Source organism: Canis lupus, chromosome 8 (assembly GCF_003254725.2).
Source record: "Canis lupus dingo isolate Sandy chromosome 8, ASM325472v2, whole genome shotgun sequence".
In the NCBI taxonomy this organism is placed as follows: Eukaryota; Metazoa; Chordata; class Mammalia; order Carnivora; family Canidae; genus Canis; species Canis lupus.
The window spans coordinates 33,437,999-34,014,714 of NC_064250.1; the positions used below are offsets into that span (position 1 = coordinate 33,437,999).

The 576,716-nt window shown below is 38.5% G+C and overlaps 9 protein-coding genes, 1 long non-coding RNA gene, 2 other non-coding genes and 1 pseudogene across 45 annotated transcripts; 8 read left to right on the plus strand and 5 right to left on the minus strand.

Annotated features, from left to right (window-relative positions):
- Window positions 1-25,185: 25,185 nt before the first annotated feature.
- On the minus strand, window positions 25,186-61,301 carry LOC112656859 (putative protein FAM10A4). 2 transcript variants are annotated; one of them, XM_049113222.1, is made up of 7 exons: window positions 61,194-61,301; window positions 39,844-39,905; window positions 38,374-38,806; window positions 33,364-33,560; window positions 32,625-32,739; window positions 27,724-27,833; window positions 25,186-27,025 (listed from the first exon to the last, which is right to left on the minus strand). In XM_049113222.1, the coding sequence occupies exon 7, from the start codon at window positions 26,577-26,579 to the stop codon at window positions 25,668-25,670; it is 912 nt and encodes a 303-aa protein (XP_048969179.1). In that variant the 5' UTR covers window positions 26,580-27,025; window positions 27,724-27,833; window positions 32,625-32,739; window positions 33,364-33,560; window positions 38,374-38,806; window positions 39,844-39,905; window positions 61,194-61,301; the 3' UTR covers window positions 25,186-25,667. The 2 variants fall into 2 exon arrangements, with proteins under 2 accessions (XP_048969179.1, XP_035575815.1); XM_035719922.2 differs by lacking the exons at window positions 38,374-38,806; window positions 39,844-39,905; window positions 61,194-61,301 and having other exon boundaries at window positions 33,364-35,630.
- ARMH4 (armadillo like helical domain containing 4) lies at window positions 57,053-228,709 on the minus strand. 11 transcript variants are annotated; one of them, XM_049113216.1, is made up of 12 exons: window positions 212,961-212,992; window positions 209,591-209,697; window positions 208,533-208,960; window positions 204,596-204,777; window positions 182,706-184,131; window positions 176,638-176,892; window positions 174,324-174,536; window positions 171,437-171,526; window positions 150,050-150,307; window positions 72,216-72,247; window positions 65,746-65,880; window positions 64,712-65,497 (listed from the first exon to the last, which is right to left on the minus strand). In XM_049113216.1, the coding sequence occupies exons 5-12, from the start codon at window positions 184,072-184,074 to the stop codon at window positions 65,429-65,431; spliced, it is 2,421 nt and encodes an 806-aa protein (XP_048969173.1). In that variant the 5' UTR covers window positions 184,075-184,131; window positions 204,596-204,777; window positions 208,533-208,960; window positions 209,591-209,697; window positions 212,961-212,992; the 3' UTR covers window positions 64,712-65,428. The 11 variants fall into 11 exon arrangements, with proteins under 11 accessions (XP_025298113.2, XP_025298111.2, XP_048969173.1 ...); XM_049113218.1 differs by lacking the exons at window positions 208,533-208,960; window positions 209,591-209,697 and adding an exon at window positions 228,112-228,709 and having other exon boundaries at window positions 212,961-213,040; XM_049113217.1 differs by lacking the exons at window positions 208,533-208,960; window positions 209,591-209,697 and adding an exon at window positions 228,044-228,709 and having other exon boundaries at window positions 212,961-213,040.
- LOC112656858 (60S ribosomal protein L27a-like) lies at window positions 162,104-162,625 on the plus strand. Its single transcript, XM_025442336.2, has 2 exons — window positions 162,104-162,291; window positions 162,326-162,625. The coding sequence occupies exons 1-2, from the start codon at window positions 162,104-162,106 to the stop codon at window positions 162,582-162,584; spliced, it is 447 nt and encodes a 148-aa protein (XP_025298121.1). The 3' UTR covers window positions 162,585-162,625.
- LOC125755576 (uncharacterized) lies at window positions 209,518-226,649 on the plus strand. Its single transcript, XR_007412365.1, has 2 exons — window positions 209,518-209,657; window positions 226,391-226,649. It is a non-coding gene; the product is annotated as an uncharacterized LOC125755576 (long non-coding RNA).
- Window positions 228,710-228,953: 244 nt separating the features above from the next.
- ACTR10 (actin related protein 10) lies at window positions 228,954-261,007 on the plus strand. Of its 4 annotated transcripts, XM_049113223.1 has the most exons (15): window positions 228,972-229,147; window positions 229,271-229,493; window positions 231,693-231,765; window positions 236,558-236,677; window positions 237,531-237,613; window positions 238,841-238,949; window positions 241,352-241,459; window positions 244,226-244,293; window positions 244,561-244,640; window positions 250,004-250,039; window positions 252,832-252,911; window positions 252,991-253,064; window positions 257,536-257,617; window positions 259,131-259,332; window positions 260,418-261,007. In XM_049113223.1, exons 4-15 carry the CDS (start codon window positions 236,615-236,617, stop codon window positions 260,597-260,599), a joined length of 1,167 nt encoding a protein of 388 aa, XP_048969180.1. In that variant the 5' UTR covers window positions 228,972-229,147; window positions 229,271-229,493; window positions 231,693-231,765; window positions 236,558-236,614; the 3' UTR covers window positions 260,600-261,007. The 4 variants fall into 4 exon arrangements, with proteins under 4 accessions (XP_025298724.1, XP_048969180.1, XP_048969182.1 ...); XM_049113225.1 differs by lacking the exon at window positions 229,271-229,493 and having other exon boundaries at window positions 229,090-229,147; XM_049113224.1 differs by lacking the exons at window positions 228,972-229,147; window positions 229,271-229,493 and adding an exon at window positions 229,501-229,638.
- A 5,145-nt stretch (window positions 261,008-266,152) lies between these two features.
- Window positions 266,153-266,225, minus strand: TRNAK-CUU (transfer RNA lysine (anticodon CUU)). The gene has a single exon. It is a non-coding gene; the product is annotated as a tRNA-Lys (tRNA).
- Window positions 266,226-270,151: 3,926 nt separating this feature from the next.
- On the plus strand, window positions 270,152-295,670 carry PSMA3 (proteasome 20S subunit alpha 3). The gene is made up of 11 exons (XM_025443202.3): window positions 270,152-270,345; window positions 273,584-273,666; window positions 279,800-279,923; window positions 282,816-282,917; window positions 282,999-283,072; window positions 286,296-286,368; window positions 287,690-287,755; window positions 291,178-291,224; window positions 293,898-293,965; window positions 295,027-295,091; window positions 295,507-295,670. Exons 1-11 carry the CDS (start codon window positions 270,325-270,327, stop codon window positions 295,549-295,551), a joined length of 768 nt encoding a protein of 255 aa, XP_025298987.1. The 5' UTR covers window positions 270,152-270,324; the 3' UTR covers window positions 295,552-295,670.
- LOC112658089 (U6 spliceosomal RNA) lies at window positions 272,203-272,305 on the minus strand. The gene has a single exon (XR_003135494.1). It is a non-coding gene; the product is annotated as a U6 spliceosomal RNA (small nuclear RNA).
- Window positions 295,671-314,764: 19,094 nt separating the features above from the next.
- On the plus strand, window positions 314,765-382,859 carry ARID4A (AT-rich interaction domain 4A). 5 transcript variants are annotated; one of them, XR_003134927.3, is made up of 25 exons: window positions 314,765-314,958; window positions 316,073-316,131; window positions 318,279-318,389; window positions 320,296-320,361; window positions 321,373-321,463; window positions 329,369-329,448; window positions 329,763-329,857; window positions 331,524-331,656; window positions 336,613-336,692; window positions 337,799-337,875; window positions 338,244-338,410; window positions 354,868-354,940; window positions 356,133-356,227; window positions 356,378-356,475; window positions 356,980-357,211; window positions 360,806-361,056; window positions 363,497-363,694; window positions 367,980-368,064; window positions 368,911-369,112; window positions 370,841-371,974; window positions 372,663-372,767; window positions 376,300-376,506; window positions 377,115-377,261; window positions 378,557-379,674; window positions 380,998-382,859. XR_003134927.3 is itself a non-coding variant. In XM_025443198.3 (24 exons), the coding sequence occupies exons 2-24, from the start codon at window positions 316,126-316,128 to the stop codon at window positions 381,099-381,101; spliced, it is 3,837 nt and encodes a 1,278-aa protein (XP_025298983.1). In that variant the 5' UTR covers window positions 314,765-314,958; window positions 316,073-316,125; the 3' UTR covers window positions 381,102-382,859. The 5 variants fall into 5 exon arrangements, 4 of the variants coding, with proteins under 4 accessions (XP_025298983.1, XP_025298986.1, XP_048969584.1 ...); XM_025443198.3 differs by lacking the exon at window positions 378,557-379,674; XM_025443201.3 differs by lacking the exon at window positions 378,557-379,674 and having other exon boundaries at window positions 368,911-369,052.
- Window positions 372,222-372,649, plus strand: LOC112657290 (10 kDa heat shock protein, mitochondrial-like; annotated as a pseudogene).
- A 17,759-nt stretch (window positions 382,860-400,618) lies between the features above and the next one.
- Window positions 400,619-414,662, plus strand: TOMM20L (translocase of outer mitochondrial membrane 20 like). 2 transcript variants are annotated; one of them, XM_049113632.1, is made up of 5 exons: window positions 400,619-400,786; window positions 400,875-400,918; window positions 402,374-402,455; window positions 407,494-407,636; window positions 413,941-414,662. In XM_049113632.1, exons 1-5 carry the CDS (start codon window positions 400,651-400,653, stop codon window positions 413,953-413,955), a joined length of 420 nt encoding a protein of 139 aa, XP_048969589.1. In that variant the 5' UTR covers window positions 400,619-400,650; the 3' UTR covers window positions 413,956-414,662. The 2 variants fall into 2 exon arrangements, with proteins under 2 accessions (XP_048969589.1, XP_025299867.1); XM_025444082.3 differs by lacking the exon at window positions 413,941-414,662 and adding an exon at window positions 408,834-409,011 and having other exon boundaries at window positions 400,631-400,786.
- On the minus strand, window positions 408,527-424,285 carry TIMM9 (translocase of inner mitochondrial membrane 9). Of its 8 annotated transcripts, none has more exons than XM_049113634.1 (6): window positions 424,081-424,285; window positions 421,279-421,366; window positions 416,875-416,919; window positions 410,921-410,985; window positions 410,465-410,560; window positions 408,527-409,473 (listed from the first exon to the last, which is right to left on the minus strand). In XM_049113634.1, the coding sequence occupies exons 4-6, from the start codon at window positions 410,957-410,959 to the stop codon at window positions 409,339-409,341; spliced, it is 270 nt and encodes an 89-aa protein (XP_048969591.1). In that variant the 5' UTR covers window positions 410,960-410,985; window positions 416,875-416,919; window positions 421,279-421,366; window positions 424,081-424,285; the 3' UTR covers window positions 408,527-409,338. The 8 variants fall into 8 exon arrangements, with proteins under 8 accessions (XP_048969591.1, XP_025299864.1, XP_025299866.1 ...); XM_025444079.3 differs by lacking the exon at window positions 424,081-424,285 and adding an exon at window positions 423,673-423,940; XM_025444081.3 differs by lacking the exon at window positions 424,081-424,285 and adding an exon at window positions 423,601-423,940.
- A 57-nt stretch (window positions 424,286-424,342) lies between these two features.
- KIAA0586 (KIAA0586 ortholog) lies at window positions 424,343-533,492 on the plus strand. Of its 8 annotated transcripts, XR_003135409.3 has the most exons (31): window positions 424,344-425,212; window positions 426,155-426,225; window positions 428,246-428,315; window positions 429,358-429,427; window positions 434,118-434,292; window positions 435,119-435,340; window positions 438,666-438,819; window positions 440,093-440,260; window positions 441,442-441,565; window positions 448,094-448,226; window positions 449,166-449,383; window positions 449,802-449,874; window positions 451,554-451,805; window positions 452,743-452,917; window positions 456,629-456,826; window positions 458,325-458,512; window positions 460,820-460,927; window positions 462,098-462,178; window positions 466,889-467,082; window positions 469,588-469,706; window positions 474,709-474,908; window positions 477,754-477,913; window positions 478,466-478,685; window positions 479,210-479,451; window positions 480,501-480,577; window positions 485,117-485,251; window positions 487,286-487,463; window positions 497,111-497,265; window positions 498,907-499,015; window positions 516,114-516,266; window positions 533,149-533,288. XR_003135409.3 is itself a non-coding variant. In XM_025444069.3 (30 exons), exons 1-30 carry the CDS (start codon window positions 425,014-425,016, stop codon window positions 533,298-533,300), a joined length of 4,620 nt encoding a protein of 1,539 aa, XP_025299854.1. In that variant the 5' UTR covers window positions 424,344-425,013; the 3' UTR covers window positions 533,301-533,492. The 8 variants fall into 8 exon arrangements, 6 of the variants coding, with proteins under 6 accessions (XP_025299854.1, XP_025299855.1, XP_025299856.1 ...); XM_025444069.3 differs by lacking the exon at window positions 516,114-516,266 and having other exon boundaries at window positions 533,149-533,492; XM_025444070.3 differs by lacking the exon at window positions 516,114-516,266 and having other exon boundaries at window positions 424,345-424,736; window positions 533,149-533,492.
- Window positions 533,493-576,716: the final 43,224 nt, after the last annotated feature.

Here is a 576,716-nt window from a genome sequence, read left to right on the forward strand (position 1 = left end):
TGCAGGTGATTTATTAAGGGCACACTGCCTGGGGGAACCAGTAAGGAGTTGGGAGACACAGAAAAAGACATTAGAAGAAGCCATAAAAGGATGTGAATTGAGGCAAAGACCCAGGCTTGTCCTGATTTCAAGCTCTGGTGTAAATTTGGCCAGAGTCTGTCTGGATTCACTGCAAGGGAGCTGGATTCACTGCAAGGGATTCACACTCCTACACCAGTCAGTCATTGGTAAGGCTGGAGAGGGAATGTGGGCATAAACTCCAGGCATTTATACCAGCTCTTATACCTACCTGAGCAGTAGCTCCAGCAACCTGAAGGCAGACTTTTGGAGAGTCACAGGTACTAGCTGTGTGAAGTCATATGTACTCAGAAGCAGGAGATGGGCATACCAAGCTAGTAAAGGCACCAACCACACCCACCATTCTTAAAGATACATTCTTGTTTTATTCGCTTGAATGCACTTATCAGTATCTGATAAGATTAACTAGTGCAGTGTTCACTTATTGCCTCTTTCCCCAACTAGAGTAATATCTGCCATAACAGCAAAGATCCAACTGTCTTGTTCACTGCCCATGACCAGGAGTAGAACCAGTACTTGACACACAGAAGATGCTCAATAAATATTTGTTGAATAAAAGAATGAACCAGGCTAATACCCTAGGACCCAGAGGAGGAGCTAACCCTCGGACTGTCCTAGAAGGCAGGACAGAGGACAACTGTGACAGACTGAAATAGGTACAGGATCTGGAGTCAGTAAGCTTGGCTTTCATCATCCTGGGAACTCAGGCAGTAAAGTCACTATGCCTCCTTGACCTCTGTCTTCTCATCTGTGTAGTAAAGACAAGTGTGTAGAGACTTATCTATAAGGATGTTTATCACCCTGTGTATTACAGCTAATCACTGGAAAGAACATAAACATTCAACCCTGGGAAATTAATCATACCCACACAATGGAATACCATACAAATGGTTGAAATAATGTTGTGAAAATATTATTTAATGACACAAAAAGTTTTCTAAAATATATGGTTACATAAAAAAACAGTGGGTTGCAAAACATTATATGCAGTACAACTCTATTTTAATGTATTTTATAGATGTCTATTTGTATCTGTATAGATTTTTAAAACTGGAAGGATATGCATTAAAATATTTGTAATGGTTACTTTAGGGTAGAGAGGTTATGGCTTTTTTTTTTCCTTCTTTTATTTTGACTGTATTTTCTGAACTTTTCAAAGTGAAGTGTATTACTTTTTTAAGGTATTTTTTTAATTACTTTTTTTACAATGCCAAAAGAATCTCCAAGAACTATTCTAACACTGTTTGATCTTATGAGAACAAGTTTGTAAAGCTGTGGAAAGAGCACGAGACAGGCTCTAGTCCAGCCTCTGCTCCCTGTTAAAAGGGGTGATGGGGAGGGTAGACAGTGTTCAGTAAACTTTGAAACTTTAATCTCTCAGGAGCTCAGCTTCCTCATCTGCAAAACCCAGATGTCGCCAAAAATCCCTCCAGAGGATGAAGATGCACACTGCATAAAAGAGCAAACAGCACATGCTCCATCCCACACATCAGAAGTAACCAGAAACAAAAGGTACCCATAGTTTATTCTCCTGCTGAAAGAGATTACCAGCTGTCTGGATTTGAGCACTTAGTCATTCAGGCTGACCTTGTTACAGCAAGTAAGAGGCAAGAACAGACCAGGACAACATGGGATGAATAATTCTTAGTATTTGTCACCTGCGTATACACACCAGTAAAAGGGTTTGTATCTCCTAATGGAGCTGGTTTTCCCTACAGGCTCTCTTATGGGTAACTGGTAGCAGAGCTGTTACTCTTACTTGATAGTATTTGTAATATTGAGAGTTGGCAAAAGACTCCTTTTTCTTCTCTGAATTTTGAACTAAGTAAGAAAAAGATGCAGAAACATGTGGGAGGATCAACATGTCAGCTTGATCACTGATCAGCTTGATTACCAATATGGAGGAGAGGGCTTGGATCTGCAGTCGCAGCTGGGTTCGAAACACTTCTCCTGTGCACTGAATTACCAACCCCAAACCACAGAATCACAACCTCCCAGGTGAGCACTCTACAAGAAGGAGCTGTAAGAGGTGCTTTGGAAAGAGAGAGCCTAAGCCCTCTGTTCACTCCCATTGCCCAGTCTCAACCGTCAGATCCAGATTGTCTCCCTTGGGGAGAAGCCAGAAGAGGTGGTAGGCAGAAGGATAGAAGTTACCTACCCATTATTTTTTCCCCTTGGAGTCAGATGTTCCTTCTTGAAAGCCCTGAGGATTTCTTTATTTTGTTCACTGCTGAATCTGACTCCCTAACTCTCAATAAATACCCACTAAAGAATGAATGAATAGAAACATGAGATCTGGAGAATCGGATTTTCCCTAACAATAAGAAGTTGTTTGAAATTATTTCTTTAGCTCAAATAACTATTCACTGGCTCAGTTGAAAGTACTAGATATAAAAGAGCAGCATTGTCTATCCCTTGTTGAAGGATGTGTCCTAGTGGCTTAAAAGGGTAGGCAAAACATCCAAGAAACTGAGAGGGCTTAGAGAGACCATAGGGAGTGGCTCTTCAGGCCCCAAGTCATTAAAAAGGGTTCTAGTTTAGGATTAGGCAAAAGATAGCAAATTTTTAAATCCCCTGGACCCTACTTTTCTCATTTGCAAAATGATGCCTACTAGTCTTATCCTTCTCAGAGTCCAGACAACAAACACCAAGGATAGATGTTAGCAGAGCAGTCTATCTATCCATCAGCTGCAAGGGTCTGGATCCCGCACAGCTCATGTGGTGACTTATTTATTATTATTGCTAATACTTTTCCATGTCCATATATCCTGTTTCTTCCAGAGACATAAACCAACTGGACAAATTTTTGTACAATCCAAATAATTGCTAATTCATTCTTATATTCCAAATACTTTGCACCAGCTTAAAGAAGAAAAAATATCAAAGATTAAAACAAGGATTTCGATTTTGAAAGTAATGGTACTAAAGTTAATTCTTAATATCAAAAATCGACTTAGGAATAAATTTAGATTGGGTCAGCAGTATGTGTATTGGAATAAACATTGGGAACTATGAAAGCATCTCTGCAGAGATCTATATGCTAAGTTTCAATTTTATTCTTTACTGGATCTCTGAATCACAGACATACTGAACACAGACCTTAATTAAAGCCTTCTAAGTTTTTCTTATTTTAAAATTCCATACTAAATAGATATTCTCCAAGGAATACTGAGCATATTCATTTCACCTTTTCTTTTAGAAATTTCAAAAGCAAAGAGAAGGACCATTTTTTTAAGCTTAAAAAATGTGATAATGAAACTACCAACTAGACATAGGCAGGGACCAAATGTATTTTTCTTCCAAAGGCTCTTATAGCCAGACAAAGGGGATAAGGCTACAGAGATACATTTTGAAGCTCATACAGAATATAGTCATAAAATGGTGTCCTCAAAGTCAATATTCTAAACAGGATGGAAGACATCCTGTGACATGATGTCTGTGTCCCAGAAAATAACTCCTATCTCTAACCTTTTGGCGGATATCAACAGCCCCATTGGTTCACATCTTTCATTACACTAGACCAGTGGTTCTCAAAGGGGATGATTTTGAGTCTCTTCTTCCCCAGGGGACATTTGCACAGTCTGGGATATTTTTGGTTGTCACAATGGAGGGAGGACATGCTCTTGAAATCTACTGAGTAGGTCAGAGATGCTGCTGAGCATCCCACAAGGCACAGGACAGTCCCCTACAACAAAGAATTATTTATCCCAACATGTCAATAATGCCATGACTAGGAAACTCTGCACAGCTTCTTAGTATTGAGCAATCTTCCAGATCTGTGCTGTGGGGTGACTAGGAGAAGTAAGTCTTCTATTGAGCCTTAAGAAGATGGGTATGATTTATATAAATGGAGATATGTACCAGGAGACAATTCCAATGGGATTCAAAGGGGGTCTATAAGCAAGCACATGTGCACGAGATGTTGAAGTGACAATGTTCATGCCAGTCTATCTTAAAAGGAGAGCCCATATTGGGATGTAATAAAACACAAGGCAGTGGAGCTAGATTTGGGAAGATCTTAAATGTGTTACATTAAAGAATTGAGCTCTCTCCTTGTATTTGGTAGTGACAACTTCAGAGCAGGAAATGAATACATATGTTACCCACTTTTGAAATGTAGGAGCCCTGAACTAGTCCCAGGAATGTCAGTGGGTGTAGTTCAGATTAGAGATGAAAAGTCAGGAGACAGAGGAATCACTCACTAGATTCTCAGAAATAACCAAATACGTGAGCCCGGATTATAGCAGTGATGGTCAGAATTGAAAGAAAGGAACAAGAGAAAACATATCACAAAAAATTAAAGGTTCGGCTATTCCTCAGGGAGTTTTGGTGATGGTAAATGAAGGACTTCAGAGGTGAGAAGCTGGGACTCAGAACCAGGAATTTACTGAAGCTGAAGGTCTGGGCAGGATGTGGATCAATAATCAGACATGTGATGAAGGGTAAAGAAGGGCACCTGAATCAAACCCAGAGTAATGCATTATCATATCAGATACTAGCTAAGCAAAAAGGAATAATCTCCCCTAACATTGCCTGCACATTCTACTCCTGAACCTTTCTCCCATTAGATTTTTATCTGTAATATGCTCTCCACCTTGCAACTAAGACCCACCTTTGAAGCCTAGCTAGAGACATTTCTTCCTTATTGATACTCTCCCTGCCATTGCAGAGCAAGATTATAGAAGATTGTCCGATATTCTATCTAGAGTGGTACAAGTAGACATGAACCTAAGGAGACATGAATATTTGCAGATTAGAGACACAGCCTAGAACACAGGCAACCCTGGGTCAGAAATATAGGCAAACAATTCCAAAAAATCCTAGGCACCTAATATGAATAGCCAGGAAATTCTCAAGCAGACAGAGGAAAAGATCATAGGGGTAAGATATGAGGTAGTGTTTAGTCACAAGGAAAGAAAAAATTTGAAGAGGAGTCTGGACAAAAATCTAGTGGGAGAGCTTGTTGTGTTGCAGAACAGGAGCTTCAGAGTCAGATTATCCAGGCTCAAATCTTGCTCTCTGGCCCACATGCTATGAGATCATCTGCACCTCACATAACTTTCCTGAGCCTGTTTGCCAAGTCATAAATGGAGAGAATGAGATCTACTTCACAGGACTGTTGTGATTAAATGAGATTAAATTATATATATGCAACAAGAAAGATGTTTTTAATTTATTAAGGTGTTTTTCTCTTTTATCTTTGGTTCCATGACCTTTGTCTTTGTCCACTGCTTTTTTTAAGTTCACAGTTACTACCTGGTTTTTAAAATGCAAGTTCTGGTTCAGTAGAGCAAGGTGGAGCACAGCCTAGGCTGGAGTCTACACTCCTCACGAGCTCCACTGGAGCTGCTGCTGGTACTGTGTAGACCATGCTTTTAATGGCAAGACCCTAGAGTGCCCAAGGCATTTGACTGATTTGTAACCCATGAGGAATTGTGAGAGAAAGCAAAAGAAAGACTGAGCTAACATTCCACTTCTGATGTTCAAAGATAGGATTCTGCAATAAGACAATAGACATGTGAGTAGGTTCAGAGCTTGACCTCAGCATTTTATGTAAATGATATCTACATTAGAAGAAGAAGAGAAGAAAGTCAACTCTAGGCCAGCCCCAGAAGACTGTGGGAAGAGGAAGCTAGTGGGAAGCAGCAGAGCAAAGTGTGGAGATGCGTGCTACCCCCACGCCTCTTCCCTGAGTGTGGGGAGGTACATCAGATACATGAAGGTAATATTGAGGGAGAGATTTAGCTTTCCCCAGCTGCCCTGGGTTTCCATATTGGTTTGATAGGCTTCCATGATAGCTGAGATTCTGACTTGGAAGCTTATTCAGACAGCTATTCACCACCATGACAGTGGTGGGGACTCCAAATTGGACCTCCTGAAGCCAAATGAGAGTGAAGCCTCTCTAAGTGGGTGTGTGAGTGTGAGTGAGGACCATTCCTGGCAGGGCAGAGTCCCCAACTTTGGCCTTCCACAGCATCGTGTGACATCAGTCCCTCCTGTTTGGGACCATGACAGCCATCAATCATAAGGCACCCCTTCCTGGCAGGTGGAGGCATGGGGGCCAGCTCCATCCTGCCACCAGCCCTTCTTCCTGGAAGGTGCCCCTGGTCAGTGTGGCCCTGGACCAGAGGTTGAGGTCCTGCTTGCAAGGGCAGGAAGCAGAAAAAGAAAAATCATCAACTTCCATCAGCTATAGTGGAGGGGAGGCTAAGTCAGCCAGGGAACAGGACCACAGCCTGCCCAGGGCACGAGAGAACAGCCACAACTTTAGCCATCTATGTCAGCAGAGAAAGCAGCACCCAGGACAAGAGACATTGGTCTAGAAAGCAGAAAAGAATGTCATCCCTAAGAACCCTGGTTCTTCCATGTTCCCCTAGGTTGTGGAAAGCCACCCCCTTCCTGAATATCCCTCAACAACATTTTAGAAAAAAAGCATTGAGGGAGAGAGGCTTTCTGAGAAGCTGAGTGTTTTTAACCAATATAGATTCAATGCTATCTAAGGGAGCAATTTAATTTATGGGATTGGTCTAAGGTTGGGATTGGATTAGACAGTTAAATAATTTCCCCCAGTGGGTTGGGGCTTGAGAAGAAGGCCAAACTTCTTAGACATAAAATAAAGATACTACATTTTTGACAACACATCCAAGCTTATAGAGTAAGTTAAATTTGCAGCCACATGACAAATATGTAGTGCTTAGTAACATGCCAGCTATATAGAAAGGGATCGATAAACAGTAACTAGGTTAAACAGGTTAAGGACTATGAAAAAGCCCCTGGATCTGGCAATTAAGAAAACATCATTCCCTTTTGGGAGGGCAGCTTCAGCAGAGTGACAGAGATAGAAACTTGCCATGGCAGATATGCATCCCAGCTGTGATGGCCATCTCGAAGGAGATTCCACAACACTCAGCACAGCTCTCATTTTATGCAGAGGCAGGGAGGGGTATGAATAGTGTTGAAGTCCAGCCCCCGCCCCCGCCCCACGTCAAGGCTCAGTATTATCATCACCATGGAGTGGAAGTATCCCTTAAGGAAGTTTAAATTTGGGGCACCTGGGTGGCTCAATGGTTGAGCGTCTGCCTTTGGCCCAGGTCATGATTCCGGGGTCCTGGAATAGAGCCCACACCAGCTTCTCACAGCAATCCTGTTTCTCCTTATGTCTCTGCCTCTTTCTGTGTCTCTCATTAATAAATAATTAAAAAAAAAAGAAGGCTTAAATTTTATTTCTGGAAATCGGCTCCAAAACAATTCTGTTGATGAGACGGTTTTTTGCTAAGTGTGAGATGGCAGTTAAATATTAAAAAAAAAAACATACACCCCAAAGCTATAGCCAGGAATCCTTCATTTGAAAACAATACTGAAAAAACTAGTTCACTCTACACATCTTTGGCTTCAAAGACGAGGTTTGAGCCACCTCATACTCTAGAGAGGACTCTTGATTTTCCTCAAGCACTTCACCTTTCTTAACTCAGCTGAGGGCTGGTGTTCTCTCATGCACCCAGGCACAGAATTTTCCTAATGACCTGTGCATAGCTCTGCTGCTTCTCCATGAGGAGTGAGATCATTCATCAATTCAGTAGTTATTCTTAAGGAAACTGTGAAATAGGGAGATTGGTCCTGACCATCCCCACTTTTCTCTCTGGGACCACACAACCTAATTTTGCCATCCTTCCCACCACACCAATACACAGAGCCGTTGATCCATCCCCTGGTTGCCCAGGTGTCTCCTCTCCTAAAATACTCTTACACAACCGCTCCCCTTCCCTAAACTCAAGCTGTGCCCCAGGCCTGCTCTTCCCTGCCTCCTGCTCCTCCTCCTCTACCTCCTATCAACATGTGCTAGTTCTTTATTCTGTGATCTCAGGCCCCACTCCCTCCAAGGGACAAAGTCTATCTTAATTACCTTTCCAATGACCTACCATCTATCTTAGTTACCTTGTAAAAATATTTAATGTCACATGAAAAGATGTTTAACATCATTAGTCATTAAGGAAATGCAAATCAAAACCACAGTGAGATACCACCTCCCATCTAGTAAGAGAGCGATTATGAAAATGTAGAAGGTAACAAGAATAATAAGTGTTGGTTATGTGGAGAAACTGGGAGCCTTGTACATTGCTGCAGGGAATGTAACATGGTGCAGCTGCTGCAGGAAACAGCCTAGCAGCTCAGTAAGTTGAACAGCGTTAAACATGACCCAGCAATTCCACTCCTAGGCTTATGCCCAAAAGAACTGAAAACAAATGCTCAAACAAATACTTGTACAAGAATGTTTATAGTGGCACTATTCACAATAGCCAAAGGTAGAAACACTTCAATGTCCATTGACAGATGAATGGAAAAAAAAAAAAGTTATATACACACAATGGAATATTACTCAGCCATAAAAAGGAATAAAACACTGATCCAGGCTACAACCACAAGGATGAATCTTGTAAACATTATACTAAGCTAAAGAAGCCAGACACAAAAGGTCACACAGTGTAAGATTTAATTTATATGACTATTTGGAACAGGTAAATCTGCAGAGATAGGAAGAGGCTTAGAGGTTGCCTAGGGCTGGGGCAGAGGAACTGGAGAGTGATGGTTTTTGGGGGTGTGGTTTTATTTTTGAAGCATAAAGATGTTTGGGGATGTTATAGAGATAGTGATTGCACAACATTGTGTATGTATTAAATGCCACTGGATTTTTCACTACACATAGTAGCTGTATGTTAGGTGAATTTCACCTTAACTTAAAAAAAAATGCTTATCTACTTAAGACCATTAAAAAGCAGCACAGAGTGAGAAGATATGGCCTCTATACTTCTTGAGAACAGAGGTGGTATCTCATGAAAATGTATATCTCTATAGAGGCCAGCCAAGTGCCAGCTATATAGCCATTGGAGTATCTATAGAATACCTGAATGGCTGAATGCCTTTCCAGTCCCATATAAAGTATTTTGTGGCAAGCAGTGATCAGCCCTGCTGCCATCCCTAAAGCCAACTGCCAGTCCTGCATCTCACCTGCTGATGATTCTATCTAGGAATTGCAAAGCATCTATGGGCTAGAGACCCCCTTCCTGTGTCCCCATACTTTGAGACTTAATAAGGAATCTGTGACATTCTTTTTCCCAACTTAAAATTGTACTTTTTGCTACCTTGGTTAGAGAGATGCCACTGACTGAAATATCTTGCCTCCAGAGTGGGTGATGTCAGCATCTCATTATCAAAATTTTTCTCCCTGCAAAGCTTTCATATTCTTACAAAGAATGTTCCAGTTTAACAGTAAACCCCTTAAAGTGCATGGTTGTAACTAATTATAAGGGAGGAATAACTCTGCTATAATACAGGTGGCTAGCCCATTTAAACAATGAAACAGAGTTGAATTTCCTGAAATAAGTTGAATCTTATTTCCAGGCCCTGATTCTGTACTGAATTTATTTTGTCATTCAGTATCCCAAGCCCTAAAGTCTCCTGCATGACACTATTACTTTCTTTCCTGCCCAACTTGACTATACTTGAGATAACTTAAAACACCTTTTGAGTTTTATATCCTTTATAGTAATTGTGACTATCTTCCTCAAGCCAAATATGCGATGAAAGGTCCCAAAGGGGATTTTTTTCTTTGGTTTCATGATGTGTCATGTTCAAAATTTCCATACAAGTTCATCAATAAAAAGTCATGCAATTCAGTTTCCCAGAGTCAGATATGCCATTGGAAGAAGAGCTTTGACGAGAAATATAACTAAGAATCAACGTGCTCTTGGAAGCCACTGTTTATGCTTGTCCTTGATAACACAGCATTCAGATCAATCTAAATTGTAGCTCTTAAAATGAACATGCAGATGGGATTTTTTTCACTTTATCAAGAAATTTCGCATACTTTATCTAATTTGACCTTTCCAAATACCAGTGAGATCAGTGGGACAGTTACTGTTACTTCTATTTTTAAATTAAAAAACTGAGATTTAACTTTTAGAATTGGCTTATGATCACATACTTAGTAAAAGCATAGACTGGGCTTGAATCTGGTTTATTAAAAGCTGAAACTCTATCCTCTCACTTCTGTGCCAACGCTTCTAATCCCAGTCCCCCCAAAATATCAGTAAGCCGCAAAAATAATTGGAGGGTTTTGCTGAAGCAATCTGGCCCTATTGCTTCTTTTTGCCTTGCAGGAAAACTTACTATACCCTCTGTTCCCACCATAGACCCCCACAGGTTTTGCATACAATTGGCAATATTAAAGACATCAGGGGTAGAAACCAAGTTCCTTTTTCAAATTATCCACCTTTCTTCTCTGCAGCTGCTGTTTACTGAAGGCTCTGGCAAAGAGCAGTGGGATTCTTATCCTATTCCTGATATGACTTTTAATTTCCTGCTATTCCCCAATCTCTTTTCATTAAGGGCATTTCTCCCATACACAAGTTTGTACTCTGTCCAAAGTGGAGAGACTTGGCATTGCTTGCTTTGATATCTGTGATTTTTTGAGCTCCTGGATTTCTTCCCTCCTTGCCCGTACTTAATAGTCTCACCACATGGTGCTTTAGCCTAGCAAAGAGCAGTACAAGGTCCAGCACCAAGGACAGAGGTATAGGGGTGCAGACTGAGGCGAAGTGGCAGGGGCAGGAATAAGAATAGGCTTCACAGGGGCACTTGGTTGGCTCAGTGGTTGAGCACCTGCCTTTGGCTCAGGGCGTGATCCCGGGGTTGTGGAATCAAATTCCGCATCAGGCTCCCTGCAGGGAGTCTGCGTCTCCCTCTGCCTATGTCTCGGCCTCTCTGTGACTCTCATGAATAAATAAGTAAAATCTTTTTTGTTTTTTAAGATTTATTTATTTTTAAGATTTTATTTATCTCATGGGAGACACACAGAGAAAGAGAGAGAGAGAGAGAGTGAGAGAGAGGCAGAGGGAGAAGCAGAGGGAGAAGCAGAGGGAGAAGCAGGCTCCATGCAGGGAGCCTGACGTGGGACTCAATCGTGGGTCTCCAGGAGCAGGTCCTGAGCCGAAGGCAGATGCTAAACTGCTGAGCCACCCGGGCTGCCCTAAATAAGTAAAATCTTTAAAAACAAAAACATAATAAAACAGAAAGAATGGGCTTCAGGGAGAGAGCAGAAGGGCAGGAGGAGGGGCCTGCCTTTTAATGACCTCTTCCTGTGTTCTGTGCCCTGACCTCTGCACTTTATGAACAATATTTTGGTATTGGTGTTTTCTATGGCATATGTACCGTGGATTGTACAGATCATTTTTAAAGTACACACACAGAAAATTTTTCTTTTCTTTAGGAATTATGAAATTTTAGTTTTCTTTTATGTGTGACTTTCCATTAGAGTAGTAATATAGGTCTTTCATACTTATTTTTCTTTCAGCCAACTTACGGAAAATCTCAAATAATGGCAAAAATCATAAAGGCAGCACATGAATGCCTCAAGTTTAGGAAATCCAGCCTTATCTATTTTGATCTCAAAGTAACCCAGCATGAGGAAGGTGGAATTAGATCCAGGTAAAGAAAGAAAGAAACTTAAGGAGGGCACTTGATGGGATGAGCACTGGATATTCTACTATATATTGGAAGATTGAATTTAAATAAAATATTTTTTAAAGGCAAATAAAAATAATAAACTACCACCCCCCCCCCAAAAAAAAAAGAAGAAAGAAACTGATTTTCCGAGAGGTTATGTAGTGCTTCCATGTCATACAAGTACAAGTACTGATACAGAGGGAATTTAATCTCCAGTCTGTCTGGCCTGTTCAGGAGACCCCACTGCCCAAGACCTCCCCCAGCCTTGGCAGAGGCAATCACCTCTGCTGTAGAAAGCCATGAGCAGCACTACATAAAGATGCAACACATAGTTTCAGACTCAGGCGCTACCACCCACCAATCCCATGGCCGTGAACAAGTCACTTCTCTTCCCTATACCTCACTTGCCTGCTCAGAAAATGAGGATGATAACAAAACCTGTCTTGTAAGTCCATGACGAGAATTTGTAATTAAGAGCATAATAGAATGCCTGTACATACAAAATGCTCCATAAATGTTAGTTACCATTGCTATTGTTACTAATATTAGTCATATTCTTGCAGGCTTTTAGACTGAGGCTGTGGTCAGGCCAGGCTTGGGAAATGAGCTGGGCTGAGGCTCCATCATGGGGGAGGGCCTCAAGGGCTGCAGCTGGGAGAAGCTGGGAAGGGCAGGATCTAACTAGGAGTGTTTCAGGTACTACCGAGAGGCAGGCCAGTGTGCCCAGGGCTCTAGAGCCAGTCTGCCTAAGACAACTTACTTCTCTGTGCCTCAGTCTCCTCATCTGTGAAATGGAAGTATTATCAATAGTTACCTTGTAAGATTATACATCTTAACTCGAAGTTAATATATGGCACACGGTAAGAGTTATGTAAAGGTTAGCTGTTTTTACTGGATCCCCTTTTCTCTCTGAGGAAGCTGGCGGTTGTGACAATGATGTCTGCTTAGAAGACCCTGGCGCTGGACCAAGATTTCTGGGCCCAAAGACCCCCTTGTTATCTGTTGTGGATGTAGCTGACCCTGGTCAGCCATAAACACACTGCCCTTAGAAGGGCCAGCAGCCTCAGGGTTCACTCAGAGGCCACATGACAAAGGGCTCTGATCCAGCATCATGTCCAGTGGGAGACTTCTAACATTCCCTTTGGTTTCCTTCCCTTTTCAGGAGTACCATATTTAAAACAAAACAAAACAAAACAAAACAAAAAAAAAGTTTGACCCCAAATATTTCTTGATATTTCCAAGTCTCTCTTTCTCACTCTCTCCCTCTTTTATTATTCAGCTGATCTCTATCCAGGGACACTTAAGAAGGCTCAATTATGAGGAACAATGAACACAAAATCAATAGACCTTGGGTAGTCCTGCCAGCAACCCTAAACAGGAAGTTTAAAAAGGGATCAAAGACACTGGCAGGACAAGTAACTTTATTTAGGGTAGCCTTGATCCCTAGGGGGAATTGGGAGCTTTATCTTTTCTAAATGTCATGAGCGGTTCTCCTCATTGGTAGGCAGAGGACTGACAGCAGAAGAAATCAAGGAGCCATTGGGGTGGAGACAGAGGGCAGTGGAAGAATGAGGCTGACCACCAAGGAGGTGGTCAAGGGCCCCCTATACTCCTGGTGTGAGCTCAGTCTCTCCTAAGAAGTCTCCCACCTTGAACAAGTATATAAATGATCTCAGGTCCCTGGGGAAAACATTACTGCCCATTCTGTACCACCCCAAGCCAGTGTGAAGAGTGGAGCTGCCCTGGCAGCTGTCTGGAGGGGTGGGGGCAGGGTGGAAGCACAGAGCCAGCAGTGGGCCCTGATGCAGCCTCTGGCAGCATGACTAGGCACTGGGCAGGTGAGTCAGCTGCCTCTGCCTCCCATTCAGAGGCACAGAGCTATGATTTTTCAGACTGCTGTCCCTGAGGACCCATAGTCAGCAAGCTGTGGGCACTGGTCTAGCTTCGTCGTACCCCACAAAATCTTGTGCTGAGACCAAATACCATCTCTTGGAAAACAAATTGCTTTTAATAATTCATTGGCTCAGTGGTGGGGTATAGAGTCCCAGTAGAACACAGAGGACATCCAGAAGAGACAGAAAAGAGTCCTGGCAAGCTGCATTGCAGAGAACATAGAGGAGCTACAGAGCAAACACATCCCAAGGAGACAGAGTTGAGTTCTGAACTTAACTGGTTGTTCTGTGAAACTGCAGGGTGACCCAATACCATTGGGTCTTTCCCTCTCTCTTGTCCCCATTCTAGTTTAGCTTCCTCACATTAGACAGAGTCGTGGCTTTATTAAACACTAAAAACTAGGTTGGATAGTGTCCCTTACCTGCTTAAAATCCTTCTGTACTCTGGGGTCAGGGTGCAAGGTTCTCATCATGCATGTGAATCCAGGCATGATGGTCCCCCCACCTGCCAGTTTTGGCTCCAGACATGCTCCCCTACTTCATATCCAACCATACCAGTTTTCTCTGACAGAATGTCCTGCCCCAGGATCTTTGCTCATGCTGCCCTCTCCAGCTGGCATGCTTCCTCATATTTGCCAGGTTCATCCCTTTTCATTCTCCAAGTCTCAGCCCTCCTTTCCTCACCAGACTTGTCAATGCCTCATATTGTTCACCCCTGTCACTTCCTGTAGGCTCCCTTCAGAGCCCTGACCAGTGCTGTGCATAATTATCAGTGTCAGTGTCTGTTTAATCTCTACCTTCTTCCAGGGACTTGCAAGTCCCATGAGCGCAGAGACCAGAACTACCTAATGCCTAGAACAGGGTAAGCACTCAATAAATATTTTTGAGGAAATAACCAAGTAAAGGAATGGATGGATTGGTCAATCAAGAAAAAGTGATGGCAGGATTTATGTAAGGTTGTATAGCCGGCATCCACACCCAAGTGTGTCTCAGCCAAAGCTCATGTTCTAAACAACCCAATTTTTACTTACAGTTTAAAAAGTCTTTGAATTTATGACTTTGTCCTTACATTTCAATATTCCTCAAAGAGAAAAAAAATCATATCTAAATGGTTAGTAGAAAGTGTCAGGTGGCCAAGAGTCCGGGGTTATAAGAGGCTAGAGGTCAGGGTGGCCTGTTGAGATGACAGAGAAGGGATAAGAAGCCAATGGGTATCACTTCGGGAGGATGTGGCCTGACCCTGACTGAATGCTCTGGAGGCAAGAATCTAAGCCCAAGGCAGCCCAGCGAGAGAGAGGCTCTGGTCAAGACGGGAGTGTCCTGGCCCCAGATTCTCAGCCCAGTGCCTGTCTAAAGTAGGAAAAGGATTCCCTTCTTCAAGACATCCCTGCTACCTGCTGAAAACCAGCCCCACACAACAGGTAGATGCCTCTCCTATGTAGGGCATCCCCCCGCCCCCACCCCCGAGTCTTGCAAAGCAAAGTGCTCACCATGATCTGCAGTAGCCCAGTAGACCAGAGGCTCTTCTAGTCTGTTATTGATTAAAACCCTGAGGAGACTCTGGTGACAGGCCTCACAGTGCTTCATTGTGACAAAAAAAAAACAGCTTGCTGTTAGTGTCCCAGAAGAAATATCCTAAAGAGCTCCTCCTATGTCTTTTGGATGCCCCCCACCCGTCCGCCACTCCTTCCTTGTTGCTTCGCTTCCCGCTGCTCACAGCACAAAACCTCAAGTTCCCATGTTCTTCTGTCCTTAGACTTTAGCTGTGCCCTCTCCTAAGCCACTCCTGCATGGTGGAAGCCCAGGGAACAGAAATGCAGGGGGCAGTCTTCCTCCCTCTTCCTCTCCACAGAGTAGGAATAACAGGAAAAACAAAACCTGTTGCTTCACAGGGCCGTGCGGGCTGCTGGAAGCTGGCAGGGGGGTCCAGGCTACAAGGATCTCAAAAGGAGAGCTGGAAGGAGTTGCTCTCAGGCCATTCCATCATCTGGGCCTTCTCACTTTGGTGACTTACTTTCCACAGAAGCTCTGACCTCTTGCCAGGCTACAAATCAGGATAAACTAGCCTTGTGTGCTTTAGGCCACATGGATTCTTGCGACTTTTCTGTAGGAACGGTGGCTGCTGGACAAGGGAGCCAGTCCAGGCTACCCCTGGTCAGGTGCTCAGCTTTTCTCATGCTCTTGGGGTGCGACTTGCTGGCGTCAGAAGTAGATCCCCCAGAGCCAGGCAGGCCAGCTTGGAGGGGTGGGAATGCAGCCCTGAGCACCGGGCGGGGCAGCGGCCTGCCCTCCTTGGAGCTCCTGGCTCTCAGCTCCTCAGATGCCTAGCCCAGAGGCACCTTCCTCACAGCAGCCACTGGGGTTGGAGACTCATTAAAGAAAAGGAAGGAAGGGACAGACTCAGTAGCGGATACCTCTGTGCCATTTTCTAGAAGGCAAAAACAAAAACCCGACCAAGCTGTCACCAAATAGATATGGGCCTGCATGGAGGGAGTTAGCCTCTCAGTTGTCATCAAACACAGAGGCCTCACAGCAGGCACACAACTGCCTGGGTGCTGGGGAAAAACAGGCAACGCATAGCTCATCTTTGAGGATAGTGGCTGCCCACCCCTCCACCGGCCAGAATTTTCATACTCGCAGAAATGCCATTCAAGAGCCAATGTACTTGTGTATTTACTGAGACAGGCAGACCTTGAGGGAGATTGTGTTCTGACTCCAGAGAGATAAATCACCCCCTTGGTAAGTGGGAATCTGATCTCAAGAATCTCAGGAGATGCAGCCATGGGGAAGAAACAGAGGAAGCTCCAGTGGCTAGCGAGTTAAGGGTTCAGGGAGAAAGGGTCACCTACTTGCTGCAATCCACTCACCGCTCACATGCACCAGTGTGTCCAATTTCTCTGCACAAGGAAGGAGGGAGAGTACAAAGCGGGCAGAGAGGGCAAAAGGTATGCGTTGGTTGTGGCTTGAATCTTTTCCCCCAGGGAGATTCTAGAATTTTTTAAAAATCAAAGCTCTTGGGGGTGCCTGGGTGGCTCAGTTATTTCACCATCTGCCTTTGGCTCAGGTCATGATCCCGAGGTCCCGGGATCGAGTTCTGCATTGGGCTCCCTGCTCAGCAGAAAGCCGCTACTCCTCCTGCTTCTGTGCTATGTGTGTGTCAAATAAATAAATAAAATCATTTTTAAAAAAACCAAAGCTCTTGCAGAAAAAACTAGAACCAATACTTCCATAAATGTGGAACCTACTTTTTTTAGCAGGCTCATCAAGCAGACACCAAACCTGAAAGTTTCTCATGGGAGTCAGTAAGGTTAAAAATGGTGATTTTCAAGTCATTTTCTTCCTCCATCTGACGTCACTAGACCTAACCTACCATTGTTCCTAGGAGGAAGGAGTCTTCTTTATTCTCTGTGGGAGAAAGGAGTTGTGCAGTTGTGCACTCCATATTGGTGCAGAAACATTGCACTACGTGCATGCAGAAGGCTGCTGAGTGGGGACGCAGAGGGGCATCAGAATCACAGGTGACCACAGAAGTGAAGAGCAAAATGCATTGGTGAGAACTTGGCAGGGGGCAGCAGGTCAGGGCAACCATCTTTGTATAGACACTCCTAGCAACTATGTTGGGATTTGAGGGACATCACTAGGCTTCCAGTTGTCTTCAGGTATCTTTTGAACTTGTCTTCTGTAATGACTGAGATTCCCAGAGGAAAAAACACTGTTTTAGATTAAGGTGCTAAGATTCCAAGCGGCCTCATCTTGTGTATTAATATCCTATTGCTGCTGTAACAAATTCCCACAAACCTAATGGTTTAAACCAACACATATTTATTATCTTAAGTTCTGTAAGGCAGAAGTCTGATAAGGGTCTCACAAGGTTAAAATCAAGATGTCAGCAGGGTTGCATTCCTGTGCAGAGGCTCTAGGAGAGAATCCCATTTCCTTGACTTTTCCAGCTTCTAGAAGCTGCCCACATTCCTTGGCTTGTGCTTCCTTTCATCTGTCTTCAAAGCCAGCAACTGTGAGTTGAGTCCTCCTTATATTGCATCACTCTGATCTCTTCTACTCTAAAGAACCCTCCTGATTACACTGAACCACATGGATAATCCAAGAAAATCTCCCTATTTTAAAGTTGCAATTAAGGTAGAAACCTTAATTCCATCCGCAAACTTAATTCCTCTTTGCCATGTAAAGTTACATATTCTCAGGTTCCAGAGGTTAGGACATGGATGTCTTCAGGGACACCATTAATCTGACAACCACACCTAACACACAGATTTGTTGCCCGGAACAGAGTTGAAAATTAAGCTATAAAATAAATTAGCTATCACCCAAAAGCATGCATAAACTTAAGCTCCTGAGGATCAGACCAGGTACATTTTGCTGCAAAGGAGGATCTGAAAAAAGTTCACCTCATTGAGTATATAAAGGGCTGCAGGTCCTAAAAGGGACCCAGTCAATGCTTAGCGTGAGGACATAAGAAAACAGCCCATCTATCAACCTACTTGCCCTGTTCTTTATTTCATTTTTCACTGATGCACAAAGATTCTTAACCCAGACATTAACTACCTATTCCAAAGTCTCTCAGTACCTAGTCAGCCAGATGTCCTTCCCTGGGTACATTATCCTTTTGGTGCCTAATCTTGAGCAGATGAAGAAAAAGGATAATTTAGGACAAGGGCAGCTTCTGGCAGCATTTCCCAGCAGCGGGTAAATACCAGGGAGGCCCTTGCAATGTTTCTCAGTGTATGGCCTACAATCTACCTGCCTCTGAACCGCTGACCCATTTTGTCTGAGAGTAGGATCCAAGAATCTGCATTCTAAGAATTCTTTGGTGATTCTGAGCCAAATAAAGCTGGGGGGTGGGGGGCTGTTTTAAAAGTTTCCCAATCTGGGTGCCTGGGTGGCTCAGTCAGTTAAGTGTCTGCCTTCGGCTCAGGTCATAATCTCAGGGTCCTGGGATTAAGCCCCGGATGAGGCTCCCTGTTCATCAGAGAGCCTGCTTCTCCTCCCTCTCCCTCTGGTCCTGCCGCCTTGTGTGCTCTTTGTCTCTTACTCTCACTCTCTCTCTCTCAAATGAATAAATAAAATATTTTTTAAAAATACAAAATAATAATAAAGTTCCCCAATCTGTGTGTAGCCTCTCCCACCTCTTAGCTGTTTCCCATAAACTGTTTGCTTAATCAATGTTCTATCCCTGCTGTGATTCTGAGACATACAGTATTTTTCACCCGCATAAAGTTTGTTTTTTCCTGCCTGGATAGAGAAGAAGAGAGAGCACAATATTTCAGTTGCAGGTCCATGATCTGTAACTGAGAATTCTATAATATATCTTTAAATATTAACCAATAAGATGAAAACTGATTGATGCATAATTCATTAGTGGAGCTATTAGACCAAAAGTGCCTTTCATAATTTAACAAATTGACATAAACTATTAAAAGTTGTAAAAGAGACAGTGTTGATTTATGCAGATTGATTGTGGCTATGAATAAATACAGTACAAAAGGAAAACAATATGATGTCACTTCTGCCAAACTATTCATAACAAACAACTTACCTGGGGAATGCAAAATGTACTTTCTAGAAATTAAAAAATTAAAAACAGTTTTAAAGAAGAAAAAAAGGCAGAAGTCAAAACAAATTTAAGATCAGATTGGTGTTTCTCATTAACAATTAAAAAATAATTAAATGTTAATAAGAGTCTTCATTATTACCCAGAATAAAAAAGAACAGAATTTCAGTTTTATTAAGGTAAGAATATATTCATATGTAACAATTCTTTGCCTTTTTCACTTTTGACTTCAAAATGTTCTTCATCTTTGTAATCTTTAATCAACCCATGAGGTGAATTTCTCTGAGAGAAGACAAATAGATGGTCTTAGTAAGTATAGTAGGTAAGAATAAATATTATTAAATAAATCTGTCATGTAAAAATAAAAATAATGCAGGGCACAGCCAGTTAAGCATCTGCCCTCAGCTGGGGTGTCAGGCTCCCTGCTGAGCAAGGATTCTACTTGTCCCTCTGCCTCTGCTCCTCCCTCCATGTGTGACTTGCTCTTGCGCTCGCTGTCTCTCTTCAATCAATCCAATTGTTGATAAAGCTAAAGTCTTCTTTGACCATGTCCCAAATTAATCTAGTACCCTCCTCCTTTCTCCAGAGGTAAACACTGATACTGGTCTGCAATATATTCTTCTAGATCTTGTTCTTTGCATCTACATGCACATATATGTACCAGTGAAAAGCATTCAGAATTGTTTGCAGCCTTGTTTACACATATGGTGTCATACTGTATACATTCTTCTACAATTTGATTTTTTTTATCCACTATACGTTAGAGGCTGTGCACCAAATATTCTTTCAAATACTGACACCTATTATCTCCTTTAATCCTCAGCATCCTTTTAAGTGAGTATTGTTAATCATCATTTCACAGAGAGGGAAACTGAAACACAGAGAAGAAAATAAAATCCTTCCACAATAGCTTATGGTCGATATAGAGTAAAAAATTATAGCCCCAGGGCACCTGCGTGGCTCCGTCAGTTAAGCGTCTGCCTTTTGCTCAGGTCATAATCCTAGAATCCTGGGATCAAGCCCCATAATCCCAGAATCCTGGGATCAAGCCCTGAGTTGGGCTCTCTGCGCAGCCGGGAATCTGCTCCTCCCTCTCCCTCTGCCCCTCCCCACTCATGCTCTCTCTCTCTCTCTCTCAAATAAATACATAAAATCTTTAAAAAGCATGCATAGCCCCAAATATTCTAGATTACCCTTGACCAAAATTAAGTTGAGACAAGAAGTCATCAGTTTCTATATCCGGAGACTTCAGATGGAAGTGCTATCTGAATGAAATGCAGTGAATTAACAATTAGCCTGTATTTTGATACGTAGGAGAGAAGGTGAGTAAATATTTAAATACCAGTTATCATAAAGGTCAAATAAATCTGTAATTATCTTGCATCTTGATAGCATGCATTTTAAATTATTTGTTATGAAAGGCAAAGGACTTTAACAAAGCCAAGGACTTTGACTTATAACCTTGATATCATGAATGCTTTTTTTAAAAAAAAAATACACATTTGTCAGAGTATTTGTTGTATAAACTGTCACGCCTGGCCTCATGATGATGTGTCCACTGACTCTGTGTTGATCTGGTTCAGTTAACTCAACAGGTGCAGATCCACTGTAAGTCAGGAGCATAGCCAAAGCCATTCACCCCTTTAAAAAGTGATATTACCAGTAAATAAATGATTCTAACATATTAAATTAAAATCATATTTCAGATTCTCCATGTTCTTCATAGTTGAAACACTGTTTTCAAACACAATCTGTCAACAGAGCTAACACTCTGAACCACTCCTTGTGGCGCAACTATATCTATCTCGCTCTTTTTCCTGCTGTATGATATTCTACAGGGTGAATGGTTGTGACCATTCGCTTACTCTTAGCTATTTACATGGGCCCTCATTCTTTGCAGAACTTAATAGTGCTGCAAGCACAGCAAGTCCATTCTTCTACATGCCTCCTTGTATGGCTACACAAATATTTCTCCAGAGCAGTGGCTCTCCAGGTGTGGTCCCCAGTCCAATATAATTACCATCATCTGGAACCTATTAGAAATTCACAATCTCGGGTCTGACCCCAGACTTTAGGAATCATAAACTGGATCAGGGGCCTGACAATATGTATTTTAACAAGCCTTCCAGGGGATTTGGATGTATACTTAAACTTGAAAACCATGTCACTGGAGACCAGAGTGCAGAAGCCAGAACACAGGAAACCCTTTCACTGAATGCCAAAATTCAACCTCCCAAAGTATCAAGTGTAAAGGTGAAATGTCAGAAATGTTCGGATTTTAGTCTGGCTTTTTAAAGAAAATCTTCCCAGAGTTAGGACTCTATTAAACTTGTCAAGAAAAATCAGGACTAGTTTCAGAGCTCAAATATGTTATCTGACCAAACATAGAATTTGGAAATGTAAATTCGAAGTTAACATTTATATTCAAAGATCACTTACTATAATGTGAAAGAGGTGTTGAGAGATCATAGTCTGAGAAGGTCATCAGGCACAGGAAGACACAAACCCCACAGATGTTAAGTATCTTTTCCAAGCTCACTGGGCTGGTTAGTGGCAGAGTGATGACAGGAACCTTGCACCCTAGGTTTAGGTCAGTATCCCAGACATTACCCCACACAGTATTATGCTGTAATCAAAGATAGCCCTTAACAATATTTTTACCCCAAACTTAGAAAATTTTAATGCATGGATTATCCTGAAAATAATTTTGAAAGGAGTAAGAACTGGATGTTTATTCTAGAAGAATGTGGCCAAAACCAAAGATTTCCAATGTAAAGAAAATGTTACCCAAAAGTATCCAGAAAGAGGTCGCTATGAAACTCCTCAGTGACACTTTTACGGCCTTATAAATTTGACATTGTTTTGAAAAATTAAATGATTTTTATTGATGTGTAATATAGCATGAAAGGAAATTTTTTCAATGTACCTATATCCCTAATATCTTTGTCTTTATATTTCTGTGCAATCTGTCCATTCTCTATACATTTACATTTATTTTCACCCAGTTGTGACAGAAGGCACACAAGTGTTCTGGATTTTTTATCTTAAAATGTTTGGTAAGCATTCTTCCATATTTCCATGTCACTATACAATGTTCATAGTTGACTTATAGCTCTTCAATAACCTATGAGATATCCCATAATTTACTTGGCCATGCTATTGGACCTCTAAATGATCTAAGATTTGTTTTATATTGTCAACAATGCTACAATGAATTTTTAATATATTTTTTTCTTTCCTCCTTTGAATTATTTCCTTTTGGTTAAATTCCAATGAGCAAACTATGGGGTCACTGAGCAAGCATCTATTTATTATCCTCAATCCTAAATACTAACCCCACTCCTCAGTGTTCCAGCAGAATTTTCACTGGAACTCCAACAAAAGTTTCACACTAAGTACTCATTCCAGGTGGAAGGAAAACAAGGCCAAAATTAAATCAAATCTAAAATGAACCAGGCTTCCAATAAAGAAAATTAACACAAAACACCTGAATTCATACTCTCAACTATTTACCTTTAACTTTAGCTCAATACCAAAAATCCTTCTTAGTAATTTGAGAAAATTTAAATGCAAAATAGACTTCAAGAGCTTTAAACTAGCACAAAATTTAATTAGCCCAGGAGAAGCTTCACTGCTCAACATTTCCACCTGTCAAATGGGAGTAAACTATTTGCCAAAAGTAGGGAATGTACATAAAAATGAGATATGATTGGTGCGTAAATACTTTTGCTTTTGAAAAATATAACCTGATCACTTTTAAGAACCGTTTAAGTTTAAAGAGAAGCCATGGAGTCACTGTCAATGATAAGCTAATGCTCAAGTTTCAGGGTCTGGCCCTCTGTCCTGCCAGCTCAGAAAGTCCATATGACTGCAAAGGCTAGAGCTCAAGGGGTCTTGGGATGGTAAGTGACCCCAACAGAGAGGTTTAAGTTAAATTTTGTTCACAATATAAAATAGTTCATAAACCAATTATTTATAACCAGAAATATATCTGCCAAGATACTGGAGTGATCTGGCCAGGCTTTATTCTCCTATAGGTAAAATCTGCAAAGAAATCCAAATTATAATTAGGAAGAAGGCTGCTTGGTAAGCATGGAAGTAAGCCTGGGGAGTTGGCTCTATGACTCAGATGTTGGATGGCTTCAGGCTCTGCTGCACCCACCTCCACCAAGACAGGACAGGCTGTGTCCTTGGACTCGGGCAACCTCTACACTGGGCTCGAATGACACTACCAACATGGCCTCTGAGAATTTCCTTTTACCTTGCTTCCATGGCCAACTATCCCTTCTTCTGAAGGATGTTTTTCCCTTCAGATATGTTAACAGCTTGAATCAAGTTCCAGTCAGATTTTGTTGATCTGGGAATAATTCCATCTCATTAGAGATAACTTTGCCTGCCTCTGCTCTTATCTCTTATGTGTTGATTGATGGTTCATGCTCAGGTTAATAGGTTGCCAAATTAACAGATTACCTGAATTATTACAACAGTATGAAAATTAACAACTCAAAATTTGTTGTCAAGCCAAGACTTGCCAGGCTAGGGACTTCTTGAGTTAAGAGGACATTCAACTCAACATCACTCATCATCAGGGAAATGCAGATTTCCCACAGTAAGATATTACCTCATAACTGTCAGAATTGTTATTATCAAAAAGATAAGAAATAACAAATGTTGGTGAGGATACAGAGAAAATGGAACCCTTGTGAACTGTTGGTGGGAATGCAAACTGGTGCAGCCACTATGGAAAACAGTATGGATGCTCTTTAAAAAATTAAAAATAGAACTACCATTTGATCCAGGAATTCCATTTGTGGGTATTTATCCAAAGAAAATAAAAACAATAACTTGAAAAGATATATGGATCCCCATGTTCATTGCAGCATTATTTATAACAGCCAACATATGAAAGCAACCTAAGTATCTATCTGATGAATGAATAAAGAAAATGTACTATATATATATATACTGATACTATATCAGTATATATATATACATATATATATAAATATGGTTGGATATTATTCAACCATAAAAAAGAATGAAATATTATCATTTGCAACAACATAGAGGATTTAGAGTACATTATGCTATGTGAAATGTCAGACCAAACGATGAATGCCATATGATCTCTTTTATATGGAATCTAAAAAAAAACAAACCAAAAAAAAATGTAAACCAAGCTCATAGATATAGAGAATAGATTGGTGATTGCCAGAGGTAGGGAGTTGAGGATAGACAAAACGGGTGAAGGGAATTAAGTGACACAAACTTTCAGTTTTAAATTATATAAGTCAGGGCACCTGGGTGGCTCAGTGGTTGAGCATCTGCCTTTGGCTCAGGTCATAATGCTGGGGTCCTAGGATCAAGTCCCGCATGAAGCTCCCCACAGAGAGCCTTCTTCTCCCTTTGCCTATGTCTCTGACTCTCTCTCTGTATCTCTCCTGAATAAATAAATTTTGTAAATCTTAAAAAAAAAATAAAAATAAAAGGGATGAGTTTTACAGTATGTGAACTCTCAATTTAAAAAATTATTTCAGAGCAACATGGGTCTTCTTATGAAGCTTATACTGTATTCAGGCATTGCTCATTGCCCATGGGAAAAAAGTAAAAGAAGCATAAAGAAAGGTAATTGTTCAGTCTTAATTTGAAAGAGATTTTAGGCATTGAATGAAGTTGAGACCAAATTCACAGTAGGAGATTGAAACCTTTCTCATGTCTACTGAGGAGTTGGTGAGTGACAGCCATGAGGCTGCCTGAGCCCTTAGAAAATCAGGAGGAAATAGCATAATCTATTCTCCAAGTGGCAAAGTTGTGTACTATATTAAGGCTTTGTTGGCTCAGCTCAAGACAAGAACTTAGGGTGGTCATCAGATTGATCCACGCATCCCTATAACGCCGGAAGGTGTCCATCCTTCTAGAGGAAAACAATTCCAGGGCATAAGGAATGGCACAGATATGAATAAGAAATAGACGTTAGCTTTCTGAAAATGTAGTCTGTAAATTGAATTTGTGTAAAGTGAATCACCTTTTCTCCACTCATTTACATAAAGATCTCAGAAATGTGTTAGCAGAAATGCTGGTATGGGGGTAGGGGGATAATGTTTGGCTTCAAGCAATATAAGACTTGCAGTTAAAATAGCCTAGGTTTATTTAAGAAGTTACAAGCGTGTTGGCTTTCCAGATATTCAGGGGGAAAAAGCCAACTGTATGCAAGGAAATCCAGGTCCAAGGGTGTTTTATTTCCTCCAGGTATCATATAAGGATAGTTGGCCACACAGCTCTGTGGGTATGCCACAAAAAGTGATCGGGCAAGTGCGGCAGTAGGGAATCGCTCAAGGCCATTTTATTGAGTTCAGAGCTTGCTGCCTTTCTCAGTGTCTAACCTCAATATTCTTTTTATTTTGTTTTGTTTTCATTTAAATTCCAGTTAGTTAACATACAATGTAATATTAGTTTCAGATGCACAATATACAACATCTGGTGCTCATTACAACAGGTGCCTTCCTTAATCCCCATCACCTATTTAACCCATCCCCCTCCTTTCTGCCAACCATTAGTTCTCTATGTTAAGAGTTTTTCTTGGTTAGCCTCTCTTTACCTTTTGCTCATTTTTGTTTGTTTGTTTCTTAAATTCCACATATGAGTGAAAATATACGGTATCTGTCTTTCTCTGACTGACTTATTTCACTTGCTGTAATACTCTCTAGCTCCATGTTGTTGCAAATGTTGTTCCTCCAATGTTCAGCAATTTTCTGGGCCGTGGATCGAACTTCTTTCAGCAATGCACTAGCATCTTCATCATAATCCAGTTTACAAGCAAGGGCAAGATCATGTACTGCTTCTTCCCAATGACCCTGAAGTCTGTGTGCTTTCCCTCGCCACTTGTAAGTCTGAGCTGAATCACGATTTATTTCAATAGCTCTGTCACAGTCTCGAATGGCAGCATTTGGCTTCTGTAATTTGATGAAGACACTGGCTCTCTTGGCATACAAAATGGCTAAGCGAGGATTCAGTTTGATGGCATACAAGTCAATGGCTTTCTGTAGTTCACCATCATTTAGGGCATCAATGGCAGCCACTGTTTTATCATTTGCCTGATCCATCATTTCCTCAGTTATCTCTACATTTTCATTTCCCATTTCTTGAGGGGCATCAATATCTGGTTCAATTACACCTTCATTGTCAATTTCTAGATCACTTTCCTCACTTGATGATTCTTCTGTCTTTATGTTTTCCTCCACCTTCTTACTATCTGTATTTTCTTCCTTGATATTGTCTTCTGATTTAGTTTTATGAGTAGCTGGTGGTATTTTACCCCCCACGCTCTCCACCCACTCCCGCAGAAAGCGCATTTCCTCGGTGTGCAGAACGCTGGGATCCTGCTTACACATTTTCACGAAGACCCGAAGCTTGCTCACTTTGCAGGGGTCCACGGTCCACAGGCGCTGGCAGGCGGCGGGCAGCGGGTGCGGCTGAGGCTGCGGCCCCATTCCAGGCGTGGGGACCAGCTCAGTGTGACCGTGTGGAAGGGGCACCATTTTCTTTTAATAATTTTAAATCCAATCTGTTTGACATGATGAGCTGTTTTGTAACAACAGTGAGAGGTATTCAAACTGGTATTTCTAGGGATACCTGGGTGGCTCAATGGTTGAGCATCTGCCTTTGGCTCAGGTTGTGATCCTGGGGTCCTGGGATAGTGTCCCACATCAGGCTCCACAGGGAGCCTGCTTCTCCCTCTGCCTGTGTCTCTGCCTCCTCCTGTGTGTGTCTCTCATGAATAAATAAATAAAATCTTAAAAAAACAACTAGTATTTCTAGAATATATTACTCAGTTTTTAAAAATTAGAAACAGACTCCAGGATCAATGAATATTTATCAAAGTCTCCAAGAATTCAATCAAAAGTAGAAACTTGGCACATTCAGTTGGTGTCCATTAAACAAAATTTTTGCACAGAACTTAAATTCTCATGAATGTTATTCTCATCTGAAAGAGGTAACAAGAAAGCAATAGAATTAATTCTTTTTAAAAAATAACCACTTTGTTTTTACCCCTAGATTTGAAAAGCATGTAGGAAATTTAAATATATATAGAAAAATATTTTTTAAAGCTTGGATCATCTGTTGTAGATCTGTTTCCTCCAAACTCACAAAGAGAGATCGTATCTTTTCAATGTCTGCCTCATAGTATATTCTCAACAAATCGTTGAATTAATGATTGTGAAAAAGTCTAGAGTTCAAAGAAACTTTGGAATCAAATGAGAAATTCTTTGTTTTCACAACAAGTAAACAAAATTTTTGAAGGCATCATTTTTAAAAATCTGGTGCACTTTTTTCTTGTTGGTAACTTTAGGGAAGCAATATAATAGACAAAGGGCTCTAGGGCTAAAACTACCTGGTTTGAATCCTGACTGCCACAAGTGACTAATCTCACTAAGCTTCAGTCTATGAGATGGAACTATAACAAGTGGTAGCTGAAAGAGTTGAGATGTTACAGATAAAAGCTAGCATTCCATAAGTACTCATTGTTAGCCATTATTCATATTACTTCATATGATACTACCTTAAGTTCATACAATAAAGATAACTTTTTTACTTTCTAATTTTGTAAAAAAGAAAGCAAAATAGAAAAAAGTACAAGGATTGTCCATGGATAGAAAGATAAGTAGTAGTGGATTCAAATACCTGCTCCACAGACCTCCACCCACTCCCGCTGATGAAAGCGATGGCTCTTCTTTCTAGAAACTGAGTCTCCACATAAGATGCTGCATCCAGTTGCAGGAGGTTCTGGACTCCTGGGAATGAAAAGTTACAGGGTCAAGAGGCCCTGGGCTTCTGGACTATGCGCAGATGCCAGTCTGCAGTGTGTCCATATAGAGAAGTCAGAGGGAGGAATGTGAGCAGAAGTCAGGAAACATGGGTTCTCACCCATTCTGCTACTAACCCCCTGTGACCTTGGGCAGGTCATTTGATGTCTCAGATCCCTCCTAGCTCCCAAATGGGGTTTTGCCTGGACAATCTGGATTTTTTAAAATAAACCCTTCAAATTTTAATTAGGTTTTCTTAATTCATCATATCCCTTGAAATGGAAATTATTACAATTATTCCTTTTATCCTACAGATTCATTCAGATGTAAGACTCTATGAATCTGTGACCTCTGAAATTATGTTAAAGAAAGGCAAACATAAACTGTTTTGGAAAATAAAGAACTTTATTTTAAATATAAATAACTAAAACAATTTTCTGACTTAAGATTTGAGATAACAGGAAGATGTCCTTCATAGAAGTAAAGCAAGATGATCTTACTGGATAATGTAGAAAACTGAAAAAAAACTGTGTGTTTCCTTTGAAAATTACCATATTTACTTCTTCACTCAGCAAATATTAATGTCATGCCTATGTGGCACCCTCTCCCTTTCTGCAGGTGATCTCACCCCTCAATAGAGAAAATCTAATCCACCTGATGTGAAGTCTCTTATCTTCGTTGCTCTACACCATAAAATGTACCTGTTTTGGCAGCGACTCCTTTCATTTCATTACTTCCTCTCCCTTCCCACTGAACTCTCCCAACCAGCCTGAATTACACTTATTGCCCCTCTGCTTTGGTGCATGGACCCTGGCCCTTTAAGCCAGCCTAAATTAGTATCTTGGCAGCTGGTGGCCAGGAAGGGCAAGCCATAGACCCTTCCTTCAGTGCTGTGCCCAGCAATCCCCCAGGACCCTCCTCACTTCACTTTGCTCTGGACCACAGTCTGGTCTTGGTTCTTGATCCTGGTCCCATTCTTAGAATGGATAGAGAGCTTGACTGCCCTGACTGGCCCTCAGTGCTCTCTAACCCTCTCTATGCTCAGGCATTGTTCCCAGGCTGCCTCTTGTGGGATTGATTCTCTGTACTAGCACTGCCTGCCCCATCCCACCACCTGAAAGGAGTTCCTAAACTCCCAGCCAATGCCCTAGCCAGGCCCAACCCAACTCCCCATAGTGGTATCAGAATTTTGGACACAATCTTGGGGCATCTGGGTGGCTCAGAGGTTGAGCATCTGCCTTTGGCTCAGGTCATGATCCCGGGGGTCCTGGGATCGAGTCCTACTTTGGCTCCTTGCAGGGAGCCTGCTTCTCCCTCTGCCTGTGTCTCTGCCTCTCTGTGTGTCTCTTCTGAATGAATAAATAAATAAAATCTTTTTTAAAAAAAAGAATTTTAGACACAATCCTTAAGGCTCCCTAATAATCTGACCATGCTATTCCCTCAAGTGAGCACCCCTCCCCTCAAAAAAAAGAAACTGAAAAACACATTTTATAGGTAGCTCCTCACCATCCACTCTCTTTTTCCTTCCTCATCCCTCTCACCACTAGTAATGTTTCAACCTTCTTTCTCCTCAACCTTTCTGGGGCTCTCACACACTAGACACACTAGGCTTGAAGAATCACTCCTACCGCTAAAAGCCACAGCTACTCCCATGCCCCTCCTCCCAATCCTTCTAGAAAAATCCTCCCCTTTCCAGCCCTGTACCCTCAGGCACAGCACACTTAAGATCCCTGCTTCTCCCGTGCGCACACAGTCTCCTGGGGAGGAAGCTTGTTTCCTTCCTGGCAACAGCTTCTGCCCTCCCCAGGCCTGCACTCCTTCTCTTCATCTGGAGGGCAGGAAGTAGAAATCATATTTATACTTTTGTTTTCCCGTCATCCACTGACCTTTCCTAGCATCCTAGTTGTATGGCCTCAAACAATTCTCTTAACCAAGGAGAGACTCTAAGTCTTTACACCTGAGAGTTGTTAACACTAAGGAATCGTTGAAATGTAAGCTATTACTATCACAGTATATAAGACCTAATAGCACTTAAACTCCAACTAAAGACAGATGCACAGAATTTGCAAGCAGGAGGCTTGGGTTCTAACTCAAGTTTTCATACCAACTAACTTTGTAGGCTCATACCCTTTTCCCATCCACCCCAGGGTACAGTGCCCCCACTGAGTATAAATCACCATATTCTTATAAATCAACAAGGGCTAGGAGAAAGGAAATGCAGTTGTAAGAATTAAGAAGAAAACAAACAAGAAGCTAAGATGGAAAAGACAAGGAGCTTGATCAGATGAGGATATGAGGTCCTTTCCAGCTTTGGGATCAATTAACAATTTTCTAAACATAAATAAGAATTCAAACAAGGGCTAGGAGAAAGGAAAGATCTTAAGGGTCTTGAGGTCATTGTACAATGGGAGAAGTCTTCCTGACCAAGGAATATTCTGAGACCGAAGGAGGGACAGACTCACATGTTACGGAAGAGAAGCAGTACAAGCAAAGGCACAGGAGTAGGGAGAGAAAGGCAGTGGGCAGCCGTGTTTCTGAAGGCCAGATCACCTTGGTGTCTCTCTGGGGGCTCACCTTGTTTGATACAAGACTATAGTAACACTTTGGAGGGATGAATTTCCAGGCCACAGTGACCTTTAGTCTCCCTCTTCCCATTCGTGAGGGAGGCCTCCTGGAAACCACAATTATATAAGAGGACCCCAACCACTCTGACTATTCTCATAGGTTCGGGAAGTTAGAGTGACCAGCTGGTGATCCAGAGCTAGTATTTCAATAGCCAACATGTGATACAAATTGAAACAGCCACCTAGCCTGAGTCCAGGCCTCCTTCAGAGATAATCTTCCAGAACCAGGGAGGGCTTGGGTTCAGGTTGACAGTCGCATAGGCTACAGGACATATGGAATTTAACTGCAGAGTGAAAGGCAACCATGTATTTATTCCACAAATATTTATTATGCATCTTCTATGACTCAGACCCTGCATTAGGTGCTGGTAGTAAAATGATGAACAACACAGAAAAACAAGCTTTGTGTTCATGGAGCCTATATTCTAGTGAAGGAAACAAATACAAAATAAGTAAACAAACTAAGGAAATGCAATTGTAAGAATTAAGAAGAAAACAAACAAGAAGCTAATGTGGGAAAGCAATGGGAGAAGCCACTTTACAATGGGTAGAACAGGTCTGGCTGAACAATGGAAGTTAAGCTGAGAACAGATGGTTAAAAGGGACAGCTCTATGGACAGTAGCAAGGAACATTCTAGGTGAAGGGAACAGCATGTGGTGGAAAAGAGTTCAGTGTGTTCCAGACACTAGTGGAAGGCCCAAGTTGGATTAGAGTGGAAAGATGGGGTAAGTGACATCAGATGAAGAGATGTTGGCAGAAGCCAGATCATGTAGCACCTTGTAGACCATGAAAGGCATTTGTGTTTTATTCTAAAATGTTATTTTATTTTATTCTAACTAGAAAGAAAATATACTGATGGTTTTTTTAAAATTTTTTTATTCATGATAGTCGCACAGAGAGAGAGAGAGAGAGAGAGAGACACAGAGGCAGAGGCACAAGCAGGCTCCATGCACCGGGAGCCGGACGTGGGATTCGATCCCGGGTCTCCAGGACCGCACCCTGGGCCAAAGGCAGGCGCCAAACCGCTGCGCCACCCAGGGATCCCTACTGATGGTTTTAAGCTGGAGAATGGCATTCTCAAGCAGACTGTTCTGAGGGGCTATCTGGAAAGTTTGGAAGGGAGCAGAAGCATGGGCTTAGTTAGGAGCCTAGAGCAGTGGTCTAGGTGGGACATGAGGATGGCGTGGACAAGGGTGTGGCAGCAGAGTTGGAAAAAAGTACAGTACGGATTCAAGCTGAATTTTGGATACAAACAACAGCATGCTGTAATTAAATAGTTAAGTAGCTTTAAAAACAGGGAGAGGAAAGAAAGGACCATCTCAGTGTATTGTGCTGAAATAGGAAGGAGCCTTAACGTCTTCTCATCTTATAGAAAGGGAACAGAGGTCCAAAGGGTTGGAGTGATTGGTTCCAAGATACTTGGCTGACTCATGGCAGAGCCATGACCCAAACCCAGGATCTCGGCCCTTCAGCCTAGTGGTCTCACTTCGCTCCCTTCTCCCAAAGCAGCAGAGCCACTGTCATGACCTCAAGCAGGAGACCTCAGGATGCTCTGGGCATGCAGAGGCTTGATCACTCCCTGCGCAGCACAGCAGACAAAATCATGGCCCTTGACAGGAACAGGGGATACAGTGACGGCGATGACTATCTACTAGCTCCCTTCCTAGGTGTTGGATACTGATCTTAATGTTTTGCACAAATAGGTCATTTAATCCTCGCAACCACATTATGAGATGGGTACCATTTTTAAACTTACTCTACAGACCCATGAAATGAGACACAAAAAAAGATAAATGAGCTGTTTCCTAAGCCCCATGAGAACCGTGCACTGTCTCAACACTGTCTAGCTGCCACATCTAGGTCTGAGCAGGGGAGAGGTCAGCTCCTTTTGCTCCCACAGCATCTGCTCCACTCTTCTCATATTACCTGTTGTATGGTAGTGATATTTTCCTTTTTAGCTACAGGAAGTTTTCTGTGGGTGATTATATGGGAATAATTAGTCTTTATGTAAGCGCTGCCTTGCAGGATATGAAAGACATAACTTGCAGGCAGCCAGAGAACCCAGGAGGCTGCTTGTAATCACTAGGTTTCATTGTCTCCAGGAGTAATTATGGATTTCAACCACAAATCACCACTTCAATTGGGTATACACACCTTAGCTTCTCTAGCAATTTTTCTAGGGAAAGATGAAGGACGAAGTCACAGCAGCCTGTGGTTCTTTTTCCCTGCTGGAGGCTTCTCGTCAGGAGCAGGAAGCAGATATTGTTTCCTGCAAAATTAATGTCATGGTCTAATCACAGCCATCTGAGTCACAGGACCTGGGAGCCAAGAGGGACCTTACAGGGTCTTAATTCAGGCTCTTTGAGTGGCATAGAATGGGTGCCCACATCAAACCACCTAAGCACAAAAGGGGATCAGGGTATTTCAAGACCCCAAGAAAGGAAGTTCAAGCAAAGGCCTCAAGTCAGACTCATGCCTGGAACTGAAAGTAATCAGCGTTCTCTCCTCTAATTTGTCATAAACTCAGTGGAAAACACCATTCCGATGATAATAGCAACTCTCTAACATGTATGCACACACGCTCCCCAAAGCCCACACTGCCCCACCACATCTTCTCCCTCACCATCCTCTGCTACCAACACCACCACTCTTCACTCCAAAAGTTAGTGGCTTAAAACATTTTCTAGAGAAATCCCATCACAGCCGACCCTGAAGCTATATTCTCCAAGCCCCTAAACCATTTGGTCAGATGTTTGTTTCCATTTCTCATTTAACTTGCCCTTAAATCTAAGTGAGTGGGAAATATTTAAGTTGTGTTTAGCAACTGGTCTGTAGGAGGTTAAGAGGGCCACATATTAATTAGTACTTCTATGAAAGGTAGAGTCTAGTTCACCTCGCTTTGCATCTGAGCTGGCTTCAGTGACTTATTTCATGTGGTAGAAGTATTGTTCTGAAATCCCTGAGGCTTGTTCACAAGAAGAGTCGCAGCTTCCACCTGGGTGTCTGGGGAGCCCCAAGCTTCAGTGTAAGAAGTTTATGCCACGGCCGGTGTGCTAGAGGCTGTGTCTCTTCTGAGTAAATTAATAAAATCTTTTAAAAAATGATGAAGAAAAGACTATCTGTAAAAAGAGGATGACATCAGACCTACCTTATAAGGTTGCAAAGACTCAACTGATTTTATATATGTAAAGCACTTAGAACAACACTGGCCCATAATAAGTGCCCTGTTAGTATTTATCATCATCATCATCGTTCTAGATGGGCCACATGAAAACACTTGCTAACCTTAGCTAGGCACTAAAAATTAACTCCTCAAAGACTGGTTTTTCAGGACTATACTGGAAAGCAAAGGAAGGAAGAAATGTGGTTTATAACCACTTTATATATATGCAAATTACCAGGCTTAATTCATTTGGGATTCTAAAAGTAAATAAATTTCATTTCAATGCGTCATCTAATAAAAATAATAATGTCATTTTAAAGCTCTCAGGTGTCTGTCCCTACATGAATTGCAGGGATGATCACATTACATAAAGAGTTGGTGATCAAAGTCATCATTTTGTGCCAGTGACCACTTTTCTTACAATCCTGAGTCCCAGAGAGACTTGCTACAAGCTAACTGTGTAGGAACAAGTAGCCTCTTCTCCACCAGTCATCAAAAGCTGGGGCTAGCCTGATGTCAAAGCTTCAAAGAACCACCTCAGTAGAGTATTACAATCAGCTTTAGGTGTCCTGCCAGACGGGCATACCCTGAGTTACATGAAAGTGTTGTACAAGCTTCTCACACCAGTGGTCTTTCTTTATAGAAATAAATACTGATGCCAAGGCACTTGGGAGTTTGTGGAACATTAAAACCTAATGATGGAATCCAGAAATTTCACTTTCTAGGAAGCAGAAAATTCCTCCGGCTTTCTGGAAGAGATAAGGTTTGACATCAGGCACATCCTTCTGGTTTATTACCATGGCGAAGCATAGGAATAGTTTCAGGGCATCCATATAACTCTTCCTATCGTTCTGGTTCTTAATCCACAGGTCAGGGAATCAATGTGAAAGCCCTGCCAACCATTAATGATATCTATCTCAATTATGCATTATAAATATGACCCTTGTACAGTCTTGGTAGGAATGTAAACTGATGCAGCCACTATGGAAAATAATAGGGAGGTTCCTCAAAAAGTTAAAAATAGAACTACCATTTGATCCAGCAGTTCCACTTCTGGAAATGAAATCTCTACCTTGAAGAGGTAACTATAGCCGTGTGTTCACTGCAGCATTATTCACAATAGCCAAGATATGAAAACAATGTAAATACCCATTGATGGAAGAACAGATAAAGAAAATTATATGTAAAGAATATTATTCAGCCACAGAAAAGAAGGAAACTCTGCCTTTGTAACAACATGGATGAACCCTGAGTGCATTACACTCAGTGAGGTAAGTCATACAAGGAGAGAGAAATATGAGCTCACTTGTCTGTGGAATCTAAAAAAGGCAAACTCAAAGAAACAGAGTAAAATGGTGGTTACCAGGAGCTGGAGGGGGGTGGAAATGGGGATATATTGGTTAAAGGGCATAAACTTTCAGGTATAAGTTCTAGGGATCTAATATACCGAATGGTGACTATAGCTAACGGACTTGAAAGTTGCTAAAGAGTAGATCTTGAAAGCTGTTACCACATATACAAAAAAATGACAATTATGTAAGGTGATGGATATGTTAACAAATCCTATTATAGTAACCATTTTGCAATATAAACATGTATCAAATCATCACATTCCACACCTTAAACTTATACAATGCTATATGTCAGTTATATCTCAAACAAGCTGAGAGGGAAAAGGAAGTAATCAATTGCTCAATAACCACCTGTGACTAGTGGCTACCATATTGAACTACACAGATAGGAAAAGCTTCCATCATCATAGACCGTGCTATGAAAGAGCTGTAGCTTTTGGATGGCAGGGCCAGAGTGTCATGGAACAACCATGGTTGAATATATCGATGGAGAGAAGGGCTCCTTTCTGTTCCCTACACCTGGAATGCCATTGAGGAACCTCTGAGCTCCCTTCTGAAAGAGATGCCAGGAAGACCTGCACAGGCCCGTGGGGCTGTCAGTGACACCTTGTGGTAACCAAAGCAACCACGGTTAAAACAGCCCCTCTTCTTGGAGAGCTGAGTTTCTTTCTTTTTCTTTCTTTCTTTCTTTCTTTCTTTCTTTCTTTCTTTCTTTCTTTCTTTCTTTCTTCTTTCTTTCATTGTTTTTTATTGGAGTTCAATTTGCCAACATATAGCATAACACCCAGTGCTCATCCCGCCAAGTGCCCCCCTCAGTGCCCATCACCCAGTCACCCCAACCCCCCGCCCACCTCCCATTCCACTACCCCTTGTTCATTTCCCAGAGTTAGGTGTCTCTCATGTTTTGTCACCCTCACTGATATTTTCACTCATTTTCTCTCCTTTCCCTTTATTCCCTTTTACTAATTTTTATATTCCCCAAATGAATGAGACCATATAATGTTTGTCACTTTTTCAATTGACTTATTTCACTCAGCATAATACCCTCCAGTTCCATCCACCTCAAAGCAAATGGTGGGTATTTGTCGTTTCTAATGGCTGAGTAATATTCCATTGTATATATAGACCACATTTTCTTTATCCATTCATCTTTCGATGGACACCGAGGCTCCTTCCACAATAAGTCAATGAGAGAAGGACAAACATTATATGGTTTCATTCGTTTGGGGAATATAAAAAATAGTGAAAGGGAATAAAGGGGAAAGGAGAGAAAATGAGTGGGAAATATCAGAGAGGGAGACAGAACACGAGAGAGCTGAGTTTCTGATCTTCAGTTCTCTGAGCACAAGTAACGAGAACCTACCCACTGTGCTTAAGAAAGATGATAACATCACTTCCCATGCAGCAGTGACTGTGCTAAGTTTTTTAAGTGTGTTTTCTCACCTAATCAGGACAACCACCTTATGGGGTGGATGTTATTATCCCTGGTTCAGAGATGAGCAAACAGGTTTGGGAAGACTTGAGGCTCATGAGGGTAGCAAGGCTGGGAAGAAGCCTGTTCTAGTGCCAGTGGGGAGGGTTTCATAGTCATGTAATTTGAAAATTCAAAGAAACATGACCTCCTTCCTACCCCCAAAATGGTGCAGTTGGATACAGTATAGTGTGTATAAACACAGAGCACTGGAGGAAAGTTGCACACGTTAATTTTCTGTCCATCCTTTCATCTATTATGGGGCTGCCTTCTCACACTTTTGTAATTCACAGCAATAAATCACACTTCCCTATTCACAGATTCCTAACCCCAAATGAATATATTCAAAGGCTATACTTCAGCAAGTCGGAACAGTTTAGAAAACACATTCCATTAAATTTGAAATAATAAACCTGCTACTAACATATTACATTCCACTTAGGAAAGTCAAAGCATATCCATGCTGGGTTCATTTGTCAGCCATTTCAGAGACTTTTTATAAATGTGTAAGTAAGGAACAAAATTATAGTATTGCCTGCAAAGGTTTTTCAAGGTCTCCAATTGCCAATTTAAAAAAAAATTTTTTTTTCTTGCAACTCAGACATTGACTTCTGCTGCATGTCAAGTGTGCTTTTCGTGGGCTTCCACCACCTGTCAATCATTCTGAGTCCTTAATTAGGGCTCTTCCAAGGAGACTGACATCCCAGAAGGTGATGCTTCCACATGGTTCCTCGCCCTCTTTTCCACATTAAAAAATCATGTCAGCAGACACGGTCAAAAGAGGCACTTGCTACTTCTTGGGGAGATATTTTAAAGGGCAGGTTTTCTGAGTGTGCGTAGGGGCGATGGAGTGAGCTTTGGGAATGCTGAGTCGTAGGAAGCAGGGTAGTAGAAACCTGCTGTGCTGACAAAATGGCGTCCAGAGCCCCAGTCGGGCCAACAGCAGCTAAATGTTGTTCTGCTGATTTTGTGTGGCTGAAAAGTTATAGGTGTTGCTCTGAAAAGTAATACTCAGCAAAAACAGAGCCGGACACTGCTGAAAGGGCTTCCAAGCACCAGCTGTGTCCACAGCTGCTCAACTTCCCAACTTAACTGATGAACCAGCATTCTTGTTTCGGGTGAGGATCATTCCATGTTGCCTCTGATTCGGAAAAGACAATGGGATCCAAGGGGAGGGATGTGAGCAGAAAGAAGCAAAGGGCAGAGGGGCTAGCCAGATTGGGAGAGAATGGTTTGTAGCAGGAAGAACATGATGCGAGGACTAGGAAGGGTAGCCTGCTTTGTTTCTGGAGAGCACACTGGCTACTGAAAAAGTTAAAGCATTGGATGCCACCCCAGAGGTGTGTGGTCCTTGCCCCATCAAGTCTTTTTGGAACCAAATTCAAGTGGCCCCATTTCTCTCTCCATTATGGAGAACGGGTGGATGCCAACACTCATCCCTGCTGCAGCTGGCCCCACTCAACAACTCAGGTTCCTGCATTGCTGTGACTCTGCCCCCAGATTCCAGGTGCTCCTGCTGCTCAGGCCCTGCTCTTGTGGGCAGGAGGGGAGGTCCACAGGTCTTCCTGCCTTGACATCCCAGTGGCTACTGCCTCTTTGTCACTGCCTCTGAACTTCGGACTCACACATATTTCTACCCCAAACATATTTTTCCCCAGCAAACATGACAACAGTCTCATTCAATCTTAGATGTCCTAGAATTACATCAGGATCCTCAAAAACTAGGGTGACCATAGCATTTTTGAGAATGAAGGGGCACTATTATTAGCAGGCAAAGACAACAGGCATAAACTCAGACAAACTGGATATATGTTCATTCTCTCAGAAACCAGCCACTCTAAGCTTTGAGGTTATAACCATCTCTGTGGGGAAGCAATTTTTTCTGAGCTAATGGGGGCACCACCTTGGCATACCCACTTTTCTACTTTGTGTGCTTCATCCTGAGTCCAGAAGCTCAGCATGGTTCAGCCAGATGGCAGGTGAGTTCCTACGTTCATGGAGCTCCCTCTCCTCCAGGGAATGAAAGGCCTTCACTTTCCTGTTCTTGTTCAAGAGTCAATCTCTGCTTGGGGGCCTCTGACCCCCATGGTCCCCCTTTCTCAGGACCCACCCACCCCCAGCCCTAGGCAAGGAGCTCTCTGATGAGCACTACAGCTACTGCTGGAACCACTGCCCGAGCTGCAGGCGGCCCCGATTTCTGAACGCAGGATGCATCTGCAAAGTTTGCCTCTTCTCAGTGGGACACTCGGGCCAGGGCATACACTGCGGACGTATGCATTTCTGGGTGAGTCTGATGCTTGCAGAGACAACAGGATCTGATGTTTAGATCAGAAGCTTCCAAGTCCTCTTTCTGAGAAATACAAAGAATGAGACTGAAGGGAAGAGAGTATAATCACATTCTCTACATGAAACAAAATAGCAATTTCTAAAATGATGGACATGCTAATCAGCAAAGCACCTGCCTCTAAAACTACACAGGTTTCTTTTGAAAGTCCTTTATAATTGAGGCGAGTGCACATGGTGGGGGGCAGGGGGTGGGGCAGGGACTAGTGGTGGACCTGTAGATGTTTTATAACAAGGAGAATACGAAGTCTACAAGCATTGTTTCCAGAGCTTAATGAAGTAAAAATTCAAAACTGAATTTCTGCTGTGGTTTCAGCTGTCAAAAAGTCATGTAGTTATATTAGCGAGGACCAGAAGGGAACAGAAAAAATGAAATATTCAGATTATAGGTGTGGTGGGGAGGGAGGCGAAGACGGCTTTCTCTATTTCCTTTACTCCTATTACAGCAGCTATAACATCGCAAATCATTCAATGGAATGGAGCATTCTCTAACACTAGGCACTTCAAAAAGACAAGAATTCCATTGATGAAGCAAGGATAGGTCTGACAGCAGGTGCTCATGTCCCAGATCATGGCTCAACGGGAGAACAGCATCTTTCCCATCCAAGCAAGAGCCACAGGGCAGGATAGGGTCTCAAGAAGACATCCTGACAGTGTGATCATAACCCTACCAGAGCCCCCACCCCAGGGTATGACCCAAGGCAGACCTCACCCCCACTGGTGCCCCCAGAGCCGGACCAGCATCTCCTTGTGTTTCTCCAGGCCATCATCCCAGAAGGGAGGAACTGAACCCTCATTGAACCCTTATTGCTCCATTTCCCTGTAGGATCAGGCTGAGCCATTTATGTATCTTACGTTGGAAGAAACATTTAATCAGTCAAAACTTTCTCTGGCTGAATCCCACTAAACTTGACAAGTATAATTCTCTGATCCATGCTACTGCTTGGGTCAAAATGTAGTCACTCTCTGAATGCTGGCCTTGATTTTACTTGGGGGTGAAGATGAATAGCTGAAACCTCTGTGACCTTTTCCATGTAAACCTACCTAGAATTCCGTGGGCTGGGAGAGGCTCTGTGTACTTCCGGAGACATCTATGCTTTTAGGTCCTTTAAAAATATAGATAAGAAATGACAGCTGTACCAGGTACTAAGTAAGCCATTCCATACATGATGTTTACTCTCCCCCAGGACACCATGCCCTCCATCCTCCATCTACTCCTGTGCTATGACCCATTGCTGAACTCTGGGGGAAGAAGTACAATAAATATCCCCACTTTGCAGGGGAGGAAGGAGGAGCTTGGACGAAGAAACTTGCCCAGGTCACATTCAGGATTGGGCACAAGGCCTATGGACGCCAAAGCCTGCACTCGTCAGTAAAAGGCTTCTATCACCTCGAATAAAACAAAAGACCTGTGGTCAATCATTGGAGTGTTTAAACTAGGGTTTTTTCTTTTTTTAGTTGTTTATTTTAACCTCCAGAAACTCTAGATCTGGAAGGGACCATGGGCTGATTTTTGTAGGTCTCCTTTCTTTAAAGAAAAAGCTGCCATCTTTGAACCCTTGGATCAATTCAGGTCTGAAAAAAGGAGGTATTATGATTAGCCAAGTCAGCTCCTGGGCTCAGCCTAGGAATAGTGGAGGGGTGGGGGGCAGTGGGAGGAGAGTCCCTTATCAACACAAAGGAAATATGAGAAAACTGCGCTGGGCAGCTCAAAGCCATAAGATTTGCATCTATGGTGTAGGCTGGTCCCAGAATCTCCATGAACACACCAATTTGTTATTTCTTGGGGAAGGAAAGTGATTATCTATTCCCACCACTGGAACTGCTCACCCCACGGAATCTGAGTCTATAAATAAAGCTGATCTCCTCCATCAGATGGCTAAGCCTTCATCTAGCTTGATGTATTAAATATCAACGAGGCTAAAAAAGAAGCATGAGGAAAGCTGCTGGCAATCCTCTGATTCAGTGTGTTACTCACCAGCCATGACTAGGCATCTACATGGGCCACCAAACATGATCCTACCTGAGTTATTCTGCAGCAAGGACCTAGAGGGTAGAGCCTCATGGAATCAGGATTATAGTAAAAAAAAAAGAAGTGTCTCCTCTGCAGCCCAAGGTGGTTACCTTTAATGTCATAATAATAATAGATGACAACCCTGAGAAGGTACCAAGTGTCAGACACTGCACTGCAAGCTTTACATGTGCCATCTTATTTAAAATTTATGACCGTGTGAGGTAACTGCCATTACTATTAGCATTCCCATTCTACAGATGAGAACATTAAGGCTTCTTGAAGCTGGGCTGGTGACACTGAGTTTGGCCCTCCACATCTGTTCTGTTCCCCTCCCTGCTATGCTATGTGTCCCCACGGAGACTGGCCTCTATGACAGGCCTTTTTGCCCTGTGATTACAGCTGAGTTGGGCTAATGGGAGGCAGTGGCTTGAAATGGGAAGCCAGGAGAAAAGTATGGGCGTTTCTCCCCTCGCTTCCTCCTTCCCTGCCCAGCCACTTTGGGCGGTGGCTACTTTCCTCTTCCAGGGTCACAGCTCTGTCCAGTGGGCTCCCAGCAGCACTATAGCCCTTCCCAGGGTTCCGGGAACACTGTTCCTGCCTCTTGTCCCTTCCGGCAGAAAGGTGACAACGGTTTCCTCTGTGGTTAGTCGCTGGGGGCTTTACCATCCCTCACTGGTTCCCTTAACCTTTCTACACCCCTGAAAATAATCCTTGTTAAACTCTTCACTTAAATTCCCTGAGTGTGCCATCTCATTCCTGCCAGGACCCTGGCTGAGGCAGAAACTGAATTTCTTGCTCAAGCTAGCATAACTAAATATGGTAAAGCTGGGATTAGGAATCTTGGCAGTCTGACTCCAGAACTCACATTTTATACCACTATCTCCCCCAGTTAAACACCAGATAAAGCCACCAATGACAGGGAAGGGAGCCCAGCTCCTGATTTCAAATCCTCGGCGCTTTCCCAGATGCTGCCCCTTAGGCAAACATGGTTCATAATCAAGGCTATGTCCTAGACCCCACTTTCACCACAGACTGTCAGTCACCCCTACTTTCCCTGGAATGGTCAGGGCCACAGTGAGAATGACCTAGCCAGAGCTTAGCAGGGGAAGCCTTTCTCTTAGCCACGCTACACCCATTCTCTCGAGTCATCAGCAGCCAGCCAAATTCATGGCCCTGTGGATCTAGGTGAGGCTACTGAACTCTGCCGGCCTCTCTGCTGTATTCCCCTTCCAAACCCTGGGGACATCCAAATCACCACCAGGGACTTGGTGGGTTCCCCTTCTCTCCCTATTTGACTCCCTCTTTAGCTGAAATGACTCCCTTTCTGCCTCCACTCTCAACCCATATCCCAGAATGTGTTCTGGGTCACATTAACCCCAACATGCAACTTAGTTTTATGCTCAATTTCACACTTTTTCATAGGGCCTGTGTATATATATTTTTTTTTAATTTTTTTTTTATTGGTGTTCAATTTACTAACATACAGAATAACACCCAGTGCCCGTCACCCATTCACTCCCACCCCCCGCCCTCCTCCCCTTCTACCACCCCTAGTTCGTTTCCCAGAGTTAGCAGTCTTTATGTTCTGTCTCCCTTTCTGATATTTCCCACACATTTCTTCTCCCTTCCCTTATTTTCCCTTTCACTATTATTTATATTCCCCAAATGAATGAGAACATATAATGTTTGTCCTTCTCTGACTGACTTACTTCACTCAGCATAATACCCTCCAGTTCCATCCACGTTGAAGCAAATGGTGGGTATTTGTCATTTCTAATAGCTGAGTAATATTCCATTGTATACATAAACCACATCTTCTTTATCCATTCATCTTTCGTTGGACACCGAGGCTCCTTCCACAGTTTGGCTATCGTGGCCATTGCTGCTAGAAACATCGGGGTGCATGTGACCCGGCGTTTCATTGCATTTGTATCTTTGGGGTAAATCCCCAACAGTGCAATTGCTGGGTCGTAGGGCAGGTATATTTTTAACTCTTTGAGGAACCTCCACACAGTTTTCCAGAGTGGCTGCACCAGTTCACATTCCCACCAACAGTGTAAGAGGGTTCCCTTTTCTCCGCATCCTCTTCAACATTTGTTGTTTCCTGCCTTGTTAATTTTCCCCATTCTCACTGGTGTGAGGTGGTATCTCATTGTAGTTTTCATTTGTATTTCCCTGATGGCAAGTGATGCAGAGCATTTTCTCATATGCATGTTGGCCATGTCTATGTCTTCCTCTGTGAGATTTCTGTTCATGTCTTTTGCCCATTTCATGATTGGATTGTTTGTTTCTTTGGTGTTGAGTTTAATAAGTTCTTTATAGATCTTGGAAACTAGCCCTTTATCTGATATGTCATTTGCAAATATATTCTCCCATTCTGTAGGTTGTCTTTGAGTTTTGTTGACTGTATCCTTTGCTGTGCAAAAGCTTCTTATCTTGATGAAGTCCCAATAGTTCATTTTTGCTTTTGTTTCTTTTGCCTTCGTGGATGTATCTTGCAAGAAGTTACTATGGCCGAGTTCAAAAAGGGTGTTGCCTGTGTTCTTCTCTAGGATTTTGATGGAATCTTGTCTCACATTTAGATCTTTCATCCATTTTGAGTTTATCTTTGTGTATGGTGAAAGAGAGTGGTCTAGTTTCATTCTTCTGCATGTGGAAGTCCAATTTTCCCAGCACCATTTATTGAAGAGACTGTCTTTCTTCCAATGGATAGTCTTTCCTCCTTTATCGAATATTAGTTGCCCATAAAGTTCAGGGTCCACTTCTGGATTCTCTATTCTGTTCCACTGATCTATGTGTCTGTTTTTGTGCCAGTACCACACTGTCTTGATGACCACAGCTTTGTAGTACAACTTGAAATCTGGCATTGTGATGCCCCCAGATATGGTTTTCTTTTTTAAAATTCCCCTGGCTATTCGGGGTCTTTTCTGATTCCACACAAATCTTAAAATAATTTGTTCTAACTCTCTGAAGAAAGTCCATGGTATTTTGATAGGGATTGCATTAAACGTGTATATTGCCCTGGGTAACATTGACATTTTCACAATATTAATTCTGCCAATCCATGAGCATGGAATATTTTTCCATCTTTTTGTGTCTTCCTCAATTTCTTTCAGAAGTGTTCTATAGTTTTGAGGGTATAGATCCTTTACATCTTTGGTGAGGTTTATTCCTAGGTATCTTATGCTTTTGGGTGCAATTGTAAATGGGATTGACTCCTTAATTTCTCTTTCTTCAGTCTCATTGTTAGTGTATAGAAATGCCACTGACTTCTGGGCATTGATTTTGTATCCTGCCACGCTACCAAATTGCTGTATGAGTTCTAGCAATCTTGGGGTGGAGACTTTTGGGTTTTCTATGTAGAGTATCATGTCATCGGCGAAGAGGGAGAGTTTGACTTCTTCTTTGCCAATTTGAATGCCTTTAATGTCTTTTTGTTGTCTGATTGCTGAGGCTAGGACTTCCAGTACTATGTTGAATAGCAGTGGTGAGAGTGGACATCCCTGTCTTGTTCCTGATCTTAGGGGAAAGGCTCCCAGTGCTTCCCCATTGAGAATGATATTTGCTGTGGGCTTTTCGTAGATGGCTTTTAAGATGTCGAGGAATGTTCCCTCTATCCCTACACTCTGAAGAGTTTTGATCAGGAATGGATGCTGTATTTTGTCAAATGCTTTCTCTGCATCCAATGAGAGGATCATATGGTTCTTGGTTTTTCTCTTGCTGATATGATGAATCACATTGATTGTTTTACGGGTGTTGAACCAGCCTTGTGTCCCAGGGATAAATCCTACTTGGTCATGGTGAATAATTTTCTTAATGTACTGTTGGATCCTATTGGCCAGTATCTTGTTGAGAATTTTTGCATCCATGTTCATCAGGGATATTGGTCTGTAATTCTCCTTTTTGGCGGGGTCTTTGTCTGGCTTTGGAATTAAGGTGATGCTGGCTTCATAGAACGAATTTGGAAGTACTCCATCTCTTTCTATCTTTCCAAACAGCTTTAGGAGAATAGGTATGATTTCTTCTTTAAACGTTTGATAAAATTCTCCTGGGAAGCCATCTGGCCCTGGACTCTTGTGTCTTGGGAGGTTTTTGATGACTGCTTCAATTTCCTCCCTGGTTATTGGCCTGTTCAGGTTTTCTATTTCTTCCTGTTCCAGTTTTGGTAGTTTGTGGCTTTCCAGGAATGCGTCCATTTCTTCTAGATTGCTTAATTTATTGGCGTATAGCTGTTCATAATATGTTTTTAAAATCGTTTGTATTTCCTTGGTGTTGGTAGTGATCTCTCCTTTCTCATTCATGATTTTATTAATTTGAGTCTTCTCTCTCTTCTTTTTAATAAGGCTGGCTAATGGTTTATCTATCTTATTAATTCTTTCAAAGAACCAACTCCTGGTTCTGTTGATCTGTTCCACAGTTCTTCTGGTCTCGATTTCGTTGAGTTCTGCTCGAATCTTTATTAACTCCCTTCTTCTCTTGGGTGTAGGATCTATTTGCTGTTTTTTCTCTAGCTCCTTTATGTGTAAGGTTAGCTTTTGTATTTGAGTTCTTTCCAGTTTTTGAATGGATGCTTGTATTGCGATGTATTTCCCCCTTAGGACTGCTTTTGCTGCATCCCAAAGATTTTGAACGGTTGTATCTTCATTCTCATTAGTTTCCATGAATCTTTTTAATTCTTCCTTAATTTCCTGGTTGACCCTTTTATCTTTTAGCAGGATGGTCCTTAACCTCCATGTGTTTGAGGTCCTTCCAAACTTCTTGTTGTGATTTAGTTCTAATTTCAAGGCATTATGGTCCGAGAATATGCAGGGGACAATCCCGATCTTTTGGTATCGGTTCAGACCCGATTTGTGACCCAATATGTGGTCTATTCTGGAGAAAGTTCCATGTGCGCTTGAGAAGAATGTGTATTCGGTTGAGTTTGGATGTAAAGTTCTGTAGATATCTGTGAAATCCATCTGGTCCAGTGTATCATTTAAAGCTCTCGTTTCTTTGGAGATGTTTTGCTTAGAAGACCTATCGAGTATAGAAAGAGCTAGATTGAAGTCACCAAGTATAAGTGTATTATTATCTAAGTATTTCTTCACTTTGGTTAATAATTGATTTATATATTTGGCAGCTCCCACATTCGGAGCATATATATTGAGGATTGTTAAGTCCTCTTGTTGAATAGATCCTTTAAGTATGATATAGTGTCCCTCTTCATCTCTCACTACAGTCTTTGGGGTAAATTTTAGTTTATCTGATATAAGGATGGCTACCCCTGCTTTCTTTTGAGGACCATTCGAATGGTAAATGGTTCTCCAACCTTTTATTTTCAGGCTGTAGGTGTCCTTCTGTCTAAAATGAGTCTCTTGTAGACAGCAAATAGATGGGTCCTGCTTTTTTATCCAGTCTGAAACCCTGCGCCTTTTGATGGGGTCATTAAGCCCATTCACATTGAGAGTTACTATTGAGAGATATGAGTTTAGTGTCATCATGATATCTATTCAGTCTTTGTTTTTGTGGACTGTTCCACTGAACTTCTTCTTAAAGGGGAATTTTAAGAGTCCCCCTTAAAATTTCTTGCAGAGCTGGTTTGGAGGTCACATATTCTTTTAGTTGCTGCCTGTCTTGGAAGCTCTTTATCTCTCCTTCCATTTTGAATGAGAGCCTTGCTGGATAAAGTATTCTTGGTTGCATGTTCTTCTCCTTTAGGACCCTGAATATATCCTGCCAGCCCTTTCTGGCCTGCCAGGTCTCTGTGGAGAGGTCTGCTGTTACCCTAATACTCCTCCCCATAAAAGTCAGGGATTTCTTGTCTCTTGCTGCTTTAAGGATCTTCTCCTTATCTTTGGAATTTGCAAGCTTCACAATTAAATGTCGAGGTGTTGAACGGTTTTTATTGATTTTAGGGGGGGATCTCTCTATTTCCTGGATCTGAATGCCTGTTTCCCTTCTCAGATTAGGAAAGTTTTCAGCTAGAATTTGTTCAAATACATATTCTGGCCCTCTGTCCCTTTCGGCGCCCTCGGGAACCCCAATTAAACGTAGGTTTTTCTTCCTCAGGCTGTCGTTTATTTCCCTTAATCTATCTTCATGGTCTTTTAATTGTTTGTCTCTTTTTTCCTCAGTTTCCCTCTTTGCTATCAACTTGTCTTCTAGGTCACTCACTCGTTCTTCCACCTCGTTAACCCTCGTCGTTAGGACTTCTAGTTTGGATTGCATCTCATTCAATTGATTTTTAATTTCTGCCTGATTAGCTCTAAATTCTGCAGTCATGAAGTCTCTTGAGTCCTTTATACTTTTTTCTAGAGCCACCAGTAGCTGTATAATAGTGCTTCTGAATTGGCTTTCTGACATTGAATTGTAATCCAGATTTTGTAACTCTGTGGGAGAGAGGACTGTTTCTGATTCTTTCTTTTGAGGTGAGGTTTTCCTTCTAGTCATTTTGCTCAGTGCAGAGTGGCCAAAAGCAAATTGTATTGGGAAAAAGAGAAAAAGAGAGGAGAGAAAGAAGGAAAGAAAAGAGAAAGAGAAAAAAAAAGGGAAGAAAAGAAAAAAAAACGAGAAAAAAAAAGAAGAAGAAAAAGAGAAAGAAAAAGAAAGGAGAAAAAAAGGGGGGTGGGGTAAGGAAACAAATCAAAAAGCAAAACAAAACAAAAACAAAAACAAAAAAAAAAAAAAGAACCACAGGGGAGTATCTTCTGATTCTGTGTTCTTTAAGTCCCTTGGCTTCTCCTGGAAGTTGTCAGTCTAGCTGGTGTTCTGGGGGAGGGGCCTGTTGTGCTGATTTTCAGGTGTTAGCAGTTGGGGGAGCTGCTCTGCCCCTGCCTGGTGCAGGGCTCAGTGGGGGTTGTTTACCCCGTGAGGCCCCAGGAGCTACAGCCCTAGTGGCGGGGCAGCTCTGGACACCTGGATTCAGCTCTGGCAGGAACTCCGTCTGCAGGGCCTGGAGGCTCCGGGGCGGGGCCGCTGATCTGCTCAGCTGGGGCAGGAGCGTCCTTGCTGTCCTGGGCCCTCCCGGCCTCTGCCTGTCCCGGGGGAGGCGGGATCCTGGGCTGTGTCCCGGCGCCCTGTGCTCCGGAGCCTGCGCTGGTGGATTCGCGCTCCCGGGCCGCGCAGCCCCCTCCGCGGAGCCGCCGCCCGAGCCCCTCCGAGCTGCTCCTGGAACCGCGCAGCCCCCTCCGCACGGAGCCTCTTCCTCTGCCCGAGCCCCTCCGAGCTGCTCCCGGGGCCGCGCAGCCCCCTCCGCGGAGCCGCCCCCGAGCCCCCCCGAGCTGCTCCGGGTCCCGCCGTGCGCGCTGCAGCCCTTAGGGAGCTCGGCGCACTCTTCTGGGCGCGCAGTTGCTCTGTTACTGTCTCAGGGAACCCGAGGGCATCCCCGCCCTCCTGGGTCCTGCTCCAACTCCCCGCGAGCCCCTTTCCGCCCGGGAAGGTCAGTGCAGCTCCTGCTCCTCCGGGACGGGGCTCTCCTGTCCTGGGGACACTCGCCCCGGCCTCAGCCCGGCTCCTCGCGGGGCCCCTCCCCGTTGGAGGCCTTTGTTTCTTTACTTCTTTTTCCCCGTCTTCCTACCTTGATAGAAGCGCGAACTCTTCTCACTGTTGCATTCCAGCTGGTCTCTCTTTAAATCTCAGGCCGAATTCATAGATTTTCAGGATAATTTGAAGGTTTTCTAGGTAGTTTGGTGGAGACAGGTGATTTGGGGACCCTACTCTTCCGCCATCTTGCTCCTCCCCCGGGCCTGTGTATATTTAGTAGACTTTTCAGTGAAGCAATGCAAACAACTTCAATCAAACCTTAAACATCCTTATCTTTTGTTTTTAAGATTTTTATTTATTTACTTATGAGAGACACAGAGAGAGAGAGGCAGAGACACAGGCTGAGGGAGAACCAGGCTCCCGTGGGGACTGTGATGCAGAACTCGACCCCGGGACTCCAGGATTGTGCTCTGGGCTGAAGGCAGGCGCAAAAACGCTGAGCCAGGGAGAAGATATTTGCAAATGACATATCAGATAAAGGGCTAGTTTCCAAAATCTATAAAGAACTTATTAAACTCAACACCAAAGAAACAAACAATCCAATCATGAAATGGGCAAAAGACAAGAGAAATCTCACAGAGGAAGGCATAGACATGGCCAACATGCACATGAGAAAATGCTCTGCATCACTTGTCATCAGGGAAATACAAATCAAAACCACAATGAGATACCACCTCACACCAGTGAGAATGGGGCAAATTAACAACAAATGGAAGAGAAAACCACAAATGTTGGAGAGGATGCGGAGAAAAGGGAACCCTCTTGCACTGTTGGTGGGAATGTGAACTGGTGCAGCCACTCTGGAAAACTGTGTGGAGGTTCCTCAGTTAAAAATATACCTGCCCTACGACCCAGCAATTGCACTGTTGGGGATTTACCCCAAAGATACAGATGCAATGAAACGCCGGGACACCTGCACCCCGATGTTTATAGCAGCAATGGCCACAATAGCCAAATGGTGGAAGGAGCCTCGGTGTCCAACGAAAGATGAATGGATAAAGAAGATGTGGTTTATGTATACAATGGAATATTCCTCAGCTATTAGAAATGACAATTACCCACCATTTGCTTCGACGTGGATGGAACTGGAGGGTATTATGCTGAGTGAAGTAAGTCAATCAGAGAAGGACAAACAGTGTATGTTCTCATTCATTTGGGGAATATAAATAATAGTGAAAGGGAATATAAGGGAAGGGAGAAGAAATGTGTGGGAAATATCAGAAAGAGAGACAGAACATAAAGACTCCTAACTCTGGGAAATGAACTAGGGGTGGTGGAAGGGGAGGAGGGCGGGGGGTGGGGGTGAATGGGTGACGGGCACTGAGGGGGACACTTGACGGGATGAGCACTGAGTATTATTCTGTATGTTGGTAAATTGAACACCAACAAAAAATTAATTTATTTAAAAAAAAAAAAAACGCTGAGCCACTCAGGCGTCCCAAACCTCCTTATCTTTAAAGAAACTTTGGACACTCTAGTATCATCGATTTGTCACTGGGTGCTTCTCCCCACTCACAAACTGGCTTGCCACTGTCTTGCCGTCTTCTCTCTTCCCTTTCTTTGTCCTCTTCTTCTCAAGAATAAAAAGCAAAGTTGGCAGTTTAATTGTCTTCTTTCTTTTTTTTTAACAATTTATTTATTTCCTTATTTATTTATTTTTTAACTAACCTCTATGCCCAACATAGGGCTCAAAAACAGGACTCTGAGATCAAGAGTTACACACCCTATCGACTGAGCCAGCCAGGCACCCCTGTCTTCTTTCTTGCTTTGGCTCTTGCACCCTCTTCAACACAAAGCAGTTTTTCAATGCATTCTCTTTAACAAAACTCCCCCCATAAGAAAAATTCTGGGAGCAGCTACTAAGTCAGTAGTCACTTCATCACCTCTCAAGGTAGATAGACCCTCTATAGTGCAATCAGAAGCCACCTCCCCTGCACTGTGCAGACTAGAAGTTTGGAGACAGATGTGATTGATTTCACTTTGAGCAAAGAGAGTGAATTGTGAAGGCATCTGAGGGTGAAAAACACCAGAGAGGCTGGTAGAAAGCAGAGAGCCCAGAATTCAGCCCAGCAACCTTGTGGGGGCCTATTTCTTCCACCAACTAGCTGTGGAATAAGGCCAGCTAGGCCCTCTTTCAAGATTTCATTCCTGCCAAATTTGAGAAGTATCTACTAAATCAGTGGTTCTCAAAGTGTGGTTCTAAGACCAGCAGCATCAGCAGCAAATGCAACTTGCTAGAAATGCAAGTTCCCAGGCCCCACCCAGACCTCCTGGATCAGAGAGCCAGAGGGTAGGACTCAGTCATTGGTCATCGAAGAAGCCGTCCAGGTGATTCTAATTCACACTAAAGTTTAAGAACTGTTGTTCTCTCTCTTTTTTAAAAAAAAAAAGATTTTATTTATTTATTCATGAGAGACACATACACACAGAGAGGCAGAGACACAGGCAGAGGGAGAAGCAGGCACCATGCTGGGAGCCTTAATCCCAGGACTCCAGGATCAAGCCCTGGGCCGAAGGCAGGTGCTAAACCACTGAGCCATCCAGGGATCCCAAGAATTGTTGTTCTCAAATATTGTTCTCAAGCTGTTCTCTCACAAGCCTCCCTGTATGGTGCCCTTTGGTGACTAGTCCCCCCACACACACACATCCGCAGATTGTCCAGAGCCCTCAGACTCTCTTTATTCCCCTTCTCTGAAACACAGCAAGTTTTTAAGACATTTGTACCTATTCTGCCCTCTGCCTCAAATGCCCTTCCTAGTGGCTTCTTCCCCTCTCTCAGGTGACCTCACCATATAGAACAAGGGCCTCCTAACATTCTTTATCCCAGCACACTATGTATTTCCTTTATAATATCAATTATCTATTATCATTTCATTTGCATAGTTGGTCTCTCTTTTTCTCCCTAAAATGTGAGCCCATGAAGCAAGGACCATATCTATCTTATTTGCTATCTTCCCCAGAACTTCACAGGGTGCCAGCATGACCAGCACTATCCAACAGAACTTTCTGTAATGGTGGAAATATTCTATGTCCACTCTGTCCAATATGGTAAACCACTAGACACTAGACACTAGACAGGTGGTTACTTAGGCATTTGAATAAGGCTAGTATGACTAAAAAACTGAATTTTAATTTTTAATTTAATTTTAATTAATTTAAAATTCAATAGCCATGTGCAGCTACTTCCTACCCCAGTGAACAGCTCTAGGCACTTAAAAAATAAAAGTGTATCAAACAGATGAATGAATCTCTTATCAAAAGCACTAAGAATATTATTTTTAAAAATTCTGTCATTGATTTGTAAAAATATTTTCATTGACTCTGATTCATGCAACTACCTTATCTGCTAAAAATCTGTGATCTGTGCTAGTTTAGGTAGAAACTGTCTTCTTCATTTCAATGAAATTATTTTCTAGTTATCATCAGCAATCTGGTAGAAACTTTTGGATGGGAGTGAGAAGTAAAAGGTAGAAACTAGGCATGTTAAATTGGTTTTGAAGGTATAATTGAGTCATTCCTTTCCTAAGAGCTTTGGGGTGAAGAAGCAGAAGGAAGCATCAGCCATCTCTTTCTACCTTTGATGAACTCTTGTTTACATCCCCGCCAAGGTTGCATATAAACTCCAGAACTGCTGCGGATAGAGGAAACTGGGTCTCCTCTTTGGTAGAGGAAATACGGTAAGGTGGAATGGAAAGGATACTATCAAAAGTACTGGATTACAACACATCTTAGAAAGCCACCTAACCTCTCGAGCCTCCACTTCCTGCTCTATAAAATGGAGACAATAGTGCCTACCTCACAGAGCTAAATATGTCATATTCTTGGTGCACAGAATGCCTTCGTTCCCCTCTTTCATGGCCAAAAATGTAACAAGTCCCAGGAGAAATCTATGTGCTGGAAAGGTTGTTTTCTCTCTCTGAAATACTCCCACCCTCTGTAGGTTTTGAACATAGTCAGCCTTCAACTAACCTTATCCTAACCCTGTTTTGCATGTTCCTTCATCTTCAAGACTCAGGTATATAATTTTACACCTTGGGGAATATTCATCATTATTTCGATTGATAGTAGGTGGTTGGAAATACCATAAAATCCCCTTTGTCAGATGTCCTGGAATACAGCCATAGCCCAAACTTCCTTTTCTTGAAAATAAAGGAGTTAGGCTAAAAATGAGATCCAAGGATGATTTCAGCTCTAAAATTGCTATATCCTCTGGTTACAGAGTTTCTAACGAGGAAGCATGTGGCCTAAATGCGTCATTTTCATTATTAGAGATATAGTAGTAAATGGGCTCTGATATCCTGAAATACTCCTGCAGTGTAAGAGCAGGTCAGTTTCTTCCCTTGCTTTGTGCCCACAACTTGTCTATTTACCCTCTCACTGACTTCATTTGGGCTCTTCCAAAAACAGAACCTGAGACAAAGACTTAAATGAAGTGGTTTGAGGGATTATAAGGGAAAGGAGGGGAAACTGAGTGAGGAAAAATTAGGGAGACAAACCATGAGAGACTTCTAACTGGGAAACAAGGGGTTGCAGAAGGGAAGGTGAGTGTGGGAATGGGGTAACTGGGTGACAGGCACTAAGAAGGGTACTTGATGGGATGAGCACTGGGTATTATACTATACGTTGGCAAAATGAATTTAAATTGTAAAAAAATGAAGCAGTTTTTTTGGAAATGTGATATCAGGAAATAGGCATATAAGGCAGAGAAGGATTATCAGTAAAAAGATAGGATTATTAAGAATGTGTTAACAGTTTGGTCATTGTTGCAGGTGACTAGAAGCCTCTCCCACCAGGTCTCCAAGGAGCCCTGAAAATTGCAACTCCAAAAGAGGAAAACATTTATCTATCAACCCTCCTCCCCACTGGCCAAAGGTGGCCCCACAGATGACAACTCCCTCATGTGTGACTTGCACATGCCTGAGCATGGATCTGGTTCCCAAGGTGTGGTGCCAGGATACTCCAGCATCAGATAAATGAGAGTGGCACAAGGCTTGTTCCTATCAAGTTGTACCCATACAAAGCTGATTAAAGCCTGTACAGGCCCGGTCACCACAGAAGAGGCATGAGCAGGAAGATCTGGAGTGTTGCACACAAGGTGTCGGATACAATTCATTTCCGACACCTGTTTGTCCCTCTCTTTAAATTCACTCTCTCATAGTCCCCTTCAAGCCGGCAATCTTGCAGCTTGCAATAATCTCTGCAAAAATGGTTGCTGCTGTTTCATCTCCCTTCTCCGTCTCCCATCTAGATTCCTCTCACTGTTGGCCAGCATCCTAGCTGGTCTAGGTTGCTCGCTTGGAGGATGACCTTGAATATGAGCATTCCAGCACAATACACAGATGAATCTCCTAAAACACTGTCATAGAGGCATTTCTGGCTTTCACAAGATTCCTTGTGTTGATAATTGACTCACCTGATTCAACCACTTTCCTCATTTTCTTTTTTCAAAGCTTCCCATGCAGTCTAAAAACACCAGCCAACTCAATCCTGGAGTTACAATTACCTTAGTTCCCATAATGCTTAAGGACCACAGCCACCACACAACCCAATACTTTGCCTACTGCTAGCACCCCATCCCAATCCACCACAGGTAAGAGTCTTAGTCACTGAGATGCTGCTGGCCAGGTATCACCACTCCACCTACCACCATAAGAGGGTCCTTATTATCTCTATCTGGTAAGGGATCACACTCCAAAATTTCAGTCCCAACTATTGCAGCAGAGCCTGAGACAAAGTCTCACATGCAGGTGGCTGCAAAATAGAGAAGGAAGAAAGACAATACAAGGATGAGTTCTCAAGGCACACTGCAATGGACAACCCAGTGCTCCATCCTAAGAGACATTCCAAGGAGTCCTCATTAATGAATCGGAGAACCAGCCATATGAGCAACAAATGGTGGGAGATTTTACCCATCAGTCTCCATCCCCATTGGCTAAGGCGTACTGGATTTAGCTCCCCTGCATTTCCAGGCTGTAGTGGTGAGTGCAGAGCAAGGACCCACAGCAACCCATACCATGATACCAGAGCAAACCGGGACAGAAAGAGAGGTAGGTGGTACTTGCCAGAAATGAGGTACTGTCCACCTGCACCCTCACACACTGGTAGAAGCCTGTGTAGTACTGATTGCTGCTGCAGTGGCTGAAATAAAAACTAGGATTTGGAGTGACACAAGGAGGGTTTGATACACTCCCTCCAAGACACCCTTACTATGATCCTGTTTGCCCACATGCAACCCTGTTTTGCTGATTGTCCAATCATAATTATTAAGTGTCCCCTTTTGGGGCATCTGGGAGGCTCAGTTAAGTGTCTGCCTTCAGTTCAGGTCCTGGGATCCAGCCCCACTCCCTGAGCTCCCTGCTCAGGGGGGAGGTGGGGTGGTGGTGTCTGCTTCTCCCTCTCTCTCTCTGCCCCTCTCCACTGTTCTTGCTCTCACTCTCTTTCAAATAAATAAAATATTTTAAGAAATATAGTGTCCCCTTTGCTCTCAGATGTGTCCCAGTTCAGATCATACAGATCACTTTGCTCTCTCTTTCTCTCTCTCTCTCTCTCTCTCACAAACACACATACACACACACCCTTTGAGAAGCACACACCCAAAAATTCCCACCAGAATTATATTTTCATAGTTGTTCTTTCGTATTTTTCTACTGTCCTCTGAAGAAATGTTTCTGGAGAGAATGCACTTTGTCTCTATTGAGGCAAATGAAGAGTGAACCTAAAGAAACTACCTTCTACTAATTCTTTAGCCAAAGAATAGACCCTATGCCACACAAATCTTATTTTAATATACTTAATTTAATGAAGTAATGTATTGCACAAGTGCAATCTGAACAATAATTCTCTTTTGTGTTAAAAAATCATATTAAGCAATGCCGAATACCATAACTATATGTGAAAGCCTTGTGGATCTAGAAACCAAGAGTATATGGATATAGCATACTCTCAATTTTTAAAATGGGGCTGTTATTATAGGACACATTTTCTCATGACATTGCATAAGTCTCATATCACAAATATCCTTTTTGTTATTTCAGAACCAAATGTAAGTATTTGTAAAATATAAAATTATTTTAAGTCACTGTGATAAATTTGAATTCACCACTAAAGAATCACAAACCATTTCTCCAATAAATGATAGAAGATAACTCCAAACAATTTTGAATAAGCGAATCGTCTGTTGAGCACTATCTATTGAAGCAAGGTGTTTATATTGGTATATGAAGGTATTCTTTCAATGATTTCTGGATATAATTCAATATGTAGTCTTCTTCTCTCTGGGCCCCTCATCTTGGAGCCCTTGGGAGATGGATTATCTGCCTTGTATGGACTGAATGTTTGTGTGTTCCCCTCAAAATGAATATGTTGAATCTCTTACTCCCAGTGTGATGGTATTAGGAAGTGAGGCCTTAACAAAGTAATTAGGTTTCAACTAGGCCATAAAGGTGGAGCGCCTATGATGGGACTAGTGCCCCTATCAGAAAAAGAGACACTGGAGCTCTCTCTCTTTACCATAAGAGGATACAGCAAGAAGGCAGCCATTTGCAAGCCAGAAAGAGGGTTCTCACCAGAACCCAACCTTGCTGGTATCCACATTGGATGTGTGCTGGACCTCACAGCCTCTAGAATTGTGGGAAATAAATGTTGCTGTTTAAGCCAACATTTTGTTATAGCAGCCCCAAACTGACAGGCATTATCCCAAAGCCAATGTTCTCTGTGGGCTGATACAATACAATAAAAATTGAATACTTTAAATATTGAAGCAAAATTATGGCTAAAGCGCTATATAGTTTTCACAGCACGAAAAAATAATCAACACAATTGTTATTAGAGGTCTTGTGTTATGTTTCTGTTGTTATTAGAGGTCTTGTGTTATGTTTCTGTTATTTGCTACAAGTGAGATTTCTCCCATCAGTAGAGTCACTGGTGACCTAGGGTGGCTACCTCATTGAGTTTTGGTATGAATTCAGTGAGTTTCCCCTTGTACAGCATTGAGTACAGCATTCATCCCACAGTAACAGCTCAATAAATGTTCATGATTTTATTATCACTAAATCAAAATAAATGCCAATTGCACTAACATTTTTTAGTTCACATTTTATTTACATAGCATAAAACTCACCTATTCAGTAATTCCCCATAACTGAACTTTTAAAAGACCCTCATTGTTTAGAATAGAAGATAAATAAGACCTTAATTCACTTATTTGCAAAAAATTTTCACAGCTACTTTTGATTGACTCCTGGACTTAAGCACGAACAGAAATGTGTCCTGAAGAGAATTGTCTTCCCAGTGAAGATCCAGCCAAAGTTTGCCAACCGCTTATGACATTCTATTTGAATCTAGTAATAACTCATGAACAAGAATCCACTTTCACAACCCAAGAAATATTATTAGAATAAAGTTCATGGGGCCTTATTGTGTGCCCTATTTAATTTCATATCCCACTCTGTGCAAGAAATTCGGAGGGCATGGGCTAATGGAAACACAAAGGTCTTGGTCAAATGGGCGACCAGGCTCCATTAACTGTTTTTAAAGATATCTAAAATTTTAGGAAGATGTGGAGGGGGAATGTGAAAAGCTGTGATTTCCCTTTATAACAATGACAGAGAAAAGAAAACAATGGACATAACAGTGAACCTTTGCTCATTTAACCTTAGCCAAGTGAAATCAAATATAGAAAATATGTGTGTGCTATAGTGAATGACACAACAATACTAATTAAATTCAAGAGGATTGAACTGAACAATCCAGGTCACTTTAATCAATTTAGGTCATTACAGCAAATGTATTCTTTCCCGTTATTTCGCACACTACCACCTAGTAACTACACTCAGCAATTCAGTCTTACCGTCTAATTATAAAAGCTCACAACCTTTGCTTTGGCAGCAAAGGCAAAGAGAGGAAGGTCTTCTCCAATCCCTCAGAGCGTAGGGATGTGACATTTGCCCATGGGCATTGTGTTTACAGAGACTTTTCCCCTTTCGACTCTCATTTCAGTTACATCATACATAAGTGTCCTGAGGTAACTGGACAGTAACAGAAAATCAAATGCCAAATAAATCTGAACAAGAGCTTATTCATTCAAATACAACCTTGGGATTTTCACAAGCTATTTTCCTTCTCTTTATTCCTTTTTACTTTTAGGGAGACTCCATGCAGGGCTTGAACTCATGACCCTGAGATCAAGACCTGAGCTGAGATCAAGAGTTGGACGTTTAACTGACTAAGGGGCAACGCAGGCGCCCCTCCTTCTCTTTATTTCTTTTAAACAACCATGAAAAGTTGTAACTATAGGGAGGTAACAAGATAGCATATAAATTATAATCCTGATTTTGTGAACAAATAAAAGCATGCATACAGAACATATCATAAATACACAGAGAAAAAGATTAGAAATACATAGACCAAAATGTTCACAATGGTTGTCTCTGGGGAGTGGGACTGGAGTGATCATTTTCTTCTTTTCATGCTTTTTTGCCTTTCCTCAATCCTACATTGTTGCCCTGAGCCCTCCATTATCCAGCCTTGTGTTAACATGGCAACCATGGAAAACTTGCTTTTTCATATGCTAAGAAAGATTAACAACTCATGATAACCCACAACAACAACCATCAAAAGTTCACAGAAACTCCTCTGTGCCAGGAGATGGAGCCTGCCTTGTTCCATGGCTGCACACTCAAATCCCAACATTATCCTCACACAGACAGGCCTTGTGAGAAGCCTCTTGGGTTTGTTTTCAAGAAAAACAAGATGTTGGGGAGTAGGATGGAGTGGGTGGGAAAATCAGAGGAAGGTGTTCTGAAGGTACAAACTTCCTGTTTATAAGTACTAGAGATATAGTGTGCAACATGACTGTAGCTACCACTGCTGTGTGGTATACTTGAAAGTTGCTAAGAGAAAATCCTAAAAGTTCCCACCACAAGGAAAAAACATTTTTTGTAACTATGTGAGGAGACAGCTGTTAACTGAACTTATTAACAATGCTGTAATCACTTTGCCACACAGGTATTATACTGTATACATCTTAAACTTACACAAAGCTATATGTCAATCTATCTCAATTAAACTGAAAAAAAATAGAAAGTTGATTCCATATGCATAAAATGCATAAAGTTGGTTCTTGTGAATAAAAAAAAAAAAAAAAAAAAAAAACAAGATCCAGAGGTTTGGTTCTCATGTCAACAAATAAGAAACTTACTAGTCTTTTCAAAGAGGGAAACGCAATCATATCCTAGATAGTAATTCATACCTATGGCTATATTATATTATATATTATATTATATTACCAAAGTAATATAATTACTTAAAGGTATTTGGAGGGTTTTCCCAGATGTTTCATTTAAGTTTTACTAAATTTAAAGTTATTTCTTTAGAACCCCTTATTAAAAGTGACATGATGACCACATACCTGCATACACTATGTAGAAAGTTAAAGTTGCCTATACATTTTTGGCAGACCTGTAAGTTAATCCCTTTCAGGCTGGCTATGTTGGGAAAACACAGGGTCAGTCCTCCAGAAGTTGGGATTCTAGACTCCATGATATCTGGAGAGCCTCAAAATGCCATGACCATGATCAGCTTTAACCACTTGTCTTTTCCCTCATCTCCATATCTAATCAACCCCCTAGTCCTTCTGCTTCCCTGACCTGAACCCCTCTCGGAGCCATCCTCCCCCTGCATTCCCTCCTGCAGCCTTGGTCCAGGCCACAGTTACCTCTCACCAGCACTACTGCACCAGCCCCTGACTGGTCCCTGTCCCTGACTCTACTTTACCCTTGCCAATTCAGTCTTCCCATGAACTCAGCCCCAATCGCACCACTTCTCAGCATAAGATCTTTCCATGACTCTAAATGCCCACAAAATAAAGTCCTAACTGCTTGATATAAACAAGCAGACTCTTTAGGATCAGTCTCATATTTTGTACTACATGTGTTTCCCCCAGCTCAAACCCCAAACCGCACCCTCCCAGCACTCCAGCCATACTTAACTCCTTGATCTCTCACTGCTGAATTTTCCATGATCCCTCACTGCTGGCTTCTGCATATGAGGTTTCCCTGGCTGGAGGACCCATCCCATTCTCCTCTTTACCTCACTAACCCAGACTCACTTCTTTGGCTTCCGGCTCAATGCTACTGGCTCTGGAGAAACATCCTCAATCTTAGCAGGGTTAGACGCTCCTTTTTTGGATCCCATCTTACCTCTGTATAAAATGGCCCATTTACTCTTGCCTCACTAGTCCATTAGCTCTTTCTGGTCGTGGACTGCTTGCTCACCTTGCTCCCCCAGCTCTTAAGATACTGCCAGGCACACAAAGGACATTCAATAAATACTAAGAAGCAACATCACAGTGCTCTTAGTTTGCCATAGAATCTCTAAGCATCCTCTTTCACCTTGACACAGACCTTTGGGAACTGATCCATCCAGTTGCAGAACCATTTCAGATTTCTTCTTTGTTCTCTTATCTCTTACACAAAGAAGGAAAAGAGGTAAACTGATCATTGGAGATTTTGTACCAAAATTTCTTTTTGGAAGATAAAGGGCTTGAATCATCTAGTAGCCAAACATCTTTCTGTTTTTGGAAGATTGGACTTATACTTTCCTACATGTATATTTTGGTCCGTTTGATCACAAAGATATCTGTAACTATGCAAACTCTATAGCTAAGCTGTGAGGCATAAAATTGGAGAAATATTTCAAATGCTATTGGTCCCCCTCCTTTATGTTGGTGTGAATTAGGAAGGAAATATGGAAATGCATAGTACACTGTTAATTAAAGCCCCAGGATCCTAACCTGATACCAGGTTCAGTCTTTGCAGACCACAGCATATGACCTCTCCACCTCCAAGGTAATAAAAAAACACAAGTAAGCACTCCATTAGCCTTCCATTCTGCTTGTACCCTGTTCCTACACCAAGAAACTTTGAGAAGAGGGAGAAAAAGGATTTTTCATTAATTCTTCTGTTTCTACTCCTTCTCCGTTCCTCCATCCTTATTCCACAAAAGTTTATATCTCTCAACAAAATCAGTCTTGAACTTTGGATCTGGAGATAGAGTCTTATGGTGAACATGTATACTCTCTATTACAAATTATTATTGATTTTTGCTTGTATTATTGCTCCTGTTGCTTTTTGAGAAGGGAAAGTAAGATCTTTGCTTTAATAAATGGAAGATTTGAGAGGGTTTTTTTTTTTACCCCAATTTTGTTTTGTGTGTTTAAGCATACTAGAACAAAAGAGCATAGGATTTGACTCTATATTTTTGTTGCTGTTTCCTGAGGGAAATTTCTTTTTTCTTCCTTCCTTCCTCCCTTCTTTCCTCTCCTTTATCCTATATACACATAATAGAAATTTAAGCTAATTAACAGGGAGTTAGATATATTGGTTACCCAAAATAGGGCAATCCCAATGCATTTGTATAGCTAGCAGTGGCTTACAAAATAAATGCTGATTATTTTTGTCACATGTAGAACTTGAGCAACAGAATTATGTTTCCAGCTATGTTGACTGCCAAAAAATGATAATTATCAGAGCAAACAAGCCCCCAAAATCTGTGTATTATGGGGGATACTAAATGTACAAATAAGGTGCTTTTATTAGGTCAACACTATTATTCTGTTCTCAAATTATTTCCTATTCCTAGAGACTTATATTCAGTTATTTGAATTCTGTGTTATTAAGAAAGATATTTAAGTGAGCTTAAGCTTACTTAAAATAACCAAGTTCCTTTTGTCTCATCGATTTTAGGCTTCAATTCCCTCCCACTTGTGTCCATTCTACCTGGTTTAGAGCAATTTTCTTTGATGGAGAGAATGAAAACAAATTTAGATTTAGCGTCCCTTCCCCTGCATTCAATGGTCTACCTCATTTGCCTTTTTCTCCTTGTTTCTCTTTATCATTTTTCCAGGCATTGGTCCACTCAGCACTTTGGCATCCTCTAGTACATTTCAGAGTTTTGTACCATGTTACAGCTGCATTGCATCAAGATTTTTCTTCATCTTCTTCTACTCACACTTCTTCCCCGTTAGCAATCCTTCACATACTGTAAAAAGTAGAGATTTCTTTTTCAACAGGTTTCCCTGTAGTCATAACAGAGCCTATCTTGCCAAAAGGTCATGCGGCTAAAAACTTATACCAGATAATAATATACCTTATTCCTAAAAGCAGCTTTTTAGCAACTGATAGAAACAATGATTATTCATATCTACAGAAATCGCAATGCCTGTGGATGATTTGAGGCTTCTCTTTCCAAGATGTGTATATGATTCCAAATAAGGGATTTCATTTGGATTTCCACATGAAGGAGATATCTGGAGGAACATGGAAAGAAGTACCAGGCATTCAGAATGTTCTATGCTGCTCTATGTTATTTCTGATGTCACTGTAACATTTGACTTTTAAGTCTTAGCCTTTTAAAAAAAAATGACGAAAAAAAGAACAAACTTTGATTGACCAAGCTAAAACTATGTTAAACATGTTCTAAAACTGTGCTTTAAAATTTTCCCCACAACATTGTTGACCAGTGTGAGATATAGGTACTTTAAGAAGTGTTTCTGGAAGACTTATCTGAGGCAGTTTATGAGCTGAAGCCAATGCTAAAGCATTGCTAAGGGAATCTGTTTCCCTGGGATACTAATTAACTCCAAATATTGCATATAAATTAAGCCAGAAGCTACTGAAAGAAGCAAGTTACAGGAGAGGAAACTCTGAGGAGGTTTAAAAGAAAAATACTATCTTCCGATAGAGAAAAAGGTGTCAGGAACCCAAGAGGAACCCTTTTCTCTCTGATCCAGATTCTATGTTCTTCTAGAAGCTTCTATCCTTTTCTCCTTCCCTTTATTTTCCTTTCTCCACAGTGGGAGGTGTGATTTATTGGATAACTGACTAGGGAAAGGCTTTCTTCCCCCAAGGAACCTGTTCTCCCTTGTCTCCTTAATAAGGAAGCTGTTCTCTAGCTGTTCTCTCGGCTCTGTGCTCTAACTTGCCTGGACATAAGAATCCCAAACTCCTCTCCAGGAGATTTTGATTCAGTGGGTCTGGGGCAGGGCCTTGGAATTTGTGTGTTGCACAAATATCCCAGGTGATTCTTAGGAGCCACCGCCTCTCCCACTGAGGATATAGACACAGTTCCAGCTCCATCACTGGGACTCGTGCAGGTCTGAGGAAGTAAATACAGTTCAGAGGGGAAGGTGCTAGCAACTGAAGCCAGACAGCTATAAGTCACTTATTTTAGGTAAACCTACCAGTGCCTGATTTACTACTTTTAATCTGGACTATAGTATAACCACCAGCCAGCACTTCCTCCAGTGGCAGCACCCCCAATCTCAGATTTTGTTTAGAACATGACAACCTTTTCTGATTGTCTGAATAACTTCAGCCAACCATTGAAAATCATTGTTTCACACCCATCAGCAGGGAGAAAAGTGGCCAAAATAAACACATCCACAGAACCTTCCACCAACCCAGGTGTTGAAATGGGTTTGTACAGAAGTCTACTGTGATCTAAGTCATCTTTTTCTTTTAACAGTCACCTGTCCCAAAAAGGACGGCAGAGACATTTCTGTGGAGGCCATAGTGCACACACATCATCCCTGTAGCCTTCTGGAAAAAATGAAAATATGTGTTCATTATTTGTGACTTTATCATTCTATAGTTTGAAAGCTCAACCTCTTAGGCATGATCTAGTTAAAACTACAGATTATGAGTAGGCCGAGGCATTAATTGCCATCAGCATTGCCAATGTGTTGGTTAAATGAAATGGCCTATTGTGTGTTTGCTATAAATAGCTTGTCAAGAATACAATAAGAGTAACACCATGTCATGCCCACTTCCTCCTAACCTTAGGAATACTTACAGCAAGGGGCTGCTCTAAGAAAAGGCAAACACACCCTATGCGATATCAAGATGTCTTGGCTCATGAAATTACAAATCATTTCTGAGTGTCATGGTTCTGAATTTTATTTTTAAAACCTGACTTTGAACTTATTTGTTAATTGTTAACTTCTATTTGACTGTATAGAGCTTCTCATTTCTCTTGGCCAATTTCACACATTTGCTTATGTCTCTTGGAAAAAAAAAAAAAAAAGGTGAAAACATTCTTGTAAGCCAGTTATCATTCCAGGATGGATTCTACAAAGTTTCTCTATTCGTTCTCTACAGGTGATACTTAAATTTATGTGGTTGTTAAGGAAATAGTGGAGGTCAGAGAGGAAAAGAATTTGCATAAGAGGGAAATTAGTAAGGCATTTTTCATTTAACAAAGACAGAAATTCATGTGACATGTTCCTTGGCCAACCAACTACAGTTGACTCCTGAATAACACAGGGGTTCAGCGGGCACGGTTGAAAATCCACATACAACTTTTGACTCCCCCAAAACTACTAATAGACTACTGGTGACCAGAAGGCTCACTGTAATATAAATAGCCAATTGACATGTTTCATATATGAAATGTTTTATATACTGTATTCTTACAATCAGTAAAATAGAGAAAAGAAAATGGTAAGAAAATCATAAGAGAGAAAATATGTTTACAGTACTGCACTATCTTGCATGTATATGTGGACCCATGCATCTCAATCCCATGTTGTTCAAGGATCTCTTGTATTTCCTTAGAATCTTGGTTTTAAAGAACTCTGGAATTTCACTGCTTCCTGCAAAGTATGTGGAAGGGCACTGAATTGATGATAGGGATACACAGTTTTGAATCCCAGTGGGTTCTTGTCCTGATTGTACCTGGATATAATTTTGGATAATCACTTCTCTGCTTCGGTTCTGTCTTCAGTCAAATGGGAGAACAAAAACATATGTCCTACCTTACACAGTAGCTCTGAGGAATAACTGTGCAGCTCACTTCGAATATAGTAGCACAGGCTCCAATAAATGTGAACAAGCTCTCCATGAGTCAAGTACTAAGGACAGTGTTACTAGTAACCTTTATTCTTCCATGCAAATAAACCCAGTCTTTACCTAAAAATTCAACTCAAATACCCAGACTACAAAGGTAGGGCAAGGAATTACATTCCAAAAGAAATGAGAAACAATCTAGCATAGGCCAATATCCCCAAAAGGGGATGCCCTGAGAGGTTTGTTTTTTGTAAGCTCCATCATGTGCCAGGGCTTTGGCCACTGAGCCTGCATATACCACAGAATGTCTGTTTTCTAATAAAGCCGAATAAGAACCAATGGTGGCCCCATAATTCCATGGCCAAGACTGCAGAAGTAGAAAAGCAATGCTCTGAATAATCCACAATAGTGGCCGCACAAGCACAGAGCCACATGGCAGACATAAAAGCTCAGAGAGCTTACCTACCTCATTTTCTTCTTGATTTCTTCCTCATTTCTTCTTGCAAAGTCAAATGATACACAAAGAGAACACCTCTTAGTGATAAACATATAAGCATCTATTGACACATCTGTTGGACTCAATTACACTACTTAAGAGAGCAAGTTTACATTAAGACTGAGAAGTCCATTTAATGCATTATTTCTGGTGCATTTTTTTTCCTGCAGAGAATAAGACAGAAGATGCAAAACAATAAAACTGAGAGACTAGAGAATATAATTCAAGATAGATACAAATCTACATATTATCCTAATGCACCAAGAAATCTTCATTCCAGCTTGCTGCTAGTTTTGATACAAATGTAGGATGTACCGTGGCCCAGAAGCCTACCACTTCAAGTAGGCCAAATGCAGTCATCATGAGCCATTCTGTTAAGATTTCTATTTCAGAGTCAACATGCTTTGGCAGCAATAATCATTATACTTAGTGCAGGTAAATCAAGGAAAAGGCCCTTTGCAAAAATACAAAATATTTACCTAGCAACTTCTAATGAACAACATATACACTGCATATTGATGAGTTGTAGCCTATGGTTGTAGAACATTCACTACAGAATTAAAAACAAACACTGCATATTACAGTAAGTCTACATCATGCCTTTCCTGCTCAGTATAAGAGAAATCTACTGCCCAATAGATAATAAGCCTGATGGCCTGACAGCAGTGATGTGGCAGGATGCTGTTCTTTTTTTGCCCCAAAATAAGAAATAAAATAATAACACAGTTGAGTATCCCAATGAAATTCCCATCTGATTCAAAACTCATCTTCAGAGCTGTCGGCTAAGAGCATGACACGATCTTGCATGCTGTTGAATTCTCTCTGCTGGAGAAAGAAAACAGAAAAGCATTAAACCCCCTCTGCTGCAGAGCAAAACTGAAAAACAGGCCCCTTTTAAAGGGACTCCAACACACAAAGCCGAAGCCAAGGCAGCAGCTGTAGCAGCTAATCCAAACCACTGGGCATGTCAATACCATTCGTGCATCATTAAGCCCTGTGTGCTTTATTAAGCTAATTGGAAAAGCGAAGAATGTTCTGAAACTGATTAGGTTTTGCTGTTGTTGGTTCCATACCTTTCTTTTATGCCTTTTGAAGCCGTTTCTCCTTCGGCGATTCATGACCTTAATGCTGTAGAGTGCTCCCAAGATGAACAAGGCTCCGGCTATCCCGACGCCTACAGGAACCAGCATCCCAGACATGTAGCCAGCCTGCACAGAAAAAGAGACAAGCATTAGGATGCTAAATAGACCACTGCCCTGGGTTTCTCATTTTTGCTGGATGACAGAAGGTTTTTAAACACCTGAAATTCTCCTGCCTGCTTTGTCATAAAATAGTGCCTAGAATAAAGGTATTTTTTAGGGAGAAGGCAAGAGAGAGAAAGCTAGGACTATTTTTGGAAAGTTCCAGTATTTAGAAGAAGCACTGAAATAAATCACCCAGACCTAGTGGCACCTCCAGCCACTTGCTTATGCACATTTGTCAACATCAGGTTTTGGTGGCAGAGATATAATTTGTATTAAAGATGGATGAAGTAAGCCTCTGAGAATGCCAGGACTATTAAAATGCTATAAATCGGAAATATCAGCCTAAGACAAGCTCCAATGGGGCTAAAGTGCTGTCTGGAATATTGTGTTTCTTGGGGGATGAGGGGCGGGCCTTGACATTGGTGGTCTGCTGTCTCACAGTTTCAGCTTCACTACAGTAAGAAAGGGAAGAGGAAGGATGCTAGATGTTAGGGCACAGACAAAAAGACAAGGAGCAGAGAGGGATTTACATGAAAGGAAATATCTGCCCAGTGGATAAGACCAAAGTTGGGGCTTGGGAGGGAATTTTAAGCATCCCCAGCCCCAAAGAAAGGAAGTGGTAGAGCAGGGTACCAAAGATCACTGCCAACAACACTGGTGCCTTCAGAAGAGCCTGGAAGTATCTGGTACCTGGTGTGTCTCCAATGTCCCCAAGATGTCACCATGGATACATTGGTTCTAAGTGAGCAGCATAATGTCCACAGATCCTTAGGCTTCAGTAAGTAGCTCTGGATTTTCCCAAGCTCAGGGTAAGGACATCAGACTAAAGATGCTCCTACATCTTGGCCAATGTGACACCTAAAGACCAGAGGACTATGTACTTACAAGCCCTTTCATAGAGGAATATGACACTGGTTTGCCTTCAAAGAAGGCCTCTTCTAGAAGCCTACCCAGGCAAAATACATAAAAAAATTAAAATCTTTAGACTTTAGATAGAATAATTGAGGGTAGGGGAGGAACCTATGAGTCTCTTCATTTATTTGACTATTTCTAAAATTTCTAATACAGCACAAAGTATTTCTAGTACCTTGAATAAACCCAAATCAGAAAGGGACAGAGAATAAAAGTTTTATAAAAAGTGCTGAAGTATGCAGACTGTGATGCTTTCCCAACATTTCCAAAAGTAAATCAAAGGAATACACGAGCCCTTACAAAACTGCAGCTCCTTCTTTCTGCACACAGCCAGCTCACTCACTGGTTCTGTTTTCCAGAGTCTTGTTTTAGAGCAGAATATGGAAACTTTTCCATTAATTTGAGAACAATAGCATCGTTCATCAGCATACTAAGTGTTTTTCTCCAAGAAACAAAGCACAGTCACTTTTCAACAAATTAATATGCTTTGCAGAAACCCAAACTTTTTCTAAAATTCTTCCAAATCTACTTAAGTCTGATAAAACTGTAATTTTCCATGTGGGAAAACATTGGACAAGAGCAAATTTTAGTACCTCACAAGAGCTGTGAATCTATTGTTTTAAAACCATCATTCCCAATACAGGGAAACATATGTACATATTGAAATATGATCAACTTTAAGCCTCATAGATTAGACTCTAAAGAGTTGTATATTCAAAAAACAATACTTGAGCTGTTGGAAGCTCAGCTTTATCAATCTCTGTGTGGGTCTTCTCGTAATATGTAACCTCATCCCACAGCAATACTATGACTATTCCAAAATGTGTCACTCCTTCTCATACTTCTTATTTACACATTTAGATTTCTTATTTCCAGAGCTTTAAATCATGTACATTTCACCAAAATTCAATATCTCTTCTCTCTCTTGCTCTCTCTCTCGTGTGTGTGTGTATGTGTGTGTGTGTGTATGATCTGCTTCTGCTTTGAAATTATAGTTAAAAGATGGGATCAAAGTAACCTCTCTTCTTCAAATATATTTTAATCATTTCTTTCAAAACTGACTAATGGAGAACAAGCTCTTCTTTTAGAATTGCCTATGACTTGTTTTCTGCACAAATGAAAACAAGTAAGACTCACATATATATTTTTTTAAGTTATAAATCCTGCCTAGTACCTCTTCTCTGTTCAGAATCATTGGATGTACATGTATTCCATAGGTAACCCCCTGAGAAGGACATAGCTGCACCTGAGTATATGCCAAGTGAGAATGCATAACTTGATCTAATCATGAGGATTAGATCCAATAAACCTAAAATGAAGACTATTCTTTTAAAAGACTGTATTCTTTTAAAAGTCAGTGTCATAAAAGACAAAAGATGGCTATAAAAATGTTCCAGATTATAGGAAACTAACTAATCATGACAACTAAATGTGTTACATGACCGTAGACTAGATCTTGTACTGAAGAAAAATGCTTTCAAAAAGGTATTTTGAGTCTGTTAAAAAAGCTGAAATATGGATGTCAGATTTGATAAAAAGTACTATATCAATGTTAAATGTACTCAAGCTGATAACTGTACTATGTGTTCTAACAGAATATTCCCATTTTTAAGAAAGACACACTAAAGTATTTGGAGTAAAAGCACCATGGTATATGCAGCTTTTCCTCAAATGGTTCAGAAAAAAGGAGGCAGGGATGGGCAGACAGACCAGCAAATCATAAAGCAAATGGGATAAAATGTTAAAAAAAAAAAAAAAGAGTACATCTGGCTAAAAGGCATAGGAGCATGCTTTATACTTATTCTTGTGTCCTTTTTGTAAACTTGAAAATAGTTCCCAGTGAAAAGCTTGACACTTTTAAAACAGACTATATAAGTTAAAATATGACTAGATATAGCTGTTTTTAGTTTGAGTTTGTTTAGGTTTTTTTGTTTGCTTTGTTTCACATTCATGAGAAAATTATCCTTCCTTCTTAGGTATCTTCCATCATTCAGAAACACCTGTTTTCAAGAAATGTATAAGAAAACCAAATGATATGCTGTACTGTCTAAAGTTGTCTGGGTTAAGACAGAGCCCTTATATTGCTTTGCAACAATGGCTCTCAAACTTAAACATGTATTGGAATTGCCTACAAGACTTGGTAAAACAGATTGTTGGGCGTCATCCCCAGAGTTTCTGACTCAGTAGGTATAGGATGGGGCCCCAGAACTGCATTTCTAGCAAATTCCCAGGTGATGCTGATGCTGCTGATCCAGACCACACATGAGAATCAGTGCTATGCAATATAGTCTGGATCATTCATTTTCTGGGTTATTTCCTAAAGCTAGAAGAAACAGAATGATCTTGGTGACACAACAATAGAGTTGGTCTTTATTACATACTAAAATTGTTATGCCTCTTCAATTTCGAGAGGTATTTTAGATGTTGAAAAGATATATCAATAGGTAGCCAAGTTAGGATTTCCCTAACAAGCATCACTAAACTTGGACATTTAGACAGAAAGAAGGGAGGTGATGCAATGAGTACAGGGACTGTCCCTCAATATCCATTCACCTCTTCTTCCAGAGCAATAGAACCTCCCATTTCAGTTGGACACACAGTAACAATCACTTCTCCTTGCCTTCTGCACAACTGGCTGTGACCATGTGATAAATCTCGTAAGATAATGCATTACGGGCAGGCGCAACTTCCAGGACATACTCTTTAAGAGGAGTCCACAGCCTTTATTGCCCATATTTTGAGAATGAGAGTGCTTTTATCTTCCTTTTGAAGAGGAGAGAGGTGTCTTTGCCTTCTCTTCTCCTCCTTCCCCTGGCTAGAATATGGACCTTACTAGGTTGGAACTGCCATCCAGTACCATGAGGAATGGCAGGTCACAAATGACCTACCATGGGAATGAAGGTCACAAATGATAGAGCATCAGATACAAGGAGCCTGTCACCATGTTGCTCCCCCATTAACCCTTGACTGCTAAGTCCAGATTCATGAATGAGAGACAAACTTCTATCTTGGGTGAGCCATTAATCATTGGGGTTCTCTGTCACTCATAGCTGATTATAGTCCTAACTAATATAGAAAGACTAAACAATAAGAGCAAAAGGAATAATTCAGAATTTTTTAGAACGCTGTTCTTTCTAGAGCCAAACTAACAGAAATACCAATATCAGGTACAACTGAATAATACTAAACTGAAAAGATATCCTGGTTGGCAAAAGAGCCAGTGAAATAAGTATTTAGTGTCCAGTTCTAAGGGATTCTGTAACTTTCATCGAAGAGGCAATAGTTTCACTCTCAGATAGTTTCTGAAGATAATGACTAACAAGACTTTTACAGATGATAGCCAACTAGTTAGCTAGATACCCGAAGGGAGCAGGAGGAAGTGAGGGAGGGAGAAAGGGAAAGAAGAAGAGAGGAAACATATATGTATATGCATATGTATGTGTGCACATATGAAGGCATGCCCCAGGTAAGCGTATAATATTTTACCCAGAGGAGAAAGGGGTAAAATGGGAAAGATTATAGTGAGTCCCTCCAAGAAAAAGTCAAAATATGAAAAAATAAGGCATCAAATAAGACAAACATGATAACATGGTTAGAATCTCAATTATTTTTTTCTATTTTCTATTTTTTTTTAATTAAAACATACTAAAAAAATACTATAAAAGAAAATAGAGGACTAGAAAACCTCAAGGGTCACACATAAAATTATTTCTCTTGGTGAAAACAATAGAGAGAAGGTGCCAAGCCTTTGAGATAAGACAAGAAGGGTCTACAGAAATAGAAAATACAGCCTTTTATAAAGCTGTACAGATTTTTTAAAATTATGGTAAAGATAGCTACTGATACAGGTAAGAAATTTTGCAGTATCCAACTTCAAAACTGGCTACATGCAAAAATTTATTCTTGTAAGGGTTTTTTGGTGCACTTTTTTACTCAGATGATACTTTCTATAAAAACAATGATATATGGGTTCCTAAATTAATCTACCAAAGCCTATTTCCTTTTCATTGCACCATATTTTCTCCTGAAAAATAACAAAAAGCACTACTAATGTGTGTTCAGTTCTTAATTTTTTATCTTTTTTCCCCAAATGCTCAGTCTATCCAGTAATACCTCCCTTAGACAACTGGACCTGTTACAGATACCAAAATGACCTCCAGTAACCTCAACATGCTTAAAATTTTTCAATATTACTTTTAATAAGTATGATCACAAAATAGTCTCATTCTCAAAAACCATCTATGCTTAATTTTACTGAGAAGCACAAAGATAAAATAATGAGGGGAATTAATATAATCATACATTTTTCATTGTAATTTATTCTTTAACATTAAGCTGCAGCCAAATAAATATTAATCATCCAAATATGATGATGATGATCCAAATATGGGAAGAATTGACTCCAAATAATAAAAAAGATACAGAATACAATCAACATAAGGATATGTTGGGACTGGTGATTTAAATAACTCAATATGTGGCAATTGAAAAGATTTCCATTCACTAAACCCTCAGTTAAATCTGAGCTGGGTTATAGTAATGAGATCTGACACAGGCTACAGCAAGAATCCAGGATTCCATCAATATTTTTATGAGTAATTCCAGTTTAAAATTCTATGGTAACCAAAAATGTAAACTTGGAGAGTGCTAAAATTCAAAAGAAAATGAAAAATAGGAACCTGGAAGGAAATTAATATTGTCAATCAGACATAGATGGCAGAATTAATGCAAGAGAGGAAAATATTTTTTTACAGTTGGCCATTCCAGGCAAGTCAACCCTTTGTCACCTAATATGTAGTGGCACTATGAGAGACTACATTAAAGTTGATCTAAGGGGGTGCTCAGGTGTCCAGGTGTTTTTATTCCACCCCACCCCCACTATGGTTTGAGGATGCCAAACCATATTTTATCCTCAACTGAAATCCATCAGTTTTTGCCTTTGGGTCAGAAGAATCAATGCCTTCCAAAATCCATGTATTTCTTCCTTATACAGGAGGATCAGGCTTACAGGAAACTTGCATCGGGACAAGAAATGCCAAGTAAATTGGTATTACACTCTTGATCCCTAGAAGAAACTCCACCTTGATATGTCAAGGGTATTTTTCACCTGAGCATAGTAGATGATGCCCTCATAGAAAGGAATGGTGCTCCGAAGAATAAGGTGTCCCTTGCATTATACAAGAAGGAACTTAAAGGGAAGGTCTTCCTTCTTGTGGGGCACCTGGAAGTGGCCTTGCTTCTTTGCACATCTTGCACAGATCTTTGCACATCTTGCACAGATGACCAGAACCAGAACGATGAAATAAAGCTCCATTACTCTGAGATCTTTTATTTGACAAAGCCATGCCCTTTAAGATAAGTCCAAAAGAAGAAAATATTTCTCTTACCTTATCTTTTAGTTTTTCCATCCAGCTTCTCACTAAGGAAAATAAGAGAATAAAATATAAACAGACATCTTTTTACTTTTATTTCATTAAGTTAATTGATAACTTATATTTCATGGTATTAAGTTAATTTGACGCACTGAGTTTATTGTATAAATACAGTGAAAGGGCCAACAGTATTAACATGACATTAATAGTCTTGTTTCTATTCTCAGTTGTTTAAAAATGCAACAGAAAGCACAAATATATCCTTCACATCATCATTAGGTGAACACAGAATATTTTTGTTTATTAAATGTATTTTTATTACTATTGAATGCTTTGGAGGGAGGTCTGGGAAATCACCTTTAAAGTATCAAGTTCACTCCCAGCCCATGTACCACCAAATAAGTAAGCAAACTAATTAATTAGATAAGTATCCTAATTAATTAATTATCAAGTTCATTTCTTATATGACATTTCTCCTTAACATTACTCCTCATCCTTCTCCATTTTTAAGCTCAACAGGTATTCTGCGCCTGAATCAAGGTCCAAGCAAAGTAAGGTAGGAAAGGGCAATAGGCAGGTCAGTGCTACTCAGCACTGGCTCCAGAGAGAAGCATTTGCATTCACAATTGAAGAAAAAATTTTTGACCCAAGGCAAAAGTAGGAAGTATTTCTGAAATATATATAGCTTACAAACTGTACCATTCCATCACAGCACAACCACTATTAAAAAAAAAAAAAAAAGGAAAGGCAATAATCAAGTAACAGTTTTAAAACCACCTAAAAAGACTACATCAACCAGAAAATGTTAAGTAGACCATTATTACAACCATTTGGAAGTACATATGCTGAGAACAGAAGGAAGTATCATTGAAAATGAAAACATGTGTTGGAATGGCCTTTTTTTTTCTTTAAATTTTAGTTAGTTAACATACAGTGCAATATTGGTCAAGAATAGAATCCAGTGATTCATCACTTACCTACATCACCCAGTGCTCATCACAAGTGCTCTCCTTAATCCCCATCACCCACCTAGCCCATTCCCCCCACACCTCCCTCCATCAACCCTCAGTTTGTTCTCTATCATTCAGAGTCTCTTATGGTTGGAGTGCTTTGGTGGCTCAGTCAGTGTCCAACTCCTCATTTAGGCTCAGGTCATGATCTCAGGGTCGTGAGATTGAGCTCTGCGTTGGCTCTGTGCTGAGCATGGAAACTGCTTATTAAAATTCTGTCTCTCTCTCCCTCTCCCTCTGCCCCTCCCACTCTTACTCTCTCCCTCTAAAAAAAAAAAAAAAGAGTCTCTTATTTTCATACAGCCATATTAAGGATAGTTTGAAGTTAGCAATGGGGTTGCCTTTTAAAGTAATAATAGGGGCAGCCCAGGTGGCTCAGAGGTTTAGCGCTGCCTTCAGCCTGGGACCTGATCCTGGAGAGCGGGGATCGAGTCCTACGTCAAGCTCCCTGCATAGAGCCTGCTTCTCCCTCTGCCCGTCTCTGCCTCTCTCTCTCTCTCTCTCTCTCATGAATAAATAAATAAAATCTTTAAATGTTTCAACATTGAATAAAAATTATTTTATAAAAACATGCAAAAGGAAAAAAGAAGACAAATATTATCAAAGAAATTAGTAAGCAAGTGAAAACCTTTCGAGATTTCTTTAAATTTCCTTTCCTCTCCAGAAGCTTCAACAGATAGGAAGAACACAGAGTGGTAGACCTAGAAATGGCTCCCCAAAAGTATAGACAAGGGATTGGCAAGCTTTTCTTGTAAAGTGCCAAATAGTAAATATTTTAAGCTTTGCAGGCCATACAATCTCTGCACAACTATGCAATTCTGCTGTTGCAGTGTGAAAGCACTCATATATAGTATAGTAACATGGATTTGACTATATTCCAATAAGTGTTATTTATAGACATTGACCTTTGAATTTCATTTAATTTTCATATGTTACAAGTATCTTTCTTTTTATTTTTCAACCATATTAAAATGTAAAGGACATCCTTTCCCATGGGCCATACAAAAATGGGTACCAGTTCAGACTGGCCTATAGGTCACAGTGTGCTGACCCCTGGCATAGACAAACTTTATCCAAGAAGTTGGTGTCTCCATTTACAGCCTAATTCTTGTACATATCTGACAGCAGTGATACCAGCCAACATGTGCACACGGCTTGACTCCTTATAGAGCAAGTTCAAATCTATTGTATCACTTGATTAACAAACCAAAAACAAACATGAGAGTGGAAGAAAATTATGCTTCAGGAAAGATGAGGAAACCGAGACTCAGAGAAGCTAAGAGACTTGTCCATGGTTAACCAAGGAGTAGAGTCACTGGACTTCCACCCACTATCTGATTTAACAAGCTACAGGAATAAGACTTCTTAACTACCCATTTCTTTTGGTGATACTACCATTCTTCTGCTCTCTCAGACTGAAAATGTGGAGCTACCTTGGGCCCTTCTAACTCCTTCAGTCCCTGGCTTCAACCTCTCATGTCAAGATCTTGGCAAGACCTTTGTCATTCTGTCATCATTCCTTCTATCTCAACTGGGATGCAGGCAAAGATAATGGTGTACAATCAGGATATTCAGTCATGGGAAGGCCAAAAGAATAAAGCATAGAAACCTAAGGAATGAGGCTAGTGGTTAGTAGCTCCATGGAGAAGTGTAGTCAACCACTGATTTGCTGAGTGATTTTGGAGAAATTAATGAACCTCTGGGACCTTCAGTTTCCTTGTATGTAAAATGACCTTGGTTAAACACCTGTCTTGCAAGACTGTTGTGAAGACTGGAAATAACTGTGTCACATGTCTAGTATAGTAGTTGATGTAGAAAACTAAGAAAACAAAAACAAGGAACCTGGAACAGGAGGAGAGAAAGAAAGACAATGAGAAATTAATATTTCAACATGTCTCAACTAAGCCCAAGACATAAACTTAAATTCAAATAAGAGAATGCTCCCAATTCATTGATTCATTCAACATATATTGATTATGTACATTGTGTTGGCCAGGCACTGTGCTCTAACACGGAGGTTAGTGAAAGGTATGGGGGCCTAATCCCAGGGAGGAAAAGAATAGGCCATTGGGTCTATGAGAAGTGAATAACAAGAAGCAGTCCAGGAACAGAGAGTGAGGGACGAAGCAAGAAAGCCAATTACTGGGCCCAAGGCAGAATGCAAGATGTTTGGAATCAGGAAAAAAGGCTGGATGTTATATAGACGCCAAAAAAAAGCGACATGGAAAAAGGGAAAGGTGAGCATTCAGTGGAAGGAGGCACAGATCCAGCTAGGAGCACCTGGGTAGCTCAATTGGTTGGGCATCAGACTCTTGATTTCAGTTTAGATCATGACCTAGAGGTAGTGAGATTGAGCCCTGAATTGGGCTCCACCCTCCGGGGGGGAGTCTGCTTCCTCTTTCTCCTTCTCCCTCTGCCCCTTCCCCAGCTCGCATGTGCATGAATGTTCTCTCTCTCTCTCTCTCTCAAATAATTAAATAAATTTTTAAAAAACAAAAAAAGAGAAACAGTTTAACTTAGGCCTTATCAAGCCAGGTCTCAGTGGTAAACTCTATCTCAGGGTCTTAGAGTACATTTCAAAGAATCCTGCTTTGGGTAATTCTCAAAGGCAGTACTTCTCCACTGGGAGAAGCAATAAACAACAGAACAGGATGAGCATCTGTGCACAGGGAGTTTGAAAGAGCACATTCAATGGGCCTGGTTCTTTAGTTTATAATACAAATTACAAAAAGAAACCAAGCAAAATTTTGGAGAGTGAGATAGGTGATACACAGAAGATAATGAGACAGTATTTGGGGGGCACAGGTCTAGAAAGGCTGAGAAAGCACTGTTCTTTAAAATATACAAGCTTGGTTGTATTTCTCCAACTAAGATCATGAGACCCCTGAGGGTTACCATGCCTTGTGCTTCTCAGGCACCTGCCAGAGGAGTCCTTCACCTAGTACTGGACACTTTCCATGAATATATATTGCTTTTCGGTGAGTTCTTAATTTTTGATTATGATTCTTTTTCATGAGGATGCTATAAACTGTTTTCAACAAAATGTTCAAGGCAGTGTCAAAATAAACTTTATGCAATGATCATTTTAAAACTTAAGGAATAAAAGTTGATAAAGGAGTGCAAAAGTGAGACAAGAAAAAATCAGAAAAAAAGATAATTGTAAAGAGAAGAATCAGCACTGTAATATTTTAAAAGTAGAGAAACATCACACTGACAACAGGGGTATGAACTGATACAACTTTTCAGAGATGTGGGGAGGGATTTGAAATCTATCTTAAAAGTTTTTTAAAGGTTTAATTTCTTTTTAATCCAAAGTTCTACCTGTAAGAGAAATATATCTTAAACAATTAATCATGGATATGCACAAAATTTTTTGTTAAATGCTGTTTATTGTAATGTTATTTATAATGGAAAAGAACATGTAAACAACATCAATATCCACCATAGAGGATTGGTTTAAATACTCAAAGGAAAACAAAATCTTAGGTCATATCTTAGAGTGGCATATTATACAAAAATTTAAATTATTTCAAGAAAAATACTTAGCATGTTACAAAGGAAAAAACAAGATATATATAACATGAGCTCAAGTTTGTGGATAAAAATATCCATAGAGTTAGGATAACATACAACTAAATGTTAGCTGAATTCATCAATAGGTTGTAAAATTATGGGTGATTTTCTTTTATTCCTTGTATTTTTAGAATTTTCCAAATTACTTATAATTTATTACTATTTTTAAAATAAAAGAACCCCAGAAAATTCTGTAGACTTTTGCAAATGGAGATTAATGATTTGATCACTGACAATGAGGAACACAAGAATTGGGGCCCTTCCACTTGGATAATTCCTTAGCTCACAGCTACCGATTCACTCTAATCCCACTGACACGTTTGTTGCCTTTCTTGAAATTTTATTTAATGTGAATCTAAAAGCACAGGATTATAATGAGAACTCTGGACTCCTTCTAGCAACCAGAAAACTACACAGAAGACAAGAGAATATGGGTTGTTAAAAGCAGGTTCTCCCCGAAAATATTTGCAAATGATATATCCAATAAAGGGTTAATATCCAAAATGTATAAGGAATTTATACAACTCAACACCACAAACCCCAAATAATCCAATTAAAAGGGGGCAGAAGACCTGAATAAACATCTCTCCAAAAAAGACATACAAATGGCAAACATGAAACATGCTCAATATCACTCATCAATAGAGTAATGCAAATCAAAACCAGTGAAATATCACCTCCCACCTGTCAGAATGGCTAGAATCAGAAAGACAAGCAATAACAAGTGTTGGCAAGGATGTGGAGGAAAAGGAGTAATTTTAATCCAAAGTTCCACTTGGATAATCACTCCTTGTGCACTATTAATGGAATGTAAATTGGTGCGATTATGGATAACAGTATGGACGTTCCTCAAAAAATTAAAAATAGAAATCCCAAATGCTCCAGCAATTCCACTACTGGGTATTTACCCAAAGAAAATGAAAACACTAATCTGAAAAGATATTTGCACCTCTATGTTTATTGCAGCATTATTTACAATAGCCAAGATATGAAGGCAATCCAAGTGTCCACCGACTGATGAATGGATCAGGAAGATGTGGTGTGTATATACATATATAAATAATGGAATATTACTCAGCCAAAAAAAAAAAAAAAGGATGGGTCTTGCCATTTGCAACAACATGGATAGACCTAAAGGGTAGTATGCTAAGTGAAATGAGTCAGACAAATAAATACTATATATTTGTGGAGTCTAAACAATAAAACAAATAAATAAACAAACAGCAAAAAAAAAAAAAAAAAAGACCTGTAAACACACAGAACAAACTAGTTCTAATGATTGCCAGAGAGGAAAGGGGTAAGGGGATGGACAAAATGAGTGAGAGTGGGAGATACAGGCTTCCAGTCACGAGACCAATAAGTCACTGGAGGCAGGAGGTACGGCATAGGGAATACAGTCAATGGTATTGGAATAGCACTTGTTATATGGTAACAGATTATATCTACACTTGTGAGCACAGCAGAAAGTATAGACTTGTAAATCACTATATTGTACACCCGAAACTAATGTAACATTGTACGTCAACTATGTAATTGTGCGTCAACTATACTTCAGTTAAAAAAGAAAAAGGCAGTTTCTCTCTCCTGCTCCCTAGCACCTTCTTGTGTATCAGATCCCAGGCTGAGCAATCTGCTCTCTCCTAGTTTATCCCCTGGAAAAAAAGGGAAGAAAAAGAGAATAAAGAAACTGCAGATAAAATAACATTTCCATGTATCCTATCAAATATAAGTATGGTTGGTTTCTGGTAGACTGTGGCTGAAAACTACCCCAGCTGCTTATTTAGAAGGATGTACTTAATTTCCTTTATTTCCAACAATAAAACTTTAGTGGCTATGTTTATCCCAGATATACCCATAAATTCTCTTTCACTAAAGAGTAAAGGGATGGGACCCAGAGGAGACTCAGGATTTTTCTGAGTTAATAATTAAGATCTGTTGGACACCTCACTAAAAGCCTGCAGGACAGGTATCATTATCCCCATTTTACAGATGAAGGAAATGAAGCTTAAGTGCTGAAAGCCACACAGCTAAAAAGTGGCTGAGCTAGAATTTGAGCCAGACCCTTATGGCTAATGTATATGTCTATTCAGTATGCCAGTGGGTGGGGTGTGGGCAGGTGGGCCAGGGTGGCCATTTCAGGGCACACGGTAGGGCTATTTCAACTTCTGGAAATAAACGCATGCCCAAATTGTGGTGAGGCATGTACTAGTTCACCTATTTGCTATTCTGGCTTCCTCTCTCTATTTTCTTCTCCCTGTCTCCTCCCTCTGACAAATATCCTTCTCTCTCTGCCTCTGTGTGCGTCTCCCTCCCATTCTGCCTCTAACTCTGGATTGTCTCTCTTTCTTCTCATCCCCTGTTTTCTCTTTCTCTCAGACTCTGTGTGTCTATATGATTCTGTTGCTTTTTGTATATATCTGTCTTCTTTTCTCCCCCACCCTTTGTGTGCATGTGTGTCTTTATATGAGAATAAATGAGATCTTAGTTCCATCTTAGTTCTATCTTAGGGAGAATTTTTCCAACTCAGTCCTGTGTGCAGAGCTGCTCTCCCCTGGGGAACAACAGCCCTTGTGGCAGAAATCCTGAAATGAAACTTAAAACTTGAGCAGCCCGGGTGGCTCAGCGGTTTAGTGCCGCCTTCAGTCCAGGGTGTGATCCTGGAGACCAGGGATCGAGTCCCACGTCAGGCTCCCTGCATGGAGCCTGCTCCTCCCTCTGTCTGTGTCTCTACCTCTCTCTCTCTCTCTCTCTCTCTCTCTCTCTCTCTCTCCCTCTCTCTCTCTCATGAATAAATAAATAAAATCTTAAAAAAAGAAGAAGGAAGAAAGAAACCTAAAACTCAAAATGAGCAATGCTGAAGATATTGAATATGAGATCAGAATATATGGTGACATCATGAAAAACCAAGAATATAGAAAGCAGGAACAGATTCCTGGGGTTACAATAATGATTTTACTCCGAATATGTAGAGTTTAAAGTATCTACTAGGGTCACAATAATGATTTTACTCTAAGTGGAGTTTAAAGTATCTACATAATATCCATGGGGATGTTTCTGTTGGCAGTTAAAATTTTGGATATGGGGAATCCCAGACTGAAGATCAAAGTTTGCAATTTATCAGAAGTTGATGAAAGCTGAAGTCTAGAGTGAATAAGACCACCCTGGAGTATAAACTGTATATAGACAGGGTTCTCCAGAGAAATAGAACCGTATATATGTATATATAAAGAGACAGAGAAAGACAGAGACAAAGAGACACAGAGGGATAAAAGGAGAGACAGAGAGAAAGAGAGTAAGTTATCATAAGAAATTAAGAAATTGGTTCATGTGATGATAGACACTGACAAGTCCCAAGATTAGCATGGTGAGTCAGCAAGCTTGAGACCCAAAAAACCTGATGATGTAGTTCCAGTTCAAAAGCTAGAGGCTCAAGATTTAGAAAGAGCTGATGTTTCTATTTGAGTCTGAAGGCAGAGGAAGAAAAACCTATGTCCCAGCTTGAAGAAGACATAAGCAGTCAGGCCAGAAGAATTCTCCCTTTTTCACAGGAAGGTCAGCCTTTTTTGCTCTATTCAGGCCTTCAACTGATTGGATGAGGCCCATCCACATTGGGGAGGGCAATCTGCTTTACTCAGTCTACTGATTCAAATGTTAATGTCATTCTGAAACATCAGAATAATGTTTGACAAAATGTTTGGGAAGCACATGGCCCAGTCAGGTTGATATATATATTTGAGTAAGACTGAACAAGACCAAAGTCATAACACCAAGAAACTCCAATATTTAAAGGCCAAGAAGAGGGGATCCCTGGGTGGCTTAGCGGTTTAGTGCCGCCTTTGGCCCAGGGCATGATCCTGGAGTCCTGGGATTGGGTCCCACATCAGGCTCCCTGCATGGAGCCTGCTTCAACCTCTGCCTGTGTCTCTGCCTCTCTCTCTCTCTCTCTGGGTCTCTCATGAATAAATAAATACATAAATAAAATATTTTTTAAAAAAAGGCCAAGAAGAAGAGAAAAGGCCAGAGAAAGAGATGAAGGAATGGTCAGAGGAGCTCAGAAACCTGGACTGCTCATACAAAACAACCCCAAAGAGCTAGTTTAAAGTGTTTATGAGGACACTTTTCCTTTTCCACTGATCAGATCTTTTGTCCAGGTAGAACCAAGCCCATTGGTGCCCTGGCCCACTGCAGAGGTGCCCTGCACTCTGCTTCCTTCCCATGCAGGCCTGAGGGTCTCTACACCTGAGGGTATCCTCTATTCCATAAGGGCCATGTGGCGCTAGCCAGAAGCACTGAGGAATTGTTATTCTAGAAGATATCCTCAATCAATGAGGGCCATGAGCTTTTGGGTATATTGTCCATAATTGCAGCAATCACAAATTTAATGACTTAAAACAACATAAATGTGTTATATTTCTGGAGGTCAGAAATCCAAAAATCAGTCTCAATGGCTAAAGTCAAGGTGTCAGCAGAGGTGGTTCCTTCTGGATGCCCTAGGGGAAAAAATATTTCCTTGCTTTTTCCAGCCTCTAGAGGCCATCTGTAGTCTTTGGTTCATGGCCTCTCCCTCCATCTTCAAAGCCAACAGCACAACACTTCAAATCTCACTCTCTCTAAACTCTGCTTCCTTCATCATATTTTCTTCTCTAACTCTGAAGCTCCTACTTCTCTCTTACAAGAACTCTTGTGATCATCTCCCCATCTCTAGGTCCTTAACTCAATCACATCCACCAACTACCCTTTATAAGACAATATATTTGCAGGTTTTGGGATTTAGGGTCTGGACATCTTGGGAGGGAGCATTATTCCGCATCCACATTGGGTAAATTCCCCAGATTTCCTCACCCCTGAGCTCTGCTCCACACAGTTTCTCAGAGATTCACCCAGAGCAAGGAGCTCCAGCAATAATCCGGATCCTCATTCACACCCCCTTTGCTGGCTCTCCACCCCCCCTGTCTCACTTCCTACTCCCTCATCATGCTTCCTGGGGTCACTTCAGGGTCAGCTTTTATGGAGAACTCAAACTAAGACACTAGTTCTGCCACCACATGAGTAGGCCTGCCCAACTCCACACCAGCTTTGTTTATTTTGTTCATTAAAACAAACTCTTAGAATAAATAGAAGAAAGGCTCAAAGAAGAAAGGCAAGCTGGCCAAGTTCAAGGCAAATGCCATCTCCACTGATCTAAAGTAATTCTAAGCGAACGGCTTCAGGCTACCCAGATTTATAAGATATATACCCATTCCATAAGACATTGTGTGAGAAGTACTTCATAGCTAGTTCCACTTAGTTCACATTTGATTTTGAAAGGTTTATACAGTCTCTTTAATAATGAAATTTTCAATATAATTTAGATCTTTCAATAATGTTGGAAACTTTATTTTTATGCTAATCAACGAAGAGAGAAATGTATGTTCCACTTAAATAAAAAATGCAATGTTAGAACATTGTGCTTTGTTCAAAGCGTATGTAACTAAATTTCAATTATAGTGTTTACACAGTGTCAAGAAATAAATGGAGACCAGCTCTCTTTCTTCCTTGTTATTTAACCATAAGTACCTTCTCTAGCCTAAGAAACAGCAAAGCTTTTTTCCAACTTACATAACACCATTATGAATAATAAGACTTACTAAGTTTTCAATACTGTCTGCATGTTTTTCTAAAAATCTTGTTTTTTCAGCTACAAATTATTCTCTAATGATGCTAAATTTACCTGTTTTAAAAAAATCACAGAGAAACTCTATCTATAATCATTTGCTCTTCACATAATTACAGAATAGCAAGATTCCAATGAATAGAATGACGTATTTCTTTGCATAGGGCTAAGTGAGCACTAATCATGCAGCTAAGAAGCAATTAATTTTGAAGGCTCTACACTGAGATTTAGAGAGAAGGGTACAAACAGCCCAAATACCCTAATCTCTACTTTCTTTTTTTTTTTTTTTTTTTTTTTTTTTTATTTATTTATTTATTTTTTTTTATTGGTGTTCAATTTACTAACATACAGAATAACACCCAGTGCCCGTCACCCATTCACTCCCACCCCCTGCCCTCCACCCCTTCTACCACCCCTAGTTCGTTTCCCAGAGTTAGCAGTCTTTACGTTCTGTCTCCCTTTCTGATATTTCCCACACATTTCTTCTCCCTTCCCTTATTTTCCCTTTCACTATTATTTATATTCCCCAAATGAATGAGAACATATAATGTTTGTCCTTCTCCGACTGACTTACTTCACTCAGCATAATACCCTCCAGTTCCATCCACGTTGAAGCAAATGGTGGGTATTTGTCATTTCTAATAGCTGAGTAATATTCCATTGTATACATAAACCACATCTTCTTTATCCATTCATCTTTCGTTGGACACCGAGGCTCCTTCCACAGTTTGGCTATAGTGGCCATTGCTGCTAGAAACATCGGGGTGCAGGTGTCCCGGCGTTTCATTGCATTTGTATCTTTGGGGTAAATCCCCAACAGTGCAATTGCTGGGTCGTAGGGCAGGTATATTTTTAACTGTTTGAGGAACCTCCACACAGTTTTCCAGAGTGGCTGCACCAGTTCACATTCCCACCAACAGTGTAAGAGGGTTCCCTTTTCTCCGCATCCTCTCCAACATTTGTGGTTTCCTGCCTTGTTAATTTTCCCCATTCTCACTGGTGTGAGGTGGTATCTCATTGTAGTTTTGATTTGTATTTCCCTGATGGCAAGTGATGCAGAGCATTTTCTCATATGCATGTTGGCCATGTCTATGTCTTCCTCTGTGAGATTTCTGTTCATGTCTTTTGCCCATTTCATGATTGGATTGTTTGTTTCTTTGGTGTTGAGTTTAATAAGTTCTTTATAGATCTTGGAAACTAGCCCTTTATCTGATATGTCATTTGCAAATATCTTCTCCCATTCTGTAGGTTGTCTTTGAGTTTTGTTGACTATATCCTTTGCTGTGCAAAAGCTGCTTATCTTGATGAAGTCCCAATAGTTCATTTTTGCTTTTGTATCTTTTGCCTTTGTGGATGTATCTTGCAAGAAGTTACTATGGCCGAGTTCAAAAAGGGTGTTGCCTGTGTTCTTCTCTAGGATTTTGATGGAATCTTGTCTCACATTTAGATCTTTCATCCATTTTGAGTTTATCTTTGTGTATGGTGAAAGAGAGTGGTCTAGTTTCATTCTTCTGCATGTGGATGTCCAATTTTCCCAGCACCATTTATTGAAGAGACTGTCTTTCTTCCAATGGATAGTCTTTCCTCCTTTATCGAATATTAGTTGCCCATAAAGTTCAGGGTCCACTTCTGGATTCTCTATTCTGTTCCACTGATCTATGTGTCTGTTTTTGTGCCAGTACCACACTGTCTTGATGACCACAGCTTTGTAGTACAACCTGAAATCTGGCATTGTGATGCCCCCAGATATGGTTTTCTTTTTTAAAATTCCCCTGGCTATTCGGGGTCTTTTCTGATTCCACACAAATCTTAAAATAATTTGTTCTAACTCTCTGAAGAAAGTCCATGGTATTTTGATAGGGATTGCATTAAACGTGTATATTGCCCTGGGTAACATTGACATTTTCACAATATTAATTCTGCCAATCCATGAGCATGGAATATTTTTCCATCTCTTTGTGTCTTCCTCAATTTCTTTCAGAAGTGTTCTATAGTTTTGAGGGTATAGATCCTTTACATCTTTGGTGAGGTTTATTCCTAGGTATCTTCCCTAATCTCTACTTTCAAGTAACATTAAGCATGGCTTTAGTTAACTGCAAGCTGAGGAAAGATACTAGATACAAAGGATGCAAAGAGAATGTCTTGTAATCATCTGCATGTCTTGCCGGGATCATTTAGTAATGCCAACCATGCTGATAAACTATAAACCATATGGTTACCAGCTCCAGCAAAGAGAAGGCTGTTATGAACTTCATCCATATGGAAATACATGATACATAAATGGAGAAGAGGGATCCCTGGGTGGCACAGAGGTTTGGCGCCTGCCTTTGGCCCAGGGCACGATCCGGGAGACCCGGGATCGAATCCCACGTCGGGCTCCCTGCATGGAGCCTGCTTCTCCCTCTGCCTATGTCTCTGCCTCTCTCTCTCTCTCTGTGTGACTATCATAAATAAATAATTAATTAATTAAAAAAATATATTAAAAAAAAAATAAAAATAAATGGAGAAGAAAGCATCCCTCCACGTGTGCAGCTCTTTTTCCCAAAAAGAGAAGTATGACATACAAATGGCTCACAAGGGGGAAAATGACTTGCCTGTGCCCCTCCTCTGCACCTGATTGAGACAGAATAAGAAAATCACTGTGCTTTGCGCAAGACTCCCTTGAAAGTTTTGCTGAGCATCGAGGCTTCTGATCTATGGTTCTTTTTTTTTTTTTTTTTTTATCTATGGTTCTATCACACCGTAGCATCAATTCCATGTACAGGGCACGTGAAATTCTCCCCACACACTCTCATACTCTCCCTTTACATTTGTACTATCCGATTTTCATTTCCCTGGTGAAAAAGAAAATCAGGGGATCCCTGGCTGGCTCAGCGGTTTAGAGCCTGCCTTTGGCCAAGGCATGATCCTGGAGACCAGGTATCGAGTCCCACATCAGGCTCCCTACATGGAACCTGTTTCTCCTTCTGCCTGTCTCTGCCGTTCTCTCTCTCTCTCTCTCTCTCTCTCTCTCTCTCTGTGTGTGTGTGTGTGTGTTTGTCTCTCAGGAATAAATAAATAAAATCTTTTAAAAAAAAAAGGAAAGAAAATCATTTGGTCCTTATACTTAACTTTTAATAGAAAGTTTACTGCCTCCTGAAGTGCAGTCTCATCAGGCTTCCGGGGCAAAGTCAAGTTTGTGTGTGAGTTGCTTGCCAGACCCACTGAATCTAAAATTTCCCATCTCAAGATAGACGTGAGGTGTTAGTCACCCTAAGGTGCATCAGCCCTGCCTGCAGGCCCTTATTCTAAATTTCACAGAAAGTAGGGCACCTGGTTGGCTCAGTGGTTGAGCGTCTGCCTTCGGCTCAGGTCATGATGCCTGGACCCTGGGATTGAGTCCCGCATTGGGGTCCCAGTGGGGAGCCTGCTTCTCCCTCTGCCTATGCCTGTGCCTCTCTCTCTCTCTCTGCATCTCTCATGAATAAATAAATATAAATAAAATAAAAATAAATGAATGAATGTCATAGAAAGTGACAGCCCACTTCGGCTTCATGACAAGGTCCCCACACACCCCTCTCCTTTACATAAATGTTGGGCCTTCCACTGATAAAAGCCATGGCTTGATCGTAGGGTGAGGCAAAGAGAAGACTAGCTAGTGACAAGGTAAACCTGAAGTCTCATATTGGTTGACAACCCATATCTAAACTTGCTGGCATGATTCTGCTTAGTCAATGAGAAGCTCCCACTTCCCTAGTGCTGTGGCTCAGCCAACAGAGTCGATGAGACGTGGGTAGCTGAATAAGTACTAAAGTGTTTTTCAAGGCAGCTTCAAGGATTGTTTCCAAAAGTTCCACTTACCAGTGCATAACGTGTCACCCCTCACAATAATGGGCAAATACCAAGCTGCACTCTTCAAAGACATGGAGACAAATCTTTAGTTAAGAGCACCTGAGCACTGCAGTTAATATACTGAAAGGCAGAGCTTTTCTTCCATCTAAATGGATTACTTAGAAAGAAAGTGTCCCTGAGCTCTTGATCCTTAGGAAAAAAAACTAAAGGTCTTGCCAGAACCACTATAGGATAGGCAGCAGGTGAACAACCTCAGTCTCTACCTTTCCTCCTTCTAAATCCTATAAGCAAACTTTGCACATGCTCCCTGGGATCAGTGTTCAACTTTTTATTAAGGCAGTAGAGCCCATCTCAAAGTCCTTATTCTTTAATCATTTCAGTCATAATTCTCTTTTGCCAGGTTCCTGAGATTCTAACCCTCCTGTCCATCACGTGTACTTCCTTTCCCTCATGCTGGGATATTTCCTTGTGTGATCTGCAACTTTTCACGTGAATGTATTTTTCACTGGGGGTTGTTTTTCCCTTAGGAATCTTGTCTTTCGGCATTGCAGAAGTGACACGACTGAGGAGCATTTCTTGTTTGCTTGTGCCAAGGACACCAGGGATTTCACCTACCCACCTGGAACAGGGTCCTACGTTAATTTCTCAGTTACAGGTTCTTCCATGATGAAGGCAGCCCTAGGGCTTCGGTATCATTTTTCTCTTCCCCTTAGAGCCCCCAGGGAGACAGATACTCCTTTGCTGTTGCCCTGGTCTGTGTGGAGTATTTTTCTAGACCACTTTTCACCACAGAGGCATTTTTTCCAGAATGCTTTCTTATGCAAGGGTTTTAATTCCTGCTTCCTCTATGCCCACCCAAGGCCATGTCTATTGGTCTCACGTTGGTGTTAAACTCCACCCTCATCTCAGCTTCCATATGTGGTCCACGGGTCCCCTAAGGTATGACAGCTTCAGCTCAGGAGGCTACTGCTTGGGCAGTAGTTGCTGCCTGTGGTGACAATGGGTTCCCTTTCAAGCTCAGCTGCATATTTTAAATTTTCGCTCTAATTCATGCAGAATTTCTCTGTCTCATGATGTTGGAAGTGAAAATGCCAACCAACTTCTAACCAGGTGGTTTTGGTTTTTTTATTTATCGAGGTAAAATTCACATAACCTAAAATTAACCTTTTTTAAAACAATATTTTATTTATTTATTCATAAGAGACACAGAGAGAGAGGCAGAGACACAGGCAGAGGGAGAAGCAGGCTCCCTCTGGGGAGCCTGGTGGGACTCAACCCCCGATCCCCAGCCAGAGGCTCACAGCCTGAGCTGAAGGCAGATGCTCAAACACTGGGCCACACAGAAGTCCCTAAAATGGACCATTTTAAAGCTATACTTCAGTGACATTTAGCACATTCAGAATGTTTTATGACCATCACCTCTACCTCATTCCAAAATGTTTTAAATCACCTCAAAAGGAAACCTGCACCCATTAAGTAGTCACTCTCCATTCTCCCCTCCTGCTAGCCCCTGGCAATCACTAATCTGTTTTTTGTGTCTACGGATTTACCTACTCTGGACATCTCATATAAATGGAATCATATAAAATGTAACCTTTTGTGTCTGGCTTCTTTCACTTGGCATAATGTTTTCTGAGGTTCATCCATATTGTAACATGTATACACATGGCTAACAAGCACATGAAAAGATGCTGAACACCATAGCCATTAGGGAAACACAAATCAAAACCACAGTGGGAACCACTTCATACCAACTAGGAAAGCCATAATGAAAATAAAATGGAGAATATCAGTGTTGGCAAAATGTGGAGAAATCAGAATTCTCATCCATTGCTGGTAGAAATGTAAAATGTGCAGCCACTGTGGAAAATAATTTGGCAGTTCCTCAAAAACTTAAATGTAAAATTATCATAGGACTCAGCAATTCCACTCTTAGGTATCTGCCCCAAAGAATTAAACACAGGTCCTCAAACAAATATTTGTCCATGAATGTTGATGGCAGCCCTATTCATAATTGCCAAAAGGTGAAAATAACCCAAGTGTCCATCAACTGATGGATGGCTAAACAAAATATGGTATATCCATACAAGGGAGTATTACTCTGCCATAAAAGAGAATGAAGTACGGATCCATGCTACAACATGGATGAACCTTGAAAACATTATGCTAAGTGAAAAAAGATGGGCACACTAAGTGATGATTGAAGATGAGGTAAAGAAGCTATGTGGGGCCCTCCTGGAAGCTAAGTGGATACTATAGAGAAGTGAAAGGGTAGAAATCATATTCCAACCACACATACTCAGCTCATCCTGCCTCTGCTCTCACGTAATACCCACCTGCTACACTCCCTACAACAACAAACGCCCAACATTACATTTAAGTCAGCCTGCCTTGATGACTACAAAATAGGAGTCTCTGCTTATTAAAACAATTTCCCACTTAAATTATTTATTTCTCTGGAGTAACCATAAAATGTACAAGTCAACTGCCAGGCCATAAACAGAGGAGCTAGAAAGAAACTCTTACCTACATTTCTTATTTGATGTGCTTTTAATCCATTAGAAGAAGAATACAACATTAATTAAGTATCTAAATAATATAAGTACTGTGTCAGAAAATATAAAGTCTTGAATATTTATAAATTAAAATAAAGGCTGCGTTATGTTTAAAAGGGAGGAAGAGAAATTGAATTGTATTTTTTCAGCAGACATAATTAAACCCCAAAGGTCTGGGCATCAATTAGACTCTAGAAATAAAATCTGATTATCCCAGAGACTCAATTCCATGCAAACACTTTTATGAGTTGCCTAACTTCGCATGGTCCTGAATTAGCCATCAACCAAAATGGACTTGTTTTTACCTAGTAACAAACCTTGAACCCATTATGAGTTTCTTATGAAGAAAAAGACAGAGATCTTTCATTTAATTGGCAATATAAGCATCTACATTATTAATGATAAATTTACTTTCCTCTTAATGTAGAAGTCTAAAGGCCATCAATGCTGCAGCAAGTAACAAATGTACACTAAGAACCTAACCAAACAACCTCCACTCTATCTGTGGCCCAGTATTATGAAGAAATTCTTTTCCAAGGCTTGTGTGAGGTTTCTTGTTCACATAGAGGCATCTGCAATAGACTTCAGAGAAAATTGCAGCTACTATGAATGTCTTAACTCTAAGAAAAATGCTTCCAAGATTTTAATGTGGTTTACGATAGACTAACAAATTGAAATTCAAGACCCAGTCATTCACATAGGGCCAAAACGAAGTCTAACAAGAATAACAGGAACAGTCTTTCTTGATGCTACTTTCTGCCACTATACACTTCACAGGAGGCTGCCTTCATTTTCCCCTTAGCACTATGAGAGCCTTCACTGGTTTTTTCCAAGCAATCTTTTTGAAAGGCAATCTGATCATACCACTCCCTGCTTAAAACCCCTTCAAAGCTTCCTATTGCCTTTGGGAAGAAGTCTAAACTTCATGTGACTTATGTGGTCTGTATGATTTCAGTTCTTACAAGTTAAGTGTGCCTTACCTCCAAATCCTCACACTTACTATAACCTCAGCTTCCACCTCCTCTTCTCCCAACTCACCTCTATTCACTTCAGCCTTGGCTGAAAGAGTACTTTTCAGGGAGGTCTGTTCTGGCCCCTACAAGAGGTCCCTCTCCTTGGATACCCAGAGCATCCTGTTGTTCCCATATTGTTAACATGGTAATACAATCATAATTGTTGTTAGATAACTGCCTTTCTTGTTACTTGATGAAACTCTCTGAGACAGGGGTTGTGTCTGTCTTGCTCATTGCTGTGGCTCCAGCACCTCCAGCACCTCATAGCACCTCATAGCATATGGGAGACACTCTTTGTTGAATTAATGAATCATCTTCTACAATAATATATTCTTTTAAGGACTGAGGCTATTATTCTCATATATTTGGAGCCAGATAAAAGATATCTAAGCTAAAATAATTTATATGATCCTACTGAGTACTATCTGCATGAGGGGTTCTTAACCATTTTTGAGCAATGGACCCCTCTGTCAGATGAAGACTATGGACCCCCCTCTCAGAATAATGTTTATAAATGCATAAAAGAAGATATATAGAACTATAAAGAAACAATTACACTTAAATCCCATTATCAAATTATTTTTTAAATTTGTGATGTAATAGTAAATATGTCTTTTTACTGTCATTATATAAGGAGAACTAGCAGCAGGTCTAACAGCTACTATAATTTCAAAGTAATAAGGAGCATAAATGACATATTGAGATTATCTGTAACAACTATAATGTTGATATAAAAATATCAGTAGTATTTATTGGTGAGAAAGACACGCTGCTAATACTAGTATGGCTCCTGGCTCCACCCATAATTAGAGAGAACAATACAATTCAGTCAGAAGTTAGTGAAAATAAGGATGTAATTCTACCATCCAAGTTCATGCATCTCTTAGGAGACCCCAGTGAAAACCACAGAATTGCACTGCTTGGCTTTCCCACCATGGGCGGGGGAATGGGTCACCTGTCCCCCCCACCTGGATCCACAACCACAATTGTGCACTGTCCATATTTCCCCTGAGTGGCTCCCAGACATTGGCTGAACATGGTGGGGTACAAGTGCAGGCCCATTCGTGAGGGACAGAGAGGTCCTACAGTAGGAAACATTGCCTCAAGAACTCACCATCAGCCTGGCCAAAACATCCTCAGAACTGAGCTGTCAGCTGAGTCCTTTCCTCCTCAGTCCTCCTTCCTTCCACCTGTCTTTTCACAGAAGTTAGACATGTGCCAAAAAGTTTGAAAGCTCTCCCAGCCTACTTCTATGCCCTTCCCTTCATCCATCTCCAGTGTCCTCACACTAAATCTCCTATACACACAATCTCATCTTGACTCTGCTTCCCAGAGGACATGAACTAATATAATACCTTCTAATCAAAGAAAAAAATAAAAGCCTATTCAACTGAGTTTATTCAGACCTGATTATTCTGAAGATATTTGGACACACTACATTTACAACACTTTACCAATATCTAACAGCTGATTGCATAAAGGGTCTTTTCAGAGAACTTTTTAAAAAATATTTCCCATAAACTCTTTGTCATCCAAAGGAAGGAGGACTCCTTTAAGGGTTAAGGCCGAGGACTCACTGAACAGGTGACAGTGGCCCATTAAGGAACCTGAAATGGGAAGAAGAGAATTGAGACCTAGACCCAACACAAAGACTTTATTTCAATAATAGGACTTGAAGATTATACAATGTCAACCCATTAGGATATCCTGTCATTCCTGAAACCTCCTCTGACAAAATACTGTAGGATATGAAGTGAATACACAGGAACTCCACATTCACAATAGAGAATCTAATATACTGGGTGGCTAGATATAACTTAGAATTGCAGAAAAGATGCTACCAAAACAGGATTGTGACAAGTAAATCTTAATGGGGAAGAGGGAAAAATACCCTGCACATCACAGAGTATTTCCCGTCCCCATACTCTTCCACAAGGGATTTCAGGTATAGTAACAACATAAAAAGTAATATTAGAGCCAAAATAAGGAACAGGAACACGACCTAAAAAAAAAAAAAAAAGACAGAAATGTAAATAAGCACAGAAAAACTGAAATGAGAGAAATAAACACAAATATGAAGCTTCTAAGAGTTGATAGAGAAAAATGGGCTCTTAGCACCCCAAGTTGAAATTTGGAACACATTTTTTTTTTTGGAACACATTTTCTGACTGAAACCTCTTTGAATGTGTTGGTTAGATTCTATAGGACCCTTAGAAGAAATCTTACTTCTGGTACATTGTGCGCTAAATCAGTTGTTATGGGACACCTTGGGGATAGCATGTATGTATCATTCTCACCTCAGAATATGACTTAATTGGAAAAAGGGTGCTTGCAGATGTAATTAGTTGACTTAAAATGCAGTCATCCTGGAGGAGGATGGGCCCTTGACCCAAGATGAGTTGTGTTCTCATTAGAAGAAGAGGGAGAGGCACATAGAGAGGACAGGGCCACATGAAAACACAGACATGCAAGAAAAGAGCCCTTTGATGACAGGCAGAGGTTGGAATTATTCATCTACAGGTCAAGGAGTACCAAGGATTCCCCATAACGCCAGAAACCAGGAGAGGATTATAGAACAGACTCTCCCTCAGAGCCTCAAGAAGAGACCAACCCCGCCAACACCTTGATTTTGATTTCTAGCCCTCAGAAAGGTAAAAAGTACATTTCTCGTGTTTTTAGCCACCCAGCAAGTGGTACTTTGTTATTGCAGCCCAAGAAACTAATATAATATGCATAGGACTTCTTACCATAGACATTTCCCTCCAGCCTTCCTGCCTCCACTGCCACCATGTTACTGATTTATAATTCTCACATTAATACACCAGGTTTCACAGGGCTTGATTCCATGCTGAGGATCAACCAACCCTTTTAGAAACTGGATCCCCGGGAGCAAAAATCAGCCTGCTGATGATCCTAAGGCCTTGAGTCACCTCTTTGTTCCTATGGAACGATTTGCATGCTGAGACGATCTAGCTCAATTCTAGCCTTGATATATTACACTTTAGTGGTACTTTTCTTCCAAGAACACTTATGAAAATTGCCTCATTAATTCTCACTACTCCCTTGTGCAGCAAGACAGGGACAAGTATGATTATCTCAATTTTGAAGGTGAAGACCCTGAATTCTAAGATCCTAGGACTATGAAGAGCATCGAGAGGTCATCAGCTCCCAAAAGGCCCAAACCTGTTGCTCAGCAGAATTACCTGACAACTCAGCAAAAATACAGATTCACAGGCCTGCCCCAGCAGCTCCAAGACATAGCCCAAGAGTCTGTATTTCTAACAAGTTCCCCACACATCTCCCCCTAATTTTTTTTTTTTTTTTTTTTTTTTTTTGTAACCTGACTAGCACAATTTGTGAACTGGCATTTGGGAACCACAGAGAGTCTAATATTTCCCAAGTTTGAGGGATATATGGACAGACCCTTTTTACAAGATAAAACGGCTTATTATCCTCAGGCTCTAGCAAATTGTTTTTATTATAATGTTACTTAAATAAAAACCTAAGTCTAAACATAAAACCATAATCCTGATAGCTCTTTTGTAGGATTATAAAACTAAAACAAATTTAGTTTTAGTGTTTAAATTTAGTTTGTGAAATTAAAAATTCACAAATTAAATTAGAATCCAAATAAAATTCAAAATGACACCACCGGTCACTGACTGCCACAGAACTGGTATGTGACAGTGTGGCATGCTCAGGCCACATGTGTTGTAGGGGACTCTATTCCCCTCCACTGTTCTCTCCAAGAGCCATGACCAGGCCTGCCTTCCTGCAGTCTGTCTCAATGTCATGGCCTTCACTGCATGAAAATGTGATCATAAACACAATGCAAATGTAGGCTTTCCAATCACATGCATACTCATCTATAAGGAGTCATCTAAATAATCTAAAATATGCTTATCCTGGGGAGCCCTGGGTGGCTCAGAGGCTTAGCACCTGCCTTCCACCCGGGGCGTGATCCTGGAGTCCCAGGATTGAATCCCACATCGGGCTCCCTGCATGGAGCCTGCGTCTCCCTCTGCCTGTGTCTGTGTGTGTGTGTGTGTGTGTGTGTGTGTGTGTGTGTGTGTGTCATGAATAAATAAATAAAATCTTTTAAAAAAAATTTTTAAATAAAATATGCTTATCCTGAGGTGTTAACATTTTTAACCAAATGTGAGCACAAGATTTAAAATTTCTCATAGTAACCTTGTGGACCTCACTTTGATAAACATCAATCTAATCCTTTTGCCTTCTTCTGGGCAGGGTCAGATTCAGTGAGTGTTGATTGCAAATTCTTGGTAACAGTTAACACTATACTGTGCTTACTATATAGCAGACACACTGTTTTAAGTCCATGACAAAAACTAACTTGTTTACTCTTCATATTACCCAGGTACAATAGATACAACCATTATCTCCATCGTGCAGACAACAAAACTGGGCAGAGATGGTAAGCAATTTGCCCAAGATCACACAGCTCATAAGGGGCAGACCCAGGATTTGAACCCAAAAAGTCTGGATCCAGAGCCTGTGTTCTTTACCACTAACTATATACCTTTTCAAGTGAGGTATTTGCATTCCAAGATTTCTCTCTACTTCTAACAAGTAAGTAAAGAATCTGAATCAATGGATCCAGGCTGGCAAGAGTTGCCGTAATTAGGAGCTTCAATGAGGGATGGGACGTTTCACTGCATAGAGACAGGGAAAAGGGGCCTTAGGGACTCACCAACGCAAAAAGCCAGGCAAACCACCTAAATAGGCATCCATCCAGAAAAATCGAGGTAAAATAGAAAAATCTGGGTGGCTACCAATAGGACAGAAACCAGATGAGTGACAGGTCTGAAGCCGAGTCAGGCAGAACTTAGAAATAACTCTCTAAGCTGAAAAGGAAAATGTCTGCAGCCTTCGGTGTGACAGGGAGGAAGCTGTTTCAGTTGCCTATTTAGCTCCAGTAGAATCCTGCAAAAAGGAACCCCAGTCAGCTGAGTATAAACTTATACATGCTGCCCAAGAGGACTCCTCACAAGAGAGGTAAAAGTGACACTCCCTGGAGAGTTAAAGTCACAAAAGCTCATGATAGGAAAAACCCAAGGCTTCTTCCTCAAAGACAACTGCATCTTTATCTTGTCATCTACCAGGTCCTTAAATGAATTTTATTAACTAATAGTTACTTCTCACATTCTGAAAATATAAAGACATCAAGCTACATTAAGTAGCTATAGACTCCATCACAGGTGAAGCACAACAATTAAATGATTGCACTACTCCAATGAATCGTATGCTTTTCAGAAAACTTATTTGGACATAATGAATAGGAGGCTGTCTAAAACGAGATCTGTGTCATAATGCTAAACAATATCCCTGTATTACTGACCAACATGGCTTTCTTCTGCCCTTCAAAGTATCTGAATATTCATTCACCGTGACAGTCAGCATTTTATGCCTGTCTGCATCTGGAGAGATCTTGGCACTTTTTCTAATGTGAAGGGCAATTTTTTCTTAAGGGAACAACAACAACAAATCAGAAAGAAAATGTGGGAAATGAGAAGAACTGAGGCAAATAAAAAAGAATGTGAGCACGTAAGTAATAGGAGAAAGATACAGGAGACATGACACAGGGGAGCTAGAGAAGGAAGTGCAGAGGAAAATCATCTTTTTAAGGGACTGACATGGAGTTAAGAAGAAAGACACTCAAATGCAACTTGGAAGTGATTTGTCCTCATAATTAAACCTTTTATTTCATAAATAAGAAATCAACCCACTGGACTTAGGATCAAAATAGCTTAAGCCTCACTGATGAGAGAACAAGAAACTTACGTAAAATCAAAGACCGTGCCATAGAGAATAGATGATCTTTCCCGGCTGCAAGATATACTTGTTTCTGAGCTATAAAAAAATGTCATAATCATAGACACTCACATTTCACTTTTTTTTTTCAAAGAGCCTCTCTCTCCGTCTGTGTCAGCACAAGTTTTATATTTGATGGTTTCCGCACCAAAAGTATCTATTTTAGGTTACAAAGTAGAAGGAAAGATGTAGACCCAGAAGAACCAAATAGTTTGAACCTGATAAGCCTACATAAATTCCCTGGGCTGATTCATTTCAACAATTTATTGAGCTTCTTCTGTGACCAGGTACTTGCCAAACAGCAGGTACAGAGATGATTAGGACCCTGTTCCTGCCTTCAAGGAGCTTACAATCTCACAGGGAAGACCAAGTGAGAATTAATATGACAAATGGTGGAGGCCCCATGGTGGCAAAGACGGCTGTCACAAATAATGATTGAAGGCCTCCATTGAGGGGTATTTTTCACTACTGCAGAAACCCCGGGCGGGGAAAGGGGGGTCTCCCTTCCCTCTGAGGGTTTTCAAAGTGAACGGCTCATGACATGAGGTGCCACATATCAAGTTCACCCTTCTAATAGCTCAGGCACCTCCACTAGAGCTCGAAACAGGACCAACATTTGCTTTTTTAAGTCTCAACTACTGAATCCTGATCCTGAATCTGAGTTAATGTTCCCCTTATGATGCAACATTCCTATATGGTTCAGGAGTGAATGATACCACCCATTAGCATTTTTGATAAAAGCTTTTGTACCCATCTGTATTCTCATATAGATAACAAAAACAATGGACTCAAACCCAGATTTCTCAGTAATTTGTCTACACTGCACATCTCAGGCCCCACAGCATGGCATTCACCTTCTAACTTGGCTTTAAGTGGAGCACTTTCCAGATGGCCTTAATCTCTGTGCTTGGATTTTCCAACTGGCAAGGCAAATGCTGTTAGTACAACACCATCTAACCCTGCAGATACAATAATGTGGAAAGGGGAAGGGACAAACAGACCCTTCTCCAAGGTTGCAGAGGCTGGTATAAAACACTTGGCTGCTTTACTCAAATTGGGTTCAATCCAAGGAGGGCCATATTCCTTTGTTCGTTATTACTTCCACTAACGTCTACTGTACACCTACAGGGTGCCAGCTCTGTGTTAAATATTTTGCAAACATTTCATGCAGTCTTCAAAACAATTCTAGTGCCATCCCCATTTTATAAAGAAAGAAGCCAAAAAAAAAAAAAAATCCAGGTTCATGGGGGTATTCTAGAAGTATTTGATTTAAACTGCCTCTTGACTTTAGGGCTTTTTATCAAAGTGTTTTCAGTTTGTTGTTTGTGTGCTTGTTTGTCTACTACTCTGCTGTATCCCCTCAATTGGCCACTCCCTCCACCTTGAAACAGCCCTTTCCTTACCTTCTGTGACTCTACACTTTTCACCTATCTCCTTCCTCTCCTCAGCCTCCTTTGAGGGTTTGACCTACTCTACTTCACCTTTGAATTATTCAAGTTTCTCTGTCCCAGGGTCCTATTCCAGGCCATTTTCCTTCTTCCTCTAAACTTGCTCTCTAGGCATTATCATCTACTCCTATGGCATCAGTTGCCATCCAATGTGGATCATTATAAAATATGTAGTTCAAATTCAGCCTCTAAGATCCAAACATATCTCTCCTCTCATGCACTTAAAATTTAACCCATGATCTCTTCCTCTTCCCTCCCCTACTGTACTCCTAACTTATACCCTCCCCTGTCTTCCTGTCTTAGTAATGACACTACTACCCACCCAACTATATCAGCCAAAAACCTATGAGTCCTCTTTAACACTTACCCTCCCTCCATCCCAAGATCCAGTCACCAAGATCTTTTGATTAACCCTTCAGTTAATCTGGATTCCATCTACTTTTCCCCTGTTCCAATAAAAGCCAGTGTTCCTCTTTCCCTTTATTCTGACGAGCTTCTCATTGGCATCCTTGAATCTGCTCTTGCTCCTTTTCTACTCTGTTTCCACTCTTTGTATAGCATTCCTTGTAAGACATCCTATAGCCAAAGTGATGTCTTTAAAATTCAAATAGCACATTCGAAATCTTCTATGGCTTCCTATGATCCACAGCATGAAATCCTGAAACTGTGTCCTGGCAGCAAGGTCTTACAGGATATGGTCCCTGTTTGATTCACCAGCCCACATGCTTGCTCTTAACCCCAGGCACACTGGCTTTGATTCTAGTCCTCAAATACTTGTTCTTGCCTCCAGCCTTCACAAATTCATTTCCTTTGCCTAAAATCCTTTCTCAGCCTCTACCCATCTTTGCCTACATGCTAAGTTCACAAATACATTGCCTGGGAAAGCCTTCTCTGACCCCCTCAGGTCAGTGCCCCTACTATATGATCTCTGGCCACCTACTCTTCTCCTTCAAGGTACTTATCATAATTGTAATTTAAAGGCTGATAATTGATTGATTAATGTCTGTCCCCTTCCCCTTACTAAAATGTAGGTGTCATAAAGACAGTCAGAGTGTCTGGAAGCATGATGGAGTGTTTCTAGCACTGCAGGATTCTCACTTAAGTTTCTATTACTTTGGTTAGGAAAGAATGTCTATACGTGCTGCGGGTCACATCAAGTTGCATCACCATCCTCTTGTGACAGTCATGCATGTGTCTTTATGTAATGTCTTTCACTTTCCTATGCCATTCAGTATTTATAAATCTAGCATATGCTATCATTTGCTAGACCGTAAGCTCTAAAGAGCCACAGAGATTTGGCTTCTTGGAGTTAGGATGCTGAGAAATTAAGGTTGTGACTTGATGCCTCTCAAGGAGTGTATATCCTACAAATCCTCATTTTACAGGTAAGAAAACCAAGACACTGAATCTTGGCCAGGGCTCATGTTCTGGTAAAGAACGTGAGTGATGGCAAAGCCAAGCTGTGACTCTTACCTGTGAAGTGGAGGATGCAGCTAAGTACATTTGGCATGATCATATAAGCCATTTCACTTCTCATAAGGAAGTGAGTGGTCCATAGATTCTATGACATTATTTCAGGCCACTTACCACTCCTCTCCATTTCTATCTTGACCAACTGAGTGATATGAAAAGCTTTGAAATCATCTTGAAATGTGCAATGAAGAGTCAGCTACCTATAAGGTCATATCTATATGGCTTCCTGACTATATAAAATGCAAAGACTGTTTGTTTGTTTGTTTGTTGTACAGCAATTATGTGGGAGCTTCATTTGCCAGTAAGATTACCAAGGTCTGCAGTATTACATAGAAATTTTTGTGATTAAAAAAAAGAAAGAAATTTTTGTGATGGTTTGAGCACAAAAATATCACATTGAAAATTAAGATTAAAATATAATTTTCATGCCTCACCATTTAAGTCCTTTCATTTCATCTGATTTGGTCCAGGACAACCAAAAACACTTATTATTTCCCACCTGTCCTGGGTCAGACAGTAGAGGCACCCTTTCCCTTGGACCTGGATTTCAAGAAAGGCACAGACTGTGCTCCCATGTCAAAATGGAAAAAGCAATAGAAGGCTATGTGCCTTTAAGATTTTTTTAATTTATTTATTCATAAAGACAGAGAGAGAGAGAGAGAGAGGCAGAGACACAGGCAGAGGGAGGAGCAGGCATCATACAGAGAGCCTGACGTGGGACTCGATCCAGGGTCTCCAGGATCACGCCCTGGGCTGCAGGCGGCGCTAAACCACTGCGCCACAGGGGCTGCCCGGCTAAGTGCCTTTAATATGAATGGCTGCTGTGACTATCTGGAGTCCTAAGGACTGCCCAAGCCACACACTAATGTATGTATCAGTGTTCTTCACTACAGAGAGAAACTAAAGCATAAGGAAAAATATTTCCAGTTTGACTCCTTAAGAAGCCATGTTTCCTCTCATTTATTAATTCTGATAGAGACAGCAACAAAATATGTCCCAAGTCAAGCCGATATATGCATCCTTTACTTGCTTCTTAGAACAAAATAAGAACTCAGTTAAATTTTTCAATCATTCATTAAACAAATAGTTGTAGGGAAGCCTGGGTGGCTCAGTCAGTTAAGCAGCTGCCTTTGGCTCAGGTCATGATCTCATCGGTCCTACGATCAACTCCCATATCAAGATCCCTGCTCAGTCTGCTTCTCCCTCTGCCTCTCCCCTCCGCATTCATGCTCACTCTTTCTTTCAAATAATAAAAATATCTTTAAAAAATAGTTTTAAAGACTTATGAGGTACATGAAATTATGCTAAATTCATAGGAGAAAGTGAGGTGAAATAAACAAGCTCTTTTCTAGGTTTCACAATCTTAGAGTCTTTTTTTAAAGATTTTATTTATTTCTTTGAAAAAGAGAGAGAGCCTGTAAGTGCTGGGAGGAACAGAGGGAGAAGGACAAGCAGACTCCATGCTGATCAGAGCCCCAGGTGGGGCTCAATCTCATGTCTCTGAGATCATGACCTCAGCCAAAATCAAGTCAGATGCTCAACCGACTGAACCACCCAAGCACCCCAGAATCTTATAGTCTAAAAGGGATCATATATGCAAATAACTTTAATGTGAGGCAACATAATTACCTCATATTTAATTAACCAGTAGCAGAGCATCTTTAAAGTGCCATGTTAACAGGTAATATTCCTTACTTCACTGTTCAAACCTCGGTCCATGGACCAGCTGCATCAGGGAATACCTGGGAGCTTGTTAGAAATGCAGTCTCAGATGCAATCACACAACTATGAATCAGAATCTGCATTTTGATCAGATTCCCCAGAGGATTCAAGCACTTGATGAAATTTAGACAAGTACTGCTTTTTACATTATTTGGCCCCACCAGGGACAATGTTTATGGAAGATGACCTCAAAGTTAGAGACTCCAATTTTTATAGAATTAAGGCTTAATACATTGTTTTTAAAGTGAACCTCTGAGGGATTTGTTTTAGGATTTAAATGTACAAAATGTGATTCAAAAGCTCAGCAAACTATACGTCCCTGCACGTTAATATCCTGTGAGCACTCAGACCCTTACCTAGAATGCTAAAGGATTTTTAAATATAGCTGTATTCGTACAGGTAAGAATATTTTTTTCTAAAGCTTAATATGTATTAAATTGACCTTGCAGAAGACACTAGAGATGGAAACGGTCATCAAGTCCAACTTGATGATAAAAATCTTTTAGAGGGAATGTCACTAGAGGGAACTAAGATGGGATTCCTCCCAACTCAAGAGCTGCTGAGTCATAGAATCATAAAATGTGAGCTCAAAAAAGACCTTAGAGGTTATTCTCTCAGCTCTGCTCCATTTCCAAAGAAAATCATTCTGCAGTACCTTCATATCCATAGTCTCTTTCTCCAATGAGCTCCAAGTGATTCATATTTATCAACTGACCCATAAAGATTTTTTTTGATCTTTTGATACCTGCAAAGTGCTGTGAGGTTTGTTTTTCTTTTTTTTAAGATTTATTTATTTATTTGAGAGAGAGAGTGTACGCACAGAGTGGGGGGGTGGAGGGGCGTAGAGGGATAGTGAATCTCAAACAGACTCTGCGCTCAGTGTGGTGCCTGACTCAGAACTCAATCTCACCATCCTGAGATCAACCTGAGCCAACACCAAGAGTTGGACATTTATCAGACTGCACTACCCAGGTGACCCCTATGACAGGCTTTAATATAACAAATAAAGTTGTATGAGTTGTATGCCATGAGATGCACAATGAAGAGAGAAGCCTTAGGAAGAGAAAGAGAACGTTTGAGGCAGGATGGTCAGAGAAGGCTTCACATGACTAGAGGGAATTGTCCCTCTAGGAATGGTCCCAGGAAACACAGGTGCAAGGACATAGGTTCTTTGGTCAAGGCCACAATGCAAGTCCCTGGAAGAACTAGAGAAAACAGGCTCCTGCCTAACTTTTTCTTCTACCATGCCACACCTCCTCACCAGTACTGGCTTTCTGGAATTGGGCTCTAAGGCAAAGTCTGCTAATTGCCCACCAAAGTCCATTCTCCTCTTCTTCTGCAGCAATAGACCCATAGCTGGGCACATGCTACCCCGCTGTCCTAGTTGTCTATTCTTTTGCTGTTAGAGATGACCTTGGGACCACGTTGTTGCCTATGAAAATGTCAGTGGAAGTGACATGTGACTTTGGGGTCCAAACAAAACTCCTTCACACTCGCCTTCCCCTCCCTCACAACTGCAACCCCAATATGAACCACACCCTAGTGGATGCAGAGTAGCAACTCTAAAAAAACCTGCATCCCTGAACCACCCTTGAAGCAGAGCCACCCTCTAACCTGGAATACTTCCCTCGGGTTTTTATGTGAGAAATAAAAAAATAAAAAAAAAAAAAAACAACCTTCTCCCTTTGTTAAACCACCGAATTATTTTTGGGTCTCTTTGTTATAACAACCTAGCCTCATCCTAGCCAATCTTAGTATATAACCAATAAAATGTAACCAAAATGAAGTTAAATGAAATTGTAGAAATATATATAATATATATATTAAGAAGAAATAAATATTAATATATATAATAAGAAGTTATAGGGGATCCCTGGATGGCTCAGCTGTTTGGCGCCTGCCTTCGGCCCAGGGTGTGATCCTGGAGCCCTGGGATCAAGTCCCGCATCGGGCTCCCTGCATGGAGCCTGCCTCGCCCTCTGCCTTTGTCTCTGCCACCCCCCCTCTCTCTGTATCTCTCATGAATAAATAAATAAAATCTTTAAAAAAAAAAAGAAGTTATAATAAGAAGGTTGATGCTTTCCTACTTTAATAATAAGTATCATTTTGCATTAATTCCTTGACTCAGCTAAGTTCCTGGTATACATGGGTGGAGATACAGCTAAAGATTTTATTGAGCAGATAGATAGACATGTAATTGGGCACTTATCAGGTGCCAATTTGTTAAACAACTTACATACACATTAAATTAATTAATCCTCAAGCAGCCCCGGTGGCCCAGCGGTTTAGCACCGCCTTCAGCCCAGGGCATGATCCTGGAGACTCGGGATCGAGTCCCGCGTCGGGCTCCCTGCATGGAGCCGGCTTCTCCCTCAGCCTGTGTCTCTGCCTCTCTCTCTCTGTCTCTCATGAATAAATAAATAAAATCTTAAAAAAATTAATTAATCCTCACAACAACCCTAAGAGATTAGAAATCTTATTATCTTTGATTTACACATGAGAAAAGAAAGCTTAGAAGGATAAATTAACTAAATATATAAGTGGTTATTGTTGAGTAGAATTCAAACCTAAGTTTGAGTGATTCTAAAGCCAGTGCTCTTTTCTAAAATGCTATATCCAGGGCACCTGGGTGGCTCAGTCGGTTACACACTGGACTCTTGATTTTGGCTTGAGTCATGATCTCAGGGTAGTAGGATCAAGCCCCCCATCAGGCTCTGTGCTCAGTAGGGAGTCCCCTTAAGGATTCTCTCCCTCTCCCTTTCCCCCACTCTCTCTCTAAAATAAATAAACAAATCTTTTTTTAAAAACGCCATATCCTAGAGTGCCTGGGTGGCTCAAATGGTTAAGCCTTTGACTCAGGTCAGGTTCTCCAGGTCCTGTGATCAAACCCCAGGTCAATCCCAGCTCAGCAGGGAGCCTGCTTCTCCCTCTCCCTCTGCCTCTTCCCCTGCTTGTGCTCTCTCTGTCTCTCAAATGAATAAATTAAAAATGCCACATTCCATGTGTACATGTGTGGGTGCGTGTGTGTGTGTGTGTGTGTGTGTGTGTGTGTTTGTTGATGGAGGCAGGGATCAGGTGAATGAAATAAGCATAGCAGTTAAATGTGACGACTGTAAACACTGGATGAGAGACAAGAGATCTGGGATTTTCACAGGTTGTAACTCCGGCCAAGCTATTTAGCTTCTCAGGGCCTAAGTGTCCTCTAGGGTAAAATATATTACCTGAACCAGATGATCTTTAAAGGAACGGCTCTAACAGTCTGCAACAAATGTACAAAAACCCAGTTGTCATTCATGTACTACCATCTATGTGACCATTCTCACTCTCAAATTTGAACTATACAGTAGAGCTTGCTAGAGAAATAAGGGTTGTATTGCTCTGAAGGAACAGCATAATGTGAAAGTTTAAACAAGCAATATACAACAATCACAGTACACCCACAAACTCAAATGCACAGAGCTTCAGAATGCCATAGATTATTATGCTTTCTCTTGTTCAAATCTGCTTCTTTATTCTTCTTCAGCAAAGCGAGACAGTACTAATAACTGTCCCAGAATGGAAAGATAGGAAAGTCAATTCTTTTCCACCATTGTTTTTCATTGTAGCCTTGCTCACAAGTTAAATTAGAAGTAAAATCAAAGAAGCAAGCACAGGAATACTATATCATTGGCCATATGGAAAGAGAACTGGGGAGAGTCTTTGGGACAAGCCCTAAGGACACATGAAGGAGGGGACCGATTCCTATAGCAGAAATCTTTAAGTGCTGAGTAATGTCAAGAGAAGCAAAAAGAGCACATAGGCATATAACCCATCCTAGAGACACAAAGAGAAGGGTCTGTGGGATACAAAGGATTATCAGAAGAGAGCTGCATTAACACAGTTTAAGGGTGAGAGTCTTTGGGAACAGGAAAAAGCTGCATAAAACATCTTAATAGCCTTTCTGGTGCTTCATGTCTCCCAAGGTACATATAAGTCTGGGAGGTCGTGCTCGAGGTGGCCCTGCTGAATGCCAGATGCCAGGCCACTTTGCCAAATCCTTTGCCAGACCCTAGACAGCAGGGCAAGATTTCAGAAAAGCCCTGGCAAGGATGCTAAATCTCATCACAGAGCAAGCTCTAATTTTAAAGTAAACATTTATGGCCAGTCTTTTCCATTAAGTATGCATTCCCAAGGTCTAGGGAATGTAGATTCAACATGTCTCTTCAGCTGCCGCCTACAGATAGGGCTCCAAATGGACTACTGGAAATGACTCAACTAATGCTTTGGACACTAATCATCTCAAAAGTATCCCGTAAATACCAATTCACACCACATCACTCACCAAAAATATGCCACTGAAAACGCTCTGAAGCAATAACTCTCCCTGTGTATGGCATTTATGGGGAATTAATAACCAGCTGCAGTCTATGGGCTTTGAGCAGAGCCAGCAGTTATTAATGCATAGGAAAAATTTTATACTCTGTTTCATTTTTCCAAAGGCAACATCCTTCAATGTGCACAGAATATAAAACCCTGGATGCTGCATTATGTGTGAGTTCCCCGGTATTTCTGAAGAGCCTGGTTGACTCCCTCGTGACCACGGCTCCAGTTTTCAAGCAATTGAAAAAGTAAGTAACAGGATCTGTCAAGAGGCTGTTTACAGTTTTAAGCCATGTTGTCCATACACAGAAAACAAAGTGAGATACAGACCAACTGAAACACAAAACTGTCCTAGAATCTGCAAAAAGGAAAAATGCTTTCAATGTCTTTACATTAAGTCCATTGGACTACTGTCCATTTTAATCTACGTCATATTAGTTTTTGACTGTCATTCAATATGATCACAATTTCAACTTTACTTTGACTTTTCCTGAGCTATATTTTGCTCACTCTCTTACTTGTCTTGCCTACACTGAAAAGACTGAGTAATTCATCTCTAGAGTCTCCTAAACAGGGTAGTAAAAGCAGCATTAATGAGTCAGCTTTGCTGTTGTCTCCTCATAACTGTCACTAACAGGGAATAGCTTGTTCTTGGCTTTGTACCCTCACTACACCAATCTGCCTCTTTATTCTAACACCGTGGAACTTGTGGAAGGCAATTTGGTCCTAATTCTAACAGCTAAATCGACTACCATTAGCAAACACTGGTGAAGGCCCAGTAGGAATATAAAGATTTTGAAACTATCTTTACCCCTACATAGCCGATGTTCCTCCAAAACTGTGGTTTGATCACTGGATGCTGCAGCATGTGTGAGTCTTAGATCCAGATATTGGTAGCAAGGAATAACTGGACAACTACAGCATTGATCTTGTAGGTTATCCCTATACTGTGCCCAGTGAATCTGTATTAAGAGATGTATAGTAAAGCAACTACATGGGGCATTTCTGAGTCAAAATATTATTTACAAAATATTTCCCTAGCTGCAAAAGACCACTGCTTCTTCAGAGCAATCAATAGCAGAGAGAAAGGTATCTCTAAGGTATTTGGGCTGCCATGGGGTTTGCACAGAATATGTATAGCACATGCCATGTTGGGCTCCCACCTGGTGAGGTTCCTCCATGAGTATCTTGGCCCACAGTCCCTTGCAGCCCTCTCCTTAGCCCTGAACGGCTCAGTCCAAAGGATCCAAATTCTTAATTCTGATCAGTTGCTCAGTCTAAGACCAGAGACTTCCCTGAGTTCCAGCTCACTGAGGAGCAGCCCCTGAAATCCTGCCTGGTTTACTCCAGTCCCTCATCTAAGGCTTGACCCTTCACCCTACCTGCCAGAATCCAATTCTTATACTTCTAGCCCACCTTCTACTAGTGACAACCTTCCCTGTATAATACCACACAGGACCACTTGTGGATTTCTGCCCTGCTCAGCTAAACTCACTAGCTGTCTTAGAATCAATCTTTTCTGAAATAGGACTGAAACTGTGGATTCCCCTCAGACATCATGCCTGATTCCCCTACTATCCCTTCCAAAGCTATAGTCTGGTTCCTTCAAAAAGAAGGTATTTCTAAGAGCTATAGGAGAAATCAAAACCATGGGACCTAGTAACCACTGAATATAGAGGTTATGAGATTAAAACATGAAATATGACTGAATTTTCAATCTGATAAGACTTTTCTCAGCACCTTACATATATTCCAGAGATCTATCAATACAACAAAAGTTGGAGGAGGAGGGAGGCTGCCTTATCACATTTCACTTTAAGGGAATGACTCCCTCTAGAGCTATGAATGACACCAACTGCAGAGCCTTACGCTACAGCTTTCAACAAGGGAGTCAGAGGATGAGCCAGAGGTGAAGGTGAAAGTCAGAATCTAGCTTACAATGGGCCCCTCTGATTATATTATCCCATATACTCCTCACACAAACCCAAGGAGGTAAGATTATCCCCATTATTTCCAGAAAACACTGGGGCTCATAGAGGTTAACTTGCTCAGAGTCACTTACTTTAATAATTGTGAAGCTGAGAACTGAGCCTAGATGTGTTAGATTCTAACACTTGAACTCTATCCTTAAGCTATAATGCCTTCCTAGGAGAAGCTTATAAAAGTACCAGCCAGAGGCAAGGAAGACAAACAGAAGGTAGTGGAACAAAGGAGTCATGGAGGATAAAGTGGCCAGTAGAGTCCAGCGCTGCAGAGAGTCAGGCAACATAAGAACTGAAAGGGACAACATATATGGAGAATTATATTTATAGAAATAAACACACATTAAGTGTTAGCTATGTGTCAGAAACTATGCTAAATGCTTTAGCTGTATTAATTCTTTTAAGCCTTAAAACAGTTCCTAGGGATAGGCTTATTGTATTGATAAACATAAAATAAGACACAGGAAGGTAAAATAATTTCATACAGCTAGCAGAGAGCAGAGTCTGGACTTGAATCCTGGTAAGTGGGCTCCAGGCTCTGCAGGCTTAGTCTTCCTAGGAAGTCTCCCAGCAAGAACAGTTTTGGTGGGGTGGTACAATCTAGTCAACTTGCAGTTGCCTATGAAGGGAAAGAGAAGATGAAAGCAGAAGTTCAAGGAGGAGATGTGTTAGTTTCCTAGGGCTGCTGTAACAAAGTACCACCAACTAAGTGGCTTCAAACAACAGAAATGTATTCTCTCAGTTCTAGAGGTTACAAATCAAAAATCAAGATGTTGAAAGGTAGAAATAACCACAGGAAAAAATCTGGAAAAAGCACAAACATATGGAGGTTAAATAACATGTCAATAAACAATGAATGGGTCAACCAAGAAATCAGAGAAGAAATAAAAAATTACATGGAGAGAAATGAAAATAAAAACACAACAATCCAAAATCTTTAGGTGACACCAAAAGTGGTTCTAAGAAGGTTATAGCAATACAGGCCTCATTCAAAAAGCAAGACAAAAATCTCAAATAGACAACCTAACCTTATACCTAAGGAGCTAGAAAAAGAAGAAAGAAAACCCAAAACTACCAGAAAGAAGGAAATAATAAAGATTAGGGCAAAAATAAATTATATAGAAACTAAAAAACAAACAAACAAACAAACAAACAATAGAACAGGTCAATGAAATCAGGTGCAGCTGGTTCTTTGAAAAGATCAACAAAATTGATAAACCTAGCCAGACTAATCAGAGAGAGAAAGAGAGAGAGAAGACTCAAATAAACAAAATCATAAATGAAAAGGAGAAATAGGGCAGCCTGGGTGGCTCAGCGGTTTAGCGCTGCCTTCAGCCCAGGGTGTGATCCTGGAAACCCGGGATTGAGTCCCACATCGGGCTCCCTGCATGGAGCCTGCTGCTCCCTCTGCCTGTGCCTCTCTCTCTCTCTCCCTCTCTCTCTCTCTCTTTCTCTGTCTCTCACGAATAAATAAATACAATATTTAAAAAAAAAAAAAAAAAGAAAAGGAGAAATAACAACCACCACAGAAATGCAAATGATTATAAGAGGATGTTATGAGAAATTATATGTCAACAAACTGGACAACCTAGAAGAAATGGATAAATTCCTAGAAACATATAACCTACCAAAACTGAAGAGAAAGAAATAGAAAACATTAACAGACTGATTACCAGCATTGAATTGAATCAGTAATCAAAAAACTCCCAACAAACAAGAGTCCAGGACCAGCTGAATTCTACCAAACACATAAAGAAGAGTTAATACCTATTCTTGTTACAGTGTTTCAAAAAATAGGAGAAAAACTTCTAAATTCATTCTATGAGGCCAACATTATCCTGATACCAAATCAGATAGAGATACCAAAAAAGAGAGAGAGAGAGAGAGAACTAGAGGCCAATACCTTCAGTGAATATAGATGTAAAAATCCTCAACAAAATATTAGCAAATTGAATCCAGCAATACATTAAAAAAAAATCATTCACCACAACCAAGTGGGATTTATCACCAGGATGCAAGGGTGGTTCAATATTTTCATATCAATCAATGTGATACATCACATCAATAAGAGAAAGGATAAAAACCATAGGATCATTTCAATAGATGGAGAAAAAGCATTTGACAAAGTACAACATCTATTTATGATAAAAGCCCTCAATAAAGTTGGTTAAAAAGGAACACACCTCAACACAATAAAGGCCTTATATGGAAAAACCCACAGTTAATATCATACTTAATGGGGGAAAACTGAGAGCTTTTCCCCCACAGCTAATATCATACTTAATGGGAGAAAACTGAGAGCTTTTCCCCTAAGGTCAAGAATAAGACAAGGATGTATTACCACTCTTACCACTTTTATGCAACATAGTACTGGAAGTCCTAGCCACAGCAATCAGACAAGAAAAAGAAATGAAATGCATCCAAATTGATAAGGAAGAAGTAAAGCTTTCACTATTTGCAGATGATCTGATACTATATATCTAAAACCCTAAACTCTGCTCAAAAACTACTAGAATTGATAAAACTTCAGTAAGTAAGTTTCAGGATACAAAATCGATATACAGGAATTCATTGCATTTCTATACACTAATAATGAAGTAGCAGAAAGAGAAATTAAGAAAAGAATTCCATTTACAATTGCAGCAAAAATAATAAAATACCTAGGAATAAGCTTAACCAAAGAAGAAAAAGAACTACACTCCAAAAATTATCAAACATTAATGAAAGAAATTTAAGACACAAAGAAATGGGGAGACATTCCATGCTCATGGAGAACAAATATTGTTAATATATCTATACTACCCAAGGCAATCTATAGATTTAATACAATCCCTATCAACATACTAACAGTGTTTTTCACAAAACTGTAACAAATAATCCTAAAATTTGTAGGAACCACAAAAGACCTCAAACAGCCAAAGTAATCTTGAAAAAGAAAAACAAAACTGGAGGTATCACAATTCCAGACTTCAAGTTATATTACAAAGCTGTAGTAATCAAAACAGTATGGTACTGGCACAAAAATAGGTACATAGATCAAAAGAAAATAGAAAGCCCAGAAATCAACTCACAACTATATGGTTGATTAATCTTCAACAAAGGAGGAAAGAATATGAATATGCAATGGGAAAAAGAGTCTCTTCAACAAATGGTGTTGGGAAAACTAGACAGCTACATTCAAAAGAATGAAATTGGACCACTGTCTTATACCATACCCAAAAACAAACTCAAAATAAATTAAGGTCCTAAATGTGAGACCATAAAAGTCCTAGGAGAGCAGAGGCAGTAATTTCTCTGACATTCGTCATAGCAATCTAAAGAAGATGTGGCATATATATACAATGGAATATTACTCAGCCATAAAAAGAATGAAATCTTGCCATTTGCAACAACATGGATGGATCTAGAGAGTATAATGCTAAAGGAAATAAATCAAAGAAACACTAATAGCAAATTATTTCATTCATATGTGGGATTTAAGAAACAACAGCAACAACAACAAAAAGGCGGGGAGCAAAAAAGAGAGCCTTAACTTTTGACTGTAGAGAATAAACAGATGATTATCGAGAGGAGGTAGGTGGAGATGAATAGTTGCTGAGGATTAAAAGTAGACTTAATCTTGAGGTGCCTGGGTGGCTCAGTCAGTTAAGCATCTGCCTTCGGCTCAGGTCGTGATCCCAGAGTCCTGGGATCAAGTCTCATATCGGGCTCCTTGCTCAGCAGGGAGCCTGCTTCTCCCTTTGCCCCTTCCCCTGCTTGTGCTTCCTCTCCTCTCTCTTTCTTTCAAATAAGTAAATAAAATCTTAAAAAACAAAATGTAGGGGCACCTGCATGGATCAGTTGGTTAAGCATCTGTCTTCAGCTCAGGTCATGGTCCCAGAGTCCTGGAATCATGCCCCACCTCTAACTCCCTGTTGCTTTTCCCTCTGCTCCTCCTCCTGCTCACACTCTCTCTCTCAAATAAATAAATAAATAAATAAAGGCTTTTTAATAAATAAATAAAAATTGAATTTAAAAAAAAGTACACCTAATCTTGATGAACACTGAGTAACACATGGAACTGCTGAATCACTATATTGTTCCCCTGAAACTAATATAACACTGTATGTTGATCACACTGGAATTGAAATGAATGAATGAATGTTGTTGTTGTTGAAAGGGTCATGCTCCCTTCCAGTTTCTAGTAGACCCATATATTCCTTAGCTATAACAGCATCCCTTCAATCTCGGCCTCAGTCTTCACATGGCTCCTTCCCTGCATGTCTATGTCTCTGTCTCCACTGGCATTCTCCTTGTGTGTTTGTGTACAAACTTCCCTCTTGAAATGCAACATCAGTCACATTGAACTAAGGCTCTTCCAAAGACCTCATCTGGATTAAATCTGCAAAGCCCCTATTTTCAAATGTTGCATTAACAGGTCCCAGAAGTTAAGACTTCAACATATCTTTTTGGGGGAGGAGGATACAATTTAACCCATGACAGGAAACTTAGTCCAAGGAAGAGTTTTTAAAGATAAAAATGGGAAAGATGATCTACATGCTCTTTTAAAATAACATTTTATTAAAGATCAGTAGTCAAGTAATAGTTCTTTCTAAATGTGCAGAAAATCTGATTATCTGTATCCTAAGAAAGGCTTGCCATGACTGGCATATCATTTTTAGTATTCTCCTTTGATTTAATGAGTTGGAGAAGGACACAGTCTCAGAGCTTTATGCCAGGAACATTCTGGTACTATCCATCTATCACAACCTCCCCGGCTCATGTCTCCCCTGATCAATAAGAAAGCAGAATCAATGCCCATGTCAAGCTGCACGGTTAACTCTCAATCACACACACTGACAGAAGCAAGCAGTTGTGTAAACACTAAAATGAACAAAAACTTTCCACCTGGCTAGAATTTAGCTGGTTTTTCTACTGATACTTTCTTAGATGATTTTTTAAAATAGTTTGTAACCCTCAGTTTATATCAAATGGAAGAAGCAGTCCAAGGAAGTAGCCTAGAAATAGCTTAGCAACAAAAGCGAATCTGGGAGTAAATGATCAGTGCAGATAATCTACACACTTCTAAGTAAGAATTAGGTAGACTTAGAGTATCAATAATAGGTTGATCCAACACCTAACACATTGGCATTAAAATTTTACTTTAAAAAATTTTTTTACTTTAATTCCAGCACAATATTAGTTATTATATGAAAGAAACTGCCACTTATAACATTTATACATTCGTTACTTTTCCCCAAAATGTTTAATTATTATCTGCTCCTTCCTGATTAGTTTGACATAGTATCATAAGCATGAAAATTTAGCAAAAACTCTAATTAAAAACACCAATAAAGAATGGGCAGGTAGTAGCTGTCAAAGGGTATCTAATGCTGTAAGACATTTGTGATTCACACTATCTTTGCTCTTGAAATTCAACCACTGTATTCACAGTATTGGAAGTAAAAAATGACACTCCCCAGCTGGGGCAGAAGACATCAACATTGTCAAGGGGCAAGCATACTCTTAATACAAACACAATACATTATTCCAGTAATGTCAACCATTACTCAAAATGTTTGAAAGACTCCTTTCCTATAATTACCACCAGAGAGTACAAAATATTCTAATTCTGTCATTAATTTAGCAAATTCTTATTTAGTGCCTGTCATATATGTGATACTGTGCTATGTGTCACTGATTTTTTTAAAGATTCAAAAGTAATTCAGAGCAAAATCATACACATGGTATTGTTAATCAAGCAGAAAAATGCCATTTTTTAAAGATATATTTATTTATTCGTTTGAGAGAGTGTGGGCAGGGAGAGGTTGAGGGAGCATGGAGTCCAATGCAGGGCTCAGTCTCATGACCCTGAGATCACGACCTGAGCCAAAACCAAGAGTTGGATGCTCAACCAGCTGCACCACCCAGGCACCCCCAGAGTAACACCATTTAGATTAAAAAAAAGTTTCACAGAAAGTATGTTGCCAGGTAAAGTATAATTCACTCTTTCTGCATCAAAATAGAGTCCTTCAGATGGTTTCAGGATTTCTTCCGAATAAGTCTGGCTGACACTGGACCTTGGAGGGTAAATTTTTAGCAAACAATGCCACTGATTTCAGAGAATCTATCCACATTGCCTTATTGTGTGATTGCAGCCATTCTTCTGTTCCCTCAAGTCTCAAGACTCAAATCAGACATTCAGGCTGAACCCACCAGGCATCACCATCATTTAGTACCTTCTCCAGAGCCTGTCATTCTTTTTTCCAGTTTCCCTTGAAAGATCTAAACAAATGGTGAGTCATGATGATTTCTATGCATCACTGCAAATACACAGCACACTCTTACAGCGCTTCCCCTCATGCCTACATTGTCCTTTAGAATGAGCTCGTTTCTTTCCCTAATTTACTCTTCAAGGGAGGGTAGGTATAAGCCAGCTCTGCAGAGAAATGTAAGTAACTGAATGACCCATTTATTTTTTAAAAAAGATTTATTTATTTATTTATTTATTTATTTATTTATTTATTCAGAGAGAGAGAGAGAGGCAGAGACACAGGCAGAGGGAGAAGCAGGCTCCACGCAGGGAGCCCGACGTGGGACTCGATCCCTGGTCCCCAGGATCACACCCCAGGCTGCAGGCAGCACTAAACCGCTGCGCCACCAGGGCTGCCCTGAATGACCCATTTATAAATAGTATGACTCCATATTATCCCCACTTCCTAACACTCATGTCCTTGAGTGTCCTGATAACTCCATTTGAGTGTGGGCAGAAACTATGATTTGCTTCTCACCAACAGAATATGGTAAATGTGATGGGATGTCACTTCTATGATTATGTTGCATAAGACTAATGTCTAACTTACTAGCCGGCTTTCTTTGTTGTTAGCTTTCTTAAAGCTAGCTGCTATGTGGTGAGCTGCCCTACCAGGAGGCCTACACAACAAAGAACCACCTTCAGCCAACAAAAACCTAAAGTCCTCAGTCCATCACCCACAAGAAATTGAATTCTGCCGACAACCATGTGGGCTTGGAGGCAGATCCTTCTTTAGCCAAACCCTGAGATAAGACCACAATCTCAGCTAACATCTTAAAGCTGAGATCCTACAGCAGAGGACCTCATTGAGCTGTGCCTTGCTCCTAACATTTCCTCTCCATAGCCTTGCTTGGTAGTAGCTTCGCTTGTTTATTTATTTCACATAAAGCACCCACTAATTGTCAGAAACTCCAAGTTAATTCTACAACTGCCAACAACAGGCATGTTTCACGGTCAATTCTGATTACTAGTATCTTGGTATATATTAAACATGTTGTAATGTGCCATAGCCATGCCTGTACATCCTATGCCAGGTCACAAAGCCAATCCTGCTTTTCATGGTTACCTTCTGGAGTAAATAGGGATTCCAAAATAGGCAAATCCACAGAGATAGAAAACAACCTAGTGATTGCCAGGGCTAAGAGAAGAGAGAAATGAGGGAGGAGCTGCTTAATGGATACAAGTTTCCCTCTTTAAAAAAAAAAAAAAAAAAAAAAAAAGATTTTATTTATTTATTCATGGAGAGAGAGAGAGAGGCAGAGACACAGGCAGAGGGAGAAGCAGGCTCCATTCAGGGAGCCCAACGTGAGATTCGATTCTGGGTCTCCAGGATCAGGGCCTGGGCTGAAGGCGGCACTAAACCACTGAGCCACCTGGGCTGCCCACGAGATTTCCTTCTGAGGTGATGAAAATGTCTTAGAACTAGAAACAGATGATGGTTGTACAACACTGTGAATGTATTAAGTGCCACTAAATTGCACACTTTAAAATGGTTAATGGTTATTTTATGTTATGTGAATTTTATCACAATAAAACATTTTTTAAATGTAAAGAAAACAAGAGTAAGTAGAGATAAGTAGGGGCCAAGACGGCTTTGAAAGTTTCAGATGAATAATTTTTGAAACATAAAGGAAGATTGGTCTGGTCACTTTTCCAAGAGGAAAAAATCAAAAGCAATTTACTACACATACTAATTCCAGATACTATATTCGTGGATCCTCAAAGATCAATGATGCTAAGACTTATCATTGACACTAAAGATACAAACTGACTCTGAGACTGTGATTTTAGAAGCACTGTGATGCAAAAATCATTAGAATCAGAGGTAAATACTACCACAAATAAAATAAATATGGTTACTACTAATATAAGTAGATACATTTTACTTAAGGAATCTACAATGTAACTAGAATGCACTGATGTAAAGTGGAAAAATTCTAATGTGGACTAATGGAAAAATGCATCGACTGGAAGATAATAGGTCATTTGTTTCCTCTGAGTAGCGGAATCATGGATGAGTGTTCCCATCTTCTTCAAATGCTTTTGAAAAGTGGCATGAGAGGGTTGCCTCGCCTTTCATCTTCATGCCTTCCCATCATCTGCTGGTGGGAAGAGGGCCTTCCGGCCTCAGGCACCAACACGATGCAAAAAGAGGCAAAGTGATGGCAATAAACATATTTGTTTTTCTGGGTCTACACTTCCCTCTGAAAACTTCATTTATTCAACAAATTTGATCGAGGGTCTTTTACATGGTAGGCATTGTTCTAGACACCAGGAAGAAAACCACGAATATGAAAAATCTGATTGTGGAGCTTCCAACCCAAGACCATAGGGTGAAGATGGAGCCTCAGCCAGAGAGTGATAAGGAAGAATCAGAGAAGTCCAAGGAAGAGGGACTTCTGACGACTCGTGTAAAGAGAGTCAGCACAGCCTAAGGCCACCCGAGGGCAATGGTAACAGAACCGCTTGCACCATTCCCTGGCCTCTGAGTGATTTTGTGGTCTGCTGTAAATAAAGGTTCTTTTGGGTGGTAGACAGAGCCAGAAGCCTACCCAGCTGTTTCTGGGCATAATGCCAGGATTATATATTTTATCCAAAATTTTTGCTTTGAGCATATACTGCTTCATAGTCAGAATAAACAAACAAAAATGAAGAAATGGGCTAATATTAACCCCTGCCTTACTCCCTTTAGTCAACTATGCAGGTTGGTTTTAGGAGGTAACAGTTCATTTTCTGCTAAAATAATCACCTTAGGAATACATAAGAAATTCCAAAGAGAAGCTGAAATTTCACTTCAAGTAAAAAAAAAAAAAGAAAAAGAAAAGAAAGAAAGAATAAGTGAAAGAGACTGTCACATTTCTCTTTGAAAACTGCTGGCTTTTTCTGAATTCTAATGAACTGTATGTCATTGAAACATTTAAGTGGCCCGAAAGATTCTTCTTTTCAGGATGATAATGAATGTGACACAGGTGCTAGAGGACGAATAGGAATCAAGAGTAAGAGGCAAGTGGATACTGAAAAGAGATCTTGTAAAAAGCTTTTAGCTCCTTTTATTATTCACATCCCTGAATGGCTATGTCTGCAAATTGGTTATAAAAATCAACTTTCCACATTTGGAAATGATGTAGTAGATTATCAGTTCACTCCTGCCCCCTTGCCCCCCCCCCAAAATACCTTTAGATGCTGATGTTTTTGCATTAAAGGAAGTATTAATGTTCCCACCCTAAGCTTTACATATTGATTACAACTAATAGACTAGAGAAATTGCCTACACATGAAGTATGTTGTAGCCTTGAAAGATGGTCTTTGCTTCTTGGAACATCACATCATCATGCCTGTCATGATTAGACAGTATTTATATTTGGCTTGCTCAGCTAAAACAGAGACATTTCACTGGCCTTAATGATGCCTTCCTGACAACCAATTCATTTAGGAATGAGTCTAAGTGTTTTGTCACTGAAGGACACAAAGTAGATTTCAGAAGTCTAAGAAAAGAGACAGTGACAAGTTATATTGAACATATACCCTTGTTTCTTAGCCAGCAGGCACAAGTGTTACAAGGAAAGTGTTCCAACTCTTGGATTTGAAGTGATGTAGCCAAAATGAAGTTATCAATGCTTAAAGAGGACCCTAAAGATCTAGTCCAAAGATTCCCTAGCCATCAGCTCAGGATCTACCTGTGGCTATCAGAACCTTACCTAGAAGATCAACAAACCAGTTGCAACTTCCAAGTTACTCCTTTCCACAGTTCCTGACATTTCTATTCGGATGAGAAATGCTTACAGTAATCACTCCTACCCATGCATGTATGCACAGGCATGCACTCAATTCTTTTTTTTTTTTTATTTAAATCCAATCAATTAACATATAGTGTATTATTAGTTTCAGAGGTAGAGTTCAGTGATTCATCAGTTGTATATAACACCCATGCTCATTCTATCGTGTGCCCTCCTAAATGCCCATCACCCAGCTACCCCATACCCCTCCCTGCACCCCCCTTGCGCTCAATTCTTTTAGTCAACTAATAACTGCTTATGGAGCCAGTGAAACATGCTACATATGAAGATAAGTCACAGGGAACATAAAGGTGGATAAAGCATGATTCTCTGCCTTCAAGTAGCTCACAATCTTACAAAAGACAGGCATTACCAAATACAATATAACACTGTCAGTAAAGGCCTGTAGAAGTAAAAACAAGGAAGTAATCAATTCATGAGAATTTTCCCAAGTAAGATGACATTTGCATCAGGTATTACCAACTGAGTAAGCATTCCACAGACACAGGGGAAGCAAGAAAAGGAATGCCAGACAGAGACCTTGGTACTCAAAATCTTAGAAACGTGCACGCTAAGCATGAGAAAAGTTTGGTGTGGTGGGGATGGGAAGTACACACAGATCAAGAAGCAAGGTGGCAGAAGGGAAGTTGATAGGAAGGCAGATTTAAAGCCAAAATGTGCACAGCTTCAAAAGCCACGCAGGGGAAACCCAATTTATCCCAGACATAAATGAAGTAGTTAACACAAGGTTTTAATTTAAATGGCACTGTGCTGTCTTATTCACATTGACTGTCTCTCAGAACCTGGCATAACACTCTCACACAATATAAATATTGGTGTGGTGGAGGGAGGGGTTGTTGCTGTTCAATAGATAATGAGATTTGTGTTTCAGAAAGATATCACTGAAAACAGTGTAGAGAATTAACTGAAAGGTAGGAGACACTGCAGCAAAGATGGGTAAAGAAGCTCTTGCAATAGTTTGGGTGACACAGACAGTGGTATGGCAAGGAAGGGTGAGGTCACCAGGCACTCAGGAGAGATTCAGAATGAATGGGACTCTGCTCCCTGATTGCCTATGGGAACTGAGGGAAACAGACAGGGATTCGAAATGACACTCAGATTTCTAAGTTAACAATGAGTGTTACCGGGATCCCTGGGTGGCACAGCGGTTTGGCGCCTGCCTTTGGCCCAGGGTGCGATCCTGGAGACCCAGGATCGAGTCCCACGTTCGGGCTCCCGGAGCATGGAGCCTGCTTCTCCCTCTGCCTGTGTCTCTGCCTCTCTCTCTCTCTCTCTCTCTCTCTGTGACTATCATAAATAAATAAAAATTAAAAAAAACAAAAAACAAAAAACATTGAGTGTTACCAAATGGCTGGGTACCCCAGCAGCTCAAAGGGGAGGCAGAAGTTGATAGGATCCAGATCACAGCTGGACGGGGTCAACTTGGACAGAGGTGTCAAAAAAAAAATTTAAGCACAGAGGAAAATGAAAGGGACTTCTACACAATAATCTCAGATCCATCCAAAGCCCCTTAATATATGAAAAAAAAAAAAAACACAGCTCAGAGCAATTAAGAGAACTACCAAAGACCACACGATACAGTAGAAGCACAACCAGAGCAATACAATAAGTTTCCCCAGGGTTCCTCCCATGATATTATATTCCTTTTATGAATTAAGACATTACCACACACTTTGGCTTCCTGAGCAATGGAAATGGAAGAGAAGACATAACATGTTTGTGAATCAAGACAAATTGTATGTAGCTATGCCTTCTGCTGTTCTGAATGTCCAGCTCTTGGCAATTCATTTTGTAACCTGGTACACTGGAACATTTCTTTTCTTTATTCTAAGGAAAATAGTTGGAAAGATCAACAGATACAGTCATACTAACCCTAAGGTCATGGTTTTTGCAATGTGACAAATAAATGTTTTTTGAATGAATTAAATGTGGGTGAGTGCAGATCTCAGAGTTAGGTTTTCAAAAACACAAACTTAGTTTTTATGTCCTAATTGAAAAGGAGGCAAGAAAAGTTGTTACTGATTCATCAGAACACATTTCTGCTGTCTTTACACTGACTCTTCTAAAAATAAGGGATTCAGATTTACTAACTTGTTTTCATTCATCCAAAAATCAATATTTGGAATGCAACAGATTGAATTCAGTGTTTTGAAATATAATTCAGGAGTCGCTGGAGATACAGCAAATATTGATCAGAATAACTTCATATTTCTTATCTATATTTCTTTCTTTACTATCTGCTTAAAAAACCCAGGTTCCAATGCATGACAAGTCCTTCCCCACCCCACATCTTGCCACCCCCCACCCCAGCCAGTTCACATTAAGTGTTATCCAAGTGTCTTAGGCTAACTTTCAACATCCTGATGGAACATGAAGCTTTTGTTTAATCCAAACAACTCAGTGAGGAATTAGTATAGAAACAAGGGAAGACAGGGTGCTTCAACATCCAATTTTAACTTCCATATATCATACACTAATAAAATAATCAGGACTATCTGTCAAAGTGTCTGAAATATAAAAGACACTAAGCAGATTTTAATATCTCAGCAGAGAGGTCATGGCAGTAATACAAATCATGGTTAATTTTTTAGACCTTTCAAATTACCTAAGTAAAATTAGGAAAGAAGGCAATTTTTATGCATCTCAGATGGTGCTGGTGACAAAGAAGGTAAATTGAACCACAACAAGAACCCATGGGAATTTTAAATGGAGTGAAGGAATCCAGATGCTGGTTTTCTCATTTGTGCCTTGATGCATGATATGGCATCTTCTGGAACACTGCTTTATCCCAGACACCATCCCTGACCCTTCAACTCAGCCAGGTCCCCTTGTCATCTGCTTCTTTTCATCTAGCACATGCCTTATGATTATACTAATCTCTCTGTACTATAATTATTTCTTTTTTTGGTATTACCTCTTTAATTGCCTGTCTGTCTCACTCGGCAAGAAGCTCCATAAAGTCAAATTGTCTGTATTGTTCATCACTGTAAGCCTGGAGTCTGGCAAGCGAATGAATGAGTTAGTAAACAAGTGAAAGCTGGAATGAAATGGTTTTCTGAATCAACTTTTTTTTTCTGAAGGGATTTGTCCATTATCGGACACGTTATTAAAAATAACAAACAGTAGTATATTGTAAAGGCTTTGAGCTTCATTTGGGGAAGAATGCTAGATGTTCTGTTCATAAGCTTCATTTGGGGAAGAATGCTAGATGTTCTGTTCATTTTGATAGCTATTTGTGCTCCTTTCCTTTTTCCTGTACTAGAATCCCTTTGCCCAGAGCTTTCCTGTAGTTTTAGTTGACTGCAGCGACATCTACTGTTGAGAAGGAGGAAGATTCATCTTTCCACTGGCAGACTACACAGATGGTGCTTGAGTAGGACCACAGGGCACTCAGGTGTCACCCTATCAACCTGCATAATGAGTCTTACAGACTGTTATCTCCACTTTACAAATAGTAAACTTGAGTATACATTCATTAACATATCCCACAGCAAATAAGCGACAGAGTCCTCAATACCAACTCCTGGCTACAGTGCCTCTGATTAGAACCTTGCTGAATGAGGAGGGGGGATGAGTATAGCAGAAATGCCTCATTAGGGACACCTGAGTGGCTCAGTTGGTTAAGCATCCAACTCTTGATTTTGGCCCAAATCACGATCTCAAGTCATGAGATCAAGCCCTACATCAGAATGGGCATGGAATCTACATAAGATTCTCTCTTCCCCTCCCCCTCCTCAAAAAATGGAAGGGGGGAAGGAAGAAAGGAAGGAAGGAAGGAAGGAAGGAAGGAAGGAAGGAAGGAAGGAAGGAAGGAAGGAAGGAAGGAAGGAAGGAAGGAAAAGAGAAATGCCTCACTAGGGATGCCTGGGTGGCTCAGCAGTTGAGCACCTGCCTTTGGCCCAGGGCATGATCCTGGAATCCTGGGATCAAGTCCCACATCAGGCTCCCTGCATGGAGCCTATTTCTCCCTCTCTCTGCCTATGTCTCTTCCTCTCTCTGTGTGTCTCTCATGAATAAGTAAATAAAATCTTAAAAAAAAAAAAAGAAATGCCTCACTAGAAGAAATCTATTGCTAGTATAAGCTCCCCTTCATCTAGATACCACCTATATGTCTACATTTGTCTTTGGGAAATTGTCATCCCTTTGGCAATTTGGCCCATAAAAATATGGCAACTTGAAACTAAATGAGTGGTGAGGGGAAAAAAAAACAGAAATCTAGAAGAGTATAAGAAAACATCCTTAGGTCATTTTGCAAAAATAATGTAACCCTGTTATTTTTCTAGTGCCCCTTGTTCACTTAAGTCACTCTGTGTAAGCCTCATCACTAAAGCCAATCTGCCACAAAAAATGTAAAAAAAAAGTAATAATAATAAATACTAGTGGCAAGAATTGACTATGATTATAGCCAAACATATCCCAAGTCATACACTCAAATGCTTAGAGAATCCCAGATTTTACACAGGACTATGTTTATTGCCTGAAATAAAGTAAAAAGTCAAGCTACCCACCCTGAGCTGCTGTCCCCTATCAGGTCACTCTGTCAACTGATGCCCACTCTGGTGTGTGCACAGTCATACTCAGTGCCTTTGAGCTCTAAAGCAATTATCCCAGCAAGCAACTCACTATTACTTCCTCTCACTTCCTCACTTGATCTCAGAAAGGATACATTTATTTACTTGTTCAGAAAAAAGAACAATTTACCTTTAGACAGACTTTTTTTTTCAACTTGTGCTTAGAAAACAGATGATGACAAGTTCAGTGGGATTTTCTGATTAAGCAGCTTGAAGGGAAAGGACATTGGAGATGGTGAAAACAAACTGGCAGCCCCAGACCCGGCTTCTCTGCCAACCAGCTCTGCACTTGGAACAAGTTATGAACTCCCCTGAACCCGTTTTCCCAATAGTAAAATGGGGATATTAATAGCTCCCCGTTTATCCCACTGTTTGGACAAACAAGGTAGTATGTGTTAAAATACTTAGTAAACTGTAAGAGGATCATACAAATTTATGGAAGTATTACTTCTTAAATCTCAAAACTGAATCATTGAAGAGATTCTATTATATTTACATTTGTCTTGATAAACCAAGAGGTCCAATACTTCGTAGCCTAATTCAAGAAGCAGCCATTGAAATGAAGAGTTTGTGCCTACAGTAAACTCTCAACTTCACCTTAATTCAAACTTTGACTTAAAAATGAAATAACTTGGGGCACCTGAGTGGCACAGTTGGTTAAGCATCCAACTCTTGGTTTTGGCTCAGGTCATGATCTCAGGGTCCTGAGATTGAGCCCCAAGTGGGGTTCCACACTCAGTGGGGAGTCTACATCTCTCCTTCTGCCTCTGCCCCACATCCTGCTCACACTTGGGTGGTCTCTCTCTAAAATAAATAAATAAATATTATTTTTTAAAAAAAGAATGAAATAACTTTTGCTTAAGATAACTCATGGGGACAACCTCCTGTAGGGCAGAAAGTCAGGTCTCCATATTGTAAGGTCATGCTCATTACAGGCACCATCCTGGGCACAGGCAGGTGAGACAGATCTTCCACCCAGCATGGGTAATAATCTCCCTTCTGGAATATTTTCATGTGCCTCATTCTGCACACCTCAGGTAAAGAAATTTCTGCCTGATTCCAGGCTCCTGAGAGAAAACATGGAAAATAAAACTTATAGGAAAAGATCAATGAATCACAGATTATTCTTCCTAGAGAAGAAAAAACTATGGAAGAATGCCATGGTAGCTTGGTTGTAAAAGTTCTTCATTTGCACTAAAGACCAAACATGGGGAGATAGTGGTGATATCCTATCCTGTGTAAATGCTTACAATCAGTTTTCCTGAGAAAAGGCATGCATGTGTTTATTACAAATTTTACTGATAAAAAAGATCCATGACACAAAATCTACAAATAAAAATAGATATAATCTTCTTTAGTGTAAATGCTACATAGCTAACTGATTCTCACAGAATGCTTTCATTTGTTTTTGTCAAATTTTTCTACCTGTAACCAGCCTATGGTTGCAGCTCATCTTTGGTTTGACACCTGAAGTTGCATCCCCTTCCACTTTTCCCAATAAATTCACTGCCATTAAATCTGATGTGTGATGTACTGTTCAACTACTCCTGATCCTGATGCAAATTATATTCATTAAACTGAAGCTGCCCTCAGCTTTGGCACTAGATTCAACATGCTTTAAACTTTAATCTGTATTACTAACATTTTCTCCATCACTTTAATTCTAGACAATCACTGAAACAGTGAATCAAGCCCTGATTTGTAACATTTACCCATTTCTGTGGTATATTCTCACCATAGCCAATTTCAGGCTACCAATAGGACATCACTGAATGGAGAGTTGGAAAAAGATGCAGAGAAGCGTACCATTATATAGTATTTCCACCATAAAGATATAAATAACCTCAAGAACACTGACAGAACTAAAATGTAGTAAAATAATTAGGAAGTAAAGAGTTTTGAGTGTTTACTCATAGTTTAATACAATCTTAAGTTTATATGATTTGATTTTTAATAATGGCTGGGTTAAACAAATGGCTCACAAGATTCCTGAAACTTTAACAATTGACTTGCAATTCAGTATGAGCTAGCTCCAGCGTGGTACTGGAAAGGGTTCACAAGACTGTGAAGGAGATTGAATTTGTATATTAAAAGCAGTACTGGGACACCTAGGTGGCTCAGCTGTTGAGCATCTGCCTTCGGTTCAGGGCATCCAGGGATTAAGTCCTGCATCAGGCTCTCTGCGAAGACCTGCTTCTCCCTCTGCCTAAGTCTCTGCCTCTCTTTCTGTGTCTCATGAATAAATAAATAAAATATTTTTTAAAAAACAGCAGCACTTTCACAACCAAATGGGGGTTTGATTCTTGGCTCTGTCATTTATTTGATGGATATATGGCCTTGATCTTCAATTTCTTCATACGTAAAATAGAGAAAATATTACTATCTATCTCTTACAGTTCTTGTGAGATTAAATCAGGTTTTCTAGGTTATCATCATAGCCAATATGTGGTACATATAAAATATGCAAGAAGGAGCATATGCTATCATTTTGTTGTTGAAGAATTTCCTCATCATTAAGCAGTTAATGAGTTTCCAGGTCTCAAAGTTTATGGAAATGTAAGAGATGCCCATACGCATGGAAAGCACTTAGGAATGAAGCCAGGGATGAATGACCCCTTAGATCTTCTGGTCATCATCCTTTCTTTTCCTAAAAATCACTGCTTTCCAGTGCTATTTAAAGGATTATAGAAAAAAAGGAAGAAAAAGAAAAGAAAAGAAGAAAGAAAGAAAGAAAGAAAGAAAGAAAGAAAGAAAGAAAGAAAGAAAGAAAGAAAAGAAAAGAAAGAAAGAAAAAGAGAGGAAGGAAGGAAGGAAGGAAGGAAGGAAGGAAGGAAGAAAGAAAGAAAGAGAAAGAAAGAAAGAAAGAAAGAAAGAAAGAAAGAAAGAAAGAAAGAAAGAAAGAAAGAAAGAAAATCTAACCAACGTTTCTTCTCTTCATAACTTGCTCAGTGACAGAAAAGGACTGGGTGTCTTTCATTTCAACCTGAAACTCCAATTTGTACCACTGTTTTCAAAACCGAAAGAAAAAACTTGCACAAACTGACAACCTTTAGTGACTCTCCAACCCCAGCAGTCTGACACATGATGACTGGGAATGAAGAGCACTATGAAGTTAGAGCACCACTTTCTTTTTTCCAAATGTCAGACTTCAGTAAAAAGATGCATCCTCTTTGAAAGCAACTCACATCGTTAATGCGGTATGAGATCGCTGTCAACTCTAATACTTAAGATTTTTTTCCACTTGAAATACTTATTAAATGAAGTCTCCTATATGCAGAGCTTGAGTAGCCAATTGTTTGAATCTAAGTATGGGACTTCACATTTATTTCCCTTAACTTTCATCTTATTAGATTTACCCACTCATCTGAGTTACTTGTTAGTCTTGACCTTTGTCATCCAATGTATTCCTTCTAGCTTTTTATCATGCCCTCTCTATTTTCATCCAAGATTTTAATAAAAGGTCTGAACAGGCCAAGTTCTAACAGTGAGATTCATGGTTTTCTCCAAGTGACATTACTTCATTTGTTTTCTGGTCTACCATCACCAAACTCAGCTACTTTATTGTTATGCAGAGTATATTGCTCCATTTTGTCTCTAAGAATAACTGTGAGCTATGTAATACTTTGCTCAAGTTTGGGTCTGTATTATTGTCTATTAGTCCTATGAAACAAACAATTGAGGGTAGTTTGGTGTTATTTATTCAGAGTGAATTTACCCAAGCTTCCAATGAACACTCCTCTCCAAAGATACAGGAGACATATACTTCATAATGCTTTGGACAATTCTGTTGGGATTAATATCCCAAGCTTTTCTATGTGTACTTTCTAGAGCCTACCATTCTGTTGAAGCAAATTAAGATTTTTGTTTGACTCACCTAGCCTGTAAGTGCCTCTCCCATTTATTCTTATGCCACAAACATTAAGGCTGGCAGTAAAGCAGTCACAACCTTACATTTAGATACTGGCCTGGGATATAATTTATCTACAATATTTGTAATCTATTTAAAATAGTTAATGTCTTACTATCTCTTCACCTATTTAGTGTTTAAATATTTGTTCTTCTTCATTGTGTGAAGACTGTGTTTCCTGGTAAAAAGACAAAAGCAGGGGGATCCCTGGGTGGCGCAGCGGTTTAGTGCCTGCCTTTGGCCCAGGACGCGATCCTGGAGACCCAGAATCGAATCCCACGTCGGACTCCCAGTGCGTGGAGCCTGCTTCTCCCTCTGCCTATGTCTCTGCCTCTCTCTCTCTCTCTCTCTCTCTGTGACCATCATAAATAAATAATAATTTTAAAAAAATAAAATCTTTAAAAAAAAAAAAAAAAAGCGGGAGCACCTGGATGGCTCAATGGTTGAGCATCTGCCTTTGGCTCAGGTCATGAGCTTCCAATTTATGTTTTTATATTATAAATATCCTCCAGTTTACCTGCAACTTAAAAATGGGCAGAGGATTTGAAAAGACATTTCTCCAACATGGTATACAAATGGCCAATAAGCACATTAAAAAATATTCACCATCATTAGTCCCTGGGGAAGTGCAAATCAAAGCTACAATATAAACAGAGTTTCTTTTTGAAGTGATGAAAATGTTCTGAACTTTACTGCGATGATGGTTGCACATATCTGTAATTTACTAAAAAAAAACATTCAATTGTACACTTTAAGTGAGCAAATTGTACAGAATATAAATTAATAGCTCTATAAAGCTATTCAAAATAAAACAGATAATGATGTTACTTCACATCCATGAGAATGGCTATGATCAAAAAATATTGGTAAAGATGTGGAGAAATTGGGACTCTCATACACTGTTGGCTAGAATGCAAAATGATGCAACTGTTCTAGAAGAGTCTCAGCAGTTCCTCAACATGTTAAACATACAGTTACCACATGACCCAGCAATTTCACTCCAAGAAATCCACATAAGAGAAATGAAAAAATGAAAAAATATATCCACAGAAAAACTTATACATGAATGCTCTTAGCAGTATTATTCATCATTGCCAAAAAATATATATAACTTAAATGTCCCTCAATAGAAGAATGAATAACAAGGTACAGTATATCAACACAATGGAATATTATTCAACAATAAAACGGAATGATGAGGGGGGCACTTGACAGTACGAGCACGGAGTGTTATACTATATATTGGCAAATCGAACTCTAATAAAAAAATATACATATAAAAATAAATAAATAAATAAAATTAATAAATAAATAAAAGGGAATGAAGTATTAATACAAGCTACAACAAGGACAAACCTCAAAAATGTTATGCTAAATGAAAGAAGCCAGTCAAAAATGATCCCATATCATTAGAAATGTCCAGAATAATCAGATGCATAGACAGAAAGTAGATTACTGGTTGCCTATAGCTAGGGGCAGCAGGAGAAGGGCAGGAGGGAGAGTGACTTGCTAATGGGTTCAAGGTGACTTTGGGGTGATGAAGAGGCTCTAAAATTAGATTATGGTATTACTTGCATAACTCTAAATATACTCAAGCACACCGAACTGTACATTTTAAATAAATGAATTTTATGATATGCAAATTTTATTTCAGTAAGGGTGTTTTTTAAAAAAAGGAAAAAAGAGAACAAACTTTTTCTGGAAGAGGGATAAAAGTGAGTACTGGAACCAAAAGCAAGAAGGGCTAGAAAGGAGGAGAGTTAATAAATGTGAGGTTTGAAAGGTGGCCTATGGAAGCTAACTAAGGAGGGAATAGGGCCACCACCTGATAGGAGCAGATTTGGCAAGAGGGAACTTGAAAGACCATCACGTGAGTACCCAGGACTCACCTGAAAATGTCTACCGAACACCTGCAGGCCAGCTGCCTTGCCAAGGATCCCTGCTGAAGCCAGGCTTGAGCCACTTGCTCTTGCTGTCGGGGGTGACCCACCAGGACTTAGTTTTGATTACACCAAAGCCTCACTCTCTGCCTGGCCAGCAGCAGTGATGTTTGGCCATGCTGTAATCTCGCTTAGTCTCTTTGGAATACCCCAGGAGGCCCTTCACATCACAGCCACTGCCCAGACCATTCATAAGCTCAGTGAGGGGGCCATAGACTTGAAGGTGGTATATATTTGGTGGGCAGGCAGGATAGGGAGAGGCCAAAGGAAAGACTAAAGGCCCTGAAGCTAAACCACATTTAGTCCTTAATGACACACCAATTATAAAAGGTTTTGTAAAACCAGAAGATTTTAAAGAGTGAGAACTGATACAACAGTATCTCAGAGTTGAAGAAATAATGAGGTCAAGAGTAAGAGTGGATGCACTGGCCTCCAAGAATACTTTGTATAGTTAAATATTATTCTCCTAACTTACAAATAGGGAAGCTCAGAGATTTTAACTCTATAGATAGGGAGGCTCAGAGAGGTTAATGTTCTCAAGTTGCCAGAGCTAGCAAGGGACAAATCTACATCTTTCTGACTCCACCACTCCCTATACTGACTGTTGTCTTCTTCTGAAATCCAAATTCCTCCTGAAACAACATTGATTTTTTAAATTCCACCTTTTGCTTCCTCATCTGGTTCATTTTTAGTTGTACTATCGTAACAGAAATTTTTAGAAACTACTACCAATCATGAGTTATGTACTTATTTGGGATTAATGGATAGGGATAATACTTTTCTATTGGCTTTAGTTTTGCTTTGCTAGAGTCCAGAGGTGTGGCTAAATAAACCCAGCATTCTCTCCTACTCTAAAATGAAATGGACATTGCTTCTTACATTTTGGCTCCCAGTACTGTCTTGATCATATTCGCAGTTCCCCTTGTTTCCTTTGTCTTTAGAAATTAAATTACCATCATCAGGGTGAGGTAAAAGCCTAGAAACTACTCTGCTCCACTGTTAGTGGTCCCTGTCACCTGTGACCCCTGGAAACTACATGAAACCCTGTACAAGTTTAGTGATCTGAATTAGGAAGAATTGTCTATAATCCTTCACAAGTCAAGACCTAGGAGCCATCACTTCTGTTTCTTTCTACTTTTACTTAACACCTAATATATTTCACTTGACCTCAGTCTCAGATACTGTACTGTCACTGCTATGGCTACCTTCCCACACAGACGTCCTTCAAAGCACATCTGCTTCACTAGAAGAAAGATTTCCCCCTCTGGAGCAGTCACTGCTGGTTGCCAATCCAACAGACACTTACTCCTTCCTTCTTGATAGAACCCTTATTCTGTCCATGTAGTCCCTTCTTTGATACAGGAAATGGCTCCTGACTGGCCTTTGCCCATAGTTGGCAAACGTTTTCTGTAAAGGGCCAGATAACAAAATTTTTTACTTTGCAGGCTATAAGGTCTCTGTTGCAAACACTCAACTCTGTCTGATGCATGGTGAACGCAACTGCAGACAATGGGTAAACAAACAGCATAGCTATGTTCCAATAAAACTTTATTTACAGAAACAGATTTCAGGCTGGATTTGACCCAAAGGCTATACTCTGTTGACCCCAGGCCTAATTCAATGGACCAACGTAGTTCCATTTATTTTGCTAGTGATTGCTTTAGACATGACATATGATACAACCATGGCCAATATGAGATTTAAATTAAAAAAAAGAAAAAAAAGACCTGTAAACAGCTCCTAGGAGTCTTCCTTCCTTAAAAAGATTGTGAGAGGGACACTTGGGTGGCTCAGTGGTTGAGAGTCTGACTTCAGCTCAGGGTGTGATCCTGGAGTCCAGGGATCGAGTCCTGCATTGGGCTCCCCGTGAGGAGCCTGCTTCTCCCTCTGCCTGTGTCTCTGTCTCTGTCTGTCTCTCTCTGTCTCTCATGAATAAATAGAATCTTTAAAAAAAAAAAAAAAAGATTGTGAGAAAGAGATGATGCCTCTTTTCTACTGAATACCATCACATTGAGATGTGATACCTGGAAAAGACATGGCTGTTTTGAGACCATGGAAATTTGGGAGCTATTTTGCTCTGAAGCATACCCTGAGGTTTCCTTAATTGTAAACAGAGAATAATAACACCTACCTATGAAATTCAAACAATGTAAAGTAAATCAAGTGCTTAGCAGTATGAGTATAGAAAAAGCATCTAGTTAATGAGAGCTATGACTACTAGTTTTACTCTGTATTTATGTGTGTACAAAAATGCCATGTAAAAGGAGTGCCTGAATGGCTGAGTCAGTTAAGCAGCTGCCTTCAGCTCAGGGCATGATCTTGGGGTCCTAGGATGATTGAGCCTTGTGGCCCGGGCTCCCTGCTCAGCAAGCAGTCTGTTTCTCCCTCTCCCTCTGACCCTCCTTATCCTCCACTCACACTTTTTCTCTCCCTCTCTCTCTCTTTGAAAAAAAAAATGCTATGTAAAAGGCAGGTGTTCAATAAAAAACTTTGAAGATGTACTTGGATATTTTTCTCTCAAGAGCAAGGCTGGGCTTGCCCTGTTCTAATCTGCTCTGACTGGGAATCTCCTGTGATAAACAACACATTCACATGGCTCCTCTTTAGGATTCAGCCTGTGATTCTTACCTAAAGGGAGCTAAGGGTTGGCTTCCTTGGCACTACACTCTAACCAGCCACAGGGATGTCCTAAAACTCTACAATTCTGATAACCAAAAATAACCATGGAAATGACCTGAGTGGCTGGGTTCATGGTAAGACTTATCAGGAAGATCAGACATTCTTGTCAAGAATGGCATAGTTCATCCACATTGCTCCTCTGCAGTAGGTAACAGCCAGGCAGTTTTGCTTTTGAAGACAAGGCAGAGAGAGATGAAAGGTCCTTGTCACTATTGTTTTTTTTTTTTTCACTATTGTTAAGAGTAAACAAAACAACACAATTCCATGAAATTAAATTAAAATTTTAAAACAAGGCCAAAACTAGCTAATCTAAGGATCTGATGAATTCTGTCTTCAACAGATGGGAGAACCAAGCAACTGCAGCTTTAATAAAAGCAGATACCATGAAATTCGAACTCCTTTTTAAAAGACCTTCTGGATCCCTTAATCTCCCAAGTGAGGCTTCCTCAACCTCCCAGATAAAAAGCTAAGTCCATTGGACCTTGCCGCTCACAGTGTGGCCCACAGACCAGCAGCATCGGCATCTCCTGGGAGCTTTGTACAGATGCAGCATCTGGCGTCCCACCCCAGACCTCAATGAATCAGAATCCACCTTTTATCAGGTAATTCGTGGGCATGTTAATGTTCACTGCACCTGCTTCCTCCTAAAGATTATGCTCAGCTTTATAAAAATATTAAGACATTCATGCAGGAAACTAAGTAGTATAGAACACTCTCAATTTTCAAGTTCATATCTTAATGCTACTGCCTTGATGCTTAATGTCCTGAAAGTAGTAATGCTGCAATTTTTCTTCTTTCTGAACAGTATTTTGTAATTATCTTACATGTTCTCCAAATTAAAATAGATAATGAACCTGGGAAAACACCTTACAGGCAAAAATGTAACTAAGAAACAGAAACCTTACCACCAGCTTAAAGAAATATCTGAAAAGCAAAAAACTAATCAATTATTTATGTTGTCTCTAAGGCAGGCAATTGCTTCACACTACAGTGGTTAAACTAAACAGTTAATTGAGTGTTGTGCAGACAATCATTGTTGGGGAAAAAAAGAAGAAAAAATCAACAAAGGCTGCTAGAAATTCTTGTCAGCTTTTTAAACAAACAGTTCAACTATCATACTCTCAAAAATATCTAGGTTTTCACATGTATGTTTGGTAGCGGACTCCCTTTTCTCAAATACAGTCTTACTAGGAACTCTCAATACATAAAAGCTCCCCAAGGAGGGAGGCAGGAAAGGAATGGAACACAAAGGCCTTTTTTTTAGCAGACCCTTTCCCCCTTACTGCCTTTGAAAGGAGCCTAACCTTTAAGGTTTCGTATCAATGAGCTTTTGCTTCACTTTGCACATGTATATTTATTCATATAATGTTACAAAAGTCCTATGCACTAAGAGTTATTATGTCCTTCTTATTTTTTAACATTTTATTTAAATTCAATTTTCCAACATATAGTATAACACCCAGTGCTCATCTCATCATGTGCCTTCCTTAATGCCCGTCACCCAGTCACCCTGTCCACCCAGAATTTGTTTCCCAGAATTTGGAGTCCCTCACAGTTTGTCTTCCTCTCTAATTTTTCCCCACTCAGTTTCCCCCTTCCCTTATGGGTCCCTTTCACTATTTCTTATATTCCACATATGAGTGATGCCCTCCTTAGAGTTAGGAAAACCAAGGCTCAGCAAAGTTAAAAACTCATCCAGGGTCAATGGTGGTTAAAGCAAAGGCTTGAATTCAGGACTTCCTGACTCTGCATTCTAGGCTCTCAACTGCCAACCTGTATGTTACTTCTAATGCTCCCCATGGTTCCTCCTGGTTGAAATTATTCTTCCACCCTTTGGTAACTTCAAAGCATTTTTTTTTCACAACATATGTCATATCCTGCCTCACAATATAGACTGTTCTTCCCCATGACTCAAATGCTCCTGAAGAGCAGATACTGTGTTCTGCTCATCATTAATGACCGAGTAGTAATCTATAAACAGTAAACAGTTTTCTGGGGTTTGCCTTCTAAGGGAATTGTACCTAGAAGTAGGCTCCTGAAGATGCAAAGTGTTCAGCAAGCTGCTAAGGTGCATTTACTACCACCATGACCATCTGGCCCATGGGGGCATGTGACTAGTTCTCATCAACAAAATCTGAGTGGAAGAAAAATAAGTCCATTCCAAGCTGAAGAGTTCCCAGCAGGCTTCCCTACATTCTCTTTTTCCTGCCTACAGGCTAGATGCAGCAGATCCAGTGAAGCTGCCTAGGCCCAAAAATATGTGGAGACACCGATGGAATTATAACTGAGGGGGAACTGTGGAAAAGGCAAGCAATAAATCCACTATGTTTAGTCACTTAGATGGGAGTTGTTGTTACAGCCCCTGGCCTTCCCTGACAGATACATTCCCACTTATCCAATGTCCACCATTTAGTTTTTTGAGTTAACAAGTATTCTTTCACAATATAACTGTTTCCAAACAAATTAAGATTACAAGGTATTCTTACTTTGGTGTGTAAGAAAAAAATGTAAACTTTAGAATAAGGAAGAGACTATTGAATATCCTTGTAATGGAGGGCTGAAGCCTCTGAAAATGACATGATTCCATGAGGGCTCTGCACTGCCTTTGGACTATTTTACAACTCTTGAAATGTAGATAACTCAAAGCAATACAAATAATTCTTCTCTAGACAAAAAAATCGGAAAAAAGTCAACCTGCATCCATTTCTAAATTCATTTTAACAGTCCTTGAGCCCATGTAAATTTATGATTCTTTGATCTCTGCTTTGAACTGGTTGTACCATCTGCCTGGTTCCTTTATTAATTAATGAGTTTTTAAAAATCTTTGACACATTTTCACTTTATATCTGAATAAGAATCATGATTAATTCTAATTTTAAAATGTGTCTTTTAACATCTATGAATTATTAATGATCCCTCAAAAAGTCTTCAAACCAAGGTCTTAGAGAAAGAGTGTTTCAATACAGTGAAAGGAATTAAGAGAAGACTGAAGCCCCTCTGGATGCCAGGGAGGTCCTGTGGTGGTGCACCCAAGCTCAAAGGAAGAGCGCAAAGTGAAGATGATGAGGATTGGTGACCACAGAGAAGGAGGAAGAAAAGGCTGCAAGATTCCTCTGAAAACAAACTTCCCCACACCATAGTTTTTCCCATGGTTTGCCCCCACCCCTTTCTATTAGTGGGTTAAGTCAATGAGCTGTCTCTGTGGCTTCAGTGGCTCAGTACTGAATAGTTAGCCTACTTGGCAACCACTCTTCATCTTACCTCTCTTGGGCATGGGCTCCCTTACACATCTGCTTCCCACATGGCAGGGCTTGGAAGCCCAAAGTCTTGGCCTTACAGGATGTGCAATACTTTATCAGGCTTATGATAAACAAACCCAGGTAATCATTCACCTGGTGCCCGTGGCTGATTTCACATCAGACCTTATACAGTTGGAAGTTGCCAACATTACTCTATTTATCCCCAAGGATTCATCAAATCCATCCTGTTCCAAACAGTTGCTGTTCTCTTTCAAAAGGAGCAGCTTAAAAATCCAATCCTATTATTTCAGAAATATTTTGGCCCTGCACGAAAACCTAGAGTTGGAAGCTGTAAATCAAAATCCCCTCAGCTGTGTGCACTCCTCCATTTTAAACTCCTTCCCTGGGTCTTGATAATCTGTATGCTTGTGAAGTTTATTTTAAAGATTCTCCACATGAATTGAAACTAGGACCCCTTGTTGACCATCTACCTATATTTTGTGCTAGGTTCTGTGAAAGAATCTTTTTGTCCAACAGAAAAGCCGAACAGTTCTGAGTTGGAAAAGCAGAATCCTGTGGTTATTAATTCTCAAATGCTGAAATGAACAAGTTCACCAGCTGCCTTCAACCTCCCCTGATCACTAAGCTTGGCTTTGAGGCCTTAGCATTCTTTAGAATCTCAGTTGGAGAGAGGGAAAACCTACTGAATTGCTCTATTTTCTGAAATGCAAAAGTTAAGTGCATTCTTTGGTGATCCAGGGGAAGTAAAACAAATAATGTCTGAGAGACTCCAAATGTTGGCAGATTCTCAATACAGCAGCACACCAATAACATTTGATTATTCACTTTAATTTAGCAGCAGATAACTTCAAATAAGAGATAAGGACACTGTTTCTGCTACTTTCTCAATTTTGTTTTAACATAATGGAAACTTTTTAATATCATCTTTGTTTACTTCCCTCTGTATTTTCCAAAGACGGCAATTTATACTTAATTTCTTCCTTTCTGAAAAATTTCCCAGTTTTCTCAGGATTTCTTCTTGTTAAATTCTCAAGAAAGCCTACTAGATGTTTTCACATGTTAATAATTCCCCAACTGAGCCCACAAGTGCATTCTGATTATGAAGGAATTACTTCACAGCATTCTCCTTAGATGTAATGTGCCTTATTAATGCTTTTATTAACTGTAGCTGATGAAGAGATTATTTTCTGGCTTAGTTCCAAGACTCCTTCCCTAGCTCTCCAAAGGAAAAGTGACTGCTGAATTTTCACATAAGAAATTCATTCCTAATGAAAGAAATCTGATTTTTTTCTCTAATTCTCTAATTCAACGAAATTTAATTATGAAAATACAGATAAGGGCTTCAGCTTCTGTAAAGCATTAAGTCTATTATCTAATACAGATCACTGAATAAAGATGAATAATTTGGAGCTGAGATATTTGAGTGTAGGTTTCCAGAAGGATCTCCATAATCAATGGTCCAAATTTATTTTTAGTGAACCTTTGACACAAGAACCCGAAACCTAGGACCTACATGGCATTAAAGACATGAAAAGAGATTTTTTTTCAAAGCAGGGCCCTAAAGCATTTAAAATACTATTATTATAATTACCTGCATGCAGAAGTGATATATAAAAAGACAACTAGACTCTCTGACCTGGGGGAAGCTCTGATCCAGTAGCAAAGAGAATCAGGCTCAATAAATTTCTCACTTCACGTAGCTGATACTAGGGCTGTTTATATTCTTCGGTAGAAGCTATCAAGGTCTTATCTCCAGTAAGCCACCTAATTCACCATTTGGAAGTTTTTTAAATGGTAGATCACTGTGGGAATGCAATCATCTGATTCTATGTGATTCAGATGCTAAGATAATGAAGGTAATTGGCCCAACATTTCCAAGATCTGATCAGTCCTACGGTGTAGAATCACACAAAGTTCTGAGAAAAATATTGTAAAATCTTAGCTCACAAAAAAAAAAAAAAAAAAAAAAAAAAAAAAAAAAAAAGGAAAATCTTAGCTCACCAGATAGCTACATAAGGGACTAGTGTTTGTGTTTAACTGGCAGAGTGCAGTAAAGCATGCCCATCCCTCCTCCCAACTGTGATGGAAAGTTTTAGGTCCAGAATGATTACCAGCTGGAAGAGAACCCCTTTTTAAGTAACCAACAGTACTCAATGCTGAGTGCTAGATGTCGTAAGGCTCCAAAAAAATATAAGCAAAATGCAGCAGTACAGTGACTGCAAATTGAGCAATCTTGGCAATAACTGCCAGATGAGTTTCAAAAAGGAGGGCTCAATGTGAGTGAGGGGTTCCAGGAAAGGCTTCAGCATGAGCTGCATATGGACGGATGCATGTCTGCAGAAATGCATGTTCCCTCTGATGAGGGCAAGGGTCTTGAACAGAGCAGCTGGGAAAAGTAAAGTGGGCAAGTAGACCCCAGACAGATCACGGGGGTCTTTAAATACACCAGTGATATATAAAAGAAGTGAATATATTTTAAGAAATGCTTCCTATCCACAAACTGTTGAATCTCCAAGTGACCTGATCTAAATGTCTGATTCCTTGTTTTAAGCAGTTAATCCCTCCTTCTCTGTTGCTGTATTTTTGCGTTGTACCACTAATCCTTCCCATTTCGAAAATAGCTTTGGCTTCCTGAGGCCAGCCTGAGATGTTGGCAGTTCTTTTAGATCACGCAGAACCTACTACTACAGTACTGGAGAGACACAGCTGGTGCAAAGATCTTTATTTAACAACCAAGACCAATTTCTCTTCCTCAACACAAGAATATTCCCAGAGAGGCTTTATGTCTGAGGGAATTAGCTGGTCTGAACATACAAAATTGTACACATACATAGTTGTGGCTGTCACTGTGCTGAACAGACACTCTCTACTAACTCTATCTTGTGGGTTTTCCTCACTTATTTTCTCAAAAGAAAATTTAGGAGGACAAGGGCACTTGCAGTGTCCCACAGTTAACTTGGGCAAAGTGAATGATGAGTGTGTGTGTGTGTGTGTGTGTGTGTGTGTGTGTTAATGATCTGAGTTCCACCTTTGACTCTTGGAACGAATGAATTCCTGAAACCTTGGTTCAGTCTGAGATTGTTGGTACAAAAGTCTTCCAAACAGCTCTGAAAAGTCATTATGTGTTAGTCTTCAAAAATACACAAAATTATCCATGCCATCAATCTTTTCCTCTTTCCAAAGAGCTTAACACTTCCTCTGTTAAAGGAACACAAAAGTTTGACTGTAGCCAATACACGTAACTAACTGCTTGCCACAAGTGTCATGAACATCAAAATGAAAGGAAGAAACAAGGATACATGAAATTATTTTTAGGCCAGCACCTGATCTTTTATAGGCTCGGCCAGCTCCCCTTTTGACTTTTGGTTCAAATGAATTTCTGTTTTGTGGTCCTTAGCAGGCATTTGTGAGCACAGTTGGAAATGGTCAGCGGGAAGGAAGTCTATTCGTTTTTATGAACTTAACCTATTTATAACCTACCTCTTGCTAAAAAGAGGATTTCAGGCTTCTGACAAAAATACCTACAATACAACAGGATAAAAATAAGTAAATGGAAAATTCAGGAAATAAATGCTTTTAAAGCCTACGGAAATCCTGAGTTTATTGAATCTTTCACCACAGGCACATAGACAGATTTTTCTCCCCTGGAATCCCCAACTAATACTAACCTGAAAGTAATCAACAGCTCAAATGGAAAGATCTATGAAGAAATAATATCTTGGCCTTGGAAGGCATCCTCCTCTGCAGACCTCATTTCTCTTAGGGGTTCATCCTTGTGAGGCAGAGAGGCAGGGATCACGATCTGTATTTTCAACTCTGGCACCAGGGTGTCTTGCCTATGTGAAAAAGGAGATCTGAAACTAATCTTCTACTCCTTCTATCTAGGAAAAATAATTCAGCCCTTTCCAAAGAAAGGGCAAATGGCATTACCCTCAAATCCCAAAGCCCTGGGTACCAACTTGGGACAGAAAGAAACCCCAGGCAATTGGCAGACACCCTCCAATGACACTCATACCAGAAGATGCTCAGTCTTCCCAGATACAGGAGTCTGGAGACAAACCTCCCCAGTCCAGATTTAGGAATCCATAATATGACCATTGGTTCTCTGGGGAAACTATAGCTTAGAGACTAACTTTAAATTTGATCTCTATGTGACTGTATAAAGCTGGTGGTTTCTTCATAAGACACACTATTACAATACACAAAAGATCATTAAAAGTAATGTAAATCTCTATTAATGGGGATTCCATTCATAGAATATACAAACACTTCTGGGGCACCGGGGTGGTTCAGTTGGTTAAGTGTCTGTCTGCCTTTGGCTCAGGTCCTAAATCCAGAGTCCTGGGATTGAGTCTTGAATCAGGCTCCCTGCTCAGCGGGGAGCCTGCTTCTCCCTCTCTCTCTGCTGCTCCCCCTGCTTGTGCTCTCTCTATATACATATCAAATAAATAAAATCTTTAAAAAAAACAACATACAAACACTTCTTAAAATCCTCTTTCTCCAACCCCCTGCATAAACAGAATCTGCCTTACCCCAAGATAACAACCAGTAGCTCAATCTAGGACACTTGTCCTAGAGTAAGACACAGGCTTCAGTATGTTGTGTTGTTCTCTAGGTGATTCCACAGGGCAGCTAAGATTTAGAACCACTGGTCTGGAGGCTTTAGCCAATCTGCCACTCACTTTGTGCTGGCTATGTTGGATTAAGGTTCTGTTCCTCCTCCTTCCATTCACGTATTTACTTATGTTAGCTACCAGTAGCTTCCTGAGCAACCTTTTAGTCCATAGCTTAATATGTTATACATCAAAATACACTAACACTCATTGCAGTGGAGAGTTGTTTGAAATCTCACACTTCCCACTATTTTTGCGGAGCACCTTCTCCTTGCTGCCACAGCCCGTGTTGCACTATATTTAAGTGTTCAGTCTCAACTACAAGTTAAGTGTTTTAAAAGAAAAGAAGAAGGAGCACAGGGGGAAGAAGGAGAAGAGCTGACATGTTTTAGGGCTAACAGCCTGACTTTCTCATGGACAAGTGCTCAGTGCCTATGGGGTCCAACTCCCACACCCTTTACCTACAGTTCATTCTGCCTTCCTCCCAATTCAAAACACATTTGTCTTGTGTTCCTCTCTCTATTTTATCTTAAAATCATCCTAAGTCATGAGCTAATGAACCAGATATATTAATAATATATAAATAACAGATAAATGATAATATCTTAATGAGTTATCCTGCCCAGATAGCAGATCTGCATTTTTTGAAGGCCTTCAATCTCAATCCAAAGGAAGGCTCTAATACTGAAAAGTAGGCACCATGTTAAGGTAGAAAGGGTGATATAAGTTAGGGAACCAGGCAAAGCTCCCTTGAAATCACACCTCAAAGATGGCTGACATTCAAATCAACCTCTGGTTGTAAGTGATGATTCAGTTCCTCATTGGGGAATTGCTCAGCCTCGACCTCACATCTATGCGACCACTCTCTGCTCCATGCTAATTTATCTCTACATGTGTTGGCCTGTCAGTACTTCCACAGCATACAGCACACACATAGTAGGTGCTCACTGAATGTCTGATGAAAAGATAGATACATGAGAGCTCTTCATTCTTCTGCTTTACACAAACACCCCTAGTCTATTAACTGAATACTTATGATGTTTTTTAAAGACCTCCAAAAAAAAATATTCTATTCCTAAATCAAAAGCCCATTATAATGTTAGATGTAGGCTTTGAAAAAAAAAAGTGAAGATAACTATAATAATTCTGCACTTAACTACTTGATGGCTTTTGGAAGTGCTATCCATCCAGAACATCAACAAAACTAAAAAGTGTCAAAATGGTCTCCTAAGAGAATGGAACAATGCCACCTATGAAATCAAAACATATTGAAAACAAGGTTATTAACTGAATAGGATTGACCGTGGGATTCTTAGAGGATAGATGGAAAGTATCAGGTACAAGGAAGTGAGAGGAAAAACAGGAATCACAGGAGATCACCTGGTGATTGACCCCCACCTCCACCCATCCCACCAGTCAGGTAGGTGATCACAGTCTCACTGCATTGGCTGTTTAGAAATGAGCATGTGACCTAATCCCAGCCAATTAGAGGCAGGAAGAATTCTACTGGGGGATTCTTGGAAAGGCTCTCTCTTAAGAAAGAAACAGTGAAAAGACAGCTTCCTTTTCTCTGGACAGTGTCTTCTCTGGGTGTGACACCCGAAGCAACTGCAGCCATTGCAACCATAAGGAAGACAGTCCAGGGGAAAAGTCAACACACCAAGGACTGTTTTGTTTTCAAAGAAAATATATTTCTTTACTCTTTAAACCAACTTAAGGTTCCCACTACCTATAGCTAAAGGTATCCTGACAGAGATAGAATGCAAAAAGGAAAGAATCCCTAGGTATTAATTACATTGGAAATGTTTTGGCAGAGGGGGAGGAGCAAGATGGCGGAAGAGTAGGGTCTCCAAATCACCTGTCTCCACCAAATTACCTAGAAAACCTTCAAATTATCCTGAAAATCTACGAATTCGGCCTGAGAATTAAAGAGAGAACACCTGGAATGCAACAGTGAGAAGAGTTCGCGCTTCTATCAAGGTAGGAAGACGGGAAAAAAGAAGTAAAAAAACAAAGGCCTCCAAGGGGGAGGGGCCCGCGAGGAGCCGGGCTGAGGCCGGGGCGAGTGTCCCCAGGACAGGAGAGCCCCGTCCCGGAGACGCAGGAGCTGCACCGACCTTCCCGGGAGGAAAGGGGCTCGCAGGGAGTTGGAGCAGGACCCAGGAGGGCGGGGATGCCCTCGGGCTCCAGGGGACAGTAACAGCAACTGCGCGCCCAGGAGAGTGCGCCGAGCTCCCTAAGGGCTGCAGCGCGCACGGCGGACCCGGAGCAGCTCGGAGGGGCTCGGGCGGCGGCTCCGCGGAGGGGGCTGCACGGCCCCGGGAGCAGCTCGGGGGGGGCTCGGGCAGAGGAAGAGGCTCCGTGCGGAGGGGGCTGCGCGGTTCCAGGAGCAGCTCGGAGGGGCTCGGGCGGCAGCTCCGCGGAGGGGGCTGCGGGCCGGGAGCGCGAATCCACCAGCGCAGGCTCCGGAGCACAGGGCGCCGGGACACAGCCCAGGATCCCGCCTCCCCCGGGACAGGCAGAGGCCGGGAGGGCCCAGGACAGCGAGGACGCTCCTGCCCCAGCTGAGCAGATCAGCGGCCCCGCCCGGGAGCCTCCAGGCCCTGCAGACGGAGTTCCTGCCGGAGCTGAATCCAGGTTTCCAGAGCTGCCCCGCCACTGGGGCTGTTCCTCCTGCGGCCTCACGGGGTAAACAACCCCCACTGAGCCCTGCACCAGGCAGGGGCACAGCAGCTCCCCCAACTGCTAACACCTGAAAATCAGCACAACAGGCCCCTCCCCCAGAAGACCAGCTAGACGGACAACTTCCAGGAGAAGCCAAGGGACTTAAAGTACACAGAATCAGAAGATACTCCCCGGTGGTTCTTTTTTGTTTTGTTTTGTTTTGTTTTGTTTTGTTTTGCTTTTTGATTTGTTTCCTTCCCCCACCCCCCTTTTTTTCTCCTTTCTTTTTCTTTCTCTTTTTCTTCTTCTTTTTTTTTTTTCGTTTTTTTCTTCCCTTTTTTTTCTCTTTCTCTTTTCTTTCCTTCTTTCTCTCCTCTCTTTTTCTCTTTTTCCCAATACAACTTGCTTTTGGCCACTCTGCACTGAGCAAAATGACTAGAAGGAAAACCTCACCTCAAAAGAAAGAATCAGAAACAGTCCTCTCTCCCACAGAGTTACAAAATCTGGATTACAATTCAATGTCAGAAAGCCAATTCAGAAGCACTATTATACAGCTACTGGTGGCTCTAGAAAAAAGTATAAAGGACTCAAGAGACTTCATGAATGCAGAATTTAGAGCTAATCAGGCAGAAATTAAAAATCAATGGAATGAGATGCAATCCAAACTAGAAGTCCTAACGACGAGGGTTAACGAGGTGGAAGAACGAGTGAGTGACATAGAAGACAAGTTGATAGCAAAGAGGGAAACTGAGGAAAAAAGAGACAAACAATTAAAAGACCATGAGGATAGATTAAGGGAAATAAACGACAGCCTGAGAAAGAAAAACCTACGTTTAATTGGGGTTCCCGAGGGCGCCGAAAGGGACAGAGGGCCAGAATATGTATTTGAACAAATTCTAGCTGAAAACTTTCCTAATCTGGGAAGGGAAACAGGCATTCAGATCCAGGAAATAGAGAGATCCCCCCCTAAAATCAATAAAAACCGTTCAACACCTCGACATTTAATAGTGAAGCTTGCAAATTCCAAAGATAAAGAGAAGATCCTTAAAGCAGCAAGAGACAAGAAATCCCTGACTTTTATGGGGAGGAGTATTAGGGTAACAGCAGACCTCTCCACAGAGACCTGGCAGGCCAGAAAGGGCTGGCAGGATATATTCAGGGTCCTAAATGAGAAGAACATGCAACCAAGAATACTTTACCCAGCAAGGCTCTCATTCAAAATGGAAGGAGAGAGAAAGAGCTTCCAAGACAGGCAGCAACTAAAAGAATATGTGACCTCCAAACCAGCTCTGCAAGAAATTTTAAGGGGGACTCTTAAAATTCCCCTTTAAGAAGAAGTTCAGTGGAACAGTCCACAAAAACAAGGACTGAATAGATATCATGATGACACTAAACTCATATCTCTCAATAGTAACTCTGAATGTGAACGGGCTTAATGACCCCATCAAAAGGCGCAGGGTTTCAGACTGGATAAAAAAGCAGGACCCATCTATTTGCTGTCTACAAGAGACTCATTTTAGACAGAAGGACACCTACAGCCTGAAAATAAAAGGTTGGAGAACCATTTACCATTCGAATGGTCCTCAAAAGAAAGCAGGGGTAGCCATCCTTATATCAGATAAACTAAAATTTACCCCAAAGACTGTAGTGAGAGATGAAGAGGGACACTATATCATACTTAAAGGATCTATTCAACAAGAGGACTTAACAATCCTCAATATATATGCCCCGAATGTGGGAGCTGCCAAATATATCAATCAATTATTAACCAAAGTGAAGAAATACTTAGATAATAATACACTTATACTTGGTGACTTCAATCTAGCTCTTTCTATACTCGATAGGTCTTCTAAGCACAACATCTCCAAAGAAACGAGAGCTTTAAATGATACACTGGACCAGATGGATTTCACAGATATCTACAGAACTTTACATCCAAACTCAACTGAATACACATTCTTCTCAAGCGCACATGGAACTTTCTCCAGAATAGACCACATATTGGGTCACAAATCGGGTCTGAACCGATACCAAAAGATTGGGATTGTCCCCTGCATATTCTCAGACCATAATGCCTTGAAATTAGAACTAAATCACAACAAAAAGTTTGGAAGGACCTCAAACACGTGGAGGTTAAGGACCATCCTGCTAAAAGATAAAAGGGTCAACCAGGAAATTAAGGAAGAATTAAAAAGATTCATGGAAACTAATGAGAATGAAGATACAACCGTTCAAAATCTTTGGGATGCAGCAAAAGCAGTCCTAAGGGGGAAATACATCGCAATACAAGCATCCATTCAAAAACTGGAAAGAACTCAAATACAAAAGCTAACCTTACACATAAAGGAGCTAGAGAAAAAACAGCAAATAGATCCTACACCCAAGAGAAGAAGGGAGTTAATCAAGATTCGAGCAGAACTCAACGAAATCGAGACCAGAAGAACTGTGGAACAGATCAACAAAACCAGGAGTTGGTTTCTTGAAAGAATTAACAAGATAGATAAACCATTAGCCAGCCTTATTAAAAAGAAGAGAGAGAAGACTCAAATTAATAAAATCATGAATGAGAAAGGAGAGATCACTAGCAACACCAAGGAAATACAAACGATTTTAAAAACATATTATGAACAGCTATACGCCAATAAATTAGGCAATCTAGAAGAAAGGGACGCATTCCTGGAAAGCCACAAACTACCAAAACTGGAACAGGAAGAAATAGAAAACCTGAACAGGCCAATAACCAGGGAGGAAATTGAAGCAGTCATCAAAAACCTCCCAAGACACAAGAGTCCAGGGCCAGATGGCTTCCCAGGGGAATTCTATCAAACGTTTAAAGAAGAAACCATACCTATTCTCCTAAAGCTGTTTGGAAAGATAGAAAGAGATGGAGTACTTCCAAATTCGTTCTATGAGGCCAGCATCACCTTAATTCCAAAACCAGACAAAGACCCCACCAAAAAGGAGAATTACAGACCAATATCCCTGATGAACATGGATGCAAAAATTCTCAACAAGATACTGGCCAATAGGATCCAACAGTACATTAAGAAAATTATTCACCATGACCAAGTAGGATTTATCCCTGGGACACAAGGCTGGTTCAACACCCGTAAAACAATCAATGTGATTCATCATATCAGCAAGAGAAAAACCAAGAACCATATGATCCTCTCATTGGATGCAGAGAAAGCATTTGACAAAATACAGCATCCATTCCTGATCAAAACTCTTCAGAGTGTAGGGATACAGGGAACATTCCTCGACATCTTAAAAGCCATCTATGAAAAGCCCACAGCAAATATCATTCTCAATGGGGAAGCACTGGGAGCCTTTCCCCTAAGATCAGGAACAAGACAGGGATGTCCACTCTCACCACTGCTGTTCAACATAGTACTGGAAGTCCTAGCCTCAGCAATCAGACAACAAAAAGACATTAAAGGCATTCAAATTGGCAAAGAAGAAGTCAAACTCTCCCTCTTCGCCGATGACATGATACTCTACATAGAAAACCCAAAAGTCTCCACCCCAAGATTGATAGAACTCATACAGCAATTCGGTAGCGTGGCAGGATACAAAATTAATGCCCAGAAGTCAGTGGCATTTCTATACACTAACAATGAGACTGAAGAAAGAGAAATTAAGGAGTCAGTCCCATTTACAATTGCACCCAAAAGCGTAAGATACCTAGGAATAAACCTAACCAAAGATGTAAAGGATCTATACCCTCAAAACTATAGAACACTTCTGAAAGAAATTGAGGAAGACACAAAGAGATGGAAAAATATTCCATGCTCATGGATTGGCAGAATTAATATTGTGAAAATGTCAATGTTACCCAGGGCAATATACACGTTTAATGCAATCCCTATCAAAATACCATGGACTTTCTTCAGAGAGTTAGAACAAATTATTTTAAGATTTGTGTGGAATCAGAAAAGACCCCGAATAGCCAGGGGAATTTTAAAAAAGAAAACCATATCTGGGGGCATCACAATGCCAGATTTCAGGTTGTACTACAAAGCTGTGGTCATCAAGACAGTGTGGTACTGGCACAAAAACAGACACATAGATCAGTGGAACAGAATAGAGAATCCAGAAGTGGACCCTGAACTTTATGGGCAACTAATATTCGATAAAGGAGGAAAGACTATCCATTGGAAGAAAGACAGTCTCTTCAACAAATGGTGCTGGGAAAATTGGACATCCACATGCAGAAGAATGAAACTAGACCACTCTCTTTCACCATACACAAAGATAAACTCAAAATGGATGAAAGATCTAAATGTGAGACAAGATTCCATCAAAATCCTAGAGAAGAACACAGGCAACACCCTTTTTGAACTCGGCCACAGTAACTTCTTGCAAGATACATCCACGAAGGCAAAAGAAACAAAAGCAAAAATGAACTATTGGGACTTCATCAAGATAAGAAGCTTTTGCACAGCAAAGGATACAGTCAACAAAACTCAAAGACAACCTACAGAATGGGAGAAGATAGTTGCAAATGACATATCAGATAAAGGGCTAGTTTCCAAGATCTATAAAGAACTTATTAAACTCAACACCAAAGAAACAAACAATCCAATCATGAAATGGGCAAAAGACATGAACAGAAATCTCACAGAGGAAGACATAGACATGGCCAACATGCACATGAGAAAATGCTCTGCATCACTTGCCATCAGGGAAATACAAATCAAAACCACAATGAGATACCACCTCACACCAGTGAGAATGGGGCAAATTAACAAGGCAGGAAACAACAAATGTTGGAGAGGATGTGGAGAAAAGGGAACCCTCATACACTGTTGGTGGGAATGTGAACTGGTGCAGCCACTCTGGAAAACTGTGTGGAGGTTCCTCAAAGAGTTAAAAATAGACCTGCCCTACGACCCAGCAATTGCACTGCTGGGGATTTACCCCAAAGATACAGATGCAGTGAAACGCCGGGACACCTGCACCCCGATGTTTATAGCAGCAATGGCCACGATAGCCAAACTGTGGAAGGAGCCTCGGTGTCCAACGAAAGATGAATGGATAAAGAAGATGTGGTTTATGTATACAATGGAATATTACTCAGCTATTAGAAATGACAAATACCCACCATTTGCTTCAACGTGGATGGAACTGGAGGGTATTATGCTGAGTGAAATAAGCCAGTCGGAGAAGGACAAACATTATATGTTCTCATTCATTTGGGGAATATAAATAATAGTGAAAGGGAATAAAAGGGAAGGGGGAAGAAATGTGTGGGAAATATCAGAAAGGGAGACAGAACGTAAAGACTGCTAACTCTGGGAAACGAACTAGGGGTGGTAGAAGGGGAGGAGGGCGGGGGGTGGGAGTGAATGGGTGACGGGCACTGGGGGTTATTCTGTATGTTAGTAAATTGAACACCGATAAAAAATAAATAAAAAAAAATGTTTTGGCATTAAAATGGATGTGTTGACTCAACTTTGGTCATATTGATTTTATACGATAAAAGGCATAGATGTATGATTTATTATATAGTACATAACAGGATCAGAAGTGGTGTGAGTCACCACGTCTGCTCTCTGTACAGGTCTTTGTCAATAAATTTGAAAATGAAATTGTTAGATAAGAGAAGAAATTGATTCTGCATATGTGTATAAAGAACTTCCTGCGTGCTACTAGCATTTTACCAATCTATCCCCCTCAGCCAGAATAGGAGACTTTTGCTCCTAATTCTATCCTGACAACATACAGTTCATTCCACTCACACTTCAGAGCAAGATCAAGAAGCTGAGTTCTCGGGGCATCTGGGTGGCTCAATCAGTTAAGCATCTACCTTCAGGTCAGGTCATGGTCTCAGCGTCCTAGGATCAAGCCCCACATGGGGTTCTGAGCTCAGTGGAGAGTCTGCCCCTCCCCCTGCTTATGCTTTCACTCTCTCTCTCAAATAAATAAATACAATCTTAAAAAAAAAAAAGAAGAAACAGCTGAACTCTCTCCCTCCAACGCTGTAGAGGCAACGTGTATGTGACAATGCAGAAAGCAGTAGTTCAGAGAATACGAGGCCATGAAGCTACTGCTTTGCCTTAGAAAGTCATCTAAGTTTTCTGCCCATGTTACTTCGCAGGAAATGAAACTATAATCTATTCAAAGAGTTTGTGTTATTTTTAGCCAATCCCAGCTACCCACTTCAATCTGTTCATTTTTAAAGGTTTATATGGGTTTTAGCATTTGCTTTGGAATATCATTCATATTATAATATATGATGTGGTAATCTATAAATAAAATAACCGACCAGAAAATAGGTCTGAAGGTCAATTAGAGTGTTATATTAAATAGAATTACTTTTTGAAAGTTCTCGATTTTTGCACTTTTAATGACTCATTCAGAAAAAAAAACTAGTTAGGGCACCTGGGTGGCTAAGTCAGTTGGGTGGCCAGCTCTTGATTTGGGCTCAGGTTATGATATCAGGTCCTGGGATTGAGCTCTGCTTTGGGCCTCATGCTCAGTGGGGAGTCTGCTCACCCCCAGCTCACACATGTGCCCATGCACACTCTCTCTCTAGAATAAATATATCTAAAGAAAAAAAAAGAAGAAACTACATTTAAGTTTACAATGTTCACACTCTGACTATAGCTACCATGCAGCTCTACATTCTAAAATGATGTTTCTCATAAAGTACTTATTGAAATCTCTATTAGTTTCCTATTTCTGTTGTAAGAAATTACCACAAACTTTGTGGCTCAAAACAACACAAATTTAACATCTTATAGTTCTGCAGGTCAAAAGTCTGAAATGGGTCTTAGTTAAAATCAAGGTATATGCAGGATTGTATTTTAGAGGTTCAGGGGAGAATCAATTTCCTTGCCTTTTGAAGCTTCTGGGAGCAGCTAGCATTCCTTGGCTCATGACCACATCACTCTGACCTCTGCCTCTCTCATCACATCTCCTTCTCTGACTCTGACTCTCCTGCCTCCCCCCTATAAGGACATATGTGATTATATTGGCCCCCCTAGATGATCCAGAATAACCTCCCATCTCAAGATTCTTAACTCAATCACCTCACTAAAGTCCTTTTTGCCATGAAACATAACAAATTCACAAGCTCCAAAGATTAGGACACAGACATCTTTGGGGAGCCACTATTCCACCTACCACAAAATCCATCACAAATAGGAGAGGTTTTCCTCTACCTCATCTGACCTGAGAGTATTTAGAAAACTGTTATCAATTAATGTTGATCCAGAAGTTATTACTGGTTGTGAGTGACTAGGAGATATCTCTGTGACTCCAAGAAAAAGGTGATGAGCAAATAAAATTCTAGTGCCAGACACTACTCAAACACAGTCTTCCCATAGTGGGAAGAAAGAAAAAAAAAAAAACAGCTTGGACAATTTGTTCCTTCTTTGGTTTTCAGGAAACTCAGTGCTAAAAACATGTTGATAGAATGAATTTATCAGAAAAGGAAGTGACAGTAAAAGGTAAGACATATCTGGAGAAATGGTAAATAATTATAAGAAAAACTCTGATATGTTAAAAACAAAACAAAACAAAACAAAAACAAAACCTCAGGACTTACGGGAATCACTTTTAAAAGCATAACAAGTGGGCAGCCCCAGTGGCGCAGCGGTTTAGCGCTGCCTGCAGCCCAGGCGTGATCCTGGAGACCCTGAATCGAGTCCCATGTCGGGCTCTCTGCATGATGCCTGCTTCTCCCTCTGCCTGTGTCTCTGCCTCTCTCTGTCTCTATGAATAAATAAATAAAATCTTTATAAAAAAAAGCATAACAAATCACTAAATTGGTATCTCTAATTTAAAAATACTTAGCTATGCATGGGGGCTGGAATCAGGAGGCAGGATAGGAGGACCCCCTTCCACATTTCTGTTTTGCCCTCTAATAACCTACTTTTATTATAAAACTCACCCTCCCCACACTGAAACTTTATGAAGTGGGTTCTGCTCTAATCAAAGAAAGGCACCACTCTGGCTTTCCTCTCTGTCCCCATGCAAAGTGCCATGAACAGAGTAGGTGCTCAGGGAGGTTTGTTGGATGAATTAACCAGATCAAAAGGACAGTTCATCAAAGAAAAGTATTCCTCCTTAGACCACAAACCTTTCAAAGTTTTACCAAGTCTAATTTCATCTTTAAAAAAAAAAAAAAATCCTGAGGTGCCTGAGTGGCTCAGTTGGTAAAGAATCTGCATTCAGCTCAGGTCATGATCTTGGGGACCTGGGATTAAGTCCTGCATGGAGCTCCCTGCTCAGCGGGGAGTCTGCTTCTCCCTCTCCCTCTGTCCCCCACCCCGACTCATATGCACAAATGAACGTGCTCTCTCAAATAATTAAACAAAATCTTATTTTAAAAAGAGCTTATTTTAAACTACACAATCATGCAATAACTTGACACAGTGATTTTCCTGCTCTGCACTTGTATTAATGTACTCACCCTTTCTCACCACTAATCTAAAAGTTTTCATGAGAGAGGAGAATGATCTTTAAGAAATCATATGCAATAAGATTCGAAATTGGATATTTCAACCAAGGCACCATAATACACTAGCATGATATTCCAGAGCAAAGTTCCAGACCAACATCCAAATTTCCAATGAAATTGCCAAACACTAGTTATGTGACTTTTTTTTTTTTTTTTTTTTTTTTTTTTAGTTTTTTTTTTTAGTTATGTGACTTTTAAACCTAACCTCTGCTGGGGTGCCTGGATGGTTCAGTGGCTGAGCATCTGCCTTCAGCTCAGGTCGTGATCCCGGAGTCCTGGGATCAAGTCTTGCATCAGGCTCCCGGCAGGGAGCCTGCTTCTCCCACTGCCTATGTCTCGGTGTCTCTCATGAATAAATAAAATCTTTTTTAAAAATTTTAAAAAATAAACCTAACCTCTGCTGCACTGAAGGTTGTAAAAGGGGCTGTTAAAGACTAAGAGAATTTCAGAGAGGGTATTTCTTTAGAGAAGAGATCATCTTACCTCAAGTGAAGAGAGTAAGGCCTCAAGGAATCACCAGAGCTTATAGCATCTCTCTAGAAAAAGCCAAAAGGAGAGACACCAAGGAGCTTCCCTGCTGATGGGGAAGAGAGTGTCAGAGGTGAGGTCAGCCTGCACCCATGGAGCCTCTCCAGGATAATTCGGGCCATGCCCGAGAGACAGCAAGTACGTAGGTGTCTGGACACTGACTGCTAAACTGAGACTGTATCTGCCAACCAAATAAAACCTAAGAAGAAACCGAAAAGTAACAAGCCTGCTGAGCACACACTCAGAAGTGGGGGAAGAATTTCCCCTAGGAAGCAAATTCTACAGGGACAGAAGGTAACTCCATATATTTGTTTTCTGACTGCAGACCATTCACGCTGCTTGTTCAGCACACTGGTTACTCATGTCTTCTCTCCATTTGGAAGTCCTCCCAAAACCAATAGTTGTCTTCCAGCTGGGAAGGAAAGATGGAATTCCTTCCAAAAACTAGGTAACTGTGCTCTCAGTGGGCAGCTGGAGACTATTTGGAGGCTGGCTATTTAAGAGCACACTAAATATAAACATCTAAGAAAAAACTGATAACTTTTCTGAAATGAACCATCCATAAACATAACCAGAAAGTCCATTTTGCTCCATAATTGATGCCAAGAAAGCAAGCTGCCACCTTAAGAAAATAAAAGGAGGAGAGGGGGGAGGAAGAAAGAAACACGAGTGACTCTTACCCAGGCCCTGATTCTGCTGTTCCCACTCGATAGCGTCTGGCACCTGGTAGGTAGCTCCCTCCAACGGGCCCAGATTTTCCTGCTCCAAGCCAGGTTCTTGAGACGTGATGCCAGGGAGAGTAAACCCAGGCAGCTCAGCATCACCATCCAAGCTCTCATCCAGGGTCTCTCCTTCTTTATCTTCTTCATCTTCTTCCTCATCTTCCTCTTCTTCCTCTTCCTCCTCCTCATCCTCTTCATCCTCATCTTCTTCTCCCTCTAGGAAAAAAAGAAATCACCAAGAAACACAAAGGAACACAGTAAATGCCTACATATGAATCTTTTGAAATGACCCAAACACTACAAAATAATTGTAGTTGACTTTTTCAAACAAATTTCATAGCCAAAGTTGGGTGATGTGGGCCTTGCAAGATCATGTGCTCACCATAGGTGTATGGTGTCAGATAATTAGTACAGAGCATGTGTACATGGAGTCACAGTTCAGGAAATATAAATTTTTATTAGTTTATATTTACGAAGGTACGAAACATCCCTTCCCTTTTTCTGCTGGAGGTCACTGAAGATGTACCCACAATTTCATATCCAAAATATATAAAGAAATTATAGAACCCAACCCCTAAGAAACAAATAATCCAGTTTAAAAATTAGAAGACTTGCACAGATATTTTTCCAAAGAAGATATACAGATTGCCAACAGACACATAAAAAGATACTCAGCATCACTAATCATCAAGGAAATACAAATCAAAACCTCAATGATATCACCTTACATCTGTCAGAATGGCTAGAAACAAAAAGATGAGAAAAATAAGTGTTAGTGAAGATGTGGAGAAAAAGGAACCTTCATGCACTGTTGGTAGGAATGCAAATTGGTATAGCCACTGTGGAAGACTTATGGAGATTCCTCAAAAAATTAAAAATAGAAATACCATATGATCCAGTAATTCTACCCAAAGAAAATGAAAACACGAATTCAAAAAGATACATGCAGCTCTATGTTTATTGTGGCATTATTTACAATAGCCAAAATATGAAAGCAACCCAAGTATCCATGGACAGGTGAATGGATAAAGAAGTGATACACACACACACACACTCATATATATATATATATATGTATATATATGTATATGTATATATATGTATATATATGTATATATACATATATATGTGATAAACACACATACACACACACCACAGAATGCTACTCAGCCATAAAAAGGAGTGAAATCTTGCCATTTTCAATAGCACGGATGAACCTAGAGGGTATTATGCTAAACAAAATAAGTCAGACTGAGAAAAACAAATACCATATAATTTCATTCACATGGGGAATCTAAAAAACAGAACAAATGAATAAACAAATAAACAAAAAGGAGAAACAGACCCATAAATACAGATAACAAACTGATGGTTGCCAGAGGGAAAACACATGGGGGTTGGGCAAACAGAAGTGGGAGATACAGGCTTCCAGTTACGGAATGAATAAGTCACAGAGATAAAAGGCACAAAATCGGAAATACAGCCCATAGTATTGTAATAGCATTGTATGGTGACAGGTGGTAGCTACACTTGTGGTGAGCATAGCATAAAGTATAGACTTGTGGAATCACTAGGCTGTACAGCTGCAATTAATGTAACATTGTGTTTCAACTATAATTTTAAAAAAGGGGGGTGGAATGCCTGCCTTTGGCTCGGGGCATGATCCTGGAGTCCCGGGATCCATCCCTGCATGGAGCCTGCTTCTCCCTCTGCCTGTGTCTCTGCCTCTCTCTCTCTCTCTGTGTGTCTCTCAAGAATAAATAAATAAAATGTTTTTTAAAAAATCTGCCCATGAGAAAGTACACTAAAATACTAACAGAATTTCAAGAGTGTCCCAATCCTTTTGTATCTTATAATACTAAACAAAAAAATTCATTATTTTGGCACAATTTTCCTTCTATTCTCCTTCCATATCAGTGAGTAGAAGATGTTAAATGAGAGGTACATATATCCACTCCTGGCTCCTGTTGGAAAATTGACCCAAGAAAGTAGAAACAACTACATCAACATTCTCAATTCAATTCTAAAGGAGATTAGGAAATAGGATATTGATCGAAGGCAGTCAGAAAAGCACACTTGAAAAAAATCATTATTATTATCATCATCCTAAGAATTAAATTCACAATTTGTCACATTCAATGCTTCAAGCAGAGTGAATTGAGGAAACAGAAAGTCCCCAATTTTACTTTGCTTCACCAATTTTAATTTTCTAGGAATACTTCAAGGCTCCTCCCTCACCATGGATACACCCTGAAGCCCCAGATGAGAGCTCACAAAACTGAGAACCTTCCCCTGGTCTCTTCTCTTGGCTCTCCACTTGAAATGGTGGAGAAGGGAAGAGGGAAGATCAGAGCTACACAGGAATTCCGACACTCTCTTTTTCTGCTTCTAGACAGTATTCTCCATACAGATTCCTTTTCACCTGTTGTTTACAGAGGTTTTTTTTAACTTTTAAAAAATAGTACATCTTATCTTTTTCATTCTTATAAAAACTTTAACTTTGTAGGACTTAATACCTCTCACTATTCCAAAAATTCAATGACTATTTCTCAAACACCTAGTTCCAGACAGTAGGAATAAACCAGTACCGTCTCTGCCTTCCTGGAGCGAATATGCCACTCAATGAGACACACAGCTCACAACAGATGATACAACATTACACTCTGATTAAAACTGGTAAGACTGTTGGGGATTTACCCCAAAGATTCAGATACAATGAAACGCCAGGACACCTGCACCCCGATGTTTATAGCAGCAATGTCCACAATAGCCAAACTGTGGAAGGAGCCTCGGTGTCCATCGAAAGATGAATGGATAAAGAAGATGTGGTCTATGTATACAATGGAATATTACTCAGCCATTAGAAACGGCAAATACCCACCATTGTGGATGGAACTGGAGGGTATTCTGCTGAGTGAAGTAAGTCAATCGGAGAAGGACAAACAGTGTATGTTCTCATTCATTTGGGGAATATAAATAATAGTGAAAGGAAATATAAGGGAAGGGAGAAGAAATGTGTGGGAAATATCAGAAAGGGAGACAGAACATAAAGACTCCTAACTCTGGGAAACGAACTAGGGGTGGTGGAAGGGGAGGAGGGCGGGGGGTGGGGGTGAGTGGGTGACGGGCACTGAGGGGGACACTTGACGGGATGAGCACTGGGTGTTATTCTGTATGTTGGTAAATTGAACACCAATAAAAATTAATTTATTAAAAACAACAACAACAACAAAAACTGATAAGAAAAAAACTGATAAGAAGATGGAAAATGTCAATCTCTGCTTTTTTTGGATGGGGAGATCAAGGAAAACTTTTCTGGTAAGGTAAAGTTTGAACAGAGATTATATCAAAATAATGAATTCTATTGTTTAATTTAGGTCAATATCTACAGGAGCATTCCTGGCAACAGGGAACAGAAGGAACAGCAGAAACAAAAGCCTTGGGATGCCTGGGTGGCTCTGGGGTTTAGCACCTGCCTTCATCCCCGGGCGTTATCCTGGGGTCCTGGGATCAAGTCCCGCATCAGGCTCCCTGCATGGAGCCTGCTTCTCCCTCTGCCTGTGCCTCTGCCTCTCTCTCTGTGTGTCTCTCATGAATAAATAAATAAAATCTTAAAAAAATAAAAAGAAAAGAAACTAAAGCCTTGATGCAGATGTGTGCTGTGTTCAAAGAATGACAAAAACTGGGCTGGGAACAAGAAGGGATAGGAAATGAGGTGGGAGGGGTAAGCAGGGGTCAGATCTGACACATATCTATAAGGAATGACTGGCTGCAGGGTGAGAAACAAGCTATATCAGAGCAAGAGACAAAGCAAAGAGACCCATTAGGAGGGTATTTCACAACCAGGGAATAAGATGATGGTGCTTTGGACAAGGATGTAGTTCTGGAAGCAGGAAGAAGTGATCAGATCTGGGATGTAGTGTGAAGGTAATTTCAAAGTAGAGCCCTACTGATAATTATGATGTGTGATGTGGAAGGAAGATTCCACTTTATTAAAGATGGAAACTAAAGGGTAAAGAATAAAATCAAGAATTTTATTTGAGACAGATTGTGTGATCCCTATGCCTACAACTTCCAAATGGAAATGCTGGAAGCCTAATGAAGATCAAAGCTAGAGATAAACATCTAAGAGTCATCAATTTAGAAATAATATTTACAGCCTGAGACTGGCTGAGATCATCAAAATAATGAGTCTGGGTAGGAGGAAAAGTGGTCCAGTCCAAGCCCTGGGCAATCGGACAATTAGAAGTTGGCCAGCAGAAGGAGATCCAGCAAAGGAGATACAGAAGTGACCACTGAGGTGGAAGAAAAACCAAGACAAGTGTGGAGTGGAGGGAGTCAAGGGAATAATAAAACATTTCTGAGGGCCTGAGTAAGAAACTGAGAATGTCCCTCTGGTATTGTCATTACCGCTGGCTTCGACACTGTGGAAGTGATTAGTGATTTGACCAAAGCTGTTTCTGTGGAATGGTAGAGGTAAAAGCAAGACTAGAGTAGTTGAAAAGAAAATAAGAAAAAAAAAAAAAAAAAGAGAGAAAAAAGGGAGTAGATACAGCAAATATTAAAAACAAAAAAACCTACAAAAACTTTTGAAAAAAAGAAGAGGGATGGAAGAGGGCAGCTAGAGGAAGATATGGGGGTCCAGGGTAGCTTCTGAAAATAGGAGATACTAGAATTTGCTTGTAAGTTGATGGGTAAGATCTAGTGGCAGGGGGGTAATGATGACTCAGGAGAGAGGGGAGAGGGCTGCTGGGGAATGCTGGAGATGAGGTATGGCAAGGGGTTGTACACATGGACTCAAGCCACACCAAAGTACTATGACTCTGTGATTTTGGACACGTTACTGTACCTCAGCTTCCTCATCTGTAAAACTAGGGTTCTTCCTACCTCTCGGGGCTGTTGTATGGTTACATGAGTTAATATATAAAGTACTAAGGACTAAGCTTGTCTCATAGTGGCCACTGTATAAGGCTGTTTCTTTCTTGTGACTGAGAAGGGATGGGATCCAGTGCACAGGCTGGCTCAGACACCTCCTCCACTGCAGTGGGCACGAGTGCAGGCAGAAGGATAGATCTGGTGATGGGAATATATGAAAGTTGTCTTCATATTACTTTTGTTTTCTCAGTCAAATAAGAAACTAAGAAGGAAAAAAAGAAATGTTGGTGTTTGGAGGTGAGAGGAAAAAGTGTGAAATAGTCATCTTGGAGAATGGGCAAGTGAATTCCCCAGGGAAATGTGATAGGACTGGCAGGCAGCCCTATGGGCCCACCTGAGATGGGACATCATAAATTTAAAGTGAGACAGGCTGAGGGGGTTGTGTTTTTCTCCAGCCACATTCAGCTGCTTGGGTTCAGGCATGGGTGGTAGAGTAGTGTAGGCAGAGAGATTTAACCAGCAGCAAATTTTGCTAGAAGAGTTCAGTGGCGGAGGGATGTGGTTGACTGTGTGTCAAGGAAGTGATTAAAGATGGACCAGGTAAGGACACCTGGGTAGGTCAGTTGGTTAAGCATCTGCCTTCAGCTCAGGTCATGATCCCAGAATCCTGGGATTGAGCCCCGCCTTGGGCTCTTTGCTCCATGGGGAATATGCTTCTCCCTCTACCTACCACTCCCCCTACTTGTTCTCTCTCTCTCAAATAAATAAATGAAAATCTTAAAGAAAAAAAAAAACAGATGAACCAGGCAAAGGGTTCACAGTAATACAAACTCCCACAGTAACACAAGTAAGTCCTGGGGATATAATGTACAGTATGGTGACTATAATTAACAATACTGTATTGCATACTTGAAAGTTATTATGAGAGTAGATCTTAAATATTATCACCACAAAAAAAAATAGTATTTATGGGTACCTGGATGACTCAGTCGGTTAAGCATCTGCCTTTAGCTCAGAGTCCTGGGATCAACTCCCTTGCCAGCCTCCTTGCTCTACAGGCAGTCTTCTCCCTCTGCCCTCCTCCCACTCATTTTCTCTCTCTGTCTCTCTCAAATAAATAAACTCTTAAAAAATAGTATTTATGGGATGCCTGGGTGCCTCAGCAGTTGAGCGTCTGCCTTCGGCTCAGGGCGTGATCCTGGAGTCTTAGGATGGAGTCCCACATCGGGCTCCTTGCATGGAGCCTGCTTATCCCTCTGCCTGTGTCACTGCCTCTCTCTCTCTGTGTGTGTCTCTCATGAATAAATAAAATCTTGAAAAAAATAGTCTTTATGCGAGGAGATGGAAATGTTAACTCACCTTATTGGGGTAACCATTTTGTAATATATATGTATATCAAATCATCACATTGTGTCCCCTAAACATATGTTGACATATGTTATATGTCAATAATATCCCAGTAAAGCTGGAGGGAAAATAAAGATGGACCAGGGACTCTAATTAAAGAGAAGCTGAGGAAGAAGTTGGACAGAGAAAAAAGTATAGGGTCACTGGAATTTGGAGAAAACTATCAGGGATCATCACAACTATTTGATGGCTTTCCTGACTTTCCTCCTGCAGACAGAAACTGGCCATAGACTAAAAAGAACGTATCTTCATTTTTAAAGCACTATAAAATCATTTTCAGCTGCCTTTTCCTTCCACAAACCTAAACGGGTTGTACTTGATGGAATGATTGTGACAATATGATACTGGTCCCCTAGGAACACAAAGGTAAAGCCCTTGAGTTTTCAGCTCTCATCAGTGAACTGTTGACCACTGACCACTACCACTTACCAAGGACAACTTCTACTTGACCCACAATAAGCTCAGTTAATTCCTCCCCCTTAAAGTATAGAGCTGTATAACCCAGCAATCTCACTTCTCGGTATATATCCAAAGAAAGCAAAAGCATTATCCCAAAGAGATATCTCTACTCCGGTGTTCATAGCCACATAACTCACAATAGCCAAGGTATGGAAACAACCTACATGTCCACTGACAGATGAATGGATAAAGAAAATGCAATACACATACAATAGAATATTATTCAACATTTAAAAAGAAGGAAATCCTATCATTTGCCACATGGATGAAACCGAAGGACATTATGCTGAGTGAAAGTTCGACAGAGAGAGACAAATACTACATGGTAGTACTTATAGGTGGAATCTAAATTTTAAAAAAGTCTAACTCATAAAAACAGAAAGTAGAAAAGTGGTTGCCAGGGGCTACAGCATGGAGAAAACAGGGAAAGATTGGTAAAAGGGTACAAACTGTCAGCTCTAAGATGAATAAAGTCTAAAGGTCTAATGTATAACATGGTGACTACTACAGATGATAACACTATATTGTATCACTAGGATTTGCTAAGAGAACAAAGCTTAAATGTCCTCACACCAAAAAAGTAAATATGTCAGGTGATGGCTGTGTTAATTAATCCAATGGTGGGAGCCCTTTTACAATGTTATGCATCTACCAAGTCACCAAAATGTACACTCTAAATACAATTTTATTTCTCAACTATATCTCAATAAAGTCAGAAAAAATAGGGACCCCTTCGTGGCTCAGCAGTTGAGGGTCTGCCTTTGGCTCAAGGCATGATCCTGGGGTCCTGGGATCAAGTCCCACATCGGGTTCCCTGCATGGAGCCTGCTTCTCCCTCTGCCTGTGTCTCTGCCTCTCTCTCTCTCTGTCTCTCTCTCTCTCTTTCTGTATCTCTCATGAATAAATAAAGTCTTTTCAAAAAAAAGTCAGAAAAAATAAGGCATAGAACTAAAAATAATGAAAAGGACATCAAAAAGTCAGGCTGCACATCAGCAAGCCATGGCCAACAAACTGATCACTACCTTCCTGAGGTGGTTTGAATGACATTGCTTAGATCAACATGTCTCATAATCTCTCCCACACTCACCCACCCTGGTAGAGCCTTCCGTCTCCTCCTCCCTGTCCTGAAATGCCCAACATGAGATGTTTACTCCACATCAGAGGAGTATTCTCTTGGAGGATTCCTTTCATACTGGGAAGGAAAGAAGGGCCCCAACTGCCATGGGAGATGAGAAAGGAAAGCCTTCCCCTTATACCACCAACCCCACCCTTCAACACAAAGGAACTTAAAAGGTTTACTATTATGTCACTTTTAGTACCTGAGGAATCATATTGCAAGCCTGAGGAGATAGATAGTTCTAGAAAAAGGATGTTTCAGGAACTGTGCTGAGAAGACAGGAGGAAGACAAGCCTTACTGGAGTGAGGCTTTTAGTATAACCTTATTTCCTCCTTATCTTTGTCAACCTGAGAATTTTCTTATTTTGTAGGAGCCTATAATCATCTTGTAGCTGTTAAACACCTGTAATAGGATGTCACCGGTACCCTGCTGCAATTTTCTGTGGAACGATCAGTAACAAAAAGATATGATCACCTTTCCAAATATTACCAAAGTAATGTATTTTATTGCAGTTTGACCCAGAAAGGTGGAAAAGTACTGGATAAAAGGAAAGATGATCTTGTCCTCTGTTGTGTCACCAATGATGAGCACAGTGCTTGGCCATCAGGAGTGTTCAAAAAGTATTTGTTGAACAGATGGACAGGTGAATGAATGCATAAACAATGAACTAAATGCAGGTTTTTAACAATGGGGTACATCTAAAGAAACACAGAGTAACAACTAATAAACAATTAGTAAAACATTCTCCAAATAATCTTGCAGCAAGCACAAAGGCAAAATATTAAGAACAACAGGTGTGGAGGTCACTTGATGGAATGAGCACTGAGTGCTAGATGCCACTGATGAATCACTAAATTCTATCCCTGAAACTAATAATACACTATATGTTAGCTAAATTGAATTTAAATTTTAAAAAATTTTTAAAAAGAACAATAGGTACAAAACAAACTGGAGTTGTATACATTAATTTTCCGTTCATAAAAACTAAAGAGAGGGCAGCCTGGGTGGCTCAGTGGTTTAGCGCCACCTTCGGCCCAGGGCGTGATCCTGGAGACCCGGGATCGAGTCCCACATCAGGCTCCCTGTGTGGAGCCTGCTTCTCCCTCTGCCTGTGTCTCTGACTCTCTCTCTCTTTCTCATGAATAAATAAATAAAATCTTAAAAAAAAAAAAAAAAAAACTAAAGAGAAAGTCATCTGTATTTCAGCCAGTCTTTCAACTAGTTACACCCAAGAGCAACAATGATGTCATGAACAGCTCTGAACACAGAGGGCAATGATATGAAATAAATATTCAACAAATAATTGTGCCAAAAACCATAAGGAGACCACTGATCCAAAAAACTGAATCTAAAGGAAGAACTAAAATAAAATAAAATAAAATAAAATAAAATAAAATAAAGAACTCATTCAAATTATACTCCCATGTTGTATTTAAAGGTTACAGGGTAGAGCTTTCTGAGTTTGGTAATTCTATTTTCGCCTATTTTATTTTATTTTTTTATTTTATTTTCGCCTATTTGAATCCTAAATAAGCATGCAGACCAATATAAAACAAACACACACACACACACAAAAAAGGGCACCCCCGGTGGCACAGCGATTTAGTGCCGCCTGCAGCCCGGGGTCTGATCCTGGAGACCCAGGATCGAGTCCCGTGTCAGGCTCCCTGCATGGAGCCTGCTTCTCCCTCTGCCTGTGTCTCTGCCTCTCAGTCTCTCTCTCTCTCTGAATAAATAAATTTTAAAAAATACTTATTTAAAAAAAAAACAAACACGCACACACACACACACAATTATTTCATATTAAAATAACACAGAAAAAGAAAAAAAAATGAACCTCTAAAAGAAGGAACTGCTTTTGGTTTACCAGATATAACAGATACCAAGTAATAGTGATCAAAGACTTAAAAATTGTATTTCTCCTGGGAATCTCCAAAAAACACTGCAGTCCTGGTAAGAAAGGTTCACAGAGTTCAGCCTGAAAATTTCTTCAAGTTGTGTCTGTCACCTGGAATGGAAAGTACATCCTCACAACTAATGCTTCCTTATTCCCAGGATGACTTGACACGGATTACTTCATAACACCAAGGATTCGCAGTGACACTAACAGCAATCAAGTGGGCAATAATGACAGTTGAGTAAGCACCTCTAGTGACAGACAACAAATCCTCCCACCACTTCACACTATTCCCACTCCCAAGCACGACACACATTACATAAACTCCCTTTCGCTCTTGCTGAACCAGCACTAGCTAAGGGTGTCCCACTGCACTCAGGATGCCCAGTCTGGCATTGAGTGAGCTCCCTGGTCATGGACCTAATGGATTTTTTTCATAGTCTTCTTACTAAGATCAAGTCACATGTTGGCATGGCCACCGTTGAGAATTCTGACACCTAACAACAGTGAAAACCTGACAGGTGTCCGCCAAAAAAACGAACACAGGTGTTTGCAACAGGGATGCAGACGTGGTTCGAGGTCTCATTTTTGGGCTTGATGTGAACTGAAACTATAACATAAAAACTGTAAAACATCAAACAGAGATGTCAGGTAAGTGCCATACGGCTAAGAGACGCTCAATGATATCAAGCAGGGAGTGTGTCCACAGCTTCCACAGAGAAATGTCCTATTGCAAGTGGCAGGAAGAAAAAAAGATATGTCTAGACAGTATCCTCTTTAAGCCAATTTCACCTGTCTAGATACTCTGACAAAATCTCTTAACTGCTGTTTTATAACCCATAACAATACTTCGAACTTACACAGGGCTTTTCTTCCGAGGAGCTCAAAATGCTTTGCAGGCATTATCCTCTAAGCTTACACTGTCAGCTAAACAGAAAGCAAGCCTGATAAACTCTGTTTTACTTACAGCCCTCACAGCTGGTGATATAACTGCCTTGAGTGCTTAAATACCATAACAGAGCCTCAAATGGGTTTGTTGAGCCCAGAATTTTTGACTCTCTAGAACAGGCCTGTTGTATTTGTTGCAAACACTTCTGCCTAAGTTCACCAAAACCAAGAGTTTTACTTTCGTTCAGGACCAGAACTGTGAGTTAATTCCCAATGAATCCAAACAGAACATATATATGGAAGAAAAATTACCCCACGATCATGGCCTGAATAATCTGACTCTCCTCCAAAGTCCGGTTGCCATGAACTTAATAGGCAGTTCCTACCAAAGGTCTTCAGTTTCTCTCATTCCATTTTTATCACAGTTTAGACATTTTTAGATTTCCAGAAGCTACAGATGTTGCTAGCATTCCCAGAGTATTACTAATGAGGGGAACCTTGGTTGAGAATACATGATCCTGGGCAGCCCTGGTGGCTCAGCAGTTTAGCGCCACCTTCAGCCCAGGGCGTGATCCTGGAGACCAGGGATCGAGTCCCATATCGGACTCCCTGCATGGGGCCTGCTTCTCCCGCTGCCTGTGTCTCTGCCTCTCTCTTTCTCTCTCTCTCTCTCTCTCTCTCTCTCTCTCTCTGTGTGTGTGTGTGTGTGTGTGTCTCTCATGAATAAATAAATAAAGTCTTAAAAAAAAAGAGAGAGAGAGAATACATGATCCCAATAATGGAGACAGGAAGAATTTCAACAGTAATACTTGTACTCAACATAACCTGTCTCTCCCTGTTTAACAGGAAGAAGAGCATCTTACCTGTACACTCTGTCTCTTTGGAAAAGTAATAATCAATTTGAATCATCATCTTTTAAGTGTCAAACTTTTCTTTTTAGTGGCCCTTTTCTTTCCTTTACAATGTTTAAAATTAAATCTAAGGTAAATTAGGGCACATGAAGAAGAGAAAGAATATCATGGAAAAAACAGGGCAGATGCTGAGTACATATTAGCCTTTCTCCCACTTCCCCCTTAAAGGGAGTTGCTTGGACACATCCCAGTAGCATATTTCTAAAAAAAGAAACATATGGGGGCACCTGTGTGGCTGAGTCGATCAGATGTCCAACTCTTGGTTTCAGCTCAGGTCATGGAGCCCCACAATGAGTTCTGCACGCTCAGCGGGAGGTCTGATTTAGATTCTCTCTCCTTCTCCCTCTGTCCCTTGCCCACCACCCCCACCCTGCTTGCATGCTCATTCTCTCAGATAAATAAATAAATAAAATCTTCTAAAAGGACAAAAAATAGCTTTTTCCTCTGGGCTGCCAACATGCCATCCAGACAGAGGAAGACCCGGAAACTTTGGGGCCACATGAGCCATGGCCATGGCCGCATCGGCAAGCACTGGAAACACCCAAGAGGCCAGGGGAATGCTGGTGACGTGCATCATCACAGGATCAATTTCGACAAATATCACCCAGGTTACTTTGGAAAAGTCGGTATGAGACATTACCACTTAAAGAGGAACCAGAGCAAAAAAAAAAAAAAAAAGAAAGAGGAACCAGAGCTTCTGCCCAACTGTCAACCTTGATAAAGTGTGGACCTTAGTCAGTGAGCAGACACAGGTAAACGCTGCCAAAAACAAGACTGGAGCTGCTCCTATTATCAATGTGATGCGATCAGGCTACTACAAAGTTTTGGGAAATGGAAAGCTTCCAAAACAGCCTGTCATCGTGAATGCCAAATTCTTCAGTAGAAAAGCTGAGGAGAAGATAAAGGGTGTTGGGGGCGCCTGCGTTCTAGTAGCTTGAAGCCACATAGGGGGAGGTTCATTAAATGCTAACAAGTGAAAAAAAAATAAAAAATAAAAAGACAAAAAATAAATAAAATAAAAGAAGAAATATTTGTCGGCATGTGTTTTCCTGGCAATTTCTATACAAATATAATCAAAAGCCATCATAACAATATGGTTTCCACACTTAACTATCACTAAGTGAAACAATGGGGATGGCACTGCTTTTATTTTCCGGACCTTTATTTTTTTAACTTGGACATCAAAATGGATACAAAACTGGAAAGCCAGGAAAGAAAAAATTAAACTTGTTTTGAGGATATGAAACAAATCTCCAGCAGATGGCTCTCTGGTATCATAAGGGATGGAGGAGCCCCAGAAGCATCTGAAGTTCTTCATGTCCACCAAATTCAGCAGCTCACAATGTAAAGCTGACTCAAAATTTATGGAATTACATGACATTTCTAAAATCTTAAGTATTGCTGCCAATTCAGTGCTTTCACATTTTCTCATGTAACACTGGATATGTACAATAGAATATATATACAATATTTATTTTATTAAGCCTAATAATGAATCCCAGAGAACTTAAGAATTGGAATATTCCAGGGTACCTGGGTGGCTCAGAGGTTGAGCATCTGCCTTTGGCTCAGGTCATGGTCCTGGGATGGAGTCCTGCATCCTGCATCAGGCTCCCCAGAGGGAGCCCTGCCTCACTCTCCCTCTGCCTATGTCTCTGCCTCACTCTTTGTGTCTCTCATGAATAAACAAATAAAATCTTAAAAAAAAAAAAAAAGGTGATAACAACAACAAGCAGGACAAGTCAAGCAGCAAGCACATCAATTAAACCAGATAATGGTCCTAAAACCATCCACTCCATCATTCATCATTTACCCAATGCCTGGAACCCACATGCCAATGCGGATACAAGATAGAAAGACCTGACTCTGCCCACCTGCCCTGAAGGAGGTCTAGAAAACTCATTTAAGAGCACAAACTGATGATCAGCTGCTGGGAAGATAGACTCTTTTTGGGTGTCCATACTAGTAAAAATGAAATGGCACCCTCTCTAATTTTTTCCCACTCATTTTCCTCCTTTCCTTTATAATTCCTTTCACTATTTCTTTTTTTTTTAAGACTTTATTTATTTATTCATTAGAGACCCAGAGACAGAGAGAGACAGAGAGAGAGGCGGAGACACAGGCAGAGGAAAAAGCAGGCTCCATGAAGGAGCCCAATGTGGGACTCGGATCCCGGGACTCCAGGACCATGCCCTGGGTCAAAGGCAGGCGCCAAACCGCTGAGCCACCCAGGGATTCCCCCCTTTCACTATTTCTTATATTGTGACAAAACATGAGAGGCTCCTAACTCTGGGAAATGAACAAAGGGTAGTGGAAGGAGAAGTGAGGGGGGGATGGGGTGACTGGGTGATGGGCACTGAGGAGGGCACTTGACGGGATGAGCACTGGGTGTTATATTATATGTTGGCAAATCAAACTTCAATTAAAAAATTTTAAAAAATGAAATGGGATAGGTAAACATGTGGACTGACTGCCAACACTTAAATAAGAATATGTCACATAAAAATCAACATTTTTAGCTTATCCTGAAAAACTTGCAAGATCTAGCATCACTGAGCTCACATACTCCTCCTGGCAACAATATGAGCAAGATGTGTCCAGATCAGAGGGAGTATGTGCAGTAGTACCACACTTACCAATCCCTACTGTCTTAGGCACCTTCCTCTTTGCTTACTTACATTGTCTACCTGGCCACCCAAGGTTGCATGGAGAAGATGTGAATATTTCATTCCAACTATTCATACATAGTATTAAATGATAAATGATACATGGTTTTAATTGATAAATGATCTTAAAAAATCATATTTATTATGCATTTACTCCAGGTCATGCAAGCATTTACTACACAAAAATCTCATTCTATTCTTACAATAAGAAATAGGAATATAAATAGCCCTACTTTACACAGATAGGAAAACTGAAGTCTAAGGAAATTAAACAATTTGGTCAAGATCACAATGCATACTCATGACAGAGCAAAGATTTAAATGCACGTATGTCCATGCAAGTCCAGAAGCAGAACTATTTTCCACTAGTCTATACTGCTCTTCAGTGGGGACTGAGTGGTCTGAGAGGCTTCATAAAGGAGGATGAGTTTGAGCTGAACTGTTTCTATTTTTCCTTCCTATCCTCTTTTAACTTCATAGCTTTCTGTTATAGAGTAAATAATAGTACTAACTATTATTTATTACAAAATGCGATAATGCCTATTTTCATACAGGTTTATTTCTTGTAGAGTGAGAACAGTGTTATACTGCCTAGACACGAATCATGCCATGCTTTTAACAAAGATGGGATTTTCCTTTGAGGGAGGGGTAGTGTCAATCATGATAGTTGTCTGGCTGTCAATTGCCTAGGGATTAAACCTACAAAGCAGGGCAGATAATATGTATGTGGGAATAGGGATTCCCTACTTGGTGGTGGTCCCTAGAGGAAATTTACATCTTGCTCTTGGCTCTTCCATGTTGGGGTAGGGATGAGGAGGACAAAAGGAAGTTATCCTCTGTATAGGAAACAAGCCAAAAGCTGAGAAGCCAGAAAGCCTAGCAAGGTGCTTGAAAACTGTTCTAGTGCTTTGGATATAGAATATAAAAAAAACTTCTCAGAGTGTGGAATGGGTCAGGACCTGGGAGCCCTGAGAACTTTTTAGCTAAGATAAGATAAGAGAAATTTGTATGTTGTGAGTCTAATTCACTTTGTGTTTCTATTATTTTCTTGGTTTATTTGCTTTGTATTCCCTCAGGTTTGAGCCAAGTTTTTTTTTTTTAATTTCTACTAATTTCAATTGAAATAAGTGACAGGGTTTTCACTTATGTTCGAGCTGGAGTTTTAATAGGATATAGGACCCCTCAGGGAACACGTGAAGCAGATACCCTGAGAAAACTGAGGGATCAATGTCAGGCCTTTTGCCCACCTCCTTCTCATAATAAAGCATTGGAAATTCTTTACACATTTTTTATAGAAAAAAATTTCCATAGAGTATTTTGTTTGGAGATATCAAACAATGTAAAAGGAGGTAATATGGCTGAAGAAGAAAAGGCACTGGTAAATTTAAGCCAAATCAATGTAACTCTTTCAAGACATTTGCAATGTTTCCAAGTGTGAACATTCTTAAAATCTTGTAAGGCCATTCAAATTGATGCATTATATTTTTATCCTAATCTTTTCCTTTGGGGTTATGTATACATTTAAGTGATAAGAGGTAGTCTGATGTCAAAACAACTTCACGATTATGAATACAGCCTGATAATGTTCAGTTGATAAAATCCTTATGTTATTTTATACACTGTTAAGGTTTGTGATTGTTTGTATTCCAAAGCAATAAGATTATCATGTTCACACTAGTAAAAGAACAGTCATGCCTAGCCTTGAGAAAGCATGCCTGTTAAAAATGCCTTAATTTTCTGCAAACATCTAAAATGCCTTTGAAACCTCCACAGCCTATCATGTGGTTATAAGCCACGTTTGCTTCAACAACTACACAAAATCACCAAACATAGAAAGCCCCATTTGGACCAGTCCTCACAAGGATTCTCAACCTAGGAGTACGAGCCCAGATGAATTACTCAAAACCAATCCTTTTGCCTGGGTTCTGAACATTCTCCTCAAGAGAGACATGGTGCAGTTTCCTATAAATCAAGTATTTGTTAGCCTGAGACTGAGCATGTGATTGCCTCTTCTACATTGAAAAGCAGTTGCTTCTGTTATTAAAAACTATTCTTGGGGCACCTGAGTGGCTTAGTTGGTTAAGCGCATCAGACTCATGACTTCATTCATCTCAGGTCACGATCTGAGGGTTGTGAGATCATCAGGTTCAGTGGGGAGTCTGCTTCTCTCTCTTTACCTCTCTCTCTCCATCTGCTCCTCTCCCCTGCTCTCTCTCTCTCTCTCTAAAATAAATAATCTTTCTTAAAAATTATGAAAGAGGGACGCGTGGGTGGCTCAGTGGTTGAGCGTCTGCCTTCAGCTCAGGGCATGATCCTGGAGTTTCGGGATCGAGTCCCACATCGGACTCCCTGAGTGGAGGCTGCTTCTTCCTCTGCCTTTGTCTCTGCCTCTCTCTCTCTCTTTCTGTGTCTCTCATGAATAAATAAATAAAATATTTTTAAAAAGCTATGAAAGAAACTATTCTTAAGAAATAGTTCATCTAACTAAAAAGCCAAATTAGCAAATTATACTTGATTACATGTCTTTAAACTGATTACTAGTGTGGTATACATGGTATCTATTCAACATCCTTTACAATGTTTTCTACATTTTTGGGTTTGTCATCAATTATTTTTTTTATAAATATTAATAGAACAATGAGTACATATATGTATACAAATATATACACCACACACACACACACACACACACACACACGACTCACAAACATATCAATTCCTTATTTCTCTAAACTGAGGCTAAGCTCTCATTCCTAATTCTCAGAGTTCTTTTTTTTTCTGTAATTTGTTGTGTGATACTTTCCCACTTTCTACAATGTATTTCTGTTATTTATATATGTCTTAACTCTTCTACTAACTTTTATGCAAGATCCACTCCCATTTCTTCTTTTTTACTATCTGAATCACCAAATACTTGCTAAATGTGCACATAAATGAATGAACAGAAACTCTGAATATACATAAGGCTAAATAAATCCTTTCCTCATCCTGAGCTATGATGTAAAATTTCATGTGTGTCTAAGGGTGAACTTTACTAAGCAGTACTAACTTTCTACTTTCTAGTGTTGGGCAACAAAGGTTCCAAAAAAAGGATAACATCAGCTCTAGAATAATTTTTGCTTAATTGTGATTATACTGATAAATGAATTCCTTATGATAAGATAGCATACTAGAAAACTTAGAGTGAGAATCAGTTATCTTTCTTCAACAGCAGAATTTATAAGCAAAGCTATAGGGTAATACATCATAAGAATGATTTTAAATATTTCTGAAATACCACTGGCTATGTGAGCATTAGTACCAAACCTGGGATAACCATTCCGCTTGCTAAGTAATTGACTGTACTAACATACGGTACTTAAGAACAGAGATCTATCATAAATACCAGAAAAAGGATGATGACTTCAGGACAAAACAACAAAGTGACTTACTATAAGAGGTAATCAATTACTGAAATCACCCCAGCAAGTCTGTGTTTTGTAATCTGTCATGTAATATATATGAAAATGATCCAAAGATAAAAACAAGTTTTAAAAAATGGCAATCATGTGAGATTTTTTCCTGTGTTCTTGTTAATGGTCATAAAATTTTTAATTTTTATTAAATTTCCATTGCTTTTGCCAGAACAAGCATGGAGGGGAGAATTCAGCATTTAATCTGCCAAATCAGGTCATCACTAATAATCAAACCAAGGGCATATTCCATCAAATACTCTTTTCCTCATCCTCCCCATTTGTATATCATGAAATCCAAAGCATTTCCAAGAACAAAGGCCAAAACTTGTACCCATCCTTAACACAATTAGAGCAAACATCCCTAACTTCTTACTGTAATATCACAAGTAATGGTGGACAACAGTTCAAATTCACTCCTTACTTGATCTTTCTTATTATATTTCACTGAGCAGCACCCAAAGGTAAATCATAAACTGAGGTTCATAAATATGGTGTCAAGATGACATTTTGAATATTCTGTCTCATTTATCCATTCTAGCTGCCTCCTGAGTGGAAAAGTTACATGAGAATTGAGAAAATAACAGGAGTGCATACCAGGAAAGGAGTGCATACCAGGAAGACCAAAAACATTGATTTTGTGAATAAAATGCAAGTAAAAAGCAAACACTTCTCTCATAAACTCTATACAAGTTCTTAAGTACCCTCAATGGAGCTATTAAAGAAAAACATCTCTGACATTTTTCCACAATGCCACTTAAAGAATACACATCCCAATTCATTTCTGATTGACCAATAAAAAAATAAAGCATCTTGACTTCAGTAGCAACTATGAGGCCGCCAGACTGAAAGAAGAATCATTCAGTCATCTGAATAAAGATATGCTTTTCCAACATGACTCTCTTCTGAAATTCCTACATTATCAGCAGAGAGAATCCTAGGACAAAGAGAACTAAGAATTCCAAATAAGAAAGGAGAGAGAACACCACTGTTTCTGCAGCAGAAGAAATTAAAAAGTGTTACAAATATATAATGGAAATGCTCTCAGAGGACTGTAGAAAACATCCATGAAATTAAATACACACATACACAGACACACACACAATCACCAAGGCAGGAAAATGGATGTCACCAAAATAGATTAAACAACAAACAACACGACAATGACGGCTTTCTGCCCTATGTGTGCTGCCTTGCTGGAAAAAGATGTCAAAAATGCAATTTTTGAAACCTAAATATAAGGACAGCTAAAATGATCTTAAAAAAACAAGGGAAAAAAACTTGTCAGGAAAGAAAAAAATTAAAGTTAAATGATCTATTTGGTCTTATTTTTAAAAAATCAAGATGCTAAAGAAAGGTTAAACATGACTTCCCTGTTGGACACTAAGAATTAAAAATCTGTTTAAAAAGGTAATGTTACATGCTTACCTATATCATACATTGTAAGTTAAAAAAAAAAACAAAAAAACAAAAAAAACATGGTAATTCTCCAGAAAGTCAATTACTATGAGTTTGTTTGATAAACCCCATGATGAATGGGCCTTTGGAAACATGAGGAAATGGTAACTGTCTGGGATACTGGCACTAGATTATACAGCCCCAACACTCAGCCTATTTACAGAAAGACATGAAGTAGGATCAGTCACATCAAGAATTCACCTTCTCCAGCCCAGGGATCCTGGTATTTCTTCTTCTCTTACAGAAGAGCAATAAATTAACCCAGAGCAATCTTGAGAGAATCCAAGCAAATTCATGATGTTCCCAAGTCTGTCTGGTCAGCATCATGACGAGTACCAAGCAGCCTCCCATTTCCCATTAGCAGGAAGGCTCAGATACTGAATTTCAGCCATTAAGGGAGGAAGTCTGGGGGTGTGAGTAAGGATTACCAAATCCTACTCTCAAGAAATCTTTGTTTAAAAAAAAAAAAAAAAAAAAAAAAAAGAAATCTTTGTTTTTGAACTCTTACCTCTCGCATGTACTTAGATCCTAGTACTTGGTACAATAAACCCACAATTGATTTTTTTTCTGAATATTGAATTATTAAAGCAATAACCTGCCACCCTACAGAATTATTGTTACAATTTTGCAGCACAGATAAATTTCTATCTTCTGTGGGAATACAAGAGAGCCTAAAATAAGTTTGATTTATTTAGAGTAAATAGATATCCTCAATTGGATTTCTAAAATATAGAAAGCAGAAGTGGCTCAGTCGGATGAGTAACCAACTCTTGGTTTCAGCTCAGACCATGGTCTCACGTGCCGTGGAATGGAACCTACCAGGAGCTCCAAGCTCCAAGGGGAATCTGCTTGAAGATTCTCTCCCTTGCTCCTCCCCTGACTTCTGCATACACATGTACTAGTGCGCTCTCACTCTGTCTCTAAAATAAATGGATCTTTAAGAAAAAAAAGCAAGCAGAACTTCTTTAAGTTCTTTAAGAAATATTGAAAAACCTAGTCCATTTGTTATTAGGGTTAAAATATTCTAAAGACAGTTAACCCAGATAAAAAAAATTCCAAGCAAATTTTCATAAGTAATCAGATATTGTTAAGTTCTCATTTTGGAGCAGAGAAATACATTAATATTCACCAAAAAAGGATATCAATCTATACAGAGATCATGTCCAAATACTCATTTACATGGTTATACATACGCAACTAACTTGCCATATCCTATTTTGAATAAAAAATTAGAAGACTTTTGTCATTTTTATATTTCAAATATGATAAATGCAGCCCAAGTAGAGTTATGCCTGAGATAAATATAATGCATTTTTTATCACCCTGAAAACCTGTATTCCCTAAAAAAAAAAAAAAAAAGGTACAGAGAAGTAGTGTATCAGGCAAAGTGACAGATAAACCATTATCCCTTCAAAAATCACACCACATTTTTGCTGACAAGGTAAAACACCTACCGAAATAGGCACAAGGCAGTATACAATTATAGAGGCAGAAACAGAAATGTAAAACACACCGAAACTTCTCCTGCTCTACCGATGCACATCTCTCAAGTGGGTGTTGCAGAGCCAGAGCACGTCCACCTTCAGAGCCCACTGGCAAACTTCTCAGAAGCAGACCCCAGTTATGTACTGAGTTGCATCCCCACAAAAAAATATATACATATATATATACTTAAATATATCCTGCCACACTTGTGAATGTGACCTGACTCGAAAATAGGATATTGGCAGATATAATCTAGTTAAGATGAGGTGATTGGGATGAGTCCTAATACAGTGGATGGTGTTCTTGTAAGAGCAGGGAAATTTGGGCAGAGAGAACACTCAGGGATAAGAGCCAGGTGAGCATGGAGCCACGCATTGCAATTATGCTATCACAAGCAAAGAAACTCAAGAGGCCACCAGAAGCTAGAAGAAGCAAGGGATGATCCCCCTCTAGAGGCACTGGAAGGAGCGTGGCCCTGCCTACACCTTGATTTCAGACTTCCAGCCTCCAAAACTACTGAAAAAATTTCTGTTGTTTTACGCCATCCAGTTTGCAGTATTTCACTACTGCAGCCCTAGAAAACACTAGACAGTGATTACGTTGTAGAAACGTAGGAGACAAAGGAGACAAAGACGACAGGGTGCCAAGTAGATACAAATTGAGGTTCATTTGAGCCATTAATTATCCCTGAAATGATAAATATTCAGAAATTTCCACAAAGGTTCTTACTTCTTGGTTGTCTGCTGTCTAATAAATGCAAGTCTTGCTCATATCCCATTGAGAAAACTATTTCATTCTCTGGAGAAGTGCTTCTGTCCCCTAGTGGGAAAGAAGATACCAAAATAACATAGGAGTTTCATAAGATAATTAAATAAACACACATCTTTAACTGGAGAACTGGATGTCATCTGTTAACTCATCACAGAGATTCAAACTTGAATGGCCAGTAACCTGACATAGCACAAGCCATTGTTCTGGGTAAGAATAAACTATCTTCCTTTGGGTATAATCCTAGGATAGAATTTAAATCCTTCATCCAAAAGCTCTCAAGGTGTGCTTACATTCCTGGGCAAGGTGGAAAAACATGCACTGAAACTAGAGACCTCCAATACAATCAGGAGTCTAGCAGGCTTAACTGTTTAAATAAGCTAGTCCAGAGGAGTAGATGCACCAGCATAAAACTAATCATGACATTATTAACGTACACTAATTAAACATAAATGGTACATCCTAGAATCTAGGAGAAAAAGTGTGCTCATTCAAAATCTTATCTTAAGCCCAAAAATGTAACAGAAAGAATATTTTTAAACCAAAAATGTCTTTCATAAGCCTTGACGAGAATCATAATCTAGATCAAAAACTGACAAAATAGATTCTCAAAAAGAAGCTGGAACTGAACTGTGTAGAAGAAAAGCACTAAAACTCCAGGACATCTTAGGCAAGTCAAAAAAATTCTCACATATTTCAATGCAACTGCCATCATCTACTAAATTTAGAAAATTATTGCAGTTTCACAAGTATGGATTACTCACAAATATATTTTTTTCCCTCTGATTTAATGAGCTCTGCTGGGTAAAGCTGTCATCTCTAACTCAGGTTAATTTGGGGGAACCTGCTTTTTCCAGATGGCATCAAGGAGAGCAGGCAGCTAAAAGGAGATTAATCTCAAAGTTATATGGGTTTTATCTCAATGTGGAGTGCAAGACCTGTTAGCCTCTGAGCTTGCTTTGATCCATTTCTTAAACCGCCATTCTACCATGGAGTTCTCCAGAATACTCCTAGAATGTCATGTTTCTCTGCCAGAAAACTGCCAGTGTTACCCAGAAAGTCTGGGATAGAATCTGCAGCAAACCTAGCTGAACCACCTTCCCTGCTCGACAGGAGACAAAATATCAAAGAACAGCACATCTTCTGTCTTTACTGCATCAGAACTATGGCTAATTTGCTATGCCCAAAAGCCTACCTGTCTTCTAGATTAGTTTTAGAAACTCAGGATTACAAATCTCTGGACATTCTTCACTTCCCACCAGAAACTGTTCACCTGCTAAAATGCTGATTAATTAAATGACCTTTCATCATATTTCCAGTCTTCTTATTTGTGGATGTGCAGCTGTGCTCCAGGCATCTTCTTCATGCTCACAGCCAATGTCTTGGAAAGTTTCATTTGGCATGTATTTCTCCATCTCAACAGGTGAAGAGACTGCCCCTCTTCAAAGACTATAACATCCTAACCCAGAAATGTTCATAAAGGAAAAAAACCATGGTGCCTGGGTGGCTTAGTCAGTTAAGCATCTCCCTTCAGCTCGGGTCATGATCACAGAGTCCTAGGATCAAGTCCCATGTAAGGCTCTCTTCTCAGTAGGGAATCTGCTTCTCCCTCTCCCTCTGCCCCATCCCCTCTCATTCTCTTCTCTCTCTCTCTCTTAAATAAATAAAATAAAATAAAAAAAAAGAAAGTAAAGAGGGAAAAAAACAAGCACTAACAATCAGAGCAGTGCTGTGAAAATACAGTCCACATTAAAACTTCCACCTAAGAAAATGTGGTGGGGAAACTCAAATTTTCCATTTAAACCAGTATTCTTGGGACGCCTGAGTGGCTCAGCAGTTGAGCGTCTGCCTTTGGCCCAGGGTGTGATCCTAAAGTCCCACATCAGGCTTCCTGCATGAAGCTTGCTTCTCCCTCTGCCTCTGTGTGTGTGTGTGTGTGTGTGTGTGTGTCTTTAGTGAATAAATAAATAAAATCTTTAAAAATAAATAAATAAACAAAAAAAACAAACAAACCAATATCCTCAGTCGAGCCTGCAGATCTAACTCATCTAAAGCACTCTTTAAAAATGTGGATGCCAGATTGATCCTTCACCAACTGAATCAGAAGCACTGGAAGGAATCAGGCATTAGGGATTTTTTAAAAGCTCTCCAATGTGATCCTTATGTTCACCTGTAGTTAAGAACTACTGATCTAGACCAGAGGTCAGCAAGCTTTTTCAGTAAAGGGCCATATTGTCAATGTTTTAGGCTTTGTGCACATTCAATCTCTGTGACAACTACTCCAACTCTGTTGATCTGGCATAAAAGTAGCCACAGATAAGATGTAAATGAGCAAGTGCAGCTGGGTCCCAATACAGCTTTATTTAGGAACACTGAAATTTGAATTTTATTTAACTTCTACATGTCACAAAATATTATTCTTCCTTTAATTTTTTCAATCATTTAAAAATGTAAAGATCTTTTTTTTAATGATTTTATTTATTCATAGGAGACACACAACAGAGAGAGAGAGAGAGAGAGGCAGAGACACAGGCAAAAGGAGAAGCAGGCTCCATGCAGGGAGCCCTATGTGGGACTCGATCCCAGGTCTCCAGGATCAGGCCCCGGGCTGAAGGTGGTGCTAAACCGCTGAGCCACCCAGGCTGCCCCTAAAGATCTTTTTTTTTTTTAACTTGAGATCATACAAAAATAGATAGCAGGCCAGCTTTAGCCAGGCCACAGTTTACTGACCTCTGATTTATACTGTGGATGGAAATCACATTTCTCCTTAATCTTTTCTCAGAAACAACATTTGCTCAGTGACTCACTCCATTGGTTCTAGAAAAGATCCCCTTCAAATCATTGGTACCTTCAGATTCAAGTTGGTCCAGGCCAAATGAGGCAGCTGTATTAACTTGGCTAATGGATGGGACAGCGGTTCTTCTCTCCGAGGACGTCTCAGAATCAGGAAGCGCTGGGAAAAGGCTGGGTGCTTCCTCCATTATTCCAGGAGGAGTCACTGGAGAGCCCCAAACTGGTGTGAACAATTCCTCGTTTGGCCCTGTGACAGTGTCCATTAGATCTGTCAAACACAAGAGATGGGACTTGACCCAAAGATGATCATTAGTAGAACTGTATACATGTCTTTTTGCCTTTTAAGAAAGAAATGTGTAATACCAGTATCTTATATACTACTGTATAAGTAGTAGTATTAGTAGTATCTAAGTCTGGACTTAGACAAGCTTCCCCTTCCCAGTGTGCATCAATCCAGCTACGCAAGGTAAACATTCTACTGTCCAGGGAAATGTATTGTCTCAAATTGATTTCCCATGTATTCTACTGATAATATTACAGATTTTGCAAGATTTTATATAATTTACTGCCAAAGGTAGAAAATTTAACAAGAAAAGTATTAAAATACATGCCAAAGACTACTTTTAAAAATCAAGTCATAGACTAAGGGTGTCAGTGTCTAGAATATGCTCAATTTCAAAGCAGCCAATTTAGCCCCAGGTTTTCCCAAATATAAAAAGCTCTAGCATAGTATTATTTGGCATGTCTGGTAGATCATCAGAATCTCCAAAGTAATTTTTTAGAAGTCAATTTTCATGCTTTCCACATATCCCAACTTACTGAATCAGAATTTCCTTGGTGGTGAAGCCTGAAAAACTATTTTTTAAAGTTCCTAAGACATGGATCCAGACTCTCACAGACATTGCTATGTTAGGAGTATAAATTGGTGCAACTACTTTAGAAGATAGTTAGGCATTGCCCCCTAAAGTCAAACATTCATATCTAGAGCCCAGCTCTAGGTATTTAACCAAAAGAAACCCCTGGACGTGTATAACGGGGACTATGTATGAGAATATGCATGGCGGCAATCAATGTTCACAATAGCCAAATCTGGGGAACCTGGGTGGCTCAGTTGGTTAAGCATCTGCCTTCGGATCAGGTCATGATCTCAGGGTCCTATGATCAAGCCCCACATTGGGCTCCTTGCTCCTCCCCCTCCCTCTCTCTGTGTGCTCTTTCTCTCTCTCTCTCTCTCTCAAATAAACAAATAAATAAATAAATCTTTAAAAAAAAATCGCCAAACCTGGAAATGACCCAAATACAAATTGCTAGGAGAGACTGGATGAAGATTAGATGAATAAATTGTGATCTCATCTCATAGTGGAATATTATAAACAGTCAAAACAAAAGAACTGCAGTAAGTGAATCTCAGCCATAGACTATTGAGTAAACCAATTAAGTACCAAAAGGGCTATCTGCAGAATGATACTGTTTTGATAAAGTTAAAAACTACTAAAATTTTTTAATGTGTAATTTTAAGCATAAACGCAGATACAACAAAACTAAAATAAAAGGAAACCAAGGAAATGAGAAACACAAGATTCAGAATGACAGTTAACAGTCAGAGGAAGAGGGTGAGGTGGGAAGGGTGAGGGGTTATGTGTAGGTTACTGACCAGGCCCTAGAGTTTTTGTTTTGGAGGGTCAGGATTAGGAGATATTTATTACTTTTTAAAAATAACTCAGTTAATAAATAAAAGTAGGCTTTACTTAGACCAATAATGAGACAGAGACATGAGGTCCAAAAATAATAATTAAATAATAATAATTTTTATAATTTCCAGATGATGCTTATGATCACCAAGATATGAAAACTTTGCTATCCTTAAGATATCAGAGCATTTGCGGGCCTCCTATAGAGACAGTAGTCTGTATACATTATTTTGAATCCTTAAAATAACTTATAAGATAAGCTGGGCATTATTTAAAGATGCACAAACCAAGCTTGGAGACATTTAAGAGACCTGTTTGAGGCCACAATACATGTGAGGGCCAAAGCTGGGATTGCAATTGAGGTCCTGTTTTCACTTCACCCTCTGGCTTCTAGCAGCCAGAGCTGTCAGACAAGGAGAGAGTTCTCAGGAGGTCTGGCCTTCACAGGCCCCAGTGGTGAGCCACCAGGAAATTCTACTTGGGAACTAACCCCTCATCCTTTTAGGCTTTGCCACATCTCTCCAAATAGAGTTCACCCATCTTTTCTATTCATTCTCCAGATGAGATCTGTGTGGAAACCCTATGGATAGGAGCTAAGTGCCACACTCACTCCATTCCTTATAACTCAGAAAAATCTCCCTCTAAAATTCTGAGTCCAAGATTCCCCTGCTTACAAACCTTCCAGAGCAGAAGTAACTTCGAAAGACAGAGGCACAGCTGTAGTTGAAACTGTAGTGGACAGAGGCTCCCATCTCCTCGACAGCTGAGTAACAGCAGGAACACCAGATGTGGTGAAGGGGGAATCTTTTCCTTCCTCAGTGTTACCATTTTCTCCAGCAACCTCAAGGGTAAAAACCTGCTGCTCTTGTGTTGCCAATGATAAAGTGGCTTCTGGTTCTTGAACAGCTGTTGTCATCTCTTGAGTGATGATGTCTTAAAAGGGGGGAATACAATATTTTAAAATAGACAAATTCCCTATACCTTAAAATGTCACTCTATAATTAATAATTTGAAAAAAAAAGAAGATAGCTATTTCAGGGTACGGGAAGGCAAATGGATTGCCCAGATACAAAATGTCAGCAAATAAATGTTTTCAGTGTTGCTGCTTTCAGGAGCAATGAATCAATCTAAGACAGAGATAAAGAAGTTAATATATAAAGCATAAAATAAAATCCAAAACAAAATAGGAAGATCAACAATTGAGCTCCTTTTTGTGAATATCAACACAACCAGTTTGTTAAGAAATAAATTATACAGTTCTAAATTATATTTAAAATTTCTCAGCATATATATATATATATATATATATTAGTTTTCACATTTGCATTTCTGAAGAGGAAAGTTACTATTTTCAATAAAGGAATAATTATTACAATAACTAATGTTTATTGAGTTTCTATTATATGCTTTAACACATGTATTTCTATTATATGCTATATACACACACACTGCTGTGTATATGGTGTTATTTTATCTTCTAAATGTACTAAGGGGAGGTAGGTACTAATATCATTCCATGGAAGCCATATATCATAGCAGTCAAAAATGCAGGCTCTAGCACTAGAGTGGTGCTCAGCTGAGCATTTGACTCTTGATTTTGGCTCAGGTCATGATCCTAGGGTCCTGGGAATTGGCAGGGATTCTGCTTGAGGATTCTCACCCTCTCCCTCTGCCCCTCTACCCACTTCTCTCTCTTGCTTTCTAAAATCAATAGATAAATCTTTTTAAAAAATAGTAGTATCTATATCATAGAGCTGTTATAAAGAGATAACACATGTAAAGGACACCTGTGTGGCTCGGTTGGTTGGGCGACAGACCCTTTGTTTTAGTTCAGGTCATGATCTCAGGGTCCTGATACAGAGCCACTCCTCGGGCTCTGTGATCAGCTCGGAGTCTGCTCGAGATTCTCTCCCCCTCTCTCTCTGCTCCTCTATCCCAGCTCGCACGTGTGCACTCACTCTCTCTTTCTCTCTCTCAAATAATTAAATAAGTAAATAAAATAGATAACACATGTAAAACACTTAGCACATACCCCAGTACTTGTATAAGTATTCAATAAATATCAGCTATTATTATCCCATTTTACAGACAAATTATGTTTAGAGAAGCTACATAGTTAGTGCTCTTAACCACTGTGCTAACTATGCTGTCAGTAACAATGGATGAGCGGATAAAGAAGATGTGAGATACACACACATACACAGTGGAATATTTTTGAGCCCTGAGAAAGAAGGAAAACCTGTTGTTGCCCAAGAAATAACTTGAAGTGGCCTCTGTAGAAGATTTGTATTTGCATTTTTTTAAAATTTTTTTTAAGATTTTATTTATTTATTTATGAGAGACACAGGCACAGACACAGGCAGAGGGAGAAGCAGGCTCTGTGCAGGGATCCCGATGTAGGACTCGATCCCGGGACTCCAGGATCATGACCAAAGGCAGATGTTCAACCGTGGAGCCACTCAGACGTCCCTGCATTTGCTTTTAAATCATAAAAGAGAATGAAACAGACCTCAGTTGGGTCCACTTTCTTTCCAACATTACAATCCCCCCAAATACATTATTAAATACTATTTAAGAGGGTCAATATTAGCTCCCTTCCTAGGCAAGGGTGATGCTGGAAATTTCCAATACTGAGCCACTATTAAAACTTAAGTTTTAGGGATCCCTGGGTGGCGCCGCGGTTTGGTGCCTGCCTTTGGCCCAGGGCGCGATCCTGGAGACCCGGGATCGTGTCCCACGTCGGGTTCCCGGTGCATGGAGCCTGCTTCTCCCTCTGCCTGTGTCTCTGCCTCTCTCTCTCTCTCTGACTATCATAAATAAATAAAAACAATTAAAAAAAAAAAACTTAAGTTTTAGGGGATCCCTGGGTGGCTCAGCGGTTTGGCGCCTGCCTTTGGCCCAGGGCGTGGGCCGCGTCGGCTCCCAGCATGGAGCCTGCTTCTCCCTCCTCCTGTGTCTCTGCCTCTCTCTCTCTCTCTCTGTGTCTATCATAAATAAATAAAATCTTTTTAAAAAAATAAAAAATAAAACTTAAGTTTTAGAAGACCCTATTATCCCTCTTTTTTTTTAATACTAATTCTAGATACATAGTGTCTTAGCAAGTCCAGTAAGTTATACTATGAAAAATAACATTCTAGGGATAGCTGAAAAGATTTTCTCAAAGTTCTTATTAATGACATCATGGTATTTCCTATTACTTAAAATACTTTTCCTTGAAAACAATTTATTTGCTTTAAAATAATGTTTGTACATTTTTTCAGTCTAAGTGGTTCCTTCATTTGGTCCCCATTCCATTTGGACTATTTTTTCATCTGAATTGAAGAGATTCCTATATCTGATGGATTGATAAACTAGGTTGTAAGACAATATAAGTTAGAGTAAGTTCTTACATATGCTTCATATTTGCTCTATGTGACATTAAGCTTTTTTCTTTCTTTTTTCTTTCTCCAATAACACTGATGGTAAATCTCTCAAGAGCCAGGATTTTCATTGCCCTTTTAGTATCCAGCACCTAGGACAATGCTCTGCTTGCCATACAAAGATAATATATTGTTTTATCTTTTTAAGCAGTATGCATTCTCCATGTTGCCCTCATTTTTGAAAACATAATGAACACTTTTGAAACATATAAAAATAAAAATGTGCAGGCTAAGGTCATAGTTTCATGAAATAGGAAGGACTATCAAAATGGCATGGTGCTTTGAATGGGTGACTGCTGTCAGAGAAAAAAAGAGTAAGATCTAGAAACAGTGACGAACATTTTAAAAATATCATTCAAAATTTCTCCACATCTCTCTCTTATTCTCCTTCCTACAGAGAAAAAATAATATGATAATTATTATAGATTACTTTTAAAATCCGATCTTCATTTGAACCTGTGTAAGAATAAATTGAACCAGAGAACTGATAATAATCTCAGGTTGCTCATCCGTTCATAATAAACAAAACACCAAGAAATCATTGCATATCCCGAAGAAGATAATGTCATAAGTAGTCTCTGGGTCCTTAAATGATTGGCATTTGAGTGTTTACTTCTGAAAAAGACATAATCACCAGAAAATGGATAGAAAGCTTTTTGGCTATTCTCTGACGACTGTGTCAATAATCTGAGTTTTTCTTTTCTTTTCTTTTTTTAAGATTTTATTTATTTATTTATTCATGAGAGAGAGAGAGAGAGAGAGAGGCAGAGACACAGGAAGAGGGAGAGCAGACTCCATGCAGGGAGCATCAAGCCTGACTTGATCCCAGGTCTCCAGGATCAGGCCCTGGGTTGAAGGTGGCACTAAACCGCTGAGCCACCCGGGCTGAGTTTTTCATATTCTTTTTAGCTTGAACAACAACAAAAAAAATTAAAGTGAAAGGAATTATTTAACAGTTCCTCTCTCTACAAAGAACAGTTAGAGGGCAGCCCGGGTGGCTCAGCAGTTTAGCACTGCCTTCAGCCCAGGGCCTGATCCTGGAGACCCGGGATCCAGTCCCACGTCAGGCTCCCTGCATGGAGTCTGCTCTCCCTCTGCCTGTGTCTCTGCCTCTCTCTCTCTCTCTCCCTCTCTCTCTCTGTCGCTCATGAATAAATAAATAAAATCCTTAAAAAAAAAAAAAAGAACATTTAGAAACTTTCTGATTGGGATGCCTGGGTGGCCCAGCGGTTGAGCATCTGCCTTCCGCTCAGGGCATGGTCCCAGAATCCCGGGATCAAGTACCCCATTGGACTCCCTCCAAGGAGCTTGCTTCTCCCTCTGCCTATGTCTCTGCCTCTCCTTCTGTGTCTCTCATGAATAAATAAATAAAATCTTAAAAAATAATAATAATAATTTGAACAATGCAGGCAGTCAAACTGGATAATTTCATTCTGAATGGTTCTCTGTGTTCACTTACTCATCCACTGACTTCGTATTTATTGAGCATCTACTAGGTACCATATACTGTGTGATGTGCTAGGAATAAAAAGAAGTTGCCTATTAAGAGACTGTAGTGAAGGGGTGCCTGGCTGGCTCAGTCAGAAGAGCATGTGACTCTTGATCTCAGTGTTCGTGAGTTCAAGCCCCACACTGGGTGTAGAGATTACTAAAAATATAAATAAATAAACTTAAAAAAGAGAGAGACTATAGTTAAGTGAGGCAATTATGACTAAGTAAGGAGCATATTCAGTAATCAAAATAATAATCAGAGACACCTTGGTGGCTCAGCAGTTGAGCGTCTGCCTTCAGCTCAGGGCTTGATCCCAGGGATTCTGGGATCCAGTTCCTCATCAGGATCCCTCTAGGGAGCCTGCTACTCTTCTCTCTCTGCCTATGTCTCTGCCTCTCTTTCTGCGTCTCTCATGAATAAATAAAAATAAAATAAAATCTTTAAAAATAATAAATAATAATCACCAAATTCATTTTACTTTTTAGTCTGTATTAATACAAGCTAATGTAATTCTAATACATAAGCATCACAGATTCAATTATGCAATGAATAATCTAGAGTTATATTACTTTATCCTCCAGGAATATCTTAAAGTATTATGGAAAGTTGAAGTAAATTGTTCAGTCGTATCCAGTATCTTCATGGTCATGGAGATCCAACTCTCTTAATGGAATTTAAAAAACCAACATAAAAAAAAAAAATAAATAAAAAAAAAAAATAAAAAACCAACATACAAAACAATTTCTTAAGGTTCTGTGAAAACTTACAGTATACTAGGTCTTTCTGTCTCTAAAAAATGAATTGGACATGTAAAATTTAATCTTATAATTTTAATTCAATTTTAACATTTTATAAAACACATTACTAATTTGGTATTTTCATTAATTAGGCTACTTAGTTGAAGCAACAAGATATACATCTTTCAAAACAATTTGGAGGGAGCAGATGCACATTATACTAAGTCTATCCTTTCCTCATGCTGTTATCTGACTAAATACACATAATAAAAGAAAAACATTATCCATCAGCAACAAATGTAAGACTCATCAGCTCACAACATTCACAGATATAAAGGCCAAGAAGAAGTAGCGCAGAATCAAGCCGACAGAGAGGATTTATCAGTATTTGTTTGTTTTGTTTTGTCTTTTTTTCTAGATAAATTTCTTTTCAGGAAAACAAAGTCAAAGAACTCCTATGGTTAATGCTATAAGACAGATATTTATTTAAAGCTTTCTGGTAAGAAATACCAGGAATATAAGTATCTTTTGCAACAATGTGTAAATAGGTATTCTATACTGTTTATTAGATCATTTAAATATACAGCTCATTCTTTAACATTTTCCTGAGGGTATACATTTTCATAATAACATATTTGAAAATTATCAGCCTATATCAGAGTTTCTCAGTACTGTTGACCTTTTGGCTCATAAAAGTCTCTGTGGATGGGGATTTTAGGATGTTCAGCAGCCTCTCTGGCTCCTACCTACTAGATGTCAATGGCACCCCTTTGTTATCACAAGGAAAAATGTCTCCAAAATTGCCAAATGATGGGGGTAGGGACAAACTTTTCCCGGTTGAATACTATGACCTGTATGCAGAGGTTATATTTGGGTGTCATTTTATATAAAATATATTTTTATTTGTTTACTCTTGCTTTTCATTAAAACTTAGATAACTTACTTCTAAATTATTGCTTAAAAAAAACATAAAATAAGACCTAAAACTAATACAATATTAGATGTCAGTTATATCTCAATTTTTAAAAAAAAAACAATAAAATTAGATTGAAACATTCCAAATTAAACAAAGTTTGTGTTTTTCTTTCTTTCTTTTACCTTTCAATGTATTTCCCAATGGTTGATGCGCCTCAGATTCATATTCTGAGATGGGAACAGTGGTCTCTAAGAAAAACATGGGATCATTTTCCTTAGTAGACTCCATGAAGTCTGCAGTATCTTGGAAGAGGCTCACAACAGAGACTTTCCTATCTTCCATAGGACTTGTGGGAATAAAGGAATTCTGATCGGTGACGGCAGATGATCGCTCCTCCCCATGCGCCATTAACAGGGCTGTCCCCAAGTGTGCTTCCCCTTCTGACAGCCCCAGAGCCACATCTGCAGCCTCTGTCACAGGTTTGCCCTCTTCCATACCTTCCATAGGGTCATTATCGATCTCTTGGGCTGTCTGAGACATTTCCATTCCCACCTGAGTCTCTATGTTGTCTCCAAGTGTGGGGGTCTTTATCTGGCTTACACTCTCTAATTTGGTATCATCCCACTCATCACTTAGGTCAGAGGCAGCTGGAACAGCTGTGCTGACACTCACTGTGACTCCCGTGGCTCCCAGCAGCCTGTCAGTTCCTGGCTCCACACTCAGGGTGTACTCGGAGGTTGTGAGCCAGTACTTGGTGGCAGTAGTCTGGGTATGATCAGCTGTCATCTGCAAAGGTTTCTCCCTATCAGGCGTGGGGCTCCCAGGCTCCGTGCCTGCTATGGGCTCAGCACCAAGAAAAAAAGCTGCCCCATGTTCTGTGCCTGCTTCAGATTTCTCAGTCCTTGGATTAGCAGTTAGCATTTCTTTAGTATCCACAGCAGATGAAGGTAAATATCCCAGACTAACTCCGTCCTGACTTTCAGTTGCAAACAACTGATCATCCACATACTTCAGAAAACCCTGTGTTGCTTCTGTGGTCCCCTCTCCAATGCGCTGAATGATGGTACTACTGAAGTGTCCCTCCTTCTTATCGATATGCAGACGAGCAGTTGCAGTAATGGGACTGGTTAGCATGGCCTTGGAAAGTCGGCTTTCAGGAGACACCCTCTCTGGCTGGCTGGAACCAAACCTTGCAGGGACTGCTGTCTCAGTAGCAGTGTAAATGCCAGGGCTATTAGGCTGCATGAGCCCAGCTCCTATGGGACGAGCTTCTTTGTTAGTAGGAAATACTTTATTTAATGATGTTGCTGATGGTCCTGCTAACACCATCACTGGTTCTTCAGAGACCACCAACTGGGGAGCGCACTTTGACGTAATAGACTTATTTTCTAGATCATCTGTGTTCATCCTCTCAGGCTGCCCCGTTTCTACATGAACATGTGCTATCTCCCTTCTTTCCATTTTGGGGAAGGCCACACATTGTGTGGCAAAGTTGAGAAGTACAAGGCTACAGAATGCCAGACAAATGTGCAATACAATTGGTCTGCTCATAGTGGAAGAGAAATGTGCACATAAATCAGCAGAGTTGACAATTCCAGTAATTGAGTCCTGCAGAAAAATAAAGCATATCAAGCTATCAAATAAACGTATTTTGTAAACAAGCCCCTTTAAATTAAACCGTAAGTAAAACAATCTTGACTTCATGCTCAGAGATGGTATGGAAGAGACAGCTGTTCTATTTCTTTGTACCTTTGAGACTTGGATAACCCAGTTCACTTTTCCCTGCTGAATTTTGCAGCTGATTTAACCTGAAGCTCTCTAGAAAAGGTACACATAGTTCAAGTACTTAGTTCATTGTTTCTTAAATATCTATTTAAAAAAATTACCCTTGAAGTCACATTTGCAATATTCTCCCCCAAATTCCTCTATTACCATATAGTCAAATAACTGGAGAAATAACATGTTCAAGATATGGAAAGTAAAACTTACATTTACTTATATTACATCAGAGAATGTTTCAAGTATTGTTTAAAATTATTAAATATAATCATAAAATACTGAATACCAGTAATATTCAAGAGGTTTAAGTATACAAATGATTTTCAATTAAAATTTCTCTCAAGGGACACCTAGCTGGCTCAGTAGGTGAAACACGTAACTCTTGATCTTGAGGCCGTGAGTTCCAGCCAGTTTATTTATGTAAAAAAATAAAGTTTTTTTTTTATTTCTCTTCAAAACATTTAAATTATTTCTTTTCTCTGTAATAACTATAAAAGTTATAGGCAAATCTTTGATGTTTCAAAATTTAAGGAGCAGAAAAGTTAAGAGTTAATTCAAGTAAGTGTGTTTTTAGGGAAAAAACTTTAAGAGAACCAAAACACATTTAAAATTAGCAATCTTTACTGAATCCATACTATTATAGGATTGAGATTTATTGCATTTTTTAAAGAAACTACTCACACTCTCGTTAAAACTAAAACTATATCAAAACTGCTAATTTTCCCCAAAAACTTGAGCTTTAGTTCTTTTTTTATCTACTTTGCTTTTTGGGCTCTTTCTTTTCCCATCATCCAAAATTTCTCAGATGCTATAGATATTCTAGGAAATTAAACCTAGGAATGAAAATTCTAAAATAAAAACTTAAACTTTATAAAAGTTATTATTTTTCCTTCTTTCATGTCTAATCATTAAACTACTTGGGTTAAGCATGTGATGCGCACACATAAAATATAAAAATTTATGTTTTCATAGGGTCTTCTCCCTTAAGAAGTTCAAAGCTTTCCCATTTAGTTTCTAGGTCTTTTTGTGACCAAAAAAGACCAGAAAAGGTCAATTCCTTGGAGCATGATCTAGACAGCTGAGGAAAAAAGGAAGGCTGAATGAATATGTGCTATCTCCCTTCTCCTTTTCTACACAACAAAAGAGGATTCCCTGGATTCGAAGCTGAGGCCTCCTGCCAAACTACCAGCACCTCATAAATGAGGCATCTTGGAAAGCACCCTCCAGGCCCAGCCAAGGCTTCAGATGTCAGCTTCAGCTGACATCATGACTGCAACTTCTTGAGAGACCTTGAGCCAGAACCACTTTAGGGTAAGGTAGTTGCTTCCAAATTCTTAATGCATGGAAATGGGATGAAATAATAACCATTTACTGGGGCGCCTAGGTCCACAGTCACTTAAGCATCTGACTCTTGGTTTCAGCTCAGGTCATGATCTCAGTGACATGAGGTGGAGCCCCATGTCAGGCTCAGGCTCCGTGCTCACCATAGAGCCTGCTTGAAATTCTCTCTCTCCCTCCGCCCTTCCTGATTGTGTGTGCATACTCTCTCGCGCATGCTCTCTCTGAAATAAATTAATTAATTAATTTTAAGCATTTATTGCCACCAAGTTAGAGATAATTTGTTACATAGAAATCTTAAATCTACAATACTTCAAGAGAATATAGGAATGAAGTGATGTCATGAGGTGCCATGTGCAGAAAAGGAACAGCACATATCAGGGATCAGAAATTTAGCAGCAGAAGAAAACTGAAGCCACGACTAGGAGAAAGCCACCACACCCCCTCAGGAATCCTCAGAGATAGTGAGAAGGATGGTAAGTTTCTCCATATGTGGGATGAAAGTCTGTAACAATTTTATTTAAATATTAAATTATATACAGGCAGCTAGCATTGTTTTAAAAGGAGAGAATATGCGAAAGATATTTGATAAAGAGGGAATAGCATGTCCCAAGGCATGTCAACATTCTGAACATTAGTTATCACCATACTTTAAACGATCCATAAAGAATTCCACTTCCAAAAAAAAGCCCACTTCATAGTCAGGTAACATATTTGGTAAGAGTATTTGACTTGCTGTTGCTGCCTCTAATTGTACTCCTTAAAACAAAAGTATAGTGGACACCTGGGTAGCTCAGTGGATGAGTGTCTGCCTTCAGCTCAGGGTGTGATTCTGGGTCTGGGGATCGAGTCCTGCATCAGGCTCCCTGCAGGGAGCCTGCTTCTCCCTCTCCCTATGTCTCTGCCTCTCTTTGTGTGTCTCTCATGAATAAGTAAATAAAATCTTAAAAAAAAAAAAAAAGGAAAGGAAAAACAAAAGCACAGAAGAACTATAAAGCAAGAATGTTCACAGTGGATGAAACTACATCCTTGTAGAGACAAGTTGAACTAAGAAACTGTATATAGTCAAACATATATAATAGCTATAGAACTCTCTGATCTATTCTTCCCTGAGCAAACATTTTTCCCACTTAGTGAAATCTTACTAAATGTCCCAGACAATGTAGGGTATGGCCTAAAGCCTTGGACTATATGATCCCATGCTTCTGGATAAAAGCCTGGAAAAAAACAAGCCATCATAAATGACAAGAGAATTTAGAGAGACAAGGACCTGAATCAGAAAAACAATTCCTGAGTCCTAGCTTTATTGTTGTTAAAACATGCTATGGGATACTGTGCAAATGGCCTCAGTCCTTCCTTTGACAAAATGGGGAGTTAAACAAAAAGTATTATAAATCCCTTCTACCTCCATGATTCCATTTTCACATTTTATCTACAGGACATAACATTAAAATACAAATGTTTTCATATTCCAACAATCATGCTATCAGGTAGGCAAGGCATTCAAATGATTGAATGGATGTTTCACAACTTATTTATATGTTCTGGAGTCATGTGGACTGAGAGGCAAATTTCACAAACAAATTAGATTAGGGGAGGCAAATCATAAAGATTTAATATAACCTCAATTGCCTTTCCCAGACAGAATTTTCCTTCAAGGTTTTATTTTCAGCTAGATCTTAAGCTTTAGAATTTTTGTGTGAAGGGAATTTTGCCATTGCTCTAAAAGACTTTCCTTCTGTAATTAAGTGTCAGCCACCTGCTTTCTAAATCCAACTAGAGAAAAAATGGGGGTGAACTGCAAGCCTATTCTATGTTTGTGTATTGCGGCCATATGTTCCTTCTCCCCACTATTCAAAAGCAATGCCTGAACTTTAAAAGAAGCAGAAAAGACAGCCTATAAGAACAACAGCAGGGAGCACGCCTCCAACTCAGATACATTGGTAAATGACCTTCAAGTTCTAGGTCTTTCTCCATCTTTCAAAGCACAGTGTAAGTTCACACAGCCACTCCGGTGAGGATGGTGTCCCCCCAAGTGAGAGCTACATGACATTAGCAAATAAAAAAGAAAACGCTGACAACTGTCAATTCAACAGCAATATTTCTAAAACTAAATAATCATCTATAATCATATGTTGAAGGCTATAGGCCTTTTCTTTTCTTTTTTCGCCCCTCAACATTGTATCCCCTTCCTGGCAAAGAGCCTGGCACAGAGAAAATGCTCAGTAAATATTGGCTGAACAAACAGAAGAATGTCTATAGCCTGCTTTGTTGGGGAAGGGGAGGGTAGGGAAATTTCACTGCTAATTAGTACTCTGTGTCTTAATTATCTTAAATTAACTCAATCATAAGAATATTTAACAAACAAAAGAATATTCCTCTAACTTTTCTTTCATACCATGGCAGTGCTGGTTTCTTTCCATGATTAGCCATCAGTGCAAATTAATTCAGGTAAATAAACTCTAACCACATTGCCGAGAGTGGATATTGGCTTCTAACAGCTTAGAAAGCATCCTTTTCAGAGCAAGTCAGCAGCACTTTGTCTATCACTTGCTATCAAGGTATCCTAATGGCTCTGAGGTCCTCTAAACAATGTACTGCATTTCTGCCACCAGTGGGCAGATAAGCTTTCTGTCACCCATTATCTTTGACAATCTTAAATAGATACAGTCCAGAATCTGTCTCCTTGTCAAGTCTAGGCATATGCAAGTCACAAAGACAAATGAAAGACAACATAAAAAATACAGACTTAGTCACCTTGTTAGATTTAATAATCAGGGTTTTTTTAAACACTTGGTCAACATTTCTTCCAACTAAAATGTATACTATTGCTCAGTGTGTTACCAAAATGTAGGCACAAGGGTAACCAGCATATGAGAACATTCTCATCGGTGGCAAAGCTAGCTTTTCAAAGGAAATGGAGTTCCCTGTATAATATAGAAGGAACATGAGCATTGCCCTAAGAGTACTCAATACACAGAAGACCTATAGAGTATGCCAAAAAACTGGTGACAAACTGCCTGACATTTCCCTCTTCTTGGACAAACACAAATACCATAAATAGCTATTCGGGGAAGAAAGTTGTCTATAGGGTTTTGGGAAGAAAGCTGCCTAATCTTAGATTCTTATTGTCTCCTGAAAGAAATTTGGATGACACCTCAGACACACCATCTTCTTCACCTAAACTTTAGTATCATCCTGAACTGTTCTCTAAATTCTAGATTCACAGCTTCTGTGGATCCTTTCCTCATAATATCTCTTGTAATTGTCCTTCCCATCACCTCACTAGATGGTTATTTTAACGGTCTCTCAACTGATGATGCTGTTCAGACTTTGTCCTCTCCAGTTCATTTTACACAATCTAGATGGTTTATTCTTAAGAATAAAAATGACAATGTGGGACCCAGGAAATTTAACAAAAATCCCCTACCCCTGGACAAGCAGAGCAGGACTAACTCCATTTTGTGCTGCACCCGCCACCTCCTGTATGACCCCCACATGACCTGCTTATTGCTTAAGGTGCTGCCCCACCCTAGTCGAGCCGCTGGGCACACCCTTATCGGAAATCGGCTCATAACAATGTAACCCCGCCTTGTGCCCGCCAAAACTGCCCGCCGATTCTGACCAGAGTGATAGGCCAGTTCAAATGGTCACTATAGGGTGAATCGTGATTCAATCGGCCACCTGCGTGTGGACCGACATGACTGTGCAACTTTCTGTGTATGTTACAGTCCCACTGGCCCCCATAAAGCTGCTACGCCTCTTAGCCTCGGGGTCCAAGTCCCTGCTCCGCTGTGTCGGGTACACTTGGACACAAGCTCAAGCATCGGTGTCGGCTCCTTGGTGGTTTCTTGGATTCGTGATCTTCGGCCCAGCATTCAATAACCCATAAAAAATGGCCACCATTTGGAGGATGCTATGTGCCAGGTGTTGTGAGTGCCTTATGTAAATTAGCTTATTTAACAACAACCTAATGAGATAGACACTACCATAATCTCCACTTTTTTTTTTTTTTAGAAAGCTACAGACTTTATAATATATATATTTTTTTTAATTTTTATTTATTTATGATAGTAACAGAGGGAGAGAGAGAGAGGCAGAGACACAGGCAGAGGGAGAAGCAGGCTCCATGCACCGGGAGCCCGACGTGGGATTCGATCCGGGGTCTCCAGGATCGCGCCCTGGGCCAAAGGCAGGCGCCAAACCGCGGCGCCACCCAGGGATCCCATAGAAAGCTACAGACTTTATAGAGAACAATTAACTCGCCTATGAGATCATGCCTGTTTTTTTTTTTTTAAAGATTTTATTTATTCATGAGAGACACAGAGAGAGAGAGAGAGGCAGAGACACAGGCAGAGGGAAAAGCAAGCTCCATGCAGGGAGCTCAACATGGGACTCGATCCCGGGACTCCAGGATCAGGCAGGCCCTGGGCTGAAGGCAGCGCTAAACTGCTAAGCCACCCGGGCTGCCCTCATGTCTGTTTTTGAACTTGTGAATTCTGTCAGACTTCAAGTTTTCTCCTTTTGCCAAACACATCATTTAATGTCACCAAATTGCCAACTGCTGAACTCCACATCTATAATGTAACTGGTTACCACTAGTGTCCTGTACTCTACTCATCACCAGCTGAGTATACTGCCCTTATGGGCCATACTCATTTTGGATCCCCAAGTTTCGCTCACAAGACTACAGTACCCAGAACACTCCCTCCTTCCCTACCCTGGGTATCCAAATCCTGGCCCTGTCCTGTTTACTAACTGCTGTCACAAAAAAGCCTGGTCCAATCTCTTCCCACCCTTCTCCCAACTTCTCCAACACAAAGCATCAGATCTGTAAGTCATGCCACTTCAAACAAGAGTATGTTCTTTGCATGCAAACACTGGTGTTTTAGCTTCTTTTGTTTGCCATGTAATTACTAATAATGGTAGGCACACAGAGGAGGTGTTCGATAAATATTTGCTGGAGTGTAGCAAACATAAATAACTGTTTATTTATGTGAATGTGAAAAAGGATGTTCAGAGTCTCCATTTTATGCCATAAGATTTTCAATGACATGCCAGGGTCTACCCATGTCTAATTGTGTATTTTGTTCATCACTTAGCCAATTTTGGCTACACATTCAATGTATCATTTTCATAAGACTAATGACCACCTGTATTCTCATTTCTGCTATATTTTAGGTTTTCAAAGATTTTATTTCCATAAAAAAAAAATAGATCAGGGGCACTTGGGTGGCTCAGTCGTTGAGCATCTGCCTTTGGCTTAGGTTGTGATCCCAGGCTCCCACAGGGAGCTTGCTTCTCCCTCTGCCTATGTCTCTGCCTCTGTCTCTGTGTCTCTCATGAATAAATAAATAAAACCTTTAAAAAAATAGATCAATACTTCCAAGTGACAAGTCTCAGAGCTTCAGGTTGACTCGCTTCCCAATGACCCCCTCACCTCTTAAAAACTAATTGATTCTTTGCTTGATGAGAGGAAAAAGAAACTCTTTCCCTTCTTTGCTTATATCTTAATAATCTTTCCATTTTGTACTTTCTGATCCTCAATAATTAATTTTTCATCATCTTACCTTTTCTTTTTTTTTTAATCCTAAAGGTTCTCTTGCCAATGCTATTTCACTTGTCTAAAGCTGAGTTTATCAAGCCACTGACCCTATTAGCCCATCTGTGGCACACAGCATTACAGTACCCCATTTCTGACTCACTGTGCTATTAACAACTGTCATTGGCCTAATATATTGGCTTTAGGATCATCTGGCCCCCGTCATTCTTCACTTTAAATTAAGGAGCTAGCTAGAATGACAGATGATCCTTTCAGCAGCATGTTTGGCCACAGTGGAAGGAGGGAGAATGGAGTAACCACAAAGAAAAGCATAGTTCCCCAGGAGGAAAGCAGCATCAGTGCTGACAGGGAAGAGGGTAAGTGGGCTGGGGTGAAGAAGGTCACACCAGTAACTACCAGCAAAGTGCTCTACCATCCCTGCAGACCACAACTAAGTTCTACGTACACTGAGCCCAAGAGCTTTGTTCTCCACGATACGGCAATGTAGACAAATGCTGATGTCGGTGCTTATAACCCCTAGCACATCATCCTATCCCTGGGAAAAGAAGCCAAACTGAAGATTTAAATATTGGCTCCAAGTACCAGTCCACCTTGGGCAAATCACTGAAACTCAGTTGCCTTATTATAAAGCGGAGGTGACAATGCTCATTCTCTTCCCTTTTTTTTTTTTTTAAGATTTTATTATTTATTCATGAGAGACACAGAGAGAAAGGCAGAGAAGCAGGCTCCACGCAGGGAGCCGGATGGGGGACTCATCCCGGACTCCCGGATCACGCCCTGAGCTGAAGGCAGACGTTCAACCACTGAGCCACCGGGGGGTCCCGCTCACACTGTTTTCTTCAAAGCGTGGAAAAGAGACAAAGCGTGGTAAGAGACATGAAAACAGTCTGAAGAAAAAGTTTTAAGTATCATTCAACTCAAGACATGTGAGTGTGATACCAACACACATTCCCCCTCAAACTACAGCAATGTGAGCAATTTGAACCATCCATAACATCCTTTTCCCCACTAGGTATTTCCACGGAGCTTCCTCTTTCAGCTTCTCCTGTGGACAAAATGACCTGGGAATTGCCTGATGTTTGCAGAATCCTGCCCTAATCCATCTTGGTCAACAAGCTCTTCTCCATCCATCACACAGTTCTTTTCAATGACCCAATTTGATATTTCATTTCTGTTCTTTGTGGTTTATAAAATTCATTTGCTTGACAAGATCTCTAAGTACTAGCTGGCATTTAAGGAGAAAATAATCCCCAGGTAGACATTTCAAGGAACAAACATAATATCTGACATTTCAAGTTGAAACCTGATTCAGATACTTTTCTTATAATCACCCAGTAAACACAATATGGAAAAACAGAATTGACCACACATTTAATTAGGGGATGAGTTTTCATTCTACAGAGACTAAACCCAGCTTCCCTATATGAGAAAAAAAAAATTCAATGAACAAATATGCAACTCCATACACAACTTTTCAGGCAAACATCTGCTAAATATGAAGAGTGAAGTACATCTTAGTTGAAGAGTGGAAATGTTCTACAACAGGTAAGCCCATCTTCCTCATTTTGATTCTATTCTTGCATTAAACCATTTCTGTAACAGCAAATTAAGATATTGAAAAGTCTAGCAAGAAACACCAGAATATAACAGTGAGAAGCCTCCTCTGAAAACAAAGACAAATCTGCATCTCCCTAATTGGCTCTGTTGCTGTAGCTACCTCAGACTGGTGAGTCTTGGGAGTTTTGTGAATAAACACAATCAATATCAAGTCTGCTGCGTAAGTGTTTGGTTCATCATTAAGACAAATATAACAGCTCTACCTCAGTCATAAGAGTAAGACCACTCTTAAATCTTTATTGTGTGTAAAAGCAGCAAAACTGTGATACTGTGAAGTCTCACCCCAGTTTTGAGTTTCTTTCAATAGATGCTACAGAGGGCTTCTGCTGGCAAATGAGCAGAAATCAGTCAATGACTTTAAACACGCTTGGCTTCAACAGTACTCCTTGGAGTCCAAAAGTGTGGTCAAGGAAATACACAAAAAGTTAGGGGAGGCATGCAAATTCTGGCCACACATTTTGCTTCCTACAGAAGTCCATCAGAACCCTAGAATGGTTTTGTGAACCACTCCTGCTCCCCCTTAACTCTCTAACTAAAACTTCCAAAGAGAGAATGCAGACACTGTAAAGCATCCTCTCTCCTCTCCTCCCTATCAGCTCTGCCCCGAAATTAGGTGCCAAGATCCCGGCAGCTCCTCGAGCTCGGCTTGGTAAAGGCAAAGATTTCTCATCTTCGAGAACTCCAAACTCTTGGGAGTCCTAAATTTTATTCACCCCGGCTACCTTCGTTCAGCCAGCTCACCAGTCAGGGGTTACATGCGTGTTATCTACGCAGGTCGGGTTTTCTCCGCGACCAGGACGCATCTGCGAGGTCTGGGCACCTCCAGGCAACACCTACCAACCATTCTGTAGTGTCGGGCAGCGCCTGGCCTCCTCCACGTCTATCCCACAGGCCCTCTTTCCAACTAAGCGACCTTTCCAAGCAGCATCCTCCTGCCATGTCCGGGGGGACCGGTCAGGGTCTGAGCGAGGAGGCTCCGTGGCATCTCTGCGCTAAACACTCAACTGTTGGTTTTCTGCAAAGTAGCAGAACACATTTCGGTGGCCGCCGAAGCCCCTCTTCTCTCCTCGGCTGCCGGACACTGACTGGCACCGGGGACATTACGATCGATGCTCTGAAAGGAGCAAATCGGAGTCCTGAGGAACTTCTCCACCCCAGCCGTGAGGTCGGGAGGGGAGCGAGAGAAGAAAGAAAAGCCCACACAAAAGCAGCCAGCCCTCCAAGCCCCGCCAGCACAAAGGCCCGCGCGCTGGTGCGGAGCCGGGAGGCTGGGCTGGGGCGAGGAGTGCGGCGAGTCCTCCGAGGCCTGCGCCCCGGCACAGCGTCCCGGCGGGGGCTCGGGGCGCACGCCCAGCGCGCCCCGGGGTGCCGCGCTCCCCGGACCGCAGCGCTCCCGGGGCGACCCCGCGCCGCCCGCCCGGAGCCCGGGCTGCAGGCGCGGCCGCCCGAGCGGCAGGAGCCGGGCCCGTGCTCACCTGCTGTGCGCCTTCAGCCGAGCAGCGCGCGGACGAGAGCGGCGGCGCCCGCGCTGGGCATCCCCGGCGCGGCCCCTGCAGCGGCGGCGGCTCCTTCTGCCGTCTGGGACGCCCGGAGGAGGACGCTTCGCTTTGTTGCTTATTCATGAGGCCGCGACGAGAGCTGGCGATTGGGCGGCGGAAAGATGTGCCCGCCCCGCCTCCGCTGGCACCGACACCCGACGCCGTCGCCTCACGCCCCTCGGCGCCCACTTCCCCGCCTGCGCCCCGCGGCCCCGGCAGAGCAGAGCGGAGCGGAGCGGGCGGGGTGGGGTCCAGCTCGGGTCCCGGCTCCCGGCGCCCCGCCGGAGCCCCCTGCCCTGCTGTCCCTCCTCAAAGCCCGGGCTTCTGCGGCCGCACTCGCCCAGTGCCTACGGCCAAGGCACTGTTTTCGCTGGAAGAGCCCGAATTTCTCTGGTCCTTGATTAAGGCAAAGGATGCACGTCGGAAGCTGCAGCGTATTCCTTGTGGAAACTGTTCAGGTGAGGCGTGCCTCTAAGTAGGATCGTGTAAAGTAACCCTAAAAGTATTCCTTTCTCAGAGAAGTTAAAAATAAGTGCTAACTAGTAAGTATGGTTTATTGAGCCCTTACTCCTTCTGAGAACAATGCTAGGTGCTTCGATCTGCTCAATCGACTCAATAACTCTGAAACACTAGTAATACCCATTTAACAGGGAAGGAAGTTGAGGCTGAAGGCTGTGTAAGTTGCCCGAGATCTTATAGCTAATGTGGGCCGCCTGGAATTCCTGACCTCCATTCTTGGGTCTGTCAGTGATTTCATTTACTTTTTCTATTAGCTCTCATTACGGGTAGAAAGAGATATTTGGACTCTAAAGGCCCTTTCTAGAACAACCACCACCTGACATTTGCAAAGCACTTTTCACATACGTTATCCCTTGCACATGTTAATTCCCTTCATTATAATAGCTTGTCTTAGTCCTGTTTTGTAGTAATTTGTAAACACCTTCCAGACAGAGCAAGGTCTTTTTTACCTTTGACCCCTTACACCTAACACAATGCTCAAATATGCCCTGTTACCTTACCCATTCCACCTCTCTTTAGAAGAGATTATATTTCCAGAAAGGTTGTCAACAAACAGTTGTTGAATGGAATGTGATTGGATTGAATTGAATATGTCAGATCCGTTTTTATGTAGATTCAATGTAATACAATATAATACATTATACTGTGACCAGGCCTTCTACCTGAATTCAATACCCACCAGGTGGATAAACTGTACCCAGCCTGACCAAGTTGTGTCTCAACATTTTATTTTTATGTCCATTGTTTGAAATTTACACCCTATCTCATAAAAACAATGTTATATAGTATGGTAAGATTCCCAGCTAGACCACAAAATTGGGCCTACTTGACCCAAATGCAGGTAAATAATACTGATTAGTAACAACCTGACTAATCAGGTTAGACCAGAGGACCAAAGAGAAGAGGAGAAGACAAGAGAATAGAAAATGATTCCAGCTCCCCAGGCCTCTGGGACCAGCTTTATATAAATATTTGAAATATCCAAAGTTTCATTGACATCTACCTGCCTCCCACTCTGCATCCCTTTCTAACAGCTTAGTATGGTCCTTTGAGACCCATAATACTCTAGGTCCCAACTACAAAGCTCAACTCCCCAGATCTACCTTACACTCAAAGTTTTCCATTCTCCAAAATTACCATTCTCCCATAGTAGAATTCTTTCTTTTTTTTTTTAAGATTTGTTTATTCATGAGAGAGAGAGAAAGGCAGAGACATAGGCAGAGAAAGAAGCAGGCTCCTTGCAGTCCCCCGATGTGGGACTCAATCCCCAGACCCGGAATCATGCCCTGAGCCAAAGGCAGGCGCTCAACCACTGAGCCACGCAGAGGACCTCCATAGTCCCCATAGTAGAATTCTTTTCTCCTTTTCCTCAATACAATCATTCAGCTTACAGTAAAAGTGATCTTATTGGAACTCATTTATACTAGTCCTTTATCCTTTCCCAAATGGTTGGTATTGCTTTAAAAAATTCTGATTATTGCAATTTACCTCAACAGCTGCTATTGGGTATGTGGAGTGATGATAAGACCCATTCTTCCACCCCAGCACACACACAAATTGTAAATCAGGGAAAGTTATATCTAAAAGTCAAATCAATAAGTCCACTCATGGGCGCCTGGGTGGCTCAGTCAGTTAAGCATCTGCCTTTAGCTCAGGTCATGATTCCAGGGTTCTGAGATGGAGCTCTGTGTCAGACTCCCTGCCCATCCGGAGCCTGCTTCACCCTTTCCCTCTACCTTTCCCCACTTGAGCTTGCTCTCACGCACTCTCTCTGTCAAATAAAAAAATAAAATCTTTAAAAAATAAAATAAATAAATCCACTCACAATAAATGTTTTTAACCTTTTATGGGTAAAGCAAGAAATCCTATGTATAAGAAAATCTGGGAACACCCAAAACCCCGATTAAAGTAATAAGAAAAGAAGCTGAGGAATGAAGTTTTGGGGTTCTCAGATTTAGCAAATAGAAATAGAGAATGTGGGCAGCCCCGGCAGCCCAGCGGTTTGGCGCTGCCTGCAGCCCAGGGTGTGATCCTGAAGACCTGGGATCGAGTCCCACATCGGGCTCCTTGCATGGAGCCTGCTTCTCCCTCTGCCTGTGTCTTTGCCCCTCTCTCTCTCTCTGTGTCTCTCATGAATAAATAAATAAATAAAATCTTAAAAAAAAAAAAAAAAGAAAAGAAATAGAGAATGTCTGTGTAGTATTTGGGACATATTTATGCTAAAAATATTATTTATCTGAAATTCAGGTTTAACTGAGCATCCTGTATTTTACCTGATAAACTTTGCAGTATTAGATGGTTACTTCATCCTGGTTGGTCAGGCCTTTGTGTCAGAAAGAAATTGGTCACATGTAGCAAACAACTGGATAACCAACCCGAAGGGTGGACAATGTCCATTCAAATACCATCCAGAGGGACACCTGGGTGGCTGAGCTGTTGAGTGGATACCTTTGGCTCAGGGTGTGATGGGCTTGATCCCTGGTCCGGGAATTAAGTCCCACGTCATCGGGGTCCCTGCAGGGAGCCTGCTTCTTCCTCTGCCCATGTCTCTGCCTCTCTCTCTGTGTCTCTCATGAATAAATAAATAAAATCTTTTTTAAAAAATACCACCCAGAAAGGAGAGTCTTGGCAATGCAAACTTGAGCATTATGGCGTCCCTGACAAGGCTGTCATTACATTGGGTAGAAATGCTTCACAGTATACCAACTGATTCTCTTTATTCTGATTCCCATGTACCAAGTAACTATCTGACAGCTTGACTTCCCATGTATAATGTCTTGAAGATATTGCTGAAATAAAGATCTGTGAACTGGATTATGTGTGTCTATTTGTAACAACTCTATCTTCAATGCCCACAAAAAGTGGGTTTCTGGGTTTCTGGTCTTGCAAAAGCAAGAACGAGACCCTGAGTAGGGCTGACATCACCAGTATAAGTACCACTTAAAGGCTAACATAAGGGCTCTTAAAAACCAGCTGGCAGGACTTCCCCAGACTGCACCACTGTTTCCTGAGGATGTTTTCAGTTTTAGTTTGTTTTGTTTTCATTTGAAATTACACCAGCAACAAGGACTTGAGGCAATAGAACAAAATGAATGAGAGAAGCATCTGAGGAAAAATCTTCCTGGAAGGCTGAGTTTACCTGGAAATCACCTCACAACTATTGCTGTCTTAACCCTCTGGCCTCCCCTCCCTTCGTTTTTGAACTCTCTAAAACTCCTTCCTTTGATGTTTTGATCTTACAGGTTCCCAAGGCACCCAGCAAAGAGGTTCTGCCATTAAAGAAGAAGGACAGGAGGTGCTATGTAGAATAGGAGTCATTTGAAAATTGCATATTTAAATCTTCACTACAAAAGATAGTCTTTTCTTCTGACCTTCCTAAAAGTTTATGAACACAAGCTTTTCAGCATCTTCCAATGTTCTCTGCCCAGCTACTCTCAAGACCCTAATTGTTTTGGAGACTTCTCAGTTGCTTTTAATTTTTTAAGTAGAAATTCCCAGGATTAGACTTCAGTGTGAAACTGTCTTGCTAAGAATACTCCACTCACTCCGGGTATTCAATAAATATTTGATGGTTATGGTGATGATGATGTAAATAATGGTAATGATGGCAGATCTGTTCTATTCATTCTGATAGATGTTTTCATGGCATCCAAAATCCTCAGAATACTTGACATGACCTATTTCAGTGTTAATGAGCTTAGATTTTTACTTCATACTAAATTATGTCTTTAGTATGCCATTTATTGGAAAAACGGGTAAGTAGAATAAATCCAATAAGCAAATGGTTTTTCTTAAAGAAGGCTTTGGAACAGCAGATTTATATACACCGTAGTTGCTTTAAACTGTTAACAGCCCACTATATTTATCTATATTTTTTTGTAACTCCTATTATGCAAATACCCAGATGAACCCTCTTGCTTCTCTACTCTCCCGAAGAAACCTATCAGTATAGAAGCAAATATTATATGCTTTAAATTCCCTTCTTTTAAAAATCTGTTATTTTCTACATTATCTAGTTAACTGTTAGATTTCATTGGGCCCTGAACCTTCTGATTCAATTCTAACAAATGGAATTTCGTCTGTTGCCTTGAAAAAACACGATAAGAGAGGAAAGGACTATGAACGCAGGTACAAAAACAAAATTTCTAACAGCGCAAGCCATTTAAACAGAAACATTTTAGATAAAGTCAAGGATGATAACATTTACAAGAAAGAAATCTCATCCTTTTTCCCCCAGCCATAAATAATGTCCTTATGAAATGGTAAAAATTCTTTTTAAGAGATTGGAACATCAAAGGTCTAATATCTCCTATGGAATATACTCTTTAATCCTAAATGAATTGGTCATTGTGAATATATTCAAGATGATATTTATAACTCTAGAAAAGCTATGAATTGCCTTTCACTCTGTCAGACAAAAGAGTCATCTCTATCCTTGTCTCTTTCTTTATATGCCTAATGGTAAATAAATCGATGATTTTAATAGATTCCTTATCTCAAATAATGGGCATGAGATATTTATTATTGACTTAGCGGTACACATTACCTACAGCCTTTACTGCAAAGAAAGATTCTTTACTCTTCTCTGCCTCTACTAAGGATAGAATTAAAGAGAATGGCTTTACTAGGCAGGGCAAAGCTCAGGCTCAAGGAAGCACTTTTATCAGAAAAAGGTCTTAGAGACAGGAATAGATTAGTGAGAGAAGTTATATACTCTCTTTTGTTCTAGATTTCTAAAAAAGTATTCATTTCATTCTGGCTGGGGTTCCTGATGAAACACCATTTGCTCACTCAACAAGGAAATTATAGGAGTATTTGTGAATCTGGGGAAACTACCAAATATATTTACTGTGGCTAACTGCATTATTATTTATTATCTTCCTGCCAATAAATGTTGCTTATTTTACTTTCTAAAAATATGGTGCAGGTATTAACATCATACTCAAAATACCCAAGAATATTCTACAGTACCTGGCAGCAAAAGCAGAGAACAGGATACTCTCAATGGAATGTCAATACCATTACAATGAAGATGTACTGGAGGCTCATAACCAGAATAATACTAACAATCTGAACAACAGTTTAATAAGTTTTAAATATGGCATGGACATCATTGCCAAAAAAAAAAAATTTAAAGAATTTCCTTCACTGTAGCACTCAATCTCCTGCTAAATTCCCTGTCTCTGCACATTTTGGCTGATTCTTCAGGCCAAACTGGCTTAGCTGAAAGCAGAATTATGTCTGTGTCTCATAGTCATTAAGCAATGAGCAGTGAATCATTTAATGTAGGCTATGCATTTACTTTGGTATTGAGTTTAGTTCCATGGTTAATCAATCAACAAGTGTTTTTGTTTTGTGGAAAGTATGTGGTATATGTAGAGACATACAGTTGAACTCAACTTCACAAGTGTTGAATTTAGCTGAGAGGAAATGGTTATACACACATAAATACTACCAATAATACATAATATACAATTTCCTCATATACTTCTTCAATAATCTAAAAGTAGTGCTCACTCTTTATCATCTTTTTTCATTATACTACTACAGAGAGGAACTGATAAAGCCTGTGTGGAAAGTCTGCATCTTAATATCGTTAGTACATGGGTTATCTAACCATCTTCCTTCCTCTCCCCCAAAACTGTAAGCTCTCTGAATTCACACAGTGTGTTTTATATAGTCTCACATCTCCCACAACAACTACAGCAGTCCTCAACATAGCAGCTGTTCAAAAAAGTATTTGTTGACTATTTAATTATGGCCATAAGCCTATTACCAAAATAAACATAGTAATGCTCACCATTTTACAATTATAGAGCACAAACTGAGTACTACTGACATAAGAAGGAAGTTTGATGAGCTTCAGAATTTGTATATTAATCTCATATAAATTGGGGAGCTATAGTTCAATGTAAGTGGCTCTGAGACTCAGGATTTAATTATTTTTTGCATTCTATGAGGAGGGATTAATATATATCTCTCCTCTCTGAAGCTAGGGAACTGAACCAACTGATATTTCAAGTCCCCTTCTAACCACAAGTCTGTGATCCTTGTAATTGGTAAAGTTCACATGCATTTAAAAAGGAGTTGTGGGGATCCCTGGGTGGCTCAGTGATTTAGTGCCTGCCTTCGGCCCAGGGGGTGATCCTGGGGTCCCGGGATCGACTCCCACATCAGGTTCCCTGCATGGAGCCTGCTTCTCCCTCTGCCTGTGTGTCTGCCTCTGTCTCTCATGAATAAATAAATAAAATCTTTAAAAATAAAAAAAATAAAATTAAATAAAATAGGGGATCCCTGGGTGGCTCAGTGGTTTGGCACCTGCCTTTGGCCCGGGGCGTGATCCTGGAGCCCCGGGATCGAGTCCCATCAGGCTCCCGGCATGGAGCCTGCTTCTCCCCCCGTCTGCCTCTCTCTCTCTCTCTCTTTGTGTCTATCATAAATAAATAAATCTTTAAAATAAATAAAAATAAAAATAAATAAAATGAAAAAATAAAAAGGAGTTGCTGATGAACAAGAAATACCCTACATGTGAGACAGAAGAAGAAGAAGAAGAAGAAGAAGAAGAAGAAGAAGAAGAAGAAGAAGAAGAAGAAGAAGAAGAAGAAGAAAGGAGGAGGAAGAGGAGAAACTGCTTCAAGCTGAATCCAGTACTCATATTCCATCCAGGCTCAGATCCTTTGAAATAGCCGGAGCAATGTGTTTTGTTTTATTTATTCTTTGTCAAGACCTACAATATAAAGTAGACATAAAAGACACATTTTGCAGAATCAGTTCAAAGCAATTCCTCCGTAACTTGCTTACAAAAATAGCCAAAGGCGAAAAAATTTCCTTCAGAATCAGAATGATTGAAAATACGTCTCATACAGAGAAAATGACTTACTTTTGGACTGGTCCAAAAGTGTGAGACATCACCACAAAAGAAGAAATGACTTTGTCTCCAAAAAGTTCCCAGTAAAAAGATAAATGGGATGATCATGTAATGTTCTTTCTTTTCTCTTTTTGCTCTTAGGAGCTTTCTATAAGTGGTTTTCAGGCATTGTGACATGTTTTGTTTTCCTTCCATTTCTCTCTTTGTAAAAACCATTTTAAGGCACTTACCATGGCCAGCTGATGTTCATTTTATGACATTGTTCTCAGCAGTCATCTCACATGGATGAGCACTTTTCACTCAGATCAGATTCTGCTTGGTTCATCAAAAGAAAAAACTTCTTTCTTCTGTCAGACTCCAATTCTCCTGTAAATTCTATTTTTCTGGTTTTCTTTCCTCATTCTTCTTGCTTCCCATATTCTATACTGCTGCTTTTGAAAATTAGTGTCTTTTCCATTGTGGACATTGTTCCCTGTCTCAAAGGTGCCAGCCTGAGAACTTTGGTCCAATCTTTTTTGATTTCAGAGTCTTGAATTCCACTGTGTTGCTGCGTGTGAGGCAGCCTTAAGGACTATGACCCAATTCCACGTGGTACAATGCATTATTCATTCATAAGCACTTTTATAGGTCCATTCTTTTGCCCAAGGCACAAATATAAGCAATTAGTTTCACCTCTTCTCCCTCTCCTCCTACCTGGGAGAAGGAAATGTGGCAGACATGAAGGGCATCTTAAGCAGATGATAAAGATACGAAACATAAAAATATTAGGAGCTAGAAACATTTTCCCCATCACAGGGAAAGAAACCAAGACAAAGATGGTAACCTCTGCCCTCTTCTTCTTTTTCCACTTCTGCCTCCAGGCCCAGAGGTAGACTTTTGACTGGAGAAATGAGGGACAAAGCAGTCAAGTTAAGGGATAAAGAGGAGACTCGGATTCTTTCTTTACTTCTTCCAGCCTTCTTCAGGAACAACCTTGAAGGTAGAAAAACTTTGAGGACTGGATGTGATATATCTGAGAAGAGCCCTTCCTCTAGAAAGCTCAGTGCAGTTGGTTCAGGGTGGAGCTTTACTTCATACACACTAGCTATTAAAATTATGAAGCATTTCCATATCACTTGGTATAAATCCATTATTTCAAGCTGTTACTCTAAGTCCTCTCAGTGCCATCTTCTTCCAGCCTCAACTCCCTCACCAGCTTCCCATCATCCCAAGGAAAGGGGGGCCCACTGATGTCTGGCACAGTCGGAGGTCTCCTGTGATTGGCTAGTGTAGTGCTCATGCCATCTTAAGTATTATTTTTTAAGATTTTATTTTTAGGGGCACCTAGGTGGCTCAGTCTGTTAAGCATCTGCCTTCAGCTAGGGTCATGATCCTGCAGGATTGAGCCCTGTGTGAGGGAGGGGTGTCTCTGCTCAGCGGGGAGTCTCCTTCTCCCTCTCCCTCTGCCTCTCAGGCATGTGTGCTCGCTTGCTTGCTCTGTCTCTCAAATAAATAAATAAAATATATTTTTAAAGATTTTATTTTTAAGTAATCTCTACATCCAATGTGGGGCTCGAACACACAACCTTGAGACCAAGAGTCACATGCTCTATCGACTGAGCAGCCAGGTGCCCCCATTCTAAGTATTTTTAACAGCATCCCTGGTTGAAGCAGAACAGTGGCATAATTAAGGAAGGGATATGAGATAGACCTTCTCCCCCAAAAAGCTGATGACTCTTCAGGCCAACGAGTACACAGGTGGTACTTTTTCACAAAGTGGCTCTCCCTAATAGTAGACTCTGTCTGCCTTTGAGCCTGTGCCTTGCAGAAGGAAAGAGAACTTCCTGCCTAGATTGCCTGGAGATTCTTGGCCCCTCTAGGATAAAAGAGCAAACATGTGTTCTAGAATCTAAGTGCTTAGACATATGCCTTTAGCTTTTTTTTTTTTTTTAAGATTTTATTTATTTATTTATTCACGAGAAACACAGAGAGGAGAGAGAGAGAGAGGCAGAGACACAGGCAGAAGGAGAATCAGGCTCCACGCAGGGAGCCCGATACAGGACTCAATCCCGGGTCTCCAGGATCACGCCCTGGGCTGAAGGTGGCGCTAAACCGCTGAGCCACCCAGGCTGCCCATGTCTTTAGCTTTAAATCAAGACAGTAATAGTTCTGATATCCTAGACTTGTTGGGAGGATTAAATGAGATAATATGGAAAATACTTAGCACAGTGTCCTTAACACCCATTACATGGTCAATAAAAATGTTTCAGGTGAAACATAGTGCAGATTCAGTTGATGAGGTATTGATTTTCAGGTATAAAAGAAGGTATTTCCTGAGTTGATGGCTAATGGATTTTTTTCCCTGGAGGAACTTGCTGAGAGCAGATGCAAACCGATTGATATCCCTTTCTTCAAATTTCAAGTTTATGATGAAAAGAATAATTTTCTGGGGATAGATTTTAGAGTGGTAGTTTTGGCATAATTCTGTAGCATTTTCTTTTTTTAAAAGATTTTATTTATTTATTCATGAGAGACATAACACAGAGAGAGAGGCAGAGACATAGGCAGAGTAGGCAGAGGGAGAAGCAGGCTCCATGCAGGAAGCCCAATGTGGGACTCCATCCCAGGACTCCGGGATCACACCCTGAGCCAAAGGCAGACGCTCAACTGCTGAGACACCCAGGCGTCCCAGAAACGTTCTTAAATAGTCAGAAAACATTTTTAATTGCTGAGATTATTCTGTTGTTTAACTGATTTATTAGCATTTTATGAAAATTCACTTAACTAGAACCAATTACATTGCTTACATCGCTGAAAATAGGTTTGGACTGTAACAGTGTCTGGAGTATTACAGACATTCAATATATTTACCTTATTTAGGGATCTCAAAACACTTCATAGTTATGGAGGTGTATCTCTGCTCCAATTTCCTTATTCATTAACTGAGACACAAACTCCTAGAGACTACAAAGCCCACAAGGGAACCCATGCCTCTGGATTTGTAGTCCCAGGCTCTTCCTCTCCTGCAGAGGGCTGTCTTCAGTGGCATTATCCTGTTTCAGGGGGAGAGAACATATTTAATGGCTTCATCAAAAATTTGGCTTTACAGCTAAGCATCATAATCTACTTTGATGCCTCCTCTGTGCCCTGGGCTCATGTTCTTTTATCTGACTTGAACACTTGTCTCACCTTTCTTTGGCTGGCTAAGGATGCTTATTCATCTTCAGGACTCACCTTCACCATCACCTCAAGGAAACTGTCCTGACAGCCTAGGCTGGGCTGAGTGCCCTTCTTCAAGCGCCCAATCACACCGGGGCACACCTCTGGCATAGCACTCGGATTCAGAATAGCCATGTTTCAGGTGCCCAGGTTCTTTTTTTTCTTTTTTTTTTTTTTTAGATTTTATTCATTTATTTAGTCATGAGAGACACAGAGAGAGAGAGGCAGAGACACAGGCAGAGAGAGAAGCAGGCTCCATGCAGGAAGCCTGACGTGGGACTCAATCGCGGGTCTCCAGGATCACGCCCTGAGCCAAAGGCAGATACTCAACCACTGAGCCACCCAGGCATCCCAAGTGCCCAGGTTCTAAGCCTGCCACACACATCCCACTTTGCCTCTATCACTTTCCAGGCCATATCTTCCCCAATGTATATACCCCAAACATATTCCCCCTACTAATCCATATCACTCCCCAGCTGTAGTCACCCCAGCCTGAATCCCTCCCTGTCTGAATACACCCTAGCTTGCATCTTTCCCCGTCAGACTGTATCTTCCTGCATATGTCCCTCCAGCCTATATCCCCCTGTGAAAAGAAGAACTCTAAGATAGTACCAAAGATTCTTGGCCCCCTGATATGCAAACACCTTCTCCCAGATATTCAATCAAACCCTAATTTGAGTGCTTCTGTAAAGTGATTTTGCAAATGTAATTAAGACACCCAAATCTCTTTACTTTAAAATCAGGCAGGCCCCATCTAATCACATGAGTCCTTTAAATCTGGGTCAAAAAGTTAAGTCCAGGAAGTCAGCAACATAAAGCATGACTGGGCAGATGGAGGGGGCCATGTGTCAAGGAACTAGGGTGCTCTCTAGTTGCTGAGAGTGCCCCTGCCAACAGCTAGCAAGAAAAGGGGGGTCTCAGTTCTACAACCACAAAGAATTGTATTTTCCCAACAATTATGGAAGCCAAAAGAGAAGACGAGCCTCCAGAAAAGGACACAGCCCAGCTGACATCTTGATTTTAGCCTTCTGATAGCCTGAGTGGAGAACACAGCCACTCTGAGCCTGGACTTCTGACCTACAGAACTGGGAACTAATGAACGGGTATTGTATTAAGCCACTAAATTTGTGATAATATGTTACACAGCACTAGAAAACTAACACAACCTCACCCAGCCTGTGCCCTCCCAATGCATATCCATCAGTCTATCTTCCCCCCAACACGGAATTTCCCTAGCTGTAGCTGTTCTGCAACCTTAGCCAATCACCTCCACCAGTGGGGACCTCTGACCTGCATTCCTCCCGCTTATAACTCATTCCCCAGCATGAATGCCCTCCACAAACACACAGCCTGTCACATACAACCCTCTATCAATCCAGTCACACACACACACTCACAAGTGCGCATGCACACCAGTAACACCATCCCTTTGTGCACTAGTCAAATTCAGTCTGCATTACTAGATGGAAACTTTGTCTCCTGTCCAAGACCAGTGAGCAGGACTGGGCATCCCCAAAGGAAAATGGTAGTCCCCCCTCCTTTGCCCCCTTGAGCCTCAAGCCAATCATGAGCAACCCATCCATCCTACTTCGTAGGCCCTGAGTGCTGCACTAGCTTCTCCGGTGTTCTAGAATCAGGGGGCTGCTCCAGGTGGCCAAAGACACTCCATTGCCAAAGGAAATGAACTCGGCCTACAATCCACTGGCCAAAATCCTCTCAACTCTGCCCTCTGTAAGGATCCAAAAATCTCTTTCCACCAGGAGCATTGCAGACATTCCCCCATGCTCCCCCTTTTCCCACCTCTATTCCAGGGCCAAGCATTGTTTTCTCTCCTTCTGGGCTTTTTTCAACCCACACTGTCCTACAACTTACATTTGCAAGATGATGCTTTTCTCTGTCAGGTATTCCTCCATAGTATATCTTTGTACCCAACCAGAACAACTTAGGTAGTTGGGATGAATGGCCTAAGTAGCCAACACTTAACTTCAAAAAAGCAAACATTAGGTTAAAAAGCTAGAATATCTGCATAAAAGGATAAATAACTTTATATGTAACAACCCTATGAGATACAGTTATCGCCCTTATTTCACAAATGAGGAAATCGAAGTTCAGAGAAGTAAGTTGTCAAAGGGCACACAGCAAGCAAACAGCAGAGTTGGGATACCAGCTCAGGTACTCTGGTTCCAGAGACCATCCTCTCGTCCAGTCTGCTGAACACTTGGGAGGTTTCAGGATCACTGCACTAAGTAGAGTTTTATGTGATTTATGTGACAAAGGAGAAAGAAAGAAAGCAGAGAGAACTGTGTGCTAATGTGATGCGGAAATTTTCCACAAAGTGGGTCTTGAGCTAGGACAACAGGAACATAAGGACTCAGGGTTACAAGAGTGGGGCATTCAGTTTGGGGGAATGGAATGAACCGCATAGGAGTGAGAGTGTGCATGTTCTGACACCATAACTTGTAGGGGAGAGTCATGGGAAATAAGGCAATCAGTGGAGACCAGATCGTGACTGCTGTGAATGCTGAGCCAAGGAAGTTGGCCTTACTTTCAAGGTAAGAGAGAAGCATTCTGAGCAAGTGGTTAGAGAAAGGGAAAGAGCAGCTGAATATGGTAACTGCCTGGACTTGGGAGATAAAAAGAAGAATTTAAAAAAATTATTCCCAGTTTTAGTGCTTAGGTATCCAAAATGATTTGAGTTTCCGTAATAGAAACTGACTAAATTATGTTTGGAACTGAAATTTGCCTCCTCAAATAGTGACATATAGGTCTTTCAATTCTGCTGGAATGGAAATTGCATTTGCCCTCTCCATAAAGTGATCTGGGAAAATTTTGTATGGGGCTAAACAAATGTGAAGAGTTAAAAGGATCATCAGAATTCATTCCCTATAGAAAATTTCAAAAAGTTCAGCTATGCTTTGGGCATTTTGGCAATGAGGCAGTTACCTTCAGGGTACCCCCTAAATAGGACAACTGAGGAATTCAATTTGGGGTTTCTTTCTTGCTCTATATGTATTTGAGGAGCTGAGAAGTGGGTTTCTGTTGACAATGAGATCAGGTCTAATTTGCCGGTCAATAGTTATAGACTTTAAGTTATCACTGTATACTTCCTAGCCTTTTTTTTAGTTACTTCAGTGCTTTTAGGAGTTTAGTGACTATGAATATGCCACATAAAATACATACTTTTAATTTTTTCAGCCACTGAGGGAATTAGCAATAAACAAGACCATAAAGTGCATAGGAAAAATAATTCATGCTGGTACTGGAACACGCTGTAAATACTCAAGAAACCAGGAGAGGTGACTGGTGCCCTCCAACACCACCTGCCATGGTAGAGGGAGCTGAGAGAGAAAGAGAGCAGTGGAAATCTGAAACCTCCTGTGCTATTCCCACTCGTATCCCCACCCCCCCCAACCCCCAGTGGTCCACACCTGCATGGTAAAACCAGTGCAGTTTACTTCCTAGTCTTGCCATCTGCCAGCTGCATTCCATTTGGGCAAGTTACCTTACCTCTCTGTGCCATATATACTCTAATCTCCGCCACCCCGCCTAGAAGAAGTTAAAATGATATATTACATTAAATACCACTTACCAAGTAGCTACTGCAGCATTCAAAACATTGAAGAGGGAACGCCTGGGTGGCTCAGCGGTTCATCATCTGCCTTCAGCCTGGAGTGTGATCCTGGAGTCCCGGGATCGAGTCCCACATCAGGCTCTCTGCATGGAGCCTGCTTCTCCCTCTGCCTATGTCTCTGCCTCTCTCTCTGTCTCTCTCATGAATAAATAAATAAAATCTTTAAAGCAAAACAAAAAAACATTGAAGAGGCACATAACCATTAGTTCTCTTTCCCTTCTCCTTAGTGGGCCGCAGGAAACAGTGGAGGTAATGGGATATTCCAACGGGAATCTGCAGGACAGGGGAATCACGTGAGGTCAAGTCCTGGAAAAGAGGCTGAGGCTGGGCGCCAGTGCACTTGAAGATGCACCTCCACAGCTGGACTGCAGCTTGTTGGGCTAGACCTGTGGGATGGAAATTCACGGAGAGGTAAATGGAGTCAGAAGTGAGGACCTAAGAATGGCACCAAAGAGATCAGGTGGAGAAGAAAGGGAATTTAAATGGGAAGCATGCAAATTGGAGGGATTGGGAATGGGGAGAGATTGAGGAATAGACTGAAGTTTACAAAGGGCTGAAGGTGAGTGCTTTCAATAATTAAAAAAATTAAATTTAACTTTAAAAAAACTGAGCCAAGTCAGGAAAACCTTTGTCCTCAGACCAAGATTCAGGGACAGTCTCCCCTGACAAAACTAGTGACAAAAGGACAGGGGTTTGGTGACAAAACAAAAACCCAATTATCAAAACTGGGATAGAAAATGGGAGCAAGGTTGGAACTGGGCGACAAGATCAAATCCGGAGAAACAGCTGAGCCCCGGTGCTGAGTCACTGTGACCTGGTGCTGAGTCAGCAGAATACTGACCCTCTGATTGGCCCCCAGGGCAGGGTGCAAACGGAAGTCTTGAGCCCTTGCTGTGAGCCCAGCAGGAATCTAACCTTGGCTTTAAAAGGGCAAAGATCTGATGGAATCTTGCAGTCAGGGGCTCTCCAGGCAGTAGCAGAAGCCAAATTCTTTGCAGTTTTTGCCTCATACTCACCTCCCGGAGCCTATTAATATCAGTGTCCCTGCCCAACTTCAGACTGAAGGAATGAGCATCTCTGTGGGTAAGGACAAAGCATCGAATTCTGGCCAATCTGAGGCAGACTGAAATTGAAAACCCAGAGGTTTAGATTCCAAGCTTTATAAAGACCTTCTTCCTCATCTTGGTTCTGAATTTATATTCTTGTCTCTCCCCTTACTCTCTCTGAAAGTAACTAGCCTCTAATAACAATATGGGGCTCAGAATGAGGTGGGTTCACATAGTTTCTTTTCTGCTGTGATAATATATATATATAAAATAAAATATGCCATTTTAATCATTTTAAGTATAAAACCAATGGTGTTAATTGTTGTGCAACCATTACCACTGTTTTTTTTTTTTTTTTCCTTTTTTTCACTCCTAACAGAAACTCTATAAGCATTATAAGCAATAACTCCTTGTTCTCCCTCCCCCCAGTCCCAGGTAACCTTTAAGGTACTTTCTGCCTCTATGAATTTGCCTATTCTAGATACTTTATGCAAGTGGAATCATACAGTATCTGTCCTTTTGTGACTGGCTTCCTTCACTTAGCATGTTTTCAAGGTTCATCCATGTTGCAGCATGTATCAATTTAATTTTTTTATGGCTAAAATCAATTTCCATTGTATGTATATATCATATTTTGTTTAACCACTCATCTCATTTAAAAAAAAATATTTATTTATTTTAGAGAGAGTGAATGAATGGGGAGGAGCTGAGGGTGAAGGAGAAGCAGGCAATCCCACTGAGTCCAACATGGGCTCAATCTGGGACTGTAGGATCATGACTTGAGCTGAAGGCAGATGCTTAACGGACTGAACCACCCAGGCACCCCTACCCATTCATCTCTTGATAGACACATGGGTAATTTCCGCCTTTTGGCTATAGGGAATAATGCTGTAATAAACAGTAACATGTAAGTATTCGTGTAAATCACTTTTCACTTCTTTTGAGTATATACCTACAAGTGGAATTTCTGGGTCTGCGTTTACCTTTTCAAGGAACTGCCGAAATGTTTTTCACAGAGGATGCAACATTTTATATTCCCACTAACAATACATGATGGGTCCAGTTTTTCCAAATCCTCAACAATACTTTTTATTTTCCAGTTTTTTAAATTATTACCATTGTAATAAGCATGGAGTAGCATCTCACTGTAGTTTTGATTTGCATTTCCTTAATGATTGATGCTGTTGACAATTTTTCACATGCTTACTGACCATTTGTGAACTTTCTTTGGAGAAATGCCTATTCAATCCTTTGCCCAATATTATTTTTTTAAGATTTTATTTACTTATTTGAGAGAAAGAAAGTGAGAGAAAAAGAGCATGAGAGGGGGGAGGGTTAAAGGGATAAGCAGACTCCCTGCTGAGCAGGAAGCCTGATGCAGGGCTCCATTCAGGGACTCCAGGATCATGACCTGAGCAGAAGCTTTACCACTTAATTGCTGACCCACCCAGGTGCTCCCAATTTTATTTTTTAAGTAATCTCTACACCCAACATGGGGCTTGAACTCACAACCCTGAAATCAAGAGTCACACACCCCACTGACTGAGCCAGCCAGAGGCCATCCTTTGTCCAATTTTATATTAGGTTGTCCATTTTGTTAAGTTTTAGGAGTTCCGTGTATTATCTAGATATTAAACTCTCATTAGGTGATTTGCAAATATTTTCTCTCATTCTTTAGGTTATCTTTTCATTTTCTTGATAATGTCTTTTGATGCATGAAAGTTTTTAATTTTGATGAAGTCCAATTTATCTGATTTGTTGTTGTTGCTTGTGCTTTTGGTGTTATATTAAGAATCCATTGCCAAATCCAAGGTCATGAAGATTCACCTCTATGTATTCTTCTAACATTTTTATGGGTTTTGCCTTAATATTTAGTTTGTTCACCTATAGTGAGTTAATTTTTGTATATGGTGTGAAGTAGGATGGTCAAACCTCATTCTTCCACATGTAGAAATCCACTTGTCCCAGAACCATTTGCAGAAGAATCTATTCTTTCCCCATTGAATAGAATTGGCACTTTTGTCATAAATCTATTGGCAGGCACAACTGTGTGGCTCAGTCAGTTGAGCTTTTAGACTTGAAATTTTGCCTCAGGTCATGATCTCAGGGTCATGAGATCAAGCCCCATGTTAGGCTCCGTACTTAGTAGAGTCTGCTTATGATTCTATCTCACTCTGTCCTTCCCCTTCCTCTCTCTCTCTCTCTCTCAAATAAATAATTAAATAATTAAAATCTGAGGGGATCCCTGGGTGGCTCAGCGGTTTAGCGCTTGCCTTTGGACCAGGGCGCGATCCTGGAGTCCCGGGATCCAGTCCCGTGTCGGCTTCCGGCATGGAGCCTGCCTCTCCCTCTGCCTGTGACTCTGCCTCTCTCTCTCTCTCTCTCTCTATTATAAATAAATAAATAAATCTTTAAAAAAATTAAAATCTGACAATTACTTTAAAAAATCAATTGGCATATTACATTTATGGGTACAGAGTTTCAATTTGTGACATCAAAAAAAATTTTTTTTTTTTTTTTTTATGATAGTCACACAGAGAGAAGAGAGAGGCAGAGACACAGGCAGAGGGAGAAGCAGGCTTCATGCACCGGGAGCCCGACGCGGGACTCGATCCCGGGTCTCGAGGATCACGCCCTGGGCCAAAGGCAGGCGCCAAACCGCTGCGCCACCCAGGGATCCCCACTGCGCCACCCAGGGATCCCCAAAAGAGTTCTGAACATGGATGGTGGTGGTGGTTGCACAATGTGAATGACTTAATGTCACTGAACTAACTGTACACTTAAAAATAGTTAAGATGACACGTTTCACTACAATTTAAAAAAATCAATTGGCCATACATAAATGGGTTTTATTTCCAAGCAATCATTTCTATCTCATTGGTCTATATATCTGTCCTTTTAAGGTTTTATTTATTTATTCATGAGAGACACAGAGAGAGAGAGAAAGAGAGAGACAGAGACACAGGCAGAGGGAGAAGCAGGCTCCATGCAGGGAGCCCGAAGCAGGACTCAGTGCGGGTCTCCAGGATCAGGCCCTGGGCTGAAGGCGGAGCTAAACCGCTGAGCCTCCTGGGCTCCCCTAAAAAAATATATTTTATTTATTTATTCATGAGAGACCCAGAGAGAGGCAGAGACATAGGCAGAGGTAGAAACAAGCTCTCTGTGGAGAGCCTAATGCAGGACTCCATTCCAGGATCCCCAGATCATGCCCTGAGCCAAAAGGCAGACACTCAACCACTAGGCCACGCAGGTGCCCCTATATATCTATCCTTATGCAATTATAACACTATTTTGATTATTATAGCTTTATAATAAGTTTTGAAATCAGGAATACTCCAACCTTGTTCTTTTTCAGATTTGTTTTGGCTATTCAGGGCCTCTTGCAATTCCATATGGATATGGGGACTATTTTTTCCATTTCTGCAAAAAAACAAACAAACAAAAAAGCACTGTTGAAATTTTGATGAGATTGTGTTGAATCTGTAGTTAGCTTTGGGTAGTATTGCCATCTTAATATTAAGTCTTTCAATACATGAATACAGAATGTCTTTGCATTTATTTAGGTGCTCTTTCTGTCAGCAATGTTATTTGTAGTTTTCTGTTCATGGAAGTGCTTATATTAGAACACTTTTTTCCCTTTCTTCAATATGACACACTTTAGGTCAGATAAGAAAAAGAATGCAATGTACAAGAAGGCAATTAGTATTTCATTCATTTTCTTGGTACCCATCCATGAGAAGAAAAGACTTATAGATGACATAGAATCAAACCAGCATTTGTTGAAGATGCTTTTTGTTCTGAGTTCTAGCCCAGGTGCTGGAGGGCCCCTGATTTCCATTGACCTTAAAACAGTATAACTAGCAGATAGAAATCTAAACTGTGATGGTATAATGAGAAACTTTTGTGCAGAAAGGCTAAGGGCACACAAACAAAGCAAAGCACAATAGCGGTTGGGTTGGTAAAATGTCAAATAGGAGGTTTTGATGGTATAACTATAGAGTTGGATTTTGCCAGTCAGAAAGGGGAAGGGGGAGAAGGACAGGTGTGTGTTTGGGATGGAGGGGGGAGAGTGAAGATAAGGTAGAAGTGCCTTTATCAACTCTGGTTAGTCAACCAGCTCATTCATTTGGACAATTGTACAAAAAATTTAAGGCACATATCTGTCGATATACTTTTGAAAAATAGGATAGATTTAAAAAGTAATACTCATGGGACAATGAGAGAAATAGAATAAAGGCTATGAAGTGGATAATAGTACATTTTATCAATGTTAATTTCCTGATTTTGATACATGCCCTATGGTTATAAAGGAGAATGTCCTTAGGAAACACTCACTGAAGTATTTAAGGGAAAGGGAGCATCATGAGTGCAACTTACTTTCAAATGGTTCAGAAAAAATAGTATATATGTATACACACAGAGAGAATCATAAAGAAAACTTAATGTTAAAATGCTAATAATTGGAGAATCTGAGCGAAGAAAAGTTTTTGTACTATTGCAACTTCCTTACAAGTTTGGAATTCAAAACAAACAAACAAAAAGTAATGTTGCTTCTCTACAATACAAACTGGCTCCTGAAAAAAATATGTTTACATCCAGAAAAGTATCTGAAAGGACACCCTACTACTTACCAGTACCTACTTCTTCCAAGGAATAGACTGGGTGAAGGAAAGAAGGATTTAAATTTTCTTTGTGCATTTCTGCATTGTTTGAATATTTTATTTAAAGCACATATTAATTTTGTAATTAAAAATAAAAATATGGGGCAGCTTGGGTGGCTCAGCGGTTTAGCGCCACCTTCAGCCCAGGGCATGATCCTGGAAACCCAGGATCGAGTCCCACATCAGGTTCCCTGCATGGACCCTGCTTCTCCCTCTGCCTGTGTCTCTGCCCCTCTCTTTCTCTTTTTCTCATGAATTAATAAATAAAATCTTAAAAAAAAATAATGTAAAAATGAAAATACAAAAGACATTAAAATGAAAAAACCTGGGGGTGATAATTAACAATAGAAGAGCACCTCTTTATTGTATAATAATAGAGAAGAAATGGTAAGAAAAGACATTTTTTAAATAAAGGAAAATACATATTTTACATATGTACATAACAATCAACAAACATGTCAACATATAAACAATTGTTGACACTTAATGAGAATGACTTTTTTGTGAGTCTTTGAGAAGCTTTTTCTTTTTTTCCTTCCAGGAACTGAGAACTTAAATCTCACCACATTGCTCTCCCAGTCCAGTGCTGCAATAGTAAGGAAAATCACAGAAACTCTTTTAATAATTTAAGAAAAAAGCTCCCATCTTCACCTTAATTACTGCCTACATTTTGCTGAAGCTAAGGTTGTTTTTGTCCAGAATGACTTCTGTAGGCTAACACACACAAAAAATTACAGTTTGTTGTAGTTTCCCAAGCCTACCCGCATGATCAAACTAAATTAAGCACTTATTAAATTCATGCACTTAAAAAAAGAGAAAAAAAGAAGTTCCATTTACTATGTGTGTGGATGAAAAAGGAAATATAAAAATGATGTCAATCAACCAATTTCCTGCCCCAAGTCCCAGAATAGAAGATCACCAAGTCATGCTTTCCCTAGGGTTATACGTGGCTTAAAATCGAAGTGGTATGGATGAAGCATCCTAAAAACCAAGTCATGGATTTGCCCCATCTTTCCAGTTTGGGAGAGGGCCAGAGGAGTTGGGTAAAATTTTAGGACCTCAGGCAGCCCGGGTGGCTCAGCGGTTTGGTGCAGCCTTCAGCCCAGGGTGTAGTCCTGGAGACCCAGGATCGAGTCCCACTCCCTATATGGAGCATGCTTCTCCCTCTGCCTGTGTCTCTGCCTCTCTCTCTTTCTCTCTCTCTCTCTCTCTCCTGTGTCTCTGCCTCTCTCTCTGATGAATAAATAAATAAAATCTTAAAAAAAAAAGATTTTTTTTAAACCTTTAAAAAAATTTTTAAAAAATAGGTTCAGCATATAAACTCTGGACACACATATGACTTGGGTTTCTTTTTCTTCCTTAATACAAAAAGAAAAAAACCTATAGAAGAAAATCCCCAATCACAGAATGAAATCTACTTTGCTTTATAAAAAGTGTATCTCAAATTTTAATGCTCACCAATATACCTCTTAAGATATACACTATACAGTTTGGCATGCATCTATTTATTCAAAAATTATTTATTCTGTATTAGAATGATGTTGAATAAAACATATTCTTTGCCTTTAAGAACAGTAAGCTTAATAAACATTCTTTAAAATTTTAAAACAGAAAACAATAAGAAATCACCTATATATTTATATATATATGTATATATATATATTACCTTAACAATTAGATAATACATTCTTTGAGGCAAGTTTGCTCAATAGAAAACAAAAAATAATAGAAATTACTCTCAAAGAATTGTATTGGTGACAATAAAGTCAACTTACATCAAATTAATTGTATTATTTATCTAACCATTTATATTTTGTTCTCTCCTGAGATCACTTTATTTTAACAGCATTTAATTTGCATTAAGATATATTCTGGGGACACCTGGGTGGCTCAGTGGTTGAGTGTCTGCCTTTAGCCCGGGGTGTGATCCTGGAGTCTGGGATCGAGTCCCATATCGGGCTCCCTGCATGGAGCCTGCTTTTCTCTCTGCCGATGTCTCTCTCTGCCGATGTCCCTCTTTTTCTCTCTGTGTCTCATGAATAAATAAATAAAATATTTTAAAAAAAAGATCTATTCTGAACCAGGGGATCCCTGGGTGGCTCAGCAGTTTAGCGCCTGTCTTAGGCCCAGGGCATGATCCTGGAGTCCTGGGATTGAGTCCCATGTGGGGCGCCCTGCAGGAACCTTCTCCCTCTGCCTGTGTCTCTGCCTCTCTCTCTCTGTGTGTGTCTCTCATGAAAAAATAAATAAAATCTTAAAAAACAAAAAAAAAAGATGGTTTTTGAACCAGAATAAACACTGGGAAAAGAATGTCTTCATTGAAATATCGCAAAGCAATAGGAACAAGTTCTGAGAAATTACAGCAAAAGGAAGCCCATGTGTTTATTTTCCTCTAGTTAGATCTTGACTGAGATCTAGAAGTAACATTTTTAAGAATCCTAACTATATGAGATGAACAACTAAATTTTTTTAAAAGCTGGATCTCTGTATTCTTTCTTGCCAAAAATATATCTCAGGTAGATCAGAAATTTAAACATAAATATATGACACCAGGGCAGCCCGGGTGGCTCAGCGGTTGAGCGCCTGCCTTCAGTCCAGGGCCTGATCCTGGAGACCCGGGATCGAGTCCCACGTCGGGCTCCCTGCATGGGGCCTGCTTCTCCCTCTGCCTGTGTCTCTGCCTCTCTCTCATGAATAAATAAATAAAATCTTTAAAAATATATATATATGACACTATAAATGTACCAGAAAAAAAGGTAAAATTTTTTATAGTCTTGCATCTTAGAAGTGTTTTCTAAATATGACAGCTATTTCAGAAGCCATAAATAAATGATAAAATATTTCCTATAAAAAATTTAAATTCTAAAGGGTAAACATTATTCTAAATAGAGTTGAAAGAAGAACAAGGAAGAATATGCCCAACAAATATGACATAAAAGACTTATTTAATAAATGAAGAACTGTTATAAAAATAAAAGCAGATGAAATCAAGGAGGGACTGGAAGATGGGGAGTCTATTTCCATTGCTTGCCCTCTAGTCTTTGATAAGGACAACTGACTTTTTCTACAACCTTAGGTAAAGCAGTGTGCAATCACTATTTCAAAGCAAGGCCCTTAGCTTTATTTAATCTTTCCAACAAAGTTGCTTATCTTAAGCTTTTCCTATACAGGAATTCCGGTGTTGCCACTAATAAAAAGGCTATCAACTCTATGGAATAATGGACAAAGAATATAAGCAATCTAAAATAACCCCATGTAAAGGTATTTAGCCCCACTTATAGTTACAGAAAGTTACACTAAAATAATAACACAATAACTTTTCCAGCTATCAAATGAGCAAAGAACAGAATGATTGACGATACCCTGTGCTTGAGGAAGTGAAGAAATGAGTACTCTAATTTACTGTTGGTGGGAATGTAAATCAAGTACAAATTTGGGAGCTGCATTATAGGTAAAGAATATATACATATATTTATATTCTTTGACCTAGCAGTTCCACTTCTAAGAATTGATCCTATAGATACATTTGCCCAAGTACCAAAGATTATATGTATTTTTTTCAAGGATGTTCACTGTAGCTTTGGATAATAGTAGAAAACTAAAAATAACCTAGGTTTACCAAAAGGATTCTGTTAAAAAAAAAAAATCCATGGAACATTGTTAAAACTATAGCTACTAAAGAGAGGCGAGAGTATATATACAGACTTAGATATCCAAAGTATTTTAAGTGAAAAAATACTTTTAGGAACAATGATCACATTTGTGTAAAACACTGTGTGTGTGGTGGGGGGAGAAGGCACATTTTAATTGATATACTTTTATACAATATGAATGTTTCACCACAAGAACTTAATAAAAAGTGTTTTTATCCTATGTACTTAAAATGCTTGAATATTATTTAAAACTACAAAACAGGGATCCCTGGGTGGCGCAGCGGTTTGGCGCCTGCCTTTGACCCAGGGCACGATCCTGGAGACCCGGGATCGAATCCCACGTGGGGCTCCCGGTGCATGGAGCCTGCTTCTCCCTCTGCCTGTGTCTCTGCCTCTCACTCTCTCTCTCTCTGTGACTATCATAAATAAATAAAAATTTATAAAAAAAAAAAACTACAAAACATGTTTGAAGTTTTCCAAAAAAATTAAATTATACTTGGAGGAAGAAACGTTGTTTTTTATGTCAAAGGAAAAGATCTGCCAACTTTAGTTTGACACTTTTTCATGTCCTGTTTACCAAACTAGAAACAAACACTGAATCATAATTAACTGATATAATTGGAAAGAAGTGCTACCCCAGGATGTCACCACTGCACAGTGGTGTACATTGATGGGAAAGTGCAAAAGAAGACTGCAGCCAGGAAGAAGTGGGTAGCATTTTAAGAAAGAAGAAAGAAGAAAGAAAGAAAGAAAGAAAGAAAGAAAGAAAGAAAGAAAGAAAGAAAGAAAGAAAGAAAGAAAGAAAGAAAGAAGAAAGAAGGAAGGAAGGAAGGAAGGAAGGAAGGAAGGAAGGAAGGAAGGAAGGGAAAGAAAGAAAGAGAAAGAAAGAAAGAAGAAAGAAAGAAGAAAGAAAGAAAGAAAGAAAGAAAGGAAGGAAGGAAAGAAGGAAGACAAAGAAAGAAAGAAAGAAAGAAAGAAAGAGAGAGAGAGAGAGAGAGAGAGAGAAAGAAAGAAAGAAAGAAAGAAAGAAAGAAAGAAAGAAAGAAAGAAAGGAAGGACGGAAGGAAGGAAGGAAGGAAGGAAGAAGTAGCATTCATCAACATAAAACCCATTGAAATAACCCACTTCTTTTTTTAAATATATTTATTTATTTATCTTTAAGTAATCTCTACATCCAACGTGGGGCTCAAACTTAGAATCCTAGAGATCAAGAGTTTTATGCTCCACCAACTAAGTCAGCCAGGCACCCCTGAAATGACCCATTTCTTGTTAGTTTTCTTACTGATTTCGTTTTCTCATATGCAAGAGGAAGTAATAATCCCCAAATCAAAGTAATTATGTCTGGGAAATCTGAAACTATATGCTGTCTGTTTTTTATAAGCAATAAAGTCACATTAAAGTTCAGAACAAATAAACAATCAAGGGAACTTGCTCTCTTTGAGTTTACTAGGTTAAACCTTCATGCAATTTTCATCTCTGTAGACATTTTATGTACTACACAGTAGTCCATTAGAGCAACAAGTCTGGACCTCTCCTCTGAAAATAAGTTGGCTTGGCTTGTCGATCTTTTAAAAATGAAGGGAAAAAATTACAGTCTCTATTTTATTCATTCATTATATCCTTCCTTCCTTCATTATCCTATGCATCATTGATTGATTTTTTTTTTTTTTAAATCCATCTAGTGAATACTTTGTATGTTCAGCTCTGGGAATACAAAGTTAAAACACCATCCTCAGATGCAAAGATTTTGCAATCCAAAGGTAGTTAAGCAAGAAAAAGACAATGTAATACTTTGATACTAACCAAAGACTAAACGAGCCCAAAGAAGGGGTACCTAGTATAACTTGGAAGGCCAAGGAAGAATCCCTGGCAAAGGGACTGTCTGAACTAAATCCTGAAGGATGAAGGCAGTCCAGAGAGGGAGCAGTGTACAAAGTCATAGCAGTGAATGGAAAAAACACAACACATTTAGGGAACTGCTCATAGTTCAGTATGGTTGGCATAGTTCTAAGTTAGGAATGGTGGAATGACAAAGCCAGGGAAAGATGAGCAGGGATCAAGTACTAAGGGATTTTGTCTGCCATACAAACTAATCTGGAATTCATCCTAATGATTATGGGTTTTAAGCAAGAAGATATGATCAGAGTTGGGGTTTAGAAAAATCTCCTGGGCAGCAGTGTGAGGAAATAAAACTAAGTAGGAAATGTGAAGGGACAGAACAATATTTAAGGCAGGAAAATTAGTAAAGAAGCAGTTCCAATAACATAGAAAAGAAATGATGAGAACATATCAAACATAAAAACATGATGGTTTTTAGAGAACATATCAAATGGCAGATGAGGACACTGGGCCTTTGGTTGGGCCCTGAGGCCCTGGGAAGGACTCCAGAGTAGGTGGCTGGGGCAGTTTACAGAAGGCTTTGGCAGTGATGACCAGGCCCTTGGAAGCTTAAGACAGCCTGGTAGTTGGTATTCAAGCTGCTCAAGATGTGGAGGTTACATCCCTGGAGGAGATTTCTTTTCCTTGTCCACCAAGGAGTCTGCGACATTTTTAATTTTTTGATTTTATGCATGTTGTAGTATGTATCAGTACTTTATTCCTTTTTAAAAAATATTTTATTTATTTATTTATTCATGAGAGACACAGAGAGAGAGGCAGAGACATAGGCATAGGGAGAAGCAGGCTCCCCGAGGGAGGAGCCCCATGTGGGGTTTGATCCCCCAGACCCAAGGACCAGGCCCTGAGCCAAAACCAGACACTCAACCACTGAGCTACCCAGGCATCCCAGTACTTTATTCCTTTTTATTGCTGAGTATACTCCGTTGTATCACAGTACCACACTTTGCTTATCTACTCACCAGTTGATGGATATATGTCACTTAGCTTTTGTTGGTTTGGTTTTAACTTTTTAAAAAATGTAAGTATAGGTGACATGTCACTTGGCCTTTACTTCCACTTTTGCCTCTGAATGACACAGCATAATAAACTGACACTTTTCTCTCTGTGCTATCAATATGCCTATTGACAACTTCGGACAGTCTGGTGTATCATTTCCTCTAGGGGTGTGAAGCTAGGCTTTGCCAATTTTTTTTGGTGGAGGATTAAGTGATTTCTTGGTGATTGGTGAGAATAAAGACATTATAATTAGACCCACTCACTAGATCAGTGCATCATAAATATTTCCAAGCCATATACAACTTTGACAGGACATATACCTGCCACATGCCACAAAAAATGTACTCACACAACCCCAAGTTGTTGCCACTACAAAACAACAGTGCCACAAAACAGTAACAATGACAATGATGACCACCACAATAAACCTCCCAGTAAATAATGAGAAGAATGATGCTACTTTAGGGTCACCCAATGAGAAAAATTACATCAAAGTATCAAATGCCAAAATGAGAATAAAAATGTTATCCTGATGTAAATACTATCTGTATGCACTGATGCCTATGGACAATAAACAACCCTCTCAGTACATACTTTGAGAACTGTATGTATACCCTCAATGGTGTACTTGAAGGTAAGAACTATCATAAAATGAATATATGTCCCAAGATGTGATTTAATTTTGTATTTTTTGGGGTTTTTTTTTATTTTACTTTTTAATATGCAAAAGTAGATAAAGCAATGTTAAAAAGAAACCCAAATAGCCATTACACAGGCCCCAAAACCATCAACCCATGGCCTGTCCGCCCCACCCATAAATTAAATCTGCCCTTCTTCATATTATTTTGTAGCAAATCTCAGGCATCATATAATTTTACCCATAAATATTTAATCACACAAGTCCACAAGAGAATTCTTTTGTTAATAGCATAACCACAATACCACGATCACATCTCAAATATTTTAACAATAATTGCTTCATATACAATTTCCAGTTATTGTTTCTGTTGTTTGAACTTATAACTTCAAGCAATAAGCCCAGATGGCAAAATAAGCTCTGTCAGATAAGGACCTGGATAAGAGAAGCTCTGCGCGTGTCCTGATAGAACACACATGGTAGTGTTTCTTCTCTTTGCCAAGTGATCCTGTTGGGCTGGGGTTTAAGGAACTGAAGGGAATGCAAAAATAAGCTCATGAAAACGTATGCCATATGGACGTTAAAGGATTACTCTCCCCCTTTGGTTATGAAATGACTAACTATTTTCAGCTAAAATGTGTGGGATCTTTTTCAAAAAACGGAGTATCTTTCCCTCACCGAGCATATTGATTAGAGACATAATCTAGACTGTCTGGGAATAGTTTCTCTGTAGCTGAACAAATCACACCCCTCAATGCACTGTTTAATTTTAGATGCATCTTGTCACATTTATTTAAATGTTTTGGCTCTGGATTTTTTTCCCTTTAGGCATGCCTGATGTCCACATTTATAATTTAGCTGTCATCTTTCTCAAAGGCAGTGTGGGGCAATAGAAAAAGCAATTCTAGGTTTTGTCACATACAAGTTGAATGAACGTATACAAGTTACTTAACCTCTCTGAGCAAGAATTATTTTTCATTTGTTGACTAATGAGGATTTGTGAGGATCAAATGAGATAACGGATTTAGCACTGTGCCTGCATACAGTAGATAATCAAAAAATCATAGCTATTGTTAATAAAAGAGGATTTTTCTATAATAAAAATGTATAATTTATCAAAAGTTCCCCCCAAATAGCTCTTTAATCAGCATTATTAATTCTTACTGATGCCTAAACAAAACCATAATGCTATTATGCATGATCAGTTACTTAAGGAATAATGTTCCTTTCATCCCTGCCTTGAATGTAAACAAGTACTTAGAGTAACATAACTGTAACAAATAGACACTGTTAAGTCATTCTATTGTAAACCAATTTTTAAAAAATCAGGTCTATGTGCAATCATTTCTGTGTATTTTATATTCTCAGAATAAAATATCAAACTTTTCTGTTGGAAACTAACAGGAAAAAATGAGAAAAAAAAAACAAGAAAAGTTTCATTCTCTCATTTTAGCAACAATACAAAAAACTCCAAGTCATTAGGCTCTTTCCAACCCTAACACTGACTTGAGGTAAAAAATATGAGGAAACCAGAAAACTTCTATTTCTGTTCTTCCATGTGTAGGTTAGGCATGAGATAATTTATAGTAGAATATTAATAAAATAGGATGCTAGTTCAGCAAACAAATATATGCCCAATGTATGGTCATTAAAACCTTTATTATGGGATGCCTGGGTGGCTCAGTGGTTGAGCGTCTGCCTTCGGTTCAGGTTGTGATCCCGGGATCCAGGACCGAGTCCCGCATCGGGCTCCCTGCGAGGAGCCTGCTTCTCCCTTTGCCTGTGTCTCTGCTTCTCTCTCTCAGTCTATGTCTCTCATGAATAAATAAATAAATCTTTTTTAAAAAAACCTTTATTAAATATTTTAGTCAATTTTCTCTGCCTTTACAAGTTTAAATATTCTGTGAGAATGGATTCTGTAATTGATAGATCCTGCCATACCTCATAGTTAGCAATAAATTTTCATTATGTAGCTCTACAAAAATGAAGAGTGCGATAAATCAACTCAAATATGCCCTGACCTTACGACAGTTCCTGGTAGTATTCTCTAGTGAATTACTTCTCTTTCCCAAAAGGGGACACACCACCATAGTTCCAGCTCATTGTGAACTCTGCTTCATTTTTTGAAGCTTTATTACAATGTGTCATGAGCATTCATGAAACATGGCATGAAATATTCACTGAGAGATCAGCTCCAAAAGCACCACTGTGGTCAATCATGCAAGATGGATAGCTACGTACAAAATCTAAAGCCATTTCACATTTGCCTTGCCAACTGGCTACAAGGTGAGTTGGGAGCTGTTTAGGTGGTCATCTTTCCACGCCATTGTCATCCATTCAAAAAACTACCAAAGTTGGGACGACTGGGTGGCTCAGTCAGTTAACTGTCCAACTCTTGATTTTGTCTCAGATCATGATCTCAGGGTCGTGGAATCAAGCTCTGCACTCAGCATAGTCTGCTCGAGATTCTCTCTCCCACACCCTCTGCACTCCCACCCTCTCTCTCTCTTTCCCCCCTAAACAAACAAACAACGCCCACCCCCCACCAAACTACCAGAGCCTTCTCCATACTCAGTGTTAACTAGATACTGCTCTGCAAAATCCCTGCTCTCAGAAAGAAGGCGCAGTAAATAAGGGACTTTTAGTAATAAGTGTTAGTTACTTATTATTAATTCAGAACCTACTATAGCCAGATGATCTGTTAGGTACTAGGGACACAACAGCAATCTAAACAAACAAAAATATTTTAATGTGCTATAATGTGCACAGAATGCCATGGAGGCCCAGATAAAGAAGATCTAGACAGACTGAGAAACCAGGGGTCAGGGAAAGCTTTGCAGAGTAGGTGATACTTCAGCAAAGTTTGGAAAGACAAAGACCAAAGATGCTAGATAAGAAAGGCATTCTAGGCACAATATGGGAAGGGTGAAGCAGCAAGATATGTTTGGAAAACTTCTGGTAGGTAGTTGGATATAGTTTGATATAGCTTCTGCTTTATCCGAAAACTGCAGAACATCATTGAAAGATTGCAAGCAAAGAGTGTTATGATTGTATTTGCATTTTAGAGTGCTTGCTCCGCCTGCAGTACAGACAACTGTGGAGAGGACAGAGACCAATTAAGCAGATATTGTTATAATCCTGATTGCAAAATAGGAATGGAATAGATAAAGTTTATACTATATTATAAAACTTTGCAACTGATTAGGATAGGAAAAGATTGAATGAGGGGCTAGGCAACCTCTAAATCTCTAGCTATAAAGGCAACAACTGGAGTCACTGGTTCTAATGAAAACTTCATCAATCACACTGAAGAGTTGTTTTTTTTTTTAAAGATTTTATTTATTTATTCATGAGAGACGGGGGGGCGGGGGTAGAGACACAGGCAGAGGGAGAAGCAGGCTCCATGCAGGGAGCCCCATGCAAGACTTGATTCCAGGTCTCCAGGATCAAGCCCTGGGCTGAAGGCAGCGCTAAACTACTGAGCCACCTGGGTTGCCCTACACTGAAGAGTTTTTACAGTGCATTCAAGAAACCTAAGATTAGGTCACCTTCCCAGCCACTCTGGACCCAACATTGGTCTCTTAAGTTAAAGAAAGTGAGTTATTCCTGAACTAGGTAATTGTTAGCTTTGATGAGGATTTTGATGACTAAGAGTGAATGGTTTATCAATGTGGATTCAAGAGCTAGTTATTATCTCCATTTTGCTGACATAACCTGCAGAAGTAATTGAAAAATAAAGGTACCTTATGACAGCTGCAATTCTTTTTTTTTTTTTTTTAAGATTTTATTTATTTATTTGACAGAGAGAGCACATGATGGGGGAGTGGCAAGCAGAGGAAGAAGCAGGCTCCCCACTGAGGAGAGAAACTGACATGGGGCTCTGGGGTTCGATCCCAGGACCCTAGATCATGACCTGAGCCGAAGGCAGATGCTTAACTGACTGAGCCACCCAGGCACCCCCAACAGCTGTAATTCTGATTAAGTCTTGTACATTAGAAAAACCTAATTCGGAGGCACTAATATAATTAGAACTATAAAGCCCTTCTGACCATGTAACTTCAGTTGATTATATCAGACATTAAATATTTTTCTAACATAGTGTCTGAAAAAAAGAGCTCTAAATTATGATCAATGCCTTATTACATTTTTATTGTTAGTAAACATAAACTTTTGTCTTCTCCCACATGGGGAACATTTTAAAGGTAATTTACTGCATGTATATTATTATTTCTTAATTAACAGTCATCATTTTTCTCATGGACTCACAATACCTTGTAAATTGGTTTCTCACCACCAATCTCAATCCCCTCCATTTCACCCTGGTCTGTCCCACTTTAAAAGAAGTGAACACAGGAGCACCAGGGTGGCTCTGTCAGCTGAGCGTCCCACTCATGATTTCAGCTCAGGTCATGATCCAAGGTCCTAAGATCTAGTCCTGCATTGAGCTCCCAGCTCATATAGAAAAAAAAGAAGTGAACACAAATTGATCAAACTGAACACAAATTTGGTATCGTCTTTCCCTTGCTTAACATATTTTGAATGGTGACTAATAATTACAGCATAAAGTCCAAACTCCCCAGCATATCAGTAAGGGGCTTAATGACTTGGACCCACCACTTCTTTCCAGTTGAAAGCGACCCCTCTAGCCTTACCAAATTTCTTATAAACTCTTGCCACATGCAGTTGTCTCGACCTGGAATGCCCCTTCTGTCGCTCAACTGGAAAACTGCCACTGGGTTTCTAGATAGGTCATGTGTTGTGTTCCACCTTCCTTGTAAAAATTTCAGGTTAACCCCCAGTCTCTGCCTTTAAAGTACCATGTTCATCCAAGCATTAGCCTTTATCAACAGTTTTAAAAGTTTGTCTGTAAATGTGACTATAAGCTCCTGAAGCTAGTAATTTTGTTTTATATTTGTACTTCCAGTGCCTAACAAAGCACAGCCTGAATTCAAGAATGGATGAATGGATACCTCCCTGAAGCAGCTGCAAATATTCTGTTGGCAATTGATTGGTTCCCTTCCTCTGTTCTCCTTTAATACTTTCTCTATATTTCCAGAATAGTACTTACCACTTTATATGTCCATCTCCCTGGTATAGTCTGTGAGTAGAGACCATTATTTCCTTTTCTTATAGTTTCTGAATCTGACATATAATATGCCCTCAATAAATAAAGGAATGAAAAACTTGAAAGTATGCTTCTCAAACTTGTGGGTGGCACTATATCTAATATGTTTAATGCCAGACTTTTGATTAAAAAAGACCTGGATTTTTGTTTTTAATGATATGGAAACACTGGAAAGATGGACCAAAACTAGCCAAATTAAAGCTAATAGAAAGAGGTATAAAGCTCCACATTTCGGTATACGTTAGGTTTTCATTTCCAAGGTGAGAGAGAACTGAATCAATTGTATGATGTGACCGAAAATAAAATACAGAAACTCACTGTTAGAAACTAATCAGTCACAGTAGCTGGAGCAAGAGAGTTGAGCCTTGTCATACTATGAACTTTTCATACATATATTGGATGTTGTATAATGTATGGGCCACATTAACAAAATAGAAAAATTCCAGAAGTGGGTAAATAGACTCATAAGTGGCCTGAAAACTATGAAACGAAGAACAGTTAGAAGAATAGGAATGCCTGGTTTGGGAAAAAAGAAGCAGGGAGAGCAGAGGAGACAATGTAGTGTTAGCTCAAAGGATGAAGATCCCAGTTCAACCTACTTTTGATTATTAGTGCCTGTACACTGAGGCCCGCGTTTAATGGAGTTACCTGAGATCAGCTGGCTAATAGAGCTAGGACTTAACTCTGGTCCATTATACCAAGCTGCTGGAAGAGTTGGACTCTCCCTCCCTTCTTCTCTCCCTCTCTTCATCCCTCCCTCTCTTCCTTTATTCTTTTCTTTCTGTCTTTCTTTTTAAAGACTTACATTTGTTTATTTTGAGAGGGGGACTGTAGAGGGAGAGGGAGAGGGAGAAGGAGAGAGAGTCTTAAGTGGACGCCACACTGAGCATGGAGCCTGAGGCAGGACTTGATCTCATGACTCTGAGATCATGACCTGAGGTGAAACCAAGAGTCAGACGTTTAACCAACTGTGCCACTTAGGCACCCCAAGTTGGGCTTCTTTAAAATGATTATCCTTGGGATCCCTGGGTGGCTCAGCGGTTTAGCGCCGCCTTCGGCCCGGGGAGTGATCCTGGAGGCCTGGGATCGAGTCCCGCGTCGGGTTCCCTGCATGGAGCCTGCTTCTCTCTCTCTCCCTCTGTGTCTCTCATGAATGAATAAATAAAATTAAACAACAACCACCCCCCCCAAAAAAAAGCCCCACCTTGTGAAGTAGAAGTTAACAGATAAGAAAATGGACAAGAAGTATTAGAAACTTGACAGAAGGTGGTTGAAGAAAACAGAATTTGAACCCGAGTGAAGGGTTCATCTACTCTCACCCTGTTAAGCAAAATGCTTCATCCTTTCCCACTCTGCCTTCCTTGTCACAATTCCAACGTCACTCTCTTACCTCTGGCAACTTGCTTTCAAGAAGATCACTGATCGGTAAATCCTACAGTGAATGACACTAACCTTTTGCCTTGTACAGCCTTAACTCTTACTACAGAAAGAACTTATCCACACCGGTCAGGTAGACGTACTGGGGATGAGCAGGTCCCTTCCTCTTCCTGCAGTTTCAGAGACAAGGGGGTAACCTATCCGACTAACCCCCGTTTCCACGGGCAATTTCAGCGGAAGGAAAGTGGAGCAGTGAAATGACGAACTTGTAAACAGTCCATATTATAATAATTCCGATTTTGTGCCCATACTGGCAATAGAAAGATCAACTAAATTTTCTCGGAGGGCACAGCTCCTCGGTTTCAGGGTAAACAGAAACCCTCGGTTCAGTGTTCCTTCCTTAAACCACCCTGTCTCCTCCTCCATAGATCCGTAGGTACTCCTTTCACTGCTTTCTCTTGGATTAAAATGAGAACTTTGAGCGCAGTGACCACACGCGAAGTTCCTCTGAGCTTCAGTTCGCACAGGTAAGAAAAGAACGCCTGTTGTCAGTATTTCCTGTGAAGCATAAACCATACGCAAAACACCTGGCACAACAAATTTCACCTGGAGACTACACAAATCAGTTTGGAGGCTTTTTTCTTTTTCTTTTTGGAGGATTTTTTCCTGCGCTCACTGGCCTCCACGTCAAGACCGGAGACTGAACAGCACCCGCGCGATGGAAGCCTCCGCCCCAGGTGCTATTTGAGGGGGCGTGGCCAGCAGGAAGGACCCCCCCGTTAGCCCCGCCCCACTCGGGCGCCCGGCGCGCCTGATCGCTTTATTCACACCCACACCCACCCCCCACACCCACCGCCCGCACCCTGATCCGCAGCCGCCCGTGTCTCTTCTTCCTTAGTACCGGAGACGGGGACGCCTGCGAAGATTTGGATCCGAGGAGGAGTGAGGCACATCCTGGGACAGCCCGGGCCCGGCGCGCCGCCGCAACTCGAGGCCCCCGCCGTCGCCACGCCCGTGTGCCGTCGGCCCGGGCTCGCCCCTCGAGAGCCGAAGCTGGTGGGCCCGGTGTCGCGCTCCCGTGCTGACGGTTGCCTTTATTACCATGCCGCTGTATGAAGGCCTAGGGAGCGGCGGGGAGAAAACGGCAGTCGTGATAGACCTGGGAGAGGCTTTTACCAAGTGAGTGGCGGCGACGCTGGCTCCCACGGTCGTGCCAAGGGGAGGGCGGGTGGTCGGGGCCCGGCCGGGGTTGTCCTCCCGGGCTCGCCGGGCAGGTTACCACATCTCCACTATTTCCTCCAGCACCTCCTCGAATTACCGCCCTTACTGTTTATTTTCAACGAGGACGATACGAATCCCGAGGATCCGGTTCTGACTCCTGGAGAGGCCCAGGCGGCTTCGGGAGAATTGTCTTCTCCGCTGCCCCGGGTCGTCACCCCACACCGAACGGATCCTTTGGTGTCATCCACGCAGGGGATGACAGCGATGGTTTAGACCTTTATCCTGGGCTCGTTTGCTTAGAAAGGTGACAACCGAACTATAACGTAAATATTTGTTGAACGGAGCGTCTGTTGGTACTGGGAATTGAAGTGTAAGACAGAGCCATTGCTCCTCGCCTGGAGTAGAAAGTCAGATTAGAGAGACTGAACACATAAAGAGGTGAAGAGGAGGTAAGACTCGAGATCCTTTGTTGCCCCGGCCCCGAACTCTTAGATTACGGAATTTGACATGTTTGAAAAGGCAACTTTTATTTTTTTTTAAAGGTTTTACTTATTTACTCATGAGAGACAGAGACAGAGAGGCAGAGACACAGGCAGAGGGAGAAGCAGGCTCCATGCAGGGAGCCCGATGTGGGACTCGATCCCGGGGCTCCAGGATCATGCCCTGGGCCGAAGGCAGGCACCAAACCGCTGAGCCACCCAGGGATCCCCGAAAAGGCAACTTTTAAACACTAGAGTAGTGGTTTTCAGTCTTTTGGATGGCATAATCTCTTTGATGACAGAAAGAAAGCCTTAGATAACACAAAGCTTAAAATATTTGCACACGGTGTCGGAGGTTGGCGGATGATCACAGTGGCGCTTGGACATCAGGTGGCAAGCCCTTGTATGGATTGGGGTTGAGAGGAAAGTAACAGCCTGAATTACCTCTTCTGTAGATTCTTGAAATAGAAGTGTCTGAGAATCGTCAATCTGAACATTGCCTAGTATACAGTAGGTATTTAATAATAATTTGCTGAATAAGTGCTCAGAACCATCTATTGAAGTATTGGACCTCAGCTGCTCCAGAATTGGATTAAAAGTAGTTCTTGGTCCATGATGTTCTCTTACTGTTCAATGCAAGATCCTCCCTTATTTATGTTTTCCTTTTTTTTTTTTAACTTTTTAAAAAAATTATATTTATTTATTCATGAGAGACACAGAGAGAGAGGCAGAGACTCAGGCAGAGGGAGAAGCAGGCTCCATGCAGGGAACCTGAGGTGAGACTCGATCCTGGGTCTCCAGGATCAGGCCCTGGACTGAAGGCCCTGCCTAACCGCTGAGCCATCCGGGCTGCCCTGTTTTTTTTGTTTTAAATGTGTATTTTAATAGCATAATAAATATCTTAGGGCTGACACCCAAAGATAATTACTCTGGCTGGGAAGAAATGAGAAGCAGAAACTTACTATATGGGGCACCTGGGTGGCTCAGCTGGTTAAGTGTCCACCCTTTGTCTCAGGGCATGATCTCAGGATCCTGGGATAGAGCCCTTGTTGGGCTCCCTCACCCTCTCTGCCTGCCGCTCCTCCTTCTTGTGGTCTCCCTCATTCTCTGTCAAATTAATTAATTAACTAAATTAAATAAAAAGAAAGTTACCATATAGAAAGACGATTATTGACAAATCAAGAGGAGGATGATAAGATGAATTTATGAAGTAAAAGAAAGGAGTTGAAGTCAACCAGTGGGTTGCATCCTGGGGAATTTGAGGAGCACTGCTGCAAGTAAACATGGAGATGTGACTTGTAGAAGATAGAGCTATTTAGGAAAGGAGAGCGGTACTGAAAACTAGGCAGGACAAGGAGAGATCATGATAAGACTAAACTTACATGGTGATTATGCTTAGTAACATTTTTAGAAAAGTTTTGTTTTATTAACATGAAACATATGTACAAATACCTAAATAGAAGAATCATGTTTTAAAGGATGGAATATTATGCAGTTTTTAAAATCATAATGAAGACTCTAATGTGGGCAGAAGCTTATTGTATGAAGTTTATGACATATGGAACAGTGTGATTATGTCAAATATGCATTTTGTAAAAAACAAAAACAAAAGGAAGCATATCAGTTTGGAAGCTAATAATGTTAGAGTGATGGAATTACGAATAACTCATGATTTAAATGAAATCATACAATGTAATACAAATCCAGAGTTGTAGAGATGTATAGCCTAAAATCAGGTAAAATTTAAAACTGTAAAAAAAGTACATGCTGATCTGAAATGATATACTGGTTTATTTCAGTATCACTAATTTGAAACCATTTTTTTACCTGAAATACACAATTATGAATATAGATGTATTAATTTTTTCTCAGTTTCTTTGTCCCTTTGAATACGTTAGAGATGTTTCCATATATATGTTTTGTGACTAATGCTTTGAAACAAATCCAGAAAAACTTGTTTCTGTGACAAATACATAGAAAAAAATGTTATAACTTGAATATTTCAATTTTCTCTTTATTTGCAGGTGTGGATTTGCTGGAGAAACTGGTCCAAGATGCATTATTCCTAGTGTGATAAAAAGAGCTGGCTTGCCTAAGGTATTTATTTATTTTTTAACAGTTTAGCAAAACAAATGCTGTGAAACATTTTTTTTTAAATTTTATTTATTTATTCATGAGAGACAGAGAGAGGGAGAGAGGCAGAGACATAGAGACACAGGCAGAGGGAGAAGTAGGCTCCACGCAGGGAGCCGGACGTGGATCCTGGGTCTCCAGTATCACACCCTGGGCTGAAGGTGGAGCTAAACCGCTGAGCCACCAGGGCTGCCCTGTAAAACTTTCTTTTATATATATATATATTTTTTATTGGAGTTCAATTTGCCAACATATAGCATAACACCCAGTGCTCATCCTGCCAAGTGCCTCCCTCAGTGCCCATCACCCAGTCACCCAACCCCCCGCCCACCTCCCTTTCCACTACCCCTTGTTTGTTTCCCAGAGTTAGATGTCTCTCATGTTTTGTCACCCTTACTGATACTTTTACTCATTTTCTCTCCTTTCCCCTTTATTCCCTTTCACTATTTTTTATATTCCCCAAATGAATGAGACCATATAACGTTTGTCCTTCTCTGATTGACTTATTTCACTCAACATAATACCCTCCAGTTTCATCCATGTCGAAGCAAATGGTGGGTATTTGTCGTTTCTTTTATCTTTCTTTTTTTTTTTTTTAAGATTTTATTTATTCATAGAGACAGAGAGAGGCAGAGACACAGGCAGAGGAGAAACAGGCTCCATACAGGAAGCCTGACATGGGACTCGATCCCGGGTCTCCAGGATCACACCCCAGGCTGCAAGCGGCGCCAAACCGCTGCGCCACCAGGACTGCCCTATTTGTCGTTTCTAATGGCTGAGTAATATTCCATTGTATATATAAACCACATCTTCTTTATCCATTCATCTTTCTATGGACACCGAAGCTCCTTCCACAGTTTGCCTATTGTGGACATTGCTGCTATAAACATTGGGGTGCAGGTGTCCTGCCATTTCACTGCATCTGTATCTTTGGGGTAAATCCCCAGCAGTGCAATTGCTGGGTCGTAGGGCATTTCTATTTTTAACTCTTTGAGGAACCTCCACACAGTTTTCCAGAGTGGCTGTACCAGTTCACATTCCCACCAAAAGTGCAAGAGGGCTCCTCTTTCTTCACATCTTCTCCAACATTTGTTGTTTCCTGTCTTGTTAATTTTCCCCATTCTCACTGGTGTGAGGTGGGATCTCATTGTGGTTTTGATTTATATTTCCCTGATGGCAAGTGAGGCGGAGCATTTTCTCATGTGCTTGTTGGCCATGACTATGTCTTCCTCTGTGAAATTTCTGTTTATGTCTTTTGCCCATTTCATGATTGGATTGTTTGTTTCTTTGGTGTTGAGTTTAATAAGTTCTTTATAGATCTTGGATACTAACCCTTTATCTGACAGGTCATTTGGAAATATCTTCTCCCATTCTGGAGGTTGTCTTTTAGTTTTGTTGACTGTTTCTTTTGCTGTGCAGAAGCTTTTTATCTTGATTAAAAAGTCCCAATACTTCATTTTTGCTTTTGTTTCCCTTGCCTTCATAGATGTATCTTGCAAGAAGTTGCTGTGGCCAAGTTCAAAAAGGGTGTTACCTGTGCTCTCCTCTAGGATTTTGATGGATTCTTGTCTCACATTTAGATCTTTCATCCATTTTGAGTTTATCTTTGTGTATGGTGAAAGAGAATGGTCTAGTTTCATTCTTCTGCACGTGGCTGTCCAATTTTCCCAGCACCATTTATTGAAGAGACTGTCTTTTTTCCAGTGGATAGTTTTTCCTGCTTTGTCGAATATTAGTTGACAATAGAGTTGAGAGTCCACTTTTGAATTCTCTATTCTGTTCCATTGATCTATGTGTCTGTTTTTGTGCCAGTACCACACTGTCTTGATGACCACAGCTTTGTAGTACAACCTGAAATCTGGCATGGTGATACCCCCAGCTATGGTTTTCTTTTTTAATATTTCCCTGGCTATTCGGGGTCTTTTCTGATTCTGCACAAATCTTAAGATGATTTGTTCCAACTCTCTGAAGAAACTCCATGGTATTTTGATAGGGATTGTATTGAATGTGTAAATTGCCCTGGGTAGCCTTGACATTTTCACAATATTCTTCCAATCCATGAGCATGGAATATTTTTCCATCTCTTTGTGTCTTCCTCAATTTCTTTCAAAAGTGTTCTGTAGTTTTTAGGGTATAGATCCTTTACCTCTTTGGTTAGGTTTATTCCTAGGTATCTTACGCTTTTGGGTGCAATTGTAAATGGGATTGACTCCTTCATTTCTTTCTTCAGTCTCATTGTTAGTGTATAGAAATGCCACTGATTTCGGGCATTGATTTTGTATCCTGCCACACTACCAAGTTGCTGTATGAGTTCTAGCAATCTTGGGGTGAAGTCTTTTTGGGTTTTCTAGGTACAGTATCATGTCATCTGTGAAGAGGGAGAGTTTGACTTCTTCTTTGCCAATTTGAATGCCTTTTATTTCTTTTTTTTTTTTTCAAATTTTTATTTATTTATGATAGTCACAGAGAGAGAGTGAGAGAGAGAGAGAGAGAGGCAGAGACATAGGCAGAGGGAGAAGCAGGCTCCATGCACCGGGAGCCTGACGTGGGATTCCATCCCGGGTCTCCAGGATCGCGCCCTGGGCCAAAGGCAGGTGCTAAACCGCTGCACCACCCAGGGATCCCCCTTTTATTTCTTTTTGTTACTTGATTGCTGAGGCTAGGACTTCTGGTACTGTATTGAATAGCAGTGGTGAGAGTGGACATCCCTGTCGTGTTCCTGATCTCAGGGGAAAGGCTCCCAGTGTTTCCCCATTGAGAATATTTGCTGTGGGCTTTTTGTAGATGGCTTTCAAGATGTTGAGGAATATTCCCTCTATCCCTACACTCTGAAGCGTTTTGATCAGGAATGGATGCTCTATTTTGAAAAAATGCTTTCTCTGCCTCTATTGAGAGGATCATATGGTTCTTGTTTTTTCTCTTGTTGATATGATCTGTCACGTTGATTGCTTTACGAGTGTTGAACCAGCCTTGCATCCCAGGGATAAATCCCACTTGGTCATGGTGAATAATCGTCTTAATGTATTGTTGGATCCTATTGGCTAGTATCTTGTTGAGAATTTTTGCATCTGTGTTCGGAATATTGGTCTATAATTCTCCTTTTTGGTGGGGTCTTTGTCTGGTTTTGGAATTAAGGTGATGCTGGCTCATAGAACAAGTTTGGATAAAATATTTTTTAGTGTAACTTCAAGTAAACTTGATTAGAACAGTGCTAAATAATAACGTGTATGTTACAAGAAAAAAATTTTAAATCTTTATTTCATCTTAAGAGTTTCCTGCCAAAACTAATTTGACAGATCAGGAATTGTAGAACAACAGGAACAATAATTTCTCTGTGTCTCTCATGAATAAATAAAATCTTTTTTTTTTTTTTAAAGATTTATTTATTCAGAGAGAGCGAGGAGAGAGGCAGAGACACTGGCGGAGGGAGAAGCAGGCTCCATGCAGGAAGCCCGATGTGGGACTGGATCCCGGGTCTCCAGGATCACACCCCAGGCTGCAGGCGGCGCTAAACCGCTGCGCCACCGGGGCTGCCCAATAAATAAAATCTTTAAAAAAAAAAAAAAAGAAGAAGAATGGATTGAAAATGTTGGTCCATGGGTGCTAAGACAGTACAGATGGAAGTGAGTTCTGAGCCCATGGAGCTATTGTTAAGGTGGAACCAAGATGAAATGTAGCCTAGAAGAGAGTCATGAAAAGGGTCTGGTTTGAGAAGGAAGCCCCTGCCTCAAGATTATTTAAATTTTTGAAGATTTTACTTCCTTATTTGAGAGAGAGCAAATGCACGCATGAGGAGAGGGAGAGGCAGAGGGAGAAGCAGGGAGCCTATTGTGGGCTCCATCCAAGGTCTCTGGAATCTCAACTGCTTTACCCACTGAACCACCCAGGTGCCTCTCATTTAAGCTTTTGAAGAATAGATATGAAAGGATTCCTACCTGTGTGGCCAGTGAGTTGATGACTTTCCTTTTCTTGATGAAAGTTGTAATTCTACTATCATAATTTCAGCTCTTGTTCTACATGAACTAATACAAATTTCACATTATGCAGACGTTATTCCTTATTTAACAATGAAAATAAGATCATATTTGGTATTATAAACACACATTATTAGCAGAGTAGATGAGTACATCAGTTTATATATGGTATTGGGATGCATTAAGATCAACATGAAGTTTTTTTCACAATTTTTTTTATTAATAATGCTTAATTAGGGAATCATTTTATTGATTTCAAAATTTTTTAGGGGCACCTGGCCGGCACAGTCAGAAGAACATGCAATTCTTGATCTCAGGGTCATGAGTTCTAACCCCCTGTTGGGTTTAGAGATTACTTAAATACAAACTTTAAAAAAAAAAAAAAATTGGGGGGGAAGGGTTCCTGGGTAGTGCAGTTGGCTGAGTGGCTGACTCTTGATCTCAGCTTAGATCTTGATTTTAGGGTCATGAGTTAAAGCCCCACGTTGGGTTCCATGTTGGGCAGGGAGCCTACTTGAATGAATGATAGGTACATAGATAGATAGTAGATTAAAAATACTTTCTGCAAATCCTTAGATAAACCAGAAATATAGTAGATACCTGTAGTGTGGTATTCAAAATGTGATGGAATTTCCCGTGTATTTACTTTCATGTTCTTTTACTTTATAATAATTGAAGTTAGTGTGATACTTGATAAATTTCTAGATAGATTCCTTACTAGACTTAAAACTTTTAACATTCTCATTGATACTTTTATTTTTATTTTTATTTATTTATGATAGTCACACAAAGAGAGAGAGAGAGAGGCAGAGACATAGGCAGAGGGAGAAGCAGGCTCCATGCACCAGGAGCCCGACGTGGGATTCGATCCCGGGTCTCCAGAATCGCGCCCTGGGCCAAAGGCAGGTGCTAAAACGCTGCGCCACCCAGGGATCCCCTCATTGATACTTTTTTTAGTGCTTTCAGCTTTTATATTCATCTTGAAAAGACAGGTATATGTGAAGATTAATCTAGAATCAGCCATACATGGTTTGGAGTCTTCTTTAAGCTCCATAAAATCATTAAATTAGCTGAGCTAATGATCTTTCCATTAAAAGAGTAAATAAAGAGAGGTCTTCTAGTGATGCATCAGAGTACTTAGCGCTTTTTGAGGATCATAAGTGAAGCCCTTGTTATGTATTGGTATTGACTTAACATTCATTGCAGTGTTTGCATACACTGTTTTAGTGCTGATAGTGTATGTTCTTACTTTTACCACATATGTTTATGAATTATGAGCATGTATTTTGTGTCTGGTACTGTGTCAGTTAGAAAAGGATATATCATAAGCAAACCAGGAATACTTCTTCCATCTTAAATTATGTAGTGTAATGGCAAGGTAGACATTTTACAGGTAATTAAGTGGGTGATCTTATAAAAGGGAAAGTGTCCTTGCTTTGAGAGTAACTTATAGGGACTGGATCAAGTCTAGAGTGTCTGAGGAAATGGTAAGACCAAATGGAAGAACAGTGCAGATGAGCATAGCTCTCTACTTGTGAACACATACTTTTACCCCCACAAACCAAAAAGTTCTGTCATCTTAGGCCAATTTTTAAAGATTCCTAATTTAAGTGATTAATTTATATTTAATGTTCTCATTTTTTCTCAATGCAAATCACTTTTGATTACCAGAAAACACGTTAGTACAATAAATAAGCATATTTTAATTTGAGATTATTTTGTTATAAATTAATACATAATTTTAATTTTTTATAGCCTATCAAAGTTGTTCAATATAATATCAATACAGAAGAATTGTATTCCTACCTAAAGGAATTCATCCACATACTGTATTTCAGGTAAGATGCAGTTGTGTTTGTTTTTCTTTCCAGCTTTTGTGATTAGATTTTCCTAATGCCAGTCATAGTGATATTTCATTGTGTTACATCTGATGCCAAAAAAAAGGTGACCTCTACTGCCATTTTTGTTTATTTTCAACCTTTTCCAAAATGTATTTGAAGACTACATAAACTAGCAAGCATAAGGAAATGCTGAAAACAAATTGAATGCTCATTAATAAAGGGGGTTGGGTAATTAAATTATTATATATCCATATAGTAAAGGACTTTACAGGCATTAAAAAAAAAGTTCTATATCTATACATAGTAATACAAAAGATGTCTTAGATATATTGATAACTGAAAAAAAGCAAGTTGCAGAATAACACCTATGGAATAAACACTTTTTTTTATAAAGATCTTATTTATTTATTCATAAGAGACACACAGAGAGGCGGAGACACAGGCAGAGGGAGAAGCAGGCTCCTCCCAGGGAGCCCAATGCGGGACTCCATCCCAGGACCCCAGGATCATTCCCTGAGCCAAAGGCAGACACTCAACTGCTGAGCCAATCCAGGGGGATTAAACACTTCTGTTAAAATACATTCATATGTATGGACAATAATGACAATATACAAACTGCTATAAGTGATAGTTTCTGGGTAGTAAGAATAAGATATTTTCCAAGTTACAAACTTCTGTTATATTTGGAGTTTTAGTTTTATGAGCATATATTACGTCTGTAGTCTTTAAAAAAAAACAAAAAAAAAAAAACACCTGGGATGCCTGGGTGGCTCAGCAGTTGAGCATCTGCCTTTGTCTCAGGGTGTGATCCTGGAGTTCCAGGATCAAGTCCTGCATTGGGCTTCCTGCATAGAGCCTACTTCTCCCTCTGCCCCTCTCTCTCTCTCTGTCTCTCATGAATAAATAAATAAAATCTTTTAAAAAATAATTAAAAACATAAAGAAAAAAATCTTTTTAATGGCTCAAGTGTGTATTCATACTAGACTGTAGCGTTTGTTTCCTGAGATAAATTTATAAATTAAAGATCCTGACATAGTACATGGCATATGATAAGAGGTCAGGAATGTTATATTTCCTAGGTTATAAAATGAAGATGTCTTTTTGTCATAAAACATCTTGAGCTAAGGTAGTATAGTTTCTCTGTTCTTAACAAAATTGCATTTATGTGCCAAAATAAATACAAACTTTTATTTAATTTTATAAATAAAAACTATCACCTTCCAGGCATCTGTTGGTGAATCCTAGAGACCGCCGAGTTGTGGTTATCGAGTCAGTACTATGTCCTTCCCACTTCAGAGAGACACTCACTCGTGTTCTTTTCAAATATTTTGAGGTACCATTTTTTTTATGTTGTTTTTCGTAGGTACTAAAACTTAAACTAAAAGGTCCTTACTTAATTTCCTTCTTTATTTATACTATACAGTGCATTTGAGAAACCAGATGAGAGTAAACTCAAGCTGTTTTAAATGGACCGTATTTTTGCTTTTTATGATTATTTCATGTGTAATCAACATTTCATCTAAGACTTAGATAACTGAATATTTCTTACTGATATTTCTGTTCTTTATTTATTTTAATATAGGTTTTTATGTTTGGGGACTTTTTTGGAATTAAAGGGTATATTCTTTTCTGTGGAGTTTGTGATGTGGTTTTTTTCTAGGTCTTTTTAGTTTCCATTATTGAGTTATGCTCATTGTTCTAAATTCTTCTGTACCTTCATTTTAGGCTTAATTTTTATTTTATATATTTGAGAGAGAGTGCATGTGCATGAACCCCAGCGGTAGGGAGGGGCAAAGGGAGACAGACAAGCCAACTCCCCACCAAGGAGGGAGCACAATGTGGGACTTGATCCCCGGACCCCGAGATCATGACCTGAACCAAAATCAGACAGTTAACTGACTGAGCCACCCAGGTGCCCCCCATTTTAAGCTTTAAATTCTTGTTATAGGGGTGCCTGGGTAGCTCCACAGTTGAGCATCTGCCTTCGGCTCACGGTGTGATCCCAGTCCAGGGATCGAGTCCCACATCAGGCTCCCTCTGAGGAGCCTGCCTCTCCCTCTGTCTATGTCTCTATCTCTCTCTCTGTGTCTTCCGTAAATAAATACATAAAATCTTTTTAAAAAATAAATAAATTATTATATAAAATAACTTTTTTTTTTTTAAGATTTTATTTATTAGAACACAAACATGAACAAGGAAGGGGTAGACGAAGAGGGACAAGCCCAACCAACTCCCCTCTGAGCACAGAGCCTGACACGGGGCTCAATTCCAGGACCCTGAGATCATGACCTGAGCCAAAGGCAGACATATAACCAACTGAGCCACCTAGGCACCCCCAAAATAAATTCCTATTATATGGAATGTTCAAATACTGTCTCCCCTAGAGTAAGTGGGCAGTGCTAGGAATGATTCTCAAATTTTGATAGTAGTAATATTTCTTGTAGCTTTCATTTTATAGGAGTCAAGATTATTTAAAAACCAAAATTATGATTTAAGGTAATTATATTTCATAATATGCCAAAGCCTTATTCAGATTTTTTTTTTAAGATTTTATTTATTTATTCATGGGGGGAGGGGCAGAGAAACAGGCAGAGGGAGAAGCAGGCTCCATGCAGGGAGCCCGACGTGAGACTCGATCCCTGGTCTCCAGGATCAGGTCCTGGGCTGAAGGCGACGCTAAACCACTGAGCCTCCCAGGCTGCCCACCTTATTCAAATTTTTGAAAATTTTTGCCTTAGGAATTTAAGGTTTTCAACAAGGGAAACTAAAGGATTGTGAAAAACATACAATATATAAGAAATTAAGCATATATAGATGTATTTTTCATATATTCTGTTGAGATCACATATATCAAAAATCATATATTTATGAGATAATGACAGTTAATATTTCTAGGTTATAGTGTAGTAAAACAGGCATAGATTAAACAGGTTGCATACTCCTTTATTTACTGATATAAATTTAGGAATTTGGTTTTCCATATGGAGAAAAAGGAAAAACAAGAAGCAACATCAGCTCTTATCTGAATAAAATAGATGATTCTCTGTATTTTAAGTTTAGTTGTATTTGTGTATCTCCGATGTGGCTAGAATACTTGCTATATGTACTTAGATAAGGGAAATATGCTATTATTTTTTGGCATTTGGTTATGAGGACTTTTATGGTTTGATTGAATATTTATCTCATATTTGAGGGATCACCAGATCTGGCAAGTTCTCACTGAAAAATGTCACACAGTTAAGGATTTTTATAGCTCTCAAATTTAATTTTAAATGCTATATTATGTTTTAAAAATAGTGTTCATATTACAAACTTTGGGAATAAAGACAAGAATCTTTTTCTAAATTTTCATTTTGGTTGCAACGACATCTCTTTATTTTTTTTAATTTACCATCTTCAAATTTATGTTTCTGTACCTCTTTTATCCCTTTCATTTTTCCCTCCTAAAGAGGGAGAACAAAAATTAATCAAAATGTTTCACAATTGTCATTTTGGAATGAAACAACTTAGAGAATTTAAAGAGTGTTTTATTTATTGTATATTTTGGTGCTTGTGTAAATTCAGATAAATCAACAAACTAATTCTTAATTTAGCGCCATAAAGTGATTAAAAGGGTGTCATAAATGTTACTGTGAATTTTTTCAAGTATATTTGAAATATGAGGGAAACACTTTCAACTACTAATACTCCTAGTTCTGTTGTTGTTATTGTTATTTTGGTTTTGTTGTTTTCTAGGTCCCATCTGTCCTGCTTGCTCCAAGTCATCTAATGGCTCTTCTGACACTTGGGATAAACTCTGCCATGGTTCTGGATTGCGGCTATAGGGAGAGCCTGGTGTTACCTGTATCTTTTTTTTTTGTCAAGCAGCTAATTTTTCGGTTTTCATTCTACTTTAGTACAGTTAGATGTTACGAGTGGCTTTCATGGAATGAAACTATTTGGGGTTACCATGTACAAATATTAATTCCCATGTGGAAAAAATTTACAGAATTGTCTTAAATCTTGTAGAAATTACCATTATGACTTAGTCCCGGTATATACTCCAGGGGTCAGACCTCATGAGCATAATGTTCAGTTTTTAAGAAGAACATCAACCAATTAGGATGTGTCATAGAACTTGACTAGTTCTAAGAAAAGATCAAAAAGGAAAAAAAAAGGTCATACAAAGAGTAATTGGAGAAACTGAAATGAGAAAATTAAATCAAGAAAAATTAAAATGTGAAATCAGCCTTCAAATAGCTGAAGCGTTTGCTGTGGAAAAGTGAGTGCATTTTTTTCTTTTTCAATTTCTAGAGGCTGTCAGAAGCGGTAGGGCATAGAGTTTATGATTTTGGTTTTGGAATCAAATACACACATAAGTGGTAAATCTTGCTATGTTTCTTACTGGTTGTATGATGTTCATCAAGTAATCTCTTTGGGCCTCAGTTCTGTCATCTGTGAAATGGGAATTATAATAATTCCACCTCATGGAGGGGATATTGTGTGACTTGAGTGAGACAATGTAAAATCTTTAGCATAGGACCTGGCACGTAATAACTTGCTTGGCAAGTGTTCTAGTTTTTGTGTCATTCACCACTGGGAAAAACTTCTTAGTAATTCAAGCTGTCACAAAATGGAATTAGTAAAAAAAAAAATAAATAAAATAAAATAAATAAAAAATAAAATAAAATAAAAACAAAATGGAATTAGTGACTATACACTGGTGCATTCTTTGTCATCAGAAGGCTCTTACGGTGAACATTGCTCTTTTGAAAAGGACATTGAAGTACTTAAATGTGTGATGCTTGGGAAGAAATACTTGGGGGAGTGAAATTAAGAATCATTAGCTCTGGGATCCCTGGGTGGCACAGCGGTTTGGCGCCTGCCTTTGGCCCAGGGCGCGATCCTGGAGACCCGGGATCGAATCCCACGTCAGGCTCCCGGTGCATGGAGCCTGCTTCTCCCTCTGCCTGTGTCTCTGCCTCTCTCTCTCTCTCTCTCTGTGACTATCATAAATAAAATAAAAAAAAAAAATCATTAGCTCCTAAATTAGGTAATAGTTTTTAAAATATGAAGTATTTTGTGTTTAAATCTCATAACAGGGGCACCTGGGTGGCTCAGTGGTTGAGTGTTTGCCCTCGGCTCAGGCCTTGATCTTGGGATCCTGGGATCGAGTCTCGCATCGGACTCCCTGCATGGAGCCTGCTTCTCCCTCTGTCTATGTCTCTGCCTCTCTCTCTGTGTCTCTCATGAATAAATAAATAAGTTTATTTAAAAAATAAATAGGGCAGGGATCCCTGGGTGGCGCAGCGGTTTGGCGCCTGCCTTTGGCCCAGGGCGCGATCCTGGAGACCCGGGATCGAATCCCACGTCGGGCTACCGGTGCATGGAGCCTGCTTCTCCCTCTGCCTATGTCTCTGCCTCTCTCTCTCTCTCTGTGTGTGTGACTATCATAAATAAATAAAAATTAAAAAAATAAATAAATAAATAAAAAATAAAAATAAAAATAAATAGGGCAGCCCCGGTGGCCCAGTGGTTTAGTGCCTGCCTTGGGCCCAGGGCCTGATCCTGGACACCTGGGATCGAGTCCCACGTTGGGCTCCCTACATGGAGCCTGCTTCTCCCTCTGCCTGTGTCTCTGCCTCTCTCTCTCTCTGTCTCTCATGAATAAATAAATAAAAATCTAAAAAAAAAAAAAAAAAAACACTAAAAAATAAATAAATCTCATAACAGTCAGGGCGCCTGGATGGTGCAGTCAGTTGAGCATCTGACTCTTAGTTTTGGCTCAGGTCATGATCTCAGGGTCTTGAGAACAAGTACCGCATTGGTCCCTGTACTCAGTGCAGAGTCTGCTTAAGACTCTCCCTCTGGGCAGCCTGGGTGGCTCAGCAGTTTAGCGCCTGCCTTCAGCCCAGGGTGTGATCCTGGAGACCTGGGATTGAGTCCTGTATCGGGCTCCCTGCATGGAGTCTGCTTCTCCCCCTGCCTGCCTCTCTCCCTTCCTCTCTCTCTGTCTCTGTCTCTCTCTCTCTCTGTGTCTCTCATGAATAAATAAATCTTTAAAAAACATCAGGTAGTAAATCCACAGTATAGTATTTTCTTCTGTCCTCTCAGCTCTAATAGAAATACAATGTGAGACATATATGTAATTTAAAATTTTTCTAAGAGGTACATTTTTAAAAGTACCAGTGAAAGATGAAGTTTCTCTATATAATTTAACCCAATATATTCAAAATATTATCATTTCAACATAGAAACTATATAAAACTTATAATGAGATTTTATAGGATTTTTTTTTTATGTATGTATTATTAAGGCTTCTAAATTTGATAATCAGTTTGTTCTTACAGCACATCTCAATTCAGACTGGCCACATTTCAAGTGCTTAGTAACCACATGTGGCCAGTAGCTACTTTGTTAGACAGTTCCAACTATTGAATTCTTTGTGTTAGTGTGTATGTTTAACCTCTTTCTTTGAAGAAGAATATGGAAAAAGACTGATTTTTCTGCAACTCTTTTAAAAATATGAATTTGTTATCAAAGCTGACTTAATACTTCAGAAAGTGAGGAAAGTATCAAGGAAGTCACATTTTATCTCCTAAAATAGTTGTATCCTTAACTACCCTGTAGATCTATGAAGGAATCCCAGTACTAAATTGTTGGGGAGCACTCCCCCTAGGAGGAAAAGCCCTTCACAAGTAAGTGTCTTGGAATTTAGCACATTTGCTCTACCACAAAAACATGTTAATTTTTTGACAGTGATCAGTAGAGAGTAATATGGACATTTAATGTTATTCAGTCCATTCTCTATTATTAGCCTTGAGTAAGGATAAAATCACTTTTGTTTAAAGCATTATAACCTTTTATGTAGTAAACATATTAAATAAGAGAAGGATATCATGTTCAATATTTTAATTCCAGTAACTTTTTTTTCTTTTTTTTTTTTTTTTTTTTTTAACTTTCAGGGAGTTGGAAACTCAACTATTGGAGCAATGTACTGTTGACACAGGTGCTGCTAAAGAACAGAGCCTTCCCTCTGTGATGGGTAAAACAATTTTAAAGTATTTTAAGAATGGTTTACACTCCCTTGTCATAATTCAACTCATTTGTTTTTTATCCTATTGTATAGTTATACTCTTTTCCCTCGTATCACTTGTTTCCAAAGCCATTGGAATGGCTTTGTTCCAATTATAAGGTCAGTATTGACTTCTTAATGACCAAATCCAGTAGTTTAATTTTGGTCATCCTTTCTAGAATTTTTGACATTGCGTATTATCATATACTTTTGATATTCTCTCTCCTTGACTTTTAGGACTCTCTCCCTTTTATAATGTTCTATTATTATATGATATTCCTTGGTTTCCTCTGCTCTTTCTCTCCTGATATTCCCCTAAGCCTCTCTTGTTATTTGTTTTTTTTTCTTCCAACTGGCTTTTAAAAAGTGATCTCATCTATTTTTATAACTTCAGCTACATCAATATGCTGTTGATTCTCAAATGTATCATTGGGCTTCCAACATTTGCAGATAAAGATGGTATCTTCCTTCTCTCCCATTTTAGAAAACTGGGAGTTAAAAATCCTTTCATTTCTCCCTCAGAAATGTCTTTTAAATTATATCTCTTTTTCTCTATCATCTATACTACTGAACATCTGAAAACAAAGACATAAACTAGACCCTATTACTGCTTGCTTCGATTGTTATAGGAGACTACTCTCTGGACCAATTCAATCTGTTTTATACTGTTGCCAGAAATAACTTATACAAGTCTGATTATACCATTCTCTGGCTTGAAGATTTTTGCTGACTCCACGGCTTAAAATCCAAATTATTTGTTTGATATACGTATTTCTTCTCAGTCTGACTTTTTTCTACCTCTTGCCCTAAGCTAATCACCTTAATCCTGTGCACCTTATTTCAGCTGTTGTAAATTTCATATAGTCTTCTAGGCACCACTAGTCCTTCCTCAACCCTGAGCCTTTATTCTGTTTCTTTACCTAGGCTGTTGGGTTTTTGATCCCTCCACGTGACTCATCTGGAATGTCATTTTTTATAAAGCCTTCTTCAATTACCCTGAGGCAGATAAATTTCTTCCCTCTCTGTTAAGTCCTCAGTAGTATTTATTATAGCAAATATGACACATCTTCATTTGCCTGTTAACTCCCCTGTTTCCCTTCGTTGACTTTTGAGGATCTCTGTCATACTTGTTTTTCAGTCAATAGCACTTATAAATGGGCCCTGGGCACTGAATAAATGTTGGAAAGAGAAAGGCAGGTTATTAGGACATTTATCTTTGCATATATGGTTTTCTTATTTTCCTTTTGGTGGTTAAGATAATAGCATTCTTTGTCCTATAGATTGGTTTGTAATTTTTCTTTTCCAGATAAACTTAGTTATTCTTTTAGTAGCCATGAAGACAGTTAATTTGTAAAAAGCTTTTTTTTTTTTTTAAAGATTTTATTTATTTATTCATGAGAGACACAGAGAAAGAGGGGGGTGGGGGGAGAGGCAGAGACACAGGCAGAGGGAGAAGCAGGCTCCATGCAGGGAGCCTGATGTGAGCTCGATCCTGGGTCTCCAGGATCAGGCCCTGGGCTGAAGGCAGGCGCTGAACCGCTGTGCCACCCAGGCTGCCGTAATTTGTAAAAAGTATCCAAAGATAATGAGTTTAGTGTAACATCGATATTTTTAATAAAGGTCTTCTTTTTAAAAAATAAATAAATAAAAAATAAAGGTCTTCCTTTAAAACTGAAAATAACATTTGCTTAAAATTCTAAACTTTACATTTTTAGACACCCTTTTTTAAACCAACTATCATGGCTTCTGATTGTAATCTTTCCCTCCCATAATCCCTAAAATCTAAGTCTGTGATACCCTTGTAGTCTTACTAATTGTGGAATTAAATCATATCATTGTTTGCTGAACATGTTTAGGAGGATCAGAAATGCAAATACATTTAAAATAGCTCTTGTCAAGGTCCTTAGCAAGGATTAGATTCAAATTTTATGGATACTTGGGTATCCTTAAATGAACTTTGAATGAGTGTTTTTCATTTAGTATTTGGAACCTAGTTCAAAAAGAATAAATATACTAAAATAACTTATGAAGACTAACCTAAGTACCTAAGTACATTGATTTGAAAAGTGTGCAGTTTAAAAAAAATTATGTATAAATATATTATGTTTCTTATTCTCCTAAATTAACTGAATTTAGATGTGATTTTTCAGAGCCAGTGACAATGAATACCTCTTGTTTCTATTCCTTATTTGAGAAGTTTAAGTAACTGTTACTATTAAGGAACTCCTTCCCAAAGCAGCATTCTACCCCCAGCTAAAATAAGCGCTTTATTTTCAATCCTGCTTTACATATAACCTAAAGAAAACGGTTTTTTGTATTATCAAATTTCTTTGTTATATATTAGAATTCATTTGAATATTCCTAAAGAGAATAGAGCAGTTATGAAATGCTATCGTTTTTAGCACTAATTCTTAAATTATAGGTTCCTGTTATCTACTTATATTTCTCTCATCTCTTTATTGCAAATTAAAATTTTTTGGAAATCTCTATCCGCTTGTGAGATGAATTTAAATACATAAGGATAGAAGTCTTTACACTTTTTGATTGTGCACACACACTGGCCCCATTAGTAAGAAAACTTTGGAGCACATACCTTCAATGTGTATGTATGTTTACTTTGTAAACATTTGTACTCTTATTTGTACTCTTATTACTGTATTATGAAACACAAAAGTAAGAATTTGGAAAGGGTGAGATCATGGTAAGTAATAATTCTAAAATTGTACTTACTAATGCTAAAAGGTTTTTGCTCCTCAAAAAATGTGTAGTGTGATTAAATATTTTTTATTATCTTTTTAAAGGTTGTGGCTTAACATTTTAAAGGTAGTGGTGGAAGAAGTGCATGAGTATACCCTTATGAAATCATGATTCCATTTTCAGCTATAAATTTCTGTCTTCTGGGATCCCTGGGTGGCGCAGCGGTTTGGCGCCTGCCTTTGGCCCAGGGCGCGATCCTGGAGACCCGGGATCGAATCCCACATCGGGCTCCCGGTGCATGGAGCCTGCTTCTCCCTCTGCCTGAGTCTCTGCACCTCTCTCTCTCTCTCTGTGACTATCATAAATAAATAAAAATTAAAAAAAAATTTTTTTTTAATTTCTGTCTTCCTTGATGTAAATAATTTGTTCTTATAAATCAGAATATTTTTACATATTTAACAATGAGTTAAAAAGTCTGTGTTTAGAAGATTTTTTTTTTAAGATTTTATTTATTTATTCATGAGCAGGCAGAGGGAGAAGCAGGCTCCACACAGGGAGCCCGATGTGGGACTTGATCCCAGGACTCCAAGATCATGCCCTGAGCCAAAGGCAGACACTTAAGTGCTGAGCCACCCAGGTGTCCCTAGAAGATTTTAAATTTAGGTTACACAATGTTTCTGAATCTGACTTGGATAACTAGATTTTTAGCAACAAAAGTACATAACACTGATAATATATCATCCACCTTCCAGAGGTTGCCTAGATTGTATAGATATCTTTGAATACGAGATTCTTTTTTTTTAATTTTACTTTTTTCCTCCAAATTTTTAGAATTCTAGTTTGTTAACATATAATACTGGTTTCAGGAGTAGAATTTAGTGATTCATCAGTAGAATTCAGTGATTCATCACATACAACACTCAATGTTCATCACAAGTGCCCTTCTTAATACTTGTCACCCATTTAACCCATCCCCTGCCTACTACCTCTCCATCAACCCTCAGTTGTTCTCTATCATTAAGAGTCTATGGTTTGCGTCTTCTCTTTTTTCTTTTTTCTTCCCGTATGTTCATCTGTTTTGTTTCCTAAATTCCACATATGAGTGAGATCATACGGTATTTATCTTTCTCTGATTGACTTATTTCATTTAGCATAATACATTCTCGCTCTATCCACGTCACTGCAAATGGCAGTATTTCATTTCTTTTGGTGGCTGAGTAATACTCGTGTGTGTGAATGATGAAGTTTCTTCCCTAGAAACAAAGTCTTTCTTTTTTTCTTTTCTCTTCTCTTCTCTTTTCTTTTTTCTTTTCTTTTCTTTTCTTTCTTTTTCTTTCGATTATATTTACTTATTTCAGAGAGAGAAAGAGAGTACAACAGGGGGGAGGGACAAAGGGAGAGGGAGAAGCAGCCTCCTCGCTGAGTAGGGAGCCTAACTTGGGACTCGATCCCAGGCCCCAGAATCATGACCCAAGCCCAAGGCAGACACCTAATTGACTGAGCCACTCAGGCGCCCCCAAAGTTAATTTTTATGTTTGGCTTTTAAAAAGTTAGAGTGCGGGGCAGCCCCGGTGGCTCAGCGGTTTAGTGCCGCCTACAGCTCTGGGCCTGATCCTGGAGACCTAGGATCGAGTCCCACGTCAGGCTCCCTGCATGGAGCCTGCTTCTCCCTCTGTGTCTCTGCCTCTCTCTCTCCTCTCTGTGTATTCTCATGAATAAATAAATAAAATCTTAAAAAAAAAAAAAAAGAGTGCTCCCCGCCCCCCCCCCCCTCACATCCGCTTTCTGTCAGCCTGTGTCCCTCTCCCTCTCCCCCTCTCTCCTTCCTCTCCCTTCCTCTCTCCCACCTGAGCACAGGAACCTGCACAGGCCCGGCTCCGCTCGCGCCTCCCTCCTCCCCTTCCCTTCTTCCCCACCCCGGCCGGAGCCTCGCGGCTGCGTCACCGCCGCCCCCCCAGACAAGATGGACACCCCCAAGGAAGACATATGTAGAGTGTGTCGGTCAGAAGGAACACCTGAGAAACCTCTTTATCATCCTTGTGTATGTACTGGCAGTATTAAGTTTATTCACCAAGAATGCTTAGTTCAGTGGCTGAAACAGTTGAAAAGAATACTATGAATTATGCAAGCACAGATTTGCTTTCACACCAATTTATTCTCCTGATATGCCTCACGGCTTCCAATCCAAGACATATTTGCCGGACTGGTTACAAGTATTGGCACTGCAATACGATATTAGTTTCATTATACACTTGTGGCCTTTGCAAGGTTGGGAGTTGTTCCTCTTACAGCATGAAAACCTCGCTTAGAAAACAATATCCGCTGGGACGCCTGGGTGGCTTAGCGGTTGGGCGGCCTGCCTTCGGCTCTGGTCGTGATCCTGAGATCTGGGATCGAGTCCTGCAGTGGGCTCCCAGCAAGGAGCCTGCTTCTCCCTCTGCCTATGTCTCTGCCTCTCTCTCAGTCTGTGCGTCTCTCATGAATAAATGAATAAATCTTTAAAAATAAATAAATAAGTTAGAGTGCTTATATTTTTCAAAATGTTGCTGAAATGGAAAGTGGTAATGTGAGTGTAATTTAACAGACTGTTTCTGCTTATTAAACTTCTATAGTTCTAAATAAAATTTCTGTTTTAGGTTCAATTCCAGAAGGTGTCCTAGAGGACATTAAAGGTAAACTAAGTTCCCATTTTTGTCCCTTTTATCCTTAAATATTAGTTCAGAGGGCACATGTTTCTAAATATTTATGGAGGCATAAAATGCATTAAATTCATAATGTAATATCCTAGAAATATTTGATATATAGGATAAATTGTAGAATCGTGTAAATAAAATTTTGATTTTTTTTTAAATTTATGGAAGCTTTTTAGCATTATTTATGATGTCTTATTGAAGAAACTTCTCAATTATAGAGTATATAGGATTACTAGGGAATTAATAGTTTGCACAGTTAACAGATAAATTGCTTATGAAAGACGCTGGTTTTATGTTGTATAAAGGTTTTTTATTCCAGTTTTTAAATACATATTTATAAGGTCAATTATTTTACTGACTTTGGAAGTTCTAATTTGGGGCCAAAGTATATTGGGCTCACTTGAATAAGATACATTACTTCTTTCCTAGAGTACACCTTTATGATAATTTTTTAATTGAGTTTTCTGGCTTTGGGGGGAGGTTATTTGTGGGTTTTTTGTAAAATTTGTTTATTTTTTTGAGAGAGTGTGTATGCAACACAGGGGGAAGGGGCAGAGGGAGAGAGAGAAGCAGACTCCCCACTGATCAAGGAGCCTGACACAGGGCTTGATCCCAGGATCCTGAGATCATGACCTGAGCCGAAGGCAGACGCTTAACTGACTGAGCCACCCAGGCACCCCAGTTTTCTGGTATTTTGGCTCACTGAAAGGAAAAGCATTTAAAATATAATTTAAGGGGCATCTGGGTGGCTCAGTATTTGAGCATCTGCCTTTGGCTTAGGGCGTGATCCCAGGGTCCTGGAATGGAGTCCTGAATCAGCATCCCCACAGGGGAGCCTGCTTCTTCCTCTGCCTATGTCTCTGCCTCTCTCTCCCTGTGTCTCTCATGAATAAATAATTAAAATCTTAAAAAATAAAATGTGTGTGTGTGTGTGTGTGTGTGTGTGTATGTAATATTCCTCAGTACTGAGAATGTCATGTAAAATTAATAAGAGAAAATCAGATAATAATGGATTTTAGAATTAATTGAGACCTAGAGATAATCTGGTACAATTGGGGCCCTGAAATACTAAGTGATTTATTTAGGGTCACACCATAGCTGGTATTAGAGCGAGGTCTGAAAAGTGGATATTGTTCTTCATTTTATTGTTTATGTGGTATAATCATTTATAATTTCTTCAGTTATTGTAAAACTTGGGTCATTTGTACATGCTTATTGCAGTAGCTTCCTATGCCAAGTATATAAGATCTTAAGGGCTATTTATCTTATATAACAAAGAGAGTTATGAGGACTTGAATAAAATACAAAATATGTAAATAGCTTGAACATCTAGCTTACTATTTAGCATATTAGCATATTAGAAATTCCTTTTTTTTTTTTTTTTAATTTTTATTTATTTATGATAGTCACAGAGAGAGAGAGAGAGAGAGGCAGAGACTCAGGCAGAGGGAGAAGCAGGCTCCATGCACTGGGAGCCCGATGTGGGATTCGATCCCGGGTCTCCAGGATCGTGCCCTGGGCCAAAGGCAGGCGCCAAACCGCTGCGCCACCCAGGGATCCCGCATATTAGAAATTCCTAATATATTTTGAATTAGTGAATGAGAAGAATTTTATATAAAATGTAAATACATATTTAACATGTTTTACAAGTAATTAACAAAGTTATTAGATTTCTTGCATTCAACGTCAGTTTTGTTTCTACTTTTTTTTAATTATATTTTTTTAAGATTTCATTTATTTATTCATGAGAGACACAGAAAGAGAGAGAGAGAGGCAAAGACACAGGCAGAGGGAGAAGCAGGCCCCATTCAGGGAGCCCGAAGTGGGACTTGATCCCAGGTCTCCAGGATCAGGCCCCCGGCTGAAGGCGGCGCTAAACCGCTGAGCCACCTGGGCTGCCCAGTTTTGTTTCTACTTAAAAATTTTTTGTTCCTTACCTACTTTGAAAATAATTTGAAGCAACTTATTATAAAGGCGCTTTGCAACAGAAATAATATTTGAAAGAATAAATGTTCAAAGTGCAAAAGAAAAAGGTGACCTAGTAGAAGGAAAATGGTAGTTTTGGGCTATGCCAAGAGGGAGAAAATAATCATAAAAAAACACTAAACTGGGGATCCCTGGGTGGCGCAGCGGTTTGGCGCCTGCCTTTGGCCCAGGGCGCGATCCTGGAGACCCGGGATCGAATCCCACGTCGGGCTCCCGGTGCATGGAGCCTGCTTCTCCCTCTGCCTGTGTCTCTGCCTCTCTCTCTCTGTGTGTGTGACTATCATAAATAAATAAAAATTAGAAAACAAACAACAACAAAAAAACCCCCACTAAACTAAGAGTGTTACTGCCTCTAAGAGCAAAATTTAGCTTCTGTCCAACCCAGATTTTTAAAAAGAATCAGCCAGGTAGATACATAAGATTAGATATAGAGACAGAAATCAATTTGCCTCAGAGAAACATCCTATATTTTCACGTTGCTAAAATTTACTTTTATCATGGTATTCTTTATATAGGAAATATAAAAAAAATAATAGTTTCCTCACAGATTTTTTTTAATGTGATTTTGTGAAAGATGAACATGCAACATGTCTTAACAATGCTTCAGTGAATGAAAAAGTTTTTTATTTGTAATTAAATTGTCATAACCAAACTAAAAACAAGGAGAGCTTATAAAATCCAAAAGAATGGATGACTAGTATGTTCACTTGAATAGAATTGTCTTAACTGGGACATAGATTGATTCAATCACAAACTATAACAAGTCTCCTTTTCTTTCTCATAAGTGCGCACTTGCTTTGTAAGTGATCTGAAACGTGGATTAAAAATCCAAGCAGCAAAATTTAATATTGATGGTAATACTGAGGTGAGTTAAAAAACAAATATATATTCTTTTTACAGAGATTATAACTTACATATTTATGCTTATGATATTTATATTTCAGCGTCCCTTACCACCCCCAAATGTCGACTACCCATTGGATGGAGAGAAGATTTTACATGTTCTTGGATCAATCAGGTAGACCTTAATTTTTATGAGCAAAATAGTGAACTAAAATGAATTTTTGGCCTTTAAAAATATATAAGCCTTTAATATTGCTGATTAACAATTATTTTCATTAGGCCTTTTCATTCGTGATTTTTAATAGTCAGCTTTTTAATTAAAAAAATTTTTTTTTAATTTTCCTTCCTGTCCTTCAAAGTACTTCAGAATTAATTAGTAGACCTATTCCTTGAGGTAGAGAATAAAGTATAATACTTTTTTAAAAAGATTTTATTTATTTATTTGTTTGTTCGTTTGTTTAAAGGGAGCACATGTGCTTGAGCTAGGGGGAAGGACAGAGAGGGAGAGAAAGAATCTCAAGCAGGCTTCCATGCTGAGTGCAGAGCCTGTTGTGGGGCTGATCTTACAACCCTGAAATCATGACCTGAGCTGAAACCTAAAAGACACTCAACCAACTGAGCTACCCAGGTGCCCCTAAAGTACACTTTAAGGCAGGGTTCAGCACACCTTTTTTGTAAGGAGCCAAAGGGTAAATAGCTTAGGCTTTGTGAGCCACATGGTCTGTGTTGCAACTACCTATCTCTATGATTGGAGTGCAAAATCAGCCAAAGATAGTATGTAAATGAATGAGCATGGCTGTGTTCTAATAAAATTTTATTTACAAATCATATGGTCTGGAATTGGCTTGCAGGCCACATATTGCTGCCTCCTGCTTTAAAATGTTTTCATGATAGAAAGAATGCGTTCTTCCAAATATGTTTAATCTTTTTTTTCTTTAAAGATTTCATTTATTTGAGAGTGAGCAAGAAAGAGAGAGGGAGAAGGAGAAGGGGGAGGGGCAGAAGCAGAGTCATTGCTGAGTAGGGAGCCCACAGTGGGGCTCAATCCCAGGACCCTGACATCATGACCTGAGTCAAAGGCGATGCTTAATCTACTGAGCCACCCAGACACCCCATATATGTTAAATTGTAAGGACCAGTTAGTAATTCCCTTTTTCATTATTCATTAGATTATTCTACTAGTAATGCAATATAGTTATTAATGACTTACATAATTATATTGGTAACAATAGCATTTATTTTTATATGCAAGCTTTATAAAACTTGTATTTATGGAAGTTTTATTTAATTATTAGATCAGAAGATGCATAGAAAAGAGTTATGTAAACATTGAAGAGCCTGTTGGATTCTGAGATAATATAGAGGTTGAGATATTGAAAGGATGAACATAAATACACAGATGTTAAAGATGGTAGGGTAGGAGGACAAAAAAAATGAGAATACTTTTTGATGGTAACTTTAATAATATTTACCTCTTTTTAAAATTTTATTCATTAAATTACTATTTTAAATTTTCTCCAGGTTGTTGGAGCCCAAAATAAGAGAATAAAATAGATGTTGAAGGAAATTAATATGGAGCTTTTTGATTTCATAATAGGAAAATAGATTGGGAATTAAAAAGCCACTGTGTCTCACATTTCAAACCCAGTTAATTTATAAGTGTTTGCTAACATGTTTTTCCTACTAAAAATCTAGTTTCATTGAAACCAGTAGTTTGTTGGTAAAGCAGAAGGGTCCTTTAAAGTAAAGACCACTTAAAACAATCATATACTAAACATTTCATATTAAAAGATATAAATAGTTATTGCCAAACTTTTTTCCAGGACCTTTTCTTTAAGGGTAAGTCTGCTTCTAGAGTTTCGAGTTAAGTGTACATAAACCAGTTAGTTCATGGTTTATTATTTCCAAGTATTTTGTTGTTTTCTATTGTAATTGCAGTGAAAACTTAGTTATTTGTGAAGCAGTCTTGGTACAAAATTCTTACAGAAATTTTCTTCTAGACTTTTGCAGTTGTATTACCCATATTAAAAAGATTTTAGGGACACCTGGGTGGCTTAGTGGTTGAGCGTCTTACTCTTGAATGTGGCACAGGTAATGATCTCAGAGTTCTGGGAGCCCTGTGTCAGGCTCTGTGCTTAGTGTGGAGTCAGTTTGAGATTCTCTCCCTCTGCCCCTCCCTGCACACTTGCACTCTCTTTCTTTCTACTGAATAAATAAAATCTTTAAAAATTTTTTTTCAAATTACTGTCTTTTCAAAGCATAGTTCACCAGTTTTTTTTTTTTTTGGTTTTTTGTTTGTTTGTTTGTTTGTTTGTTTTTTAAGATTTTATTTATCCATGATAGAGAGAGACAGGCAGAGGGAGAAGCAGGCTCCGTGCAGGGAGCCTAACGTGGGACTTGATCCTGGATCTCCAGGATCACATCCCGGTCTGAAGGCAGCACTAAACCACTGGGCCACCAGGGCTGCCCAACATTCAGCACAGTTCACATAGAAAAACAACTTATTTTCTACCCTACTATTTTTTGGTTGAGTAATAATTGTAAAATTATGTAATTTCAATATCAAATCTGTTGACAATAAAAGACTTGGAAAAAGAAAACTGATGCTCTGTAAGCATTCGTCTCAACTGCTAGAAATGGAAGTATGCAGGCATAACAAGTGGCCAGCTATGAGTGTTGAGCGTCCTGCAGGCCTCAGTATACTTTACTGATGAAATGGAGAGTTGGCAAGTAGGTTGAGTCTCATTAAGAGAATTTTATGTTTTGAATCTGTTTTGAAAAAGATTTAAGAAAACTTCAAAATAGTATGCACAGTATGATCTAAATTTTATTTTAAAGAAATACTTTTTATGTATATGTATAGATCTGTATTGTATGCAGTTTGGCCACCAGTTACACAAACCTGACAGTAGTGGCTTAACCAAGATAGAAGTTTGTCTCTCTTTTAAAAGTTCAGAAGTAGATAGTCCAGGGATGGTATAACATCTCCCATCAGGGACATAAACTTCCTTCCATTTCTTACCCTTCAGGGGGTAGCCCTGTCCATAGGGACCAGGGTGGTCACTGGAGTTAGCAGCTAGTATATCCGCATTTAAAGCCCTGTGGAATATAAGAAATAGTGAAAGGGACTATAAGGGAAAGGAGGGAAACTGAATGGGGAAAAATTAGAGAGGAAGACAAACCATGAGAGACTCCTAACTCTGGGAAAGAAACAAAGGGTTGCAGAAGGGGAAGTGGGTAGGGGGATGGGGTAACTGGGTGATGGGCACTAAGGAGAGCACATGATGAGATGAGCACTGGGAGTTATACTATACGTTAACAAATTGAATTTATTTATTTATTTATTTTTTAATTTTACTTATTTATGATAGTCACAGAGAGAGAGAGAGAGAGGCATAGACATAGGCAGAGGGAGAAGCAGGCTCCATGCACCGGGAGCCCGACGTGGGATTCGATCCCGGGTCTCCAGGATCACACCCTGGGCCAGAGGCAGGCGCCAAACCACTGCGCCACCCAGGGATCCCCAGCAAATTGGGGATCCTTTTTTAAAAAATTGATTGATTGATTGATTGTCCATGTACAGGAACAGGTCAGGGGCAAGGACACTCTCAAGTGGACTCTGTGCTGAGTGCAGAGCCCCATGCAGGGCTCCATCCCATGACTCTGAGGTCACAACCTGAGCTGAAACCAAGAGTTGGCCACTTAACCAACTGCACCACCCAGGTGCCCCTGCTTCCTCTCCTTTTTTTTTTTTTTTTTTTTTTTTTTTTGCTTCCTCTCCTTTTTAAGGAGATTTTCTAGAAGTCCCAGATACCACTTCCATCTCATTGTTATGTAGCTACACGTCTAGCTACAGAGGAGGCAGGTAAATAGAGTGTTTCAATTGGGAAGGGGCATTGTACCTAGCTTAAAAATGGAATTCTATTTTTTCAAAAAATTATAGATTCACAGGAGATTACAAGATGATAGAGAGAGGCTCTGTGTACTCTTCACCTAGTTTCTCCCAGTGGTTACATCTTACTTCATTGTAATACAATAGCAAAACTAGTAAATGGTCATAGGTGTAATCTGTATGTATAGTTCTGTGTAATTTTCTTACACTTAGAAATTTGTAATCACCACCACAATCAAGATATAGAACTATTCCACCACAAAGATCTTCCTTGTGCTCTCCCAAAATAGGGTTCTTTTGAGAATGAACAGAAAAATGGAAAATGAATATCTTATGAGACATATGTTATTTTTAAAAACAAATACATGGGGAGAGGATGGTCTTTAAATATTTTGTATCACTACAGATCTGCTTCTTGAATCTTTATAGAATTTTGCTCCTCTTCTGTTATTAGGCTTTTGGAAGTATAATTGGATAAAATGTATGTTAATCTGTACAAAATGATCGTTGTACCTAATACTTAGGGAGTGCCTCCTATGTACCAGGCAGTGTTCTATTGAATCATTGAATCCTCACCTCAACACCTGTGAGGCAGGTGCTATTATTCTCCTCATTTACAAGTGCAAACAATGTGTGTTTTAATAATCATTCTATGTTAACATAGTACTGGTATTTGAAAAAGTAGAACTAATGGTATATTCTGTATCATGCTATATGATGTCAACAAAGCACTCTCTGTTTTTAATCGCATTAGAGATTCGGTTGTGGAAATCCTTTTTGAACAAGATAATGAGGAGAAAAGTGTTGCCACTTTGATACTGGATTCCCTTATACAGGTATTTTGATTTTGTAAAAAGCTTCAATTTATGACTATAGCTCTTTAGAAAAAAAAGGTTTATTTTTTATTTTTATTTTTAGAAAAAAAAGTTTTTTAAAGATTTATTTATTTAGTTGAGAGAGAGAGAGATAGAGTAAGTGCATAGGAGAGGGATAGAGGGAGATATAATTTTTTTTTAATTTATTTACTCCTTTCCTCCTTTTCTGTGCCGTGCTTTTTTTTTTTTAAGATTTTATTTATTTATTTGACACAAGCAGGAGGAGGAGCAGAGGGAGAGGGAAAAACACACTCCCTGCTGAGCAGGGAGCCTGACCCAGGGCTCCATCCCAGAACCCTGGAATCACGATCTGAGCCAAAGGCACTCAACTGCTGAGCCACCTGGGCACCCCAAGGGAGACAGAATCTTAAGCAGACTCCACAATGAGTGGAGAGCCTGACATGAGGCTTGATCTCATAACCCTGATATCACAACATGAGCTATGCATAACCAAGAGATGGATGCTTAACTGACTATACTACCCAGGTGCCCTGAGATAAAAAAATTTTTAAGTAATCTCTACACCCCACGTAGGGCTTGAACTCACAACCCCAAAATCAAGAGTGGCATGCTCTACTGATTGAGCCAAACCAGGGGACCTGAGAAAATTTTTAAATGTTATTTTCTGTATTTATACTTTAGCCACTGGTTACAATTTTTAGCTTTTATGTTAAATTTTACAGTTGCTGAGCTTTACTTTGGCACTGAGATAGGATACATTTCAAACTCAGGGATCATAAGTGCTGTCATGTATTATTTCTGTAGCAACTATCAGATTTTTATGTTGTACCTAGTACAGCTTGTAGTTTCTTTAAATGCAAGTTTGTGTAGTGCTGAATTTTAAATTCCACAGGGTTTATAAGAGTCTGTCTCTTTGGTTTAATGACTGGAATCACAGAACTCCATGTGAAACGCCATCGCTTTGAAAGATACTATCTACTCTGGCAGCTCTACTCAGATTTTTATGAAAAACATAGCATCAATGAAAGACTTTAACATTCTAATTCTTAGAACCATAATTTTTCTAAGAATGTTATCTTCCCACTTGACCTAGCTCTGGATATAACACGGTGAAGTTATCACCTCAGAAAAATTAAGTTTCTGCATAATTTCCTTGCTAAAAAAAGAAATAATGCCATTTTATTTTTTTTCATGTTCTTTGTTCAACTGAGTCATTCTTCGTTGAAAATGAGAATACTCACATATAACTACCATGTGCCTTGTGGAATTTTAAATTCTATACTGTTAGATTTTAAAATCTTTAAAGTTCTGTATAAGTATATGGCAATATTATCATTGCTGTATTTGCTACATGAAAAACTCCCTTGTAAAAGAAACCTTGCTGTGCCTTTTGTGTGTGTGTGATAGTAATGATCGATCACCTATGTTATTCATAATAATCTGTATATTTTCTTGAATCCAATCAAGCATTATTTATACAGGTAAATTTTTTTTTCTTTCTCTTTAATAATAGTGCCCAATTGACACAAGAAAGCAACTAGCAGAGAATTTGGTAGTCATAGGTGGCACATCTATGTTGCCAGGATTTCTCCATAGATTGCTTTCAGAAATAAGATATTTGGTAGAAAAACCAAAATATAAGAAAGCACTTGGCACCAAGACATTCCGAATTCATAATCCACCTGCAAAGGCTAATTGTGTTGCCTGGTTGGGAGGTAAGAATTTAGTTTTTAAAATATAATGATTATATAGTAATTGGTTCCTGAATGGTATTATTAACGGATAGATGATTCATTCTTAAAAATTGCTCGCTTAATGAGCTAATAGAACTTTGAACACTGGCTTTTTCCTTAAATTATTGTCTGAATTGTACACTGATTTCTCTTCGCATTTGCGTTTTTTTTTTTTAAGTAAACACCCAGTTAAAATCATTACTCATAATAGTGATAGCTATGCATTTATTCGTTATACTACCATTGCTCATAACATTTTTTAATTCCTTCTAAAGCTAATTTGAGAGCCATAAATGAGAATTGATCTCTTTATTCTATACTTTATTTTGTGACTGAATTCATTGAATGATAGTTCATAGGAAATGATAATTTCATTGAAATAAGGAAATAGCCCATATATATAAAAGGTCTTGTGGGTCTTTATAAAGTCTTCAGCATAGATCGAATGGCATTATAATGATGCTTATTGGGTTTTGCAGTGTTGTTTTATATATTAACATACAATCTTAGAATTGTGGCAAAGAAAACGAACGGTATTATTTACTGTATTTACACAGAATTGAAAATAGTTTCCACCCCTCTCTACCTTACCTGCTTTTATTTTATTTTATTTTTTAAATTTTTTTTTTTTTAATTTTTATTTATTCATGAAAGAAACAGAGAGAGAGGCAGAGACACAGGCAGAGGGAGAGGCAGGCTCCATGCAGGGAGCCCGACATGGGACTTGATCCCACGTCTCCAGGATCACACCCTGGGCAGAAGGCGGTGCTAAACTGCTGAGCCACCCAGGCTGCCTGCCTTACCTGCTTTTAGACACACTAATGCTTATTAGCATTTTCACTACAATCTGCTATGAGCCATTTAAATTACTTTCAACATAGGAGTTGTGGCTTACCCTGTTACTCAAAATCTATGATATAAAACAACTGCAGTTAATTTGTGAATGTGCATTGCTCAATTTCATCTGTTCTCTATTGTCATATAATGAAGTGGATGTATGTATGTATACATAAAATGTTCTGATAAGTTTTTGTCTTAACTATAAATTTTTTTTTTCAACCACATAGGAGCTATTTTTGGAGCACTGCAGGACATACTTGGGAGCCGCTCAGTCTCAAAGGAATATTATAATCAGACAGGCCGTATACCTGATTGGTGTTCTCTTAATAACCCACCTTTGGAAATGATGTTTGATGTTGGGAAAGCTCAGCCACCACTGATGAAGAGAGCATTTTCCACTGAGAAATAAAAATTTGAAATTCAACTTTGCTTTTTTATCAAGTATCTAATCAATTACAAGCAAATTGTATAAAGTATATAGGATGCTGTTAGAGATTACTTTATTTGGAAGTGAAAGCATTTCTGTAATTATTCTTTGCATTAATATTTAATTCTTTTGACTGTTTCTCTTGTGTAGTAGTGAAATAGTAGCTGATGCTTATGAAATTTGTTGTATTTATATCAATAAAATACAGTAAAGCAGAGTAATTTTGGAAGTCTGTTACAATTTTAGTTCCCAAAAAGAATTATAACATTGTCCCTCCACAAGTCACATTATCTGCCCTGAGCATTGGAAGATATCTATTTCATTATTTTCAGCAGTTACTTCATTTAAAGAATAAATAATGTTACCATCACCAGGTATTTCAAATATTGACATGGGTCTCTTTCTTCAAATCCTTTGGTTTTGGCATTTATGTGTCCATATTAGAATGCTGCTTTTCTAGGAACATATTTGACTCTTTGGACTGAGAATGTTTAGTAGCAAAGATGAACATTTGTTAAGCAAAGCTAGGAAATGTTTACTTTTTAACTTTACAGTTTCTTTATGAAGAATTCTACATTTCTAAGAAGAAAGGTGTTTCATTTTTATGCAAAGGTATTCTACCTTATGTATTTTTATGAAAATGCTTTATAAACATGTAATCATAATTTTTAATCTCTTTTGTGCTTTTTATCTTCTCAGTATAAGGGTTCTTGGAAATATATACTCAGTCATTGTTTAATTTTAATTTTTGTTCTTCATTTGTTTTTAACAAACTACCTCTTACTGAAATTTTGCTGGTTTTATTCTTCTAGGTGCCTGTGAAAATATGTACACCTATCCCTGAAGAATATACTCCTATTCTTGAAGACAGAGTAGGAATTGATAGATTTTCTGGCCTGAATAACTCGAATCTGTTCTTACTCATAGTTTAATCAGTTTGATTGTGCTTTTCTGGGTCCTTCTTAGTTTTGCCATACACTTTATGTGTGAAGATATCAGCACCAACTAACAATTGAAAGAGCTGGTTTCTGGCATTAATAGGAAATAATTTTTTAAAAAAAAGTGGGGGAGGGACACCTTGGTGGCTCAGTGGTGGACTGCCTTTGACTCAGGTCGTGATCCCGGGGTCCTGGGATCAAGTTCTGCATCAGGCTCCCCATAGGGAGCCTGCTTCTCCCTCTGCCTATGTCTCCACCTCTCTCTGTCTCTCACGAATAAAAAAATCTTAAAAAAAAAAGGGGGGGGGGTGCAGCCCTGGTGTCTCAGCGGTTTAGCACCGCCTTCAGCCCAGGGCATGAACCTGGAGACCCGGGATCGAGTCCCACGTTGGGCTCCCTGCGTGGAGCCTGCTTCTCCCTCTGCCTCTCTCTCTCTTAGGAATAAATAAATAAAATATTTTTTTAAAAAAAGGAAAGAACTGGTGTGTTTAAAAATAGTTCTAGGGCAGCCCGGGTGGCTCAGCAGTTTAGCGCTGCCTTAGGCCCAGGACTGATCCTGGAGACCCAGGATTGAGTCCCATGTCAGGCTCCCTGCATGGAGCCTGCTTCTCCCTCTGCCTGTGTCTCTGCCTCCCTTTCTTTCTCTCTCTGTGTCTCACGTGAATAAATAAAATCTTAAAAAAAAAAATACTTCTAGCTGTACTTTGTCAACCTGTACTACTACTATAGTAGCATGAAACTAAGATTAATTCAGTATTTATTGACTGCCGTGTGTATAGTGTAGTTTCAGACACTATAAATGCTACAAAAGACAGGGACCTTTGCCTTTAGGACATTTTCATAGAAGTGGTTGGTACACAACTGATGTTAAAGACAGAATGTGGTAGCAACGTTAAGGATATCAATTGCTTGTTACTGATGTAGTTAATTCCTTTGTTTTCATGTAAATAATATTTGTGTTTTATCTAACATGATTAGTTTTGGATATAGAATTCAGTAATTCATCAGTTGCTCATGACATCACATGTCTTCCTTAATGCCCATCACCCAGTTACCCCATCCCCCCGCCTACTACCTGATGTAGTTAATTCTGACTAGCTAGTTAAAGAAAGCTTCATAGAGGAGGCTTTTACCCTTGTTCCTGAAGGATGAGTAGAATTTTCATAGTTGGAGTTATTCCAGTCTATATGAACTGAATTCTCTACACAAAATCTTCAAAACATTTGGCATTGGGATGAAGCATTGCTAATTATAGTTTAGGATTAGTTCGTAAAGAACTTGAAAATCATAATAAAAGCAGTGAATAAAACTATGAAAGATCACTTTTGCCATCCAGTTTCCTAATACATTCATTCCAAAAAGTGAGGTTATTTTATCCTTTGGACCTGACACTCTTCCAGAGCACCCCTTCCCCCAAAGTAGTCCTCTTTCCCATAAGCACACATCTATAACTGATGCACTTACAACTTTTTTGACCTTGTAAGAAAGTTTTATCTTCTTTTCTGGAATATAAGCTCCATAAGAACAAAGCCCCTTTGTTTTTTGTTTGTTTGTTTGTTTTTAAGATTTTATTTGAGAGGGAAAATACAAGCACGGTGAGGGGCAGAGGGAGAAGCAGACTCCCACTGAGCAGGGAGCCTGATTCAGGGACTCTGGAATCATGACTTAAGCTGAAGGCAGACATTTAACCAACTGAGCCACCCAGGTGCCCAACCCCTTTATTTCTGAACTGTGAAAGCTCTAGTGGGATTACCATCAGTGCTCAATAGTATGGATTCACTATTAACATTACCTTTTTGTAGTAAACATTTTCAAAATTTTTTTGTTTGAATTATTTATGAAAAGCTTTTCAGGACTGAATAATATGAAAAAGATGGTCTCTGAGTGAAATAGAGCTTTGTATGTAGGTAGCTAGGAAGTGACAGACCTCTATTGGCTGAAGTTAAGGAATGGAGCCCTCTCTTGGGTTGAATTGTGTGTCGCAGAAAGATATATTGAAGTCCTAACCTCTAGTACCTGTGAATATTATTTGGAAATAAGAGTTTTTGTAGATGTAATCAAATTAAGGTGAGGTCATTATGGTAAACCCTATGACTGGTATCCTTAGAAGGTGAGAGAAATGCCATGAGACAGATAACACCGGGAGAAGACAGGAAATCACCAAAGTGGAAATGGAAGTTCTGCAGCTGCAAGCCAGAGAACTCCAAGGATTGCCGGTGATGCCACAAAAAAGCAGAAAACATTCTTCAAGAGATCCTTTGAAAGCATGACTCTGCCTACACTTTGATTGCAAGCTTCTAGCCTCCAGAACTGTAAAAAATAAATTTCCATTGTTTTAAGCCTCCTAGTATGTGGCACTTTGTTATGGCAGCCCAAGGGAACTAACACTTCCTACTTAATTGACCAGTACCTATTTATTGAACATCTACCAGATACTAATTTAGGTTCTTGAGATACCTTAATGAGCAAAGACAAACCAGCCATTCCAAGAGGTGGAGAAAGTAAAGAAACATAACAGTAAGAAGATAACATAGGACAAAGTGTAAAGTGGATGAAGTGGGGGTAGTTGCTGATTAGAAAAGCCGTTAGATTTGGGCTCATTTATGACTTGAAGAAAGAAATTAGGCACCCGTGACTTAAATACATATTTGGTCTCTGTCCCTGGTTCCTGACACAGAGCTAAAAACCTTATTTTCTGTGTGATGGGGGGTGTTAGGAGCATCTTACACAGAAATCTTAAATCCCTTGGAATTTCTTGGATAGTAGGAGTGTCTTTTTTTCTAAGAAGACAATTCTCAGGCTCCTGGATTACTTCAGGATGAGGAGGGGTGGTCACCAGAAGGACCCAACGCACAATTAGAAGCTTAGAATTTTGGCACATGCACACACACAACTCTGTCTTCTAGGGAGAGAAGAGGGATAGGAAATTGAGTTAATAATCATGTCTACCTGATGAAACCTCCATTAAAAATCCCTAACCTACAGGCTTGGGAGAGCTGGCAGGGTGGTGAACACAACCCAGGCTCTGATGTTCCAGGAGACAGACAGCATGGAAGGGCTGTGCTTCCTCGTACCTCGTCTTATGCGCCTTTTCCAAATGGCTGTTCTGAGTTGTATCCGTAATAAACCAGGAATAAGTAAACTTTTCTTGAGTTTCTCGAGTCATTCTTGGAAATTGTCAACCTGGAGGAGAGGATTATGGGAATCTGTGATCTATAACCAACTGGTCAGAAGTGCAGGAGGCCTGGGATTGCGGTTGCCAACTCACGGAAAATCGGTCACCGGAGTCCTCCTCTTGCTACGTCAGTGACTTTGCCAATCCCAACTTTAGTCTGCTCTCCCTCTTATTAGGTTCTATTAAGACAGTCGAATTGCCCTTGCTTTTGCGAAAGCCGAATCCAGAGGGGACCTCACTTGTTTGGGATTACCCGAGTGCCGCGCAATCCTCTAATAGGTTCTTTCCGACACCCCACATCCCTCCCTGCGGTGTCTAATAAACCAAACGCGTTCAAGTGCAACGACGGCTGTGGTTTTCTGGTCTTTTTTTTTTTTTTTTTTTTAAGGGGATTCGCAGGGTTAAGGGCTGCGAGGAGGATGGTGAGCACGGACGACGGCGGGGAAAGAGAATGGTAACCGGCTGCTGGGAAATTAGGTCAGAGTTTTTGTTCTGTTCTAAGATAAAGAAATGACAGCGTGTCTGTTGAAGGAAAGGAGAGGAAAGAAAAGATGCGGGTTCGGTAGCGCAAAGCCGGGGACAACGTGCGGAGGTGCGGGCACCCGCGGTCCGGGCGCGGGGGCGGGGGCGCGGGGCGGGGGCGGGGGGCGGGGGGCGGGGGGCGGGTCCGCGCGCTCCGGCGCCGCCTGCGGGCCCGGGGCTTGCTCCGTCCCACCCGCGCCGACCGCGGAAGGCGCAAGTCCCGCCTCCGCAAAACGCCTGGTTCCCGTTCTCTCGGGCTCCTGGGTCAGAGCCGCCCCTTTATCAGAACACCGGCCTCGCGACATCCACCCAAGCGGGTGCTTGGGTCCCAAGTACAGTCCCAGGAACAACGGAAGGAACCTTGCTGCCCGCAGCGTCTGTGCAGATCGGCCCGCAGCCAGAAACCTCGCTCGCGGTGTCCTTATGGCTCCGGGGGCGGTCCTGGCCTGCCCCCCGCCCCCCGCCCCTTCCCTCAGGACACGCCCTATCCTGGGAGGAACGCGGAAAGGAAGACGGCTTTTGCATAAAGTCTCTTAGTTCTTGAAAAGCTGCCAAAGTTGGGGGCTCGTAATTTTGTTCTGCTGGAAGGAAGACTTGCTCTCTACCAACAGCTGTGCCACTGTGCATAGTCACGCGGGAAACCGGTCTCACCTTTAAACCTTTTAGCGTCCTCCGCTCTCAGGAGGTGGTTGGGGACAGACATCGCGGAAGAGGAACGTTTGCTTGCAAGTGCGCAAGCGTGAACCCTGTTTGGTTTGCAAAATGAAGTCTTTCTTCCATAGATTTGATTAACGTTGAAAGCACTTGCATTAATTCGGCTTAGAGAACTCTCTTTACTTAGAAGGCTTTGGAGAAACCCTAAAACGTTTATGTAAAATGGAAGTTACCAAAAGAGCCAATCGCCCAACGTGGGGCTCGAACCCACGACCCTGGGATTAAGAGTCCCATGCTCTACCGACTGAGCTAGCCGGGCGCCTGGGAGGCAGGTTCGTTTTTCTGTCTCTTGATGAGTATTCAACTATATTTGGGTTTTTTTTTTTTCTTTTTTTTTCTCCCTCTTCTATTTTTTACTTAGAAAAGAATTTTATAGCATATTATTAAATAGGCACTTCTGAATCGTTTTTAAGAAGTCTTTAAAACATTTCTTTAATTGCTCTGAGGTTTAGTAATTTTTGTTGCGTGTGTATCCCAAGGTCATTGAAAACTCACGCAAATTTATATTATTACAGTCATTGAATCTTTTTTCTTCTTAAGTGTTTTAAAATATTTATTGCCCATTATTTTATCTTCTTTACAGAAACACTTATTAAGGCTACCTACCTTCTACCAAATGGTAAATTGGATTCCTACAATTTGGGTCTCGGCATTAGAAAACATAGTCCAACCTCTGTGATGTTAGTTTCGCCGAAGAACAGCAGGGCTTGGCTACTTTTTCTTTAATAAGATCTAGCCAAGGAAAGTTAAATTGAAGAAGCAGTTTCTGCTTCAATTAAAGTAATAAATGTAATTAAAGGTCTCTTTCAGGTAACTGCCTAACACTGGAGACAAGACTCTCTGAGGTTGTTATTACCACTCAACTCAAATGACAGAAGCTGGGATGAAACGTTTATAGAATCACTGAATCCCATGGTAAAGATTATTAATCCTAAGAAGAAAAAAAAAGAACTGATTTTGATCAAATTTTGATGAGCTGAGACAATGGAATAATCTTCAACGGAAATATACTTATTCTGAGATATTAGTGAACTTCTTTAAACAAGGAATTCTGCAAATCTCTGTGATGGGGGCAATCTAAAGCCTAATTGTATATAACAAAGAATAAGAAAGAATTCTTAAAGTTCAGTATTTAGAAATTAAAAACACTGATCGTCACATTTTCTAAGCTACTTAATTAAAAAAATAATAAAGTATGGCATAAAATAATATTATATATTTAAATTACTCAAAGTATGCCTAAGATTTAAGTAGAATATTTAAAAATTCAAGTTTTATTAAAACATTAAAATACAATTATTCACTAATAGTTTATTTTTATTGCGATTGCAAACTCTGGTTTATTTTTATAAGTGGCTGAATGTACCTGGGAAATCAATTTTTATTTATTTGTATTCTCAACACATTTATTAAGTACTTATCATATACACAGCACTGTGTTATGTATTCTGGTAGAAGTATAAAACAGATTCTGGTAACCTTAAAAAGCTTACCATTCTGTAAGAAAGATATGTGCAAATTACATACCAATTTTATATGTACTACTTCCAAAAGTAATTTAGAGTAACTTAATTAAAACAAACAAATAAATCCATACCCACACCTTTTAAGTTTTCTCATGAATCAGGCAAATAATCAAGAACCTGAGCCCACAATTCAATGCATTCTTCAAAGATACAAGAGTCCTCAAGAGTCCAGCTCCCAAATAGGCATTTCATCTGATAAGTTCAGAAAGAGCTCCAAATTCTTAATAAATGAAGAGGTAGTAGGCATTAGGTACTCAAATAACGTTTTTTATGTGCAAATAATGTAGTTAAAAGTTGAACTGAACCCCTAAACAAGTTTTGGTTCGGTACTTACAGTTTACTTTCAAGATGAACCCACCTAAGACTATACTCTTTAGCTTCCTTAGCAGTTTATTGGCCTACCCTTGTCAAAATACCCTCATTAAAACCCCTCATGAAAAAATTGCAACTAGAAATTTCACTGAGGGTTAGATAAATTAGATGGCTTGTCTTGCAAATAAATTTAAATCTTTTATCCATTTGTTCAAGAATATAAACTAACTGCCAATTATAATTCTTCATAAGCAGGGGGAAGCAACTGAAATTCCCCCTTCTTCCTTTTTTTTCTACATCCAATATTTCAGCAAGCCCACATATCTAAAATCCATCATCTACACATTTTCACTTCCACTGCCACTACTCTAGTCCAAATCATTGTCTTTACTTCAGGCCCACAGGACTACAATAGCTTTCCAACTAGCCTCCATGCTTCTACTTCCTCGTATCAGGCTTCACACTGAAGCAAGAGAGATCATTTAATAACTTATTTTTGTGAGATTTTATTTATTCATGAGAGACACAGAGAGAAGCAGAGACATAGGCAGAGGAGAAGCAGGCTCCCTGCCAGGCTGGGGAAGGGGGTGGATGTGGGACTTGATCTCAGGACCCTGGGATCACCACCTGAGCCAAAGGCAGACTCTCAACCACTGAGCCACCCAGGTGTCCCTAATTTAAATTAGATCATATAATTCCCCTGCTTTAAAAACAGCTGATGACCTGACAGTAGAAAGCCAATAATATACACGGAGAGAATGATGGAATCAGGAAATAACCATTTGGCAAGCATCATATTAATAATCCACTCAAATGGGAATCATCAGATACTATAATTACTGGATGAAAGATTAAGGATATGTATAAGGAGAGTCTCAAAGTATTTCATCACAAGACATTAATTACAAAGGCCAAAATAGAAACTTTATGGTGGATAAATCTTAAGCAAATGCTCAAAGTTAACATCATCAGTAATGGAACAAATCGGTGTCATGTACCTCCTAATATAACGCTCTAATAGGAATGCAAGGTTACTTTTGAGGCATTCCTGCCAAAAATGTATCACTTGAATCCTATCACGAAAAAATATCTTACCAACCTAAACTGAGCAATATCCCATAAAATAAATGGTTTGTATTCTTCAAAAATGTTTATGCCATGAAACCTAAAGAAATATTTAGCAACGATTCCCCAGCTTAAAGGAGGCTAGAGTCATGACAACTGAATGCAACGGGTGACCTTGGATTTTCTTTTGCTATGAAAGGAATTGAGAGAATTGCCAAAGTCCAAATAAAGTGTGTAGATTAGAAAATAGTATTGTTAAATTTTCTAATTTTCATAATTGTATTGTGGACATGTAAAATGTTCTTGTTTGGGGGGGAAATATACAAATATACACTTAAGTATTAAATAGTTAAAAAAATGCTGATGGCCTTCTATCTACAACCAGATTAAAATCCATCGATGAGCACGATGTCCAGCTCTGATTTCACCTCCAGTCACCTCAACCACTTAATCACCATCACAGGCCAGACTGACCAGACAAGTTCCTGTATAACAAGCTAATTTTCCTATAACCATCAGTTTAATATCAGGTAATCAGAAACTCATTCCCTAAGTACCAGGCCTAAAGGTCAAACCTCCATGCTCTCTTTTCCCTTCTAACTACAAGGTGCAACTATTTTGCCTATTTACTCTTTTTTGCCCATTTCTTCCCATTGAGTGTGAACTCCCTGAGGGATGGGGTTATGTTTCCTTCACCGTTTTATCAGCAGCGTTCAACAGAGTACTTGGGACATGTTAGAGCTCAAGGGATAATCACAACCAGTCTTCTCTTTAATTCTAAATAGAGTGAAACTCACAGGAAAGGTACTAATGCTTCTGCAAAATTCGGACCTGAGCTCAGACGTGCACTTTAGCGTGCAGCTTCCTTCCTTCTAGCGAGAACAGGTGCGGGAAGGGGATGCTCTCAAGATGCGGGGTCGGAACCAGGACTCCCGAGTGAGGGGAGACCTCTCCCCTATCTCCTTCTCTGGTCTTTGAAGGAGTGTTAACGTCTCTCCGTTTTGCTTTAAGAAAGAATAAAGTAGCGGAAGAAGGGGATAATATAAAGGTAAATAATTTCTAGGAAGTGGGACGAGAAGCTCGGGGACGCAGAAACGCACAGGCCGGGCGGGAAGGCAGCCCTCCCCCTCCCCCTCCCCTCCCCCTCCCCCTCCCCCTCCCCCTCCCCCTCCCCCTCCCCCTCCCCCTCCCCCTCCCCCTCCCCCTCCCCCTCCCTCCAGCACTTTGGCTCCTGCACACGCGCACTGCCCGCCTCGCCCAATCCCCCCCCCGCCCCCGCTTCCCCCACAATCCTCTGCTCCTCGGGCCGACTCGGAGGAAAGGGCCGCAGAGGAGAAGGCTATTGGGTGAAAGATCAGCCAATGAGGGAGCCTGTTACTAGTCCGCCCGCGGCCGTGTTGGGGGAGGGCCTTAGGCCTTGGAAGGCGGCGGTGGCGTCCGGGAGGTTTGTGCACCATGAGCTCTATCGGCACCGGGGTGAGTTTGCCATCCTTTGGCGTAATGGACTGGCCTAGAGATTAGCGTTGACGGGCCTGGGACAGGCGGCTTGGGGTGCGCCGCCTCGGGGTGCGCCGGGACGGCCTTCGGCCCAGTAGGCCGCTCCCAGTCGTCTGGGGACCCGCGGTCTCCCGCGCTACCTCTGCAGGCCCGCGCGGGCGGCGATCGAGACCCGAAGCTGTTCCGCTCAGATGTAGCGGCCTTGGCGGCGCAGCTGTGGGCCGGGGGGCGCTTTGGGTCGCTGAGTCACCTTCTTTGGCTGCTGAGGGAAACCGAAAGTGGAAACTTGTGGAGCCCGAAGTAGCGTGTGAAGGGTTTGGGCGACAATTCGCTCCTTGGGAACCACGGAGGTCTGAGACGGAGCTTTCCGTGGACCGTTCTTGCAGGTCCTGGGGTGCTGCTGACTCACGGGCCTTCCCCATCTTGCCTTCGAGCGCCCTGATGGCCCGCTCTGCAGGAGTCCATGCAACCCCTGTCGGGGCAGAGCTGATAGAAACATTGTCTGAAAAGTGCAATCTCTCTCTCTCTCTCTTTTTTAAAGATTTTATTTATTTATTTATTCATGAGAGACACAGAGAGAGGTAGAGACATAGGCAGAGGGAGAAGCAGGCTCCATGCAGGAAGCCTGATGTGGGACTCGATCTTTGAATTTGGATCACGCCCTGAGCCACAGGCAGACGCTCAACTGCTGAGCCACCAGGGGTCCCTGAAAAGTGCAATCACAAGAGCCCTTTACGCTTTTCTTCTGTCCCAGCTCTTCCTGTACAAATTACTTAACATCACTTCGAGATGTCAGTACCGTAAACATTCAAATCATTATTTAGGGACTTAACCGCTTCTGTGAATAGACTCGATGATTTTTTTTTTTTCTAAAGATCTTATTTATTTATGAGAGACATGGAGAGAGAGGGGGAGAGAGAGAGAGGCAGAGACGCAGACAGAGGGAGAAGCAGGCTCCATGCAGGGAGCCTGACGTGGGACCCGATCCCAGGTCTTCAGGATCATGCCCTGGGTGGAAGGCAGACGCTAAACCGCTGAGCCACCCAGGGATTCCCTATAGATGAAGTTTAAAAAGAAAAGTAGATTGTATTATGCTCTCCACCCCTCATCCCTGTTTAGACTGCAATGATTCTCCGGTGAATTGAGAATAAGATATAAACTTCCTACTTTAGCCTAGGAGACTCAAAATAGTTTGGTCTTTACATGAACATCTTTACATGTACAAATCTTCTACATTGGTCTGATGTGATTTACTTTTCTCACTACCACTTAGTGTTTAAGACACAGTGGCCTATTTCTGTCCCCTCATTGTACTAGGCTTATTTCTACCCCCCATATCCTAAATGTCTAGTTACTTGTTATTTAGGTCTGGCTACAGCCTAAGTCATTAAATATAACTGCTCTCGCAAGGCCTTCCCTGATCATGTAGTCTGTACTAGGCTCTCAGACTGTCAGTTCACCATGTCTTAGATTCATCATAATCCTTTTTCTGGTTTACTGCTGTATTTCCATCACCTAGATTTGCGCCTGGTCTCATTTGGAAATTAAAGACTTCAAGAATGAGTATTTTTTATATTCCCGTATAGTGACTACATGTAGAAGATGCTTTTTTTTTTTTAATTTTTATTTATTTATGATAGTCACACAGAGAGAGAGAGAGAGAGGCACAGACACAGGCAGAGGGAGAAGCAGGCTCCATGCACCGGGAGCCCGACGTGGGATTCGATCCCGGGTCTCCAGGATCGCGCCCTGGGCCAAAGGCAGGCGCCAAACCGCTGCGCCACCCAGGGATCCTGAAGATGCTTATTAAATATTTGAATGCTATATTCTTTTTTTTTTAATATGGAATTCTTCACAGATTTGCGTGTCATCCTTGCCCAGGGGCCATGCTAATCTTCTCTGTATCGTTCCAATTTTAGTATATGTGCTGCCAAAGCACACCGAATGCTATATTCTTTGTCTAATGTCCTTCAGTTAGTGCTACAGCAATGAATTAACCTGTTCTGACTCCCATTCTTTTTCTACCATACCATGCTATAGGCATACCTTGTTTTATTGCACTTCACAGATACTTTTTTTTTCTTTTTAAAATTGAAGGTTTTGTAGCAACTGTGCATCAAGCAAGTCTGTTAGTGCCATTTTTCCAACAACTTTTGTTCACCTTATGTCTGTGAACATTTTGGTAATTCCTTATGTACATTTTGGTAATTCGCATAATATTTCAAACTTTTTCATTATTATTAAGTTTGTTATGGTGGTCTGTGATCAATGATTACTACTCAGTGAAAGCTCAGATGATATTTAGCTTTTTTTTTTAGCAGTATTTTCAAAATTAAGGTTTATATACCCCCCCCTTTTTTTAAGACATAATGCTACTGCACAATGAGTAGACTATAGTACCCCGTAAACCTAACTTTAGGGGCTTTTGGGTGACTCAGTTGGTGAAGTGTCTGACTTGATTTTGGCTCAGTTCATGATAACTGGTCCTGAGATTGAGTCTTGTGTTGGACTCTGGGTTGAGTATGGAGCCTGCTTGAGATTCTTTCTCTCTCTCCCTCTGCCCCTCTCTTGGCTTGCTTTTTCTCTCTCAAAAAAACCCCCCAAAACAAACAAAAAAGTTAATATACACTAGGAATAAAAAAATTCATATTATTCACATTATTGTGGTATTAACTTTATTGTGGTGGTATGGAACCCAGATTATCTCTATTTTGTACAAAAATGAACTTTGTGTGCTGTGTGGAAAAAAAATTCTTACTTTACCTGGACTTGTATCTGTTACTTTTCTTTTTAGATTTTAAGTTCTCTTAACACCAACGTGGAGCTAGAACTCACCACCCCAAGATGAAGAGTTGCATGGTCTACTGAGCCAAGCCAGCCAGGCACTTCTCTATTGCTTTTCAGTAGGCAAGATCTAAAGTAGCCTTTCTCTTAGCTGCTGTTGCTGCTCTGACCTGCATCGTTTTCCTCCTCAAAGCAAAATCTTTGAGATTTAGCACACATTCCTCCCCCCTCCTTCACTTCCTCCCTCCCTCCACCTAGTGTGGGACTCAAATTCACAATCCTGAGACCAAGAGCCTCATGCTCTACCAACTGAGCCAACCAAACACCCTTTAACACACATTTCTGATGTGTAAACCATTTAGAAAGAAAGGTGATGAGGTTATTACTGCCAAAGATACATAATTTAAGCTTATTGTTGCCTTTTTCCTCCTAGTATGACCTGTCAGCCTCTACATTCTCTCCTGATGGGAGAGTTTTCCAAGTTGAATATGCTATGAAGGCTGTGGAAAACAGTAGGTAAGAAACATTGTTTTACTTGAAATTTAGCATACTTTAACTAGATATTAAATATATCCTTTTGTATATTTTTGGTAATTAGGCCTTGTTATGTTACTTGGGGACAAAATAATAGGTGCCCTAAACTAATCTCAATTTATTAGTCATTTCCAGATCTCTTTTTAGGTCAGATCTTTCCATGAGCCACAGTTTTCAGTTGGCTCCAAGATTATCCACTTAGACATTCTACTGTGTCTCAACTGTAGTGCATAAAAACAAATTCATTATCCTGTTCGCCCATATCCTTTTTAAAATTCTTGATTTACGTCATTATTTCCATGGCCACTAGATTTGTTACTTTGTAATTTCATCTTTTATTTCCTTGTGTTTTAAAAGGTCCTATGCAGTTAGATACCTTTGTCCCAGCAGGATTTTTTTTTTCTTCTATTCTGTTGCCACACTCCAAAAGATGTAGGAATAGTAAGATATCTTCTCCTCCTGTTGGACTTACTTCACTCTCTCTTTTATTGTTGAGAGTAATGCACCAAAATGATTCCTTGGTACCCCAGTAACATCTTGGTTAAATTACTGGCTTTTTGACAAATTTTATGAGTCATTTATTGAGGAAATTTTGCAGTTATATGATCATTGTATCTTGGGCTTTTTGGATAAATTAAAAGACTTCAAATATAATTTATTTCATAACATCTCATTCACATCTCTTAATGGATTTTTTTTGGGGGGGCTAGTAAACAAATGGTGTTTGAGCCCAATTTTTTCATTATACTAAAAACTTCTGGAGTACAGGTGGAGTAGGGAAATGTTTCCAGAGTTTTAGAAAAATCCACGTGTAAATACTTTGTGCTAGTACCACTTTCTGCTAGTACCTGTAATGTATGATTATTGGAGTTTCACTCAGTGGAGACTGTCACTTGTCTTTGCATGTGCTCACACACAGCAAGCCCTCAATAGTTAATGAATAAATACGAGTTCATTTTTTGTGCCATTGTTTGATTAAAGAAGGCATATGGATTCTTTCTTTTCTTTTCTTTTTTTTTTAAGATCTTTGTGTATTTATTCATGAGAGAGAGAGAGAGAGAGAGATAGATAAGGCAGAGACATAGGAAGAGGGAGAAGCAGGTTCCCTGTGAGGAGCCTGATGCAGAACTCGATCCCAGGACCACAGGATCACAACCTGAGCTAAAGGCAGACACTCAACCACTGACCTACCCAGGTGCCCTGGAATATGGATTCCTAATGGTTTATGAAATGTTAAAAATTTGAGCAAAAATATATTTTAAGTCCTTTTATAGGATTTGTAATGGAGCTAGTTTATTTTGTGTTTAAATACTGTAGTTTTAGAGATACTGGTACTTACAAGCTGTTGGTATCTGATATTTTTGTAGGAGTAAGGCTGTTAAGAATTTTAGGCTGAAATGTTTTTGTCACTGTCATATAGATGCTTGATAGAGTTCAGAAGAGAGTCAAATTCAAGAAAAAAAGTTTGCATATTTTCTTCCTGTTGTTAGAGAAGATAGGCCCTTAGGCCAAGGAGCTGGAGAAAGACTTGGAAGAAGCTATTGTTTTTCTCTTCTTTGCAATGTTGTATTTTCACTGGTATAAAAAGCTGGAAAAGGAAGTCATGATTGAGAAAAACTGGAGATGCATTATGAAACCATATGTAACACAGAAAATTGAGACTAGGCTATGAGGATCTATGTTTTAGGAATTTATTTATTTTAAAGATTTTATTTATTTATTCATGAGAGATACAGAGAGAGACAGACATAGGCAGAGGGAGAAGCAGGTTCCCCACAGGGAGCCTGATGCGGGACTAAATCCCTGGACCCTGAGATCATGCCCTGAGCCAAAGGCAGATGCTCAACTGCTGAGCCACCCAGGCATCCCCTCTATAAAGTATTTCTGAATATGGTTTAAAATAGTTACAGCAAATTAATTAAAATTGAAACATTAAAAATGAATGTATTTTTTTCTGTATAAGGAAAAAAATGCAGAAAACTTTTCCTTATGCAGGAAAAAATACCAGGGAAGTTCATCTTTTTTTTTTTTTTTTTTTTTTTAAGATTATTTATTCATAGAGACACACAGAGAGAGAGAGAGGCAGAGACACAGGCAGAGGGAGAAGCAGGCTCCATGCAGAGAGCCTGATGTGGGACTAGATCCAGGGTCTCCAGGATCGCACCCTAGGCTGCAGGCGGCGCTAAACCTCTGCACCACCGGGGCTGCCCAAGGGAAGTTCATCTTAAAGGGGTTTAGGTAACCTGGTATAATAGGATATTGAAGGAGAAGCAGAAGTTGTGATTTTTCCTTCTAGCTGCTGCTTAATGGAAATATTTTATAGGGTGCCTCTATTTAGACCCCTGAATGTTACCTTTTTTGTTTGTAAAATTGGGATGTAGACCTCTACCCTAACTACTTAACATACTTTATTTACTGTAAGAATGAAATATATGTAAAAACATTTGAAAAAATTTTAAGTGCTGTTTGAGCACAGAATGTGGAAAACAGAAAAATTAGATTGTATATTAATTTTCATAATAGTCTGACATGTAAGCTAATAGTTAGAAAATGTTTATTAGCAAAATAATTTAGGGTTATATTCTGGCATCAAAAGGATGGGGATCCCTGGGTGGCTCAGCGGTTTGGCGCCTGCCTTCAGCCCAGGGTGTGATCCAGAAGTCCTGGGATCGAGTCTCACATCAGGCTCTCTGCATGGAGCCTGCTTCTCCCACTGCCTGTGTCTCTATCTCTGTCTCTCTCTCTCTCTCTCTGTGTCTCTCATGAATAAATAAATAAAATCTTAAAAAGAAAAAAAAAAAGGAGATCAATTCTTGGGGCACCTGGCTAGTTTAGCCTGAGGAGCATGCAGACTCTTGATCTTGGGGTTGTGGTGTTGGGTGTAGAGATTACTTAGTATCTTTTTAAAAAGGGAGGGTTGGGGGATATCAGTTCTTTTTAAAAAAATAAATTTAATCTTGGGAGTTTAAAAGTCAAATATTTTTGACCACTTGTTAGGTTTTTAAAAGTATTTACTTACTTATTTATTTATTTATGAGAGCACATACACAAGTATGAGCTAAGATGGGGGTGTGGAGCAGAGAGAGAACCACAAGCAGACTCCCTGCTGAGCATGGAGCCTGAGGCAAGGCTGGATCCAGGACCTGGAGATCATGAAACATAAGTGAATCACAACTATCTTCTAAAAGTATGCCCCTGAAGGTAATATACACAAGGAAAAAGGGGAAAGATTAAATTATAATTTTCCTTATTAGTTTCATTGAGGAGCCCAGATAGTAAAGGAAGGTTGTGTAATGTGGCAATGAGGGTTAGATTGTTTGGAACAAAAATTATACAAAATTTTGATCTCAGGACCCTCTTTTACTTGTAAAAAGAACAAAAGAAAAACACCAAACCCCAAAACATTGAGGACTTCAAAGAGCATTTATTTTTTTTTAAGTTTTTTTTATTTATTCATGAGAGACACAGAAAGAGGCAGAGACATAGGCAGAAGGAGAAGCAGGCTTAACGCAGGGAGCCTGATGTGGGACCCAATCCTGGGAGCCCAGGATCACGCCCTGGGCCGAAGGCAGGTGCTAAACCGCTGAGCCACCCAGGCATCCCAAAGAGCATTTATTTATTAGGCTTGAGTTCTGTCAATATCCACCATGACCCCAAAGAACTTTTATTTATGCATGTTGCTGGATCTGTCAATATTTATCATATTAGGAATTAAAGCAAAAAACATTTAATTCATTTTAAATAATCACAGTTATATGTTAATATAAGTAGTAATTTAAATTAACATTAATTAAAAATGAAAAATAACTTTTCCACAGTATAAAATAAATGTAGTGATAAGACTGGCATTGTTTTACATTTTTATAAATCTCAGTAGTTATTTGAAGCTTAATATAAGACATTCTCATGTTTGCTTCTGCTTCAATATGTTACTTTTGTTGAAGCAAATCAGGCTTTATACAGATAAATAGTTGGAAAAATGAGGAACATTTTAACTGCCTTTTCAGATAATTATGGATGTTTTTTGATACTATACCAAAACTGGACTGATAGCTTTTTAAAGGTCGGTTGCAGTGTGGCATCCAAAAATTTAATGATGAACTTTTTGTAGTTTAACATTAAAATCTGTTGTCTTGCACTTGTCACATTGTAAATTGGTCATTTGGGAAATATTGATTCATTGTGCTATAATAGATCTTCCAAATTTGATATATTTCATCTACCTATGGGAACTGTTGGAAACATCACACTTGTTAATATCACCACTGATGTGATCATAAAAATTTGTAAGTGGTGGGAAACAGACAAGCTCACAGTGATGAATATGTTACCAATTTATGCTTGGAAAACTTGAGACTTATCACAGGCAATGAATAGTATCCATTTTTCCTTGAAGTTGACAGGCTCATTTTTTTCATTTTAGGGAAAAGTCTGCCGTATACACATCTAAGTGTAAATAACTATAGTTTGTCTGACATAGTTTGGAGGTAAAAACAGGTATTCCGTGAAAAGTTTCTAACTCTAAAACAGTTTTACTAGTACTTTTTCCATTAAGTAGCCATATTTTGATGTTTGAGTACTTTCCATTTCATTATGGTAATAATAAAAAGATAGGTACTCAAGGGTTGTCATCTGGTAAAATTATTGCTTTCCTTTTTTTTTTTTTCTTCTAGCTTTCCTTTTTTTTTAAATTTATTTATGATAGTCACACAGAGAGAGAGAGAGAGGCAGAGACACAGGCAGAGGGAGAAGCAGGCTCCATGCACCGGGAGCCCGACGTGGGATTCGATCCCGGGTCTCCAGGATCGCGCCCTGGGCCAAAGGCAGGTGCCAAACTGCTGCGCCACCCAGGGATCCCCTAGCTTTCCTTTTTTTTAATTAAATATTAAAACAGCTTTTAAGCATTACTGCTTTTTTTTTTTTTAAAGATTTTATTTATTTCATGAGATATTTATCATAGAGAGAATGAGACAGAGACAGGCAGAGGGAGAAGCAGGCTCCATGCAGGATTCCTGACGCAGGACTCGATACCGGGTCTCCAGGATCACACCTGGGCTACAGGCGGCGCTAAACCGCTAAACCACCTGGGCTGCCCTAAAAATTACTTTCTTTTTTCTTTTTCTTTTTCTTTTCCTTTTTCTTTTTCTTCTTCTTCTTCTTCTTTCTTCTTCATTTTATTTATTTATCCACGACAGACACACAGAGAGGCAAAGACATAGGCAGAGGGAGAAGCAGGTTTCATGCAGGGAGCTCGATCCTGGGATGCTGGGATCATGCCCTGAGCCAAAGGCAGATCTGAGTCATCCAGGCGTTCCTATAATAAGAAATTTAATAAGGTAGATGGGCTTTGTAGATTCTCAGGAGTTTTCAAAGTTGGGCCAAGATATTTAATCTTGAAAGGAGAGCCTTTAGAGATACTGGAAATGTGAGGGAAAGAGTGTCTGAAATTTTTTGTGAGATTCGTGTGTGGCTTTGTTCATTTTTCTGGTTGTTTCTCATCAGAATTCCCTTTTTATTAAAAGGATTAGAAGAAGAACAAAGTTAATGATGTATTTTTATCTTGAAATGGTAAAACATAATTTCTCCACAGTTTACTTAGATTTTGTTTAAAGCAGTTGTATAAAATGTGTGTTATTTTCTTTTATATACTTATTATAAGCAATGGTTGTTGCAGAAAAAGCAAATGAGCAAAAGAATTATTTTTGCCTTGTTTAGTCACTTAACTTTTTAAGTTTGTATATATAATCTGTCTTTTCTATGCATTTTATGTACTATTTTTAATGGACATGAACTAAATCAACATTTGTTATGAAATGGATATCATATGTCAGACACTGCCATTTTGCACATATTTTGCTGGCATCTTTTCTTGCTTATGGATTAACATCTTTTTACGTCATGATAGGCTAGATTTTCCTGGTCACCTAATGTTCATTTATATGGACCTGATTTATCACACTTTAGGTTGTCCTCTTTTAGTTTTCAAATGCATTTGTTTTAAAGTACTAGTGTACTTTAAGAAACTAAATATTACTTATTTTTATGTTTTTTTTAACTTGTTTATGATGTTTATTATTTTCAGTTAAAAAAACTGACTTTCTTCTACCTGTTCCAGTACAGCTATTGGAATCAGATGTAAAGATGGCGTTGTCTTTGGGGTAGAAAAGTTAGTCCTTTCTAAACTTTATGAAGAAGGTTCCAACAAACGACTTTTTAATGTTGATCGGCATGTTGGAATGGTAGGTCACTTTTTAAAAATGTTCCTTTTTGCCTTGTTCAATTTCTTATGAAGTAACTGTTTGGAATATATTAAAATGTGATTTTAAGAACCCATTTATTACTTTAGCTTTGAGGCAGAAACAGAACAGCCATAGAAGTAATCTCAGAGGCTTGTGAACAGTTCACTAAGAAAGGTGATGTTCTTATAACCTGATTGGAGACATCTATGAAAAATCAAATTGTCTTAAGAAGAGGAGGAGGGGAAAGGGGTAGGAAATTCTGTAGAAAAGAGTTGTTGGCAGTGTACATAAGGTGTAGGCTTAAGAGGCATAGAATCTTTATCTTTTCGTATCTCTTGTGGGGATCACTGTCATGTTGAAGAGGTTATCAGATAGAGAATACCTTTTTAGTAAGGTGGGAGCACCAAGAAAGGATGTTTATGAGAGAAAAAGTGAACACATCCTTTCTAATAGCTTCATTGACATCAATCAATGTATCTATTTTATTTTTTTTTTTTTTTTTTTTTTTTAAATATTTTATTTATTTATTTAGGATAGTCACAGAGAGAGAGAGAGAGGCAGAGACACAGGCAGAGGGAGAAGCAGGCTCCATGCACCGGGAGCCTGACGTGGGATTCGATCCCGGGTCTCCAGGATCGCGCCCTGGGCCAAAGGCAGGCGCCAAACCGCTGCGCCACCCAGGGATCCCAATGTATCTATTTTATGCATAATTGGAAGTGAAGCCATAAATACATTACTGATACATACTGAAGTCATCCTATGTAGATGTCAGACTTTGTTCAGTAAGAACAATAAGCAAAATAAGTAAAGGAGTGATTCTAACCCTGTTTACTGAAATTCAGACAAGGAAGAAAAGAGAATGTGTGTGCTAGATAGATACTGTGCTAGAACTGCTTTACATAAATTATCTTGTGTAAGTCTGACATTCAAGTGAAAGTAATATTAATCCCATTTTTACAGATAAGAAAACAAATTCACAGCTGGTAAAGAATTAAGTGGGATTCAGACTTGGGTCCGCATGGTTTGCGTGTTACTTCAGAGTCCATTCTGCAGGGTGAGATTTTATAGGACCCACTCACTCTGCTGTTATCTTTGATATTTCTAAATGAGATGTTACATACAAACACAAAAAGGACCAATAAAATATAACTAGTAAACTATAAAGCTACAGATAATTTTTGTTTCTTCAGTGATTATTTTTTCTGAACATACTTTCTCACCTGAACAAATTTATTATTGCTAGTGAAACGGTGATATGGCTTTTTTTCTGTCATTGTGGACCTCTATATTTATTTATTTTAAAAAATGGAGTATAGTTGACACATAGTGTGAAACTGGTGTGTTTTGATGAAACTTGCCAGATATAACCTAGCTGATAGGCAACTAGTGAATTATGCATTCTTTCACTTAGAATAAACTATAGGTAGGTGTATTTTGAAAAAAAAAAAAAAATCGTGTATGCTTCAAAGTACTTTAGTGATACGAAAACTTTGTCATAAAAACTTTAAAATTTGTTCCATTTGTTATTTAAAACCATGAAACTGATGGTATTCCTTATAGCTGGAAATTGGCAAAACATCACATGTTGAAGAGGGTTGGAGACAATGAAGGGATTAATGTTCTGTCTCCACAGTTGTCATCTTCAAGTGGTTTGAGAATTATTGGATTTCACAGTAAGCTTTCTCCAAAGCAACAGAAGATTCCTTAAATGGTGAAACTTACTGGCTGTAACCTTGGAAAAGTTAGCCTAAACACCGTTGCCTCACCTGCAAAAGTAGAGTAGTAATGGTACCTACCTCATAACAGTTGGTACAAGGTTAAAAATTACGTAAAATGGTTAGCATGTAATGAGTGCTCACTGTTTAGAAACTTTCATCATGACTACTATTAGCAGTAGAAAACAGGCTGTTAATCTGATATTACTTACTTTTAAATTTTATAAATCTCCTAAGCTGGTGGTTCCTGGACTTTCTTGGTCCTAGTACTGTTTCAGTAAATATTTTTTTGTGACTTCTCCTATGCCAAAGAAATATCTGATCGTTCTGATTATGCATTTAGGTCCAAACAAGTTAGTGTTGATGTTCTGAAAACTTAATAGCTGTAAGAGAAAAAAATTACATCCAATTAAAGTATTTTTATTTTTAAACAATCAAGATTACTAATATGCACTGCACAACTTCCTAAATTTGGGAATCAGATTACATGCCTCCCCCCATATTTCCTGCTCCACACGGATTATTATATGGTACTTATTTTTATCACAGCAACCCAAGTGCTCAACAATATGATGGCATTGAAAGGAATACTGAATGATCTAATGTTGAAACTGAACTACTCCAACAACTGTATCCCCCCAAATTCCAAATGTATAACTGAGTTTACTACAGTGCCCTAGCATCTCTCAGGACTGTAGGCTACCAGTCTTGGAAGATGTGTGGTTTGTCATGTTTTGGTTTGTCATTGTAGTTATTAGTCAATAAGCTGAAAGAGGTTTGAGGTTGTGCCTTTTAGACCAAAACTTTTAGCAACTTGAACATAGAACTGCTTTAAATAGAGATCAGTCCTGATCAAGACCAGTAGTTGTATTGTGGTGTTGCTTATTTATAGTGAACTGGTAAATTGGGAGACATTGATGATTAATTATAGAAATATTCCTTATGAATATCATCACTGAACAAAACTGTGAAGTCTCACTTTGTAAATTTCTGAATTATAATTACATTTATTTTGATCTCACCCAATCAAAATGCCAGGGTGCCTTATAAAGACTTTTAAGCCAAATTATTTCTAATGTGATGCTTGTTAAAGTATTAATAAGTCTACAGTAATTACATACTTTCCTTGATTTGTGATAGGAATGTATTTATCTACTAAATTGATACTTTCTTTCAGGCAGTAGCGGGTTTGTTGGCTGATGCTCGTTCTTTAGCAGACATTGCAAGAGAAGAAGCTTCCAACTTTAGATCTAATTTTGGCTATAACATTCCATTAAAAGTAAGTTGATAATATGTTGAAGAGCCTTTTGAACAGTAAGAGAAATTTACTGATAGGCTCTTCTGTTTCTTTCCCTTGTAGCATCTTGCAGACAGAGTGGCCATGTATGTACACGCATATACACTTTACAGTGCTGTTAGACCTTTTGGCTGCAGGTATGAAATTTTGTGAGACATTCTGTCCGATCAGTACTGTAGGTATTGTTTCTCCCAGTATCTTACCCTTTTATACCCTTAAAAGTATGAGCTATGACTGAGAAATATTAGGGCAATGATTAAAACTGTGTACATCAAAATAGAAACTTTGAATAATGAAAAAGATTACAAATTTGAAGTGATGATAAACTCCTAGGATAGCTTTAATCTGATTATAATAAATTCTCTGGAGGAAGGTAATCAAAAGGTATAAAGGTTATTAAGTAAGTACTAGAAATGGGATGACAGAATGATGATTGTAGTTAACACATATGGGAAAGTTGTTGAGAATACCTTCTAAGAATTTTGGTCACAAGGGGAAAATTTTTTTTCTTTTTTTGTATCTTTATCAAATGATGGATGTTACTAAATCTATTATAATCATTTCACAATATATGTAAATCATGCTGTACACTGTATATAGTTGTGCATATCAATTATTTCTCAATAAAACTAGAAAAAAATTCTCTGGTGTCAGACCCCAGCATTCTCAGGAAACAACAAATTGATTTTATTTATTTACTTTTATTTATTTATGAGAGAGAGAAAGGGACAGTCACATAGGCAGAGGGAGAAGCAGGCTCCCAGTCCTGCCTAACGCAGGACTTGATCCCAGGACTGCAGGATCACGTCCTGAGCCAAAGGCAGACGCTCAACTACTGAACCACCCAGGTGCCCCCAAACTGATTTTAATTATATTCTCTTTTGTCATTACTAGGTAGCCAACTACAGGGATACCTCAGTGTTGTCGTTAATTTCCATTGGATACACTTTAAGTAGTTAGATGCAATGCTCTTAATCGGGAGTTTTCTCGCAGTCCACAGTCAATCTATACAAAATTGCATTTTACAGTTCTCAGTTTTCTCTTTTTTAAAGATTTTATTTATTTATTCATGAGAGACACACACAGAGAGAGAAGAGAGAGAGGGGCAGAGACACAGGCAGAGAGAGAAGTAGGCTCCATGCAGGGAGCCCGAAGTGGGACTCGATCTCAAGACCCCAGGATCATGCCCTAGGCCAAAGGCAGGCGCCAAACCACTGAGCCACCCAGGGATCCCCTCCTGTTTCTGTTGTTAAGATGAAGTGCTGGTATTTTTATTTTGGAGGGAAAGCTGAGGTTGGAATACATGTAAATATTTAAATAGGGATCACAGACCTGTCATGACTCTCTAGATAATCCTTTTTCTTTTTTTTTAAAGATTTTATTTATTCATGAGAGACACAGAGTGAGAGAGAGGGGCAGAGATACAGGCAGAGGGAGAAGCAGGCTCCATGCAGGAAGCCTGACATGGGACTCGATCCCAGGTCTCCAGGATCAGGCCCTGGGCTGAAGGCGGCGCTAAACCACTGAGCCACCCGGGCTGCCTGACTCTAGATATTCCTAAAAAGACATGTTTAGTTTGTAACTTTAAAGTAATAAATAGTCCTCTTTGATCAAAGTAAAACATTTACTAACATCTGATTGCTGTTGATAGTTTATTAGCTGCAGTCTTACATTTGAGTTGTCTATGATCAGTCATATTTAAATTGCTGAGGACAGATACCAAAGGAAACCTGAGTTTTATTCTACTAAGTGAGGCCTGTGGACATTTTTTATTATTTGTTAAGGTTCTCACTTAAATCATTGAAACACTTTGCTTTCAGACTTTGTAGAATACCTTTCAACTTTTGTTAACCTCTAAACAGTCCAAATTCATTATTTCTCTTATTTTTTTAAATATATATATATATTTTTTAATTATGATAGTCACAGAGAGAGAGAGAGAGACAGAGACACAGGCAGAGGGAGAAGCAGGCTCCATGCACCGGGAGCCTGACGTGGGACTCGATCCTGGGTCTCCAGGATCGCGCCCTGGGCCAAAGGCAGGCGCCAAACTGCTGCGCCACCCAGGGATCCCTATTTCTCTTATTTTTAAGGGAAGAATAATAGTGGAGAACTTTTTCAGTAACTATTTATTGAGCATTTTACTATGAGTGAGTCATAGCTATGTGTGTGAGGGCAGGATACATAGATGAATGTTTTCATGGATAGTTTTATAGGTGATAGGATATAGACATACACTGACTCTAGTGGGACATCAGGGAATGGTTGCTTTCTTGGAGATATGGCAAGGAAAAGAATGTGAGATGGAGGTGGAATGATAAAGTATTTTATGCAGAAGGACTGGTATGAAACTACATGGGCATTGCAGGTAATGCAGAGGTAGTCAGGTATTCTTGGTGGGTAGGAGGGATACTAAAGATGTAGGCAGGGGCAAGATCATATAGAAGTCTGTGTTTCATACTAAGGAAATGTGGAAGTTTTAAAATTATAATCAGTTATAGGGACGCCTGGGTGGCTCAGTGGTTGAGCGTCTGCCTTTGGCTCAGGGTGTGATCCCAGAGTTCCGGGATCAAGTCCTACATCAGGCTTCCTGCATGGAGCCTGCTTCTCCCCCTGTCTATGTCTCTGTCTCTCTCCGTGTCTTTCATGAATAAATAAAATATTCTAAAATTTTTTAAATCAGTTATATATTCTGAAAGATAAGTTTCCTGGAAGATGGAAGGAAATTATAGGGGTGGGAATTGGGACAGTTGGCTGTTATAGGTAGTCTGTACATGAAATGATACATAAGATGAGGCTGGTTTCTACTTCCAGGGTAAACTCACAAGTTTCAGAAAATCACTGGATTGTTTAGCAATCTAATTTTTATTTGTCAATACACACACACACATATATATGTATATATATAATATATATTATGTATTGTATATGTATTTTATATATATAAATACATTAAATCAGTTTGGATTACTGTAGAAAAATAACTTGAGGAATCCTGGGGAATAGCCAAGAAAGAAATGAGGGGTATAACAAGAGTTTGAGACAGACTGAATGTATTCCCAATGGTTTTATATCTTGGACTTTTTCATGTGTATGCTTTTACCTTTTGGGACTTCTCATTAGTTTTCCATGTGTCCTTATTCCTTTGTCTACACTGCTGTCTTCCCAGGAAAGTTTCATCAGTAAGCCATATGAATTTTGAACAATTTCAAGTATATACTAGTTTTTATGTAAATTACCTCATCAAAGTACTTATGAATTATGTATATTAGTTATCTTAGAAAATATAATTGTGTTTAATGTATTTTTAATGTTTTTATGGTATTAGGAACCATGGTTTAAACTATTATTTTCATGCAGTTTCATGTTAGGGTCTTACAGTGTGAATGACGGTGCACAGCTCTACATGATTGACCCATCAGGAGTTTCATATGTGAGTAATTTTGAATCATGAATTTCTATTTCTTGTTTAATGGTATCTCGTTAGCATGTAAAATTATGTTTTTGGATTGTATGAAGTTTCTTTAAAATTAATTCAAGGAAAGTAACAATTCCTTATTAATAACAACCTGTAGATTTGAGGCAGAGGAAAGATTGATGGCTTTCAATATGCTGTTTACAGAAACTGCATAGTGAACATAAAAATTTCAATATGTGGCATTTCCTTTATTGTGATAAATCTTAACAAGGTCTTAAAACTAATGCCTTCCTTTTAAAGAAAGCATTTTATTTTTATTTTTTTAAAAGAAATTATTTTAAATGGGATTTCTTGCGTCTTTACTTACCTCATCTCTCTTCTGAGATATTTATGGTTTTTACTAATTAAAACACTGTATTTTGTCATTATATACAAATGTAAATGGCATCCTTTAATTTAAAAAACTGAATTTCAATGTAATAAAAAAATGGTTTAAAGTATTGAATTGAGCAGTTACTTACCTCAGTTTTTTTCATGTTAAAAATTTTTCCATTCCTAACCTCAAAAATGTCTCTAGTTCATTAAGTATATATAATGTTAATTTGTTTTTCTTGTATAGCACCTCTATTAAAAATAGTCCACATTATTCTAGAATTGTTTTTTTTCAGCCCCCTCGTGTTCATTAGAGTATCTTTTTTATATACTTTAAAAAAATACAGTATTTTTAAATATTGAATACATGTAGAAATGATAACATTTTGGATACACTGGGTTAAAGCAAATACCTTACTAAAATTAATTTTACCTTTCAATTTTTTTAAAACGTCACTACTAGAAAATTCACAATTGTACATTTGGCTTGCATTTTATATATATATATATATATATATTTTTTTTTTTTTTTTTTTTTTTAAGATTTTATTTATTCATGAGAGACAGAGAGAGGGAGAGGCAGAGACACAGGCAGAGGGAGAAGCAAGGCTCTATCTACACAGGGAGCTCGACTTGGGACTTGATCCTGGGTCCCCAGGATCACGCCCTGGGCCGAAGGCAGCGCTAAACCGCTGAGCCACCCGGGAGGCCCGCAATATACAACTTTTTTTATTTAAATTCAAGTAACATAAAATAGTATTACTGGTTTCAGAGGTAGAGATCAGTGATTCATCAATCTTATATAATACCCAATGCTCATTACATATCTCCATACTTTCTTTGAAAATCATTTAACATCCTTTTAACCTTTATGTAGAAACAGTTGTAGTCACTAATTATTTTAGGATAGTACATGAATTTAATTGAATAATATATTTTTTTGGTTTGTGTCCTTTTTAAATAGGGTTATTGGGGTTGTGCCATTGGCAAAGCCAGGCAAGCTGCAAAGACAGAAATTGAAAAACTTCAGGTAATACATATTTAATGCTTGAATTTTCCTACAACATTATCCTCATGTAGTGAAGTTTTAACACCACAAACAAAACTTTTTAGTCTTAAGGATACATGGAGTGTGGTTTGCTGTTTTGAGCAGAGCTTTCTGAGTATGTGAGACTGAATAAGAAAGCTGTATATATGAGACACCTATAAGTTGTGTGATGGAGCCCTTTATAATTTTGATGGCTGATGATAAACCCCTTAATCCAGATAAATACACATAGGCTTTTTTTTTTTTTTAAAGATTTATTTATTTATTTATTCACGGGAGACAGAGAGAGAGGCAGAGGCACAGGCAGAGGGAGAAGCAGGCTCCATGCAGGGAGCCCGATGTGGGACTCAACACTGGGTCTCCAGGATCACGCCCTGGGCTGAAGGTGGCACTAAACCACTGAGCCACCTGGGTTGCCCCACATGGACATTTTCATATAATTTCACAGTCCTTGGGGCACCTAATTGAGCATCTGACTCTTATTTCGGCTCAGGTCTTGATCTCCTGGTCATAAGTTCAAGCCCTAGGTTGGGCTCCACACTAGGTGTGCAGCCTGCTTTAAAAAATAGTAATAATAATTTCACAATACTTGAGTCCTATTCATGGAGGGAGCTCTGTGAGCCTTAGGTTGAGAACTCTGGTGTTTTACTGTATCATTTCTTTTGGAGCACACCTTTCGTCTAGGAAGTTTTATGTTAACAGTCTGTGTTCTGGTGCTTCTCTTTCCTTTGTTCCTAGCTAAGTAAGGCATAAAACCTGTTAAAACCACCCGTTTTTTGTTCCCCAGGAGCCATAAATTTTCAGTGTAAAATAAGTTTTTTTCTTTAATGTGCTGGTTTTCCTTTAAGACAAATCAATTGATTTAATGTTGAAATAGTATCCACTCTTATCAGAAACTCCCCTTGAAGGCAGGCATATGATTTATCAGTAGTTTGGTAAATTACGGGGAGAAAAAATTTTATATATATTTGATATTCTATATTGGAAACTTGCTCAACTAATTATTCATTCAACTTAGGGTCAGGTTTTAGACAATATTTTTTTTAGTGTTTGTAATTTAATGCCACATTACAGACCCTAATAGCCAAATTCATGTTTGATATTTTAGTAAAATTGACAAAAAGACCTTAAGAGATCATTTAAGTAAGCTCAATTCTTTTTATTTTTTTGAAGCCCAATTCTATGTGAAAAGCACTGGTGAAAGTCATAGAATATGTTGATTATGGACAGATCTCATGACTCTTAAACCAGTTTTTTTTTTTTTTTTTTAAGATTATTTGAGAGAGTACGAGCAGGAGGAGAGGGGTAGAGGGAGAAAGAGAATCTCAAGCAGACTCCATGAGTGCTTGAGCATGACTGGGTACTCAATCTCAAGACCTGGAGATCAGGACCTAGCCTCCAGATGCTTAATAAACTGTATCATCCAGGTGCCCCCCTCAATTGTTTTTGTCTATCACACTTCTTGGCGTGGTGCTAAGTTCCTATCTTGTCTTTTCTCCCTTGCTTTCAACTTTCCTGAATGTTACATAGAAATTTGAAAATACAGTATGTAGAGCAGTCATCTATACTTCTGAGGTTAAATCCTAAAGGTTATGAGTATACCAGGAAATCCCACCTAAGAATGAAGAAAGATCACTTTAAGTATACATACATGTTCCTTAAGAAGTGACAAAAACATGCTCTAAATTAGAGGTCAGCAAACTATGGCACACTGTCTTCTTTCTAAAGTTTATTGGAACACAGTCATATTCAGTTACTGACTGCTTTCACACTATAAAAATAGAGTTTAATAGTTGGGACAGAGACCAAAGAGGATATGGGACCATATACCATATGGCTCTTTATAGAAAGGAGTTTGCCATCCCATGTTCTACATCATTGCTCTGGCCTGTTTTTCTTCTGATGTTGCTTACCAAGAATGTTATGAAGTAAAAATTTCATGAACATATATAAAAATATAATTGTCGTTTAAAATCTGTTTTGGGGCACCTGGGTGGCTCAATTAAGTGTCTGACTCTTGGTTTCAGCTCAGGTCTTGATCTCATGGGTAGTGGGATTGAGGCCCCAGGTGGCCTCCATACTCAGGCTGCTTGACGATTCTCATCCTCTACCCTTACCCCAACTCCTGTGCTCTCTCATGCTTGCTCTCAAAAAATAAATCTAAAAAAAGAGTGCTTCTTCAAGCTTGCTTAAGTTTGCCTATATTATGATAAATTCACGAATTATAGAACTTAACCAATAAGGGCAAAAATATGAAGAGATAGATATTCTTTTCTTTTACTTCATCCCCAAATTAGCATGAAAAAATTTAAACCAGAAAATTTAAGAATAGCACAACAGCCATCTCCATCTAGATTGAACAGTTGCTTTACAGTATTCTGTTCATTTATTCTTTTTCCTGAACTATTTGAAACAATTACAGACAGGACACTGTATTCCTAAATGCTTCAGCATTCTCCTCTGTAGAATACCATTATCCCACTGAAGAGATGAGATAGTCTTTTTTTTTTTTTTTAAAGATTTTATTTATTTATTCATGAGAGACACAGAGAGGGAGGGAGAGAGGCAGAGACAGGCAGAGGGAAAAGCAGGTTCCATGCAGGGAGCCTGATGTGGGACTCGATCCGAGGTCTCCAGGATCAGGCCCTGGGCTGAAGGCGGCACTAAACCTCTGAGCCCCCATGGCTGCCCCCTTTTTTTTTTAAATTTTATTTATTTATTCATGAGAGACACACAGAGAGAGAGAGGCAGAGACACAGTCAGAGGGAGAAGCAGGCTCCATGCAGGGAGCCTGACGTGGGACAGGATCCTGGGTCTCCAGGATCAGGCCCTGGGCTGAAGGTGGTGCTAAGCCACTGAGCCACCAGCGCTGCCCAAATATTTAGTCTATAATCAACCTGCCTTAGTAATCTCAAGTGTCATTTGTAACTTTTTCAAGCCATGATATAATTAAGGCTCACACTATGAATTTCAATTATATCTCTCCTATTTTAAATCTTATCCTTCTCCCAGTACTATTTTTTTTTTTTTTTGAAGGGGAGGGAGGGGCAGGGGGAGAAAGAATCTCATGCAGGTTCCACACTGAGTATCGAGTCTGACTTGGGGCTCCATTTCACAACCTGAGCCAAAATCAAAAGTTGGACGCGTAACTGACTGAGCTGAGCCACCAGGCACCCTCTAGTACTAATTTTTTGAAGCCTGTGCCAGTTGCTTTTGTAGTTAGTCCCACATACTAGGTTTGTGTATTTCCTAACATGACTGGTATTCTTAATATCATGATTTTGATTTTATATCTGAGACTATGCGGAAAGCATGGGCTATTGATAAAGTTGTGAAACGAATCTGATAATCGTTATGTAAATGAAATTCTTTTGACTCATAACTCAATATTTTATTTTCTATAGATGAAAGAAATGACCTGCCGTGATGTTGTTAAAGAAGTTGCAAAAATGTAAGCTGAAATTTTTATTATCATTGGCAAATATTTCATTTGACCTTCCCATATTAATAATAAATTAATAATAAAGGTCCCAAATAAAATTAATAATAAATTGTCTTAAAATAACTTTGTGCCTGGGTAGCTCCAGTGGCGCAGCGGTTTAGCGCCGCTTGCAGCCTGGGGTGTGATCCTGGAGACCCGGGATCGAGTCCCACGTTGGGCTCCCTGCATGGAGCCTGCTTCTCCCTCTGCTTGTGTCTCTGCCTCTCTCTCTCTCTCTATGAATAAATAAATAAAATCTTAAAAAAAAACCAACTTAGTGCCTAATTTTTAAAAGGTGAATTTAACATCCTAAAAATTCTCATTAAGGAGAATACCCGTATTTCAAGTGACAGTGAATGGTATATGAAAAAATAACTTTTGACAAAATAAAACTCCTGTTTAGGTGAAAGAACTCAGGAGTAGGAGGATACAGTGGACCTCTAGGTGCTTCATTTGATAGCTCCTCCTTTCTTAAATCTCAGGTCCCAATAATAGGAATTTTAGCTTACAAACTTTATGTTAGATTTACAGCTAATTATTTCCACATGTGAACCATGAAGCTGGCTCATTTACACAATCTGTCTTTTGGGTAAGATACATTAATCATAAAAGTTTTGCTAAGAAGATGAGAAGAGCAGTATTTTAATACACATAAAAACAGCTTTAAGAAAGCCTGAAGTAATTCTTAGGTACACAGAGCAGAATGCTTATGTGACTGCAAGAAGTAACAACAAAGTCCATAAATCTGGGTGGAATGCTTCAAAATTCATGATTCTTCCAGATCAAAGAATATAGGCATGCAGTATTTCAAACAAATCCAGTAAAATGCTAGTTTTGCAACCAGCTTTTCAGGTTTAAAAGTAATAAACATAGTATTTCAGAGAATTAAGAGCTCGTCTACTCCACATTAGAACTACATCACAGGGTCTCAGTACTTTTACCAATGTCTCAGGTTTACAATTAATACGTGTGGGGGGAAAAGTCCTATAAGCTCTATTACCCTTTATCTCTTCTAAACTGACAGTTGTAAGAAATTTTTGTTTTTTAATTTTAGATATTCATTCATGAGAGAGACCGAGAGAGAGAGAGAGAGAGAGAGAGAGAGAGAGAGAGAGACAAACAAACACACACAGGCAGAAGGAGAAGCAGGCTCCATGCAGGGAGCCAGATGTGGGACTTGATCACATCCTGGGCTGAAGGCAGGTGTTCAACTGCTGAGCCACCCAAGTGTCCCTAAACTGAGTTATGATGAAATACTCAAGTGCTTTATGATTTTGTCCTAATTGTCACCACTCTTGCTACCACCACATTATCTTCCTCTCTTTTTACCAAGAGACCTTTTCCCTTTCCAGCTTTGAAGGAGCAGAACCCATTCTATGATGGTCAGTTAATAACACAAGGAACTCTGGGAATTATCTTCTAGTAAAACTGCTTGGAAGATAAAGAATCCTTTCTGAATTATACAATAGCTTATTACTACTTTTTATTGAGAGGGAATGGAGAGGGGCAGAGGAAATCCTATGCAGGTTCCACACAGGGCTTGATCTCGTAACTTGGGAGATTACCTGAGTGGAAATCAAGAGTTGGATGCTCAACCGAGGTTAGGTACATAGGTGTCCCTGTACAACAGTTTAAATATGATAAACTCCATTTCTTTCACTGAGAAGTGCTTCTGGAAATCACTTACCATACCTTTTTATGTTTAGGTGTAACAGTAGACCCCCACATTAATTAGTTCTATGTAGGAAAACCATCCCCCTTATTTAATAAAAATGGAGCACTATTTATCTTTTATTTAGTCTAGAAAACTAAGATGCTTTCTCAAATTATAGCAAGGCTTTAAAAATATCCTCCAAGGTGGTGTGTCAAGATGCTAGAAAAAGTGAAACAAGAAAGCTTTGCTCTGATACTTTAATAATGTTGTGGGAATGTGTCTCCTTGTTTGTTGCAATTTGGCATGTATTATAGTTTGAAAGCCAGGTTAAGGGGCATATGGTTCTTATAAAATGGATAAAGGGTTTCAAAAGGATACTTGTGGAATTCAGATTGAAGAGACCAGTAATCAACTGAAAACTAATAAATTTGCTTTTAAAATAATCACTTAATAATTACTTTTATTAAGTAATAAATATGAAAAGGTAGTTGTAATGATGGCCTTTTCCCATTTGAATTTGTATTCCTTTTGAGGTATCCTTGAGTTTGTGTCTACAATTGTATCAAAATAAACCACCTGGGTTGTAAGTACTCCTTTGTAGTGAGTGTTCAATTTCATATCAATCTTTGTGTGACTTACTATCTTTTTATAAAGATTTATTTTAGAAACAGCAAGAAGGAGAGCAAGAGGGAGAGCAGGGGCAGAGGTAGAGGGAGAGAATCTCAAGCAGAGTCCCTAGGCTGAGCATGTAGCCAGTCTATTCCACGACCCAGAGGATTATGACCTGAGCCAAAATCAAGAGTCCAGTGCACAACTGACTGAGCCACTCAGGCACCCCTACTGTCTTTCCTAGATGTGTTCATAAGTACAGACTATAATGTGTCTATAATTTTATAAATATTCATATTAGGGGTAGGTGTTCTAATTTGTGCTCATTGGGGTGCATGTTTATAGATAACCAAATGTTAATTTTGTCTTTCGTGTTCTAGAATTTACATTGTACATGATGAAGTTAAGGATAAAGCTTTTGAACTAGAACTCAGCTGGGTTGGTGAAAGTAAGTCATTTTTGTACTTTTATTTGCTTTGAGTCATCTGTACTAAACCTAATTTACCATTGGGGGCCTTCTTTTCCTTTTATAATCTTAATTTGGTAATGACATACAAATAGAAAAGTACACAAATAACAAATGAATTGATAAATTATCATAACATGGATATATACACTCATGTAACCAGTCTCTAGTCAACAAATAGACCAGTTCCCCAAATCACCTCTTTGCCTCTCTGAATACATAGTTCTCTACCTTCTCCCTAAAGGTAACCTACCTTGAATTCTAACCCATTTTATACAAGTGAGTAACACAGTATATATTCTTTTATCTGTGATTTCTTTTCCTCAACATTCTATTTGTATAAATCATTTGTGTTACGTACGTATTTGTTCTTTTACCTTGCTGTATAGTGTTCTGTTGTCCAAATAATGGACAATTTATTCATTTCATCTTTTAGTTGGGCTTTTTCCAGTGGGCTTTAAAAAAAAAAAAAAAAACCACTATGATGAATTGTGCACTTGTGGATGTCTTGTGTAATAATTTTGGTATACATATACATAAGAGTGGAATTGCTGAGTCAAATATGCATAAGTTCAAGTGCAATAGGTATTGCAAAAGTGTGTTCTACCTCTTAGTGCCTTTCAAATCAAAGAAGCTACAACAAATTTGCTGTGTAGTATTTTTGAAAGGGAAGTTCTGCTTAATTGTTGTGAATGGTTTATTTACTTTTTTAAAGCATGTATTTACTGAGAAATCAATTTTTTTTCTTACTAGCAATGGTAATAATCAAGGCTAGTTTCAAAAAAATTAATCATGCTCTACAATAAATGTTCAGGACTTAGCATAGCATCAGGATAAATAATTGCATAATTTATTTCCATAAGAACTAAATTTGGACACAGTCTAACGTGGAGAAAACCCAGAAAAGAGTATCAGGTATTACTCATGGTACAACTTTTAACATTAGATGGATTATACCTATGGATTCGGTAGATTATGTTGTATTGCAGATCACAATGTAGTCCTCATTTCTCATTCATTTAAATATATGGCTTAATTTGCAGTAACTAAAGGAAGACATGAAATTGTTCCAAAAGATATAAGGGAAGAGGCAGAGAAATACGCTAAGGTAAGCTGCAGAATGTGAAAACTCCTCTAGCTAAAGGTATGAAAGTTAGTGTTGAATAATAAAGGAACTTGACTTCTAATAGATAAGACTCTTGAGTTGAACCGAACTAAGGATAGAAATTTTCTAGGTTATCCTCAATGGGGATAGGGTTGCCCTGGTTCCAAAAATTCTGTATTTGAAAATGATAAGGGCTTTCCAGGACATTTAATGCTTTCATACTATTTTATCAAGAATACAGTCAGTTGATTGTTAGAACAAGATAAATTATCCTTTGCTTGGGTATGTATGTTATTCTGAAGTCAGTGTTCATCTTTCAGTTTTAGAGGCTTTTCAATAACAAGGTGCTTATTAATTAGATTCAGGTTGTTGTAACAATATTAAAAATTGATTTTAAGCATGATCTTTCTCTTAACAGGAATCCTTAAAGGAAGAAGATGAATCAGATGATGATAATATGTAACATTTACTTCAGCATCTATTTTAAATTTCTACTATAGTCCCATGTAACTCTTTAGCCCTGTGGATTCTTACCTACCCAGAGACCAGTTTTCATTAAACTTTTGTCTTCTAACAATTGAAGTTGGTGGGAATAATTGAGTACATATTTATTTTGTATTAAAATGAAGGTTTATGTTTATTGAAAAAGTCCTCAGTTAAAATCCTGCAAAAAGCAACTTTGGAATCATTAACTCAAAGCTGCATTTCATCATTCACCTAGAATCGAGAGATCATTAATTGCTGGGCTTTTGTGCAGTAAGTCCTTACCAACTCAATAGGTATTACTTGATGCCATTACCCAGTTTTGTATTTAGTGAAATGATTATTGGTCATCAGCTGCTGTTAACTTCTAAGTGTGACATACAAGAAAGATGTTTCAGGTTGGAGAGTGAAGACTTTTTTTCCCCTTTTGTGGTGAGGAATGGATTTAAGGGATTTAAGGATCCACAAAGTCCCTATTCTGTCACTTAAAAAATTTCTTGATCTGTAAAGTTCAGTTAAAGTACCCATGTTGTATGCTAAACAAGAAGTTAGAATATATAATTAGTATTGAAGCCTATAAGAACAATTGTCATAACGTGAACAGTAGTACTGAGAGAAGGAAGAAACAGTTTGTCACTCAGGCCAAGTATGCCAGGTATACACACACCCCCTTTACTGGGCTCATGCCAGTATCACTCCAACTGTCATGCTTTCCTAAGAAGGTAATCTACTCATTGAGTTTGGGAGCAGGATACTGCTGGACTTTGAACATCTGTGTAGTTCAAATAGCAAATCATTATACATGAATAGCTAACTACTATACAAACAAAACTATTATCTCATTAGCTTGGCTTTTATGTAAGATTGCATGCTGCATTTTACAACTTACACATTTAAAAGTGACAGACACCTAAAACAATATTAAATTGGATCTATCTATACACTTAACCAAAAAGCTGACTATTCCTAAGCCAATCTACTGGCTATTCTATATACTTCCAAAGTACGAATGGCATATAAATATTCTGTGCTGTGAGTAGTACATCTGTTTTTAAATCACATCAGAATAGGGGCAACTGGCAGGCTCAGTGGGTAGAGCATGTGACTCTTAACCTCAGGGTCATGAGTTCAAGCCCCAAACTGGGCCTAGAGCTTACTTTAAAAAAGAAAAATCACAACAGTACATCTAATAGCCCTTTAAAAGATGACACTGGTTCTAAAGAAACCTAAATTTGAACAGCTAAGCCACCTAAAACTATAGGTACCATAACATCATAAATCTAAAACTATATAAGCACAGATATACCCAGTTCTTTAGCGATTATGAAGAGTTGACTTCCATACATAATTGTACCATGAGATTAATTATCTAGATTCAACAGTGAGGGCACTTTGTAACTGCACTGAAGAAATATAATTAACCTGGGGGGGGTGGTGGTGGTGGAGAAAAACCGATACATTTTACTTTGATAAGATTACAAATTTATTTCCAGTAAAGATCCAGTACTTTATTACTATAAACCTTCTTGATATTGGTACTTAAAAAGAAATAAAAAATGTTTTAAAGAATAAAATTTTGGTTTAGGGATTACAAATAATAAAATATACTTAGGCTATTAAAGCACTTATCTGATAAGACTATCTATTTGCTTCTATTTCATCATTCATAAAGGGACCTGAAAAATAAATGAGAAAAATCAAGTTGTGAGTCATTAGTATGTTCTGCTCTTCAAATTAAGATTACAAATTAACATTTTTCTCAGTTTGTAAAAAAAAAAAAAAAAAAAAAAAACATTATCCAAATACTATTAAGAAACTAGAGGGGATCCCTGGGTGGCGCAGCGGTTTGGCGCCTGCCTTTGGCCCAGGGCGCGATCCTGAAGACCCGGGATCGAATCCCACGTCGGGCTCCCGGTGCATGGAGCCTGCTTCTCCCTCTGCCTATGTCTCTGCCTCTCTCTCTCTCTCTCTGTGACTATCATAAATAAATTAAAAAAAATTAAAAAAAAATTATAGAATATTGGTGGTATCAACAATGAACTACATAAACTTATTAGAAGACTCTATTGTCAATTCTATCTAGCCTGATTTATTAATTGGATGTAAAACCCACTCAATTTACAAGAGGCTCTTCTTTGGGGAGTGGTAGAAAAACAATAGCTGTTTCTAAAATTTACATGGGAATGGAAATTAGCCCAAACAATTTTGAGTAAGTTAGAAGATAAGGCCCATGCCACATGATTTGAAGACATATTATTAACGTAACAGAGGAAGTCTGAAGAGACTCACAAATATGGTCAACTGACAAAAGTGAAAAGGAAATCAGTGGAGAAGGTAGTGTTTTTCATAAATGGTCAACAACTGAACATCTGCATGCAAAAACAAACACCAAAAACCAAATTATACCTTCTACCACATACATCAAAGTGATCATACACAAAAATGTACCTAAACTAAAACTTTCTAAAAAGGAAGAAAACAAGATCTCTGAGACTGGTTTAAAAAGGAGTTCTCGGGCAGCCTGGGTGGCTCAGCGGTTTAGCGCCGCCTTCAGCCCAGGGCCTGATCCTGGAGACCCGGAATCGAGTCCCACATTGGCCTCACTGCATGGAGCCTGCTTCTCCCTCTGCCTGAGTCTCTGCCTCTCTGTCTTTCATGAATAAATAAATAAAATCTCAAAAAAAAAAAAAAAAAAAAAAGGAGTTCTCAGATACCATACGATAGCATGATACATGAATAAAAACCGACAAACTTGGGGATCCCTGGGTGACTCAGCGGTTTAGCACCTGCCTTCAGCCCAGGGCATGGTCCTGGAGTCCCGGGGATTGAGTCCCACATCGGGCTCCCTGCATGGGGCCTGCTTCTCCCTCGGCCTGCGTCTCTGACTCTCTCTCTGTCTCTCTCATGAATAAATAAATAAATCTTTAAATAAATAAATCCTTAAATAAATAAATCTGTAAATAAAATAAAATAAAAATGGGCAAGTATTGGGGCACCTGGGTGGCCCAGTTAAGTGTCCAACTCTTGACTTCAGCTCAGGTCATGATCTCAGGGCTGTGAGTTCAAGTCCTGTGTAGGCTCCAGTGCTTAAATCTCCGGGGGGGGGGGGGGGGAGGGGAGAAAAAGATTCTCACTCTGCCCTTCCCCTGCCTTATCTCTTTAAAAAAAAAAAAATACATATATATATATATATATATTTGAACAGACAATTCAAACTACAAACAAAACTATCTTCTTAAACTATACCACTCCTCTTAAGAGATCACAATATTTATATATATCTTTCCACTCCATAAATACCCAAATCTTTAAAAAGTAAACATGGGTACTATGGTTAATACAGTAAGGTTGCTGAAGAGCAAGGGTCCTTAACACATCTTGAGTTTGTGTGTGTTTTTCTTTTTTTTTTTTTTAAAGATTTTATTTATTCATGAGAGACACACAGAGAAAGGCAGAGAAATAAACAGAGGGAGAAGCAGTCTCCACGCAGGGAGCCCAATGCAGGACTTGATCCCAGGACCCCAGGATCATGACAAGAGCCGAAGGCAGACGCTCAACCACTGAGTCACCCAGACGCCACTTGAGTTTGTGTCTGAAGTATAATTTGAACTTTCATTTTTTTTTTAAACTTTTTTTTTTTTTTTTTTTTTTTTATTTATTTATGATAGTCACAGAGAGAGAGAGGCGCAGAGACACAGGCAGAGGGAGAAGCAGGCTCCATGCACCGGGAGCCCGACGTGGGATTCGATCCAGGGTCTCCAGGATCGCGCCCTGGGCCAAAGGCAGGCGCCAAACCGCTGCGCCACCCAGGGTTCCCTGAACTTTCATTTTTATTATGTGGAAACACAGAATTTTAGGAAAATTCATTTAAATAGGGAGTTCAACTACATAATCCATATGGGAAAGGGAATTATTAAAAACTTTTAAACAGGAAAAAGCCAACAAGACTTCAAGACCAATGTTTGCTGAGAATTATTCTTAAGATATCACCAAGGACAGGTCTTGGGTGGTTCAGTTGGCTAATCATCCCACCACTCTTGGTTTTGTCTCAGGTCATGATCTGGCAGTTGTGGGCTGGAGCCCCCCCAGCCTCTGTGCTCAGCACAGACTCTGCTTCAGATTCTCTGCTTCAGATTCTCTCCCTCTCCCTCCTGCTCACTCTCAAATAAATGAAATCTTAAAAGAAAAAAAAAAAGCATCAAGGAAATACTAAGAATTTAGAGAAAGTGAAATGGTATATAAGAACAGAGGTATAAAGAGTTTGATAAACTATCACCTTTAGTGCATTGGCAGGTTTGAGTCAGCAGCAACTAAGTGATAAGACTGAATGCAAACATTTGGATGCTTACAATATAGCATGTTGCCAGAAAATATTAAATATAAACAAGTTAAATAGGATGTAATTCTTTACCCAGGTTTCCCCTGCCATCTAGAAAAACAGAAAGTAGAAGGTTCCTAGGAAACCATTCATAAGCCAAAATGCATAAAGTAAAGAAATTACCATTAATTTTTTTTTTTTTTTTTTAATTTATGATAGTCACAGAGAGAGAGGCAGAGACACAGGCAGAGGGAGAAAAAGGCTCCATGCACCGGGAGCCCGACGTGGGACTCGATCCCGGGTCTCCAGGATCGCGCCTGGGCCAAAGGCAGGCGCTAAAGCACTGCGCCACCCAGGGATCCCAAAATTACCATTAATTTATACTGAAAAAATTTTGAGCATTCCCAGATCTCCAAAATAACCTTTCTTAGTGTTTTCTGACACCTCTGCATGCATCTTGCTAACAGATGCACAAAATATATTGAGATAAAAGGCAGATGCTCACAGACACAGTTCAAAGGTATGCTGGCTTAACACAGTGTAGTTCCCAGGGAAGGAGCCTTGTACTGCCACTTTCCCTGCTAGGGTGGCATGCCAACAGCTTGCTGGAAAACACACTGAACAATTTTTGCTTTTTGCCTTTTTGTTTTTTTTAATTTTTTTTTTTTATGATAGTCACATAGAGGAGAGAGAGAGAGAGAGAGGCAGAGACATAGGCAGAGGGAGAAGCAGGCTCTATGCACCGGGAGCCCGACGTGGGATTCGATCCCGGGTCTCCAGGATTGCGCCCTGGGCCAAAGGCAGGCGCCAAACCGCTGCGCCACCCAGGGATCCCAACTTTTTGCCTTTTTGAAGTAGACTAAAGAGATACCAATGTAAGTCCTTTAAAAAAAAAAAAAATATATATATATATATATTTATATATATATATTTATTTATTCACGAGAGCGGGGTGGGGGGGGGCAGAGACACAGGCAGAGGGAGATGCAGGCTTCATGCAGGGAGCCTAACACGGGACTCGATCCCAGGTCTCCAGGATCAGGCCTTGGGCTGAAGGCAGACACTCAACTTCTGAGCCACTCAGGTGTCCCTTTAGGTCTTTTGTTAAAAAAGAAGTGGTGTAGGGCACCTGGGCGGCTCAACTGCTTAAGCGTTTACTTTTGGCTCAGGTCATGATTCCAGGGTCCTGACATTGGCCTGGGCTTCCTGCTCAGTGGGAATCTGCTTCTTCTTCTCCCTCTGTTCCCCTACTCCCCACTCCGCTCATGTGCTCTAATAGGTGAATAAAATCTTAAAAAAAAAGAAAAAAAGTGATGTAATATGAACATTTGTGAGGTTTTTAAAAGATTTTATTTTTAAGTCACCTCTACACCTAACATGAGACCTTAACTTATAACCAACCTTGAGATCAAAAGTTGCACACTCTACCAACTGAGCCAGGCAGGTGCCCCATGTGTGCAGGTTTATGTACTAATACATATACTGTGTGTACACACACACACATACACTGAACTACAAATGTGTTCTTTGGGAAGGAGAAAGATACATTCTAACAAATAAGGAAATCTGGGAGTTTCCTAGAGATCTGGCGAATGAAATCTCCAATGAATTTAGGAGAAAAACACTGCAGTTGCCAATATTAGCAGGAAAAAATTTCTGCGATGCTAATAACTGAAACAAAGTAAAAAGGCTAATCTATATATGATTATGAGGAACAGAATCTAGAGGACAATCAGAATGCCTAACGGTTTCTCCACCTGATTCAAAGAACTAAGAATTCTCCACAGATCTGAGTTCACAAGGTCTGAAGTGAGGCCCAGGATTTGTATTTTGAGTAAGTATCTGGTGTGATGCTTGTGAATACACTAAAATTTGAGAACTACTGATTTGGATTTAGTAAAAGGAGAACATAAGAGAGACAGTTAAAAGGTTTTAAGAGAGGAGATTTCTGTTAGAAAGCTTAATGGAGAATGAAGTTGTAGGGCATGATGATTATTGATGAAAACTTTTCTTCACTGAATTTTAAAAGAAACCCAGGTCTTAAAAATAGGAACACATACCTAGATGATGAAAAGGGAAGCTTCTGCTAGAAACTTCACAGAAGTTTCAAATATCTTATGATTCAGCATCAGTTTCCTGAACATTTCCAACATGAGGGTGGACAAAATGCATAAATGCACAGTAAATAGCACCTTTCATATTTTACTGACAGGTCAAGAAAGAGAAACATAGCTCTGACTTAAGACAGGTCAGGTCAATTTGGTCAAAGAAAATTTTATAGAACTTGGTTCTACACTGCAAAAGAACCTTAATACAACATTCTTTTATCAGCAAAAAGAGGGGATTCAGGTTTACAAATCATGTGCCACTAACACATTCTATTAACACCTAATTACTTCATTTCATAGGAGAAAAAAGTAACAAAGGTGCCTGACTGGCTCAGTTGGAGGAGCATGCAACTTTTGATCTCGGGGCTGTGAGTTTCAGCCCCACAGTGGGTACAGAGATTACTTAAATAAACTCGGAAAAAAAAAAAAAAAGGAAAAGTAACAGTTAATTCATCGCGTATAACTAAATGTTCTATTTACTATTTCAGATGCAAATGAATTCTTAAAATCATTTTAATGCAAACTCTTCCCCCAAAGATACCTAATATTCACGATGTAGCCAATTTCTATTTGAATCACCATTTGACCTTCCAACTGTCCCTCCTACTGAAAAAGGAGTAAATGTGGTTGAATGGAAAGTTTTCCATATTTCTAGAGGATAAGTCTACTAGAAATGAACACAGATCCTTCCTTCACAGGCAATATAATGATTCATTCACTAGCTGACATACATTTGACATGGAAAGCCTAAAGGCAAGCCACAATGTTGGCAAGTCATGTTCGAATTATTTCTGACAACAAAAAGTTTCTTTTCCTTCCTGGCAACCCTTTCAGGATATGAAGCCAAATGAAGCTTTCTGACAAATGACTTCACTTGTAAACACGATGTGCCATCCCCCTCTCCCACCCCATCTAGGTATCTGGACAGCTTCCAAACTAAAATTCAGGAGAGATGCTTTAAACATGAAACTCAGGCTCATCTACTCCAAATCCATTCTTTCCCCTAAATGGAAATCTGACAAAACAGGAAGTACTTGGCAGCATATAGGAGCAAGTTCTGTAGCTTATGTATTTACTGGTAACAGACTAGTTTTTCATCACCGTGTAATAAAATGCAGAACTTCACATTTAAGAGGAAAACAAAAAATTTGCCTTGGTTACCACAGTTCCCTTGGCAATTTAAAGGTCTTAAGGACAGTATCACATAGGACACTGAAGAATAAGAAACAGGAAGATGGCTTTTATTTTTGTTATAGTCTTTCAAGTCTCCCCCTGCCACCCCCCAGTCCTGTCGGTCAAGATCTAAAAGCCACTAAAATTATACAAACACTGGGGGCAATTCTAGGACTACATAAAACTAAGAAATACAAAGATTGAAAAGAAAAAAAATAAGATTTTTGGTTTGGTTTTAGGGAACCAACTTAGGGGGAAAGATTTTGTTTATGCTTCCACAGGATTGGATAGCCCTAAATACAAATTCATGTAAGTCCCTAAGTGGGCCATGAGACTCAGTAATACACTACCAAACATACCATAAGCCAACAATTTTTTGTTCCTTACCTACTTTGAAAATAATTTGAAGCAACTTATTATAAAGGCGCTTTGCAACAGAAATTATATTTGAAAGAATAAATGTTCAAAGTGCAAAAGAAAAGGTGACCTAGTAGAAGGAAAATGGTAGTTTTGGGCTATGCCAAGAGGGAGAAAATAATCATAAAAAAACACTAAACTGGGGATCCCTGGGTGGCGCAGCGGTTTGGCGCCTGCCTTTGGCCCAGGGCGCGATCCTGGAGACCCGGGATCGAGTCCCACGTCGGGCTCCCGGTGCATGGAGCCTGCTTCTCCCTCTGCTTGTGTCTCTGCCTCTGTCTCTCTCTCTGTGTGACTATCATAAATAAATTTAAAAAAATAAATAAATAAATAAATTTAAAAAATAGGGTTAAAAAATAGGGTTAAAAAAAATCATGTCAGTCATAATAGGGTTAAAAATAGGTTTAAAAAAAAAAAAAAGGGTTAAAACCCCGCCTGCAGCCTAGGGTATGATCCTGGAAACCCGGGATCGAGCGCCACATCGGGTTCCCTGCATGGAGCCTCTGGCCTGTGTCTCTGCTTCTCTCTCTCTGTGTCTACGAATAAATAAAATGTTAAAAAAAAAAAAAAAGAAAAAAAGAACTACCAGAGAAAATACTGGAGAACACTGTACTTTCATTTATTGCATGTGGGCAATTTTACACACACAAATGCAAAATAGAAACTTCACTATAATGAAATTAGTGGTCTTTCTTAGCTATTATTTCAGATATCTATTTTATCACACAATGAAAGTATTTAGAATGCCTATTAACTAAAACAAGTGAGGTAGATACGACATTAAAGCTTCTATTAGAATTTGATGCTATGTGATAGGAATTCCATGGGGGGTACGCCTGGGTGGCTCAGCTGTTGAGTGTCTCAGGGCGTGATCCTGGGATTGAGTCCCACATCGGGCCCCCTGCATGGAGCCTGCTTCTCCCTTTGCCTATGTCTCTGCCCCTCTCAGTCTCTTCATGAATAAATAAAATGTTAAAAAAAAAAAAAAAAAAGGAATCCCACAGAATAGGAATAGCAGTACTTCCTTAAGTGATAAAATTAATGAGTTAATACCTGATATACTGGATTCAGAATCTCGTGCTAAATATCAATTAACTTTTCAGGGACACAAAGATATTAGAAGTAGGCTCAGAAATGCTTATTTGAAAAATATGATGCTGGATTGAAACTATCAAGTGTATTAAGAGCTGTAAGTATCTAGCCCTGTGACCTTTATCTCTAAAAGCAGATACTCAAGCAGAGTAATGTATCCCAGGTCACAACCAATGAGAACTGGCTTATGATTAGAACACAGAACAAATGGTTTTCAAATCCAGGGTTCCTATATTAAGATGATTATTCAATCAAACATCCCACTGAACTACTGTAGAAATTCTGAGAATTTTTGAGCTAAGGGTACATACTTGCCATTTTAGCTTTATGAATGCCTAATGTGAGCCTGTTATTTTAACTTATCTCATTTTCCACTATTCTCAATTATTTCAAATTTAGAGGGCAAGACCCTCTCAATATTTCAGTAACTGAGGACCATGTTAGCGTCCTCATGAAATCTCTCACCCAGTTCCTCTTCTGACTACCCCTACTTTCCACGCCTAGAGGCATTATGATAATAAGAAAATATGTTACTTGTAAAGTGAAATTACTGATTCAGTCAAGTGTCTTATACTGGCAGAAGATATACTCTAAGCCCTGGCCAAACTTCACAAATTTGGACCACTGGTAATAAGGAAGATTGGTGGGTGGGCATATCTGTGAAAAATCAGTTATTTAAAAAAAAAAAAAAACAGAACAAAACAAAACAAAAAACCTAATCCCTCTGGTGGACAGATATACCACCTTTAAAAAAACAGCATGAAAATATTCCAATGAAATTCTTGACCTGTGGATAGTCTTCCCTAGTGAATTACATGTTCTCGAATCTGACTTAATTCTAAAACCTCAAGTGATCAAATTTTAAGTGATCAGGCAAGATGCTCCTAATGTACCAACACTGACAAAGCATATTTTTACTGGCATGCATTTGTCTAATGAATATCATCACCTTTTAGGGACGCCTGGGTGGCTCACTGGTTGAGAGTCTGCCTTTGGCTTAGGTTGTGATCCCAGGGTCTTGGGATCAAGCCCCACATCAGGCTCTCTCTGCTTCTCTGTGTGTCTCTCTTGAATAAATACATTTTTAAAAAGAAAAAAAAAAGGAGTATCACCTTTTAGGGGTGCCTGAGTGGCTCGGTCAGTTGGGCATCTGCCTTCAGCTCAGGTCATGATCTCAGGGTCCTGGATTGAGCCCTGCATTGTGCTCCTTGCTCAGCAGGGAGGCTGCTTCTCCCTCTCCCTCTGCCTGATGCTCCTCCTGCTTGTGTTCTGTCAAATAAATAAATAAATCCTTAAATAAATATCACATTTGGATTGTATATACTTTATAAACTTTCCCACAAATGAGTGCCTACTAAGTGCCAAGGCTTGTGACAGGTTCTAAACTTACTAAGGTGGGTAAGGTATGTTCTCTGACTGTAAGGATGTCCTAACTTAGTGAAGGACATTTAAATGAATAAAAAGTTAAAATGTAAGATACAAAGTGACAGGAATCATGTTAAGAGGAAACATATGGAATTCATATGGACAGATTACCTATATAGCTGTAGAGGTTATTAACAAAAGTTTAAAAAACAGAGTTGACTATGCGGGGATAAGGGAACATTCTAGATTGTGGGAAAAGTGTAAATAAAAACAAAGATCAGGGAAAACAAAAACTTTGTATATGGAAGCCATGACATTTTTAGTGTAACTGCAGCAAATTAGTCTGGAGAGAGCGATATGAAAGGTCTAGGATGGGAGGCAAAGAGTCTAGATGCTTTATTTCTGTATATAATGTATTCTTTTAAAAGCTGCTGGAATGACAAATAATATTTAACAGCATTATATATAATAACACCACTATAATATCTGATAGCTTCCTAAACCCCTGGCATTACTCTAAGCACTTTACATGTATGAACTCATTTAATACTAATCCCAACATTGTCAGGGAGTTCTACATATATTATCCACATTTTACAGATGGGGCAGAGAAGTTAAGAAATTTGCTGTAAACTACCCTTCCCACAAAAACCCTGGTCATACCTGCACATTCTAAAGCTGGAAGTATCTTCTTTGCTATCCCTGAGCTATTTTTAAAAGCTATCATTCTAATGGGGGCATGGACAAGGCCTAAATCCTGTAAGTAGCTCCAATCACTTAATCTTTGAGAAATAAAAGATACCAAAGGGATTAATAAAAAGAAAAGCAATGAAAACATACACATAACCATATATTCATTATAAACTAAGCATGCTGAAAATCAATGCACAAATGTTTCTGAATGTATTACTTTTTCCTCAGTCTGTAAAAATAGATTGTGTCTTCTAACTCAAAGCCAACACTATGATGGGAAAAATTTTAAATACCTAATTATTTAAATGAAATCAAAGACTTTTTTTTTTTTTTTAAAGATTTTATTTATTTATTCATGAGAGTCACGGAGAAAGAGGCAGAGACATAGGCAGAGAGAGAAGCAGGGTCCCTGCAGTAAACTAGATGCAGGACTTGATCCCAGGACCCTGGGATCATGACTTGAGCCGAAGGAAAATGCTCAACCACTGAGCCACCCAGATGCCCGAATTACATATTTTAAAGACTCTTGGCTAAACATTCGTGCTCCACACATATCTGTTGCTGCTCTTTATTTTGTTAAAAATGAAAGAAAATACACAAAATCTAGTCCACTGAGAAAGAGGAGGGAAAGATATTTTTTACCCCATGTATTTGAGTAATTTAAAAGCAAACATGTATTTTCTAAGATATTATCTTAAAACTGTATTTTTTTTTAATGAAAAACTGACCTCTTCTTCAGTTTGAGAATCATCTGGTTTCCCTGCAGTTATTTTATGTTCTAATCCACTTTAATTTTTCAAATTGTACTTTATTTATTAATTTAAGTAATCTCTATACCCAACTCAGGGTTCAACCTCACCATCCCAACACTCCAAAACCAAGAGTCACAGGCTCTTCTGACTGAGCTAGTCAAGTCATACTTTAAAGATGAAAAATAAGAAAACCTTGATATATGCAGTAAAATCTAATCGAAGAATGGAATTAAAATTCAAAATACAGGAAACAATGTTAGGTAGAGCACTTGCCTTGTCCCAGTTAGGGAGCTCATAGGCACTTTGACAAAAGAATGGCTACCAGAAATTTCCAGCTCTAACTAGCAAGTTTAAAACTGATTTCATTTTCCTTACTAATCAGTGGTCTTTCCTGACCTTCCAAATTTGTTAATAGTATGCACTATCCCCTGCTCTTTAAAACCTAGAGTGTTTTTTCTTCTTCTACAATCAAATAGAGATCAAATGCTATCAACTTTTTCTTTTTCCCTCAGGATCTCTTACCTATTCCTTCCTCTCTCCAGGTCCTACTCTAGTTTCAAGCATACTGATGCACTGCAACAGTATCTTTTTTTTTTTTTTTTTAAAGATTTATTTATAGAGAGCACACTTGCAGAATGGGGAGAGGAAGAGGGATAAAAACTGAAGCCAACTCCACACAGAGTCCAAGGCAGGGCTCAGAAGACAGTATGGAACACTTTGCACTTTGTTAAGTGCAGCACCTCCCACTGCAACAGTATCTTAACTGTCTCCCTACTTCCAATTCCTGTGTCATTTCTTCAAGTCACACTGGACACTGTTTCCAAATGATTTTCTAATAGTACATCCTGTGTATTTTGTACCCCTCAGTGTCTATCCAAAAACCCTCAACAAAAATAACGAAAATTAAAGTTTATATGGAAGAATATCTGCAGTAAATTACTATTAAATATATAATAGTCTCAAAGAATTAAGAAATATCGTAACTCCTACATAAATGGACAGAAATCCTGAAGACAGATCTTGTCTATTAGTAACAATCAGGAAGTGAAATTACAGAAAAAGGTCCCACTTTACTAGTTAACAACAAAAATATTACAGGGAAAAGGAGAGCTCAACATATTTTGTACCTAATTAGCAAAAATGATTAGAATTATAAGCTACCCAACGCTGACAGTCCAAAAAGACAGAATATAATGGATGCACATAGATGATATTATAGCACAATACTGAAAAAAACCAGAAACCTAAAAGGTCAAGCAATAGAAAGAAGAAGCCGAAGATGAAAGAGTTTGATGGAATATTTTCAGACGTTAAAGTTTTAACAGGGACTGTGTGGTCACACTGAATGCTCACTACAATGTTAAAGGAGCGAAGAAAAATAAAAGTTAATCTAGTACTAAAGAAAAATATGCATACAGACAAGGAAGAGGGAAATTTTAGAAATCTGATGTTAGAGTGGGATTAAAAGTGATTTTTTTTTAGTTCCATTTTGATTTGTAAAATTTGAGAATAAAACAAAAATAATTTTCATTTCCAGTTCACATCCCAGCTTTCAAGTCATCTCTCAAGGTTCCCAAACCTGTAGAGAGGACAACGACCCCATATAATTCTGATGTGCAGCTAATGCTAGAAATGTGGACGAGTTTGCCTCACGAAATTTTCTTAACATAATCTTCAATCACCATCCTTTCTAAACTTGTTTACTAACTAGCACCAAACAGCTTTTTAAATATAATTTTTTAAAAAAGATTTTATTCATTCATTTATTTATTTCATTTTATTTATTTATTATTTATAAATTATTATAAATTTATTTATTTATTTATTCTCAGAGGGAGAAGCAGGCTCCATGCAGGGAGCTCGATGTGGACAAAATCCCAGGCCCTTGGGATCATACCCTGAGCCAAAAGGCAGATGCTCAAACACTGAGCCACCCAGGCATTCCAGTATAAATTGTATTCTGGATCACAACTTCCCATCCACTAAGAAAGCCTAAGATCTTCCCTTTTAATTTTACAAATTATAGTTCAACCTTGAAGAGTCTCCAATGATCACTAAGTAAATTTCTTTTTCTTCTGCATTATAAAACAATTTGGCGTGGGGCACCTGGATAGCTCAGCTGGTTAAGCATCTGACTCTAACTGGCTCAGATCATGATATCAGGATTTTGAGAATAAGCCCTGTGTCAGGCTCTGCATTAGGCATGGGGCCTGCCTAAGATTTTCTCTCCCTCTGTGCTCCCCTCTAATAAAAAAAAAACCCACAAACTCAATTTGGTTTTTATTTATTTTTAAATATTTTATTTACTTATTCATGAGACCCAGAGACACAGACAGAGGGAGAAGCAGGCTCCATGCAAGGACCCCGGGACTCCAGGATCATGCCCTGGGCCAAAGGCAGGCGCTAAACCGCTGAGCCACCCATGGATCCCCTCAATTTGGTTTTTATAAAACAATTAGATGCAGGGTGCCTGGGTGGCTTAGTTGGTTGAGTGTCTACTTTTGGCTCAGGTCATGATCCCAGAGTCTTGGGATCAAGCCTTACATCAGAGAGCCTGCTCCTCTCTCCCATTTGTGTACTCTCTCTCAAATATATAAAATCTTAAAAAAAAAAAAAAAAAAAAAGATGTGACTGTATACTGAACTTTAACAAATCTATTATTCTAGTAAGCCATGATTTAAATCTTTAAAAACTTACCTAAATTGATTGAATCTTTTCAAATAAATATATTAACTTTCCACCTTTAGGTTTTCTTTTACTAAGTTTCTTAAGCATACATCCTTGCCATGTAGAAACATCACCAGATACCCTAGATCAGCTTGACTCCAAATCCTAAAATGTCACTCTAGTTTGAATTACATGTGGAAAAAACCCTAATAATCTATGCTACTACAAAGCTATAAAACTAGCAGTGACACCTAAGAGAGCAAAAGACTATACAGGGATTGCAAAGATTGCTTTGTTAACAAATGAGCAAGTTATGTAACTTTCTAAAAAATAGCGAAACCATTAGGAAAGCAGGTACATTCAACACAGCAATCTGTTCTACTTCTCAACACATTTACAGAAACTTTAGGTGGAACAAATGCGATCATTTTTTGAGAAATATATATCTTGACACACACACAACACAGACACACAAACACACACACACATATATGTAAAATAGTAATAGCCGATCTTAGTTACTAAATAAAATGTAAGTAAAACTGCATACCAGAAACAGAATTTTCAACTGCAGATCCAGGTCTTTTAAAACTGGAACATGTTCCTTCATTTTCCCACAAAATGAGGTTTATTCTAAAAGACAAAGACTTCCTTTAGCTTTGAGTATGCCACAGTCCTCAGAATATAAGACTATTTTATAATCTCCTTAAAATACAAAGAAACAAAAACTTCACTTCTAAACACTTTTACTGATGAGATCTCTGTATGTCAACTATTTTAACATGAGCTCAAAAAAAATCATGAAGATGTTCAGTGTTCAGTAATTAAAAAATCCATAAATGGGAACCACATGAATGGATAAACAAATCCATAGGAATATTCTAATTTTGAGATTTCAATGTAGAATACTACCTTAAGAAGCTAATTACATACTGTCCTTTGAATCCTTAACCAAATAAATAAAACATTCTGCTTTCAAAATAGATTTTCATAATAGAAACACTATTAAAATTTTTGGTGATTTTGATTTTGTAGGTAACATTATTCTATTACTTTGGGCTCACTGAAATAGGTTACAAAAACCAAATCTATCGTAATGAATTTTCTCTCATTAATATCTAAAAGATGATCTAGTGACTGTTCAGTTAATATTCATCTACAGTCACCTTCCATTTGTACATCATAAAATCCTTAAGAATTCTCAATGGGCTCTCTAAACCTGCATTACATTAGCAATTACAAATCAGTTCAATACTAAAACAAGTATTTGGATCATTAAAAAAATTCTGAAGGATAAGACAGCATCTGTGGAACATTACAAGTTGTTAGAAAATTATTACTTTTTTTTTGAAAATTATTACTGTTAAAGAAAACATTAAGTTGGTTTATTTCACATATTTCACAAAAGCGCATACAGGTTCATAAGAAACACTGATAAAGCACCTATCATGTACCAGGTAGGGAAAAAGAAGAGTGATTAAAAACCTCATTTGCTGCCCTCTGGGTGTAGAGTCTCAAACTGGGCAAGAGCCTGTAACAGTTGCAAAGTGAATGTGATGAGAGACAATATAAAGGGTCCTATGGGGGTTCAAAAGCACCAAGAGAATGCACATAAAGATGGAAAACTTGAAGGAGGAGACATAAAAGACTAACTATACTATAACAAAGGTATTTGTTTTTAGTATCCTCTAAATGTCACTTCTATGTGACAAAATATTCCACTGTACAACGCCTAACTATTCTAGAATGAAAAATGCATTAGTTTTAAGAAATCACTTGGTAAAGTCCAATAAGATTCTCAAAATTATTTTACTGTATGTGTGACTTAAAAATTGTGATTCTAGGGCAGCCTGGGTGGCCCAGTGGTTTGGCGCAGCCTTCAGCCCGGGGTGTGAACCTGGAGACCCAGGATCCAGTCCCGCGTCAGGCTCCCTGCATGGAGCCTACTTTTCTCTCTCTGCCTCTCTCTCTGTCATAAATAAATAAATAAAAGCTTTAAAAAAAATTGTAATTCTACTTGAATAAAGAGACCCAGGAGAGAAAAATTAAAAAAGATAAAGCTAAAGAAAAAACGGGGGAAAAAAATAAAAGGGAAATGCACAACGAAGATTTGCATGTCTAGGTATTTTAGCCACAGACGTCAGTTCTCAGGCAAAATCTTTTGTAAAATATGAATGAGGATACCAAACATATCACTGCTATTCTAGAAAAACTAAGATATCAGATTATATAAAGTTTGGTACATCTATCTTATAGAATACTATGCAACCATGAAAAATGCTTTATAGGCAAAATGTTTCCCATATTCACAGTATTTTCCATACAGAAAAAAAACATGAATGAGAAAATGAGCACGACTAGAATGACCTTTATCTTATGAAGAAGAGAAACTCCTCTGGCATTATACACAACTACAGCACAGACTATAATTACCTTTTGGTGAAAGGAATACAAGAGATTTTTGTTTTTTTCTTTGGGTTTTTTTTAGTAATTTCCCAATGCCACTGACATGCATTATTTGGATCAAATAGTAAGTTTTAAGTGGAATTATAGGTGATTACCCCCTGGGAAGTTCAGCAGTATGTTGTTTTATTATTTTATTAAGATAAAATAAATCACTTCTCTTTAAATTTCTACTGACATATCTTTTCCACAAGCCGAGTTTTTTAATTAGGAAGAAAGAAATCATAAAAATGTTCGTATTATTCTCTGACAAAAATATTAATACTTAAAAACTCAGAAACGGGAACTCCATGAATGAATACATTTATATATATGTACTAATTTTGATATTCATTCTACAATATCACATCAGGAAGCTAATTATACAGATTCATTTGAACCCCTGGCCAAACCAGGCTTCTTTTAACCACCATTCTTCCATTTTGCTATTTACAGCTCTATTGGTACACAACACTGGTCCATAAAAACTTTCCCACACAATCTACCTAATTCTAAAGATTTTCACAAAAATTGTAACTCACCTCGGTTAATACTTAGGATATGCCACCGAGAGATCTTGTTTTCTTTGTAACAACTGCCAAAAAAAAAAAAACAAGTTGTTAAATCACACAATAGTTTCTAGTCTGGAGACCCACCAGCTCAACAGGGTTCAAAAGAGAGGTATTAGGACAATAACTTTAAGCAATTATCCAGACCAGTGTGCTTAGCTTAGGTCACTCAAAAATACCCACATCCCACTTTAAGTACTTTGGAGAGGAAACCACTGTTATGAATGAAAATTTTAGTTAGGTGGTTATTCTGAGTAAATTTAGTCAATGCGGATCATCGACGACGTTCCACATTTTAAAATTTCATTCTTTAAAACATCTTGCCAATTCATACTTCCTTTCTACCGTTTCAAATGTATTTTGTTCAACAGAACACACAGATTCTGCGAAAAGAACAAAACCAACGGCTGCCCTGAACAAAGTCCCATCAGGGACGTGCTTAGTTAAGGTGCTTTCGGTCCCAACAAAACCACTACCGTTTCCTCTTAGAGTAGCCTAAGCAAGCCTCGTCCTGAAGGGCACAGCCGCCTCTCAATGGTTAGAGTAGCAGCGTCTGGGCTTGCTCCCGAATTCCACACCCTGAAGCCTTCCGCAGTTTCCTCAACGCTTAATCGTGTGAGGAGCACGCGGAAATTATTTCTCCCGCCCGCCCCACGCAAACGGGTCTAAGCAAGCACCTTGCCTTCTCCCGTGTTAATTAAGGAGGCGCCCACAGCTGGTGACGCTCGGCTGGAAAAATGTGACAAGTTCCCGAAATGCACTTCCAAAGGGAGGAAGAAGTGAGCGGAGAGGAGACGCCAGAAAAATCTCTGGAGAGGCGTGCACAGGACCAGCCTGGAGAAAGAGCCCTGCACGTCTCCTCCGCCCTCTTCTCTCGCGCGGCGGGAGAGGAAGCAAGCCTCGCCCCCTTTCACCCCGCTCCCCACCCCGCCGCAGCGAGACCTTACTCTGCCATGGCTGCCGCGCGGCCCGTCCACTTCCGGTGCCGGTGCCGCTAAAGCTGCGCCATCCCCCAGTCACCCGGACACCCACAGCTTCCAACCGACCTTTCTGGAAGGTCCGCGACTCCTCCGACCTTCGCTAGGTGCTGTCCTGGAGCCAACGGCGGAGAGGTGCCGCGCTCCCATGCATCTGCGGGAATAGAGACCCGGGTCTCTCCTCGCCAGAAACGTAAAATGCGATAGAGCTGCGACCGCCACCGCTCAGACAAAATGGCGCCGACAAGCCGGCTTAGCGCAGGCGCCTTGGAGAGACCCTGCCCCGCCCCCGTGCAAATCCTGGCCGCAGCTCCGGGTTCGATTTCCATGGGACACTTCGCCGCCAATCCTCGCGCCGGACTGCTCTTCCTGACCCCTCATCTTACCAATCAGTGCTCAGCCAAGCACATCCGGAGTCTCCTCAGCCAATCGTTTTTCAGGACCTGCTTACTCAACACGCGATTCTCCAGTAACGTGAGCCTTCGGGGACAGCCAATCACAAGTGGAAGATGTCCTACCTGCTGTTTTTCGCACCAATCCGTGGAGTTTCGTAGCTGCATCCAATGAGGACGGCAGGGAGCGAGCTCCAATCCGAAGCTCTTCGGCGTCATGGGCAGCCAATGGGAGTTCGTGTAGAAGCGAGTCTGCTCAACAGCTTGTTATTTGGTGGATTGTGGCAGTAAATCGGGCGAGTGGGGAACTGGGCGCAGGAACTGCCGCCGCGGCCGGGAGCGGTGCTGCCCGGACGGGGGCCCACGGGGGTCAGCGGGGCGGAGGACCCGGGGGCTGACAGCGCGCACTTGGCCCGCAGTCGGTAGGTGGGGAGGAGGGGAGCGGGGGATACTGAGCGGACGGAGCGGCGGCAGCAGCTCGCGCCGCTGCCCGGGGTCCCGGTGCAGTTGGGAGCTTCGGCGGTGGGGCGGGGGTGCTGGGCAAGCGGTGCGGCGAGCGCAGGGGAAGGGGCGAGGCGTGGAGCAGCCGCGGCAGCTGCAGGAACCGCCGGCGCAGCCGCCTCCTCGGCCGCTTCCCCGGGAAAATGGCTGTGGGGCTGGCCGCGCCGCTAAGTTTGCTTCCGCGCGGCGAGGAGCGGGCTGCTCGGGGGAGCCGGCCCCCAACTCCGCGGCGCGTCCTCCCCGCCGGAGTCCGTGGCAGGACCCGAGAGGGGCCGGGGGCAGGTACCTCTCCGGGCTGTACAAAAAGTTGAGGCGGGCGCGGGGAGGAGGCGGCGGCTGCCGCTGTGCGGCTCCCCTCCCCTCCCCTCCCCTCCCACACCCTCTCCCGGCCACCTCCCCTCCTCCTCCCCTCCCCGCCCCCCCTCCAGCCCCCCGCCTCGCGCGGGTCTCCCCTCGCTCTCGCGCGTCCGGGCTGAAGGCCGCGGCCCCTGCCCCGTCGGCGGAGAAGCGCTTCTCCTTTCTGACATGGTGCAGAGCGGAGGAAGGATAGCAATGGCGCCGTGACACTCCGCTGCCGCCACCGCGGGCCCGGGGCGGGCCGAGGGGGCCGAGCGGCGGAGGCGGGGCGCGGGCCGAAGTCGGGGTGTCGGGGCGGGGGGGGGGGCGGGGAGGCAGCGAGAGCTCGGCGACCCTGCCTGGGGGGGCAGCTGCGCAGCCCAAACGGCTCCCGGCCCTCTCCCAGAGCGCTCGGTGCTGGGGCTCCAAGTTGGGCATTTCGGGTCAAAGTGGCGAGCGCGGCGGGGGCGCGGCGGGCCGCTGGCGAACTCCGGGCAGGAGCGGGCTGCCTGCCCTTTGGCGCCCGAGGGGTTCTCGCTGCTTCCTCGGCTCCCGCGTCCCTGGCTGTGCTCCGGGGGATCCTGTCCCTCCGCTGGTGAGGGTGCAGCCCCTCCCCGCTGGCGTTTGTTTACTTTTCCTTGGGTCGCTCCCCTCTGTTGACTGATTCTGTGCCTGTCTTTCCCTTCCCCGCGGTTCTAGCGACGGAGGAGCGAGCTCTCGTGGAGCTGGAACCCCACAGATCGCCAGTAAAAATGAAGGTAAGTGGACTCGGCGCTCCTCTGAAACCTCGTGCCCTGGACACTGCTTGTCGTGAGGCTGGTACTGTGGAATGTCATTTTTTTTTTTTCTTTTTCCCCTACTCACAATTGATTCCTCTACCCAAGCAGCGCTTTCTGAAACTGAGGACGTGTTGAAAGGGTGAGAAATGATCATTGTGTCTAATGCAGTCAGTCCGGCCCCTCTCTGAAGCAGTTAGCACTTTGGAAAGGCTGCACCAGCCTTTCCATTGTTGTCCATTGGGCTAGTATTTTTAAACACTTCCTGTGTTGGCAGCACAACCTTTGCAGAAGTAAAGCTTTCGTCCTGTTTTGGTTCTTTGGGGGATTTTTTTTTTTTTTTTCGAAAAATTTTTTTTCTTCCTCCGTGCCAGTAGGATTTGCTAAGGAAGGAATATATATATATGCATTGTGTAAGGGAGATAATCGTTTTTTTCTGTGAAACAGTCTGTAGCTAAGATATTTGAAGGTGAACTGAAACTATTGTTTTAATTCAGTCATTGTAATAAATATTTTAAAACCTCCATTCAACCTAAAAGTTATCTTCTTCTGAAGATAGCTAATAGAGCAGACATATTTTGTGATGTTTAAAGGGAAAGGAAGTTGTAGCATTGTGTTAGTGCAGTGGCATTGAATGTTTCAGGTCAGATATTTTTTGCCAAAGTGTTGCTCTTTGAGTTGCGTTATTCGTAAATGCACTAATTTGAAAAGGTACTTGATTCCCTACTCATTTACTGTTTCAGCATATTAAACTCTGAAACACAGCATTTCTCCAAACTTTCTCTTTCTACCTCCAGGAAATGACACATTATCTTATTTAATGTTACTTGGGATAACTTATTGGAAAAGGTAAAGTCATTTTCTACTCAAAAGTGTCGTTTCTGAAGTGTACACTGTTACCTTTGCACTTAGCAATATTGAATCGAGCCTATGTGAATACATTTAACTTTTGAAAAAAATAATAGGTAAAATGGCAAACTTAGAATAACAATCATTATGTTACTGTCAGGATCAAAATGAATGGTAGAATGAAATTCCCTGTCTTTCAGTGTGTCATTCTGATCATGGCTGTTTGCTAAGAGTAGATGTTTTTTGGTAAAACTTTTTATTTTATATACCAAAAAGATTACTGTGATAAACTAGGTACAGCATCAAGTTTTGAGTCATTAGTTCGTATCTCTGCATTTATCAGCTGAATTTAGACTTAGGTTTTCTTTAATGTAGCTTTTAGCCAATGATTCCCCCAAATAGTGCTCTCCTTATCGAAAGGATTAGCTTCATTTCTTATCTGGTGCAGTTATACTGTATCCAAAAAGATACTGCCTTAATGGAGCTATATCAATAAACATTTAACTAGGTATTGTTAGCATTAATCTTAACAGCAATATTTCTTCTAATTTGAAAACAAAATTTTTAGGCCATAAGTAAATACCTTAATGTTTATGGAACACTTACTATGAATATGCCTTTTCTGGTTTTGGAGGTTTTTTTTTTTTAATATTTTGTGTTATTATTTTTCAAGTAAGCTCTACAGCCACCACAGGGCTTGAACTCACCACCCTGAAATCAAGAGTCACATGCTCTACCATCTGAGCCAGCCAGGTGCCCCTGTTTGTTTTTTTAAAATATGTTCATTTCATAAATTATAGAATTGTTGAAACATTTTGTATCTGAAGATTATCATATGTCTTTACTGGTACTTCTCAGTTACAACTTAAAGTGTTTTTTGTTGTCAGGATATAGTTTATGTAGTAAAGGAATGTAATTGCTTGCTTTAGGGGTATTTTCCAAATTATTAATAATGTTCATAAACAATATTAATGTTTTTACTACTTTATTTTTTTAAAAGATTTTATTTATTTATTCATGAGAGATACAGAGAGAGAGAGAGAGAGAGAGAGAGAGAGAGAGAGGCAGAGAGAGAAGCAGGCTCCATGCAGGGAGCCTGATGTGGGACTCCATCCCAGGACTTCAGGATTATGCTGTGGGCTGAAGGCAGGCGCTAAAACCGCTGAGCCACCCAGGGATCCCCTGTTTTTACTACTTTAAATACAGAACCTTTTAATGAGGCTTGAAGTTGGAGGAGGGAAAAGAAGTAGTGACATTCACATTTTATGTTCTTTCATCAGGCGGCGGATGAGCCTGCCTACCTGACAGTGGGAACTGACGTCAGTGCCAAGTACCGAGGTGCCTTCTGTGAGGCAAAAATTAAGACTGTGAAAAGGCTGGTAAAAGTTAAGGTAATTATTTTTTTTTAATGAAACCTGGATTGAAGAGAGTTGGAAAAGGGGAGACTTTAAATCAATATTTTACTGAATCATTACTTCACTTATTGACTCATTATTAGGTGAAAGCACTGTTACATACAAGACTATAGGGAAAGCACATTAAGAAATAAAGAACTCAAAATGAGAAGTTATTCCAAAATGCTTCTCTGAAAATACCATATTTATGAGACTTCCTTTTATTTGGCTCTCTGCTGTTGTGGCACACTTACTTAGGTTGTGATCTATTTTCCTCCCTTTCATAATGTTCAGGTAGAGACAATTTCAAGTGATTAGGAAAAATAATATAGTGGAAATTGTGTTCAAGACAGTATTAAGGATGATTTAAGAATTTTATTTTTAAGATGCTTTTATGACCAGAAAAAATTATTATTCCTGTACATTATTTGGAAATACAGAAAAGTACCAAAGGATTAATACCCATAGCTTAACTCTCAGAAGCTACTATTAATATTTTTGTCTGTCCAGTAGTTTTCCTATAAATGTTTTTAATAATCTTACTTGGATTACAAGTATAATCTTATTATAAACATCTCTAACATTACTGAGCTATGTAATAAAGTTGATGAATGTCCTCTTTGATACTACACCACAGAGATTTGATATGGTCTGTCAGATACTGTACAGTGCCTACCATAACACTATTATTATTGTTGTTGTTATTGGATCATGTTGTACTTTCAGTTTTGTAATTTGCTTTCCACTTCCATATCTGATCTTTTCCTACAAGAATTAAGCACCATAAAAGGAGGAAATGTTTGACTTGTTCTATCCTCAGTGCCTAGTGTAGTGCTCGATATATAGTAGGAACTCAAAATATGGTGAATGAATAAATGAACTGGAGGAGTTATTCTCTAAGTGTGGCCCTGGACTGGCAGCATCAACCTCATCTGGGAACTTGTTGGAAGTGCAAATTCTCAGGTCCAGACCCCAGACCTACTGAGTTAGAAACTCTGAGAGGAGAGTCCAGTGATTGTTTTTTAACAGGCCTTTCAAGAGTTTCTGCTGCATGTTGAAGTTTGAGAACTACTGAACTGGAAGAGTATGATTTGTGTTGTATCCATGATTATTATACGATTTCTGTTTAAATTTTGAACTGCTGATGAAATTTTTAACGTATTGTTACAATATAATTTGACATTTCTTTTTTGTTTCATTTGGCCTGTTTACCGTGTCAGCTATGTGAGATTTGATTACTAAATATTTACTTGGACTTCTTTGAGAATTTAAACTTTTTAATATTGTGGCTCTTGATACATTTATTTAAATCAGTACAGTGATTGGGGAGGTCTTAAACATATATTATGTAGAATTTCAATTTTCGTATTTGGGTACTTGCACTATATGAATGATTACACTGTATATTTGGGAGAATTTATAGTAAAAAGTACTTATTTGTAACTGAACTGCATATCATGATTACTTAGGTTTACTTTATAAAGGACCAACAGTGTTCTGGTTTTGTCTACCTTGCATGTGGTCAATAAAGTTTGATACTGTTTTTTTATATACTTTGTGACGGAACCTTTTATAACTTGTTGATAAGAAACAATGAAGGCAGTTTTAAACTTTTACAATAATCACTACAAATTATAAATCCTGTATAGTTCATTAATTCAGCAAACATTTATGAAGTGCCTATAATATTCAGTGACATTTGCTAACTGGTGGAGATATAGTGATGAAAAAGGATTCTAGCCCTCAAGGAGCTCACAGTTAATGACAGAGACAATAAACATAAGACAGTGTAGTAAGTATTAAAACAGAAGTAAGCACAGGATGCTAAAAACGCATAGATTAAAGACATCACAAACATGTTTTAAAAGTAACATGCAAATTACTGTGCAAAAATGTTTTCCAGGTACTCCTGAAACAGGATAATACTACACAATTGGTGCAAGATGACCAAGTAAAGGGTCCTTTAAGAGTACGTATGTTCTGCAGTTTAAAATCCGTAATGATAAATCACAAATACATAGCATAAATTATTGAATTTTACATTTGTAGATAGTTTTAAAATTTATAAGAATGCTAATCAGGAAACAAAAATACAAATGAAATGTTGTAATGAATTATATTACACTGGCTGTATCCTTAGTTTAGAAAGATAAATAAAAAAAAGAAAAATCATCTTACAGAGGGTAACTTAGTATATATAAACATGAGTTTTCAGCTACTTTTTGTTTTGAAATCTTGAATGCCTCTTTTTTTTTCATTGTTAGAAATATTTAGCCTGCTAAGTAATATACTAGTATCATAACTTTGATGAATCTTCTGTTGTTCTAACTTACCAAGTAAGTATGTTGCCTCCATAACTCAGTTTAGTGGGTACCTATTTTGTGTTTATTCCGTTTCTGGCCATTTGTTTATGTAATCTTTGTTATGTCAGAGTACCGCTTCGGTTAATATCTGATATACTGAAATATCTGAAGCTGGAAGGTCAGCTGGTCGGTCCATCCACTTCTCTCCAGGTGAACCTTTGTCTAAAAGATCCCTTAAATATGAATGCTGAATCCAATATTCAGTGTTTCTGTGAAAGAAAATTAAAGCTAGTCTTGCTCTTACGGTTTTTATGCTTAAATTGCACAGTTTCCTTGAAGGCAGTGTGATGTAGTACAAAAGCTCTGAAGTAAGATTTAAGAAACTGGGTTCTTATCATCTCATCTGATCCACAATTTCAATGTGTAAAATAAGGGCAATAATAACTAACTTACTTGTGCCAAAGCGTTTTGGCATTCAAATTGCATGATAAATATATCAACACTATAAATGATAAAGATCTATGTGAATGTATGGTAGAATTATCATAGATATTTTTTCTTTTTAATCCAGGTCATATAGTTGGGAGTGATTTGGTTTCTTTAAATTTGGTAATGAAATTTTGGGTTTGTTTTGTTTTGTTTTGTTTTGGTAATGAAATTTTGATGCTGTGTTTTAGGTTGGAGCTATTGTTGAAACAAGGACATCTGATGGATCCTTTCAGGAGGCTATTATCAGCAAGTTGACAGATGCTAGTTGGTATACTGTGGGTAAGTAGTTAATTTAATATATAGGACCTAACTTGGAGTTCCATATACCTTTATTTTATAAGTATATAGTGAATCACGTTGGCAGAGAAATATGTGTTCTGTCAGTTTACTGGATATAGTTGGCTAAAATTTTAATGACATCTGCTGCTAACAAAAATAATAATTACCTCTTTGATCACTTGTGGCTATTTCATCCAAGAATGTATTTCTTTTTTAGGCTGCCTAGATTATTTATTTTCAAGAACATCAAATTATATGGTTATTTTCTTCCATTAGAAAGTCGATACAAGTTAGTATTGTAAGTAATCAGACTGTTTTACTTTTCCTGTAATTACAATTAAGATTGTACAGTTGCAATCTTTTATTATATTGCTACCTGTTTTACATAAGGTAATATAGATGCTACCACAGAATTTAAAGAGTAAAAAATTCTGGCCAGAGTAGATTCAAATCTAGATGATCATAGCTTAAGTTTTGATTTTTGGTCTCGTCAAGTCTCCATAACACCTTTCAGGAAAGATATATTTACTACTAATGTGAATGCATACTTAACATTCCATACATAAGCTTACACTGGCTTTAAAAAACTTTATTGTAGTGAGCAGCAACAAGTGACTTAATACATGTAAGCTAAAACCTAAATGCAGTATATAGTTGCTGTCATTATATTGAGAATAGCAATGATTAACATTTCCACATCTCTTCTCAGTACATTCAACACAGTCCTGTGGATAATATCCAGCCTTTTGTTTTACTCTGAACATCTATAACATTTTTTGGTCTTTACATTTATGTCTGGTATAAGTGGTGTAATTATAGTGTGGTTTCCTTCATGAAGGAAAAGAAATAATCCTATAGGTTTACTTTTTTTTGATCCTGTAGGTTTACTTTTTTACGTGATTTGTTACTTTGGGTAAAAATCATTCATTTTCAGACAAATTACTGAAGCTGTGAAGAACATGCTTTGGTTAAAAATTCTACTTCCTGTGTCTTACTCTGTGACTTCTATTAGTAGTACCAATTTCTTGTATGTAACTACTGTTTTCTAACTATTTTTATTCTTCTTGGGCCTCCTAGAAATTGGTGTTGGTTCACATCGGTGCTGTTATTCTGAACTACGTATTTTTAGGAAGCTTGGTTGTGGCTGTTGGTAGTTGCTAGAGATTTAAAAACTAAGTTTAATGTTAACTGTTAGAGATCAAGTAAATACAATTTTACTATATTAAACTAGTGGTAAAAATTATAGGCATTCATATATGCAAAATTGTGGAAGATTATATAATGCATGTTCAAATACTTGTATTGCTTTCTATTTGGTATTTGATATCAAGGTTGAATTGATAGTACTTGTGCAGTTTTATTGATACAATGCTTCTGCTTCTGCAGAGGTGATAACTTTTCAGATTTTTGCATTTGGGGCTTCTGCACTCCAGAATAGCAGATCTTTATCCTCTATATGAATGGCGTTTTAGCATTCTAAAAGCTAGTTGCTACTGAGCATTCTCTATGGTGATTTTCTATGATAGGTAATTACAGAAGAAATTGTATAATTCTTGTTCTGAGAGATCTTAGAATCTTAATTGCATGTAATTTGTGTATCAGGCATTAGTGTACATAAGAATCATTGGTGCTTGTTTTAAAAAATGAGGATTTGAGGATTTCAAATCTCTTCAATTTAGTAGGTCTGGGGATGGCAACCCAAGAATCTTTCTTTTTATAATTACATTGGGTGAATTTAATGCAGGTAGTACACATTTAGTAAAATAGTCACTACTTGGAGAAACAGAGACTTATTCAGGAGAAATGTTCAAAATATTTAAGTTTTTTGCATCTGTGTAATGATAGCAAGTGACCTAAAAAATTTAAGATGCTAAAAAGCACTGTTCACTTTAAGTATGTTCAATATAGTATTCTGCTATAATGAATATTTAGGTATTGAATGATGTATCCCATATAAAGAATGAATTGAGTATAATGAGGTTTAAAGATGTCAAATAAAATGTGTCCTCTCTCACAGGTCCCGTGCCTTCTATATTTTTCTTTAATTGAGTGATTACTATCTGTTGAGTTTAATTCCTTTTTTCTGAAATTTTTCTTGATTTCTAATTTCTATTGAAGTATTATATAGGTGGATCAGAAAGTTCTAGAAAGTATTAATGATCTCCATATCAATTTTTTATTTTAAGAGACCTCAAAATTTGACTATTAAAAATGAAAGAAGAGGATACCATCCTACTGGCTTGGCTCAAAAAAGGGTTATGATCATTGGTGATCAAAAGTTATCGAATGAGTTTGATAATATATAATGTGTTTTTTCCTATGATAGCTAAGTAACCAATTTTGAAAGAGATTATAGGTCTAATATAACCTAATTTTTAAAAATCTAATAAAACCTTTTCCTCTAATGTTGAATAATAAATAGCTCCAGTTTATGGATCTTTTTCGTTTTTTTTTTTGAGCCTTGGAAATAGTTCCTCTTTGTATCATAAAACAGTGCTTCCTAGCATAGTTTATTCATTTCTCAGTTCTTTGCAAGAAAGGAAAGGAGCCTGTGATACATGAAAGTGTATAGTTATCCTTCTGGTCATTCAAAAAGTATCAAAATTAGGATTGGAATTTGTATCTTCACTTGAATGTTGCCATTAACTCCTGGTAGATACAGCTGTCAATAACATGTTCTAAAACTACTCATCTTTCCCTTTTTTGGAATATAAAAATAACACATTGGCGGGCAGCCCAAGTGGCTCAGTGGTTTCGCACTGCCTTCAGCCCAGGGCATGATCCTGGGTCACGGGATCGAGTCCCACGTTGGGCACCCTGCATGGAGCCTGCTTCTCCCTTTGCCTGTGTCCCTGCCTCCCTCTCTCTCTCTGTGTCTCTCATGAATAAATAAATTTAAAAAGTCTTAAAAACCACATTGTACTTGAAAAATGGGAAAATGTAAAGGACAGAATTATTATTAATTTTAGTAATTTACGTATAAAATGCATATGCACATATATAATCTATCAAATTTTACACTACAATGTATTTGATTATGGGGTGCCTGGGTTACTCAGTTGGTTAAGCGTCTGACTCTTGGTTTCCACTCAGGTCATGATTTCAGAGTCATGAAATTGAGTTCTGTGTCGGGCTCTGTACTCAGCATGGAGTCTGCCTGAGATTCTCTCTCCCTCTTTGCACACACACACTATCTAAAAAAATTATGTACACACTATCTAAAAAAAATAAATAAAATCTTAAAAAAATAAAATCTATTTGATTATGTTTTTTTGTGACAAATGCTTTTTTTAAGACTCAGGATTTTTTCATGCCATATAGTTATGTTTTGTATGTCAGTTGGTTCAGATCTCATGGAAGTTCTAGTTAATAGAGTAGAAGAGGTTTGGATTAAACTGGTGAAAGGACTGACTTATGTAGGAAGTGCTGCAGGCTTATAAGGCTTTTTAATTCATTTAGAACCTCTTATGGCATGTCTTTTTTTTTTTTTTTTTGGCATGTCTTTTAAAAACCAAGTCGACCACAAATGTTTTCAAAACCAGGTGGTTATTCCACTGACTAGAAAATAATTAAGAAAAAAGTACTAAGCAAACAGAAATCTATCCGTTCCTGTAATACACTTTAACTTATTTAAATGGCCTTCCATAAGAATTAGCATTCTTATGATATTTTGTCAATTTCATTATACATTTGAGTGCTAATTTCTGGAGTTTTTGACTTTGGTTGCAGAGGGACTTCTGTATCACAGATGATTTTATGTAACAGAACCATTGGTTATACCTAAGATATGTAATTTTAAAAATTCTATTATGTGAAGTATGAACATAAAACTGTATATATATATGAGTATTTTATTATAATTGCTTTACACAGGTATAATATTTTTTGGTAAAGTGAAAATTCTTGACTTTCTCTCCTATGTTCATTTTTTTTTTTTTTTTAAAGATTTCATTTACTTATTTGACAGAGCACAAGGAGGAGGAATAGCAGAGGGAGAAGGAGCAATAGGCTCTCTGCTGAGCAGAGAGCCTGATGCGGGGCTCAATCCCAGGACCATGACCTGAGCTGAAGGCAGACGCTTAACTGACTGAGCCAGCTAGGTGCCCCTCCTGTGCTCATTTTATGCCTCTGCTTCATACCTCTTTATTATGCATTTTGATCTCCCTAATGAAACTGCAGCCTTCTGATTCTCCATTTCTTTGTTCGTTCTTTCTTTCTTTCTTTCTTTCTTTCTTTCTTTCTTTCTTTCTTTCTTTCTTTTTATTTATGATAGTCACACACACAGAGAGAGAGGCAGAGACACAGGCAGAGGGAGAAGCAGACTCCATGCACCGGGAGCCTGACGTGGGATTCGATCCCGGGTCTCCAGGATCGCGCCCTGGGCCAAAGGCAGGCGCTAAACCGCTGCGCCACCCAGGGATCCCCTTTCCATTTCTTTATAAAAGAAGCATAGTGATTCCTCCCTTGCAGAGGCTGTTGTGAGGATTAGGACATGATAGAAGCTTAATAAGTGATAACTTCATCTCTCCAAAGATATAATTAGTTAATTTACTGTTATCTTACTATCCTCCAGCATCTAACAGTGCTACAATCACAGGTGGAGCTTTTGTATTTAGTAGTTAGATCCCTGTTTCTTTTGTTTCTTTTAATTCTAACAGTTTAGAGTTAGGCTTTATGTGTTTATTTGCATAGGCATTGTTTTGTCTAGTAAGATCAACATTAGCTTTATCATTCTCCTCAAATTAAGTTTTAGTATCTATATGTAACATAAAAATAGAGATACCACTTTTTAAAAAAAGATTGTATGTATTTATTTGAGAGATAGCAAGAGAGAAAGTGAGAGCACAGCAATGGGGAGGAGCAGAGGGAGAGGCTGAGCAGGGACACCGCCCTCCCCATCTCCAGGTAATCTCAGGATCCCAAGATCATGACCTGAACTGAAGGCAGATGCCTAACCTAGAGCCACCCAGTCACCCCTAGTGATATCACTTTTGTACTCTTCTGCACTCAATAGTCTATTCAGATGCCAGTTTTGGCAAGTATAAAACATTTCATAGAATTACTAAATTCTTTTTTTTAAAAATATTTTATTTATTTATTCATGAGAGACACACACAGAGAGGCAGAGACACAGGTAGAGGGAGAAGCAGGCCCCACGCAGGGAGCCTGACGTGGGACTTGATCTTGGGACTCCATCCTGGGGCTCGATCCTGGAACTCCAGGATCACACCCTGGGCCAAAGGCAGGCGCCAAACCGTGGAGCCACCCAGGGATCCCCGAATTACTAAATTCTTATAGTCTGGCTTTTTCACTCTTGGCATGCTGTAGTATACATCTTGAACTAAAAAGAACTAAATTTACTATATACACCAGTTACTTATTTCACTCATCAAATTGCCAGAGTCACTCTTTAATGCCTACAGTTTTGCTGTTCTTTATATGATACTTCTAATATTAAAGTTTGAGAGGATGCTTCATATAGGTGGAACTTCCTCATGATTTTGATAGTCAGGGATGTCATGACTGTTGTTGGGGTTTTCTGTCTTTCAGAAAATCTTGAATGGTTATATAGCTTTTCAAACTTGTTTGAAGTCAAAACAAAACAAAAAAAAACAAACTTGTTTGAAACACTTAAATACATACCTTTTTATAGTTTTAGGTGTTAAAAAATAAATTTAATAATTTAAAATTACTAAATTTAAAAATTTTAATTGTTTCTCTTTGTTCACTTAACGTTGTAAGTGTTCCTATGAAAAACTGTAAAATTGTTGTTGGTACCACAGTTCCCTTTGAGAAGTTGTTTTTGGATCTTACATTACTTCTATCCATGATAAAGTATTTTGAAGTGAAATGCATTTTTCCCTTAAAAAAATCTGATTTATTTCAAAGTGATTATTTAAAAAATGAAAAAAAAAAGCTAAAGATATTGTTAATTTTTTATCAGAACATTTGATTTGAGGCTGCCATTGATTAATGATGAAACATTGTGGAAAATATTTTGTTGCATAAATTTGATATTATCGATTAGTCTTATAGTCTCATTTTCTTTCCTCATACCTCCACTTAACTGCATGAGTGTGTATATACATTGTTAACATCTTTTTCATATTGTAGGCATTAAGGAAAATTGGCACTTCTAAGGTTCTATTATTTAATATAATTATGGATATTAATACATGAATTATTTTACGTTTGGTACAATAATTTCGTGATCTTGAATTTTTAAAAGAACAGTGGTTTATTTATTAGACCTTAGGACACCTCATAATTTGATTACAAATGTTTAGAGCGCTGTTAATCACGTGTAGATTAGTAATGTAATTGTTGGAGGATGTTGTGTTTTATCCTGTCATTGTGTCTGCAGGTGGTCATTAATTTCTGCATCGTTGACAGTGTATAACACAGCTCCTCTTGTGGCAACATTATGGTTCTCTGAATATGTGCTTCAGGAACTTTTCATTTTCTCTGCATTGGCTCCTGCATGTAAAAGAATTTAAACTAGATGTCTTTAGTCTAAGACAAGAACTGACTGAGGTAGATAAATACTGAAAAAGTTGAGTGCTCTTACACATAAGTTCTTAGCATGAGAAAAATAGGTTTATGATTAAATATTATTAAAGCAAAGTGATTTAGAATTTCCCTTTAACACTAACTTACTCTGTTACAATGGAAAAACAGCTAAAATTATGAATATTAGGATTAAATCTTAATTATTTTTGTGTGCATATGCTTTCCTGTATAAATGTTATTTTCATAAGATACACAAACATTTATTGATTTTTGCATTATAAGTACCTGAGGTAAGGATTCCATCTTTTTATGTTTTATTTCTTCATAATGCTGGGCAATCAGGTGTCTTTTGAGAGCATTTTCTTTTTAATATACTTTGTAAATGTTAGATGTTAAAATAAGAGTACATTTCTGAAAAGTTAAACCTATAAAAATAAATAGCTAGTTATATGGAGAATAAAAGTGATAAAATGTTAAACTCCTTACCCCCATTTCCCTGAAATATGTAAACAAAGTTACCATGTAGTATGATATTTTTTAAATGTAGGAAAAATAAAAGCTTTTGAGGAAGCTTCTGTGCAATTATAACTGACTTTTTTGAATTAAAAACAATTTCATCTTTCTGATATTTCCTTGCTTCAACCTTTATTTCTACACTTCTTATATCCTCCTCTAGCAAAAGAAAAAAGTTTAGGGCATCTGGGTGGCTTAGTGGTTGAGCATCTGCCTTCAGCTTAGGTCATAGTCCCGGGGTCCTGGGATTGAGTCCTGTATCGGGCTCCTTGCAGGGAGCCTGCTTCTCCCTCTGCCTATATCTCTGCCTCTCTCTCTTTCTGTGGCTCTCATGAATAAATAAATAAAATCTTAAAAAAAAGAAAGTTTAATCTTATGACTTTAGAATTTGGCAGCCAGTACTTCTACTATAGTAAATTATCATTTAAATAAGTGGAAGAGTCCAGTAATCCAAGAAGCGTGACCTGAAGGCAAATAGTTTCTGGAAGTTAGAGATACTTCATTGATAACTGCTGGGAACAAACTCTTAATACTTTTTTTAAAACCAGATTTTTGCTCATTCTTGTAGGATTAAAGATAATTTAATAATCTGTGTTCTGATCAGACTGCTGATGGTTTCAAGAAGGTGGTTCTGTAGTGATAGAAATTGAACAAGTGAATGGATACACAATAAGCATTTGAGGGCAGTCATTTAACCTACATCTGTTTGGCAGCTACAGAATGAAAAATGTAGTATGTTCATTTTAAAAAGTTTTGCAAAATAACAAATAATGTTCTTACAAATAAATATTAAGCCCTAGATAAATAGCAATAATAGCATCCTCTGCAGTGGAGTTTTTACTTACTGTGCATAAATTCTCTGGTATGTCTTGCTTATTGTAGTGTTTGATGATGGTGATGAGAGAACACTGAGACGCACCTCACTTTGCCTAAAAGGAGAGAGACATTTTGCTGAGAGTGAGGTAGGGTGACTTCGATGGGCTTTCTGGGTTGAATAACTTCCAGTGTTGGGGCACCTGGGTGGCTCAGTCGTTGAACATCTGCCTTTGGCTCAGGGTGTGATCCCAGGGTCCTGGGATCAAGTCCCACATTGGGCTCCCTGCAGGGAGCCTGCTTCTCCCTTTGCCTATGTCTCTGTCTCTCTGTGTTTTTCATGAATAAATAAATAAAATCTTAAAAGAAAAAAAATAAAATAAAATCTTAAAAGAGTTTAAAGAAAAACTTCTAATGTCAATGTCAAGGTAAAATGTGATTTAGTCTGTTGTTCCTTATCTAGACACTTGACCAGCTTCCCTTAACAAATCCAGAGCATTTTGGAACTCCAGTAATTGCAAAGAAGACAAACAGAGGAAGGAGGTCCTCTCTTCCTGTGTGAGTGTTTTCATATACAGTAATGTTACAATTATTATAACATTGAACAAACAATTTTTCTAGGATGGCTAAAATTAATTGTGCAGGTATCTTTTCCATAGTATCATGTATCCTTATGTGCATTTTACCTTGAGCAGATCTTGTTCTTAATTATTCCCATAACTTTGTCCAAGAATCATTCACAACTCCTGTTTCAAAAAGGCTGTTTTTGTCTTGAGTTACTTTGCCAAATTCCTTAATTGATACAATGTTGTTTTTTTCTATTTTAAGTGAGTATATATATATATTTTTTAACTTTTTTATTTCAAGAACATTTCAAACTTAAAAACTATACAATAAACTTTTGGGGCACCTGGGTGGCTCAGTCAGTTGAGTGTCTGATTCTTGGTTTTAGCTGAGGTCATGGTCTCAGGGTTGCGAGATTGAGCCCCCATGTTGGGCTCTGTTCTCAGCATTTGTACACACACACTCTCTCCCTTTCATTTGGTCTAAAAGTAAATAAATCCTTTAAAAAAGTAAACTTTCATACACTCATCATCTGAATTCACTAATTGTTTAAATTTTTTGGCACAATTGCTTTATCATTCATTCTGTAGGTACATATTATAATTATTTTTTATTTAGTGGTAATTTTAATTGGCCAAACTATATGGGAGGATATTGCAAGCGTCAGACCTACCTTTAAACACTTTAAGAATAAGGAAATTCTCTTATGTAATCAATATATTTTCAAATTCAGAAAATTTAACATTAATGGAATGCTATTATGTAATAATATATAATCCATATTTCAAATTTTGCTACTTGGTCTAATAGTAGCCTTGATAAGTATCCCCTGAATCCAGGATCCAATCCAAGACCATGCATTACATCTAGTTTATATGGTTCTTAAACCTCCTTTAATCTGGAAAAGTTCTTCAGCCTTTTTTTTTTTTTTTTGGTCTTTTCATGACCTTAACATTTTTGAAGAGTACAGGCCAGTTTAGTAGACTTTTCCATATTATATATATAGGTTTGTCTGCTTATTTTATTGTCTAGGTAACTTAAGTTAAACCCTCACATGTTTCTTAATGAGACTTTTCATAACCTGTTAGGAAATGAGAGTTACATTACCTGGCATCTGGCATATGTAAAACGTAGAAGAACAGTCTCTTTAAAAAAGAAAAAAACATATCTAGCACAGAAGGTACTTCATGGTAACATAATTAGGCTTTTCAGTCCCAGTTGCTGGTTGGCATAAGAACTGAGTCCAAATCCTCATTCATTTAGTGACAAGGACTCAGAGTTACCATGGACTACTTTGGGACTAGAGAAGTTATCGATCTCTTCAGTTTCAATAAGAATGGTTCTTGGGCAGCCCCAGTGGTGCAGCAGTTTAGTGCTGCCTACGGCCCAGGGCGTGATCCTGGAGACCTGGGATCGAGTCCCACATCAGGCTCCTGCATGGAGCCTGCTTCTCCCTCCTCCTGTGTCTCTGCCTCTCTCTCTCTATGTCTATCATAAATAAATAAATCTTTAAAAAAATTTTTTTCAATAAGAATGAAGACACTACTAGTCTGAAGTAATCTTCATTAGAAATTGAATCGTACATGTTAAATTCACACCACTCTGACTCTCTCAACAATGGCTTATATGAAGATCCTGATAGAGTTATTCTGACTTTTAGTAATGAAGATGAAAAGGAAGAAGAAAGTAGTGAGGAGGAAGATGAAGATAAGCGACGTCTCAATGATGAGTTATTAGGAAAAGTTGTAAGTGTGGCATCTACATCTGAGAAGACTGATTGGTATCCTGCTTTGGTAAGTAGGAATTCTTTGCAGAATTTATCAACCATTTAAAATACTTTTTTAAGGGGGTACCTGGCTGACTCAGTTGGTTTAGCATGCATCTCTTGATCTCCGGGTTGTGAGTGCAAGCCCCATGTTGGGCATGAAGTCTAGTTTAAATTAAAATAAATAAATAAATAAATAAAATATTTGTTTAACATGGATTTTTCAAAAGCATTTAAAATATTTTGAAAGTATTATACAAATTTAATTTGGATTTTATTGCAAAATTGAGCAACTGTACTTAGGTCCCACATACTTCACTGTCTTCTCTTATTATTTTGTATAACCAGTTATTGGGATCTTTCTTTTTTTTTTTTTTTTTTTTTAAATTGGGATCTTTCAGCTCTTCCTTCAAAATATGTCCAGTGGTCTCTTTTTACTCTATTTGTATTATTATTTTACACTTGATTTATGGTAATTACCTCTGAGTTCTCTTAATTTAATTCCTGAACTTTTTGCTAAATTCAGACTATTTTTCTAAAAGCAACTTTTATAGAGAAATCAATTTTAAAATACTGATTTAATCACGATAGTCACATTCTCCAGAAAACCCCACCAAACTTTCACTGACTGCCTAATGGATCAATTCTGTACTCTTTAGATGAATATTTGAGGCCGTCCTAGCCCTTTGTTTCCCATTTTCAGTGTATGCTCTGTATTCAGGTTCTTAACTGCTCCGTATGTAAAATACTTCATTTTTCTAAACCTTTATACCCTTGTTTTATGTATGTATGTATGTATGTATGTATTTATTTGTATTTTAAAGATTTTATTTATTTATTCATGAGAAACACAGATTGAGAGAGAGGCAGAGACACAGGCAGAGGGAGAAGCAGGCTCCATGCAGGGAGCCCGACGTGGGACTCGATCCTGGATTGAGTGTGATGGTGGGCTGATGGTGGCGCTAAACCACTGAGCCTCCCAGGCTGCCCTATACTCTTGCTTTAAATTAGTGTTTACTAAGCATATGCAGTGAATTCAGTTGTAAGTTCCTTAGAAGAAAGAGAAATATGAATCTTGTAACACATTGCTCTCAAGAATCTTGTTTACATGCAAGAGATTACATAGCAATTAAAAATTATATGGTCCTTTTTATTTTTTAAGTAGTCCTTTTTAATTCTTTTATTTTTTTTTTAATTTTTATTTATGATAGTCACACACAGAGAGAGAGAGAGAGAGAGAGGCAGAGACACAGGCAGAGGGAGAAGCAGGCTCCAAGCACCAGGAGCCCGACGTGGGATTCGATCCCGGGTTTCCAGGATCGCACCCTGGGCCAAAGGCAGGTGCTAAACCGCTGCGCCACCCAGGGATCCCAGTCCTTTTTATTTTATTTTATTTTATTTTATTTTATTTTATTTTATTTTATTTTATTTTATTTTATTTATTTTATTTTATTTATTTTATTTTATTTATTTTATTTTATTTTATTTTATTTTATTTTATTTTTTTTTAAATTTTTATTTATTCATGATAGGCACACAGTGAGAGAGAGAAAGGCAGAGACATAGGCAGAGGGAGAAGCAAGCTCCATGCACCGGGAGCCCGACGTGGGATTCGATCCCGGATCTCCAGGATCATGCCCCGGGCCAAAGGCAGGCGCCAAACCGCTGTGCCACCCAGGGATCCCAGTCCTTTTTATTTTTTAAGTAGGCTCCATGCTCATCATGAGGCCCAGTACAGGGCTTGAGCTCATGATCCTAAGATCAAGACCTGAGTGGAGATCAAGAGTTGAATGCTTAAGCAACTGAGCTGCCCAGGGTGCCCCTGTATCATTTTTTAAAACTTGGTGCAGACACTAGAGTAGAACAGGAAGTATTGGGGAAAGGAAAGATACACCTAAACTTTGGAAATGGCAAGTCTTGATGGTTGGTAGGGAAATCTAATCTTTGCTTACTCGGGGAAGGAATGAAAAAAAAGGATGGGCAGGAAAATTATTTCATGAAAGGAATCCATAATACTTGGTTATACCTGTCTCCATTTTCTCCTCTTTCTTTCCTCTTAAATGTCCTTCAGTTCAGCTCAAGTCATACCCTTTCTGCAGTCTCCCCTAGCCCCTCTAACATAACTATGTCCCTTCTCTGAATTTTATTTTCTGAATTTTCAATTTTGATATTACATATATCTCCAATAACAACATTGGCACAAAATATGTCCCAAATTAGATCCTTTAAAGAACCGAAGCCATTTTTTTTAAGGTTTTTATGTGCACATAAATATGTTATTCAAATGCTATGTATAGGGATCCCTGGGTGGCTCAGCAATTGAGTGGCTGCCTTTGGCTCCAGGCATGATCTGGGGTCCTGGGATCGAGTCCCGCATCCGGCTCCCTGCATGGAGCCTGCTTCTCCCTTTGCCTGTGTCTCTGCCTCTCTTGATGTGTCTTTTATGAGTAAATAAATAAAATCTTTTAAAAAAAAATGTTACATATAATAGATTTACTTTACGTGAGAAAAGTCTGAAAATCCTTAATTTCTTCAAGAGATGACATGTATAAAAAGGAAATCCGAAAAGCGTTCATGAAGCTGGTGCTTTATAACCACCTTGAGCCTTGATGGATTTAAAGTTAGTTAAGTAGAGCTTCTTTAGAGGACTTTCTTAGAGGGAACAAGATAAGAAAGAGCAGAAAAACAAGAGGTTTGTTCGTGGAACTATTTGCTCTGGGAATCCATTTTGGCTAAATATTAGATATGAATAAGGGAATCATAGGAAATAAGACTGGGAAGATAATTGGGATCTAGGGCAGAAGGGTACTTAAAAGTTCAATTAAGGAATGTGGCCATAATTCTGCATAGAATTTTCCAGTAACACTATTTGAGATGCATATTTGAGATGAATATTAATGAGGTGCAATAGTATGTTGAGTAGATTGTTGGAAAGACTAGGGATGGCAGGAATCAATTTGGAGGCCAATTTAGTGGTTCACAGGTTGAGGTAATTAGTCCTGGACTGAGCCTGTTCTTCCTTTAAGACTTAAACTTAAGCCTTTGCTACCGTACCTTTTCCATCCCTGGGTTGGGTTAAGTCTTCTTCCTAGGTGTTTTCATATCTCAGTACTTATCCTCCATAGTGTTCTTTTTGTGTTTATCTCTCCATTATTCTGTTAGCTCCTTAAGGACAGACACAACTCTATTATTAGTATAGTGGTGACCAGCACCTAACAAACAGATAATCATTTACTGCCATCTGATGTTAAGACAGCTGATATGACTGCCAAGAATTTTTATTTTATTTTACTTTTATTTCTTAAAGATTTTATTTATCCATTCATGAGAAACACAGAGAGAGAGGGGCAGAGACAGAGACACAAGCAGAGGGAGAAGCAGGCTCAGTGCAGGACTCGATCCTAGGACCCCGGGATCATGCCCCGAGCCAAAGGCAGACGCTCAACTGCTGAGCTACCCAGGCGTCCTGACTGCCAAGAATTTTTAATTATCTGGATATATACCGTTTAATATGAGAGCCATGAGTCCTAAGTGACTGTTTACATTTAAATGTAACAATTAAAATTAAATAGAATCAAGAATTCAGTTCTCTCAGTTGTACTAGCCACATTTCACATGCATAACAGTGCAGATATAGAACATCTCTATCATTGCATAAAGTTCTGTGGATGGTGCTAGGTTGTAGCAGAGAGGCTGGTGTTAGTGGTGGTAGTGAGCAGGTAAATTTTAGCAGTGTATTAGTGGTCTTTAATATTAAGTGCTATAGAGAATGTCTAGAGATTAGCTATTTACTAATGTGAAGGCATATGTTATTTTTAAAAGTTAAGAAATTGAGATCCCTGGGTGGCGCAGCGGTTTGGTGCCTGCCTTTGGCCCAGGGCGCGATCCTGGAGACCTGGGATCGAATCCCACGTCGGGCTCCCTGCATGGAGCCTGCTTCTCCCTCTGCCTGTGTCGCTGCCTCTCTCTCTCTCTCTGTGATTATCATGAATAAATAAATAAATAAAATATTAAAAAAAAGTTAAGAAATTAAAAAGTTCTTTACTCAGATTTTCTTTGATTTGTTTTCATTACTAAAAATTGTAATACTTTGGTAAGAAAGGGAACTTAGGTGTTTATTTTAGAATTTAGGTGTTTCTTTTGAACAAATAGCAGATTTCAAAATAGATCTTTTTTTAAAAAAAAAATTTTATTTATTCATGAGAGACACAGAGAGAGGGGCAGAGACATAGGCAGAGAGAAAAGCAGGTTTCCTGCAGGGAGCCTGATGCGGGACTCAATCCCAGGACCCTGGGATCATGACCTGATCCGAAAGCAGGCAGTCAACCACTGAGCCACCCAGGTGCCCCTCAAAATAGATCTTGATTGAAGTGTATTTAAAAAAAATTATAATATGCTGGAGTGCCTGGGTAGCTCAGTCAGTTAAATGTCCAGCTCTTGATTTCAGCTCAGGTCCTGGTCTCAGGGTCATGAGATTGAGCTCTGAGTGTGGATTCTGCCTGAGATTCTCTCCCTCTCCCTGTGCTTCCCTTGTCCTCACATTCTCTCTCTCTTTCTCTCTCTCTTTCTCTCTCTCTCTCTCTCTCAATAAATAAAATGTTTTTAAAAAACTATAACATGCCGAATTTTCATCACAGATCTTATGTTTTACTTTTGGACAATAAATGAATTATGTAGGTTAGAATAAATCCTAATTTTTAAAATGGTGGTCACGGTGTAATTTATATTGTATTAACTATTCATTGTATAATCTAATGACTGAATAAATATCTAGAAAACCAGTATGCTAAATTAAAAATTACAAGGCAGCCTTCTTTTTTAAGTAATTCATTTATAGTGGAAATTACTGACAATGAAACTATTTCTTACAAAATATAATCCATTTGAGAAGTGAGGGGGAATCCAGAATTACTCTTTTCAAAAAATTATGTATTTTTTGAGCAAGGGAAATTAGGAACCAATCTGTTCTTATTTTATATTTCAGGTAATATCACCCAGCTGTAATGATGACATCACAGTGAAAAAAGACCAGTGTTTAGTTCGATCATTTCTCGATTCTAAATTGTGAGTCACTTAATAGTGTTACATTGGGAAAAAGAAAATGAACCCCTAAGCGATAGACTCTTCCACAGTCCAAGCTTTATTTTTAAAAGTCTGATCATTTCATGGACTGAGAGAAATCATTACATAATATGCTTTGCTTTTGTAATGTAAGTTATTTCCTGAAAATTTTTATGTAAAAACTAAATAATAATATGTGAAAATAACATTTAAAAGTTTTATAAAGCATGGTATTGGTTGTTTCTTCAATTATAAATATTTGGTATTTTTATTTGTGTACTATTGCATATTTTGAACTATGAAATTTTCATAGAATTTTCTTAGAATATTACTAAAATAATTATTTTGACAGTTTTTCTGATTAAGTCACATTTTTAGAAACGTTCTTTAATCTCAGCTTTGCTTTGTTTCCCAAAAAGGATGTTAACAAAAACATTATGTGCGTGTGTATGTGTGTGTATGAACGTAATTCTCTGTAGAAAATTTAATATATCTTACAGTGATAAAACTATTTTAATATCACTTATTTTTATTTTTTACTAAACTGAATAGTAAATTTAAGAAACAGATCGAAATGGACATTGTATATTCGTTCCATAAGGAAAATATCATGCTGATATAATCTACCCCATACTGTTTGTGAGAAGGTTGCATAAATTAAAATATTAAAAATGTGAGGCCTTTTGATTAGTGTATTTTGAATAGATGAAATCTTAAGAATTAAGATACTGGGATCCCTGGGTGGCGCAGCGGTTTGGCGCCTGCCTTTGGCCCAGGGCGCGATCCTGGAGACCTGGGATCGAATCCCACGTCGGGCTTGCGGTGCATGGAGCCTGCTTCTCCCTCTGCCTGTGTCTCTGCCTCTCTCTCTCTCTCTCTATCATAAATAAATAAAAATTAAAAAAAAAAAAAAAGAATTAAGATACTCACTTTGCCTACATTACCTCTTGCCCTTCATTAATGATTAGGATATACATGGTCTTTAAAAACATTTTATATGCCAAAATTATTTTGATTTTGAAGTTTGTGTTTTTCTATGTGTTAATCATTTCAGTGACAATATTTATTTAATAATGGTTTCCCTCTCCTTTATTTTTCTCTATAATTAGTTATTCTATAGCAAGAAAGGATATCAAGGAAGTAGATATTCTCAATCTACCTGAATCTGAGCTCTCTGCTAAACCAGGTAAAATAGGACTGAATCAATCCATTCATTATTTCATGATGTGGGTGTAAATGGCAAATAGTGACTAAACCAAGACTGAATATTCTTTGGTGCCATTTTAATTGTTTAGAGTTAATATCTATTCTGATTTGATGGCTGTTTTTTAATGGCTAGGTAAAATATTTTATAATATTTAAGTTTTCATGTTTTACTATTAATATTTGTAAGAGTATGTTTTAGAGTAATAAACATTAATATAACATGAATTAGATATGTTGATGTCTACTGTATCATTTTATAAGGGACAGCTGAATTTGAGTCCAGATCTTCTGACTCTGAATGTTATACTATTATTCTATGTTGCTAATTCCATAACTGTTTATTCTTAGGGCTGCAGAAAGCAAGCATCTTCTTAAAAACTAGAATTGTTCCTGATAATTGGAAAATGGATATAAGTGAAATTCTTGAATCATCCAGTAGTGATGATGAAGATGGTCCAGCTGAAGAAAATGATGAAGAGAAGGAAAAGGAGGCCAAAAAGGAAGAGGAAGAGGTGGTAGGTGAAATTTTACATTTGTAACATAAAGACATTTAATGCTCTAAAATAAAAATTAGTGCCTTTGTATATTTTCCCTCATTTAGATGCCCTTTATTATTTTTGTTTTTTTCTAGCTCAAATTGATTTGGGGATGGTGGACTCTTTGAATTCTAACTTAGTGGGTAAATCAGAACTAATTTTTTTAGCAGATAAAAGGTTGCAAAGAGGGGCGCCTAGGTGGCTCAATCCGTTAAGCATCTGCCTTCAGCTCAGGTCATGATCCCTGGGGTCCTGGGATCCAGTACCTGCTCCTCCCTCTCCCTCTGCCACTCCCTCTGCTTGTGTTCTCTTTCTCTTCCTCTATCTCTCTGTCAAATAAATTTTAAAAATTAAAAAAAGGTACAAAGAACTTTTCAGGTTAATCAAGTACAAACTTTCCAAATAACATTGGAGAAAAGAAATGTAACTTTTAGGTATATTACATGTGTTAACTCATCTAAAGTGTTACCATGTGGAATAACTGATATTATCCTACTTTAAAGGTGAGGAAAGTGAAAGTCACAAAGGTTAAGTAACTTTGCTAAGGTTTTATAACTCAAATGTGGAGTACAGGGATTTGAACCCCGATCTGGTCTGTCTGAACTTGGAAACTTCACTTCTTTCAGATATTGCACAGTATCTCAAGGAGTGTGGGGATTAAAAAATCCTATCCAAACTGAAGGAATATTTTATTTGGGAGTTTGATAAATCATAGAAGAGATTGTTTTTATAAGTGCTAATGATTTTTTGGTAATATTATGTCATTTAGGATATAACCCTGTAATTGTAGGAAATTATTCACAGACTACCACATAATAGCTTATATGAATATTGTTGTCTGTTTATTCAGCAGTGTTTTGTCAAGTGGGTAAACTGTCCAGTATATTTTTGGTTGTTATGAGGTAAAGAGACCTAGGGGCAGACAAAGAGAATGAATTTACCAAAAAGAAGACCTTATTTGAGCATGAAAAATATTTGCTTGGAAAACGTGGAATGCTTGTTTCTGTTTTACGTATACAAATACGAATTTATGAAATGAGTATACTTGTATGTGTTGAAGGGCATACGATATTTCTTTCCTTTTACTTCCCCTGCAGTATTTGGTTTTTGCACTCTGAAATCAGAATGGCGGTTCATACTTACAGGCTGCCTACAGAGTTGCCATAGTAACGTGCTGTTGGTTTTAAGTGAGCATGCTCGGAAAGACAGGAAGGTTTAGCAGAGGCTTGGCAGGTTGCCAATGGAGGTTTGCCAGATGCTTTGAAATGGGCTGTCTTTCTTTTCCTTTCATGTAATGTCTGATTTTTATGTGGAAGAGAATGTAAGTAGTGCTGTATAACCCTGCGGATGCTATGCCCTAAGAGGGAAAGCAAATATTTGCAAGTCAGACTGAAAAATGTTCAGACACTGTACTGATTAAGTAGAAGGGGAATCTAACCATTTTGCATTTGAAAGAAAATGCAGCATATAGGTAAGATTTTTTTTCTAAAATATATTTAGTTACCATTTTGATTGCCAAAAACGGGGTTAAATAAGAATTTTAGGTGTTGATGATGTGGCTAATAATGATAGAACTCATAAGCAAGCGTAATTGTTTCTTGTAAAAGAGACAGTAGGAGTCTATTTTTAGAATATCAGAGGATGAAGGCTATTTTTCTGAAACATAAGGTAGATTTTGAAATGAAAATGATGATGAGACAGTTTGGAAAAATTCAGAATTTAGAGTCTAAATATTAAATGTGATTTTTGTATTTTATATGTATTTATTTATAGATTATATGTTTTCAGGGTAAATAGGCCACATTTTCAGGGTGTGAACTGTTGCAGACTGGTTTTGCTTTTTTTTTTCTTAGAGAATTAGCATTAGTTAGGATCTGATACTGCCAAATATTGAAAAAAGATTATTTTTGCTAATAGTTTTAATTGGTGTCCCTTTTAGAATGCATTTTCTTTACTCCCCACCCCCCAAAAAGCAAACCCTGAAATTTTAAACAAAGAGAGTAAAAAGAGCTTTGTAGTAAGGTTGGAAAAGATGGATATAAAATAGTAAATAGTAAATAGTGTTCTTATTATAGCCATTAATTTCATAAAAATCATAGCATTTTATTCAAGCTGTTAGTAAATGTTAGTAAAAAGGAATGAAGAACAGAGGGAAGCTCTGTTACCTATTGTTTGCAGGTAATAAGTAAAGAAATTTAAAAATGTAAGGATCTTTGTAAGGGATAGTATCATCTTAAAATGTGTTACTTAAATTATGAACCTGTTAAATATAAGTTGAAAAAGAATGCTTTTTATCTACTGAAAAATAAAAGCAGAATTAACAACATTTAGTCACTGAGTTGTCTGTTAATTTAAATTATTTTCCAGATGATCAGTTTCATAGCATATTCTTTATTGAATTACTTGACAGAAACTAATTCCTCTTTTTTTCTGGTCATAGAGGTAGATTTCTTGAGTGAGATTTTGGTTGCTTTAGAAAAAAAAAAATCAGCTGCATTTCTTGCTCTTGAATTTAAGACTTAGTTGCTGAATCATTCTAATTTGTCTTGAACAGTAATTTTTAAAAATTTAATGTACTGATAAACTGAAAAGCAGTTTAGTCTATACGTAACAAAGGAAAAAAAGTGGATATGGTATAAAATTAATTAAAGTCTGATAAGACAGGGCCTACCTGGCTTAGTCATTACAGGCCTTTACTACATAGGTGAGGCTAAGCTGTGGTATTACATTGTAGATCATATTCTCCCTGAAACGTAATAATGCTATGCTTTTCATGAAAATTTAATGTGGCTTTATAATGATAAAAAGGTCTTTAACATTCTGAAAACCACTATAACAGTACTTTAGCTTATCATTTGATGTTTGTAAATTTTATGCAGTAGAATCATACAAGTGTTAGATACTTGTGCAGTGCTAATGGACAGTGGACATTTTCATATTTGATGCTTTGAATACCCTAAAATAGCCTAAGTAAGATTTGAGATTCATGGCTTTACCATGGAGGATCATCTTTTTTACTTAATATTATTTTGAATTCCTAAGCATTGGTAGGTCAGGATTGGAATGCAAGAAATATGTTTCATACTGTTACTGGGTAGGAAAAGACTTGAGAGTCTGACAGGAAGTAGGTCCAGTCTATATTGATGACTATAAATTTTAACCTGTTGGTAATTATATTGAAAATAAGCCCTGGAGAATATTTTTGTGGGTATTACTAAATGTCTTTTGTTAAGAAAATTTTGTATTAGAAAAGATACTACTGATTTCCTTTTGAGCTTTGAAATTGATTGAAAAGTCCATGTAAATATAAGTCATGATGTCAGTTAATTCACTTACTTCTTATATACATTCTGGATGAATGTAGGAGAGTTGTCTAAGGATAAAGTGAATGGGTGAAGACATTAAAGGGAATTTGACTAGTTGCACCTCTTTTGTCCTTTTAGTTTGATATATATAGCCTTATGTGTTGGGCCCTTTCAGAAATTTCTTCTAATTTCATAATTAGTAATGAAAATAAGAATTTAGTGAATTTTTATAAGAATGCTCTTTTTTTGCTTGGAAATACTGATACCCGTTTCTCCAAACTGAATTTTCTAGGGATCACTATTTTATCTGTTGCTTAGATTATATTCCACTATTATAAAAATCATAAGTGCTTGTGGTTTTTTATTCATAGAAACTGGAATTTTTTTCTTAATGTGTAAGTCAAGTGTTATTTGTATTTACGTTGTCTTGTAAAGCCATTTGTTAGTGATCTTGCAAGATCATTTTGGGTATAAATGTACAGTAAATGCTTGATAACATGGGAAAATTATGCTAAGTTAATAAAATTTAAAGAAAAATTTAAAGGTAATGTTAGTTATATCTAATAACTCCAGCTGTCAGTTACAAGTTTCTAAGCAGATCCTGCAAAGTTAACTTTCAATAAATAATTGAAACTTTAACTTGGATTCAAATGTAATAACTTACTTGAAAAAATCTTGAAGTATAGCCTATTAAGCAAACAAATGTTCTGTATTTAGCAAGATCTTTCCTCACAGAATTAGAGTAAGACTACCAAATTATTCACTTAATCAGATTAATGAGGATTGCACATTTGCACACACAATTATAGCTACATTTGTATATATTTCAAAAAAGTCACTTCTCAGAATAAATTATTTCATAGTTGTGGTAGCATGAAAGAGGGTTGACTGAATTTAAAGCCTTAGATGTGATAGTATCCAAAACATGGCTTGATTGTTTAAAAGTAGAATGTAGGTACCTTTTCAAGTAGGGGGGCGGAAATGACTAGTCTCAGTCAAGTCTGTGTAATACAAGAGTCCTGTAATAATTTGTTTTAAGGAGGTTGTTGTCACTGTTTTCTGAAACTATAAAACAATGTCTTACCATATAATGAATATATCATGACATCTTACATGTTCCCTGAATTTTTCTATTTCAATGTACACAACAAGGAAGAATGATGCCACTCTAAATTTTATAACTACCAACTTTTGCTGGGCCTTCAACACTATGAGTCAATTCCCAGTTTCTGTGATCAAATCACTCTGTCCTCCAACCCTGCCCTACTCCACTCCAACTTCAGAAAGAAATTAGGAGCATCAAATTGGGAGCATGCATTACACTTTATCAGCCTGCTCTCCTTCCCTTAGGTATAAAATTGATAATATGATGCCCTCTTCTGTATGATATGAGTCCCTCAGTTTACACTCTGGATCTCATTCCCTTTTTCCTTAGCTTAGATTATGAACTATCTCTTCTTTCCAATATCTTTATTCTGTTCTGTTGTTTCCTTCTTATCAGTTTTTAAAAGCACACTTCCATCTCTCCACCCTTCTGACAACCAACCCCTCCACATACTGTCCTCTCTCCTCACCCTTCTGACCAGATCATTGGTCAGAAAAAGTATATACACTTTTATTTCCTGACTTCCTCTTCACTCTTAATTCACTATAGTGTGTCTTGCACTCCCACCACAGCTAAAACAACCAATGACCTTCAACAGATTTTCTGTACTAAATCCAGAAAATTTTTGTCATGATCTCATTTGACTCCTTCCCAGTATTCAGCATTTTCAACATGCCTACCTTCTAAAGTCATCTGATATCTCGGACATTATATATATATATTTTTAACTTATTTCCTAACTAAATGATATAATGACTTCAAATCTATAGGTACATCAAAGATGTCTCTTCATAGCCCCAGATATTTATATTAAACTGCCAACGAGGCTTATTTTGTAAGTACTCAAACTCAGTATATACAAGAACTGTTTTCAGTCCCCCCCCCCCCCCCAAGCTGGTCCTTCCCATGATTGTCCCCAATTTATTTGAATAGAAACATGATCCACTAATTACCCAAACCAGATATATTGCAATCACCTTAACCCTCCCACTCTTGCACCTCTAACCAATGAGACACCAAATCTTTCTTCTGGCTACTTGATGGCTTTCAGGTTTGCTCACTTCCCTCGGTTTCTACTCTCTGCCACTCTAGTCCAAGCCACTATGTTCTCCTTTACCTATAGAAATGCAATAGTAACTTTCCCATGCCCCTGCTGGCCTTCTCCAGTCTATTCTCTGCACTGAATCTAAGCAGATTTTTAAAAATGAGACATCTAAATGTAATTCCTCTTGGAATAAATTGATTTTAGGGCACAAAAGTGGTTGCAGTATTTATTCTTTTATATTTAAATACTTCTGAAATACATTGCATAATGTCACCTCTTTCTAAAAGTAGTATACTAGGCATTACTTTATATTTACTCAAGATTTAATTATTGTATTCTTTCAATACAGTCTTGTCATGGCTTTTATCCTATTAAGATTGTGAATTTTCTCTGTTTCCTTTCCTTTGCAATCTATATATTGTCAGCTGATAGTTTTTACATATGATAACTTTCTGGACAGTTCTTCAGAATTCTACTTGGCTCAGGGCTTTACTGGTACCCTAAGGAGTCATTTTGAGTTATGGATCACCAGAGTTACCAGACTTAATGTTGTGGGGATTTTTTCTTTCCTTTTATTATTTAAGGTTTTAGTTTAAGTTTTCTTTTTTAAACTTGGGTTTTCAGTTGTAATATTTCACTGAGGTGTTATGACAAAATATATCTGTTGTACCAGAGCATGCATCATTAGTAAGATACAGCTTTCATTTTTATTAAAATATTTTATTTATTTATTTATTTATTTATTTATTTATTTATTTATTTATTTATTTATTTATGAGAGACACACAGAGAGAGAGGCAGAGACATAAGCAAAGGGAGAAGAAGGCTCCATGCAGGAAGCCTAATGTGGGACTCGATCCCGGGACTCTGGGATCATGCCCTGAGCCAAAGGCAGACACTCAACTGTTGAGCCACCCAAGCGTCCCTACAGCTTTCATTATATTGCAATTAAAATATTTTGCTTTTGTAGGAGTTAGAAACAGGTAAAGATTCCCACACCGAATATGTTCTCAGCTTCATTTTGGAGACTTAGTGGCTTTTTTTTTTTTTTTTTTAATTTATTCATTAGAGAGAGAGAGAGTGCGTGCACAAGCAGGAGCAGAGGGAAAGGGAGAAGCAGGCTCCCCGCGAGCAGGAAGCCTGCCATGGGGCTGGATCCCAGGACCCCAGGATCATGACCTAAGCTGAAGGCAGATCTTAACTGACTGAGCCACCCAGGCACTCCAGAGACTTAGTGGGTTTTCAAGATTGTTTATTGAATCCTCACAACAGGATTTTTTTTATGAGTGAGGAAATGGAGGTGTAAAAACATTACAAAGTTTTCACAGACTTTTAAATTTTTTTCTCTATATATTTTAAGGTCTATGAAGCAGTGGATGTCAGGTTTTTTTGTTATAGTTTTTTCCTTTTCAACCAGTATGACTGTCCACCAACTAGCACACCAACTAGAGCTTGGCTAATATTAAACCTTCATTAAATAGTTTCTGAATACATGAACAAGTGTGGGCCATGCAGTTATCCTAACATACTACTACTTGAAACAAAGTGTTAGAAGATTTGTTGTAAGGTTCCAGAAAGTTCACTTTGCAAGAAACTACAAGATACATTATCTACCTTCCCTTCATAATACAGGCTTTCTTTTTCTTTCTTTTTTAAAAAATATTTATTTATTCATGAGAAACACAGATTGAGAGAGAGGCAGAGACACAGGCAGAGGCAGAAGCAGGCTCCATGCAGGGAGCCCGACCTGGGACTCTGTCCCAGGTCTCCAGGATCAGGCCTTGGACTGAAAGTGGCGCTAAACCGCTGAGCCCCCCGGGCTGCCCCAGGCTTTCTTTTTTTAAGCAGTGCATTTTGTAGGCAATCTTGTTTCCTTATATAATTTTGTGAATTTATAAATTAACTCTTTTTGGCTTAGGCTAGTTTGGGATACTTTTTTGTCACTTGAAATAAAGGTTCTTTACTGATACTCCTTCTTTGTATCTTGTCCCACTTATTTCAGGTGTCTTCTGATAGGTCTTTTCCCCTCCAACCCATTCTTCATAGACCTCTTCCTAACACATAAAGGGTTACTGCTAGAAACCCCTTAATGGCCTCAGCACCAACAGGATGAAGATTAGGTCTTTTATCATGGCCCTTTATAAGTTTGGCTCTTCATAATTCGACCCACTTTTCTATTCTTCCTGCCATTATTCTCCAGCAGGACATAACTTTTTTTTTTAACAACCTGCTTCTCCATATTCGCACATTTATTAGATTTTGCTCAGAAACCACTTGTTGAGTTGCCAGGTATGTTTTATTGAGTATCACTTTTCTGTTGCTCATTCCTTTTATAGTATCAAATATAGTAGAGAAAAGGAAAGTTTAAAAATCTCAGAAAATGATAAACAATATCTGATATTTAAGGACTCCAACAAGAATGTATATAGAATCCAAGACTTCTACGTAGGAACAAATAGAAGCCCTACCTGAGTTAAGGTTGAATATGACCTATAAATGTTCTATGCATTCACCTTAGCGATAACTTGTTCTCGCATTTATTGCACAGTTGTAAAAACTCAGTGAGGCTACTTAATATGTCTCAAATGTAAAATTTAATGCAATAAAAGCATGAGCAGCTAGTGGTATCACTGCTTGCTTTCACATCATCCTGCAGCCCAGAGGCAGCTTCAGAGTTGCCACTTCTGGTGTGCTTCTTGCAGTGCTTAGTTCCCCAGAGTAGAGTTTTCAATGGTACTGTCATATTATCCCCTCAGCTCCAACAAAATCTGCCTCCTGCAGAGGACTCCAAGTTCAGCCTCTTTGTTTTGGAGTAGGTGGGGTGGGGGATGGAAGATCAGGGATTGTAAGAACTGAAGAGTTGAGAAAACCTGTGATGGAGTACGAGTGGAGCCAGGAATGGAGTGAGAAGGGGAGCCAAAAGAGAGAACCAGAGGAGGGATTGTAGCAGCAGCATGCAGGGTGAATGAAGCTGCTGTTGTCCAAAATAACATTAATTCACAAAAAACAGTGTTTTGGTTCAGATAAATAAGCATGATATACTGGAATATATATATATTTAAGAATGGAAGAAGGTGTTATATAGTCATTAGTAACTTATTAAGGATACCTGTAAGGGTTTATGAGCAATGAGATACCCATCAACAAAGGATGTGTACTTCACATACAGTGCAGTACAGTGCAATGAAACCACAAAGATCATGTTTGGTTACATCCTTTCACATTCTCAAAATGTCGGTTTTTATGGCTCTAATCTGTTATGTGCTGAGAAATTATCCTGACCTACTCAGAATAGTATAAGTGTATAAGTTACATTAGTCTGAGGAGCTTTGTGTAAAGTGCATCATCTTTTACTGACATATTTTGACAGTTTAGACACTTTCTGTATACTTTCTTAATTTGTGTTCTGGAAAGTAGAGTTGCTAGCAAGGTAAGTTAATAGCAATAACAGGGATTATCTTATTTTTTTTTATTTATTTTTATTTATTTATTTATTTTATTTATGATAGTCACAGAGAGAGAGAGAGGCAGAGACACAGGCAGAGGGAGAAGCAGGCTCCATGCACCGGGAGCCCGACGTGGGATTCGATCCCGGGTCTCCAGGATCGCGCCCTGGGCCAAAGGCAGGCGCCAAATCGCTGCGCTACGCAGGGATCCCGGATTATCTTATTTTAAAGATTTTTAAAAATTTATCTTTTTCCTAGTAAAAATGCAGGAAGTCCATTTTTCATTAGAATTCACACTATTGGGCAGCCTGGGTGGCCCAGCGGTTTAGCGCTGCCTTCAGTCCAGGGCGTGATCCTGGAGACCTGGGATCAAGTCCCACGTAGGGCTCCCTACATGGGGCCTGCTTCTCCCTTTGCCTGTGTTTCTGCCTCTCTCTCTCTCTCTCTGTGTCTCTATGAATAAATAAATAAAATCTTAAAAAACAAAAAAGAATTCACACTATTTCTGAATGAATAATCATTTTCTGATTCATGTATTTAGGAAAGAATGAAGTGAATGCTAACAAATGTTTGTGCCACAGCGACCTGTGACTTTAAAACAGCCTTAGCCATTCTTTTTTTTTTTTTTTAAAGATTGTATTTTTATTTGAGTGTGCACACATGCACACATGAGCATGAATGGGGGAGGAGCAAAGGGAGATGAAGAAGCAGACTCCATGCTGAGCAGGAAACCTGCCATGGGGCTTGATCCCAGGACCTTGGGATCATGACCTGAGCCAAAGACAGATGCTTAACGAACTGAGCCACCCAGGTGCCCCCAACCTCGGCCATTCTTTTCTTTTATCTGACTCCTATTGTATTTATATTATTAATGCTAGCTCTGAAACTCAGTGAATGTGAAGTAATCAAAGAAAATCTCCTGAGTTTATTTTCATGGATATTGTTTTCATTCACATAATAACAGAATATCTAAGCTAAATGCCAGTCCTTGGTGATAAAATTGTAAAATATAGGCATGTCTTTAACCTATCAAGCCCTTACAATGTTTGGGAACCTGCAGGATTATAAACATGAATAACTTAGACTTACACTAAAAAGAATCTTAGCATTTACTCTTTCTTTCTCCTTCTAGAGTAGGGGGTCATCTTTCCATTATCAGAGAGCAAGACTAATTCAAGCATTGAGCCTTCTCCTTGTGGACTATTGTAATAGTTTCTCTTTCCCTTCGAATCCATCAAACTCATTCTTGGCAGAGAGCTTTTAAAAATACAAATCTGATATGATTCCTCTTCAGCTCTCTCAAATTCCAGTTCTCATTCTCTACATATCATTAAAAAGTGCTTTTTAAATCACAGCCTGCCTTTGACAGCCTCATGCTTATGCTGTTTGCTCTAGCTCTTGGGCTCTCCACTCTTCAAGTTTTGAGGCTTTCCCTAATATAACCCCTATTACTCCATCCCCAGTAGAACCACTGATCTCCTTCTGTATTCTTTTATATACTTTGCAACACTTTTAATGTTGTATTACATTGGCTTGTTTTACATTGCTACAACCTCTGCAAGATTCAAAGTGTCAAAAGTAGAAAGTACCATGTCTTCTTACTTTAATCACAGTACTTTTGCATGTCCCTCCCTGACTCATGGTAGCCATCAATAAATGTCTGGACTGAATTTGAAGATAGTTTCCAAAGTCAGAAAATTCATAATTTACTAGGTATATAGATAGAATCACAAATACCTATATAACACTAGATGGTATATATTGATGCTAACTAAAATAAGTTTCATGAAATTATGATCATGTTCATGCTTCTTCCATATCCTTAACCCTGTTCTCCATCCTGACATTTTCCTGGATGCATTTTACTGGATGCAATTATGATGCATAATTCCTTACCACATGCTTGACTGAATGAAGGGAAGGTGGCTTATCAGCGGTCTAGTGGACTTTACCTGCCATTATTATAATCTTCTACTCTAAAACCCTTGATGAGGGCAGCCCCGGTGGCTTAGCAGTTTAGCGCCACCTTCAGCCCAGGGTGTGATCCTGGAGTCCCGGGATCGAGTCCCACATCAGGCTCCCTGCATGGAGCCTGCTTCTCCCTCTGCCTGTGTCTCTGCCTCTGTGTGTGTGTGTGTGTCTTTCTAATAAATAAATAAAATCTTTAAAAATTAAAAATAAAACCCTTGAAGAATGCAATACCTGGTTATTGACCAGGAGAAAGATATTATATGTATGAAAGCACCATGAATAAGGGCGCCTGGCTGGCTCAGTTAGTATAGCATGCAGCTCTTAATTTTAGGATTGTGAATTTGAACCCCACAATGGGCACAGAGAATACATAAATAAATAAATCTTTAAGAGAGAGAGAGAGAGAGAGAGAACTTTGCTTTTAAAAAAGTCTACGAACAGAGAAAGCACACCCTGAGCAAATATGAGCCCCCATACAAAAGCCATAAAGGCAGATTCATCTAGTTGGAGGCATTTGCTAGCATATGCAGTTTTAATCCAAGGTGACTAACAGCACAGCTGTTTGCAAAAAAAAGATTGTGAAGAATTACATATTGTAAGAAATTAAACAATTTTATGTTTCTGCTACCTAGAGGAATCTATACATTCAACGCAATCCCTTATCAAACTACCATCAACTTACTTCACAGAGTTGGAACAAGTAATTCTAAAATTTGTATGGAACCAGAAAAGACGCTGAATAACCAAAGGAATGTTGAAAAGAAAACAAGACTGGTGGCATCAAAATTCTGGACTTCAAGCTGTATTACAAAGCTGTAATCATCAAGACAGTATAGTACTGGCACAAACACAGACACGTGTTATCAATCGAACAGAATAGAGAACCTAGAAAGGGACCCTCAACTCTATAGTCAACTCATCTTCGACAAAGCAGGAAAGAATATCCAATGAGAAAAGACAGTCTCCAACAAATGGTGTTGGGAAAATTGGACAGACACATGCAGAAGAATGAAACTGGACCATTTCCTCACATCATGCACAAAAAGAGACTCAAAATGGATTAAAGACCTAAATGTGAGACAGGAGTCCATCAAAATCCTAGAGAGAACACAGGCAGCAACCTTTGTGACCATGGCCCCAGCAACTTCTTACTAGACTCCTCCCCAAAGGCAAAAATGAACCATTGGGACTTCATCAAGATAAAAAAGCTTTTGCATAACAAAAGAAACAGTCAAAGAACTGAAAGACAACTGACAGAATGGGAGAAGATATTTGCAAATGATATATCAGATAAAGAACCAGTATCCAAAAATCTATAAGAATTTATGAAACTCGGGATCCCTGGGTGGCGCAGCGGTTTAGTGCCTGCCTTTGGCCCAGGGCGCGATCTTGGAGACCCGGGATCAAATCCCACATGTCGGGCTCCCGGTGCATGGAGCCTGCTTCTCCCTCTGCCTATGTCTCTGCCCCTCTCTCTCTCTCTCTCTGTGACTATCATAAAAAAAAATAAAATAAATAAAATAAATAAATAAATAAAAAAGAATTTATGAAACTCAAATAAAAGAACAAAGAACAAATAATCCAGTCAAGAAATGGGCAGAAGACGAGCAGACATTCCTCCAAAGAAGACATACAAATGGCCAACAGACACATGAAAAAATGCTCAACATCACTCAGCATCAGGGAGATACAAATCAAAACCACAACGAGATACCACCTCACACCAGTCAGAATGGCTTAAATTAACACATCAGGAAAGGAAAGATATTAGCAAGGATGTGGAGAAAGGGGAACTATCTTACACTCCTGGTGGGAATGAAAGCTGGTGCAGCCACTGTTGAAAACAGTGAGGTTCCTCAAAAAGTTGAAAATTGAACTACCCTATGACCCAGCAGTTAAACTGCTGGGTATTTATCCCAAAGATACAAATATAGTGATCCGAAGGGGCACCTGCACCCCAATGTTTATAGTAGCAATGTCCACGATAGCCAAACTATGGAAAGAGCCCAGATGTCCATCGATAGATGAATGGATAAAGAAGATGTGGTATACATATACAATGGGCTGCTACTCAGCCATCAGAAAATGGCATCTTGCCTTTTGCAAGGACGTGGATGGAACTAGAGGATATCCTAAGCGAAATAAGAGAAAGACAAATATCATATGATCTCACTCATGTGGAATTTAAAAAACAAAACAGAGGATCATAGGGGAAGGGAGGAAAAAATAAGACAAAATCAGAGAGGGAGACAAACCATAAGAGACTTAATCATGAGAAACAAACAGTTGTTGGAGGGGAGTGATGGGGGAATGGCATAACTGGATGATGGACATTGAGGACATGTGATGTAATGAACACTGGCTATTATATAAGACTGATGAATTACCTCTACTTGTGAAACAAATAATATATGTTAATTGAATTTTATTTATTTTAATTAAATAAAATTCAATTAAAAAGAAATTAAGCAATTTTAATTTTTGTAAAGACTATCAGGTAAATTTAAACTGTGTTTCTAGCCTCATCTTTTTTCTTGTGTAAATTTCTCCTCAAGCAGGTATTTGTTTAATAAGGAGAATTCTTTATTCATTTATGTCTTGTTTTTATACTTGATAACTGCACCTGAACATAGAATTTTATGGCCATAATTTCTCATGGAACTTACTACACTGTTGGACATTACCTAACTTTTATTTTATTTTTGAAAATTTATCTATTTATTTATTGGAGAGAGAGTGAGAGTGCGCAAATGTGTTTGAGCATGGGGCTGGGTGGGGCAGAATGAGGGGAGAGGGAGAGAGAAAATCTCAAGTAGATTCTCCACTGAGTGCAGAGCCCAACAAGGGGCTTGATTCTGGGAATCTGAGATTGTGACCGGAGCCAAAATCAGGAGTTGAATGCTTAACCGGCTGAGCCACCAGGTGCCTGGACATCCACTAACTTTTAAATCAAATGTATTTAAAATACCAACTTTTATGTATTAAAACTATTTTTAGTAAGAATTTATGAAATGTTTGGTACAACTGTAATAAATACCTAATTTGCAGTTGATGGGTTTATTTTGTTTACTTGTTTTTGGAAGAAAATTTGATTTCAAGTCAGTGCCTTTTTTTTATTTATTTATTTATCTATCTATTTATTTATTTATTTATTTTTTTAAGTCAGTGCCTTTTGAAAAAATACTTTTTACATATACTGGATAATGGTCTTATTTGAATTCTGCAAGATCATAAATACTGGAAATGAGGTGTCGGTCTAAGGAGAAAATATTGTGATTATGAGGAACATGAGGGATAAGCAAAGCATAGGCGCAGTCTAGCAGAAGGTGTTTTGGGGTTTTTTTCCCATACTTAGAAGTCTTTAAAAATAATTTTTGGGTTACTGGACTTTTTTTTTTTTTTTTTTTTTTTTTTTTTTGAGTTAACTCATTGGCAGTTCTAATTACCTTGCAAAGGCAAGGCTTTTTAAATTCACATGGGGAAAAACTGCCATCTTTTTTTTTTTTTTTAAGGATTTTATTTATTCATGAGACACACACACACAGAGGCAGAGACATAGGCAGAGGGAGAAGCAGGCTTCCTGCAGGGAGGCTGATGTGGGACTCAACCCTGGGACTCCAGGATCACGCCCTGAGCCAAAGGCAGACACTTAACCACTGAGCCACCTAGGCATCCCAAAAAACTGCCATCTTTTGATTGGAACATTTAGTAATGATCCCTATTAACCCTACACTGATTATTCACTCTATATTGCTAAGTTGTGAGGCTTAGAACTTTGACTTAGTTTCTTTACATTTGTTAAAACTCACAGTACTCTAATGCTATTAAATCATTCTGAATGAATGTATTAAAAGATTTTATTCTCTTTGATTGCCTTTTGGTTTTTTTATTATATATTTTAATCAACTTCATGTTCATGGATTCTGGCTGCTATGTTTTAGTGATTAAAATTCTTAAAGAATACATAATTTTAAAGGACCTGTTGCCCTCTAGATGGTGAATACTCAATATTTATTGGCTGGTGGTTGCTTTGCTTTGATTATGGCTTTGAAAGACGAATCTATTTTTTTTTAATGGTTTTTTTTTTAAGATTTTTTTTTTAATATTTATTTATTCATGAGAGATACACACACAGAGAGAGAGAGGCAGAGACACAGGCAGAGGGAGAAGCAGGCTCCATGCAGGGAGCCTGACATGGGATTCGATCCCGGGTCTCCAGGATCACACCCTGGGCTGCAGGCAGCGCTAAACCACTGTGCCACCAGGGCTGCCCTTTGAAAGACAAATCTAATTGTTCTTTTAGAATGTAGAAAAGCAGTACTCTGAAATTATAATAATTTATATGGATGAAAGATATTAGTGTTTTGTTTATTTCTCCATAATTTTGCTAAATTTTAAATAAGAATTTTCCCAAACATTGGTTTATAAGTAGTCTATCAGGGCAGGGAATATTTTATTAAAACCCATAATATATTTAACTGCAGCTAAGACTTTGACATTATAAGAAGAGATCATTAGATTTATATAATTAGTAAAAAGTAACACTTAAATAGGTATTTGTAGGAATAGTTTATTTATTTATTTATTTTTTTTACATGAATGTTTCCATTGTTTCCCTACACCCAGGAACCAATTTGTGGTTATTTATCTAGTTTCCTTCCTTAAATAATTTTCATTTTCTTATTTTCAGGGGTTGCAAAGTCTTATTTACAGAGGCCATGCAAGAAGGGCAAATGAGAAAAGCAGGCTAATGTGATAGAAGAAGGGATGGTGGGCCTGAGACAAAATAAAATTCTATGAATCATTTAAATATATATAAATTTCTTTAAACTGCTGTGTTCTCAAAACAAAAAACTTCTGCCATGTGACTTTGGAACCTCTAGTTTGTCTTCATTCAACAATAACAAATTAGAACATTTGTATGTGGTTATTTTTATTTTTATTTATTTTTTATTTTTTTAAAGACTTTATTCATAGAGGCACAGAGAGAGAGAGGCAGAGACACAGGCAGAGAGAGAAGCAGGCACCACGCAAAGAGCCTGACATGGGACTTGATCTCGGGTCTCCAGTATCACGCCATGGGCTGCAGGCGGCGCTAAACCGCTGCGCCACTGGGGCTGCCCTGTGGGTTATTTTTAAATAATAAATATGTTTGTAATTATTGTGCTTATCTATCAATACATTTGTGTGGGCCACATGGTACTTTGATGTATTTTTTTTTTTTAAAAACTAAACCAAATGAGGTGAAAATGTTCTTACTGGATTCCTGAACCTTTTCCTCATGGCTAGTCTTAATCCCTATGTTGATATTCAAGGGTAGGGTTGGAGTCATAGATGAGTGAAGGGTAAAGATTGTGTATCTTGACAGTTGTATCAAATCAACACTATAAAAAATATGACTTAAAGTCTAGCATTGTAGAGTTTGGAGGAAATTCATATTTTCCAGCTTTGTTAAAAATTCCTTTATGTTGGGTTCATAAAACAACAACAAAATATGAATTAAAAAAGACTATATATCTCACCCTATTCACTGGTCTAAGTATTTATGCATTTTGCCTTTACAGCCTGAGGAAGAACTTGATCCTGAAGAGAGGGACAACTTCCTCCAACAGCTTTATAAGTTTATGGAAGACAGAGGTATGTATTTGATGGTCATTATTTAAAAGCAGTCATTTCTTTTACAACTTTACATTCTAGGTTCATGAATTATTTTTGTTAGAATCATGGGTATATGGATTTGGATTTCAAGTAAAGCCTAAGGATCAGTTAGAGTTGGAATAAGTATTTGGAATTAAAAAACTGTTAATATCTATTTTGAGCAGAAAATACATAGGTTGTATGGGTATAATTATACTTAGTCTACTTGGGACTTCTAAAACCAAAAAATATAATAATATTTCAGTGATGGAAGGTGAACAGTCATAATATAATCCACATACCCATTAGTTATTAATGCTATCTTTGCAGCAAGTAAACTAGCCTGATCCTCGGTCTCAACAAATGAAACAAAATAGACCAATTCTTACCTAAATTGAATAGGGTTTTTAATAGACTTAAATTGAAATACAGCCTTTATAAATTATTCCTTTTGACATTACATTAGTTCTGGAAAATCCTCCAATAAACTGGTCCTAGGCATTCTGTGACTTTGAGACATCATCCTTCAGATTACTGCTAACACTCTTAACATTTGTGTTCAAGCAATGAAAATGAATCCATGCCCTAAATTGTACCCTTTCCATTGTGTATGTTCTTGCCCAGGCTTCTTGAACCAGAAGCATTGTTGGCTGCACCTTGCAGTTGTAAGTCTTAGTTGTACCTAATTCAGTCACAGGTGATTTTATTAGTTGTGAGAGACATGATGAGTCATAGATATAAATCTAAAGACCGGGATCCCTGGGTGGCGCATGGGATCCCTGGGTGGCGCAGGGATCCCTGGGTGGCGCAGCGGTTTGGCGCCTGCCTTTGGCCCAGGGCGCGATCCTGGAGACCCGGGATCGAATCCCACATCGGGCTCCCGGTGCATGGAGCCTGCTTCTCCCTCTGCCTATGTCTCTGCCTCTCTCTCTCTCTCTCTGTGACTATCATAAATAAATAAAAATTAAAAAAATAATAAATAAATAAAAAATAAATCTAAAGACCATCATAGTGCTGTATAAAGAATATAGAGAATATTTTGTGTTGTCTTACATAATTTAAGGTTCTTTAAATATATGCTTCTGATTAATAAAACTTGGGAAATTAGAAATTGGAAAGTTTTGTATCGATAGCCTTGTAATAGCATTTTCCACTTAAATAAAAATATTTATCCTACTTTCATGTTAAAAAGGTACTCCAATCAACAAACCACCTGTGTTGGGCTATAAAGATCTCAATCTCTTCAAACTCTTTAGACTGGTTTATCATCAAGGTGGATGTGACAATGTAAGTATAGATATAATGAAAAGTTAAATTATCTATGTTGCAGTTATATGCACTGTAGGTGATAAACACATTTTCTTAATGAACCTAGAATATTAGTGTAAAGATTATTTCCTTTTGTAAATGTTAACAAATAAAAACTTAATTTTCCAGATTGATAGTGGTGCTGTATGGAAGCAAATTTATATGGACCTTGGCATTCCTATTTTGAATTCAGCTGCTTCCTACAATGTAAAAACTGCTTATAGAAAGTAAGTAGTATAGTTTATTCATCAAAGAATACATATTACAGGAATATTTTCCATTTAATTTGTTAACAATTAAACAAAAACACATCAAGGAACATTTAGTTAGAGAAAGTATATAAAAAGTTTTAGGTTAATAGATATTAGTGACTGAACGTTATTTCATCACACCAAGTCTACTTTATTCCATTTCTCGTGTTGTCTTGATTTCCTTTTCAAAGTCTGGGATGTGGTACGTTAATAGTATGAAACGATGATACATGTTTATAGAGTTATATTACTTATGTTGAATAGCCTTCATATCAAAACTATTATAGCTTTTTCAGGAAGAAATTTTATGATCAGTATTTCTGTTTATAATCCTGTATAAAGCACTGAGAAACTAGTAATAGAAAAAGTACTTTAAAAAAAGTCTCGAGTATTACTTTATAAAAATATGTGTGTTTAATAATATAGTATTTAAGTTAAATGTAAAGACAAAGATTTCTTAAAATGAAACTGTTTGTTTAGGTATCTCTATGGTTTTGAGGAGTACTGCCGTTCTGCAAATATTCAGTTCAGAACTGTCCACCACCATGAACCAAAAGTAAAAGAAGAAAAAAAAGACTTAGAAGAATCAATGGAAGAGGCTTTAAAAGTAGATCAAGAAATGCCTTTAGTGGAAGTGAAGAGTGAACCTGAGGAAAATATTGATTCAAACAGTGAAAGTGAAAGAGAAGAAATAGAATTAAAATCTCCAAGAGTAAGTACTTAATATTAGTTTTACCTGGTTTATTTTAAACATTAAATTTTTATTATGGACATTTTCAGATCCACACAAAAATAAGCCAGTGAACCTAGTTTATTTTCCAGTATTGAGTTGTGCATTAGGCAGACTAGCCTGGCTATTTTTTTCTAGATATAGCACATCTTCTTTCTTCTACCTAAAATACCATTCCTCCTGTTGTTTTCTATTTATGTCTGTTCAGATCATTCTCATCTGTGGTCAGTCTCACATATTTACTTCCTTCAAGTCTTACTAAAAGTCTCCCTTAGTATATAATTCCTTTGTAGAGATTGTCATCCATTGTTTTTGATCATTGTTGAATGATGTCTACATGGTAGGATTTATCAAATTTTAGGAGAAAAAATTTTTATCACACTATCAATGGCATTCATTTACTGTTACATCTTTTTTTTTTTTAAGTTTTTATGTATTTATTTGAAAGAGAGAGTGAGAGAGAGAGAGAGGGAACAGAGGGGATGGGCAGAAGAAGATGCCCTGCTGAGCAGGGAGCCTGATGCAGAGCTCAATCCTGGGACTCCAGGACCATGACCTGAGCTGAAGGCAGACACTTTGCCAACTGAGTCACCCAGGTGCCCCTGTTACATCTTATTTTTTAGTGAAATCATGTTTAGTCAAAGAAGAAATGAAATTACCTCTTTTAGTTGCTCAGAAACCATTTTTTTAAAACTGTCCATTTTGACCATCATCCAGTAAATGGAATCTTCCAATGAATTTCATGAAACATTCAAATTGGTTTGCTTCATTTCTTTTTAATTTTTAATTTTAAAAAATTGTGGTAAATACACATACTATGTATCCTCTTAACCATTTTTAAGCATCAGTTCTGTGGCATTAACTATATTCCCAGTGTTTTGCACTCATCACCACTGTCCCTTGCCAGTACCTTTTTCATCTTGCAAAACTGAAACTAGCCATTAAACAATAACTCCCCATTCCCCTCTACCCAAGATTGTGGCAAAACCATTCTACTTTGTCTCTTTGAATTTGACTACTCTAGGTACCTCATATATATGGAATCTTACAGCTTTGTCCTTTTTTGACTGGCTTATTTCACTCAGTATAATGTCTCTCAGGTTCATTCCTGTGTATGTGTCACAATTTCCTTCCTTTTTAAAACTGAATATTCCTTCCTAAGACTGATTGTCTCCCATTATATGTATTTTGGACATACTTTCCTGTCATTAAAGATGTTCCTCATCTTTTGTAAATTATCTTCAGAGTACTACATAATATACATATACCATAAATTCACCTTCCTTAAAATTTTCTCCAATTTTTTATGATTACAAAAAGTGCTGTAATAAATATACTTGTAAAAATTCCTCCTCATTGGTCTGAATATAGAGGGAAGACTTCTAAGAATGGGATTTCTAGGGCACCTGGCTGGCTCAGTCAGAAGAGTATGTGACTCTTGATCTCAGGGGTGTGAGTTCAAGCCCCACGTTTTGAGATTACTTAAATAAGTAACTTAAGAAAAAGGTATATAGGTCTAAAGTCTGATAGATAGCAGTTGTTTTCATTCATTTACCTACACGTATTTAAAGAAAAGTTGCTCTGTGCATAGGATATAGAAGTATATAAGACCATCTCTGCCCTCATGGAATTTACATTCTAGTTCTTTGTGAAAAGAAAAATACACTTTTTTTCTAACTTTGAAGTTTATTTTTTTATTTTTTAAAGATTTTATTTACTCGTGAGGGACGGACAGAGAGAAAAAGAGAGAGAGGCAGAGACACAGGCAGAGGGAGAAGCAGGTTCCATGCAGGGAGCCTGATGTGGGACTTGATCCTGGGACTCTGGGATCTCACCCTGAGTGGAAGGCAGACACGCTTAAGCCCTGAGCCACCCAGGGGTCCCTAACTTTCAAGTTTATTTTTTTTATTTTTTTATTTTTTTCAAGTTTAAATAGCACATAGGAACTAGGGAAAACATTTGTTATACTGAAATACTAGTTGTTATTTTAGTACTCTCTAAGTTGTTGGTCCCCCCTTTTTTATTTTTAAAGATTTTATTTATTTACTCATGAGAAACACAGAGAGAGAGAGAGAGAGAGAGAGAGAGAGAGGCAGAGACACAGGCAGAGGGAGAAGCAGGCTCCATGTAGGGAGCCTGATGCAGGACTCAATCCTGGGACTCCAGGATCATACTCTGGGCCAAAGGCATGCACTAAACCTCTGAGCTACCCAGGGATTTCCCCCCCTCCCTTTTTTAAAGATTTTATTTGTTGGCCCCTTTTCTATCCTCACTTTATTCCAAGTAGAGGGAAACTGCCAGTGTGTAGCGGTGGACCTGAAGGAGAATTTAGGAGAGAATGAAATGGCTCAACAGTTTCACAGTCAGTTGAGCATACAAGAGGCTAAATGAAAGCTTCTGGGGAAGAACAAATTACTACCAGCCCAGTGAGCTCCAAATACTTATTCAAAGAAATCAGCTCACCTGTTGGCCATGGATGCATTTTAGTCCTTTTATTTTTAAAATTTATTTTTATTTTTTTTAGAGAGAGAGCAAGAATGCTGGGGTTGGGAGGTAGGCAGAAGGAAAGGGAGAGAGTATCTCAAGTAGGCTCTACACCCAGTGTAGAACTGGACGTGGGGCTCAGTCTCACAACCCTGAGATCATGACCCGACCTGAAATCAAAAGTCAGACACCCAACCGACTGAGCCACCCATGCACCCCTATTCAGTCCTTTTAAAATGTAGTCACACAGAAATACAGTGATAATGTAAATTTTATCTTAAAAATGGTAGATTAGACATCATAGAACTTTTAAAGAGCCCATAATTTAGGAGGCTGATTTATTTTTAAATTATTGTTAACTTGCATCATTGATACTTAATTATTTTAGAACTTTCAGTGTAGTCAAGAAATATTAAAAGTGTGATAAAATAATGCCAAGTGAAATAAGTCTAACAAAGATAAATACTGTATGATTTCATTATATGTGGAAAATAAAAGCAAACAGAAACATACTCGTGAATAGAAAGGACAAACTGGTGGTTGCCAGAGGGAAAGGGGTGTGGGGATAGACAAAATAAGTAAAAGGGATTAAGAAGCACAGACTAACAGTTATAAAATTAATCATAGGGATGAAAAGTATGGCATAGGGAATATAGTCAATAATATTGTGATAACTGGTGACAGGTGGTATCTACATTTATGGTGAGCACTGCAGAATGTGTATAATTCTCAAATCACTGCGTTGTATACCTGAAGTTAATATAACATAGTATGTCAACTATCTTTCAATTAAAAAATTTATTGTAGTCAAGAAATATTAAAAGTGAGATAAAATAATGTAGTCAACAAAGGAGGAAATTTTTATTTTTTCTGTAGCATGTAGCCAAGGATCATAGTAGACATGGACATAATTAATTTACATGGGTTGAAAGGAAAAGCACGCAGTGGTTGATGGGCTGTCATTGTCACGTCTCAAGACAGAGAAACAGCTAGTCATTGCGAAGGTTTGTGAAGGTTTAAGAAGCATTTTCTGCCTTTCTCCCCCTTTGTTTGTAGTGATAGCCATTTTAAAGCTTTTACCCCTTCTACTAGGGACGAAGGAGACTAGCTCGAGACGCAAATTCTATTAAAAAGGAAATTGAAGAAGAGAAAACGGAAGACAAATTAAAAGACAATGATATTGAAAATAAGGATGTAGTTGATGACTATGAAACTGCAGAGAAAAAAGAAAATGAGCTACTATTGGGAAGAAAAACCACACCAAAGCCGAAGGAGAAGAAAATTAAAAAGCAGGAGGATTCTGATAAAGACTCAGATGAAGAGGAAGAGAAAAGCCAAGAGAGGTACTTTATCTTATATTTGTTCTCCAGAAGCACCTGTCTGGGGTACAGCAGCGCTCTGTTCCTGCTTAGAGATTCAGGTTTGAGGGAATGTTTTCTTATTGGGACTTCCATTCCTCTTGTCTAATGAAGGTGAGACACATTGTGAAGATGATGTGTATCGCCTTTCGGAATTGGAGAATATACTGGTCGCACCATTTTAATAGCACTTGTGCCCTAAACAGTGGCCTCAAAGAAGGCTGCGCCACCCAGTCAAAAGAAAGGTCCTGCAGTTGACAGCAGGGAAGGGAGCTGGAGAAAAATGGAGGAAGTGGACAAGAGGAAACAGCGACAGCAAAAATTCCATTTTAAAAAAGGTACAATGTGGGAAAGCTAACAAACACATGGGTGCACAGTACTAGCCAATGTTTCTGTGTGTTAGCTTGATCTAAGACATTTTTCTTTTTCAAGTTATTGTATTGGAATAAGTGGCATGCACCCCTGATTCTAGCTTGGCAAATACATTCTTGCCCCACATCACACCAATAAATTTCAGTTTTTTTAATGTCCATCCTGTTTGCTGTTGAGTGTTGGTATTTTTTTTTCCATGTATTATACATGTATGGACTGAACTGAATTAAAAATAACCAAAGATGAGGCAGTCCAGCTAAATCAAAGTAATGTCCGACTGTGTTTAGTTGGCCATTTATGTGTTGTCAAATGGATTTACTAATTTTTATATGCTACTAAAAAATGAATTTTAATTCAGCAACAACAGCATAACACATTTTCTTGTAACATAAACTCTTCTCCATAGTTACTTTTCAGTTATTACATTATATGATAAATTTTCTAGAAATCTGAGTTGTTAAGCAAAATTGGGGAAATAGCCTGCTGCATCCAGTTAGTGGCTGATACCCATCTGAAAATTAACCACTGAGAAAATATTTAGAAAATGAGGGATGACTGGTGAGTGGAAGAGGTAATTTTATGTATCAGTACATATAGGTACAAGAGCTGTTCACAATTACATGTGAATTAGATTTGTAAATAAATAAAGTTCTGTAGTGAAATAGGATTAGTATTAGGTAAACTGGGAGGAGATAATTAGAATTGCATATAATGATGCGAGTGTAGTATTTCAAACATTTGGACAATAAATTTTAAGCAAAGGTGAACCACTAAAAAAAAAGTAGGGCTTAATTATAGTTTGAAGTTTTGTTAAAAATAAACATCAAAATATGTGTTATATGTATATAATAAAACAAGTAATATATGAATATAAAATATATGGCTTTAAAAACCTTTATAGTTGATATGTTAATAGAACAGATACTTATTTCAGAGAAAGTTTCACAGACTTGAATATGAAGAACAATATTCCCTTTTATTAATGAATGTATAGAAAAACATAGTCTGTATTCTCATTCTGTAACAGGAATCATGGAAACAGATTTTTTTTTATCTGTCGTGATTTCTGTTTGAAGTAGTTTCTTAGTATTTTGAAATTGCCTTATCAGGATATAATTTGGAAGGAGTCCTTTGAGAAAAAACATTCCCAGGGCAAATGGGGTTGAAAAAGCTTCTTCCTGTTGGTTCCCTAGTGGTCCCCAAATTAATGCCTATGTTTATCAGAGCACAATGTCTCTTCTGAAGCATTTAAAACTCTAGGACACTAGGATGATCTGTGGTGCAAATCTCTTCTGAATCCTTGCAGGGTTAATATAGAATGTTTTGTTTGTAAAAATATGTGAAATATTGTTGGACCTCCCTATGTCAATCTCTTTTATACCTGATTATTTGAAACAAAAGCTATGAGAGAGGAGTAAAAACACATAGAAATCAATACAATCTACACAGAGCTTTGTTCTCCTGGTGCTATCCCACAGTTTCACCAAGTGACCTAATATTCAAATATCTATTGTTTCTTTGTTAGGGTAGAGTGACCTTTAAAATACAAACTAGTTTAAAAGATAGTTACTAAGGTACATAGTCCTTGTCCGTTATTCTGCCCACTAAAATTTAGTTTTGAAGAACCATGCCAAATTGAGCAGAGTAGTAGATTTAAGACAATTTAGTTGCAGAGTACAAACTATCTTTAGATAATTTTCACATAATAAGGTGGCACTTGAGTATGAATCCTAAAGACTTTTTCAAAGCATATGGATCTTTTATCAAAAATGATTAATCTGACTCTGCATCATCATTAAATGTGACTATTGATTGGCCTTGAAGAAATCTAGATTTACTTGTGGTACAGTGCACCTTTACATAACAAATAAATTCCTTAGTAGGTAGTCCATAAAAATCTTCTCCTTCTCCTCCTTCTTCTCCTCCTCCACTGACATGCTATTAAGGTAATACTTAGGTTTTGACTATCCTACATGTTGGTTTCTTTTAGCATATGTTAGTTTATTCTCCATTAAATTATTAGTAGCATTATCAATGTTGTAACTTGCCGCAGGGAAGAAACTGAAAGCAAATGTGACTCTGAAGGGGAGGAAGATGAGGAAGACATGGAACCCTGCCTAACAGGAACCAAAGTGAAAGTAAAATATGGCCGAGGGAAAACGCAGAAAATCTATGAAGCTAGTATTAAAAGCACTGAAATTGATGATGGAGAAGTTTTATACTTGGTACATTACTATGGATGGAATGTCAGGTAAGCAAAAAATGTATTTTCTTACTATTGAAATTTCTTTGTATGGTTCAAACAGATTAGTTTAATGTTGTGGACTAAAGCAAGTGGTATATAGATATTTACAAAGCACGCTTTTTATTTTTTATTTCTTAAGATTTCATTTATTTGAGAAACAGAATGAGTGAGAGACAGAGAGCACACGAACAGGGTCAGAGGGAGAAGCAGGCTCCTCTGCTGAGCAGGGAGCCTGATGTGAGGCTCAATCCCAGGAGCCTGAGATAATGAACTGAGTCAAAGGCAGATGTTTAACCAACTGACACCCCCAAAAGCACACCTTTTTCTGGATTCTCCAACTTTCAACATCCCCACTGCTTTACCAGCTATGTCAGTACTTCTGCCCCACCAAGATCCTATCTATAGTTGAATAGGTTGGATTTATTATTCATTTGCAGCGAATGAGAAAACATAGTATGGGATACCATAGAGCCTCTCAATAAGAAGTCGTTAGCTGAATAATGTGAGTCCAGGGCACTGCCTCTGAGGACAGCAATAGCTCAGGATTTTGTGGAAACAATCTTGCAGAACATGGGCAGAGAGGCAGGCCTGCAGCTCTCAATAGTGCAGGTGGTTTATTACATTTATTCGAAGTCAAGCTTGTATCAAGCATTGTAATAATTCTAAATTGGTTAATTTAAAAATGTTAGAAAAAACTCAGGTTTGGGCTTGGTAGGTGATTTGGGGAAGAGTTTAAGAAGTGGGCTTTGTTCTGGATTAGATATGATCATGAAGTGGTGATAATTCTGTGATTGGTTATCTTAATAAATCTTATCTAGAAGGAGAGGAGACTAGACTTAGGTTAGTGTTGTAATTGGTTAAGAAGCAGCAGTCATTCAAGATAAAAAGGATGTTGGTCATTTTTGTGGCTTGGACAGTGTTCCTTATTTTCCTATAAATGTTTAGACACTATTACCAAGTGGTCTTGGTTTTGTCTTGATCCATCATGGTCATGGAGCAGACTTGTCTGATGTTGATGTTCTGTGAAATTATTGATGTTCAACAGGAGAACAACAGAACCTAGCTATGAGTGCTGGATCAGCTCTGTAGCTAATAGTACTAGGCCAGTTCCTGAATGTCAGGGACTACTTTTCTTTCTCTTTTGGAAAGTCTTGTGTGCTTAATATCTTGCTTGCCCTGTATTTTCTTGGAGCCAGAGTGCTTCAAGGTTTCCCTACATACTGGAAGTGTGCTCTGTTATGTGTCAATTCCCTCACCTCTAAATTGGGGAAGATAAAATACCTACTTTATAGAGATATTGTTAGAAATAGTGCTTAACATATAGAATGCTGAGAATAGTGCCTGGCATGTCGTAAGTGCTCAATAAATGTTGAGTGTTTTCTTTAGTGAAGGAGAGCTGGGTTTCTTTCATTTTGCATCATATTAAGAGTATAGGTTAGTAAATAGCATATAAAACTAACATTTCTCAAACCAGACCCTGTGCCCTTCATACTTATGCCAACACTTGAAACAAACTTTTTTTTTTTTTAAGATTTTATTTATTTATTCATGAGACACACACAGAGAGAGAGAAAGAGAGAGAGAGGCAGAGACACAGGCAGAGGGAGAAGCAGGCTCCATGCAGGGAGGCCAATGTGGGACTCGATCTTGGATCTCCAGGATCAGGCCCTGGGCTGAAGGCAGTGCTAAACCGCTGAGCCACCCAGGCTGCCCAGAAACAAACTTAAAAAAATGTTAAAAAGGAGTTTATTTACTTATTTTAGAGAGACAGAGAGGGAGAGAGAGAGAGAGAGAGCATGAGCAAGGGGAGGGCAGAGGGAGAGAGAATCTCAGGCTGACTCCCTGCTGAGCACAGAGTCTTGATTGGGGAGGGGGGTTCTTGATCTCATGACCCTGAGCCCTGAGATCATGACCTAAGCTGAAATCAAGTGTCAGACATTTAACCTACTGAGCCACCTAGGTGCCCCGAAACAATTGTGATTTTAAAAAATGTTTACCATTGAATGTTTATAGTTGAGATACAATGATATATTGGTTTCAGGCAACATGACATGATTCAATGATTCTATGCAAACTCTTAAATCCATCTCTGAGATCTATGCATGTATGGTTGAATTGGGTGGGACTACTTTGTCAATCCTGAGTCACTGTCTTTATAGTTGCAGCACATGGTACCCTTCATTTTTCCTCTGCTTCTGTTCAGTTCCTCCCCGTCCACTCTTTCTTACCCTCTTTGTGAGTCTGTTCTTCTGTTCTGCTTTATAGAATGCCTCTTCTTTCATCCTTCTTGCTTATCTTTTTAATGTTTTACTATGACTTTTCTCAACAGTCATTTTCTTATATGGTCATGTTCTTCCTAATTGGTTATCTTCCCAACTAGTTACATGTTTTGTGATTTTTCATTTTCCTTCCATACTCTTTAAAACTAGTATAATTCTGGTCTGATTATTGAAACATAGTCACTGTAGTTTCTAGAGAATCCAGTTGGATTTCTAAAACTGAGCAGCATTTGCACTGTGAGGGAAGTCCTGGTATGAGTTGAGAAATACTGGGACCACTCTTGGTTGGCAATATTAATGCTAGAGTACCTACATGGCATACTGTGGTGAGCAGGCCAGTGTGGCCTGGACCATGTGTATGCTAGATTAGACCTATGCTTCTTGGTTGTCTGATAGGTCTTGTGGAATTTTGGAATTGGGCAGTTACTTCTTTTTTAGCATGGACCAGATATATAAATAACCCTCTTATTGCATTTACCAGACTGTACTTGATTTTACTGTATGTCTGTCTTTCTACCACACTGCAAGTTGCTCAGTGAGAACAAGGGCCTTCTTCTTCTCTACATATTTCCTCATACAGTGCACAGCACACTAGCAGGCCCACACTCAGTAAATGTCCAAATGAGTGAATATTTCTAAATAAGGTAATAATGTACAGACACTTAAAAGCCTTGTAAAATGAAAATATTGGGTCAGTACAGGAAGAGATAGTTTTCAAACCGTAGTATGGTCGTGGTCCTGTGTCAACCAAAATGTGGGTATTAGAACTATGTCCTTACTTTGCATGGCACCATGGTAACTGGGTTACAGTCAGGATGTTTTTCATTAACATGGTGCATTTCAAAGTAAAGACTGCCGTTAGTGTTTTTTGCTTAAATGTTCAGATTTTGGATTTTGATTGAGCTCTATAAATACTCATATATTTACATAGTGTAAGAACTGATCTTTAGTTCTAGAAAGTTTAATTTCTTATTTACTCCTGATTAGTAACTTGATTATGTTGAAATTTAAAAGTGATGTTAGGGGATCCCTGGGTGGTTCAGCGGTTTGGCTCCTGCCTTTGGCCCAGGGCGTGGTCCTGGAGTCCTGGGATCGAGTCCCACATCAGGCTCCTTGCATGGCATCTGCTTCTCCCTCTGCCTGTGTCTCTCCCTCACACACACACACTCTCTCTCTCTCTCTCTCTCTCTGTCATGAATAAATAAATAAAATCTTTAAAAAAAATAAGTGATGTTAATATTTTGAAGAAGTTGTAGGGGAAATGAGTTTTCAATTTGAGATAAACAGAATAAACTTAGATAAAGGAAATATTTCTAAAAAATTTCAGAGTTTTAGAGGTGACATATTTCAGAATAAAATTTTATTAGAAATACTGGAGGCTATAGAATTCTGGGAGGAAAACAGAGTTGAAAAGGACTTTATAAACCTGGAGGGTGCCTGGGTAGCTTGGTCTGTTGGGTGTCTGCCTTCGGCTCAGGTCATGATCAAGAGTCCTGCGATCGAGTCCCACTTCCAGCTTCCTGCTCAGCAGCGAGTCTGCTTCTCCCTCTGCCCCTACCTCTGCTTATGCACGTGTGTGCTCTCTCTCTTGCTCTGTCTCTCTCTAAGTAAAATCTTTAAGAAAAAGTAAACCTGGAACTGATCGCATTACAAATACAAATTCACCTTTTGCATTATTTGGTCAGTAGAGTGACAGTGTAACATAAGTATATTTCATTAAGCTCAGATCTGTGGAAAACAAAAGCAGTTCAGTCTTGAATCTGCATAGAGTTTGCTTACCTAGCTCTTCCTCTTACCTCATTTACCCTAAGAAATTCTTTTGCCTTCTTCTGTTGATGGCAGGTATATAAAGCACCTAGTACAAATTGAGACATATTACCAGCAAACCAACTCCTATGCTCTTCGCATTTCTGCCAACACTAGAACCAAACTCTTTAGTTTTCTCACTGTTATTTTATTTGGTGTGTACATTTCAAATAAGGTATTGTGAAGTTTTAATTTTTTTCTTCAAGGTATGATGAATGGGTGAAGGCTGACAGGATAATCTGGCCTTTGGACAAAGGTGGACCAAAGAAAAAACAGAAGAAAAAAGCAAAAGTATGTATTTGCAATCATACCCTTTATGATAAGTATAGGTATTATTTATATTGTACTGCTTTTTTATAAATCCTTTTTTTCTTATTGTAATAATCATCCTGATTCTTTTAAAGTAGTTGTGATTTTCTCTTATAACCCAGAAGCTAAAAAAGTAAAAAATGTAAACACATTATCATACTGTTTTAGGAAAGTTAAAAACCAGGGACCCCTTAGGATATAGACTTTAAACTCAAACAGGGGCTATACAGAAAAAGGGTAAAGCAGGGTTGATAGTGACAAAAAAGAGGATACATTCCTGATCAAGAGAGGGTGGAAGTCCCCACTCTCCAAGAGAGGGTGGAAGTCACCACTCTCCTGTGGGATGCCGGAATTTAGGATTTTTTAAGTCAACTCTCTGGAAAGCTAATACTAGATTTTAAAACACATACCTGCTGGCTAGTTCTCATCCACATCCTCGATTTTCAGCTTTTGCTATAGAGATTTCACCTAGTGTTTTGTCTGTTTCATAGTAGGTATCTTTCTTTTCCTCAGGGAGTAGTATGGAACAAGGGGGAGTGCTGAGTAGTTGTTCATCTCTCTAATGCATGGACTCTGGCTTTCACAATGTAATTGCAGTATTATAAGCTATAAACTCTCATATTCATATAAATACAAACTATGTTAGAAAACTACTTGCTTTTTAAAAAAAAAGAAAACTACTTGCTTTTAATGTTTCTATAAGCACAAATTAAGAGTTGACATATAAAATATATAATCTTTTTGAGTTACGGTTCTCCTTGTTGAAATAGAATGTTCATTTTTTCTAAAGCACTGGCCCATCTTATACATTTTGTTGTTGTTACCCAGAATAAAGAAGACAGTGAAAAGGATGAAAAGAGGGATGAGGAGAGGCAGAAGTCAAAACGAGGACGGCCTCCTTTAAAATCTACACTTTCATCAAACATGCCATATGGTTTGTCTAAGCCTCCAAACACTGAAGGAAAATCAGGTACCAGAAGTGCTCGCAGCAATATGCCAGACAGCTCACCTCTGTCAAATGGAATGGAAGGTGCTCAATTTTGAGGATCGTTGGTTTTTTAAAAATCAATAATAAAATTAATAAAACTTGTGTGAGAGATTCATAGTCAGGTTTTTAATTTCATATAATTTAAACTACAAAATTGGATTTGAAGAAAGTACTTTAGTATATCATGTTTACTTAAAATTTAGTGATGTTTTACTTTCATTTGGGAATACTTTTCTTATCAGTATTATAAAAATACTCTGTTTTAAAAGATGGGTTGACAAGTCATACATCCTACTGTGTGCTACACTGTCCTTCAAAGCATACACCAGCGTCTCCTGTAATTCAATGCTGTTCACATAGGATATTTCAACAAAGCTGAGACCAAAGTGTTCAAAAAGCACAAACTAATGTGGTATAGGCATGTTTTGTGATGAGTACAGGTGAACATATTCTATTTTGCTTTTAACTTTTTTCCCACTCTTTACCTTTGTATGTTTTTCCATGTAATTTAAAATATTAAATTGTTGTCTTATATAAAATTAGCCCTCCCTTCCGACAAAAGCTATTCTGAACTACAGAATTGTTGTTTGTTTGGGAGTTAGAAAATGGCATGCTCCTTCCTCATTACTGCCATCTGCTGGAAAGTTGTCTTAATACACAAATGCAAGATGTCCAAGTGAAAGGGGTCTTTAGATAGCATGCACAAGGTACAAGTATATACATAGTATATACAAAATGTACAAGTATATACATAGTATATACAAAACTATACATAGCAGTCTTAGTCTTGCTCAAGTACCAGATAAAAGTTTTATTTTAATATGAGAACAAATGGATTTTAATATGTTTTCCTATGGAACAAATTTTGTATATGATAAAATCACAAAACCATACTACAACTTTTCACCAAAAAAATACATTTAAATTTGTCGTTTTGAACTTGTTTACAATGTGAGCACCACATGGGCAGAATTTTTATATTTTATAACTTCTATACAATCTTACAGCCCTACTTTAGTATTTGAAAAATTCTTTAACTTAAAGAGAATGATTTCTTTTCTAAGAAGGTAGCTTGCCTATAATTTTATGTCTTTTAATCAGAAGAACATTTAAAGTTTTGGGATTTCAAAATGCTCATTTTGTACATCTTTTCAGAATTATTTCAAATAGAACGTCATATTCCTTTCTAGGGACACAAAATGCCCATCACATTTATTAATCAGTACCTGTTAGATCAAAGCACTTAATATATTAACTTAATATCTCAGTATTAGTCCTTTGATTTTTCTTTTAGATTTATTTATTTTAGAGTGCATGTAGTGGGAGGAGCAGAAGAAGAGAGAGAATCCCAAGCAGACTCCCTGCTGAGTGTGGTTCTCAGTGTGTGTGGGGGCGCTTAATCTCATGACCCCAAGACCAAGGTCATGATCTGATCCAAAATCAAGGGTGGGACACTCAACTGACTAAGCCACTCATGTGGCTCAGTCCTTTGATTTTTCTAAGGATAACTATCACCTAAATATGATACTAGTGAAAAATGCAAAATAGCTCTTTTATAGAATTGAGACAGTAATATTTTCAATGTATTTTTACATGGAGTTTGACATACCCCCCACTCCCATTTTTGGCACAAATGTATGATTTATCAGAAATTTCTACAGGGAGGTATTCAGAGGTACATGATTAAGAGTTCTCTTCGGTAGAATTTTTATTCTAAAATTACATTGGTAATTCAAAACCTGTGTAATGTAATTTTTTTTTTTTTTGCAGACTCTTGCTCATCTGATAGTGAAACAGAAGACCTTTTAGAAAAGAATTTGATGAATGAAGAACTTTCTCCTGATATTAAAGAACTAGAAAAAAATGAGAATTTAAATGATGATAAACTAGATGAAGAAAATCCAAAGATTGCTGCACATATTTTAAAAGAAAATGAAAGGACGCAAATGCAGCCTTTAGAAACACTGAATTTAGAAGTTGGAGAGAATGAACAAATAGTACAGATTTTTGGAAATAAAGTGGAACATGTAGAAGAAGTTAAGAAAGAAGCTGAAAAGTCTCCCAAAGGAAAGGGAAGACGAAGCAAAACAAAAGATCTTTCTTTAGAACTTATAAAGATTTCATCGTTTAGCCAAGATGAAGCAGGAAGTGAACCTCATATAGAAGCTCAAAGTCTAGAATTTTCTTCGTTAGACAGTAAAAACTTTTCTTCTACTACCGAAGATGACACTGACCAATGTGCGAAAGAAAAAAAGCTGAAACGGAAAATACTGGGACAGTCATCACCAGAGAAAAAAATAAGAATTGAGAATGGAATGGAAATGACAAACAGCATCTCTCAAGAAAAGACCAGTGACTGTGTTGCATCTGAGGGAATGAAAAATTTAAATTTTGAACAACATTTTGAAATAGAAAATGAAGGAATGCCATCATTAATTGCAGAGTCAAGCCAACGCATTCAAGAATTAACTAGTGAAAAATTTGACAGTCCGGCTGAAGAAACTGTAAATACTCCACTGAAAGAAGAGGAGGATGCAATGCCTCTGATTGGGCCTGAGACTCTGGTTTGCCATGAGGTCGATTTGGATGATCTGGATGAGAAGGAGAAGAGCAGCATTGAAGATGTGGTGGTGGAAAGCTCTGAGTCTAACTCTCTTGTTTCTGTGCCGCCAGCCCTCCCTCCCGTAGTACAGCATAGTTTTTCAGTGGCTTCACCACTAACCCTCAGCCAGGATGAGTCTCGGAGTATAAAAAGTGAGAGTGACATAACCATTGAAGTTGAGAGCATTGCTGAAGAATCTCAAGAAGGTCTCTGTGAGAGGGAATCAGCAAACGGGTTTGAAGCTAGTGTTGCCTCCAGTACCTGTAGTCTGATTGTTCAAGAAAGAGAGAACAGAGAGAAGGGTAAGGACTTTCTTGGAAGAATATCAGCCTCGTATGTTCAACCCTCAAATTAGTAAGTTAAGAATTTTAGGAAATCCTGAGCTAAAAAGTTCCCTCCCTTCTCCCCTTCCTCATATTCATTCTTTCCTTTCTACCGCCCCCTCTCCCTTAAAAAAAAAAAGATGTATATATAGAAATACAAGTGGAGTAGACAGGTGCATAATTACAGCTGTTCTTGCCATGGCAGAGACTCAAGAGCAGAGTATGAACTGAGGTAGCTGGAGTTGTGGCAGAACAAGAGTTTAGGAAGTTTCTTCTCCTCTCTGACTCAGTTTTAGTTGAAAGGAGTTCAGCTGAAACTGTAACCAAAGGAGGCCTTATCCTTCCAGAAAAATCTCAAGGAGAAGTATTGCAAGCAGCAGTAGTAGTTAGCATGAAAGTTGGAGATAAAAGTTCTTCTCCCAGAATATGGAGGCACCCAAGTTGTTCCAGATAACAAGGATTATTTTTTATTTAGAGATGGTGACATTCTCAGAAAGTATGTAGACTGAATAAATCGTTATTGAAATGGCATCATGTGAAGGTGCCCATTCTACTGAAGTTGTGAAATCTTTCATCATGTAAATAATTTCCATATCTCCCTTTAATAAACTAACCATATCCAAAATAGATACATATTTTTTAAGTTGTCTCTTTTCCCTTGTTTTAGGTCAGAAAAGGCCAAGTGAGGGAAATAGTGGGTTAGTGGCAAAAAAGCAAAAGCGTACCCCAAAGCGAACGAGTGCTGTAGCCAAAAGTGAAAAGAACGGAACAGGTAGGTGCTTTCCAATGCTGGCTTTAGCATAATGCTAATATTTTCAGCATTTTGTTGGCTTCATCATTTGTGTCAGTTTAAAAATAAATTTGGTTTAGGGATGTCTGGCTGGCTTACTTGGTAGATACGTGACTCTTAATCTCAAGACTTGTGAGTTCAAGCCCCATGTTGGGGGGTAGAATTTATTTAATAATTGTTTTGTAATGTTTGATTTATTATGTTCTGGAAATAGCAATTTTTCCACTAATTTTTAATCTGAAGAGGCTTGCCAATTTTATTTAGAGCTGAGATAGCTGTTTTTAATGCTTATTTCATTTGTATTTCTTATGTAAAGTGATTTAATATTGAGGAATGTATTTGAGAATCTTGAATAATAGGAAAGTAATATTTGCTCTAGTGGTAAAAGCAGATTAAGTTTACATTTCTGAGTGGAATGGTTTAATCTAGAAAAGCTGATTTCTGAATAGTATGGTATTTTTAAAACAGGCAAATAATAAAATTCTTATGGAAACAAACAAGGAACTTAGTAAAATCAGTATGAATTAGATTACATGAGAAAGACTTCTGTACAATAAGGAATAAAATTAAATCGTAGAACATAATAGAAATAAACATCATTAATTTTGACAAAGTTTTATCTCCAAAACATGCCTTCATACAAGTCTGAATGGAAAATTCTAGGTTACAGTAGATACATATCCCATGGAGGGAGCATGTAATATATACAAGATAAAAGGCATTTCAAAGCAAAACCTTTGAACCATATATGAAGTTCTCAGTAGTCACATGTGGCCAGTGGCTGGACAATACAGATGTAGAGTATAGAGGAGGAATGATGGGAAATGAGGATAGAGAAGCAGTAGGAATTATCAACAGCAACTAAATAATATCCTAGTGTTTGGCAGATACGTTTGTCAAACGATCAAAGTGAACATCACCAGTAATGTGACAAATGGAAATCACGTACTATCACAGCAGCACATCTGTGACATTCCTGTCGAAGATTCATAAACCGAATATGATCATGAGGAACCATCAACAAATTCAAACTGAAGGATATTCTATAAAATAACTGGTCTGTAGTTTAAGAAATTGCAAAGATCATGAAAGTCAAAGAGAAACCATTTCAGATTAAAGGAGACTTATGAGACATGACAGTTAAATGCAGTATAGGATTCTGATTTGAATCCTCTTGCTACAAAAGACATTATTGGGACAAGTAGAGAGGATTAGGTGATAATATGTTTGTGCTCATTTTCTGATTGTGATTGTTGTATTATAGTTCTCTGTGTGGTAGTTTTAAAAACATACCTACAGATCTTTTGATACTCTCCCCTTCAAGAGGCAAAGTGTAATTGCCTCCCCTTAAGTATGGGCTGAATGAAGTGCTAGAGTATGACTTCAGAGAATAGGTCATAAAAGGTACTGCAGGTTCTTCCTTGCTCTCCCTTAAATTGCTTGGTCTGGGGAAAGCTAGCAGCCAAGGCCTGAGGACACAGCAGTCTGTGTTCTACCTGGTAAGGAACTGAGGCCTCCTGCCAGAAGCCATTTGAGTGAACCATCTTGGAAATATAGCCATCAGCTCCAGTTAAGTCTTCAGAGACCACAGCATCAGCTAAAACCTTGACTGCAATATCCCAAGATTCCCTGAGCCAGACCCCAGTACTCAGATACTGTGAGATACTAAACATTTGTAGTTTTAAACTAAGTTTGGGGCCAGTTTGCAGATAACTAACACAAAGAGAACGTTCTTGTTTGTAGGAAACGACACTGAAGTACTCAAGTATGGCTGGGCAGCTTAACCTTCAGATGGGTCAGAAAAACATTTTTTGGCAACTGTTCTATAAATTTGAAGATTGCCTAAAAAGTTAAAAAGATTAAAAAGGAAGAAAGAAATTGTCAGTTTTACTCTGGGGACAATATTTGGCTGAATATTTGGCAAGGAGAAATGAATTAAAAGAGATGGGAAGTGAAATCACTAGGATTCAGTTATTATTAGTTACATATGAGGAACTGGTTAACGGACATATGGGATACAGGAGTAGCAGCAGATTGTTGGAAGAGTAATTTAGGGAATATGGAGCTAGAGGTACCCAGTATTAGGGGAATAGGGGCCTGGAGCTTAGAAGAGTCTGTTCTTAGAAGGTGGTTGTGTGAAGGATTGCAAGATGAGATTGCTATGGGAGAGATGAGATGAAAAGGAAAAACCAAGAGTAGAATTCTGTGAGAGATCTCTTTATGTGGGTACTGACTGATCAGTGGGCACTGATCAGTGGACTATGTGGGCACAGATCAAATCACTAAACACTAGTGGGTTTGAATACAAAAGAAGTTTTGAATGCTATAGAATATACGATAGGATTAAAATACATTCACTGAATTTGGTGAATTGTAAATGTTTGGACTCTAACAAGAGCACAGGAATGTGATTAGAAGGTGTGGAAATCAGGATAACAAAGAATTTCTTTCAAGAAATTTCACTCTAAAGAGAAGGAAAGAGGTGCCAAATAAAAGGGGAGGTTTTCCTCCTTTTCCCTCCCTCCCTCGGGGTAGGAAAGATATAAGCATGTTGGTAGACCTGGGAAAAGAAGTTGAAGATAAAAGAAGATAGATAACCAATATTGGGATATTCCAGAGGAGCAGTGAGTGGATGGTTTTAAGAGTATAGCTGAAAAGATTAGTCTTCAAAAACATTCTCCTTTCTGAGCTGCTTGCAAATGTTAATAAAGACAGATAGATACAGATAGAGGAGGGGCTAGAAATTGTGTGTAACACTCAAGTTTGCTTTTTCAGTAGAAGGCAAGGTTGGCTTTTGAGAGTAAGCAAGTAGGGTGGAAATAGGGTATAAGAGATTGGGAAAAAAAAAAAGTAAAACAATTCTGATTTGTTATGAAGTGAAAAGCAAGACCATATCTAAGTACAAATTTGGTGAAGTACTATTTAGTCACTTTTGTTCTTATAAGCTTTATAAGAATCTTATAAACTTAAAATTCTTACAAATTTACAAACTTTAGCTCATTCTTTTTAGCAAAGTAATGAATAATATATTTGACCCTTGAACAGCATGGGTTTAAATTGTGCGGATCCACTTATACACATATTTTTACAGTACTGCAAATGTCTTTTCTCTTATGATTTTCTAACATTTTCTTTTCTGTAGCTTACTTTATTATAAGAATACAATCTATAATGTTGTGTAGAACATACACAATATGCTTAATCAACTTTGTTATCTGTAAGGCTTCTGGTCAACAGTAAGCTATTAGTAATTAAGTTTTTGGGGAGTCAAAAGTAAATGCAGATTTTTGATTGCATAGAGGTCAGTGCCCCTAACCGCGATGTTGTTCAAAAATCAGCTATATGTAATGTTTAACCATTTTCCTATTGGTGGGCATATAGATTTCCATTTCTTTATTGTTAAGAAATTTGTTCATTTGTACCAAAAAAGTGTAATAATAGCTGGGTCTGCTGCATTTTGATATTTGAGATTTTTGTCATTTATAATCTCTGAATCAATGTTTTCTTATTATAGGACAAAGCAGTGATAGTGAAGATCTTCCTGTCCTAGACAATTCAAGTAAATGTACACCAGTAAAGCATCTTAGTGTGTCTAAGCCACAGAAGCTTGCACGATCTCCTGCAAGAATTTCCCCTCACATCAAAGATGGAGAAAAAGATAAACACAGGGAAAAACATCCAAATTCATCCCCTAGGACATATAAATGGAGCTTTCAACTCAGTAAGTAGCTTTAGAAAACTTGAATGTATTTTGTAAAATGGTATGTCAAAATAAGAAATAGTAATTACCAAATTCACTTATGTTGGCTTCCAAACACTATCTTATCAATAATCATTACTTATCATCTTAAGTCCAAATCCATATCTTTTCATAATACTAACCTGATAAATATTAACTAGAGAAAGATCTTTAGTAATGAAATAAGATGTGTGATGTACATATATCAATGAAACTGAAATACCCTTTCTAGTACTAACAGCCGGAAATAACCAATGAATGAAAAAATCATCAGTTCAAAGAAACTATTTGGATAAATAACTACAATTATAGATCAGGGTCGTTGTGTATTGATGTTTTCCTGTGTTTTTCTGATCATTTAAGTAATACATTATTAATACATATTTATTATAAAAAATTTGGGGTATATATAGGAATCTTATTCATGAATTTAATTAAGGTCATCCCTTATTGATTTTAATTAATTAATGAGGAAAGTTTTAAATAAACCAAAGCTTTTAATGATTTAGAAGTTGGAGTTTTGATAGAACTGCCATCTTTTCTCAGGTAATTATTTTAAAAACCTAATTAACCTTTCTTTTCCTTTTTAGATGAATTAGATAATATGAACAGTACAGAGCGAATCTCTTTTCTCCAAGAAAAATTACAGGAAATCAGAAAATATTACATGTCTTTGAAGTCTGAAGTTGCAACCATAGACAGGAGGAGAAAAAGATTAAAAAAGAAAGACAGAGAAGGTAATTTGAGTTTAATTTTTCTTTCCCATGTTTCAAATATATTCTGTTTTTAGAAGATTTAGGTTATTCTTTGAATATAGTACATATTTATTAACTGTTCTTAGATTTCTAGTGTTACCTTCTTTGTGATATTGTTGAAATGAGGTCAACAACTGAATCAGGAGGAAACTCTTGAAAAGGACTATGAACTGTTTTACAAAATGTGTGATTTTGTTAAATGTCGTAGGTTCTCAAGAAGAGTTACTCCCTCTGAAATTCACTTTTTGCTCAAATGTTTACTGGCTACCTATTAACAGGCACTATGTTTGTTATTATGAGATTCACCAAAATTAATGAGCATATGGTTTATTCTCAAAGTGATTTTCTGTCGGCAATCATAAATTATTTCCTAAGGAGCTCAACAACATTAATGCATTCATACTATGCACTAGGCCCTCTTCCAGGTGGTAGAAATAGAGAGATGAATGAGATATGGACCTTGATCTCAAAGATATTAACTTCTAGCAGGAGGGTATGTTATGAGGGCCCCAAGAGTGATACTATCAAGTATAGGAGTTGGTGGAAGGAGAGATTACTTTGGATTAATCATGAAGAAAGAGTAATGTCTGACTTAGACCTTAAAACTATGTAGGATTGACTTAGTTAAACTTAGTTTAAACTAAGTTTAAACTTTGGATTAATCATGAAGAGAGAGTAGTGTCTGACTTAGACCTTAAAACTATGTAGGATTGACTTAGTTAAACATTGCTATGTTCACAGCTACCCCATCTCCAAGCCCCACATAAAATAACAGGAAAGAAAATGAAAAGCCCTGTACCCACAAGAATAAGATAATGGGATAGCAGATCACAGTAGATAAGAAATGTCAATAGAAAAAAAAATGTCAATAGATTCTCTCTTGGAAGCTGAGGAGGAGATGGGCTACTTAGCAGAATGCAAAAACCTAATAAGCTCATTTATCCTTGCATTGGGACAAAACAAGAAATGAGCCAGTCCATACCACATCACTTTAGCTCTGAAAGCAAGGATATAGGTGAGGCTAAAAATGGAGATTGGTTGAAAATGGAAGGAGAAATTGGATCCTTTTGCCCCATCCTGTGATACAAACTACCTTCTTCTGCAACTCTAGCAGAAAATAGAAAATTAACTTATTGGAGGGAGAGGAGAATGAATAGGCTAATAGACTCAGGGACACCAGCTAGAGTTGAAAGTGAGGGTTAAGGGCAAAACCAGAAATAATGAGCCTGAGCAAAAGTTTACAATACTGAATGATAAGACCCCTATCCCTTTTCCAGCTGAAACTCTTATCCTCTTGGCTTCCTGAAAGCTGGCAACTAATAAGCTTATGCTCATTCTTGGGAGGAGACTGAAGGATTCCTCTGGAGAAGCTGGTCAACCCGAGGAACGAACTAACACAGATACCAACATTTAAAGGTTCCTGAACCAAAAAGCAAGATCCTTGCCAATCACTACCTATGTATTGCCCATCATTGAAAAGCTCCTCGTATTTGCACACAGCTTCCAGTTAGCTTTTTTTGCTCCCTTCTTAAATATGGGAGCCACAAGACCGGACAGGGAAGGCTCTACAAAAAAGTTAGAAACCAAAGTAGAAAAAGAATAAAAAGGAACTTCTAAAGAACAATGTACCATACAAAACACCAAACTAAAATTACTATACAGAGATACAGGAAAGATACTACAGTCTTGAAACAAAAATATGATAGTATTGATGCAATTCAGAGACCAGGAAGGACCTCTCAAAAATTAAAAATATGATAGCAGGAATTTTAAAAATGTAATTAGAAGAGATATCAAAGCTAAAGAAATCCCAGTAGATGGTCAAAAAGATAATAGGAAAAAATAACTAAGAGAAGCATAGGATCTGTTGAGATCTAACTTCTGAATCACAGAATTTCTAGAAAAAGAGCACTGAATAAACACAGGAGAAAGTTTTCATCAAGTAGTATTTTAAGAAAAATTTCCAGAAATAAAGGATATGAATTAGAAGATTGAAAGGACTCTCACTGTAACATCTCTAAAGAATGGGGGAGAAAAATCACACCAAAGCACATTGTGAAATTTCAGAACGCTATGGATAACAAGATTCTAAAAATTTACCATGTAAAGAAAGGCGTATCTAAAAAGTAGGTGTCAGGACACCATCAAGTTTCTCATGTCAGATTTCTCAGTGGTAGCACTGGAAACTAGAAGCCAAACTAGAAAGTTCAGACAACATAGGATCCACAAAACAAGGAATCCCACTTAGCAAAGCAATAAAGAAAATGTCAAGTTGATGAATGGAAGCGATAGGATGACCACTGCATAGCAGGCCTAGAGAGCCAACTATTCCAGGAATAGGATGGACAGGAGGGAAGGCCTCCAGAAGAGCTAGCTCTTAAAAAGACAAAAAAAGGTAAAGTATGTGATGGGCTTGCCTATTTTGAAGGGGGTTTTCTGCCTGTTGCAGAGGGTTAGGGGATGAATTTTTGATAAAATGACCTGTATCATATATGATCTTGAATCATTCTAGTCCAAGTCCAGCAGTGTTAATTCCCAGAAATAAGATGGAGCAAATGGAAGATTAGGCTTTCCATGTTTGTACTTTTCTTTAACAACTGAAATAGCAAGAAGTCTTTACAGAGCTTTTAAACATGCAGTCAAATTAATAAATTGAAATTTCTTCAGAGCACCCTGAACTGCTTTAAGTTTCCTATAGGTGATAGGAGTTTCAGACAACTAAAAAGATTGTTTTATTAGTCTTCCCTTTTTTGTTTTAATTTTTTGTAGTATAAAGTGATTTAAAAAGTGAGACCCGCCATGTTAGAATTTGTAGTTAATGAGTTACATGTCACACTGGAGTACACATATACACTGAGATACAAAAATTAAAAATTTAAATAGGAACAAATAGGCAAATGTTGGCAGGAGATAGATGAGCTTTGCAAAGAAAGAAAAAAAAAAAAAAAACAACCCAAATGGCAAAGTTATGAAATGCATAGAGTAGTGACCCTTAATCTGTGTTATGTCCTCCTAGAGAGTTGTTCAAGTCTTATGAGGACTTTTTTCCCTTTTTTTTTTTTTAAGATTTTATATTTTCTTAAGTAATCTCTATACCCAATGTAGGGCTCAAACTCATAACCTCAAGGGTTGCACCCTCTCCTTCCAGCTGAGCCATCGCAAGCCACCCTGTGAACATTTTCTTCTAATCACTTCCATTCTGATTCCATCATGATTCTGATACCTGACCTAGATAACTGCTGTTGCTTATGGGATGCTGTGTCCATTAGGTCTACTGGGGCAGGAAAAGGGTAGGAAGCTAGTGGATAGCTGGTTATAGGAAATTTTCTGGGATGAGTGAATTCTCTTATAGTCCTAGAACCCAGAGACAAGGATGGAATTTGCTATAGTGAGAATTTAAGCCAGGTTTACCTTGTTTTGGTTTTGGGGTAAGGTGAGTTCCTTCCAGGGATCGTTCAAGTTAGGGTTTAAGAGTTTATCATCTCTTTATATCTTTACATTTTAAGATGCCTTTTTTGAACTGAGTTATTTAACTGATGAGAGACTGATTCCAGTCAATTGAGCCAAACAATTTTTGCTGACAATGTTATTCCTAAATTTAGGCACCATTTAAGAGGATTGCAATTGAAATGAATAATAAGAAATTTATTTCTAATTTGCCAGTGGCTAGGTATCTTTGATAGTTTTTGGGTCTAATGTAGTTGTTTTGATTCTACAGTGTCTCATGCAGGAGCCTCCATGTCATCTGCTTCGTCAGACACTGGGATGAGTCCCTCATCATCATCTCCCCCACAAAATGTACTTGCTGTAGAATGCAGGTGATAAACGTTTTTCTCTGCCTTCCCAGCAGTTTGCTGCCATGGACATAAATCCTAAAACCCTGAAATACAACCACAGAAAGCACTCAACTGGTTTGACATTGCTAAGTATATCCTGTATACCTTTCCAGGCTGGACTGTATCTATTCCCCCCTCTTTTCTTTTTTTCTGTTGCAAAAAGTAAGCTGATTAATAATTGAAGGTTAGGCAGCCTGCCATATTTGTCTATAATTTTTCCTCTTTAATTTGTTTTCATTTTTTGTGAAGATAGAAAAAGGGCACTTAGCAAATCTGAATTTGTATAATAAAGCTTTCAACTGTTATAGAAATCATAGACAAGCAAGTGCACATGAAAAACATCAAAATATTATCCAGCTGAATAGTGACTGCTGCACTTTCACTAAGATGTATTTGAACACTTGGTGAGTAGGGGGTTTATGTTGTGGGTTTTTTTTTTTATTGTTGTTGTTGTTTTTTATTTTTGTGGAAGCACTTGCTATTTAGAACTGCCAAAGTATATGTTCAGCAGTGTGCCCAGGCTTAAAGGTGTAAATGGGACAAAATAAATTGTGAAAGGAAGTGTAGTTGACTGAAAACTACAGTTGTAATAAGTCTTCCACTTTTTATAGGATTTTTGAGCACACAATTATGCAAATATTTTAATGTTTATTAATGTTTACAGTGGAATTGTGAATAAGTTTTCAGTGGACTATCTTATCCCTTGACAAAAATATTTTGTCTTTTTTCTATGTAATTTCAGAGTTTTTATTTTGTTACAAAAAGACAAAAATGAAATATATAACAACAATGAAGTTATTTAACAAGATTTCTAAAGCTGAAAATTTTGTGTAAAATAAGGTATTATCTTGCAACTTGTTAAATATATTTATTCAGACATTGGATGTTGTATTTTTATGTATTTTTTAAAATATTAATAAAATTGAAAAAAAGAAAATTCTAGGTTAATTCACTCTTTGGATGACAATAGCTCTCAGCTGTCCCTTTTACAGGAGGTTGCATCCAGTAGCTTTGCCTGTGTTGAAGGGAGTCTGTCTCAGTCCTTCAAACAGTATAGAACTATAAATGGGCATCTGGATCATTAAAGTATGTCCTCGTTTAGAAACTTTGGCAGTCCTAGTATTTAAACTGTTTTGAGGATCAAATTTTTGGTTGCCCTTAAGATACTTTGTCATAGTTTTTTGTTTGCTATACTGCCGAATAAATTTCTATCTCCCAAAGTTGAGATGCAACAACTAAGTAAAGCAACTATGTATGCTGTGTCTGTGAATTGTTCCACAGACTGATACGTTTTGTAAATAAGTCCAAAATCATGTATTTAAAGCATTTTTGCCATATACATTATGTAAAAAGGTGATTTTTTAAAATCAGTTTTTAAATTCATGTTTGTACATTGAAAGGGTTTTTTTTTAAACCTCCTTTTCTGTGTTTAATATGCTGTAGAGTAATAACCTAGATGCTCTAGACTGTATATCAGGATCTGATTTACAAGAGCAAAGTCAGAGCCAAACACTAGTGATGGCATAGCATTACTGAAATCATTGTTTCTTAATTTCATTTTACCACATTGTGAACTTGTGATTCAGATTCCTTCCATTTTCGCAGAGAATTAAAAAGAAAAAAGTACTCTTGTAAAATGCACTTTTCTGTCTTTTCTTTGCAAAGCAGAAGTATTTCAATGTAAAATAAAAATGGAGCTCAGTGGGCAGTATTAAGTATTAATAAAGGCCATGTTTTAAACATAGGCTTTATATTTTTAGTTTTCATTTAAGTGATTGTTTTTTTCCCAAGTGCCAGTAACTTACAGTTGGAAAATTAGACTTTGCAAAACAAGCATATTCATCAGTCTTTACAATAAAATATTTCTAGTTCTTAATTATAAAAATGAAAAAAGCGTGTCATTCAAATCCATTTGGAACTAGGAGGCAACCTTAGATTCATATGATCGATATTTTAATGATTTGCTTCATTAGCAATTCAGTAAATGAGATGGTAACTAATTATCAACTTGAATCCATCCCTTCTAATCAATATAAATCTTGTAGTGAAGTATTGGGACCTTTCTACAGAGGGCAAAATTATACTCAATGGGTATATGGACACTTAAAATCCTTTTATTTTTGGAGACAGAGAGAATTACAAAAGTGAATACTGACTATTCAAATATTAGGCATATTTTGAATTTAGCAAAATTTTGGATAGTACTTACATGTGACTAAAAAAGTAAAAGTATAAAGACACTCTTCAATATTTAAAGTAGAAGGTCCTATCCATAAAATCAGGTTCTTTGAAGATTATGGAGATTTGTTTCACTGTTCCACTGTGTGCTTTTATTGTTTGTTGTGTTTCTAATTTTCCGGTCCCTCACTAAGAAACATGTTTGTTCTTAGCATTTACATATTATGTCTTCTATGAAGTTGCTTTAAATTATGGAAATCCATATAGGTTAAACTATTAATTTGCTTATATATCTTTCTTATAAGTTTTAAAATATACCTTTCTTATAAGCCCTGTAATTTAACCTGTCAACACTGTGAAAACATTAAGCTATATTCAACCACACATGAAAACTTATTACCGGAATTCATTCATTAACAATTTATCGGTTATCTGCTAAGTGCCAGGCACTGAGCTAAAGGCCCAGAAGTTACAGTAATGAACAGGACAGAAAAAGGTTCCTGTTTTTAGGCAGTGTATATTCTAATGAGGCATATGTTAAATATAACCAATGTGTTTCTTAACCACAGGTGTGACAAACATACTGAGTTATGGAGTCCATGAGATCACGATACAGCAGCCCAGCCAGGAACTTGGAAGGCAAGGGTGGTCAAGGCAGGCTTTACAGAGAAAGCAACAGTAAAACTGAGCCCCAGTGAGGATAATGAATGGGCTAAACAAAGGAGAGAGATGGGAGAGTAAAATGCTTCCTGGCACATGGGGCTCAGAGGTAATGAGCCAGGGCAAGAATAGACTTGAGGCAGGACGGGCAGGAGCCTGGTCATGCAGAGCCACTCATTTTGTAAACAATTCTTACAACTCATGTATTCAAAGCAGTTTTGCTGCTTTAAATCCAAACACTGCACCTGCCCACCTCTGCCTCTTGTTCCTCTGTTTCCACCACTCTATCCCTACTTGTCCAGAGCCATCTCAGGAGCCACTTTTCCATGAGCCTTTTGCCAACTTACCATCACCATCTCCTTTTATGCTCTGATAGCATTTTCAATCTATTATTTTACTTGATAACTCATCTTGTATTATGTTTACCTATGCATGTGTCTTTCTACCATACTAAGGGTTAGTTCCTTAAGTACTTAGTCATACCCAACAAAGTGCCTGATCCAACATCTAATAATACACAGTAAGATGGTCAAAAACTATGTTGAGAAAAATTACTTTTGAAATGCTATTGTTTGTTTTTTTTACCAGTGATTCTTATGTACAAGCCAGACATGTAGAAGTTGTCTTTGTGGTTCTTTCCAAAAGGTGATAATGATAAAATATAATTTAAAAAGTGAAAAGTAGGGATCCCTGGGTGGCTCAGCAGTTTAGCGCCTGCCTTTGGCCCAGGGCGTGATCCTGGAGACCCAGGATCGAGTCTCATGTCAGGCTCCTGGCATGGAGCCTGCTTCTCCTTCTGCCTTTGTCTCTGCCCCTCTCTCTCTCTCTCTTTCTATGCCTATCATGAATAAATAAATAAAATCTTAAAAAAATAAAAAATAAAAAGTAGACCTGTTAAACTGTCTCATCCCCAACTCAAAGTATTCTTAAACTGATGGGTTTTTTCCCCTCCTTGTTTCTTCTTCCCTCTTCCATTACTCCACATGGTTACACAGATCTTTTTATCCTATTATGAAGACTACAATATGTGATGGCATTCATCATTAGTGGAGGTTGATGGACTCTTAAGATGGAGTCTGCGCTAATGGAGAATTTCTAATATATGCTTAGTGTTTTCACACAGTAGAAATTTTTTTTAGTAATTTATATTTCGTTACAACACCAAATGGTGTTTTCCTTGTTAAGCACAAAAAGCCTTTTTATATATTCATATTAGACCCATTATATCTTAAGTAGAAGGCCAGTGTTCATAATTTTAGAATTTACAGTTAACCTAATTATGAAGCTATCTTCATTTTGTAAACTTTATCACCAAAATTCATTTTGAAAAGTTCTATTGTGAAAAACTTAAAACTTCATGTAAATATAATAAATGATTATTCTGCACAATTGGATTTCTTCTCAAGGCTAAGTTATATTAAACAAGACTGATATAAGAGTCTCACCACTTCATGTTGCCAAATTTGGCAAATAAAAATCCAGGACATCCAGCTAAATTTGAATTTCAGACAGATAATTTTTTTTTTTTAGTATAAGTATGTCCTATATAAAAATTATGTTATTTACATGATACTGAAATTTAACTAGATATCCTGTATTTCACCTGCAAATCTTACAACTAGTTTCTTTTCCACTATATTCCAAGACATATTTATTATCCTCCAGAGAAGCTTTTTTTCAGTCCCCAAATCTTTATGGAGGATAAGAAACTGCTAGTTTATCTTGGTTTCCAAGGATGACTGGGCCTTGGCAGTCCATACGTAATTTTTTCAATTAACTTTTCTGATGTAGTCGTTATCTCCAAGATTGGCCCTATAATAATAACTAAGCTTTTGATAAAATAGTTGTGAATGCACTCAGACTTCACTGGTGGTTCTTCTTTGATGGGGCACTTTTCCCACCAAGTGGTAACTGCTCTCTGAAATTCTCTTGGGTTCCTATCCAGACCTGCTCTCAAAAACTCTACCAAAGGGGATCCCTGGGTGGCTCAATGGTTTGGCACCTGCCTTTGGCCCAGGGCGTGATCCTGGAGTCCTGGAATGGAGTCCCACATCGGGCTCCCTGCGTGGAGCCTGCTTCTCCCTTGCCTGTGTCCCTGCCCCGCCCCCCGCCCCCCTCTGTCTTTCATGAATGGATAAAAATCTAAAAAAAAAAAAAAAAAGGAGGAGGGGCAAGATGGCGGAAGAGTAGGGTATCCAAATCACCTGTCTCCACCAAATTACCTAGAAAACCTTCCAATCATCCTGAAAATCTATGAATTCGGCCTGAGATTTAAAGAGAGACCAGCTGGAATGCAACAGTGAGAAGAGTTCACGCTCCTATCAAGGTAGGAAGACGGGGAAAAAGAAGTAAAGGAACCAAGGCCTCCAAGGGGGAGGGGCCCCGCGAGGAGCCGGGCTGAGGCCGGGGCGAGTGTCCCCAGGACAGGAGAAACCCGTCCCGGAGGAGCAGGAGCTGCACCGACCTTCCCGGGCGGAAAGGGGCTCGCGGGGAGGTGGAGCAGGACCCAGGAGGGCGGGGATGCCCTCGGGCTCCCGGGGAGACTAACAGACACCTGCGCCCCGGGAGAGTGCGCCGAGCTCCCTAAGGGCTGCAGTGCGGGCGGCGGGACCCGGAGCAGCTGGGGGGCTCGGGGGCGGCTCCGCGGAGGGGGCTGCGGGGCGGGAGCAGCTCGGGGGGCTCGGGGGCGGCTCCGCGGAGGGGGCTGCAGGGCGGGAGCACGAATCCACCAGCGCAGGCCCCGGGAGCACAGGGCGCCAGGACACAGCCCAGGATCCGGCCTCCCCCGGGACAGGCAGAGGCCGGGAGGGCCCAGGACAGCGAGGACGCTCCTGCCCCAGCTGAGCAGATCAGCGGCCCGCCCCGGAGCCTCCAGGCCCTGCAGACGGAGAGCTCCGGAGTTACTGCGAGGGCTGAATCCAGGGCTCCAGAGCTGGCCCCGCCACTGGGGTTGTTCCTCCTGCGGCCTCACGGGGTAAACAACCCCCACTGAGCCCTGCACCAGCAAGGGTCAGAGCAGCTCCCCCAAGTGCTAACACCTGAAAATCAGCACAACAGGCCCCTCCCCCAGAAGACCAGCTAGACGGACAAGGTCCAGGAGAAGTCAAGGGACTTAAAGTATACAGAATCAGGAGATACTCCCCGTGGGTTTTTTGTTTTTTGTTTTGTTTTGTTTTGTTTTGCTTTTTGATTTGTTTCCTTCCCCCACCCCCCTTTTTTCTCCTTTCTTTTTCTTTCTCTTTTTCTTTTTTTTTTCGTTTTTTTTTTCTTCCTTTTTTTTCTCTTTCTCTTTTCTTTCCTTCTTTCTCTCCTCTCTTTTTCTCCTTTTCCCAATACAACTTGCTTTTGGCCACTCTGCACTGAGCAAAATGACTAGAAAGAAAACCTCACCTCAAAAGAAAGAATCAGAAACAGTCCTCTCTCCCACAGAGTTACAAAATCTGGATTACAATTCAATGTCAGAAAGCCAATTCAGAAGCACTATTATACAGCTACTGGTGGCTCTAGAAAAAAGCATAAAGGACTCAAGAGACTTCATGACTGCAGAATTTAGAGCTAATCAGGCAGAAATTAAAAATCAATGGAATGAGATGCAATCCAAACTAGAAGTCCTAACGACGAGGGTTAACGAGGTGGAAGAACGAGTGAGTGACATAGAAGACAAGTTGATAGCAAAGAGGGAAACTGAGGAAAAAAGAGACAAACAATTAAAAGACCATGAAGATAGAATAAGGGAAATAAACGACAGCCTGAGGAAGAAAAACCTACGTTTAATTGGTGTTCCCGAGGGCGCCAAAAGGGCCAGAGGGCCAGAATATGTATTTGAACAAATTCTGGCTGAAAACTTTCCTAATCTGGGAAGGGAAACAGGCATTCAGATCCAGGAAATAGATCCCCCCCCACTAAAATCAATAAAAACCGTTCAACACCTCGACATTTAATAGTGAAGCTTGCAAATTCCAAAGATAAAGAGAAGATCCTTAAAGCAGCAAGAGACAAGAAATCCCTGACTTTTATGGGGAGGAGTATTAGGGTAACAGCAGACCTCTCCACAGAGACCTGGCAGGCCAGAAAGGGCTGGCAGGATATATTCAGGGTCCTAAATGAGAAGAAGATGCAACCAAGAATACTTTATCCAGCAAGGCTCTCATTCAAAATGGAAGGAGAGAGAAAGAGCTTCCAAGACAGGCAGCAACTAAAAGAATATGTGACCTCCAAACCAGCTCTGCAAGAAATTTTAAGGGGGACTCTTAAAATTCCCCTTTAAGAAGAAGTTCAGTGGAACATTCCACAAAAACAAGGACTGAATAGATATCATGATGACACTAAACTCATATCTCTCAATAGTAACTCTGAACGTGAACGGGCTTAATGACCCCATCAAAAGGCGCAGGGTTTCAGACTGGATAAAAAAGCAGGACCCATCTATTTGCTGTCTACAAGAGACTCATTTTAGACAGAAGGACACCTACAGCCTGAAAATAAAAGGTTGGAGAACCATTTACCATTCGAATGGTCCTCAAAAGAAAGCAGGGGTAGCCATCCTTATATCAGATAAACTAAAATTTACCCCGAAGACTGTAGTGAGAGATGAAGAGGGACACTATATCATACTTAAAGGATCTATCCAACAAGAGGACTTAACAATCCTCAATATATATGCCCCGAATGTGGGAGCTGCCAAATATATCAATCAATTATTAACCAAAGTGAAGAAATACTTAGATAATAATACACTTATACTTGGTGACTTCAATCTAGCTCTTTCTATACTCGATAGGTCTTCTAAGCACAACATCTCCAAAGAAACGAGAGCTTTAAATGATACACTGGACCAGATGGATTTCACAGATATCTACAGAACTTTACATCCAAACTCAACTGAATACACATTCTTCTCAAGCGCACATGGAACTTTCTCCAGAATAGACCACATATTGGGTCACAAATCGGGTCTGAACCGATACCAAAAGATTGGGAGTGTCCCCTGCATATTCTCAGACCATAATGCCTTGAAATTAGAACTAAATCACAACAAGAAGTTTGGAAGGACCTCAAACACCTGGAGGTTAAGGACCATCCTGCTAAAAGATGAAAGGGTCAACCAGGAAATTAAGGAAGAATTAAAAAGATTCATGGAAACTAATGAGAATGAAGATACAACCGTTCAAAATCTTTGGGATGCAGCAAAAGCAGTCCTAAGGGGGAAATACATCGCAATACAAGCATCCATTCAAAAACTGGAAAGAACTCAAATACAAAAGCTAACCTTACACATAAAGGAGCTAGAGAAAAAACAGCAAATAGATCCTACACCCAAGAGAAGAAGGGAGTTAATAAAGATTCGAGCAGAACTCAATGAAATCAAGACCAGAAGAACTGTGGAACAGATCAACAGAACCAGGAGTTGGTTCTTTGAAAGAATTAATAAGATAGATAAACCATTAGCCAGCCTTATTAAAAAGAAGAGAGAGAAGACTCAAATTAATAAAATCATGAATGAGAAAGGAGAGATCACTACCAACACCAAGGAAATACAAACAATTTTAAAAACATATTATGAACAGCTATACGCCAATAAATTAGGCAATCTAGAAGAAATGGACACATTCCTGGAAAGCCACAAACTACCAAAACTGGAACAGGAAGAAACAGAAAACCTGAACAGGCCAATAACCAGGGAGGAAATTGAAGCAGTCATCAAAAACCTCCCAAGACACAAGAGTCCAGGGCCAGATGGCTTCCCAGGGGAATTCTATCAAACGTTTAAAGACGAAACCATACCTATTCTAAAGCTGTTTGGAAAGATAGAAAGAGATGGAGTACTTCCAAATTCGTTCTATGAGGCCAGCATCACCTTAATTCCAAAACCAGACAAAGACCCCACCAAAAAGGAGAATTACAGACCAATATCCCTGATGAACATGGATGCAAAAATTCTCAACAAGATACTGGCCAATAGGATCCAACAGTACATTAAGAAAATTATTCACCATGACCAAGTAGGATTTATCCCTGGGACACAAGGCTGGTTCAACACCCGTAAAACAATCAATGTGATTCATCATATCAGCAAGAGAAAAACCAAGAACCATATGATCCTCTCATTAGATGCAGAGAAAGCATTTGACAAAATACAGCATCCATTTCTGATCAAAACTCTTCAGAATGTAGGGATAGAGGGAACATTCCTCGACATCTTAAAAGCCATCTATGAAAAGCCCACAGCAAATATCATTCTCAATGGGGAAGCACTGGGAGCCTTTCCCCTAAGATCAGGAAGAAGACAGGGATGTCCACTCTCACCACTGCTATTCAACATAGTACTGGAATTCCTAGCCTCAGCAATCAGACAACAAAAAGACATTAAAGGCATTATAAATTGGCAAAGAAGAAGTCAAACTCTCCCTCTTCGCCGATGACATGATACTCTACATAGAAAACCCAAAAGTCTCCACCCCAAGATTGCTAGAACTCATACAGCAATTCGGTAGCGTGGCAGGATACAAAATCAATGCCCACAAGTCAGTGGCATTTCTATACACTAACAATGAGACTGAAGAAAGAGAAATTAAGGAGTCAATCCCATTTACAATTGCACCCAAAAGCATAAGATACCTAGGAATAAACCTAACCAAAGATGTAAAGGATCTATACCCTCAAAACTATAGAACACTTCTGAAAGAAATTGAGGAAGACACAAAGAGATGGAAAAATATTCCATGCTCATGGATTGGCAGAATTAATATTGTGAAAATGTCAATGTTACCCAGGGCAATATACACGTTTAATGCAATCCCTATCAAAATACCATGGACTTTCTTCAGAGAGTTAGAGTTATTATTTTAAGATTTGTGTGGAATCAGAAAAGACCCCGAATAGCCAGGGGAATTTTAAAAAAGAAAACCATAGCTGGGGGCATCACAATGCCAGATTTCAGGTTGTACTACAAAGCTGTGGTCATCAAGACAGTGTGGTACTGGCACAAAAACAGACACATAGATCAATGGAACAGAATAGAGAACCCAGAAGTGGACCCTGAACTTTATGGTCAACTAATATTCGATAAAGGAGGAAAGACTATCCATTGGAAGAAAGACAGTCTCTTCAATAAATGGTGCTGGGAAAATTGGACATCCACATGCAGAAGAATGAAACTAGACCACTCTCTTTCACCATACACAAAGATAAACTCAAAATGGATGAAAGATCTAAATGTGAGACAAGATTCCATCAAAATCCTAGAGAAGAACACAGGCAACACCCTTTTTGAACTCGGCCACAGTAACTTCTTGCAAGATACATCCACGAAGGCAAAAGAAACAAAAGCAAAAATGAACTATTGGGACTTCATCAAGATAAGAAGCTTTTGCACAGCAAAGGATACAGTCAACAAAACTCAAAGACAACCTACAGAATGGGAGAAGATATTTGCAAATGACATATCAGATAAAGGGCTAGTTTCCAAGATCTATAAAGAACTTACTAAACTCAACAGCAAAGAAACAAACAATCCAATCATGAAATGGGCAAAAGACATGAAGAGAAATCTCACAGAGGAAGACATAGACATGGCCAACATGCATATGAGAAAATGCTCTGCATCACTTGCTATCAGGGAAATACAAATCAAAACCACAATGAGATACCACCTCACACCAGCGAGAATGGGGCAAATTAACAAGGCAGGAAACAACAAATGTTGGAGAGGATGCAGAGAAAAGGGAACCCTCTTACACTTTTGGTGGGAATGTGAACTGGTGCAGCCACTCTGGAAAACCGTGTGGAGGTTCCTCAAACAGTTAAAAATGTACCTGCCCTACAACCCAGCAATTGCACTGTTGGGGATTTACCCCAAAGATACATCGGGACACCTGCACCCCGATGTTTATAGCAGCAATGGCCACGATAGCCAAACTGTGGAAGGAGCCTCGGTGTCCAACGAAAGATGAATGGATAAAGAAGATGTGGTTTATGTATACAATGGAATATTACTCAGCTATTAGAAATGACAAATACCCACCATTTGCTTCAACGTGGATGGAACTGGAGGGTATTATGCTGAGTGAAGTAAGGCAGTCGGAGAAGGACAAACATTATATGTTCTCATTCATTTGGGGAATATAAATAATAGTGAAAGGGAATATAAGGGAAGGGAGAAGAAATGTGTGGGAAATATCAGAAAGGGAGACAGAACGTAAAGACTGCTAACTCTGGGAAACGAACTAGGGGTGGTAGAAGGGGAGGAGGATGGGGGGTGGGAGTGAATGGGTGACAGGCACTGGGGGTTATTCTGTATGTTAGTAAATTGAACACCAATAAAAAATAAAGAAAAAAAAAGACAAGTAACAAAAAATAAATAAATAAAAGTAAAAAAAAAACCTAAATCTCTAACTCCCATTGAAATTAAAAACTAAGGCATTTTAATTTGAATAAAGCCACTATAAATAGACACATAAAGGCTTTTGTGTGGACATATATTTTCCAGGGTAAACACCAGGAATAAGATTGCTGGATTAAATACTGTACGATTTTCCATTCCCAGCAGCTATATGCAAGAATCAATCCGGTTGCACTACATCCTTGTCAGCACTACATACATTCAGTTGAGCTTTTCTTTTTTAACCATTTTAATAGGTGTGTAGTGGTATTTCATTGTGCTTTTAATTTGCATTTCCTTACTGATTAATGAGGTCACACAGATCTGCTAATGTCTAGCAACCCAAGCATTAGAAAGTAAGTAAAGAAATGGGAACTCCCATGTACTGCGTGCAAGTGTAAATTAATAGGTCTATTTTGGAATTAGCAATATCTAGTAAAGATGATAGGGAACACCCCTTTGACCCAACAGTTCCATATACCCTAGAGAAAATCTTGTATATGCTGAAAGAGATCTGTATTAGATTATTCTTTGCAGGGGATCCCTTGGTGGCTCAGCGGTTTAGCGCCTGCCTTCAGCCCAGGGTGTGATCCTGGAGTCCCGGGATCGAGTCCCGGGATAGAGTCCCACATCAGGCTCCCTGCATGGAGCCTGCTTCTGTATGTCTCTGCCTCTCATGTCTGCCTCTCTGTGTCTCTCATGAATAAGTATATAAAATTTAAAAAAAAAAAAAAGATTATTCTTTGCAGCATGGTTTGTGCTGATCAAACATTTTAAATGCCCATGAAGAGAAGAATAAATTATGGCTAACTAATTGCAATACTACAGAGCAGTTAAAATGGGTGGACTAGAGCTTAATGTATCAACATGAAAAAATTTCAAACACAAATGAGTGAAAAAAAAAAAGGTGCCAAACAATACATACATCTCTACAAAATTTCAAGATGCAAAACAATACACTGGCTTTGTTTATGCAGCCATAAGTATAAAAACCTGAGTGTGAATGATGAACACCCAAATTCAGGAAAGGAACAGGGGAGGGTATACTGGGGCATTTATTCCCTCCTCCAAAAAAAAAATGTAAAGCAAATATTACAAAATACTAAGATTTGATAACTTGTTTATATTATTCTCAATCCTTTACTATATTTGACATATTTCATAATTAGGAAAAAAAATCTAATGAACTACTGCAGTGTAAGGTGAAGATAACTGATGGAACTGAATACCACTATCATTGACTCAAGGTCCACACATATTATCTCAACCCTATGAGAAAAGCATTGCTATTTTATTTTGACACATAAGTTCCAAATGGTCAAGGGAATAATAAGTAGAATTAGGATGCCAGCCCATTTCTTCTGGTTCCCAAGTCCAGTATTTGTTTCATTACATTACTGTCCTAAGAAGCTTCTGTTCCCTGAGAATAATGGTTGCATTTTTAACAAAGACATCATCATTTTAAATGACTATTAGAAAACTTATGGGTCTGGGATTCTCCTTAATAAGATTTTATAAGCACTCTTTTTATAACTTGGCTAACTATTTGAACATGGCAAGTCATTTGACTTTTCTAAGTGTCAGTTTTCTTACCTATAAAGAAAGTTTAGATTCTGAAATTCTGCTTTTAATGATTAATCTCAATTTGAGACATTTAAATGGTTTTAAATCTATTTTTTTGAGTGGGTAATACATCTATATGGTTCAAAACAGAAAGGACACAAGGCTACATGACCATCTCCCACCTCCGTGCCTTACTTTCCCTTTCTCGGAGGCAACCAATGTTACCAGTTATCCTTCTGAAAACATCTATGCTTCCTGATTATTTTTACAGCTACGTAGTATTCTACTATACCAATGTACCACAATTTGTTTATCTAGGCCTATAATGATGGACATTGTGGTTAGTTCTCATTTTTATTATAAACAGTGCTGCAACTAATAGCCTTATACATATGCCCTTTCACATACGTGAGAATACCTATAGGATAAATTCCTAGAAGTGGAATTACTGCATCAAAGTATATATGCATTTTTGGGGATCCCTGGGTGGCTCAGCAGTTTGGCGTCTGCCTTTGGCCCAGGGTGTGATCCTGGGGTCCTAGGATTGAGTCCCACATCAGGCTCCCTGCATGGAGCCTGCTTCTCCCTCTGCCTGTGTCTTTGCCTCTCTCTCTTTGACTCTCATGAATAAATAAATAATAAGATCTTTTAAAAAGGTATATGTGCATTTTTAATCTCAATACGTATTGCCAAATTATCCTTCATGAAAGTGTTGGCGGAAATACAAAATGGTACAACTACTTTGGAAATATATTGGCAATTTCTTAAAAAATTAAAACTTATGACCCAGTCATTCTACCCACTGATTCTTAGCCAAGAGAAATGAAAACAAATTGATGATACAGGTAACAAAACAGATGAATCTCAAACACATACTTTATGATTCCATTTATATAAAATTCTAGAAAATACATTACAATCTAGAGACAGAAAGCAAATCAAGTGGTTTTCTGGAAACTTGGTGAGGAGTGTGTAGGGGATAGGGTAAGAGGGAAAGATTACAAAGGAGCCCAAATAAACTTTTGGCAGTTATGGATGTGTTCAGTAATTTGGTTGTGGTGATGGTTTTTGTGTGTGTGTGTATAATATATATATGATAATAAAAGTGTGCATTTAAAATGTGTTTTGAACATCAAAAACCCCAAAATGTCTAAATAAAAGTATAGAGAACATGCAAACCCAAGGTCACTAGTGGTTAGCTAGTATAGATACTAGAACTCAAGTTTCATGAGGTCAGTGTTTTGTTTTTTTTGTTTTTTTTTTTTTTTCAGTCTGGTGAAAGCAATGAGATTGCTGCTTTTTTCCTACTGAGGTATGTCATGACCTTTTTGTGGTTCCTTTGACCAGAAATTTTAAGATCTTCCTGCTAATATAGAAATAATAAGCCCAATATATTATTTTTAAGTGGGGAGTATAAATAGAAACACTGTTTTTCACAATTTACCTAAGCCAATTTATGTACCCTTTTTCCTCTAACATCTGAAGATTTCTCAAATACCTTTTTGAAACACTGATGCTATTAAATTAGAAATTTTTACTGTAATGACTTTGGGTAATTGTTTTCAGATTACACTTTATGTGACCTTCATTTCTTATTGTTAGAATTTGTATTCTTTTATCACAAGTAGCTAGTTTAATATCCCAAGATTTCTGACATAGTTTTATTACACTTTCTCTGATTCACCATGTCTTCAGCCTCCATCTATTTTCCTTATTGTCTCAAGAGTCTCTCCCTCCTCAATGCTAGCTGCCTGCCTCACCTCCCTTTATTAGCCTTCACTTGGGTCATATCCTCAAGCATTTAATCTGGCCTCTGGAGATTCTGCTCAGTTATATCTTATCAGTACTAAAGTACTGACATAAGTAAGGGATAAGGAAATGGCTGGTATCTAAAAGAAAGTCGTAATATTAAAATGACTTTACATCCAGAAATCAGTGGTTCTTTTTTTCATTCAAGTCCTTTCAGTATATGTACTGCCCTAGTAGAGTAGGATTTTAGCACAACAGACTCAATTTGACAGTGAGTCTCCAAAAATAAAGATCTAGTTCTTTGAGATCCGTAAAATTGACAAGCCTCTAGCCAAACTGATTAAGAAACAGAGAAGACACAAATTACCAGTATCAGGAATGAGAGAAGTGACATCACTAGAAGATTGTATCCATACCTATTAAAGGGATAAAAAAGGAAATATCACAAACATCTTTAAGCCAATGAATTCAACAACTTAGATGAAGTGGGAAAATGCACTAAAGACACATTAACAAAGCTCACTAAAATAAAAATAGATAAGCTGAATAACCCTTTATCTATTAAAGGAATGGAATTAAAGTTATAAACCTTCAACAAAGAAAACTCCAGGTCCAACTACCTTCACTTTTAAGTTTAAGGAAGGACAATACTACTAAATGTCTACAGAAGAAATACTTAATTTTATACTAATTTATAATTTATATTTATACTAAATTATACTTAACTAATTTATAATTTAATTTATACTAAATTAAATACTAATTTAAGTAATTCTACTTAAAGTCATTGAAGAGGAGGGAATCTTCCAACTCATGCAATGAGGCCAGTATGACTCTGAAACCAAAAACAAAGACATTGGGCAGCTCGGGTGGCTCAGCGGTTTGGTGCCTGCCTTTGGCCCAGGGCCTGCCTGATCCTGGAGACTCGGGACTGAGTCCCACGTTGGGCTCCCTGCATGGAGCCTGCTTCTCCCTCTGCCTGTGTCTCTGCCTCTCTCTCTGTGTCTCTCATGAATGAATAAATAAAATCTTAAAAAAAAAAAAAAAAGAACTAAGTTGGAGGCCTAACGCTACCCGATTTCAAGAATTATTATGAAGCTAACTCCAATAAAAACAACATTTTGTTCAAATAGAGCAATAAAACACAGCAGATCAGAAATAAGCCCCCACATATGTGGACAACAGGTTTTTGATAAAGGCACAAAGACAATTTAATGAAAAAAGGATAGCCTTCTAAAGAAATGATGTTGGAACAACTGGACAACCGTATGCAAAATAACAAAAAAGAACTTGGACCCATACTTTACACCACATACAAAAATTAAAAATGACACAAAACCTGACACTATAAACTTCTAAAAGGAAATAGGAGGAGATCTTATGCCTAATTGGGTTAGGCAAAGATTTCTTATACGCAATATCAAAAGCACAATCCATAAAGGAGCAAATTGATAAATTGTGCTTCATCAAAATGAAAAACTTTGGCTCTTTAAAAGACATTATTGAAAGATAAAGACTGGGAGAAAATATTTGCAAACCATTATCTCAGATAAAGGACTTATATCCAGAGTATATATAAAGAACTCTCAAATTCAACAATAAAAAAAAATGCAATTAAAAGAAATAGACTAAAGATTTGAACATAATCTATGATGTAAACAGTGGTCAAGAGAATGAGGAGACAAGGCACAAACTAGAAAATATTTATAAAAGACGTACCTGATAAAGGACTATTTTAGCATTTAGTTTGCTAAAATACCATAAATTCAGTGACTCATAAACATTTATTTCTCATGGTTCTGGAGCCTGGGAAGTCCAAGAAAGGTGCCAGCATGGTTGGGTGGAACTTTGTGGGGTGGAGGAAGGAGGCTCAGGAGCTCTGTGAGGCCACTTTCGTTAGAGCACTGATCTTAATTGTGAGGGTTCCACTTTCATGACTTAATCACCTCACCAAACCCCCACTCCCAATACAGTCATTAGAGATTAGGATTCCACAATATGAATTTGGGGACTACACAAACATTCATATCAAAGCAGACCGTTATCTAAAGATACACAAAAAACTTAAAAATTCAACAATAAAAAAACATTTAAAAATGGGCCAAAGACCTTAACACTTAACACCAAAAGACGTACAAATGGCTGATAAGCACGTGAAAACATGCTCCACATCATGTATCATCAGGGAAATGCAAATTAAAACAACAATTAGATATCTCTGCATTATTAGAATACAAAAATTCAAAACACTGACATCAAATGTTGGCAAGAATGTGAAACAACAGGAACTCCCATTTGTTGCTGGTGGGAATGCAAAAATGGTACAGCCACTTTAGAAGACAGTTTGGCTGCCTTTAGTTTCCTACAAAATAACTCATGCTCTTACCGTATAATCTGGCAATCACATTCCTTAGTGTATATATTGAAATGAGTTGAAAACTTACGTCCTCACAAAAATCTGCACACAGGTGTTGATAACAGCTTTATTCATAATTGTCCAAACTTATAAGCAACCAAGATGCCCTTCAGCAGGTGAATGGATAAACTTGGTATATCCAGACTTGGGAAATTGTTTAGCACTAACAGAAATTGGCTATCAAGCCATTAAAAGACATGAAGGGATTTTAAATGCATATTGCTAAGTGACAGAAGTCAATCTCTCATAGGCTGCAGATTGTATAATTCCATGTATATGACATTCTGGAAAAGGTGAAACTATAGAGACAGAGAAAAGATCAGTGGTTGCTGTGGTTGGGGAGGAGAAGGGAAGGATGGATGGGTTTTTAAGGCAGTGAAAGTATTCTGGGTGTTACTATGATGATGGATACATGTTATCATACATTTGTCAAAATACGCATTTGTGTATCAAGCCATACTATAGTATAAACTACAAACCTTGGGTGATAATGATGTGTGAATGTAGGTTCGTCAATTATAACAAACGTGGCACTCTGGTGTGGGAAGTTGATACTTGGGGAGGTTGTGCTTGTGTTGAATCAGGGATTATATGGGAGGTTTCTGTATTTTACACTCAATTTTGCTGTAAATCTAAAACTTCTCTAAAAAAATAAAGTCTATTTATAAAAAATGTGTTGGATATCATTAGGCATTAGGGAAAGGCAAGATAAAACTACAGTGAGAATCTACTAGCATGGTTATTAGAATGCTAAAATTAACAAGGCTGACCAACCAAATGTGGGTGGTGACTATATGAAGTAATTGGAAGTCTCATATACTGTTGGTGGGAATGCAAAATGATATAACCATTTTGGAAAAATGGGGAGTTTTTTAAAAAATTAAACATACTCCTACCATATGACTGAAGGAAACTTTTGGGATGATGGATATCATTACTATCTTGATTTTTGGTGATGGTTTTATGGATGTATACGTATGTCAAAGTGTATCAAATGGTATACTTTAAATTTATGCAGCTTATTATATGCCAATTATACCTCAATAAAACTGGAAGAAGGAGCTATCATCCAGCATAGAACCATGGACATTGGACAATTATTAATACTGTCTCAATTTGGAAAATGACCATAGCATTGTAGAAATTCGGATCCTCCAATTAGCAAGAATGATGTCTATACATTTGAGAAGAAAAACCTACCTTTACCATAGAAATTTGCTTGAGAATGTTTCAATTATTTTCCCCGCATGGTCTCTGTGATAATTTCAACTACAATCATCTGTTTATTTTCTAATTGCTATAATGATTCTCTTACCTTTGTATGTCGCTGTTTACTGTGTCCTTAAACACCCGGCAATTTCCACAGTTATCCTGGCCCCAATCTTTTCCATGTACCTCAGGGATTAATTATGAGCTCAGTGGAAGTGAAGGATAGGAAGGGACGGGGGAGTGGCAGAGTGGTTTTATCAGAAGGTAAGAGCAGCCAGCCTAGAAAAAGATCATTTGGAACTGGGCTAAACCCCTTACGAAGATCCAAATCAAAAACCACTCCCAGATCACCAGTAACCCTGGAGGCTGATGCCCTCCTCTCTTGTGTTCATGATTACAAGTGGGTTTTGACACTAGACCAAGCTCCCAAACAGAAGACTGTGGAAGGAACACAAGAGTACTCAAGAAAACCATTATATGTAACTTAACACCTGTTAACTCTCAAATTGTAAGGCCCTGGGCTGCTTCTGGGCCCTGACAGCAACAAGCAGTAATGAGCACCTGGCTAGCACACACCGGTAATATCCGTACATCATAAAGACCAGTTGAATAGCCTAACAACAACAACAACAAAAATATGTAGTTCCTTTAGGTCCTTACCTAGCTTAGTTAGGCCTTCTCTGTGACTTAGTAGAAAAACCCAAACTCTGTATTTGGGGTCAGTCTTACTTCCGTTGTTCCTGCTGTCTGAATAAAGCAAATATTAGAAAGAAACGCACCTAGACTGGTTAAGCATCGTGCGTCTCAGTTGATTTTGCTTTGGGACTTTTGGCTGCGAGGCTCAGGCCTGCAGATCCACTGTCACCCCGACCCCCACCCCGTCCCGGGCTAATACGATTGCTTTCAAACTCCTCTTTCCTCCCGCTATTGAGCTAAGGTGGTTGGGGACTTTGGGTGCCTGTGTTCTTTTCAGGGGACCAGGCTGACCGGGTGGGGGAGCGCGGGCTAGCGATGCTCAGGGCGCGGGGCTGCGAGCTAGGAGAAGATGAAGTGAGGAGTCCGCTTCGTTTGCAGGAGAGGGAACAGGGGCTTAGGGAGGATCCAGCTGCCGCTTCACCGCATTCCTGCCGCGCCGTGATGCGCCTCGGGGCGTGTCGTGGGCACAGGGACAAGAGCGCGTCTGGGTCGGGGGCTCGGGATCTGGCGTGCGGCAGACCTGGCCGGGACCTCGCACGCCGTCTCCGACCCTCGGCCTCCTCCTCGCGCCGCCCGCCGCCCGCCGCCCGCCGCGGGACCCGGCGCCCCCTGCCGGCCGCCCGGCTCCCCGCGCTCGCCCGCCCGCCCGCGCCCAACGCTCGGCCGTCGGACGCCCGCGGCCGGATGCCCCGCGTCCGCGCCGTCCTCGGCCTCCTGGCGGCCCTGGCGGCCTGCGGCGCCGTCGCTTTCCTCGCCTACTGCGTTCACTCGGACCGGAAGCGGCGCGGCGACCCCGCGCTCAGGCGCCGCCTGCGGGCCAGTGAGTGCGGCTGCGCGGCCGGGAGGGCGGCGGGCGGCCCGCGGGCGTCGGGAGGCTCCGGGCAGCACGTGCCGCCTTGTGTTTGCAGAGAGAGCAGCCCAGCGGCGGCCGGCGGAGGCACGGGGCGCCCAGGTGCGGTGCTTGGGGGCGCCGAGGCGGCGGGATCGTGAGTAACCGGGGAACGGCGGCCCGGGCGGCGCGGGGCCTGCGGGCGTCGGGGCTCCGGGCTGGGCCGCAGGCATCTCCCACCGCGCCGAGCGGCGGCCTTCACTGCGCGCTTAGCTTACGGCGGGAGAGGAAGGAAGGAGGGAAGGAAGGAACCACCGCTTGGGGCTTATAAAAAGACATATTCCGTTTTACTATTTGTATTTTTAAGAGGTATTTATTTATTGGGACGCCCGGGTGGCTCAGTGGTTGAGCGTCTGCCTTTGGCTCAGGTCATGATCCTAGGGTCATGGGTTGGAGTCTGGCATCGAGGTCCCCGCAGGGAGCCTGCTTCTCCCTCTGCCGAGGTCTCTGTGTCTTTCATAGATAATAGTAATAATAATAATAATAATGATAATAATAATAATAATATTTATTTATGAAAGACACACGGAGAGAGGCAGAGACCTCGGCAGGGGGAGAAGCAGGCTCCCTGCAGGGCTCCCGGGACCCCCGGGATCACGACCTGGGCCGAAGGCAGCGGCTCAACCACTGAGCCACCCAGGCTTCCCAACTCATCCCATTTTAAAAAGAGAATTCTTGTGGACAGCAAACAGAAAACACAAAAACGCTCCAGCTATAACAGACTGAGCTGAAGTGACTGACAGGGGAGTTGACATTTTGGGTCAAGGACTGTCCACTCTACGTACCTTTCAAGACCAGCCTGGTCATGGTACCAATAATGATGCTATCCTGTGACTCTGGTCACCTTCCCGAACCAGGCTGAAGCAAGCTGTAGGGTACTTCAGAACACCACCAACTGTCCTGCCAACTCCTGGCCGTGCATGCCCTTTGCCAAATCAACAAACAGCCTTAATACCCTTAGGCAAGAAAAACGATTTTGCAACCTACAAAGTCACGTTTGTTGCAGTTAATTACAGTAGGATTTCTGCTATGTGTATTTAAGAAGCTGGTTAAAATGTAAATGAGAGTTACTACAAGCATCTCAACCTAATTTCAATATGCCATGGATTTTTTTAAAGACTTTATTAATTCATGAGAGACACAGAGAGAGAGGGGGGGGGGCAGAGACACAGGCAGAGGGAGAAGCAGGCTACATGCAAGGAGCGGGACGTGGGACTCGATCCCGGGTCTCCAGGATCACTCCCTGAGCCAAAGGCAGGCACCAAACCGCTGAGCCACCCAGGGATCCCTGCCATGGATTTTTAATTACCTGAAAATGTAATTCCATCTTTTTTTTTTTTTTTTGAAAATGTAATTCCATCTTAAGTTATTTTAAATATTATAAAGAACTGTGTTTATCAGACTTTGGATTTAGATGACGTTCAAGACATGCCTTTTAAATAAAAATTAGATAATTTTGATCACTAAGCCTATACCTTACATTCATTACTCATTGTTAATATTTTATGAATCTTTTAGTTGTGGGATCCAGCAAAGAATGAAAAATTGCAAGAACTTTTTCTGCAAGAGGTACAAATGGGAGAACTTTGGTTATCCAGAGGTAAAAATGTAAACATTTTTTTGTAAGCAGTTACTTATGATAATATATGTTCAAAATATATTTGGTAGTTATATGTCAAAAAACTTGGGGCACGTGGGTGGGCACGTGGGTGGCCCAGTCAGTTAAGCCTCCTGACTCTTGATTTCAACTCAGGTCATGATTTCAGGGTTCTGAGATCAAGCTCCCTGTCAGGCCTCTGAGCTGAGTGTGGAGCCTGCTTAATTCTCTCTCCCTCTCCCCCTACTGACCTCCACTATCTTTTTCTCTCAAAGGAAAAGAAAAACTAGCTAGATGTGTTAACCAACTAGCTTTAAAGTGATTTTCACTTGATCACACTGTTCATCTCCATCATGTATATTATTTTATTTTATTTTAAAGATCTTATTTGAGAGAGAATAAGCAGGGGAACAGTCCAATATGCAGCTTGATCCCAGAAATCTGGGATCATGACCTGAGCTGAAGGCAGACACTTAACCAACTGAGCCACCCAGGCACCCCTATTTCCATCATATTATACATAGCATTCGGGCTTATTATACATTGGAAATGGGCAGATGGAGAAGCAAAACCAAATATAGTCACTCTTCGTTTATTGTCAGGTAAAATTCTAAGTAAATGAATGCTCCAAATGACTAAATGTTTTATGAATTAAAACCTAAAAAATTTGAACTGTTTCATAAAGCTTTTCCTGCATTCTTTTTTTTTTTAAATTTTATTTATTTATGATAGTCACATAGAGAGAGAGAGAGAGAGAGAGAGGCAGAGACACAGGCAGAGGGAGAAGCAGGCTCCATGCACCGGGAGCCCGACGTGGGATTCGATCCCGGGTCTCCAGGATCGCGCCCTGGGCCAAAGGCAGGCGCCAAACCGCTGCGCCACCCAGGGATCCCCTTTTCCTGCATTCTTATAAGTATTCTTAACACAACAATTACTTATTTTTGATGGTGAAATTATAAATGCCCATTCTTGTATTGTGTCTAATGTAGTGATGTATGTAGGGGCTACCTTGGACTCACCATGAACTATATATTGAATTATAATTTATCCCCACCCCTTTATCCACAATGCATCACAACATCATTACATAAAATGATGGTAGGTAATTTAAGTATTTGTAAATGCTGTATGTAGTAATTGTGTCTTTGTTCTGGTGTTAAGCCCTGGAAAGGAAAAGAATTGTTTTCAGGCTATATAATCTTTTTCTTTTTTTTTTTTTTCAGTCTATAATCTTATGTAAGAGATGAATGATGTTGCTTATACCCCTTTATGTATCCTTTTTTTTTTTTCCAAGTGTTGTAAATTTCCTCTCTTCACAGTGCCTGTAGCTGCTCTTTTGTCTTTTTTGAAAAGATTTTGTTTTTTCACCCTGTATTAAGAGGTAGCATGCTCCAGAATTTATGAAAACAAAGTCAGGATCCTGGATGACTCAATACCCAAGATTTTTATGTTAATTCAGTGGCTTAAAACATATGATAAAGGTTTTGAGAAATGAAAAAGATATTCAGTCATAGCACATTAATCATTGTAATTTGGAGTTTTAGTATTTTATTCAATACTAATCTTTTAGAAAGTTTTTAAATGGACAAAATATCTTAAATATTAATGGTAAAATAAATGGTAGAACTGACTTAAATGATATAAACAGAAGTGACTTTAACCAAGGTAGTAAAGCATAAGCTTTAAGGACCTTCATTTACACAGGCTTTTTTTTTTTTTTTAAAGATTTATTTATTTATTCATTCATTCATTCATTCATTCATTCATTCATTCATTCATTCATGATAGACATAGAGAGAGAGAGGCAGAGACACAGGCAGAGGGAGAAGCAGGCTCCATGCAGGGAGCCCGACGTGGGACTTGATCCTGGGACTCCAGGATCGCGCCCTGGGCCAAAGGCAGGCGCCAAACCTCTGAGCCACCCAGGGATTACCCGCCCCCCACTTTTTTTTTTTTTTTAAGATTTTATTTATTTATGAGAGACCCAGAGAGAGGCAAAGACATAGGCAGAGGGAGAAGCAGGCGCCCTTTAGGGAGCCTGATGCAGGACTCAGTCCCCACACTCCAGAATCACATCCTGAGCTGAAGGCAGATGCTTAACCACTGAGCAGAATGGGTTCTGGGAAGAGTCCTAATTTTTTATTCATAATTTTATATTGTCTTTCTTAAAAGGGCTCTCCAGGTGCCTGGCTGGCTTGGTCAGTAGAGCATGTGACTCCCTATTTCTGGGTTGTAAGTTTGAGCCCATGTTGGGGGTAGAGGTTACTTAAAAAAAATAAAATCTTAAAAACAAAAGGGTCCCCTCCCTCAAATTATAGAAACTAGGGGACTCACAGGGCGCCTGGGTAGCTTCAGTCAGTTGAGCATTTGACTCTTGGTTTCTACTCAGGTCATGATCTCAGCATCTAGAGCTCTACCCACAATAGGGCTCTGCGCTCAGTATGGAGTCTGCTTCAGATTCTCTCTCTCCTCCTTCTTCTTACCTCCTCCTCCCTCTGCCCCACCCCCTGCTTGTGTTTGCATGCACACTCTCTCTAAATAAAATTAAAAACAACAACAACTAGGGTCCTCACAGAATCTAGATTAATTCCTAAATGTGGATACTGCTGGGACACAGGGGCAAGTAAAATAGATAAACCCTTTCTGCTTTAACATTTTTTGAATTGGGATGATATAAATATGGAGAGAAAGGTGGGAATTATAAATAAAAAAATTATGACATATTCTTAATGTTTAAAAGCTTTCTTGTAATAGTTCAGTTTAACAGAGGTGAAGATGTTACAAATACTGAGATGATTAAAAATTGGAAATATGGTTTTAAAATTTTCCCTCTTAAGGGTGATAACATTATTTCTGTGAAACCTTAAATTGATTAGTTAGTTCTCTAAGGGTTTTTTTTTTATTTTTATTTATTTATGATAGTCAGAGAGAGAGAGAGAGAGAGAGAGAGAGAGAGAGGCAGAGACACAGGCAGAGGGAGAAGCAGGCTCCGGGAACCCGACATGGGATTCGATCCCGGGTCTCCAGGATCGAGCCCTGGGCCAAAGGCAGGCACCAAACTGTTGCGCCACCCAGGGATCCCTCTCTAAGGGTTTTATGTCCATATTTTACTTCTAATGGAGTTCTCATCTTGCTTGCTTATTGAAATCCACACCAAACTCCAGACCAATGAAATCAGAATCTCTGGGGTGGGACCCAGGTGTCAGTATTTTTTTTCAAACTCTCTAGGTTATTACAATACACTGAGAACCAAAGTTCTAATGCAATAATTTCTCACCGAGTTTTCTGTAATCCTTTCAGTTTTCTCCACCCCCTGTCACTATCCCCCATTTTCATTACCTTGCTGTCAAGGAGGATATTCCTAGAGCCATCTCAATTGTGGTTATGTCTATATAAGACGATAAAGCCAATAATTTTGATTGAAATTTCTGATTAGCTGAATTGATTCAGTCTTTTGGTTGGTTGGCTTACTTGATCAAACTGGTAATTGTTTTTGTCACATCAGCTGTGTCAACTTGAGAGGAGGCACTATTTTACCTTTTTTTTTTTCTTTAAAAGGCTTAATATGATCAAAGTATTTTGACCTAATGTGTCATCTCCATAAAGCTATACTTTTATTAATTTAAAATAAACCTTTAAGGGTACCTGGGTGGCTCAGTTGTTTGAGTATCTGAATCTTAGTTTCAGCTCGGGTCATGGTCTCAGGGTGGGGAGAAGCTCCATATTGGGCTCCTCACTCAGAGTCTGCTTGATTCTCTCCCTCTGCCCCTACTCCCCAACCTTTGCTCCCTCTCTCTAAAACAAATGAGTCTTTAATAAACTAGACCTTTTAGTGAAATACTAGTACAGTATTTCATCTAAGAAATACCTTCTTTATATGTCTATGAAAATTTACTAGATACCTGGCAATGATAATTTAAGTTGAGGGGCAGCCCGGGTGGCTCAGCGGTTTAGCGCCGCCTTCTGCTCAGGGCCTGATCCTGGAGACCTGGGATCGAGTCCCATGTCAGACTCCCTGCATAGAGCCTGCTTTTCTCTCTGCCTGTGTCTCTGCCTCTCTCTCTCTGTGTCTCTCATGAATAAATAAATAAAATCTTAAAAAAAAAAAGATAATTTAAGTTGAAAATGTAAAATTAGATGGCTAGACACAAGACCTTAACTCTTAAAACTTATTAATATAGGCAAGGTTTGCTTTGTGTGTCTTAAGTTAGGTCATGTCCTTCTGATGGCTTTTCAGTTTAAATATAATACGAATCCGGGAAGCATTATTTTGTCCGTCATGCACTTTTCTATATATGTGGGAAATTATGTAACTCCTTAAGAGAGACAGCATATTGTGGTCTCAAGGTTCAGAAAATTAGATGCAGTTACTAATTTGGCACTAATTTTGAAACTTTAAGTCATTTTACTGATCTTTGCCTTAGTTTTCTGGAATGATTTATTAAGATTTAATAAAATCTTAAAAAAAAATAAAATAAAAACAAAACCCTAAAAGTCTCATTTAGCCAGAACATTAGGTGTTTCCTTTATATTTCATCAATCACACATGTAGAGTTAAGGATAACCTATCCCTTTTCAGTAACAGCAGAAGACAATCTTTAAAAAATACTCAGTATCCCCCTGTTGCAAACCCACGTTGCGGAATGTGAGCATTTCTAAAGCAAGAGTGTATTTTTGATCACAGTGAGTCTAATGGGCAGCTCAACATTTTCCTAATTTTGTCTTTACTGTTTTTAAGACTTGTTTAAGTAGTCCATAGTTTGATATGCTTTCTTTTTTTCATTTTTTTGATTATTTATTCATGAGAGACACAGAGAGGCAGAGACACAGGCAGAGGGAAAAGCAGGCTCCTTGCAGGGAGCCCCATGTGGGATTCAATCCCGGGACTCCCAGATCACCCCTGAGCGAAAAGCAGACACTCAACCACTGAGCCACCCAGGCATCCCTTTTTTCATTTTAATAGTTGTTGCTTTCTTGGTAGTTTGTAGACTATTTTGAAGAACGTTAAAATTTTGCTTTAAACCTTATCAATCTGTTTCAGGAGAACATCGATTGGGAGTTGAACATCTCAGCAATGCCCTTTTAGTGTGTCGACAACCACAGGAACTTCTGAAGGTTTTCAAACACACACTCCCTCCTCAGGTATTTGAGATGCTGTTGCGCAAAATTCCCCTTATTTGCCAGGTGAGCACATACTTAATTATCTTTGCTATATGAACACAGTAAATAACATGTTAGGCCTGATTACATAAAAAAAGGAAAGTCTGTGTGGATGGGAACTTTAAATGAGTACAATTTCTGAATTTTTGGTTGCTTTTCTTGCCTTATGATGAAACAAGCCTATTTTTTCATGTTCCTTTAACTACAGTGAATTGTATATTTTGTTGAATCTTATAGATGTTCCAACATTTCAACTTTAAAAGTAGCACTGTTAATATTTTGTCTTTGTACTTTCAAAGACCTAACCATTACTGACTGCAATGTCAACAAAGGCCTGTATGTTAAATGGTATTGTTAGTTAAATGATGCAATAGCTTAAAAAATTAGAATACAGAAAGCCATAAATTATCAAAGTAGAATAATACTTTTGGCTTCAAATGTGACAATACATAGAAATCACTTTGGTATTAGAAATGTATAGGAGATGGGCAGCCCGGGTGGCTCAGAGGTGTAGTGCCACCTTCAGCCCAGGGCGTGATCCTGGGGACCCAGCATCGAGTCCCACGTCAGGCTCCCTGCATGGAGCCTGCTGCTCCCTTTGCCTGTGTCTCTGCCTCCCTCTCTGTGTGTCTCTCATGAATAAATAAATAAAATCTTTAAAAAAATTATATATATATATATATATATATATATATATATATATAAAAAGAAATGTATAGAAGAATTGTAATTAGTGTTCTCTTAAGTGCAAGTTTAGATTGGTACCAAATGAAATCCACTCATAAGCCAATTTACTAGTAGGTATTAGTCATTTAACAGCCAAATTGCTTGGTATATTTATGCATCAACTAGAATTTCCTGCAGATGCTTGTATTTGTTTTAGGATTCATTTAGCCATAAAACACTCCTTTAACTTCGGTTCACTTTTTATTGCACTGATCACATGTCATGGCTGAGAATACACTGTATAATGTTGGAATGATTCAGAATCATTCATGTTGGACTCAGCTTTTGAACAAAACACAAAACACAGTCTCTACTAGAGCGTAACAGTCAATTCTTACACATTCCCAAGGTAGTCTCAGGTGGGATGTTTACTATAGACATATCAAAATATGGCTAGAATATGAATGTATAATATCCACCCTAACACAAGAAGGGAGGCAAGAAAGGATAGTGGGTTGAAATGATTAGCAAGTAACTATTTTATGTATTTACCAGCAATTTGAGGCAGACATGAATGAACAGGAATACTTGGAGGATGATCGTGATTGAAAAACATTTCAACGTATCCACAGTCCAGTCAGAATACTATGGTACTATATATAGTATAAACAACTGCTCAGTGATATTTCCATTTATTTTACTTTTAGTAATAAAAATTTTTTTTGATCTCATACATGATTGAACACATATTTTGCTTTAAAATTAACAGTCACAATTGAAGAAACAATGGTTTATTTTTCTAATGAAGTTACCAAGCTGCTGAATCTTAAGGCCTCAACAAATGTTGCATCTTATTATTTTCATTGAACAATAAGACCTTCTATTTTGATTATTCTCCATAAATAGCAATTTTGTTTCTCCAGTTGTTTCCATTTGCCACAGTCATGACAGACAGTTTAACATGGTGGCTACTGCTTTCCGGGGATTCTAGCAGATGAATCATTTCTATCACAACAGCTGCTGGCAATCTTTCATCAAAAGTCCATCCATCAGGACTTCTCTATCGTGGCTGGCCAAGAAGTCCTGCTTTGGCTGCCAGGGCTTCATTCTGCTGAATATGATATTCCTGAAATCTCATGGATATTCTTTGTGTCATTTTTAAATATTTCTGTAAGCAATGTTCTGAACAGGTGGTCTAGAAATAAGAAAAGATCCAATAGGAAAGATAGAATTATTAGTTTTTAAAAAGTACACATATTCTAAATGAACAGCCATGGGTGCTTTTTTCTTTGAATATATGAGAACTAAAACGACTAGTGAGTGACCACAGCTTTCAATTGCTAATAGTTTTATCCAGTTACAAAAATTAACATATACTGAATGCCTACCAGTTTGTAGCACTAAAACAAAAACAATGATATGTCCCTGCCTTTTTCATTTCTCATTCTGACTGTTAAAACGTAGGCCCAGTAGTAAGTTTGTTCCTTTTTAGAAACTCCATTCCTAACATTATTAAATTTCAACATCTCTTTTTAACAAAAAGAATGTTATGCTTGGCATTTTTCAAGCTTTGTCATTATTTAACAAGGACTTGCTGATTACTGATTATATGTTCTTGGCATGGATATTGGTCAACATCTTACACTGGAGGAAGTTTGTGTCAACAAACTTGGCCAAAGTTTTGGCCAACATATAAATGTTTTGATGAGGATATTAAAAGTTAAAATTTTGCATAGGATTGAGTTTTCAGAGTCCACCTATGCAAGATCAGCCACCATATTCAAGCTCTGCTTTTTCCAGAATTAACCTGAGTTCTCAGGGTCAGATAGAAAAGCCATTATCAAGTTTCTCAAGCCAGGCTATCTTGACTGAAAGCTAATTAGTAAGAAGTTTTGCTATGGAACAATAATTCAGCAATCCTTAGGTATCTTAACTAAAAGAAAGAAAGAGAGAGTAAGAAAGAAAGAAAACTGCCATGTTACAGTATGAGTGTCACATTATATTTGGGATCATTAAATTCAATGCCCATGGGTCAGGACCCATGCTTTAGTTCCTCTGAGCAATGTTATATATTAGGTAGCCCAAATTTCTGAAATAACTAGGAACAAGCAAAATGGTTAGAGGCATCCTACTTCTATTGTTTGTGACAAGCTTAGAGAATTTTTAGTGGGCAGCACTTTTCGTACCTCTTCAGGTTTGACTTCTCTTGTTGTGAAGTCTTTAACGCAATCCAAAAAGCACGTTTCGGTAAGTTTATTGTAGGTTCCAAGAAATTCCTTGAACTATGAAAAATCAGAACATTCTTTAATGTTTGGTTAAAAAAAAAAGTTTTGAAACTTAATTACTGATGATCTGTATTTGGGGAAAATACCCTGTAATACTTGAAGTCAAAACTTAAATGGGCATAATATGACCCATATGGTATGATCTACAAAATACAGTCCAGTTTTCTAGTTGAATATTTATTCATTCCTGGATATCTGTCAAATTATCTGGAAAATAAGTATGTTTCACATCATTTAGAATCCATTTTTGGAAATGAAATATGAAGTTATTTTGTGAGATCACTGACTGACATGGTTGCACCAAGTTGTGCCTTAAATTTTTTGTAAAATTCTTTTTTGTTAATTGTATTACCTTACCTGTTTTATCTGATCAGATTCTGGCATTTGTGCAGCCATATTCTTTTGGTATGTTTATTAGTCACCTGATTTAAAAATTAAGAAAAAGTTTGTCAGTCTGTGAACACATATTTTTAGGCTAGCTGAAGAGTTAGATAATTAAAACAAGAACAGTTTATGAACAGAACTGAACAAAGTTTACTTGAAATTGTTACTCTTATTTTATAAATTTCTAATGGAGTCTTTAATTATATCCCCCTCCCCCAACAATCTTCTAATGAAAAACCTACAATTTACAGAATTAGATTTTTTTACTGCTGGTTATGGGCCCCCCAAAGGCCCTCTCTATCTAAATCTCTAGTTTTAAGACAGCTTGCTCTATTATGTTGCAAGGTTTACTTGTTAAAGCCTCATTCCTAATAGAGTTTTAAGGGAAAACGAAGAGATCTCTGGTGTCTTCCTGCAAGTACCGCTGGTTGCTAATGTAACTTTGACTTGTAGTAATAATGATCCCTTTATTATCTCTATATAAATACAAAATTTCTATTAATTATTAATAAACACCATCCACTTGGGGCACCTGGGTGGTTCAGTCAGTTAAGTGTCAGACTTGTAATTTCAGCTCAGGTCATGATCTCATGGACTATGGGATCAAGCCCGTTAAGCTCTATGCTCAGTAGGGAGTGCTTAAGAGTCTCTCTCCCTCTTAAAAAAAAAAAAAAAAAAAAAAAAAAAAAAATTCTCTTTCTCTCTGCACCTCCCTGCCTCCAACTCATGCCTGCTTTCTCTCTCTTAAAAAAAAAAAAGAAAGGGATCCCTGGGTGGCGCAGCGGTTTGGCGCCTGCCTTTGGCCCAGGGCGCGATCCTGGAGACCCGGGATCGAATCCCACGTCGGGCTCCTGGTGCGTGGAGCCTGCTTCTCCCTCTGCCTGTGTCTCTGCCTCTCTCTCTCTCTCTCTCTCTCTCACTGTGTGCCTATCATAAATAAAAAAAAAAAAAAAAGAAAAAGAAAGATTATAAGGAAAAGACATTAATAGAATAGTACTAAAATAAATCTGCATTTAAGTCGACCTGTGTAGTTCAAACCTGTTGTTGTTCAAGGGTCAACTGCAGAGGTTTTTACCACATAAACTACCTGAAAAATACCAACAGTTAACTGAAAGTCACAATTTTTCAGGTATTGCTGTGCTGTTCTAAAACACCACTAACCAGTCAGAGACATAGGCAGAGGGAGAAGCAGGCTCTCTGTGGTGAGCCCGATGTGGGATCAAGCCCAGGACCCTGGGATTATTATCTGAGCCAAAGGCAGATGCTCAACCACTGAGCCACTCAGGCACCAGAGACAGAATATTCTATATCATACAATGTAGTTTAGGACTTGTGCTTCTGGAAAGATGGTGCAAGAGATGTGTTTTTCCTTGTTCCTCAAACTAAGTACAACTAAAAACCCTGGATCTGACATATAAAACCAACATAAGACTCTTAAAGATGGAGAGAAGAAAATATACTGGCCAGGGCCCTTGAGACGTAAGAAACAAAACAGTGGGGAGTTCTTTCTCCCTCTTTTTTGTCTCCTATATCACAGAGTTGGAGCTGAAGAAGCCAGCAATCTGCAAATGCCAATGGGCACAGTCAAAACTCCCCATCTCCCCAAAGCTGGCCCTCTCTAGCTAAAGGGCCAGGAAAGGGGAAGCCTATAAAATAGAAAACTTTTAAACAATAACTATTGTACTCCAGGCAAACAAAACATTGTGGCCTGTATTCCCCATCCAGCCACATCAACATAAGCCAAGTTAGGAGCCTAGACTTCTACCCTCACTAAGCTGTAATGAGGCACTCTCATCCTCACACTTTAGAGAAGGAAGATTAGGAAGCAGGGACTTTAAATCCTTACTGAGCATTAATGAGGGCTTCCTGCACCCTCAACAAGTGTCAGTGGAAACAACATGAGGAGCCTGGACTTCTACTTCAATTGGCAATAAGGAGGTACCCTTTTTCCTCCCGTCTAGGTGGTATCAAAGGTGGCCTCTTTGAGATTCAAGATCTACATTATAGTCCCATGGTAAATTCACATACTCAGTGTGTCAGTGGAGACCATGTGGGGAGTAGTAATAAGGCACTCCAGTCTGTCTCAGCCAGAGTGATACTAGTGGAGACCTACTGGAGAGCTGTAACTCCTACTCTTTCCCAGCAGTAATGAGGAGCACATGACCCCCCACATACCTAAGTGACAGAGTGAGTTACCTGGACTTCTAGCCTACATCTAGTAGTCATGAGGCAGCAGGCCCCCTCCCCTACTTTTTGCTAATGGAGCAATGGCAAAAGGAGCCAACTAGAAAAGAAGGTTTTTGTTTTTGTTTTTAAGATTTTATTTATTCATGAGAGACCCAGAGAGAGAGGAAGAGACATAGGCAGAGGGAGTAGCAGGCTCCTTGTGGGAAGCCTGATGTAGAACTCGATCCCCAGACCCTCAGATCAGGCCCTGAACTGAAGACAGATGCTCAACCGCTGAGTCACCCAGGCATCCCTAGAAAAGAAGGGATCTTCTTAAACAGATCTAGAGCCTCACAACACAATACGCAAAATGTCCAGGTTACAATAAAAAGTAAATAATCATTAAAAAAAATCATCATACCAAGAACTGAGAAAGTCTCAAACTGAATGAAAAAAGGCAATATATATCTGACATTGAGAAGACAGAAATATCAAAGATTTAAAAATGGTTATTACAAAAAATACATCAATAAGCAATTATGAATATGCTTGAAATAAACAAAATGTTAGAAGAACCAAATGGAAATTTTAAGAAGTCAAAAATAAAATAACCAAAATAAACCGATAGAACAATCAACAGCAGAATGAGGGACAGAGGAAGAAATCAGCTAATTAGTATATGTGCTGTCGAAGCAAGCACGAAATCAGCAAATTAGAAGATGGAAAATAGACTTAACTAATCTAACAGAAAAATATAATGGAAAAAATGAACAGAGTGCCAGAAACCCATATGAAGGTAATAAAAGATCTAATATTTGTTTCAACAGAGTCCTGGAAGATGAGGAGAAAAGAGCAGAGCTGTACAAGTTCTAGAAGAAATCATGGCCGAAAACTTCCCAAATTTGGCAAAAGAGATAAATTTATAGATCCAAGAGAAGCTGAGTGAATGCCAAAGGCATATAAACACAAAGGAATCTACATCAAGCACAGCCAAACATCTAAAACTAAAGACAAAACTTTTTGAAAGTAGCAAGTGAAAAAGTGACATCTTACCTAGGGGAAAACAATTAGTCAACCCAGAACCTGAATCTAGCAAAAATATGCTTCAGGAATGAAGGGAAAATCAAGACTTTCTCAAATGAAAGAAACCAGAATTTGTTGCCAGCTAATCTACACTAAGAGAAGAATTAAAGTTCTAAACAGAAAGGAAATGATAATAGGAGACCTGGAATATCAAGAAGGAGGAAAAATACAGTAATAACAAATATGACTAAGTATAACACTTTCCTTCTCTTCTTGAGTGTCCTAAACTGTTTGACAGTTGAAATGAAAATTATAATATAAAGCTAATTAGGGGCACCTGGGTGACTCAAGTCAGTTAAGCGTCTACCCTCAGCCCAGTCATGATCCTGGGGTCCTGGGACCCAGCCATGCATCCCTCCTAAAAGCAAGGAGTCTGTTGCTCCCTCTCCCTCGCCTCACTGCTTGTGCTCTCTTTCGTGAGTACACTCTCAAAATCTTAAAAAATAAACTGTCAAATGTGGTTTTATCTTTTTTTAAAAGATTTTATTTATTTATTCATAAGAATACATAGAGAGGAGAGAGAGAGAGAGGCAGAGACACAGGCAGAGGGAGAAGCAGGCTTCATGCACCGGGAGCCCGATGTGGGATTCGATCCCGGGTCTCCAGGATCACGCCCTGGGCCAAAGGCAGGCGCCAAACCGCTGCGCCACCCAGGGATCCCTCTAATGTGGTTTTAAGTGTATATTAATAAATATGATGAAGATAAAGGGAGGTAAAGTTTCTATACTTCAGTGAAGCTGGTGTCAACACCATTAGACTGTGATAAGCTATGTAAATATCATGTAGTACCCAGAGCAATCACTATAAAGGATATATAAGGATCTCTAAGTCCCAGGATCGAGTCCCACATTGTGTTCCTTGCATGAAGCCTGCTTTTCCCTCTGCATGTCTGTCTCTCATGAATAAATAAATAAAATCTTTAAAAAAAATGCTATATATAAATCAAAATGAAATTCTAAAATGTATTCATGTAATCCATAGTAGGGCAAGAAAGAGAAAAACTATTCTGTTTTTCTATTCTGAAAATTAAAAAGGAACAAATTTAGGCCCTAATATAAACAATTACATTAAATATAAATGGTCTCAATAATCAATATAAATGGTCTCAATAATCAATAATCCCCCCTGGTAGGGGATCCCTGGGTGGCACAGTGGTTTAGCGCCTGCCTTTGGCCCGGGATCGAATCCCACGTCGGGCTCCCGGTGCATGGAGCCTGCTTCTCCCTCTGCCTGTGTCTCTGCCTCTCTCTCTCTCTCTGTGTGACTATCATAAATAAATAAAAATTAAAAAAAAATAAAATAAAAGGGACTGGTAGAATGGATTAAAAAACATTACCAACTATATGCTGTCTCTAAGAAATTTTTTTTTTAAGATTTTATTTATTTATTCATAGAGATGCAGAGAGAGAGGCAGAGACACAGGCAGAGAGAGAAGCAGGCTCCATGCAGAGAGCCTGACGCGGGACTCGATCCAGGGTCTCCAGGATCATGCCCTGGGCTGCAGGCGGCACTAAACCGCTGTGCCACCGGGGCTGCCCTGTCTCTAAGAAATTTACTTCAAATATAATGATACAGGCAGGTTGTAAATAAAAGGATAGAAAAAGATCAATCAAAAGAAAATAGTGGATATATTAATATCAAAGTAGATGTCAGACCAAAGGAAATTACAAGACAGAAAGGAACATTAAGGATTAATCTACCAAGAAAAGAAAACACAACAATCCTAAATGTGTGTGCACCAAACAAGACAGTTGCAAAATACACAAGAGTAGAACTGAAAGGAGAAAGAGACATACGGTTGGGTACTAAATATTCCTCTCTTAACAACCAACAGAGCTAGACAGAAGATTTGCAAAGATGTAGAAAAACACCACCATCAACACACAATCCACATTTACACAACGTTTTTCCCCACTACAGAATACACATTTTTATTAAATGCCCATTTATATCCTAGGCTACAAAACTAGCCTCAGCAAATCTAAAATAATTGAAATCATGCAGAATCCGACTGGAAATCAGCAATGGAAAGATAACAGGAAAATCTCCAAACATTTGGAAAATAAACTACTTCTAAATAATCCATGGGGCAAAGAAGAAGTCTCAAAAAAACAAAATCACTGAACTAAATAAACTGAAAATACAACACATCAAAATTTGTGGGACACAGCTAAATCAGAGCCAAGAGGAAAATTGACAACTAAATTCATACAAGAGACCAAAGAAAGTAAAGGTCTCAAATCCACAAACTAAACTTTCACTTCACGCACCTAGAAAAAGAACACAATAAACCCAAAGCATTTAGAAGGAAGGAAATAATAAAGAGCAGAAGTTAATGAAAATGAAAACAAGTACAACAATCAATAAAACAAGGAGCTGGTTCTTTGAGAAGATTATAACAGACAAACCTCTACCAAGACTAATAAGAAAAACTCACATTATCAGTATAAGTAATGAAATAGGATATATCACTGTAAACCCTGCAGACATCAAATACTAACCCTGCGCTACAAATACCGTATATAGAAATCTAACAACTTATTCATGAATCTAGCATTATCTAGATATCAAAACCACAGTACACAAAAGAAAATTACAGAAAAATATCCTCATAAAATAGCCTTAAAAATCCTTGACAGTAGCAAATATAATCAATATATAAAAATAATTATATACACCTTGAATAAGTGGAGTTTTCTCCAGAGATGCAAGGCTCGTTCAGTCTTTGGAGAAAGATCATAAGATCATATCAATTGATGTAGAAACAGCATCTGACAAATTCAACACTCATTCATTATTAAAAAAAACTGAAAAGGAAAAGAGAACTTCTTCAACTTGATAATGAGCATCTATAAAAAACCATAGTTAATGATGAAAGACTAAATATTTGCCTCTAAGGTTGTGGGCAAGGCAAGATATCTGCTCTTACCAGTGTTTTTTTTAAATTTATTTATTTTTAAGATTTTTATTTATTTATTCATGAGACACACACAGAGAGAGAGAGAGAGAGAGGCAGAGACACAGGCAGAGGGAGAAGCAGGCTCCATGCAGGGAGCACGACGTGGGAGTCGATCCAGGGTCCCCAGGATCATGCCCTGGGCTGAAGGCAGGCACCAACTGCTGAGCCACCTGGGCTGCCTAGTCTTTTTTTTTTTTTTTTTTTTTTAAGATTTTATTTATTCATGAGAAACAGAGAGAGAGAGAGAGAGAGAGAGAGAGAGAGAGAGGCAGGCAAAGGAAGAAGCAGGCTCCATGCAGGGAGCCCAATGTGGGACTCAATCCTGGTACCTTGGGATCATGCCCCAAGCCGAAGGCAGACGCTTAACTGCTGAGCCACCCAGGTGTCCCACCGTTTTTTTTTTTTTTTTTAAAGATTTTTAATTTATTTATTCATGAGAGACACACAGAGAGAGGCAGAGACATAGGCAGAAGGATAAGCAGGCTCCCTGCAGAGAACACAATGCTGGAATCAATCCCAGGACCCTGGGATCACACCCTGAGTGGAAGGCAGATGTTCAACCACTCAGGCACCAAGGCATCCCTCTTACCAGTCTTAATATTCCGCTGGAAGTTCTACCCAGAAGAGCAAAGCAAGAAAACAAAATAAGACCTACAGAGTATAAAGGAAGAAAGTAAAATTGTCTTCGCAGGTAACGTAATTGTGAACATCGAAAATCCCAAGGGATCTAAAAAGAAACTCTTAGAACTAGTAAGTTCAGCAGTCATAGGATATAAGATAAGCACGCAAAAAATCAATTCTGTCTCTAGATACTTACAGTGAGCACGCAATGAAAAGTACGATAACACGCAATGAAAAGTACAATACCATTAATGGTCATTCAAAAAAACCTGAGGGGTAAATCTAACAAAGCATGTTCAGGACTTGTATGCTGAAAACTACGAAATGCTGATGAAAAAAATCAAAGACCTAAATAAATGGAGATACATTATGTTCATGGATTGGGAAATTCAACATAGAAAGGATACCCATTTTCCCAAAATTAACATATATAGGCTTAATGCAATTCCTATCAAAATCCCAGGAAGATTTTTTGTAAATATAGAGAAGATTATTTTAAAATTTTTATTAGAAAGCAAAATAGCTAAAGAAATTCAAGAAAAGAATAATAAAATGGGGAAATCAGTCTACCTAATTTTAAGACTTCTTACAAAGTTACAGTAATCAGTATTGTATGCTATGGGTGGAGGAGCAGACACATAGATCAGTGGAACAGGCAAGAGAACCAGAATTAGAGTCACACAAATATGTCCAACTGATTTTTAGTCAAAGGGCAAAAGCAATGAAATGAAGGATGGCCTTTTCAACAAATGGTACTAGAACAATTAATTGTACATCCACAGGAAAAAGTTTAACCTCAAACTAAATTTCTCATTTATATATGACTTACATAAAAATTATCTCAAAATGGATCAGGAATTTAAATGTAAAACATAAAAATTCTTCCAATTTATAGCAATAACACCAAATGCTGGTGAGTATGTGGGAAAACTGGATCACTCAGATATTCCTAGTGGTAATGTAAAATTGTTTATCTACTCCAACAAATAGTTTGGCAGTATTTTAGAAAATTAAACATGCAACTACCATATGTCCCAGCAATTGTATTCCTTGTCATTTATCTCAGAGAAATGAAAACTGACGGTCACACAAAAACCTGTATGTGAATGTATACAGAAACTTTATTTTTTAACAGTCAAACCTGGAAACAACCCATATATTCTTTAGTAGGTGAATGGTTAAACTGGTATACCAGTACTATGGAATACTACTCAGGAATAAAGGAATGAGCTACTGTTCCATAAAAACTGGATGAATCTCTAGAGAATTATGCTGAGTGAGAAAAGCCAATTCCAAAAGGTTCTATACTATATGATTTATATAACATTCATGAAATGACAAAATTAAAGAAATAGAGAATGTGTTAGTGATTGCCACGAGTTAAGGAGGGGATATAGGTAGGAAGCGTGATTATTACTATAAAAAGGCGAAATGAGAGTTCTGTAATGGAAATGTTCTGTATCCATGTTGTGATATTCTGTGTGATGTTTTGTAACCTTATTGTCGTGGAAAACTGGGTACAGGGCACAAGGGATATCTGCATTTTTCCTACAACTGCATGTGAATCTATAACAATCTCAAAATAATAAGATTAATATAAAAAAAGGTTGTCTAATCCCTGCCAAAGAACAAGATTCAGTGTGCAGTGTAGGGTTAGCAAATGCTCAGAACTAGAGTTCTTTTGGCTTTTCCCTCAACAGCCTGAAAAGATCCAAGAACTGGTAAGATAACTTTTGTGAAAATAAGTGTTACATGAAACCCTTGTTTTGTGGGAACTTAAAAAAATATAAAGACAATACAATATGCATTACAAAACAATAGGCCTCTAGCTCAAATGACAGAAGTTCATCTATAAAACTTCTTTAGCCTTTTGAATTGTTGAATTGTATAGTACATTCACTGTCTTCAGGACATTGGTGTTTCTATACCTCACACCAAAAATAAAACAAATCTGATTTTCTTACTTATAAAAACCACAGAAATCTGCACATTCACAGATTGTGAGGTCAAAATCCCATTCTTTTTCCTATTCCTATCCTTTTATTTCTTCAGGTTAAAATTTGTATATAATCACTTTTTAGCTGGAGTCCAGAGGGGCAGAAGGTATGAAATCTTTGTGTTAAGTTTCAGAGACTGGTGGGATGCCTGAGTAGTTCAGTGGTTGAGCATCTGCCTTCATTCAGCTCAGGGTGTGATCCTGGAGTCCCGGGAACAAGTCCCACATCGGGCTCCCTGCATGGAGCCTGCTTCTCCCTCTGCCTATGTCTCTGCCTCTGCCTCTCTCCGTGTCTCTCATGAATAAATAAATAAAATTTTTTAAAAAATTACTTCATTCCTTTAAAAAAAACAAAACAAAACAAAAAACTTTCAGAGACTGGTAATACTATGCTGACTCTATCCCACCTACCCCTTAGTATATAACTCACGGTGACAAATGATGGTTGTTATTTGGAAGTCTTTGACAACACATAGATGAGGAGTGCCCCAAATGCTCTTGGTATGAATTTTATTTCAAAATTACTATTTTGGGGGGCACCTGGGTATCTCAGTCAGTTTGAGTGTCAGATTCTTGATTTTGGTTCAGGTTGTGATCTTAGGGTCATGGTATTGAGCCCCGTGTCTGGCTCCGTGCTGATAGCAGAGTCTGCTTCAGCTTCTCTCTCTTACCCTTTTCCTCTGCCCCTACACTCGCACACATGGTCTCTTTCTCGCTCACTCTCTCAAATAAATGAATAAAATCTCTAAAAAAATTATTTTCTTGGTATAGTTTTTAATATACAGTATCTCCTCCTTTAAATAGAGTTTATCATATTATGAGTAAACTATTTCTTGAGAATTTGGAAAATAAAAAAGAGAAATAGTTCTACTACCCAATACTCCTATGTTAACATTATGGTTTCCTTTTTTTCTAGAGTTTCAATTATATATTTTATTTTCTCAACTATCTTCCCAGACCTACAAACTGAACAAGGAGCTAACAATCAGTTTTCTCAAGCCTGGCTAAGTCTCCATATTCTCTGTAGTCACCAGTATCAGGCTTATGGTAATTACAGGCACTTAATTATAGGCACTTGTTCCTAAAAAATATTGGAGATAAAGGAGTGAATGATTTTCATATTTACTTGCTAGTTTGGGGTCTTCTAAGTTTTAAGATATTCTATTTTGCAGTTATTTAATACTATATTAGGCTGACCGACAAAGTCCAACAGCCACATAGACCACCTGATGTTGAAAACAGGTAGAAGCATTGTGGCTACCCTGTGATTTAGTCCTAGTTTTCAGCTATTACAGCAACTGTTATTACAGAAGCAAATATCCAATTAGAGGTTACCTTATGGTTAGATCCCTGAAACCTAGAGAGGGAAGAAAGGGATAAGAGAGTTCTAGAATCTCTGGCTTAGGTCTTGGGAATGATTACAATGCTAAGTTATTTTTGTGTCAGACAAAATATATAATAAAACCAGGGAACTTAAGAGAGTTCTTATCAGCCATTAATTCAAACCTTTTCTGATGCATGAGTTTCCTTTTGTTCCGGAAAATTAGTTGTCCAATCTTTGCTTGAATATCTCCAATGAGGCTTGATGTCTTACCTGAAAAATGAGGGGATTACAATATGGCTGAGGCCTCTTCAAGCTCTAAGTCTGTTTGATGAAATCTAAACTTCTGTTGGCTAAACTGTTTTCCATAAGTGAGTTTCCTCAATCTATTCTGAGGTTACAATTCCTTAGCATATGTGTTACATGTATCAAGTACTTAACCTCCTAATCTTTCCAGGTAGTATGCTTAGGTGAACATAAAAGGACAGTAATTCCCAGAAATTTCTGAAAACAACCAAACTAACCAGGATGTGATAGGGGGGATGCCCTCCATTTCTTTTTTGGAATCCTATGCAGATTTGTACCAGGTCTGGAAGCAAATTTCTAATTTGGTTCAAACTTAGTTTACAATAAATGATTCTTCTAATGTCCTTGCCCATGATCATAACTGACCCTAGTCTCTGCATGACTGGTACTGGTAATTGGTAATCTTGTGATTCAGGCAAGAATGGATGATAAAACTACTGTGTACAGGTAATTGGGAAATAGGATATATCCAGGGTCTCAAAGTATATCCATAGGTTACTTATCACTGAAGGAAAACAGTCCCTTTATATTGGAAAGATCTGGCAGTCACCATCATAGCCAATAAAGATAAAATATCAACTATGTAGTATTCTTGCCAAAAATATTTGATCCAGGTCTGATCATGAGGGAATAATTAGGAAAATCCACAATGTGGGACAATCTGTAACACAGCTACACGTCTCTTTAAAAAGCTGGTCATAAAGAAAAGAGGTAGAAAGCTGTTCTAGATTAAGTGACTAAAGAGTCATGACAACTAAATAATGTGTGAACTTTGGACCTTGAACTAAAAAATTTTTTTTTTCTGAGTTAAAAATAAAGAGATTTTTGGGATAATTGGAGAAATCTGAGTATGTTACCTTATTAAGTGTGATAATCTTACTGTGCCTATGTAATAGATTGTTCTTAAGGCTATACAAGCTGAAGAAATTAGGGTTAAAGGTCATGTTTGAAACTTACTTGCAAACCAGTCAGCAAAAAAAGTGTATCTATTTATGTATGTATGTATGGATATATGACAGTGGGAAAGAGGAAGCAAATAAGTAAACATGTTAACAATAGTGCAAAAGAAATGAGAGAAAATCTTGTGAGCCATGTTTTTGTTTCAGGGCTATCAGTGTCTTTGATAGGTCAGATGTCCAAATTGATCTGAACTTGTCTGATCGATATAAAATAGGACTCTGCTACATGTCCCTTTACTTCAGATTATTTGTGGAAGGTTTAGGAGTTATGACTGATTAACTGGCAACCCCAACTCAACTTACTACTAATCAGAGCAAAAAATACTTTTGAAAGATTACTGCTTTCTGGTCATGGCTTCCAGGCCTGAAGGATGAGCCTATGAACATTGGACTAGATGGGGGCAAGACTACTTGGGTTTTACCCCCAGGTCTGATATGAAGGGGGTTTCCAAGATCCAAATCAAATCATTTATTCAAACCATTTAAATTAGTTTCTATGCCTATGCTCACACCTTAGAGACTACAGAGGAAAGGTCACTTTTTCTTTCATATTTAAGTTCCACCTAGAATATAAGGGGGTTAAGTCATCTTCAAAGTCTCTGACATTGTCATATCTTTTAATTTGCCACATTATAAAACAAATTGTGAACAGGTACCTAAGAGCCCAATAATGAAGAGAGAAATTTAACTGATATAAAAAATAATGATTAATTATGGAAATATATCAAGAATAATTAAAAGGTTCTCCAAAGCTGAGCCCTTAAAGTCCCTTTTATTCTATGATTTTTTTTATATGAAAGGAGATAGATGAGATGTAAAAATAAAGACACTCTTATTTAACTTTTACAGCAGATTATAATTTTTGCTTTCATCTTTTAAAAAATATTTAGTAATGCGTAAAGGGAAACGTCTAAATAGTACGTCCTCCTAAATTAGCCACCCAGAGAAGGGGGCCTGGGCCACGGTATTCCATCCGAGATTTTTTTGTTAGAGGGTCTCCCGCTTGTCAGCTCAAGGTCACCGCGTGGATGCTTTTCAATCTAACTCATTATTCCAAAACAAGCCCCCGACTCCCCAAACCCGGTTTGGGAGTGGCTCAGAGCTTCCAATTCGGACCCTCGTCCTAGTGTGCCGGGCCCCGGGCAGCTCCCACACCGGCTCTGGGGACGCGCTGCGGGTCTCCGCGACCCCCCAGCCCCCACCGCGCCACGTACACGCGGCGGCCTCCTCCGAAGATCCCACCTTTCCGGAGCGAAGCCTGTTGCCCCCCGCCTGGGAACCCGGGACTCTAAAGGCAGAGAAAAGAGACCATACTTAAGCACAGGCTCTCGCATCGGACACCAGTGCGGGGCTGGGGGGCTGCGCTGCCAGTCGAGCCTAGGGGCGGAAGGTCTGGGTCAGGGCGGGCGCCGCAGCCGCTGGATGGAAGAGAGCACGTGGGAGAGGCGATGTCAAATAGCCCTTAGACTGGGAGACGCGCATTCGTTACAATGCTCGGCACTCCGCAGGAATAGCCGCTATCTCCAATGGATTCTAAAATTCTCTATGGATTAAATTTTATAGTTATATGCTCAGTCAGTGCTCTTTATTCCTGACTTCCACGCCAACAACCACCCGAATCTGTCGAGATGTTCTGCCAAACTAATTTACTTAATTTCCTGTCCCTAACGGTCTTCAGGAGCTACTCTGTAAACAGTCCCTAATCAACAGAAATAGTATTACCGGTTAGGTCGGGACCTGTGCGAACCTTCGATGAGAATCTCTGGTTTTATTCAATGTTTAAGTCTTGTGGTGGCAATGTACTGCTTAAAAAAAAAATAAAACCAAATTCGCACGTTTTAAACCTTCTACGTTGGGAGTTTGTTTCCACCCGGAGAGGGATGCAGGTGCACCGGAGGGCGTTCAGCTTTTTGGTTGGATGTTTTGGATGAGAGTTTTCTTGGCGCGCATGCGTATTGTGTCTCAAGGGCCGGCTTAAAGGGAAGTGGGTGTTGCCTCGTGGGCAACTGAAGCTGTTGTCAGGGTTTAGGTGCGGCTGCGGGGTTGCCGAGCGTCCGGGAGACGAAGAGGGGTGGATTTAGGTGTCCGAGGTTGCACCTGGAGGCGTGTGTAAGACTCTGCGGCCGAAGAAAGCTATTAAGCTTCATATATGGGTGATTAAAAAAAAAAAAAAGCATTGTCAGTTTTACTTGCTTGATTCCTGCTTCTCAATAGATCGTAACTCCGCCTCCGCATCTGTTTGGTCTTGCACTGCCAGCTCTTTGCTTGGAAAGTGCTCTGCATTGTTAGGGTTATTATTGCTCATGCGGCCATTCTCTTGTCATCCTCACTCTCCGACTCATTGGCGTGTGCATTCATGGACTGAGTAGGATTAATGGGTAAATATAATGTTCCAGTGGTCTCTAATTCTGGATTAAATACCAAATGGGAATTTCTAGCTCTGCGGATAATCTTAGGCATTGTTTTATTTAAAGGTTGATGACTGCATGTTTTGAAATCACCTAAAATTCCCCTTTATCATACTCCTCCCTCGTTCCTTACCTCCCCTCCCCCCGCCCAAGTCCTCAAAGTGGTGAAAATTTTGTTCCGAAGTTTTATGGACCCAGAAGAACTTCTCCTATTCATAATTGTGGGACTAGTTTTGTTACACGTAATATGAAAGGCGCTGAGTTTAGCCCGGAAAAGAAAAGAAGGGTTAAAATACCAGCGAGGAGACTTCGTGAGGTAGTTTCTCCAAATCAGGGAGAGAATTTGGCTTTGCCGAAAGAGGAGTTGCCCTGTGTTCCTCCAGCGTTGTCTGCAAATAAACGTCTTCCTCTTAGAACCGAGGCTAGCTTGACTGGAACGTTACGTGGTATGTGACTCCGAATAGCTTTCGCTTTTGTAGATCTTTATTTTCATTTCATTTTGTGTGTGTGTGTGTGTGTGTGTGTGTGTGTGTGTGTGTGAGTTTGGAAATTTATAGAGGATTTTTAACGTTTAAATTCTCAAACATATGATCCGTCTAGATTGTATAGGTGTTTGAAAGCTAACCCCTTTCCCTGGGAACATGGCTACAGAGTCAGTCTAATGGAATCCTATCCAACAGGCGGAATGAATGAAACACTTCCTACTGTGTTTTTTCCTTGTGTGGTTTTTGCACATTGTTCTCGTTCACATCTATGGTGGACGCACTTAAGTAATATGATGTGTTTATTGTTCATGGGTAGGGCTTTTTACCCAATACTCTACCTTCTGTTTGGATAGTGTTATTCAGTTTGGCGTAGTAGAACAACATAACTTCTGCCTTTTGATGTCTTTCCATGTTTCAATTCACTTAACCTGTCTGGAGTTCAGTGAAAATGAAGAAAACATATGCTTTTCCCATTTCAGTGATAATCATAAAGATCAAATTAATGAATATATGTGCAAAAACAAAAAAAAATGCTTATATAATGTGCTTTGGGGGAGATGCAGCATACTAAAGGCCTGGTTTTATAGTATGTACATATTTTATTCCTGGCAAATGATTCTACCCATAGTTTGTCCAAATCCGACATTGTAATGGTATATTTTAAAACAATTATCTCACTTGATTGTCAGTTCTGATCCTTATTTTCCAAAGTTATCAGCTGCAAAACAAAACCTTCATCAGGATATATTTTAATTACAGTTTAAATTTACTGCATGAAAAGTGGCTTTCCAATTTAGAATTTGCATTAATATGGAGTTTATAGTTCTTGAATCATGCCTGTACGGTTTCTAAAGATATGGTTCTGATTTTAAAATCACTAAAATTGATTCCTTTGTTTTTTAGGTTCATCAGACTTGACTTCTGCTAGAAATTATCAACAGCCTCCATTAGAAATTTCTACTGTGTCAGAAAGTGTAAGCAAAAGAATTCTTACATTCATTTTAAGCTTTTCAGTATTGTTGAGCAATGTGTTCTTAAGTCAGGTTTGATGAGCAACAGGCTTTGTTTTTGCTTAAATTTCACTTACCAAGAGAAATGTTTTACATACAATTGTGACTGGAATAGTATTTGAGACAATAAACAAAAAGTCTTCCATAGAATCAAAAATACTCATTACTAAGATGTCACTGACAGAAATATTGTAACTGAAAAGAAGCTCTGCTCTTATCTAAGAAAATGGTGTTCTAGACCAGAGACTCACTATACTGTTCAGTAAAGATAAAGAACCAGTAACAACATCATTTTTAAAAAGTGAGGTGTGATTACATGTCATTCAAACTAAGGTGAGGTCTTTTGTGTAGTTTTTTTTTTTTTTTTAAAGATTTATTTATGATAGACATAGAGAGAGAGGCAGAGACACAGGAGGAGGGAGAAGCAGGCTTCATGCCGGGAGCCCAACATGGGACTCGATCCCGGGACTGCAGGATCGCGCCCTGGGCCAAAGGCAGGCGCTAAACCGCTGAGCCACCCAGGGATCCCTTGTATAGTTTTTTGAGAGGTCTTTAAGAAATAATAACATGAAATTCTCATCTTGACCTTTATAATATTGAAAATATTTGATGATAAGTATATTTCGTTCATCCAGTCTAATTAGATTTTGATCACTAATCATAATGTTGACTATAGATTGTCAATTTAACAAGTCTTTAAAGAAGAGAGTTTCACAATATATTATCTTGAAAATTGAAACTGGTAAACTAAGAATGAAATTGAAACTGTTTACTGATCAACTCTGTAAAAAATTTACGATAAAAATGTATAGTTATGTGCCATAATTGGTCCCTGCATAAATGTGTAGTCTTTGAGTTGGTGTTTTGTTTCTTTTTTGAGTAGGTCTTATTTAATGATTAATGGTGTTTGAATTCCATTATCTAAATAATTTCCCAGATGGGTATACTATTATATAAATTGTCTCTGGAAAGACTGTATCAGTACACATTCTTCAACAAGCTCATGAGTGGAATTAGTGGTATTATTTTTCCCTAGTTTTACCAATATGGGCATTACTAGAATTAGACAAAAAAAAAAAAAACAAAAAAAAAAAAACTTTTTGCCATTTTGATAGGTAAAAAATGCATCTCATTTTGTATTTTTTATTAATACCCTTATTATTAATAATAATTATTAAAAAAAATAATTATTTTTCCATGTATATTGCCATCCTTATTCTTTTGTGTATTACATATTTACATGCTGTACTTTGTCTTACTCATTTGTAGGAGGTCTTTGTATTAATGTCCCAGATGCATTTTGTTGTATTGTTAGTCTTACTCATGGTTTGCAGGAAGTTCACACTTGTTTGTCAGGGGATAGCCTGATCACCTTCCTCTTATGATTTTCTCTTTACTCTTTTCGCTTTAGCAGGCAAAAAAAGATGTGTCTAAGGAAGGTGAAGAGCAACACTGAATGAACCTAGTACTTAAGAAGTCATGGTGTCTCAGCACTGATAGAATCTTAGAAATGAAGTCTAGGGTTGCACATGTGAGCAGAAAGCTATTTACTTGTTGAGAAGCCTCCTGAGACTACATTATAAGCTCAGGGATAAAGAGTGCTGTGATTAATTTGTGATGTTGTGTCACTGTTGGCCATCTTATGCACTCTGTTTGACTCAAAATGAATCAGATTTTCACATTAAACTGTAGCAGCTAAATTGTTATATGAGTCAGGCTACTAGACATGGCAAATTGAGGTTTGAATCTGAATTTCAGGGCCACTGGTTGCTTGCTTGTTCATTTACTCATTCAACAAAATCTTGAGTACCTTCAAGGTACCTAAACATTATGGTGGTTCTGGAAATGAAGAATCTAAAAGCACACAATCCTGCCCTCCTGGAACACAGTAGTCACATAGCCGCACATGGTACTTGGTAAGTAATAAATCATAAAGGTTTGGTTTTTTTTTTTAGTCTTTCATTTTTCCTTTCATATCTCAAAGGATTTTTCTAAAGATGTTGCAGTGCAAGAGTTGCCTCTGGATAAACTGGAAGAGAGCAACAGACAAAAAGGTAAAAGAATAGATTTGCATTTTTTTACCATATTTTTTATGTCTTAAAGTTCTGTGGCATTAGGTACATTCACATTAATGCAATTATCACCACCATCCATTTCCAGACCTTTTTCATTTTCCTCATTTGAAACTCTGTACTCATTAAACACTTACTCTCCATTTCCCACGTCTAGTTTTATGATTGACTTATTTCACTTAGCATGTCTTCATGGCTCATCTATGTTTTATGTGTCAGGATTTTGTTGTAAGGATAGAATTTTAGATCTTTAGATTTTAAGACATTCATTTTTTTTTTTTTAAAGACTTTCATTACACGGGCTTACAGTTTTTTCTTATTTTGATTATTTCATTTGAATTAACTTTTCCTTCCAAATTAAGCTATTAATGGAATCTTTAAAATCTGGAAAAAGATTTGTAATTGTAAAGGTAATTTTATAATTTCTAAACTGTTCCATAGGTTTGGTATTAAATATTTATAAAAAAATTTATAATCTCTGAATTCAAGTTTTGAGTAGTCATTGGTAAGATAATAGATTAAAAATATGCTTTGAGGAAATTTTGTGATTTTTCCTAAATGTAGTTTTATTTTTGAGCAGTTTTCTCTTTTGAGTTTAAGCAAAATGTCTCTCAGCCTCAGGTGTTTTCGATAATATTTTTTCTCTAAAGTCTAGGGTTATGACTAATATTATTCGGTCATTTAATTTGTTCCTTGCACTTTTTTTTTAAGACAGGGAAAAGAGGGGAGGGAGGAGGAAGACGGAGAGAGAGAACCTTAAGCAGGCTCTTCATCTAGAGCAGAGCCTGTCACATGGCTCAATCTCATGACCCTGAGATTATGACCTGAGCTGAAATCAAGAGTTGGACACTTAAGTCATTGAGCCATGCAGGTGCTCCAGTTCCTTGCATTTTATTAAATTGAGAAATCTTATTACTGAATTCCTAAATATTCTCTTAATTTAAAAAAGCTGTTTTGGGATAGCTTACCAAAATTTAGCAAATTTTTAGGAATCTGAAATATATTTTGTTTCTCAATTTTGCAGCAAATGACATCTTTATTTCTCGGTATACCATGGGACAGAAGGATGCTCTAAGAGCAGTTTTAAAGCAAAAGTAAGTTTCATTTACAGAAAATAGGTGGGCCATTTCTTCTATTTCTATATGATTCTCTAAAATTAGCTTCACTTATACTTTGAACGTAGGATAAATTTTCTTTTCAATGTGTGAAATATGTTTGAAACATTTTTCATAGAGCTGAACATGTATAAAATTAATAGCTGTTGACAGTTATTCTCAGGACTTTATATGCATTAACTCTTTTAATACTCACAAAATCCAATGAAGTCGATTCTATCACATCCCAATTTTACAGAATCCCCATTTTATAGATGAGGAAACTGAGGCACATAGAGATTGATTTTCTCAAGGTCATTTAGCACGTTTTCACTTGGCTGGGATTTAGACTAGTCTGCCTTTAGAGTTTGCTCTCTTAATAACTTCACTATACTACTTGCAGCAATGCTCAAGTAGTTTCAGAAACTTATTATTTACTATCCAAGGACATTTAGACTTTTCCTGGCCAAGATTTAAGAAAGGGACAAGGTTAGCATCTGAATGGAGCGAAGGGAGAGGATAGCTGCTGCTCTAAGTGGTCCCTTCCAAGTTTATCTTGAATACCAGTGAATACAAAACTAACTCTAACAATAGCACCATGATGAGCATATGTCTCCACTACTCTGGAGGCAATTTGTATTATTTTTTATCATTAGCAGAGATAGGATGAGATACATATTCTTAGGCTAAATGTATTCTACTCCTGAACTAGAGCAGTCTGGAAAGGCCCTTAGAAAATGAGTAAAATTTTTACTTAATTTTGAACTCTGATTTTATTCAAAGGGGCCATTTTATATTACTTCAGTGAATGGAAAATCACTTTTAAAAATAATGCAATTAAAATAAATATGCAATTTAAAATTTAAAAAATATTATTTTTCCACCTATGGTTATCTGTGGCAAACATATTACACTCTGGGAAACATTGTACTAACAAAAATAAATACTATCTCTAAACCACAAGGGTGTGGTCTGAGCCAGCCAGAGTTTACGAGCTGGTTGGTTGGGCTCATCATATTTTTCCTTTTTATCTTTGTTCAGTCTACAATTCCCAGTATGTAATATGGTGGTTAGGAGAGGAATTTTGATGGTAAATTGTATTCTGGGGCTTATATATATAGAGAAAGTGAAAAGAAGGGCATGAAAAGTGGTGCAGTCTCTCAAATTCTGCAGTTGAACCAGAAATTGCAGATCATATCTGCCTCATTTGGACAGAAAGTGAATACCACTTCCATGCAGCAGACCCAGAGTAGGGGCCCTACCAACTTGCCTTCAAGTCAGAACTCTCTAACTGGAGATCTCTGAGACCTCTTAGAACTCTCAGATCAGGAAGGGAGAAGTTCATAAACTAATGGACAATGAGAGATAACTGAACCACTACCCCTCTTAGACAGTAGATCTTTTCCCATTTCAGGATGAATGAACAGAATTAAAAACAAACAAAACAAACTAGGAAGAGTCTTGAGAAGGTGTTTTCAATGTAGAGAATAATTGATTCAGAAACATAAAAATGACTCTCATGTTGGGTTAAAAGACAGTCTATGTCTCAAGAGATAGACTTTGCTGTAGTCAATGTCACTTGAATTTATTAATTTTAGAGAATGGTAGATGGAATTTGGCAAAGTCATTCTAAAATTTACCTGGAAGGACATATGGTTGAGAATATGTATACCTGATGTTAAGAATACATACTATAGAATACACATAGTTGAGAATAGCTAATTTGGGGAAAAAACTGTAATGATGAAGAATTTGCTCTATTTGACATAATATGCTCTGAAGCTATACTAATAAAAAGTAATAGGCCAGAGTCTTTGAGTAATGAAGAATCTGGCCAAAGTGTCTAGAACAGGGTAGAATGTCTTACAGGTGGATAGAGAGCAAGGAAGGGGTAGGTTATAAACTTCTTTAAAGGAGAGAAGTGGCAAATCATCTGAAAATATTAAAGTATGATATATATTTCTTAAAAGGCTCATTCAGATAATAGGATCAAAAGATGAATTGGAAGAGCACTGGACTCTAGTTTAGGAACCCAACTGGCTATGAATTTGGGGGTAATCTCTTTGAGAGGGATTCATTTGGTCCTCAGTACATGGGAGGGTGGTAGAATGAGGGCAGAATCATTGCTGGTTTGGAGAGGAGTAACTGATTAGAAGATAGACGTAGAATGGACAGAAATTGATGATTAGATCTGAGAGTAAAGAAGGAGCTAAGGGGCAGCCCAGGTGGCTCAGCGGTTTAGTGCCGCCTTCAGCCCAGGGGGTGTGATCCTGGAGACCTGGGATCGAGTCCCACGTCGGGCTCCGTGCATGGAGCCGGCTTTTCCCTCTGCCTGTGTCTCTGCCTCTCTCTCTCTCTCTCTGTGTGTGTGTGTCTCTCATAAATAAATAAATAAAATCTTAAAAAAAAAAAAAAAAAAGGGAGCTAAGGATGAATCCCAGATTTTTGGCTATATAAATGCATGGTCAGTAGTAGTAACCAAGAAAGGAAATCTTTGGGAAAGAATTCTTGAGGGAATAAATTTCATTTTGGACATATGCGGGGGTTTGAAGTATCTCTATGAGATATCCAGGTAAAAGTATCCAATAGGAAATTGAATATAAAGATCAAATTAATGAAAAGTCTAAGCTAGGCTTCTTCTGGATGATAGAAGTAGTGTATAAATGGTAGCCTGATCTGGGAACAGTTGAAGGGACTTGATGAGAGGGCAAAGCAAGATGGCACAGAGTAGGACACTATGGAAACCAAACCTTAAAGAGTTATACAGAAAGCAAGCGAGCTTCTAAATGCTGCTCAGTTTATCCAGAGATGTAGGAGATTATGGTGTTAACAAAGCCAAGGGGAATGAAGTTCTAAGTTTGATAGGCTGCTCAGAGATAAAGAAAGGTAAGGACTCAAAGTATCCATTGAAATAAGCCAAAATTATTACTGGCCTTGGTGATGGCGGTTTCTGCACAGTATTGGTATAGATGCCAGATTCAGAGGATTTAGGAATAAGATAAAATTCTAAAAAAAAAAAAAAAAAAAAGAAATAATTTCTTCTGAATTAGAAAGTTGTGTATTTTCCCATTTCTTAACACTTAGAAGCTATTTACATTAGTTACATTGAGCATTTGATGTGACAATTAGAAAAAAAATAAAATTTAAAAGCCTATAAAGAAGTTGATGTTTGGTCTTATAATGTTATTTTCTCTTGCTGGTCAAAGTAATGTGTTCAGCAGTGTGATTCGAGAGTTTGTGTGTGAAGTAATAGGTATGTATAGGAAGCTAGGGCAGTGACAGAGGATGGTGCATGTCAACTGTCAAACAAGACATTAGCCTATTCACTTATCTCTATGGAACAATTTTAGATTTTTAAACGGTGGAGAAATGTGTTTGGGAAGTTTCTGAATGAGTAAAATCTTCAAGAATGAAATAGTTGGCAAGAGATGTTGAAGTTTGTTTTTGTTTTTGTTTTTTTACCAGAGGGAGAAGCATGAAGGGAGACGTACTATCCTGAGAGAGCTAGGTGTTTTGGGACCATCTGTAGGAATAATAAGCCAACTGTGCCTTACTGGTTCTGTGACTTTGGTCAAGTAAATCCTGTTACCTCTGTGGACCTCAATTTCTTCATCTGTCAAATTAGGAAGTTAGGATAGGTGACCTCTTCAGTTCTCCCTTGCCTCTGTAGTTCTGTGACACCATTCCTGCAATTGTGATGAAATAATTGACAAAACTTGATAACTCAGGTATGAGAAGGTAAGAGGAGAATGGAGAAGTTAAGAGTCAAGATAACTTCAAAATTTTGAGACACAGAGAAATGATGCTCTTAGAAATGAGGAAATATGGAAGAGGAGTAAGTTTAAGAGCTGCTCTGGGTCTTCTGATCTTACTTAGACTTACCTAGGGACTCTGCAGTTTTGTTGGTCATTCCTTTTATTGTGTTTTTTTGTTTTGTTTTACAAAATTGAGTTTTTTCTTAATATTTATTTAATTAGATCCTTCATTGTAAATATGTTTGTATTTTCTCTCATTTTTAATTCAGGCTGCTTTAATCTGTGTTTGATGCTCTGTTTTCACAAACTGTGACATTTATTAATAAATATTTAAATGAGTTAGAATTAAACAGTTGTTTAGCAATTGTAACAGTTTCTCTTGGGTTGTATTCCTTTGGAAGTAAAACTTGGTACTTGCATTCTTAGAACCTTTTTTTTTTTTTTTAAGATTTTATTTATTCATGAGAGACACAGAGAGAGAGGCAGAGACACAGGCAGAGAGAGAAGCCGGCTCTATGCAGGGAGCCCAGTGTGGGACCCGATCCCAGGACTCCAGGATCACATCCTGAGCTGAAGGCAGGCACCCAACCACTGAGCCACCCAGGCATCCCTAGAAACTTTTCTGCATGTTTTGCATTTATACTTCCTGATTATATATCTTTGTAATTGTGTAACAATGTCTTTTTCTATGTGCAAGTCTTATTTCTGAGATATCATAACCTTCCAGGAATTATCTTCTTATGTCTTTAGTGTTTAGTGACCTTTCATAGATTTCATTAGCCAAATGACTGATAAGATCCTGATATGGAAAACCAAGTGATTTAATTTTTTAAAAAAATCAAGAAAACCCACCTTCAGCAGATTACCACTACAAGTGCTTCTTGAAATGGCTCAATGTGGCTTACTGAATATATTTGTATTCTTTTTATTTACAGGGCTCAAAACATGCCTGTTTTTAAAGAAGTAAAGGTACAGCTTTTGGAAGATGCAGGCACAGGAAAAGATGCTGCTACTCAGGAAATGAGAACTTCACCCAGTGGAATTGATTCAGCTACAACTGTGGCTGCAGCAACAGCAGCTGCCATTGCTACAGCAGCCCCACTGATAAAAGTATATTTTTTTTCCTAGATATTCACAGCTTCTCTGTAAAATGTAAAAGTATTTATTAGGAACAAGTCCCTAAATGGTTGTATCCCACCATAGACTAGGATCATTCTAGTCACTCTTAATTTGAAAAAATTTTCCTGTTTGTGGTTGTATATTACCTCTCAGGAGTTGAGATGTACCCCCTCCTTGCTGTGATAATGCTGGCGAATCTAGGAATGACTGGGTCCAGCACTGAAACCATCACATCCAGAGAGCTCCCAAGTTGTGGGCAACCTGGGACAACTGGTCACCCTTACATTAGAACTAAAAAGGAACTCAGAGATCATCTCTGCCACCCCTCTCAGTTGGCAAATGGAAAACTGAGAAACAGGGTCAGAGTAGGGGCAGGTCCAGAGCTAATAGGTGGCAGAGCTAAGATGGGACTCCCGGATGCTGACCTAATTCAGTCTGAGATTAGCAGAGTATCAAAGGCTAATTTGTTTAGTTATTTACTTCTTTTTAATTACCACTTAATTATTTTATTTTTGGCATTGTAGCAGTTCTTTGTTGCAAATGTGTTATTAATGAGAGAAAAGATCTACTTTAGGATAACTTATCTTCGTCTTTTTATTTCTGTGATTCTAAAAATAGAAGTATAAAATCATGAGAGATTTAGAGAATAAAACTCTAGTTTGATCATTTTTATTATCGGTCACTTTGAACAACTTTCCTAGTAATTGAGCATATTTTTTATAAATTTATTTTTTATTGGTGTTCAATTTGCCAACTTATAGAATAACACCCAGTGAATTGAGCATATTTTTGATGTGTTGATATTTTATTGTTTTAGGTACAGAGTGATTTGGAAGCAAAAGTCAATTCTGTTACAGAATTACTCAATAAGTTACAGGAGACTGATAAACAGTTACAACGTGTTACAGAGCGGCAAACAAGCATTCAGAATAAACATGAGAAACTACATTGTCATGATCATGAAAAGCAAATGAATGTGGTGATGGAGCAGCACCTTAGGCATCTTGAAAAATTACAACAACAACAAATAGATATTCAGGTATCTGTAATAAAGCCAGAACACATCCCATGGTCTTTATCTCTTGGATTCCTAAGCTAATATTCATTGGTAATTGCAATAGCTCATTACATTGTAACAGTTTTAGTTTTTAAATAATGATCTGAGAGTTCATCATTCTTCCTTTCCATGTGGAGACCTCTCTCTGCACATTCTAGTTCAAATATCACAAATTCTGTAAGAATTTCCATAGAGTTGGCTTTTCCTTTTTTTTTTGTGGTATTTCTGTTCATACCATTTCTTAAAAAGGATTTCTTTTTTTATTTATTTGAAAGAAAGAGCTCTCACAGAGGGAGAGTGAGAAGCAGACTCCCTGCTGAGCAGGGAGCCCAAGATGGGGCTCAAATCCAGGACCCTAGGATCACCACCTGAGCCAAAGGCAGATGCTTAACTGACTGAGCCACCAGCTGTTCCTGTTCATACCATTTTTAAAGGGCTAATACTGCATTGCAGTGACTTGTTTACATCAGTGTTTGTTAGCCTGAGAATGTGCATCAGAATCACATGAAGAGCCTTATAAAAATACAGATGCATGTACCTCTCAGATATTGAGACAGCAGGTCTGAGATGGGGACTAGGAATAGAAATCTGTAATGATTCTGATAAGAACCATCTGGTATACATAGTGCTTCTGCATTTAATTAAAAGCATAAACATTTTTAATTGGCTTTTGAATATGAGGCATGGGGTTACTATAAAAGGAAGAGTTCTCCTCAGAAGGAACTGATAGTACAGTTTCCTATTTATTTTGGGATTTCCAAGTCCTGGGATAGTACCCAGCAGTCAGGTACTCAATATAATTTTTTTTTTTTTTATTGGAGTTCAATTTGCCAACATATAGCATAACACCCAGTGCTCATCCTGCCAAGTGTCCCCCTCAGTGCCCGTCACCTAGTCACCCCAGCCCCCCGCCCACCTCCCTTTCTACTACCCCTTGTTCGTTTCCCAGAGTTAGGTGTCTCATGTTTTGTTACCCTTGCTGATATTTTCACTCATTTTCTCTCCTTTCCCCTTTATTCCCTTTCACTAATTTTTATTTATTTATTTATTTATTTTTCACTAATTTTTATATTCCCCAAATGAATGAGACCATATAATGTTTGTCCTTCTCCGATTGACTTATTTCACTCAGCATAATACCTTCCAGTTTCATCCACGTTGAAGCAAATGGTGGGTATTTGTCGTTTCTAATGGCTGAGTAATATTCCATTGTATACATAGACCACATCTTCCTTATCCATTCATCTTTCGATGGACACCGAGGCTCCTTCCACAGTTTGGCTGTTGTGGACATTGCTGCTATAAACATTGGGGTGCAGATGTTCTGGCATTTCACTGCATCTGTATATTTGGGGTAAATCCCCAGCAGTGCAATTGCTGGGTCATAGGGCATTTCTATTAATTCTTTGAGGAACCTTCACACAGTTTTCCAGAGTGGCTGCACCAGTTCACATTCCCACCAACAGTGCAAGAGGGTTCCCCTTTCTCCACATCCTCTCCAACATTTGTTGTTTCCTGTCTTGTTAATTTTCACCATTCTCACTGGTATGAGGTGGTATCTCATTGTGGTTTTGATTTGTGTTTCCCTGATGGCCAGTGATGCGGAGCATTTTCTCATGTGCTTGTTGGCCATGTGTATGTCTTCCTCTGTGAAATTTCTGTTCATGTCTTTTGCCCATTTCATGATTGGGATTTTTTTTTTTTTGAATGAGTGATCAGCACTATAAATGCATTGGTTTTAATTTACTTTTTTTTTTTTTCTAATTTGCAACTTTAAAACTTTAAAAAATTGAAATAGAACATTTGGAAGAATACACAATAAATTTATTATAGCTTAGTGTGTTATCACAGAGGTAGCACTAATAAGCTGTAATTTTCAAAACTTCTTAATAGAGCTTGGTTTGAGCTTTCCATGTGGTTGAAGAAAGTATTTTTATTGGAATGATTATGGCCATACAAAGTAAAGTTTTAGCATTATATGTTCTCATTCATTTGGGGAATATAAATAATTGTGAAAGGGAATATAAGGGAAGGGAGAAGAAATGTGTGGGAAATATCAGAAAGGGAGACAGAACATAAAGACTCCTAACTCTGGGAAACGAACTAGGGGTGGTGGAAGGGGAGGAGGCGGGGGGTGGGGGTGAATGGGTGATGGGCACTGAGAGGGGCACTTGACGGGATTAGAGCACTGGGTGTTATTCTGTATGTTGGTAAATTGAACACCAATAAAAAATAAATTTATTAAAAAAAAAGTAAAGTTTTAGTAAGTACTCCACAACTAAACTTGAGTGGACAGCATGGGCTCTCGTGAGAAGGTAGGAGTGGGTCTGTCAGAGTGCTTGTTCTTGGTCTACAAATAACTGTTCATCTCTGAGCCTTGATTTCTTTACTTAGAAAACATTTTATTTTGTTTGTTTGGGTTAAAAGGAGATGACACATTTGAAAAGCACATTGATTTCTTAAGGAGAAAGTTCTACTTGTCCTATATATCTGTCTGTCATTTATCCATTTTTCTATAAATAAACCCAAAATTCATTGACTTTCTGAGTTTGGGAGAATGGAATCTTTTCTCATGCAGGCATCTTATTATAATGCTTATAATTTCAGAGAAAGTTGAAGTTTTAGTGACAGATATATTATTAGTTCAATAAATGCTTAATGAAATGAAATTTGTTGAGCCTGTCCCATTTATTTATGTAGAGAGATCTCCACACAGTTTTAAGACTTCTATAAAACTAAATTTTTAGGTTTTCCTTTACCTGGTTTAAGTCTTTTTTGAAATCAGTTGTAGTAGTTCAGGTACATAAACGTTCCAGATGTTTTAATAAATGATGCTGAAAATTGTTGTTACTTTAGTGCTCATTTATATTTTAATTGCATATGTATTATTGCTGCTACTTTTCTGAGTGCTTCTTAGCAGTGTTTTAAACCCTTTCCTTCAAACAAAATCATCCAGGATATAAAAGATGAGAAGTTTTGGTTTGAAATTCTCTGGTTGAAGTAGAGGTCTAGGACTAGAGCCCCTTCTTTTGTTTATCTCCTTGCATGCCTCGCAGGCCTCTGAGCCATCTCTGAAATAGAAAGGAAGAAACTGAGGTTTAGAATGGTTAAATAAAATGATCAAGGTCATACTACAGAGCTAGGCTTAACCCAGCAATGTCACTGCTACAGTGAAAGTTACATGTATGTATTTTCATGTTTATTAAATCTAATATGTTGTTTTCAAGTCCTCTAGTAAATTTCAATGTAGTTTGTCATCTCTTTCAAATGATATTTGAAATCAATAAAATAATTGTATGTCTTCCAGAGTCATTTCATTAGTGCTGCGCTTAAGACCAGTAATTTTCAGCCTGTTGCTGTGCCCGCTTCTAGAGTGATGGAAAAGTATTCTGTAAAACCAGACTTTTCTAATCTTGGTAGCAGTAATCTATCTTCACATAACACATTTGCTTCCAAACAAGGTAAAAATACGTAGTTCTCTGTGAATGAAAAATGTCATCTATGAATTTTCTCTACAGTATATGTCAGCCAAAAATGTGTTTTGGCTGTGTAGTTCTCTGTGAATGAAAAATGTCATCTATGAATTTTCTCTACAGTATATGTCAGCCAAAAATGTGTTTACTAGGTGGTAGAAGACTGTCTTTGTTTATAGGTTAAATAATTTTTAGGTCATTTTGAAACTTGCTTAGTCAAGTTAGGAATCATGTCCTACTTTATGGTTTTAATAAATAACCTTCATAACTTGTCACAAGTTTAGAAAAATTTTACTCATGTAGTATCAATGCTTGTAATCCATTTTTCAATTCTCTGACAAACTGTATATTTACCATTTTCCTTGATTCTGTGAGGAGAGAAATGATCTGGGTACACTCATAAACTATTTCTAATGATTTTCAGTTAGTAATGTAAGTTTGCCTGTTTTATTTTATTTATTTTAAAGATTTTATTTATTCATGAGAGACACACAGAGAGAGGCAGAGACATAGGCAGAGGCAGAAGCAGGCTCCCTGGGAGGAGCCTGCTGTAGGACTTGATTCCAGGACCCTGGGATCATGCCCTGAGCCAAAGGCAGACACTCAACCACTGAGCCACCCAGATGCCCCAAGTTTGCCTGTTTTAATAGAATTTTAAAGATCTTTGTTTATAGTAACAAAGGAATGCATAATGTGTTTGTATTAAACCTCTGGAATTTAAAATAAATGAGTAAATGAGGCACTTGGGTGACTTAGTTGAACTTCTGACTCCATCTCAACTCAGTTCTTGATCTCAGGGTTTTGAATTCAAGCCCCACTTTGGGAGTTGAAAGGGGAGTTCAAGCTCCACACCCAGCATAGAGCCTATTTAAAAAAAAAAAAAAGTTCAAAAAGCGCCAAATGAATGAAAGTGTTTTCAAATTATTGAATGAATTAATGAAAATCAAGGGCTATCCTTTAATGAAATTTAGCTCCATGCAAGGAACCTGATGTGGGACTCGATCCTGGGACTCCGGTATCACACCTTGAGCTGAAGGCAGATATTCAACCACTGAGCCACCCAGGCATCCCAGTATAAAATTTTTATAGCTATATTTTGATTTCTAGTGAGAATAGAATTATTTCTATGTACTTGTTAATTTGAATATCGTATCTAATTCTGGTTTTTATTTTTTTAAATTTGAGAAAGAGTAACACTTCACAAATTAAAGTTTGTTTTTTTTTAAAAATAAGTTGAATTTATTTATTTTTTCTATTAAAGTTCTTTCTAGAGAGGTTGAAGATACAGATTTTGATAAGCAGAAATCTCCGTTAGAGACACCAGCACCTCGCAGGTTTGCTCCTATACCTGTTTCAAAGGATGATAAAATATCAAAGAGGGAAAATCCTAAGGAAGAAAAAGAAAATATGGAGATGACAGATCATACAGGTAATAAAGCAATCATAACTAGCATCTACTACTTTATTAGACCTACCTCAAATTAAACAGATTCCATACTCCTTATTTATTATTCTCTTATGTGCCTAGTACTAACTAATGTAGGGTCTCTATTTTTAGTATTTTTCTTTGTTTTGTTTTTTATTTTTATTATTTAAGATTTTGTTTATCTTGTGCAGAGACACAGACAGAGGGAGAAGCAGGCTCCATGCAGGCTTCCCTATGTTTAACTCAATTCTGGAACTCCAGGATCACGCCCTAAGCTGAAGGCACACGCTCAACCGCTGAGCCACTCAGGCATCCCAGTATTTTTCTTTAAATGGGGAAATCAAGCTTCTTAGATTCTTTGCAGAAGGAGTTGGAAATATACAGTTATAATTATTCTGGTTATTTTCAATAGGTTGTTATTTAAACCTCTTATGAACAAATTTTGTTATTAATAAAAAATAATGCTTTGCTAAAGGTAAGGCTGATTATTTTAGAGCAAGTTACTTTATATTGTTTTTAGGTGGGAATTTCAATAGTCAAACTTGGAGAAATTTAACATTTATTACTGTGTTCAGTTAGAAAAAATGTTAAGGTATTAACTATTTAATAGATAATAAAACTTTTATAAATGACCTAAAGTAATAATTTGTTACAGAACCTTAAAGCTCTTCTAGTAAAAGTAAGTGAAAGTGGTACATATAAGCTTTTATTCTCAGAATCACTTAAATACATTTGAGTTTTGTCTTGGTGCATTTAAAGCATTTTAAGGATACTAAGATCTTTAATAAGCAAACCAACCTCACTAATAGATAAAAGTTATTTAATAAGCAAACCAACCTCACTAATACATAATAGATAAAAGTTATTAAGAGAAAGATTCAACTAACACTTGCTATAAAGAAATAGTCAAATCTCCCTTTAACTATTGATAAAAATCATGTAATTTTTTGGGCTTTGTGATGATAACATGTCTCATTTAAATTAGTTTTATCTGTGATGGAAATAAATTCAGGCCTAAAATTTTACCAGTGTGGTTTTCATGAGTTATAAATATTTGGTTTTATTTGATGAGTGTATTTAAAACCTACATTATAGAATGAATTGAGTACAATATATATGAGCTGTTATATAAAAAAGAAATGAATCAATACTTTAAAAGTGATACTATATTTCTTTTATTACAGAAAATATAAGACTATTGGAACAGATTTTGAGTAACCATGATTCTTTGACAAGAAAAAGTGAGCCTTCAGATAAAACTTCACTAACTAGGTCAAAAATAGGATGGAATCCTGAGAGGAGAGACAGGTAAAAAACAAGAGATTGGAGTAAAAGCTATATTGAAAATAGCTTTGTTTATATTTCTAAAATTTTCTTAGGAATTTTGATAAATGTATAGCATTGCTATTAAAAGTTATCTTAGGGATGCCTGGGTGGCTCAGTGGTTGAGCATCTGCCTTTGGCCCAGGGCGTGATCCTGGAGACCCGGGATCGAGTCCCGCATCGGGCTCCCTGCGTGGAGCCTGCTTCTCCCTCTGCCTGTGTCTCTGCCTCTCTGTGTGTCTCTCATGAATAAATAAATAAAGTCTTTAAAAAAAAAATAAAAGTTATCTTAGATTGGGGCACCTGGATGGCTCAGTCGTTGAGCCTTGCCTTAGGCTCAGGGCATGATCCCAGAGTCCTGGTATCAAGTCCCACACCAAGTTTACCCCAGGGAGCCTGCTTCTCCCTCTGCCTATGTCTCTGCCTCTCTGTATGTCTCTCATGAATAAATAAAATCTTAAAAAAAACCCAAAGCATTAAAAAAATAGTAATAGTATAATTTTTTTATGCTTTGTTCTTTTTTTTTTTTTTTTAAAGATTTTATTTATTTATTTATTCATGAGAGACACAGAGAGAGAGAGAGGCAGAGACACAGGCAGAGCGAGAAGCAGGCTCCATGCAGGGAGCCCTATGTGGGACTCGATCCCGGTCTCCAGGATCACACCCTGGGCTGAAGGTGGTGCTAAACTGCTGAGCCACCGGGGCTGCCCAAAAATTATATTAGATTTACTATTTTCTGCTGCTACTATATCTACCACTTTAATATAGTTATAAAATGAATGTATCTAAATTTCTCAAAATGCAGATTAATTCTAATGAATGCAGAATATTTTTATTTTTATTTTGAGAGAGAGAGAAAAAAGGTGTGCGTGTGGTGGGAGGAGGGGATGGGCAGAGGGAGAGAGAGAGAGTCTTAAACAGGCTCCACCCTCAGCATGGATCCTGTAGAGGGGCTCCATCTCATATCCCTGAGATCTGACCTGAGCCAAAATTAAGAGTTGGACACTTACCTGACTGAGCCACCCAGATTATTTATTTTTGATGAAATGATATTTGAGATTTGCTTCAAAAATAATCTGGTACAGGGTAGAGGAAACTGGGTTGAGACTATGGATGAAATGAGAATAGCCATGAGTTAATGATTAAGGTGAATGGAGAATATGGAGTTCATCATACTATTCTTTCTACTTTTGTGTATGTCTGAAATTTTACATTAATAGTTTTTTAAAAATCAAGTACTTCTTGGTCATGATAATTTTATTTATATTGAATGTCATGGAAACTATGGTAATAAAAACTTAAAATAAGTTATGTTTTTAGTATTGTCATCTCCAAACTGCAGTTTTAGGCCATTTGCTTGCTTTTTTTTTTTTTTTTTTTTTTTTTTTTTAAGATTTTATTTATTCATGAGAGACACAGAGAGAGAGGTGGAGACATAGGCAGAGACAGAGGCAGGTTCCCTGTGAGGAGCCTGATGTGGGACTTGACCCCAGGAGCTTGGGATCACACCCTGAGCCAAAAGCAGATGCTCAACCACTGAGCCACCCAGGTGCTTCTAGACCATTTACTTTTAATGTAATTACTGATAAAAGATTTATATCTGCCTTGTTGCTATGTTTTCTGTGTCTTAGGTATTTTTTTATTCCACTATTTCTCCATATTGTCTTTTTTAATATTAAATAGGTATTAATTTTCTTCTTTTATTATACTTTTTGAGGTGTTTCCTGAGTGATTACCCTAGGGATTATAAAATTAAAATCTCAATTTAAAACAATCTAGTTTGGATTAATACCAATTTAATTTCAATAGGATTCACAAACTTTGTTCCAGTATAGCTCCTTCCCTTCCCCTTTCATTCTGCTGTTATTGTAATGCATATTGCATTATTATACATTATAAGCTTATCTATATAGCTTGATAATTATTGCTATATGTAGTTGTCTTTTAAATAAGATTGGAGGGCAGCCCAGGTGGCTCAGCGGTTTAGTGCCGCCATCAGTCCAGGGCATGATCCCGGAGATCCGAGATCAAGTCTCACGTCGGGCTCCCTGCATGGAGCCTGCTTCTCTCTCTGCCTGTGTCTCTGCCTCTCTCTCTCTGTCTCTCTCTCTGTCTCTATGAATAAATAAATAAAATCTTTAAAAAATAATAAATCAGATAGGAGATGAAAAGAGTTATAAACAAAAACATTGTATTTATTTTTTTTTATTTTTATTTATTTTTATTTTTATTTTTATTTTTATTTTTATTTTTTTTAATACAATACCATTGACTCCCTTCCCGGAACTATACCTTTTATCCCCATGATTTATTCATTCCATAATTGGAAACTTGTACCTTTCTCTCCCATTCACCCCTTTTTGCCCATCCACTTGGCTCCTTCCCCTCAGGCAACCACCAGTTTGTTCCCTGTATTGATGGTTCTGTTTCTGCTTTCTTTATTAGTTCATTTGTTTTGTTTTTTAGATTCCACATACAAGTGAAATCATATGATATTTATCTTTCTCTGTCAAACTCTTTTCACTTAGCATATAGTACCCTCTAGATCCATTCATGTTGTTGCAAATGGCAAGACTTCATTCTTTTTTATGGCTGAGCAATATTCCATTGTATATATATGCATATATTTTTTATCCACCCATCCATTTATTTATTTATTTTTAAAAATATTTTATTTATTTATGCATAAGAAACATAGAGAGAGAGACAGGCAGAGACACAGGCAGAGGGAGAAGCAGGCTCCATGCAGGGAGACCGACGTGAGACTCGATCCCAGGATCCTCGTCTCCAGGATCACGCCCTGGGCTGGAGGCAGCGCTAAACTGCTGAGCCACCTGGGCTGCCCACACTCATCCCATTTATTGATGGACACTTAGGTTGCTTCTATATCTTGGCTACTGTAAATAATGCTACAATAAACATAGAAGTGCGTATATCTTTTCGAATTGGAGTTTAACCCCATTTGGTACATGTCCAATTCTAATGCCCCCCTTTGGAATTACTGGATTGTATGTTATTTCTACTTTTTAATTTTTTGAAGAACCTTCATACTGTTTTCCATTGTGACTGTACCAGTTTACATTTCTACCAGCAGTGTATAAGGGTTCCTTTTTCTCCATATCCTCACTAATATTTGTTATTTTTTATCTTTTTGATACAAGCCATTTTGACTGGTGTAAGGTGATAATCTCATTATGGTTTTGGTTTGCATTTCCCTGATGATTAGTCGTGTTGAGCATCTTTTCATGTGTCTGTTGGCTATCTGAATGTCTTCCTTGGAAAAATGTCCAGGTCCTCTGCCCATTTCTTTAGTGTTGAGTTGTATAAATTTTCTTTGACAATTGTATAAATTCTTATATTTTGGATATTAACCACTTATGTATCATTTGCAAATATCCTCCTCTATTCAGTAGATTGCCTGTTCATTTTGTTGATGGTTTCCTTTACTGTCCCAGTAGTTTATTTTTGGTGGTGTTTCCTTTACTTCAGGAGACATATCTAGAAAAATATTGCTTAGGCCAGTACCAGATTACTGATTACTGCCTTTGTTTTCTTTTAGGGGCTTTATGATTTTAGATCCCATATTTATGTCTTTAATCCATTTTGAGTTTATTTTTGTGTACGGTGTAAGAAATGGTGCATTTTTTTTTTTTACATGTAGCTGTCCAGTTTTCTTAGCACCATTTATTGAAGACTGTCTTCCTCATTGTATATTCTTATGTCTTTTTTAAAAAAGATTTTATTTATTTATTTATTTATTTATTTATTTATTTATTTATTTATGAGAGAGCACAAGCAGGGAGGGGGTGAATGAAAGGCAAGCTCCCCACTGAGTAGGGAGAGTGATGCAGGGCTTGATCCTAGGACCCTGAGATCATGACCTGAGTTGAAGTTAGACCCTTAACAGACTGAGCCACTCAAGCACCTCTATTACCTCTTTTATCATAGATTAATTGACTATATAAGTGTGGGCTTATTTCTGGGCTTTATCTATTCGATTGATCTATGGGTCTATTTCTACTTTTGAAGGGTAGTTTTGCTGGATATAGAATTTTTGAAGGGCACCTAGATGGCTTGGTCAGTTGAGCATCTGACTCATGATTTCGACTTGGGTCATGATTTCAGTGTTGTGAGATGGAGCCTTGTGTCAGGCTCTATACTCAGTGAGCAGAGTTTGCTGGAGATTCTCTCCCTCTTCCTCTGCTTCTCCCTCTCAAATAAATAATTGTTAAAAAAATTTCTTTTTCTTGTCATTCTTTTTCTTTCAGCAATTTGAATATGTCAGCACCGCCTTCTGGATTCAATGTTTTTTTAATAGAAAATCAGCAGTTAATCTTTTTGAAGAACCCCTGTATATGATGAATTATTTTTCTGCTTTCCAAATTCTCCCTTTGTCTTTTGTCATTTGACAGTTTGGCTATAATATATCTAAGTGTAGATCTCTTTGAGTTTATCTTTCTGAAATTTTTTGAGTTTCTTGGATGAGTAGATTAATATTTATTAAATTTTGGGCTTTTTTGACCTTTATTTCTTTATATAGTTAATAGTACACATAACCTTTCTCTTCTCCTGGGACTATGTTGTTTGTTGGTATACTTAATGGTACTGCACAGATCTCTGAGGCTGTTAAAATTTCTTTGTTCTTTTTTTTTTTTCTCTGTTTCTCAGATGGGATAGTCTCAATAACTTATCTATAAGTTCATGGATTCTTTTTTCTGCCAACTATAATATGCTATTTAGCCCCTCTGTTGAAGTTTACATTTCAGTTATTGTATTCTTCAACTTTAGAAATTCTGTTTAGGTTTTCTTTCTTTGTTTTAAATAGTTTCTATCTCCTTATTGATATCTTTACTTAGTAAGACTTCATTCATGTATATACTTTCCTTTAATTCTTTGAACATAGTTTCCTTCAGTAATTGCTAACTTATAGTCCTTGCCTGGTAAGTCCAGTATTTGGAATTCCTCAAGCACAGTTTTTATTGACTATGCTTTTTCCTGTGTATGAACTAGACTTTTTTTTTTTTTTTTTTTATGATAGTCACAGAGAGAGAGAGAGGCAGAGACACAAGCAGAGGGAGAAGCAGGCTCCATGCACCGGGAGCCTGATGTGGGATTCGATCCCGGGTCTCCAGGATCACACCCTGGGCCAAAGGCAGGCACTAAACCGCTGCGCCACCCAGGGATCCCTGAACTAGACTTTTTTTTGTTTCTTTTTGTGTCTTATAACTTTTGTTGGAAATTGGACATTTCAAATAATACAATGTGGCAACTCAGAAAATCAGATTCTTCCATCTCCCAGGATATGTTGTTGCTATTTGTTTAGTGACTTTCCTGGGTGAGTTCTGTAAAGTTTGTGTTCTTTGTCACGTGTGGTGGGTCTCTGTTTAGCTAAGTCTGCTAGTGATTAGAAAGAGACTTCCTTACCTACAATGAACCTATAAATCTCCCTCTGGGTATCAAGGGGCTGTGTGTTTGGGGATGTGCGCACGTGCACACACGCACACATGAATGCATGTGTGTGTGGTGTGGGGGCACATCTTCAGTGCTCTGGCACTTTATAAGTCTGTCTTAACCTTAACTTCTAACTTGCAGAGAGCCTCAAGGTCAGCCAGACATGAGAGATTAGGCTTTTCTCGTATCTTGCTTGAGCATTCGCTGAGCCCTGTACATGGGCATTCTAGATCTGCAGTAATGTGATCTGCAGTAATGTGTTAGGGCTTTTCAAAGCTCCACCATGGACATCTCATTCCCCTGAGTTTTAGTTTATTGGCATTCCTCTTGTTTGTCTCAACTGCTATAGCCACCTTAGGCAGCTAGATGTTAAACACTTGCTACTGTTTTAAAAAACTGATCTGCCCTTAGGGTTTCTCACCGAGCTAGCTCTGAGTCAGGTCAAATAAAGAGAAGCCCTGTGAATGGGCTTTCTGAGGAGCTCCAAACCTGTTCTGCCCTTTTGAGTGGTTGTTAGGCTGTTGGTTTTCACAGCAAAAAGGATTGTGCAGCTGTTAATTTTTAAGGCTGCTGGAGAGTTGGGGAAAGGGTTCTTGGAATGAAGCAAATTAAAAATATCATAAAGCTTGCTGTCCTTAATAAAAGTCAGTCATTTCTTGATTAAATATTCCTTGGGCTGTTGCAAGCTTTTCATTTCCAGAGTTCTGGAAATGCTGATTTTGAACATTTTTCCTAGTGTTCTCTTTGCTCTTCCTGAGGAGGGGATTTTTAGAGTTTCTTACTCTACCCTTCTTGAAGAGCTTCTGGATGTTCTCTTCTTCAAAGCAAAACCTTTTCCTGCTCTTTTCCTGCTATGCCTAAACCAGTCTGGTCAGAGTAACTTTGGATCATGTGATTTTCTGTGTTTGATATGCTTAATCACTTAATGAATTAATTTCATTTTACAGTATAAAAGTACAGCGTTTAGTACTGTATAACTAAGAGGTTATCAAAGATTTATGTATTCAAATATTTACTGAATTTATGACAATTTAGGAAACTTTATTTTTAAATCTTTCATAGCATTGATACACTATCATCTCAAAGATTTCCTTTCTATGAAGAACTAGGAGCAGCTAACTTGACTGTACAGGGGTCTGATGATTTTCTTCATGATCCTGGCCAAAAGAGGAAAGAAACAAATGGCATACTCCAGGTAAAGTGGGAATAGGATATTAAAATTGATGAGGTTTAGTAAAGGTAAAAATTATGAAGAAATACAGAATTTACCAGGACAGAAAGCTAGCAGAAGGATAAAGACAAAGTACTGAAAAAGACATGTCAGGCCCTGTCGGTTCTCTTTATAAAACTTTGCCAGGAGCCCTCCCTAAGTGATCTCTATTCCTGGCTCCTTGGCTACTACGAGCTTTCCAGCTACTATTGGAGAGGAAAAAAGGGGGAAAGAGAACTGTGAATAACACCTGTTTATCCAATACAAAGTGTCTGCCATGCCTACTTCATGCCAGCTTATTCTTATATTGTTTTAGCTTTCTTTCCCAGATAATAACTTTTATTGGCTACTGGACTGCCCAGCACTTCTATGGGCTTCCCATCCCTATTTCACTTAACATTCACGTTAATACTTCTAAATGGAAAGAAACCTTAATTGCCAATTTCATGTTTTAATTTTTATTTTTAATTGAACTATAGTTGACATACAATATTATGTTAGTTTCAGGTGTACAAGATAGAGGTTCAACAAATTTAAAATGCTAACCAGAGTAAATGTAGTTACCATCAGCCAAGTTCTGTTTAATAGCTCTTCAATTTGACAGATTGAGTCCTTAGAATATATTGGCATAATGTATGGCCACAACTATAGTAATACCTCTTGTTTGCATTAAAATAATTAATATGGGGGATCCCTGGGTGGCTCAGTGGTTTAGTGCCTGCCTTCAGCCCACCGTGTGATTCTGGAGTTATGGGATCGAGTCCCACATCAGGCTCATGCATGGAACCTGCTTCTCCCTCTGCCTATGTCTCTGCCTCTCTCTCTCTCTGTCTCTCATGAATAAATAAATAAAATCTTAAAATAAAATAAAATAATTAATATGAACTTTATATGGTAACATTTTTACCTTATTTTCTTTTTAAGCCAAAAGAATCTCTGATTATGTCAAGGCTTGCTGATCTTCCACAGAATTCCATTAAGCTTCAAACAACCAATAAGAGATCCATCTTGAAAGATGCTGAGAAGATTTTGAGAGGAGTACAAAACAATAAAAAAGTCCTCGAAGAAAACCTGGAAGCTATTATTCGTGCAAAAGATGGAGCTGCCATGTATTCATTTATCAATGCTCTATCTACTAACAGGTAAGACAGGATGTTGGCATCCCAAGGTTATTTATGAAACTGCCTGTTATAGGCTTTCTTAATTATTTTTCTATGTGCTTCATTTTGCTTAATGTGTTTCACAGTATTTTGAAAAGGTTCTCTGTTTCCTTTGACACTCACTATAAAGTTAAAATTTAGATATATACATGTGGCTATTAAATTTTACAGATGTAAAATTTTCCTTTAATTTTTGTTATCTCTTTGGTATATATCTTCAGGGATCTATCCAGACATGGTACAGACATTTGATGAAAACTAATAATATTGGTTTTTCCTTTTCAAAGGAAAGCTGTTGGGCTACATAGTAGATTCAAAACTAGATAAGAGACCTGATCTAGGTCCTAGTCTCAGAACATTAAATGCTAATTTAAGACAATTCTTTTTTTCCCTTTTTTAGAGAGATGTCAGAGAAGATCCGGATCAGAAAGACAGTGGATGAATGGATTAAAACTATTTCTGCAGAAATTCAGGTGGGTATTAGAAAAAAACAGAATTAAGTGAATTCTCAAGAGGTAATATCTTTATTTTTTAAAGATTTTATTTATTTATTTATTTATTTGAGAGAGAGAAAGAGAACATGAGAGGGGGAGGGATTCAGAGGGAGAAGCCGACTTCCCGCTGAGTGGAGAGCCCGATGCAATGCTTGATCCCTGGACTCCAGGATCATTACCTGAGCCGAAGGCAGATGCTCACTCACTGACCCACCCAGGCACCCCTTAAGAGACAATTTCTAAGTACCATACTTATTTTCAAAATATTCCTTATGTATAAGGCTACTTATACATATTTGTAATTTCATTTTGTATTCTTTTCTTAGTAATGAGTTTCATTTTACCTAGCAAGTGCTTCTTCTCATAAATTATAGCTCTTATGTGGCAAATTGTGGGTCAATAACTAAAATATGAGTAATTTGAAAAAAATTTAGGAAAAGCATTTAGAGAAGAAGAAAATATACTTTAAAAATGTTTCAAGAGGAATCCCTGGGTGGCGCAGCGGTTTAGCGCCTGCTTTTGGCCCAGGGCGCGATCCTGGAGACCCGGGATCGAATCCCACGTCGGGCTCCCGGTGCATGGAGCCTGCTTCTCCCTCTGCCTATGTCTCTGCCTCTCTCTCTCTCTCTGTGTGACTATCATAAATAAATAAAAATTAAAAAAAAATAAATAAAAATGTTTCAAGACAGTAGATTTAGAAGCACTGGCTTGTCAAAGTAAAAACAGCAAAGTTATTTAAAGGGAAAATACCATACAAGATTTCTAAGGTTACTAAGTTTACAGAAGTCATTTCTAGATGAAAAAGATGCCACTTTCTCACATCCCAAAGCTCACAGTGTATCTTCAGACATTAGCATTGCAAAAATCTAGGAGAGTTGTTTTTATTAGAGGGTAAGTAGTTTACAGAAATTCTTAAAATTTTATACATTTGAGGAAGCAGAACTAGACAAAGTAACCTGTTATTTTCATCTTTGGGTGCAAAGTGTTTTTTTCTGGCTGTAAGACAGGTGTATGTGCTTACTCACAATGGTGGCAAGACGATGTGTCAGTTCCATTTCCACAGCCACTAAAATGTATTTTTAAACTTTGTTGTTTAAAAAAATATATCTCATGATATAAAGAAATGTTGTTATCTACAATGTGATGCACCCAAAAAAAATAATAAAATAAAATAAAAATTGAGCTAATAGAAGATTTGGAGATTAGTTTTGGCTCTGCAGACAACTGACAAATATAGGTCACTCTGTTAATATGAATTCATTACAAAGTGTGTTTAAATCTTCAAACAATGTTAATTTATAAATATTTATTACAGAGTTTTATTACAAAATTGTTTATTTCTTTGAAATTTATTTTTTTAAACTTTTTGAATGTTTACTGTAGTCCTTCGGTTTGAACATCAAAAAAATGTAAGGTGTATAATGAAAAAGTGTCCTCCTGATCTTGTATCTCGTCTACTATTTCTCGTTCCCCCTGCTCCATAAGGCAGTAATCTTTTGAGTTTTTATTTCCAGAGTTTTTATTCATATGTAAGTCAATGTAATTTATTTATAAAGCATTGCTAAAGTATATTTCTATAATAAATAAATTCTTATATTTTAGATGTGAAAGCATTACTTGGGTAGGTTTTAAGTAATTTTAATTTTGATTATATTAAGGATGAACTGGCAAGAAAAGATTATGAACCAAAGAGGTTTGATCAGAAGAATCAAAGGACCAAGAAAGCTCAGAATATGAGTAAAGATATTAAAACTCAGAATATGAGTAAATATATTAAAACTAACATACAAGACAAAACAGTAAATAGTTCTGTAATTCAAAGAAAACATCCTCAAAAACAAAAAGAGGAACATTTTAGAAATCCACCCATGAGGAGCATGCCTGCTTCAAATCTACAGAAAGAGAGAAAAGTAAGATCTTGCTCTGGTTTTGTGACATGAAGATTGCATTATAACTGATCATTTCATTTCCTTTAAGTTATATATAAATAATGAAGTGAATATGAAAATTTTAAAAATAAGGGCTATATAAATGTAAACTATATTTAAACTATTATTTAGGTTTTTGGGTATTCCTAATGTAGCAGTGTACAAAAAAACCTAATTTCTTCCTTCTTAGATCTCACATTTAGAAACATAATATTTTAGTTATAGCTGGTATATATCACCTAGTCCAAAAGTTAGATTCTCTAGTTTCTGGTACTCAAAATTGTATTTCATTGTTGTATGTATATATGAGAACATATGTATTTTTGTTTATTTTTCAGTGTAACAAGTATGTCTAGTGCCTAGTGATTGTGAGGTTTGGTACTAGATGCTGTGGAGGGTATGTTTTTGGCTGCTGTAATTAGACTGTATCTTTCTTACAGCCAAATACGGATTGTTGGGCACATTAATAAAGTATCTAATTCAGGGCTGAGCACTTAGTAGATCCTCAATAAATGTTACCTTATTGTAGCATTTAAATTATGATTGAAGGTCTGATTAGGAATGTAGAAAAATATTCAAAGACTTGATTTATGTTATATTATTGTGACTGAATACAATAAATAGATAAAATGTGTTTAAACCTTACTTTTTTGGTGCTAAAAATATACTCAGTAGTATAAGAACCTTTATGTTTTTTGAGTGGATGATTTTTATATTTAATTTTCATGTCACTGAAACCCTAAAACTCTAAAGCTATAGTTTGAAAATTATATCTAGAATTTGAATCATTTAAAATAGAGGATTTTTCTGACCTGCTAATTTTTATGATAGTTCTTAAGCTGGGAAAAGAGGGCCTTAGAAAAATGAGATGTCTGATGGCTATTTTTTTTTGGTGAGCTGAATAACTTTGTGTACTTAGGGATTTTTGAAAGCAACTGCAGTGTTACAAGATGAGGATTATATGTTACAAATTTATGGAAAACCAATTTATCAGGGCCATCGCAGCACTCTTAAAAAAGGACCATATCTCCGATTTAATTCTCCATCTCCCAAATCCAAACCACAGAGACCAAAAGTAATAGAACGAGTTAAAGGTAAGGAACCTCATTTTTCTGTGGCAGACTTCATTTATTTATGCTGTCGGTTTAATATGTAATGTTTAGTTTTTTCCTTTTTTTTTTTTTTTGTAACTCATAACTTCAGTTCAAATTATATACTGCTTAGGAATGGAAAATAATTCCTTCTAAGAGTAGGAAGAAATAGACTATCTCAATGCATAAAATAGGAATAAGTGGGGGAAAAGATAGGGTTAGGTGGTATCTTCTTATAAAGTATGATTAAAATTTACATTTATGAGATGATGTCTTGAACAATTTAAATTATATCTGGGGAAAGTGGACATTTCCTTGAAGACATTGCTCTATCATGTTCTTTATGAAAGAATGAAGATCAGCCATTGTTGCATATTATCATAAAAGTGCTTATGACATTTTTGCAGTTTTCTTTATTCTCGAGCCTTAGGTAGTAAAGGTGAAAAAATAAAAAATATTTTTGGTACTTTTGTACACCACTAAAAATAACTTCATTTATTACTGTGTTTTGGCTCACCTCTGCTATTTCACTAGTATATTTATTTATTGAAGACTTATTTATTTTAGAGAAAACGTGCACATGTGTGCCTGTGTGAGTGGGTGGGAGGGGCAAAGGGAGAGGGAGAAAGAGAATCCTTAAGCAGATTCTCGCTGAATATGAAGCCCACCACAGGGGTTGATCCCATACCCAAGATCATGACCTGCACGGAAGTCAAGAGTTGGACACTTGGGGCGACTGGGTGGCTCAGTCAGTTAAGTGTCTGCCTTCAGCTCAGAAATCCTGAAATCCTGGGATTGAGCCCCACATCAAGCTCTCTTCTCAGCAGGGAGCCTGCTTCTCCCTCTCCCCCTGCTCTTGCTCTCTTTCACACTATCTTTTTCCCAAATAAATAAATGAAATCTTAAAACAAACAACAAAAAAAGAATCAGACACTTAATCAAATGAGCCATCCGGGCACTTCTCTCTGGTATATTTAAATATAACTCTTCATTAGATATCCAGTCTCTTGACTTTGGTTAAATTTAGAAATACCTTAGCTTTTACTTTAGCAGCCAGTAAATTTCAACAGTATGGCCTAACTAGTGGATACCAACTCATTTTTGTTTCTTATCCTTTCTGGAAATTGGAGCTGTGGTATTGCTTTTAGTTTTCCCTTTCTCTTTTCTAAAGATTAAGTGATCATATAGGGTATCAGTTTATCTAGAAATCCTACTGATACTATTCAGTGAAGTGTATAGCTTATGGATGATATTTAACCCTATTTCCTCTTATTTATTGGGGCTTTGTTATTAACTTATATTTGGGCTTTTGAAAGCCTTTGCAAAACATAACTTGAGGTCTTAAAATACTAAAAATCCAAAATTAATTTTAAGTAACCCTTTTAATGGTAGAAGTGACTGAGAACCTGTGGAAACATGCTTATTCTTGAGCCTTGGTGCCTGTCATATTCTCTACCTGAAGAGCTTTTCCCTCAGACGTTTGTATGGCTTACTTTCTCAGTTAATTGGACCTCTGCTCTTAGATGCTATTTCCTCAGAGAAGTCTACCCTTACCATCCTATCCAAAAGATGATCTCCTACACCTTTCTTATCCTCTTGCTCAGCCTTATTATTCTTTTTTTTAGCCTTATTATTCTTCATAGCACTTTTCACAATCTGATGTTATATTTATGTTTTTAACTTTTTATATGCTTTTCTTTTTCCTTTTTTTTTAAAATTTGAGTATGGTTGACATACAATGTTACATTAATTTCAGATATACAACTTAGTGATTTGACAAAGTTATACATTATGCTTCCTTTACTACAAGTGTAGCTAACCATCTACCCTGTTACACTGCTGTTACAGTGCCATTGACTGACTGTATTCCTTATGCTTTGCCTTTTATTCCCATGAATTATTCATTCCATAACTAGAAGACAGTATCTCCCACTCCCCTTCTTCCACTTTGTCCACCTCTCCTCTGGCAACTATCATTTTATTCTCTGATTTATAGGTCTGATGGGAGGGTTGTTGTTGTTTATTTTTATTTTTTATTTTATTATTTTTTAAAGATTTTATTTGTTTATTCATGAGAGACACACACACAGAGAGAGAGAGAGAGAGATGCAGAGACACAGGCAGAGGGAGAAGCAGGCTCCATGCAGGGAGCCTGACGTGGGACTTGATCCCAGGTCTCCAGGTTCAGGCCCTGGGCTGAAGGCGGCGCTAAACCGCTGAGCCACCTGGGCTGCCCGTTTTTTTGTTTTTTTGTTTTTTTTTAACAAAGAAAACTTGTGTTTATTGAGCATAATAAAAGCAAAAATAAAAATTTTTCTATGGGCTAGAGGCCTCAATAGATAATTTTCTATCCTTGCTATAGACATTTCCTCTCATAACTAAGGCTTAATAATTTTATATTTAAAAACTACATGGTGTTTGAATTAAAAAAAAAAAAAAAAGCTTTGTAAGAATTATATCCTCTGGGGATGCCTGGGTGGTTCAGCGGTTGAGCGCCTGCCTTCAGCTCAGGTGTGATCCCGGGATCCGGGATTGAGTCCCACATCAGGCTCCCTGTGAGGAGCCTGCTTCTCCCGCTGCCTGTGTCTCTGCCTCTCTCTGTGTTTCTCATGAATAAATAAATAAAACCTTAAAAAAAAAAAAAAAAAGAAAATGTATCTTCTGTAATCTCACTGCCAAATTTGGTAAATTTCTGATATTCTGTGCTGGCATGTTTTTTTAAATTCAATTTAGTTAATATATACTGTAATATTAGTTTCAAGAGTAGAACTTAGTGATTCATCAGTTGCATTATAACAGTGCTTATTATAACAAGTACCCTTCTCCCCTCCAGCAACATTCAGTTTGTTTCCTAGAGCCTCTTATGGTTTGTCTACCTGTTTTCATCTTATTTTTCCTTCCCTTCTCCTACGTTCATCTGTTTCATTTCTTAAGTTCCACATATGAGTGAGATCATATGGTATTTGTCTTTCTCAGTCTGATTTATTTCACTAGAATAATACCCTTTAGGTCCATCCATGTCTTCTCAAATAGCACAATCATCCTTTTTTGTAGCTGCATAATATTCCACTATAGATACACCACATCTTTATGCATTTGTCTATTTTTGGACATTTAAATTACTTCCATATTTTGGCTTTTATAAATAATGCTACAACTAACATAAGGATGCACATATCTTTTTGAATTAGTGGTTTTGTTTTCTTTGGTATTCAGTGATGGAATTACTGGATCATATGGTGTTTCTATTTTTAATTTTTTGAGGAAACTGCATACTGTTTTCCACAGGGCTATACCAATTTACATTTCTACTAATAGTGCGTGAGAGTTCCTTTTTCTCCACATTCACTTAAATCATTGAATCTATTTTGTCATAGTAGTTGTGTGGGGGTTCAGAAACCATGGCCTACAATGCAAGTCAACTGCCTATTCTTGTAAATGATATGGGGACATAGCTGGACTCATTTATTTGTGACTGTAGCATGATTGCTTTCATGTTATAGTGGCAGAATTGAGATGTTGTAGCTGAGAGCACAGGACCCATGAGACTAAAATGTTTACTGTCTGACCTTTTGAGAGAAAGTTTTTGCCAGCCCCTGGTTTGTATGTTACTTCTATTTTGGAGATCTTTCTGTGAAGAAGAGTTACTGTATTTCTAGCTGGATAGATGTCCAAGTAATATTTTAAAGTCTCTGCCACCGATAATGATTACAGGCACTAAAGTCAAGTCAATAAGAACACAAACTGACTTTTATGCAACAAAACCTGTGAAAATGGATTCTAAACCACAACATTCTGTTACTACTGTGCTGCCTCCTGGTGATCAGCAGTACTTGTTCAGCCCAAGCAGAGAAATGCCTACTCTTTCAGGTACCTTGGAAGGTCATCTAATTCCTATGGCTATTCTTTTAGGTAAGTCCCAACAAAATACACAGGGTAAATTTTAAATTCTTATCAGCAGTTGGCAGAACTTTCAAAATGACATGATAGTCCCTTACCTTTCTCCCTTACATGAGAGTCCCTAACTCTGTGTGTTATATTTGTGGGTAGGGCCTCAGTAGGGCCTCAGAATGTGTCTTACTCCGTGTAGTAGGCACTCTCTAAAATAATGGGTTCCTGCTATAGTTTCACTCACAGGAAACAACATGCCTTTGGTATTTTATAATACATTGCTGTAGATGAAACAAAATTTTTAAAAGTTTAGATATGTTATAGATATTCATAATAAAGATATCAAAAATTTTAAGTAGTTTAATGTCATGTCATAGGTGAAGTTCTTTAAAATAATTTTATGTACTTTTGAACTAGGCTGTGGTAAGTAAAAATTGCATGGCTGTGTATTCTAAGGCAGTAGTTGTTGGTTATTTACTTATTTGAGGTCTCTCAGACTCATTATTATAAAAATTTAACAAATCATTTTTGTTCCTACAACAGCTCTTCAATTCTAGTTAGCTATCTTTTTCTTTTAGTGTCTTTGCTATTCTTTCTTAATGTTGATGAGTGATTTAAATATGAATATTTTCCAACATAAGAGAGAATTTTTCATTTTTGATATTGTGAGTTAATGGCATGTCAACTTGGTAGCTATGTCTGTTCAAACATGCCTTCTGCTAATGTAGTAGCTAATACTTATAAAGTTCCTGCGGTGTGCCAGGGACAGATCTAAGCACCTTACATATGTTAATTTATTTAATCTACCCTGTAAAACACATGGTAATGTACCAGTTTTATAAATGAAGAAGCCAAGGCACAAAGGAATTAAGTAATTTGTCAAAGGCTACGTAATTAGAATGGAGCTGGGATTCAAACCCAGTCAGTCTGGCTTTAAAGTCTGCTTTTAAAGAGTGCACTGTACAGTCCCTCTTTATTTTGAAATCTAGGAAATAAATGGAACTTTTGAAGTGAAAGCTAAGTTCCTGACAGCTGTGATAATTACCAAATAGTGGGAGTACGTGCTATTTATTGGTAGCCAATCACTAGTATTTTGTTGTTGGTTTTTTCTGTCCATTGTTGCTCTATGAAGATTTGGGAATAAATATAATACAGAGTAACACACTACGCTTTTAGTCTTGGCTTTGCTGTTTATAAACAGTTATGACTTCTGGCAAATTATGTTGTTTCTAAACCTATTTTCTCAGCTGTGAAATGTGGATAATATTAATATCTCTTGGCTCATTTTGAGGGTTAAATTAGGGTATGTGAAGTGTCTGGCACATATGAGCACTTGGTTGTGAGTTGCTGTTGAAAGGATGATGTGGTGAGTATGTTGACAGTGGCGATAATAGAAGGAAAGGTGATTGCAGATAGCACTTCCTTTTCAGATGAGAATTCAGCTGTAAAGATCTAGGCTATGTGTTTGATTTTTCCCTTTATTTCTGTAGTTGACTTATCTCTTCCCCAAACTTTTTAGGACAAACCCAAAGTAATAGTGATTCCATGCCACCCACTGGAGTAATTATAAACAAGCCACACCCTGTAACAGTGACTACTTCTATTCCTCCATCATCACGAAAAATGGAAACTGGTATAAAGAAACCTAACATTGCAATTATAGAAATGAAGTCGGAAAAAAAAGATCCTCCTCAGCTTACTGTACAGGTATGTCATAAATAGAAAATTTTAAGGAAAAAAAAAGTCTTTGTCTTAACTTTAGCACTTAAAATCTATTACATTGCTTCATGAAAACTTTGCTTTCATTATGGGTCTTTTGTTCTTTAAAACTGATATTAATGTGATGTCTGCATGATAAGGTGACTTTAAGTCACCTGGGTGACTCATACCCAGGTGACATGATGATATTCCAAGGGGAACAGTTGAACAGTATATTATAATTAATTTTAAAAGAATAAGTATAACTTTAAATATATACAAAGTTTGAATGAATGGAAAGAGAACTTATGTGTGAAGATTAAATATTCAAGTTGTCAATTCTTCCTAAGTTAATATATAATTTAAGTCATATTGTAATTTAATCCCCCCAACCATGTATTTATTTTTTGTTTGTTTTATTTATTTTTGTTTGTTTTCTTTAATTTTATTTTAAGGATCATTTTGATATTTGAAAAAACAAAGGGTTTTGATACTGGACCCGTATAAGGTCATATTTCAGGAATAGCCTTGGTTATTTAAAAAAGAATGTAGCATGGGACACTGCTTGGGTAGCTCAGTCAGTTAAACATCTAACTTGATTTCAGCTCAGGTCATGATCTCGGGGTTGTGAGATAGATCCCCATATTGGATTCTGCACTAGACATGGAACCTGCTTAAGATTCTCCCTCTCTCTCTGTTCCTCTCCCCCACTTGTGTATGCACTCTCTCACTCTAAAAAAAAATTGAGGGACACCTGAGTGGCTCACCTTCCCTCCTCAGGAAGGACTCCTGCCTTCAGCCCAGGGAGTGATCCTGGAGTCCCAGGATCAAGTCCCACATAGGGCTCCCTGCATGGAGCCTGCTTCTCTCTCTGCCTATGTCTCTGCCTCTCTCTCTCTGTGTCTCTCATGAATAAATAAATAAAAAGTCTTAAAATTTTTTTTAATTAAAAAAAATAGAAAAGGAATGTAATATGTGATAGTTACTTCATGTATCAGTAGGAAATAGGAGTCTCATAAGTGAAATAATATATGTTGTAATTGATTAATAATGTGGAAAATAGATCAGCTTTAACCTTCCACTATGGCATATGAATTCTAAATAGGCAATAGGCAAAAGTATAACTGTAAAATGTAAAAATAGCAGAATTAGAAGATAGCATGGGATCTTTATCAAAGCTGAAACTAAGTCTGGCTATGAGTGAAGAAAACCTACATATAATAAAAGATTTGAATCTGGGATCCCTGGGTGGCGCAGTGGTTTGGCGCCTGCCTTTGGCCCAGGGCGCGATCCTGGAGACCCGGGATCGAATCCCATATCAGGCTCCCGGTGCATGGAGCCTGCTTCTCCCTCTGCCTGTGTCTCTGCCTCTCTCTCTCTCTCTGTGACTATCATAAGTAAATAAATAAATTAATTAAAAAATTAAAAAAATTAAAAAAAAAGATTTGAATCTATAAAATCTAAAACTGAAGCCAATATAAAAAATTCCTTATCAAAAGGAAAACATACAGTCAGTACATAAGAAAGGATTAGTTTTTAAATCTGAAAACTTCCATAAATTAGTAAGAAAGTAGATACAAATCCAGAAATATTCAAAGAACCTAGGTAGGACCCTCCAGAAGAGGAAATACAGTCATGAGTAAGAAAATAAATTTAAATCATGCTAGTCACCAAGATAATGCAAATTAAAATAACAATAATATACCTCCATTTAAAAACTTATTGCTGAGACAATGATATTATGTTTTTGGTGACATAAATAGAACTCATTTGGACTGCATTTTGACATTAATTATCAAGAATTTTAAATATTCATGCACTGTGACTCAGGAAGTTTATCTAGTATCTGGCTATCTAGAATAATGAAATAATTCAAAGTTTAGGGGAAAAAACCTATATATATGACGTTTTTTGCGATGATGTAATAGTGGAAATATTAGGTATATCATAAATGTTTACCAACTGGAAAATGGTTAAATAATTGAGGCTTGCATATTTTTTGAAATATTACATAGTTATTTAAAATATAATTATGAAAGGTGCTTATGACCTAATTAAAATGAGAAATCAGAAATAAATAGTAAAAAGTAGATAGTAAAAAGATAAAGGGAAGAGTGAAAATAAAGTTATCTTAAGATAGGATTTTATGTGTCTCCCTTTATTTTCTAAATTTTATAAAATATGCTTTCATTACTTAAAAGATTGTTATCCATTGACTTCTTAATAGAAAGGTAAATGTGTGTTATTGATGTATAGACTGACAAATAGTTAAGTCAAAATGATGAATAGAAAGCTGGATGTTGTGTTCTGTTTTAGGTATTGCCCAATGTGGATATTGATAGCATTTCAAATGGTAGTGCTGATGTTGATTTATCTGTGCCTAGTCCCAAAGAAGAATCTCCTCCTCTGAAAACCTGGATACAGGTACCCAGAAATCTATCGTATAATTTTGAGTAATGTCTGATTATGGAGCTTAACTAATATTATTCCATGCAAAGTCTTCCATTGTATAGTTTGGTATAATAATTTAATTTTTAAAGGAAAAGATTCAACATGAATCTAGTATTGCTGTTGAACTTGAAAAAGAAAGTTTGTTTAAGATCCTTATATATATAAACATTGTGAAAGTGATAATCTTCAGTGTAGCTTTTTGGTAGCTTAAACAAGCTCATCTGTGAAGCTCATCTGTCTCATCTGTGAAGAGGAGATTTCTGTTTCTTTGGAGAAGAAACTTGATTTAGACAGGAATCAAATTATAGTTTTTCTAAATGTGCATTTCATAGTGATGTTTGGAGTTCATATTTTGGGGTGTTACTTTGTCAATATAATATTGACATGATGCAAAAATAGGCGTTTCTCCCTAGTATTTATTTGCTATCAAGTAATGAAGCTCTGACTTTACTACACACTGAAATAACCCTGTAACTTTCCCCAGCTTTCATCTGTTGTAAGCAAATGTGGTCCTTGAGGATACGATTAAGGAGAGGGAGAACACCAACAATTTTTCTTGATCAGAAATAGTAAAATAGAAACCCTAAATGGCAATTGTGCCTCATTTAGTTTTTTCATCAGTAATTTTTTTTCACCAGAAGTTTATTAGAATATATGGTTACAAATAGTTCTTTGGACTGTTTACCATTCTGCTTTCAGGAAGAGGCTACTGTGGTTTGGGGGACTAGATTATATATCAAGTGAGGACTAGAGGCTAAATTTGTATAATAACTTTCTAATTTATTTGATTCTGTATCTGTCTTTTTGTGACTTTGTATATATGTATACTTACATATCTAATATATGAATACTTTGTTTTAACTGTAGGAGAGAAATCATAATCCTATCAACTTGAGTTGCTTTGTTGGTGGAATCATTGACAAAAAGTTATGTTTAATTTTTGATAGCTATTGGAATGAAACCTGATGGCTTTGAAACTATCTTGGATTTCATCTACTTAATGAAATCAATTCTTAACAGTATATTAAAATTTTAAAAAATAGGGCCATGTAATTACAAGCTTATCTTATGAGTGGAAATATGATAAATTATGTATAAATTAAAAAGATATTAAGCACAATGTTTTTGAAAATGCTTTCTTAGACCCCAGAATTTACGAAGGTAGATGAAGAAGAGGTGAAGTTTCCAGGAACAAACTTTGATGAAGTAATCGATATCATACAGGTAACAAAGCTTAGAAACCGTGAGAAGTTATTTTTCTACAGTATTCTTCCATGTGATTGATTATCTTTTCTTTAAAGACTTTATATATTAAAGCAGATTTAGGTTCACAGCAAAAATGAAAGTACAGAGATTTCCCGTATACCTTCTACCCCCATACATGCATAGCCTCCCTAGCTCTTAGCATCCCCGGTGGAGTGGTACATTTGTTAAAATTGATGAACCTACATTGACACATCATAATCACTCGAAGTCCGTAGTTTACCCTAGAGTTCATTCTTGATGATGTACATTCAGTGGGCTTGAACAAATGTATTCATCGTTATAGTATCATACAGAGTATTTCCAATGCCTTAAAATTCTTTCTGTTCCAAGGTTATCCCTGGTAAACACGGACCTTTTTATTATCTCCATAGTTTTGCCTTTTCCAGAATGTCATGGAGACAGAATCATACAGTGTGTAGCCTTTTTTAATTCTTTTACTTAGTTATATGCATTTAAGCTTCCTCCATATCTTTTCATGACTGAATAGCTCATTTCTTTTTAGCACTGAATAATATTCCATTGTTTGGATGTACCATAATTTATTTACTCATTCACCTACTAAAGGACTGTTTCTGAATTTTGACAATTATGAATAAAGTTGTGATAAACATCTGTGCACAGATTTTTTGTGTGTGGATATAAGTTTTCATTTCCTTTGAGTAAAAATCAAGGAATAAGTTTGCTATTGCTAGATTATATGGTAAAAGTATGTTTAGATTTGTAAGAAGCCACTAAACTGTCTTCCAAAGTGGACATTTTCCTTTCCTACCAGCAATGAATGAGAGTTCCTACTGCTGCACATCTTTGTCATTTGGTGTGTATGCTAGATTTTGGCCAGATTTTATGTAGCGGTATTTCATTGTTTTGCTTGTTTATTTTATTTTATTTTTTTGTTTATTTTTTTAAAAAAGATTTTATTTATTCATGAGAGAGGCAGAGACATAGGCAGAGGGAGAAGCAGGCTCTCTGTGGGAAGCCTGAGGCAAGACTCAATCCCAGGACCCAGGATCATGCTGGGAGACAAAGGCAGACACTCAACTACTGAGTCACTCAGGTGTCCCTCATTATTTTTTTTAATTTGCATTTCCCTGATGACATATGATGTGGAACATTTTTGCATATGCTTATTTTCCATCTGTATATCTTTTTTCGTGAGGTGTCTGGTAAGGTTTTTGGCTTACCTTTAAAATTGGGTTGTTTTCTCTTGTTGAATTTTAAGAGTACTTTGTATATTTTGAATAACAATTCTTTATCAGATGTGTCTTTTGGCACATATTTTCTCCTAGTCTATGTCTTGTCTTTTAATTCTCTTGACGTTGTCTTTCACAGAGCAGAAGTTTTTTATTTGAATGAAGTCTAGCTTATCATTTATTTCTTTCCATGGATCACCCCTATCTAAAAGTCATTGCCATATCTACAGTCATCTCATTTTTCTCCTATGTTCTCTTCAGAGTTTTTATAGTTTTTTTTTTAAAGATTTTATTTATTTATTCATGAGAATACACAGAGGAGAGAGAGAGAGAGAGGCAGAGACACAGGCAGAGGGAGAAGCAGGCTCCATGCAGGGAGCCCGACGTGGGTCTTGATCCCGGGTCTCCAGGATCATGCCCTGGGCTGAAGGCAGCGCTAACCCGCTGAGCCACCTGGGCTGCCCTGTTTTTTATATTTAGTCTCTGATGCATTCTGAGTTAGTTTTTGTGAAATGTATAAGGTCTATGCCTAGATTGATTTTTTTTTTTTTTTTTTGCCTGTGGATGTCCAGTTGTTCAGTACTATTCATTGAAAAGATTGCCCTTGTTCCATTGTGTTGCCCTTGCTTCTTTGTCAAAGATCAGTGATTATATTTCTATGGTTCTAATTATGGGCCCTCTAGTCTGTTCTATTCATCTATTTGTCTGTTCTTTCATCAATACCACACCATCACGATTACAGTTGCTTTATAGTAAGTCTTCAAGTTAAATAGTGTCAGTCCTCCAACTTTATTCTTCTCCTTCAATGTTGTGTTGACTATTCTGGTTTTTTTGTCTCTCCAAATAAATTTTGTTTTTTTTTTAAGATTTATATTTATTTATTCATGAGAGATGCAGAGAGAGAGAGAGAGAGAGAGGCAGAGACACAGGCAGAGGGAGAAGCAGGCTCCATGCAGGGAGCCCGACATGGGACTCGATCCTAGGTCTCCAGGATCACACCCTGGGCTGAAGGCTGTGCTAAACCGCTGAGCCATTGGGGCTGCCCTCCAAATAAATTTTGGAGTCAGTTGATATCCACATAATAACCTGCTGAGATGTTTATTGGGATTGCATTGAATCTATAGATCAAGTTGGGAACAACCAACATCTTGACAATATTGAGTCTTCCTATCTAAGAACATAGAATATCTCAGGGTGCATGGGTGGCTCAGTTGGTTAAGCATCTGACTCTTTATTTGATAAGATTCTCTCGTTCCTCTCCCCTGCCTCTTAAAAAAGCAAAATAACAACAAAAAAACATAGAATATCTCTTTATTGATTTAGTTCTTGGATTTTATTCTTTATAATTTTGTACTTTTCCTCAAATAGTTCTTGCACATATTTTATTAGATTTATACCTAAGTATTTCATTTTCGGGGGTGTTTATGTAAATGGTATTGTGCTTTTAATTTCAGATTCCATTTGTTCATTGTTGGCAAATTTGTTATAATCAATAATTTATTCTAGGATGTTTTTTGGTCAGTTCTTTCAAATTTTCTATATAGACCGTCATATTCTCAGCAAACAAAGACAGTTTTTTCTTCCTTCCAACACCTTTTGTTTCCTTTTATTGTCTACCTACATTAGCAAGGGCTTTTAGTACAGGGTTGAAAAGGAGTGGTAAGAGGAGACATCCTTGCCTTATTCCTGACAGTTGAGTATGCTTTGACCATTGATATTATGGTTTTTTTTAAGACTTATTTATTTAAAAAAATATTTATTTATGTATTCATGTGAGACATAGAGAGAGAGAAGCAGAGACACAGGCAGAGGGAGAAGCAGGCTCCTCACAAGAAGCCCAATGTCGATCCCGGATCCCGAGATCATGCCCTGAGACGAAGGCAGATGCTTAACAACTGAGCCACCTAGGCGTCCTGACATTGATATTATGTTACAGTGCTTTGAGGAACTTCCCTTTACTTTTTAAACTAAATATATTTTCTTTAAAATTATAAAGTTAGTATTCTATAGTACAATATTCTCTTCATTTATATCCTCTAACTGCCTCAATGAAACTTAATGATTATCAGTTGTTTCCCATCTATATCTCATCTCTCCTGCTTCCTATTTTCTTCCTCCTTTCCATTTCCTTTGGCTTCCCTCCCTCCAGTCTATCCTTTCTTTATTCTGTTACATTTGTCTGTTTGATTTCTGGGTTCAGTAATCACAAGTTAGTTCATATTGAGCGAAAAAGTTGTGAGGAGTCGAAAACCTAAGAGGAGAGCCTGTATAGCAGGATGAACTATAGAAATGATAGAAATGGTAAAATAGAAGAAGGGGGAAAATGGGAGGAAGTAAACTATAAAGGATGGGAGAAAAGACCATAGAACATAGAAACTACTTGAATAATAAAATGTCAATAAAATTTCAAGACATTTGTTCATATTTCTTTCAGAACTTTCAGAGCTAAGACCAGTTTTTTCATCATAAAATCAAAACCTATTTTAGAATATTAAGAGAGATGCAATATATTACAATTTTTTGTTTACTGGTGTTCTCATGTGAACTCCACATGAGTGTTTCAGAGGCAAGAATGTTATTTATCTTTATATTTCTAATGCCTAGCAAAGACACTTGACACCTTCTTTTTCCCACTGTACAAGTGAAAGAAACAGTTTTAGAAATAGCAAATGATTTGGAGTTCAAAGCCAAGTATTCCTACCCTGGCTCTGGCACTTACTGTGGAGTTCATTTTGTGATGGGAGCATATTAACCAAGTTATAATTTTTAAAGTCCTAATTTTTTTGAGATAGATACAAAATTATTTACAGGTAGAATGATATCTGATTTATTTCAAAATTGTATGTGAAGGGTAAAGTGGATAAGAGGAAGATAGATAACTTAGGCATGGGTTGGTAATTGTTAAAGCTGGGGAACAGGTAAATGGGATATGTATCATTTTATACATAACTGATATAGTATATGAGCACTATTTTGTTTGCTTTTAAACATGTGATATTTTCATGATGAAAAGTTTAAAAATTTCAAAAACAACTCCTTTGATCATGATATGATGGTACAAATAATGTATAAGATAACCTAACTGCATATGTAAATGTAAGTTATAGATTCAGAAAGAAGAAGCAGTGATATTTGGAAACATCAGTTTTATTATAATAAATTAGGTTAATAAATTTCTAGAGGGAAATGTTAATGTTTTATGCAGGAATAACCAAGATACCTAGTTTGTTTTATGACTTCTTAAAATGAACATTGGGTTTAAAAAGACAAAATAATTGTATAATTAGGGTTTCTTCAATGCAATTTGTATGACAAATGTGTATATTATAAATAACATGATGCTACCTAATAATAAATGCTCTTGATTAGTGTAGAAGTGTTGGTTAATTTACTGACCTAAGTTCCCTGCCTATACTTGTCACTCAGTAAATGCTAAACAGGTACATGAATATAATAGTTTTGTTTTTATCATTACCAGGAAGAGGAAAAACATGATGAAATTCCAGAATACTCTGAACCAATTCTGGAGTTTAACAGAAGTGTTAAAGTTGTTTCTACAAAATACAGTGGTCCTCCATTTCCGCCAGTTGCTTCTACTTTTCAGCCCACTACTGATACTCTGGATAAAGTAATTCAGAGAAAAGAAACATTGGAAAATAGCTTAATTCAGTGGTGAGTTTACAGTGGTATTGGTGTGAAGAGAATCATAGTAGCAGATATAAACAAAATATTAAGTTTTAGTTGAAAATCTTCCTTGTCTCATTTTGTTGATTTAACTTTTCCTTTGCTACAGTCACTGGAAACTATTTGACATGATATGAAGGTTTAACTGGTTGTTGAAAGTATTGTTTCTTTCCTTGAATATTTGTATTTAGACTATTATGACAAAAGAGGCTGTTATTAAGTAACAGAAGTCTTGAAAATGTACACATTCTTTTTTAAAAATATACATATTCTTTAATCCAGTGATTCACTTCCAGAATTTCTTTTTTTTAATAATAAATTTATTTTTTATTGGTGTTCAATTTGCCAACTTACAGAATAACACCCAGTGCTCATCCTGTCAAATGCCCCCCTCAGTGCCCACCACCCATTCACTCCCACCCCCCGCCTTCCTCCCCTTCCACCACCCCTAGTTCGTTTCCCAGAGTTAGGAGTCTTTCATGATCTGTCTCCCTTTCTGATATTTCCCACACACTTCTTCTCCCTTCCCTTATGTTCCCTTTCACTATTATTTATATTCCCCAAATGAATGAGAACATATAATGTTTGTCCTTCTCCCATTGACTTACTTCACTCAGCATAATACCCTCCAATTCCATCCATGTTGAAGCAAATGGTGGGTATTTGTCATTCCTAATGGCTAATATTCCATTGTATACATAAACCACATCTTCTTTATCCATTCATCTTTCGGTGGACACCGAGGCTCTTCCAGAATTCCTAAGGAAATAATTATGGTTCTGCTATTCAGTCACAGACTACTTAGCATATACAATGCTTACTATAAACAAGGCATTGTTCTGCTTGTTACTTCTATCAACTTGTGAAACTGTTTTATCCCTGTTTTTACCAGTGAAAAGCCTTAAGGAAGTTATGGAATAAACTAAGCTGAATAGTAATAGTTACCAAGATTAAACTTAGAAGAATATTTAATGATGTTGAATAATATTTATAAATATTTAATGATGTTGAAAGAGAGATAATTACAAGAACTCACTCAAAAATAAGTGTGTGGGGGCACGTGGTGGCTCAGTTGGTTAACTGTAACTCTGGATTTCGGCTCAGATCATGATTTCAGGCTTGTGAGATCGAGCCCCATGTGGACTTTGTGTTGGGCATGGGAACCTATGTAAGGTTCCCTCTCCCCCTGTCCCTCTACCTGTCTCTGCCCCCTACCCCTGCTCCCATGTGTACTCTCTATCTTAAAAAAAATAAACAAAAAACAAAAAACGGGCAGCCTGGGGGTGGCTCAGTGGTTTAGCGCCACCTTTAGCCCAGGGTGTGATCCTGGAGACTTGGGATCGAGTCCCATGTCAGGCTCCCTGCTTAAGCCTGCTTCTGTCTCTGTCTCTCTTTCTCTCTCTCTCACTCTGTCTCTCATGAATAAATAAATGGAATCTTTAAAACAACAATAACAACAAAATAAACCAAAAACGAAAATAAATGGGCATAGGAAAAAATTTGAGAAACATATACCAAATTGTTAGTTGTGTTTATCCCTGAGTCTGGAATATTGTGGAGTATTGTGGAGCCTTTTTTTTTATTTTTTATTTTTTTATTTTTTTAAAGATTTTATTTATTTATTCATGAGAAACACACACACACACACACACACACACACACAGACAGAGACATAGGCAGAGGGAGAAGCAGTCTCCTTGCAAGGAGCCCAATGTGGGACTTGATCCCAGAACTCCAGGATCATGCCCTGGGCCGAAGGCAGGCGCTAAACCACTGAGCCACCAGGGATCCCCTCTTTTTTTTAACTTATATATTTTCTAATTTCTCTATAATGACTATCTTATATGTGTATAATAATAATTTTTCATCAGCCCTCTAAGGTGTTCTAAAGAAATGTACAGAAGTGATCTATTGTGTTCCTCTTTTCCTTCCTCTTTCATTTCCTAAAAATGACCTTGAAAATAAATTGCCTTTCCTTTTTAAGAGGAAAACTACCTGTATTGCAGTCTCTATATTTATTTCTTTGAAGAGAAGGCAATTGGACTTCTTTTCTAACTCTGATCTTGTGTGCTTTTATATGGGTGCCTTCAGAGTAGGGAACCTAACATTTTAGGCATATTATATGTCAGATAATCCTTGACCTCGACCTTATTATGAATTTAGAGGTCTGCTAAACTTTTCATTAGACTAATCTGAAAGTTTTTTAAATCTATCTCCCACATGGAGATTCTGTTTTGTGTTGTTTATTTCGCTGGGAGATACATTTATTTCTTCTTTTCAGATTCAACCTTCAGAATTACTGCTTTCACTCATAAATGTTTCTGTCCATGGGTAAAATTTATTTTTATGCATGTTATTTCTAACACTTTATACATTTTTTAATAATAAATTTATTTTTTATTGGTGTTCAATTTACCAACATACAGAATAACACCCAGTGCTACACTTTATACATTTAATCAGATTTCAGAATCCTCATCTTTTATTCCCCAGGGTAGAACAAGAAATAATGTCAAGAATTATCTCTGGGCTCTTTCCAGTCCAACAGCAGACCATACCTAATGTTAGTGCTTCAGTCAGTGAGGCAAGTGAATCATTGACTTCTGATGTTGGTAAGTGAAATGGAATCTTTTACTTTTTTGTTAAAAGATAAAACCTTGGAGTGCTGGGACACCTGGGAGGCTCAGTGGTTGGACATCTGCCTTTAGCTCAGGGCATTATCCTGGAGTTCTAAGATTGAGTCCCACATCGGGCTCCCTACATGGAGCCTGCTTCTCCCTCTGCCTGTGTCTCTGCCTCTCTTTCTCTCTGTCTCTCATGAATAAATAAGTAAAATCTTTAAAAACAAAAACAAGAACCTTGGAGTGCTGCTGGGTGATTCAGTTGGTTCAGCATTTGACTCTTGATTTTGGCTCAGGTCATGATCTCATGGGTTGTGGGATGGAGTCTCATGTCAGGCTCTGTGCTTAGTGGGGAGTCTGCTTGAGATTCTTTCTCCCCCCCCAGCCCCTTCCCTCATTCACATGTGTGCACACATGCACATTCTCTCTCTCTCAAATAAATAAGTAAATCTTAAAAAAAAAAAAAGATAAAACCTTCAAGTCATGGATTTCTGTATTTTAGAGATCAAATAGTCCCACAGCTGACAAAAGATAAACTCTTACTTCCAATATCATTTCCCTGTTGTTCTCTATAGTAGAGGTAAGTTTTCTCTCACCTCCTTATTTCATACTGTAGCATTCAGATTATTCTATCCCTCCCACCCCAAATTTACTATAGTAAATAGTAGTAAATAGTAGTAGTACTTTGTATATATCTTTGTTATTGTAACTATCAGATTGGATTCCAGTTGGCTGATATATTTGTCTCATTAGACTATAAATGACTCCAGATTATGGATGTTTCCCTTTTAGTGCCTAGACTTTGACACCTAAGGAGACTAGGTATTCACTGAATGGAAGAATGAACCTCTTTATGGAACCCATATAGTTCTCTTCTCATCCTGTCTCCTGTTCCTCTTCTGTTTTCTTCCCTTCCTCTTCTTCCTTTTCTTCCTCCCTCTCTTTTCTTTTCTTCCCCCTTCTTTTCCATCAGCTTTTTTGAGGTATAGTTTACTTGCCATAAAATTTACCAATTCTAAGTGTATAGTTTGATGAGTTTTGATAAATTAACACAACTGTGCATTAGCCACACAATCATGATCTAGAAAAACACTTGCATCGTTCCAAAAAGTTTACTCATGTCACTTTGTAGTTAGTTACTCACCCTGTCCCATGCTACTCGTCTCTAACAACCACTGATTGGCTTTCTGTTACTGTATTTTTGCCCTTACCAGAATTTTATACATATGTAGTCATACAGTATGTAGCCTTTTGTGTCTGCCTTTATTTAGCATAAAACTTTGGCAATCGTGTTTTGTACATGTAGTAATATTAATCATACGGATATATCATAATTTGTTAACCCATTTACCAGTCAATGGAAATTTGTAGCATTTTAGTTTGGGGCTATTATAAATAAAGCTATAATATGGTATTTCTAAGCAAATCTTTTAGATACAGCTTCTAATTTCTCTTGGTCATATGGTAAATAGATATTTAACTTTATAAGAAACTGCCAAGTGTTTTTAGAGAGGCTGTTCTATTTTACATTCCCAACCAGCAGTGTATGAGAGCTCCAATTGTTTAGTTGCTCTACATCCTCACCAGCACTTGGTGTTATCAGTGTTTTTAATTATAGACATTCTGTGAACATGTGGAGGTAACTCATTATGTTTCCCTAATAACTAATGACATACATTTTTTTCATATGCTTATTTGCTACCTGTACAGTTACTTTGATGAAATGTCCTTTTAAATCTTTTCCTCATTTTTAAATTGAAGCTTGTATCTTCCTATTTTTGAGTTGTAAAAGCTATTTATTCTGAATACAAGTCCTTTATTGGATATATTTTGCAAATATGTTCTCCTATTTTATATCTCGCCTTTTTGTTTTCTCAGCATTCTCTTTTGAAAAGGCTGGGGCACTTAAGTGGTCCAGCAAATTAAGTGTATGCCTTCAGCTTGGGTCATGATTCTGGGGTCCTGGGATGGAGCCTTACATCAGGCTCTTTGCTCAACAAGGAGCCTGCTTCTCCCTCTCCCTCTGCTGCTCCTTCTGCAGCTCCCCCTGCTTGTACTTTCTCTCACTTTCTCTTAAATAAATACATACATACACACATACATACATATTTAAGGGAAAAAAAACAAAAGGTTAATTTGATTATTTTAATTTATCAATTTTCCTTTTAGAGTTTGTATTTTTTGGCATATTATTTATGAATCTTTCTCAAGATCATTAAGCTTTTCTCCTAAGTTTTCTTCTAGAAGATGTATGGCTTCAGATTGTGCATTTAGGTCTATGGTATATTTTGAGCTAATTTTGATCCCTACTTTATACTATATGCAAACATATTTTTCAGTATATGGATATCCAGTTGTTATAGCTTTATTTGTTGAAAAGATTATCCTTTCACCTAATTAATGATTTGCCTTGACACTGTTGTTGAAAATTAGTTGGCTAAATATATATGAATCTGTTTTTGAGCTTTCTATTCTGTCCCTATTTTTATGTCAGTACCACACATTATTATAATTTAAAAATAAATCTTGAAATTGGATTGTGTAAGTTCTCCAAACTTTTCCTTTTTTTTTTTTCTTTTTTTTTTTTTTTTTGGATTTTATTTATTTATTAGAGAGATAGAGAGAGAGAATGAGCATAACCAGAGGGAGGGGCAGAGGGAGAGGGACCAGCAGACTCTCTGCTGAACACAGAACCCAATACAGGGCTTAATGCGAGGTTCTATTCCAGGACCCTGAGATCATGACCTGAGCCAAAGTCAGACACTTAACTCACTGAGCCACCCAGGCACCCCTTGTTCATCTTTTTAAAACATTCCTATATATCGTTACCTCTATTTTTTTTGCTTTCTCTCCAGTCCAGAATTACCTACTTTTCTTCCTCCATAGACTATCTTTTAACTGCCCAAATCCTAGACTTCAGAGCCTATATTTATCACTTAAGCTTTCTAATTGCCCACTTTCTTTTTAGTCCTTATGGAGCTTCTGCCCTTCCTCTAACAAAATTCCTCTTTCATAGAATTTGGTTGTCAAGAATAACCTTTTTTTTCCAAATCCCTATCTTCCTACATGGCTTTAGCATGGGCACTGTTGACTGCCTCTCATTCTAAAATGTCCTACTCATTTTGGTTTCTTAGACTCCATTCTGTTGTTCCTGCTATCTTTTTAATTTCTTTAGGACTTTATTTCATAATTTTTTTTCCTGTTACTTGAACAGAAATTTCCCCTAAATTTCTATACTTTGTCCTCTTTCTTTTCTTTTCTCTTTTTAAAATTTTTTCCGGTCTCCTCTTGTCATTTGTTACCCTTGGTCAGTTGATCACCCCTAGACCACACATCTGGGCTGCAAACTTGCCATTTTCTCTGTTGATGAATATTCTACTTGATGCTCCTGGCATCCCAAACTTGGCATGTCCAAAGTTTTTCTAGGCCAACCTACTCTTTCTTTGTTCCTGTTACATTAATATCAGAATTTTCCAAGTGCCCAGTCTCCAAAGCTTTGGAGTTATTGCTTGTTCTATTTTCTTTTCTCTGTTTTTCCTTATCTCCACCTGGCCATACCCTATTCCCTCACTCCATACAATTTATTGTTGCATTTAGTTAATTCTTCCTACCTAGTATAACTTTTGAATGCTTCTTCCACTGCTTCCACCCCAGGTTTTCTTTCAGCACTTTTTGAAAGGAAGGGAAAAATAATCAAAGTGATAAGAAAATTTATATTTTCCTGGATGAAAATCTTAAAATTTCCAAATTGGGCATGTAGATCCTGTTCTCTTTTATTTTAAAGCATGTATGTTTGCTTTTGTTTTGCTTATGTCTGGACAGGGCTTTTGACCTTTATAACAGAAACGTTCTAATTTCTGATCATGCCAAAACAATAAATTCTGAGAACTGAAAAGGAGACATCTACATATGCTGTCAAATATAAATTTGACATTTGATAGTCTTTGCTATGATAACTTCAGAGTAAGTTGCTATTACTTATCCCTCAACAAGTGATCCCAAGATACCTGTGACCACATTTTAGGGAATTCTGGATATTGCTGCCTTAGTTGTACTAATTAAGGAATACTCTTTGGATAGTTATATCTCCATCAAATTGTATTGATCATTGTTTACATGTTTTCCACACAGAGCTTTAGAAATATAGCCACTTTAAGTCTAGTAAAGTCTGTTAAGGAAGTTTTACTGAATTTTATGTATATTCATACAAGTAAAAATGATAATCTATTTGGAATATTCATATACCTATATAGCTTCTGATATCAAGCATGTAAACTACTATTAAAGTTTGAATAGGAATAGCCTGTTGTTAGTAATGGATGTATCTGAAACTGGAAGGAAGGAAGGTTTGTTCTTCATATTTATGAAGTAGCTACTATTTCTCTAAAACCCTCCACAGTCATTGGGTCTTTTTGTTTTGTTATTTATCTATTTATTTAAAACATTTTATTTATTAGAGAGAGAGAGTGAGCGCATAATTTGGGGGGAAGGGCAAAAGGAGAGGAAGCAGGCTCCCCGCTGAGCAGATAGCCCAACATTGGGCCGGATCCCAGGACCCTGGAACAATGATCTGACCTGAAGGTAGACACTCAACCAGTCCTGAGCCACCCAGGTGCCCTTGTATCTTTGTGTTTTGATTAAGATCTGTCATGGAGTTTCCTGTTGGAAATGTGGGTTTTTTTCAGATGAGAACTTTATGGGGTTGCAAATTCTTGTTATCACTAAATTCTGAAGTGGTAGGGAAGAAGGCTTTTAAGTAAAATTTTCATCTGGGTGTTTTCCTCTCCTTTATGGTTTGTTAAAGAGGGTGTTCATTATGTAACTTATCATCTTATTCTCTTTTGTAATAAGTAATTTTGTATTTTCATTTTTATTCTTCCTCCTACTCCTTTATATACATATGTTTGCATCTCTAAAATTTTAAGAATTAAAATTTGGATTGTCGACATGTTTCTTGCACACTTATTCTGAAATTCTTTCATTTTTTTTTTAGTGGAAGGAACAAGCGGTGGTGCCCTCCAGCTTTTTGTTGATGCTGGGGTTCCTGTGAATTCAGACATGATTAGCCATTTTGTGAATGAAGCTCTTGCTGAGACCATTACTGTTATGCTGGGTGATAGAGAAGCAAAGAATCAAGGTCCTATTGCTACAAGTGTTTCTGGGGATGTTTCAATAAGCAACACACACTTGCCGGTAGGAGTGACTCTCCTTTCATGACTTAGGGAATTTTTTTGATACATTTATTAAAAAACAGTAAGATGGATAAATTTTAAATTAGGTATCATAATAAGGTCATAGTTTATGGAGAAGATTGATTTTTTGTTGTAATGGTATTATAGTAATATTTTCCCCAGCATTTTACTTTAAAAACTTTTAAATCTGTAGAAAAGTTGAAAGTATAGCACAATGAATATCTGTATGCCCTTTATCTAATACTCGCCAATTGATAACTTTTTGACATAATTTATGTCTTTATATGTTATATATTCTTTAAAAATCATTTGAAAGTTGCAAATATCATGACACTTCACTTTTTGAAAGCATCAACAGTATCTCCTAAGAACAAGATACTTTATTACATAATAAAATGCCATCATCATACTCCTGAAGAAAGTTAACATTGATATGTTAATATTATATAATAATACTATATAAGATAATAATATATGTTAATATTATATAATACTATGTAATATAGAGTCCATATTCAAGTTTCCCTATTATTCTAAAAATATCCTTTATAGATTTTTTTTTTTAATTCAAGAGACAGCCAGGGTTCACACATTGCTTTTGGTTGTCATATAAACTGCTATTTTTAATCTTTAAAAGAAAATGTATATTAGGCACTTTTGTTGTTTGTTTCATCAGCCTTATTATGCTAAGTAGTTTCTAATCTATTATAGGAACATGGAATTATACAAAATCAAAATAGACTCTCTACTACTACCAACTGTTTAAACCTTTGTAGACACTTCTGATTCTATAGATCATGAGGGCATCATTTTACATAGGTGAAACAGTTAAACTGCCTCATTTGAAGTATAAACATAAAGTTACATATTTGAATTTTATGGCGGTTGGTATAATGTAATTGGCATGATGTGATTAGTGTGCCAGAGACTAGGTACATAGTTTTGGCCTGTGCTTTTTTTAGCTCATTGGTCATGCATGCAGTGCAGATGTTTTTAGGGTTGTGGCTTTCTCTGTGCTAATTAATGTTGGTATGTTTTCTGTGCATGTACTCCATATATTCTACATATACTTTCTCATTCTACATGAGAAAATGTAGGAAAATACAATTATTAAGATTGAGAGGATGGACTTGGGAGTTGGGAAGATGTGAATTTGTACCTTCAGGTCTGTTGCTTTAGTTTCATATGTATAATAGAGAAAATACATAGAGTTTAAATAACCAGGACTCTACCAAAATCTGCTTACGGAGTATGTAGGAGGGGAAGCTCCCTTCTCCCACTGCCATATTGTTCATTATCTTCAGAATTGAATTGTCATGATTTTTCATGGCCCTTTGATCTTCGAAGTGTACATTAAAATTTAGTTTTCAAGTGCTGTGAAAGATTTTGTTGGGATTTTTATGGGAATTGATCCAATTTTGATTGGTTTAATTTGGAGAGATTGACATCTTTATGATACTGTTATCTTCTTAGCCAAGATTTTGTGGAAGATATAGTGAGATGATGAATGAAAAGAGCTTAATCTAATGCCTAGAATTTGGTACTTAATAGCTAATTGTTTATCATTATCATCCATTACCAAAACTATTTAGAATACCTTCAGATCCTCTCATGATGATGGTCAGTAGCATTATATTTGAAAACAGTGCTCTTATGCTATAGTTTTATGAAGTCAAGAGAAAAAAAATAAAGGCTAAGTACATGCTAATTATTAACCAGTGCTGTAGGATTTCTAATATGCTTCATGGTTTTTAAATTGCATGTCAATTTTCAGCTCATAATACAGAATAAAGGCTAATTACCCTCCTGTCTATGATGTTTTAGAATGAGGAGAAAAAGACAATGATTTGAAAAATAGGTAAAAGACATGTCTAGACAATTCACACACAAAAAAGAAGCACAAATGACCCAAATACATATAAAAAGATGGTCAATATCACTGATAATAAGAAAAAAATCACTGAACCCTCATTTTTACTGATTAGATGGTAAAACACTAGAAGTTTGATGGCATTGTATAGAAAACCTTGGGGAAATGGGAATTCTCATATCTTTTTGTGGTTAGTGTACAATAATATAACCCTGCAGAGTGAAATTTGACAATATATATTCAAATAAAAAATGCAATTAACCCATTAACCAAGCTGTCCCACTTTTAGGAAGTTATCCCACAGATAATCTATACACATATGAAATGCATTCAGTCAAAATTATGTTTGATGACGGGAATGGAACTACGTAGATAGGACATGGTTAGGAAATGAAACTTAATTTGCACTATTGTTCTTACGTACCTTTTTGAATTTTGACTCATTTGAATAATTTCTATTTAGCAAATCTATTTTAAAGTGTTTACTTTTTTCTTCGTCCGTACTTTCCATCTCCATATTATCTTCATTTTATCCCCCATTTGCTTTTTCTTATCCTTTCTTGCTTTTTGCAAGTTCTGTTCTTTTGTGCTAAAAGGCTACTCTTTGATATCTTGTCAGTTAAAATGTTTCCTTTCTGTTACATGGCCTACCCAGCTTGTGTTTGCATTTGATCTTCAGCTGTATATTCACTGTATCTTCCTCTCTGTATTAGGAGAGGGAGCATTAGGTTTCTTTGGGGCCTACTTCAGAGGCAGAGCTTTTTCAATAGCCTGAGGCTCTCTGCAGGCTAGTCTTGAAACTAACAGCTAGAAGTTCAAGGAAGGGCTCCATTTCTTTCCCATTCATTTAAATTCTCTGTAATCTCTGAATGAGCTCATTTCATTGTTTTACATTACCCTTATTTTGGTGATGATAATATCTTATTGATAATATCAATAAATAAATAATCATGATATCTTGTTTTTTTTATTTTAGGCAAGAATATGTACCCCAGTGGCTACCCCACAGCCAACTCCCCCTCGCTCACCTTCATCACCTCCTAAGGAGCGTGTGTTAGTAAAAACTCCAGATTCTTCTCCCTGTGATTCAGATCATGATTTAAGTATTCCTGAGAAAGAAATACTTGCTGAAAAAGGTAGAAACCTTATTTCTATATATCAGTTTTAATCTGTATCAATAAGATTTCATGGTTTATTTTACAAGGTGTTTTGTAGATTAATACACATATACCTGTTGCTTATTAGATTTCAGTAAATCATTTTTTCTGGCAAGAAAACTAAGAAATTGGTTGCCATTTTTTAAAGTATATGATCTAGGGGTGCCTTGGATGCCTCAGCCAGGAGACCATGTGACTCTTGATCTCAGGGTTGTGAGTTTGAGCCCCATATGGGGCGTAGAGATTACTTGAAAAAAATAAAGCATCTTAAAAAAAGTATATGATCTGATACACACTTAGACTACTTTTAACTTCATGGCAGTATAAAAATGATAGGTCTTTTCAAGATTTTCTTATACTTTACTAAATTAATTTGAGAATTTTCCCATTAATGGCCATTATTATTATTGTTAGTGATTATTTTATATGCCAAAATGTTGAGAGATTCCTGAAACAACATATCTTGCCTTCCTATGGAGTTGTTTATTGACTTTTATCTTTTAATTTCTTTTTTAAACAACAAATCTTTAGGAAATGAGGTGCCTGCCATCACACTTGTTACTACTCCAGTGGTTACCCCTGCTACTACCCCTCCTCCTGCAGCAGCTCTTTCCCCAAGTTTGTCAGAGATTTCCATTGATAAATTGAAGCTCACAGGCCCAGAGTTTCCTAAGCCATGGAGTGATGGAGACCTGCCACTGGAAGAGGAGAATCCTAACTCTCCTCAAGAAGAACTTCACCCAAGAGCTATGTAAATAGCATACTTACTTTCAGTAACTGTATTTCATCTTAAGTTGACATATATGATCTATTGAAAACATTAGAAATGTTGAAGCTTTATAAACCACAAGCTTAGTAGAAAGACGTTTCATAAACTTCAAGTTTTTAAGATTTTCACCAAATTTATTTGTGCCTTCAATTATTTTTTAAAACATTTTTTTTTTGTGGAACAGATTAAAATATATTGTTATAATATTGTTAGTCATATAGAAAATCATTTTTCCCCAGAGCGAATCTTCATTTACAATGATCAGTTAACTTTTCTATAACCATACAGATTTATTTTAGAGATGGTAGAACTTTTAAGATGGTCTGTGATTAAAGCATGAAAACAATTATAGTATGGTATATGTAGTATAGTAGTATGGTAATTATAGTAGTGCAGATTATAGAAATACTTTGGTAAGGGGCCTTTGAATCTGTTTTTTTAAATATAAAAATTAATATAGGCCTTTAGTGACCTAATAAGTTCAAAACATGTCTTTTTCTTCTTAGTGTAATGTCTGTGGCCAAGGATGAAGAGCCTGAGAGTGTGGATTTCCCTCCTCAGCCTGCACCTCCAGAACTTCCGCTTCCTACTGGCACCAAGACCCTTCCCCCCACACAGATGCCAGGTTCTGATTCATCAACAACAGAAAGCACCTTGAGTGTTACTGTCACTGAAACTGAGACTCTGGATAGACCTATCTCCGAAGGAGAAGTTTTACTTAACTATGGTCAAAAAGTGGCTCCAAAGAGTAAGTTAAGTTGTTTCAATTGATTTCACTGGCTAGATTATGACAATTCCTAAGTATTACTTTTCTATGTCAAGTGTTTTTTACTTAATTTTCAGGATTAAACATGGTATAATAATGGGCTCTGCAAGTTAACTTTTCTATGCCTTAACTACAGAAAGTTAACTTCTTGCTCAAAAATCTCACCTTCCAAAAAAAAAAAAAAAAATCTCGCTTCCAGAAATAATATCACTCTTAATGGTTTAGGGTTATACCTTCCAAGTCTTTTTTTTTCTATGCATATAAATACGTGTGTGTGTGTGTATGTGTGTGTATTTTTACCTTTAAAAAATGGGACCATACTATATCTTTCTATCTATCTATCTATCTATCTATCCATCTATCTTGTTTTGAAGCCAGATTTTTTTTTTTTTTTACCTAATAATATATTGTGGACACCTTTCTATAGCAATACATATAGCTGTACCTCATTTTTTTAGTTGAGTGTGGTCTATCAAAACAATGCCATAGTGGTTAGCATGTAGATTGCTTTCAGTATTTCCATACTATACGTAACTCTCCAGTGACTATTCTTACACACACGCTTTGTGTACCTATCTGATAAATTCCTTAGAATACATGCCTAGAAGTGGAATTGCTGAATCAGAGTATGCACCTTTAATACATACCTTTAATACATGATACATTGTCAACATGTTCTTTAGAAAGGTTAATCAGTTTTTAACTTTAATCAATTTTTAAATACATCAATAATATATAGTATTAAATACATCTATTAAATACTAATACTAGTAATACTAGTAGTATTAGTGTCTTTTTCTCAATTTCATAATTACTGTTGATACCTTTAGTTCTTTTTAATTTCTGACAAGCTGGTAGGTAAAGAACAAATCTCATCTTTGTTATAAAATGTACTTTAAAAAAAAGCTGGTGGGGATTGAGTAGCTTGTGAATTATTATTTATGAACAGTATAAGTTTAAATGTCATGTTCTCTGGCTTTATAGTAAGATTATTTACTAAACTTATGTTTCTTCTGCAATGTAATTTCTAGTTTTAGGAGATGGAAGACTGTATCTGATGAACCTAAATGATAGCTTATCCAGTACTTTACATGATGCCCTTGAAATGGTAAGAAATTACTGGCTCCATATTGAATTCTGACATAAAGAATACTTCAATGAACTTGGTGCCATTGATCAGGATTTTTTCTCAGATATTTGAGTTATAGATATAAAATTTAATAAAATATCCATGAAGAAATTTAAAATTTCTTGCATATTTCATTATCATATATGCACATTTCATTATCATAAATGTGAGAAATAAGGATAAAATTATTAACCTCTGTGGCTCCAGTAGTTGAAAAATGAAGTTAATCTAATTATGTAACGAAAATCTAGCTCAATGAAAATCATCATATGGATAGATTGCCTATATATAATTTCAGACAGGACTTTATCTGTTTAAACCTGCTCTCTTATGATATATGTATTATTTTTCTCTAATCAGGATTGTAATTCTTTGCCCTAAAAATAATTGAGTTTGTTAACATAAGAAAAAGAAACTGAAATAGGACATAGTAGTATCAGCACTTCCTAGTTATTACCTAGCTCTATGGAAGAAAAACTTGGTATTTAAAAGCATTATTACAGGGACTCCTGGGTGGTTCAGTTAGTTAAGTGCCTGACTCTTGATTTTGGCTCACGTCCTGATCTCAGGGTCCTGGGATGGAGCTCCACATTGGATTTTGCACTCAGTGGGAGTCTGCCTGAGGATATTCTCTCTCTCTCTGTGTGTCTCTCTCTCGCCCTCTGCCCCTCCTCCGACTCTGTGTGCATTCTGTCTCAAATAAATATATATTTTTTATTAGGGGCACCTGGGTGGCTTAGTTAAGAGGCCAACTCTTGGTCTCACCTCAGGTCTTGATCTCAAGGTCATAAGTTCAAGCCCCACATTGGGCTCCATGCTAGACATGGAACTTACTTTAAAACTTATATATAAATATATATTTATATAATTAAATATAATATATTTATACAAATTTATATATATGTTTATATTTAAATTAAATATGTATAGTTATAATTATTATAACATGGGTAATATTAATTAGTATTACAATATATGTAATATCAGTATGTATCCACATATAAATATCATACAGAAATGGTAATAGGAATTATCTTTTGAAATACTACTAAGGAATAGAAATCTTTACTTTTTATATATATTTTTAACCACCTAAGCAATGGAAGGTAGTGCTACTCAATTTTCATATACATTTATCTATAGCTTTTGCTAAGTATTACTGTTATTGTTGCTCTTTTTTAAAAAGTTTGATAATTTTTTTTTTTAAAGATTTTATTTATTCATGAGAGACACAGAGAGAAAGAGAGGCAGAGACACAGGCAAAGAGAGAAGCAGTCTCCATGCAGGGAGCCTGACCTGGGACCAGATCCTGGGACTCTAGGATCATGCCCTAGGCAGAAGGCAGGCGCTAAACCCGCTGAGCCACTCAGGGATCCCAAAGTTTGATAATTTTTGACATGTAGATATCTGTAAAAACCATTACTACAATCAACATAATGAACATATCATCATTCAGCACTCCACAAAGTTTCCTCATGACATTTTGTAATCCCTCCTCATCTCTTACCAGTCCTCTCATCTACCACATGTATATCACAATTACTGTCTATTTTCTGTAACTATAAATAGTTTGTGTTTTCCAAAATAACAGAAATGGAATCATGTGGTATACTTTTCCTCCCCTGCTTGCTTTAACTCAGCATTAATTATTTTGAGATTCATCTGTGTTGTAGTGCATATCATCGTTTGTTCCTTTCTTTTTTTTTTTTTTTAAGATTTTATTTATTTATTCATAGACACAGAGAGAGAGGGGCAGAGACACAGAGGGAGAAGCAGGCTCCATGCAGGGAGCCTGATGTGGGACTCGATCCCGGGTCTCCAGGATCACACTACACTCCAGGCTGCAGGCGGTGCCAAACCGCTGCGCCCCCGGGGCTGCCCTGTTTGTTCCTTTTTATTGCTGAGTAGTAATGTGTTATATGGATGTACCACAATTGGTCTGTTCACCTGTCAGTGGATATTTAGTTTTATTCCAGTTTTGGCTATCACAAATAAAGCAACTGTGAACATTTGTGTACAAGTTTTGTATGGACATATGCTTTCATTTCCTTGGGCAAATACTTAGGAGTAGAATGAATTTATATGTGGTAGGTATATGGTAAACTTTTTAAGAAAAGCTATTTAATTTGATCTGCTGAAATTTTGTGTTGGCTTTTACATGCATGTTTTATAGGAATTACATTTTACAGGAATTATAGGAATCTGCAGTGAGTTTTGGGCTTTTCTCAGACATATGGTTAAATTACCTAAAGATAGTTTTACCCTTTTGAGTCCTGCTTTAAAGATTCATTAGGGGCTCCTGGGTTGCTTAGTCGCTTACGCATCTGCCTTCAGCTTAGATCATGGATGGTCCTGGGACCTTGGGATTGAGTCTGGCTTTGGGCTCCCTGCTCATTGGGGAGTCTGCTTCTCCCTCTGCCCCTTTCCCCTGCTTGTGCGCATGCTCTCTCTCTCTCAAATAAATAAAATCTAAAAAAAAAAAAAAAAAAAGGATTCATCAGGCAAGACCAGAGCAGTACTTACTCTATGGCTATTTGTTCCCCACGGTGGAGGCAAGACCCTTCTAGGCACTCCACCCAATGCCTCATTAAATGTGGTTTTCCAGCCTTCCTGGTGGGAACAGCTATTACTCCAGCCAGTGTATACACCCTGGGCACTGTTGGAGCCAGTCCATTCTCCAGACTCATATGACTTCCTCACATGTGTGTGCTGATCAATATTCAGTGCTCAAAGGGTACTCTCTGCAGATCTCCAGAGTACTCACCCTGTGCAGCTTTTACTTTCCTGGTAGCCTATCTTATGAACTCTAGCTGTCTTGGCTTCCTTGGAGTTTCAGTCCCATCTTAGCTCAGGGGACCACTGAACTCTGCCTGGATTCTCCCTCTGTGCTGCCACCTGGAAAGCCCCATAGGCGGTCAGTGGGAGCAGTCCCAGGGCTCTCCTAATTTGTTGCCATCTCTCAGGGATCACTGTTTTTTGTTACCTAATGTCCTGTGTCTTAAAATGCAATTTTTCACATACTTTGTCCATTTTTTAGTAGTTTCAAGGGGTTAGGTAAATCCAAAAGTAAAGTCTGCTGGTGTTATTATCTTTCCATTTGTATCATTATACACGATCATGATGAAAACAGAAAGAGATTGGTGTATTTTTGAAAAATCACGTCATTCTATCCCTATATGATCATAATGCTAGAAGTTCCTTTAAAGCAACTAGTTGGGGGGTGTGTAGGTAGCTCAGTCAGTTAAACATCTGCCTTCAGCTCAGGTCATGATCCCAGGGTCCTGGGATCAAGCCAGGCATTGGGCTCTCTGCTCAGTGGGGAGTCTATTTCTCCCTCTCCCTCTTCCTCTGTGTGCACGCTCTCTCTCTGAAAGAAATAAATGAAATCTTAAAAAAAAAAAAAATAAAGCAACCACTTGAAGTGATGTAAATAGGACTGTATATTAAATTCACTAGTGGAACCTTAAAAAAATATGTATGCTGGTTCCATCCTCTGATGTGAGGATTCAGCAGATCATGAGAGTTGTATGCTGTTGTGTGTGAGTGGTTAGAAGCCTAGACCTATATATTTTGAAAAAGTTCCCAGTGTTCTCATGTGCATCCTTTGTTATATGTGACTACTCATTTTACAGATGTTGAGTGAGGTAAATGATTTGTCCATGTCACATAGCTATTCAGTGACAGATATGCAACTCTCTTTGCATAGATACATGGTACCTTTTCCTTTCATTTTAAGCTAATAACTCTAAATTTTGAGTTCTGTGTAGGACTATCTGAATCCTAAAGCTGAAGTTACAAGCAGCTGGGTGCTCGTGGTGAAGCATTTCTCAAGTCCACAAACAGCTTTGGAGGCTACATAGCATATATTAAATATCCTTAATAGTATAAAGATTCTGAATCTGGAAATTAACATATTCAAGTAATGAAATTTGTTAAAACCAATTCGCTTTACTGTATATATACAGGGTTATAAAATAATGCATTAAAGAGATTTTTTTTGGTAAGATTTTAATGGAATAGTTACTTCTCTAACAGTAATTATCGGTGCCTTAACATATTTCTGCAGTTTTTCATTTTAGCCTGCAGTGCAGGATGCAGCATCCCTACAGTGCTCTGCCCCCATCACCACACTGTGGTGGTATTTTAGGTGCTGCATAAATATGAACCAGGAAACTGTATGAGCCAAAAACTTGATGGCCCTATATAAAACATTTATAAATCATTATAAGTCAATCACTTGGGACACAGGGTCCAGTTTTCATGTTTATTATAATAAATGTCCAGTTTAACTGTAACCAAATTATTCTATGCTGTTGTTTCTTTTTGAGGCAAACTAAGGAGTTGTTAGTTGTCAAATGAAAGTGAGAACTAGATGAAAATACAGTCTACCTTCTTTCCATAAAGTGTTAATAAGACTATTTTCATGGTGGTCTTATGTTTTATTAATCATAAATCAAGAAAAATGCAATTGTTTCTTAGAATTTTTGGTTATATTAATTGTCCCTATATTTCATTCAGGATGATGATCCTCCCAGTGAAGGACAAGTAATGAGGATTCCCCATAAAAAAATTCATGCAGATGCAATTCCTTCTCTTCTTGCTAAAGAAAACCAGGACTCTTTGGTTTCACCGCAAGCAGCCTACCATTCAGAGGTACTTATTAACCTTAATGATTTTTGTTTTCTTTTGGTTTGATCTAAATACAGGAAAAATAACAAAATATTCCTACTTTTAGTGAAAGCATGCTAATTCTTCAACTTATTCAGGGGTCAACCTTTTAGTGACTTTAACCTGAAGTGCAAACTTTAGAGTTCTACAGTTGAAAGGAATTTAGGCCATCTGTTCCAGCCCTTTTGATCTACAGTTGAGAAAAACTGAAGCCCTTTTAAATGATTTGTGAGGATCATTCATTCTTTCTTTCTTTCTCAACCATTTACTGAATTTCTACTATATGCCAGACATATAGTACCAGTGTCTGCAGTCTGGGTTGTTACCAAGATCAATGATCCTTATGAGTATGAGAACGTTTTGTGAGTAGGCAAGCTAAGGCTTCAATAGAGTCATAGCATATTAAGGTGTTAAATAGCTCAACAATTACAAGTACCCTGGAAAACTGATTCACAATAGAGAAGGTACTATTTATTGCACAACATTTTATATAGTGGTGGCAGAGTAATAGAAGCACTGTGAAATATTCCTAATTAATTTCTAGGGAAAATGTATCTGCCATCATTCTGAACTTTACTTAAGAGTCTCCAAAGGTTTTATTTTTTATTTTTATTTTTTTTTAATTTTTTATTTATTTATGATAGTCACAGAGAGAGAGAGAGGCAGAGACAAAGGCAGAGGGAGAAGCAGGCTCCATGCACCAAGAGCCCGATGTGGGATTTGATCCCGGGTCTCCAGGATCACGCCCTGGGCCAAAGGCAGGCGCTAACCCGCTGCGCCACCCAGGGATCCCAAGGTTTTATTTTAATTGCAAAATAATCTTTTTCTATTTAAAGGCTGTTGAAGTAATTAACATTCCTAAAGAAAAGTCAGATTAAGGACTTAGAGGAGATAGAAGTACACAAGAATTTGGGGAAATTTTAGAAAATCTTGAATGTTGAGCTAAGAAGTTGGATTTTATTTTGTAGTTCAACAGAGCCATCAAAGATGTTTCAGCAGTGATTTCTTCATATACCCTAGTAAAAACACTTCATTGAAATTAAAACCCATTTAAATGAGAAACATGAGAACGTTCGGATAATAGAATTTTTATTCAGTTCTGGATTAGTAAACTCAATATTTCTAAGTCACAAAATGTGGTAGTGATCAGATATATAATTTTTAATACAGAAAGAAAATAGAAATCATAATTTTCTTTTTATTTTTTATTTTTTATTTATTTATTTATTTTTTTATTTTTTTAAGATTTTATTTATTTATTCATAGAGACGCAGAGAAAGAGAGAGAGAGGCAGAGACACAGGCAGAGGGAGAAGCAGGCACCATGCAGAGAGCCTAACGTGGGACTCGATCTAGGATCTCCAGGATCACACCCTGGGCTGCAGGCGGCACTAAACCGCTGCGCCACCGGGCCTGCCCTCTTTTTAGTTTTTAGATTTTGTATATTTGATAAAGAAATATATTTGTACTTGTATACTTTCCCAGGTAAAAAAGCTTTATTAAATATGGTGAAAGTAGTCTTCTTCCACTTATATACTTATAAAAATGTAGTTATTTGGATATGGGTAATGTTTATGTCACGTAAGGTATATTTTCCTCATCATACTTGTTTAACTATAAAGTTCACTCTAGCAAGTTCAGGCAGTTTTTATTAATGGAGAATGAAAGATAAATTTTCTGTTATTTTTATTTGAGGCTGTATGAATCATGTAATGTGTGCCAGCATTTAGTTTAAATCATAAAATTTTTCTTAGATGTTTTGCTATTGAATTTGGAGTTGGAAAAATAGATAATGGTTACTTATCTTCATAAAACATTAGTAACAAAGCCAATTGCTAGATGCCTGATTGAACTAAAACTTTTTAAGACTTTCAGTAGTGTGAGTGTGGCATCATAATAAGTACTTTCTAAAATATCTTTCAAGTAGCCAAGTGTCATGGATCATGATATTTGACTAATTTTTGCTGTTTTGACTTGAATTTAATATGGTGTTTTTAGCAATTGTTTCTACCTTCCATAGGACTTGGAAAACTGTGCAGGTGAGCTTAGTGAAGGACAAAGGCCTGGGCTGACAGCAGCAGCAGAGAACATCTTCCCGGGACGTTCTGTCTCTATGCAGCCACCTGCCACTAATGTGGGGTCTTTGGGTGAAAAATGTGCTCCTAAGCCACTATCTCAGCAATTTGACACAGTTACAGGTATGCACCAACATATTGCTTCTTAATTTATCATTTATTAGAATGCACTTGACTCCCATCACACTTTCTTTGTACTGTTTCCATGCTGAATGCTATATTCTGTCTTGTATAATAATTGCGGTCATGATCCTCATCTGAGTTAAGAAAATAGTGATTTTTAGGTGGAGGCAAAATTTCTTTATTAAAAAGGGTCTTCATTATTGAAAAGTTTAGTAATGACTTTTTTTTGTGGCCTATATACCAATATTTTACCAAATATGATTTAGGTATCAGTGTAAGTATGTGAACCCTATTGGGTGATGCATGGGATAATTTTGGTAATATGCATACATATACTTAATTTTTTTTAATAGTGATGTATTTATTTTACTGTGTATTAGAAAAATATAATTTAGAACACCAAAACTGTGACAGAACGTATCTTGTTTGGGACTAAGTTAAATGAGATAATACTGTAGAAACTCATTCTTCACATTGTATAAATTTCTGACACAGCGCTCAGTGCATTTGTGGCTATTTTAGAATCTCATTAAGCAGACTTTCTCCTATAACACTTTGGAAATAAGAATAGAAGAGAGAATACTGATCACTAGCACATTCAGTTGATTTTCATTATCTCTGGTAGTTATGTTCTATGGAGTCACCAGGAACACTGGATTAGTAAATACTGACCCATTGCTCCGAGGGGAAGATACAGGCCTGGTTCCTGCAAGCCTCTGATGATAACATCTTTGTCCACTGATTGATATATAACCTGTGTTATGTGTAAAGAAATCTTATTATAATATATATTGTTGATGCATTAACCTTGAGATCCGGGTTCACAATGTAGCTCGTGCCTGAACAAAGCTTATCAAATCCAAGATTTTCTCTCTAAGGCCCGTCATACCTTTGTGCACTTAGGAAACCAGATAGCCCTTCAGCACTGTGACTGGGAGCCCTTGGAAACCACAGATCACCAACAAAAAGCATTTTTAAATGTGAACAGACAGTAAATATACAGCAAAAAGGACCCTTGTTTACAGTTATAAGAGCTGAAATAAGAAAACAGCATCACTTTGTTCAGCCTCAGCTGGTAAAATGTAAGTTGGGTGAGGCAAAAGTTTTTTACTGGTCTGCACATGTCTGTGAATGACCACAAAAGCACTGTGACTATTGATTTTGGAGTTAGAAATAAATTTTATTGAGTAGGTGAATTTGTAAATATGGAATCAGCAAATTAATGAGGATCAAATATATTGTCATTTACTGATTTTTTTCCATGGCTATTGCTGGATTCTCTTAAGTGAGAAGAACTTCTGGAGTTATGCAAATTTTCCAGAAATCAGAAAAGGGAATGCATAAAGTTAGGAAAACATTGGCATGCAATGTTTAAAATCTCCATTTCATATTGAGCAAACACCTTTTATCTTTCAGAATTGAGAGAAATTCAAGACTAAATTTTCCAGGAGAATAAATGTAAGATTGGAGTTATTTCTCATTTTGTGCACATAGTGATAGAATTAAATGTTTTACAGGTTTTTTTTTTTAAATTTTTTAAAAAATTTATTCATGAGAGACACAGAGAGAGAGAGAGGCAGAGACACAGGCAGAGGGAGAAACAGGCTCCATGCAGGGAGCCTGACGTGGGACTCAATCCCTGTCTCCAGGATCATGCCCTGGGCTGAAGGCGGTGCTAAACCGCTGAGCCACCCGGGATGCCCCCTTGCCTCTTTCTTTATCCTTCTTTGCTTATATTTGTATATAGCTAACTATGCAGATTGCAGTTAAACAGAATGAACACTAGGTGGCTCCCACAGATCACTTCACAGCTGTAAGGTACTTGAGAAAAACTAGGTACTTGTTAGATTATTATAGAATAAAATACATAAGGTTATATCCTATTTAGTCCCTCCCTATCCCTCTGGTAGCACCTAGCATATTGCCTACAGTACAGTGTATTTGTAATAGTAAGCACATTTTAGGTATTTATTTAACAGGAAAAAATAATAAGTTATGTGGCATAACACAAGGTCAGGCATATAGCAGAGTATGGCTAAGAATTTGGGCTTTGGAAGTTTCAGATATTAGTTTGCATTTCAGCTCTGTGTACTTTGAGGCAAGTAATATAATATCTCTCAGCCCAAGCTTCTTCATCTATCAAGTAGGGATAATATTAGTGTATTAGTTACCCATTGCTATTTAACAGATTACCCCACAATTTAGCAGCCAAAGACAGCAAACATTTATTATCTCACACAATTCTGAAAGTCACAAATATGGTTGTGGCTTAGCTAGGTAATTCTCAGGATCCCCCTTGAGCTTGTTTTTTGGGGCTGAGGTCATCTGAAGGCTTCCACCAGGGTTGGAGGATCTTTTTTTCTAAGCTCACTCAACATGGCTGCTGGCAGAAGGTCTCAGTTCCTCACTACAAAGAACCTGTTTTTAGAACTGCCCATGACACCAGCTGGCTTCCCACAAAGATGATCTTAGAGAAAGTAAGCAATCAGGATGGAAACCTCAATGTCTTTTATAATTTAATATCAGAAGTGACACGCAATTGTTTATGCCACATCCTATCAGTAACACAGACCAATCCTGGAATAATACTGTAGGGGACTACAGAAAGGTGTGAATACCAGGAGACAGGATTCGGGGAGCCATCTTGGAGGCTGGTTATCACAAATAGTGTCCACCGTTTAAGGTTATTAGGATTAGTAAATGACAATGCATATAAAGTAGTCAGCACAGTGCTTACTTAGCACATAGTGAGTGGTGTTCTCTTTAATAATACTCAAGAGTATGTAAAAATGCCTTCTGACATGTATTTAAGAGAAATGGAAACTACTCACAGTTACCTAAAAAGACTATGCCCATAGAGAACTAATGCCATGTATCATTATTTCTGCTGGTGGCTAATTTCATGCCTTTTATATTGATTTTGTTGTTGTTGTTAGAGACAGAGTGCGGGGGACGGACAGAGGTTAGAGGGAGAGAGAGAATCTTAAGTAGGCTTCATGCTCATCATAGAGATTGATGCAGGACTCGATCCCACGACCCTGAGATCATGACCTGAGCCAAAATCAAGAGTTGGATGCTTAACTGACTGAGCCACCCAGGTGCCCTATATTGATTTTTTAATAACTATCTATAGAGGCTCATCACCTCTTACCTTGCATCTTCCCACCTCTGTTCATTGTCAGTAAGTATCCTATTTGCAACCTATATTTCCCTAGCACCCTTCCTAATCCTGAGGCACTCAGTTTGGGTTGAATAACAAAAAGATGCAAAATTAGCTTTGAAGAGTTGCCTTAAGAATCCTAATATGTAAACTGGTATTTTTGAATGAATTGTGAGGACTCCAGAATACACTTTGAATTCTAGCTCTCATTTATTCAGAAAACTTGTATTGAGTACCTACTATGTATCTGATACTATATTATATTTGTACAATGTTAGGGACTTAAGATACAGAGATGCTAGACATCTGCTCTCAAGGAAGTTTACAAACTACTGTAGGAGAAATACAAAAAAGGTAATATAATACTGTGTGATTAGTACAATGCAGACTGCTGTGGGAGTGCAGGGGAGGACTGTACCCACACATGTGGGCTCCGAGAAGGTTTCCTACAAGTCGATATGAAATTGAATCTTAATGGTGGAGCATGTTCCAGTTTGTACAGTTACTTATTGATTTAGAAAATATTTTTTGACTGTTTGCTATGCTCTAAGTATACTTGAAGGACTAGGAATATAAAACCTATTAAGGCCTTATCCATAATGGATTTTTTCTCTAGTAGAAGTAATAAACAAGAGGACACAAACATGCAGTAAATTGTTGTAGTTGTAGGATGGGGTACAGGTCACTTGTACCTGCAGAGAGCAATCAAAAAAGACTTCATACATGAGAGGAGGCTTATTTGAAATGGATTCTCAAAGATGAATAGATGTTTGCCATGTAGTAAATGAGGAGAGACCTTGCAGGCTGAATATGCAATGAAACAAGGGGAAAAAGTAAAAAAATAGCAAGACTTAACTAGGGAGATATAAGTACTTAATCAATGAGCTAGACCTAAGGATGCAATAAGATTGGAGTAGTTAGCAGAAACTAGGTCCTAAAAAGTCCTGGATAATATATGAAATAGTTTTTGAATTTACTCTAACATGATAGGGATCCATTTATATGCCAAATGGAAGATAATGCCAATCTTATTTTATATTTATACCCATGGAAAATTGAGTCTTGAATTTCTGTCAATTCTGAATGTTTTGTGATATTCTCAGATTCATTAAGGGTTGTAAGTAAATGCCTGATATGATCATCTTTGCCTTTTATTTAGCGAGATCATCTAAGGTGTACAGCGTGATGAGTAGATTGGAAAGGATTAAGACTGGAGGCAAGGAGCCTGATTGGACAGGTGTTACAGAAAAGCTGGAACCATTATTATGCAACAATGAGGAAATGTAAAAAGGGAGATTGGAAAGACAAGGAGGAGAATGGACAAGACTTAGTTTGAAAATGAGAGGAGCAAAAGAAAGTCCATCCATATGGTTAAATAGATGGAATTTCCATTCACTAAGAAAGAGGGAATATGGAGAAAGGATAGAATTAGGAGGACATAAGGATGAATGGAGTTTTAAGCATATAGAATTTTAGGCACCTTTGGGTTTCATACAAATGGAGAAGTCTATTTTTGTGACAAACCTGAAGCTGCTGCTCACACTGGCAATTTTGAGTGGATTTAGTCTTCTCTAAAAGTCTTAGTTTCTAAGTCCAAGGTTCCTTTTTCATTGCATAAGTCTCTAGAAGAGTAAAGTTATGGATTTCAAGTTATTATGAATTTGATGTGGATGATATAATAGTTACAAAGAGTGAAGTTACATTATACAGACAAGACTCCCACATTCAATGAGCATACTTTATAGAAGTCACACTACTGTGTTGAGCAAATTTAGCATTGTTACCGTGACTGTCAAGGAATTCTTTCCTGACCCTTTATCACTAGGTTAGATACCTGTCATATGTGCTCTCTGTATAGCTCTCTAATGTTGCCTGCCTAATGTTGCTTTTGTTACACTGATCTGTAATCTCACTTGAGGGTAGTAGGGACTTTATCTTGTTTACTGTCCTATCCTGTCGTCAAGCAAAGTTTGTAGCATCTAGGACATAGTAAATATATGTTAAATGATAGGGTGTTATATGAGTTGAAAGCTATTACGCACTTTTTTGAATGCTTTGGGGAAAAATTTGATTATATACTTTCTGGGTTTTTACATTTAGATCTTTTTGCTTGTTTATTTTTAAAGATTTACTTATTCATGAGAGACAGAGAGAGAGGCAGAGACCCAGGCAGAGGGAGAAGCAGGCTTCTCGCGGGGAGCCCGATGCGGGACTCGATCCCGGATCCCGGGATCATGCCCTGAGCTGAAGGCAGATGCTCAACTGCTGAGCCACCCAGGCGTCCCTACATTTAGATATTTATCAAAATTTATTTCATGTCTTTTTAATTAATTTTTTCTTTATACTTATATATTAACCACATATAATTTCACATAAAACAAAATGTGATTATATCATATATTAAACTATGAACAATTTTTTTGGAGTGTCTTCTGTCTATTCATTTGTCCTCACATTTTCTTCTATTTCATATTATGCCTTACTCCAGCTAACTCATACTAAGATTCTGGCATGTAATCTTCCTGTTTTTGTTCATGGACATACTCACATGTATAATATACATGATAGATACATATGATGTGTGTGTGCGCTGTTATTTTACAAGCTGATATCATATAATGCCTACCTGCCAGCATTTGTTTTTGCATAGTAAATCCTGTAGAAATTACTCACACGTCTCTGATTGCATATGAGTATATATGTCTTCTTATGTTTGTTAACCATTTGGATTTGCTCACTGTGAATTACCTTTTAAGTTTTTTCCCCATCTGTTAGGTTCTAAATTTTTCTTATAATTTTATAAGAACTATTTCTATATTTTATTTATTTATTTTTATTTATTTTATTTTTAAAGATTCTATATTTTAGATGTTTTCTATCATCTATATTGCAAATATCTTTTTCCAAATTTGAACTGAATTCATTGACATTATTTATAATCTTTCTTTGCCATATAGTTAAAAGAATTTTATATAGTTATTTCTTTTATACTTTATGTGTTTTTATGACTTGATTAGGTTTCTCCTAACACAAGTTTATACCTGTAGTCTCATAGGTTTTCTTGCAAGATTTTCATTATTTAGTATATATTTATATTTAAGTCTATGTGGAATTTACTTTTGCAAATGGTGTAAGGTAAAAGTCCAATATGATTTTCTTCCACATAAATAGTTGGGCCAGCATCAACTAATATATAAACTGTTTTCCTTTCCACTGAATTAAAATATCAATATTAAAATATTGATATTAAAATATCAATTTGGGGGATCCCTGGGTGGCTCAGCAGTTTAGCACCTCCCTTTGGCCCAGGGCACGATCCTGGAGTCCCGGGATCGAGTCCCACATCAAGCTTCTGGCATGGAGCCTGCTTCTCCTTCCTCCTGTGTCTCTGCCTCTCTCTAGGTCTATCATAAATAAATAAATAAATAAATAAATCTTTAAAAAAAATAAAAATAAAATATCAATTTGTATACTATTCTCATAGATATAGAGTATTTTCTGGATTCTTTATTATAAGTATTCTGGATTTTCTATAATCTTAAACATATCAGACTATTGTGTCTTTATGGCACATTCTATTACCTGACAGGGCAAGGTTCCCCTTCAAAAATTTTTTCATACTTTGGTTGGCAGGTTTCAGACATTTATTCCATATAAACTCTAAAACTATTTTTTTTTATTAAAAATTGTCCTAGGGCAGCCTGGGTGGCTCAGTGGTTTAGCGCCGCCTTCAGCCCAGGGCCTGATCTTGGGGACCCGGGATCAAGTCCCACATAAGGCTCCCTCAATGGAGCCTGCTTCTCCCTCTGCCTGTGTCTCTGCCTCTCTCTCTCTCTCTCTCTCCCTGTGTCTCTCATGAATAAATAAAATCTTTAAAAAAATAATCGTCCTAATTGGAATTGTACTATTTATTAATATTGGAAGAATTAATATTTTTATAGTATGTCTTACTATTCATATCTTGTTTGTTCACATCAATATGTTTTAATAATTTATTCATGTGGATTCTATTATTTTCTTAATTTTATTTTATTTTATTTTATTTTTTTTTTTTAATTTTTATTTATTTATGATAGTCACAGAGAGAGAGAGAGAGGCAGAGACACAGGCAGAGGGAGAAGCAGGCTCCATGCACTGGGAGCCCGACGTGGGATTCGATCCCGGGTCTCCAGGATCACGCCCTGGGCCAAAGGCAGGCGCCAAACCGCTGCGCCACCCAGGGATCCCTCTTAATTTTATTTTTAAATTATTTTAAAGTTTTAATCACTGTCCGTAAAGGATTATTTTTCCATTTTTAGGTGTGTACTGGTATAATATAGAGAAAAACCAATGATTTTTATATATTTACCTAGTATTCAGTCACATTACTTAATTATCTTAATTCTCATAGAGTTATATTTCCTCACTAGAGTGTCTTGGTTTTTCTAGATATGTAACCTTATGATCAGCACAGAATTTTTAATATCTTCTCTTTTAACATTATATTTGCTAATTTTTTTATCTTAATTCATTTGCCAGTCTTAGGAAAATCTTGGAAAAGTGACATATGAATAGAATAGGATATAGGAGAGTATAAAGAAGCCAATATATAAGGCCTAGAACAATAGTTACTCTGAATGATGGATATTATTACCATTATTAACGATATTATGCTAGATAATTAAATGAGAATAAAATAGTTGATAAAAATTTGAGAAATTGTAGAGATTGAATCTGGAAATATAAAAATTAAAACTCAAGGTATATAATTTATTTTATGTAAAACTCACCTAAAAATAGAGATTAACATAAAAGAACAGAGGGTATTTATTTGTTATACCTAAGACATTGTCAATACACTGACTTTTTTTTTTTAAGAGAGAGGTGGGGGGGAGAATCAAAAATTTTTTAAGGTTTTATTTATTTATTTGAAAGAGAGAGAGAGCACAAGCAGGAGGAGCAGCAGGCAGAGGGAGAGGGAGAATCAGGCTCTCCACTGAGCAGAGAGACTGATGTGAGACTTGATTCCAGGACCTTGGGACCATGACTCAAGCCAAAGGCCAGATGCTTAGCCAACTGAGCTGCCCAGGTGCCCCAGAGAGAGTATCTTAAGTAGGCTCTACACCCAGCATGGAGCCTGACAGAGGGCTCAGTCTCAAAATCCTGACATCAGGACCTGAGCCAAAATTAAGAGGTAGATGCTTAACCAATTGAGCCACGCAAGCACCCCCTATAATGACTTTTTTTTTTTAAAATACACTGACTTTAAATGGAAAATATTTATGATGTCTTTAAGCTATTTTTTTAAATTTTTATTTATTTATGATAGTCACACAGAGAGAGAGAGAGAGAGAGGCAGAGACACAGGCAGAGGGAGAAGCAGGCTCCATGCACCGGGATCCCGACGTGGGACTCGATCCCGGGTTTCCAGGATCGCGCCCTGGGCCAAAGGCAGGCGCTAAACCGCTGAGCCACCCAGGGATCCCTATGATGTCTTTAAAATATTATTTCATTTAAAATGATTTGTTTAGGTATAATGCTTCAGATCTACATCTATTTCTATTGACTACAGTGAGATACAGTATATACAAATTTTATATACTGTGGTATATATTTAAATATATATATATAATATATACATCTATTTCTATTGACTACAGTGAGATACAGTATATACAAATTTTATATACAGTATATACAAATTTTATATACTGTGGTATGTATGTAAAAGGTGACCATTAATTAGGAAAAACAAAATTTTCCTAGAAATATTTCAGTAGGAATATAAAATAAATGACTGGGAGTTGGAAAATGAAGATTCTAATTCCTCTGCTTTTTGGATAGTTAACTTCCCTGAGCCTTAACTTTGTCAGTAAATGATAGTTATAAAACTATCTGACCTGACTACTTTATAGAATGTTTATAATAGTTAAATTAAGTGACAACGAATGTGAAAGTGTATGGAGTATAAGATGCAATATAAATGTACCATGATATTAGATAGATAGCTCTGCTCTTATTGCCTTCTTTTTATTGATTTGATTGAGATGCCATTTGGATGAAAAAAAAGAAGAACTTGATCACTTGAAGAAAAATATCTACAGAACAAAGCTAAGCAATACTAACATTTTCTAGCTAGGAAATTGCCCCTTGCTTTCACATTACATTTTAGAAATAAAGTTATGTGTTGGCTCTTACTGATAGAAAAAGTAAGCTGGAATCTTAGGAGTTGGAGTTTAGGAGTTGGATTTGGTGTAGACTGCATGAAAAACTTGTTGATTGGAACCTTAGAATAATCCATAGAGTTGTTGGAACATAGGTATTTTTTGCATTCTCTACATGGTTTGGTTTTAATTGTAATGAAGACTTGGTACCAGATTATTTTGGTTAAAGTACACTGCTACTTCTTATTCAGCAATGAGAAATATTGGTAATTTTAGTCAATTACTTGTTCTTTTTCTAAGATAAGCAATTAATTTTAACTTTTTGTTTATATATTTGATAACAGGTGCTGGTTATGAAGATTCATGTGCTAGTCATGGTCCAATGAGTTTGGAAGAATTGGAGTTTCAGCCAAATTCCAACCTTGCTCTTCCCACAACCCTTCTGACAGCACAAGAAAATGATGTTAAGTTATCAGGAGCAGCTGAAGATATTCATCAGGTACCAAATTAATGTACTTTACTTAAAATGAGAATGCTAATAATATTGTCTTAGCATGGTGTACTGTCAAGAGCATAGTCTTTGGAGCCATGCTTCCTTTATTTACTAACTCATACCTGGATAACGAATCTTATTAGCTCTTAGGATTCTAGCTGTGACCTTGAATATATAGCCTTTTTCTAAGCCTCAGTATCCTCATCTTTATTTTAAAGATTAAAAATAACATATATAAAATGCTTGTCACTAGTTAGGTAGCTGTTATTATTTATACTTTGGATCCCCATGCAATATTGGGCTCAGTAAATTGTGCATAAATTTATTATATTAAAATTTGTAAAGGTTGCTAACATGGAAGCATAAGAAATTTCATACTGAGTTAGGCCAATGGCCCATGTGATCTTGTATACTGAAAAAAATAGATTAATTACTCTTCAATGTGTAAAGAAATGTTCATATTATTCAAAACAGTTTTGTATCTGTGTAATAGCAATGCATTTCTCATGGTAGATTAATTTATTCCCTAAGTGTTTATTGCATGGAATTGTATAGCATTGCATGGTGTTGGTACTACTGGTTGCAACCTCAGGAGTTTCCTGGGTAAAGTTCAAAACTGGCTTCCTATGCATGGAGAGCAAGAGGAGACCAAATAAAGACGCAGACACTTCAGATTGGTGGGTGGCAGGTTTAATAAGCAAGGGAACTTACTTATGAGGTTTGTCTTAGGCAGCTGTAAGACAAGTAGATCTCTGTACCCACCCACCAGAATAAAAATTTATATGGAAGCCTTAATTTGGTTCAGTCAGGTATTAAGTCCAGATGGTCTCATAACACCTTACTCTCTTAAGACTATGTCCTTAAAACTACTTCTAGTATGGAAATAGTAGGTGGAACGTACATTCCAAAGACAGGGAGAGAGCAAGGAGCCTCTGATTGCCTGAGTTCAGCTTGTGGATCAACCACTCATTGATAAGAATCCAAAGATAGCTTTTTAAATTCCTGTTAAAGTATAGCTGTTTTCAGAACTCATTCATAATTAGGCCCATAAGGCAGGAAAAGGAAGAAAGAAAATGGCTTCACAATTTGTGATACGTGATTGTAAAAGAATGTGTGACTGTGGTCAATTTCAAATTTGTTTTAAGTTATAGGTAAGGAAGAGAGGGGATGGGGCTTATGGTGGAATATACATTTCTTGAATAGCGAAGGAGGGTAACAATACCTACTCATGCTTGTGAGAATTAAATGATGTTACTAAATATAAAAGCTCTTTGAAAATTGCAGTGCATTATGCAGATTTTCATTTTATGTAAAAGTGGTTATGTGGGAGAGCTTACAAGCAAATTAAGTTTTTATCCTGTCTAAATCCATCATGTATATGTATCTAGAATAGTTTGATTTATAAGGAGCTCTGAATTCTCTAGTGAAAATAGACAGAAATGATTTGAATATTTGAAATCTGTATATTACCCAAATCTTCTAAAGATTTTATTTCCAATATCTTCTCATTAGTAATATGTACTCTATCACACATTTAGCAATTAGAAGGTATGGATAGTATTCAAATTTTAGAAACATCTAAATTTTATTGCTCAAAAATCTTTAAAGTAACTTAAAAAGCAATGACTTATGTCTTAAATTCTTTAGTACCAACAAAAACATGACCAAGAACATAAGCAAGTTGAACATAAGCCAGCACAAAGCCGTTTAATACGTGTAAGAAATAAATCTGATACTTCGTTTTCACAGCAACAAGGTAAGATTTGTTTTCTTGTAATGTAATAGTTTGATTCTTGTCCTGATATTGAATAAGTATAAATGAGAATATTTTTATATACATCTCATTCTTGTCTGTAGGTATTTTGTTTTTTCTTAGTCTACTGGGATAAAGAATTTGGTATCCTATTTGACTGTATGTGTGTTCTTTTTACCAATAAACACTATTTCTAATGGATTTTTTAAACTCTTAGGTAGTGTTTTTCCTTTATTGTTATTTTTAAAATTTTTAAATTTAATTAACATATAATGTATTATTGGTTTCAGAGGTAGAGGTCAGTGATTCATCAGTCTAATACAACACCCAGTGCACATTACATCATATGCCTTCCTTAATGTTCATCACATAGTGTTTTTCCTTTAATCTTACCTTTTGGTTCTTGTACAATTAAATGCCCTTTTATCTACTGATAGGTCTGTATCTGTGTCCTAGTTGTCTGTTTTAAATTATAATAGGATAAAGGCAGGAGCTATGGCTATAAAGGCGCTTTGTAAAGGCTATTTAGTGTGGGTAAAGTTCACCAATAAGCACAATGTAAAAAAAACCAAAGGACTCTCATATTAAATTCTATTAATATGAATGACCTTTTCTATACTGTTGTTTGATTATCAAAGTTGTGTGGTTGAACTTCATCTCTACAATAAGCATCCCAACATTTTGATGTTGCCTTTTGTTTCTGAAAGACTGTTGGCTTTGTGCTTTATTTACTTTCTTAGTCATTTAAATTTAATATAACCTAAATTATGAAATTTGGCAGTAGAAATTAAGGTGTCTTCTGTTTTAAAACTTTATTTCCACAATCTGGGAAAAAGTGTTAGGAATGTTTTGGGCAGTATAATGTTTTTCTTTGCTTTTATAATTGTGATATTTATCTCATTTATTGAATGCCAATATAATTGCTAATGTAACTCTGCATTTAGTTTTATAGGGAAGACCTAAATGAGGAATTACTCAAGATAATTATTAAAATTATGGCATGTAATGTTTAGGTTTTTACTTTTCTGTTTTCTGTTCCTCTCTTGCTCTAACTTCTTAGAACTTTGTCATCCTGACCACCTTTTCAACCCAACCATAATACAGTAGTGTTAATATTGTATTTTAGAATCCCATGGAAACTTACCTGTAAAATTCTTATAGTATTTAAAAATTAATCATGACAGTATATAGATATGATCAAATGAATATTTCTAAGATAATATCAGGACTGCTTGATGTCCTTCTACTGAGTACTGTTACCATTTTATAGTCAAAGACTATATTTAAGTTGGGTTTAAAAATTGTAATTTCTTAAAATTATTAATAATTTTTTTTCTTTTGGGAGGGTATTATATGTAATAAAATGGTCATTTTTCTCAGCTGATAGGAAAATTTATTTGGTAAGATTTTAAAGTTATCTCTTTAGGAAAGTGACATTGTTTTCGGTTCCACATATATGAATGTCTGGCCACAAGATGGCAATAGTTAAATTCTTGTTGACTTACAACAAAATGTCATTAAGTACAATGTCATTAAATAATATCTAATTAACATATAATAAGTCAATATTATAACATATATCATAATATATATAATATATAATATATATAATATATATAATAATATAATCATAAGAAGAATTAAAGAAACCGAGGTGTTGGCCAGTTAAAGGAAGTTTTATTTAGAAAGAGTTTAGAACAGTTGGACTTAATATATATAATTTTTTAATTTAACTTAATTTTTTTATTTAACTTTATTTATTTAACTTATTATTTAACTACCTGTATTTAGTTAACTTATTATTTAACTACCTGTATTTATGTAATACAAAAGTTTGGAGAGCAGACCTATATCAGCTTTGACTGAGACAAATAAATACTCAGTGAGTTATAAATAGAACATTTTAAAATAGAAGCCAAGTGTTTCACTCTATAATTGATACATATCTCCATACTGAATATTTTTTTAATGAATATGATTGCGTTGGCAAATATAGTCAGTTATGACTTTTTCCCCATAAATTTTGTGGGCTTTATTTTTTTTCTCTGATGAAACTCTATGACATTGCCAAATGTTTCAGAGAATAGGAGAGTTAGAGTGCCAAAATAATCCTTGAGGGTTCTCAGGACTTTGGGTGACCTTGAAGGAATTCAATCCTATCTCTTATATAGAGACCTTGAAGATATGAAGGAAATTCACCTTATCACAAGGGAATCAAAACCGCATCTTTTTTTGAGAGACAAATGCTTCTAAGAATACTTGAACCCCAAATTATGACTGTTTCAGGGGAAAGTATCATGTATTTCACTTTGAAATGTGTAGTAGTTTAATATTTATATATAAAGAATCAAGCAGTTCACTAATAGTAACAGTTCTTTCAATGACCAAGATTTGGTAGGACATGGGTCCTAGCACTGTGCTTCCAAGAAATATGTAAAATCCTTGTTTTTTCTTCCCCTTTGATTATGACTTTCAAGTTTTAATATAAAAGAGAGAAACTGAATTGATCTGACAGATGACTATCTTTGGAATATAAGAGTGAAACTCTTTCATTTGGTATTGAATTCATTGGATATATATTTTTTTTTAACTTTTTTTTTAATTTTTATTTATTTATGATAGTCACACACACAGAGAGAGAGAGAGAGAGAGAGAGAGAGAGAGGCGGAGACACAGGCAGAGGGAGAAGCAGGCTCCATGCACCAGGAGCCCGATATGGGATTCGATCCCGGGTCTCCAGGATCGCGCCCTGGGCCAAAGGCAGGCGCTAAACCGCTGCGCCACCCAGGGATCCCGCTTGGATATATTTTTGACCACATGATACCACTTATCTGATTCTATGTCCTGATTAATGGTTTTATAGTGAAAGCAACCATTTAAGTGATTTTAATGAGTCATTTTATTTTTTTTTCCTTTTTACTGTACAAGTTAACTTTTACTGTATCTTCTACTGTGCAAGTTAACTTTCTTTCATATTAATGAGACTAGTTTTAAATTCACTTGGTTGTTATAAACCAGGAACAATTAAATTCTATAAAGTAATGTGTTAAAATAGTTCCTTTTATTTTTTAATTTTTTATATTCTATCAGTATCTTTTTTTAAAATTTGAATATAGTTGACACACAGTGTTACATTAGTTTTCTGGGTACAACATAGTGATTTGACAAGTTTATGCATTGATGCTGTGCTCACCACAGGGGTAGCTGCTATCTATCATCATACAACATTGTTACAGTATCACTGACTATATTCCTTATGTTGTGCTTTTTGTTCCTGTGACTTATTCATTCCATAACTGGAAGCCTGTATCTTCCACTTCCCTTCACTGGTTTTACCTATCTCCTCCGGGCCCTTCCCTCTAGCAACCATCAGTTTATTCTCTGTATTTATAGGTTTGATTCTGCTATTGGTTTGTTTATTCATTTGTTTTATTTTTTTTAGCTTACACATAAGATTGAAATCATATGGTATTTGTCTTTCTCAGTCTGACTTACTTCACTTAGCATAATACCCTTTAGGTCCATCCATGTTGTTTCAGATAGCACAATCTTATCCCTTTTTATGACTGTGTAATATTCCTGTGGGATATGTGTGTGTGTGTGTGTGTGTGTGTGTGTGTGTGCACGCATGCATGCATGCATATCACATCTTCCAATCCACTCATCTATTGATGGACACTTTAAGTTGCTTCCATGTCTTGGCTACTGTAAATAATGCTGCAATAAACATAGACGTGTATGTATCTTTTTGAACTAGTATTTTCATTTTCTTTGGGTAAAGTATCCAGTAGTGGAATTGTTGGATCATATGGTATTTCTGTTTTTAATTTTTTTGGGATCTCTGTATTTTCCACAGTGGCTGTACCAATACACATTCCCACCAACCATGTACAGGGGTCCCTTTTTTTCCACATCCTTGCCAACATTTATTATTTCTTCTCTTTTTTATTTTAGCCATTCTGACAGATGTGAAGTTGTAATCTCACTGTGGTTTTTTATTTGTATTTCCCTGGTGATTTGTGATGTTGAACATCTTTTCATATTTCTGTTGACCACTTATATGTCTTTTTTAGAAAAATGCCATTTAGGTCCTCTGCCCATTTTTAAATCAGATTTTTTTTTTTTTAGAGTTGAATTACAGAAGTTCTTTATATATTTTAGATATTAATCTCTTATTAGATATATCATTTGCAAATACCTTCTCCCATTTTGTAGGTTGCCTTTTTGTTTTGCTGATGGTTTCCTTCACTGTGCAAAAGCTTTTTATTTTGATGTAGTCTCAGTAATTTATTTTTGCTTTTGTTTCCCTTGCCTTAGGAAACATGTCTAGAAAAATGTTGCTATGGCTGATGCCAGAGAAATTACTGCCCGTGTTCTAGGATTTTTATGGTTTCAGCCTCACATTTAAGTCTTTAATCCATTTTGGATTTATTTTTGTGTACAGCATTAGAAAGTGGTCCAGTTTCATTTTTTTGCATGTAGCTGTCCAGTTCTCCCAACACAATATAGTTCACTTTACAAAATATTTTCTTCTTGAGCACCTCAGGGGCTCGATTGGTTGTCTGCCTTCCTCGCAGGTCGCAGGTCATGGAATAATGGAGCCCCACCGCAGGCTCCCTGCTCAACAGGGAGTGTGCTTCTCCCTCTCCCTCTGTTCCTTCCCCCTGCTCCTGCATTCACTTTTTCTCTCTCTCTCTCTCTCTCAAATAAAATAAATAATCTTTTCTTTTTAAGATTTTATTTATTTATTCATGATAGACATTGAGAGAGAGAGAGAGGCAGAGACACAGACAGAGGGAGAAGCAGGCTCCATGCCAGGAGCCCAACGTGGGACTCGATCCTGGGACTCCAGGATCACACCCTGGGCCAAAGGCAGGCACTAAACCGCTGAGCCACCCAGGGATCCCTAAAATAAATAATCTTTAAAAAATATTTTCTTCTTTAGTTTTTCTCTTAAAACTTTAAGGCCACCGTAGTAAATAATAAATAGAAAGCTAAACGTTCTTTACATACTCTAATCAAAGGGGAAAATGAGATCATATGTTTTGTGCTTAAAGGTTAGATTATCAATCTGCTTGAAAATTACAGCATTCATGGGGCGCCTGAGTGGTGCAGTCACTTAAGCCTCTCACCCTTGGTTTTGTTTTTTTGTTTTTTTGTTTTTTTTTTTTAATTTTTTTTTTATTTATTTATGATAGTCACAGAGAGAGAGAGAGAGGCAGAGACATAGGCAGAGGGAGAAGCAGGCTCCATGCACCGAGAGCCCGATGTGGGATTCGATCCCGGGTCTCCAGGATCGCGCCCTGGGCTGAAGGCAGGCGCCAAACCGCTGCGCCACCCAGGGATCCCCTCACCCTTGGTTTTGACTCATGTCATGATCTCAGGGTTGTGAGATCCAGCCCCATGTTGCTTTCCGTGTAGAGTTTGCTCTGCCCCTCCCCACTGCCACACTCTGTCTCTCAAAAAAAAAAAAAAATAATAATAATAATTTAAAAATCACAGCATTTTTCAGGTTTTTATATTTGTAGGTTATATATATATATATATTGATCAGTAAATACGTATCAAAGCTGAAAATAATAAATTACATTATTGTAATTACAAACATAATTACAAAAATTTATCAGAAGCAGATTACATTTTTGTGGGAAATGTACTTAAAGAATCATAGATATTTTTGACTTTATGTCCTGAGTTTAATCCTAGCCATTTTAGCACCCTTTATATCTCATGTATGGTAATTATGATTTAAATGTGTAAGAATTAAGAAATTCAAAGCTTATATGTATTTAGAAGCTTTTCTGACCACATGTTCAAATGAAATTTTTGTTCTCAAAGTGATCATTTTTTCCTTTTGTATTTGAAATATAGCTAAATTAAAAAAAAATGAAATATAGCTAAATTATAATAGCTATCAAATTTATAAGTGATTTAAATCATTTCAAAATCACAATGAAAAGTTTGAGTTTATTTATTTATTTATTTTAAAGATTTTATTTATTCATGAGAGACACAGAGAGAGAGGCAGAGACATAGGCAGAGGGAGAAGCAGAGACATAGGCAGAGGGAGAAGCAGGCTCCCTGCCATGAGCCTGATAATGGGACCCCAAGATCATGACTGAACCAAAGGCAGATGCTCAACCACTGAGCTACTCAGGTGCCCTGAGTTTTTTTTCTCTTCAGGTATGGAAGTGATATCAACATCATGTTTGTGGATCTCTGATAGAAAGGGGATGCGACACAGACCAGTACATTTGGCCCAAAATCCACAAATCCAAATACGTAATAAGTGTTTCTGAGTAAATGTGTCTTCTACAAAACCTGTGAGACCAAGCCTCCATCTGCTTAAGTATCTCTCCCTCTGCCCTCCCCCCTCTTTTCTCTAATAAATGCTCAACTGCTGAGCCACCCAGGCATCCCTGGCCAAACTTTTTTAATGGGTTACTAAAGGCCAAGTATAGAACCATCATAGCTACAGATATGAGAGGCATTCACTCTCACTTGCAGTCTTTTCTCACAGACCTCTAGAAAAAGAAAGATTGGGAAGCAGGGTAGAAGACCAGAGAGACAATCCTTCACTGGTACAGGCCTGGAAGAAGACACTGACTGCAACTTACAGAAAGACCAGAGGCCCCATTTAGGACCCTTTTGATGTAAGACCAAAATTCTTAAGTCACTGGGAAAGGGGCAGCATATCTGTTCCCTCCAGAGTATAGGTGAAGACCCATTGTAGCTGCCAGAAGTATAAAGAGAAAGCCATCCACTCTTGGCAGACAGGAAGGAAATCTTATACCGGTACCATTGCTGGGAGAAGAATAGGAAACTCCCCTGCATAAAGCTTGCTGATGGTACCAGGCAGAATTTGGCTGCCATGGGGAGGAGAGACAGAACCACTGAGAAAGGCCCACTGCAAGACCCGGACATGTGGGATCTGCCTGGGACTGAGGCTGGACCAGGACAACAGAGAACTGTCCCTTTTACATCTCTCACCATGTAAGCAACAAGCAATGAGTAGTAGCAAGTAGCAGCAGCCTATCACGGGCAAGGCACAAGAGTATAGAAACTCCCTGTCTGGAGCAGGTGCCTAGTGAAGGCTGAACGGTGAAGGTGGAATAGGAACAACAACAACAAAAAAACCCTGGCATCCTCGGCCCATGCTAACCACGAAGTGACACTAGAGCATTTTGAAGCTGGTGGTACACCAAAGTTAACTGCAGCAACAGCAAAACTCAAAGCCAGCTTAACTCCTGACTTGATTTACTCAATTTATCATACCAATGGCCTAACTGAAGAAAAAAAGTGTTCCCATTTCCCTGTGTAAATACTGCATACTTCAGTCTATGTTGTCTTCTATAAAATCTCTGGCATTCCATCAAAAGCACAAGCATTTAAAAAAAAGCAAGAAAAGGGGTATCTGGCTGGCCCAGTCAAAGAAGTGTGTGACTTTTGGGCTTGGAGTTGTGAGTTTAAGCCCCATGTTGAGTCCACACTCAAGTGGAGATCACTTAAATAAATAAAACTTAAAAAAAATAAAAAAAGCAAGAATACAATTCACTCGTAAGAGATGAAGCAGTCGGGACACGCCTGGGTGGCTCAGTGGTTGAGCATCTGCTTTTGGCTCAGGCTGTGATCCTGGGGTCCTGGGATCAAGTCCCACATCGGGCTCCCTGCGAAGAGCCTGCTTCTCCCTCTGCCTATGTCTCCACCCCTCTCTCTCTATGTCTCTCATGAATAAATAAATATAATCTTTAAAAAAAAAAAAAAGCCACCCTGGGTGGCTCAGCGGTTTGGCGCCTGCCTTTGGCCCGAGGCGCGATCCTGGAGTCCCAGGATCGAGTCCCACATCGGGCTCCCTGCATGGAGCCTGCTTCTCCCTCTACCTGTGTCTCTGCCTCTCTCTCTCTCTCTCTCTCTCTCTCTCTGTGTGTGTCTATCATAATCAATCAATCTTTAAAAAGAAAAGAAAGACAAAATATATAAAAAATTAAAAATTAGTTTCATTCTTCTGCATGTGGATGTCCAATTTTCCCAGCACCATTTATTGAAGAGACTGTCTTTCTTCCAGTGGATAATCTTTCCTCCTTTATCGAATATTAGCTGACCATAAAGTTCAGGGTCCACTTCTGGATTCTCTATTCTGTCCCATTGATCTATGTGTCTGTTTTTGTGCCAGTACCACACTGTCTTGATGACCACAGCTTTGTAGTACAACCTGAAATCTGGCATTGTGATGCCCCCAGCTATGGTTTTCTTTTTTAAAATTCCCCTGGCTATTCGGGGTCTTTTCTGATTCCACACAAATCTTAAAATAATTTGTTCTAACTCTCTGAAGAAAGTCCATGGTATTTTGATAGGGATTTCATTGAATGTGTACATTGCCCTGAGTAACAGTGACATTTTCACAATATTAATTCTGCCAATCCATGAGCATAGAATATTTTTCCATCTCTTTGTGTCTTCCTCAATTTCTTTCAGAAGTGTTCTATAGTTTTTAGGGTATAGATCCTTTACCTCTTTGGTTAGATTTATTCCTAGGGATCTTATGCTTTTGGGTCCAATTGTCAATGGGATTGACTCCTTAATTTCTCTTTCTTCAGTCTCATTGTTAGTGTGTAGAAATGCCACTGACTTGTGGGCATTGATTTTGTATCCTGCCACGCTACCAAATTGTTGTATGAGTTCTAGCAATCTTGGGGTGGAGGCTTTTGGGTTTTCTATGTAGAGTATCATGTCATCGGCGAAGAGGGAGAGTTTGACTTCTTCTTTGCCAATTCGAATGCCTTTAATGTCTTTTTGTTGTCTGATTGCTGAGGCTAGGACTTCCAGTACTATGTTGAATAGCAGTGGTGAGAGTGGACATCCCTGTCTTGTTCCTGATCTTAGGGGAAAGGCTCCCAGTGCTTCCCCATTGAGAATTATATTTGCCCTGGGCTTTTCGTAGATGGCTTTTAAGATGTCGAGGAATGTTCCCTCTATCCCTACACTCTGAAGAGTTTTGATCAGGAATGGATGCTGTATTTTGTCAAATGCTTTCTCTGCATCTAATGAGAGGATCATATGGTTCTTGGTTTTTCTCTTGCTGATATGATGAATCACATTGATTGTTTAAATAAAAAAAAAAAGATAAAGCAGTCAAGACAAGACTCCTATAAGATTCAGATGTTGGAACTTAAAATTACTATGTTAAAGGCCCTAGTTGAAAAAATAGTCATAACATGCATGAACAGATGGGTATTTGAGCAGAGAGATGGAAATTATAAGAAAGGTTCAAATAGAAATGTTGTAAAACAGTAGTAAAGATGAAGAATGACTTAAGTGGCTTATTAGTAGATTTGCCATGTCGAAGGAATCAATAAACTTAGCAATAGTCAGTAGAAATTGAAACACAAAAAGAAAAGAGTGAAAAAAATCTGAGCATTTAAGAGCAATATCAAATATCCAAACACACATGTAATTGGAATACCAGTAAGAAAACAGAAAGCAAGCAGGACAGAAAGAATACTTGACAAGATAATGACCAGTAATTTTATAAGCAAAACAAAGAACTTTAAACCACAAATCTAAGAATCTTGGGGGAACTTCAAGAAAGATTAAAAGAAAAAAATACACATTGTATTGAAACTGCTAAAAACCAAAGACAAAATATTGAAGCCAGAGGAAAAAGGTACATTAATTTACAGAAGAACAAATATAAGAAATACATCAACTTTTCTTATTATAAGACACACAGTCCAGAAGACAATACAGTGACATTTTAAAGTGCTGTGGGAGGGGGGGAGGATTTAAAAACCCCAAAATAAAAGAAAAAACCCACAGTCAACCCAGAATTCTATATCCAAGCAAAAATACTTTTCAAAAATGAAGGCAAAATAAATACTTTTTTTCCAGGTAAACAAAACCTGGGAGACAGGCATGTACTAAAACAAACACACAAAAAACCTTAAGAGGAAATCTTTCAGGTAGAAATTAAATGATACCAGACAGAAACTTGGATTTATGCAAAGAAATGAAGAGCTTCTGAGCTGGTTTAAGTGAAAGTGTAATAAAAGATTTCTTATTTTTTTGGTCAAATGATAACTGTCAAATGCAAAATATTGTTTATTTTTAGTGACTATAAGAATAAGATGACAAGATAGCAAGAAAAATGAGATACAAGAATTCAAAGTATATGGACAAAAGCTTTTTACAGTATATGTTGTGATATAATGTGATTTGAAAGTGGATTATCAGTGACAGATGTATATTGTAAACTCTATAGAGTAATCATTAAATACATTTAAGTAGTACTAAATTAAAATTACTTAGTTATTTTTAAAAACCCACCAAAACAACAACTACTTAGTTGTACAAAAAGGAAATAAGATTATTGATTTAAATCCAGCCATATCAATAATTACATTAAATATAAATAAACATCTCAAATAAATGACATTGTCAGATCAAATTAAAAAAGACCCAAGTCTGTGCTGTCAAGAAGAAACTAACTTTACATATAAAGACATGGGTTAAAAGTAAAAGGATAGAAGAAAACAAACAGTGCAAACACTAATTAAAAGAAACCTTAGTGGCTATATGAATATCAGAGATATCAAAATAAAGTTTCTTATCCATGATTTTGCCCTTTACCACTATTATTATTGATGTTATATAGAATAAGATTTTATTTATGTAAAATGCCCCCAAATTTTTACCTTTGGCCCTAGCCTTTTCCCCATTTCACTCCAAAGGTTTAACATCATCTAGGTAGGGCTTAACACAGCTAGCTTTATAAAATATCATTAAACATTTTTTTAACTAGGAAAAATCTCCCAAGATTGTTTTTTGCTACAGAAAATAACACTGCTGAAGTAAATGCTGGGTATAATTCGTATATAAACATAATTCAGGCCTAATGGCAGTGCTTAAAAGACATACCTTAACACAGCAAACCTATAATGGTTAGGAATAAAAAGTAATGAGAGTGATAGACATTGAAAGTGGAAAGGACAAATTAAAGATAAGGAGCTTAGGAACATGAAGTCTTTGAAGCAGATTTTATTGACTTCTTTTTTTTTTTTTTTTTTTTAGATTTTATGACTTCTGAGTAGTGTTTATTACATCTATTTAAAAAAAAGAAGTTCTAAAGGGACTGTCTTTAAACACAGTTCTCATTGCCAACAATATCTGGTCTAGGGAGAATCCAAGTAGCTTTCTCTCCCATTTCCTTTCCTACATAGTATCATCTCCTTTAAGGTGTAGAAGAGCTAAAGAACTGGACTTATTTGATGTTGTTCAGAAGCAATAGGGTACTAATTAGCTGGAACTGAGTTTCCTAAGATAGATTTTTTTCTGCCTTTCATCCTCTCTAGCTTTTTTTTCTCCTTGAAACCTCAATTTTTAGAAGAACCTGTATGTTTGGAATAATGAGCAGCTGTGCTCCATGAAGTGTGTAGGGATAATTATCTTATTCATTATACAGCTTAATGCTTCTTTTCTCCTTCCTCCCTTAACTAACCTGGCTGGTTTGGGTAATGGAACAAGGAAGCAGATATTGTGAAGGAGCTAGTGCATCAATTAAACAGAACCACTTCAGTCATGTATTCTTTCTCCCACCTGTAGTGGGACTTCCAATTACTCGGTCTAACTTCTCTTGGCTAACTATTCCTAGGGCCCCGTATCTTGCCTGACCTATATGGTTGACCCATTTCAGTTCTGTCTTATCACCATCCAAGACTTCCATGTCTCTTTGATCTATGCTAATCCCCACTCTGCATTCCTCCTACTTCCAAGGGTTTCTGATTTTGTTTTCTGGTCACAAAGTCCTGCCGGATGATGATGCTATTTGTGCAATTGTTGCTCGTTAGCAAATTGGACTTTTGCCATTCTCCAGTAATTCTTTTATTAATTTCATATTGAACTAAGCCCCAGATAGCACCTATTCTAGTCTCTCTCCTTCTTAATTCCAAATGTATACCTCAATTCTCTTTTTGATACATGCTTTTGCATTTCTGAGGTTTACTCTTTCAAATGTGAACATTTATAGCTACTCTAGCCCAAATTTCTTTTTTTTATTTTTTTATTTATAATAGTCACACACAGAGAGAGAGGCAGAGACATAGGCAGAGGGAGAAGCAGGCTCCATGCACCAGGATCCCGACGTGGGATTCAATCCCGGGTCTCCAGGATCGCGCCCTGGGCCAAAGGCAGGTGCTAAACCACTGCACCACCCAGGGATCCCTAGCCCAAATTTCTTATGGCTCTACTTTAGGCCTTTTTTTTTTTTTTCCTTTTGGATTAAATAAAGAGTTGTGCTTTTTTCCCTCTATAAAGGTAACTCTCCCACTTCAGCCTTGATCCCATCTCATTCTGCTCTTGACAAAGGGAGAGGGAGAAAGGTATAGTCCTGAAAGAAGAAAAGAGTTAAATGTAGAGAAAGGAAGGGAGAAAAAAGAAAGAAGGAAAAAGGGGGTTTGCTGAGACAATGAAGTGGGAAAGGAGAAAAGGGGAAAGAATAGGAAGTTAGTGATGGCATTCAGGTGAGAAAAGGAGAAAGACAAGAAGAGAGGGAATGGGTATAGAATTAGCAGGATTGCTTATTCTCATCTATGGAATGAGGGATGGCTTGATGATACTTCAAGTCACTTGTAACCATCCATGCTTCATAATTGTATTCTTTCTCAACCCCTCATCCTCCTCCTGCCTGTACTTCCTAAGTTCCGCCCCCCCCACCCCCTCACCTCCACCTTTTTCAATGTCTTTACTGAGGGCTGTCCCCTGCCCTGCCCTCTGACACAACCTCCTCATCTCCCACAGACATTCTTGATCTACTCTGTATCCTCGAAAGACCCATACTATTTGTCATTTAGCCTTCATTAGTATCCTACTTTGTAGGAGTATTTTCTTACAGCCTTTCTCCTTCTGTAGGATGTACATTTCCTAGAGACAATGGTTAGTTCACTCATCTCTGCACTACCTGCACTCTACCTGCACCTTAAATGGTGGGTTCCTAGTAAGTGTTTATTGGATCAAATATATTAAATGGCTATTTTCCCACCTACTGCAGGGGCTTTGTTAACAATTTTCTTTCTCTTTCTGTCTGTTCACCCATTCATTTGTTCACTCTTGAGTAGTTGCTATGTATTGGGTACTGTTCCAAACCTTGGGGATGCTGTGGTAAATGTAACAGGTAAAATCCCTGTAAATAAGTAAATAAAATTAGAAAAATTTTAGATGATAATAAGTGCTGTGAAAAAAAATAAAGGGTTTACAGAAGAATGCCAAGTGTCAACTGGCAAATGTGGAAAGAGCACTAATATTGGAAAGCCAGCATTTTGCAACGATCTCAGTAAAGATTAGATCAGGCAAGAATCATCAATGAATGCTAAATAAAAAGGGAAATTTTAATGAGGAGAAAGATACTTGCATGTCTTAAAGTATCTCCTCACAGATTTGTTCATTAGTTGAGAAGGAGAACAAAAGATAGTACTTTCATTGGGTAATCAAAATTAATAACACTGTAGGGGGCAGATAAACATTGTGTGCTTCCAGATGGAATATCTGAGCAGGATACATTTCCTATGTAATATTCTGCCCAAGAGTGCATGACCTGAATATAGTCACAGGGAAGAATCACACCAACCTTAAACACAGGGGAAGAGGTTAAAAATTTTGAATCTGGGTAAGTGATATATGGGTATTCTTTATACCATTCTTAGAGCTTTTCTCCAAGTTTGAAACTAATTTCATATAAAAAGCAAAACATTTTTTAAAAGGTATTGCTTTATTTAAAAAATAATGTCAATATCAATTTGCATTTTCTACCAGCATCAATTAAAAAATCATAAAGCAGGGTCATGAATAATGAAGGAAGCAAGGTGAGTGATTTGCTACTTTAAATCATTTAGTTGAGGGATCCCTGGTTGGCGCAGCAGTTTAGTGCCTGCCTTTGGCCCAGGGCGCGATCCTGGAGACCCGGGATCGAATCCCACGTCGGGCTCCCAGTGCATGGAGCCTGCTTCTCCCTCTGCCTATGTCTCTGCCTCTCTCTCTCTCTCTCTCTCTCACTGTGTGCCTATCATAAATAAGTAAAATAAAATTAAAAATTAAAAAAAATAAATCATTTAGTTGAGGAAGTTTTTTCTGGAATAACATTTGCAGCGAATGAAGGAGGTGAAGGAGGAAATTTTGCAAACATCTGGGGAAGAGTATTCCAAATTGAAGGAGTAGGAAGAATGAAGATTTTGAGATGGGAATGACTTTGTTGTGCCCAAGACCAGCAAGAAGGCCAGTGTGGCTGGAGAGGAGTGTTGCAAGGGGGGCAGTAGTAGGAAATGAGAAATGAGATGTAGAGAGCAGATCACATAGAGCCCTGTAGCCTCTGGAAAGAAATTTGGATTTTATTCTGAGCGTGATGAGATTCCTGTGGAAGGGTTGAGCAGGGGAATGGTAAATTCTAATTTACATTAAAAAAAAAATCCTCCTGGCAGCTAGCTGGAAAACAGATTATAGGGAGACAATACTGGGAACAGGGGGACCAACTGGAAGATTGTTACAGTATTCCAGATAAGAGATGATAGTGGCGTGGGCCCTGGTGGAGGTGTCACAGTGGTCAGGTGTGGGCTGTATGTTGATGATATATATACCTGATAGAGCTGCTGAAGAATGAGTTCACTTCACAAATTATTAAAGTAGGGATCCCTGGGTGGCTCAGTGGTTGAGTACCTGCCTTCAGCCCAGGGTATGATCCTGGAGACCCAGGATTGAGTCCCACATTGGGCTTCCTGTACAGAGCCTGCTTCTCCCTCTGCCTCTCTCTCTCTCTTTGTGTCTTTCATGAATAAATAAATAAATAAATAAATAAATCTTTTTAAAAATTATTAAAATGAATCGGATGTGGAGTGTAATAGAAAGCAAAGGCAAGGATTAATTACTCCTAAGTTTCCGAAAATTACTGGGTGAATGATGATGCTATTTATTGGGAACACTGAAGAGAAAATTAGTCATTCTGTGAAGGGCATGTGAAGTTTGAGAAGCCTGATAGATCTCCAAGTGAAAAATCAAGTAAGCAGTTTGTTATCAAAGCTCAGGGAAGAAGTTGAGACTGGGGATATAAATCTGAGAGTTGACAGTATGGATGCTATTTAAAGCTGTGGGTATGGGGATCCCTGGGTGGCGCAGCGGTTTGGCGCCTGCCTTTGGCCCAGGGCGCGATCCTGGAGACCCGGGATCGAATCCCACGTCGGGCTCCCGGTGCATGGAGCCTGCTTCTCCCTCTGTCTGTGTCTCTGCCTCTCTCTCTCTCTCTCTGTGACTATCATAAATAAAAAAAAAATAAAAAAAAAATAATTAAAAAAAAAAAAAAAAGCTGTGGGTATGAATGAGATCAGTCTAGGACTGAGTATAAAAAGGAAAGAGAAGCATCCCAGGTTTAAAAGGGAAAGTAGACTCAACAGATGATCACCCTGCAGTTTAAGGAACATGCTAATTGGCTGTACATTTTATGGCTAGAAAGCACTAATCATTCTTTTTTTTTTTTAAAATGTTTTTTTTTTTTTATTTATTTATGATAGTCACAGAGAGAGAGAGAGAGGGGCAGAGACACAGGCAGAGGGAGAAGCAGGCTCCATGCACCGGGAGCCCGATGTGGGACTCGATCCCGGGTCTCCAGGATCGCGCCCTGGGCCAAAGACAGGCGCTAAACCGCTGCGCCACCCAGGGATCCCACTAATCATTCTATGTTAACATCTGCCTCTCTGTAACTTCTCACTGTTAGGTCTAGTTCTCTCCTATTGGGTGTTAGAAACAGGTCTTTCAGTGGGACAGTGTTTCAGGTATTTGATGGCAGCAGTTATAACCCAAAGTCTGCATGTTATGTTCCTTTTACTCTTCCTTATAGTATATTGATTGTTTCCAAGCTCTTTACTAATTTGACCATATTCTGGTCAGTATATCTTGCATAGAGTTAGGTATGCTAGGACAGAACACAGTCATTACCAAGTATGGTAGGTCTGTTTCTTCCCAAACATGCAATGATGAAACCAACATTTGTCAAATGCTTTACAACTGACAACTCTTTCATTTCCACAGCAAACTTGTAAATATGTACAGATGTTTTTATTGTTGTTGGTGGTTTCATTATACAGATGGGAAAACAGAGGCTCAGAGAGGTTAAGTAGCCTCACTACTCTTAGACTATCCCAATGTTTACAGAGGTTATTAAATTCTATTGCTCGATACTGTGGTTTTCAGTGTTCTAATAAAACTGACCAAGATTTTTTTCAGTGACTTGATACCAGCTAACTTTCCTACCTTCTCTAGGTGTGATATTTTTCAACCTTAATATTATCTTGAGAACTTTCTCTCCTATATACATATTCGCTCCCCTCCTATCTACTATCCACTCAAAGCAAGGGTGATATTTTTAAAAATATGAATCAGATCACATGACTCCCTGCTCAAAATCCCCCAAAGACTTCTTTCTGCATCAGAATAAAATCCAGACTGCTCAGTGTGACCTAAAAGGCTCTCTCTCTCTCTCTCTATATATATATATATGTATATATATATAGCACCCCATTAAGGTAGAAATGGGCAGTTTCTGAAGAAGTGTATAATTATCAGTGTGCCTAATAATAGAAATGATACCAATTCCTTTTTTTCCATAAGTTAACCCAAAGTCTATCAAATACATTCACTGATAAATCCAAGACAAACTGCCTTTGTTAATCATTTTATAAAAGAGTTGATTCTGTGTGATGAGAAAAACTTTTAACAGAATTGATTCACTGATGAGTGACACATTTATTCTGAATTTCAGTAAATAACACTTGTTAAAGTTTTTCCTTTCCTACTTTTTAACAGGGGAATTTAGCTTATAATATAAGCACAGAGTTATTTCTTGGGTTTGGTAGTTAGATTTAATCAAAACGGTCAGTTATCCAGCACTGTTGCCATGCACTAATCTAGACTTTTGGGGGAAAAAAAAAAAAAAAAGAGGTGTGTGAGTGTGTGTGGATGTGTAGCAGAGTGCAGAGGGAACCACGTAGGGCTGGAAATGCTTATGATTGAGTCAACCTACACACCAAAGTTGTTACTCCAATTTTGTTTCTCTGGGTTATTTCAGAATTACCTTGCAAAGGATGAAAGATCTAATGCAACAGGAACGATGTCTCTAAGTGTTGGACCTCAGTTTTTAGGGTTTGGAAGAGTCAGTGAAAATAATCTGTCCAATGCAGCCAATGCAAATTGGGAAACCCCAGTTGTGTCTTGTGCCACGGTAATCTTTATAGTTCTGCTGATACATCTCTTCTAAGAAACCTAATTATCATTTTTTATTATTATAAATGCACAAAACAAAACAGGTTACTTAATTATAAAATATGTGCAAATGTGTGCATGAAAATGATGTGATTTTTCAATTTTCTTGATAAGGAATTCTTGCCAAAAAGGTATCTTAAAATCTAAATGTTAATCTTGGTTGTACTTGTCAACTCTGAATGGACAGGCACCACTCTTTAGCGTGATGAGCTTCCCACAGTCAGGTTAGGGAGAATGCAGGCACTTTTATCCTATAAATATAATTTCCATAATACTTCCCATGTAATGAAGTCAGAAAAAATACTTTAGGTAGAAATGTAGTTCCAAGAGCCTTGTGATTATTGCATTTTGTGTCATTCTGCCTACATTACAACAGATCAGACCTAGGAAGTCCTGGAAATACTATGTTGAGTATTTTCTAATTACTGCATCAGTATGATCAATCATTTTCTAAGTTTCCCAGTTTCTTGAAAGAGCGAAGCCTATGCTCATGACACTTCATGGGAAACAGCACAAAATTAGTTTCTATGTCCCTCTATATTTCTCCTGGTGTCACAAAAGTACATATATTATATAAATGAAATATGTGGTTCTGACAGAAAAGTCTTACACCAAACTACAATTAATGAATACAAGAATTAGAAATCAAAACTTTGTTTAGTCTGAGGAAAAACAATTCTTTAAACTGTAACCACATGGCTGTTTCTTGTTTGCATCAACTCTGGGTGACTGTTATTGTCTTCTGAGAATTCTCTGGGGCAGGGGCCTGACTTTGTTGAATAAGCCAATTGTTTTCCTTTGTGTTGCCCATCTAGTAAGTTCCCATCTGGTTTGTATCAGACTGTTTTCACAGCCAACAACTGCTGCCTTCTCTATATCCTGACACTTCAGGGCCCCACGCTATCAAAGCACACGGCTGCGATGGCCTTGCTGGCAGGGCCTATACAGCTGTGCCTCACAGCTTGGAACTATTACCCAGAGTAATGGTAACGGAGAACTTGGACTGGCCCTTATTCCCATTGGTGTCGTGTGTACAGTGAGCAGAAGTCCACCCTCCCCTCTCCACCCCTTCACACCCAAAACTTACTAGTCAACAGAAAATCTTTAAAGCTCTAATTTTAGGATATGGAATGGTAGTGTTCTTCTTTTCTAGTGGCTTCCTGAATTGGAAAGCTCATTTTTCATTCTTTCACTCTTTTTCAAAAGTTACCAGGGCTGGCTTAGGGAAGTAAACTGGTCACTCTGTCTCATGTAATTTTTGCTTCCAAATTTAGTGAGGAATGGCTAGATATGGCAAAACCCACTATAAAAGCTACACAAATAATACAGTGTAGTTTTAGTGATAGTCACAGGCCGTAATTTGAGAGTTTTCATAGTTAGGAAGGATTTCCATCTTGGAAAATGGATTTTCTGTATGTAATCTATAGAAGCATTTGAGTTCAAACTGCTTAGTAATAACTATTAGAGAGTTACTTTGCCTTCAGCTTTGTTAGCCATCAAACGTCACTTATAAGAATATGATAGTAGTGACCTGTAACAGTCTGTGACCTTGTGTAATTAAAGTTGTACGAGTTATTGAATAGGAGTTGAGTTTAAATGTAGCTGTGATGTCATTGCTTCATAAAGTGAAACAGCAAACCTTTTTGGCACCAAAAAGAAAGAACTAAATGACTTTTACAGACTGTATTAATATTTTAGAAATGCCTTCAAGATTAGGTAAAATGATACTAGTTTGTGATTTCAAAGAAATTTAGTGGCTACTTGTCACAGAGCATCGAGTACCCTCTCTGTAGTAAGTCCTGTGGAGTCAAATTAAAGCAACAACAACAAAAACTCACCTTCTGCTTCTAAATAATTTCAGCTTTCTGGCACTTCAAAATTTTAAGAAAAGAAACAGAAAGAGATTTGTCTTTGTTGTTAGCAGGATGGCCTGTGACTTGATGTTAAAGGTTAGTAAAGTTAGTTATTTGGCTCTCTCAATCCTTGGAAAACAGTTCAAAACTGAAAAGGAATCACCTTTCAATTGCTGAAACTAATCTATTGTTTTTTTTCGATTTCCACTTTCTATGAAAGTATAATATACATAGAGATATAAGTATCCATATCAAGAGTATAGAACTGAAAGAATTTTCAAAAACTGAGCTCCCTTTTATAACCCATACCCAGCACGCAGAACATTGCCAGCACCCTGCAGCCACCCTCATGTTGCCTTTGTAACAACCTCCACCCCGCAAGGATTGAGATTAGTTCTCTTGGGCATTTTTTACTGTAAGTAAATGAAATCATACAGAATATATGACTCCTTTCACGAGGCAAACCTAGTGTAATTTTTAAGATTATTTTAGTTTTCAAACCGTTATGGCATGCTTTTATAAAGAATTATCTGAGAGGAATGTGTTTTAGTAGCTGTGTCACAGGCTATTCAACCAACAGGAAGTGCATTGTAGATAAAGTTGTCTACTAAAACATCAAATCTCTCAGTTCTCAACCAAATTTTAATGTTGGAATGTTCCTCTAGACATTCCTGCCCCAAAAAGGCAGGGACTCTTTGTCATAACACCCCACAGCGATACATTCAAGTACTTAAGTGTTTTTTAATGAACTTTAATAATTAGGTGTACACTATGCGAATAAAGCATGGTGTACGTTCAGGATAGGTGGGTCATCTATTTTCTGAATTACCAATCAGTTTCTTGGCAGTTGAATATAAGCTTTTATGCTGCCAAGATACTATTTCTAAAATTCTATTATTAGATATGCAGCCAAAAAGTAATTTAATCTGGCCAGATTATTTGTTTAAAAGGTGTTAATTTCTTTTCTTTTTATATATCTTTAACTACTCTAATAAGGTTCCTTTTTTTACCCAGTGAACTCAAATTAGTGTAAAAGATCGAGATATCCTAAAAAGTAACCTAATCTGGCCAGATTATTTGTTTAAAGGTGTTAATTTATTTTCTTTTTATATATTTTTAACTACTCTAATAATGGTCCTTTTTTTCCCAGTGAACTCAAATTGGTGTAAAAGATTGAGGTATCTTAAGATCGAGGTTACTAGTTTTAGATTTCACCTTATTAGCTTTTTTGTTTCATATTCTGGATGGCACCCATTTAGAAACTCTTCTTCTGTGGCCTAAAATATTTATTAGGAGACTTCATATTTATATTATTATTTTGCAGTTAACAGCCCTATGCAGTTTTCTTAAGTAATCCATAAAGAATTTGTTTAAAATGATAATATAACAATTTATAGATTTAAGTATTGCTATACAGGTGATTCTTACTAAAGATAGTATTAAAAATGAAAAGATTAACTTTCTGTCCAATATAAAAAATGTTTACAATAAGAGTACAAACATTGTAAAGCCCAGGTTGCTATCCTCTTAAATACCACTTTTTGAAATATTACAACATAGCCTTCTTTCAAATTGGCACCATACAGTTACAAGACTTTGGTTTTTTTGGTTTTTTTTAGCTACAAGTTTTTGACCATTTAAAATAAAATAAAATAAGTATCAAAATAAAGTGAGTGTTTGGAAGAAGCATAGTGTACAAATGATACAATCCCAGTAACCTTGTGTGCCCTCATTTAAAGTTTTTTGAGCTGTATCCCTGCTTTCTCAGCCTTGGATTTCATTTCCAATTCTCAGATCACTTGTTTTGATTTTGTGATATCTTTAAACATTAAATAAAAATTAATACATTCGTCCTTTGTGGTAAAGATAAAAAGATAAATTATATTCGCAGGTAATTTATGACTCAATTTTTAGCCAATGTTACCCACTCCTAATTTCTATATAAATTCACAGATCAAATGTTTGGAAATTTTTTCTTTTCATCCTTTGACTTAAATACCAATGAGTGCTGTTTCTTCCATTTTGACCAGTAGGAAGGGGACATTTAAGAGGCAACAAACTTGATAAGCAGTTTTTAAATCATGTTGGCCAGGGTATAGGTTGTGTTGCCAACTTACTCCTCACCTGCAGAGCATAATTCTCACCCTTTCAGTAAACCTCCTCACTCAACAAGTATGATTATGAGCCAGCTATTCATTACAAGAATAAATGACAATAAACAACTCTTGATATTGAGATAGTGGCACTTTTTTTTTTCTTTTTACTGTTAGGAGAAATTATTACAGAAATCAAGACTCTCAGTTTTGGTAGAATTTTATAATAACATCAACAACATATAATAGGTGTCATCTGTGTATATTTCCTATATGTGATATACTTATGCTAAGATCCATAATCAACCCAACTAGGTAGATAATATTCTCATTTTCTAACTGAGGAACCTGAGGCTCAGAGAGGTTACATACTTGGCCCAAGGATATGTACATAGTACATGGCAGAGCTTTGGGAATCAAATGTAGTCCAATTCTGAAAGCAAAGGCTATACTCTTAAACATTATCCTGTATCTCCTTCCTTGATAATTTTTTAAAAATAGGACATATAATTTCTGATAGTTCTTACCGGTTTTAGTATCTGAAGACATATCCTAGTAGAAGAGTCTGAAAAAGTTGGAAGGTGGGGAAAGAAATGTTTGCTATGGGCTTTAGTCCTTACTAATAATATGTCATTGACATATTATTAGACATATTATTATTGATTGACAAATCATTGACATTGATTTGTCAGTGAACCTTTCTGAATCTTGACTTCCTCATTAGTAAGCATAAGTTGATCTCTGAGATCCCTTATTGCTCTCTCACTGTAATATGTGAGCAGTACTTTTTCTTTTCAGCAAAAGGTCTCCCTGCCTAAAAATATTTTTAAATATTTAAAATATTTTTAAACAGGAATATCCTGTTCCTGTGCTAACAGGTACGATTTTTTGTAAGTTGGGAAAAGCTAGAAAATTATCACAAGCTACAAAATAAAACTTATTTACATATATTGTCTCTGTTAATGATCATAAGAAACCCATGAGATAGAAGAGGAAATTGAAGCACAAAATGGTAATACTCCACAAAGTGTTTTTTTTTAAGATTGATTGATTGATTGATTGATTAATGAGAGACAGAGAGAGAGAGAGAGAGAGAGAGGCATAGGTAGAGGGAGAAGTAGGCTCCCTACGGGGAGCCTGATGCAGGACTCCATCCCAGGACCCCAGGACCATGTCCTGAGCTGGAAGGCAGATGCTCAACCACTGAGCCACCCAGGTGTCCCAAGTGGTGGTATTTCTCCTAGGCCTTACAGCTAATTTCTGTTGGCACTGTGATTTGCATTCAGGCAGTTTAGCTTCCACACCTGTGCTCTTAACTACTAGCTTAAAGCTGACTCTCTACTTTAGTGTCTGGCTGTCAATTACTTGGAAACTTTTTCTTACCTTACATACTACAGTGTAGAATGAATAGAAAAAAAGTGTGCATTATCCAGATGACCAATGACCTATAAAAGATCACAGAGTAGTGTATCCATTTGATATAATGGTTTCAGAAACATCAGTCAGCTGGATATTTCTTGAGCAACCATACTTAAAGGACTGAATTAGGCATCTTAGGGAAAAATAGGGAAGAATAATGGAGGGAAACCTTTTGTTTTTAGATTTTATTTTTGAATAATCTCTACATCCAACATGCGCTCGAACTCACAACCCTGAGATCAAGAGTCACATCCTCTACCCACTGAGCCAGCCAACCACCCTATTGTCCTTTATGAAAATCTAGCGTGGCAGTAAATCACTTCAGCCTATGAAATGGCTTACTGAAGGCGCATCTTAAAAATAACAGATTTAGCATATTATTTCAAGTTAGCTGTTTTTACTACTAATGCAGCTTTGTTGGATATAAAGATAAGACTGAAGTATGCTTTGGTTTGGATTAATAAAATAGTTGTCACTTTTTGAGTTAAAATTCATTGTTTTAATAAAGCAGAAATAAGCTGTTGTGTTTTTTAAAAGCCATTGTTTTTGAAAGCTTCAATACTTTTATTAAGGAAAAAAATCTGAGTATTAGAGAAAAATACTCATTTTTTATTCCAAAAATGTAATTTTGTATAAAATTCACATTTAGGTTATGAATTTATTTTTTATTTATTTATTTATTTATTTATTTATTTATTTATTTATTTATTTATTTATTTATTTATTTTTAGAGATTTTATTTATTTATTCATGAGAGACACAGAGAGAGAGAGAGGCAGAGACACAGGGAGAGGGAGAAGCAGGCTCCATGCAGGGAGCCTGATGTAGGACTCAATCCCGGGACTACAGGATCAAGCCCTGGGCCGAAGGCAGGTGCTACACTGCTGAGCCACCCAGGGGTCCCCTATTTATTTGTTTTTAAAGATTTTATTTATTTATTCATGAGAGACACAGAGAGGCAGAGACATAGGCAGAGGGAGAAGCAGGCTCCGTGCAGGAAGCCTGATGTGAGACTCGATTCTGTGACTCCAGGATCACACCCTGAGCCAAAGGCAGATGCTCAGCCACTGAGCCACCCAGGTGTCCCTAGACTGTTATGAATTTAGCAGAGTGTTTCATTATAGCAGCAAGTCCCATTATGGGATACACCCCCATTGGAGTGTGGGCCTATTAGAATGGAAGGGAGCCCTTGTTAGTTTGAAAAAGCCCCGAAAGTGGTTGAGACTTTTCCCTCTCCCCTACCCCAACCCTCTGTTGAAAATCACTGGTTTAGAGAAAGGTTTTGCAGCTCCTTTCTCCAAAGCCAGCCAGGTATAATATAAAGTACCTTCTTAAAGAGAATTTAAAAAGGAGGCAACAGAACAGGAAGAGGCAGAGAGAAGTTACCAAGAGTTGAAGAAGAATTCAAGTTCCAGGATGGAAACTTTAACAGCTAGAAGTGGTATGCTGTTAAAAGAGAACTCAATTAATGATTAGTCTTTAAACCCTCATATTTGAAGTGGAACAGGCACATTAATTGGAAGATCTGCTCACTGCTGTCAGTCTGCTCTGTGTTAATTTTATCTTTATAATTAAACAGAATTAAGACAATGTCTTACTCTTTGTGGCCTTTACAACACCTCATTTAAATCATGATGGACACATAATTTTTTTTTTTAATTGAATACTAGCTAGACCTAAGGTAGGTTTTCTTTTTCTATTCTTAGTTTCCACCCAGTTTTGTTTAATATGAAAGGGGATGACATTGCTTATTTCTTACCATAACACAATAGGTAAGTTTAAATTCTGGTCTTTGAAGTAATCACTTCAGAACAGACTGTCACTTAATTTTACTTGCTACAAAAAAAAAAGAAAAGAAAACGTTCTTCACTGAAAGGGGCCTCTGAAATGGTACTGATTGATACTGTTGTGTTCACCTTTATATATATAGATGCCGTGTAGAATCAGAAAGGTCGCTGTAATAGAGCTAAGCAGAAACCTTTCCCTCTCTTACTCTCAAACATAGAGACAGGGCAGGAAGTGAACACAGTGTCTCATATAGTAACATAGTAAGCAGTTGTAATGAATTTAAAGATTTTTTAAAAAAACAATATCAAAGTTAAATATTTTGGTCTACTTGCAGATTGTCAATATATAATAAGTTGTATTTGCCCTTTTTTTAATAATAAATTTATTTTTTATTGGTGTTCAGTTTGCCAACATACAGAATAACACCCAGTGCTCATCCCGTCAAGTGCCCCCCTCAGTGCCCGTCACCCATTGTATTTGCCCTTAATCTTACCTTTATAAAACTATATTCTGAAACTATTTTTAAAGCTTTTTTCTTCATTAACCTGTATTACACTTAATTATTTAACATGTTTAATATTTAGGTTTCTGACAGTGTGATTACAATAGCTTAACATGAATGTTTGTCATCAGTGAAAACCTATTGCTCAGTTAAATGATGATGCAATGCTAAAAATCATGTCACTTAAATATCCTTCCAAATGCATCTGAAATTTGTGTGAAATAATGGTAACTTGAGAAAAGCCTGATTTTTATTTTAGAGAAACAAAAAATACTGATGTTATCATCCTACACATTTTTTTCCAAATCATTCTGCCCTAAGAATTTGTTTGAAACAAGGAATGTTGACAGTTATTGATTGCCTGCATTTCAGAGCACAGATTGACAGCCTGCCATTAACATGGGCATATGCCTTTGGTGCCCAGCGTATCCTGTTAGCCGGAGGACTACATGGGCTATAGATTTCTTTCTTCAGTTATTTAACTTTTCTCTACTTCATAATTCTCTAGCCAGAAAGAGGTTTTCCCAGCCTGTTTCAGTTTAATATTAAAATGTGGCTTTGGTTTAACAGTGTTATGCTCTTCTGTGTTCTCTGACAACTTTATTGGTTGCTTCACATAGATTGTGTTGGGTAATATGCCCCAGTCTGGCCTAGGGTGAAGTGAAATTCTAAACTTCTGTAATGATTAAATCCTTAAGTAAGAAAATCTGTAAAAACTTTTAACCTTGGAAGAAATGGTCCATGAGTTTCTTTTATTTAACACAAATTGCAAATTTTCTAATGATTGTTTCCCCCTTCCCTTAATTTTTGATTCATAAAGATAATAATCCATTGGGTCAAGTATTTTCCTATTGATAGTCATTAAAATTCAGCTGTTTAACTCCTTTATATTAAGGCCATTGGATCAGGCTTCCAGTATACTTGGTTTTATGAGCCTAACTATGGGAGTGCATATAGTTTATGTTCTTTTTAGTGAATAGGAATGAATCATGGTTATTTCTAGGCTTTACTGATTTTCTTACAAAAAAAAATTCAGTGTAGCTTCATCAGGTGATATGGATCAGACACAAATTGAACTCGATCTGTATCTTGCATCTGTATGTACAGGTGAGATTTTACTATAAAAGTTGTTGAGGGGTGCCTGGCTGGCTCATTCGGCAGAGCACATGACTCTTGATCTTAGGGTCGTGAGTTTGAGCCCTACCTTAGGCATGGAGCCTACTTAAAAAAAATGTTGAGCTTGCAGGTACTTAGATTTTTCATTTTCTTATAATTTCTCTTAATAATCACCACAGTAGAGATATTAATTATACTTTTTAAATTCTTCTAAAATATCTATAAACTTACCCAGATAATAGAACTCCATGCACTAAACCCCCCAAAAAGCACAAGTTAGGGAACAGAAAAAAATGTTTCATTTCCCTTTGGAAAGTTTATAAAATGTTGAATTAAAAGGCTGCAGGTGTGGTATTCAGAGCACTGAGGATAGTACTCAAGATAATTCCATCTGGGGGAGGTTATTTGTTGGGACAGGACAGTGTTTAAACTTTGAAGTCAGTTTTAAACAAAGTGAAGCAGCTGGAACCTGGCATAAGAAGAAACAAACCTTTCACATTAACTATTGCTTTTTAGAGGAAAAAGAATTGGAGTTGTTTTTACAGGTGCCAATACATTTATTCTTCCTATAGGAACTGCTTTATTTTTATCCTAAATTACACATTTCAAAATAAGCATTTGTCAACTTGTTTTAAAAACAGAAGCAATAGTAAACTTAAGAAATGCAGTAGGATTTATATGTCTAAAACATTATGAAATGAGACTATAGTAACATTTTATTTTTTATAGTAACATTTTAAATCACCCTTTAAACATGGAAAAGGAAAGAAATATTTAATAGTGACTAATCTAGAGAGCAGAGGTAAATAAAATATTGCATACTGTATTTGACATCAAATGACTGGGCACCTTCTTCATCAAAACTTGTAGTATTCTCAAACACTGAAGCTATGATGTTGCAAAATCTGCAGAGCTGGGTTAAGTATGTGAGGAGAATTGAATACAGCAGGATAGTTTAGCAGCTGCTTAAACAAGGAATTCAAGCAAGGGTAGATGAGCCTAGGGTGGACAGGAAAAATGCTTCAAGAACTCAATAAAATACAGCTGAAATACTGTAACATTTTCACAGACAGCTGGGAAGCAACTGCATTGCTGGAACTCAGGGCTGATTTTAAAGACAGGGTCTGGTCAGCTAGAATCTAAGCAGGCTGTTAGCTGTGAGAAACCACAGACTCTTGAGGTGGAAGCAAATCAGCTTGGTTCAGCAATCCTTTCAAGGCCCTCTGTGTGCTTACCATTATGCTAACACTTTGTAGAATGCAGAGGTAAATCAGACAAAGTCACTGTCCTCCTGCAGCACATATTTAACAGGAACAGACCTTCAGGCAAATAATGATAGAGATGATAAGGTCACAGATACTTACTGTGTACCTACTGTCGTAGTCAGGCAGCAAAGATACTAAGTCCCAGTCTGTGCTCTTAAGGAATATCTTGTTCAGAGCAAGTGACAGACACATAAACAAATAATTACAATGCAGTTTGGTAAGTGCAAATTACCAAATCACCCTTGGAGAGAATAGGGCATCCACAGTTGACAGGACAGGAATTCCTGTATTTCACCACTGCTGCTGGAAGAACAGCTCAAAGAATCTGATTCACTTGCATGTAATGGCTGGGCTATCCTTTAAGGCAGTGATTCTTAAATATTTGACCCCTTTTAGAGCACCAAAAGCTATAACCATCTGTCTCCCTCCCAGAGTGTACTTGGATGAAAATAATTTGCATAATTTTCCAGGGCATTCACAGATCTCTGGCCATTCATCCGTATGGCCTGAGTTAAGATTCTTCTTGTACATGGATTCAAGATGATTACATTTGTTTCATTTTCAACTTTATTTTTAAATTTGTAGTTTATAAGAAACCAATCTTTATTTTCATGTAGAAAAACTTAAATTCAAGCAATTTAAAGTCTTTCAACTATCTGTTCATCCACTCAGAAGAATGCCACAAATTCACACATATCACGTGTGCCTCATGTGTTACTTAATCTGAATGAAGAGTTTGAGATGCTGTACTCTTCTGTGAAGCTATGGAGGAAACTTTTTCTTCTTTGCTCTGCTTGTCTCATGTTGTTTTAGGAGAGAATGTTTTGTTTGGATTCCTTTCGGTTTGCAAATAACAGAGAGAATAGTGAGTTACCAAGTGTTTGAGGATTAGAATCAGAATCTGAAACCTCATGAGAAATACATTATCTAAATTTAAAAAACTTTTACAAAGTTATGCATATTTTTAGAAATATAATAACAATATACAGGGAAGGTCTAAGTTAAAAATCCCATATTGTTACTTGTATTCTTTAGAATAAATTAGTTTAAGTTTTCTGTTCCTTAGTACTATAAATCCAACATCAAACATAAAATTTCTTTATGAATTTTAAATATTTTTAAAGCAAAAAAAAAAAGATTTTGAAACATCTAAAACAGATACTAAAATATCTTAGGAAGTTTCAAATACATGGTCTGACTCAGGCATCCCAGCTTAAATGTATACCAAGTTAAATGATGTACTGCACACCTACGGAATCAAGTAGTCTCTTTTTAAAAAAAAAAAACAACTCTGAAAACAGCTGTTGAAACAATTACATCATAGAGTAATGACATGACTGGAAATTTAAAAAGTCAAACTTTAAAAGCATCAAACTACATTTAATATAGGCAGAAAATTGATGTTTGCTTTAATGATGATTTATTAAGATATGATGTCTTTTTTCTTTTTTTTTTTTTTTGATGTCTTTTTTCTTTAAAAAAAAAAAAAAACCTAGACTCTGTGAGGACTGTAACTAAATATGAAGGTTACTCTTTTTGCCTGGTAACACTCATTTGCCTGATTTTTAAAAATATTCCGTCTAAAAACTTCTCTTTTAGAGTTTGAAATGACTGTTCACAAAAAAAGTAAATGAACACTTCTAAAAGGCTTCCCCAGGGCAGCCCAAGTGGCTCAGCGGTTTAGCGCCGCCTTCATCCCAGGGCGTGATCCTGGAGTCTCCGGATCGAGTCCCACGTCAGGCTCCCTGCGTGGAGCCTGCTTCTCCCTCTTCCTATGTCTCTGCCTCTCTCTTTCTGTGTGTGTCTCTCATGAATAAATAAATAAAATCTTTAAAAAATGTATTTTTTAAAAAAGGCTTCTCCAGATCCACATTTACAAACACCTTTTGATTCATTTTATTGACTTAACTCATCAACTGAAACATAATTACTTGAGTTAAAATAGCTTAACTATTTGGAGGCCTTCTAGACCTGTGGGGGTTTTTTCCTTAGTGTATTTCAGTGAAACATTCTTACCCCTCTCTAAGGCAGACTGTCTTTTGCAGCTCATTCTCAGGGTCACTGCCTCTTGGGATAGTTCCTTTCCAGTTACCTAAAAGTAAGACTAATCTGTTTTGAGTACTTTCTGTAGTGCCAGAACTATACAGCATACTGCATATGCATTATCCCATTTAATCCTCAAAAAACCTGAGGAAGGTACTCATCTTTATTTTAAGGATGAGAAAACTAGGATTTGCAGAAGTTACACAGCTTTCCTAAAATCTCTCATCACTCACTATCTTACCCCTTACCTATTTTTCTTTGTAAGTACTTACTACCTCCTGACATAAGTTTGTTTTCCTTACTTGTTTGTCATTTACCCTATACTCAGCTGGAATATGGTAGCAGTGGAATCAGAGCCTTTGTTTTCCTCACTGCTGATATCTTCAAAATCTGGAACAGTGCCTGGCACATAGTAGGTGCTTAGTTGATATTTGCTGAGTGGCTAGATAAATGATCTCAACTCTGCTTTGTTCCAGAAGCCTCACACTGACAGTTTGGATGGGACTGTTCCCAAGTGACTGGACAGTAAATCTCACTTGGACCTTAGACTTGGCCTATCATAAAGGAACTTGAGCTGCAACATCATTACAGTTCCTCTCCTACCTACCCTTACCATTGCATATTACATGAATGGAATTTATCTTAACCACCTTTTAAAGTAATATATATATTTTTTTTATTTTGGGTAATGGAGGTACTTGGTATAATGCAAAAAAGCAGTGAGTTGTCTCAGTGCTACTAGTTATGAATTAGACGAATTGTACTAGACTTTTATTTTTTTTTAACCATCTGTTACCTTGTGTGACTCTTCACTCTTGGGTCTGTTCCTACTTACCTCCCTTTCCCCTTTTGTTTTTCTTTATTTTGTCTTCATTCACCTTTCTTTGTCCTTATATTTTTGTCATCAATTCTCTTCTCAGCCTCTTTCTTCTCCCTAGCTGATCACTGTTCTCACTACTCTATTATATCTGTATAGATAACTGCTATTTTTTTCTCTAAAACTGCCTTACAGTCTCTGACACCTTTAATTCCAGTTGTCTGATGGAAAAGTCCATTCACATGTCTTGTAGGCATTCACCTTCATCAGGTATAAAACTGATCCCAGTATCTCTACACCTCTTTATACCCCCATAGCCTCAGGCTTGTGTTCTTATTACTGCCTAATCAGTTAACTAACCCTGTAATTTCAGAGCGATACTCAATTCTTTATAAGTTCTGATAAGCCTTCCCCCAAAATATCTTGAGTCTGTTTCCACTGGTAAGGATCATCAGTTCTTACATGGACCATTTGCATAGACCTCACTCCTCTCTCCTTATTTTGCACACTGCTATTGCAATTCTCTTTTCTAAAATACATTTGGTTATCTTACTCCTCTGTTCAGAATCTTTTGTGACTCATCATCGTTGACAGAACTTGACCCTGACCTTCCTTTATAGCCTTCTCTCTCACCATTCCTCTAAGCCAATCAATCAGTACTTTGATATCAGAAGAGAGTTCCTTTGGGATGCCCAGGTGGCTCAGCGGTTGAGCATCTGCCTTCAGCTCAGGTCACGATCCCGGAGTACTGGGATTGAGTCCTACATCGGGCTCCCTGCATGGAGTCTGCTTCTCCCTTTGCCTATGTCTCTGTCTCTGTCTCTCTCTCTCATGAATAAATAAATAAAATCTTAAAAAAAAAAAAAAAGAACGGAGTTCCTTTAACATACTGACTTAAAAACAAAACCCAAACATACTGACTTTATATTGACTTTATTTTGTTGTTCTTTTCGCTCATCACCTTCCACACCTTTTCAATCCTACTTCAACTGGTATTTCCATTTCATTAAAACTAAGTATTGCTGTATACGTCTATCTCTGCTCCTAGGTTATGAGCTTCTTGAGGATAAGGATTTTTTCTTTTCCATCTGTGAATTTCTCAACATCTTAGCTCCATACCTACAGTAGGCTTGTAGGGATGTTTAGGTAGTGAGAATATGCTTTTGAAAAGCCTATTTTAATGTCTCTGTGCCTCAGTCACCTTGTCTGTCTCCCAGAATTACTGTCAGGATGAGGTAAGGTGATGTGGAAAAGGTCTTTGCAAAATTTTGAATTGCTGTATAAATATAAAGCACTATGAGAAATAGCATAACTTTGCAGTGATAGAATTTAATATGTTCTCTGAGACTTGTAAATTTCTTTGAAATAAAAAAAAAGTTATAGCTCTTATTACATCATTGAGCAATTTAGTCAGTAATTTAATGTTACATATAAAGAAGTTTTGTGACATGAGATAAGACAGAGAAGAAGAATATCTGGTATCAGTGTGGGTTTTGACAAGCAGGCAATTAACTAAAGGAATGAAAATTTTCTTGATAATTAGGGGAAGGTAACATTGAACTTTTATGGATTGAAAATTAGTTTTGCTCTTGGCCTTAGTTATACTCTATGTTAGTTTTTACTTTATTGATGAGTAAGCTCTAATCTTGTATACTTTTATGGTTATTTTGTGTGCTCTGTATTGTGACTTTGTAAAATGACAGAATATTTAAATAACACTTATGTCCTATAAAGATCTTTTTTAGGGCAGCCTGGGTGGCTCAGTGGTTTAGCACTGCCTTCAGCCCAGGGCCTGATCCTGGAGAGCTGGGATCAAGTCCCTCATCAGGCTTCCTGCAGGGAGTCTGCTTCTCCCTCTGCCTTTGTCTCTGCTAATTTTAGTTTTTATCATATCTTGACAGAGCTAAATTTCAAAAAGTCTTATTTAAAATATTTATTCTATTCAAATTGACATAAGACTTGTTTTCTTCTTAAAAGATTATAGTGTGGTATTCTAGTTTGTGATATGCTATAATGTTGCCAAATCTTATTACCTGTCCCTCTTTTATTAAAGAAAATAAATCAACACAAGTAACAAAGAGGAATGGTATAATATTAAAAGTCTTTGTAAGACTTCCTAATGTGAAAGGAATTTGGCTTTTACAAATATTATGATCATCTTGGACAGCTGTGATTGAGTCATCATTGAAATCCCCAAAATAGTCTACTTTTACTGTAGTTCTTATAAAAATGTAATGGAGAATTCCACTTTATTACCGTGAAAACTACTTGAAAAATATAAAAGAGTTTTAGAAAAATTACTATGGCTATTGACTCAGGGATCTCTTTAAGATTGTTAAAGATAATTTGTTTTTAAGATGCTTATTATCCTTATGTATATATAGTAAACCCATAAAATTTGAAACAGGGATTTTTGTAGTCTTAATACCAAGTTGGCATTCTTCATATTCTTAGGCGGAATGCTTTAAAACTTAAAGAAGTGAATTAGGGTATAGGCAGATAGGTTACATTTATGATCAACTCAGGATTTTTTTTTAAAACATATTAATGAATTCTTCATCCCAGACTGTGTTGCCTCTGCCACTATTAGCTAGCTTCTCTATTGCCTCCCACTACTCTCAATCCATGGATTGGACATTTTTTTTTTCTGTTTTTTGTTAAGTGTAGAGATCATGAAGAAAAGTCTGTTTTACAGAGAAAAATACTTTCCAAAGTCAAGTGTCAATGATATTTGAATGATCCTGTTATGGTTTTTCCCTTTAAAATTGCTTCCCTGCTATCAGTTCTGTTAACCAATAGCATAGTACTCTTAGGCACTCAGAAATGAGCATTAATTAATAAAAAAAAAATAAATAAATAAAAATTAAAATAAAAAAAAGAAATGAGCATTAATGACATAATCCTGAGTTAAGCATCCATTTTGTAGGAATAGGATAAAGAGTAAAATGCCTTGGTAACCTTTGACTTCAGATGGTTTTCACGCAGTTCATATCTTTCCACTTAAAAAAAAATCATGTTCTTTTTGTAACTTAATAGCAAACCCTTATTTTAGGGCTATTCCAGTGTGTTTTTAAATTGGACTTAGCTGTTCATTTGATAATGGTAATGATAGTAGTGATAATACTATACTAAACAGTACCATTTAGTGGTACTGATAATTCTCAGTTTTTGAGCACTTACTAAGTACTAAGCTCTGTTGTCAAATTCTTTACCAATACTACTTTATCCTCATTACACTCTGCAAGGTAGGTACTATTAACCCATTTAACATGGAAGGACTGAAATTTTGAGTGACGAAACAATTTGTCACACAGTAAGTGGATAAGTTTGGGTTTCAGAGACTAGGCTCTTACCCTACGTGGTCTTACCTGGCATTTGTCATTTGTACTACAACTTTTGGCACTTGTTATTGTCTTAGTCCACTCAGGCTACCATAACAAAATACCACCAAGTGGGTGACTTATAAACTGCAGACATTTTATTTCTTATGGTTCTGGAGGCTAGAAGCCCAAAATCAAATCGCCTCTTCCTGGTTCACAGCCATCGCCTTCTCGCTATGTCTTCACATGGTGGAAGGGGCTAACAAGCTCTCTGAGGGACCTCTTTTATAAATCTCAGTCATGAGGGCTCCACTCTAAGCACCTCCCAAAGGCCCCATTTCCTAATACTATCACATGAGGCATTAAGATTTTGACATATGAATGTTGGGCGGGACATAAATGTTCAGAACATAACATACTTTACTTTTAAAATAAAAGTCTATAATTGTCTAGGATAGGAGTGAACTTATCTCTGACAAGTTCTGAGCTCTGAGCTCCTTGAGAAAGGAAATGACCTCACCTGCAATACTTGTTTTGATTCCCCCATATTATGTAAGAAAACTTAAATGTATGTAAATACTCAGGATATGCTTGTTTAGCTGAATGCGTTTCTCCTTTTTTACAGGTGGTAAAGCAGTACCACTTACCACTTCAGAGCCGTCACCTGCCATGATGTCTGTGACGCTGCCCTCAGTGAAACTGGAGAAGTGTTCTCAATCCCCAAGCATTAGCACCGTCCAGGAAGACATAGAGTCCTCAGGAACAGACACCTTCTGAAAGGGAAGGGAGAGCCAGCATAATATGTGTGCCACTGGTTTTGAAGTCATTTTTCTCTGGTATAAAACCATGTCTCAGACAATTTTGGGTTTTGAGCATATTCTGAAAAATAATTTCTAAATTTTTATGAAAGTAAAAAGCATAATTTGGATAGTTAGGTAAAATTTTTAAATAAAATAATTTAAAGACCAATCATCTTGAGTCTGAATTATTTCTTAGAATCCTGAGGCAGCATAGAGGAGTGGAAAGGGCATGACTTTTGGCATCTGAAAATTTATTCTACGGATATAATTGCCTGTAGTTATGAAATGATGTTGGTCAAGGCTATTCATTTCAAATATTTGGCAGTAATATAACACCTATCAATAAGGGACTGACTGAAAAAGTGATGGTATATCTATACAATGGAATGCTATGTAGTACAAAAAAGAATTGTAAAATATTTGTGTCAATGTGGAATTGTCTCTGAGAAATATCGTTAAAATGAAAAAAGCCATGGGCAACATAGCTCCCATCATTTACAATGGGAGGAGGAACCCAATATGTGGTGTGTACACATACATACACTTACAGACATGTATTTGTGTAGGTATGCGTTAAATATCTTTGGAAGGATAAATGAGAAACTGCTAAGTTTGTCTCTGGGGATGGAGATCAAGTGGCTGGGTGATAGGAGTCAAGTAGACTGAAATCACTGTGTATTTGAACTTCAGGGTGACAGGAAAAAATTATGAGAGGTTTATTTTTTCATTCCTTACATATACCTTATAAACCTTTATAGTTTACAAACCTGTGAAATGTGACTAGATTACCTTTCAAAGCATAGATAAATAAAAGAAAACAAAAGCATAGCTTTGAAATCAGATACATGTAGGTTCTAGTTCCACTTTCCTCACCTTCTTGCTCTGTGATAGGGGCGGATAAGTCCCTTCTTCAGAGCTATCTGGGCAAATGGGTTTAATACATGTTTTGCAGGATAATAGGGATTATCAATAATGTTGGGGTGGCACTCAGCACAGTGCCTGGCACTGAGGAGAGTTCAGGAAATGGTGGGTATCATTATCTTGAGGAATTTATCTTGCACTAGAGGGTAAGCACAATGAGAAGCAGGGTAGCCTAGTATTAACAAAAGAAAGAAATAAACCCCACAAAACTCATCTCCCTGAATATTTTTTCCTGTCACAACTGAAGCTCAAACACACGGTAACTCCAGTCATCCTTGACTTTTCTCAGCATTTTTCTGGGTTGCTTAGTGGGTCTCAGCCTTGGCTGCACAGTAGAGCCTCTGGGAGCTTTAAAAATGCCTATGTTCCATTCTCAGGGATTCCCGCCTCATCGATATGGGATAGGGCCTGGGCATTGGTATTAAAAAAGAGAAAAGACCTTTCCAGGTGGTTAAAATGTATATTCAAAGTTAAGAATTACTCAAGAGCAACGTAGAATTCCTTAAGCTTCTAGAAGGGCCCACCTCCTGGGGAATTGAAGAAGAGTTTGAGAATTTCTTCTCACTGAAGACAGAAGTTTTGAGAACCTATGGAAATGTGTCAGCCTTCCACACACAGTTCTTATGTCAGTTCCTCCAGCTTCTCTCTGATACTCTGTTACTGAAATGAGTTAGGTTTCACTTTAGAACCTATTTTTCTTTGGTATTGCTTTTTGGACAGTTCTGCTTGTAACAGTTCCCATTAAACAAGTAGAGGGAAAATGCCATCCTCTGTTTAATAATTGGTATTTGAGGGCAGCCCTGGTGGCCCAGCGGTTTGGCACTGCCTTTGGCCCGGGGTATGATCCTGGAGACCGGGGATGGAGTCCCGCGTCGGGCTCCCTGCATGGAGCCTGCTTCTCCCTCTGCCTGTGTCTCTGCCTCTCTCTGTGTGTGTCTCTCATGAGTAAATAAATGAAATCTTAAATAATAATAATAATATAATAATAATAATAATAATAATTGGTATTTGCCATTCATCTACAAATCTCTAGACAGGGTGAATGCTGCTTCATTTTAAACATCACTCCCTTGGTTTCTCATTTTCACAGCTGCTTTTTGAGAAAGATGTTCTTTAATTTTAGCAGAAGCATTTTTTAAAAGATGTTGGTAGTTTCTCTCTTAACTGTAGGAAACCTTTTCTAATTTTAGGGCAGACATATATAGTCTTTGATTTATTCCTCTCCTTGTTTACTTGAACTTTAAAAAAAAAAAGTTTTGTGTTTGCTCGTCAGTATATTGTTTTTTGAGATTTCTGGCCAGTGTTGTGTTTGTGTGTGTGTGTGTGTGTGTGTGTGTGTGTGTGTGTGTGTGTGTGTGAATGCATTCGCCTGCCAACCACCTCAGATCCTTTTGGAATAAATGATGTATGTAAAGTAAATGGCATTTTTGATGTTACATACTTTTAAAAACTTCACTTTATAATTTCAAGCTTCTCAAGTGAACTATTTAGAAAACATGCTACTAAGAGCAGACTCTGTCAAGATCAAGGCTGTGAACAAAAGAAACAGTCAACAAAACTAAAAGACAACCTACAGAATGGGAGAAGATATTTGCAAATGACCTATCAGATAAAGGGCTAGTGTCCAAGATCTATAAAGAATTTATTTAACTCAACAGCAAAGAAACAAACAATCCAATCATGAAATGGGCAAAAGACATGAACAGAAATTTCACAGAGGAAGACATAGACATGGCCAACAAGCACATGAGAAAATGCTCCACATCACTGGCCATCAGGGAAACACAAATCAAAACCACAGTGAAATACTACCTCACACCAGTGAGAATGGGGAAAATTAACAAGGCAGGAAACAACAAATGTTGGAGAGGATGTGGAGAAAGGGGAACCCTCTTGCACTGTTGGTGGGAATGTGAACTGGTGCAGCCACTCTGGAAAACTGTGTGGAGGTTCCTCAAAGAGTTAAAAATACACCTGCCCTACGACCCAGCAACTGCCCTGCTGGGGATTTACCCCAAAGATACAGATGCAGTGAAACGGCAGGACACCTGCACCCCAATGTTTATAGCAGCAATGTCCACAATAGGCAAACTGTGGAAGGAGCTTCGGTGTCCATAGAAAGATGAATGGATAAAGAAGCTGTGGTCTATGTATACAATGGAATATTACTCAGCTATTAGAAATGACAAATACCCACCATTTGCTTCAACGTGGATGGAACTGGAGGGTATTATGCTGAGTGAAGTAAGTCAGTCGGAGAAGGACAAACATTATATGGTCTCATTCATTTGGGGAATATAAAAATTAGTGAAAGGGAATAAAGGGAAAGGAGAGAAAAATGAGTGAAAATATCAATGAGGGTGACAAAACATGAGAGACACCTAACTAGGAAATGAACAAGGGATAGTGAAAAGGGAGGTGGGCGGGGGGTTGGGGTGACTGGGTGATGGGCACTGAGGGGGGCACTTGGCAGGATGAGCACTGGGTGTTATGCTATATGTTGGCAAATTGAACTCCAATAAAATTTTTTTTTAAATAGAAAAAAAATAAAAGACAAAAGACTTCTTAAATTAAAAAAAAAAAAAACGATCAAGGCTGTGAATATTGCTGCACTTACATGCCTCAACACCAGGATAGCAGGCATTCAAAATGTTCCCTTGGTATAAATCCTAAAGTAAATTTGCTTTTTGTGCACATTAATAGAATCTTACATAAATGTTTTCATTTTTAAAAGATGATTAGCTCAGTATATTTCTTATCCCTTGCCTATTCCTGATCTCTTAATTTTGCTTTTTAAATGCTAAACATATATTTAGATAAGTTTTATTGCTTTTCTACTAAAAACTCAAAACACTTTTCTGTAAAATAAAAAAAATAGTTCGTGGTGGATTACCATCTCTAATCCAAGAATAATTCTGTAATTATTCAGAAATAATTATTGAAATATTTTTATCTTTTAAAAAATGCCCCAATGCTATGGCATTTCCTTATAGATGAGTAACAAACAATAGTGGATGGCTGAATCCTTAGTATTTCTGAGACATTGCTGAGAAATCCCACTGAAGTACTTTTTTTCTACTGTATGCCCATATGTGTACCTATTTAACAAAAATTAACTCTGAAGGACATTGGGCATGCAGTGTGGTATAGATACTCGGGCTCGGCTGGGAGGCCATGTCAGGATTTGTCATCCCTCCCTTTGGTCATCTGCCTCTCCTGAGGTACAAAGGTTAAACACAAGGAATTTTATCTCTTCCTAGAATAAAATCATCACTTGGTCATTGAACATCAGTTGCACTATAGTTTTAAAGACTATCTTAAAAATGTATTGAAGAGGGATCCCTGGGTGGCGCAGAGGTTTAGCACCTGCTTTTGGCCCAGGGCATGATCCTGGAGACCCGGGATCGAATCCCACGTCGGGCTTCCGGTGCATGGAGCCTGCTTCTCCCTCTGCCTGTGTCTCTGCCCCTCTCTCTCTCTCTCTGTGACTATCATAAAAAAAAAAATGTATTGAAGAAAAACAGGATTATTGTCATCAGAAATCCTATCATGATAGGTTAGAAAAGTTCAGAAGGCTAGTTTTTTATTTGACCTAGCCCATGCTGGGAGAATAGATTCCAAGTCTTAGACTGTCAAAACTTTGAGAATAATCAGCCTTCGTTGGTATTTTTTAAGACAGTTTTTCTTCTTGTCTTGAAGTGTTTACCTAGAAACAATAGGAAATATTAGCCAGAGTACAGATGCCCCCTTGTGAGGCCAATAATTGTAAAACTGTAATGTTCCATTAATTTCCAAGGGAGCCAGCAAATCAAAGCTCTTTTGCTGAGTCTCTATGATATGTATGGTCTCATAATTTCAGCTATAGTGAGGGATAATAAGTTCCTGATAAATCTCTTGAATTCAGGGACCCCAAATCAAGCTAAAAGCCCCTCAAGAAATGAGTAGACTCCTCTAACTTCTGTGAGGTCACTCCTGTGAGACCCCTGAAGAGACCCAGATTGTGGGGACTAAATAGGATTTAAAATCTTCATAGTAGCTAGTAAGAAATCCTAAGAACCGTGTTGGTATACACAGAAGTCACAGATAAAGAACAAGCCTGGTGCTACGTAACATATTATCTATAGGTTGAGTTGAAAGTATATGTCTTTTTCCCTGAATTATTGGGACAGTGATTACTATTTCAGTCAACATTTTGTAGCATAGTTTTCCTGAATAGAGATGTTTTTCTTTTCTATTTTTCATAAGGTGTTATCTTAGGAGTGAGTATGTAAGTTGTAATATAGGAGGCATTTCTACCATTGGGATAGTTGCATGGAATTTCTTGGTAAGCTTGCTATGTATTTTTATTTCCTTTGGTCATTTTCTCCAATAGTTGTGTGGCTTCCGAAAGTACCATAGACACCCAGGATTATTTTAAGCAATTAGGTTGATTTTTTTCTCTTTGGATAAAATACTGACTACGTGGGATCCCTGGATGGCGCAGCGGTTTGGCGCCTGCCTTTGGCCCAGGGCGCGATCCTGGAGACCCGAGATCGAACCCCACGTCGGGCTCCCGGTACATGGAGCCTGCTTCTCCCTCTGCCTATGTCTCTGCTTCTCTCTCTCTATCTGTGTGACTGTCATAAATAAATAAAAATTAAAAAAAAAATACTGACTACGTAATTCTATGTAACAACCAGTCTTAGTGTCTGGGTCTAGAAATATTTGCTGTATGTTCTAAACTATAGAGGACATGCCCAGATCATAGCCTTGATGGATTTGTTTGCTAGCATTAAGCAGAGGTGTTCCCATGATTTGAGTGATCTCTGGAGTTGGAATTGGGTAAAAGTTTCAGCAAGAGGTCAGTTTAGCAGAGGCCACAGTCTGATCATTCTGAGAAACAAGGTAAAGGAAATGTTACAGTAAAGGGAGGGGGCAAATGAAGGAAAGTAGAGTCATAGAGAACATAGGAAGGGAAAGCAGTAGCCCATAGTTACACATTAACAATCTTACAAGGAAGTCATTGGTTTGATTGGGCCTCACAAAAAGCTCTGTCAGGTTTCATTGTCTTGGGTGGAGTTTGCACTTCCAAAGTTGCCCACCTGATCTGAAGGTCTCAGGTAAGCTGCTTGTGCCTTGAAGGCATCTGCTTTGGCAAGTTTTTTTGGTTAGCCTCAACTTGCCATCATTCATGGGAGGGGAAGTCCATTGATCTAAGTTAGAAGTTCATTTTTGTTATGACATATTAAACCCGGGTTGACTGCTCTGTTTGTCAAGAGGACCTGAAATGCTTCCTTCCAACAATGTTCTAAAGTATTTTTGCATCTGCATCACTGTGTTTGCAAAACAAACCACTGGAACACTAGGTGGCTTAAAACAACTATTTGTTTATTCATAATTCTGTGGATGAGCAATTTGGCTGAGCTCAGCTGGGACCGATTGGTTCTGCTTCTCTTGATGTCGTCTGGCCTTACACATGCATTTGCAGTCCGTTAGTAGTTGGTGGCCTCATTCTCACATCTGGTGGTTGCCAGGTGTTGGCAAGGCGACAGAGGTATCTGGCTCACGTGCCTCATCATAGAGCAGGCTAGCCTGAGCTCATTCATGTGATGTTGGTGTGAGGGCTCCTAAGAGGAGCAAGAGAGGGCAAGCTTTGATGTACAAGCAGCTTTCAAGCCTCTGCTTGTATTGTGTTGTTAATGCCTTGCTGGCCAAAGCAAGTCATGTGTTCAAGCCCAGACTCAGGGAGTAGAAAAATAGACTCTCTCTCGATAGGAAGATCTGCACAATCACATGTAAAGGAGCATGCATATGGGATGGGAAGAATTTGTGGCCATTTTTAAAATTTGTCACACACTGATATCTTTTCTAGCAGACCTAGCCACTGTGCTAGAAGTTGTATGAAGATTTGAATGATGTCCTTCCCAAAAAGGTGACTTGAATACATTGAAGATAAGGTAAGCTTCTGACAATGTTTAGCTAGGTGTGCATACACCCAAGTCCAGGAACTAGTGGAGTTCTTCTCAATTACTTAGGGCATCTTGTCCTAGGGAGAACATTTGTTTGAGTTCTGAGAAGGTGATTGTGTGGCCGTTAACAGTAGTGACAAAACATTAGGCTAAGGCAGATTAAGGATTTTTGATAGTTTAGAACTGGTGTTAGCAAAGTTTCTCAGTAATGGGCCACATAGTTAACATTTTATAGGCTTTGCAGGCCACATGTGGTCTCTGCCACATATTCCATGTTCTCTTTTCTTCTTTGTTTTTTTAATAAACTTTTAAAATATGCAAGAACTCTTTTTTTTCCCCCTCATGGACCATATGAAAACAGTATGCAGGCCAGATTTATCCCATGGTCTGTAGTTTGCTAATACCATATTGGGACAAGTTTAAGCTTCAGTATCTTATTTGTTCTTTCTATCATTCCTGAATGGAGAGTAAAGTTTTTGTGTTAAGAGGGATACCCTGCAGAGTTCCTGTGTAACTACCACAGTGAAATGAGTTCCTTACTCCATAGGAAAGCTGGAATTCTCTGGGTTGGGAACACAAAGTCTAGTAATGCTTTTCTTCTGTTACGTCAGTAGCTTTTTGAGGAATGGGTTTTATACACTCTGAAAATTTATCATCAATAGATATTGATAATATATATACAGGCTAAAGACCTGGTTAATTGTACTAAATCCATTTATAAATGCTCACAGCATCTTTAGAAGGAGTTTCTTCTGTATTTTGTTTTGTTTTTTCAGGCTTACTCATGTTATATTAATTATAGGTAAGATATGATTCTACCAATTCCTGGTTAAATTTTGAAAAATATATTTTGTTATTTATATACTATGGAACTTAATTAGATTTTATCATTAGGCAAGCAATCATGGGGGCAATTTAATTAGCATCCATGGGATGGATTGTAGTATTCCTGTGCAGCTGTCTGGAAGTTGTCAGAACCTGTCTTTATGGAGACTATATCTTTGTAATCACCGATATTGCTTTTCAGAAGATTGGGTTGATTGTTATGAGCCAGTTGTACCCAGTCTAAAGTGAGCCAGTTTTCTTTCCAAGTTTGGTGGAGGTAAATGCCAGTTTAGTGGAACTTATAGTTGGAGTAATAAAAGCTGCTTATTTAGCATGAGAATTAACAAGGGCGTTTATTAATTTCTTTTTTCATTTATTAATTTCTGAAGGTAATGTTATCTATGAGTGTCTACCTTAATGATGCATTTTTAAATATTGAATTGATTTAAATGAATCTTTAATATCTTTACCATTTTTGATCAGGGCACCTTGTCTCCATAACACCCCAAAGTTATAAGTAATTCAAAGTTCTTATTTACTATCTTTAATATTTACCATTTCTTCTTTTGCCAGAGTGCAAAATCAGTCTGAGTAATTCATTCATGTACTTGGGCAGATTGAACATTAAGTAAGGGAGCAGCTTTGGTAGCTGCAGTGTATCCTGCATAGGAAATGCCTTTGTCATTTTTAAGATAAGAGCCATCTACAAATAGTATTAAATCAGGATTGACTGAGATTTGACCTGGCCATTCTGTGTGCATAGTTCTTACTTTTTACTAAAGTATATAATTTATACAGAAAAATACAAGTTGTGAGAGCTCAGTTAATTGTCATGTATGTGTATATACCTATGTAACTACCTCTGTGTGGAGACAGAACATTTCCTAGCACCTCAGAAGGTTCCTTTCTACCCCCTTCCCAGTCAAAGCACACCCCTCCCTCATCCAGAGGTAACCACCATTCTATCACTATCAATTAGTTTCACTTATTCTTGAATATAGGCAGAATTATATAGCATATACTCCTTTTTATTGGCTTCTTTTGTGCAGTTTAATGTCTATGAGATTCATACATGTTTTTGCGTATATCAGTAGTTCAATTCTTATTGCCATGTGGCATTCTATTGTATAAATATTCCATAATCCATTCATTCTACTGTTGATGGGTTGTTGCCACTCTTTGCTATGAATAAGGCTGTTTTGAATATTATTGTATCTTTATTCTGTGGACAGATTGATTAATTTCTTTTGGGTGTATTTCTGGGTAATAGAGTAGGCATATGTTTGGCTTTGGTAGGACCTAGGCATTCTTTAGGCTGAAGGTACCACTAAAAGTCATGGATTCCTGTTCATCTAGAAGGAGTGGTAAGTGGTGGGATTAAAATGAGGTGTGCAAAATGGACAATAGAAGGATTTCAAAATCAGTATGACAATCAGCTGACAAGAAAAGCTGAGTGTTGCCTAGAAATATCAGGGATTGTTTGGCATGGGGAGTGCAGAGTTAATGCAAGGCAGGTACAGAAGTTTGTTTTAAATTTTTATTTATTTATTTATTTATTTATTTATTTATTTATTTATTTATAGAGCAAGAGAGCATGTGCAAGCAAGGGGAGGGACAGGAGTGGGAGAATCTCAAGCCAACTCCTCGCTGAGCATGGAGCTAGATGCAGGGCTTGATTCCACAACCCTGAGATCATGACCTGAGCCAAAACCAAGAATTGGATGCCCAACTAATCAAGCCACCCAGGCACCCCTAGAAGTTTTGATCAGTTAGTTAGCCATTGCTGCCTCACATGCAGGCAAGATAGGTATGTTGTAGCTACCAAATCAAGAGATTTGTTCAGATAGGTAATAAACTTCTGGTGTGAACCTCTGCTCAATTAACACTCCTTATTGAGTGGTCTTCTCTTTCCTGAACAATTGGAGGGGAAGGGGCACATTTAGGGATATGCAAAGTATGGAGGTCTATAACAACTCTAGGGAGTGTTTCTGGACTCCTGTCTTTCTTCGTAAGCTCTTGTAAGGGCAATCCTGAAAAATTTCTCAGTTGTCTTTGAGTTGGGGCCTTGAATATAATGGAATAGTTTTTATTTTGGAAGACAGAGAGTGTCTACCTATGAACAGATCATGACCAAAGTTATTTAGTTTCAAATTTTGTAGCTAGTACATGATTATATAGTTACAAATTTCCAATTATGTAGATGAAAATTATGTTTAGTTGTAACTTTTCTTTAGATACTTTATGTCCTTTATCTGCTGTTTTTTTTTAAGATTTTATTTATTTATTCATGAGAGACACAGAGAGAGAGGCAGAGACACAGAGAGAGAGAGAGAGAGAGAGGCAGAGACACACGCAGAGGGAGAAGCAGGCTCCATGCTGGGAGCCTGATGTGGGACTCGATCCCGGACTCCAGGACCACACCCTGGGCCGAAGGCAGGCACTAAACCGCTGAGCCATCCAGGGATCCCCCATATCAGCTGGTTTTTTAAAAAGAGATATTTGAAGTCATCCTGTGAACAACTTAGACCAGGAATACACACCATTTCATATTTACCAATTGTATTAGAGTAGATTCTTAGGGAAAACTCTAAAGAGTAAGATGAATTATTTGGACATTGAGAAAAATATGAGGCTAATTCTAGAAGTCTTCAAGTCCCATGATTTTTGCACATGAAGCAAGCAAGTACTAATTTTCCTTAGCTCCTGGTTACTAAAGAAGGCTGAATACATATCCACTGCCATAAAATATTTACTCATGGAGGGAATGGAGGACAAGATAGTATTTGTAGGAATATAATGAATCTAAAAATCATAATTCTATTCATTGATCTGAGGTCTCAAATAAATCAATAGCATTTCCCATTAGGTTATCTCTAGGCAATGTGAGCATTACAAGGACTGATCCAAGTAGAAGTAGCCCATGTTCTAAACAAAACAAAACAAAACAAAACCCAAAGGGGATTAAACCTAAGATCTCTTCAGGTTTGAGTGAGTCTTGGACAATTTAGGCAGGAGTTCATAAGGATCTATTTGAGTCTTAATAGGGTCAGCATTAATAAGCATAGCCCTTAACCTTTGGATGAGGTTCTTATTCTTAAACTATGACCCTTCTAGGGTTTCAGTGGAATGCTCAAATTGTTTACCAAGCCCCTCTAAGTTGAATTCTAAACTCTGTCTTTCTAGTATCAGGCAACTGTTGACATCTCTACTCAGCTCTTTCAGGCTTCCAGCTGTTGCTTTCTACTGTGTTCCTTGGATTTTCACCCAGCACATGTGCACTTCAGGAGTCTGCTAAGGATTTGAGAGTTTGTATGCAAATATGGGGGCTCCTCTTTATCTCCTCCACATCTACTGCCTTCTTTATGGAACTTTCCCTGCTCTGTTTTCAGCTTTTCTGAGAGCCCTGAACTCTGATTCTGACTGCCCCGTTTGCTTGAGCATGTGCACAAAGGCACTGGAAAGTGGTTGTACAAGTGTGGATCTCAACAAGTATGTTTTCTTTCTTTTAAGCTATGAACAGTCTTCAGCTCTTGCCTGCTTTTGATTACTCTTCAGTGCCTTCCAATGATTGGTTTTTGTATGTTGCCTTGATTTTATAGTTGTCACCATCAGGGTCAGTCTGTTGTAAGATACTGTAACATTACTGGAAGCTAGCATAGGGGCAGGAGTAAAGTGATGAGGGAAAGGTAGCCCCACTTCCCTTGGTTAGCCTTGTCTCTTCTCTGTCCTCTTTCCACCCTAGTATAGAAAGGCTCTAGAGCTCAGTAAGGAGAAAGGAACAGAGTAGGATGTTGGGATGAGCGGTGGCCCAAGAATTTGGAGAAGAAAGATGATCTTCCATTGCATATAAGCCTCTTCATCACTGATGAGTGATGTCCTGAAATACTAAAGGAGTCATTCTAAATCTGGCTTTGGACCATTTAAAAACTAAGATGCATAAGCATTAGATCAATAGCTAGTAGAACAGCCCAAGTGATTCTGATGGTAGCCAGGATTGGGGATCATTACTCCAGAACAGAGACCTCAAATGTTTCTTGAATGAACAAGTGAATGAATGCATATGCACAACTGGCAATGGTGAGATCATTCACACAAGTTAAAATTGCCCCCTCTTCCACAGGCTGGTTCTCATGTATCCTGAATTGTTGAGGACTTGTTCGGGTGCTATGGAAAGTATCAGCCAGAGTGTTTTGACACTGATATATGATGCCTTGCTTCATAGGAAATAGTTCAGGAACAGCCAGGAAGTCTGAAGTCCGTTGAGAATGTGTTAAATGTGAGGTGTCCTGTTAGGTTTCTCAATCTCTCAACAGTCTTGAAATTTGTTTGTCCTCGTTCCAGTTTATATGCTCCTTAAAAAAGGCCTTTTATTGTCCTGCATCTGTCACTGAAAGATATCCTTAACTGAGGAAACAAACCTCACTTATCTTTAGAAGTGTTTTACTTGGATCAAAAAAGCAGCTGAATACAAATGCTTTCTGATGCCTGAAAAATAACACCCAGAGGTACAGTTCTAAAGCAACTTTGAAATCCTCCCCCTTTTAATAAGAATCTTTTTCCTTTGGGAGGATAATTTTTTAAGAGGTAATAATCTGATTCTTGGCGTTCATCTAACACCCCTTTGCTATTCAATGTTATAAACAAAGCTCTTGCTTATAAGATGAACATACATCAAGGTTCAAGGACTTTAAACTTCCCTAAAGGAAAAGGTATGTGTGCAGTGACTCGATAGCCTCATTCCATGACTGCTTTCTAGGACTTTGGTACTTTGGTTTAGAACAGAGACAGACCATCCACAGAAGCATTTATATGGGGACAACAGGATGTGGTTCCCATTCTCCAAGTGCTGAAGATGGTGTAAGTTGTCTCCTAATAGGTTTCTGGAAGGTACATCACTGTATCTTCACTTTCACTGCATGTATTACTGCAGTAGCACCAGTCAATGATGAGAAGTGAATGTATATGTGTTGTGATTTCTCTCCTCTGAAGCACAATCAGTACACCATAGTTTTGTTTTTGGTTGGTTCTCCTTTTTTTGGCTATACATTCACATCTAGATTTTCTCTTTTAGAATGTAACTTCCTGGAAAGCAGCGATAATGGTGGTAAGGAAGAAATAGATATAACACCTAGCACAAGACTGTAGTCCTTTAATACACAAAAGTTTCTTGATACTTATTAATGATAATATATGCACCAGTTTGGAGTCTTTGTGAAATTATGAGTTATACAAGCAGAGCTTGAATTGGCACTTCTTTGCCAACTATTTTTCCAATAGAAGAACAATTAGGTAAAAAAGGATGTCTATTTAGAAACTTTATCCACATATTTTCTTTTTCACGTTAGAGTTTTCTGAAGTTTTCACACAGCACTATTATTTTATTTGACTTCATTGTCCAGATAGAATGGAGAATTAGGAAGAGAAGCGAAGTGAGGTTGGAACGTGTTTGCGGCAACTACAGAATTTTAAACATGTACTTTAAGCTCAAATTGCATTGATTCTTTTCACATCTATATGAACATAAAGTTTCATGAAAGGGTCCCTATATTCCCTGTTTTTATGGGCTCCTTAATTCTTTCCCCCTCTACTTACTTTTCTTTCTCCCTTAGAATACTAAATATCCTCCTTCCCTGGAGACTATATTAGGTGCATCTTGAATTCATTTCTTAGAACATAAGAAATCTTTCTCTTCCCCATGAGCTGTCAGTACCATTTATATGTTAAATGAAAGGCAATCCTTTTCCTGAATGAGGAACTCCAACTTTCTTTGGGGATTATCTAAACAACGTCACGTGTCCTCTTCCCTCTGTTCCATCTTCACATGAGAAAGCATAAATCATGTAACCCAACAAATAAACACAATTGACATGTTATTTCTCTTTCTATAGAGACATTGGTTCTTTAATCTCCCATTTCTTGTGAGCAGGCCTGCTTTAGAGGACTGAAATCCTAATGTATACACAATGGTATTCTGTAAGTAAGAAAGAAAACTAATGGAACTGCATGTTAGAGAAATTTAATGTAACATGACTACATGAATACCTCTTGCTGTTTTGCTTCTCTCATCCCGTTTGGCTATAAAAACCAGAAAGCATTCCTGCTGAAAGGAGAAGAACAGCTAGCTAAGAGGGCAAATCTAACTGTGAAGTGCTGGCAGTGCTCAGTGCCAAGAACCTGAGACTCTCTTTCAAGCATGATGTTTCATTGTTAAGGTTTTATAAGAAGTTAGCTTTAACCTATTAAGAAAAGGGTGATTTAGCAATAGGGGCAAGGGAGCAATTTTGTTCCATTCATTCTTCTCTAGTATAAACAAGGTACAGGCTAATGCTTTCTTGGCATAACATGAAGCTCTGAGCTAACAAAAGAGGTGCAATTAAAGCTCACCTGGCCTCAGAGGTCTTCTTTCCATAAAAGTTAAACTCTAATGACTGGTACTCAGTGACCAAAATTGGCTCAGGATACTGGCTGGAACTTTTAATTGGTACAGAGCCGTTCTACCAAAATAAAAGTCATTAAACTTGTGGGAGGAAGCCTAAGAGAAGAGCAGCGGGAGTAGCCTCTTTATGTGTCTATTTCAGGGGTGAGCCCTATGAATAAGGGTCTGCTCTGTGAATGTTGGTTTTGAGGTCTGTTTGAAAAAGACCAAGAAAGTGAATCTTGTTCCCAAAGAAAATGGGTTATGCTATGATTTTATCATGTTTCCTTTGGCTTCCGTGGTTCCCAGCACTCAATCTATAGGGGGCAGACAGTGTAGCAAGGCATTCTGGGGCTCAGGTTTGGGGTGGCAGCCATACCAACAATGTCTAGGAGGGCTGAGTTGCTTCCTGTGGAAGAAATTAATCCTTCTCTAACAAATAGATAAAGGAAACCCTTTTTCATAGTCTAAGGCTAATAATAGGTGGTACATATGCCTCCATTCTAAAATGAGGTGCTAGCCCACTAACAGCACCTGCCAAGAGGGTAGTGATAACCTAGAGCCCAATGCCTACTTCACTGATACCAAAGGCTGATGATGGATACTAGACAGAATTTCTCAGGAGAGGACTGTTTTGGGATGGTGGCAGATTGGTGGGTCCCAGTGCAAAAAGCAGCAAGGAGACCATTTGGAGAGCTTTTGCGTCCTAGGAATTTAAGGAACCCACTGAACTGCTGTCACAGGGATCTCAAGGTGAGAAACCATGGCATTTACCCTGAAGCAGCAGGGAAGAAAGAGTAAGAGCAGCCGTCCTGCACTGGGAAGGTGGGGCACTCACTATGTGGCACACCATGAGGAAGGGGACAGTGCAAGGATCTGTGAGTTTTGTTTTTTTGGGTTTTTTTGTTTGTTTGTTTGTTTTACCAGAGATGTGCAGTGTGGAAGAGAACCCTGCTGAAGACATTTTACATCCTCCCCAAGAGGGCTACCTAGAGGAATGATGTGACCTCCAGCAGGGGTTGGACCACTCAAGTCCCTTGGGCTGTGGGAAGAAATAAAACAACCAGCCAAAAGGAAATGCATGACATAAGTTAAGAGAGTTATAGTCTAACATTGCCACTATGAGCTCTGAAGAACCCAAAAATGCACCATGAGAAGGGTGGTCAGCTTTAATCATCTATCTGGTTTCAGGAGCATCAGCTTAAGAGAGCTATGGTCTAGCCAGAGAAAACCAACCCCAGATGAGACTGGTATCAGTCAAATAAGATCTTTTATGCTTCTTTCCTCTTACCCTCCCCACCTTCGAATGTTTCAGGAAGGGAAGCCTAGTGCGGAGAGCAGAAGTAGAAACGAAGAAACAGAAGACTTTCCTCCTGACAGGTCTTCCTGCTGCAGAGCCCTGATCTGTAAGAGGGGAGAAGTTTCAACTTTAAATGCAGCTCACGGGCAGCCCGGGTGGTTCAATGGCTTAGTGCCACCTTTGGTCCAGAGTGTGATCCTGGAGACCCAGGATTGAGTCCCATGTCAGGCTCCCTGCATGGAGCCTGCTTCTCCCTCTGCCTATGTCTCTGCCTCTATCTCTCTATGTCTCTCATGGATAAATAAATGAAATCTTTAAAAAATAATAATAATAAATGCAGCTCAGAATTCTCAAGGTAGGATTGAACATTTCCATTTTTGTGATTTCTTTGTAATTATAAGTGATCAGAGGACTTTTTGTTAACTAGGAATGAGTGGATAGCTGTGGGGCCTTTATTACTAATGATTTTACGTATCATCTAAGCATTCATAACAACGTGTTAATTAACAATGTGATTATATTAGTTATCATCAAAAGAAGGAGTGGATAAGCTATGATTAAAAAAAAAAAAAGCATGAGATTTTTATCCAGGGGTCAAGAAACTATTAGCCTCAGACAATGTGTTTGAATGGTGCTTCAACAAGAATATAGGGTTGTTGTTTTTTTTTCTGATTTACCACCTACAAGACAGTTCTGCTCAATCAATGAACCAGGGAGAAGTGGAAAATTGCTTTGTGAAAGATGCTGGGCAGCTCGGGTGGCTCAGCGGTTTAGCACCACCTTCAGCCCAGGATGTGATCCTGGAGGCCCCGGGATCGAGTCCCATGTCGGGCTCCCTGCATGGAGCCTGCTTCTCCCTCTGCCTGTGTCTCTGTTTCTGTCTCTTTCTTTCTGTGTCTCTCAAGAATAAATAAATAAAATCTTTAAAAAAAAATGTTTAACATCTGTCTTCCCCCACCAGACATAGGTATTTTCTGCTCCTGAAGTGTGCATTTGGGTAAATAAACAACCAAATAAATGATTTCTAGAACAGCTGAAAATATCATTAGAGAATTTGGTGTACATGAAAATGAAGGGAAACTATGCAGACTCTTCAAGTTTCATAGACTGTGTGTCAGATGTTACTTTGTCCAGGATGAAGGTATGTTTCTTAGTGATCATCCTACCAGAGGGTAGGAGTCTAAAAGTAAAAATTAATAGGACTGTTGTTATACAGTGGAAGAGACATTATGTCTAGAGCCATTGATGGCAGACAAAGTGCCACTTTAGTAAAGCCTCATTGTGAACATCCACCAACACTTTCTGAGATCACTTGTAGTTGTTTCTTTTTTTTTTTAAATGATGTGTGAAATTCTAAAATATCTAGTTACTAACCTGTTTTTGAAGTAGGCCTCCTTAGCGCACGACAAGGTAATCAGTTCAGAATAGCGACACTCTCCTGGTGAGTGGAGCTATCCGAGGTTGGGTGGAACATCTGCTCTTGAAGAATGTAAGCTGGTAAAAGAAATTGTAAATAAAGATAAGGCTGTTTGTGCAGGAGGAGGGAGACTAACAAACTCTGCAAAGCTCCTGAAAAGTGTCATTTCCCAATGCAGTTGAGGGAGTCTTTCGAAGGAAATGGTGATTAGTACAAAGGCTGCAGGCTATCTGACAATTACCATTTTATTTATGTTTTTATTCACTTAGCTTCATGAGACCAGGGATTTCTATCTATCAGATTTAAATGCTGCCCAGACCTACCATCATATTTGACCTCTTTTTTTTTGCTTTTTTCTTCATTTTGAAAGCTATTTCCTTGGAAAGGATATGGTCTACTGTGTCTTCCATAAATAACTCCTTGCACTTGGCCACCCGCTCCCCACATTGCCATATCTGTTTCAGGGCAGAGGGTGTCATGACAGGCGTGGAGCAGCATGAACAAAGGTAAGAAATATTGGCCCTTTGAGCTTTGAAGGTACTGCTTCTTGTCTCCTCAACTACAGGGAACTCTAGGTCCCCTGAGCAAATCTAGAAGTGGGAGCTCAACTTGAATATCTTTTTTGTTTTGGTTTGATCAATTTTTGCTGGTAAGAGTAGATTTCAGATTGCAAAGAAATGTATTCTTATGTTGGACCAGAGGTGATTGGTATGTTTGAGAAAATAAAATTCAGAAAAATGAGTGCCAGCATTTAGTCTTTATATTGGGGCCTCTCCTCTTCTTTTTAGCACTGCCAACTCTTCCAGAATACTCTCCAATAGAAAAAGAAAAAAATACTCTGTGTATATGTGTGTGTGTGTGTGTGTGTGTATGTGTGTGTAACAGGGGACAGTCAATAAGGAGACAATATCACAGAAAAGAGACAGAGCATGCACCCTCGATCCTGTTCTTTTTCTTTTTCTTTTTTTAATCCTGTTCTTAATCTGGTGCCCATGAGTCCTGATTCTACAACTTCCTTCATCACAGTTTGCCTTTCAGCATCTTTATATTCATAAACCATCCCTCCAATAAGTGATATCAAATTATTTAAAAAGTGAAAAATTTCAGGGCACCAGGGTGGCTCAGTCATTAAGTGCCCGACTCTTGACTTCGGCTCAGGTCATGATCTCAGGGTCATGAGATCAAGCCCTGCATCTGGGTCTACGCTCAGCTGGGAGTCTGCTTGTCTCCCTCTCCCTCTCACTCCAATCCTCCCCCTGCTTGCTCTTTCTCACTCTCTCTAAAAATAAATAAAATATTTTTTTAAGTAAATTATTTCTGGTTTTATATTTTAGTTCTTGTGGTTGGCAACTAAACTAGAAATTCAAGGCAAGCCTTCCTCCTCAGAATGTATAACTAGGATCCTGGCCTTTCTTCCTTCAGAGAGACACATGGCAAAGAGACCTTTTAACAATTGTTCATCTTAAGATGCACTTTAAAAACTTCAAGTAACATGCACACACACACACACACACATTAGTTTTACTAATGGGAAGGCAGCTTAAAAGCAAGGCAATGAGACCTTTTCATTCCTTTCAGACTGTGGGCCAAGGTGAATACATTAAGCATAGAGCTTGGGATTTACCTAATGGTTTTCAGAAGCCAAGTCCATACTTTGATTAATGCTGCCTCATAATACCAATGATGTGTACCCCACTAAATCATTAGAACATTTCTCCTTGGTAATATATTAAAGCCATACATTACAGGCTACTGTGGCTCAGGTGATATATGGCTTGGGGGGAAAATGCACCCAACTGCCTAAAGGCTGTGTTGTGCACACTTGGGTAGAATTAAGACTGGTTACTTTCCCATGGAATGTTTGCAGCATTGAGAGTGTTCGGACAACTCTTGGTTCTTTCCCCAACACCAAAGAAATGCTCCCTAAATCTGCATGATTCCTCTGTTCCAAAAGACCAAAACTCTGTTCAAATGTAAATGCATGTGAAAAATGTTGAACACAGCTTAAAAGTATGGACTTAAAATTCTGCATCATCAGAATGGGTGGGTTTGAATTTCAGCTCTCTCATATGATGAGAGACAAGTAAGTCATTTAGATTTTCTGTAAAATTGGGAGTGTGTGTCTGTAATAACTATCTCATAATGTCACAGGTAGGATGAATTGAAATCATACATGTAAAGTGGATAGCCCAGTGCTTGGCACCTAATGAGTTAATAAGCAGTTACAAATTATGAATGTTCCAGCAGCATGTTCCACCAGTCTTGACCAGCATTTCTATGTCCAACTTGGAATTTTCATAATAATTGCTGTGTTTTGAACTGCTTTGATTGGCTGGGTTTACATGGGAGTCAAGGTTAATGATCCGGGTAATGTTTGCCCATTTGGAAATCACATGGCAGTGTTGCAAGGCTGTGCTAAGTAGCTGGTCTGGGAGGCTCTGTCCTCCTTAGGCCAGCCTCCCCTCCTGTCAAGTAATGATCAGCTTAGCTACGCTATTTAGGCACAGAACACCCTGAGCTGCATATGGTCAGGACCTCAGGGAGGGAGACAGTACTGATGATCATCCTAGTTCCTGTCCTTTTTTTTTTTTTCATTCTTGGTGCTATAGGTGAAAGAAAAAAAAAACTAGAGAGAGCTTTTATCACCAGGGTTAGCTAAAACAATTTCGTTTCACCATTCCAGATATTCTCTGCCAAACTAGTCCCAACTGAAGCTCTGCAGTGGTCTAATCTCTTAATCAGCAAAAGCCAAGGTTACCTTTTAAAAATTGCCCTACTTGTGTTTTTTTTTATTTTTTATTTTTATTTTTATTTTTTTAAATTTTTTTTCCTACTTGGGTTTTATAGAAATCTACTCATGCCTCATCAACAACTTGTGGGAAGAAATAATATTTATCATATATAATGTAATAATAACACAAATAAGGAATTTTTCTATTAATTTACCAGCCTGAAATATCTACTATTTCATTTTTTAGAATCCTTTCTAACCTTTACTGTGTGCATACATAATTATATATAATTACATTATTTCATAGGTATAATAATTAATTTATATTAATTTTATTAGATAATAATATATGAATATATCCATGCTATAAAATGTAAAAATATGAAGTCTAGAGTGCTAACAGTGAAAGTCTCCATTACCTTACTTACTCCAACCAGTTTTTTGTTTTATTATAATTTTTTAAATAAGATTATCTGCAGATGTTGTCTGTGGCATCTTTTTATTCACTTATGTATTTTAGGAGAAAACTTTGCATGCCGGTAGGTACATAAACTATTATAGTCTCCCATTTTTCACTTGACATTTTTATAAATACTTCGTCATGTTGCCAAGTACCTTCAGGATTATCATTTTGAGCAATAGCTGTAAGTGGAATTGAGACCCACGTGGCTTATTTCTGGGACACAAAACCATCTATCCACATATATTATTTCAGATAAGCAGTGCTTATTTGACTCTGACCAACTTGGTTGGTGAATCGTGGAACAGTTCAATGGAAAGAGAGCCAGCTTATTCCCATTTTACAGACCAGGCAACTGAAGCCCTTCCCTAACTCTTCCTGAATAGAACACAGGATGTAGAGCATCTTGCAAATCTGAGGTTGAGGACCACATGCTAAGAAGGGGCCTCCATCCCCAATGACTCCCTTGAGCAATTGTTCAGCTCTTGGTTGCCTGCATCTGAGAGAAATAACCATCTGTTTGGTTTAGTCACTAGACAGTAGATTTCTTTTTTTTTTAAGATTTTATTTATTTATTCATGACACACACACACACACACACACACACACACACACACACACACAGAGGCGACCCAGGCAGAGGGAGAAGCAGGCTCCATGCAGAGAGCCTGACATGGGACTTGTCCAGGGTCTCCAGGATCAGGCCCTGGACTGAAGGTGGCGCTAAACCGCTGAGCCAAGCAGGGCTGCCCTAGACACTAGATTTCTATCACATGCAACCCAAAATACTCCTAAGTGATACAGCTATTTCACTCATTTATTTATTCACACACCAAACATTTATTGAGTTTTAGTCATGTGCCTGCAATGTAGAGACCATATACATAATAATAAAAGTTAGCATTTATGGAATGCTTACTAGGTATGATGCCTGTGCCATGAGCTTTCCATGTCTTCCCATTTTGCTTTCAAAATAACCCTCTAGAGACAGAACATGAGAGACTCCTAACTCTGGGAAACAAACTAGGGGTGGTAGAAAGGGAGGTGGGCAGGGGGTGGGGGTGACTGGGTGACGGGCACTGAGGTGGGCACTTGATGGGATGAGCACTGGGTGTTACTCTATATGTTGGCAAATTGAACACTGATAAAAAATAAATTTATAAAATATATATATATATACACACAAAAATAAAAAATATAAAAAATATAAAGCCAAAAAATATAAAATAAAACATTTTATGAGCTTTAAAAGGAAAACAGAACAAAACAAAAAAAAAAACCAAAACAAAATAACCCTCTAAAGTAGACACGATATTCTTAATTTTATAGATGACGGAACTAAAACGCAGAGATGCAGTAGCCCACTCAATAGCACCCACCTGGTAAGCTGCAAAGCCTCTCTGACACTCCACTTCAAAAAACTGCACTCCATTTATCTTTTAGGGAACAGGAACATAATGAATTGTTTGGGGGTGGGAGCCAAACAGTATGATCAAATAACAATCTTTCCAACCCACACATACTCCACATAGTGAAGCATGTATGATTACTCCCATTGGCAAGTGGGATTCAGAGAGATCAAGTGACTTCAATGCAATTAATTCAGTTTGGCAAACATCTATCGGGCACCAAATTCTGGAGATTTTGTTTAGGTGCTGAGGCCACGTGGCCACAGGAGGCAAGGCCTGGCTGTGATGAGTGCTGCAAGAGAGGCAAGCCTTTTCTGGAATTAAAGCAGTTGCAGAAGTTATGCTTTCTCCGGCCTGGCATCCATTACTTTCTGTCAGCAGAATATTCCAGATGGGCTGGTTTCTATAAAATCCCTAAGAGGAATCCCAGAGTTTAGGTTCTGGGGGAAGGGAAGGAAGGAAGTTGGCCAAAGAAGATTGTTTCAAAGGGCCATTTTCAGCCTCCCCAAATCAGGTACAAAATAATGAACTGTCACAGAACACTTTCTGTTTGTTAATTGTTCAATTCTCTCAAGCCCAGAGAGGAGAGTGAGAGAACAGAAACCTCTGCCATGTGATTGGAATCAGATTTGTTTACCAGATCAAAGCCCAGTGGGTAATGGAAACTTTGGGGTGGGGGAGGGGAGAGGGCTGTCCAGGCGAGGAGTGGTACACAGTGTCTACTCAGCTGAATACATTATTCTCCACACTCTGGAGCTTGGACTGCACCACTTGGAAATGCCAGCTCTCTTCAGACTTGCCACAGGAGGTTCCTGGGGCTGCTGGAACTGCTCAGGGAGGCTAAGAGTGTTTATAGAGAGAAGCTACTGGATCATGTTCCTTGCCTATACTGTAGACATCTCCTGTTAAGGGGAAAGTAACAAGTTCTTGGTTCCTCTAACATGTGTGTGGCTAATTTTGAAGCTATTAACATTTCCTGATGATAGCTTTCTTTTCTTTTTTAAAAAATAAACAGCAGAAATGTATTTCTTATAGTTTTGGAGGCTGGAAGTCCTAGATCAGGGTACCAGCACTATCCACTGAGGGCCCTCTCCTGGTTGCAAACTTCTCTTTGTGTCCTCATATGGCAGGAGGGGGATGTTAAACTTTCCAGAGGGCTCTCTGTATATCTAATGGTGTCTAAGGAAATATGGAATGCACGTCATTTTGAACTGCATATGTGTGTTCCCCCAAAATTCATATGTTGAAATCCTAATCCATAAGAAGATGGTATTAGGAAAAGGTAGGGTCTTTGGGGAGGTAATTTGGGTTAGATTAGACCATGAGAGTAGAGCCCTCATGATGGCATTAGAGCCATTATAGAAAGAGAAGGTGATGAGGGACCTCTCTCTCATGCTCTCTCTCTCTCTATGCTCACTCCATGGAAGGCCATGTGAGGACATACCCTGGAAGAGGGCCAGGGCCAACCCAACCATGGTGGCACCATGATCTTGAACTTCCAGACCCCAGAACTGTTAGAAATAGATTTCTGTTGTTTAAGCCACCTGGTCTATGTGTTGTCTTAGAGCAGCCCAAGCCGACTAAACATAAAAACATAAACTATGATGATTTTACTGAGAGCCAGAAAAAGTACTTCAAAACATGATTAATGTAGAGCAAAAGGGAAGGAAGGATGCACTACAAATTGATATTCTGGTCACCTCCAAGGAGGGAAGTTAGGTGAGCCAGGGGGCCAGGAAGACTTTTATTTTTTTTTTATTTTTTTTTTTAAGACTTTTATTTTAAATGTATTATTTGATTTTTTTCTTAACATTGAGTCTATACTAAAGTGTTACTTCTACATTTAAAATATTTTCTTGGGCAGCCCGGGTGGCTCAGCGGTTTAGTGCTGCCTTCAGCCCAGGGTGTGATCCTGGAGACCCAGGATCAAGTCCCACGTCAGGCTCCCGGCATGGAGCCTGCTACTCCCTCTGCCTCTCTTTCTCTCTCCATTCTGTGTTTCTCATGAATAAATAAATAAAATCTTAAAAAAAAAAAAAAAAAGAAAAAGAAAAGAAAAAAAAAAGAAAATATTTTCTTCGGGCAGCCCCCGGTTGGCGCAGCAGTTTAGTGACGCCTGCAGCCCAGGGTAGGATCCTGGAGACCCGAGATCGAGTCCCACGATGGGCTCCCTGCATGGAGCCTGCTTCTCCCTCTGCCTGTGTCTTTGCTTCTCTCTCTTTCTGTGTCTCTCATGAATGAATAAATAAAATCTTTAAAAATAATAATAATAAAATAAAATATTATTTTCTAAAAAAGAAAAAATACTTTGCATGATACATATTAAGAGGTTCTTGTGTTCAGTTATTTCAAACTGTGAGAGTGTCATGTTCAGTTATTTCAAACTGTGAGAGTCTCATTAATCCTTTAAAAGGACAACTCAGCATAATGCTATGCCTTGAAAAGCAATGTTTTCAATGACAAGATAGTTTGGGAGTAGAATTCCCTCATAACATGGAGATTGTTTGCACTGGAAGTGGACAGATAATACTTTGCAAACAATGGTTTGTGATTGCTAAGTGCCCAGAGGACGGAGAGGCCCTCAATGCATGCCTGGTACTGCTATGAATATATCTTTCATCTTCTGCCTGCTTGGCAAATGTTAACTGGTTCAACTCTCTGCGGAGATAGGAATAAATTCTTACTGCAGTTGTAACCTGAGGTATATAGAGAGGTTAAGGGGATATTTTTTCACTATAGTTTTTGTGGCGTTTGAGTTAGCAGTCCGTGGAATAGTCAGGGATTGGGAGACAAGACTTCTGTTTGATCACCAGCAGGATGCCGTTGAAGTTTTACGTCCAGTGTCTCTACTTCCAGGCCGTGCCTGGGACATGAGCATCTCTGGTGAGGCCAGGAATCCCAGTGACTGGGGTCCTGCCTTCTTGGGCTCACTGTGGATAAACTTTTTCTTTCTCCTTGAGAATTTTACTTTCTGTTTCTCTTGGAAACCTGACAAAAGGACTGTGTCAGCTGTGTTATTACTAGGCATAATAACTTTGGCAAAAATGACCTCTTGTGGTAAATTGTACCTAGACTGGAAGAACTGGATACCTGAGAGGGCTTAACCGGGAGCAGAGACTCTTGAAACTGGTCAGGTCCCTGGAGGGAACCTGGCAGCTATGCCTATGGAGTTAACACAAGAGACATCATCTCGGGGCATCTGGGTGGCTCAGTAGTTGAGCACCTGTCTTTGGCTCAGGGCATGATCCTGGGGTCCTCAGATCGAGTCCAGATCAGGCTCGCCAAAGGGAGCCTTCTCCCTCTGCCTATGTCTCTGCCTCTCTCTCTGTATCTCTCATGAATAAATAAATAAAAATCTTAAAAAAAAAAAAAAAGAGGCATCGTCTCCTGTGGGGTGCAGGGGTCTCAACCTAGAGAGAATCCCCTCATGCACTCTAATTAATATATGAAAAGTCATGCTGCCGTGCTGGTTAATATTAATGATTAAGAGAAAACCCTTTACATCATGTAGGGCTTGGTTATTTGCAGAGGGTTTTCACAACCAGTCTCTCTTTTCAGCCTGACAAGACCTTGTAAGAGAAGCAGGCAGTGATACGGTGGCAAACCCAGGGGAGGGAGAGAAAGAAGCCCTGCTTTATAAGCTTTTGTCTATTTCCTTGGTGTAAAAATCTCTCACATCAGCCACCAATTTTAAACCACCAACCACATAACCACTCTGAATTTTTAAAAATTTAACAATTGGTTTGGGACAGTTGATAAAAGGTGGTTACAGCACACTGGAACCAGGACATGTATAATCATCCCAATTTAAAGGCAAGCAAAACAAAGCTCAAAAATTTTGTTCAAGGTCACAGAGCCAGTAGGAGACAAAGCTAGGAACTTGAACTCATGTATACCATTGCATGCCTTTTTCTTGCTGAATTAAGTCTATCCTTCATGCTATTAGAATAAAAAAAAAAAAAAAAAAAAAACCTGGGGGCTCCTGGGTGGCTCTGCAGCTGCCTTCAGCTCAGGTCATAATCCATTGGGCTGGGCTCCCTGCTCTGCAGAGTCTGCTTCTCCCTCTCCCTCTGCCTCTCCCCCTGTTTGTGCTCTCTCTCTCACCCATTCTCTCTCTTACATAAATAAATAAATAAAATCTTTAAAAAAAAAACACGAAAAAAAAAAACAAGGGATGCCTTGGTAGTTCAGTGGTTAAGGACCTGCTTTTGGCCCAGGGCGTGTTCCCAGAGTCCTGGGATCAAGTCCCACATCGGGTTCTCTGCATGGAGCCTGCTTCTCTGCCTGTGTCTCTGCCTCTCTCTCTCTCTCTCTCTGTGTCTCTCATCAATAAAAAAATAAAAATCTTAAAAAAAAAAACTGGAATCCATCAACCACCAATAAGAAATTCTTATAACTCCCTTTAAATATCTGCTTTATCGGGATCCCTGGGTGGTGCAGCGGTTTGGCGCCTGCCTTTGGCCCAGGGCGCAGTCCTGGAGACCCGGGATCGAATCCCACGTCGGGCTCCCCGTGCATGGAGCCTGCTTCTCCCTCTGCCTGTGTCTCTGCCTCTCTCTCTCTCTCACTGTGTGCCTATCATAAATAAATAAAAGTTTAAAAAAAATTAAAAAAAAATATCTGCTTTATCATCAGTCTTACTTGTCTCCTGTCCCCTGGAAGGGAAGATTCTCTCAATGTGCAGAAACCTGTCCCTCTGCACTCTCCTGGGACCATGCTCCACCAATCGATTCACTCCTCTGGCTTGTATCTTTGAATCTCTTCCCTCCTTCTCCTTCATCTCTAACTCCCTTTGCAATTTCTCTAATCCAAAACCAATCCTGCTTGTTCACCATCTACTTCTGGTCACCATGGTTGACAAAGTCTGACATTGATTTCAGTACTCTCCACTCCTGCCTCAGGTCACTGTAATTTGATTTGTACCACAAAGGCCCTGATCTGCCCTGTCAAAGGCCATCTGTGTTGTCCTCATGGCCAACCTCTAGGCTTCACCTCAGTGCTTCTCAAGCTTATCTTTTCTTTTGTATTTGATAGGCTAATGATTTTCTTCTCTCTCTCTCTTTTTTTTTTTTTGGTTAAGATTTTATTTATTTATTTGAATGAGAGAGAGCATGAACATGAGTGGGGGGAGGAGCAGATGGACAAGCAGACTCCACATTTGATGGAGAGCTCTCATGGTGCTTGATTCCAGGACCCTGAGATCAGGACCTGAGCAAAGACAGACACTTAACCAATGAGCCACCCAAGCACCCCATGAGCCTAGAGCTAATGTTTATTTATTCAGAAACTGGCTCTGGCATCCTCTTTCTTCCACTTCTCTCCTCTCTACATCAAACTTAACACTTAGCAGAGCTGATTTGGCTGCCTTCAAAATACCACCATGTTAATTTTAATCTGTCTATGCCATGACTCTGTAAAGACATCACACCCACCTTGCAGCATGCATCAGATATTATATGAAAGGGACATACCCAGAATAGCCACTGTTGGTAGGGTAAGTCCAGAACTCATAGGTATACCTGATTGATCTGGCACTTTGGCTCCATCTTTTGAGTCTCATGGTGCCTAACTTTACTATTCTCATACATTTCTGTTGAATCCTTTAGGTTTCTACAGATTGACATGCTAGAAAGATCACAGACTTGTAGTGAGAAGGATCTGGCTTTGAATTTTGACTCTGTCACTTATGAGCATTGTGGCCCTGGACATCCCATATAGCACTTCTAAGTCTGTGTTGTCATCTGAAGAAGGTGTGGTATCTCATTTGCAAGGAGATTGTGAGCTCTAAGTGAGATAACATATGAAAAGGGTCTAGCATGGCTGTCACTCAAAAAATGGCAGATGCCGTTGTTATCATTGGAGCTTCTGTCCTTCTTAACCAGGTTTGTGTTTGGTATCTACACACAATGATTCTAGTTCTCAATCCTGGCCATTCATATTCCAAATAATTTGGATAATACCCCTCCTGGTTTGATCCAGAATGCTCCAGTCTGGAGCACCTGCCCCACAGATGGCATTCCTATCTAGACCCTGGCCTTTTGCTCTGGACTTCTACCCTATTCCTAAATTAAAGATACATAAGAAAGACATTTTTATTCCATTTTACTCTCATAACTTTGCCAATCTCCTGGGTTCTCCTTTGGCTGATTTAGGAGGATTTTGATTTGGGCTTTCTAAATAATTTAATGTTAAGCAAGAATGCTTTCTTTTTAGGTGAGATTTAATATGTGTGTAGGTGTATATATGTCTGAATTGATTTACTTTTTCCTTCATTGTTTATTTGCCTTTTGAGACCTGCAAAAAAAAAAAAATCATTTCATGGTTTGAAAGAATTACCTATATCACTTTTGAATTCCAAACCAGTGAGTTTCTGGAAGCCAATTATATTTAGTTCAAAAACCATTTTTGCACTGTTTTGTTTAAAAATACATTTGCCAATGCTGAGTACTGAAAAGACACATTCACAGTAACTTCTGTTTGGGGGATTAATCAACAAATAAATACAGAATTCTTGCCTTTAAGATGATACCATCTAAAGTTTTATTTATTTGTTATTTATTGATGCTTAAACCTACTCAAGACTAGGAAAGTTGTGAAGATGCTTCAAATCTGATAATTTTAATGTATTTCTGAAAGGATTGAGAGTTTAAAAATCTTTTTTATTGTTATTTCAAGAATAATGTATCCTCAGATTCACATAGTTAAGAATCTCCAAGATATAGAACTATTTGCAGTGGTATAAACTTCCCAATGACTTTTTTGTGCATATATGAACAAATATGTGTATGAAAATATATGTATGCCTATATATAACTGTGTGTCTGTGCATGTATATTCACATACATATTGCTCTGCAACTTGCTTTTCTCACAGTGGACTATCTATCATTTCTTTCTGTGTCAGTAAATAAAATTATGACTTCCTTATTTTTTAATCACCTGTATAATGATGCCATTGAGCAGAGGTGCAATTTTAAATCACCTCATTCATTCCTTACAACGAAAGAACTCATGGTTCTTTTACGAGTAAACTGAATAGTACCTAATTATTTCAATAGACATCTCTTCCTGCCTGAAAAATCTATTAATAAGTAATTCATTAGGAACTAGAAACTACCACAAACCTAGGAAAATTCCTAGGAAAGAAGGGGCTTGTTCAGTTAGAAGAATTTGCATACCTAAGCAGAAACAATGTGAAATGGTGGAGAAGATATTGTACTAGAAACCAAAGATCTTGGGATCTAGTTCTGAATTTTTTTCTGCTGAGCAAGACATCAATATCACTGGACTTCAGCAACTTCGTTAAGATGGAGAGATTAATATATATCTGCCTAACTCAAAAGTTCTTCTTCGGATATCCTAAGGTAAAATATATTCAAGCACTTTGAGAACTATCAGTTTCACTATCAAGTGTTATTTAATGATTTCAGTGAGTTTAATTGAGCAATTGAGGATAAGTTGGCAACTTACACTAATATAGAGAGCTCTAATTATGCCAGCTGTGGGAGATTCTATGGCCACAAATTCTTCATTACATATCCTATTGAGAAGTGATGTCTAATTCTCTTTACCTTGAACTATTCCAGCCTTTCCAGCTTGGGTTCCAGGCATGTAAATGAGGAAGCCATATTGGATATTCCAGCATTAGCAGATGTGAAGAGCTATCTTGGATATTGTAACACATACACAGACAAATGCTTATTCCCAATATATACAAAGAATTCTTATAGCTCAATAATACAAAATCCAATTTAAAAATGGCAAAAGAATTGAATGGATAGCTCACAAAAGAAGATATAAGATATAAACTCATGGAAAAATGCTCAACATCATTAGTCATCAGGGAAGTACAAATTAAAACCATAATTACATACCACTTCACACTTGATTTGTTAAAATTAGAAAGACTGATTATACCAATGTTGGCAAAGCATAGAACTCCCATACCCTACTGGTGGGAATGTAAAGTGGTAACAACCACTTTGGCAGCTTCTTGAAAAGTTAAACATTCACCTACTGTAGGAACCAGATTTTCAACTCCTAGACATTTACTCAAGAAATGAGATCAGACATCCACACAAAAACTTGCACATGGATGTACATAGCAGCTTTATTTGTAATATCCAAAAACTGGAGAAAACCCAAATGTCCATCAACAGATCAGTGGATAAACAGACTGTGATACAACCATACAAAGGAATCTTACTCAGCAATGGAAAGGAATGGATACACAGAGCAACACAGTTGAATCTCAAAATAATTATGCTGAGTGAAAGAAGCCAGACAAAATGAATATATGTTGTATGAGTTTATTTATGTAAAATTCTAAAGAATGCAAACTAAACTGCAGTGATGGAAAATAGGTCAGTGGTTGCTTGAAGACAGAGTAGAGGGAGAGATGGATTGCCAAGGAGCACAAGGAAATTTTTGGAGGTGATTAAAAACTTTTTAATCTTGATTTTTAGTGATGGAGTATTCATGCAGTAAACAAAATCTGAGGTGACCCAAATGATCTCTGTGCCCCGGAGTTCACTCATTTGTGTAATCCCCTTGCTTCAGTATGGGCAGGAACTGTGACTTGCTTCCAACCAGTATAATATTGAAAGGGATTGGAGTCACCTGAGTGGCTCAGTTGGGTAAGGGTCTGCTTTAGGCTCAGGTCATGATCCCAGGTCCTGGGGTTGAGCCCTATGTCGGGCTCCCCACTCAGTCGGGCAGTCTACTTCTTTCTCTCCTTCTGCCTCTCCCCCGTGTTCATGTTCTCATTCTTTCTCTCTCTTAAATGAATAAATAAAATCTTTTTAAAAAGTGATTTGCTGTCACTTTTGTAATTACATTATTTAAAATCCCATCTTAGCAACTGGATTTAGAGACTTTCCTTGCATGCTTTATGAAATGGTCATGTTGGAGAAGCCCAGGTGGTAAGGAACTAAGGAGGGCCTCTGAGAACTGAGTGGCCCCTGGGGACTGAGGGTGCTCTCAAGCCTTCCATCATACATCCACAAAGAAGTAACTTCTGCCAGCAACTTCAATGAGCTTGGAAGTGTATTCTTCTTCAGTTGAGCTACTGGATGAGAGTGTCGCCCAGAGGACATCTTGACTGCAGTTTTGTAAGACCCTGAGCAGAGGCCCTATTAAGCCATGTGCCTGGACTCTTGACCCACAGAAATCGTGAGGTGATAAATAAGTGTTGTTTTAAGCCACTAAGTTTTGGTAAATTGTTGTGCAGTGATAGAAAACTAGTACAATACATATGTCACACTGATCAAATTGAGATCCTTGGGGGACCTCAGTCTTTTCCCTCAAGGACTTCAACTAAACTGGATGAGGCCCACTCATATTATGGAGGGTAATCAACTTTACTTAGTTTGCTGATTTATGAAAGAAATCAGTCAGAGAAAGACAAATACCACAGGAATTCACTTGTATGTAGAATTTAAGAAACAAAACAAATAAGCAAAGGGAAAAAATGAGAGAGGGAGAGAGAGAGAGAGACAAAGCAGGAAACAGACTCTTAACTATAAAGAACAAACTGATGGTGACCAGAGGTGGGGGGGGAGGGAAATGGGTGAAACAGGTGGTGGGGATTAAGGTGCTTGTCATGATGAGCTCCAGGTGATGTATGGAAGTGTTGAATTACTATATTGTACACCTGAAACCAATATAACACTGTGTGTTAACTGGAATTAAAATGAAAAACTTAAGAAAAAAGTCTGCTGATTTACATGTTAATCACATCTAAAAGATTTCTTCACAGCAACCTCTAAACTGGTATTTGACAGTACCATGACCTAGCCAAGTTGACACATACAATTAGCTGTTATACATGATCACAGATACAAGCAGATTTGACTGCTCTGTGCCTCTGTCTCTAATGGATTTAATGGATGTGAAGTTCAGTGGATTCACCAGCCCTGGAGGAACTTGCCAGGTCAAAAGGGCCAAGAGCCTTGGCTTACTGCCGTTTGCATCTTTTCAGGCTAGGGGGTGGGAGGAATATGTAGATACTCTGGGGTCCACCTTGCTACTACGGAAATGAGTTTTTGTGTCAGTCACAAAACCACATTGCCTCCATGCTTTATTTCCTACTGGCTCCTAAGGCCCACGCACACTTTCAGGGCTACAGGCCTAATCAGAGCCACTGAGAGCTGTGGGTGGCTTTTGTCAACACCCCTATATGGAATTCCTGTAGCAGGGGCACCGGAGTTGCTCAGTGGTTGAGCATCTGCCTTTGGCTCAGGTCGTGATCCTGGGGTCCTGGGATCGAGTCCCACATTGGGCTCCCCGCAGAGAGCCTGCTTCTCCCTCTGCCTCTCTCTCTGTGTCTCTCATGAATAAAATCTTAAAAAAAAAAAAAAAAGAAGAAGAAGAAGAACTCCCAAAGCACCGTACATCGCACAGGCCAGGGACTCAGCAAGGCTATGAAAAAAGTCTCATTCCTTACAAATATTTGACTATAACCATCATGTCCTTTCATTAAGTATTTATTTTCCTAAACATACTTGATTCCAGTCTCATCTTTTTGCAACCTTGGATATACATGGTCATCTTGGTGGGGGAAGACGTGAAAGGGGAAATGTGTGAGAGCACTTTCTATTTTAGCAGATGCTATTGGGTAACAGAGCTGAATGTAGACTTGAAAACAGTGAAATTTTATGTTTCAGTTGAATAATAAAAGTAGTTTGTGTGCATCTAAATGTCTCAACAGAGGAATGGAATCCTAGCCTCACCAGGAGGGTTTCTTTTGTGCGCATGTGGTTCCCTCCCACTTCTGATCCAACGTGGTGACAGCTCATTTTGCAGCCAGCACAGCTGGAGAAAATCCAGGTCAGCAGAAAGGAGGGGGAAGGAGTACACTATTTGGTGATGCTCTGTAGCTGAATGGTAGCTGTGCTCTGCTTTCCTGCAAATCCTTGAGTTATGAGGTCCAGGTAGAGTGGTTGGGGTAGAAATAGAATGAGATCACTGTAATGTACTTGTGGTTATGTATGGTGATGTCTCCTTGCTTTCTGCCTTATGCTGCATACGTAAGTTTCATATTAATGGAGAAGGATAATAGCATGGGGCAGGATGGGAAGGACACATTTCAGAACTTAAGAAATTATATATAAATATATAAGTAATATTATATATGTGTGTATATCTTTAATTTTAAACTTCCTTGGTTTCCATAGCCCAGCTGCAAAAGGCCACCCAATTAGTTAAGAAGAGAAGGGCTTGAGGTCATGGCTGGTTATTTCATGTGTACTGAAATAGAGGAAATGGCTACAGTTGCTTTGCCAGGAGTGTCCAACCCTGAATTAGACTAAAAAGGCATCTTATAGCATTAGACAACTTAAAAAGATGTAATAAGGGAACTGCTTTCTCTGCACATCTGTTAAGAACATCTGGCTCTGGCATGAGCCTGGTAACTTTGACAGTTAGTTGGTGGCCCACAAAATGAAAAAGAGACAAACTCTCAAGTTGTCAGGCTCATCTATAGAATTTCCTGGTGGCAAAACCACCATGACCAAGGGTGAGAAGCAACTGGGGCATTTGAGCTGCCAGTGTTCCCTGCACTGACCAAGATGTAAAAGTCAAGGACTTTTGGAGACTTGGGTGCTCAGAAAGCAATACATCCGTACTCCGTCTCAGATGGCTTTTCACCATGAGCATCATGGGGACATTCAAGAGGCTTTCCCCTTTAAGTATTGCTCTATCTCTTTTGTGGTAGTAGATTATTGAAGTGATGAGTCCCGTGGCAGGTAGCATTTTCCAAAGATAGCCATATCACCTCTCATCCCACGTGCTCATCTGCAATGTTACTGTCAAGAGGCACAGTCTTACTACCCTGCCCTTGAATCGAAGCTGGCCACAGTGACTGGCTAGCAGCCAATTACATGGTATGGAGGTGATCCCTGTGCCTTTTGAGGTTAGGCTGAGAAGGCCCTGCAATTTCCACCCGGCTTTATCAGAAGGCGTGCTTTCTGGACATCCTCCTGAGGTGATCCTTCTCAGAGCTGTCACCATCTCTGGGAAACATAAATTACCTAGAGAGGCCACATGCAATGTGCTAGGTTTGGGATCATTTGTTACACAACAATAGATAATCAAAGCACCCCCATAAGAATGCTTTTAGAGGAGTCTGAATGTCATTCCCTCCACTCCCACCCCCACCCCACCCCCTTGACTCCAGGATCCTTTTCCATATGCCTAGCACTATATTATGCGATGTGCATTTTGTAAAAGAAATCAGAGCTACCACCTGCCTCTTTTTTGTAGGCACTGGAAAAAGATGCCTATTCCTCTGGGACAATGCTGCCTCACCCCACAGCACACAACCTTGCAGGCCAAGTGCAGGGTCTCATTCATTTTTTTTTTGTAAGATTTTATTTATTTATTCATGAAAGACACACAGAGAGAGAAAGGCAGAGACACAGGCAGAGGGAGAAGCAGGCTCCATGCAGGGAGCCCGATGCGGAACTCGATCCTGGGACTCCAGGATCATGCCCTGGGCCAAAGGCAGGTGCTCATCCACTGAGCCACCTAGGATCCCCCCCAGCAGGGTCTCATTCAACCCCCTCCCCAAGCCGGTCAGACTTCTTGTGCAGAGTACAAACCGCATAATGATACATAGTGGCCCTGAAGAAATATAAAAGTCTCCTCAAGGAGTTTACATTCTCACTGATGATATAAAATATGTATGGTTTAAGACAGAAAAGTATCAGATGCTAAATCATGTGATAACATTGATTTAGAACAAGTTTTGTAAAAATAAGAAAAAAGAGTTGTAGGGGCAGCCCGGGTGGCTCAGCGGTTTAGCGCCCCCTTCAGCCCAGGGTGTGATCCTGGAGACCCGGGATCGAGTCCCGCGTTGGGCTCCCTGCATGGAGCCTGCTTCTCCCTCTGCCTGTGTCTCTGCCTCTCCCTCTCTGTGTCTGTCATGAACAAATAAATAAATCTTAAAAAAGATAAAAAGAAAAGGATAAAGAGTTGTAGAAAAAGCACTGGACTTCTATTTTATTTGTTACTTTATTTTTACTGTTTAACCACTGGACTTTTAAATAGGAGAGATCTGGGTCAAATCATGTTTTGCTACCAACTAGCAGGGCCTCTCTTGGTTCCTGGGAACAAACTTCAGTTCCTTGGGCTTTGGTGTCCTTCACCTGGGGAATGAAGAAGCTGATCCAATTGGTGCTTCTCAAACTTTTCCATTGAGATATCCTTACAGTAGAGCCGGGTCTAAGGGTTGAGTCTGAATTGGCCGCCAAAAGCTAGACTCAAAAATCACATGCACATCTTATTTGTTCATATGGCTCACTTTTCACTGTGTTCAGTTTTCAGGGGAAAAAAATCACATTAATTGAAAAATCTTCCCCAATTTTAAAAATAACACAGCTCCTTTACCACTACCATTCTCTATGGTGATGGATTAAAGATGGCCACAAATTCTTTGATATTCCTCTTGCTGAGAAAGAGGGTCTCTAGCCACTTAAAGGTAGGCAGTTTCTGTGGTTGCTTTGAGCAAAAGTATATAGAAGATGTGGTGCTGGGACAGTTTCCAGACCCAGGCTTTAAAGGGTTGGCAGCTTCTACTTCCTGCCTCTTAGAACAGTTTTTCTGAGTGTCCTAGGTTTTATTATTTGAGACCGCAAATCTGAAGTGGCCATCTTTAGGTCTTCTAGTCAATGGGTCCAGCCAAGCCCAGCCTTCTAGTTATCCCTACCAGGACACCAGATACATGAACACTTGGACTCTAAAGGCTGGGCCATCTGCTGATGTTACTGATTAGACGGACTGTCCAGCTGAGCCCTGGTGAAATGTCTGACCCCTAAAATAGTGAGATGCAATAGAATTATTCTTATTCTAAACCATTAAGTCTTGAGGTGGTTTGTTACACAGAAATAGATAACTGGAACATTCACCCTCAACCTGCTTTATTTTTCTTTACTACCAGTAAATCCAGTGTCTTGGATTTGGCCTATACTGGCCCATGAGAGCTGATTATTAAATTTTCAGGAATTTTGTGAGCCAGTTATTAAACAAAGCCATCATTAAAAATTATTCAACTTACAATTAAATGAATTATATTTTTAAAAGGTAATAAATCCTCAAAATTCATCATTTCCTGGTTATTTTATTCCATTCTACTCTTATCTAAGCTCTTGAGATTATCTGTGCCTCTTGTAGCTAACTGTACAGTGAAGCTATTCTACAAGAGGGTACTATTGCACATCACTTCCCAAATACAAGTTCAGTGACATCGCATTGGTAGCTTGAAATTGACCGTGGTGGAAGTATTCACGCTACAGAAATGGTCCAATGACTTCTAGAAATCTGGTTATTAAACATTTACCAGAACACTAGTACAACCATTCGTTGCACTTATTAACCATCTGATACATTAGCTACTTATTGATTGTTTGCTTACTGTTTTCCCTCTGTGCAATGTAAGCTTTCCAAGAATAAGAGCTTTATCTTTTTTTTTGTTCCTTCCTATATGCCCAGAACCTACAAGAGTGTCAGGCACAGAGGAGGTATTCAATAAACATTTTTGTGTGAAGGTGTTCTGCTCCATTACCGTGTGTAGTTTGCTATCTTCCTCTTCTCTGGATACGCTGGCCTTACTCTTGGCAGCCATGTGACTGCACTTCTGGCCATAGACACCTGATTTAAGTTGTACCACCAGAGAGCATGGCTAAACTACACGTTTGGAATCAGCTGAGAGAACTCAACATGGTAGTTGCATGTGAGAGGGAGAATAAGAGATCAGTCAGCAATTGGATGACTGGTATTTTAAAATGTGTGGACTTGTAAGATATTGATGGCCATTTCTTATTCATCATGAGGACTGAATAGCAAAGAAAGCCTTCTTTTAGGAAGAATGAAATCATTTCTCTGGGAGGGAAGGAGAGGACTTCCAGATCTTAGCTCCTCCTGAGGTCTCACGTATTCTTGTCTTTCGGGTTTGAGAGACTCCCTGTATCTTTATAACCATTTTCATTGTGTGTATTCGATTAGTTAAGTTGATATCTTTGCTTGCAACCCAAAGCATCCTAAGAAATACAACCTCCATGTTTGTTTTAGATAAGCTTTTAAATTACTTAGAAAAAAATAACAAAAACACTTCTCATGGGTCTCTTTCGTAATTTTGGAAGGATGACTCACATTTAGTCTATAGTGTCTGGAAATGTGTACACTGGGTTTAGCTCCCAACAATTTGTGTTCACTTCTCAGAGTCACAGTGTGTTGAAAATTAGGTGAATATATGATTGTGGGTTCAAGTAGCAACAGCATTCTTTTTTCACCAGTTCACAATTTATATTTGGGCCACGACTATGGAAAAGACACAAAGAACTGACAGGGTGTGTAGTGCCACATCAGAGGAGTTTTACTTAACTATGTCTTCCTCTTACATGGTTAATTTGGGGAGGAGAGAAAGTCTAATTCAAGACAGGCTCTTTTGCTGTGTCAAAGAAATACTGGTGAAAGGGCTTTTTCATGAGCAAAGATGATTGTCAATGTTATTCTTAATTTGCCACTTCTACCCTGAAATTTTCATCACAAGTAATGAACTGAGGATTTCAAACAACTGGTAGTTTCCCACAATCCATACTTGATGGCTTTTCAGATTTCATTTTCCTCACAGCAGCTGCCTCCTGGGCAGGGAAAATGTTTATGGTTTGGCCTTACGCTTGATGATGCAGCATGGTTGACCTGATGACATTTGCTAAAGAAGGCAGCTTTGGGAGGCACTCTGATGATTAGGTTGGGCACTGAAGTCATTCATCCTATCTTGGTTTTTCAAAGTCCTTGTTTTGATGTGTTGCTTTTTTTCTTTCCTCATGAAGAAATGTAATGATCCAGTTCTGAATTTGCATAGTGACTGTGTCTTCTTGGTTACACCAGCCTCCATTTTTAGAAAAAGGGATTTTTCAAAGTTACTTCCCATTTCATCACCATTTGGTCTACACCAATTAATATCCAAATCATTTTTTTTCCAAATCGTTTTTTTTTACAAGCCATTGTTTTGTTGTTACTGCCTATTTGTTAGATTATTTTCTTAAAGATTTTATTTATTTATTCATGAGAGACACACAGAGAGAGGCAGAGACACAGGCAGAGGGAGAAGCAGGCTCCCTGTAGGGAACCTGATGCCAGACTTGATCCAGGAGCCTGGGATCACGACCTGAGCCAGAGGCAGACAGTCAACAGTGAGCCACTCAGGTGTCCCTTTGTTAGATTATTTAAAATGACATTTCATTACCTCACTGAAGTCAGGAAGAGAAGGAGTGCCATCCGTGTGGAACTGCCCCGGGTGAGTTCTGGGAGGTTTTCCTCCACACAGGCCACCAGGGCCAGGGCTTCAGCTCCTTTAACTTAAAACACATTTGGCTGCATCAAAGGGAAAGGTTTTTCCCTTTACATGAGCTGTACCTTCCAGAGTCATTCTGAAAACCTCCCTCAAAGGAAGCTTTGAGCTACCCTTCACTTACGTTATTTGCTTTTTATTGTGCTGTTCTCTACAAAGACTTCTTTTTGGTTGCCAAAAACTTTGCTGCTTTTTCTTCAAAATGTACACAATTATTTAAAAATATTTTGAAATACTTTTAAACACACAGCCCAGTGCAGAGAGCCACATAACCCATACCTGTGACTCACCACCTAAATATAACAAATATTTAGCATTTTGCCGTAATTGCAAAATAAGTCCTTTTTCTTAAAGAAACCCAATATTACAAATGGCAATACGGCCCCTTTTGTAGCCTCCCCTTGCCTCTTCCTCTTCCTTCCTCATGACTGGTGTTTTAAAATGTCACTGCAAGAGTGATGGCTTCATGCTGTTATTCCTCAGGGTTTTCTCACATGAGAGGTGCTCTGATTTAGGCCCATTTACGTCTTCATGATAATACAACCCATATTCAAAATGAGCATCCAGGTACATATCCTATACTTTGGGGAGTAACTAATTGGAGGGGGAACCCTGCTATTCTCTCCTTTGTTCCCAGGTCTGTGAGGGTCCTCAGGCACCTCGTGTCTGTCACAACCTTTAGTGGTTTCTTTTGATTTTGAATTTCTCTTATGTTTCACAGTTTCACTGGCATTCCGTTTATGCTTCAAACTTCCTCCAACCCATGTACCCAATTGAAATTATTACCGTCTTACTAAGGTAGATGCAGGATGACGTTAAGTTTGCAAAGCTGAGAGTTTCTGGTACTTCTGTGCTAACGGAAACTCAAGGGGCACTTGAGTGAACCATCAAGAGGGACAGCCAAATGCTGAGTCACCTGATTCTCTTAGAAGGGAAACCTTGCCTTAGAAGATTCCAGGGGCCAACTCGATTCCCGGAGTCCAGCCTAGCCACCTGGACATCATACTGCCATCTCAGGGGCCAGAATGGTAGGCTCATTAGGCCCTGGGCTCAGACCCACCTTCTGGGCCTTTTTGGCCTGTATCAGGCTATGGCCATAGGAGGGAGAGGGCAGCGTGAGCTCAGGAAATAGTTTCTAACGATATATACACTCTTCCCTTGGAATGAAAGGAAGACTGTTTCCTGCCTCCCTCCAGCACAGCCTGAGAGAACCTGTGTGTCCTTTACCCCGCATCCACTCCAGCCTCATTGTGGAGCCTGCCCCCACGTTGGCTCCTACACCTTGCCTGCCTCTACTCTAGGGGGTATTGACACTGCCCTGCACAGGGGCCCTGAATTTGTGTGGGTTTCAAATATTTTTTAAAAAATATGATCCACTTTAGTATATATATATATATATATATATATATATATATATATATATATGATTTTCCACATAGACAAATATGCTGTTGTGTTTTAGCTACAGACTGAAGTGGCATAAGGCAGCCTGCAGCTCACTTTCAAAACGGTGAATCCCATTTAAGATTCATGAAGAACCTGGAAAAAAATTGCAGATGACCTACCGCAGGGAATAATTTACCTTCGAGGTGCCATCTACCAAATCTCTGACTCTAAAGCTACAAAAGATAAAAAGCGTGTAGGAATCTGGGGAGTTAATTCAAATGGCACATGTCCCGGCTCTTGGGTATTTGCGCAAGAAACTCCATTTCTCTAGGAAGGAAGTACTAACTTCAAGAGGCCTTTGTGCAGAGGGCAGCCTCCCCTTGGCCACACAGCAAGGCCCGTGGCCTCCGAGGGCCGACCCTCCCAGGGTCCCCTTCTACCCATCTGGGTGACTCCGGCCTGGGCCGGCTCCCGGCGGTGGCTAACATTGGCAGGCTGCTTTGCACGGGCGGCACTGCCCGAAGTGGTTTGTAGGCTTCGTTTCTCTTGATCCTCCCAAGGGCTGGTGGGCAGGTATTATGACCCCTGAGGTCGCACGGGGGCGAGCCGGCAGGGAGGCAGCGGGACCTGGCGCTGGGACCCAGTGGCGTTACTGTGTTCCGATCCGCCCAGCTCCCGTCCAATTACCAGAAAGCCACCTCAGCAGCCAGACGCGCCTAATAGCTAACTGTCTAGCAAAGGCTGCATTGTCTTTGGAGCTCTAAACACAGCCCTTTTAATTGGAATTGCTTCCTAATTCAGCTTCATATATCTTCTCTCCTCCCACACAAAGAATCCATTGTGTGGGTCTCAGGGACCAACTGGATGCTCCTTTGATATACTTTGCATGTAAATGTAAGGAACAAGACTCATTTGATTTCATTATATCCTTTATTGATGCGCCTGCAGCATTTTATTGTAGGTTTTTGTGACTAGAATTGCTAACAAAGGAGGGAGCGGGCTTCCAGGCTGGCAGCTCCTCGGAGGGAGGATTTACCACGCTGGGCTCCAAAGGGACCCTCACTCTCTGCTGTTGTCATTCTGAGCTTTTTAAAAAGGGCTGGGTGTTTTCAAGAGCTTGCTGCTGTTCTGTGGCCATAAAGGTGTTATCAAGCTGGGGTCGAATGCAAGATACCACCCTTGCCACCGTGCAGCGGGTGGGGAGCTTACTGCACCTGCCAGGAGAGGGGCTGGGTGACATCGCATCGCGGGGGAGTTCGCTCCATGCCAGGACTGACAGGCTGGTTCCTAATCCTTCCTACCTGCAATGACAGGCTCCTGGGACTACAGAACGGGGTTAATTATTCCCAGCATTCTTCATTGTAATTCTAAATGAGATAATGATTGGAAATAGTACATAGTCATTGAACTGAAAATGCCTGAGGCATTCCCCAGCTGGAGAAACTAGCGTTTTTTCCCCGTGGCATGTTTATTTCCTTTGGCGCTATCTTTTTTTTCTTCCCAGGTTTAGACAGTCTTTTTAACCGTTGGAACCTCTACAGCTCCAAACAGAAACGGCTAACGATGATTAAAAACTTACGAAGCACCCTGCACTTGATTGCGTTCTTGCATTTAATCCTAACGGCAGTCTTACGAAATTGGGATTTTATTATTTGCATTTTACAGGCAAGAGGTGGCATAGGGTGGCTAAGTACTACCCTTGGGGACACAGCTGGTACCCTGAGGTTCCAGAACTTGAATGCTTGGAATTGACTGCAGGAGGTAAGACCCTGTCTCCTAAGACCTTGAGCTTTCTTTTGTGAACATCTTGACTTAGAGGTCTGTCTATAGCCCACCTGGAGGCCTCGGGGGTCGATAGCCCTCCTGGTGGACATAGCTTTTAAGTAGCCCATCAGTCTTCTTTTTTCCAGTGTTCCAGATCAGTCTGGGTTCATATCTGTGTTCAATCTGACCAGGCCCGTCTGGGACCATACCACATCAGCAGAGGTTTCTATGGGTGCTGCACTGGACAAAAACGAAGTGAGTGTAGTTTTTGGTAGTGGTAAAAAGTCTTGATATACAAAAATTCATATCAGTACAACAGAAGACTTAGGTTGCCTAAGGATGTACCCTGCAAAAACCCAATTTGCTTTACTTTGACTTATGATAGAGCTTCTTCAAATACTGAGCTCCCTGATGCATTTAAAATGAGAACTCAACCAATGACAAAACTGACTCACAGCTTTTTTTTTTCTTTTTAAATATTTTATTTATTTATTCAGAGTGACACACAGAGAGAGGCAGAGACAAAGGCAGAGGGAGAAGCAGGCTGATCCTGAGACTCTGGGATCACGGCCTCAGCTGAAGGCAGAGGCTCAACTGCAGAGCCACCCAGGCATCCCTGACTCACAGCTTTTCAAGAACTGAGACATAAAGAAGGCAACCTGCTTCAGGTAAACTCTTTCATATTCATTTATGTATTTCCTTTAACCTGGGAGTCCAATGTTAAACATAACCAAAGGTTTCTTAAGACTTCCACACATGAGTGGAGCCCAGTTCTCTCCCCTTCTCTTCATTCCATTTCCTGCTGAGCATCAGAATGATAGCAAATCGGTGATCAGACAGTGCTTTTCAGGGATCCCAGGACTCCCACACTGCTCTTTTAAACTCTTTGAAAGAGCATCTTCAGATTTTCTAGCTGATTGGAGAGTTGGATGGGAGTGCGGTACGTTCTACATACTGTTATCTTTCAAAAACATTGCAAAGGAGCCAGGACTGCTGACCAAAGCACATAAATGCTTTTGAAAATAATCAATAACTTGGAGATTATGTTTCTGTTTTCCCTAGCTCTGCAAAAGAAATTAGACTTAAATAGCAAAACCAGCTATGATTATGGATGTGCTTCAGAAGATAATCAAATGAATGGTGACGTTTATTTTAGATCTGAAAAGAAATCTAGTACTGCCTTTCTCACTTCTTTTTTTTTTTAATTTTATTTATGATAGTCACAGAGAGAGAGAGAAGGGGGCAGAGACACAGGCAGAGGGAGAAGCAGGCTCCATGCACTGGGAGCCCGTTGTGGGATTCAATCCCGGGTCTCCAGGATCGCGCCCTGGGCCAAAGGCAGGTGCCAAACCGCTGCGCCACCCAGGGATCCCGCCTTTCTCACTTCTGTTTCCCTGTCAAGCAGGCAGTCCCATGCTGGGCTTCTTAGCAGGTGAGCATTTCCAGTTAGCTTTAATTCTCATCTAGCTCATGATTTCTTTGGTAGATTGGGTTTCCTATTTGATCCTCGCTCCTAATTTTCTACTCCTCTCTGTTAAGTTTTAATTTGTGTAGCAAATTATCAGAAACATGGTGACTTAAAATAGCATACATTGATCATCTCACCAGTTCCATGGGTCAGGAATCTGGGTATCACTTAACTGCCTTCTCTGTTCAGAGTCTCACAAAGCTGAAATTAAGGTGTCATCTAGAGGTATGGTCTCATCTGAGGCTGGTCTCATTCATTCCTCATACAAGTTCATGTCATTGTTGGCAGGATTCATTTTCTTGCAGCCATAGAATTAACAACAGCTTACTTCTTCAAAGGCAAAACCTCTGAACTGTAGACTCTTCTGAAGGGCTTACCTAGTTAAGTCAGGCCCACCCAGGATCATCGGCTTTTGATTAATTTAAAGCCAACAGATTGTAGACCTTAATTACATCTGAAAAAATCCCTTCATCTTTACTATATAATATAATCATGGGAGTGATGTTCCATCACCTTTGACATATTCTATTAGTTAGAAGCAAGTTACACAACCCACTGATGCTCAAGGATGAGGGTCACTGGAAGTCATCTTACATTCTACCACATCCTCTTTCTGGATAAGAACTGGAGCAGGGCTAGTGAGCATCCACTAGCCACTCTGTCATGCATTTAGGACAGCATAATGCAGATTAATGCTTAAGAAAATGTCCTATGTTGTCTATGTACATCATTGAATCATATCCCAAAGTTGAAGATCCCTGTTTCAAGAGCTTAAGGGTTTTCCCTTATTGGACAACTTTGACATTAATGTGACCTTAGTTGTGGAGGTGGAAGATACGGGTGGTCACTTTCGATGTTTAATTTTTCCTTTCCAGATGATAGCAGGGAGCAAAGAAAGCTGAGTTGATTAGCAGGAATTTCCTCCAACCTCAAAAGGAAAAGCAGAGGTGTTTCAGGATAAGAGGATTGATATGAGTCAGAGATTCAAGGGAAGAGACT

Coding starts and splice junctions, on each gene's coding strand:
- LOC112656859 (XM_049113222.1), bottom strand. CDS start 26,579: ATGGTGCCCCTTCCACACGGTCACACTGAGCTGGTCCCCACGCCTGGA.
- LOC112656858 (XM_025442336.2), top strand. CDS start 162,104: ATGCCATCCAGACAGAGGAAGACCCGGAAACTTTGGGGCCACATGAGC. Junction 162,292..162,325: donor GGTATGAGACATTACCACTT/AAAGAGGAACCA, acceptor AAAAAAAAAAAG/AAAGAGGAACCAGAGCTTCT.
- ARMH4 (XM_025442326.3), bottom strand. CDS start 194,442: ATGAATAAGCAACAAAGCGAAGCGTCCTCCTCCGGGCGTCCCAGACGG. Junction 72,248..150,049: donor ACAGCAGAATCAGGGCCTGG/GTAAGAGTCACT, acceptor TATTTTCCTTAG/TGAGAAGCTGGATGGAAAAA. Junction 65,498..65,745: donor TCAAAAGGCATAAAAGAAAG/GTATGGAACCAA, acceptor TTCTTTCTCCAG/CAGAGAGAATTCAACAGCAT.
- ACTR10 (XM_025442939.3), top strand. CDS start 229,071: ATGCCGCTGTATGAAGGCCTAGGGAGCGGCGGGGAGAAAACGGCAGTC. Junction 238,950..241,351: donor TTCTTTTCAAATATTTTGAG/GTACCATTTTTT, acceptor GTTGTTTTCTAG/GTCCCATCTGTCCTGCTTGC. Junction 257,618..259,130: donor TACTGGATTCCCTTATACAG/GTATTTTGATTT, acceptor CTTTAATAATAG/TGCCCAATTGACACAAGAAA.
- PSMA3 (XM_025443202.3), top strand. CDS start 270,325: ATGAGCTCTATCGGCACCGGG. Junction 270,346..273,583: donor TGAGCTCTATCGGCACCGGG/GTGAGTTTGCCA, acceptor TTTTCCTCCTAG/TATGACCTGTCAGCCTCTAC. Junction 287,756..291,177: donor CAGAAATTGAAAAACTTCAG/GTAATACATATT, acceptor TATTTTCTATAG/ATGAAAGAAATGACCTGCCG.
- ARID4A (XM_025443198.3), top strand. Junction 357,212..360,805: donor TAGAATTAAAATCTCCAAGA/GTAAGTACTTAA, acceptor CCCTTCTACTAG/GGACGAAGGAGACTAGCTCG. Junction 372,768..376,299: donor AAGTGAAAAGAACGGAACAG/GTAGGTGCTTTC, acceptor TTCTTATTATAG/GACAAAGCAGTGATAGTGAA.
- TOMM20L (XM_025444082.3), top strand. CDS start 400,651: ATGCCCCGCGTCCGCGCCGTCCTCGGCCTCCTGGCGGCCCTGGCGGCC. Junction 400,787..400,874: donor CAGGCGCCGCCTGCGGGCCA/GTGAGTGCGGCT, acceptor TTGTGTTTGCAG/AGAGAGCAGCCCAGCGGCGG. Junction 407,637..408,833: donor AAATTCCCCTTATTTGCCAG/GTGAGCACATAC, acceptor TGTATTTACCAG/CAATTTGAGGCAGACATGAA.
- TIMM9 (XM_049113634.1), bottom strand. CDS start 410,959: ATGGCTGCACAAATGCCAGAATCTGATCAGATAAAACAG. Junction 410,561..410,920: donor AATCTGATCAGATAAAACAG/GTAAGGTAATAC, acceptor GATTTTTCATAG/TTCAAGGAATTTCTTGGAAC. Junction 409,474..410,464: donor GAGAAGTCAAACCTGAAGAG/GTACGAAAAGTG, acceptor TCTTATTTCTAG/ACCACCTGTTCAGAACATTG.
- KIAA0586 (XM_025444069.3), top strand. CDS start 425,014: ATGAAAGGCGCTGAGTTTAGCCCGGAAAAGAAAAGAAGGGTTAAAATA. Junction 451,806..452,742: donor ATCTACAGAAAGAGAGAAAA/GTAAGATCTTGC, acceptor TTGTGTACTTAG/GGATTTTTGAAAGCAACTGC. Junction 474,909..477,753: donor TAAGCAACACACACTTGCCG/GTAGGAGTGACT, acceptor TTTTTATTTTAG/GCAAGAATATGTACCCCAGT.